The sequence below is a fragment of the Acomys minous genome (genome assembly GCF_964271855.1).
Source record: "Acomys minous genome assembly, chromosome: 9".
Taxonomy (NCBI): domain Eukaryota; kingdom Metazoa; phylum Chordata; class Mammalia; order Rodentia; family Muridae; genus Acomys; species Acomys minous.
The window spans coordinates 26119221-26695936 of record NC_140490.1 but is presented as its reverse complement, the minus strand read 5'-3'; the positions used below and the strand labels follow the sequence as shown (position 1 = coordinate 26695936).

The following is a 576716-nucleotide window of genomic DNA, read 5'->3' as shown; positions in this document are numbered from 1 at the left end:
ACTTGTTTTGGGAGAGCTAATACAATACTATACAGACGTCTAACAAAAGTCGGTATATGCATAGCCATCTATTTCTGCAACACTATATAGTGATATTTCTTTCTTTCAAAGTGTATCCACTAAGGTAGAATGACCAGAGCAAGGTTGTATAACTTACTTTGCCACCAACAATGGAGTTACAGTATCTTTCCATCCTTCACTCAGTAAATGCCTATCCAGCAGCCACCATGTGCAGACTCTGATCATACAATAGCCTTTCTCTCTCTGAAGACGCTGTGTCAGCATGGTACTTGTTTCCTGTTTGATCTATAGAAAGTGTCATCTCCATCACTTAAATCTGCACTTTGAAAATATACAATACGTGTTGGCAGTTTTGCTGCTGTTGTTCTTTAACTACTTTATTTGGGTTCTTATACCTCTACCTCCCTACCAACCCTTATTCCAACCTAACCCCTTCCAACCACCCAACCATAGCTGGGAAAGAAAGAAGGAAGGAGGGAAAAGGGGCTATAGACCTCCATAGGTATTTCCTGCTGATTTGGGGACATAGAGTTCCTTGAGGCAAGTCTAATCTTCATAGTCGGAACATCCAGCAGCCCAGCAAGTCAGCAACAGCAAGTGCAGCATCAGGATGAACCAGCAGCGGCAGCGGCGGCAGCGGCAGCGGCGGCAGCGGCAGCGGCGGCAGCGGCGGCAGCGGTGGCGGCGGCGGCAGCAGTAGCAGTGGGGTACATAGCCACCACAGGCCCTCTTGAGGCTCTCCCATTTATACCCTCTCCAGAGTCCCCAGAATTAAACTATCGGCAGCGGGCAATGATCACACCTCTGCTGGTGCACAAGGCAAATCGTAATCGTCTGTTCTGAAGCAGCCTCATATCCCACACCCAGGATTAAACCAGAAACATACTCACAAAACATAGGTAGCTTTTTAAAGAAACCAAAACTCTCACTATAAGTAAGGGCAAGTGTGAATCCCAGTAAGATTCAGCACTTGGCAGCCTAATGAGTACACAGGACTGGCAGGAAATTAGTTTAAACTACTCATAGATGAGTAATGTGGAAGACTTTGTATTGTATTAACAATCTTAAAGGTTTGAATGGGTGTGCACAATCTCGACTGTCTTATATAAAGCAAAAGCTTGGACCTGATTATTGCCTGCACACCTGCTAGGAGTAGGTCAGCAACTACCCAGGATGTCACACTCAGACTTTGAAAATGGATTCATGTAGTGCCCATAAATAGGAAAAATGAAAATGTATCGTTTTCTCAAAGATAGATGCTAGATGTAAGAGTTGAAGGATGTAAGATTATGTTGAAGGAACCATGTTGGAAAATGTACTCTGGAAAGTGGAATTTTTATTAGTTTTATTTATTTATCCTAATGATACTGGAGATGGCATCTTGCGTATGTTGTACATGTGTGATTATGTTTGTAATAGTAATGTGGACTTTTGTTGTGCTAAAAGTGTAGGGATTGGATAATCATATCTTCTTTGTGTCTGTCTATACATTCAATGAGAATATTTGGACTTAGATCTCCACTCTCATCTTTGGGCCCTGCTACTCTGTTTTTGATCCTTGCCGAGTGTTAACTGATTCTTAAGCCACTTCCCTTTTGACTTTTCCCCTGAATTCTTTCTGCAATCTGCATCTGAAGTGGGAAAGAAGTGTAGGCATACCTTGACATCAAAATATAATACCCTTTCATGGAAAACAATAACCTGCCTAAAAATACTTCACAATTCATTACAACCCAGGTGGTTTCACTATGAGAATCAAAACCCCATCCCATAAAAAGCTCTAACTGCACATGTTAACAGCTGCATTCTCTAAGTGGGACCTAATGTCGATTCATGTCTTTAAATTCATTTGATTACTAGCTGTATCATAGCAAATGAAATGCTAGGAAGCTGAAATGAGAACTGACTGCACCTTTGCCTGGTTGATGAGTTTCATAGAGTTCACTTAAGACCCCATCTCATGACAGCAGCTTTTCCTGTATCCTGGAATCATGACTTCTGTGCCATCTATTTCTAAAATAAACACAAAAATGAAAATGCCTTTTTTTTTTTACTCAGTTGACAGTATGTCTGCTAAATAAGCCTGTGGTGGATTACATCAAGGTCAGTTTCCTAGCTTTTGTATGGACCTGCAGCATGGATTTCTGAGTCACAGAGAAGGAAACTCCGTGTACCATTACAGCTTTCTGTGAAACTAAATAAGATTTAAAAAGTATTTTTCAAGTGTTCTGGCTGGTCTGTGTGGAGGGGCAGGCATGGGGTGTATAATGCCTGTGCCATGGGTGCCAGAGCATACAGATGGAGGTCAGAAAACAACTTTATGGAATGAATTTTTTTCCTACCATGGGATCCAGGCATCAAACTGATATTGTCAGGATTGCTAGGCAAGTGCCTTTACCCAGTGAGCCATCTCACTAGCCCCCTTTTAAAGTTTTCTTGCCCTCCAGGAAAATCTCTTGGGTTGAAAATAGAGTAGTGTGTGTTAGCAGAGATCCAAGAGGGAAGATGCACGGACATATTGCCCAAAGACTTAAATCCCATTGTTCTGATGCTTTCTAGGATAATTGTTAATGGGTGTGCCTTGTGAACGGGGCAGGGCATCGGGACCCTCTGACATCTTGTCTGTACTGACTCCTAGAACAACATGAACAACTAGCTTAGCACCTCTGTTGACTAAAGTCCTGAGATTGCTGGTCTTTGGTGTCACCTACCACTCCAGTGAGTCTTTCTGAACACAACTCAAGCATCACAGGTAGCTGGATGTGTGCTAAACAAAAACCCCTAAAGAATCAGGTTCTGACCCTGGGAACCTGTGAAGGCTGCTGTCCTGTCTGGTTTTTTTCAGGTATGATTAAGCTAAGGATTTCAAAGGGGCAGATCCCCTCAACTTTAGGGTGGGCCTAAAAGCAATCCCAAATGTCCTATTCAGGCAACAGACTGTGATTCCATGAGATTACATACAGACACTTGCACAGGAGATGGCATCATGAGGATACTTGGGCAGAGATTTCATAATTCCAACCTTGAAGACAAAGGAGACCAACAGCCCCTCAAAGAAGCCTTTGCATCACTGTCACAGAAAGCCTAAGAGAAGCCTTGCAAGGGAGGGAAGGGCTTGTTTCTGCTGACATTTTTCAGCCCAATGTGGTTGAAAGGCATGATGGAGAAATTCAAGTTCATGGCAAGACTATGTCATAGATGCTGGTCACACCACAGCAGAGCAGGAATCATAGCGTGCAGCAGCACTAGGAGTCCCACACGACCATCAAAGTCTCACACCTAGTGACGAGCCACCAGCAAGGCGCACCTTCTAAAGAATCTGCCTCTCAGAATGCATGCCCAGCTAGATAAAGGCATTCAAGACACAAGCGCAAACTGTGACACACAGAGCCTATGTGCGTCTCCATTCTGTGTCTGTTACAAACCCTGCATTCAATTGGACGGGTGTGTATTCTCTGAAGTCAGTAACTACATCTGTCTCCTAGTGCAAACCACATGTTTGAAAGCTAACTAAAGCCCATCCCATCATAGTACGTGGCTCCAACCTGGACCTTCCCATTTTTCATTATGTGGACAGATGCCCCCAGGATACCAACTCAATGTTGCTCATGGACCAGCAATACTGATATCGCCTGGATCTAAAAATGCAGATGACTACCAGGTAGCAGTGACAGATGCCTTTAATTCCAGTATTAGGGAGGGAGGGAGGGAAAGGTAGATTTCTGTAAGTTCAAGGTCAGCCTGTTCTACGAGTTCCAGGACAGCCATGGCTACATATACACAGGGAAACCCTGTCTCAAAAACAAAACAAAACAAAACAAAAAACAGACTCCTATGTCCCACCCTGGGCCTGCCTGACCAGAGCCTGCACGTCACCAAGGTCTCTAGAGACTGTGTTATAGGCACTAAAATGTAAAAAGTGCTTAGCTGGGAATCAGAAAATCATACTGAAATGGTCTCAAACAGCTGAGCCTAAGCTCATCCAGTGGCCTTGTCCTGCACCTGTAATCCCAGGTCCCCTGGACATCAAGGTAGAAGGACTGAGAATTCCAGGCCAGCCTGGGTGACTTAGAAAGAGTCAGTCTCAAAGACAAATAAAAGGACTGGGGGAGCGAGGGACAATGGCATAGTGTTTGCCTGGCAAGTGTGATGCCTTGGGTTCAATCCCTAGTATTAAATAAATAAATAAATAAATAAACAAATTTTTAGCCCACATGCTAAATCCATGACTGCCTGTAAGCATCATCATGCAGACACTCTTACTGTTTTACAGACATCTTAATCTATGCTCACAGCATCCCCCGCCCTGGCTGGCAGGGGACTGTTTTGCTATAACACATTCCCTCAATAACACTGCGAAATTAATTACGAAACAGAGACGTGTCTTTTGCAGAGCATTTGAAGAAACACGGCTTTTATTTGGTGCCTCTTATTTGCCAGCTTCATGTTTCTTTCTGCAGAGGATGAGCTTCATTCAGCCCAGCTGGGCTTTCTGCTAGATGTCGTCGCTGTCTGCTGAGTTGAGTCGCCTTGCCTTCCGTGGGACCCAGTGTGAGAGCACCGTGGGTGTTCTCTGGGCCTGTAATTGCTAGGAGTTTGCTGGGCACTGCACTGTTTCCATGGAGCCAATAGCTCTGTTTATCGGGCTTACCATTACCAATGTTTTTAATCTCTCTGAGGCTGAGCCATGTGGGTAAAACTTGTCCAGAATTGTTTTCCAAAACCTGATTCATAACAAGAGCATTTTGACCAGATATCAAGAAATGCATGGGCACCTTTTCCGTATCTTCCACTAATCCATCTGCTCAAAACGTCTAGAAATTGGTCTGTTCTGTCCAGATCATGACAAGAGCCAGATTCAGTAGGTTTGCCTTTTCCAAACCAGCACTTCAGTGCCCTAAGAAATGCATTCCTGGGGCCCGTGCGAGGGACCTGCTCACTTAGTCCTCGCTGCTTTTGGAGGAAATGTTTCCCATTTCTGTCCAATTGAAATAGCCAGCAGCCACAGTAGAGAAGAACAAAAGAAAAATGCCTAATTGCTCAGAGGGAAACTCTTTGCTAATGACTTTTTAAATAAAAGAGATATAATGTCACACAGACTCCCTATCAACTGCCTCCTTGATCCGGCCTCTCAGCTGAGTCCTATGCCACCAAGATTATCTTCATGCAATCACCAGGCCTGAGGGTTGAATGCGAGAGTGTCACATTTAATTATCTCCATAGGCAGGCAAAGCAATCAGAAAAAAACAGGAACACATTCAAATGTTCCCCAGTCTTCAAACCAAATATTGATTTAAAATAACCATATGGTGAAAGAAATGTTGAGTCGATTTGATACTTGCTGTCTATTCCTCCTGGGCAAAGTAAGAACTGAGTGGCTGTGATTTTCAAATAAGATTAGCTGGTTTTAAATGAACCCTATATGTGAGGTTAGATTGTGTTTTTGCTCAAGAGGAAAGTTCTCCTTGTTGCTGGTATCTCAAATGACTCAGATGTTTCTCTTTCTTTTTTCTTTTTTCCGGTGAATATTGCTTTTGTGAGTGGATATTTTATAGCAGACATTCCTAAAGCAGATTCTAGAGGTAGCAGAGATTCTGTGACCAATTCCTGTGGTAGACTGCACAGCAGCAAAGAAGGAGCTGGAGTTGCTTCTTTTAGCACTCCAGGCTGCAGGTTTCTGCTTTGAGCCTACACAGGGCAACTGAGACCTGGTCTCACCATTGGGGTGGCTTCCAGACTTCTGACTCAGTAAGTTTGGTATGGGCAAAGGAATGTCTACAGCTAACATATTCAAATTAAGCCCAGTGCTTCTCAGCCAGGAGCTACACTTCCAAACCTATTTATTTCCAGGACTACCCTGTGTCCTTTCTTGCTGCAGCCAGTTTGCAGGAGCCTTTCCCTTTCTCTGAGCTATCTTATATTACGCTAACAAATCCACTTCTCTGTAAGCTGCTTCAGCTTATGGGGTCGAATGACCTGTAATGGTGTTGTCTAAAGTGAATTTTCTCCCTGGCTATAATGAATTAAATAATTATATTAGGAAGTAGATAACCAAATAACCAGATTTCTGAAAAATGATCAAAAAAGTTTTCCAACAAAAAAAAATGTCTTTAAATTCCTGACCAATAAGAATTCCAATACAGCACGAGTCTAAAAAAATAATCTTCATAGGTGCTTTTATGCCAGATATACCAAGTCTCCTGGCATTGCTAGCCAGGGCCAGCAATCCAGTTGTTGACTTGTTGTTACAATAACTGGCTCAAGAATGGAAATGACCCCCAAGAGGGGAATATCAAGAGGCCCATCTGATGCTAAGCCGTGCTTAACATGGAGGCTCCCTGCAGTACCCCCACTAAGCCTGGAGGGGATGGTAGCCATCTTTGCCTCAGCTCAGGAAGAGCTTCCCTGAAAGGAAATCCACACCAGGAGCAGAAAAGGAGAACTGGGAGACTTAGACCCCGACAGAACCTGAATCCAACTATACTACAAGTATGGCTGGCCTTAGAACTCTAATTCCCTAAACCCAAAGGATTCCTGGCTTTCTCCTTTGAGGCCATTTAAGCTAGTGTTCTGCACTTTTCATCAGAAAGTCCTAAATAGTGTAATAGTTAATATACTTAATCAGCACCCCCAGGTAGACTTAATGATTTAAAGGTATAGGCATTGGTAAATAGGAACTATTTCTGACAGTGTGAACATTCCCCAAATCACACAATTGATGTGCAACAGAATCAGGAAACAGAACTTAGCTCAGACGCCAATGTCCCATGACTATACACATTCAGAAAACAACAGAAACTCTAATTAACCCATGTGCACTGTTAAAGGAGCTCTCAGAACTTGGATACAGTGAGTCCCATATACAAGATGGAATGGGACAGGGTGAAGGGGGAAACTACCTCCTTACTTACAAAAGCAACATGGTGCAGAAGCTTTACATTGGCAGTGAACTCAATTGTCCATTCTTGAAAAGACAACCCTCCTCAGTTATTGTCTACTTGGCATCACAGTTTTCCAAAGATTACACTTATATACAGGCCCTCCTATGTCTTAATGGGTGTTTTAGTTTTATTTTGTTTTTCCCTACTATTGTGATAAACACCTGTGAGATGGCTCAATGAGTAAGGATGTTTTCAGTCAAAGCTGATGACCTGAGTTCAGTGCCTGGGACCTACACAATGGAAGGTGAGAAGGGACTGCTTCAAGTTGTCCTCTGCCCTCCATAAGCACACAAAATAAGAATGTAATAAATAAATAAATAACCCGACAAGTGCATCCTAAAGGAGAATGAGTTTATTTTAGCTCCCAGTTCCAGGGCCCTGTCCATCACGTGGGGGAATTCAAGGCATCAGAAGCATCAAACAACTGGTCAAGGTACATCTACAGTCAGAACATGGCAGTGAATTCATGGCTGCTGCTGCTCAGCTCACTTTCTCCACTCTTACACAGCTCAGGATTCCCTGCTTGGGGAATGGTGCTCCCCACTGTGGGCTGGTCAATAAATGTAGTCAAGTTAATCTGCAGAGTCAGGCCCCGAGCCCCATCTCCCCAGCTTGTGACAAGTTGACAATTGACCATCAATGGAGGCCTAGATAGGGACAGTAGACACGTTGGTAACATACTCTAATACTCTACTCTCCCTCACTAGCAGCCGAAAGCTTTTTCCATTGCAAGCCAAAGTTACAGTAAGGATGGACTGGTTCTTCACATTTTCCTGAAGATTGCAAAGGAATAGCTACTACCTAGCCAATGGCAGAACCATGGCAGATGTACTGCAGTCCCAAGTCCTCACACAAGACCTCCCAGTGCAACTTCTACTGCACTTTGGTTTTGACAAGAAAATTGGTGTGGCTTCAGAGGTCTTCCAAGGTTTCCAAGCCTTAGTGCTTGAGCCATCTGGGGGATGGGGGTGGGGTGGGGGTGAGGGTGGGGAGGGAAGAAATTGGGTCTGCTGATTTATTTCCTCGAGTGGACCTTCACTTTGCCATATTACCATGGTTTATAGCAGATACAGCTTAAATACTGGAGTATTAAGGACTTGAAGATTAGTCCATTCCCTGACAGAGCATAGGGACAAGACTCAACAGAAATAGCCTTACCAATGTGTATCCTTTCTCCCTGCACATACATTTTGACTGAGAGGCAACTGAAAGAAATTTCCCCACTGTTAGTCAAGACACCTCTACCCCTAGAAAGGTCTAGAAATTTTAGTAATACCCATATTTTGAATTTTTCAATGATCCTCGCATAATTTCTTTCCATGCACTATCCCTTTCTAATATTCATGAACATTATAACTGCATGGATGCCTTAAGGATTGTCTTCTTGCTACAAATGTGTTTACATGAGGAACTAGTCCTCAGACAAACATTAATTCCAATTAGACATTTCCCTATTATATACAAATTTCTAATTCTAAGACTCTCCTTTCATGTTAATGTTTGAATATATTTAAGACACTCCCCTCTTACTTCAGATGGTCAGGAAAACACTCCCATCTCCAAGCCTTCTCCATCCTTTGCTTAGATTTAATACGCATACCTCAAAGGAAGCACCATCCTATGCCACCTGTCAGTCATTACCTTTCAGGTGTAGTGGGTATCAAAAAAGATGTTCTTACTATGTAAGTGCATATGTGTGGGTGCAAGCGCATGTGTGTTATGGTTATAGATGTCAGAGCCCAATCTCAGGTATGATCATGTTGTTTTTGAGACAAAACCTTTCACTGATATTCAGCCTTATTGATTAGTCCTGGCTGGGTTGCCAGTGACCCTCAGAGATGATGACACTCGAGTAGTTTTCCAGTGCTGGCGTTACAAGTATTCGCCACCACACACAGCTTTTTGCATGGATACTGAAGATCAAGTTCAGTTGCTCATGCTTGTACTTTCCTGGCTTAGCTTCAGTTCCAGCCTTGCCCACCACACCCATCCCCAACCACCCACACAAAGTAGTGTCATTCACTTTGGAAAATTGCATAAGACCTTAGAATGTCACTGAAAATCCTATGGAGAAAAAAAAAAGCAGGCACTTCCATAGATGATCTTCTGCTTCTCGTTATGAATGAGCAATTGCATCTAAGTGACACTGATGCAGTTGGGTACTGATGATGGAATCTAAGCCACTGAGATACTAAGAGATGTTCATAATCTATAGTTCTGCACTCGCCATCCATCATGTACTCTTCTCTTAACTGATGACTTTGTGAGCTGTAAATGTATCTTCATTCTTTTCAATTCAGCATGACAAAGTTCTTTTCTTTGGAAAACCGCATGCAACTTGTTATTCTCCTAAAAGGTTGTACAATTTCATTAGAACTAGAAAGCGTTCTTGGAATGCTACCAACTTGGCAATGCTCTTCTTGGCAAGAGTTCTTGGTCCTAATAAAGCAGGATTGAACTGAATTAAGGTGCTAAGCCTTCTATGTGAATGTTCCAAGTCCTTTCTGAAGTAGTAGCGAGAGTGTTTACTAAGCTGAAATGGATGGCTGGGTACCAGTAGGTGAAAGAGCCTTTGGCTGTTTACTTTAAATGTCGTATTATTTATTTCACCAGAAACCTAATGAGTGAGTTCTTTAGAATCATGATCACTTGACATCAGACATTTCTCAAATGCTATATGTTCTCATAATCAAAAAGATCACACTAGAACTTAGCTTTGAATTATAAAATGCCTGCAGTATATATGGCTATAACCCAAACTCTGTTCTAATAGATGCTAGGCCATAGAACAGTAGTTTTCATCTGTAGACAATTTTCACCCCTGACTGCATCCAGCAATGTCTGAAAACATTTCTACCAGAAAGAGGTTAGGTACAGAGGCCACACTGTCACTTCTTTCCTTCTTCCTCCAAGTCCTCCTTCATACCAGTGCCCAGGATAGAGGGGATCACCTTGGAGGATGCCTTCTTTCTCTTTCAGTGTGGCCAGTGTCTCTCTGCTTGAGTCAAAGACCTAGGGTCAGTAAAGGAGGTGTAACGGTGGCCCAGGTGGAGCTACTGTCTTAATTCCCATTTCTATGGCACACTTTGGAATTCCCAAGGCTGTTGCTGCTACTTAGAAATTCCCAACTCTTTACTTGGTAACATGAAATTTTTAATTTCAGGGTGAAAGAATTTGAAGCAATATTATTTTCCACAGAATACTGCCTATTTGAAAATAAAATCATCGAAGGGGGCTGTATAGGTTGCTCGGCTTGTTCAAACCCAAGTTTGATTCCCAGCATCCATATGAGGCGGCTCCCAACCACCTGTAACTCCAGATCCAGGGGACTCAATTGTGTCATCTGGCTCTACAGGCCCCTGGCTCTCATGTACATACCCTTATACTCATAAACACACATGTGCATAAAGAACAAAGTAAAGCAAATCTTTAAAGGTTAAGTAAGAATAAATGACAGGAAACACCCAAATGAATACTGATGGGTGGCATCTCCCTTAGGGAAATACAAGGAGTAAGGTGAGCTGGGTCCTTCTTGTCCATGTGGCTCCATACAGAGGCAATGGGCAGACATGGCAACACCTTACACTTCTAAGTCCTGTGCAGCCACACTCTCTGGTACTTAAATTGCTGAATTCTCAGACCGCAGCTAGTCTATGCTGAGATCCCTAACCATGAGCGAAAATGCAAAGACTGCAGTGGAAGAAGACAGTTTATCTCCTAAAGAGCACGTGGCATGACAGAGAACCCAGCTTGTCAACAGATGCGGCAGGCTTCTCTAGTCTGCAGCCTGGCCTGAGTGCCAAGGCCCATCTACAACAGGGGTTGGCTCACGTCACACCTGTGGTCCCTCCCAGTGGCTTCTGGTAACCTATGTGCCCACAGGCAAAGATTCCCAAGAGAACTCAGAATCATATAAGCACATGGAAATTGTCCAAAGGGAAGGTGATTGTGTATCAGAAAGACGGGAAATCCCTTCATAATGATTAAAATATGCACACAGATAGGCACCACTCACTCAATTTACAGGGCTTAAGGACATGAACCCATGGAAAGGAAATATAAACCGAATTACAGAAGGATTCAAGTATCATTACTTTAACATAATAAGTAACTCCATTTAAAATATGAGATTTCAGGACTAAAAAGCGAATATATATAGTTTCTTAGATTTAGGGTCTCAGAAATGAGAAGATAAAGAGAATAAGAAAAAAAGAATGGCTCAAAGTATTTTAAATTTTGTAAAAACATATACATATATTTTACTTTATAACTGTTATTTGTTTTGTGTTTTGTAAAGATTCAACAAACCAAAAATCACAATAAGGTATTGTGTCAAAATATTTAACTCTAAAAGTAAAACAAAAAATTAAAAGTAACCAGAGAAAAGTGAGTTTACATATAGACAATAGAAACAAAATATTGCTACTATTTTATCATGAGCTATTTGAAATTAAAAGAAAGTGGAATAAATCTAAAGTAGCTAAAATAGCATATAAACTGTCAACTTAGATGCCTGAGCCAATCGTAAAGGCTGAATGCTACATAAAAATATTTCCAGATGAGAAACCTTCTACAGCAGACAAGACTAAAATATGTGCTAAAAATTGCCTCTCATTAAGTGAAACAATATTTGCGATAACTAATTTTGATGAGATTTAGAGTCACTACCTGCCCACTGTGGCTGGCACCATCTGCTGACTGTGCTGCTGGACCACACAGAGAGAAGAAAGTGAGCTGAGCACTAGCTTCATCAGTTTCTGCTCCCTGATGCAGTTTGACTCAAGCACCCGATGCTGTGACTTCTTGCCATGATGGACAACACCAGTTACATAAAAATAACTAAAACAAGGCCCGGCAGAAATCCAAAGTGCCACAGTAGAAGAAAGAACATTAGAAAGAGCAAATATGTGTGCTTAGAAAGATTTAATTTTAATGCATTTGAAAATGTAAAGTAAAAATTATATGCATTGAGTTTTTATTGTAAACAGATAGTACACATGTAAAAAAAAAAAAAGTCAACCCCTGAATTATGGAGGAGCAGTAAATGGCCTTAGTGATGACAAGTCTTAATAATGTACTGTGGTAGGTTATATACATTTATTCTAATCTCTAGAAAACTATCAATGAATAGTTCAAGTAGTTATATCTTTAAATAATGATTAAAGTAGAGCTATAAAAAAATCTGCCAGTCCAATAAAATACATGAAGAGAAATAAAAAAGGCCATAAACAAACATTAGTGAAATGGTATGTTTAAATGACAATGTCTACAACTAATTTTAAATATTAGAGGATGAAGCACTGTAACAGAGGAAAAAAAAGATTTAAAAGCATGGTGACTCAGTTATGTTATATACTAGGTGGAAAGTTAGAAAGGTTGAAAATTTAAAAAAAATGTTGAGGAAGTTGAACTGATTCTGTTAATGTCAAGTCAATAAAACTTCACGCCAAGGAAGAAAAATGGTAGCAAATTAATCTTTCAGAAAATCTGCAACAAACATCAGCACATAAATCCCCAAATGAAAATCAAAATTGATGAAGTCAATATTGACAAAATTAAAATATGAAGCTGATGATTCTATCATCGTAACTGAAAACATTAAACCCCTCTCAGACAAACAAGAGTGACCCGAAAATATGCTCACGTGAGCACATGTGGACACTCTCACACTCACACACACACCCTCACACACACACACACACACACAGATATACACATGCCCAATACATGCTCACACATATACACTCACAGGTGGGTGCACTCACACATGCTCATACACATGTTCATGCATACATTCCCAGCCCCCCACCCTACCCTCACACACTCATATACATACACACAGACACAGGCACGCATACACACATGCAGACACACACACGTAGACATACACACATGCTCACAAACACACACATTCTCCCATAGACACTAAATTTGAAAGTTATGATTGTGTTGTTCTCTCGTAAAAATAAAATTGGCCTAGATGTAAATAGCAAAATTCCTAGAAAAATTAATAAGTGAAAACTAAGTCATATGTTTCTAAATAAACCTTGTGTCAGAGAAAAGAAAATTATAAGAAAAATTAAAATCATTTCTAGTTAATACAGCTAAAATGACATAAATTGAATATAGGGGATGTATTTAAAGCTGTGTTTCTAGCTGATGTTGTTATAGTAAATACAAATATCAGAAATAAAGGCAAATCTAAAATCAATGACATAAAACTTGTTAGATTAAAAAGGTAAACATGAAATAAGTAAAAAAAGAAGAAAGGAACAGAAGAAGACAAAAGTGAACAAAAATGGAGATTTAAAAATCAATATTGTTTTTCTTTGAGAGAAAAACAAAATATATAAATTTGCACCAATAAATTAAAAAATAAATCAAAGCACAAAGTGCCCATTTGGGACTGAAAGACAAGTGTATTGTTCAGCCTCTGTACCAGGCTCACACCTGCTGCTCTGCTGAAAGTCCACGTCCCCACTTCCATGTATGGACTTCATGCAAACAAACCTCAGTGAATAGTTTAACCAATAGAAGTAAAGTAGCTCATAGGATGTAAGCACTGTGCTCAAGTACTTGACCTACCACTCTCCAAGTTTAAAGAAGACAAGAAGTGAGAGACAGAGTCTACGTGGGTTGTGTGAGAAAATCCCACAGATGGAGGGCACCAACAGAGTTGTGTTTCCCTTGGTCTGGGAACTGAGAGAGCGCTGTAGGGTCTGGGTGTCCTGTCTTGGTTCCATATGAATAGGCATGTTTCTCCGTTATTCTTTTAAGAATGCCAGTCTTTGGAACCTCACTCTTACAAACTCATTTAACCTGAGTTATCCCACCAAAGATTATTTCTGCATATATTATATAATATGTCTGTAATCTCAGCATATGGGGGAGGAAGGCCACAAGGGAGAGGCCAGTTCATGTTTAAAATACAGAAATGTAAAAATGACTGTCACATTAGCGGTTGGGGTTCCATGTATGAGCAAAAACTCAGTTTGTAGCACAGAAGCACCCGAAGACACATTTTTCAGGAAGTAGATTCTGAGCACACAGGAGGCATTTATATATAAGAAATGCTCTTGAGCCCAGCACCCATGGAGATTGGAAGAAGACGTGGATTGTGTGGAAGGGGTAGAGCTGAAATACAGTCTCAGCAGTGAGTAAAGCAATCTCCGTGTCTGGGAAGGTGAACTCAAGTTTCCAATTGATAATCAGAGAATCCTTGCTCAGCACAGAAGAACCACAAGAACAATATCACTTAAATATTCAATGACACCAGCTCCCAGTAACTCAAACTCAACGGCATGTGGTAGAGTTAGACTTGTGTCAGTTCTTCAAAGAGCCCCGTCAGCCACGTGACAGGGCAGGTAAATCTGTGTCTCCTGTTTGTTAGGCTTTCTGGCTTCCTATTGCATGTCCACAGTAATTATAGCAAAAATATACTACTACTCCTTGACCTGGAGGGGCAACCGACCCTCTGCTCCTTAAAGAGACCAAGCTGGGTGATGAACTCAGCAATGCAGGGAGAAATGAACCACTTGTCTCCCTGAGGCCAGTGATGCCCTTGCCTCAGGACTCGCAACCATTTCAATCCATGCTCCATCACACATGGCTGTGGGCCCACAACGCTGCACCGCTCACCTAATGGTGCTACAGGGAGGGCCGGCCTTGGTGACGTGATAGACAGAATACACAGGATATTCAGGAAGGAGATTCAGAAAAAAATGCAAGAGTGGTACATCCAGCCAGACCAGGTGAAAAAAAAAAAAAAACCTGCTATAGCCCAGGCCTCTTTCCTGCTTGTTTCCTTCCTTGTCTGTTGCTGAGGCAGAGTCTCTCTCTGGCCTCCGACTCTCAATCGTTGTGCCTCAGCATCTGAGTTCCTGATAACAGGTGTGTACCGTGCACCCAACCTGCTTCTTAGGGAAATGTGATCATATAAAAACATAAACAAATCTCATCCATGGACAGAGCAAAACTCGCAGTGAAACTACAGTATTGTTTTGTTGTGTTTAGCTGACGGCAAAGCCTGTGCTGCTGTATATCCAGAGCACGTCAGTCTCCACGAACCTCCTCCTGAACTCGGGACTCTGACTAGGATGCAAGCCTTTGGAAGCTAACACATGCCAAGGATGTTCCTGTATAAAAGAGGCATCAGTGAGGGTCCCTGTCCCTTCTGCCACATGACAGGAGACCCAAAGGGAGATCATCCACGCATGGGCCAGGAAGTGAGCCCTGACCAAACCCACAACCAACTTGCTCTTGGAGCTCCAAACTGTGAAAAACTCTTTTCTGTGACTTTTCAGCCCCAGATGTATTTTGTTTGAGCAGCCCAAAAGAATGAGGATAATCTCACTAGCTTGTGTTGTGCCATGGCTAGAAATGATAGTGCAGAAATGTGACAAGGGAATTCATCACAACTTTTGTCTCAGGTCATCTCTATTTCTATTATGTCATAAATGTCCTAGTCAGTGCTACATTGCTGTGAAGAGACACCATATCCACAGCAACTCTTATAAATGAAAGCATTTAATTGGGGCTGCCTTATAGTTTCAGAGGTTTAGCCCCTTATCATCATGTCAGGGAACACGGCATATATGATGCTGTAGAAAAAGCTGAGGGTGACATCCTGAGGGAGAGAGCTGGGCTGGCATGGGCTTCTGAAACCTTAAAGTGACACACTTCCTCCAACAAGGCCACACCTCCTCATCCTTGCAATCCTTTCAAACAGCACCACTCCCTGGTGTCCAGTCATGCAAACAGATGAGCCTATAAGGCCGTTCTCATTCAAACCACCACGATAACCTTGGCTTTTCCAGCCACAGTGTGAACCGTTTTCTCAGCCAAGAGAATGTTCTATAATGGTCTTGACACAATATTACCAGCACATGTTCAGCTGGTGTTCAAATAAAGAAGCCTCATACTGGCCAAACAAACAAGAGACAATAAACTGTACTAATGAGCTGAGAACAAAGAGAACTTACCTAGCATGTGTGAGGCCCTAGGTTTCCTCTCTAGCATGGAAGCAAAGGAGAGAGAGAGAGAGAGAGAGAGAGAGAGAGAGAGAGAGAGAGAGACCGAGAGAGAGAGAGAGAGAGAGAGAGAGAGAGAGAGAGAGAGAGAGAGAGAGAAACAGAGTCAGAGAATAAATCACAGGATTGAAATAAATTACAGCATTTGAAAATTGCATTCAGTGCTATGAGGGGGAATATTGCTGAGGTGGAAAATAATGGTAAGGACATCTCTGTTTTGGGCAGGGTGAGTCTAAACTGAGGTTTTCAGGTGACTGTGGATAAAACTTGTGAGAAACAGAGGCCAGATACCATGGGCAGGGTACCCAGAAGCCCCTGGCTGAAGAAGTGAGAAAAAAAACACAACCCCTGGTTGACCTGTGTCTTAGTAGGTCTGAGCATAGTGCATGACTTTTCCATTTGTGTGTAAATCTGTAAACAACCCTTTCATCAAGTGAAATCATTACAGGCTCTTTCTCTTCCTGCAGAATTTCTCAGTAACTACCACTATGTAAATGTGTTCTAAACACATTGTGCAGAGTCATGTGTGATGTGGTTTTCTGGGAGTATTTAATGGTATTCAGAGAATTCAGAGATAATGTAGTGAAAAGTGAGAAGGGGGAAAAGTCCACTGAAGAGCAGAGAGGACCCTTGGAGGGGAAGAGAGAGGTGACTGACATAGAAGCAGCCGAGGGACAGTCAGGCAGATAGCTGCCCAGAGCCAGGACTGGAGGCCTTCCAACTCAAATGACCCTGTGACCACAGCACATGTCAGTCATATAATAGCAGCAGATATTGTGATAGCTTATGTGGGAGTTCAGCCAGAAAGAATGTTCAGTTTGCCCTGGAATGTAGAAACATAAGGGTTCTTTGACATGATTGTGGATTTATCAAGTAGAAATATTCCTGCCATTAATATCATCAGGCCCAATACTTTACCAATACCCCCAACCCCATCACCTCACCCAATAACCCTTGAACACTCTCTGGGCAAATGCTGTGACAGGAAGTCCTGGCTTCGGGCTTCTTAGATGGCACACCATAGCACGTGGCTGTAAATTGCACATGCTCACTGAGCAGACAAGAAGCTGGCTCCTCAGCCAGGATTAGCAAGCTCAGCTGTGCATGCTCAATGAGCAGATGCAGTGTGCAGTTCTTCGGGGAGTGTTGTAGACCAAAGGTAAGTTATCTGAGAACTGGTGACTGTCCCTCCTCCGCTGTGGTGGGATCTGTGTGGTTTGATATGTGGCACCTGGCTCTATCAGACACCTGTGAATTTCGAGACTCAGTCATTGAGTAGGAGGTGGCATGCCTTCTTAAAGGGAGCACTCATGCCATCCTTAAACACAGAGCTCTGCAAAAGAGATATCTACAGAATCACACTGAGCCTGCTTAGAAGTACAGGATAGCCCACTCTGAGGTTTCAAAAATGTGAACCTGGAAGCACAAGATTCATATTCATATTAAGACGAAAAATAGATAGTGGTGCTGACTTGTTTGACTAGAAAGGCTTTTATGTGCCAATAAAAAGCTGGTTTGTCAACATTATGTGGCGTGCAGCCCATAAAGAACAGTTGCTGAGAGTCTCTGCACGTTCAGATTAAAATAAAACTGCTGAACAAAAGCTATATTGTACATAGACCTAAAGTTGAATGGCTGGAGGGGGTTTTATATGAGTGCTGCTAGTGACAGGCACCAGGAATATACCTATCTCTGCCTCATTGCTTATTGAAAAGCCAGAAGTTTTTATGAGCAAATGGATCTGACTGAGCACGCCGTGTGCATTCTCTGAAGGATTACTTTCTGCTGCCAAGCGCATTGAATTCACTTCTAAAAGGCAAAGGTAGGTGCTGAAAAACAATAAGCTCATCAGAAAGTGGGCACGTGATTTAATGCTTTATTTTTTTTTTTTAAATGCCGTTTCTGAATGAGGTGTCAAATCACCCAGTGGAAACCAAGGCTGCAGTGAGTCTCAAGGACAGGTTGGGCTGCAGCCTTTCCTTGTCTGAGCTCAGGACACAGCCCAGAGACTGACAGGATGACAGGATCCTCATTGGGATTTTTTTTTTTTTGCCCCGCCACTGATGAAGAAGGTAATAAAAAATGTGTACATACTTAGATTGTACAGTGTAAAGAGGTTCCTTATGACATTGCCATAGACTGTGCGGTCACTGAACTCACCCATTCTGTTACTCCCCAATGTCTTCCTTACTCCTTCCCCTTACAACAGCCCTACTTACCCTCTTAGTCCTATGTTTTTATTGTAGTCAGGTAATTTTTCAAAAGAAAGGTGAAAAAGACATAAAAACAGCACACATCCAATTTCATCCATTATCCGTGGTGGCACCGGCCACACTGGGCTGCTTCAAGTCCTGTGTGAACCCAAGCCCAGAGCTCAGTTCTACTGTTTCACAGGACACAAGGCTGCCCACTGGGAACCCAGCCTAGTGCTCCTGGGGTCTACGGCGGCTGGAAGTCATATCCCTTCCATGTCAGGATTTGTGAATCTAACTGTATGCAGACAAAAATACCAAGTAGACCTCTGCTACACTTGGAGACTTTGTGTGGACCCCTCACCCCAAATTCATTTACTGAAGCCGTAGTCCTTGGGGGATGGTAATAGAAGGGGCCTTGGGAGAGTGTTTAGGCCATGCGGTCAGAACTCTCGAAGGATCTTTGCAAAATGTGCCCAAGGGAGCCTTCCGTGCCCTGGGAAGGCAACTCAAAGCAAGCAACCTATGACCACGGGGTTTGTCCTAGCCAGACCCCAGGTCCAGACCTACATGGCTTTCTTCATAAGCCACTCAACCACAGCAGCTGGAGTCGACTGTTGGAGACTCTGCTCTCGTCCTGCTGAGTTCTCAGCGCTGTTACGGTTGTGACAGCCATGTGTCACAGCAAGTGTGTCCACCCCCCCACACACACACACAAACGCTTCATGCAAAATGACCAAATCTAAAGGTATAATGAAGAATGTTGGCTTAATTTTCACTCACACGATGACATGAGCACTCCAATTGGCTGCAGTGCCTTTAAGGTTTTAAGCTGGTGCACCGGAAAGACAAGATCAGAGACCTAGAACTTCACTGTCTCTCTTCCCAGCTCTGCTTTTGGGCACATCAAGACTCTTTTGTCCCTTAGACTTCTGTCACAGGGTAAATGGTTTTTAGGCCTCTCCTCATTATAAAATTCTATTACAATGTGAGACAGAAAATGAGCAGCTTCCTGTCAGAATAACGAAGCTTTTTCTGCAAAGGAAGCCACAAATTTCTGGAATAAAGCACTGTGCAAATCCATGGTAACTAACAAAGCAACACACTGGCTTGATTGATACAATTTCCTGAGGAACCTCAAGATACTTTATTGTTTTCAGGCTGCCCCTAAGCATCTTGTAAAGAGGACTGCAAAGTGAACATGGTGGCAGATAAGAGCAAGTAATGTTTTCCTGCACTAAGTGTTCATTGCCTCTCGAATCAACAAATTGCACTGTTTCTCTCTAGTCAACTAGTAATTTTCAAGGATCTCAACTTCATTTGTGGCTAAAGTAAGCAATATTTAAAATCATTTTTTCAACTGAGAATTCTAAACAGTCAGTACAGATCATCTACTGAAACAGCAGAGCCCAGTTCTCCTTTGTGTTGAGGATGAACACTAACGACATGTTGACATTTGAATACTCAGCTAACTTTGCCAATGAGTAATGTTTACTTTTCTGTTCTGTTTCAATGTTTAACTATTAATGTTGCTTGAAGATGCATTATGTTGATTTGAAGTGTCATTTTATTGCTCGTAATTTTGTGTTTGGCTTTTACATACGTTCATTCGTCAGGGCAAATATTTGCCAGATTAGAGTCTTAGAGGAGAAATGAGTCCTTTTTAGGACCTGGGGGAGCCAACCCAGCTGACATAGTGGGTATTAGGAATGCTGGGAACTGAGGGAGTGGGGGCGTCTGTGCCAGGCTTGCTTGGTTTTTCAGAGAAGCTACAGACCTGAGATTTTATACAAACCCAGGATGTAGAGGAGAAGCGGGAAAGTTGATGATCACAGAAAGGAAGTGTCAGAAAGTGGCATGTCCTTGTCCTCTGTTAGTGTTTCAGTTTCATCCGTTCCAAACACCACCCTGTCCTATCTGAAGATACCAGTCAGTCGGCCCAAGTCTCTGGGTCATTTCAAGACTTCCAAATCCCACTGGTTTTTGTTTTCTCTTTAGCTCTTGTTACCAAACCAACTAATGACTAACATTTTAGATTAATACCCACGTTAATAGAATTGCTTTTCCTTATTTTCTATGCTAGATAAAAGAAATTATAGTTCTGTCTGTATTCCACAGTGGTACTATTGAACATCGCACGATTAAGTTTAAGAAATGATTTATTTAGCAGAAATGAAATTGCTAGGTCAGGAGAGAATGGCAAGCCCACTGTTCTCTTCTAAACATCAAGTAAAAGATACCAAATCACCTAAGAAACTGCCTGCGTGATCAGGATGACCTCACATCTAAGTTTGTGGAACTGGCTGTTGGGGCTTGGACAACTGAGGCTGCGTATTCAGAAGCACCAGCAGAGGGCAGGAGAGGAGAAAGAATCCAAGCTCAAGGTTGCTGCGCTGACTTGCCAGAGGACAATCTTCAAGCTAAAAACCATTCACTCACTATCTACTCCCTCGCTCACCATTGGAGCTGGTGCGGTCTCCTGCAGTGGAAATCCCACACATCTGCTCCCTGTAACTTGGCTTATGCAATGTCAACAGGCCTTTTTCAGTGGTCACAGGAGCCTGGTCTCCCTTTGGAAGATGAGAGAGATGTTCTCAGGGTCACGGCTCCCAGGTTCTTTCTTTCTAAACACCAGTGGTCATCCCTGCCTGGTACTTGAGCAATGACTTCTCGAACAGAACGGGGTCGCCCTAGAATACACGCACAGGCAGTGATGTCATCTGAAGCTGTAGATCAGAGAGCTGGGATGGTCTGACACAGTGCCAACACCAGCGATGCCACACACACACACACACCCCGGATGTGGCAGGAGTGCCTTGCTAATTGTGCCTCACTCCTCATGACTGCTGCACTCAGTGGTCAGCCTGCATAACGACGGGCCAAAGAACTTAATGAATTACAGGTTCCCAGAAAGCATTTGAAACATCTTGGAACTATAATTCTATTATGATACTAATTGTGTGCAGGGCACTCGTGTGTAAGCAATAAGTAATACTATGCTGCATTGAGTTGTGCTGTTCCGCTTGCACACATAGTCAGAGTCTCTGGGTTTAAATACTTCTTTGCCCAGTACTTTGTTGTGTGGCTTGAAGTAAGCAATGTAAAAATCCTCTATGCCTCGGTTTTTCTGTCTTATAAAATGAGGCTAATAATTTCAGCATGCTATGAATAGGGACACTAAAAGTGGTTAAATTAGTTTTGAAATATATATATTGTATGTGTACATGACTACAGGTGCCTCAGGAGGCCAAAAGAACTGGAATTGCAGGTGACTGGAGCTGCTGTGGCTGCTGGAAACTGAGCTGTGGTCTTCGGCCAGGGCAGCAAGGGCTCGTACCCACTGAGGCACCTGACAAGCCCAGAACAGAGCGGTTTAAATGTTCATAGACACTGGGCATAATAATAGTCTTACAAAAGAGAAAATACGTAGACAGTTAAAAATCTTTCAGTACTTTATCATGTTGTCAAGTTATTAAGTTCAGTCCTTCAGTTTTCTCTTTGCTCTGGGGGAGATAATATGCTTTCTCAAAGTCTCAACTATTTCTGTACTTTGCCGCAAAGTCATTGACCCTGGAGACCTGTGCCTGCTGGGTAACTCGGGGGCCATCCATCACTGTGGGGCTTAAGTCCCCATCTAATGCGCTAATTATGCTGACTCTCAAAAAGCTTTCCACGTCATCAGGGTGACTCATCGTCCTGACCCCACAGTTGCTGAGACTCTCTGGAAACAGGTAAAGGCATTCAACTACAGCTTCTTAAATCCACTGATACCAGGCCACTTGCCAAAGCAGCCACATGGACCTTCTGGGAAAGGCACGCTGCAACTGTACTTTTAATGCTGTCCAGGGGTCCCAAGCATAAGGTTAAAGGATTTTCCTTTTATCATAGTGGCTCTCTTGTGTGGTCCCTAGATTAGCAATCTTTGTTTCTCTTGAGAATTTGCAAGAAAAACAAATTCTCAAAGAGGCTGGCTCAGGTCCCTAGAGGGCCAGCAACGCTCGCTCCTAGCAGACTTTCTTGTGAATCCTACTTTTCTGAGTTACTACTCCAAAGAAGCATACCTGTGATTTGCTAATTCTCAGAGCTGCATAATTGACCATTTTAGACAATTTCAAAGTTAATATAACTTGAAAGTACCTGATGCCACCATCCACATTAGCAGGAAAAAAAAAAGATGTTTCTTTCAAAAGATTGGAAAACCGAACTTGAAGACCTCTGTCTCACCCTCTACCTAGCAGCTACTCTTTCACCCTCTCAACCAGCAGTTATAAAATTGTCCCTTTCTGTATGTGTGGAACAAACTTGTATAACCCACACTGACTCTTTCCAAGGCCCCAAGGTGTGGGTCTCCTCCTCCCTTGGGGGGCCTTTGGCCACCAGCCTACAAGGACAGTAGAGGCACTAAAGGACAGAATGATGGACTTCTGGGACTATCTGCAGGGAGACAGATCAACTTTACTCCAGGGACAAGGGGAACATGTAGATAGGAAAAGGGAAGCAGCCAGGAGGTAATCTGATAGGTGCTCACAGTGTACTTCATTTGCATTAAACAGCAGGGTCCAATCGTCTGAGCAGGGGCGCACTAACTTATTATCATCTGGCGGTGGGGCGTTCTGCAGGAAGCTATTTCTAAGATAAGCCTGGCACCTACCTCAGGGACATCCTCCAAATAAGGACATGCAGAGAGTAGGAAGCCCAGCACAGGAAGAGAATCCTCCATCTTGCCCAGAGCTTAGACAGGCTGCAACCTTCAGCAGCAGGGCCCTCCAACCCCAAGGTATGGAAAGCACAATTCAGAATGTCTTCGCTCTGAGATGCTTTCATTTTACCACGTGTAAGCCTGCTTCCCACACTTGTGTTGCTTGTCCTGTCTTCCTTTGGAACTGAGTCTCTCACATTGTATTGGAGGCTTGCCTCAAATCCATGCTCATCTTCCTGTCTTTGCTTTCTGAGTACTGTATGTACAGGTATGAGCCACCACACAAGGTTCGTCAACACATACTACTTTAGCAGCCTTACTCGGCCCCTTTAAGTCAGAACCATTTCTTTGAGCTTTCTTCTGATTACTCCCTCCTGCCTAAGATCTATCTGTAGCTAGAGCTGCTCCCAATACAGTAAGCAAGCAGGATTGCTTCACCCTCTGTGTTTGTCAGACCTTTAATCCTATGGCAAAGGAACTTGAGGAAACAACGTGAGGTAGAAGGGCTACACTGGGCTCGGGCTTTCAGAGACCCAAGTCCACCGCCAGCCAGGTTCTTGCTTTGGAACTGAAATGATACAGGGCCCAGTGGAAGCAGGAGATTCTTGAAGTGGCTCTGTGCACCTCGTGGCAGCCAAGAAGCACAAAGCAGAATAGAAAAGGGCCAAGGCAAGAGATGTTGCAAAGGTTCCCCCGCCCTGTGACCCACCTCCTCTAACCAGTCCCCAGCTCCAATTATAGCTACACCAATAGGCCACTGAGCCTTTTCAGTCCAGTCAGTCTCTCAAGAAATGGACCAGCTGGCAGCCAAACCTTGAACACATGAGCTTTCGGAGACCTTCATATAAGTCGTATAACAGTGTCTCAAGTGGGGCTGTGGAGCGGGTGTTCTGTTTTCCTTCTGACCTCGCTGTACCTATTTTGTGGCTTGTCTCCATTCATACGCCTGCAGTCCACCTATCTTCATTTGTGCCCAACGATCTCCTGAAATAGCCCCCGGTTACTGTCTCATTTATCCCCCGACTCCAGCTGTTCCAAGGTGCTGGCCAGGTAGCTTTGAAAATCCTGTGAAATCCTTTCAATGCAACACAGCTTAGAAACTCTAAAACCTTCTTCTCTAGGATGAAGGCTGTCACTAGAGCAAGGGGCCTAGCTGGCATTTGGTCGTTTTTTTTGTCCTATTCCTTCCCTGGTTCCAAAACTTCTGGTAGATGGACACATATGCCACAGACACCCTCCAGCGTGATCTCTGCCTCCTCCGAGTCTAATCTAATGGCTCCTGTCTGTAATATTATGCAGCATCAGGAGTCCTTGATGCTCTCCAGGAGGGTGTACACTGGCCCGGGTGGCTCTCCTGTTAACATGGCGCCTGCCAGCTGTGCACCTCAACCTCCACAGCCCAGCTGCCTGGCACTCTGCTGCCCTCTGCTGGCATCTCTCAAGCCAGCATCAGGTCTCTGAATGCTTAGAAAGGGTCAATAGAGTCTTGATTAAAAATGCCCAAAAATGGACAAGTTTAGATGCAGGCAGAGTCAACGGTTGAACTCTGCCAAGACTGGGTAAGCAAGTCCTCAATAGTTCCTGCCTCACAAATATGTCTGTCAGATATATTGGGCCAGAAGGCCGAAGATGATGCTCCAACGTATGGAGAGTCTTGGGTTCAGGCAGTAAATGTCTCTGTCATTATTTTCATTTTGGAAGCTGCTAACCTGCACTTCTTGATCACTCAGATATTTAAGTTTTATTCCTTCTCAAGTCTCTGATGAGGTTGAGGACTAGATAGCTTAGTCTTACAAGTAAGCTTAGTCAGTTAGGGGTTAAGATGTTTTTAGATCTAGATAGATGTTTTAAGTTAATAGAGATGAGACATGATACATATTGATTTTCATTCAGAAATTTAGACCCAACAAGATAGGAAAGATGTTTACTTCAAGTCTGACAAACACAAATAGTCAAATGACATGTAATTCCTGATTGTCTCATGGTTCTTCCTGATGTATGCAGTTTATTTTATTCATGTGTAATAATATAAATGTATATGTTGAAAAAGAAACATAGTAAAAATTGGGGAAAAATTTAAAAATTACAACCAGAATAAACATTTTAAAATTCCCTTCCAAAAAGAAAATGATAACACAAGAGCCAGGCGTGGTGACGCATGCCTTTAACTCCAGCACTCAGGAGGCAGAGGCTATAAGTTTGAGGCCAGCCTGATCTACAAAGTAAGTCCAGAACAGCCAGGGCAACACAGAGAAACTCTGTCTCAAAAAAAACAAAAATGATAATCCAAGAGGTTGTGAGGATCTAAGAAAGGCAATATACTTAAATTCACTCTCTTTTGCTACCATTCTGTTTTATTTTTTCCTGAAACAGAATCTTTTCAAGTAATTCAGACTATTTTTTCTAGTCAGTTGGCTGGCTGGCTAAGAGATATGGACCTCTGGGTAGAGTTGGTGGCTCCTTTCAAAGCCAGTGCTGCAGAGCGAGTCAAAGACATGCTTTTGGGGGACAGACACTATTCTGAGCTCACAGACAAGGACTGCTAAAATATCCTCCAAAGTGCCCAGGATGCCGTTCGCCTTGGAACTGTCTACTCATGTTGTTATCAACACTTGACTTCCCAACGCATTTGATTTCACATTAATTATGGTCATAACTGATTTATTCTCATCATATGATTGTCTATAGTCCCTATTTTATTTAAGACAAGGCAGACATCTCCAAAGAACTAATAACTTGCGTAGTAAAATGTAGAAAAATGAGTGTTCTAGGCTGAATTTGTCACTCAGAATTTAGGTTAGTATCCTAAGGCCATGCACCTCACAGTTTCTTTGCCTTGTTTGAGTTTTAGTTTTCAGAGAGCCTGACCTTGAACCTCAGGTGATCCCCTGATACCCCAGCTTTGGAGACAGGCCCTTGAAAGATGTAATTAAGCTTAGCTGAGATACTGGGGAGATGGAAGAGCCTATAGGGTTGCCATCCCTAAGAGAAGATGGAATCTCGAAAAAGATGGGTACCAAGGAAAGACCAAGGAAGGGCTGGGAGGAAGCCATAGCTCATCAAAGAATGCCTGGGCACATCATTCTGAGCCTGGCCACACCTTCCCCCTGGTCTTGTACTTTAGCCTGCAGAATTGCAAGGAAAAAATGTTGAAGCAGCTGAGTCCTTGGCACTTTGTGTTGGCAACCCAACCAAATGTGCCTAACAACAGATGAGGATCTGAGTCCAGGTGTGGCTGATATGGAGCCTTTGCTCACTCATCCAAAAGCCTGAGTCCTTGAAACTAACCTGTGGCAAGCCATCAGCATCAACCTAAACTCTGTGCTTATTCAGAGGATGGTACCCTGGCTTTCACCTTTCACCTGGCTGCTCATAGCATCTCCCTAGCCCAAGCCCACCATCCTTTGGTCCAGTCACCTATAGTACTGCCAACATTTCCATAGTTTTTAGAGGCTGTTTGGTTTTTTTCCTTCTCTAGCCTGGTCATAAAAGTTTCCTTCAGTATTTGAACCTCAACCCCTTGCAGGTCCAATTCAATCTACAATTGTTCTCTTTCCCCATCCCAGGGTCACAAATGTGCCCTATCTTTTACTCTCACTGTCTGATCTCGCTCTTCTGGGTGTGCTTTTAGTAGTTAACCAGCGTTCGTGAGAAATTGGAATGGCCACATGTTTTTCATATTTAAAAAAAAAAATAGCCACGCTTAGCTAAGTTTTTCCAGTAAACAACTAAAGATTCCTCTTGCCCCTTTGGCCAAACCCTGTCATTAGCTGATGATCTCACGAGCTCTGCAAAGGCCTGGTCTGGGATTTTGCTAATTTGGAAGCTTGCCTTTTCTCCCTTTAAGTTGGTTTCAGCAGAAGGCATGGTGAACCTGCCTGCTGTCGTCTCATCACATTCCCCATCGTGAATGGAATAGCAGCCACATATTTTTGGATCCCACTTCCTCCTATGCACTCCCTCTTTGGTTTGTTCATTTGTTTTTCAAAACATTTATGTTAATGCCTTTGTGGCATTTCGAGGCCAGAAAGTCGGATTTGTAGCTCGTATTCTGTTGCAAACATCAGGAGGAAAAGACCGCAAAAGTTTCCTGGGACTGTGCAGCCTACCTGAGGTTTTCTCTGACTCAGAAAAATTGAGACTGTCTCCATGAATCATGTAGTCAGGGCAACCGCAGGGCTAATCTCCATCACTCCTAGACTGCTAAGGATAAACATCTGGATGGGGAAAATTCTTTTGCATAACCAAGCAGGGTCTTCTGGGTAAGTGAGATTCTGGGGTCCCTTTGGAGACTCAGCCTACACATCCCATATGCAGAGGAGGCAGCTGAGCATGTTCCTTGAGGATGTCCTAGTACAGAACATCAGTTTATTGCAAGGAACAGAAAAGTGAGTCTGAATGACAGAAGAAAGAATAATGATTGAAAACATAAGTATCTTCCGGCACCACTCTGAAGCCCGGGCCTCTGGGAATTGAACTCCAAAGCGGGCAGAACACAAAAGGCGGCAATAGGTAACCTTAGACTCAGGTCCAGTTCAGTGGGGGCAGCCTCTAAACACACTACAGCCCAGCTCTGTGGTGGCTTCCCATGACTAGCAATGCTTAGTTTCACGGTCTTGTCACCACTTCCATCAGACGCAGCTTAAGTCCAGGCAAATGTGCTGGACTGAAGGTAAGCCAGGTACACTCTCAGCTGTCAGTGTGTTAGATCATCAAACGTCCAGTCTTTGAAAATGCAAGTGAGAGCTAACCCCTGCCCCTGAGAGAACTCACAGAGGGAGGGACTCCTGAACACAGGAGTTGGAGGTTGGAGGCCAGGCAGTGACCAGAGAGAGGCCAGAGCCTATCAGACCCCGTTAGCTGCTGAACACTGTAACATTGCTCCTAGCTCAGGCTGAGAATGCTTAATCTGAAAACACAAAATGCTCTGAAATCTGAAGCTTTTGGAATCCTGTCAGGACGTAAAAACATTTCTTAGAATTTAAAATAGTCCATACTTTAGATTTTTGGATTGGAGTATTCAGCTGGTTAAAGTCTATGCAAGCATTCCAACATCATGAAAGTGTCTGAAATTTGAAGCAAGTCTGGCCTCAAGCATTTCAGATAAGGGATACCCAGTCTGCATTTCTAAAAATCCAGTCCTGCCAAGAAGAAGAAACTAAAAGTCTATTTATTTTTGCATCCAGATCTAGGCCAGGATGTTGCTCTGACTTTACCATGCTAGTAGCTGTTTCCTCCCTGGACATGGTAAACAGTTACAGTCGTTCCCACATACTTGAGTCCCTAACACATACCACAGAGCGTAACGGCGTAAAGGAAACTGGAAGATGATCAAAGTTAACAGAAGCAAATCAATGCACATCCCTGCAGGAGAAGAAAAACGAGCAGAAACTCTGGGGCTACGCTCTGTTTTCTAGCGAGATGTCTGGCCATGGTTTATATTTATGGCTTCTGTTTGCTGGTCTCCATTGCAAATTGCCATGACCTCAGCTGATCAGAGTTCTTCAAGCTGGAAAGTGGCATGTCTTCCCTCTCTAGAGATTCTGCGTGCCACGGGGGAATAGCTCAGGCTCTGTACTCACCCCGATTGGTTCCCATAGTGTAGATGCACACCATCAGTCCCCTATGGGAAGGGATTTTCAAGGCTATACTGTAAATTGCCCCAAGGGCAAGGGCCTCACAGGGCAGATGGTCATCCCAGGTGACAATTCCATCCAAAGTGTCACCTATGCCTCTAAAACAGCATCAAACTCTGCCAGTTGTGGGAAAAGAAATCACATTTCCCTTCACTTGATTCATAAGAGAAACAGTGGAGGACTTTCCTCACGCCCCTTTCTTTTGGCTCCTGAGCCTATATGTGTTCTTTAAAAGCCAACTGAGCAACAGCAAACGCCCCTACATCCCACATAGGTCCTCTGCTCTGTGTAGATGCAGGGTATAAGACAGCATACAATTCTCAAAAGGCACAGCTGCAAGGGGATCATAAAAGAATTCCCGATGAAGCACCCCCGCCATTTGTGAGGTACACACTTTTCTGTACAGCAAAAGAGCATATGCTCAGGCTGGTGGGCTCCTCCCTTGCTGGAAGCTAGCTCATCGTTTGGAAAGATGGGATCCTGTGAAGGGTGTGGGCATTCAGGAAATCCACGGAGGGTGCTGGAACAAACTTGGCACTATGAAAGATGGAGCTAAACCTACATCAAAATGTGTTTATGTCCATGACAGAAAGGGCCCATTAGCAGACACCACATCCTGTTATATGTAAGGCTCAAGGGAATGTCTTGGACAAGATATTCTCAAATCTTCTTTAAAAAAAGAAACCAAGGCAATATTAAAATTACAATGTATACTGCAGGCAGGATGAATTTAGGTCTTGGAATTTGGGGGGGGGGGTATGCGACATGCTTTAAATAACCTGTGGTTTCCCTCGAGGAACAATTTTAAAAATATGCAAGTGGTTTGTTTCTTGGTTCATTAAAAAAAATACAGATTGCAAAATGCGTGCATGTAAGCATATGTGTGTGTGTGTGTGTGTGTGTGTGTGTGTGTGTGTGTGTGTGAGTTCAGAAAATACCATAATACTATTTTGGGCCAAGGGACAAAACCTTAGTGGAAAATTTGCAAATAGAAAACACCTGAGTTGCTGGGCATGTTGGCTCACGCCTTTAATCCTAGCACTCGGGAGGCAGAGGCAGGCAGATCCCTGTGAGTTTGAGGCCAGCCTGGTCTACAGAGTCCAGGATAGCCAAGATTACATAGAGAAACCCTGTCTCGAAAAACAAAAACAAAACAAAAAAAAAGAAAGAAAGAAAGAAAGAAAGAAAGAAAGAAAGAAAGAAAACACCTGAGTGGATGAGCACCACTGGGATACCTGTGCCAGCAGCAGTAATGGGTAAGGGGAGTGAGCTCTGGTCCTGATCTTGGAGAAATCCAATATATACTGAATGACCATGGCTTACCTCTTCTATGGTAAATGTGACCAATGAAGCCTTGGTCATAGATGCAGAAAACACACATGAAAAGATAATAGGCAGGGGTGGCCCAGAGTCTAAGATGACCTTGGAGCTCCAGCATTATTCAAAGAATATGCAGCCCCTGTGATGTATTTAGAGAAAAAATTCTTCCTAATATGGAGTTTCTCAGAGCATGGCCCAAGCGATATGAAGGCAGCTGAGGTTTCCATATGTGCATACGAACACTTGAGAAGATGGAGTGTGGAAGAGGGAAGTCACAGTGGGCACAGGGCAGCAAAGGAGGGGCAGGCAGGCAGCTTGGTACACAGGGCAGCAAAGGAAGGGCAGGCAGGCAGCATGGTACACAGGGCAGCAAAGGAAAGGCAGGCAGGCAGCATGGTACACAGGGCAGCAGAGGAAGAGCAGGCAGGCAGCAAGGTGCACAGGGCAGCAGAGGAAGGGCAGGCAGGCAGCAAGGTGCACAGGGCAGCAAAGGAAGAGCAGGCAGACAGCAAGGTGCACAGGGCAGCAAAGGAAGGTCAGGCAGACAGCACAGTGCACAAGGCAGCCATGGAAGGGCAGGCAGGCAGGCAGCAAAGTGCACAGGGCAGCAACTCAAGACAACCAAGATGAGTAGTGGTTACATTAAGGAGTTAGATATGTTAATCCCAGCACTTGGGAGGCAGAGGCTGGTGGATCGATGTGAGTTCTAGGTCAGCCTGGTCTACAAAATGAGTCCAGGACAGCCAAGGCAACACAGAGAGACCCTGTCTCGGAAAAAAAAACAAAAAACAAAAAAACAAAAAGGAGTTAGTTACGTGGGGAAATGTCGTAACTTGAGAAATAAGAGAACTGAAACAAAAAGCTAGCTGAGAACAAATGTTGAACAGGACCCTAGTGTTTCAGTTCAGCAAAAAGATCACAAAATTTTAAGCAGGGTCACTTTATACAAAGTTACCATAACATGATCTTGCTAACATAAGAGGTATTTAAGTGCTTTCGCCAAAATAATTGCCTATTTGCATTTTTAAAGTTGGAGTATTTGGTACCTAGGAGACAAGACGACTGTGCAACAAAGTTACTGCAGAGCTGGTCGCCTTTGGTGACTTTGATAATCAGATATGCTACGAGTCTACTACCTAGCAGAACCCCTCACAGAGCCAGAGGCCGGAAACCTCTGTGACATAAACCAAGAAGGCCACAAACAATTCTTTACTCTTTCTGCCCCCATTTTCCACCCTAGACAATTTTTGCTCTGAAGGACTTAGGCTCTTCTCCCCACCTGAGCCAGTCCGACACTTCCCAGCTCAGGACCGTGGGTGAGCACCTGGCTCTGAGTCACTCTTGGCTGCAGCTTGAGAGGAGACTCTGGGAAGGTCTCACAGGGTCTGTCAAGAAAGCCTGCACCTCTTCAAACAAGAGCCCGTTATTACCATCGGCCAGCAGGGGGCACCTTCCTATTGACAAGGAAGAAACAGAAAGAAAGCTGGGTTTTGTGAAGGTTTCTAACTAGCCACAAAAGAAATCCGAGTAAAAAAGAAGTGTGTGATAGGCACGAATTCTATGGAGAGGTAAATAAAATGTTTCATTTCTGTACTTTCTATCTGCCCTAAGCAAAGGGAGCTTGCTCCTGCCCACTTGACTTGTATTCTGGGATGCCGTGTCCTGTATGTCCTGTTTCTACAGAGATATTGCTGATTCCCCAAGACAGGAGTGTTTTGAGTGTGTCTGTACTGACTGGTTCTGCAAAATACACATTGGACAAAGGACTCATTGACGAACCCATTTTCTAAGTTATTCAAGGGCTCCTTTGAGAATGTTATAAAAAATTCCATTTTCAGATATGTGTTTCCCCCCAAGGAGCTCTAGAGGCAATTATGAAATGGGATCAGCACACTGTGTTTCTTACACACATTCCCAGCCATCTTTCCATTAGTGAAACCAACTACAACAGCCAAAGAAATGATTCAGAGAGACAGCAGAATTTTATTATCAGCTAATAAGACTAATGTCTTGATTCATCTGTTTGCTTTTTCCAAGGGCATCCAACCAGCAACACTTTCAGAAAAATTAATATGCTGTCTTCCTTTTAGTAAATAAACCCCAAGAGATTAGCTAAAACTACAACAGAAAAGATATCCACATAGACCCTTTCAATTGCCCTCCATTGGGGTTCGTTTATTTTAAAAAATAAAATAAAAATCAACAGCATACACCATTAATCCCAGCCAAGGCAGAGTCAGGCTGATCTCTGTCACTTATGGGTCAGCCTTGTCTACGTGGAGAATTCCAATCCAGCCAGAGCTGGTGAGGATGTGTGTCAAAAATTAATTAACTTAAGACCAGCAGCTCAGTGCCTTACTGAGAAAGGGTGCTTTATATACTTATTGCTTTAGCCATACCCTAGTGTGGGCTGTGTCTTTGAATTGGAAGTATCTGTCCATTACTTCAAAGGCTGGGGTGTTAAATGTTGCTGCAAATTTTACACAAGTTTTATAAAGCAGAGCATCCTCTTGGCCCCAGCCATCCCTTTTCTTAAATACTGTTCTTAAAGATTTAAACTTTATGCACTAAATGTTTACTATGCACTGGTGAATCTTGTGCTGTTACTTCATGTCTGCCCACCTCTCTGGACAGTGGGGACAATGGGGCTGCTTGGCCAGGTTTCCTGATGACATTTTGTGCTCTCACTCAGTGTCTCTGGGACTTAACTTCCTCTGGCTTGCTCTTGAGCTGCCCTCAGAGAACTGCCCTTGGCTGACTGGGACAGCTTCCCCGCAGATAAGGATTTGGAAGTTCAAATTTCCCAGGGAGAGCTCACAAGAGCCATACATAGCCAAGTCAAATAGGAATACCTAGTGCCTTCTGGGCAGCTGGTCTCATTCCACCCTCAAGGCCTCCTATTGGGCCAGGCTGATCTGGGACATGGTGGCAGCCAAGACCCTTGTTCCCACTTCCCTGTGTGTCTTCGGCAGAAGTATTTCCGTATAGGTCATGACACGATGATTCTGACGTCATAGCCAACTTCTACAGTGACCCAAGAGAACCAAAATTGAATCACTCTGTAAGAGTAACTCTTGCAAAGCACTAGTCTATTTGCAACACAGTCATGACCCAGGACTTCTTGGATGAGCTGTCATTCTCAGGCACACCCTCACACCTGATCACGGTGCTTCTGTTTCTCTGTGGCGTTGTCATATGTGACCCCTTGTCATTTCTTCTCATACTTTAGTCCCACGGGGCTTTTCCAAGTTTTTTTTTTTATCTCTCTCTTTATCTCCCTCTTTGACACATACTCTTTTGATCTGAGGCAATCTTATCCTCCATAGCCTTTTAAATTGGACCTCTCCTGCACTGGTACCTCCTTCTACCCCTTGCGGATTCTCCTCATGTCTTAGCACCGGAACTGCGACCTCACTGGCACTTGCTCACTAGGAAGATGTGTGAGGTTGTCCCTCTGTCTTCCCTTCACACCAGCTTCTGAGTTCTTCATGGTGACAGGGCCTGGCCCCAGTTCCTTGTGCAATACATGGCACAGGGTGGCAGCTTTACCAGAATTAGCTGAGTGAGTGGCTAAAGTAAGGCCAGCCTCCCAGGTCCACTGAGAGCCAGTTGACAGAAAATACCCCTAACGCTACAGACTTGAGGGTTCACTTACAGAGCCCTCAGGAAGACGAGCTGTGTGGTGGTGTGTAGGAAACCTAAACGAAATATACTGGCCTTTCTACCAAAGAGTTAAATAAACAAAGCTCCATTGAAGAAAAAAAAATAATTGTAAAGAAGCCACTTGGCAGAAACTACAATTCCTCTGGAGTCAACCAAATACATGCTCAGGTTTCATGTCTCCCTGTAACCTGTGTTAGGCAGCAGCATAGGAATGTGAGGTCAAATTCTCCCACTCAAAGTGAAGCCCAGGACGCCTTGGCTTTAGGAATAGAAACCCAGTGGGAGCTCATTCAGGTGTGTTTGCTTGCTTGCTGGGACAAACCTTTCTTCAAAAGTAAAACTATTTGCCTGGCCAAAGTCCTCTGGAGTGCATGGTCATTTTCTGAAGACCCCAGATCCACTTCTTAAAACGTTACTGTGAATTTTATAAAGAAGCTCGGCTCCACTTCTGCAGCAACCCCTCTCCTAAAATAGCATTCTTGCTTTTTGCATAATAAAGCAGAAAAAAATAAAATGTGTTGCATATTTAGGTATCAAAATTATCCACTTATCCAAGGAATCGTCTCCGGACCTCAATGTGACACCAAGAGTCTTCTAAATAAGGCCCAGTGTGATGGGACAACGGAAAGACCATCAGAACATGTCATCAGGAAGAAAAGCTAAAGGGACAGCTTTATGTCAGTTCTAAGGTGAAAGCTACGTCCTCCTCACTCTCACCTGGAAAGTTACTTCATCACAGCCCTAATGCAAAGTAACTTTTACAGCTAGCAAAAGAAAAATTAAGGCTGAGTAAAAGATATTTAAACAACTTTGTATACAATATAAAGGGTTTTTGTATTTATTCTTTATCTGCAATATGAAATTAATAACTTTTATGATGGCTCATAAAGTATTAAACACAAATTCACTTCATCCAGTGTTCTGCAATAGCAATGCTGAGCCAGTCACCACTACAGACAAGAGCAGGTAAAACACAGAGATCTCATGAAGGGATGACAACCATGGGCAGCCTGAGCAGCCCGAGAAGATGCAGCCTCCTTGCTTGCCTCTGACAAACAGTTCTGGGGATATCCAAAAATAGTATATATTCAAATGGCATCATTCTGACTTGGAATTATTATTAAGTCAGGAAAGTCAATGGGAATTGCTTTGTCAGAAACCCAAGGCTAAAATACGATTTATTGAACTCTACTTTTTTTTCACTGTTTACAGTAAAAATGATATATTAGTAGTCATCATCTAATGGGCCTAGTATGTGTGTCCTTCAATGCTCATATGTTAAAGCTTTGATCTCTAGGAGTAACTATATTTAGGTCAGATCATGACATTGGAGCCACTAGGATGAGCTTAGTGCCTTCCTGAGAAAAGGAAAAGACCAGAACATCAGGCACCTGGATCTTGCATGCCTCTGCCTCCAACAAGGAGGGAAGTAGTTGATCATTTTTAAGCCACCAACAACCTTCTGATGCTAGCTTGTTACAACAGCCTGCACCACGAGAAGTAAAAAGTAATAGACATTAAAGCCATTGAAGAAAATTTGCGGGAACTCAATATGTCCTTTCTCTGTGTCCTTGTTTCGGGTTGAAGGATTGATGTCAGCTGGTTTTGTAAGTGCATGTCCCCTAGCCTACTGTAAGACCTGTCACACTGTAAACGATAGCAACTTCTATTGAGCCTGAGATTCGAGAACGTCAGGCCAGTGTCACCAAACAATTCTAGTTGATTTTCCCTGTCCCCAGTGGCCCAGACCCACAGGTTTGTTCCATATGCAGCCTTGGAAGCTAGAGCGAGATTTGGAGCTATCCAACTAACAGGGACATAGCGATCTCTTACACTCCTAGTTTGCCCTCCTTCCCTGTCCCTTTCTCCCTCCTTCTCCTCCCCCTACCTCCATCTGTCCATCTCCCAGGGGAGGCAGGGAGCTCCACTGGCAATCCCATAATGTCTTGGGGTCCCCTGGTTTTGGAGTTCTTCTAGGATGCACTCTATATAAACATAAGCCACTGGCACTTGTCCCATCCTCGGGGTGGGTGTCAGGGCATAGGAAGGTGACAGGGCATGGGGAGCTTGTCTCCCTCCCTGGCTACTGTCTCCTGACTCTCCTGGGCTCCTGTCAGGTTATGTATAGGAGATTGTGACAGACACTCTTGTTGGTGATTAGGGTGATATCTCAGATCCTTCTCAGCTTCACACTGAACGCTTGGCTTTCCAAACTCTACAACCATGCCTGGAGAACCCTAGTGTGTTCTCCCACAAACTCTGACAAAGACCCTTTTGTGTCAACACTGCAATATAATATGGTCTCAATTTTAAAACTATGTCTTACATTATGAAAAACTGAATAACAAAAATTGTTAGGAATTTATTCAAGATTGGTTTTTTAGTGGAAACTGGTCATTTACTGGTCATTTTAGCTTTAGCTTGGCTTTTTTTTTTTTTTTTTTTTTTTTTTTTTTTTTTGCTTTGAGGACTTCTCAAAAGATCAGGGTTAATGGCAGGACAATGTCCCTTCGAATTCATCTTCCTATAAGCTTGAAAAAATGTACTCTTTAGTTTAAAAGAGAAGTGTGTACTTTAAACATAAAATCAGCAAGTATATATCTCAATCCGTTTTTAGTGGGGGAAGCCATGGTTGATTTAGTCAGCACTGTTCCTGTCACCCCTGAAATATTCTTGCATTTCATGGGATATCTGTTGCTCATAGCTCCTGTATTGGTATCCTGCCCAGGGAGTAGGCGGGGCTGTCTTGGCCACTGTGGAGGGAAGTGCTTTGGAAGACTAAGCTAGTGTAAAGGTTCCCACTAGACAACCTGAGTCCAGCTTGGAACACCTGGCCCATCTGTGGAGAAGGATGATGTTTCACTGGAAAGGGGCACCTCCTTCCAAATGAAAAGGGCAAGGCCTCTGAGGAGATGGTTTTTTGCCTTTCCATTTTTTTCTCTGGAAGGAGACATGAGCTTTGTTTTATCAAGGCCATCCGGAAAGAAGAATGAGGGTTCCCAATAAGAGCAGCAGAAGCTGCCAAGCTCCAGAGAACACTGCCAGTGGCTGGATCCCCCATCGCACTTGCCTGCTCACACAGTCTGAACAAACCAGTATGTGTTCCATAAGGCCACTGTGACTGTTCATTTTAATTGTCAACCCCTGGAATAACATAAGAGACAAAACTTTGAGCATGTCTTGGGAAATTCCCGAAGAGGTTTAACTAAGGAGAGAGCACCCTGAATGTGGGAGGCATTGCTATTTTGGGTTGGGGTCCAAGACTGGAGAAAAGGAAAATGGAGAAAGAGAAGAGGATGAAAAGGGAAGAAGATGAAGGAGAAGGGAAGAGGATGAAGGAGAAAGAGGTGGGAGGGAAGAAAGTTGGGGGATGTGGGGTCCTCCTGTAAATTCATCAAGATCATTATGATGACAGGCTCTGGTATTGATGATACAGATGTCAGAGGCTTGAGCCCCAGCCTTGAAGGTCCGTCTTAGTCAGAGAGCACCGCAGCACCCAAGAGAACGTAGCCACCACGCAGAGATGACACCCTGGATTTCTAACAAGCTAGTCAAGGGTGAGCTGGAATGTGGGTGCTTCAGAGCCAGAGCTGATGTGGGATGAGGCTTCTGAAAACAACGCAAAGACTGCTGTAAGGCTGAACGTGGTCCCAAAGGCTCACAATTAGAAATCCAAACACCCAAGTTCATATACTGCTTCCGTCTGGAGGTAAAGGCTTCTGAGGAAGGGGATTATCAGGGTTAGACAAAGCCATGAGAATGGACACGCAACATTATTAGAGGGAGCCGCTTGTCTCCTGCTTTCCTGTAGGAGAACTTGGCTCTCCTCAGGCACTGGCTCTAGGATGTGGCACTTCCCGACCTAGTATATTATAAGACTGGTGGCACTCAAAGAAAGAATAAGTAGGCTACCTAGATGAGACTTGATAGCCTATGACCAAAAGTGGGGGAGGAGGTCCCCCTTGGCCATAGACCTAGGGGAGGGGAATAGGGTGAAAGCAGGAGGCAGGGAGGAACAGGAGGATACATGTGATGGGATAATAATTGAGTTGTAATCTGAATAAATTAATTAAATAAAAAAATTTTTAAAAGACTGGTTATCCGTGAACTGCTCTGTCTTTGGCATTCCATAACAGTAGTTAAAAAAAATGTAGGGAATTTCAAGTCCAACATTAAGCACTGCGATCGCATTTTAGACTAAGGAAGTCATAAGGAAGTCCCAGAAACGTCAAAATCCACACAGAAGTGGAAAGCTTTGTCAATAACTGCCTAGCACACACTTCACTAGTGTCTTCCATGGTTTCTGTAGACAGCGCCACCACTCTTTACACAAGACGGTTATCATGACAGTTCTCTGGAAAAGATAATGTGGTTGTCCCTTAGCCTGTCTGATAAGAAGCAGTTTCTTGATGAATATTTAATATATCTAGGGATATAGGTGAATGGAGGAGCACTCACCTAGCCTGTGTAAGGCCCTGGAGTCAATCCTCTACATTGAAAAACCAAATAGTATCCCACCACAGTGCTTACCCCCATCCCCCACCCCCACCCCCCACCCCCCACCCCCGGAATTTCATAACACGCCATCGGCAGCACTAGAGCTTTGAACACTGGGGCCCTGCGGTGACAATTTTATTGCATCTTCTCTCTGGACTGGGGGGGGGGGCGGGCTTCAGTCATTGATGCATTTTCCTGTGCAGTGACCAATCTTAAACGCTGAGAGAACTGATGGAGTTCGTTAAGTAGCTTGTCATCTCAGGCCTCATTATAGTAATGTATATCAGCTTAACACGCTCATCTCAGGTGTTAAGCTCTCTCGCTCACATATCACGAAACATAAATCCTTCCCCAGCGCTTTGGTCTGTCATCCCAGGTGATCAGTTGGGTTATAAAACAATCCAAGATTCCAGCCACACTTTTATTTGAAATTTATCTCATTCTCTTAATGAAAGACTATCTTTGATATGATATAATCCAAAAATATTTTCATAAAACACAATCTGTGAGGTCAGAATAACTTATTTGATTCAATTAATTATCTTTTAATATATTTCAAACTCTAGTTTCTTAATCTGAATTTTAAAAACTAAGTTGGAGCGTTATCTATGGCCTTCTAGCCCAGTATCTCTGCCAGACATATTTATGAGGCAGGAACTATTGAGGATTTGCTTACCCTTCCTTGGCAGTTTGGCTGTCAACTCTGCCTCCATTGGGTGACTGTTCAGGCAGTAAATTGTCTCAGTCATTTGTTCATTTTGGAAACTGCTAACCTGATAACGGTTCACTCAGGTATTTAAGTTTTATTCCTTCTCAAGTCTCTGATGGTGTTGAAGACCAGATAGTTTAGTCTTACCATCAAGCTTAGTTGGTTAAGGGATAAGATGTTTTTAGACAAGATAGATGATTTAAGTTAACAGAGATGAGATATGATAGATATTGATTTTCATTCAGAAATCTAGACCCAACAAGATAGGAAAGATGTTGACTTCAAGTTTGACAAATACAAATAGCCAAATCACTACGAATGTAACATTTATATAACTCATGATTGTTTCATGGTTATTCCTGCTATATGTAGTGTATTTTATTCCTGTTTAATAACATAAATGTATATGTTTAAAAAGAAATATTTAAAAAGGAGAAACAAACTAAGTTGGATAGGACAATCACATCTGTTTCAGAGTGATTTGCTACTATACTAGAACACAATGCTAGGTAACTTATACATGTTAGAAATGTATTGATTTCTTACCATTTCAAAGATAGGGCTATTCAAATCAGTGTGTTGGTGAGTTCAATGTCTGATAAAGCCTCTTTCTTTGCTCAGAAGACATCATACGTTGTATGTGGGACAGCAGGGAAGGACGACAGGGGAATGAGGGCCATCTCTGACACGAACTCTATTGCCAGCTTTTTGATCACTCCTTCTAATGGGACTGCCTTGCCAGGTCACAGGGGAAGAGGTCATGCTCAGTCCTGATGTGACCTGATGAGCTGAGGTGGATGGTAAGGGGGCTCCCCTTTCCTGAGGAAAAGGGGAGGGGGGAAGGAGGGATGGGGCTACAGCTAGGATGTAAAGTGAATAAATACATAAGAAAAATACATGAAACTATATATAGACCATCAGTCCTATTCTAGACTTCTACCTAAAGGAAATGAAACCAGTGTCTTAAGAGATATGTGTGCTTCCTTGCTCGTTCAGCAGTAGTCACAAGCTAGACATCATAGCAGTGTAAACAGTGGAATACTATTCAACCACAAAAAAGAAAATGAACTAAGGAAATAGGACTGGAATCCTAATAAGACAGACACTAGACAAATGGCGCATCATCTCCTCCATGATGTCTAAACAAACACTGTTCTCTTAAAAGCTGAGGGAGGAATGCAGCTACCAGGGGTCTTAAGAAGGAAGCAGAGATGGGAAAGGCTGGTCAATAGGTTCTAAGCCACTTCCCACGAGGGGGGAGTAATCAAAAAGCTGGCAACAGAGTCCATGTCAGAGAAGGCCCCTGCTCCCCTTACTAGAGGACCCACATGAAGCCTGAGCTGCCCATTGGCTACATCTGTGTAGGGGGCCTAGGTCTAGTCCAAGTATGGTCCTTGGTTGGTGCTTCAGTCTCACAGGCCTCTCTGGCTCCTGGTTAGTTGGCTCTTTTGGTCTTCTTGTGGACCTCCTGTCACCTCCAGGCCCTTTTCCTCAGCCCCCCAACTTCTGCCACTTTTTTATGTTTTGAGAAATCTACACAATATTCTTCCTTAATGACCTTACTAAGTTACATTTCTATCTAATCCTTCTTCCTTTGGTCATTTTTTAAAATATTTAAGTGTGATAGGTGCTCTGTGTGTGTGTGTGTGTGTGTGTGTGTGTGTGTGTGTGTGTGTGTATGTGTGTGTGTGTGTGTAATTTGCAGTGAAATGTATCAGAGATTTTAAGAGCATTCGAAAGTCTAGCCTGGAAAGCTTAAAAGAAGGAAGATATGAGGAGCTGAGAGGCACTGAAGCCATACGGAGAAGGGAAAATATACTTCAGACAAACCTTCTAGAAGAAAATCATAGAGAGTACACTGATAAGACATACTTATAGAGATTGTTGCTAAGAACCTTCCATATTGTACAGGAAAAAAACTCATAATCAAAAGCCTAGTGAATATCAAAACAGACAGGGCAGTCACACGGCACAGTTACATGTCACAGACACACCTCACAGTCGCACCGCACAACACCCTGGTAACAATATTTTCTTCCCAAATTTGATGATTTTGAATAAGTATTGTTACTAAATTTAACTCATCTATAAAACATAATATTCTGAACATTGGTGGAATATCATGTAAATTCATAACACATTTAAGGTATATGATATATGTTGGATAATGTTTAAATCAGCTCAGACAGTTCCCCCCATGACTTCCTAATGGTAAAAAGCACTCAGAACCTGAAAACATGCAGACAGGAGACTGGTCTTCTTCCCTGAGGGTCGCACATCTCAAAAGAACTTGTTCCTGTCCAGTACCCAATAGTTAAAGCCTAGCACTTGCCCAAAGTGAGTCCAAGGACACACTAAGAAAGTGAGTTATACCTTTAAAGTAATGATGTGTTAAGAGTAAAATAGCCCCCAAAACCTGGTGTTGAGCCCCTTGGTTGGTCCAAAGCCACCCTATAGAGTTGGTAATGTGAATGACTGGGAAAAGTTAATAAAAACCCTCTAGAGGGAGATAACATCTTCCTCAGTCTAAAAGTTACTTCCATGGGCATTTAATCCAAATTAAAATCACATGTAAAAATGTTTGTTTGTTTGTTTGTTTGTTTGTTTGTTTTAAAAGCCTGCAGGACCTAGTATTCCGAGGCAATCTCCCATTCAGGTACTAACCAGGCCTGACACTGTTTAACTTCATAGATCAGACCAGATCGGGTGCATGCAGGATAGTATGGCACTAGACACTAATAAATAATATATATGTTTAAAATGATTAGAAAAGTCACTTTTTACCCCAACTAAACAAGCCTAAAATGAAAATAAAGAAGAGAAGGAAAAAATCAAAAAAGAAGGTGGAAATGTTCAAAAGTAAAAATTGAAAAGGGTGAGATAGTTTTGTCTGTCAACTTGACACAGTCCTTGAGTCACATGGAAAGAGTGGCAATGCAGAACTGTCTGGATCAGGCTGGCTTGGGGCATGTTTGTGACAGGTTGTCTTAGTGACTACACTGATTGATGTGGGAAGACCCAACCCACTCTGGGTGGCACTATTCTCTGGGTTTGGGTCCTGAATTGTATAAGAAAGAAGAAAGAAAACTCAGTTGCGAACATGCAGGCCTTCATTTCTCTCTGCTCTTGACTGTGACTGTGACAAGCTGCTCCAAGATCCATTCTTAATAATATTGCCTGCAGTGACGGAGCATAACCCGGGCTATAAGGAAAGCCTTTTCTTACCAAGTTGCTTTTTGTTGGGGTACTTTATCTCAGTAATTGAAATGAACCAAATATGACATAAGAGGTAAATAAAAACCATAAACAAGACAACTAGTAGGTATAAAGAGGTCTCAGACACTTCAGTGTCAGACCTAGGGTAATCCAACTATGCTTGGTGAGGCCAAGAAGATAAAACTTGGAACATCTTTCTTCAGAGAACTGGGTGTATATATGACATCAGAGATGTTTTACAAATCATCTACAAACTCAGTAGAACTTCTGGTATGGAACAGTATTTAGGAGTTCAATGGATGGCTTAACAGAAGATTGTACAAGACCGAAGACAGGCTTACAGAAATAGCATAGACATCAGAGAAATTATTGGTGAATGACATTATTTTGAATGAAATACAGAGACACAAATGGATCAAAAATATGAAGGTCTATGAGCAAATAGGAAAGGTAAGCACTTAATAGAGTCCCAAAGGAAAAAGATAGCATGGGGTAGAAGCATTGATATATATAATGTATTTCAAAACTGATAAGATACCATGGTTCAAAAGCCAACACTTCACAAGAAAAAGGGAAATATTTACACATATACTTGGTATAATAAAACTCTAAACACTTCAAAGACAAAATGAAAACCTTAAAATATTGAGCTGACAAAAGACAATTTTTCTTCAAAGTAATAGTGTGTAGATTAATAGCAAGGTAATATCTTCAAATGAGAATTTTAAGTACAGTAAAAAGATATCACTTAAGGGCTGAAGAGATGGTTCAGTGGTTAAGACCATTTGTTGGCATCACGTAGGACCCAGGTTCAATTTCCAATATCTACCTAACCCCTCAGAACTGTATGTAAGTCCGGTTTCAAGAGATCTGATGCCCTTTTGTGGCCTCTTCAGACAAAAAACAAGCAGATGATATACATACATACATACATACATGTAAGCAAACAGTTATATATACATATATATATATATATATATATATATATTTAAAGATATCTTGCAAGATTAGAAGAAGGAACCAATGAGATAGTTTAGTACTTACTGTAAAGATGTAAAGGGTAAGTCTGATGACCAGAGTTCAATACTCTACCCAGAATCCATGAGACGCTCCAAGAAGAGATCCAACTCCACAAGGTTGTCCTCTGACCTCTGTGGTACACACATATATGCACACACACACACACACACAAAAAAAAACACGTAAATAATAATGTTTTTTTAATTAGACTAAAACTTTAACCCAATCAAGAGAACATAAGAGAATGGGATGAGAAATATAGAAGGGAAAGAAAAAAAAATGAAAACAGAAATAGAAAAGAATTCAACATGTGAAAGCTGAAACTAGAAGGCAGAAGGAAAATGATTATAGATAAAAGACAGAAGATAGAGGGAGGGCTGAGACCAGGCAAGGTACTGACTATACCAATGGACCAAACAGAGCCTGACTGTAAAACTAGCACAGCAGGAGCTCAGATGCTTACCAACCCAACTGCAGCAGGTAAGTCACCCACTGTCTACAGCCAACATGAGAAGAACTGGCGGGTACAGAAAATGATGAGACATTAAAGCACCTACAGCTGCTGCATAGGACTGAGTTTTCCCACCACCCACAGGCCCACAAGAGCCTATAATGTCAGATACAGGAATCTGATGCACTCTTCTGGCTATCCGGGCACCTGCATATGTGTCTATAGACAGACCAACAGACAGACAGACACATGCATGCACACGGACGCTTGCACACACACACACGTACACACTTAAAAATTTTTAATGTTTATCGAAGTTTATTTCACACAAGGTGATAAGTGATAAAGGATGTGGGTTATGTTTTCTAAAGTGACACTAAAGCAAAGGGAAGCAAAGTATTTACCATCTAGATTGACAAACGAATAAATAAAAATCAAAATTTAGCAATCTAAAAGAAGAAATAAACAAACATGAAAGACTGAGGTTGACAATAGAAATCCATAAAAACACAGAAGGTGTGAGAGAGAACATCTCGCTAGCTACACTAAATATAGATGGAGTGCAGGGCTTCTAGGCCTGACTCATGTACAAGTGCACATGACAGGGTAGGTAAGACATGTGCCTAAAGCATAGGGATTCACAAAGGCTAACATAAAATAACAGCTAAAGACAGTCCACGGAAGCACCAACACATTAATAGGTTTGTAACATCAGAGTTACGGTCAAGTCAAAGGGAAGCAATAGTCAAGATGTTCTATTTATAGTGATAACTCACCTAGAAGGAACAAGTATTTTTGTTTTATGGATAGAAATTCCATAGTTGTGGATTCATAAACTCAACTTTAAAGTATAGGAAGTAAACTTTAAGAGAAATTTAATAAGAGATATCTCTTTACAATGAAATATTTACCAAAGAATTGTGACAATTTTAAACACGAAGTAAAATGCTATCAACAATGATAATAAATGAATTAATCTAATATATGCCTTGCTGTTTACCCAAGGGTCACTGAAACACTTCTTCGCCCAGTAGGAGCTATGTTCATTGAATGACAAAGCACTCTCAAAGAAAGTCAAGGGGCTGCCAAACACAGAGAAGTTTTCTGATCACAGTTCATTAAGTATGAGATTAAAACACTCAGTCAAGAAAGAATGAAGAAAATCCCCATAGGACTAGGAGCTAAAGCTTAAAATGTATAGATCACACACGGTTAAGGAAGTAATCAAAATGGAATTGAGAAAGTAATTTTAACTAAATTATAACAAAATGTTTTGTTTCCAAGGATACAGAAAGCCCTAACTCAGGTGTCTCAGCCTTCCCCAGTAGATAGTCAGGTTGGATAAAACTTTGTTATAGAAGGTCATCCTCAGCATTATGGGATGTTTCATGTTTATACATGAAGGCCAAGTAACATTTTCTCCCACTTGTGTTACTAAAAATATCTATGGATGTTTCCTAAGGTTTCCAAAGGCTAAGCATGTGTCTGTTCAAGGAAGTTGAAGAAAGAATATTATGTTAAGACTTAAGAATGAAAGACAACGTGAATAGTAAGTGTCATTACAGAAAGCAATGCTACAGAAGGCCAAATAATAAAAGGATGTTTTAAAAATAAAAAACTGAAAATATGAATAAAATGCATATGGCTGGACAAGCTTGAGAATAAAAATAGAAATAAGCAAGATTTAAAATAATTATAAAATGAATGAAGCCTAGATGTTTATTACTGATGAATGGATAATAAACATGCAAAATGGAATATTTTTAGACATTAAGAAAAATGAAATGTATAGAAAAATGGACGGGTAGGAAAAATAATACTAAGCAAAATGACCCAAACTCAGAAACACAAAACCACAATTTCTTTCCCACACGTGTATCTCGGCCTATAAATTGTGTGAGTGGGTGTGTGCACGCACATGCATGGCAAAGAGGTGTAAGTGTATATGTAAAAGTCTAAAAATTGAGAAAGGAGACCACAAAGGGGTAAAACATTAGGTGATGAGGAAGAATGAAAACTAGGCAAAAGGGTACATTGGACATGAAAGAAGCAAAGAGGCAGGGCTCTGAAAAGGGGGGGGGGGGACTGGGTTAGCAGAGGAGTGAGGGAGGTGGGGGAAGATGACAACTAAAATTTACTCTGTTGGAACATTTCATAATAGCGTATAACATTATATGCTGATTTTAAAAGAAAACATTTAAAAATAAGTATAGATCCTTCTCATGTTTAGAAGATAATATGAATAGAACTCTCATATTAATGACAGGGTAGATAAAATAGAAATATTTTTTGAAAAATCACAGCTTAGCAGAACTCAGAAGATAAAACGGGAATTTTGAGTCATCCTACAGCCATTCAAGTTCATTTATAACCAACACCCATGGGCATATTCACAAAAGCTCACCAAACAAAACACCACACCCAGGCCCTGGTGACTACAGCGGTAACGCAGCGAACAGTTATGTAGGGGAGTTGTCCGTCCTAGATAACAGAACAGGGAACAGCGTTCACCAGTTCATTCTCCCAAGCAACAGGACTGACAGCCTGGTCTAAGCCTTGCCACTGGAAGTGAGACTGGACAGAGGCGGCCACTCTCACCCATGTCTCTCTGTAGCCGCCAAGTCAAGTGCTGTGTTAGAAAGATAAATACCAGGGGGAAGCTGGGTTCATTCTGGGACTACAAGATTCACTGCTGAAAGCCAATCGCGTAAGTAATGAATTGGGGGAGGGGGCATGATTACCTCAACGGGTACAGAAAGTTTTGTGAAATTCAACAGATGTGCCTTGGGATCTATTCTTGTTCTTTGCGCTTCTGGAAACTGAACCCACGCCTTTCTACATGCTGAACACCACCTCTGAGTTCCAGCCCCTCCGTCTGGTGACTTGATGGAATTTTAAGCTCACAGCAAAGGATAGATACTCCTCTCCCCACTGAGATCCTAGAGTGAGTGCATACTCAAAATCAAAACAGAAGTTTTCTCTTTGCAATACAAAATATGGCTAGACCAAGCCCAGAAGGAGTAAGAAGTAATAAGCACAAAGGAGATGAAGGCGTGGGGAGAGACAGAGGGCTGACGTCCCATGACCATAGTGTGTGTATAGAATATTTAATGTGTATGTAGAATGACAAAGAGAGTCTACGGCCAGACTGCAAACATTAAAGAGCTTAGTCAGACTGATGGACGCCATGTTAACTATGTCATAATTAGCTATATTAATGTGCCGTCGACAATATGAAAAAATTAATTTATTTACTTTTTTGTTTAAGGTATGGAAGGGAGGTAGGAGCATGGCACAGTGTGCCACAGGACTTTTGGAAGTTGGTTTTACTCCTTCCATGAGGACCGATGGGATGGGCTCAGAATGTCATCCTTGGTAGCAGGTGGTGCCTCTACCCACTGAACCACCCAGCCCAAAATGAATGGTTTTTAGAGGGATGTTTTTCAGAAACATCAAACTCTATAACAATTTTTTAAATGACTTACATGTGTAACCTTAATGAAAATTAAAGAAAAAAATCAATAAAAGCAGAACCCTAAAAAGATGCCAGTCACTTCCTGCTGTTTGGGGTTGTGGTCACTACAGAAAAAGACTCCGCGGGACATGGCATCACCTCCCCACACCTCTCTAAGACGCTGGCAAGGAAGTGGCAGCTGCATTATCTATATCCACAGACTAAGGTGTGGCAGCCTGAGAGCCACTCTGTGTAGATTGTTAGTCTCTTTTTTTTTTTCTATTTTGATTCATAATGGAGGGCTGTTTTTAATGTACATAATTATATTTGTCCTAAGTTGCCTTTAGATGTTGTAATTTTTTTTTTTGCAAAATATTGACCTCATTCCACCATAATAGTTTAAATCCTAATTAGTATCACACTTTAAATTTAAAAAATTAACAAATTATATGCTATGTCCAGTATAATAACCAGAAAGTAAAATGAATCTTGGTATTTATGAAAGCTGACGTTTTGCCACATAATTATGATAAGATTTCTTGTTTCTCACCTACATATGAGCTATGATTCGAAGTTCCCAGCACTCTGGACATTGATGTCCTAGAGATGAGCATAGTTAAAATGCACTCTAACTACAAGCAACAGTGGATCATTGTTCTGACTTTTCTGTAGCCCTTCTGTTGAATGATTATTAATATTTAATACTGATTTATTCTTTTAATAAAATCAGCAGATACCCTTAACCAGCTATATACCCACATAATTACACAAAGAGAGTCAGATATATTTAATTAACCAGCTATATACCCGAGTAATTACACAGAGAGAGTAGGATATATTTAATTAGCCTAGATTACAATACTGAGAAATAATTACTCTATCCTAACTCTCCAAGCTAGTAGTTTCTTCCCATTCAGATTTCCCACATTATACTTGCTTTTTACTTATCTCCTAGGTCTGGTTCATTTCTCCTAATGCTTCCTGGTCCTCTCCAAGTGCACCCTTCCTATCCTTCCTGATCTTTCTCCTCCCCTCACTGGATCAGAATGTCCCACCCTAGTCTCTGTTATTGCTCAGCACTGGCTGGTTGGGTTTTATTGGCAACACAGAGAACAAATGGTGACATGTTTACACAAACTTGAGACAGGAGATACTTAGAATAAACATCACAATGCAGTGTCTGGATTGGAACCAGCTAGTGAGGTAGATAAATCAGCATTTGAATGAACAAGAGTAAACTGTACACAGTCCATAGGAATGTTATGCCAACATCCTTCATATGTCTTAATTTTAGAAATACATTAACATCAACATTAGGGTTTTCTTCACGGATACATTGAACAAATGCTTACCAGTCAATCTAACTCAAAATCAAGATTCCTGCTGACATCCTAGCAGATTCTTGGGCCCACATTGGAAAATCTGAAGTCTCTAATTCTAACAGCATTGCCGAAACCACAGAGAACCCCCAGCAATGTATTCTAGAAGGGTTAGCCTTCTCTTCCAACACCTGGCCAAATGGTGACAGCTGCTACAGAGTCTGCTCTGCTTTCAGTTTGCATGTGGGTAGAGAGCATGAACAATGGCTTGCCCTTGCATTCCGTGATTAGTGAGTTAGGAGGAGGGAGGCTAACTGATGCAGACCTCCACCGCGCACCTATTTGATAGTGTCACAAAAGGAGGCCAGTGATGCGTTTGTACCATGGGACAGAGATCTACCATTCAGGCATTCTTAGGTAGGATGACGTCTAGACTTCATATAGGTTACTTATTGCTGTGACCAAATATTTGACCTGAAGTAACTTAAGGCAAGAAGGGTTTATTTAGGTTTACAGTGGAGGGGATGCAGCCCATCACAGCAGGAAAGGCATGACTGTAGGAACATGAGATCACATGGCATCCACCATCAGGAAACAGACTAAATAAGAAATGGGACTAGACTATCAAACCTCACTCCCTTACCCAGGGTGACTGAGTTCCTCCAGTGCCGATCCATTTAATTTAGCAATCATCTTTATCAATGTGACCAGTGAGCATATCTATTGTAAAGGAATTTTAATCCAGCAACCTAGCTACTCTTGATAGACTACTGACATGCCCTTAGCACACACCTTTCATCCCAAAAAATAAAGGTAAAGTTAGTTGGAAGAAGCAAACAGCCAGGATGGAGTTTGCTCATGAGTCAGCAGAGCCAGGTGAAGCCAGAGAGCAGCATAAAGAGAAAAAGTGGAGGGAGTTTTACCAGGAGAATTTTACAGAGACAGGATGAAGAGAGAACAAGGTAGATACAGATGAAAACAGAACAAGCTAGAGAATGAGAAAAAGCCAGACGATTAGAACAATTGCTAGAGTTAGTTTGAAGCCAATCAGAGCTGTTCAGTGAGAAACTGGGAGAAGCCATATTGAACCAGTTAGCTTGGAGGGGAGTTTGAGCCAGAACAGCTGAGTTGAACTAGCCAACCAGAATTCAGAAAGAGGTAGAAAGGGGGAGCTTATTCAGTAGTAAGTCTTATTCGGCAGTGAGTCTCAGAGGCTGAAAACAATCTAGAAGTAGATTAGATTGTATGGAGGCTAAAAGCTTCCAGGAGTAGGCCTGGGTTAGCAGATAGAGGCAGTAAGCTTCTGAGACCACAATTACACCAGGTGAACAAAAGCTACTTTTACAGTCTTGATTCTCTTTATTCATGTAGGATGGTCCCTATCATTGTCAGCACAGCCATGTCTTCTGCAGGGAATCCTGGATAATGTAAGAAAACTATATAAATATGATCCAGAGCAGAACCTGTAAGCAACATTCCTCCGTGTTTTTTTTTTTTTTTGTTTTTTTTTTTTTTTTGCCTTCAGGTTGCTGTCTTGAGAGCTTTGGGCTGGAAAAGTAACTGGGGGAAGTGCTTTTTATGTTATTATAAACCTGAGTCTGGAGCCTCAGCATCAGATTTGTTCAAATATGTTGAGCAAACAATATGCCATAGAAGCTTTATTCATAATAGCCCAAAACTGGAAACAACACAAATGTCCCTCAAGAGAAGAATGGATAAAGAAACTGTGGTACATTTACACAATGGAATACTACTCAGCTATTAAGGACAAGGAAATTATGAAATTTGCAGGCAAATGGATGGAACTAGAAAAGATCATCTTGAGTGAGGTAACCCAGACCCAGAAAGACACAAATGTATGTACTCACTTATAAGTGGATTTTAGCCATTTAGTACAGGATAACCATACTATAATGCACAGACCCAAAGAAGATAAGTGACAAGGAGGACTCAAGGGAGGATGCTTAAATCTCGCTCAAAAGGGGAAATAGAATAGGCAGAGGAAGTGGTTGAAGAGAGGGAACAAGATAGGAGAGGGAGCGCACAGAGAGAGATGAGGGTGAAGACCAGACCTGGGGAGAGTGGAAGAGGGAGGACAAAGGGCTTATGGAGAGAAGAGAGACCATAGACAGAGGCATCTCTCTGACATGCTGGAGACCTAAGTCATAGGCCTCATGGAGGATATGAGGAGGACTCTAGCTGAGACTCCTAGTAGCAGGGGCCATGGTGACTGAAGAGGACACCCTCTAACTAGACAGGACTCCCAGTGGAGGGAGAGGAACACTAACCTACCTACAAAAACTTCGACCCAACATTTACCCTGCATATAAGATGTGCATGGATAAAGGTAAAGCAGAGATTGAGGGAATGTACAACTAATGCCTAGCCCAAACTGACGCATCCCATGGGCGAGAGCAAACTCTTGACACTATTAACAATACTCTGCTATGCTCACACACAGGAGCCTAGCATAGCTGTCCTCTGAGAAACTCCACCCAGCAGTGGAACAAAAAAGATGCTGAGACTCACAACCAAACATTGGGTGAAGGGTAGGGAGTCTTGTGGGAAAGTGGAGGGAAAACAGAAGGATCTGGAGGTGACAAGAGCTCCACAAGACCAATAGAACCAACTAACCAGGGCCCAGAAGGGCTTGTGGAAGCACGCAACCAAGGGTCATGCATGGACTGGACCTAGGCCCCCTACACATATGTAGCCAATGGGCAGTCTTCATGTGGGTCCTCTAATAACAGAAGCAGGGACTGTCCCTGACATGGACTCTATTGCCTGGTTTTTGATCATATCCCTGGCAGGACAGCCTTGCCTGTCCACAGGGGAAGAGGATGCACTCAATCCTGATGTGGCTTGATTAGAGCTGGGGTGGGTGGGTGGGTGGGTAAGGGGCTCCCCTTTCCTGAGGAAAAGGGGAGGGGGAAGTGGGGGAAGAGGAAGGGAGGGTGGGACCAGGAGGAGAGGAAGGAGGGGCTATGATCAAGATGTAAAGTGAATTAATTAATTAACTAAAAGGAAAACTAAGTGTGGGGACATGATTTGCCTTTGTAATCCAAATACATTGTCAGTGGTCAGGAAAGGAAGACCCTGGGGCTGATAAAACCAGGCAGACTGAGCAACTGGTGAGCTTCAGACTTAGTGAGAGATCCTGCCTCAAAAACTAAGTTGGAACACACATACACACACACACACACACACACACACACATATATACACACATACACACACACAGTATACAGTCAGCTTAACAAAGGATATACTTTAAAGAAGTTTTTGAGAGAGTATCTACCCCATGGCTGACAGGGTATTGGCCTGTAGCCTACGCTGACCTCAGGCTTATAGCAATCCTCCCGCCTTATCCTCACAAGTTCTATGATTACAGAAATATAGCAGTACCCTCAGTTGTTAATATTTTTCAAAAATATTGTTTCGTGTATATGGCAAATGTAAGTTTTTTTTTATCAAGATTTCAGTTTAATTCTATCATAAATAGTGTTTTAATTCTATTCTGTTTTGTTCTATATTTCTCCTGGATTTTAAAGTAAATGTGAATCATTAAAACGATAGCCATTTACTTTAAAAATAGAATGTCGGTTTTCCATTCATTCTAAGTGGATGTGTTGTGGGCGTAAAGAACAAAAGGTGTCAGTCCTTACTCTCCATAGGGAACTACAGGTTTCATTCAGATTAAAAAGCAATCCATGTTTTTCTTTTGACTTTGTTTTGCACAAATCATTTATTAGTCATATCTTTTACATAACAAGTTACATCATGCATGTCTGTTCAGGAGAATTATAATTTAATTACATAAAAGTTGAAGTGAAGGCAAAATTTTCCCTGCAGCGTGTTCTATATTTATATTTAAACTTCTTCCCCTCTCTGTTGTGCATAGTCCTGCCTTGACCTGGAGAGATGTGACATCATCTTTTATTTTGTCCATTTTTATACTCTCATTAAAAAAGAAATTGAGCCTGCAACACAGAATTCCAGCTACAAAGGAGTCTGAAGCAGACAGTCCTACTCTTTTAGAAACAGAAAACTCCATCATCAAAATCAGGTTCCACGTTCTTGCTTATTAGGCCTGTAAGATTGTTCATGACTGGGCAAAACCTAGGACAATTCAGTTTCCTGGAGGAAGAAAAGAGGCTTATTCATTATTCATGGAGATGCCCCATACAATCGAGTTCTTTAGTGTCTCTAAGAAGACAGAATTATTTTTCCAGCATAAACAATAGTACCAGACTGCTTAGAAATGCCACCAACAGCCAAGCAAGGTGGCACATGTGAGTTCAAGGCCAGCCTGATCTACAAAGTCTAGGGTAGGCAAACCCTGTCTCAAAAAACAAAAAAGAAATTAATTCATTGGTATAGAATTTTGTATATTGATGCAAAGTAAGTTTAATTTTTATACATTGGTATAGAATTCAAATGTAAGATTATTCTTCACACACGTTATATATATTTCTACTCTGATATGAGGTATTGTACCCATACAACTCAAATAGAATACAAGGTTTACTTCCAATACTTTGAAAGTGCTATTGTAGGCTGTTTAAGATAATAAATTATACAAGTTAACTGTTAGTTGACCAAATCATGGTCATGTCAATTACTAGTCTATTTTTATCACAAGAATATACATCCTAGGTGTAACAGACAGATATGATTCATTAGATAGATAAGGTAAAATAGTTAGATGAAGTCTTCAAAAACTTCAGAGTTTCCTACAGAATATGACATTTAAAGACGTTTCATTGTTTTAAGGATTCTTTTACAATAAGACAGATTAACTCCTGGAAACATCCAGCCTACCTCAAATAAGATGACGAACATCAAAAAACTTCCTTATGGAAATGGCTTCAAATGTGAGAAACAAGCCACCGGGTAAAATGTCCTCATTTCAACCACTGACAGAATTCTGCCTGAAACTTGGCAAGCTTAGATGCAGGCAGAGTAGAAGGCCAAACTCTGCCAAGACAGGGTAAGCAAGTCCTCATTAGTTCCTACTTCACAAATGTGTCTGTCAGATATACTGGGCCAGAAGGCTGAGGATGATGTTCCAACACTGTAGAGAGTTTGGGGTGACTGTTCAGGCAGCAAACTGTCTCCGTCATTTTTTCGACTTTGGAAGCTGCTAATCTGAATTTCCTGTTTAGTCAAGGTTCCTCAAGCCTCTGATGGGGTTGAAGACCAGATAGTTTAGGTTTACAATTAAGCTTAGTTCTTTAGGGTTTACGATGTTTTTAGGTCTAGATAGATATTTTAAATTGATAGAGATGAGATATGATAGATATTGGTTTACATTCTGAATTTTAGACTCACCAAGACAGGAAATATGTTTTTGTCAAATACAAATAACCAAAACACTATGAATGTAACATTAATATAATTCCTGATTGTTTCGTGGTTCTTCTTGCTGTATATGGTTTATTTTATATATGTGTAACAATATAAATGTATATGTAAAAAATAAAAAAAATTTAAAAGAAAGAAGGAAGGAAAGAAAGAAAGAAAGAGAAAGAGCATCAACATGGACTGATGTATATGTTAGGCAGAAGAAAGCAAAGGACAAGTCCCCTCTATGATTCTATGTATATTATTGGATACAGGACCTAAAGCTCAGTTGCAAACTTTGGGTTCGTCAATATTTTTACAATAGTTTCAAGAAAGCAAAGCAGCTTGAACAAACATGGATGTTCAGATCTTATTTGGTAATGCAAGAAATGCTTAACAGGGAAAAAAATGTGGATGTTAATGTAGCATCCTTTAAAGAAGTGGTGCAATCTGGGTAGCATTTGAGTTAAAATGGTGATGCTTCACCGTGTAAGTGAACAACTAGAGTAAAGACTAAAAGGCAGCTGGTGTAAGTGTGCCCCGCAGGCGTAAGTGTGCCCCGCAAGCGCGTTTGATTACATCAGGCTACAATTTTATGTCTTGAAATGGCCAACATCTCTAGAGCGACAATAATGTTATTTCCTTGGTTTGTATCTGTATATTACCAGCAAAGTATTCAAATAACATTTAGTTATAATTCATATTTTTTTTCTTTTCCTCATAGGTTCCTTCACCATAGCTCACTGGACAGGAATAGGCAGTTTTAAAGTGTGTGGCAAAACGTGCCAGATGTGGAAGACAACACTGCTCTAGGGAATCTAGAATGGCTGCTTCTCCTTTTAGATAAATAAAACTTGTAGCTAGCTAGTCTCAAGTCACAAAGCCAAATCCACAGGAAGACATCTTAACCTTTTAAAAATCCAACCTACCATAGCGGTTGAATACTCTAGCCTGTTCCTTCTAAGTTACTAAATTAATTAGCGTAATAAATTTCTTCTTAGATCCCAAACTGCCCTGGGTCATTGCTCCCCTTTTATAAGGGTGGTCTAAGAAATCCCTTTAGTGTACAGAAGCTAGCTGGAAGCCAGGGTTCGTGTCTGCACCTGAGCATTGTCTAGCTATGCACCAGGTCAGAGCTGGCCAAGAGCGCTCTCTCACTGTTAATAACATGTATTCTTGTAGCTGCCTATGGGCAGCAACATTATTCATGGCCTCTTAATAAAATGGTAATTAGTCTGCAACGACAAACCCCAGCTTGAGCCACACCTTCTGGGGCTTTGATCTTTGAACCTTTGCAGTAAATGGAGTTGACCCTGTGAGTGGGGGCAACAAAGAGGGCCAAAAATGATTTGTATCAGATGTGAATTTAAGATGATAGGGTTGGGCCCAGGTCAGGAGCCCTCAATCCATACAAACAGTACAGACAAATCATCGGTGTGTGTGTGGGGGGGGGGAAGGAGGGGGCTACTAAGCCTCGACACCTCCTGTCAAGAGACAATGAGGTGGTCCGAGCTTCCTGTCCATCTGTGGATCCTTATGACAAGCCCACCAGCAAATTCTGATCCTGGCCACCACCTTGTTTTAATTTCCAATAGATTACAGCTAAACTAAGACCAGGGGTGGGGGGAAATCAACTCATTAAATAGAGCTCTGTTATTCTAACCCCCAAATGGTACTCGGGATCTTGAGAAATTTTGTTAAATGGTCACTCTGAGCTCAAAATTATGATATTTCATAATAGATAGCTGGAGGCACGAGGGGAAAGAGAGATTTACCTTCTATTTTAAGCCCACATTAATTAACACGGCTCTGCCCACTCCTTGCCCACAGTAACTTCCTGCTATACTATTGCCTACCAAATATGGCTAAGGTAAGGAAGCCCCTGCATTGACATGTTGACCCTTATTACCCCCACTCTTGGCTCCATTATAGAGAAGGATGTTTGGTCCCCTCAGGTCTACCCACGCTCCCTTTCTCCATTAACTTTATGGACAAAGCTCTTCATTCTCCTCTGCAGACCCTGGGCACTCACTCCTTACAAATGCCAGAGGCTGACACCAGAGAAGCTACAGGTGGATGCTGCTGGGGCAGGGGCTGTGCTGGCACACCTGTGCCTCCTCTCCTTGCTTGTCCTGCCTGTACACAGGGCTCCCTGCCAGGACAGTGGCCTTTCAGCCACCTGTGCTCCTAGGGGCTCACCTTACTCTGGGTCACTGTTGAGAAGCAGCTTTGGTGTGTGACTGTGCTGGATTCTACCCTAGAGGCTGCAGGGCAGTGAGAAACACAAGCCCTAAAGGACTCCACATTAAAGGCTTTATAGGCAGGTAAGGGCCAGGGCAGGGTCCTGTGAAGTTCAGGTCTTAGGTACAATGCTTGGCTTTCAGTTCCATGTCTGCTCCCTCTCGACCTCTCAAATGTTTTACCCTGAAAATAACTCCTTCTAAGGTTCCAAGAATGTTCTAGAAGTATCTGCAACTACTGCCAGGGTCCTTCCTAAAGTGCTCTATGTCAGCTGATGGCCCGCTGCTTTTCTATTTCCCTGCTAACACCAATATCCCACAAGTTGGTAGGGTGGCCACAGACCATGACCTGCTGTAGGTTCCCTAAAGCCCCAGCAGCAAGTTGCTCAGAAAAAGATACTAAAAGAAGGGGATTTGTTGACTGGTCTGACCAGAGTGCTGTGTGTGTGTGTGTGTGTGTGTGTGTGTGTGTGTGTGTAAGGGTGACAAGGCACCTCATGAAGAGATACAATTACAATATGTGCGCCAAAGGTTTTCAAACATATCACAAATAAAATTCTCATCTTCAAAACATGCAGCTTCATTTTCTATCAGGATTTAAGAAATAAAGACCTAAGTTTTAAAAAGTGGATTCTGGAGGGCTTTCCCTTGCTTTTCAGACACTATTGGGATAATGAGAATATTTCAATAAGGTCTATGAATAAAACTTTCCTGCAGGTTAGAGACTTGATAACCTATGAGCATATAAAGGGGGATGAAGTCCCCCTCAGGCACAGTCATAGGGGAGGGCAGTAAGGGGGAAATGGGAGGGAGGGAAGAAGAAAAAAAAATTTTTTTTTTCGAGACAGGGTCTCTCTGTGTTAGCCTTGGCTGTCCTGGACTCACTTTGTAAACCAGGCTGGCCTCGAACTCACAGCGATCCACCCACCTCTGCCTCCCGAGTGCTGGGATTAAAGGCGTGTGCCACCACGCCCGGCGAAAAAAAACTTTCTAATTATTTTCTTACTCAGTTTTAACAGTTGTTTTATGGTTATATTTAAGAATTCCTTGTAGAGGTAAAAGAACATTATGCTTGCGACTTACTGGGTTTGGAACAATTACATGTGGAAGACAGAGCTTGAGTGAAGAATATATGGATGTTTGTTATTTGTAAATCTGCAATTGTAATACAGTTTAAAATTTAAAAACAAATAAGACTTTGGTCTTTGTCCCAATAAACTTCATGTAGATAGCCTTTAGGATAGAACCTGGATGCTGGTATTTTTATAGATTACAGATAATTCCACTGTGTAGCTCAAGATGACAAATACTGCAGCAACCCTGACAATAGGGAGATAAGATGGAGTCTGGGAGGCAGCTGGAGCTATCCCTGGCACCTCAAGTTCAGGCAGAGGTAGGCACCTGTCAAAGGAAATTTCTGAGCACTGTTCCCTATCTTTTCCAGAGGTGTGGATGGTCAACAACAGTAACTGGACAAATGTCACTATTAAGAAAAAAGCCATACACAGGGAAGGGAGTAGGAATGCCCTGTTACTATGGAGAACTGGAAATCCACAGCAGCCATTTTCACCCCACTAGGAACAAAAGAGAATGTACTGGAAAAGAGAATGAGTGGGCGTGATGGAACCCAAAGTCACTTGGGAAACAGTGGTCAGAATTTGTCTCCCCATTTCAGAGAATCTTAAGAAATCTGAACCTCTGAATTTGATAATTTCTCCCAAGGACATTTCTGACTCCTCCCCTATAACATGGGTGCCTCTTTCCCCTCAATCCCCCAAGACAGGTTCTCTGTGCAGCCTTGTCTGTCCTGGATGTGCTTTGTAGACCAGGCTGGCCTCAAACTCAGAGATCCACCTGCCTCTGCCTCCATGAGTGCTCAGATTACAGGCACATGCCACTGTGCCTGGCTATGAGAGCCTCCTTAATCCCATTAAAAATATTGGTATTGTCATAAATGAACTGAAGGAAGATTGAGTTCTCAAAATATTTGTTACTTAAAGAATGCTTTGCTCTCCTGCCTAGTGCTTTAAACAACAGCACGAGAAAAGTCAGCTACTATTCATAAATGTAGGTTCTTTAAAGGCTAGCCCTGGTCAGTGCTTTGTGGCTGTCACTGTAGTCTAGCATTGGCCAGTTTTTTGATGTTTTTGTTGTTTGTTGTTTTTGTTGATGTTGCTTTTCTTGTTTGAAATTTTGTGTAGAAACATGCACCTCAGTTCATTTATAAAACAGTTCTATTTTTTGTGCCCAACTTCAGTTTCCAAGTGGAGTAATCATCTACCAGATGGCAGGCCTCATCAACTGAATAGTGACCCCTCCAGACTGTCCCCACCCCAACTTCTGGAACCTAGGAGCAATGTTACCATATGCAGCAAAAGAGACTTTTCAAAGGGGATAAGTGATATGAGAGTGGAGTGGACCCTGACTGGCCGGGTGGGACCCATGGAATCCCACCATCCTGAGATGACACGTGAGAAGTTGGAGAAGTTGCCCTGGTTTCATTGACAAAATACTCCCAGCTGAGCACCAATCAGGCTTCTTAGAAACAGGAAAGGGCAAGGAAGCCAAATGCTCCTCTGGTGACCACAAAGGGACATCACTCTGCAGAAAGATCCAAGACAGTTGACCACCAGGACTGACAGGTTCTGATATGTGCCACTCTAAGTGACTGACAACAGGGTAGTTCGCTACAGCAGTTAAATAAATCCACCCAGTATTTACAACTCAGCCTTACTGAGGCTTTTCTCTCATGTTAACATTTATCAAGACTCTGGACATCCAATACAGTGTGAGATGCACCAGCATCAGCCATCCGTCCGTCTTGCAGAGGCATCTGAACATCTACCATTCCTGCCCATCTGGCTCCTGCTGGTAAGTAAGTAGACATCCTGCTTACCTCAGAGTACAGAATTTAGTCAAATTTGTGTAGGTAGCTAGCCTATGATTTCAGAGCCAATGAGGTAATTATCACAAAAGCAGGAAGAAAGCCAAACATGCTAGTTCACACCTGTAAGCTCAGCACTTGGAAGGCTGAGTCAGCATAATTGTCATGAAAGTTGAAGCCATAGTGGGCTATAATGCAAGTTTGGGGGCCAGACTAGCTTATATAGCAAATTCCAGGCCAGCCTGGGCTATAAGTGAAGCCCTGACTCAAAATAAAAACCAGAAATAAACAGACAAAATAGATGAAAAGAAAGAAGAATAAACAACCAAAAAAAGAAAGAAAAGAAAAAGACGAATTCATAAAATTCCTAAGTATAAAACTTCTAAAACTGTTTTCTGCTGTTTCTTGCAAATATCTTGGTGCATTTTACTTGCTATTCAGTGTTATTCTGAATAAAGAAAGTTAACATTCTGGATAATTAGCATAAACATTGCTGTTCCTGCTTGCACCCTGCAATGCAGGTTTTTAAATACCAAGTATTTAAGGGATATGCATAACGACCTAAACAGCACAGTGTGCAGTTTGCATCAGATGCATGCATATGGATGTCGTGTTTGACACAACAGCAGAAATGCTGCAGTAAACCACCTCGGAAGTCCACGTCTCCCTTGGTGCTCGACTCTGCCTCTTTCCACGCTCTACCCTAGGTTACCAGTCAGTAATGGAAGACCAAAAGGAAAAGAAATGGCAAACGGCCTGTCTTTCTGAAAGTTCCCTGCTGAAATCCTTCATTTCCCAGCTTCCCTTGTGGTCAGGCCAAGCAGTTTGAGAAGGGAATACATCTGCACATGTGAGTGGCCACAGTGACCTCCCCGACGTGCCCTGCCTTGGATAAGCATGGTCCAGTCTAAGGTCAGACCAAGCCCCTCTTTCTTCTCTCCTTCCACTTCTCTGTGGTTGCCCTCTAATAATCTAATATATGGTGCCAAAGACCGGGATGGGAAATCTGAGCCTAGCAGTGGCTCAAGCCTACCCATAGAGAAACCTCTCTGGTCTCATACCCTCCTCAGACTGTTTCTTTTAGACAGCCTTTTCTTTTCACTCTTTGTCTTCACTCTTTATCTCTCCCATTACTGTCTCTCCCTGACAGAGTGTGACTCAGGCTAGAGGCCATGCTGCATTTAACCAGAACATCCAGGCAACATAACCAAACTCCTGGACAAGGTAACCATGGCCCTAACCCAGAGGCACCCTTGTTAGGTCTGAGAGCACACTGGAGCTTCCTTCTGTCCTAAGAACTGATCAGTAGAAGGCACAAGAAAATTCCATTCTCTGCGGAAAAACTTTGGTTAAGAGCGTAATTCTGGGACTTCTCTGCTGGCCTACCGCTTGATCAAGTACCAGCCCTGAGCACCTTCCACTGGCCCTGCAGTTTCTGGGAACCCTTACACTTGTAGAGATTGCAGATGTTCATTTACTTTCCAGTCATGTTTGTTTATTTTGTGACTGACAGGATACCCAGAGCGGATATCCACTGCTGTTTTTATCTTGATCCTGGGCCCCACCACGAGTTCTAAGTTCTCCATTCCAAAAGTACACATCCTCAGGCTGGCTGCAGACTAACCTAAAAAGCTCCAATTGGGAGACCTCATCCTGGGGTCACTTGTTCACCTCTCAGTCCTAACCTGGCCTCAATATACATTGGACAAATGATTGGGAGACTACCCCTGCTGGCCCAAAATTAGAACTTTAATTTTTAATATCTAAACTAATTTAGATAACTCCACAAGGCAGAAAGTTAGCATGGTCCAAGGCCCCTTCCCTGTAAAGATCACAGTTCACTTTAAACTTTCTCAAGGTCCTGGTTTACACCATGCTCCCAGTCAGAATGTCATCTGTCTCCACTGGGCATCCACACTCGCATCTATTCCTGAGACAGTACGGAACTCTTTTGCCTTATGCTTTTGACCTCTCCCAGCCTGAAAAGTCCTGCGTGTACATCTCACAGCTAAGACACAAAAGCATTTCAGGCTGTCTGCTTCCAACTGCAGTCAGACACAAAATGGCTATTGATGGGAAGATTGTTGGATTCAGTCTTACAGAGACTCAGGTGTCTTTGGGGCTACGGATAATATTAACAATTTGTTTTATGCTTGAAAGGAAAAGTATTGGCTCAAGACCCTTAAGACCAAGTTCTCAGAACAAAGGAGATTGATTTGCCACGGAAGGACAGAGCACAGGGAATAAGAGACAAGGACAGGAGACAGAGGATGGGGTAGAAAGGGAAGGGATATTCATGTAGGAGGGACAAAGGACCCCTCTGGGTAGAAAGGAGACAGACGTGGCCCATAGACAAATGGCAGTTTATAAAGGTACAAGGGAAATCCCCTTGTTAAGATGAGGTGTTTAATTTTAACTGGGTATGTTAATAGGTGGGCCTAAGGGGGCTTTGGATTGCTGGACTTCAATACTTTGATAGCTGGACCTTGGTAGTCAGGCTCAGAAGGAAAAAGTGGCCAAATAAAGGAATAGACCGTGGGGGCTGGCTTCAGGAATGTAATCTAATGGTTTTTAGCAAGGCAGAAGGAATGGGGGAGAAGGGCAAAGCCTGCCAGAGTGGTGCTCACCTGTGAGTCCCCTCAATGCTCTTCTCTATTAAAAAGCCTGGCTCTGCAGTTGGAATTTGGCCTGCCGGCTCCAGACCTGGGCATGTTTGTTTAAAAGTGCCCTCCAAATAGGTCAGGATTGCTGCCTGACTCTATGACATGGAGAAGGAAAATAAAACAAAGCAGCCCAGGAAATGACACTGATCTTGAGAACCACAAAGCCGTGAGCTGTTTCCCTTCCTCCGTGTCTCACTGATTACTGCCTCCTTCCTTTCCTTGGTTTCCTTTCCTGGCTTTAAAGCTTTGCTTTTGTGGACAGTTGAACTTTCTGTATTTGAGGGTTTGTAATTTTATCAAGCATGATTTATAAAGGAACTATAAAATTTAAAGTTATCTTAAAATCTTTACCAAAAAGGGGGATAATAATTACATTGACAATCTTAATTTGCGACAGCATACCTGTAAGTAACTTGAATTCAAGTCTTGTTTAGGGCAAGGGCATGTGCCTGGTTGGCTCCCCTTGGAACACCAAGTGGTTTGCCACCATCTTGGCTGGTGACAAGATGGAAGCACGCCATTAGATTTACCAACATCTTGGCGAAGGTTACTGTTCATGTGATATTCATCTACTCAGCATTGTATTTCCTTTTTTAGACTAAGGAGACAACACCAGGCATCCAAGATGTTTTTTTTTAAACTAGCTCATATAAAAAAATCTGATATTTTTGCTATCTTTGTTAAGCTTTAGCTATTTGGAGAAACTGAGTCATATAGAAAATTGGAATTCTGCAGAAGTGCACTATCAATTGAGGGTCCTGTTCTCTTTGTGGACTGTATTTATGATTTAGAGTTTATTTTGATATTAAAGGATATTTAATTCATAATTATACTTTCTTAAGGCTCAAACTTAACAGGGATGAAATTGGAAAATCCTAGTCATAAAAGGTACCAACTTGCTTTAAATGGTTAAAGACAATTAAGATACACAAGCTAGTTCAATTGGTGATGCCCTTTACCCTGGCCATTGCTAAGTAAAGATAGACTTCACTTACTGAGACAAGCTTAGAGAGAAGAGACCAATCTGTCTTACCTGTTTGTAGCTTTCTGTGTATGTGTCAAAGTTAATCCTGAAGAAAGTAACTCATGGCTGCTCTTTAGTAATCTAATACTTTCCATCTGAGGCATCATCTTCCACATGGATGACAGTTAATGTGGGCCAATGACACACAGAGGAAGGATGAACGGGGTCCTTGGCTTGAGATGTTTCTGTTTCCTGAGTGCTGCTGCATCCTCTATGGCTGCCGTAGGAACGGTGGACTCCTGGGCTGTGGAACCTTCATTTGTTAGTCACAGGTATAATAGTCACCATGTCGCACTCACTGGATTTGAGTTCCTCTCGTGTCGGCATACTTTTAAGATTCATTTTTTCCTCTGAGTTCCTCAAATCCTTTCTCCCTTCTCCACCCCAATCCCTTCCAACACACCAACACCAGGTTGGAGAGAAAGAAGGTTAGTGGGGAGAGGGGGCAGAGTTGTCCTTAGCTGGTCCTGTTCAGGCTTGTCACGTTCCTTAGAGAGAGTCCAGTCCTCATTTCATGACATCTCCAACTTCTCCTCAAACTACATCAACAGCAACCAGGAGCAGCAGGAGGAAGCACCAGCAGCCTTCTTCTTTTATCCCCACTGAGAAAGACCACGCCCATACACAAGGTAGTTCACAGCTGACAAACATCACTTACCCTCCTGAGAGATAACCATCAGCTGTGGACAAACTGGAGCAGCCCCCATATCCCACACCTGGGATTAAAACAAAAACATGTTTACATATAACCCAAAACTTCCACAGCACTCACACTCTACTGAAAGGGTGTCTCACTGTACCTGCCTGTTTTCTGAAAAGGCTGTTGTGTTTACAAAACCCCAAAACCCAGAGATCAAATTATTAAACTCTCTGGGAAGATGGAAGCAGTCGCTTAATCCAAGATGGTTCAATAAACTTCTTCCTTCTTGTCTGTTCCAGAGTTTGGGCTCAAGGAAACTCTTTCGGTTGCCTCTGTTTCTACCTTCCCAATCTAAGGGAATGTTTACCTACTGTAGTTTAGAGTTGAGGAGAATGGAGCAATTCTTCTTTGTTTTTTTATAGGCTTTGTGACTACCTCCTAAGCCTTCTCCTTTCCCCTACGAGCCTTGACCATTTGTACATCCTTAGAAAGCACAGTCACATCACATTCTGTCTTGGCTGCCCACTACTGATGCTTCACCATTGTGGCTGGCCCCTGTGTAGCCTCTTGGGATCTTCTCTGACATTTCTGTCTCTTCACTGCCCTGCTGGGCATGGCTGTGTCTGTCTGTTTGTTTGGTGTCGGGAGGGACCCCTGGCCAAAGTTAGCTTGCATTCTGGAATCTATTGTGTTCATATTTGCAAAGTTGCAAAGTCACAAAGAGTTACCAGGCCACACTTGTGACAGGTAAGAGGCCTGGTACCTCTTCTTGGTGACGAGATGGTTCTCAAAGGTGTCCAGACAGAAGCACTGTCTAAATAGAAGCATGCGGATTGAAGCAAGCCCAGCCTGTGGTGGAGATAATGGCACGCTGAAGCTGTGTCATTTACTCCTGGGTTGGTAATAAAATGTGACTGAAAGCAAACAAATTTTATTTCCCCTCCAACACACATTCTTATAAAACTCACTAATTTTTTTTTGTTATTAAGAGCCTTTTTGATATTTCAGTTCTCTAAATAAGTGGGCAGATTTCTTTTAAATGCAAAGTACATGGGTATAATTGAGTTTGTGCAAACTCAAATATATTTAAAATATTTTATGCGGTTGTGTAAGTAATTAATCAGAAGAAATGTGAAAACCATATTGGCTGAAAGTATTTCTGTTTTAATTTTTTTTCTGGCAGAGTGTACTGAAGAAATACTCTCCTAATGACTGCACTGGAGTGCCCGTGTCTGGTAAAGCAACTCCTATGCGTGGATGTGGGGCAGGGATGGACAGTGAAAACATTAGAATCATTAAATGGTTATTTGCTTGTATAATTGTACTTCACAGCAGAACATAAGAAAACCCTGGCAATAGAAACATGGAAGTAATTCTCTTTCTTGCTGGTATTCTCTCAGTAGAATGATGTTCATGTGACTTGACTCTTACAAGAACATACAAAGTGCTGAATATGTACCTTACCACCTAGCTGTGTTGAAATTCAAACAAGGAGCACACAGCACCAAAAAGAAAAAGCACAGGAGCAAATAGAAGAGGCAGAAGGCTGTGTGTTCATGAAGGAAGTTGGCACTGCAGAGGTGCCAGTGCTGTGACCACAGTCCTCAGGAGGCGGCCGGCCGGCTGGCCCTGATGTTCACTTTCCATTTTCCAGCTCTTTCTTCTTATTGCCACATTTGGAACAGAGATCTGGAGCAGAATGGTTTCTCAATTTTGGGCCTTCCTGCTTCTCCTCCTTTAAACAAGAACTGTACCACATGGAATAAGAATAAATCCATGGAATGTAAATCCACAAACTATACTATGTGCAAATGGGGCCACTAGGAACCAATCAATGAGTCCCGTGAATATTGTGGAGCATACAGAGGAAGATGAGTCCCTGTCGTGGAGAGCAGAGGAGCTTTTCACGTCAGATGACAGTGATCAGCAAGCATAGAAGCCTAAGTTAGAACTATAAAACTACTTTAACAGATATTCAACCTAACAGGGCATAGCTGCTAGAGAGGCAGAAAGAAAAAGCAGAGAAATCCTAAATAGCACCTGCAGCAGGCTTCTGAAAAAGAATGTCCTAAAAGACAGGCCTTTGTCTCATGACAGTCGCCATCAGCTCGGGGCTGGAGGGGAGGGTAGGAGCGGGGGGGGGGGGGGGGGGGCGCTGGAGCTCTTTGTGGTCCAGCTAGGACTAAAGCAAATAGTACTGTTACCAAAACACAGTCCCTCACAGTAACAGCAAAGCGGAAGGCAGAAGAGTCCTTGAAACATATCTTCCTGTTTGCCTGTCCCTGTATTCCACGTATACAAGAACATCCTACAAACTGCAATCTACAATGTACAAGTCACCCCGTGTGGTACTGAGGATAAAACCAACAGACTTCTGCTTAAAGCTCAGAAATTGCCAGTCCATTCTTTTTTTTTTTTTTTTTTTCATTTAAAATATCTTCGGTTTATTCTTTGACAAATTTCATACATATAAGCAAATGCTAGTTCTTGAAAAATTCTACCTCAGCTCTCCACTCTCACTCCCTACAAACAACACTAACACCTTCCCCTACTCACTTCCTGCCTGTTGTTCCCTCTCCTCCCCCCACTGGTAACCCACTGAGTCCAACTAGTTTTGTGCAGGTAATCACAGCAGCAGTGGATTCGTTAATGCAATGGCCATACCATGTCCAGAAGACAGGGTCTCATGGCAACTCCTCCTCAGCCGCCTCAACCTCCTCAAATTCCTCAGCCTCCGCTCTTTGGGCTCTCTCTTCCATGATGCTCCTTGAGCCTTTGGAGAGATGGTAATATATGGCTGCCCCACTTACAGCTGAGCATTCAGCAGTCACTTGATGGCTCTTTGCTCACACTGCTGCCACCTGTAGGAGAAGCTTCTCTGGCTAAAGCTGAGAGCAGTGCTAATCTATAGATATAAGCTAAATATTTAGAGGACAGCTCGGCAGTGTGTCCATCTATCAAGGCAATGGTAGTGGGTTCTTCTCTATGGCCCATGGATTCCTAAGCCATGAGGTTATAACAAGGTTTATAGCATTAGGGGTACATTTTCTCCTCTAGAGTATGTCTCAAGCTGAATTTTTAAAAACTGATTGGTTACTTTTATAACCTTGGTGTCATATCTTGCTTAGCAAGTCAATATTGTAACATGAAGGACTTGTCCCTGGCTAACATCACTCTTATAATAAGAAAGATCTGAGAAAACAAAAAGAAATCAATTACTTATCTTGGTTCTCTCAGAGAACAGACATTACTAACCTAGTCACCACCCTGGAGAGAGAGGTGAACCTTCAGAGAACGAAAGAATCTTCTGAAGTGACAAATGAGCAAAAATTCAGAAGTATCCATAAAAATAAATAACTGGAGGCTTGTAGAAACTATCTTGAGAGTAACAATGTATTGAAGGTCCTGGATTTTAGTCAATTTTACCATCAAGAACCTCACTATATCCTCACAGTGAAGATCCAGTAGTCTCCTCCCCAAACTCTAAGAAGATGGAAAAAGAGTAACCTTTGTGAAATACCTTCAACATTCTCTAGAACAAATTTGTGTCCTCTGAGGAAAAATCTACAGTTTTCTTCAATGGACAGGTGGTGCCTGCCTGCATCCTCTGTGGACAGGTGGAGCCTGCCTGCATCCTCTGTGGACAAGTGGTGCCACCTGCATCCTTTGAGTCTATGAACTAGATGGGGCAGGAGAAAAGCAGCATTTTTAAAATATATTTTATTAATTTACTCATATTATATCTCAATTGTTATCCCATCCCTTGTATCCTCCCATTCCTCCCTCCCTCCCATTTTCCCCTTACTCTCCTCCCCTATGACTATGACTGAGGGGGACCTCCTCCCCTTCTATATGCTCATAGGGTATCAAGTCTCTTCTTGGTACCCTGCTATCCTTCCTCTGAGTGCCACTAGGCCTCCTCATCCAGGGGATGTGGTCAAATATGGGACACCAGAGTTCGTGTGAAAGTCAGACCCCACTCTCCACTCAGCTATGAAGAATGTCCTGTCCATTGGCTAGATCTGGGTAAGAGTTCGAAGTTTACTGCATGTATTGTCCTTGGCTGGTGCCATAGTTTGAGCAGGACCCCTGGGCACTGATCTGCCTGTCATAATGTTCTTCTTCTAGGTTTCTAGGACCCTCTGGATCCTTCTATTTCCCCATTCTCCCATGCTTCTCTCACCTAAAGTCCCAATAGGATGTCCTCCCCTCTGTCCCACTTTTCTGGTAAGTGAAGACTTTCATGGGACATGCCCCTTGGGCTAGTGTCCAGATATAAGTGAGTATATACCATTTGACTCTTTCTGCTTCCGGGTGAACTCACTCATTTTGATCATTTCTAGTTTAATCCATTTGTCCACAAATTTTGAGAATTCCTTGTTTTTAATAGCTGAGTAGTATTCCATAGTGTAAATGTACCACAGTTTCTTTATCCATTCTTCTACTGAGGGACACTTAGGCTGTTTCCATGTTCTGGCTATTATGAATAAGGCTGCTATGAACATGGTGAAAGCAGCATTTGTAATGGCAAAGCCCAAGCTACAATTTCATTAAAATAAGGAAATTTAATCATAAGATTACAGGGACATCTCCTCTTCTACACCTTTCTAACTATCCACAAAACTCTAGTGGAAGAGTTCATTAAAATCAGATGAGCCCCAGCTGCACTCATAAAAATTATTAGGGAAGCCCCAAACCCAAAGTTATTAGGGAAACCATGACAGAATTGAAATATTTGGCCGTTCATTACAGGTATACCAAACATGAACTCGAGACCAGCTTCAAGCTAGATTATAAGATCTCACACTAAGACTGACTTATTGCAGTCCTTTTTTTTTTTTCCTAAGACAGAGTTTTTCTGTGTAGCCTAGCTGTTCTGGACTCTCTTTATAGACCAGGCTGGCCTCAAACTCACAAAAATCTGCCTGCCTCTGCCTCCCTGCATGCTGGGATTAAAGGCGTGAACCACTATGCCCAGCTACCTCAGTGCCTTTTAAATGACACAGTATGTCTAGCTTTCAACAAAATATTACAAGGCAAATCAAAAAGCAAGAAAAAAAGTCTGAAAAAACAAAGCAAGCATCAGGGTCAGATATGACATAGGTTTTAGCTGATCAGACAGGGGAGCCTAAACCAAACATGATTAATATGTTAGGGGACCTAGTGGGAGAAACAAACATGAAATAATCTATGGCTGATGCAAAGAGAGAGATAAAAAGTTCTAAAAATCAGAAGAATATGCTAGAAATAAAAGGACAAAACTAAAAAGTACAGAATGTCTTTGGCAGGTTCATCAGTAGGTTGAACATAACAAAAGGAATAATTACTGAGCCTAAGGATGAGTCAATAGGCACCTGCAAATCCAAACACAAAGAGAAAAGGGAAGTTCCAAACAGCTCAGACAAAACTACTAACACGCCAGTTAAGAGCACATTTAAGAGGCGTTAACATCATTTAATTGAAAAACCAGAGGGAGGCGATGAAAACAATAAATGTTTCAAGGGACAATGCATGACGAGTTTGCAACGTGCCAGTCATTAATCTATAGATTCAAGAAAATGCCAAGGAAGATGACTATGAAATCATCAATGCTTACCACACACGTGCACAAGTACTAAATACAGCAAGGCAGAAAAGGAGGACCAAAGCAAAAACAAAAAGGCAGAAAAGGCAGTGAATGAGCCATGCATCACCAGCCCCGTTTCCAGTGGCTGCTGGGTTTTCTGAGACCCTCACCCTTAAGCCAGCCTCACCTAGAACCAAGAGACAGTCCATTGAACAAAGGATAGAAACAAACAACAGTGGCAAAAACCAAAATTTCCTGAGCCAGTCAGGGTTCCCCAGCTGAGCTATACCACAAGCCCATTTACTATATACCATACCTGGGATGTGTGCTCTACTTCTGTAACTATGGCAACACAGTGGGCTGGTTTGCACCTGCATCACCACAAATAAGTGAGTACCGAAGGATGCCACAACACTGTGATGACAACTCTGTCATAACATCATGTGGCTGCTGTGATACATGCTAGGATTTAGCAAATTGTCATTGTATGCTGAATGAACTACAGGCATGGTAGGTAACCCATAATTCAGTGTAGTAAAGGTCACTTTAACTGCGAATAGTCTTGATGTATCAAATTGTAAGAAGTTGTGACACGGAATTAAAGAAACAGGTTCTACACTGTCTATGAAAACTCACTTAACATCTAAAGACTCAGGTTAACAGTGAAAGGATTACAGAGCTAACACTAAGCGAAAGAAAACCAGAATAGCTGCATTAATATCAGACAATGCAGACTTCAAAAATGAAAAAACATTGGGAATAAATATCAATGTTATATGATGATAAAAGAATCAATTCTCCTAGAAAATATATTTATCAATATTTTTAAAAATATGGTAATGTTGACTGGTGCACACATATACCATCCACAAACCAATTTAAGTTCATGGTGAAATATCAGCAAAGTATACCTGGAGTTCATGTTTTAAATTTTTAATCATAAAATTGCCTAAAATCTGAGGTTATTCAGTAAAACTGTATCAAATATGCATAAGATCTAAATGTAAAAAAAAATCTAACACTCCAATGTAAGAAGATAACATAAATCTAAGCATGGGTGAGATATAGCTTACTCCTAGTTTTATTTATAGATTCAGTGAAATCCCAATTAGAATCCAGACAAGCTGTGCTATTGGTACTAATAAACTAACCATAAAGTTGACACAGAGACAAGGAGACTTAAAGGAGCCAAAATTGTACTGTAGGACAATAGGCCTGAAATGCTTCTCTCTAGCTGACACTGTACCCCTGGGGTAACCAAGGCAAGATGCGCTGCTGAGAGAGTGGACTGCTACTCAGAGGACCACTGTGCAGTGCTCCAAAACAGTCACAGTCAGCTAAAGGCTCCAACCAAGGCCACTCAATGAGACCAGACAGATGTTTCAAGAAATGATGTTGGCACAATGAGTGAAAACCTGCCAAACAAGGAAAGGAACTATAGATTTGACATGTTTCATGAATATCAACCAAAAATGAGTTATATGCCTAAAGGTAATATTTAAATCATATAGAGGAAAACAAAATTTATAAACCTGGGAAACATTGGATTTACAAATACAAAATGTTTTAGATAAAACACCAAAATCACGAATAAAGACAGAAAGATTCCATGTTGGACTTTATTCTTCTCTGAGGAAATGAATATTAAAAGAATAAAAAGAAAAGACTGAAAAAAGTCTATAAAACACACATCTGATAAAAGATCAGCTTCTGAAATATCCAAGAATATACTAAAAATGCAATAAGAAAAGAAAACTCTGATTTTCTTTTGTTTGTAATTATGTGTGTGCATGTGTGTGGTACTGTTAGGAGCCAGAAGAGGGTGCTAGTCTCCCCACAGTTGGAGTTACAGGTCATTCTGAGCCATCTGACTTAGGCTCTGAATGGAACTCAGTCTTTTATAAGAGCAACAAGTTTTCCTAAAGCCACAGAAACCTATTTTCAAGCAGGCCACTACATGAAGGAAGACACTCATGGAAACTAAGCAAGGTAAAAATATGCTGGACAGATACACTATTAGGGAATTTCAGATTAAAACAGTAATTGAATATTGGAATAGCAAAACAAGAATTGGCAGTCCAAAACGTTAGTGAGGCTGGAGAGAAATGTGCCTCCAATAATTTTAGGATAAGGGGTCACACAGCCACTCTGTGTGGCTTGATAGCTTATTCCAAACTAAATGTAGTTTTACCAAATGTGATCAACCAACTTGTCTGCTTCGAAAAGATAGCTCCAATGCAGAATCTATGCAGAGCTGCCTGGAGCAGCTCTGCTCATCTCATTTTCACTCCGACTAAAAACAGCCATAACTGCAGAGGATAAAAATGCTAGACACACATAGTAAAATAATATTCAGGAAAAAAATAGATATGTGATCAAGCTGCAAGCTGGGTAAATCTTAAAAGCATACTGCTACGTAACAGAACTTCTTAAAGGCCACATTCTGTGTGCCTCAAGCTACATGACATTTTACAGAAGATGAAATTATAATGAAATGGGGGGGGGGAGCCTTTGGGTGTTCCAGAAGAGGGGGTTAAACACAGCAAGCACTTTTAGGGGGGGGGTCTGTGTGTGACTCAATGAAGACTGATAGATGGCGTTGCATGCTGGTCAACGTCTGTTTAGTTAATTGTGTGTGCTCTTTGTGTGCACATGTATATGGGTGCCTATGAAGTACAGAAGTGAGAATTGAATAAATTTTCTGGAGCTGGAGCTACAGGCACTCATGAGCCACCCACCATTGGTGCTAGAAATCAAACTCGGGTCTTCTGTATGAGCAGCAAGTGGCCTTAAGCATAGAACCATCTGTTCAGTCCCTATACATGTGCTTGCAAGGACATATCATGGATGACTCTGGGCCTTAGGGTACAGTTGTCCCGCACGAAGCTTAGCCTGCAGCACAAAGTGAGACTGTAAAGAGGTGAGGCTTAGTGGGAGGTGACTGGGTCATGGGGTGTTACAGTGGGTACGCTTCAGTGTTGATCTAAATGATGGGCCTTGCGTGGGCTGCAATAAATCAGAGCAGACGCCTGTCTCATGTTTCTGTGCTCCTGCTGCAAATGCTTGGGCCCCCCCCCATCCTGTGTACCTATCCGTGACTTGAGCAGGACGAGACACTCACTAGAAGCTGAGCAGATGCTAAGGCTGAGGTGAAACCCACCTCTTTCCTTTATAAATGGGCCAGTCTGGTGGTTCATCCTGTTAATTGATTGATTGGTTTAGGAAGCACTAGGTGGTTAGTGAGGCATCCTCTACACACCTCAGCAAGCATCGCTAAGGGTATTTCAAGAGTAAGATATTAGACTGTGGGGGAGGCCCAGTCTACACACAGACTGCACTGTTCCTCAGGCCAAGGCTCAGAAGAAACAAGGGAAAGGAACACGGCTTCGAGTGCAGCCATTCCGTCTGCTTCCTGGCAGCTCTGCCTTCCCACCACGATGGGCTGAAAGCTCTCAGAGGTTGGTGAAGAATTCAGTTTTCCTCCCTGTGCTCTTCAGATACTCATCAGGATGACAAGGAAGTCAGACTACAGACCAGGTTGAGCACTCCAGTAAGAGATTTCATCCAGGCATCAGGTAGCTTTCTATAGTAACATGTAATAGACTAACATAATGTAAGGTTGGGTGTGTCACTGAGTGGGTAGCAGGGGGAGCCAGGTGGGCTTCTGTGGAGTGTCTGCACACTATTGGAATAGCACCAGTTAACCAACCGCTGATGCCAAGATGACTAAGCCTGGATTTTCGTCATTGTCCTGTGAGAAGTAGGACACACTTCTGAAGCTTTCATTCTGTCAGTGGCTGCTGTGTTATTTCTCCCACTCATCTCTTTGCTGTCCTCAGATTTAAAAGTGTTATCCATGGCTTTGATTCGTACTTGAATTATTAGAGTACTTACTTTCTGGCTGAGGAAGGATTTTATAAATTCCATAACTGTTTTATTAATTAGTCCTGCAACTCGTTGGGACAAATCACTGAAGGGACAATTTCCCCAGGCATACGATCATCTCTCCTGCAATCCAGCATGTACTCAATATTTTTTTCCACAACCCCATCCACATTCTGAACGTCTATGTTTTCCTGGCCTGTCTCTTCTACTCTACGGCTATAATTAAATGTCACCTTACCAAAGAGCTCAAGGTTGCAGGAGAGGGGTTCTTGCTGCTGCCATGATTGCTTTGGTTTCTGGATATTTCTCCCCCTGTAGCTGGCTCATACAATAACGAAGGCATCACTGTCTTTTGCATCTTTTGCATCCTTCTCACCTATGGCATGTGGATCAAGGCAATGAAGAAGAGTTCTGTCCATTGGGCAGGTTACGTGATTCTGGTCAGCCTGACCGTCTTTGTGTTCTAACGCTAATGCAAACGTGCTGTTTTCCCATTCGGATCTATGTAGCTAACTGCACCACGTATTGCCCAAGCATTATTCTTTCTATGCAGCTCTCCTTTGTGGGCCTCCAGCCTGCCCTCTCATCAGAACACACGGCAGCCTTTGGAGTGCTTGGCCTCTGTCAGAAGCATGCCTTTGTGGATTACCTACACAGACATATGAATTCACAGCAATGCAAAGTTCTTTCCTGGAGTGTCATCTCCCTATTGGCTTTGTCCTCTCCAGTACTGGAGCTCTGCTTATGCTGACAGGAAAGATTTCTCCCTGGACAGGGCTTTTCTATTCACTGCTGGATCCTTCATAGACTTAAAAAAAAAAAAAAGCATCCTTACTATTGCCAGTGTGTCTGAGCATTGGCTTGCGGCCAGTTCCTCCGACTGCTTTGATATTCATCTCCTTGTCTTTATGTTTCCAGTTGGCTTCCATTACTGCTTTAGGAATCTGTCTAGAGCCTGAATTTTATCATCACGTCTAGTGTGGCCAGAAAGTATTGTTCAATGGCAGCTGTGCATCTAGTGCAGATACTGGGACTTGTTGAGTGTGTTCTTTCTGGCATTGCTGTCTCCCTGCTGCTGTCCATATAAACTTTGTTATATTTCTTATAATATATTTATATTATAAAGGAAGAGTGTCAATGTAAGCCACCCAGACAAGAAGGGCAAGAAGCACTGCAGTTCTGCTTATTTCATTAAGAGTGAAGAGTTAAGTGGGACGATGCTGGTCATGGCACACTTTCTTATCACTGCACTTGCCGTTCTCCCTGGATGACCAGTGATTTACTGTCTGCCTGTGGTGGGGTTGGCAGTAGGGTCACTTTTGATGACTTCTGAGAGGCATATTTTTTGATTCATTACAATACTCCGGAGGATGCAAATGTCATGTGATGGTGGGATTAAAGTTACCAAATTACTGCATTGGCAAATCACATAATGTGGTGGACAATAACACATGGAATAATGCCCACATTTCTTGAGTAGGGTGGCAATAGCATCCACAGGAAAAAACTCCTATGAGGTTTTGAGGAAGCTTGATTATCAGCTGTGTGCTCAACATTTTGGAGGCCTGGATGGGCATTTGGCGATACCAAGTTTCTCTGGCTGGAGGAAGCACAAACAGAGGAAGACGAATCAAGGACGATGAACACTGTACTCCAACTGGGGAATTTCTTGTGGACCATGAGGGTTCTCCTGTGTTTCTCAACTGCCTTTTGTACAAAGTGTGGTACCTCAGCTTTGGGTAGGTCTACACAGAAGCCAAGCATCCACTAGGCTTTGACTGTGTCTGAAAGACTGTGATTGGTAGTAAAGATCTTTGAGTTTGATGTCAGATGAAGCACATGCCACAGAACACTGGCTGGTCAGGGCCTATAAGGTAAAAGGTCTGGATAGTCAAGGTTTGCCAAGGGCATAAATGTCGTGTTGACCTCTGATACACTGAATACTAAGCACATCATGCTGATGATGGTTTGTTTTCTGTTTTTAGTACAGTTTATTAATACCAGGTGGGACTAGAATTATCTGGAAATATGCCCTAGGTGATATGGGCTGGACCAATTGAAGTAATTTTCCCAATTCTAAGCAGGTTATCAAATCGAATGTCATGGATTTACTCTGGTCAAATGAGAGGGCTTAGTGTGCCTTATTTATTAATTTTTCAGTAGAGAAACACAAGCATCAGCCCAGATCCTCATGAATATCACCATAGCTACAGGCATGTTGATGGTACACAGGAAAGAGAACGATTTTTTAATTCATCCACGTTTGTGACTTGAAGTGTGACCTCACAGTTGAAGCTCAGCCGAGATTGTCGTTGGAGTTCAGTGAGAGATAAAGCCCCAGGAAAGACTGGATGTGTAGACACCTCGGTCTTCATCAGTGCAGGGAGAGGGCACCCATGCACACCATGACATTCAAATGGGTTGACTCTATGCCAATAATGTAGAAAAGAAACCAGAACACAACAGGTAGTCCAGTCTGCAACATGTTGGGAAAACACTGGAGAAGGGATGGGGAGACATCTGTGCAGGAGGCAAAGGGTGTGGTCCTAAGGGGTAGGCCTGGCTCCTGGATAAGAGTTTTCAGACCTGTATAGAGTAGTCCGGGATACCAGCCATGCCTCTGACTCTTCTCCATGGCTGGAGCCAGTGCAAACAAACCATGCAGCCTTGATACATGACTGTTCTTAGAGGCTTTGTCTCATGTATGCCTGTGAGAAAAGGATGTTGACTGAAAGGCTTCAGTCTCATTCATATCTTCTGAAGAAGCTGCCTGGAGATTGTATCAGTTGGTCCCTGGCTCTGCACAGTCCCTTTCTGGCACTGTACTTTCTCCTCAGTGAAATCAGATCAATGGAAGGTGGTTATTTCCAAGTTTTCTTGGTATTTTTGTTTTTATAATTCTGTGTCTTTGACAAGATTTTTTTTATTTAATTAAAAAATACTTTAGGGGAAAATTGTGAGATTTAAAAGCTTCTTTGAGCACTTTATTTTTTAAGCTTTTCCTTTTCATACTTAATATATTCTAATTGTCCTACACTAATTGACCTTCACCTACAGAATATTTACAAAACCATTTTTACCAGACTTCTCCCTGCACACTCTATGTGGGAATTAATTTGTTAGCCTTACTGATAATGAATTTTGAGTTTCTTAGATCTGAAGGAGCAGGAGGCTCAGTCAGGAGACAAACATGAGGACTTGATGTCTATCCTCAGAACCCGTGGAGAAAAGTAATGCCAGGCATGGTGGTGCATGTTTGCAGTCCTTGCACTGGGGAGACGGAGATGTGTGGCTCCCTGATGCCCACAGGCCAACCAACCTAGCCTTCTTAGTAAGTCACATGCCAGTGAGACACACTGTCTTCAAAACAAAAGTTAAGGACACATGAGGCATAACAGTCAAGAGTTTCCTCTCATGTACACGCGTGTGTACACACACACACACACACACACAGAGAGAGAGAGAGAGAGAGAGAGAGAGAGAGAGAGAGAGAGAGAGAAAGATGTCATCAGACATGCCCTGGAATTATAGGTGAGATGGTTGTTGTGAGGAAAGAACTGTAGAAGCTTCTGTAACCTGTCACGAAGCAGGAGTTGTACTAGACAATGTCAATATAACAGTGTCCATGCACACACATGACACCTTCATAGCCTTCTTCAAATCACAACTTTGTGCTTATCAAAAAGCTATTCCAAGTACACTAAATTTAAAAAGTAAACAATTAAAAATAGGTCAATCATAGGGCACACCCACACCACTCCCACATCTACAAAAGACTATGTAATCTACCTACTACAGAGATAGTTGCATATCCATGGTCATTGTTGCTCTATTCATAATGCCCAAGAATGGAAACAGCCTATATGCTCATCAATAGATGAATGGTTAATAATATTGGGGAACATATACACAATATGATTTTATAGATTAATAAAGAAAAATAAAATCACAAAGTTCGCACATGGAGATTTATAGTTTTAAAAATATTGACCAAGAACAAGAGGAATTTAAAATCACAAGCTAAGACTTCAAGATAGGAAGTTAGAAACATAATGCCATCCTAGCTAAATCTCTCTACATTAACAAAACCAAAAGATTAGATCTGGACTAAAGATGTAGCATGAAGGTGTGTCTTCCTATCCCAATGACCTTCCCACCGCAAATTAAGCAGAAATCCCTCACAGGTGTGCCCTCCATTTTTGAGTTTTACTTAACATTAGATGTATAGACAGCCAAACATAGCCATCCCAAGTCTACCCCTTGCCCACTTGACACACAATAGTATCTCTTTATGTTATGATCAATTTCTAAATGAAAACAATACCCAAGTCATAAACATACTATAGTTTTCCCATGTTTAGTTGTGAACACAGTATATATTTAACCAGGTCATAATTACACCTAATATGATATAATTATCCCTCTTACAACCACCCTACAATTTTAGAATAGGTAGAAATGTCCCTTGGGGGGACTTTTTTTTGGGGGGGACTTTTTTAGTATCTCAAACTTAAATGTATCCATTGATATTCTTTTAATTGATGTTGTATCACGTGATAAAGAAAACAAAAATATCAGTCATAAAATATGAATGAAACAGTCATTTTGATTACAGTTCCCTTTTCTGCAACCAGTCACGTGGCTTAAACTGGTATTTTTAACTATCTTCTTCTATTACCCATTATGTGTTTTCTCCACTCTTGGCAAGCACCTCAGCAGGTCTTGGCTCTTTTCCTAGAATAGGCACCATATCTTCATTCCTGAGGAGTCTGTGCCCTTTGTCATCCTGTCTGGAGGAAGCTGTTGTAGGTTCTTGTTGGCTTTAATCATAGGGCATGGAAGCACCAAGAGATTCCCTAAAGCATCTCAGTGTGTAGATGGCAACCCCCTTGGGGTCAAGAGACCCCTTCACAGAGGTCACCTAAGACCATTGGAAAATAGATATTTAGATCATGATTAATAACAGTAGCAAAATTACAGTTATGAAGTAGCAATGGAAATCATTTTATGATTGGGGTCACCACCACATGAGGAGCTGTATTAAAGGGTCACAGCATTAGGAAGGTTGAAAACCACTGCAAGGCTCTCCTGCACTCCAGAGATCATCTTTCAATACAATTTCCCCTTGGTAATTTGGATCAATTACCCCACCCTCACCCCCACCCCACCACCACCACTATAATTCCTTTCTTAGCCTGTTGGCTTAGGGGCTTCAGAATACTGAATGCCCATGGTGTGAACTGCATTAAAAGCTTAAGGAGATAAACACACTTGATTATTCTGGTTCGCCAGTTGTGGGTGGGAACAGATTTGTTGACTCTGTGTATAAAACTTTTGACAGTTTGTGAAAAATAATGATGGGTGCTGTATTTAAAACTTTTGATAGTTTTTTGGGGGAAATGATGATGGAAGTCTGTTGCATTCAGCATCTCTGGATAAATTGACAAAGTATAGAAATGAGCTCCATGATAAAAATTAACCAGCTTCTAGCTTCTCAGAATATGGTGGAGGACAACAATAAACTTGGTGATAAAATCGACTGACTAGAGATGTGCATAAATGGTCTAAAGGTCTATTTCCAGAAGCCACAGAGCTCAAGTTGCAGAAAATGAAACCAAAGCCTTCATTATGATGTTGCCTGAATTACAATGAAAATTCAAGTCCCAGCCTCAGAGGGTGTTGGCGGGATAAAGGTGGAATGTGTGGGAGGAGCCTATGGAAAGTGGGGTCTTTGAACCCTCAGATTCTCAAGGGTTTATCTCACCTGAGAAAGTAGTCTCTCTACCCTCAAACCAGCCCCTTGAAGCACTGCTTTTTCTACCTATGACTGAGGAAACTAATTCTTCATTACCTGCTAAACCAGCAGTGACTTTCTCTAAAGAAAATGCCAGGCAACACAAATTGGTACTAGGAGAGTAGGGTACTGCTGTGACAGGCATAACTGTATGCTTTGGGGAGGACTGTGGATTTGGAAATTTGGACAATAAAGTCCATTGAGTGTTGAGAGCTTGGTGGGCTGTTCTGTAGCGGCTTGGACAACAAGAATGTTGAGCACGATGCAGATGATGGACACCTGGCTTGTGACGTTCCAAGGATAGTTTAAAGACTCCATCGGAGCCATTTGTTATTTTGAATTAAGACTCTGTATTTTTGTGGCTCTGGTTGGCTGGGGCTGAAGAATCACATGTAGATAAACAAGATACTAAAGATACCTGAAGTACTATTTTTTCTGGGACACTTGATTCCAGTCAGCTCTAGATAAGAAATTAGCAATGATTAAGAAGGAACTAGTATCGCTGAGGTGAAAGCTGGAAAGTGTTTGCTGAGAGTCAGCACACAGGAGCTGTGTCCCAGGTATGGCCAAGTTTCTGTCTTGTGCTGGAGCCGAACTTGGTAGGGCAAGAGTCACTCAGGTGGAGCTGACTTAGAAAGTGTGAAGAGGTGTTGGAGCTAAGGATCCGAACAGAGTTGCTTGTGCTTGTGCCGCAAGTGCTTCATCTACTGAGCCATCTTCCCAGCCTCAAGGCTATCTTACACACTGACAGGGGATCAGTCCCTGAGTATGAATGTAAAAATTGTATACATTACTGGAAGATGAGGATGGAGATTTTTGTGACCTGAAGTGGAATTGAGTGGTGGGAAACTTGACAATTAGTGCTGCGAAAGAATAGCATGGTGACACAGGCATGGCGACACAGGCATGGTGACACAGGCATGGTGACACAGGCATGGTGACACAGGCATGGTGACACAGGCCTGTTATCCTCTCACTTAGGAGGCTGCGTTACACGGACCTCAAGTTCCAGGCAAACCTGTTCTATATATGAGCTTCAGGGCAGCCAGGGAACATGGAAACATTCCTATTCAAAGCACAAAAACACAGTGCCCAGCAGCTGACATAGTGGGGGAAAATTCCAGCAACAATACCTAGCATGCGCAAGGAACCTTGCAAGTCAAAGCTTCCAGGCACAGAAAATGCTAGAAAAGGCAAGGAGTTGTGGAGAGCAGTAAGTGGCAGCTTTCTTTCAGTATCACAGGAGTGGGTGTTGTAAAAAAAGATGCAGAAGGATGCTGTGATGCCTTTCACTTCCATCACGTTTAATGACAAACCATGGCTCATCTCCCACATGCCAAAGCATGGGAGAACTGTGGTGCAATTGTCTATTAACTATCCAGACGGTTGTCTGTTGAGATTTATGATATTAGGAAAGAATAAAGGGTTTCTTAGAATCACCTACCATTAAGTCTTAACCTAAAAAATATTAATGCATTGCCTCACTATTTCCTTTTGAATATCTTTGTTTTTAAAATTGTGCGTTCCTGTATGTTCCTGTGTGTGTGTGTGTGTGTGTGTGTGTGTGTGTGTGTGTGTGTTATCTATGGTGTGGTGTGCATATGCATGAGCACATGCACATTGTATGGATGTTTATGTATTCTGGAGGTGTATGTTTAGGTATGAACTGCCAAGCAAGTGTTGACGGAGTTGGAGGTGGGGGGTGGGGGTAGGGGCAGGCATGTGAAATCCCAGCACCAATACCTAGAAAACACAAGGAACCTTGCAAGTCAGTAAGAAGAGATTCAGATTTCCATCTGCACAGAGGGCTAGAGAGCAAATACCTCCTCAACGAGCTCCGGGAGGGTAGTCACCAGAAGCTACAGACATTCATCAAGGAATAGTTGAAAATAGTCAACTATCATGTGAGCGCCTGGAGTCAAACTCAAGTCACCAAGCAATCACCTCACCTATGGCGCCATCTTGCTGGCCGAACTTATCTTTGGCTTGAAGGCCAAGGCTGATTTTTCTGCACATGCAGTGAATGGTGTTGGATATAAATTGTGTAGAGTAAGCTGTGTGCTTCTTCCCAGGTCAGAGGACTGAGCATAGTAATAAGCACTCTAATCCTCTTTCATTTTTTTACTGTGAGTCTCACTACATGGCCCAGACTGCCCTTGAACTCATTGTAGCCCAGAGTAATATTGAATTTATGATCTTCATGCCTTAGCCCCCTTGGTAATTGGAGTTACAAGTCTGTCCCACAAAATCTAGCTGTAGATTAAAGATTGTTGGGGTGTTACTTAAGATAGACTTTTAAAAGTATAAACATTGATTTTTAACATGAACATATAGGCCAAGTATACAAGCATATGAATACACATACAACTACATGTGGCATAAACTATATTATTAAATAAGTAACAAGATGTTTTAAACAGAAAAATTCTTGAAATATAATTGTGAGGCCTATCAATCAGCCAAGGCTGAAATATCACTTTAGGAATAAACTTGCTCAGAGCAATGCACTAAATTTTTTGTATTTATTACACAGTAAAAAGTTAAATACTTCTTGAAGAAAACATAAGATTTTTGAGGATATATATTCAAATATGATGCTTATTATTTTTCTAAGTATATAACAACCATATTTCTATATATATATTATGTATATGCTAATACATCATCTGAGCCATGAACTTTAACATCAGAAAAAGAAAAAAGAATTTATTTTACTAAAATTGCATATTCTAAACACAGATTTTTATACACAGAAATGCCCTCTCTGGACTTTCTTCACAGAAGGCACTTGCATTCAATAATTCACTTGTCTTTTCAGGGACACCTTTTGAGGGTTTTTAGGATGTACACTTTCAACTAGCAGCCATTTATATTTTTAAGATATTTATTTGGAGAAGTTTTTGTCACAATTGATCAATTTTGTATCATGAATTGGAAGCTTACACACACACACAACAGTAAGCCAAGTAAGAATATATTGCTAGTTTCCAGGATGATAAAAATAAACTGCTTTACTCTCAGGTGGTTAAAATTAAATGCTTGTATACATTTAAAAGTAAGAATAAGACCAACAAAACAAAACAAAACTCCATCATTAGGGCTTTAGGGTACCACTGTGTAATCCCTGCCCCTTAAGAGGCTGAAGCAGGAAAATACAAAGCTGGATGTGGAGGGAGCCTTAGGCACAGAGTTGAGGCCAGCCTTGGCAACTGAGTCAGACATTTCAAAATCACATGCTAAAAGACTCGGGTGGTGGATGTTTCTCAGTAGCTAGCATGTGCTCGAAGCCTCCCAGAAACACAAAGTTAGTCAGTTAGTTAATTAAAAAGTAAGAGCACATTGTTGGCCTAACAACATAGCAGCATCTCAAGGTTTCTGTGGAGCTCTGCACTAGTGAGGCTTAAGTCTGCTCTTTTAGCTGCTTCTACCTCTGCCCTTTGTATGTTCAGGTGCTAAGATTTTAAACGAGATGACAAGTACTCTAATATCACTAAGCAGTGTGTAACAACCAAATCCATTTAGCTTTAATGATTAAAAATAAACATCATAGAAACACAATTATAGTAATTATATTCCAGTAACTGTTTTAGTGAAAATTTCAGGAATATAAAAATTACTGCTAAAATTTAGCAAATTAAAAATGTTTCAAATTATAAGGAGTTCTCCCCCCCCCGATGTAAAAATGGAAGATTTTGATAGAAAAAGCATTACTGGGGATCAGAAAATGGTAAGCTATAAGGAAGAAATTATATATTTTCTGTATTACTTATCAAATTCTGAAAAAAATGTCGAAAGGTAGGAAAAATATGTTAGTAGTCATAATTTATATTAGGGAATTTATGTTTAAAGCTCAGAACTCGTAGCTACACCACCAACCACCAATGGAGCACAGGATGAATGCTTTTTCTAACTCCGTCTCAATTATAATTGAGGAATTTCAAAGAAAACTGGATGAGAAAGCTATCATGGTGATGAACTGTCGGATCCTGCTATAAAGGTCAAAGTCTGGCTTTTCTGTATAGCCTCTTTGCTCAGTATAGGACAACAGACTCCCTTTCTCAGCAAGTTCCTTCTCTGTGTGATCTGGGCAACCCCAGAACTTCTAAGAATTGTTATGTGGCCATCAGGGAGATGAGATTACAAGCCTAACCCTTTTCTGATTAAAAACAAAAACAAACAAACACACACACACACAAATCCCTCATTCAGCAAGCACCTGAGGATTCCTGCAAACACCCACCCTATGCTCCCTATCCTAATAGACATGGTTGGTGACTTGGCTTTCAACCAATGACCTTTAATTGTACCTGGAGTTCTTCCCCCAACCCATAGGATAAGTAAGTACTGCTTTCCTGTCTTATGATAGGGCTGTTTTGTTGCATGTAAATGAAGTATCCTTGGCAACTCTATCCCCAGCAAATCAAGCACATTCACTCTCTTAATCCCTCCCACTGCCCAATGTTTATGTGTCCCTGATTCGTGAAATAAAGTTCTCTCAGGCTCTCTCACTCGTTTAAGACTCCTCATTTATTCTGAGGAAGGAAGTGCTCCCTTCCTCCCTGAAGGCTGAGGAGAGCTTCTGAACCCCACCCCCTTGGCTGCTAATCAGGCATCCTCCTGCCCCACCTACAGGGAGCTTTAGCCTACAGGGAGCTTTCACAGGCAGCTGCTGAAGCCTGCCCCAGCATTGGGAAGTCAGTGCTAACTGGACCTGCACCCTACCAGGATTGCATCTCACCAGATCACCCAACCCGCCTTCCCATAGGTTTCTGGTCTGTGTTTGCACTCCTGTCGTTGATACAACTGCTTAACTGACTGGCTGAACACTGAGGTATCATCGCAGGACTTTGGAATGCCCAAGTTGCCACTATCGTCTGGTACCGCAAGCTCACTTAAGAGGAACCAATTGTAACACTCACCCAAAGCCACTCCTGAGAGAAATGGAACCTTTGATCTCAAGGGTCCTCTGTTCTTGTCCGGCAGCAAACAGCAAGCAATCAGGCTACCACCAGACTTGGAAGGACAGTGAATATTGTTCCTGCTGACAAGTTCAACCACAGTGTGATCAGAAAAACATCTCTGATCCATAGTCAGACGCGTTATCCATTGTACACCATTGTACAAAGCAAGTCCAGGACAGCCACGGCTACACAGAGAAACTCTGTCTCAAAAACAAAACAAAACAAAACAAAACAAAAAAAGGCATCTCTGATGTACAATCTGCTTGAAGCAGAACAGTTTAAATCCAAGGACAGAAACGGTAGGAAGCAGCCAGCTAGATGGCTAAGCACAAACCCTTCCAACTGGTGCAGTGCATCAGACGATTCTACATAGTGAGTTCTTTGAGGATTCAAAGACATGTTTACTTTTCCTTCTGTGGCCTGTGCTTTAGTGAGGAGCCCAGAAAACCGTTACCAAATCCAGTGCCATGCGACGGGAGCATGTCCTCCGCCTTTCTCCTAAAAGTCTGATCCCTTTGGTGCTTAATATTGGGATCCTTGGTCCAGGCTGAATTAATTCTGTATCTTGGCTGGAGCTATCTCCCTGACACTGTAACAAATCCACTCCATCCCCTATAGAATGGCCTAGGTGGCCCTGTTTTTAAAAAAAACCATTTCTCCTTTGAGAAGAGACTTCGGTCTTGCACTTCCAACTCCGTGGCATCAGTCTGCGTCTGAACACCAGGGTTCCGTCATCTCAGAGCTCCGTGCTACTGCAGCTTAGTGCTAAGTTGTCAATGTCGGGAATTTGAGACTTTACAATTTTGTACTTGTTTTCTAGATTATTTTGGCTACTCGAGTTCCTTTGACATCCAACTAGGTTTTTAAGCTGGCTGACTAATTTTAATATGTTCTTTCATTTTTCCTTTCTAACAGGGCTTCATGTAGTCCAACGTGAGGGCTGGTTTTACCTGTCAACTTGAAGCCACCGAGAGTCACTTGGGAATACGCCTGTCTGTGAGGGGCTTTGGTAGTTGTGCTTGTTAAAGTGGGAAGGCCCACCCTGGATGCTGGCAGCACCGTTTTATAGGGTTAGATGTAGAGTAAGTGTCTTCAGCAATAAGCATACTCACATGTGTTTTTTTCTGCTCTTGCCTATGCGGTGATGTGAGAAGCCATGTCAAGTTCTTGCTGCTGAGAGTCCTCTCTCCCCAGAGTTGCTTTCTGTTAGAGATACTTTATCATGGCAACAGAAATTAAACTAAAACACATAGGCTGGTTTTGAAATACTTATGTATCAGAGAATAACCCTGGGCTCCTTCTTCCTGGTCCTCCCAAGTGTGAGCACTGAGATTACACATGCGCACCGCCAAGCCCCATTCATGTGCTACCAGGAACTGAACCCAAAGCTTCCTGAGTGCTAGGCAAGTGCTCTGCCAACCAACGTCCCTCGGCTTTCATATTCAAGTCTAACGGAGAGTTATTCGTAGATTATGGAAGCACAGTTGGGCATGCCCATCATCTCAGCCACCTGAGAATGAGACAGGAGGATTACATGTTCCAAGCCACCCTGGGTTACATAGCAAGATGTAATCTAAAACTAAATAAATAAAACAAAAGGAAGAAATGTTGAAGAAGCCTGACAACTGTCTTTATTTTGCAGCAATCGGATTATATATTATTATATTGCTTTAGAATAATATCAATGAAACTAAAATGTTTCATTAATTGGGTGTGTAAAGTCTAAAGACAAGTAAAAATACACTGTAGCATATTTAGTAAAAAAAAAACTCGTTTAGAATCATAATTATGAATAATTTAAAATTGCTCTCAACCTCTTAAATAGGCAACATAAACTTTATTTACGTAACAAAAATTTATGTAAAAATATTATTGACAGATTTGTAGTTTATCTAGAACATAAATTTTTCTTTTTATGCTTGTTTTGGGAGAATTTTCCCAGTAGTATGATATCACCAGCATGAAACAAATACACATTAGTCATTTCTCTAATAAAATCTAGACAAAAATAATCTATAGATCCAGGGATACAAGGATGCCCCAAGTGCATCTGAAAAGCAGAACTAAAAGTTTACACAAAAGACCCCAGAGAAGCCACTCGGGACTCTTTGTTCTGTCTATGCATTTTCAAACTCCCTAAGAGAACAGCAGAGCAAAGCTACCAACAGTGGCCAATGCTGTCTCCAGTCTCCAGCAGCTGTGCCAGGAAGTTAGGCTGCAGGTGATGACTGCAGCATATTGAATGAGAGACTCAGTTGAAGCACATTTACCAAACACACCTACATTTCAATTGGCAGTAGCTTGTCATCAAATACTCAGTAGCAAAGTGGAGGACCCTCTCTTGTTACTAAAGCCTCAATGAAAGCTGGTAAGCAAAGCCTTTTTCACAAATGTTTCATTGTTTTAAAAGTGGAGAATATAACCCTTAGGAAATATTTTTTGTATATAAACATATTTGCCATTGATTGGTTTAGAAAAATGACAAATCATTATAAGCAAAATTATTCAGAAATTCAGGATATGTTTTCACCTTGACTTCATGAAAAGATTTAATTATTCTACAGAAAATAAAGATATATATATATCTTCTGGGATGATGTCATTCTGGGATGGGTGCAGTTTGGGCTCAGAGAAAGGATGCAATTGCCTCCAAACAACATCCAAAAAGTAAATCTTAACATACCCTGGCTTCAGTCTGTCTCAGGGTGTCATGATACCCCTGCAGAAAATTTCACACTGCCTTAGATAGAGTCAGTCCTTAGGACACAACTCATAGTGTAAAGCTCCTCAGCAAACCTGTGAGAGATTTACTTGGCCATCCACATATCCACATGTGAGCCCCACACAGCTATCTCTTGTGGAACACTGCCATCCTGGCATGGCCTGGCTGTTACAGCCTGAAAGTCCCAGTAGCTGTTATTCTGAGCGTGAGCCCCTCATGGGATTGAGCCTATTACTGTTCTTTCATGGATGGAGGGAGGGGCCCCAGCTCTGTCAAGTGTGTAAGTTGTTAAGGGCTGCTGGGGAAGAGCTGCTCCTATAAGTAGTCCTCTGGGTTCCTCTAGGCGACCCTGTAAAACTCGCTTGTTGACCAAGCTAGACTCCAGTGGAAGTGGTTTTTTTTTTTTCCATCTCAGTCTTTTGTCTTATCTGGAATTAGTAAATGTTTGCCAGTCTCTCCCAGAAAAGTTAAAAATATCCTGTCTGATCAGACCTAAACAACCAGGGAACCATTTCAGAGAAACACTGTCTCATAAAGTCAGCTATTAGGATGTCTGCAGACAGCTTCTCTCTGCTGGCTTGTCTTCTGCAACTATGCACAATGCATCTAATACATATCAATGTTTCTGCCTTGGTGAATCCTGCCTACCACCGTGCCCCAAGCCTGTCACTGCTACCCTATAATGTAAGAGCCATTGAAACTCTCTGCTGAGCTCAAAAGGCAAAAGACAATTCACTAGCCCTGATTAATTGCAAAGATGACAGCAAGTAGTTAAAGGTGGTAACCACAGCACATCAAAGCAATGAGTAGCTTGATTAAACATTACACTGTGGGGTGAACCCCAGTTTCTGATTCAGTACATTTGGAGGAGAAAGAGGAGATAGGCTTGGCATTCTAATATGTTCCCACATGATGGAGCTGGTGTGGGCCACACTCTAAGAACACTGGTCTGTACCAGCATTGCACAGCCCTGCACACAATCACACACACACACACACACACACACACACACACACACACACATACACACACAGGGGGAGGGGCTGGGAGAGACACTGATACACCCATAAATAATATTTATATAATATTTTCATAACAAATGTAGTTTCATAGGATGGTACTGGTATGAGGCTAGGTTTGGAGAATGCTGCTCTTTCCTTGAATATATATACAGGCACAAATGCACACATATCTAAATCACAGACAAACCCATGAACAATAGGTACAATCAGTCAAAACACATAGAGGCACAAATTAGAACACGCACACAGACACCGACACGTGAACACACAGATATGAATATAGATATGCAGAGACAGATATAATGATAGATACACAAATAAATGGAGGTACATGCATTGATACATATACACTGATACATACAGATATAGACATGATAACACATGCAGACACCCAGATACTCAGAGAGAGATAGATACACACAGACAAATACACAGAGAGAAACAGACGCACAGAGCTAAGCACCCACAAATAAGGTAGGATTTTGTTATCCATGGAGAGTCAAAGTAGGCATTTATTTTAACAAATATAACTGTTTTGAAATCCTAAGCTTTAGCTTCCAAGTCAGTTTTATAGAAAGAAGTCTTCAGGGTTACTTCACTGAATTATTTTCGACTGCAGTAAAAAGCTGCCCACTTAATAGTACACTGCGGCTTGTATTCTACAGAAAGGTCAGTCAGGTTGCTTGCTAACCACACACAGCAGTTAGGGTTGTTAACCAGCCATTGGTTTTCACCACAGCTATTGTTTATGACTCAACTAATTAACTAAAGATGACCCACAGCCTTCTAAGCCGCAGTTTACTGGAGAAGCCTCAATGTGCACAGCAGGAGAGCACACACAGATCCATTAGCACCAGGGAACTTTAGGCACAATCGGTGGGAGCAGACCTTACCTGCTCAGTCCTTAATATCTAGCACTAAGCTATGTGCTTTTCAGAAATAGAAATTTAAGTCCAGATATGGAAACACATTTCTAATTATATATTTTCAAAAGTATGTAAACTTTTCTCCTGTATGTCCTCAATTTTGAGGATTTTTTTTCCTTTCTTTAAAAACTCACCCCTTTATGTTACCTTTATTTATTATTTCCTTTAAAGATTTTTTTTCTTTTAAATTGTGTGTGTGTATGTAGAGCCAAGAGGCATTGGATCTCCCTGGCAGTTGTGAACCAGGGGACATGAGTGAGAATTTCAGACCTATGAAAAAAGGCATTGCATCCATTTCCCATAGAGAACCTTGTGGCCAGCAGAAGATGGTCCCTCTTGTTTTCCACATACTGGTTAGACCCCTATGTGCAGCAGAGCTAAGTGGTGTGAATACGGGGCAGGTGTGAACACGGGGCAGTAACCACGGTGTGTGTCCCAGCTTTGATGTCAAGTGGAGAGGAACTGAGGCTGAGAGGCTGAGTATACAGCCTGGATGAATTTCACATGACTGCAGACAAAGCCAATAATGTTTCTGTGAGTTCCTGAGAGTTAAAATCACTCTGAGAGACTCTCCCATCTGAGCTTCAGAGAATGTGTAATCATAGAAATTCCCATTTCAAGCTGTTACCTTTGTGGTAGGTGGTAATAAAAATCTCACCAAGTCTTCAATAAACCCATGAATGCTAAATGACAGGTCTAGGTGGTGATATAATTCATAGAATAACAAACCATGTAAATATCTAATCTCAATTATGGGACATTATCTTACTTGAATCAGAACAAAGATCAATACAGATCTAGAACAAGACAAAGAACTTGGCATTCTGTCCTTCCAAAGACACCTCTGTTAAGGATGACCTTGCGTCATCTGTGGGCTGATGACTATCACTATGCAGCACTGCCTCCCTTCTGTTGGGAGTTGTCATAGATGAAAGTTTGCTTATAGTATGCTCTGTTCCCTGGGAGTTGGGCTTGAGCCATAGGCATTAGCATGCAAAAATTTATTGTTGAATGCCCGTGAAACCAGGACTCCCGGAAAGGAAGGAGCAGGTTCAACGTGAGGGGAAGCTGGGCTGTGATGTAGCCTAAGACAGCCATGTGACAGGACCAAGACCTGGGATAATGGTCCAGACTTGAGGTGAGAGAAATCATCTTCTTGTGGCCCTGGTGACTAAAATGACTGGCTGACCCACAAAAGGCACAGTCTTTGCACAAAGAGTATTGCTAGTGAATTCAGGAAAATGACTGACCATTGAGAGCCCTTCCCAGCCCTTCCAGCCCTCCCAGCAGCTAGGAGAAATCTCAGGGTGGTAAGTTGGCCCGCATACCAGCTCCGGGAATCAGTGAAGAGGAGGGAAGAGAAAGTCTTGGTGGATCTGAGGTAGGGAGAATTGAGCAGGCAGTGACCAGCTGGTTAAGGAAAACAAACTGCTGAGGAATGACTAGCTAAAGGAACTAGCTGTTGAGGAGAGGTTGAGGAAAGAAGGAAAAAAAGAAATACTAGCCCAGACCTATGCTGTGGTATAAACTGAAAGGTGTTAATAGCCCAGGAGAACTTTATTTTTCTGTCTCTCTGTTTTGCTCACTGTTACTCACACGTTTCCATCTCTGTCACTCCTTGGGCCAACACCAGTACTTTATTTAAAGTGAAGTTCAATTCTTTTCATTACAGATTACATCATGATTTTTCTCAACTTTTACAGTCAACAGGGCATTTAAAAATCAGCAAAGCAAGAGAACAGTCTAACAAAGAAATACAAACAGTTCTATGCAATAGACAATAAAGCATACAGAAAAAAATTAATCAATATCCAAACAATGGTCATCATTACCTGATTATTATTTCTTAAATAATACTCAGGAAAGTTTAATCATAAATTTCCCTGGGCTAACACCATTGTGTTTACATGATTGGCATAGCAACATAGCTTGAGCTAAATGTTCTCTAATAAAGGAAAAACTTGACTTACTCCCAGTCCCAAACCAACAGGTGTTCTATCTAAGCCTAGACTAACTGCCAAAGGGTCTTCTATTTTAAAATATCTGTAAAGCATGATGTTCCAAGCCCATTTTCTATTGCCCTCAAAGCAGATTCTAAAGAACTTTTTTTATACCGCTAATAATATCTGTCTAGGTACTGTTATGTCAGGGTCCTAACTTTCTTTTAAGTAGTTTCTTCTTGGGTGCTCACAATCAGAGCCAAAAACTCTTATCATTGCCTCAAGCCTTTGGTTAGATGCCTTCTATGCTATTATTTGTGAGAAAAAGGTTTCCCGGAGTAAATTTCATTAGGACTCATAGTCAAAATGAGAAATAGAAAGAAAGACAATTTTAGGAGAAAAGATAGATTTCTAAGTAGTTTTAAGGCAAAATTACATCTGGACCATTCATAATATTTAAGGGCAGTGGTGATCAGCCAGATATCTTTGGAACTTTGTCAAGCAAAGCCACAACAGCTGTTCTGGATGTTTAGAGATCACGTTGAACAGTCAGAGGTCTCTGGAACTTTGTCAAGCAATGCCTCTACAACTTGTCCTCATGTCTGTGAGAGAGGTGTTCTACTTCCCTGCTCCTTCCCTGAAGCTTTTACAGGCACCTGGCTTGAGCTTCGATAGGAATTACAGATATTAGTGTAGCTGCATCAACTGAGAAAGAACAAAAGGCTTGGCCTAGCCAATTATCTATAGACACCTTTTTCCTTTTACCTCCCAAAGTTTGAAGAAGAATGAAATAAGAACAGATGTATTGACATGTAATTTTGTACAACTTGCTAACTTTTGCACAAGAAAGGCCTTGATCACACCGTGATTTCATTCATGTCAGCTTTGCCAAGTAGTACATGTCACAGAGCATCTTCAATAGCAATCAGAAGTCTGGATACACCCATTCAGTGTGCATCCAATATTACGAAATGGCATAACTCAATGTGATGTTTGAACTTTCAACTTCTCAACTTTTTGTGTCTAAAACAAGAGGCTTGGCTGGGTATGGCGGTGCACATCTTTGATCCAAGTACTAGAGAGGCAAACACAGGCAGATCACTATAGGCTAACTTGCTCTACAAAGAAAATTCCAGGCCAGCCAAGGCTACATAGCAAGCTCCTGTCTCAAACAAACCACAAAAACAAGAGTTTTCTATCACTATTGGACCTTTAATTTTCTACCAATGTCAATATCTCTAAAGATCTTTCTGTATTTAACTTAAAAACCTAATGAAATATCCTAGCCTGTCTATGACCATCCTGGTTTTAGCACTGAAAATTCTCCTTTAAGAACTCCTTGACTCATTTCCATCACTAACATGTGACCAGCTTTCAGCACCTGATAGTCCTGCCTTACCCCCGTGAAAGTATCAGCCATTTCTTCTCTGAAGGAATGAGACTTGACCATGCATTTGCTAAGTCTATAGGAAGACTTTCATTCTGACCTCTGCTAGGTGTAATGAAATCTAGACTCAGCCAGAAGTTCATCCACTACTCAAAGGTGAGTTAAAATTCTAGAAAGTTGTCTTTGGTCTGATCTACAATAAAAAGAAACAATAGAGACTCAACAAGTAGGCATCACTGCTATAAGATCCTTATCATCACCAGAATCTCTTATACCAGATAATCCAGACTTGACTGCTCTCTGACCTTGTTTGCTTCCATCTTGACTTAAGCTCCAGGAAGAAAGAATATGATATATGTGTGTGAGCACCACTGTGGTAAGGGGTAAGGAGCTGGGTATTAGGCCCCAGCCGAGCAGGAGTGGGAGGTGTTCCCTTGACCTAATAGCAAAACACACTGGGGTGAGTCCAATGCCATACGCCATCTTCAGAGGCTCTATTTTAACTTATATTCTTATTCATTTATTTTGACAACTTGATGTGTACTGTGACCATATTCACCTTTTATTTTTTTTTTATCTCCCTTCAATTCCTGTTGACATCCTTCTTCTCTACTTGTCCCTATCCTACTTTCCTGGTGCATGTGTGTGTGTATGTGTGTGTGCATGTTTGTGTGTGTGTGTGTGTGTGTGTGTGTGTGTGTGTGTGTGTGTGTGTTCAAGCTTTGTGCAGGTAGCCATAGCTGGTATATGCTCATAGTTACAACAACTATACCATACCAAGAAAACAGAGCTTTACAGTATTTCTCCCCATCCTGTGGCTCTGTCAGACCTTTTTCTGCAACGTTCCCAAGGGGAGTCCTTCTTTAAGAAAATTCAGACAAGAGTTTCTCCAGTATTCCTACCCCTTGACCTTCCTTAGTTTGACCCTCTCTGTCTTGGAAGGGGAAAGCTTTCCATCTTATCTCCTCCCTTATTTTCACTTTATATTTGGTTGGAAAGGTAAAACAGAGCAGACTTATTTGTGAATGTTGCAAAAAGCAAAAAGTTCAGAAAACTTTCTCACCATTCTTTACTCATGAAAACTTAGAGGACGTGAAAAAGCATTTAACATGCAGAGATTTAAGAATGAAGCCAGACAGTGGTGGCTTAATCTCAGCACTTGGGAGGCAGAGACCGTCGAATTTCTGTGAGTTCAAGGCCAGCTTAATCCACAAAGCAAGTCAGGGACAACCAAGGCTACACAGAGAAACCCTGTTTTGAAAAACCAAGAGGGGGTGGGGCAGGCAGACAGGGAGGGAGGGAATGACTAGAGCTGAAAGCTTTAGTCCTGCAAGGTCCGTACCATCAAAGGAGAGGTGACACCTCAGCCAGGACAGGGTGAGTGAATGAAGTGGAAACATGAGCTGTGGTGCTGCTGGGACCATTGTCACATCACCCAAGAGGTGGAAAGGAGGCGGGCACTTGACTCAGCCTCACAGTTAGGTTACTTGTTTGTTGCCTTAGTTGCTGAAAGTCTGAGATTTATGGTTAAAATTATTGCTAATCACATCATTACTTACTGAGAAATTGCTGTGTACTCGTAAGAAATTCATAAAATACAAACACAATAATAATAATAATAATAATAATAATAATAATTTCACTTCTTACATGTTCTTTTAAGGAATTTTTATGCATATATGTGAATATTAGTAAGAAATGTATATATTTTCTTTCAGTATAGCAATTATATATCCTTTAAGAAAGTAGTAGGAATTCTAAAACATTCAAAGAATAAACTGAAAATATTCATAATCAAATCATTTAATGTATATATGTACATGAGTATATATATATGTCAAATAAAAATCAGATAATGAAGAATTACTAAAAGCACATTTTGTTAAAAAAATGTTTTCTTACCAAAAACATAGTATATGCTAATTTAATTTGTAAAATAATTGATTTTTAGAAATTGAATCTGCTATAAAGTCTACTTTGCAAACTTCTTGCTTTGCTTAAAGATGGCGCCCTGATTTACAAGGCATCATTTGTCCATGTCCAGGTGGTCTTCCTCGTATTTGATAGTATATGGAGATGCTTTTGGGTTTTTTACAACCAGTGACAGAAATACAAAGGAATCTAGTGCCTGGAGGTCAAGGATGCTGCCAGACACTATACACTGCCAAGTAGATGCCCATCCAAATATCCATAGTGTCATGGTGGATTGTCAGCTGTCTCTTAGGTCCCCACACATTTGTGTGACTGAAGGGTTAAGAGACTATTCCAGTCACAGTGGCCACCTATCCTGATCTCAAAACCCACGTTCATCCCACAGGTAGAAGCTGCCAGGAATCCCACCTCAGGGTACCACAGGTGGAAGCACCAACGTCCCTAAGTGTTCTAGTGTATGTTTACTTAGCTGACCAGCGCCTGAATTGTGGGAGGGGCTACACATTCTGTAACCTTCACGATGTCTCCAGAGGCAAGCCTGCATTGGTGGACAGTCACTGGAAATCCTGTCTCCTTTCTGCTTCCACTCAGGTTTCTTTCTCCTTAACTGTCTGTGTTTCCTACCAGGCTAGTTTGTTTGAGATAGGACCTCACTGCATCATCTTCATTGACTTGGAACTTGCTACAGAAGCCCAGGCTAACTTTAATAAGCTCGCAATTCTCTTGCTTCTGCTTCCTCAGTGCTGTGATCCCAGGAGAACACCACAATATCTGCTCTGTTGTAATTTATTAATTGCAGAGGCTTCTTTGTGTACCCAGAGAACATATGAATGTATGCTACTAATCTTTTACCTTGATAATTTTAAAATTATTTTATAGTGGGTTCATAGCAGGAAGGATTTTTCTAGGAAAAAAAAATCAAACCGGTTGGTTCAGTGTCTGTAGATAATGGTTACAATATGATTCTTAAACATCAACATTTAAAAGAGCTGTAACAAGTAACAGATTTGTGTAAGCACTCCAAATACAGGCAATATAGTCTATAGAGTGCAAGTATCTGTAAATATGAGGGCAACATGCAGTCAGCCTAGATTTTTTTTTAAAGTGTAAACATTGTTTAAAATGTGTGCTCCCTTCACCTGTTGCCTTTGCTCCATTAGGCCAACAAGTGTTGCTGATCATTTTAAGTATAATAATTCTATTATATGTCACATGCAAATGTTGTGTCAGATAGAGAGAAACAAGTCAGAGCCACACCACGATGGCTTAGAGTTGTGGTGAGATCCAGGGGTTTCTCTCTTAATGGCTTTACCAGCTGCTCCTCTCCCCTGAAGACTGTTGCCATGCCTACCATTCAGCCCCATCCACATCAGATCCTAGGAACGGCTCTTTCTGGCTATTAAGGAATAAGTGAGATGTGTTCCCCTTCACGTGCACAAATTGTGACGTTTGCTCAACTGGGGGATCTGTGAGGGAGAATGCTTAGAAAGAAGTTGTATCTGCAGACTGATCCAATGTGCGTCTGTAATGCTGACTGACTGATTAATTTTCAGCAGGCGGTTGGAATGTTGCAGGGCCAAAGCCTAATTACAATTTATTTGGAGCTATGTTTCATCCCCTAATAGCCATTTCTTGGCTACCTCTAGGTCAGACATAGCAATCTGTTAGCAACAGATTAAAGGAAAAAAAAAAAACCTTTGAATCTATTAACTTCACAAAACCCTGGTTTCACCAACCAAAAGACTGAGTCAGCAGACGGCCTAGCTGAAATTTCTCTACTTTGTTGTAGCTGCATAATGAAAAAAATAGGGGGGGGGAGGTTTAATTTATGTCATTCTTTTTTCTGTTACAATAAAAACTTCATGAAACTGTGGCCATGTTGGAACAGGCTATTTTGACTAATCTAAATCGGTGTCCCTTGTCCATGGCTACTCATATTTGGCTTCATAGTAAGCTACCCCTGATCTGTGTCTGGGCAGTCCAACAGTAGCAGTCTGCATACTGCTCAAGCTTAGTGAAACTTTAGCAGCCCCAAACTGATGCCAATAGCCTGAAAGATTTCTAAGGAGCCATTGGCATTTAGTCTACACTGGAAGGATAGCTGTGGTGGTGTCAGTAGTGATGGTTGCTGCAGCAGCAGTGGCAGCAGCAGCAGATGCACTAGCTCAGCAGTGAAAGCAGACAGGTAGTGCCACCTTTTCTGTAGATCATTTTAGATTGGACCCATCAGCTGGAGAATGCTGTCCACTCTGAGGGAGGGCTCGTCCTGTTAGTCCCTTCTGGAGACGCAGTCATGGGCGGGCTCAGCCACACCTCTCTGTTGGCTTCACATCTTGTCAAGTTGACAATCCACATCAGCGTTTTTATGTATGGTGGGTAAATTTCTGACAGACACCTGCCATTTTGTTCTTTTATGGTTCGTGGTGTGTGAGTACTGCTGGAAATATTGAGAAACAGCTTCTGTGGCTTGTAGTTATGAGTTCTTAGATTTAAACCTGTGGTTTTAGTCATATGTATCAGAAATGAAGAATTACTTTGGTTTGTCTAGGCAGAGCCATGGATAAATTTAAGATGTGCAAATACCTCCAAGGGCAGCACGTCTTAAAGGATCCTCAGAGGCAAACCATTGCTTAACAGAGAGATCAATAGATCTGGGTTCGTGGCACTCAAGATTTTACTCAGACATGTCCTGTGCCACAAAGCTGGAGAACTGGTGAGCCAAGGAGCTAATTTCCGTGGTTGCTTGAGCTGTCTCCAACTGCCTTTCACTAAGCCACAGTTTTAATTCCCAAAGAATTATGCACCATTGTTTGATTACTGTTATTTCTTCTTTCATGCTTTGCTGAAAGATTGCATCTTGTGTGAAGAAGAAAGAGAATGGGACAGATTGGGTAAACCTGATGAAATGCGTGTGGACAGATTAGCCATCATCAGAACTGAATCCACTCTCAGCTTCCAGAAATAGTGTTTTAAACCTTGCAGTAGGGCAAGTTCGGGAAAGAGTGAGAGCTGCAGCTTTGGGACAGAAATTGAGACTTTCAGTTGTGTCCCAGGAGCTGGAGACTTCTGCTGCCATCCAGTGAGTCCATGAAGCTCTCAGCCTCCAGCACTCACAGCAGCTATGGCCTAACTCACAGAACCTTGTCACGTGTTCTACTAACCACAAGGCAAGCTCAAGGAATGTTTTCTGGGGTACGAGAATCCACTGGTGCTGTGTTCCAGTTTCCTCCTAGATTGAAACATCCCATCCTGCAGGAAGCTCCTTAAGCAGGAAGGTAAACAACTCAAAGTAGTTTCAGGAACTCCCTAAACTGACCAAATTCACGAGGCTCCTCCCTGCCAAAGTAAACAATAAAAAAAAAAAACTGAGTCTCCCCTTTCCCCAGCCAGGAAAGGAGCTGAGCTACAATAAAGACTTGAGAACAACCAGACCAGCTGCCTCAAAGAAACAACCAGCTGAGCCACCTGGAAGAGGCTTATATCAGACCCTGGAAAAAGGACACTTTCTAACCTGTTGGGCTGCTTGCAGGTTGTGCTGGGTGCTTCTGTTTCTCAGACTTTGTGAGCTGTCACCCATGGAGTCATTTCTGCTCCTGTGTGTAATCACTCACTCGTACTACCATAAGCTATCCCAATAAAACTCCTTGGGTCCTCAAGTTGGATTTTAGTGGTACACATACTTTAGTCTACTGTGAGATACCCTACCTAGGGTGAGAAGACATGTGTTGCATCTCCCCAGGAAAAGTTTTGTCACACATGTACAGCCAGGAACATGAAAGACGCATGCTTCAGGTGACCTACCCATGCTGTTTTGCTCATGAAACTTTACTTCAGGCAACTTATGTAATAATAAAAAGTAATTACTGCCAATTTGTGAGTGCATGAGTGATGATATTTTTAACCTTCCAGAAGAAGCACAGAATTTTACCATCTGTCTGCTCTTTTTGTTCCTGGTGGGCAAAAAAAAAATTGCACCAATTTCCTGTGGTTACAATTTATTATCATTACTTCATGGGTATATTGTAACAGTTTTCCATATTGTTTAGAAGAGATTTGGTAACCACAAGGGTCCAGTTCAACCATTTGGGGAAGTAGGAAAAGTTCAGCTCACTGGGTGATTCTACAATCGTCAGTTGTCTAGAAAAGAGCTAGCTGAAAATGGTCAAAAGTGGTCAGAGCTGGTCAGAACTCAACCATTGCAGCCAATAACCAAATAGATTCCTCAATACTAAGTGTGACTTGAAGCTGACTTGAAAGAACTCCTTTGATCGACAAGGACTTAAAAATGTTAGAAGGGGGCTCTGTGTTTTTATTCTACTTGGTAATTGGCATGGTTGTTTTGTACACAGAGACCTTCACTCTCAAAGGATGCTGTCTCCACATAAAGACTATTTTTTATCAAGAAACCAAGAAACCTGCTGAAAGCAAGAAAGAAAAAGGTAGAGAAAACAGGAAAAAAAAAACACTGGGATTCTATTTTTTTCTTGTTTAAAACAATTTTCAGCAATTTTTCTCATTTTTGATATATTATCATCATTATTGTTATTATTCCTGTTACCTTAGACAATGACTGGTTTATTAGTAGGTACACATTTTTGAATAGTTTCTATAACAGATGCATACATGGGCAATTTTGTTCCCACCACCACCACCAGTTTAATGTTTGAAGCACTTAAAGCAAGGCTTTAGAAATTTGTGTGCTCCTGGTATGGTATCTGGTTTGGAGGGGGGTTGAATCATGTGACTGTAGATATACTGGTGGGGGGAGGTGGATGAATGGATGATGGATGGACAGATGATGGATAGGTGGATGGATGATGGATGGGTGGATGGGTGATGGATGGGTGGATGGATGATGGATGGATTGATACATGAAGCTGCCACAGCCCCAGAAGCAATGAATTAGGGGAAGACTGATGAGTCCAAGAGAAAGAGTAAGGCCTGGCATGCTGAGAACCTCAGGAAGTCTGCTGCTCATTTTCCTAAGAGGAAATCTGTTTCTCCCTTCTTCTTGGAGCCCTAGGATGACCAAACCACATAGCTTCCCAGTGAATGGATGATCTTTATCAAACTTCCATGGTATACTTTTGAGACTCTCTTTCTTTATGCAACACTGAGATAACAGTTTAGGGTGTGTCCCAGTTTGCTTTTCTTGCTGTGATAAAACCCTCACAGAAACCAACCTGACAGGGAATGAGTTTATTTGGCTTGCAGGTCACAGCCTCTCATTGAGGGAACTCAAGGGAGGAACTCAAAGAAACTGAGAGCAAGAACTGAAACAGAAACCACTGTGGATGAGGAACACTGTTTACTAGGCAGCTGAGCTACATTTCTTGTTCAGCCCAAGGCCACCTGCCCTCAGAGGGATGGGTCTTCTTTATCAATTAGCAATTAAGAAAATGCCCCCACAGACCTTCCCACAGGACAGTGTGATGGAGGCAGTTCTTCAGTTGTGGTTCTGTCTTCCTAGGTGACTAGTTTGTGTCAAGATGACAAAAGCGAACCAACACAGTGAGAATCTTCTGAAAATGGATATGTATGCATGGAACTTGCACAAGTTCTCTCTCTCTCTCTCTCTCTCTCTCTCTCTCTCTCTCTCTCTCTCTCTCTCTCTCTCCCTTTACAAAATCATAATCATCACATCACTGGTAACATTTTAAAAATTATTTATATATGTATGGTGTTATGCCTACATTTATGTATGTTATGTATAGGCCTGCTTCCACTGGAGACCAAAATAAGGCATTATATCCCTTGAGACTCAACTTACAGATGAATGTGAGCTATCATGAGGGTGCTGCAAATCATACCAGGGTCCTCTAGAAGAGCATCCAGTGTTCTTAACTACTGGCCATCTCTCAAGCCCTATTATTACTTATAAAGGTGGCATCTCATTATTGCTGTAATTGCCCAAACTAGAGAAGCACACACTTTCATGCCTGGACACTCTCTGCAGTGCATATATTTTGCTCATTTTTACATTTTACATTACAGCATAATGTATATGGAGTTTACATATGTCAGAGATACTGATCTTCTGGGTAGCAAATAATTGCAGGTGGCCAAAATTTGCCTTTCCTATTCTTACAGCGTCTTTTGTGAGCCAGCTTTTACTGTGATGTCCTCTGGTCATGTGCATCTTCTGTTATCTATGAGGATGTTCTTCATCCATTTTTCAACTATGTGCATAGTTGGCTCATTAGCACCCTAGCCTTCTCGTGTGTGTGTGTGTGTGTGTGTGTGTGTGTGTGTGTGTGTGTGACAGAGAGAGAGAGAGAGAGAGAGAGAGAGAGAGAGAGAGAGAGAGAGACAGAGACAGAGAGAGACAGAGAGAGACAGAGACAGAGACAGAGAGAGACAGAGAGAGACAGAGAGAGACAGAGAGAGACAGAGAGAAAGAGAAGGTCTACCACTGATTTCTCCCATAGTGTAGTTGTAAAAGCCCATCCACAGATCACATTAAGATTAAATAGGTTTGAATTGGTATGATGAGTCAGGACAAAGAAGAAGACCCAGCAGGCTACCTGGACTCTTGACTGCCCAGTTGTCTGATGACTGCACCATTGGTTGATACAGAGACATTTCTACCGGCAGCAAGTATTCAGGTGTAGCTAATCCCTGGCTGTTTATACATCAGGTGACTTATCCGTCTACAAAACAGATCCAGGAAATATTCTATGTCTTTCACATGCATCTTTACCCTCATTACATGTGGCTGTTGGGACTTTACTGTGCTTAACCATGCAGCTATCTGAGGTCCCGTCAAACAGCTGCAAAATGACATCATACCCAGAGCCAAAAGAAAGCACTAAGGCGAAGGCTTGCACTTGAGGCAAGTGGTCTGAAGTTGTGCAGTTGACCTAAGGTATGCTGCTACAGCGCTGTGCACCCCAGCTTACCTTTTCTTGAATGAGGACTGATACTGAGTCTTGTATATCTCCTGAAAGTACCGGTGGGACTCAGGCCCCTTCTCCACACCCAGTGCCTTCAGAGTTGGACACAGGCCTTCTGGAGAGTCACACAGGAGCAGCAATGGCAGGAAAGCAGGATGATCTGGAATCAGGTCTCAGGAAATTAAACCTCCTTGGAGCTGAAGTCAGAAGTCCTCTATATGAGAAGCACGGGATGATTCCCCTCAAAGAAAATGTAAGTGTTTGTTTTGATTCTGTGTGTGTCATGGGAGATGGCGAACACATGCCAAATAGCATATATGGAGGCGGAGGACAACGCTTCATAATTCTCTCCCAAGGACTGAACTCAGGCCTTCAGGCTTGGTGTTCATGCTGAGCCATCTTGTCACCCCAAGCTCTTAAAGGGAAAAAATAATGCAAGTGGAATTATCCTAACTTTTTTGTTGTTGTTGTTTCTGCTTCCACAGAAATTCCTGCAGAATGACTAAAGACCTATTTGAGAAACTTTGGCTAGCACTTTAGAGAGATGTTTATTGTCTAGATTCTTCTCCCAAAAGTCTAGGAAAACAAGGAAATGAATTATGGAACTTTCAATGAGTGTCTATAATTCCTTACGGTCCCGTCTACAGCCACAAGTCAGTACCAGTTATCTGAGCTCAGTAGGAAATTTCAAGGCCGAGCGGAGCCTCCGTGGTGGACAGTGTTGGAACGGCGCCTGTGGGCTCTGGACGTGCAGCCTCACAGGGAAGGACTGTCAGAAAAACATGAGCTGTGGTGCAGTGCACCCCGAAGTGGCTAGCCAGTGGGCTGCAGATCTGGACCAGCAACTAACCCCATGTCTGTTTCTCCTCATGGCAAACTTGGCAATTCCTCAACTCAGGATGGAGGTCATTATTTTGGGCCCTAGCATGAAAATAAAAGGAATGGCATTGCATTTGTAGAATTTGGAAAGGCTGAACAGGCTGGAGCTGCCAGAGATGCTGTATAAGGTTTAAGACCACATCATCACATGCCACTGGGGATTACCTATGCCAAGCACTAACGTTGACAATAGCCAGCTGCCTGTAAAGGGCTGGTGTTTATACCATTTGTTTTGATAACATTTGGTGACAGCGTTTTGATGGTTGGGGGTAAAGGTGAAGATTTGAGGTAGGAATCACTTGATCTTTCGTTAGCTTTCTGAGCTATGAAATATGGAGTATTAGTTTTGATCAACTAACTTTTCCATTTGTATTCTGTGAGGCAAGGGAGAAGGGAATCAGCTATCCAGGTTTTTTCTTTTTTTAATGGCTTATCTAGAGTTTGTTTTAAGCTGCGTTTCTGCAGAAACTTATTATTCATTCATTTTTCACTTAGGAGTTCATGAATCCAGGAATAGCCTCAAACTCACAGAAGACAACTTTGAATTCCTCCTCTTCCTGCCTCCACCTGACAATAGTCATGTGCTGCCACACCCTATTCACTTCCTGCTGAGGATCAGACCCAGGGCTTCATGCATACTGTACAAGCACTGTACTCACTGGCCAGGATCCCCAACACACTCCAACTTATCATTTCTACATTCTCCCCACCCCCCCCCTCTCTCCTGGACTCACTATGTACACCAGGCTGGCCTCGAACTCACAGAGATCTGCTTGTATTTGCCTCCCCGAGTGCCACAGGAGCGTGCCACAGTGCCCAGCTTGCCATTCAAATTTTATGTAACTGAAGTATTATGAATTGTATAATAGGAAATTAATTTGGGTCTAACAATAAACTAATTATACAAGTAATAGTTATTTGCTATTTTTATTAGTAATAATTAATAACAAGAATAGACAAGTTACAGTCTGTGCTCTACAGAATTTCTAAGTGACAATCTGTGAGTTCACTCTAAACTACTTTACCAACTGCGACGCACTAGTGCAGGAATCGGCCAAGACCAGCAGCTCACAGCTTTTGTAAGCACAGCCACGGCTGCTTCCTCACATAACGGCTGAAGCTGCGGCCCTGCTGCAGAAGCCTGACTGAGTCCCTGCCAGAGATCATGGGGCACAAGCCTGGTCTGTCTACTCATTGGTCCTTTAAACAAGAAAGCTGAACACCTTTGCCAGCATAGGGCTCACCATAGTTGGAAGGCCTTGCTCTAAGAAGAGTGTCATGTCTTGACCTGTCGTGATGACTTTTAGGGTCCAAATCACACAAGTGATTTCTCATTATTCCTCCTTGAAAACACAGGCCTTCCCTTTTTACCTTTACAAACCACCATTTTCTGTAGGCCAGGTATGTCTCCTTTCTATCCCGAGTCAGTCATTTGTCTCCCCTCCTTCCTCTCGCCCCTCCTTCCTCATCCTTCATCCTCTATCCGCTGTCTTCGTCTCTTATTCCCTATCCTCTGTCCCTCTGGGGAAAATAAATTTCCTTTGTGCTGAGAACTTGGTCTTGGGGGTCCTGAGCTGATATCTCTCCTTCCAAAAGCTCAGCTGGTGATGTGCTTGCCCTAGCATGTAAGAAGAACTCCTGGGTTTGGTTCACAGCACCACATCAAAGTACATGTGATGGTAAATGCCTCTAAGTCTAGCACTCTGGAGGTAGAGGCAAGAGAGCCAAAAGTTCAGAGTCATCCTAAGCAGCATAGAACATATACAGCCGGCCTTGGATGCAAAAGGCCCTGTCTCCTAAAACATATAGGATATAGGGAGGGAGGATGTATATCAGTAATGACTGAGTATGTGCTGTACATAAACAAAGCAAAAAAAAAGGCTTAACCTCTGCATATATACACACACACACACACACACACACATATACATATACACATTGCATACCATAACAATGAATGGAAGAAGAAGCCATGAATTTGAAGGCTGGGGAGGGGTTTGGAGGCTGGAGAAGGAATGGAAGAGAAGGACAAGGCCTGCTAGAGCCATGCTCACCGTGCGAAACCTGGCAAGAGTCCTTGCATGGACTACTCCCTCAGGAAACATCCTGGGCAGGACACAAATGACTCATCCAGACTCCAGAGTCACCTGGAGCATTCCAACATGCCTGGGATCTAAAGAGACTCGGTCTTATGGGACCTGCAACCAGGTCCGTAGGCATTCCATGGCTGGAGTGTTAAAGATGTGCCCAAGAGACTTTCATAAGTAGAAACTCAAAGGACAAACCTTCCCAGCTGACATAGGAAGGTCGGGTCTAAGAAGATCTGTTCCAAGAGGCTTGAGTGCAGAAGCAACACATCTTCTAAGTTATATATTCCACCAAAGGAGCAATCTGGAGCCTAGCACAAGCAGACCAGACCCTTTTATAAAGTGTATGACTAAGGATCCAAGAGACTTAAAAGGATGAGTGGGGATGGACACTGTGAGGACTTGTATATTCTGAGTCTATGGTTATGGTGAGCTGGTAGGCATGTGAGCCTGTGAGCGAGCAAAGGAAGCTTGACTGCGGGGAGCAGATGTACCAAGATGAGAGACCGTTTGGTCTGGGAGCACAAGAGTGGGGAAAGAGAGCAGAGGGTTGCCTCTAGGCTTCCCGTGTGCTCCAGGCCTGGGTGCTTATCACACACACATTCTTTCTGAATACACCTATTCTTTCTCTACAACTTCCCTTTTATTTGAAGGTGAGATGGTTCCCCAGAGCCTCATGTGTTTGCAGACTGGGTTCCTAGCTGATTGAACTAGTGTTCAAAGGTTGTAGAGCTTTGGGGAGGTGACACTTTGCTGGAGGAAGTGTGTCACTAGTGGTGGGCCTTGGGATTTCATAACTTAACCCTGTTTCTTATTGGTCTTCTGTTTCTGACTTCTGACATAATGTGAACATTTGTTCTGTGTTCTGTCCCATGTCTTCCCCTCCTGAGGGACCATAAGCCAATATAGGCCCATTGTTCCCCAACTTGCTTTTATATCAAGTACTTTTTCACATTGATGAGAAAACTTACCCATGAACCCTAACAAGCCTCAGCACAGTCCTGTTATTTGCAGCCAGTTGTCAATAAAAACATTTCTAGTATACAAGCAGTTACCCTGGAACAGCACCCCAATGTGAAACATACTTGACAAGTAACAGGCATGCAATACTTTGGCATTATAAGAATAAACAAACAATCAAAAAAAAAAAAAGAAAGCCAGAGAAAAATGTTCTAGAGAAAGCATCTTTTCCACTGTGACTTCACAAGTTGGTGCTCGGATTCGTGCATTGGGTGCTTCTAAGTCTGGCTGATAGAAATTATTCCTCCTCCTCCTCCTCCTCCTCCTCCTCCTTGAGAACCCGATCCTCCATGGATGAATTGATAATCTTCCTGAATCTGGAATCTGAGGTGACAGGCACAACAATTTCAAAGGCCAGATTAAGTATTTTTGGCAGCTTCACACACTGTTACCACATCTGCCATCACAGACTCTGCCAAAGACAGCACAAGAGGGAGGTGTGGGGGCAGGGAGAAGAATTCTTGGTCTGTGATGAAGATGACTGGCCCAGGCTCAGACTCAGAGTCCCATGAAGGATGTGGTGGGGATGAGATGCCCGTGATAACATCATACCTGCTCAACGTCCTTCTCTCATCCCCCATTCATAAGTGAGGAGCCCAGAGATGGAAAGGAAATACTGAGAGTGACCAAAATAGTAGAAACGTAACAGTTACCAATATTCATTTATTATGTTTAGGAATGACTATGTGAGGCAAGTGTTTAAACATCTTTTCTGTAACCTTCTACAACCTGTTAGGCTGGAACCCTGGGCTTTAAAATGAAACAAGAACAGATACACTTAGAATGAATCTAGAATCAGATGAGATTGCTACCTCTGCAACCAGGACCTTCAGGGAGTTTTATCAGGGACAGTGCAACAGGAGGGGATGGCCTTGGTAGGAGGTACTCTGGGTGAGCAGTCTTTGGCTGTAATCATCTCGAAGGAAGAAGCTGCAGTTGCTAGACTTTGTGCACTCTGGCCAATCACTGTAAACACTTGCACTCACACCGGAACTTGTGAGGAAAGCTTTGCCACTCTTCTTGAGCCCAGTCCATATGAGTAATGGCTTCACCAATTTTCCATGGGTCCAAGGCCCTGGAGTCCTCTACATAACAGTGCTTATGTCAAGAAGACACATTCGGTCAGGACTTCTCTCATTCAGGCCTTCCTTGACTCCCTTTGCTAACAGTAATAAGTACATGAAAGGCCATCTTCAGGTGCCCTGTTTTCAAAATTCCTATCTTGATCCAGGCAAGACTTCAGAAGCATTTGGTATTCAGCCTCAACCTGTTCAGCGTGACATCATATTACCTCATAAGATTCATGAGGCTCTTTGTCGTAGTAAATCTTAAGAACTTTAGTAAATTCTCTAACATGTTTGCTTGCCTACTTTACACCCCACCTCCCCACGAATAAATCTTCTATTTTTTTAACCTAATCACTAAAATTGAATTGCCCTTTTGGTTCTCAATAGTTACATGTCTCTTCCTGGAAATTTCCAAGTCTCACTAGAATTCTAAAGAAAAGTGAATCGAGGAGGAAAACCTAAGCTTCAAGGTAATCTAAAGATATGGGTTTGAATCTCAGGGTTTCGCTGTGGGTTTGTGGTGTGAAATGACAGTGGCACAGTGAAAATCTCACTCTTCTTAAGAGTGAGTCTCAACTGGGAACTCTCACTGCAGTTCCCAGGAAGGCTGCTAAGGTTTTAGGTTTCAGAGCCTCCAAGTACATGGCAGAGAACAGAAACAAATCCCAGACCTTAAAGCCACTGTTACTTTGAGATATTTTTAGGCAGAAAAAAAAAAGAATGTGTACATTGGGTACTGCCTAAGTAGCTAACCTGTAACCCACAGGTCTCAGTGAACAATCAATCTGAGTAGCAGCTCACGCTGCCCACAGGGCTCCCTGCGGGATTGTGTCTATCGGGTACCAACGTTGATTGACAGTGGCGATAATTAGTAATGCAATTTTGACTTATCCTAACCCTAGCTTCATTCCCCTAAAATTATTCCAGCAAACTGAAACATCGTGGCTTATTCCTGATCAAAGGACAAGACGCGGTTTGAGACCTCTGAGGATATTATCCCTTTCCCATTGAGATCGCAAGCATCTTCCGGTGCTAATGCGAGACTCTCTTCACATACCAAGATGGTCAATTTCAAATCTCGCACAGCTTGTGCGTAGGTGGACTTCAGAGTCTGTGGACAACGCTGAAAATAGTTGGAGCTCCCACATTAGGCATCACATGACAGTCTGGTGCCGTCTCTCTGGTCTCTGGGCGGCGTATGCTAAACCTGCGCGTGGTTGATCATGGACTTGCCAGGGGTGTCCTTGGGCTTTGAATGTAGTGACTCACAGTCAGAACATCAGCCTGGGGATGTGCTTTTCCGGAGCATCCCTGCCCTGTCCCAGGTCCCCCTAGGTGATGCGAGTAAGCAGATATACCAAAAGGGCGGTGGGCAGGGAGTCTGGATCTTGGTGTTCTTCCTGCAGTAACAGAAGGGAATCAAACCTGCATCCAGCCTGTCTGAGATTTCCCTTCCCCTGTGGCCACCATGTACCCAGAGCATCAATCAGGCATTCCCTTGAGCCTTGCTCAGTAGATGAGATTCACATGTTTTTACATGTGAGATTCTTACACAGGCTGTTAAAATAAAAATGAAACTACTGTTGGCAGTGCCTAACCCTCCTAGCTGTTAATCAGCTAAGTACAACAGAACTGCTTAAGGGAAGATCACCAAACATCATGATCCCATCCTCCCTCACCACTTGGGAGAAACAAATACCAGTGTTTGAATCTCCCCAAAAAGTATGCTTTCAGTGTCAGATGCTGTGGTAAAACTGAGATTCTGTGGTCTTTCAAAGCACTTGGCAAAATGTTTTGTAGCTTTCTCAGTAAATGGACTTGACTGAGAACTCGGTCGGGATGCACTTTCCATACTACTCACACACTTATTCACTGCACACGTTACAGAAAATCAGTCAACTGAACCTTTGCTTCTCCAGAAATATTTCGCCAGCCTCTGTTCCAGTGACTACTAAATGGCTTTTCCCTCATGAGTTGTATTTTAATTACAGAAAAGGGAAGGACAGAAGGAGTGAAGAAAGGAAGAAAAGGAGAGAAGGAAAGAGAGGGAAAGAAGAAAGAAAAGGAGGGGATTACCTCAGTAACCTCTTCCAGACTAAATTTGGTGACTCGTCCCTAACCTTGTGGTCTATTTAATGTAATCTTTTCAGAAAACGTCTCTTGGGGACCTGGGTGCATGACTCAGTGGTAAAGGGCTGGCCTAACATTTGTGAGGCGTGAGTTGTATTTCTAGCACCACAAAATAAGTAAGACAGAAGCCATCTTTTCCTGTCTGTCTTTTTTGCATGGACAGCACTACTCCTTAGCTTTACCTGATACCATATCTCAGTGTTTTATGCTACCTCCATCTTATACTGAGGGCTTCAGCTGCCATTTTCCTATTTTTTTAATTCAATATAGTCCATTCCAAATCTTCCGAGCTCTATTATTTTCTTCTGTAGCTAAAGGGTAAGAAAGTTCAATATGTTAAACTCAGAACAAAAATGTTTTCAAGCTTTCATTTTCAGCTTAGAAAGCTCAGGCACCATGTGAGAGACTAGGAAACAATGGGAAGGAAGATGCAGGCAGCCTTAACAACAAGTGCAGGAGACAGAGAACAATAGATGAAACATTGCTATGTCATTCTGCATCTGTGAGGAACACTGTGAATGAGACAGGATGCTGAAGGGAAACAACTGCCCTGAGAACTGCTGAAAATGCTCTAGTGAACAGTGTGGGACCTGAGGCCACTGCCAGGAAGACAGATTGAAGAGCGGCTTTCCAAGGAGGGTGGTGTCACACTCCAAAGTCCCAAGGTGGAGTGGAGCTGGGCAAAGAAGTATTTCCACAAGAACTCCAGCACAGCTTGAGGAAAATCACAGTAAGAAAGGGTGAGTTGAGGCTAACGTGAGAGAGGTGATTCAGTCAAACCTAGGAAGACCTGAGCAGGCTGCCAGGAAATCACTTCTTTGAGAGAATAAAACAACAGGTCTGGATCATAAGAATAATTTGTCCTAGGAGGACCATTCTGCTAAATAACAAGACATAAGAGATGACATCCTGGCCATCATCATTGTCATTGTCATCATCGTCATCTTTATCAATAGTAGTGATCATACTATGATTTTTTTAATAAGGGAGGAATGATCAGAGAAAAGGGGACAGGACTAAGGAGAAAAGTGTAGAGAAATCTGGCTTCTCAGGAGGAAGGTGGTACTGATGGCTCTAGGGTAGCCGCAGAAACAAAAATGTAGAAAGATGTAAGATATATTTAAGGAATGAAATCACCTGAAACAAATGTTACATTCTACTAATTTCGCTTTCTGAAAAATATCCTAAATCTTCCCATTAGTGTGTCTGTGTGTACTTGTACTAGTCATGCAATGGTGCCATGGCCACCGCCTGTAATGTTAGCTCTGGTCTTCAGACTACAATCCTGTAAGTCATGGTGGAATGGGTTGGGCACATGGCTAGACACAAGCTAGAAAATTGTCCCCACTTCTTTCATCACAGTGGGAACATTAACTGGATGGGCATGGGTTACATGATGTTTGACTATGTATGACAACAATCAATATTCTCATTTAATACTCCTAAAAATGAAGAACTGTTGTATTGAATCTGGATTGCCACATCTCCAAAAAAAAATGAGTAAATGACAGATTTGGAGACTTGCAGCACTCAAGGAACATGGAGTACACAGCTCTACTGAGTTTTCAACATGTGGCTATCAGAGAATCACTCTTCATCACTGAGCATCATTAGTTGGTCTGTAATAAGGGGAAATTTCATAAGGACATTCTCCTATTAGAATAGGATGATATATTCCATTGAAAACTATATCTAAACTCTATTAAAACTATTCTGCTATACAACAGACATAAAAGATGACATATGGCCATCATCACCATCATCATCATCATCACCACCACCACCACCAATATTAGTTATCAAACTATGACTTTAAGCTGGCAGCAGATTTAATTGGCCCTACTGGATAGCCAGTCATTGTCACAGTTCCTCTTTACAATCCTGACTTACTAGTTGGGAGTAAGTAACTGGGAAATTAGAAACTTGGATATTAATCATGTGTGCTGTTATACATTACACCTTCTCTTAAGAAAATGTTTTCCTGTTTTACTTTTACTTACTTGTATATATGTGGATTTGTGCACATGTGCAGGTTTCCATGGAGGGCAGAAGAGGGCATCATATATCCTGGAGCTGGGTTATAGGTGGTTGTGAGCTACTTGCTGTCAGTGCCAGGAATCCAACACACTCTTCTGGGGGAAATGTCAGGTGCTCTAACCACTGAGAACCCACCATCCTACTAAGGAATCTTTATTATTCTTGTTTCCATCTTTTCATTTTTAAGTAATGTATAGAGAGACTGTATAATACAAAAAAGAAAAAGAGTTCACCAGAAATGATGCTACTGAACATGTTCTTCAAAGGACAAAAGTGTGAGCAAGGTAAGATGATCCTAGGCCAGGACTCTGCTTCTCAGTTAGGGGAGGAGCGTGTGCATCAAGCCAGGGTGAGAACTCATCCAGATGTTTCTGCAGCTGCTTAGTTGATGAATTGGTTATCTCCTATGCCTTACCCAAACTGAGAAACACCAAGCACTTACCAAGCACAGATATTTGGAAGTTTAGAGTTTTAATGATAGTTACAGCAAAGTAAACACATTTTTTAAATGAAGAAAGGCAAAGATTAATGAATGCCCAGGGAACAGCCCCCATTGCACAATTTCTTCTTACTTTATTATAAAATGACAATTTCCATGCCACTGGCTATGGGTGAAAAGTAATTAAGAAACAACACATGAATGAATATGATCCAAGTTTTAAAGAAAGCAAGAATAACCTGTTAGGTTGTTTGTAGGAAACAGAGAGAACTAAGAGCCCCTTTATGTTTCAACGTTTCAACACTATAGCACTGACATGGATGTCCAAAAAGGGTCAAGATGGCTAATGCCGGGCACAAGAGTCTATAAGTCAGCCCAAAATGGTTGACATCTAATGCCCAGGGAACCCAAAAGTAAGGTGATGCAATCTATTATATAACTATTTGCCTTAATGTTCTATTGCTGTGATGGGACATTATGACCATTGTCTACAACCAGATGTTCTACATCCAGATGTTCCACATCTGGACCCACAGGCAGCTGGAAGACTGTGGGCTTGAAATGGGCTTTTTGAAACGTCAAAGCCCACCGTCAGTGACATACTTCCTCCAACATGACCACGCCTCCTAATGCTTTAAATAGTGTCACTTCCTGGTGACCAAGTATTCAAACCTACGAGCTTACAGGAGACATTCTCATTCAAACCACAATGCTATTGCAACAAAATGTCATATGTGAATAGCCCCTTGGAGTTAGAGGCCTAAGCTTTCACCGTTGCCCTTTTGCCTTGGCCTTCACCAGCGTGTAGATGTCTGTCTGTAGGCTTGTGTGCCAATGTCCATGTACACGTGGCCCATGTGCCGAGTTACAAGTGTGTCTGTGTGTGCTAGTTGGTCATTCATGTATACAGTGTGTGCCTGGCTGTCGAGAGATCTCCAGGGCTAATATAGCACGTCTTCTCTCTTAGCAGATAGCACTTTGAATTCACTCCATCCTCCCATCCTCCCTTGATCCTCCTCCTTTCTTAGCATTGGCACTTAGACCTCACATAGGATTACATGAATTTATGGGTAACATGAGGATCACCTAACAAATTAATAAACTCACTCTGCATTCCCTGGGGCAGTACATTTTAGGTTTTGCAAGCACCTTCTATCCTGGCTGGCTCAATCCTTCCCTTTCAGACTCTTTTCTCCCACGAAATCCAGAATTTACATCAGAACCCTTATCAGCACCAGACTCTGTGAGGCATTCTCCACTGGGAAGCAGTGGATAACAACAGCTTGTTAACTAGGTACATCCCAAAGAACGCAGCCATCAAATAGTGTGTGACCCCTAGATGACGTCCTCGAAGCTGATGAAAGTGTCACACAGCATGGCAGGCCAGGGGGGAGAAACAGTTGGAGTCACAGGTAGCTGCCCTCTTTAAGGACGTCTTTCTTGGCTGTCCCTCCCCCTCAGTTCTGTCTATCTCTGTACATTCTCTCTTAAGATATCATTTCTCTAAGGATGAGCCTGGAATCTCTGTGCCTCTGTCTTACATCCATTTCTGGGGAGGTTCCTCGCAGGATCCTTGCTGACACTGCAAACCCAGCAGATGTGGGTGAAGTGCCCCCCCCACTCCCTCACCTCCATGGCTTTCATTCTCATTTTCATTTCTCTGTTTTCTGCTAACGGTAACTCAATTTCAAATAGGATAAGCTCAAGGCACCGATCCCTCACTTCTTTCCTTATACACATTGAAGTGGTAGCAGCAGCAGCAGCAGCAGCAGCAGCAGAAACGAGGCATGTGGAAGGCAACATGTCTCCCTAAGGATCTCTGGGCTGGCTGGTCTCCATGAGCCATTCTACACCAAATTCTAGGTAGCCTCATATCAAGGCCTGCTTTGGCAAAGGAAAGGCATTCAGAAACCATATTAAATACAAGCCTGATGGTTATCAAAGAGAATATACATGTGATTTATGAAATGCTAGTTACCCGTGAGAACAATCACCGATAGATAAAGTCTGAAACAAAATCACTAGAACTAGTCACAGGACACATCAGCCATCATCTAAATTGAGACTTTAAATGAGTTGGGCGGTTGGATAGGCAAGGAGGGGCTGTAAGGCAGTTTATTCAGAGGACGTTGTATGTTGATGTTAGCCAGCTCATTCCCAGCCCTGTGCCCAGTGCGTGTCTTTGAGAATGTAAAGGGCTTGAGTGATGCAGATTCTCTGTATCCAGAGTCTAAGGAACTGGGCCTTTGGCCCTTTCTTGTAAATTACCAGGGCTCTCTAGCTCAGGAAATAGCTATCCAGGAAAGAACAGTACTCAACATCGAAGTGAAGGTTATAATAGTGGGCATCCAGGGATTAGATGTACTAGCCATGGAATCTGAATCTGAGGCTGCACCAAAAGACAGTCTGACCTGGCCAAGGGGGGTTACCTTCCAGCATGAGGTGCCCCAGTAGTCAGAGGTAAGAGCATGTTATATCTGGAGCTTTAGTTCAAAGAGCACGTGCTGCGACAGGGGTCTTGTTTACATGGCATAAATCTGAGTGGGCTCCAAAGTGTGTCCCTGTAGCTTTGTTTCTCTGTGGTCCAACTCCATCTGCCTCCTGAGGAGCTCATTAGAACTGTAGAATCTTAGACATCACTCCAGCCTGCTAGACCAGGAGCTTCATCAAACATCCCATACACAGACTAAACTAGGAGATATAAGAGCAGGGCAGGTGAAAATTTTCCTGTGCCCTCCTCTGCTCCCTTTGCCTGACATTTCCTTGTCTGGAAACAGCTGGGGACATGCCAGTGGCTTAGTCACTGTTCTGTTCCTGTGAAGAGACTCTGTGATCAAAGCAACTTCTAAATGAACACATTTCACTGAGGGCTTGCTCACAGTGTTAGCGCATGAGTCCATGGCCATCGTGGTGAGGGGCAGGGTGTGGAAGGGTCACGGTTGGCAGCCCAGGAAAGTAGCTGAGAGATCTTACATCTTATCTGTATGTTGGACACAGAGAACAAAAAACTGGACCCACCATGAGCTTTTAAAACCTCAAAGCCCTCCCCCAGTGATACACCTCCTCAAAATAGTTCCACCAGTTCAGAGACCAAGCATTCAAATATGTGAGTCTGTGGGGGCTGTTCTTACTCAAGCCTCTGCAGGCAGTAAGGTGAGTGGAGAAGCTGGCTTGGTCCCATGATCAAAGTCATTGAGCAGGAGGGTAGACTAGATTTATTTCCTGAAAAAAAAAATAAAGAATTTGTTCTGATCATGATAGGGCATTTATTTTGTTTAAAGAATTTATTTTTAATTTAATCATATGCATGTGTTTTGTGTCTCTCTGTGTGTATGCCCACATGTGTTTGGGTACCCAGAGATATCAAAAAAGGTGTCAGATCCCCTGAAGCCACAGATACAGGTAGTTGTTTGGTGTCCAGCATGACTGGTAGAAACTTAACCCAAGTCCTCCACAAGAGTACAAGCTCTTAATTGTTAACTGGGTTATCTCTTCAGCCTTGGTGGGGCATTTTTTAACTACTTAGGTATATTTCTATATTTATACCTCTAATGATATATGCTGTTTTATTTCTTGAGAATGAGGGAAAATACTATGGGCCTGCCAGGATGGCTGGACACCATTAAGCAGGCTTGAAAAGACACAGGAGGCAAAAGGAAGGTGCTTGCTAAGGTGCCCATGCATCCTGGAGTGCCAGTCACACACACCATGGTGACCTTGTGTCTGAATGACTGCTACATTAAATAACAGTGATCACTGGTCACCTGGAAGAAGCTTGTAAGACGGAAGGTTTGATTGGCAGACTATGAAACTCTATCAAGGAGAAGCAACAGTATTGCGCATACGGTGGTTCATCTCCTACTGCATTGAAGACTACATAAGGTTAAAGGAATGATCCACTGGCCCAAGATGTTGTCTTGAGACTCCTTTCCTTGGGTAAAAGAAAGACATATATGAGTCCTAAGGATCCATGCTTTTCAATACTCTTTCTGCATGTGATCCCAGCACTTGGAGATGAATGCAGGAAGATCAGGAGTTCAAGGTCATTTTTGGCTACATAGCAAGTCCAAGGCTGGTCCGGGCTGCATGAGACAAGTAAATAATGATGAGGAAAAGCTGAGGATTATAAAAGTCAGTGAAACTGGCTGCCTCTAGACCACTGAGCAAAACTGTTAGCCAGGCGTCTTGAAATCTATCTAGGTCTCTTTGAATTTTTCTGACTTTTCTCTCAACATCAGCGTGTCAACTATTTGCTTTCACTTGCTTCCCACTCATCCATTACTTACTGCTTTGAATCACCATGGGCTGCAAAAGCGTATGGCTGAGCCCGGAGGACTGTGTACAAACAATGTAAACAAGTTCTACCTGCGGCGGCCCTCTCTGTAGAGAACTGGATTTTGAGCGCCTCGTTGGCTGATCAAGGGTCTCCCCGACACAACCTCCAGTCTCGCAGCATGCCGTATAGGGAAGATAGGCAGCTGGAAAAGGAAGATCATTATCCTCCTGTAGATTCCGCAAACTCTGGAGAACGGGGAGGGGTCTCCCCAGGGGTCCTTGGGCCACCACCATCAGAGTACATGTTCAGGCTCTATGCCCCAGTGGTAGGTGATTCTTAACCTAGATCCTTGCTCTTTTGCATCTGTAGGAAGAGGCAGTTATACTTAGTTTTCAGGGTTGCAGAAACTCAGTGAACTAAGGATTGTGGGAACCTGGCATGTCTCTCTCTCACTAGCATTTTAGTTCTTCATCGTGTCTCTGCAATGCATAAGCAACGTGAACAGACGGAATTCTTACCGACTGATGCAGTACTCTGGCACATGAGCAGCAGTCCAATATTTAACCTTGTTTGCCCTGACTTAGCAAAGATCCCCACTGTCTTCAAGGGCTGGAAGGCAAGTGATGACGCAACACTGGCTGCTTGCAATGGGAAAGACTCCCTTCTCCTTATGTTTGCGTTCTATTCTGAGCTGCCCATCTCTACCTACTGCAGCCATTTTGTACCAGGGAACCACTGGCTCTCATTAGCCACTACAGCCACCTCTACCACACTGCCTCTTTTACCCTACCTCAGCCAGCCTATTCTCCCCACTGTATAAACACACTTGGGATTCTTCTCATCTTTTGATCAAAGCCTTGCTATCAGCTCAGAGCTCATTTACACATATGGTTTAACTTTACTTTCTACATATTATCCCTCATACTTGTATACACCTCACATGGAGCAAAAGCAAACCTTGGAGATGCTTAAATGCCTTACAGTTTTCATGCAAGTCTGCCTGGAGTATCCTCCAACTTGACCTTAATGTGAAACACTTACAGACATGTCACCTTCACTGGAAACCCTTCTGTCCTGCCTCCAGGCCATCGTCTTCGCACACTAGTTAATATCAGTTGCCAACCATGTGCTGTTGTAACAGCTGATCTGAAATTGTCAGCCTGACAGGATTTTGAATTACCAGGGAGACACATCTCTGATAGTATTAATTAGAATGCTTCCAGAAAGTTTTAACTGAGGAGGGAAGACCCTCCCTGAATATGGGTGGGGTCATAAAACTATAAAAAGTGGGAGAAGGGGGAAAGTGAAGTAAGCATCACTGTTCATCACTCTCAGTTTCCTGATTGTGGCCATAGCATGGTCAGCCATGTTTTCTGTGCCTGTGATGGACCCTTCAAACTGTGAGACAAAATAAGCCTCCTTTGTTAAGTTGCTTTTATCAGGTATTTTATCACAGCAGTGAGAAAAGTAGCACTAACAGAATTGAATGTACACATTCAGCGTGCAAAGGTGAGTCTCTCCTTCTTGACTTTGCTCAGCACATAGAAGCTGGGCACATTTTTTAATCCATATGGCACTGGGCAGCATGTGAGCACCGTGGTCCTGAGGCTTTAGCATGAGCTGCCCAGCGGCTGCTTAGCACCTTCATCATCAGGGGCTTCTGCCCCCAGGCTTTGCTTTCCCTGTAAGAATCAGCTAGTAAATGTGTTTGGATGCCTGCTGTGAGTGGGTCAGTGTGGGTCCTAGAAACAGCCATCCTCAGCAGCCCCAGAAATTGATCCCATTGGAGTGATAAAGGCTGCAGAGCACCCAACTCATCTGGGGAGCATGCTGAGCTTATGGTAAACAGAAACAGTGCATTACAAGGTCAATATGTTCAAAACTGAAGCCGAAAGAAAACTCAGACTATGACAGCAGTCATGGAGAAACGGGAAATAGCTCTTCAAAACATGTGACCTCCATATGACACACCTGAGATCCCTGGAGAAAACAAAGCAGAAACCTAAAAGGTATGCTCAACCAGTAACAAACATGTTGGGTTGATTCAAATCCTTCTTTCCAAGGACTTGGTCAATCATATTTACAGGTGCCATTCAAAGAGACTAAAATGGTGGGAAAGATTGTTACCAAAATATCCTTTTCAACTGCTACAGTTTTTTTTATATGATTCAAAATTAAGTTATATGAACTGTTTGGGTTTTTTTTTTTAAAGTAAATATGACTTCTCCTACAATGGTTTCTATGGTTTCACTTAATACTTTTGCTATGAATAAATATGAAGGGAAAAATTGACACACAGTGTACACTGATTAGGAGGAGACTAGCCAAGGTTCACATAATTTGGAAATAAAAGAAACGCCAGGATTTGATTCTGAGGTCATTGACTGGTAAGCAAGGATGTTCTAACAGACACTATTCCTTGCACAGCCCTTGGTGGCGGGGCATGAAGAACCACATCCCATTCTTCCAACCTGTAAAGGTCAGGATGAACTGTAAAGAAGAGCAGTGCAGGCTAAGAACTTGTGACGCCCGGGCCACGAAGGCAGGGCACTTCTGAAACAGTGCCGAGGGCAAGTGCCCTTCATTAGGCCCATTCCTTTTTCACAACAAAAGCTCTGCTGTGAAACAGGCCTATCAGGAAGACTTGGGACAGCCATGTCAAGCCACCACCAACAGTCCTTATACAAATCGGAGTTGACACCCCAATTCCATAGCTCCAAGACAATAACAAATGCCTTTATTGGAAAATATCGCTCGCAGCCTCCTCTCATCAGCCACAGCGTGGATCATCCAAATCATCGAAAAATAGGAACTTTGCATATTGGCCTAGAAACTGTTTTTGTTTGTTAGTTAGTTTGTTTGGAAACATTAGTATAGTCTGTCTCAGGAACTCAGGCCAATTGTAGGCCACGGAATCGTGTGTGCTGCCTACAATGGCTCTTGTCCTCCTCACGCTTTCATGGTGGGATTCCAACCTTAAGCCCTCCTCTTGGGAGCTAGCTCTGCATTATAGTCCTGCCAGGCCATGCTGAGTGTCAGTGTGTTCCAAGCTCCTGTCATCTCTGAGGTCCTTGTAGGCTCAGGCCAGGAAACAATGATTACTTCTAAAGCTGATGTAACAATGTCTTGACAGATGAAAATCTCCAGGAAGTTTACAGAAGACCACATGAGGTCTGAACCAAAGATACTAGCAGAGACACATGATTGCTGCCTTAGAAAGAAAACATTAAGAACAGCAATATTTTTCCTAATATAAATGCAAATTCATCATTTGATTTTTATTTTCTAAGTCAGGAATTTGGAAATCCATTCCCGGTTTGCTCAGGAACAAAAGTCCATCAGTATAAAGTAATGGGCCTGCTGACCCCATGCCACTGCAACAATAATTCTTGTGTGTGTTGTGTTTCTTCCATTAGAAAAGGTGGGTGCCTTTGCCTCTTTGGCAACTGTTTGCTTCTTCTTCTTCTTCTTTTTTTTTTTTTTCACTTTCCAGCAAGAGGGATCAGCATGCGCCTTTGTCCCTCCCAGAAGTAAGCATCGATATAAAAGTTGATTAGCTCATTCTCTACTGCTGAGTATAAGGTCAGTGCCAAGAATGCAACCTGGGAAGAGAGGGCAAATGCGTTAACCTGCTCTAAGTTCTCTTGCGTCCCCAAGTGCTCACATCTGTGGGTCTCAAAGCCTTCTCTCTGAGGTGGCATGAAGGCCATGAGGAGTGGCCGGGGCATCTGTCTCTTTCTTTAATCCCCACCCTCTGAGTACTGATGTACTTGGCCTGCGCCATACCTTAGTGTCTCAAAAATTGCACAAGTGGGGAGTCACATGATTAGGTAAAAGAGTAAATGCAGCTCAGAGCATGGCTATGGCACATGGCAAAACCTTACAGGATTCTCAAAACACAGGAAGTGTTGCAGGTCATTCTAGTGAGAAGCTCTTCTTGATTGAGGTGACAGGGTTTCCAGCCAGAGATAAATAGCACATTCTTCTTGCCTGTTCTGTGCCTTAAACTCCTAACAAAACAGAGAGAGAGAGAGAAAGAGAGAGAGAGAGATAGAGACAGACAGACAGACAGAGACACAGAGAGAGAGACAGAGACAGAGACACAGAGAGACACAGAGAGACAGAGACAGAGAGAGACAGAGAGCTGTCAGTTTTCTTCAGGGTTGCCACAGTTGGCTTAAGCGTTCCCTGTCAACAGTTCCAAGAACTGTGGCTCTGGGGGTAAAAATAGAGAGCAGTAACAGAAGCCATGCATCCTAAGAGCTAAGGCAGTGGTGCCTTCAGACTATTTAAAACAGTTGATTACCATGCCACGGAGGACGAAGGGACAGTGGGCGTTGAATCCAAAATGTGCTGTGTGCTAACTTTCATCTTAGCAGCAACAATCAAAGGAAATAGCTGGGTTTCCGGTGGCCTTCAGGAATCCCAGGCTTAGTGAGTTGGGAAAGGAGCATGCAGGAAGCTGATGTGTGGCCTCCTTTCCCCTGCTGCTGTTTGATCAGTGCAGCTTCGTATCTTAGAACACAGATTCTCAGGTTACCGTCCCGAGGATGGAGAGCAGCTTGAGGATAACAGTGTGAGGGCTGGATGAGGATGAGTAGGGGGTGGGACATGGAGCTCAGAATGGGAAACAGGCACAGAGCAGAGCAGCAGATCGGTACCTGTTGCCTGCTCGCTAAGCTTGGGTTGAACCTGCTGCTCCCCAAGTCAGTTGGGTGTAGAGGGAGAAAGGACGCAGATGGAGTCAAATTGGTTCTTAGGATGGGTTCTCCAAAGTGTTCCCTAGATGTGTTTTAAGAATCAGTTTGGCTGGTGTAATTGTTACCTTTAATTGTCAACTTGACACAACTTAGCATCTCCTGGGAGCAGCACCTGGGTGATTGAGGTAATTGATGCAGGAAGACTCAGTCCAGTGCAGGCAGCACCATGCCCTAGGCGAGAGGTCCTCAACTGTGTACGAGTGTAGAACTCAAGCAGAACACAGCCAAGCAAATGGCCATGGAGCATTTCAATCCTCTGCTCTTGACCTTAACCTTGGATGTGATGGAGCTAGCTGTTGAGGGTCTGTCTTAGCTTCTCCACAGTAATGGAAACTGTAAGATGAAAAAACAAGAAACAAAAACAAAACCTTCTCCTATAAATTGTTTTGGTCAGAGTATTTTATCCCAATAACAGACTAAAACTGGGACAGCAGGTAAACCCAGAAATAGGGCTACTCTGTGGAACACTTAGCGCTGTCTCAGCTGAGGATGAAGCCCAGAGCCATCTCCTATCAGGTCTCCTCAGTCTTCACTAAAGATGGGTCTCCTAGCACTGATGGTTTGCCACACCTACCCAGTAACCTGAGAAAGACTTGGGGAAAAGCCACCAGAAAAGACTGGTTGGGGTAGTCAAAATTTGGGGACCTAAGGAGAAATGAGTAGGTCACTAAGAGCAGCTTTTGTGGTGGAAGATGTGGAGTGGTTTGTGAGCCAAACACTGGGACATCCAAACAGAAAACTCAACACAGAAAGGAAGAAATAATTTCCTGTTGGAGGTTAGTATGGTTGCTTCCCAAATGAGCAGACTAATGCACCCCCCAAAATATTTGTAACTTTGCCTAAGAACTTATTCCTCTTCGACCAATAAAAAGCCAACACACCTGGGTAGGGCAAGTGGGATAGGCTAAGGTTCCTAGGACTTGGGGAGAGAAACCAGAAATGAAAGGAAGAGGCCAGCACCATGGGCTAAGTGGAAGAGAATCACATGGCCAGCGTGGATGGAGGATTCAGCCTAGATAGCAAACATTAGCAAGCATTTGGGATTATGGATGGGAGGTAGCTTGATAGGAATTATTAGGAGCAGATACGGGCTCCAATATGGGAGGTAATTTAGGGGACTAATATCTGCCCTGCCCCAGGTGAGCCAAGGCTATTTTAAAATATAACAGGTGCTTGTATCTTCACTGACTGCTAGCAGGTTAGAAAATACCAGCGTAATAGTAATTAGGGTTAGTAATAAACATTTCTTAAGCTGTCCTTCTAAATTAACTACAATTTCCTCATTTAAAAATGGCTGTTCGACCCCCCTACCATGCCTGCCACTTGCTGCCATTTCTGTGTCACACCATGGTGGGTTCTCATCTTCTTGAAACCGTGAGCCAAAATAAAGTCTCTCTCCCATAAGCACCTAAATCTAAATGGAATATAGCACAAAACTGAATAATGTCATACATCATGAGAAAGCATATATGTGTTTCTGCCTTGAACAGAACTTGGGATCGTGCACATGCTAATTACATACTCTTACACTCACAACACCTCTCTGTGTCTCTGTCTCTGTGTCTCTGTCTCTCTCTGCGTCTCTCTCTCTCTCTCTCTCTCTCTCTCTCTCTCTCTCTCTCTCTCTTAAAGAAGTGTTCCCACCATGCTCAGGCTGGCTGTGACTTTCCAGGCTCAGCTAATTGTTCAGCTGGAGCCTGCAGAGTAGCCTGAACTACGGGTAGACCACCATGCCCAGCACTGTGCATTAGCAGCAACCACAGTAAGAGTATCGAACAGTATCAGTCTGCTGCTGGGCTTCTTCACTGTGATTATCATTTGTAAAGTGATGGTGCTGGTAGTAATGAGTTTACTATTTACTAAGGAGTTCATTTAGGTTGCCACCTGTTGTAGGTATAAGGATATTGTGTAATTTTTCTGTACCCCCATATCTGGTTTCAGTCTTTGTTCTGAGAACCTCTTGTCTCAATGCTGTGTAAACACTGCTCCACAATTGTCTCCTAATATGCCTATAAAGCAGTTTATAGCCAATCACTGAGCAGGCAAAAGAATAGGGCTGGACTTGCTACCAGCCAGGGGAGGAGGAGTTAGAAGAGGAAGTAGGGGATTGAGCCACCAGTAGATGTCCAAGAGAAATCAGGAGAAGGAGATAGAGCAAGGAAAGCTAGAAAGTAAAAAATATCTCTGAGATGTATGCTGGGAAGAAACCAAATTGGCTTAGAGGGTTAAGAATAGAGTAATAACTGCACAGTTATTGTGTTGTGAAGCTTATTATTAAACAAGTATAAAAGTGTCTCAATTATTTGTGTGATGCCTGGGTTAAGAAAGAAATGAAGAAACAGTGTTATAAAATAACTTTAACAATCTGTGTTGTTTCCATCCATATTGCTGCCTAGACATGTTTTGGATTTTATTTCTTCCATAATTTCTTGGCAATTGTAGCCTAGAGAACAAATTCCTTCATTACTTTTTTCTTCTGTCTTTTCCTTCCTCCTTGTGCTCCTCTCTTCTTCTTTCTCCTTGCTCTTCTTTTCCTTGTTTGTTTCTTCTTTCTTTCCTCCCTGTGTTCCCCAGACCTTTCTTCTCTCCATTCCTTTTTTCTTAGTTTACTTGATAATTTGCTTTTTTAAATGTTTTTATGTTTGTTCCTGAATTAAATAAATTAGAGATCTGAACATCACTCTTGGGTTTTTTATTTCTAATTTCACCCGGTGTTGAAAATAACAATTATTTTGGGCTTCCAGAACTTTCCAAAGGCTCCCAAGCAGCCTGATTGCTGGTCCTGCTTGTTTGCCAAAGTGCAGCGAGCTATAGGAAGAAGGCCGGCTGCTCTGCACTATGTACACAGGGTTCTGTCTAGACTCTGGAGTGGCTGCTCTTTTACTGCTGCAACCTTAAGCCACTGCCAGGCCAGTGTTAGAGAGAAGACAGATAGCATGGGGAGATAAGGCCAAGGAAGAGGCTCGAATAACCCTAAGCTGCATTTGCAAGGCCCCTAGAGGATGAACTGAAGGGAAGAAATCAGATAGCAGATCCGTGAGGTGGAAACTTCCCAATGTTCTCTACTTACTGCAGACAGCCAGTTCAAATGGAAATTCCCCAAGACCCCAAGGGGTTTGGTTGTGGGCTCCATCAAGGAAAAGGCTGGCTTTTAGAGGGATGGTTTACCATGTGAAAAAAAAATGGATCCTGGCAATCCCATAACTCCCTGCAGTGCCAGAAGGTTTAGAAGCTACTGTGATACTTCTGCAAGTTCCTCTGGGCACTTGGTTTAACACAGCCCATCTTAACCAGAAGGGGGAGGGAATTAATTATTCTGCTGGTTTGGGTTTTGTTGTGTTTTCCACTGGTTCTAAGCCTGATTTTCTTTTAATTCTTACTCAGATTTTCTCCTCCCTCTCCTTACTAAAAAGTCTAAAGAGTAAAAATATTCATGGCTTTGAGAGATGGTTTAGCAAGTAATGTCATCAATTTAAAAAAAATAGACACATCTTAGTCATAATCTGAGTCATTTCAGCATTTAAGGTTGGTCATCCTGAACATATTTTTACCATATTCTGTTTCTGAAACAATTTCAAAAGGCAGACAAAATGTTAATGCTCTGAAAATGTAAAGCTATCAGCTCATTTTATCATGGTTTTTCTGTCATTAGAATTCTAGGTAATGACAGGTTGTGGGCAGCAAAGCAACAATACACTTAGGTTTTTCTTTGGTAACTTTAACCTGTATTTATTTGTCCTTATAAATTTCTTCCAGATGTGGCTTCAATCAATTTTTCTTTGGCTCGCTGATGTAGCTATTCTGTAGAACCTCTCAAAGGCAAGACCCTGACTTGAACACAGTGTAGCAACTGTGTGCTGGGAGCCAGTGTGAGGGCACCAAGCTTCCACTCCTCTCTTGCTTTCTACCTTATACTGTGTCCTCCCTTAAGGGTTCCTATATACAAGTGGAAGGTGAACACTGAGACCAATGACACCGAAGGTCATGACTTATCATCTGCTTCTTCTTCTTCTTCTGTACAGTTCTTATAAAATTTCTCCATATCAGATATCTTTCTCATATCCCCTTCAGCCTCGAGTTACTGGGGTTGTTATGATTTTTTCTTTTTCAAATGCATCGAAGATTCACACTATGATGATTTGTCAACTTGGCTGGGTTCTAAATCACCCAGAAGACACACATCCCGGCAGGTCTGTGAGAGATCTTTGGAGAAACTTTACTCAGGAAAGAGACCCATCTGTAATGTGAGTAGCACTACCTCTGAGCTGAAGGCCCAGACAGAATGAAAGGGGGGAAAGAGGAATCAGGCTGGAACTGCTTCCTGTCACCATGATGGGTTACCCTAAAACGGTGAGTCCAGACACACATCCTCTTCTCTAAGGTACATTTGTAAGGTATTTTTTAAACACAAAGAGGACAGTAATTAACTCACCCAGGGCCATGGTCAGCCCACACAAGCCCTGGTATGCACACTTAAAAGGAAGTACATGTTAGGGTTTCCTTTACAGTTTTCAGTGGTGTGAGAACAGGAGATTATCCCAATCCAATTACCTTTTTTAATATGAAGAATCAAAGAGAAGGTTTCTATGCCCCCTATTCTCTAACATTAAAACCATAACATTTGGGCTACGTTTGCCTAGAAAATTCACAAAGAATGACAGGTTTGCTTCCTCCACTGCATCCTGGCATAGTTCTTTTGAAGACAAGCACTGGGAGCCTCGTAGACATCTGCCTTAGCTCCATCCCTGTCTTGGGAAATGGGAAAATGACGTCCCGGGTCACACTGGTGGTTCCTTCTGCTCATGGAAAGCACCGTGTAGAGTTCTCAGGATCCAAAAGCTGCCATTCAGAACTTGAAATATGCTTCCTTCTAGATATTATTTACAAATGGCAGTATTTTTAGGTAGAAACTCTTTTCCAGGTTTTCCAAATTCCGAGACAAGTCAGCTTAGAAGATAGGAAGATAGAAAAAAGTTAATTCTCCTGCAAGAATTGAACCTTAAAAGTCAGCCTATCAGTGTCCATGGTTCTTGGGAACCCAGGAATTTTAGCAAGAGAAGAAAAGCTGATACTTGAAGTCAACTATTTGCATACTAAGACAGGGACACATGGTGAAAAATGGCCAGGGATATTACCTGCTCTCCTCAAAGCCTCTCTGTTGTTTTATATATGTGATATAGATTGATAGAGGATAGATAGATAGATAGATAGATAGATAGATAGATAGATAGATACATACATACATACATACATACATACATACATACATACATACATAGACAGATAGGTAGATAGATGTAGATGCTAGGTGATAGACTATAGAGATATAGAGGATAGGTAGATGATAGAAAGATAGATGATAGATAGATAGATAGATAGATAGATAGATAGATAGATAGATAGATGATAGATAGATCTATATATTACAGATCCTGAAAGAAGTTTCCTAACAACAAAAAACTAAACTTGAAAACTGAGTCCTTAGATTACATTTTAGGCATATCACCAATTGCAATACTGTTTACTTTATTAGGAAGAACTAAAGATTACATCATTGGATTGTTATCAAATATATTCAACTGCTATAACATTAAGCACCATCAGAGCATTTTGGAATTTAAGAGCTCTAGGCACATCCAATACTCAGATATAGTATTGTTGCCTGGTACCTTCCTTCTCTTGGCACAGTGCCCTTCTTCCCTCCTCGTCACAGGGCATAGTGGAAATTGACATGCTCTTTCATTTGACTGCACATGACTCATCTTAGAAGATATTTTTTCTCCTGGGGTTTTTCAGACTGGAACAGGAAAATTGTTCACTTCTGTCTCGTGGCAGATGTTATGAGATGGGAACATGGAGAATAGATAAAAGACACGGAGAGACAGTAAGAGAAAATGATGCTCAGGGAACTGGCTCCTCTCCCCTACAGCATCTGCACCCCTGACTACCGCTTGTGTTGGGTGTTCCACATTGACCTCAACTGTCATTGTGGCTTTCTCAGGTGTTCTTATAACACTACTTCAGACTTGTTTCCAATTTTCAATCAAGTGAGGTTTTAATTGATGCATAGAATCAAATTAATCACAATGTAATTAAAGTACTAGACCTATGAAAATAAAATGACTGAGTGTATCAAGAACAACAGTAACAGAGAACACAGGAATAGCAGTAGTACCATTGGGAGCTGTGATAAAATAAGCAATCAGTAGATAGCAACTAACATCTTGAAATTTGTTAAGTTCTTAGACCTTGGAGGGCATAGGTGGGATTGTGAGTCTCCATTGTAATTTGACTCAACATAGAATCACATAGGATATGTACATCTGGGGGCATCTATAAGGGCATCCTTACATAGGCATCTGAAGGGTTTACCTGATAGAGAAGACCCACCCTGAATGTCAGTGCCACCATCTCACGGGCTGGATTATCAGACTGCACAGAAAGGGGAAACAGAGAAGCCAGCTGAGCACTTCATTCCCTCTCTCTGCTGCTTGACACATTTGGTGAGCTCATACTCCCAACATTATACTTTGTGGACATAACGGACTCTATCCCTCAAATCACGAGCCACAACCAACTCTCCCTCTCTTCAGTGTTTTTCACATGGAGATGGGAGGAAGTAAGTACTACATATGATAAACTGGATTTGTGGACTCCCCTCTCTCTCTCTCTCTCTCTCTCTCTCTCTCTCTCTCTCTCTCTCTCTCTCTCTCTCTCCCTCTTTCTCCCTAGCATGCTATCCTATTTCCTGTTTGGCTATATCATTGAAAATCTTCAGTAATATTAAGTATGAGTTGATTTAGCTCCTTCCATCCTCTATCTCTGGAATCTCTGGCACTTTGTACACAGAGTCAACTCTGTAAATAAGGCAAAGCTGGGGAATGTGGGAACACACTCGAGTGTCAGTGTCCGCACTGCCATCTGTGGATGGGAAGGGAATGGAACCCAGACTGAGCACAGGGGCTTGGATTGGAAAGACTTGTGTGGTGAACAAAACTGAGGGCCGTCTCTGACAAGAGGACAAGACTGCCTGCCTAAGACTAAACAACATTGCTCAGACAGGCATAGCCTGTTTCACAGTGCCTTCTGGAATGACCCTGGAAGGATCCAGAACATCCTGCTGCAGCAACATATCTACCAGGGTCATCCCTGGGGAGCCCGATCTCCAACTCAAGCCTACCCATGTTTGGCTGAACCAGAAATGAGCAGTTGTCAAGACTTCACAGAGAGCTCTCTTTAGAAGTCCACTGGCAGGCAGAAGAGAACAGAATGGATGCAGAGGTTATGGACTTGCCCATCCTGTCTGTCTTGGTTGTCTTTTAATAATGGGTCTGAGGGTAAACAAAATCGTGGAATTTTACATTTTAAGGTTTTATCTGGGCTCATTTTCTCTTTTGTAAGTCCAGATGGAAACTTGCTTTAAAGCAGAGAAAGAAGCCTGGTACCAGAGCCCTATGAGTACTTTTCTGAAAAGCTGATTCCTGATCCCCTTGGCCACCACACCTCAAAGCTTGATCCATGGGCAAGTAGCAGCAGCAACAGCAGCAGCAGCAGCAGCATCAACAGCACCAACAGCAGCAGCAGGAGCAGAAGTAGCAGCAGCAGCAGCAGCAGCAGCAGCAACAGCAGCAGCAGCACACATTTAAAATGTAGGTCGGAAGCCTTGGACTTACTGAATCAAAACCTGCACCTAAGATGCCCAGACTATTTAAACCCACTAAAATTAGAGATGGCCAGTCAAGCAACATGGAGTGATTCCAATTCCAAGTGTTCTGATGGAATCATGTTTTAGAAAAGTGATTACGAAACATGTCGAAGAATGCCAGGAAACCAGCATGTTATTTGTTTCTCATTACCCAACACTTTCTCTTCTGAAGAGTCTCATTGACCTGAAGCAGAATTTTACCTTTGAAGACAAATGTTTTCTTAAAAGTGTGGGTGGTGCTGCTGACACATCACTGCCTTGGAAGGTGGGTTGGGAGAATTCCTCTTATGAATTTGTGACTCACAAGGTGAGTAGGAGGACAGGTCATTTTGCAGAGAGTTTATCGAGAAGAGGGAAAACTCGTAATTTACAGGATGTTGAAAAATTTAAGGGAGATGTAGGAAAATAGACATGGAATCAACCAAAGATGCATCAAAGGCTTGCCATGGACGGGTAAAGGCTGTCAATGTGTCACAGCAGGCAGATATGCGAGCAGAAAATGGCATGAAGAGAAATGGGTGTGGCTTTCACTGCAGAATGTCATCAAAGCTCACATTAGCTGGCAGCATTTTATGATAAACTAAAAAACTGTGATGCTTCTGATCCTGAAGGCGATTAACATAGCATTCAGGCCCACATATACTGGCTAGAAAGGATTTTCTAATTATAACTATATATTAGTTTGTACAACTGCTGTCACATGGATGAGTGCAAGGTGTGACGCTTAAAACACATCGCTCGCCTCATGGTTCAGGGGTCAGAAGTCTTGAAAGACCTCGCCCTTCCTAGCTTCTGCTAGACTGCTGGCAATAGTTGCTCCTCCTTTGCTCGCAGCTTCAGGACTGAATCTCTGCCTCTGAGTCGTGTGCCATTCTCTTCTCATGGCTCTATGTCACTGGGTCTCTTTGTTTTGATAAGGACATTTATCATATTGGGTGAAGGCCCGACACCTGTAGTAATGCCACATCTTTACTTAATCGATCTTTAGTAGATTTTTGTGTAGGGTTAGTGACAAGGATCTAGCTTCCTTCTTCTACATATGAACAGCCAGTCTTACCAACACCATATTTGTTGAAGGCGTGGTGGTTATTCTTTTTTTCCCAAAGTGCATTTTAGCACCTTTGCAAAAACCAAGTGGCTATAGCTGTGTGGGTTTACTGCTCAGTTTCTCATTTGAGCCCATTCTTCTATATGTCTGCACTGGGGACAGCACCATGCTGTGTTTTATTTATGGCTTTGAAACATAATTTTACAACAAGTACAGTGATACCTCCGGCATTCCTCTTTTTGCTGGGAAATGCTGTGGCTACTTGTGTCTCTACATGAATTTTAGGATGGTTTTTCTAATTCTGTGAAGAATGCTGCTGGAATTTCCATAGGGACTGGCTGGTATCTATAGGATACTTTTGGCACTGTAGCCATTTTCATACTATGAAGAGTCTCTCAAGATCCTCTACCAGCAAGAAACGATAATCCCCATGCGAACTTACTGACTAGGACTGGGAAGTCTCCCTCCTTCTGCAAGTAAACTCTAAACCCAGGCGGCCCAAGGGTTCCTCGGGAAGGGGTTTGGTCGTCTTCTCTGCTAGTAATATATGGCCTGGAGGAGCATCCTTCTTCCCACTGTGCCTGAGACTCAGAGCATCCCCACAGTAGCAAGAGAGCTCTGCTCACTGCAAGCTTGTCCCTTCTACCCAGAACATGCCCTCTCTCCCTCCCTAACCCAGAAACTCCCATGTAGTCATGATCTTGCCAAGACAAGTGAGTCACTGGCCAGATAAATTCTCTCCACCTCTCACCGATGGAGCGATTGCATGACTGCTACATGCAACACCTGGCGGCCCTTACAGAGCTAAGCCCCCACACTTAGGGGCATAGGTAACTATGAGAATCTCAGTCCACCAGATGAACCCAGACTGCATTGAAAACCATAACAACTGGAACCCGTAGCATACTAAAGAGCTGGTATAGAAAAGCTCTCACGGAAGCCAGAGATATGGCTATTTAGTTACATTTGCTACTTTTCCAGAGGACCCAAGCTCAGTTCCAAGAACCCACCTTGGGTGGCCTACAACCCCTTAGCTTCAGAGGCCTGGATGCCTCTTTCTGTCCTTCACTAGCATCCACAAATACATGACATACACACACAAATAAAGGTAAAATTTATTTTAAATAATGCCTTCACAGTGAAGTACAAATGTCTTTGTGATGAATGTAATGAAATTAGGAAAGAAAGAAAAAAAAGAAGAAAAGAAACTAGTTAGCTAAACAGTACCATGTAGACATTACAGAACTGAAAAAATGCTGTAGCAAAAGTTTAAAAATTAAGTCATAAAACAGACATGAGAGAAGGTAGGATCTGCAAATATAAAGACATAAAAGAAAAGGATTGCAATTTGAGCAGAGAGAAAATTGGAAAAATCATGAAAAAGAAAACAGGAATCTATGAGGCAGTAAGGAAATATCAAAAACACAAGTCATCAGAATGACATAAGATGGAAGCAGGTAAGGCTGAGCGAACAACCAAAAGCTTAGCAGCCGAGGATAGAGAGATGGCACATGGCTAAAAGCACACTGTTCTCGAAGAGGACTTGAATTCAGTTCCTAGCATCCACAGCCACATGAGGCAGCTAGTTCATAAGCACCTATAATTTGATCTTTGGGGAGACCCAACACCATCTTCTGGCCTTTTGGGACATCTGCACACACACGTGCAAAGAAACTGTTAACCACATATTCTATTCTCTGGTATTTTAGCTCCTTGGGGTGGTGCACCAGAGTTCCACAAACTAGGTGGCTTACAACAGAAATGTATTTTTTGCCCTCATGATGGCCTCCCTTGGTCAGGGGAAAGCATCTTCCAGGAGTGAGTGGTTAGGTGATCCTTTCCTCAGGCCGCACAGTCCAGCTTCTTCTGCCTTCCGGAGTCTTGTTTTTGTGTCTTATGAGGACAAGTGTCATTGAATTGGAACAACCCTGAATGACCTTCCTTCATGGTAATCCCTTGTTCTTAGTCAGGTCTGATGAATAAATTCAGTTAGGGTGTGGCTAGAATGAAGGGACCACAGGAAAAAAATACATGGTCTGCATGGGATAGACTTTGACTTACTGAAGAGATGAGGATGAATACCACATAGACAACAGCTAACAGAAAGTAGAGTGTGCCACATAGACAGCACCTAACGGACAGTCGAGGCTGTATATCACACAGTTGCCACCTAACAGAGGACATAAGTCATGTGCCACATAGATGTTGTCTACTAGAAAAAAGAGGATTTGCACCCCATAGACACCACTTAACAGTGGAGGCTGTGCACACCACAGGTGCTACCTTACAGAGTGGAGGCTGTGCACACCACAGGTGCTACCTTACAGAGTGGAGGCTTTCCTAGTTCCATCTTGTTACTGTGATTCAAAAAAAAAAAAAAAACTGATGAAAAGCAGCTTATGGAAGGAAACTATTTATTTAGTTACATTTCCAGATAACAGTCGATCATTGAGTGAAATCCAGGCAAGAACTCAAGCAGGAGCTTGAAACAGAAACAATGGAGGCATGCGCTCGCTGGTAGCTCAGGCTCATGCTTGGTGAGTGTCCTGCTTAGCTTTCCGTCAGCTTGATAGAAGCTGCCGCTACCTGAGAAGAGGAGCCTCAACTGAGAAAATGCCTCCATCTGATTGACCTGCAGGCATATATGTGAAGTGCTTTCTTGATTAATGATTAGTATGGGAAGGCCCCAGGCAGGTGGTCCTGGGAGATACAAGAAAGGATGCTGAATGTGAGCCTAAGGGGGAAGCCTGTCAGCAGCACTCCTCCTTCAGTTCCTGTTAACAGGTTCCTGCCTTGAGTTCCTGCCCTGAGTTCCCTTCACCTGTAATTTTAACCTGTCATAAGTGATTGTGATGATTATTACCACAGTCGAAGGCTAACAAGAATGGCTAGCTTTCTTAGGACTCTAATTAAGCATGGAATTTCTCAACGTTTAGAAACTGGACCGCACATGTTATTCCTAGCTTGTTTAACCATTATTCCCAATTTTATTTGGGATTTCCCTTAAGGGAGTTGGATAGGCTTTCTTGAGTGATAGAGTTTATTTTCATTGGGAGTTGGTTATAAGTTATTATTGGTCTTATTTAGAGAGAAAACAAGGTTGGACTCAGGGATGTCTCTTCTTTCCTTTATCTTTCATTCTTAGGTTTGGAGATTGGGGTTGAAAAGAAGGAAGAGGGAATATAGAACTATAAAGGGATGATAGGGCAAAAAGTAGATTAGATGAATCTACTCCACAACTTACTGCCTTAATTGTTACTCACAGGTTATTTTCAAATCATTGGTATAGGATTTTATATATAGATGCAAAATAAGTTTAATTTTAGATACATTGGTATAGAACTCAAATTTAAAATTATTCTTTACACACTATATATTGTATATATACTATATATTTATATTTCTACTTTAATATGCAGTATTTTACCCATACAACACAATTATAATACAAGGTTTATTTGCTATATAATTTGAAAGTGCTATTTCAGGCTGCTTAGCATAAATAAGTTACACAAATTAATTGTTACTTCATCAAATCATGGTCATATCAATTACTAGTCTATTTTTATCACAAGAATATACATCCTAGGTGTAACAGATAGATATGATTCTATAGAAAGGTAAGGTAAAATAGTTGTGTAATGTCTTCAAAGACTTCAGAGACATACAGAATATGGCATTTAAAGATGTTTTTATTATTTCAAAGATACATGAACAATGAGACAGGTTAACTCCTGGCAACACCCATCCTACCTCAAAGATGATAGTGAGCATCAAAGAACCTCTTTATGGAGATGGCCTCAAATGTGGCAAACAAGCCACTGGGGAAAATGTCCTCATTTCTACCACAGACAGAATTCCATCTAAAAATGGGCCAGCTTGGATGCAGGTGCTGTCTACCAAGACAGAGTAAGCAACCTCAATAGTCCCTGCCTCACAAATATGTCTGTCAGATAAAGTGGGGCAGAAGGCTGAAGATGATACTTCACTGTTATAGAGAGATTTGGCCTACTATTTAGGCAGCAAACTGTTTCTGTCATCCTCTCATTTTGGAAGCTGCTAACCTGCACTCCCTGTATACTCAGGTAATCAAGTTTACTCCTTCTCAATCTCTGAAGGGGTTGAAGACCAGGGAGTTTAGTTAACCAGCCTTTCTAGAGATGCTGCTGCCAGCAGTAGGCTGGGCCTTGAAACATCAGTAAAGGATCAAGACAATCCCGATCAACATGCCCACAGGCAAATGTGCTCTGGGAAATCCCTTCTCAGGTGACCCTGCACTGGGACAAGTTGACAAAGCTAAGGGAGGGTTATCCACCACCTAGACTATTATTGCAAAGTGGAGGCTGTACACCAAGGTGGCTTGCCCACAGATGATAAAGGCTGAATTCATGTAATTTTAACCTGTCATAAGAGAGTCTCCTTTAAAATTTTTTTAAAGACTTAAAAATAAATAAATAAACCTCTTATAATTTTTCCAATTATTTAAATCTATAAAAACTCTTAAGCGGAACAAAAATATGATGCAAAGGCATAATGAATTCTACAGTCTCACTTGGTAATTCTTCTATTAAATTATCAATCACACTAATATTTGTTTGTGGTTAATGGCTGAAGTTATACTTTCATATAGCTGTTGATCGACGAAGAACTTGGTATGAATCATTAGATTTTTTTGACGTTAATATTATTGAACTCCCTCTTAATTCAATGTAACTTGAAAATGGAAGGAGGAAAAGACTGAAATTAATTTATCTGTGTAAACAGTGCAGCACATTAAAGCAATAAGCTAAATGTCTGGATGACACAGTAAGTGAGTGACAGTTTCTGTGAAAGTCTGGTCAACTCAAGACATCATTGATGATGAGGGCTTTTACGTTTTTGTCCAATTTCTGTTATTTTATCAACATAATTGCTGCCTGATACATGGTGGCCTCTTTAATGAAGTATAACTTTTAAATGATGTTGGTTTAATTTCAGTAGCTTTTTAATTAAAGCGCACCAACAGTTGCTGCTCCATTGCCTCATGGAAGAAATTAAAAGTGAAAATAATGCATAAATATGAAGCAGCTATGAGTCTGATGATGATGACTCAAGAGCCGTCTCCCATGTCTATTTTTTTCCTCTAAGTGCGGCTCATAGGGGGCCTTTAATTCTTTTGTAGACCCACAAAACAGGGTTTCTGTTGTCCTTCTCCTTGCACTACTGTAGGTAAATGCAATCTAAAGTCTTTCACCTTGGGAAGAGGAATACAGCCCACTCAGTCTAGTCTGCACATCTGCAGGCCAGAGGAAGAATGCATGTGTTTAGGGAAATAAAATGCTGTTTTCTGTTAGCAGAGCATGTGATAAAAAGCTCATTCAAGTCTACTCTCTGCTGTGATTCAGGCTATGCTGTGACAGTCCCTCATGGTGCTTCCAGCCACTAACAGATGCAGATAAAGAACAGACAGGCAACTCAATATGTAGCTAGGAATATGGTGATAGGGACTGCAAGCCACCAGGGGAAGGGACTCAGAAGAAAGAAGCAGACCCCTTCTTTGGAGATAAGAAACTAAGGCACTCAGGGACCAGCCAGTGTGGCTATCAGAGAATGCAAAGTGCAAAGTCCTTGGCATGAGAGCATGCTTGGAGAGTGTCAGGAACATCCAAGAGGATAGCAGAGGACAGCATAAAGGGAGGTGTATTCTGCTTTGTTCAAGACTGTATCCTCAGCACATCCAAGAGTCTCCCACCTAGCAAGCACTGGACTGTGCTCATGGTGCCTGGAAAATAAACTCAAATGGACAGAAGGAGATCCATTAACACTTCTTCTACCAATGAGAGTAGGTGTTGCTCTCTGGGGCTTTACTTACATGACTGTGGGTCAGTGAGAGCTGATTGGTCTAGTCTGGGTTACTGTGGGCATCTCAGCTTCAGGCTACCAGGCTGCTGGGGCTGGCTGCTTCCGGTTGAATTTACTCAGGTTTTCTCCATGTTGCTCCATCACTTCTCACAAATCAGAAATCAATTGATTATGGGGTGGCCAGCCCCAAGGGATACACCTACAATGCAATGCTTGCACCCAAAGCTCTGGGAACGTTGCAGAAGAAGGAGTAGAAATACTGTAAAAGTCAGAGTGTCAGGAAGTCTGCTGTGAGAATGTGTATCCTAGAGACAACAGGGTAGCTTTACCCATGATGCCTCAGCAATATGCCTGCCCAAACAAGTCTTGTACAATGATTATACCAATAGACATGATAACACAGAGGAAGTTATTTTCACAGAGCCCCATTCCTAGACAAAATACTTCAAGCAACTAATGAATGATGTGTGTGTGTGTGTGTGTGTGTGTGTGTGTGTGTGTGTGAGAGAGAGAGAGAGAGAGAGAGAGAGAGAGAGAGAGAGAGAGAGAGAGAGAACTAGTCTGTCCCAGGGATGAGCTATCCAATATCCAGTGGTCATCCCTGAAACTATACACATGGCTACAGTAAACAGACTCAGCAGGTTATAGTTATGTATGTGCACGTATGTATGTATAACAATAATAGTCAAAGAAAAATAATTCATCAGCTTGAGAGGAAGTAGGTGAGACATGGGAAATGTTAGAGGGAAGAAAGGAAAAGGGGACTTGAAATAACTATATTTTAATTAAAACACATTTTCAGTCCACCTGTACTTCAGTAGAGATCACAGCCAGACCAGTGTGACACTACATGTGAGAAAGAGAATACCCATTGTGCCAAGACCTGTTCTATCAGGTAGCAGGGATACCCAAAACCTCACAAATAGCTGAACATCTGGCCAAACCTGTGTAAATTCATGACCGATGATCATAAAATTAAATTTCTTATAACTTTAAGTAACTAGGAATTTTTGTTGTTGTCTTGGGATTTGGGGAGTTCTGGTTAGTCATTTGCCTTTTTGTTTCTTGAGGCAAAATCTTGTCTCAAGCTCTTTATCTTCCTGCCTCAGCCTTCTGAGCACTAGCATGGACCACAATTCTCCTGCCTCAGCCTTCTGAGCACTAGCATGGACCACAATTCTCCTACCTCAGCCTTCTGAGCACTAGCATGGACCACAATTCTCTTGCCTCAGCCTTCTGAGCACTGGCATGGTCCACAATCCTCCTGTCTCAGCCTTCTGATCACTGGTATATACTGCTAACCTGACTTGATCCATCGAGCTGGGGATTGACTGGTACCAAGGCTTGGCAGAACAACAATGTTCAGAAGGGCCAAGTATCGGTTGCTTAGAAACAAGACATTCTGTTAGGCATCATCAAATGATCCCTGCAGACCAGGAAACCAGCTTCCAATGCAAAAGGCAAGTGACTGTGAACACCTGGGCTATGCTTGCTTCTGACTGGATCATGGCTGTAGAAGAGAAGACGCATTGCCACCACTGGCTTCTCCCATCTTGTCTTTCTACTGCATCCCAGGATGCTCATGTGTGTGGGAGCACCCTCAATTCCCTCAGGCAATACATTCTGAAGAAAAAAACCACATCTCACACTATTGAGTGAACACACAGGGCAGGTACACTCCCCCCACTCCCTTTGTGCAACAGGTCTAGATAGCTGAAATTCCTGAAGGACCAAAAGTCTCAGCTTCAATAAAAATATTATTTACGTGAGTGCACCTGTGTGACGGTATGCTGTGGGTGCACGATGCCTGCAGAGAACAGAAGACTGTGTTGGGTTTCCTGAAGCTGGAGTTACAGGCACTTGTGAGATTTCCAATGTGGAAATGAACTGAAGTGCTCTGCAATAACAGAAAGCACTCGTAACAACTGGGCCATCTCTCTAGTCCCACCATTTTATTTTTTACCATCCCTAATTGATTAGGGTAGAAAATGTTCACCATGACTGTTTACTCCCATGCTTCTGACTCCATTCTCAACACAGGGTAAACAGTCATGTCACAACATGATGTGGCCCCAGTTATCTATGAGGTCAAGAGAACGCATAGTTTATTGTTTTTTTATTCCCTTCCAAGACCTTCTTCAGCAAAGTAAGTTTAGGATAGCTTTTCTCTCATTTACTGAGTTCAGCATATAAGTACCTTGTTAGTGTATCTTATTATTTGATTTGGAAAACATTTTTCTAGAAGATGTTTGATCAGTAGAAAACTTTAGATTTTTGGTGTGATTCATAAAAACAATAATTTACAGTAGCCAACTTTTTAAAAAATATTCTTTTTGTGCTAGGCAAGTCATATAACCATTCCAGGAACCCTGTAAAGTCAATGTTATTATAGCTTACATGTGCTGTATTAGAAAGCCAATGACGTCAAAATTGTAAATATTCATTCAAGATGAAGTAATGTTGTCAATCTCCTGACTCAAAGTTCTTAAACCTTATATTATAAGGTATATATTGATACAAGACTAAACTGTATGAGAGTAAAAGTTAAGCATTGGTCCCTAAAAGCATGGGATTTTGTTTTTCTTTTTCTTTTCTGTTTTGAACCTTGCTTGCCTCAATCTTTAGTGTGTAGAACACTGTCATATCTGTACAAATTAACAGTCAACAGTGGGCTACGTTGGAAATACCAGCTTGAAATTGAGATACTTACTGCATCTGTCACTGTTATGTTGCTGTAATGAAACACTAGGACCAAGAGCAGCTCAGAGGACTTTATTTTATCTTACAGCTCCAGAGGGGAAAGCCCATCATGATGGGCAGGCATGGCGGTGAAGGAAACTGGCAAGAAAGAAGAGAGAGAGGCGAAGGAGGAGGAGAGAGAACAGAAAATGAAGTGGGAACTCTCCAAGCCATCCCCAGTGAAATATTTCCTCCAACAAGTCTCTACCTCCTAACGGTTCTGTAACTTTTCCAAACATCTGCACCAACTAGAGAGCAAGTGTTCAGTGACATGAGTCATGCAAACAACCACAGGTACCATGATACCAATTAACTGTAAAGAACAAGGGTTGCTCTAGTTACATTTCTGTCACTATGGAAATGGGTATGACAAAGCAGCTGAGGAGAGAAGGGTTTATGTGGGCCCACGGTTCAGAGGGACAGAAGTGCCCTGGTTGGAAGTTGTGGTGGCTGGGCACATGGCATCTGCAGTCAGGAACACAGGGACGTGAGTACTGGTGCTCATCCAGCCTTCTTTTTGTTGTTCTCTTCAGCTCGAGGCCTATGTCATGGTGACTCAGGTACCTTCTCCTTCACTTATTCCTCTCTAGAAACCCCCACAGACAAAGCCATGTGTCCCTGGTGACCCTGAATCTGTTGAAGTGACAACCAGCTTGACTGGATTTAGAGGATTTACCAACTCAGGACTTGCTCACAAACAAAATACCTAATCAGTAAAAGGTACTTATTTGAACTGTTACGCTTTGGGGACAGATATGAAAGACAGAAATAAGATCACAGATGACATCTGAACTCTCCTCAGCATCATATGTGCTCCTGACAAACATCTCTTCCTCCTCCTCCTCCTCCTCCTCCTCCTCCTCCTCCTCCTGCTCTTCCTCCTCCTCCTCCTCTCCCTCTTCCTCCCCCTCCCCTTCCCCATCCCCTCTCCCTCCTCTTCCTCCTCTTCTCCTGTCTCTAGAGTTTTCATGGGTTTTGTGACACTCTCATTAAAAGGGGGAAACATAGTCATGAAATAGGAAAATATGGATCATATTTAAACTTGTACAAAAATTCCAATTTCAACGCTCAGTATTCGTTGGCTCTGTGGTTTTATTTATGTGGCCAAAAGGCATAAATTCATCTCATGTGAAAACTGGTAACATTGGGTGTTTCCATTAGCATGGGTGTTGAGCTAGCCTCAACCTTCCAACTCAAATACCTTTGAAGGTCAGAGTCTCAGAAAAGCTCAGTGATGCTGAAAAGCAGAACAACGTATCTAAAGCCAGCATTTAGCAGGAGTCTTAACTGTGAGACTGATGAAACTGCATGGGCAAAAACCAGATGGGGGCTCAGTGATGCTCTGCACCATGTAGCAGAGCATTCCTTCCTGCCTAAAAGAGTAGGAAGAACAGAGGAGGGTACCCACCCTGCTTCCATTCTCCACCACAGGACCTGTGATGCTAGAAAGAAATGAGGTATATTCTCTTTAGAGTTTCTGCTTTCCTGGGTTTCCAAACATACTTTTCTCTTATGCCTTTATAATCACGCTGAAACCATAACTGCTAGGACATAGTGGATGCGGTAGAGAGTTGTATTAACTTGGATGTAATACCTGCCTTAGTATGTTTTTGTCACTGTATAAGAATAACTGAGGCAGGATGTGTTATTTTTAAAAAGGAGGGGGCGAGGATTCTTAAACTCACAGATCTAGAGGTCCAAGGGAGTGATGCTGGCAGTGGCTTCTGGCAACTCTATAATAAAAAAGACAGTAAGTTAGTCCTTAGCTCAGAAAGTCAAGCTTTGCACCAGAAAAAAAAACCCATCCTTGCAGGAACCAATTCAGCCTGAAGTCAGCAGCCACAAGAGGGATGCACTAATACTCTACTTGCCTTCCACAAGGTCCCCCTCTTAAAGGTCTTACTATCTCAAGAGCCACATAAGCACAAAGCACCCATCACATGAATATTTGCAAACAAAGCCTATACAAACATAGCAGTGCCTTTTGCCTCTGGTCCCCGGCAATAAGGAGATCAGCGGTACTTTCTGTGGGGCAGCCTTTATTCCTGAGTCTGATGAAGTGATGAAGAGCCAGCGGGTAGTGGTGGCGAGGGCATCCATTTAGTACCCAAATGGAAAATCTGCTGTGTTTATGAGTTAATATTGAAGAAGACGCTAACAGAGATGGCTTCTGAGATGGCTCTGTGGTGACATGCATGCTCTTGCAGGGGACCAGGATTCTGTTCTCAACACCCATTCTGGACAGCTCACAATCTCTTGTAACTCCAGCTGCAAAGGATGCAGCTCCCTTTTCTGGCCTCTATGGGCACCTGCACACATGTTCGTGTATACACACAGACACATACACACAAATCAAAATAAAAGCATTTTTTAAATGAGGACCCTAGTGAATAGGAAGAGTGCCCATGTTTATAAAAGACTCCAGATTTTCAAGTTGTTAGTTCACAGAATTTAAAAAGATGGTGAGAAAAGTTTCAACACAGTTTTCTATAGCTTCACATTTACTTTTCTAAAAAAAATTTTAAAGCAGAGCGAAGAGTCAAATTTCTAAAGAATACTCAGCAATTTTGCTGAACATAATAGAAAGAACCATATGAAATAAGTGAATGAGATCAGAGTATGTGGAGCCAAGACGGGCAAACAGGGATCCTAGAACAGGTGCCACCCATTTGCACCTGGAAAATGAGCTGACATCTGGGTCAGTAGGGAAAACCACAGATGTTTTGATCTATAGAGAAGAAAAATAAAATTGAATCCAGATATCATATCATGTATGAAAATCAGTACCAGATGGGCTAGTAGGTAAAAGACCAACTTTCAAATAAACACAGGAGAGTTCCTGCATGCTAGCAAGATTGATAAACCAGAAAATGGATTAAACAGAGGCCTGAGTATAAATGTGAATATCGAACAAAATGGAAATCAAGGCCTACAAGATAAGTGGCAACAATACAGTCTAGAAAAATGAAAAGTGTCATATATATAAAAATGATGAACGTGCATGCCTAAGAATATAGGTTCTAAGAATACATACTTAAAGAATCTAAAATAAAAGTTATGAGAAATAAAATTAAAAATGAATGTTTCTTGTCAACTATTGTAATTGACTATTTCAACACATCTCTCGGAGCCAAGTAAATTAGTCATAACAAAACATTAAAATACCCCAACTCATAATTTGATACCCAACACATACATGCATCTTAGATTACAGAACACTCATAATCGACTGTGTAGCCCAGGAGTTATTGACAATTGGTCTTCTGGAGGACAGGGAATTCCGTTTTGTAAGAATGTGGACCCTTGCTGTACTAATCTTCCTTGTCCACTTGTCTACGTGACACACCCAGGAAGGAAGAACTTCAGCTGAAGAATTGCTTCCATCCGACTGACCTATATGCTTGTCTGTGGGGCATCTTCTCAGTTGCTAGTTTTTATAAGAGGACCCAACACACTGTGGGCAAGAGGGCCTGGGATATAAAAGAAAAGGAGATGAGTAACTCAGGAGCGGTAAGTAAGGAGTGTTCTTCCATGGTTTCTGTTTCGAGATCCTGTGTTGAGTTCTTGCCTCCTCCCCTCCACCCCAGTTGCTTTTGGCCACGATGTTTATCAAAGAAACAGAAAAACAAACTGAAACACCCTTGGGAGGTTAGTCTTGCTGCAGTCGGGTGGCCCTACACCCCTGAGCATATACACAGCACAAATTGCAATCAGTAGGCCACTGAAAAGAAAGAGGACAGGAGGAGAAGAAGTGGGAGGTTTGGGGGTGGGGCGGGTCTGGAAGGACTTAGAGGCAAGAGCTGAGAGTGAATATGAACAAGACACACTGTATGCATGAGTGCATGAAATCCTCAAATAATAGTAATAAAATGTGATGCTAAAAATTACTGAGGCGAAAATTTGTCAACAATTTTAGGCCATATGGAAACTTAGACTTAGTGACAAAATGGTAATTTTTGAAGCATAAGAATAAAATCTTCAATACTGAGAAAATGAGTGATGAAGGGGATTGAACGAAGAGCAATAGTGCAAATGCAGAGGAAGAGGAAGAAGGGAAGCAATGAAGATAGGAGCGCTGTGTGAGAAAATGAGCTGGCGAAAACTAAAGCATAACTTCATGGGATGGAATGGAAATGCAGGATAAACAGCCTTCCCACTTAGGATCATGGATTTGACCTGAGGCTATTTATATGCATGATGGAGAATAGATATGTAAGTGGTAGATAGATATAGATAGATAGGTAGGTAGACAGACAGACAGACATATAATAGATAGATAGATAGATAGATAGATAGATAGATAGATAGATAGATGAATGGATGAAAGAGGGAGATAAATATATTTTTAAGACTTCTACCCAATGCAATAAAGACAGTGACAAAAGGAAAAAAAACAGCACAAATAAACTGATCTTAACCTAATAACACAGGAAACTTTTGGCACTCGGAAATCTGTGCAACAAACATCATTAAAGAAGGAAAAGTATGTGATTATAACCATAAAATAGGAGTGAGGAGGGCCCATTGCTAATTTTTTATTAGAAGCACAGAAACAGAGGAATGAGGAATTTGAGTATTTGTGTCTATAAAACTGCAGGAAACATGGCAGGCACAAGAGCAGCAGCAAGCATCTGTAATCCCTGTGCTCAGTGTTTGGAAGGTGAGGTGGGAAGAGGAGACAATCCCTTCCCTTGTGTACACAGTGGTACACAAACAAAATCCTGCCGCAGACATGGTGGGAAGCGAAGACTAACCTCAAGGTCCTCTGATCCTCCACATGGTTGTTATGGCATGCACACACCTGAACTCAAGCACTAAACATATACACACATCCATAAACACACACACACACACACACACACACACACACACACACACACACACACACACTCACACACCATGAAATAAAGTCAAATAGATTGAGAGATGCTGGACATCGTTTATTTCAGTTAAAATTACGAATTAAAAAATTGCCGCTGTCCTCACTGCTTTGGACAGAAGGTGAAGTACTTCCCCACAGACAAACCAAAGGGAACAGAAGTGCAAATGTTGTTCCAGAAATGATTACTATGAGAACACAAGATAATCAGCAAGCATATCAGTTGATAAAGCTTTTAAGATTCAGAAGAGTACAGCAAGGTTGGCAGACAAAAAGTCTACACCAGCAAATGCCAGACATGTGAGAAAGACACTGGTTATATAGATGATATGGTGGTTTAAAAAAAAAAAAAAGACGGTACCATTCAAAGCAGTGATTTAAAATATGAAGCACCTGCCTAGATCAAACAGGGGGGAAAAAGATAGTACTTCTTATCATTAAAGTGAGAATAAAGGTGTGAACAGGTTTAAAAGGTGACAGAAGAGCTAAGCTGCTGGGGCAGAAGGCCAGAACAGAGCTCAGCAACAGAGGGATTAGGATTGAAAATGGTGGCAGGCCAGAGCCCAGAAGCAGGTTGCCAGTCAGAAGCCAGAACACTGATACTGTTTAGCAGCCACTGGCATGTGGAATGACAGAGGGACAGAAACACACCTGGCTTCTCCCCATAACTTCCCGTCCATGCTCTTGTCTGGTGCAGCCAAGGGGGATACTGGGAAATGCAGCACTCAGGCTCCATACTGGAGAAGACCAGGCAGAGAAAGCAAAGCAGGGAGTGTTTGGACCAATTATTCCCCATGTGGCCAGGCGGATGTGCTATGTGAGATCCTTGTTATCTGAGTGTCTTCCTACCTGGAATTGCAGCTCCTCCTGAGAACACCCTCTTCTGCAGCTCTGGCCTGAAGTTCAGATGGGTCCTGGAGGTCTAGAGACAGTAGGGCTCTCCAACCACTGCTGGCACCTCACTACTTACTTTATCCTCCATTTGTCTCTTCTAGCTGCCCCCCTCCTGGAGTCTATAAACAGTCCCCTTATCAAGGGCTTCAATTCAAATGTTATTCATTTTCTGCCAGGCTTCTACTTGGAAACTTTCATAAGAAAATGGTAGCCAGTGCCTAAAGCTAGAATAAATAAGAAAATTCTCAAACCAACTTTACCAGTTGGTTTTCTCCTGGAGTCTTCTATTGTCAGAGAGGGAGGGGAAAAAATCAAACTACAAACTAACAGTGAAATTGTTTCTAAACTTTGAGATAAAATATATATGTTTTGAACATCCAGCTCTATTTCCCAAAACTCTTCCTGAAGTTAGCAAAGCACTCCAGCACCATTTTGTCACTTGTGTTTTCCTAGGCAGCCCTAAGGTATGTCAAAAATCTCAAATGTAACCAACAATGAATAAGTAAGGCCAGTGTGGCAGAAGCTTCTGTGGGGCGTGTTTCCGGCTATGTGTCTCCAGTGGCTGTCAGAGTGGGGTGTGCTTCCGGCCACGTGTCTCCAGTGGTATCAGATGCATTCTGATGGATCGCTTTAGATCTTTTTGTCTTCCCAATTTTGACTTTTTCAAAATGAATTCTTAAAAGAGAACTAAAATCCACCTCCTAAGGTTGTTTTTTATCACTCCTTCTTCAGATGGTGGTAGTGTAGAGCATGAAGGCTTATGCAATTAAAAAAAAAACTATTCAAAATATGGACACTTCCAATTTATGAGGAGCACAAAGAACTTTGTGCTGTGCTTCTAGAAGACCAAACTATGGGATTGCTAATTCTCTACAGGCAAGAAGAAGATCCAGGTCCATCACTACTGATGGGGAACGTCTGGGGAATTGGTGTTTGGCTCATTCCTGAAAACTTTCTAAGTCTGTGTTCCTGCCTCCAAACATTTCCGCAAACCTACTCAGGTGCATGTGACAAAGTTCATTGCTGTTTCCTCACCGTGTCACCAGCTAGTAGAACAGATGCTCTTAGGCTGACTGCTGGTTTAACAAAATGAAAGGGTGCTTTAGTCTCAGGCTTGTTACAAGTCTCAGTCCAAGTGGACAACTCGATCAAACGCATCTTGTGTAACTCCATCTTGAAGGGAAAAGAGATAAATGATGGACAAGAAACAAAAGCATAATAGCTCTTGAGACTGAAGGATCAGACAGATAAAGAAAGAAGTAAACTCAGCATCATATGGGGAGGGGGATGGTTCTGACAGGATAGAATCAGAATGATCGTGTGACCTCTGGAGACCACCCTAACAACCTCCAGTAGGAAAACTTACTCTCCAGAGTGTCCACTAGAGGATCTATCATGGGTTCAACAAAATCCACAGTCAAAAAGTTGAAAGAGAGTGTGTAACTGTTGCTGCTATTGAGAGCTTTCACAGTGACTGACAGAGAAGCAGCAAGGCTCTAGTAGATGACAGTGGGAAATAAAGAGGGGAGTTATCACAAAGAACAGGCTCTGAAGCGGTGACAATGGCAGAGGCGTGGAAGCCATGGTCCTAAAGCAGAATTTAAAAGCAGGAGTCTTCCCAAGTCTCAGAGAAATACAGAGCCCAGAGAAGCTGTTTGGAAATCAGGAGGCAGCAAAATTATGGAGTAAATATGTGCGGGCAAAGTTATGAACATAGATACTACAATAAACAAAGGAAGTCTTACGAAAAGACATACCAAACAGACAAAAACACAGTAACATTTATGTTAATAAAAATAATTCCCTCCATACCCAGGAGACAAACTTTGGGCTTGCCTAGCTATGTTGACTTTTAAAAGGAATAACTTTATATGTCGTCATCTGTACCCAAAAATAGCAAATCAAAATGTTCCATGAAGTACCCACAAAATAAATTACTCAAACTTTAAATATGCTTTACATTTTTCTTCAGATTTGGCTTCCTTTTTATTTCTCATTAAGGCCCAAACTACTGCCAATGTTGAAATGTATGGTTTTATCTATTTTTAGTTAAAGTTCTAACATATTTTCATGTGAGGTTTTTTTTTTTTCTTTCCTTTTCCATGTAAAAGAGCCTGGCCAGCCTATCCAAGTTTCTCCAAACATTTTCAGATTTCTGTCTTAGTTTCCTTTCTATTGCTGTGACAAAACACTATGACTAAGGCAGCTTATCAAAGAAAACATTTAATTGGGTTCACAGTTTCAGGGAACTAGAATGCACAGTGGCAGAGCAAAGACAGCAGAAGGAATTGAAAGGTCATGTCTTGATGCACAAACAGGAAGCAGAGAGGACACTAGGAATGGCGGGAGTGTTTTGATACCTCAAAGCCCACCCTCAGTAGCACACCTCCTCCCACAAGGCCACACCTCCCAGTCCTTCCTGAACAGTTCCACAAATGTGGGAGCAAGTATTGAAGTACATGTTCCTATAAGAGCCATTCTCATCCCGACCACCACAGTTCCATTTGGGATTCTTAAGCAGTAGTAAACCTCATCTCTAATTTTTAGTTGCCATCTGTTTTCTTTCTTTATATTCTTTCTTCTGGCTCTGATAAACTAGGAAATATAAGGTGGGTGACAAAAGTCTGCCAGTTACTTCTGCAAACATGTTTTTACAACTAAGAGAAACTGTTTGTCTTTTAGCCACTTTCACAGGGCATGTATGGTTGCATCAGATTAGCGTTCAGGTGAGACTTGGCTACACAGAGAGAGGGCTGCTTCTGGAGCCAGGCAGGGAGGAAAGAGCATCTGGGCAGGTGCTGTTTTAACCACCAGGACTGCCGTTGTGCCATTGTCAACTAAATCAGTCCTTCTTTCCCTGGGAGGGGAATATTTCTTTGAAATTTTGTCGTTCTTTCTTCTTCTTCTTCTTCTTCTTCTTCTTCTTCTTCTTCTTCTTCTTCTTCTTCTTCTTCTTCTCCTTCTCCTTCTCCTTCTCCTCCTTCTCCTTCTCCTTCTTCTTCTTCTTCTATCCCTCCCCTCCATGTCATGACACATGTGTGAGGGTCAGAGGATAATTTGAGGAAGTTGCTTCTCTCCTCCCATAAGGACTCGAAGAACTGAACTCGTGTTGTTAAGCGCAGCAGCGAGCAACTTTATTTGCTGAGCCATCCCACAAGACTAAATTTATTTTCTGTAGTTTATTTTAGAAAAATAAAATCTATTGAATGTGGTTGTTTAAACCACATATTATCTTCCCCCCCCCACACACACACATTATTCTTCCCTTTAAAACTCAGATTTTACAACATGAGACCCAAGGAAAACACTCTGCAAAGGTTTGCCCCACTGCCTCCATACATACTCATCCCTTTCTAATACATAAAAGTTACTATGAATTAACTCTTATTGTTGACACAGCCTAAGCAGAGAAACCAAATAATCACCTAGGCTACTCTTAAGGTGTGCTGAAGTTACATATGTATTCACAGAATGGTCAAGAAGTTATACTCAGAGGAACACAATGCAGGATAAGTATTGGTACTCACTGAAAATTAGGTTTGAAGTGTTTTATAGTAGAATTACCCAGAATATGCCAGAGTAGGAGAACTAACTGTATGTCCTTCAATAGAAGAAAAGGTAATGATGTAATTTTATTCTGAAGTTATGAAAGTAGGAAGGATTCAATTTATATATATTATACATATGTGTGTGTGTGTCCATTAGTTATACTACCTTGGCTAGGGATATAACTGGTAGCATAGTTGCCTCTCATACACAAGGCCCAGGGTTTGACAGCCAGTGCTACTAACAAATTAAAATTAAAAAACAAAAGGCCAGCAACAAATTGAATCCAGGACAGCCAAGGCTACAAAGAGAAACCTTGTCTTGAAAAAACAAAACAAAACAAAACAAGACACTACAATGAAAAGTCCCAGGGCTGGAGACATGGGTCATTGTTTAAGAGTATGCAGCTCTCCTGCAGAGGACCTGAGCTACCATTAGGTGCATCACAAGCCCCTATAACTTCAGCACCGGGGTGTCCAACACCTCTAATTTACTCCAACACTATGCTCATGTGCATAGGCCCACTCTCAGACACATATATTTGATAAAAAAAATACAATATTTTTAAATTACTTTAATAAATTAAGGAAATAATGAAAATGGTCCCAAAAGAAATAAAATTAAACACATAGGACCAAATTTAACCAAAAATTTGTAAGACACTTAGAGGAAAAAAAAACCTTAAACACTATAGAAAGAAGGGAAAGGATCAAACAAACACAGAAACACCCCATGCTCACATTTCATTGCTTGATATTAGGAGGGAAGTGTTCCTGAAATTGGTCCACAGATTTATCATAAAGCCTATTAAAATCTAAATTACCCCTTTAAATAAAACAATGATCTGATCTTAGAACTCATATGGAAATACAGGGGATCAAGAATAGCCATGACAGCCTTGGAAAACAACCCAGCTGGTTGCCATGTCCTAGTTTCCAATATTAAGAAAAACTACAGTACTCAAGATAGTGTGTCATTGGCACCTGTGATGGGATATAAAAAGCATCAATGTGGGACTGAGAGTCCAAAGGCAAAACTTCTTACTTCTGATCACGTGATTGCTCATAAGGGTGCCAAGACAATTTAAAGGGGGTAGAACTGTATTTCCAATAAATGTGACATTAAAATTCTGATTCCCATATGCAAAAAAATGTAGTTCTCTAGTGCAGAATTCACATTAGAATTTACTACGGATAGACTTATTTGCTTGAGTGTAACAGCTGTGAAACTCCTAGAGGAAATAACACAGTAAATTTTTGGGCCCTTTAGTGAAGTAATAATGACTTAGCTGTGATGTCAAAAGTACAAAAAAAAAAAAAGGAAAATTGGATGTTATTCAGAATTAAAACATTTGTGCATCAAAGACTGTATTGGGAAGGTGGAAAGGGAGCCCACAGGGAGGGAAAAGACTATTTCAAAATAAAATACATTCTTGAACATAACTACTTAAAAATGCTCTAAAACTCAAAATTCTCAGTACCACATAATACTACAATAAGAAAGTCCATATCTGACTTCCTCAGAGGTGTCATGGTCACAACTGTGGCATGCTGAAAATAGCATAACTAAGCTATCTCATTATATGTGTGTGTGTGTGTGTGTGTGTGTGTACATATATATACGGATATTCTCAAACCTCACAGAAATTTGAAATACAAATCATATAAAATACAAATCATTTCAGAGAAGAGATCCTCCAGCCAAAGGAAACTCGGTCCAGAATCAATAAGAAACTTATAATCCAGCAATAAAAAGACAAATAATACAAATTTTAAAAACATTGTGTGTGTGCACATGTGCATGTACACACATGCAGGTGTGTGTGCATGTGAGTGCAGTGCCATGGAGGCCAAAAGAAAACATTTGGACTTGGAGTTACAGGTCATTGTGGGGGAAATGTTGGCAAGACTTCAGGAGGGAAAATACAGGGATTGGGAAAACAGACAGAACAATGATAAAAGTTTTGTATGCTAGACAGGCAGTAGTGGCATGCATTTTTAGTCCCAGCACTCAGGAGGCAATCAGCAGGCAGATCTCCAAGTTCCAGGACAGCCAGGACAGAGGAACCCTGTCTCAAAAAAATGAAGAAGAAGAAGAAGAAGAACTAGAAGAAGAAGGAGGAGAAGAAGAAGAGGAGGAGGAGAAGAGGAGGAGGAGGAGGAAGAAGTTGTTGATTTCCAAGCTACAAAGTAAGTGGATGTGCAATCACCAAGATCCTGAACTGCAATCAGAAATCACTGAGGTCCAACCCCATCTGCCAGAAATCACCAAAGGATGCAGAGTGGCAACAACAGGCCTTTTAAAACAGAGCGAATGAAGGAAAAAAGAAGTGATGGAAGAGTTACAAGCTTGGACCTAGGAAGTACACCACGACCTAGGAAGTAGAAGCAGACAGTTTATCATAAGTAGATAGTAAATTTTTTCCCAAAACTTTTCTACATCTAATGAAATAATGATTCTCCTTTATTGAGTTACTGCAGTAAATTCCATTGACTTTTTTAAATGTTAAATTAACTCAGCATTCCTAAAAATTACTTACTGATTGTTAACTAGGCACTTTTAGACCTATGTCCAGGGAACACTGACATATATGTACACATATTTTTCTTGCTGCGACAATATCTGAGACAAAGAGATTAAAATAGAAAAATGTATTTTAGCTTAAAATTTCAGAAGGTTCTATAGTCATCCTTTTTAAAATAGGTTCTTATATCTAGCACCCTTCTAACCCTTATTCCACACTAAAACCTTCCAACCCCACAGCTCTACATAGCAAAGAAGGAAGCTTACAGGGATAGGAGGTGTAGACCTCTTTAGACTGCTTCCTGCTGAGCAGGGGCATTGGGTTCCTAGGGACAAGTCCAATCTTTGTGGTGAGAATATCTCCAAACAGAGATTCAGCAAACCAGTAAACCACTAAATACAGCAGGGGAGACAGCAGCCACCACGGGCTCTCTCTGGGCTCTCACATTTATACCTTCTCCAGAATCCCAAGAATTAAGCTATCTGACAAAACAGCTGACAAAAATCACACCTCTCCTAGAGCACAAGACAATCATAGTTAGTGGCCGTGGACAATCCCATATCCCAATATGGGATTAAAACAAAAACATTTGCATAAAATAACGGTGTTGTTTTGGGGTTTTTTTGTTTGTTTGCTTGCTTGTTGTTTTGTTTTGTTTTGTTTTTGTTTTTTTCAAGATAGGGTTGCTCTGTGTAACAGCGCTGGCTCTCCTGAACATAACTGTGTTTTTTAATAACCCAAAGTTATTACTACAGGGTTCAGTCCATGGTAGGTTTGTTGCAATTTTCTAGGACTGTAGAGAGACAGCATATCATAGTAGAGGGATGTGGCAGAGAAACTGTTCACCTTCTGCCAGACTGGAGGCAGAGGGAGAGAGTCAAAAAGTGATACAGGCAAGGTGTGTACCCAAGGGCATGCCCCAGAGTCCTACAATTGGATGCTACTTTCCAGACTTCCACCAGAATTTAAAATAGTACCACTAGCTGGGGATCAAGCCTTCTAAACATACATCTGATAGATAGATGATAGATAGATAGGTAGATTGGTTGATAGATAGATGATATATTGACCATATGCATGTAAATGTATGGCTGTGTACCCTTTTGTGTCTTTGTATGTGTGTCTTGGGGATTTCTATATGACATAGGCAGCTAAGTGGTATTAACTGATTTGAATAGGGTTATTCTGAAAGACATAGTATAAATTATTTTCCCTTTCCTCAAAGAGTCACTATAACTTAGAAATTAAACTACTAGAGCCTGAGGTTTTCAATCAGCATCTTTATCTTCCACTTTTAAATGCTGCCATGTAGACAAGGTTTGTGCCAGCAAGCTTCCGTAACTACAGGCTCAATAGCAGCTTGCATTTGCCTCGCTGCCTGGGCAGCAATGGTTTTGTTGTTGTTTTGTGCGAGGTTTTAAGCACTCCAGGAGATTCCAGTTGTACCTGAGCCAAAAACTTCTTCTATGACCTAAGGATGAAAAAGAGCAAATCAAAATGAAGAGAGTGTGTGTGTCAAAACATTGACTAGTGTGATGGTTTGAATAGCAGTGGCCCCCACAGGCTCATGTATTTGAGTGCTTGCTCATTGGGGACTGGTGCTATTTGACAGGGATTAGGAGGTGAGACCTTGTTTGGAGGAAGTGTGTCACTGTGTGGGCTTTGGGGTTTCAAAAGCCCAAGCCAGGCCCAGTGTCTCTCTCTTCCTGCTGTCTTTAGACCTGGATGCAGAACTTTCAGCCACCATGCTCTCTGTCATGAGGATCATGAACGAAAACCCTGACACATTAACAAGCCCCAGCTAAATGTGTTTCTTTATAAGAGTGGCTGTGGTCATGGCCTCTCTTCACAGCGATCAGTCACTGACTAGGACAACAAGTAAGGAACTTGTCACAGAAACATCAGTAACGCAAGAGACGCTATGGACGTGACAAAGATGCAGAAGACGTGAACAAGGGGTGATGTTCTCGTATAGCTTTCAAAGTCTCTAATCAAGGTGATGCGTCAGACTGAGGAACTCAGTAGAATGATTCATTTGCATGCCTCTGTGAACCTTAGGCTAGTGGTTGAGTTCTTTGAAATTCAGTTTCATCCACAAACCAGCCATAAAAACTCCCGTACAGCAGTAACCACAAGAGTGTGTGCTGTTGCTCCCACTGAAACTATCTACTTCATTGTTACCTGTCATATTAAATAGGAGCAATGCTCCCGGTAGCGTTAAATTAAACAAGCTATCTAATGAGTGAAATTGCTCTCCAGATTTTAAAAGCAAACAATGCATTAGTCAGTGATGAAGGGCGGGACAAAGGAAGAGGGTGCAAATTAAAATTACGTTAATGTGGTGATTATTCCCTTCTACAATGTGTCCTCATTTACTAAATTAGCTCAGAAGCTGTTCACTCACATTTCTTCAGTATTTGGCCTAAGCTCAAGTCTGCCACATAACCCTGGACATTCAACAGCATCTGTGCAGAAAATCATAGAACTGGAAGAGTGGTGCTCTAAGCAGTCTCTCATGACACATTGTCATGAATTCTCTTCATTTTCAGCTCTCTTAATTCAATGTCACTCATATTTTAGAATAAAATAAATAACAAACTTGCAAAGCGGCTCCCCTGGTAGAAACAGGTATTCTTCTATAGGCTGGAGGAAAGGAGGTCTGCAAGGCCAGTGTCTCATGCGCACTCTCAGCTCATGGTCACAGGCAATGTCACGGACAAGGAAAAAGGAAGAGTAGCTGAACTTGAAATTCCTCACACACAAAGAAAAGGTTAACTCTGGGCTAACTCTATATTCCCCTCACTTCAAAAAGAAGTCCACTTGGGGCTAGAGAGATGGCTCAGAGATTTAAGAGCACTGACTGCTCTTCCAGAGGTCCTGAGTTCAATTCCCAGGAACCACATGGTGGTTCACAACCATCTATAATGTGATCTGATGCCTTCTTCTGGCCTGCAGGTACAACACTGTATACATAAGAATAAATAAGTAAATAAATCTAAAAAAAACCAAACAAACAAAAAACCAAGAAGTCCACTTTAAGTAGTACCTTAAAATTGGATGGTGGTTTATTTTCAGGTACGCACCAGAGAATGTTGTTAGTTTGCAGTAGCACCCAACACAGATCCTGTTGGGAGAAGCTGTGGGTCAGCACATGGCCATCACTCCCCTTGTTCACGAAGAGAACCAGGGAAGCCTGTGAAAAGGGCTGGCTGTTCACACATGACTTCAAGGAAGAGAAAGATAGTTCTTAAGTTTGAATCGAGGAAAGGGAGGCTCTATCTGGGTGACTTTTAATTCTGGATATATCAGATGGGGAGGACCCAGGACTTTGTCCTCAGAAATCTCTCAGTTCAAATCAGTTTCTTTGTCAAGAGTATAAGACCGCCTCTGCCTAAACTAGTAAACAGGTGTAGCTCCTGAAACCTCAGGGCCAAAAAGAGTTTGCCTGAATTAACTCTCAAATCCCTTCATTTGGAATTTCCAGACCTGGAGTCAAAACTGATTAAAAATCAAAATCTGTTTCCAAATAACTCTTTCCAAATGTTCCAACAGAGGGAAACATTAAAATTCCTCAGGTTACAAAATACCAACAGGATTCTTCTGCAGGGTCCAGCCTGGCAAATGCAGTCTTCACCTTCATCAATGACAAAGAGACCATTGCAGAAAGTAACAGCCAATCAAGCTGCAGAGCTGTGGATCCCAGTCCCAATGGACACATCTACAACACACGGCACCTAGGGCTCTTAGATCACTGCAGAAGAAGGGCAGAAAGATTGTAACAGGCAGAGGAATGGGGGAGTCTGCTGTGAGACTGCGTCTCCTGGGTATGTCAGAAGCTATAACTATATTGCCTCACCATCACGATTACCTAAGCATGAGCTGACCAAGGAGCAGATGAGACATGGAGAGTGGGAAGTCCCAAGAGGCCTTAGCCCTACACAAAGAATTACATGTAAAGAATTCTCAGAGAGGGAAAAACAGTGCTCTCCAGGGAAGAGAATATACAGACTGAGCAGCGGGTATTTATATATTTAGGAATGTGTGTGAGGGCAACAATTAATGAAATAAGAGGCTATGAATTGAAAGAGATCAAGGTGGGGTATATCAGTTTCCAACTGAAACTGTAAATAATGATGATGATGATGATGATGACGACGAGGAGGAGTAGGAGGATGATGAAGGTGGTGGTGGTGGTGACGGCAGCTATTTTTCATGTGAGGAGCAAGGACGTTATAAGGCTGAGCTGCACTATAATTCTGACACTGACCCGTCTGGCACTTACCAATATGACAAACTGATTCCAAAAGATAGCCCTGCAGAGGGCAAGGAAGAAAAAAATGTTTATAGAGAAACCAGAAGGGCCATGCTCCTTCACCAAGAACCAATGCAGTTGCGTAAGAATAATCCCTGCTGGGTGGCAGAAGCAGGTGGATCTCTGAGTTCAAGACCAGCCTAGTTTACAGAGTGAGTACAGGTCAGCCAAGACTTTGTCACACAGAGAAAACCCTGTCTCGAAAAAACAAACAATAATCCCTGCTGGCTCCAAGTCTCACTTGGAGTCTTGTGACACAGTTGCCTCACTTGGGGACTGAACAAAGGAGCTACTTTGCCCAGCAGTTTCACCAGCTTTCCAGATGTCACCCCAGCCATCTGCGTCCCCAGCCACTATCGTCAGGAATGCTAACCCTGTTAGGTTCTTGGGACAGGAAAAAAAAATGCTTTTGTGTTTCCATCTTGTTTAATTCCAAAATATATTTTTATTTGTCCTATCTCTTCGATTTATAATTCCTGTGAGAACACGAACTGTGCTTTTAATAGTATTTGTCAAATCCCAATTTTTCCAAAGGTGTAAAATAGAACTACTATACACTAAACCTGAAAAAGTAGCAAAGTTATAAACTCAAATCAATATTTTCTCTTCCCAAGGACAATATATTTTCTCACACAGACTTCTGTGCATGGCAGGTATTTGTGTTTAAATGGGCCACTTCCTGACCTTCAAAGTCAGCAGGGAAGACCCTGGACTACAGAAGAGAAGCGGGATGTGCAGAGACAAATATATATCATGTTTATTTACCTTTTATTAGTCCACAAATATTTAACAAGCCACAGAAATTCTGATGCACTCTTGATAGTCAGAGAAATATTCTAGATGGAAAAAGAATCTGTGAGTGTCCTTGGGATATAGAAGAGGCAGAGAAACCAAGGTGTCAGTGAATACCCAATCTGCAGACACTGCAAAACAGAAATTTTCAAATGTGTCTCTTTCAACAATCTTCAAATGGAGAAGACACTGGGGCCTCCCTACTACCTCCCAGGAGTACTTCAGTGTTTTCAAAATAGAAAAGGTACAGGACACTACGTATGAGGAAAGAAGAACATCAGGTACGCCCCCAAAGATGGGTATCACTTGCAAAAGGATCCCAAGCTGTTGCTGTGGCTGACATTCCAGAATCTTCCATGTAAAGTATTCAAGGAAGACAATGGCAGGTGGTTAATCTGATGAAGCATTCTAAAGGTACAAACATCTAGAAGTAATAAACCATCGGAGAGTCCTGACTACAGCCTTCAAAGAGCTCAGAGAAATGGGAGCACTTTTGTGTGGTGAATTAGAGCCTACAGACGTAACACGTGCCCTTGCTAATCTACGTGAAGGTGGTTCCCAGGCCTAAATTAAATATAATTTCCTAGCCATGTTCATTCTAGAGCTAAAGCAGCGAGTCTCAGCTTCTGTCACAGATTTGGAAAATCCTGAAGCTCACGCAACAATTTAGATTAATTAAATAATTATCTATGAGGTTGGAGCTCAGGAGTCTAGCCTTTCTAAATCTCAAGTGATTCCATTGTTTGGGAGCCAAAGGCTCCATTATGCCTCCATATATCAGCACATGCAGAACTTGAGGCAGCTATCGTTCCTGGCTATTCCACAACCTATACAGCATCTGTGAAGTAAGCCATTAATACCTCAGAGCCCCGGTCATAAATAAGTGTAGAACAAGCACATTGTTTCTCTTACTACTTAATTTAATGCCTACCTTTTAAAGAAAACCTACAGCATGTACACACACATGCACACACACACACACACACACATACACATGTACATTGATGTGTGTGTGTGTGTGTGTGTACATCCTTTTGATAAAGAAAATTCCAGAATTGTTAGCACAATTTGTTGAAGCCTAAGCTTTGAAGTAATACCCTGCATCCTACCATGTAACTCTCATCTCTAGTAAATACAGCTAACAAAACTGTGGACTGGAGCTAAATAGAATTACACATATTGAAATGTTAGCAGTGGAAATGGATCTGTCTATAATAATAGTAGACAATTTCATTCCCCCTCACTCCCTTCTCTGCTTTTAGCAAGGAAAATAATCTAAATACTGAGCTGCTCAAATTGCTTTGACTCCAACCTAAGCATACACCATTGCCGTGAATAAGCAAGAATTCTCAGTCCTGACCCACTGTAAAGCTTACAATGCATACAATTTCGAGTCTAATTATTAAGAATAAAAACATAATTTCAAATACACAGTTGTGAACCCCATCCCCAGCTTTGCAAGCGAAAGGCCTTAAAAGGTCTGTGAAACTCAACTGTTCCGTTTCTCTGCCTCCGCAGGCACCTCACTGTGACGTTGGTGCTTATGGTGGATGCTCCACAGGGACACACTGGACATCAGGATGGGAAGCAAGTCAGCAGCGCTGTTGCCATGTCAACATCACACAGCTTAGCTTCTCCTCCACTGTGAACTCACGATCACCTGGTCCTTCTTGATTCTTTCCCTCAAGGTGGAGAAGGAAAGGCCATGCAAGGCTCCAGTTCTCTGCTTGCTGCATTGCTGATGGCCACTTCATTACAGTAGGAATGGTGATCCCTTGTCCCATCTCCTGCTCAGCCCAAGCAGCCCCTAGCTGACACACGCCCAGCGCATATAGCCTTGCAGTGGCCTTCTTCCTGATCTTAATTCTGTTTCTCCACAGGGTCTTGTTTTCTTTTCAGTTTATTGTCTGTCAATGTGCGTTACATGTATAATTCTCAATTTCTTAAAGATTCTATTCCCAGGCACCCATGGAATTATTCACTAACTTTACTACTATTTATTGAATATTCCAGAGCTTTATGATACATAGACAGCAAAACTCACTGTCTGGGCCCTGAATGGCTAAAATAATCCTCAAATAAATAAGCACATAAATCAATTTATAACCACTCACAGTGGCCCATTGTATTAGTAACTTCCTTTATCTCTAATACAGAATATCTGGCATAAGTGTTCATTGATGGTTTACAAAGGCATGGCTGCATTAGCAGCCTCCGAGCTGTGGCAGTGGTGTGAGGCAGCTGGTCACATTATGCCAGGAGACAGGAAACCAACAGCTGTGGACAGACGCAGAGTCTAAACCCCAATGGTCCCTCCCAAGTGCCTCCGTTCTTCCTGCTCAGTCTCATAGCCTTAAAGGTTTCCAGGCCTCCCCAAACAGTATCACCATCTAGTGACCACATATGCAGACTCCTGAGCCTGAAGGAGCAGTTCACAGTCGAGCCACACAGAGAACATTCCGAGAAACAAGTGAGGACTTTCCATGGGGCAACAGGCTTGAATTGAGACATTTGCATATGATGAGGAGCCTATAAGGCAAGGGAATGTTTTCAATCAGGAGGGTAAAAGAATGGACTTTGTATTCTTGAAACCACTTAGCTTTCAAATGGGACATCTTTTACTATGCACTCAACCTGATCGGCATGACAGACGGACAGACATGATGAAGCTAGACACTTTATTCAGTAATACCCTGCTTGCTCTCTAAGCCAGGGGTCAGGAAACTGGCCAGCAAACAAACCTGGCTCACTGACTGTCCTTTGTAAATAAAACTTTATTGGAAAACCACTGCACATACTTGCTGTGATGTCTGCAGGCACCTCCCTCTACCAGGAGAGTGCTGAGTAGTTGGCCCACAGGCGCCACAAACATCCACCGCCTGCCTCTTTACAAGGAGAGTCTTTCAGAGACCACAACACTACCTTTCTTCTCCTGTCTTGGTACAAGATGTGGTCCCAAAGCCATCTATAGCCACAGTGAGGCTTGGAAATTAAGTGTCCAACTTCCAACATCCATGAAAGAGGCTCAGGAAAGTTACACACCCAAAAGTATCTCCCCAAAGTGCACCTAAGTCAAACAAAATGGTGATTCTGTGCTCTCCAGTCTCAACCTCCCCGACTTTCAATTTCTTTCCCATATAAAAGAGAACTTCTTTTCCCCTTATAGTTGCAAAGATGATTGAATAAGGTAAGGGCAATAAATACCATAATTACGTAAGTGTTGAGTTCAGGGTCTGCTCGCAGTCAGCCTCTTTCCACCCTCTGCCTTTCAGTCTTTCATTGTGCTTGATGGATGTAGCTTTACCTTGTCCTTCCTCATGTCAGGCATTTGTTTAGAAATGCAGGATAAAAGAACAAACGTTTCTAGCATAAGGCCTTGGTGTTGGAGGAGGCACACGTACAGGGCCTATTGTTTCTTTTTAGCTGCTAAGTGCAGAGGAATCTTTGAAAACAAACCTTTGCAAGTAAGTTTCTAGCAAAGCTCTCTTGGCTTTAGAGTGAGTTGGGGAAAGTTCTGGTCTTCTTAGTGATGAAAGTCAGGGCTGGAACAGAACGAATGAGAGAGGTCCTGTTCAAGGACCTTGTAAAAGATTCCACCCACTTCCTAATCTGTGCTCTTGACCCAGCAGCCCCAATCTCCACATTAACCATTTCATACGTGAAGGGACCTGTTCTCCAGACCCAGAAGCCCCTTCAGAGCAAGGCAGGGGTATCCTTATGCCGGTAACTGCTATGTAAGGGGCTTTAGCTATGTAAAGGGCAGATTGGAGACCAGCAATCCCCATGGAACCCAGCAACCATGCCAAAACCAGTCTAAACAAGCTTCTAACACTGCCAGTCAGGGGGGGAAGAGGGCTCCAAACTCTTCAAAAGCACCCTACTCCATCTCTCTGGCCGACTCCTCATTCCTACCTATGAAACTTGCTTCTTTACTTGCAGTGTGACTCCAAAACACATCTGTTCACACAACTGTCTTTGTAGGAACAAGTGTCAGAATTCTAAGCTCCTGGATGTTCAGCTCAAGAAATTGCTTGCCATTAAATTTTGAAGTCTTCAATGATGCTTATCTATTTTCCATCAATTGACATTTTTAAAAATCTAAGTCTTTTCAAAGTATAAATGCATGGTATTTGGAAAATGCAGGGTGTTTGTTGTATTAGAAGGATATGAGTAGTTATGTGTTTGCTGTTCGCCTTGCAGTGCTAAGCATCAAGCCATGGCCATATACACACTAGTAAGCACTGTGTCTTTGAACTAGGTTTTTTTGTTTTGTTTTGTTTTTTGAAACCTAGCGTCATCTGTGGCCCAGGCTAGGCTCAAAATCATGAGCTTCCTGTTCCATCCACCTAGGAGAGCTAATATTATTGGTGTGTTCTCTAGCTAGAATTTTTTCCATCATAAATACCTCATAAAGAAGAATACAAGCTCAAAACTGAGTGCACTATTCATCTATGAAAATAAAAGATAACATATAGATATAAAAATGTCATCCTTGACACACATCCTTTTGACACACATACAATTTGAAGTATATATTCCCATTGAAAACAGTATTTTGGTACACATTCAATTTGAAGTATATACTCCCACTAGGAATGATTTTGATTTTGAAAAGTGCTATAGGCATCTCACAACTTTAACACCTGGTATCCACTGGAGATGAGTTAGATATATGGAAAAGGTGTAATCTGTATGGGGTCATGGGAGCCAAAGAATAACTTCATTTCCTTGAAAAATAAACTGACTCAGAAAATGTTGTGACCTACAAAACAGGGGTAGGTAGCCCTCTCCAGAAAACAGTGCCTAGTCTTGGTGAAGGTCTCAAACACAGGAGGGCAGAGGTGGTAGAAGCCAGCCAAGGGCTTCCCAGGCCCTAAGCAAAGTCGGCAGCCAAGGCTGCACTTCTCCAAATGATAGCCTTGCCAAGTCCAAAGACAGGGCACCTTCAGAATGAGAGGCCAAGACAAGTCCTGCCAATTTGCAAGGAACTGGCAGGGCAAACGTTTGCATGGCTGCTGGAGAGCTCGGCTCCTCAAGAACAAAACAGCCATTTGCTTTTCTTTCTTTATAGGAGAGTGAATTCAGTTTCAAGTTACAGCCATAACTTCCCGTTTATTTCTGAGGAGCTGATGTAAACTCACCCATGTTGGTAAATGGTATTGCTTAAGAGAAACAGAAAAACAAAAGTAAAGGATGTCTGGTAAATAGGCGGCCTACAATAAGTGTTCTATAAAACCATGAATAACAAGCTGATATTTCAGACCCCAAAAATGGAGAACTTTTCAGATAATAGAGAACGAAACATACACAGAAACATGCATGTGCACGCACACATGTACAGGCAGACACACATTTGTGCACAGGCACAATACATACATATACAGATATACATACATTGCACATAGACTCATACTTTCACACACACATACACACACACACACACACACACACACACACACACACACACACACACATGCATGCACACTCACAACTTTCTGACCACCTCACTGACCCACGATAATAACTGATTTACTTGCTTTCTGACAACGTGGTCTTTTATCTTGCCCTACAGGTTTGTAAGAAAAACATTCCGACATCCATTACCATTTGCACTTTTCTCTCTCTCTCTCCCTCTCCCCGCCCCCCCCTCTCTCTTATTTAATTTATTTTAAAAGCTTCTCCCATCATCACCATGACCACTTACCAACTCATGGCTGCGCTCTGGACCTTTTGCTTAAAACTGGCCTCTCAGGATGCCGGCCACCACCAGCCATGACACCTCATGCCGTGCTTCACCCTAAAGCTCTTCTTCTTTCTGTGAGCATCCCCTTTTGGTTCAGACCAATGCGTTGTCTCACTTTTCTTCCAATCTCTTCGAAGAATTCCCTCTGGTGTCTTCTTAGATGGTTATTTTATTTAAATTATACGAATATGTGAGTGGGTGTGTGCAGGCAGCACCAGAGGCCAGAGAAGTATTGGGCTGTTGAAACTGAAGTTACAAGCGGTTCTGAGCTGCTGCTGTGGGTGCTGGGAATCAAACTCGGATCTTCCGCAAGAGCGGTACACAGCCTTGACTCTGAGTCATCTCTCCAGCCCCTCTTTAGTAAGTCATGAGAATATGGCTCCATCTCACTTAGGTGCCTTTGTTCACAGCACTGCACAGGAGAAGTTAAAGGCCACCCACATGCCTGCTCCCCTACTCTAAAGGCCTGGCTTCAGCAGAAGACTAACCATGTGATTTCACCTGTGCTACTGCACACTTGTTACAAGTTAAGGCCAAACTGGAGAAGTGTGTGCTGGCTCTGAGTATCGACTTTGGAAACTGTTTCTTCATTTTTCTGTAAAGCCATCGAAAAAGAACGGGTTTATCTGATCTTTGAAGGTTGACAGGTCAGATCTTTAAAACAGAAGTACTACTAAAATGATTCTGGCAGGGTCCGCGTATTATGAAGTAATTGTATAAAAACAATTGTAGCTATTTTACATAGACAATAACTATATAAACAATGAGCTACCTTAAAGGAGCCATCCACAATTGTAAAAGCTTATGAAAAAAAAAAATCCCCAGAGACATAAGCAGAAAAGATACACACCTCCAAAGAAGAAAACGAAATGTTACGCTTTTGCCTAGGGCATGAAGGTGATGAATAAGGGAAGATGTCAGCTGAACTAGATAGGAAAATATCTAAAGGATAATGCAGTCTTAATAACTGAGTTCTGGAAAACAGTTAAGATGCTGCAGTTGAGAGCCAACTAAGCAGAACCGAACTCAGAAGTTCTTCTAGAAAAATGAGCACACAGAGACAGCTGAGAGCTGTTTGAAAAGAGGAACAATAAGGCAAGCTTCTCAGAAACTAAGCCGTGATTCTTCCAGTGGGAGCGTGCTGGTAAAGAGACACAGCAATGAAGAGTCCCAAGAGCCGGTCACAGGGAAGGAGGTTAGGAGAAAGAGGCAATTTCAGCAAACGGGGTGAGGGCAGATTATTTGATAAAAAGTCTTTAAAACTCAAACTTATAGCTGGAAAACATGCCTGGACTTCAATTCCTTTCTTACACCGTCATTCATTCCATAGCTGTGAAATAAAACTGGAAAATGGCTAGAAGAAAATAACTACAAACCCAGGCAAAGTTTATGCTAGTGAATGGAATACAAACAAAATCCTTTTTAACAGGGAAAACAGTAAATAAAGTTAATGAACAACAGTAAATGAACAAGGGTGCATAAAATACATTAGATAAATTGCTAATTGGTTTTTGAAATTGAAAGTTTAATTGACTTTTTAGTCTTTGTACAAAATGGTGTGTCTTGTTATGACACTGTCACAAATGTGTCTTCGGACTTTATATTCACGAACCATCCTTGCCCACACACGTTCCTGCTTTGTCCTCTGCCTGGTCTCCTTCCAGTCCCCAAAGCAGTCTTCACTGGCAACTTAATGGGATTAGGATCACCATGGAAACAAACCTCTGGGCAGTCCCTGAGAGATCATTTAGATTAGATTAATTGAAGGGAGGAAAGTCATGCTAAGTGTGGGCGATGCCTTTCCCTGAGCTGGAGTCCTGGACTGAAGAAAGTCAGCTAAGCAGTGGATTCCCCTCCCTCTGCTTCCTGAGAGTGGAGACAATGTGACAAAGCTGCCTTTAGCTCCTGCCATCACGTGCCCCCGCCCCCCATTCTGAGCAACTGGACCTTGAAACTGAAACTTTTCCTACCTTAAGTTGCTTTGTTCAGGGTATTTCATGATAGTAACAAGGTAAATAACTAACACATCCCCCTTAGCCCTTCTGTCTAGGATTGTTTTTGCCATCCTTGTCGGCATTAGAATTCCCCCCTCCCATTTTCTAAGCAGAATTTCATTCCAATTTCAATGGTGATTATTTTCAATTTATAGGTTACTTTTGGTAATATAGCCATTTTAACAATATTAATTCTTCTGATCCAAAAGTATGGGAGGTCAAATCTCCTAGTGTCTTCAGTACCCATCCTCAAGGTTTTAAAGTCTTAGTTATGTATGTTTCATCTCCTGGAAGGGTAGGTTTCTTCCTAGGGTTTTTATTTCTCCTGGTTTCTCACTATGCAAATTAAAGTTACAGACAGGAAAGCAACTGCTGACTGCATGTTGCTTTTGCAACCTGCTGCTTGATTAAAGTTGTTTCTCAGAACTAAGATCTTTCTGGTGAAGTGGGGTCTTTTAAGTATAGGACCCCACCACTTGCAAGTGGGAGTAACCCAATTTCTTTCTTAATTAGGTTCCTTTCATTTCTTTCTCATGCCTTATCACTCTAGCTAAGATTTCAAGCACTACACTGAACACAGAGGCAGAGACACCTTTGGCTGGTTCAAGATTTTAAAGCAAAGCTTGAGGAGATGCTTCAGTGGTTAAAAGCAGGTACTACTTTTGCAGAAGACCCAAATTCAGTTCCCACACCCATATCCAGCAGCTCAGAACCACCTGTAACCAAGCTCCAGTGGAACCAACACTTCTTGACTCAGAAGGCCCCTGCACTCATTCATGTACACGTGTTTACACACACACACACACACACACACACACACACACACACACACACACACACACTTAAAAATAAAATAAATCTTTGAAAGCTATTTTAAAGAAGATGCCTTTGGGTTTTTCTACATTTACCATAATGTTGGCTGTAGGCTTGCTATACATAGCCTGTGTTGTGTTGATGTATGTTCCGTCTATTCCTAGTTTTCCTCATGGATTATTATGATAGAATATTGACTTTTAAAGCCTATTTTTTAAATTAAAAATTTCAGATTACAACTCAATTGTTATCCCATCACTTGTATCCTCCCAGTCCTCCCTCCCTCCCACTTTCACCCTATTCCCCTCCCCTAGGTCTAAGACTGAGGGGGACCTCCTCCCCCACTTTATGGTCATAGGCTTTCAAGTCTCATCTTGGTAGCTTGCTTATTCTTTCTTTGAGTGCTACCAGGGCTCCCCACCAAGGGGAGGTTGTCAAATAAGGGGCACCAGAGTTCATGTCAGAGTTAGTGCCTGCTCTCCACCCAACTGTGGAAAATGTCCTGTCCATTGGCTAGATCCTACTCAGTTCGATGTTTACTACTTGTATTGTCCTTGGTTAGTGTAATAGTTTGAACAGACCCTCCAGGCCCTGATCCACCCATTACGATGTTTTTCTTGGAAGTTTCTAAGATCCTCTGCATCCTTCTATTTCCCCATCTCCTATATTTCTCTTCCCAAGAGTCCCGGTGTGATATCCTCACATCTATCCCAATCTCCTGGTAAGTAAAGACTTCATGGGACATGCCTTTTGGGCTAGTGCCCAATTTTAAGTGAGTATATACCATGTGAGTCTTTCTGCTTCTGCGTGAACTCACTCAGCATGACTGTTTCTAGTGCCATCCATTTATCCACAAATTTCGGAATTTCCTTGTTTTTTGTAGCTGAGTAGTATTCCATAGTGTAAATGTACCATAGTTTCTTAATCCATTCTTCTACTGAGGGACACTTAGGCTGTTTCCATTTTCTGGCTATTATGAATAAGGCAGCTATGAACATAGTAGAGCATATGTCCCTGTTGTGTGGTGGAGCATTTTCTGGGTATATTCCAAGGAGTGGAATAGCTGGGTCTTGAGGAAGCCCTATTCCCAGTTTTCTGAGAAAGTGTTAAGGCCTATCTTTGTATCTATTGAGATGACCATGTGATTTCTTTACCAGGGCCTATTTACAAGCTGTGTCACATTTATAGATTCGTATATGATGAACAATTCTTTCATCTCTGGAGTTAAGCAAATTTTATTGTGATGTAAACCCTCTTATGTATTATTGTATCTGCTTCCCAATAGCTTGTTAAGGATTTTTGTGTCTAAGGTATTCAATAAAATTGAACGATAGTATCCTTTTTTGTTATGTCCTTATCTGATTTGGGTATAGAGCTGGAACAGAGTCCAAGAACGGAGTCGTGCTAGGGGAATTCTGAGTGCTTGTAAGAAGAGAAGACAAGAGTCTTGTGACCTCACTCTCTTCAAGAACATGGAATTGCTCTTGGAATGTGTTTTTGTGACCCTCTACGGTTAGTGGATAGGAGTGAGTTTGGTTTATTCATTATCACTGGCTATTGCTATTTATATGTCTTTATGAGAAAAAAAAAAAAACCCAAAAACGTGTTTTTGCCCTGTGTGGCTTGTCCCGAGTGGCCTGACCACTACATGTAGCTTGCCTGCCATATGCTGCATAGCCTTGAAATTGTACACTTTACTCATGGACTTCTTTTAACTCTAAGAAGATAAACTGTCTGATGCTCTGAATAAAGTTTGCTACTGCATGAGAAATTAGTCCACCTCAATTTTAGGCTCCATTTTCCCAGGTTCAATTGCCAATTAGAGGGATAGATTGGAGGAGCCTTGGAAGTCCTTGGGGAATCTTCTTTCCTGGCCAGTGAGTGTGAGTCCCCTCATTCCTGGGCTTCTGCTCTGAGTCTCCCTTTACTGTTAATTCAGTGCTGTCACTTTGGTCGGTCAGCTTAAGCTGCTTCTTTCTTCCTTACTCAATTTTGGTATGTAATCTGTGTCTAGGAATTTACCTATTTCCTTTACATTACCTAGCACTTTTAAATATAGATTTTCAAATGTTTCATGTTAGTTCTCTGGGTTTCTTTGCTATCTGTTATAATACCCACTTTCATCTCTCAATTTTTTTTTATTTGAATCTTCTCTTTCTATTGGCTAGTTTGGCTAAGGATTTGTGAGTCTTGCTTCCCACCCCCCACCCCCCAAAGATCCAACATTTTGTCCTTTCTATCACAATTTCTACTAATTCCTGTCCTGATAGTTATCTTTTTTATTTCCAGCTACTACTTTTGTTTTTCGTTTGTTCTTGTTTTTCTAAAAATGATGAGGTGCATCTCTACTTCGGATATCTCTGGCTTTTAAATATAAGCACTCATAGCTACAAACTTTCCTGTTAGTGGTTTTTGCTGCATCCCAGTTTCTTCTGAGTTGTGCTTTCATTTTAACTTTTTTCTAGTAAGAGTTTAATTCTATGACTCCTTCAATGACACACTCAGCACTTAGAAGCACAGTTATTATTATAATTGTTTTAGTTAAATAACCTATTCAATTATTGTTTGTTATCTATTGATTTTGAGTCTTAGTCACTTGACCTAGTAAGCTACACATGACAGTTAATTTTCCTGTTGCTGTGATAAAGTATTCCAGGCAATAAAGTATAACTTATGGCAGAAAAGGCTTATTTTGGGTCACAGTTCAAGGATAGAGTCTATCATGGTGGGAAGTCAAAGCATCAGCAGGACCAAAGCCGCTGGACACATTGGGGCAGAGAACAGAGAATGCGTATTATGCTATACAGTTCATTATACGCATGTTTATAGTCTAGGATCCCAGCCAGGGAAAGGTACCACTCACACTGCGTAGGTTTTCATATTTCAGTTAGCATAATCAAGGTAACTCCTCCCAGGCAAGACAAGATGCTCATCTCCCAGATGATTCTAATTCTTTCATGTTGACAATTAACACTAACCATCAAAACACAGAAGTTACTCAGTCTTTCATATTCGTTAATATGAAATGCCTTATGTCCTACGCTGTAAACTAATTTAGAGAAAGCTTTTTTTTTTTAATGAAATTTTGCTGGGAATAGCAGTATCTTCCATGCTTTCCTTGTTTGGAGTTTCTGCTGAGATGCTCGGCATGACCTTATGTTTGCCTTGATAAATCAGTTGCTGGCTTCTCCTTGGGGCTTTTAGCATTGTTTATTTGTTAGTACTTTTTTTTGCATCTTGGCTATAGTAAGCTGTGAAGAGGATCTTCTCTGATTTTGTTTGCTTGGAGTTCTAAATGCTTCCAGGGTTTGTGTATCTATTACTTTCTCCATTCTAGGGGAATTTCCTAGGGTCTAATATAATGTACTACAATAGACTTTTCTATACCTTTAGTTTTTATCTCTGCTCTTTTTGTCCCATGGGGTTTAGTCTTTTGATAATATCTTAAGAATTTTCACATACTGTAGTCATGTTTCTTATTGTTTTCTTTATTAATCTGTGGGTATAGTACTCACTTGGCTTTGTCTTATACCCTGGTACCTTTCTTCTGCTTGATATGGGCCATTGATGGGGTTTCCCCAGTGTGTTTTTCTTGACTTACTGAGTTCACCACTCCCACATTAATTTGTTTTTCAGAATCTTGTTTTCTTTTCTGATTTTCTTAACCACAATGCTCACGTTCTTTCTCCTAGGAAATGACTTCAATTCCTTACTTCACTCATCTGGCTATTTGTATCCTTTCCAAGTCATTGATCTTTTTCCCCCTCAAGTAAACTTCTTACAAGTTTTTTATCTGGTGTTTTTCTGTTTTCATATCTTTGGGTTCCATAATTGAAGAGTTATGCTTTTTATCCATGATGCTTCAGCAGCTGAAAGTACTTGCCACCAAGCCTAATGGCCAGGGTTTGATCTCCAGGACTCACATGGTGGAAGGAAAAAAACTGATCCCTGTGAGTTGTACTTTGACTTCACAGAGAGAGAGAGAGAGAGAGAGAGAGAGAGAGAGAGAGAGAGAGAGAGAGAAAAGAAGAAGAAGAAGAAGAAGAAGAAGAAGAAGAAGAAGAAGAAGAAGCGAAATAGAGGATGAGTATATTACAATAAGAAAAAATTGAAAATACAAAGGACAAAAGACAAATGTACAAAATCTAAAAATATTAAGAAATAACACTCACAGTGGCGTTTTATGACTATGATCTTCAGGTAGAAATGGTGCAGGCGAACTTAGGGAATTCTTTGTTTCATCCTATTCTCTCTCTGTCCTATCAGAGGCTCGGTTGCTCAGCAGAGCTGTAACCACTATCCAGCCATCCTTTCTTTGCTCATTTGGGCCCACTTGGGATCATCTTTATCTTTGCAGCCATGGACAGGCAGGTTCTAACTTCAAGGTCAGTTTCACACCTTGGAATGACAGCTATCTAAGCCAAGGGTGTCAACTGAGTGTTATGAGTGTGAAAGAGGCCAGGGGGCACTGAGAGGGGTTACTGGAGGACCTGCTGCAGTGTCAAGGAGGCAGGGAGGACCAAGTACAGTGATTCTGGCTCCTGCTCAAGACTGAATACCCTGAAGAAGGCAGAGAGCTCGAGTCATGGGCCTGAACATTAAAGCTCTCAGTCCTGGGAGTAGAGACCACAGGGCTTGCTACAAAATTCTAGCAGCCTGCTGGTCTGTACCTTAGGGAATTCGGCGTCTCCTTAACAACAACCACAGGGCCACTAAACATGAATCATTGAGTCCTTGGCTGCTGAGGCCTCCAGTTCTGCAAGCTTTTTGGCATAGAACACCCCCCTCATCTTTGGCTGCCTCATGCAGGTGTCCTCAGTTTAGGGACTGTGTCGAGCTGGCTCCAAGTGCCTTGAAGTACGATCAAACCTTATTGTTCTAGTTTGGTGTTCCTGTTGTTGTGATAAACACCATGACCAAAAGCAACTTAGGGGAGGAAAGGGTTTGCATTCAGGTCACTGTCTTGTCATTGAGGGAAGTCAAGTGCGAACTCAAGGCAATAGCTTTAAGAAGAAACCATGAAGGAATTCTGCCTGCTAACTCACACTCTAGCATTCTCAGCTACCTTTCTTATACAGCCTAGAACCACCAACCTAGGGATAGCACTTTTCATAGCGAGTTCATCTTCCCACATCCATCATCACTCAAGACTATCTTTCACAGACAGGACCATGGGCCAAGTGCTCTGGGCAAGTCTTCAACTGAGGGTTTCTCTTTCAAGGTGATTTGGTTGTGTCTAGTTGACAATAAAAACCAACCAGGACATTTGTGTCAGTTCTCTACAGTAGCTCTGTCTTTATACAGTAGGTTTTTTTTTTCAAGTTGGCACCTAGCCACAGCCCTCAGAGACATGACAAAACACACCTCCTGTTGATTGCTGACTCACCTCTTAAGAGACATCACCAAAACCCATGTGGATTTGAGACTTATAAGAGCAATGGGCTTATCCTTTCAGTAAGGTTGTCAGTCTCTTAGGGAGGCTTCCTGGCTGACTTTAATAATGAGGATTCTGAGTCCCTCCCTGACACCAGGGAGCCACGTGACCGGAGCCCACGTAATCGGCGCCCACATGACCAAAACCCACGTGATAGAAGCCTGCGTGCTGCGTGCTCCATTGGCTTAGTTGTTCTTCTGTTCCTCCACATTTTGCAGCTGTCTTTCACTGCCTTGTGATTTATCCTGTTCTTTCTTTCTTTCTCTCTTGGCGAACAGTTGACATTTTTTCCTGATTCTTTATCACATATCACATGAAGGCATTCCTAGCCTGCCATCTTACTCTGGACATCTAGTTCCACTCTCATCTACCAAATTAAGTTACCTTGCTGTTTATCCCTGCTATGGCAAGTTACAAACCCATCTTCCAAAAACCTACTGAACACATTCATACCTATTTTCTTCTGGCACTTCAACAATTCTGACTATTCTGACTAAAAACTACAAGGCTGTCTTTTCTTTTTCTTTCCTCATCACATCTATGTACTTATCAAGTCCTAAAAATACCACTTCTTATGTTATTTTATCTCATTTTAATCTAAATTGTTGACAGAGTTTTTCTTTTCAAAAAAATAATTTTCTTTGTACTCATAAACCTCCAATTGTTCAATCCCACCTAAATTCAGCACAGTGTCAGGGACACATGGTGTACCAGCACCCAGGACCCCACAGTCCATAGCACCTGGGACACACCATCCACAGTGCCCAGGACCCCACAGTCCATAACACCTGGGACACACCATCCACAGTGCCCAGGACCCCACAGTCCATAGCACCTGGGACACACCATCCACAGCGCCCAGGACCCCACAGTCCATAACACCTGGGACACACCATCCACAGCGCCCAGGACCCCACAGTCCATAACACCTGGGACACACCATCCACAGCGCCCAGGACCCCACAGTCCATAACACCTGGGACACACCATCCACAGCACCCAGGACCCCACAGTCCATAGCACCTGGGACACACCATCCACAGCGCCCAGGACCCCACAGTCCATAGCACCTGGGACACACCATCCACAGCGCCCAGGACCCCACAGTCCATAGCACCTGGGACACACCATCCACAGCGCCCAGGACCCCACAGTCCATAGCCCCCGAGACACACAGTGTATAGCACCCAAGACTCCACAGTCCATAACACCTGGGACACACCATCCACAGCACCCAGGACCCCACAGTCCATAGCACCTGGGACACACCATCCACAGCGCCCAGGACCCCACAGTCCATAGCACATGGGACACACCATCCACAGCGCCCAGGACCCCACAGTCCATAACACCTGGGACACACCATCCACAGCGCCCAGGACCCCACAGTCCATAGCACCTGGGACACACCATCCACAGCGCCCAGGACCCCACAGTCCATAGCACATGGGACACACCATCCACAGCGCCCAGGACCCCACAGTCCATAACACCTGGGACACACCATCCACAGCGCCCAGGACCCCACAGTCCATAACACCTGGGACACACCATCCACAGCGCCCAGGACCCCACAGTCCATAGCACCTGGGACACACCATCCACAGCGCCCAGGACCCCACAGTCCATAACACCTGGGACACACCATCCACAGCGCCCAGGACCCCACAGTCCATAGCACCTGGGACACACCATCCACAGTGCCCAGGACCCCACAGTCCATAGCCCCCGGGACACACAGTGTATAGCACCCAAGACTCCACAGTCCATAACACCTGGGACACACCATCCACAGCGCCCAGGACCCCACAGTCCATAGCACCTGGGACACACCATCCACAGTGCCCAGGACTGCACAGTCCATAGCACCTGGAACACACAGTATATAGCACCCAGGACCCCACAGTTCACAACACCTGGGACACACCATCCACAGGACTCCACAATACACAGTATCTGGGACACACTGTCTACAATATTCAAGACTTCACATCAGGGACCAACAGGATGGCATGAAGAGTAAGGTCATTGATTGCCAAACCTGAAGCCCTGAATTCAGTCCCCATGAGAGTTTGTCTATACTTCCCTTGTGCCATTTATTTTGTGTATTTTCTGAATGTAGTTCACTGATTTCCCATGACACATATTTCTTTGTCTTCTCCCAGCTCAGGGTAGAAGCCATTCCTCTTACTCTACCATTTGTAAGAAATAACTAGAATCACCAGCTCCCCCAAAAGTCTAGCACAGTCTATTCTGCATCCCCTCTTGTCACTCCCAATGTGCCTTGCTTGAAAGCCCAGTAAGGTTTTGTCTGGATTGAGTATATTAGTTTTAAAGACTTCCCCACATCTAGCACGGAAATGAAGATGACCTCCACTCTGAATCATTGAGTCCTTGGCTGCTGAGGCCTCCAGTTCTCCAAGCTTCTTGGCATAGAACCCCCTGTTGTCTTTGGTTGCCTCATGCAGGTGTCCTCAGTTCAGGGACTGTGGATCCCACAGATCCTCCCATGTGAGCGTTTCATTTACTTTGACCAGTGGGTTGTTGTTGTTTGTTTGTTTGTTTGTTGTTTTTCTGGCACTGGAATATCACAGTGCACTTCCATTTTCCTAAGTTAATCTTTTATATCACTTAAGAGTGATGCATAAGGAAGCAAAAGCTCCCCATCTCTTCTATGTTGAGACGATCTCACCGCTGACAATGTGCTATCCAAAGAGTCTTGAAAAGTATTGTTTTCACGTACTTCTCATATTAAGCAGGTGACTTTGGCTGTTGATATGGAGACAAGACCAACCAGAACCCACAGCATACAAGCTAGACTCATGCATAGGGCTAATAATTGGTGCTCTCATTTCCAGCTTATCCCATTTTGTTCTCAGGGATTCAGAGCTTACATTGTGATCAAGTTTCACGCTTACTTCAAATGCTTTAAAGGTTTTCTAAGACCAAGAGGTCAAAACATAGATCTGCAGATACAGCTTATGTGCCTTCCATGACTTTGTCTCTACTTTAATCCACATCACTCCAGCTGTAGGAAGCAACTTACACCTGTGTACACTTAATGCCTGCCGGTGAGGCTTAACATTCTCTTCCTGTGCCTCAGAACATATGCCAGCACTCTCACATGCTGTCTCACTGCCAGACTAACTCCTGATAATCCCTCAGCTTTTACACTGGGGAGGACTTTGGTCTACCCCTTTCCTAGATCCCTCTAGATTACCTTGGTGAGCCTGGTTCTCTCCGTTAGGTGTTGAAAGTGTTCCACCATTGGGATGTGTCATGCTTCCTGTCTTCTGAATTAAAGCTCTACTCACCCTGCTTCACCATCTTCCTTACTCTAGTCTGTTGTTTTCTTAAGTATCTGTCACCTTCCACCATATTTGGAAGACTCACTTGGTACTCGTTTCTGGCTACGATAGAGCAGCTGATGCCAAGTTAACACCTCTCACCCAAACTCTCCTAGGTTGTGAAAAGAATGAAACAAGTATTTTCAGGTCCCTGAAAATAGGCAGGTGTGACAAAGGTGTGCCAGACCTATTTGTTCGGAGTTAATTTGGAAACCCAAAGTAGCAGGTAGAGCCAGAACGGATACAAGGGTGTGCACATAAGGAAGTGCTGCTAAGACCCCAGTCCTCCTTGCTCCCCAACTGGCACTGTGATGAGCATGTGTCAAATTCCACAAGGCCTGCATGAAAATAAGGGCCAGAGAACAGTGGTCTGAGCAGAGACCCTACGGCCTGCCAACCAATCACTGGAGTTCTGATGGGAAAATGTCCAGACATACCAACAGGGCTGCAGGGGAAGAGAAAGATGGGAACAGAAAAATTCCTTGGAAAAAATAATGGCTAAAATTTTTCCCATTTTAAGAGAAAGAGAGATCAAAAATAAAAAGAAGCCTACCAATCCAAAGCTCAATTGACTATAAGTGGCCTTTAAAAAAAATAATAAGGAAAAGATAACTCTATATCTTAATACTCTTTTATGCTAAAACCAAGACAAAAAGAAAAGTTATAAGGAGCCAGAAAAGGGGGAAGGGACCCATTACATATTAACATTTAGGGAAGAGCAGTGATATGAATCACCTATGGCTTCTCCAGAAACAATGCAAGCCAGAAGAACAATGCTGTGGCATCTCCATGGTGCTGAGATGAAAAAGCTAGCACCCATGAGTTGCAGATCTCAGAAAAATATCCCTCAAAAATAAAGGCAAACTAAAAATATTTCAAGATGAACAGCTGCTACTACCAGCAGACTTTCTCCACAAGATATGTTAAGATCCTCTCAAGCTGTGGAAAATGATGCCGAGGAGAAAGTCAGACCAACACCAAAGAAATGAAGAGCTACAGAAATAGAAAATACACAAGTGGCATCTCCAAGAGTGAGGAAGGTCCATACGGAGGAGTAAAGTCAGCCGAGAGGAGTGGAGGGGGCAGAGACAGAGGGCTGACTCTGGGAGTGGTCCAGAGAAAAGAATAGATAAATCTCAAATGTTGCACCATTAGGCAAGGCGAAGAAGTGCTCAAAGGGCAATCTGGACCTGTCAAAAGGACTCCTCAGAAGCGAGCCGGAAGGCCAGGGAAATAAAATCAAGCAGCACAGTACCTAATCACTCTCACTGATTATAACCTATTTAATTATAAACTTGGAAAGTGTGAGCTGATCCTGATGCAAATAAATGAATGAACAAAAATCGGTGTATGAGGATCTGGACATTTGCTTAGCTCCAAAGGACAGTGCTGTGACTGTACTTAATAATTACGAAGGAGAAAGGGGCAGCTTCACAGAAGAAAACTGAAGGAAAGTAAAGGTAACATATGCTGCCTACATGGACATTTTTATTTTAGATAATGAATACTATTGAGACAACCAACAAAATGTGACTGAGTCTTGACTATTATTTGCCATTGACGATTCTGTGTCCCTTTCATGTTTCCTCTGGAGGGAAAGTGAGTGGGTAGGAATGTGTCCTGGTTTATAGGGAGCGTGTATCATTGAAAGCATGCGGCACTAAACACGTTAACAAAAAAGCGCGGGGACCAGATGGATGTGGCGATGCACATATGTAATCCACAGCCCAGACTCAGAGGCAGGAGGATGAGAATTTGAGGCCATCAAGTCAAGGACACTTTCAATGTTCTCTCAACCCTAGCTCCAAAGGACCTAGATTGAGGTTGGTGCATAGCAAATGATTTTAAAGCACACACTTGGCAAATGATGGCCAATCCTCTTACTCTAAGCTGGTAGAGGACACTGTCCAATTCCCTGCATGCTTGCTTCCCGTGGGCCCCCAGAAATACTGAGTGATTGACAGACAGCATTAAGTGCCCTGCCTTGTCACAATGAAGAGAGACTAAATTCACGTTAAACGTCTTGACATTGTTTTAAAATACATTAAAACAAATTTTACAAAATTGAACCAAAACTTAATTTAAAATGTGCATGGCTGCTCGGCCTTGGAAATATAGGTTTACTGAGTTAATCTATTATCTGCTCTAACCCCATAAAAAGAAAGAAAAGCACTATAAATGGAAACATTTGAGCAAGGTTTTCATTTCTCCTAGAGTAGATACCCCTGTATTGATTACCAGATGGTGGCGATAATGGCCATGAAACTTCATTACCACTGAAAATGCTGGGCCCAGCAAAAACCTCACTTACAGAGGTTTTGGGTTTCTTTCACGATATACTGATAACACGAATTAAAATATCTTCTTGTGCGCTCCATGCCCTGATTTCATTCTTGCTGCTACTTCCATGCATGGGAAGAGAGAGAATTTACTTGCTATTTGCAATCTTACGCAGAGTAAATCAATGTAAATTTTCCATAGAGATGAGGTTTTTTTTTTTTTAACAAAAATAAGAAACAACCTAATTTTGAGGTACCTTTGATGAACTCTTTTGTGACTACATAGCTAATATCTGGCTTTAAAGTGGCCAAGCACCACCCATAGCTTTAATTTTTATCTTTCACTAAATATGAACATTGATATTGATAACATAATGTTGAGATGAACACTTTCACCTTTTGGAATTGGTTCTGACACAGAACAGAGAGCGCACAAGTCACGGTGCCTGACCAACAGTTATCACGGATAACTGCCATCAGCAGAGCAGAGCGTGGCACCAGTTCTTCCTGCAAGCTCTGACCTCCTCCCTCCGTAACCACGCCCTTCTCCTCACCTCTGACATCAGAAATACCCTTGTCCTGCTTTGAGGTTTTACATAAATGGTATCCAAAAGCCTGTATAGTTTTTGAGCCTGGCTTCTTTTATCCAGTATTCAATAGCAATTAACTCTTTCCATTAAATTAGTGTGTGTGTGTGTGTGTGTGTGTGTGTGTGTGTTAAAACAGAATCAATTATATTACCCTGGAATTCATTGTCTCTAAGTTAGGAAAACATAATCTACTAAATGTTACAAAGTCCTGTCTTCACTGTGAGGAACAGTGCTTAATGACTATATTAAGTGTTCAAATTAGATGCCAGCCTAGCGCTGCACAGTGAACTGCTGAGAATGTCCCCCCTCGAGCCATTCACCCAGGACGTAACTATAGACCCAGGTCTGTGTTTCATTCTTCAAGGCTCTGTATCTCATCGCTCTCCGCTGGTAGATTTGAAATGGGCTATTTGGAGAGGCCTGTGCATTGGTGGATCACTCCAGCGCATATACACCCTGTTGGTCTTTCCCTTTCATTAGGCTGTCACTGATACTTCGGAGCTGTACAGATTACAGGTTTTGCCTAAAGCTACAGTCAGCTCCCTTACCCCGTAATTGGATAGACAGATTTGGCTCGGCTCAGCTAGCCTGCACTTCTGAATGCAAAAGAAGCCCAAACAGAAACAGCTTTGCCAGGCCAGGATAAATGGGGCTCAGTGGAGGAGCTAAGACCACTTTTTAAAAAAGAAACACTTGTGCCTGTTCCTGGGCCTTCATTAATTGAATTAATTCTCTAGCCTATGCAAACATACACCATTGTCACTCAAACTGTCACCCAGAATATTGACATTAAAAATAAGTTCCAAACAGTAAGTTTCTAATGCTAACAACTAAAAGTGGGTGTATGCAGGTACACATGAAATTTGGAAATTTGGGGTTCAGACTTTCGTCCTTGTTTTCAATATACAACATTGCTGGGTTTTGTTTGCTTGTTTGATTTTTTTTTAAAGAGAAATACTTGATTACATGAGCACTGAGAGCTTTTCTTTGAAAATATCCAAGATTCAAGGTTAATTTGTTCATAGCACACTGGCTGTACAAGGAAGCAAATCCGGAGCGCTTTACCTAAGACATTTTTGTACGATGTAGGTGAGCTCCTGACACCACAAACTCTCCCCTTTTCCGTAGCGCTGGACTACATATGAGGGTCCCTCGGGCTGTCTTGATTTCCAAAGGAAAAGAAAATTCCGAGTAAAACACAACCTTCCATCCTCAGCCCTCAGAGCTGTTGAAGGGGTGAACATTGCCCTGACACTCCTTCTTCATTCACTGCTCTCTCTGGCTCCAGCCAGTGTTACTGATCCTGAAGTTGAAATACAGTTGCTACCTGCGCTTGCCAGCCAGTCTGTTAGAAGTTGCGTTGGGTTACCCTGCTGGCCCCAAAAAAGAAGCTAGTGTCACTTACAGAGTCCAGCATTGTTAAGAGAAGAGAAAGAGAAAGAAAAGAAACAAAGGGGTTCTGAAAATGGAGTTTGGGGAGGTTTATTGTTTTTTGTTTTCCCAGACATGGTTTCATCTTGTAGAGCAGTCTGGCCTCAAATTTGCCATCCTCCTGCCTCAGCCTCCCACGTGCTGGAGTTATAGGAGGGTGCCTTCACACGTGGCCTGGAAGTGGAGGTTTTTAAAACAAGCCAAAGATTATTTAACTAACTGCCTCTCCTCTCCAATTCTTCCAGCAGCTCCCTCAATCCTCTCCAGAGAAAGCTCCTGACAAAGGAATTGGACTAATTTTGTTCTAGGCAGGAATGGGGAAGACACCTGTGAGCCATGGCCTCCACAGCCATACCCACGGCAAAGGGCATCCTGTGAGTGGAGCCTGGCAGTCTCGCTCTCAGTTCAGCTATGTGCAGGGGTTTCACCTCTCAGCTTCCTTCCCCACAAAGCAGGAGGAGGTGCGTAGCCAGCTTCCTGGCACCATGACAGAGCACCGAGACAGTCCACTACTAGAGGAAAGGTTTAATCTTGGCTTATGGTTTGAGGGATTAGTCCCAGGTCAACAGTTCCAGTGGAACAGAAGACACGGGCCACATCATAGAGCAGAGGACCAGTGCAGATAAACAAGAAAGGGTTCTTCCTACCAGACCCCACCCAAGAGCTCATTGGACTGTGAATCACCAGCCCTCTTGATCACATGTCCCCCGGCAATTCTCATGAACCACTCCACTCCCAGTAGTTCTTGGGATCCACTCGACACTTGCCAGTGTCATGGTGCATGCTTCTCTGGACAGGACTGTCAGTCCATCGGCCTTCAGCCCTTCTCCTTGCCCCTTCACCATGGCAGTGTTTGTGACAAGACTGAGTCAAAACTGCACAGTGAGCCTGGATTAACTTGATCAGTATGATTAGCTATTAGCTCTCTAGCTCCAGCATTCAGGACAGCTGGCCTCTGGCTTTATGGCAGCACTCTGCTGCTGTACGTCGGGCCAGGCTGCACCCCTCAACCTTCCTCCTCTAAAGGAGGGGGAATGTGGTGGTCTGAGTTCCAGGCAAGAGGGGAGGGACAAGAAGCAGACCTGTCACTTTGGGTTCAAGCCTTCTAAGAGGTCGGTGCTTTCTATATTCTGTTTTCCCTCTCCCATCTAGACACTACGGATGATAAACTCAAGGGTTCTGAGCACTGAAGACAGGAGAAGCGAGAGTCCTAATAAATATCGCCATCTCTACACGTCAGCCCGGACCACCTGTGCTGGCTAGTTTTGTCAACTTGACACAAACCTACACATATCTGGGATGAAGTCATTTTAATTAAGAAAATGCCTCCACAGAACTGGCCTGTGGCTGGGGGGTGGGGTGGGGGAGATTGTTTTGACTAATGACTGATGCGGTAGGGCCCAGCTAACTATGGGCAGTGCCACCCGTAGACAGGTAGTCCTGGGTACCACAAGAAATCTGGATGAAGAATCCACTAAGCAGCACTCCTCTATGGCCTCAGCTCCGGTCCCTGCCTCCAGGTTCCTGCCTTGAGTTCCTGCCCTGATTTTCCTGGAGACATAGACTGCATACTGTGAGGTGAAAGAACTAAGCTTCCCCAAGCTACTTTGTGTTGTCACAGGAATAAACAGGAAACTAAGACACCTTCCTTGAGTAGTTCGCTGTACCATTATTCATCTGTAGCCTACAGCTCCTGTAGCCTACACTGTCTAATGATCTCAGCTCACAGAGAACGGAAATTTACAGCTCAGTTATTCCTGCCCCCAGAGTGTCAGGGTTGCAAAGTGGTCTAAGGTGGTGAACTCAAATACACTTGCTCTGATGTGCGTGCAGTCAGCCATTCTTCCTGTAAAATAAAGGAGAAACGTCCACTGGGTTGAGAGGCTACCTGATCCCTTCTCTTCCACACCGTCAGGTAGAGTCTGTTTCAAGCCTTTATTTTTGCACTATTCCTGTTCTCTCCTGGACTTGTTGCTAACACAGCGTGGGGGAGGGGGTACCATTTCATGTTTTATTTAAATGCTCAAGGAAAATGAACTCATTTTCTAATTTAAAGAAGAAGCCCAACTTAATGTACTGCAGTAAGCATAAATATGCCCCATTAGCTTCCTTGTCTGTCTCTTAGTCTTGTCTTGTTCTATGTAAGAACAGTATACCTAAACGCAAGGTTCCCAAAAGCACCTACTAGCCTCCCCTTTGCAGAGAAGGCACTCCCGGTTCAAGCATTTCCCTGGCCATTGCTCTGTGTGCCCATCATTCGTCCCACTTTAGAGGACAGATCTAGCTTACAGTCCTTCTGATTTGGTAGCTATTGGGTGCCTTGAGCTCCGGTACAGAATGCACCCCTCCCAGGCAGGGAGGGAAGCTCTGCCCCCTTCCTGAGGTGTCTTATGACTTAGGCCTCATTCCTAAACCCAATACTGTTGATATAAAGAACAGACTGGATAAGGCTTTGTCACGGGGGGGGGGGGGGGAGCATCAAATGGCCTCATCACATTGGGGGACAGGGATAGGAGCAAAGTACCCAAGCTTTACTTGGGACATGTAGGAACCTGGAAACCATGAAGGACTCTATCCTTAGGTCTTCTTGATCATGAAACAAATACCCGCAAAGATACAGCATTTTCCACTGTGACTACAGTTCATGTGTAACCTGAAGAACATCACTCAACGACCATGAGCTTATGGGTGCCAGCAGCATCCCTGGGGGGGCATTCTCTATGTTCCATGGCAGTGCAGCGGCAGGGCAGCCTCATCAGAATAACACACCACAAAGAAAACAACATCACTCCTGAGTCCCACTCTCCAAAGTCACTGTTCTAGCTTTCAAGGGCCGGAGACATGGGTGAGTGGGTAAAATGCATCTATGCAAGCCATAGGACCCAAGTGGCATAGGTGTGGATAGCACATACATGTACACACATCACACAGACACACAAGCACAGACACAAACACACATGCACACACACATATGCACACACACATGCACACACATGCACACACACACACACACACAAAGGTCTGTGAATACACCCACACACATGAACAGATGCTCACAAAACCCCTCCTGCACCCAGACAATACTCCACAGATGTATAAGGTAGGTTCAAGGTGCCTCTAAACCAGCGATCTGTACCTACCACAGCAAAATGTGTACCTGAGGGTGGATTGAGAAACACTACCTACCCCAAACCTATCTGAAAACAAACCTAAGCCTGAGTGTAGTCCTGGTGGCAACAAATTAAGACCACAGCCCACCTTTCTAAAAAAGAGTATAGCTTAACCATGTTCTATTAACACCCAGGAATGAAACCCTGAATTTCATAACCGACAGCATGTAGGAAGTCATTATCTGACGCGGTAAGCAGCTCCATGGTGCTATTTTAATTATGCATTGCAGGGAAGCTGTGATTGTGTCCTCGCCAGTATTTTATTAGAATGTCAATTCAACTGAATTACATCCTGCAGGAAAGATTAGCATGGATTTTCACATGGATGTGTGAAAGTGTCGCTGTGCCCAGGCCAACATTTAAAAGTTGTGTGCTAATGAGAGCGAGAATGGAAAGAGAAGTGTGAGAAACTCATCCAGGAATCCAGCAGCCGCTCTCCCTCCCTTCTGACGCCATGCTCCATTTGCCTAAGGTGCAAGTTAGACACAGCCTGCAGCAAGACGTAGGGCGTTCACACCAGGCACGGGGCAGAGAGAGTCAGGGCTTATCAGACAGGGAGGGAGGTATGGAATCCTACCCCTGGAAGAGGCAGGAGCATCACCAGCTCAAGGCCAGCCTGGGACAAAGGGGAGTCAGGATGTCACAGAGCAAATCTGCTGCTTTGCTGAGGCTCCTGCTTCTGCAGGTGCCTTTACTTCCTTCCTGCAGCGCACAGAAGTTACCACTAGCCCTTCAAGTATTAACATTAATATCAAGTATTAAAAATCCCTTACACCCATGAGCATATGGGTCACATTAATAAAGGCTGGGAGCAGGGCACGGAGGTGGCGCGGCATCTGAGGAGGTGGGGGAGATGGGAGGCAATTGTGATCTAAATTTGTTTTATAAACGTATGAAATCACCAAAGAATTGAAAATGAGTAAAGGAATACGGCTAAAGGGAAGAACTAAAACTGCTTCAGGAAATTCCATCCAGATTAGCTCCCTCCTCCCAGTCTCACCTTGGAGCCACAAGCTGTCCTCAAGCATAAGCTAGCTTGTACTCTCCTAGCCTAGGGACCCGGGTGAGGAAGATGCCTGCACCCTGAGGCTGTGGGTGAGAGTTGTTGGGCCAACGGCAGAGAAATGTGAGCTTTCAGGAGCTGGGGTGTACTGCAGTTCCTGCTCAAGCAAGACTATATCTCCAAAGTACCACCTACTTTCCACCTGATGCTACCTGTTTCCTCCCTGGAGCAGGAACAGGAAGTGAGGCCCTATCTCCTGAGTCCTCTCAGGCACTGGGCATTCAAAGGGTCTAGAAACCCCTAAATGATGCATGGGGCGGGGGAGCGTTCTTGGGAAAAGGGCAAAGGTTCACAGATGAGGCGAGGGCTACTGGGCATCAAAAATCTCTGGTGCCTCTGTAGGCAACACAGGCATTCAGGGGTGGCAGTATTTGTGCAAATTTGGAGGCACCTCTCAGAGTCTCAGCACAACCTGGTGGGCTGTTTTCTAACTCTCAATGCTATGTCCTGACTCCCCCCTTGTCCCTGAATGCCTGTGTTCCCTCCACTGGCACCAGAGGCTTTCTTGGAGCCACCACACCACACCCCCATCCCTGCCTTGTGCCCCTTGTTCTAAAGACCCCCCAGCACCTCCTCTGGATTCTTCTAATCCTGTTGCTTCTCCCTTAACCTCCTCGACTGGCAGGCTGGGAGCCAAGAGAAATGCCAAGGGAGGTGTGGCTCCCTCCCATCCCCTCCTCACTCTCTTCCCAAAGTACCACCCCAACTGATATCCACCTTTCCCGTCTGCTCTGAACTCCAAGACACCCCTACGGCCGTTTTCCTTGGCCCTGGCTCTAGATCCCCAGACAGTATCTTCTGGCCAGATTGGGACCCCAGCCCTCCCTCAGCGCCAGCCTGGGTCGCTCCCGCCCCTGGCCCAGTCGGCGCCGCCTGAGGCCCGCCCTTCCTGCTGGGGTCACCCGAGGACAGCCCAGCCGGCTCCCCTCCTCCTGGCAGAGGCTGGTGCCAGGGCCTGGCCTCTGCCGCACCAGGCTGTGGGGAACTTCCTGCAAGGGCCGGCGAGGCGCCCCACAGAGGAAACCACTGACAATGCCTCTACCCCTTCAGACTCCAGGGATGCCCCAGATCCATACCACCATAGCCCTGCAGTCTCTGGACACCAAGGCCACCGCAGCCCAGCAGCAGGCAGCACTCCACCACCACCATGCAACAGCATTGCAGCCCTGAAGCCCTGCAGCCTCGTGTAAACAGGGTAAATGTTGTCCTGAAAGACCTCACCACTAGTCAAACTCAACCAATACCGTCCAGTCCTACCTCCTACCTTGCTCACCTACCAAAGCAACTAGATCTCAGGGAGGACCTAACCGCAAGATTAGTTTTGTTTTGAACCACTTCTTTATATAAATAGAATCTAGAGTGTGCTCGTTATTGTTTTGTTTGTCCTTTTCTACATACTGTGATATAAATTTAATATTATATTTTTCATTAATTTATTTATTTAATCACTTTACAGCTAGATCACTGCCCCCTCCCACCTCTCCTCCCAGTTCCACACTCATAACCTCCTCCCTGGCCCCCTCCCCCTCTCTGAGAAGGGGTCCCTACCATAGGTACCAGCCCACCCTGGCACATCAAGTCACTGCAGAACTAAGCATATCCTCTGCCACTGAGGCCAACCCAGCTAGGGGAAAGGGATCCAAAGGGAGGCAACAGAGTCAGAGACAGCCCCTGCTCCAGTTATTAGAGGATCTGCATGCTGACTACTCTGCACATCTGCTACATATGTGTCCAGTGTCTAGGTCCAGCCCATGCGTGCCCTGTGGTTGATGGCTCAGTCTCTGTGAGTCCCCATGGGCCCAGGTTAGTTGACTCTGTAGGTCTTCTTGTGGTGTCCTTGACCTCTCTGGCCCCTTCAATCCTTCCTCCCACTCTTCCACAAAACTCCCTGAGCTCAGCCTATTGTTTTGTTGTGGGTCTCTGCTTCTGCTTCCATCGGCAGCTGGACGAAGCCTCTCAGAAAACAGCTATGCTAGGCTCTTGTCTGCAAGCATGGCAGAGTATCATTGATAGTGTCAGGGGTTGGCTCTCTCCCGTGGGGTGGGTCTCAATTTGAGCCAGTCATTGGGTGGTCATTCTCTCAATCTCTGCTCCATCTTTATCCCTACACTTCTTGTAGGCAAGACAATTTGGGGTTGAAAGTTTTGCGCGTGGGCTGGTGTCCCCCTCCCTCCACTGGAAGTCCCATTTGACTACAGGAGGTAGCAACTTCACAGGCTCTATATCCCCTGTTGCTAGAAGTCTCAGCTAGGGTCACACCCTCAGACTCCCCTGAGCCTTCCCAGAGATGCTCCCCCACCAATTTCTGCCCTCTCTCCCCCACCTGGGCTCTCCATATGCTAGCTCCATCTTTACCCCTACACTTCTCATAGGCAGGACCAATTTTGGGTCAAAGGCTTCGTTTGTTGAGGCAGTCTCATGTAGCTTGGGCTGGTATCTAACTTGGCAAGCCTTTGAACTCGGTGCCTGCATGCTGAGAATACAGGCTTTGTCTCCACTGAGCATGATGTGGAGTGGTATTTCAGGTCTGCTAGCTAACTTCCTGTTAGGGACTGTCCTCCCGGTGGTCACCTGTATTTGAAGATGGCTGGCTTTTTCTGGCTTGTGCAGATGTGCTGGAATGAGCGTTCTGGAGCAGGTTTTGGTGAACACTTTAGCATCGCATTGGATTGGACACCACAGACCCAAGTTGCTGGGGCATAAAACAAAGCTATGCTCAGCCTCCCTGAACAGCCAAGGAGATTTCCAAAAAATAAAAAATAAAAATAAAGGCTCTAGCAGCCCCAGGCCTTCGGGAAAGCCTGCACACTGAGGAGAGACCTGAGACACCACAGCTGAGCCCTTTATAGGAAGAGTTCTATAAGAGTTCTAGCCGGCAGACACCTGGGCAAGTGGATGTCTGGTCCAGGCCCGTATTACAAACCAGTAGAAGGGGCCTTTTAAAATGGACTGGTCAGAGAAGACCCTTGAGGCATAAATGCAGAATGCATGTGTCAAGACAAGGAGCAACTGGGGTGAAGTCAACACTCTCCTGAAGTTGGTTTTTTTTCTCCCATGTTACCAAGGCTCCCTAGACCAGAGAATTCCAAAGCCTTCAAGTTCCACAGAAGATTACAGGGGTGGGAAAGTCCCAGGAAAACTCAGGAGGAGTGCCTTCTCCCCAGACCTCTGGCCACCAGATGATCCTCTAAGTATAATTAGAGCTCGTCATATTTATGTCTGTTTCCCAAAACCTTGCCAATAACATCACAGTTTGAGAGTGTACTTATGATTTCTATTCGCCAATGAGGAAGCTTGCCCTAAGACAACACATTGGTACCCAGGGCCAAAGAATTCTCAGCAAAAGATCAAAGGGGTCTGTGGTAGTCCACAGAGCCCTCCAGGTACTGCCGACTAAGACTTCAGCTGCCACATTGCTGCCTCCTGCAGAGGGTTTAAATAGCTCCCCACTGACGCCTCAAGAGGGTGATGAGCACAGCCACCTAAAGCTGGAAAGTAATTAGGGGAAGTCGAGATACAACTGTCGAATTGTAGGACTTTGAAACCTGGCATCTCAGATCAAGTTTTCCTGCAAACAGACCCTGTCATTAAGATTCCTGTGGGCCGGGCAAGGTGATGACCACGGCTTCTGCTAGGCTGTGACTAGAGGATTATAGGTTTGCAGCTAGCTTTCAGTATGTAGCAAGTTTGACCAATGTGAGAGAAATAGAAAAACAGTCTCAAAATTGATTGATTAATTAATTAATTAGCCACTGGAAACTGGCTTATTTTCTTCCACAAAGAACAGGAATGACATCACAGAGTTGGTCTCATTTTGAAGCTATGCAGTCACTTGAGGAAGGGATGTCTCTGTCCCTAGCAGCCATCACACAAGGTCCAGCAGCACCTAGGATATCAGATATCAGTTCACCTTGGATAGCTAAATTGGCCAGGACCCTCCACTCAAGAGTACTACAAGCTACCGACTAACGGTGGTCCTCAAACTTACCTGGGACTCTTCCAAGTAAAGGCAGAGTTGCCTACAGAGCTACTTAAAACTCAGTAGAAGAATGGACTAAGAAACTATGGTACATTTACACTATGGAGTATTACTCAGCTATTAAAAACGAGGAATTCCCGAAATTTGTGGACAAATGGATTGACCTAGAAATTATCATAATGAGTGAGTTCACCCAGAAGCAAAAAGAGACAAACGGTATATACTCACTTATATCAAAACACTAGTCCAAGGGATACGTCCCATGAAAAACCTTACTTACCAAGAAAGTGGGTCAGAGGAGAGGACATCCTATTGAGACTTTAGGCGAGAGTAGCATGGAAGAATGGGGAAATAACAGGACCCACAGGGTCCTGGAAACCTACAAGAAGAACTTTATGACAGGCAGATCTGGGTCCTGGGGTTCTCCTCAAACTAAGGCACCAGCCAAGGTGAAATAGGCAGTAAACTTCGAACCCCTACCAAGACCTAGCCGACGAACACGATATTCTCCACTGTTGAGTGGAGAGTGAGATCTGATTCTCACATGAACTCTGGTGCCCCTTTTCTGACCATGTCCCCTGGATGGGGAGGCCTGGTGGCACTCAGAAGAAGGATAGCAAGTTACCAAGAAGAGACTCAATAATCTTAGAGCATACATAGGGGGAAGAAGTCTCCCTCAATCACAGACATAGGGGAGGGGAGAAGGGGGGAAGTGGGAGGGAGGGAGGAATGGGAGGAAACAGGGGAAGGGCTAACAATCAAGATGTAATACGAATAAATTAATTTAAAAAAAAAAAAAAAAAAAAAAAAAAAAAAAAAAAAAAAAACTCAGGCTCCTTGGCCTCACCCCAGTGCTGACAGTGCAGTAGGGATTGCCTTGTTGTTCATCTGGGGACAATCCTTTGAGATACAGTCCCACCGAGTCATTTCCGGGTGTTGCACCTGTTTTCGACTGACCCTTAAACTACACTTGCATATCTGTATAAGATCTCTCATTTTAATGATGTTTTCCATGTAGCATGTCACCATGACTGTCCGTGCCCTTCCTGACCAGCAGGAATAAGACTCAAGACAACCAGGTTCCTTCTCAAGACGGTTTACTCAGGAATGAATCTTCAGCAGCTTCGCTTGGCGGAGAATGGCCCCGCCCCCAGGCAGGCAAAGGCTTATACCCTCAGCAAGAGCCAATCAGGGAGAGCCACATGTAGCCTCTCCATAGGTCTGAAATGAGTCACGGAGACGTAAGGCTTGATGCCCGTGCTGATAGCCATATAAGGACTTGTTTACTAGGGAGAGCACTCACCGTCGGGAGGGTGGAAGGTGGAAGCCAGCGCCATCTTTAGGCGTGGCAACATCGCAGCTCTCGACACATGACTGTGCATTGGCAGCCATTTGAGAACCTGTGCCAAATAACTTGGATGTGCACATCTTCATGGTATCTCTGGGTGACATCCCCGCCCCTGCCCCACCCTCCCACCCCCGGCCCCCACCCCCGCCAAGGGTTCTATCCAACCAAAATGAAGGTTAGGAACTCCAAATATTTAAAGAAAAGGCAGAAGCAGTTATTGAAGTAGCATGTGTTTTTCCAAGAAGATTATGTGCCACATCTTTTCACAGGTGCTGTTTTCAGCCAGCTCCTCCTCAATACATCAAACTGGGAGTGTGGAGAGGATGGAAATCGAGAAGGCTGAGAAGCAGAGCCCACCCCTACCCTGGCCCCAGCCCAAGACATAGTGGTTAAACCTTTATCATACATACCTTTCTCCTTCCCACCTCTGAAAGCTCATACCAGTGTGTATAACTGACAAGGAATTAGTGTTTTAGCATGCCAAACACACACCTATTGTGTATAAGACTGTGTTGAGGTTTTCATGTTTTTCTTCATACTCAAAATAATACAGGGCAGTATTTTTATCCTGAGACCAGACAAAATACTTTTAGAGCTGGGTGTGGTGGTGCACACCTTTAATCCCAGCACTCAGGAAGCCAGGCAGGGGGATGTTAAATTCTGCACACACTGCATAGTGTGACCTAACCCATAAGTTAACCAACAGCTAGCCTGGCCATATCTAATCTCAAAACTCTCAGCTGTTTCTACCACTGTAATCCACAGTTTGTGAGTAGAGAAGTCAGAGAATGCTCCTTTGATACCACAGCCCACAAGTGTTTGCATCTCCAGATAATTGCACAGTCTCACAGAGAGTGAAGATGGCAAGCTTTGGTTCTTTAGATGGTACCCACAAACAGTATCTTTTACTAAAGATGGTACCCACCTATAGCATCTTACACTGTAAAGGTTACCCACCTGTAACCTCTGGTGCTCTAGAGCCTACTGCTCTATAGTGTCTGTGTCTGGTCTGTGACGATAGCAATCTGTAGGATCAGTAGAATAGAACTGTTATTGAAAAGCGTTGCTTCTAACTTATTTAAATATAACAATGACAAGCAGTTACATGGTGAGATAAGGGATATATTTATATTAAAATAGTTGTTTTCTAAGACTAAAAAGGCATTTGAACCATGGCAGATTCCTTTAAATGTCATATTTTAAACTAAGACAGCTGTAGCCTTGTCACTGCCCCTTCATGCAATCTGCGTAAATCTAGGTCTCAATATGTATGAATGGACTCGGCCAGGAAGCACGGAGTATAAATCTATGGACTCAGCAAGGAAGGCCAACTACACTGAGACTGAATTCAGCTAGGAGCAGGAGAGAAGCAGGAACTTACTACTGCTTAATAGTGAGGGACGTCCCTGCTGCTGAGGATATCTTCTCTCACTTGAAATTCTTGAAGGTTGCGGATGAAGGCTCTCTTCCATGAAACTTTAAATCCTTCTACTTTGTGGCTACTCCTGGGCACCATACATTACCAAGATTTTCCAAGATGGTTGCGATAGCTCTGGTTGTATAGACATGTCCCAACCAGTAGGAAGAAGAAAACAATGGAACCTATAATGGACAAAACATATGAGAAAAATCCCCGGAGTCACCATGTAACCATGGCTGTTTATTCCAATGCCCAAAGAAGATGCAAGTAATGCTGGGAACTGTAGTCTTCATTGTGGGCTGACACTTGTCCAGCTAGAACTCTATTTATAGTTGGAGTATGAAGTCGTAGGACAAGCTCATATGCTAAGTGGTTGTTGGCAGGCTGGAGGTTTTCAAAACTACGATGTGGGACCTAGCTGAAGTATGTTTCCCTGGCAGTGGGTCCCTGTCTACCACCTCTTCTGCTTTTCGTCTACAGTGAAGTAGAAAGACCCTCTGCCTTATGCTCCTGCCGCCAGGATTTTTCTTCGCAAACATATGGAGAGCAAAGTTCATGAATTAAAGTCTCCCAGATTGTGTGTCAAAATAAACCCTTGCTTCTTTGTTTCTGCCAGGTACTTTGTCACTCTGGCAAGAGGGGCCAAGCTCCCAGTCTAACCTTTGCTTCGGGGGATTCCATCGTGCAGTTGTTTGGTTTAACTTTGCCACTTGGGCTGCATTTCTGAAAGGGATGGTGGAAGGCAATGACCCATGATAAGTGTCTACAAAGAGGAAATAACTCAGAGCAGCCATTGGCTGAAGGGAGAGAGTGTCTCAGGTACACTTCTGCAGAGGTAATTCCATAACCAAAAGCGACTTGTGGAAGAAGTTTTTGTTTTCTTTCTTTCTTTCTTTCTTTCTTTCTTTCTTTCTTTCTTTCTTTCCTTTGGATTTCAATTCCAGAGGCCTAAGAGTCCATCGCAGCAGGGAGGCATGGCAGCAAGCAGCAGGCATAGTGGCAGGAGCAAGAAGCTGAGAGACCATGTCTTCCAAAGCAAACAGGAACTAGAGAGAAAGAATGAACTAGAAGTGGGGTGAGCCTATAAGCCCCCAAAGATCAACCCCAGTGATATATACTCCCTCCAGCAAGACTACACTTCATAAACTTCCCCACACATTTCCACAAACTGGCAACCAAGTGTTGAAATGGCTGAGCCTATGAGGGACATTTCAAACAACCACATTCCATTCACCACCCCCCATTGGCTCATAACCATCTCATAATGCAAAATGAATTTAAGACAAATTTCTACATCCCCACAGTTATTTTTAGACCCAGTTTCAACACTACTTAAAAGTCCCAAGTCTCTTCTGAGCCACAAGGCAATCTCTTATCTATTGCCCTTGTAAAATCAAAAAGCAAATCATATACTTCGAACATATAATATATATTATATAAAATATATTACCATTCAAAAATGGAGGAATGGGACCATAGTAAAGAAATGCTGGGTCAAAGCAAGACCAAAATCCAGCAGGATAAACACCAAATCCTGTAGCTCAATGACTGGTGTCTAATACTTGGAGGGGCTTTAATAGCTCTGCCCTTGTAGCTTTGCTGCCTACACACGTATCTGTTTCTTGGTCTGGTTTCACTCCTTGTGGGCATATGTCTCATGGTTTTAGCCTCTCAAATATCATAAGGTCTCCACTGAAAGCCAGGATTCAATTTTACAGTGCCTACATTGGCCTCTCATAGCCTTACAGGGTCTTGCCTGCTAAATATTACCTGGCCTCAGCAGCTTTCTGAAACCAAGGAAGAAGAATCCACAATGCCCCCGCTCTAACGTTGTTCATGTCTCTAAATCAGTACCACGAAGACGACATTGCCAAGTTTGGCTGCCAGTTTGGGATGGATTCTCAGATACTTTGACCACATTAGCAGCAGCGTCTGGCTGTTTAAGTTCTTCTAGGAAAAAAACTCACATTCAAAATCTAGGAACTTACCTTGGTGGGTACCCTTCCCTCCATTTCTGTCCGGAGCAGAAAGCCTCTCCTCATCTGCTGATCATAATAATCACCGCCTGTTTCAGCACATGTCTTGCCCATAGCATTAACCTTTCTAGTGTTCTTTCTTTTTTTTTTCTCCAAACTGTACATTTTATATTTGTTTCTATTCTACCCCATATGTTCCTTTTCATCATAGATCTGCATAGGGGAAATCAATAATAACCAAGTCATAGGCTCAACATTATAGTCTTGAAATTTCTCCACCAAAGAGATTAGTCCACTGGATTCTAATTGAGTCTCGTGTAAGTTCTCAGGACACAGGCAGATCCCTGGTCAGGATATTTTGTGAATGGTTGCTAGTCTAGTTGATGCTGAATCATGACTTCTCCCTGTGACCTCGGAGCTGGGCCTCTGCAGCCAGCTTTGCTCTCACCACTACTGCTTTCCAGGCATCTAATAGAATTGGCTTGTGGGGCTCTGCTCATAGCAGTCAACTATTTTATTTTTCTAGTTCAAAGTCTTCCACTTTCCTCCCAAACACAGCATGGCCAATTTATGTCTTAGTTAGGGTTTTATTGCCCTGAAGAAACACCACAACCGTGGCAACTTGTATAAAGGAAAACATTACACTGATGCTGGCTTACAGTTCCAGAGGTTTCGTCCATTGTTATCAAGGCAGGAGCATGGCAGCCTGCGGGCTGACATGGTGCTGGGAAGGTAGCTGAGAATTCTACATCTGGATCCACAGGTAGCAGAAGGAGATGCAGAGACGGCAAACTGGAACTGGAGTGAAGCTATAAACCTTTAGAGCCCACCCTCAGGGACGTACTTCCTTCAACAAGGCCACAACTTCTAAACCTTTCCAAACAGTGACAAGTCACACAAACCAGGTCGTTTATAAAGCAAGTTACCCAATTTTGGCTTTGCTAACTGTTCTCTTCCTAAATCCATATAGTCCCGGGAGTAAGAGTGCCGAGAGATACTTCTGATTCTAACTCCTGTTTTCTTTACATAAATGAAATTAATATAAAGGTCCTGTAGTAGTTTCCATTTCATTTGGCATATAAAGCTTGCCTGGTTTCACTGACCATGATAGGATAAATCTTAAATGAATTCTATTTATTTCCATCAGTAAATAACTAATTCTGCTAAGGATTCCTTAAATAGTCTTAGCAATATATAAAAGATGACTATAGATACACAGTCTCATGGTGCCATTGATTAAATTATCAATCGTATTTCCAACTAAATTAGTTTATGTAGCAGGCTTAGAAAACAAGATTCCTTGGGGTTATCATATTTCCTCCAACTAAGGCAACATAGGGCACTGAGCTATGTGCTGTGGTCTGTGTAATTCCAGCGTCTGGCATTGGCAGGAAGCTCTTCCGTGCAAAGTCAGCCAGGGCTGCATCACGAGAGCCTAGTTCAAAAGCACATTTGGGGATACGAGTTCAGCTTGCTTGTTCAGGCTTGGGCACAGATTAGAAACTTGACTCACTCTAGTTTTCCCATTGCCCAAAGATTTCAATAAGGCGGATGACTGTCTCCCACTGCTCACAATAACACACTTAAATTCTGATCTACAAATACACTGCCAGCCGTGTGCATTTTGAGGACTTTAGATTGAAAACCTGCAGCTGTGTTTGTGCAGTAATTTAGAAGCCCCATTACATATGCAAGGGACTGGGTTCCATGGCTCAATCACAATTCATTCACTTTGCCTTTTTTTTTTTGTACCAAAGAAATAAAATCTGAGAACTATGTGGCATTATGGCCAGCTCTTTAAAAAACTCACACACACACACACACACACACACACACACACACACACACTGAGGAGGTTGACAATTATAGTCCCAAAAAACTCACAAATCTTTTTCATTTCCCATTAAATAGAGGTTGTAGCCAAAATTCCAGATATTTGTTGTTAAAGTATGATATTTACCAAATGTTAATTAAGAAACTATGTGACCATCATAAAAGGAATTAGACTACCAAGTAGATATCTTACCTTGAGGACCGTGGATCTCAGTATAAAATGTTTAGAATAACAGACTTATTGCACTTGTGTCTGTGGGTGTGTGCCCATGTGCCTACATGTGTGTAAGTGTGTGTGAGAACATGTGTGCATGTGTCACTGTGTGTGCCCATGTGTCTGTGTGTGTGTGACTGTGTGCCCACGTGTGTGCACATGTGTCTGTATATGTCTGCATGTGTGTGCCTGTGTGTGTGTGATCACATGTGTATACATGTTATGAAGAGCCTAATGATGGATTGTACTGATCTTGTGTATGGATATAAAGAAAGTTCTGGAGCATATATCCTTGGGGTGCCCACATCTGTGTAACCGTATTACTTATGAGTTTTTACTTACTTCAAGTTCTACAATGACCCAAGAAAAAGCATGTTCAGCTCATTGTCATATTTGTGCACCACATTATGAAATGCTGTGTAAAAACTGGCATTTGTAAAATTGGACTACTATTCTGATAGGCCTTAAATATGACCTAAAATCAAAATATAAACTTCCTAACCATATTTGAGTGTTTTTGTAGACATGGGCTTTTCCCATGCATCAAGTTATGAGGAAACTTACTTCCTCTGAGCCATGCACACGTGTTTTTTAAAGGTGCTATGCAAGCAGAACTTTAATAATTAAACTGGCACATGACATGGAGCTCCCCAGTTCCCTCTTGCACCGCCTTTCAGATGGGTGCTGATGGGAGTGTGAGGATTCTGCTAGAAATAACTGCTTCTGAGCTGAGTTTTAAGAATGCACATGAACGCAATTCATGCAGCTTATAGCTCTTGCAACTGTTCCTAAACACTTTCTACTCCCTTATCTTCTGCAGGCTTTGGAGGCCAGTATCCCTCCTCTCCCATTTCCAAACCTGCAGTCAGAAGGTCCATCACCACTGAGTCACTAGTCACTGCCAGCCCAAGCTCCACAGGTGATAGAGAAAGACCTAAGGGATGGGCAGCTAAGCATCACGGAGTGAGAAGATAGGTATAAGGTAGGGACTTTTGCTTTCTTTTCTAAGTAGCAACAGAGAAGAACTGATCTACAAATGTAAAAACAAACAAACAAAAATGCACCAAGTAGGATAACTTGCCTGCCTACATACGTAGGCAGATATATGATATGGAGGAAGGTGGGTAGTGGATAAGTAAAAAGACAGAGAGATGATAAGCAGGCAGAGATAGACAGATGAATATAGACCAGTAGATAGATAAGATAGATGATAGGTAGACAATAGATAGATAGTAGATGATATAGATAGATTAGATAGAAGATAGATAGATAGATAGATAGATAGATAGATAGATAGATAGGTAGATAGACAGACAGACAAATATGGCATTTCTAGTCGTAGAAAAGACAGCAGGATGTATAGACCATCAATTTAAAGGTCAATCTTAATGTTAGGCCATAGAGATTAGTATCTCTGTTTACTATTTGAAGGTTATATGATTTGGGGCAAATATCAAAACTCTCTTAGGCCTTCGTGTCCCTCTCAGAAAATAGTAAAGGTAATAATAATAATACTGAATTGTCAGGGTAGGAGTAACCCCAGTCCAGATGTGTCCATCCTTTTGATGCTACGACACGATGTTGTAGCCTACACACCTGCTGGGCCACAGGCACAGCTATCCTGGAACACGTGCAGCCCATAGCTGCATCTTGAATGTCCTTGAAGTGATTTGCACAATGTCCAAAATATAAGGCACTCCCCAGGATTGTAGCTAGCTTTGTTCTGCAGCTCATGATTAAAAGCAGTTCTAATTTATCATCTGGATTTGTAACCGTGAGTGGACATCCCATTTCCTTGGAGCTTGTGAGGTGAATGGAAGGGCAGAACTGATGAACTCCTGTGTTTAGGATTCCCTGTAGATGCTTTTAAAATGCAAGTTCTAGCTCCGCAGGTACCAGGGTGAGGCCTGGGGCTGTGCAGGTAGCAAATCTTCAGTCTGAGACCAGTGCTGGCAGCCTGAGTATCATGCGTAGGAGAAGTGCACGGGCAGCTGCTGAAAAGGTAGGTTAAGGGCGATGCTTCCAGATGTGGCCTAGAGACAGAGACAGTTAGTTTTACATAGTAGAGGTAGCGAGTCAATGAAGACATCTCTCTTCTTGCCTCTTTTCAGTTCTGGAAAGCAACCTGCCACCATCTGTGAGAAAGTATCTGTAGGGTGTGACTGTGTGCACGCACATGTCTCTCTGTGTCTACATGTCTCTGTGTGTATTTACAGGATGTAAGTCACTATTACCACTCTACAAATTAAAAACTGACCTTAACCAAGCTACTTTCCAGCCTCACTATCCCACATAAACACAAGACACAAACAGTGCTTTGAGATTATGTGATGTAATGCGTATCGCCTTAACAATCACTGGAGCACACGATGCAATGTTCAGGTCAGATCAGCTGTTACAGTGTTCAGGTCAGGCCATCTGTTAGCATTCTCCTTCTTGCCACATCATTCCATTAGAGGCAAAGGAAGGCCGAGCATTACAGCCCAGGTCCATTTCAGGACTCCCAAACAGCAATGGGTCCCCTACCGCACAGGGTGCCAGGGCCTGCTGGAGGCTTGTTATACGTACACCTGGCTTTGCCCCAGGATACCAGCTCTATAAGTTCATCTTGGGTGGTGACCAGCCTTCCATGTTTCTGACAGGTTTACAGGTGAGGAATATAGCTTGTCTGGGGACCACGTATAGTATGCTTCTGATCTGTAACTACTTCCAATGGCTGGCTTGATTAAGAGATAAAGACTCTAGGAAGGGAAGTTTCCACAGAAGTAGGTTTCCTCAGCTGTGAGACTTCCTCGTTGTCATTCCGTGAATAGCAGCTCTTAAGCACACCTTAACTTCCCTTTCTGACTGAAGTCATCCGTAATTAACTGATCTTGGTTTCACAGGAGACGATAAAGCAGGGCCTTTGACTTGTGAACTTAAGATAAACCTGAATGATATTTCCAGAATACACTTCTAGTGGAATCCATGGTTTACTAAAGAGACGACGGTGGAGCACAAGTCAGAACTTTGCCCCATTCACTGCCGTGCTTCTTCTGTATGCCGAGGAAGTAGGGCAGGTCTAGGCGAGAGTTGAGAGAAGGAGCAGGCAGTCTCAGAGCAGGCTGAGCTGTCCTGTGGGTGGAAGCACACCATGTGGATGTTTTCGTACAGGCTGCTAAATTTTCAGTTTCATCTTTTCCTTTCTCATTGTTAGGATGAGCCTCCGTATATCCCTCATTACCATCCATCCTGGCTGTTAAGGTATAGCAAGTCTGTAATGTCTCGTCAACATGGCTGCCAAAATGTGAGCTGACCAAGCACAAAAACAAGCATTCATTCCGAAGTAGATAAGGAAAGACCACAAGGCCTCAACACTACACAAAGAATTACAGGCAATTCTGAGAGCAGGAGAAATCATTTTCCCCAGAGAAGATCACATCAATTTGTTATTCATTACCAAGTCATCAGCCCTGAAAATATACAGCTAAGTAATATCCAACCAAGTGGATTTTATTTAGGGATATACATATATGTAACAACAAGTAATGGGGGGAAAAAGCCATAAACTTGAAAGACCAAGGAGGTATACATGAGAGCGCTTGGGAATAGAAAAGGAAAGAAGGAAATGGTGTAATTATACTACAATCTAAAAAAATAAAAGTTATGACATAAAACAAAAACAAACAACAACAAAAGATATCTGCAAGTCCACTTGGCAGCCATCAAGGTTGGGATGTAGCTAGCATCAACATTGAGGTCCCTACAAGCTAAACGCCATAAGCCCCAGAAGATCTGCTATAAGACTGTGGCATGGAGCCCACCGTATGTACATGGCTGCCTCTGCAGTTTTGCTCTTTGCTGCCAAGACAGAGGCATATTGGCTCCAATCCCCATCAACTTTCACCCCTACCCAAGATCTTTCAACACTTTCTTAGTGCTGTTTAGATGTACAAAGGTAGTGGGACTAGATGACCCAAATTGATAAGAACTATAGATCCAACAAGTGTATAGGGACCCATGGAGAAACTACAGAACCAGCTGTGGGGCTTAGCTTCATGGTCGCATTTGTACTTCATGGTCTTTCTTGTGTTTATGTGCAGAAGAGTAAAATCAGCCTAGCATTGCTCACAGTGCAAAGCTACTGCATTCATTTTTAAGTGATGACTTATGAAAATATTTTTATAAATGAAGAAAAGGAAAATAGCATAATATATATATTAAGCATGAATATATTCATTGTCCAATTAAATATGATAAGCTCAATATATATCTTTGAGTGCAAAACGTTCATGTTATTAATCTGATGGTTCATTTGCTGTTTTTGTGGCTTTAACTTGATGAAAACATGTTTTAAAGAGAAAAAAAAAGACAAGAGGAAATGAAAGTGAGGTCGCTCTTGCACCTTTTCTCTTTTTCCACATCTTTCTTTATGTGGCGAGAGCCTGCGTGACAATGTATTTGTTGCTTTGAAGAGCTGTTTGATTGACGCTAATTTGCCCCAGCCACAGCACCTTCTGTCAAGCCGAGGCTGGAGTCCTTCGTCAGTCCTGATGACTTAAGCTTGCTCACTGACTGTATTTCTGACGTAAACATTCTTCTCACTACTCGTGGGGCAAGCTGGTGCATCAGCAAGCTCTGCTAACTTATCACTGTCACCCAGGTGGAGATGGCCTGCACTATGTAAAGCCTAGCCCTTTCTGCACTCATATTTCCCAAGGCTGGCCATGGCAGTACAGACTTGCTACTAGCTGCCACGTATAACCGGAGAAGACCACCCCTATTCAAGTCCTTTCACACAGAGTAGATGCTTTGAAGAGGAACTGTTTATAGAGCAAAGTTTCCTTTGAAGACTAAATAGAATGCCCTTGTGGATGAGACAGAAGAAATCAGAGACTCACAGATTTAAATACCCTGCCTGAAATCAGACGTCTGGAGCAGGGAAGAGGCAACACCGCCTTGAGCTAGTGATACATTCTTAGGGTGCTATGTGCATCATGAGTTATCAGAGTCCTTTGCTTTGATGTTTAGCAGATTGCCAAATAATAGCACTGTGAGTGACTCCTGGTGAGTGTGTTGTTTTCTTTACAAAAATGTTTTGTTTCACTCATACCTACTGGTCATTTTGTGACAACTCTGTTACCTACAATGGTATGCTTTCCCACTCTGTCTTCCTTTAGTTTTGTGGAAACATTAGGATGTAGTTCAATTAGACCATTTCCAGACAGAACTGGGCAAAGTGAGATGTATATATTTATCCACGCCATGTTTACTGTCCTGGAACGGGCCCATCAGCACTCCGTCCAGTCTAGGAATTAATTCAGAAGCAGCCTAGGTTGTAGTCTTTGACAGTAGAAGATGAAAAAAGCTGCTCAACTAAGGAATCTACTGACTTCATGAGAGATATATGGCCATTTGGAGACCTGGGACAGCCGAAGGCAGGGGTGTGTGTGTGTGTGTGTGTGTGTGTGTGTGTGTGTGCTCTGCAGGCATCTAGTGGGAAGTGGCCTGGTGCTGCTCAGCTTTCTAGAAAAGGAGCCCTAGTCACTCACAAGGAATTGCCAGGCCCAGGACCTCACTGTACTGTGCCTAAACCTTTTCTGAATATTTAAAAAGAACCACCGCAATGGGGGAGGCAGTGAGAATCAAGAGCCTACCAAAGGCGGGAAGGCATCAACTCCAAGCACAGCCCTCACCCTTGCCTGAGGCAGGCTCGCCCTCTGTGCCCTGGCCTCTGAACCTCACTGATAGATCAACGCCCATGTGGACAAGGCAGAAGAAATCAGAGTCTCACAAACAGCCTGAAGAACATTCCCCCACTAGTAGCCATGGCTGCTTGTTCGTCTGCCCCCCCCTCCAAGTTTTTCATCTGTGGTTTCCATTTCACTGTGCTATAGTCTGGTGGTGACACCAGAAGCTTAGTCCCCTTCCACAGCACTGTGGAGGAAGTTGGCTCCCCGTGGCTGTGGACTTGGGAAGACTCACTCCCTCCTTTGTGTTTTGACTGCCTGTGTGTGGCAGTCATTACCACATATAGACATCTGAGAGAAATGCTCTTAACAGCTGAAAGTATAGGTGGAACTTCAGTGCAAAGCCCCTTGTGTTTTATAATGGTCTGAGCATCAGCTCGCTGTCTTTAGGGACATGATCCAGGATGTTCTCTTGCTATTTAATTTTACATTTGCCTGTTACTTTAGCTTCTCCTTCTCCTTACTCTTGTTTCTCTCTGAAATACACAATACGATCCTTAATAACCCTAAGACCTTAGCTGCGATGTCACTTTCTCCCATCTTTGTTTTGACTAAGCCAACTACCTTCTCTGGCTACCCTCTTGTGCATCCTCCCCCTAGTTTGTGTCTGTCTCCAGGGACCCAACTTTCCCTAGGCCCCATCAGAGCTCCTTGTATACCAACCTTTGCTTTTACACCAACCTCTGAAGCCCTGTGAGAAGCCAATGTAGTTACAAAGGAGTGCCTGCTGGAACAATGAGGCCACCAGGCTGGTCAAAACCCAGAAGTGGCCAGTAGCCCCTTGGAAGATTCTGCTTAATTCCAAGAAGGGGTGTAAAGGGCCACTATGTTTTGGGTATGGTGTCTTCCCAGCACATTGTTAACTAGAAGCTAGTTCCCTAGAATAGCCCTGTGGGGAGCTGGTGCAAACAGTCTGGGTTGGACCTGTGGAAGTGACAAAGCCTTTCAGAAAAATTAATGCTTGGAGCAGGGTTTCTGGAAGAGAGGCCATCAACTGAGTGAGTTGCTGCAGGCTGGTCCCAGCACTGGGGAGACTGGAGTAGGAGTGTGGGTGCCTCCCACAGAGACTCTGTCAGAGACAGTTGCGGGGAGGGGTGGGTTGGGGCAAGGGGGGAGGGTGGCATCCACCTTGGCAATGATGTCATCCAGCCCTGCTGTGAGCTGGACACTGAGAGCCATTACCTGCCTGTGAGGACAGGCTCCTTGTGGACCTCAATGAGTAAGAGTTATTTCCTCCTCACTCCCAGATCAAGCACCTGGAGAAACTAAGGCAGACCCCTGAGTCACGTTGATACCTTAGACACAGACATTGACTGCAAACCTTAGCCAGCCCAAGGCCTGAGTCACATGATGACTTCCACACAGCTGCTGAGAACACATCTTAGCTAGGCTAAGGCCTGTGCGCACCTCTCTGAGCTCCTGTGCTCTACATCTGTGCACTGTGGACGCTCAGGCCAGCTTCCACTCGCTCTGGATGTGAGCCTCCAGGCATATTCTCCCTGGTTCTCCTAATGTGTGTTCTACAGCTGTTTATAGATGCTTGGCAATTGACGCTTCACACAGCGAGGGCACAAGTGGGTTTTATTGTAAAAGACAGCGATCGCACATGATAGTAGATTTCAGTAAATCCCATATTACCCTCAGTTGAGAATCTCATCTAATCAGCTGAAAGCAAGTAAAATGGAATTTATGAGTCTCATTCTGATATTTGTCCATTCAAGGGTTTTAAGGATTTGAGTGTAGCCTGTAATCATATGAATCATACTCTGCTTGTTGTTAATAGCTGGAGAATGAGTAAGAAGTGCTTTAGTCCCTTCTGAAACAGAAATGATGCTTCCCCTGAATATTTAAAAAATTAGTTTCCACTTTGGTATGTTGTGTTTGTCCAGTTCCCATTGTTGCAGCAAAACACCTGAAGCTAAGTAACTTTCACGACACTGACGTTTGCTCAGCTCAGAGTTTTGGAGGTGAACTCTTTTGATCTGATCTCTGCTGGGCCCCTTTAGGCTTATCACATGATTCTGGATCACATCATAATAGGGTAAATAGAAAAGGGAGAAATCACACAGGGAAACAGAAGCCAGAGAATGTCTCAGAGGTAATCTTGCTTTTCAAAATGTTTTTTACTTTTTTTTTTTTATGACAATTTGGTCTTGGGAAAAGTAACTCAGGACTCTACCATAAGTGAACTCGTCCCACAGGAAGATGATGCCCATTGCCCGGATAGTTGCCAAAAGAACCCATTACCAATACTGCACATTATTTAGTTCCTCTTTAAACTGTCTTCCAAATAGCTAAAACTGAAAGTTTAATTTTAAAACATCTTGGTATTCTTACCTTCTTTTCTCACTCACTCTCTTGTTGGTGCACTTTAGCTCACCAGAGTCTTCTTTTTAATTTGTTGTTGTTTGTTGTTGTTGTTGTTGTTGTTGTTTGTCAATTCAATACATGTATATAATGTCATTTTCACGCCCGTTTCCCTCTCTTATGCCCTTCCCACTGCCTCTGATCCCCTTCTTCATTCCTGTAAGTTCTACTATTTTCATATATCTTGTGTCCCAAAACGTTTAATTGGGATTGCTCATGTGACTATGGGTGTGGGTTGGAGACGTGTGTGTGTGTGTGTGTGTGTGTGTGTGTGTGTGTGTGTGTGTGTGTTTCTGGGGTATGGCAATTGATCCATGGCTATCCCAGTAAAGATCAACTGTCAATTGGTCCATAATGGAAGGGTGATCGATCTCTCTTAGCACCTTCATTTTCACACAGGCCATTAGTATGTGGTTGGCTCACTGCAGCTGCAGACGGACCCTATAATTAATGGCCACCTAAGGCAGTAGTCGTTTTGAATTTTGACTGGAGGACTGCATGTTTGTAACGCTAGGTAATATTCAAGATAGACTCCATCTGATTTTTAATATTTTATTTATGATAACTGTAAGAATGAAGTCAGCAGGTCTTATTTGAGCATCCTCTAGCTGCTCATAATCATTCTGGCTCCTCAAGAAGTATCATTAATACAATTGTTGTATATAATCACTAATCATTTATTCAAGTCTTGTATATTAACTAATACATATTATTATATACAATTATTGTATACTATTTATACTCTGTTAATAGAATAACTCAGCTTGACAGATGGCCAGAAATTCTACTCCTGCGCAAGTGCCAAGGAGAATATGAGTGCAGGCATCCATGTAATTATTTAAGAATGTAAACATCTGACTTATTTGTTATAGCTCCAAGCTGGAAAACATCAAGAATTTATCAACTAGAAACTGAATATTCAAACTGTGGGCTTGTTACACAGTGGAATATGGAATAGAAATTCAAAGTAGGCTTTCAGATCCATATAATTAAGCGGATTTATCTAAACAAAAGTTAACACCAAATGAACGAAAGCAGATATAAGAAGTTGCGTACCTTTTGATGATATTTAAATGAAGTTCAAGGTCTGAAGACAGTAGTCAGTAAGCACAGGAGCCCACAGTGCTCACCTCTAGAAGGGGCCTTAATTGCCAGAGAAAGAAGAGATTTCCCATATTGTTGGGACTATTTTCTATATTGTTCTGGTTGTTGGTTACAAAATGGCATAGAAATACAAAAGGCCACTGAATTGAATACTAGGGTTGTTCTGTTTTACCATCTGTCCCTTCAGATCAGTAAACCCACGGCTCTGAATGTTTTTGGAGCCTAACCTTTTGCTTTCCCTAATCTGCCTCGACACACACCTAAGTCTGTTTATTTTCACTATTTGCAAAGAGATGATTTACACTCCAGTGGAGTCTGGCCTGGTGGTAAGTATATTAAGGTGACACTACCTACCGCGAAAGCAATCAATATGCTTTCATGTTTCAGTAACTTTGCACAAAAGAAGCTGATCGTTTAATCAATAGGACAGTTCAGCTGGAGAAGGCTGTTTCTCCCGCCTCATGGCGAGTGAAGGACTCTGTTCCTCCAGCTATAGCTTACTAGTGGTACCTTCCATGTCCAGTTGGGAGACAAAGGATGAGCCTGTGAGTGGACAATTCTCTACCTAATAGCACCAGGTTTCTATGTTTTGTTTTGGTTACTCTTGAAATTGTCACATGCCTAGGAGCTAGGGGCGTGTCTTGTAATTCCCACTTTGTGCCCCACATTCCTGCCCTATGACTGTCTCCTTTGTGCACAAGCAGAAGGACTGGCTCAGTATACATTCTGTGCCAGTGCCTAGGCCTGAGATTGAGCACATTGTTTTGTGTTCAGCCTTAGCTTCCCCATCTGGAAAGTGGATTGTGTGATATTGTTTCACTGTGCTTCTGGGAAACATTAAAAATACCTGTGAGGTACTTATGACCTGAACATGCATTTAATAAACATGAACTACTAACTACATGCTCTACACAGCAACATGCAGTATCTTCTGAACCTACAATATGCTCCTGGCTTCTGCCACTTAACACACACACACACACACACACACACACACACACACAGTCTGTTGTACATGACTATCCTCCAAACCACACAACTACCATAATTGGGAGTTCAGCTGTGTGCCCTTGGAACAGCTTAGCCTAGCTGGGCTGGTTGACTGTTTGCCTGGCCTCCTAGAAATGTGGGGAGAGTCACAAGACTGTCACCTGTTTTTACTGCCTCTTTGGGGAAGGGCTAGAGTACATAGGCCAAGAAAGATAAGGTAGGGGCCTCCATCCAGGTGGCTACGGGAAATCCCTCATCCCTGATGAGGAAAGACTCTTGGGGTACTGCCTTTTGCAGGAGGAACACCCACACTTTTGTGAGGAACCCCTCACCTATAAAGTGCATCTGTTTGTTGTTGGGGCCTTAGGAGGAGGGAGAGCTGTTTACATTTCCACAAGGGAAGGAATTCTAGCTATAGGGCCCAGTCCTTCTCAAGGGTCAACTTCACGAGTAGGTGATCTGTCCTGTGGTCCTGATACAAGGCTTAGTGGTTCTCAACCAATGAATCACAACCCATTTGGATCGCATATTGGATATTCTGGATATCAGATAGTTACGTTACGTTACTATTCATAGCAGTTGCAGAACTAAAGTAGCAATAAAATACTTTTATGGCTAGGGTCACCATAGCATGAGGAACTGTGATAAAGGGTGGCAACATTAGGAAGGGTGAGGAACCCAGGGCTCTGGAGGCTAACACTTACTGGACCGCTTCTGTCATCAGATTGATTTCACTAACGATTTCATCTTTGAACTTGTGTTTTGTAAGGGAAATCTGATGCAGGACCTTGTGCGTGTGCACAGGAAATAGAGAAGGCATGTCTGCTACCATTTCCACTGGTCCTTCAAATGTAAAATGCTGGTATCCCGTGAACATGGAACGTTGAGGACTGTGGATTTAAGCGACATCCAGATATGTATGAGGTAAGCATGCTCCACTGAGAACTGAGGAAGTAGGACACAGCCAACCCAAGAGGCCGTGATCTCCATCCAAGCAGAACTAGCTGCCTGAACCCACTTAAGAGCAACTAAGGATGCCTCCGAGTACTTTCTTACTCGTGGTCACTTCCCAGAATTCGCTAAATGATGACACTAAATGAAGACACGGAAGGAAAGGACTTTCTCACACAGCTCTGTGCCAAAGGTCCGGTGTTGGCATGCAAAAAGAGCATATATCAAGAAGTGAAACAGAGGGTGCTTTGTTCTGCGTTCCCACTGTTCCAATACAACAAAACAATGCATATATATGAGCTGAAAAAGATGAAGAGTGCAACGTCGCCTATGAGTTAAAACCTCTTTAAACTGCGTTGTGAACTGGCATAGGAAAAAAATAGATGAATTGTAAAGCGTGTGATGATAATTTAAACATTTGTTTTTCTTTACTTGGAATACTAAATACCACACAAGAATGCCATGACAATTCCAAAGACAGATGGCAGAAGCAAAGACAAAAAATTGCTTTGTATTTTTCTACCACCTTGACAATCTTTCCTGAGTTCATTTTGTACTGGGACTAACAAATGACAGGTCGGAAGCTTTGACTTCCCTTGGTGCCCAGTAACAGTCCCATTCAGCTGCCCTCTGAAGCCACTCCCCGCTGGCCCCCCTCCTCTCCTGCGCTGTCTTGGCTTTCTTGCTTTATCTGCCTGGCAGTTTATAGTCAGCCCTCCCCCATTTTTGAGCTCTCCATCTTGAAGTCGATCAACCACAGGCTGAAGGCACTCTACTCGGGGAAACCCGCATGGGCCCTGAGCACACATGGACCTTCTTTCCTGGATGTTAATCCGTTAATACAGTATAATACCTATTTGCATAGCATTTTAATCTAGAGGTGAGTTACAGGTCAAAGAGGGTTAAGTGTTGGTTACATGCAAACACGATACCATGTGACACACAGAGTCACAGCTGTAGTAGATCCCAGTAGTTGTGAGGGACTCTGGGATGGCATCCATCAGTTTCGAAACTGTCATCTTCCCCACATGGACTGTCATGAAAGGCAGGGGTGGGGGTGGGCGTGGGAGGGGGGGTAGACTTTGAATTTTAGCCAGCTGTGATTGGGGCCAGAATGCCTGGGGCCTTCATATAGCGAACATAAAGATTTAGACTGCAGGGCTAAGTCAGGAGGCAGAGGGGCAGCCCCCAGGGATGGCTGTTGGGTTAGCAAGATGATTTAATGTTCCACCCCCTCAGAAAAAACATCTGTCCACAACTTCGTGAGCCTTCAAGAGTGTGGATTCTTTGAGACTGTGCCCACTCCACACCTCTAACTCCCCATGGCAACTCCTTGCCATAATCACCGTCCTTTAAATCTGGTCAATTCTAACATCAGCTCCATTTCTCCAACTGGATTCTGATTCCCCGGCACGGTAGCCGGAAACAAAGCTCAGTTAGGCAAGTAAGACCTTCACATCAACCTAAGAAATCTGAGCAGTGTTCACAAACGCAGGCATTAAGAGACAATATTTTAAAGCTCGACAGGAACACAATAGCCACCCACAATGAGCCTCATTTCACCATGTTAAATAAAGATGCATTCAAACTATTTGCACGCACGGCTGGTAGTGCTGTGAACCGAGCCCACTCTTGTTGGGCACCATGTTTCATACTCTTTCTTGCCCAGTAGTTCCGCGGGAAACAAAGGAGTGGATTGCTTCCTTGGCGGGAGTCACCAAATTGAAATTCATAGCTGGGACAGGAGGATGGCTCAGGTGCACTGTGGTCATGGGTGTTCGGAAATAGCAACTGTGCATCACAGGTCAGCCAAGATGGGACTTGGGACTCTCTGTTCCCCTAGAATATCTTCTGGGTTCCTGAGCGTTCCCACGAAGACACTGTGTTGTAGGTTGTGTCACAGACGCTGCTGGTAACCTCTTAACCACCACTGCCCAGCTCTCTCAGTACCGGTTCAAATGAAATCCTACCAGATCTCCTTGTTTTGAGTGTTGAAATTATGTTAACATTGCTGCAGCCAGTCTAGCAAATTGTTGTGTCACATGACTTGTTTAATACTTTATAAGTGACTCTTATTTCAGATTTTTCCCGGGCAAAATAAAAACACAAAGACAAAACCATCGGGACAAAGGAAAGGAACCTTTTGTTGTTTTTGTTGCTACAGATCATTTTCAGTATGTACCTTTCTTGAGAAAGGATATAAGAAAAAATAGTTCCGAGTTATACGTTGGAAAAGTAGTAGTAAAATGTCCAGGCCCCTTAGGGCCGCTCAAATTCACCTTCATTATCTCTATTTCCATGCTGTTCACAAGGCTTGGCTCACTGGAAGACCTGGGCCCAGCTGTAAGCTGCCTGGCTTACCTGTCCCTGGTTTTCCTTACGGCCACCAGGGGGCTGTCTGGGTGGAACAGAGGCGGAGAAGTGGCAGCTTTCCTCCAGACCAACCAAAACATCCGAAGGCAGCTTTGGAGCAAAGCCCAGGAACTCGCCTGCAAAACAACCCTCACTCTAGAGCCGGCAAGTTCTTGGTAAGGCTTCAGTCGGGGCGAAGATTAAAACACAGATTTCTTGCGAAGAATCCAAAGGGCAACCGAGTCTGTGCAAGCCGCTGGGAAAGGCAACATTCTCGCCCCAAAGCGGCTAACCGTGGCTTCAGTCCTGCTGAAACCTTTCTCTGGGCAAGCAGGGAAAGCTTCGGATTCACCACAGTTGTTAGTTTCCTGGACAAAGGTGTCGGCCTCTCTCCCTTCTCCTTTCCTGCCCAAGAGACGCTGGGGGGAAAAAACCTTATCACCCGTGGGAAATCTAGAAAACTCTTTAAAATAATCTAGACATTATTCCCTCCGTTGAGATAGACAGGCTCAGAATACTGCACTGTTACATGAGTATATTGAAGAAGGAATTTCGAGGCGTTTTTTTTTTTTAAACAGTGTTCATTAGAACAAAATTGTATTCTGTCCTCAAAGTGGTTTTGTCGCAATTGTAACTTCCCACTGGCTGCGTGTTCTCTGAGTACTGGGCATTTTTCCAGTAAAACCTACCTCTGAGGCGCAGCTGGGAGACAGCCTGGGTCATCTGGAGCAGAGCACAGTCGCCCGCTCTGTTTTCTCCCAACCTGAGCTCTTGGCCTTCCGGACTTGAGGTATGGACATTTCAGAGCTGTGTGCTTGCAAGAACAGAACCCTGTTGGGATAGAGATTATTTTTGTCTTCTGGTTTTATTTGTATATTACCAGGACAGAGACAAAATAATGGGGTGTCCCTTTAAACCCTACTTGTGGAACCAACTCAGCACACTCTTAATAGGGTGTGCTAGGCGGGCAGGTTAGCTTTGGGAAAGCAAGGCATTTTCCAGCGGTGTGGGGAGTACAGAGCGGCCGGAAGCCAAGGAGTATCTGAGTGCCCCGTGGTACCGCACGCGCCACAGGTGGTTTGGGGGCGGACAGAGGAAAGCGGTTACACCTGCCGCGCCTGTCGGGAGGACCCAGAGGGTTGTGCTCCTGGAGCTCCCTCCGTCTCTTGTCATTCTTCCCCCACCCCCACCCCCGTCACGTTCCTGCCTCTTCAAGTACAGGAATGACCGCCCAACTCGAACCTTCGCGCGGCTGCAGTTGGGTGGGAGGACGCGCGGCCACCAGACCCGCAGTTATGTGACCCCAGGGAGGGCGGCGCACAAGGCGCCGGTACTGCGGGGTCGTAGCAGAGGACCCCCGCACCTAGGCGGCAGGTGCGCAGGCACAGGGCAAGCGAGTGGCGGGCTGCTCTGGCGGAGACGGGGTGCACTGCCCGGAGGCCATTTCGTCGCTGCGCCTCTGGCAAAGCCCGAGTGGCCTGAGTCTGCCAGGGTTTCTACGCGAATTGGACCAGCCGGAGGATCCAGAGGGGAAGAAGGTCAGCGGCTCGCACGCCGGTGTGGAGCTGGCGCCCCATTCTAGAGTAAGGCTGCGCGTTGGGTCCCCGGGAGGCGGGGACTCGGGCCCTCCACCTCGCCGCCCGCGCAGGTCGCGACAGAGCGGCCGCCAGTGTCCTGGGACCCGCGCCGCGCTCTTCGGCGCCAGAGGATAGTTGACAGGTCAAGGGAGTCGAGCTCGCGGGGTAACCCGCGCAGCACGGGACCCGGTGGCGGAGGGGGCGGAGCGGGGAGGAGACTGCGGCTCGGCCGAGCACGGCGCAGCCTCGGGCGGGCGGGCGGCCGGCGTGACGCGGCGGGATTAACTTTGCATGGCTAATGCGAGCACCACAGCGGAGGCCACCGGCTGCTCGGCCGCAGCTCACCCGCACGCCGCCTCGGGGCGCCACCGCCAGGCTCCTGGCTCCGGTAACGTGGCGCGGCGGGGATGCAGGGTGGGCGGGATGGGGGGGGGGGCATACAGGTCCTGCGGGCCGGGCGCGGGTGGCCAAAGCCGCGCGGTGTCCCTGCCGCGGGCCTCTGCGTCCGGTTCCTCTCGGGCTCGAGCACCCGGGTACAAGGAGCTGAAGCCCGAACCCTACTAGGGGTAGGCACCTTGTGAAATGGAGTTTGTCATCTTGGGCGCCGAACCCAGTGGAAGTTTCCGTGGGGAGGAAGTTGTAGGCATGAGGGTTCGGAAGAGGCTGACAGGCGCGGGGGTTGCTGGTTTAAAGGGACTGTGGCTCTCCTGTCCCCTTCTTTTTTGCTCCTGCCCCGGAACACCAGGGTTTGGAAAGGCGAAAGCTCCAGAGGTTAGAGTGCGCTGGGCAGTGCCTGGCGATTCTGCCTCTCACCGCCTCCGCGGGCTCGCTCCAGAGTCGCTCTTTCGCTTCTTTGCTTCTCTTGACGCAGCATCTTTTGGGGTCGCGCGGGTTGGGGGTGATCCCAGTGGTGTCAGCCGTGCGTCCCATGATCGGGAAGACGTCTTTGGAGAGTTTCTGTTGCTAGGGTCAGTTGTCATTTTGGAGGAAGATTTCCCGTGACCACAGTGGGATTATTATTATTGGAGCTAATTCTGAAAGCCTTCTGGTTTGTTTTTAAGAGGGAGGGGGGCGGAGTGTGTATACGTGGATTGTTTTTGTTTTTAATTAAAGGCTAGATGTATGATTTTCTCCAAATGGGAAATTTTAAAGGGTCTATTAAGCATTCCTAAAGTGAGTCAAATAAAGAAAGGAGTACCTGGGCAGTCAAGTTCAACCTCCCTTTTTGCCCTTTCCACACACTTGGAGAATTCAAAGGCTATGTTGAATCAGAAAATAACACTGAATGAATTTCCCCCTTCTTCGAGTGTGGTTGGTCCTAGGTACTAGTGATCGGTTTTAAAGATCTGTTTGAAACTGAACAAATCAAGAATTCCTTGTTCAATGCATGAATAGGAGAGCACAGCAGTTTTGTTCATGATGAATGCATTTAGTACCATAGACCCGACAGGCAGTATCTATATGGTTTGGCTCTGGTTCTTTCTGTTTGTTTATACTGTAAAGAAATATTGCCGATCGGTATTGCAAAGAATAAAAATTTCTTTATGGTTAAAAAAAATCTATGATTCATTCTGAATATTCTGGATGACTGATCTCTCTAATTCACTTCAGCTTGTTATTTCGAGTTCTGAAAGAAGTCATGCGCTGGGAACCATTAATGAAAAAGGTGTTTGAGTGGGAAGTATTTTGAACAGAGGCAGACGTTAGGGTGTTCTCATGCTTATTGGTTGAGCTTCAATTGACCTTAGCAGAAAATAAGTAAAAAGTGCTTTGCTTGGGCCATTTTTATGTGAAGAGATTGGTGAAGAGCAATTTATGGCTTGCCCATATTAACAGATACTATTAGAATCCTAATTTTAAATGAATACCGAAGGTTTATTATATCCTGGAAATGGAAAATCTGCTTCATTTTGTGAGTAAAAGTAAATGATTTTCAGAACTGTTCTTGTTTGGTTTTCTTTTATTTTTTTTAAAGGAAACAATTCTTGTTTTGTTACAATGTAAAAGCACAATCTCATTGACATGGGGTATTGGTGTATAAAGTAACTGGCACTAAGGGGCAGGGATAAATATTCGACCTCTCTGCTTCCAGCTTCTTTGTGGCAAACTCCGTTATAACAAGAGATGAGCTGCAACTCCCCTGTGATCCTGCAGCACTGGAAAGGGGTGATTTGCTCTCCCTGAATCTGGAAGAATACTTAGTACCAGTAGACACTGGGTAATTTTTAATTGAAAAAATTAGAGATTCTGCCCAAACATTGTCTTCCCCCAAATGCCTTACTGAGTACTTCAACCATTGCCACTTTGGACATGCCAAAACCTGATGATGTGTGAACACACACACACACACACACACACACACACACACACACACACACACGTGTCATCAATCTCTGCATTTGTCTCTCACACCCTATTGCTCTCCATCTTGTATAATTAATTCTCCAAGTTTCTCCTGCCTATGTAGAAATCCTCCACAGTCCTCTTGCCTTACCCATTTCTAGTGCCCTTGATCCCTGAAGATCTTGACCTTTAGTTGGAGGCATTTTAGCAGAATCCTACTCTTTCCAGAGGTATTGTCAGACCAAGAGTGGAGCCCCAGACCCTGGACGTTGCTGCATGAATGTAAGGCCTTCTCACACCCTCAGCTCATGGCAAGGCCTCCAGCTCCGACAGCTCTGAGGGGACCACCTGACAGTGGTACTGTTTAAGCTATATGGTGGCTGGAGAGGGGGAAATTGGGCCCACTGGGTCTAACACAATGTAGAGAAGGTCTTGGTGATAGATTTAGAAATAACTTGCTCATTTCTGTGTGCTCTTAGCTAACCAGCCTTTGTCTGTGATTTCAAGCTCCCTTGTGACTTTCATAAACATATTCTGACCCAGGTAACTGTGAGGACTATCCTGCTATCTGAGTTTTCAAGTGACTAGAGTTTGGTGCCTAAAGGGTCATCTTCAAATTATTATTTATGCCAATTGTTGCCAACTCAGAACACAAGGGAATTGCAGTTGATAGTCATGGTACTTTATTTTTATAGAGAACCAAGTTTTGGAAATGTATCTGAGTTATACTACATAATACAAACATACCTTTTATTTTTACATACTAAAACCCTGCAAAACAGGGCTGAAGAGATAGATAGCTCAACAGTTGAGAGTGTTCGCTGTTCTCACAGAGGACCAGAGTTTAGTTCCCAGCACCCATGCCAGGCAGCTCATAACTGCCCTAACTCCATCTCTAGGGCATCTGATCTCTGGGGAACTCTTTTGAACTCATTGGGCATCTGTACTTGGATGCATACACCCTCACACATATACATGTATTGTAAACAATATATAATTAAAATGACTCTTTAATTTAAAAAAACCCTACAAAATAATGTCAGTATTTTAATAGTGGAAGGGGGAGACAGATCAATGTTTTGGAGAATGAAGAAGATAATTAGATCCAAGTCCAAAGGGCTTACTGCTATAGCATGTTTACGTCAGTGCTAAGTTTTGTAGTAGTCAATTTAATAGAAAAAATGGCAGTGGTGGGTGGGGGGTGGGCGGCAGGTGTCTATCTGAAATTGGTATCCAGGAAAATGGATCAGATGCCATTTGCAAGATGTTTGCCATGGCACCTGACAGCATCACGGGAAATAAAGCGGAGTTCTTTATGTGGCCGCGTCTTTGACAAACTCTCAAAAGGAGACAAAAGCAGAAGGCATAATGAAGAAAAGAATCCTAATGTGAATTTCTCTGTGGGGCTGAGCTGCCGTGATCCAGTGGTTCAGGTTCTGACATAAGCCTCAGTACTTAAAAAGAGCTCAGAAAAGGAGTGGGTTGAGTGGCCTACATGTTCACTAAGCTAAATTTCTCCACTATCTCCAATATCCAGTGTGCCAGCCTGGCTTTCCTCTGGAGCAACTAGAGAGGACAGGGCAGCTGGGTGTGTGAAAATGACCCTATAGCCCTAGACTTCCTGAGCAGAGACCCCTAATGCCTTGTGCCCTGATCTTTGTAGCTCTGTCTTTCAGGGCTGTCTGTTTCCTTCTCTGTTCCACCTCTAAGTTGTGAGGAGAGCCTGTGTGTGGGCTTGCCCGTCCCCATGCCGAGTGCCTAGAAAGACCTTGGCACGTGGGCACTGTTGTTGGAAGCGGATGGGTTGAGACAGGGCAGTGCTGCTTCTTCCCTTCCATGTCAGTGTGAGCACCACCTTTCAACATGGCTTGGCCAAAAGTGAATGTCTGGATTGCATCAGGAGCCAGAACACGTGACTATTTCTGTGATTAGAACTTGAGCTTGTGTCAAAGCCGGAAAAGCAGCGCATGGCAAGGGAGCCTCTTGTTTGCTTGAGAGTCATTTTCATGCCTTGATTTGCTCTCTCAGTCTGCAGACATTTTATTATCTACCATGTGCCTGGCTCTGTTACCTGCTTTGAAGTTCAGGGTGTAGCCAGTGACAGGTAGAACAATGTGTTTAGACTAAGCCCAGCTATGCAGCAGTGTCCTCCACTGAGGAAATAGACATGCCTGTTGGACTTTCTTCTAAGACCCCATTGGCTGAAGGTGGGGATGGGATAAAGTCACTTTATCTGTAAGAGCTGTTTGTCTTGTGGTGTAAACCCAGCCAGGATCCACCCATGGAAGCTAAGGGACTTGAATGTGTTCAGGCCAACATGTTTCGGACGGAGCACGTTCACTTTCCACATTAAGTTCTGAAACTTTCCAATGTGTTATAAAACTTGAGCAGATACCACAGGCAGAACACAGGGTCACAGTCATAGGCTTCCATGTCCTTCCCTTAGAGTTCTAGTCAGCTGACCGTTAGAGTGATGACCGCCTCCAGTGCTGGGGTTCTTGGGTCTCTAGTGCCCTTTTCGCAGGGAGGCCCTGGAGACACTGTGTGCTGGCAGCTCTTGGTCAGTGATAGAAAACCCAATATCTGTGATGACCTTGCTAGCTTTCCTAAATTGATAGTCAGAAGGGCCTGGATTTGAACCTGAACACTGACAAACCGTATCTAGGGAAGCATCCCGTGGCCTCTTCATCACCACAGCCAAACATCCTCACAAGGCACACCCCAGAATATGTATCCAGTGGCCAGAGATGTCCATGGCACATTAAATCTGCACAATATGTATATCTAGTCTTAAAACCCAGAGGCTTTGGCCAGAAAATATAACCTTGAATTTCTGCTAGGCAATGATTACCAAAATGAAATGATATTTATGGAGATGTTTTTGAAAGACCGAAAAAACCGAAGGGCAAATTCATGGTCCAACTTGTGGTTTGAAGATGTTTCTGGCCTACACATCTGAAATCCATTTTTATCTTCTTCATAACTAGATATCATCTTCTAGTTTTTATTCTTCTGGATCCTGTCTTACCAACAGTTGCTCTATTGCCACCTGATGGTAGGAGCATGCTCAACATTTAGGGACGATCGGATTAAAATAAATTCAATTACTTACTCAAGTTCCTGGAGCCAATGGAGGGCTTAAGAGGCGCTACTGTTCTTTTATGTGGTGCAGAATTTAAGGAACTGTGGGGCCCTGAATAGTAAGTGAGCTGAAGTCAAACACAGAGTGCAGGTGGGCAATTGGAGGCCCCGGCATGCATTTCTGTAAGGTCAGCTGAGCAGCAAATCTAGGGTCAGTAAGGGACATTCAGGAACATAGGGAATAGACTGGTACTTCAACATCTGCTGCTTCCATGTGCTCAGGATGGCTCAGATACTGCCCTCCACCTTTATGTTTTCTCAGGGTCCAGCAACATGCCTGGGCCCAGCAAAAGAATGGCTGACGCTAGCAACCATGCTATTCCCCGACCTGTTTCATCTTTTTCTCACATTTCCCTACCGTGTGCATCAATGTCTCACCAACTTGCATGCCCAAGCTTGCAGGATCTGTCTCTGTGGCAGGCATGTGTCATGTTCTCACACAGAGAGGCAAAGGCACTGCGCATGTCAGGGTGTGCAGTGCCACCCATGCTGGTGTCCCAGGCCATAGATCGTGCTATCTCTTTCAGTCCTTTCTCTGACTCTCGGGTGTGTTGGTGGAGCCTGACTTTTACTATTAGCTTATTGGGTTCTTTTCCCATCATGTCTTGGTAACCCTGAACAGAGCAACTTAATGCAAAAATCTCAGAGTCTGTTTCCACACTGGTATGTGTTAAGGATGTACAAGGGTAAGGAGAGGAGGCAGCTAAGCCTATGCCACCACCATATTCTTCGAGTGAGTGTGTATTCGTGCGTGCATGTGTATGAAGCAACAGATGGCCAGCGTTCCTCAGGAGAGAATGTGAGCCTGAGTGCTTGGTTTGCATTTTTAATAATCAAGCTCATTCATTTTAGTCTTCCTACATTTCATCGTGAATGGGACATGTTCTCTTTTTTATTAATTATTAATTTTTACATATACATTTATGTTATTACACATATATACAATAAACTACCTATACAAACCATGACAAACAATCAGGAATTATATAAATGTTATCTTCTTAGTGTTTTGGCTATTTGTATTTGACAGCCTTGAAGAAAACATCTTTCCTATCTTGGTGTGTCTAAAATTCTGAATGTAAATCAATCTCCATCACATCTTGTCATTATCGACTTAAAACATCTATCTAGACCTAAAAACATCTTAACCCCTAAACAACTAAGCTTTATTGTAAAACTAAGCTACCTGGTCTTCAACTCCATACGAGACTTGAGAAGGAATAAACCTGATTACCTGAGTATGCTGGGAGTGCAGGTCAGTAGCTTCCCAAATGAGAAGATGACAGAGACAGTTTGCTGCCTGAAAAGATATGTCTCTTTTGATGAAAAACAAACAAACAAACAAACAAACTGATTGATACCACCACAGAAGTATTTTACAATGATTTTAAAGTCCTGTTACACTAAAAATATAATAATAACAGTGCACATCCCTTTGTGACTTGTTTTCTAATGTTTAAAGTAGTAATTTGCACAAACCAGAGAATGGTCCGCCCTGTGGTATTTCCCTTCACCTTTACAGTTCCATCTAAGCCCGGATACAATTTCTGCTATCTTCCAGAACCTGCAGATCCTGACTAATGCACATATATCTGAAATGGAGCCACAGAAGGAAAAAGTAGAAGGCTACATACGTTGTCTGATTTTTTTCCCTTAAAAACAACAACAACAACAACAATAACAGCAACAAAAAGGACCAAAGGAAAGGCATTAACACAGAATGCCACTTAAACAAATAAACTATGGCCTTTGAGATTGATTTATTCTGCAGCTTAGTCCTTATAAGGAATTCAACAAATACCTTTACTCCCGAGGCCTTGTAGGGCATAAAATCCCATTTATTTAGGTTGCTAATTTTGTTGTACACTCTGTAGATACATAATTACAAGTTGAAGGTATGCTTGGAAGTGCATTTCACATGTAATACTTACTATTATTTAGGAATATGTTCTCATGATGGGCACAGTGGTATGCATACATGTAATTCTAGCACTTGGGGTGCTGAGGCAGGAGAATCATAAGTTTGAGATCAGCCTTGCCTGTGTTTGTCTCAAACCAAAAACAAACAAGCAGACCACAATTGAAGTTTCCCTTGAAAAAAACCTTTAAGGTATGCTTTCCCCCCGGAGTCTCCATCCATCCATCCATCCATCCCAAGTGAACTGAGCATTTGCTAGGTGCCAGGAGTGCCAGGTCAACCATTTAATGATCTTTGCTAAGGAAATGTGCAGAGCTTCTTGGGACACTGGACAGGAGGTGACAGTGTAGTGCAGTGTGTCTCAATAGCAGAAAACATTAGTATTTAGGGCCGTATACTTCTTTAGTGGGAGACTATCCTGTACACTGTAGATTGTCAGCATCACTGCCTTCCACCCACTAGTGCAAGTGCTACCAGTTGTAACTGCCAAAAGTGTTTACAGAGTTTGTATAATGGGTCCAAAGCTACTATAAATAAAGACCACTGGCACAGAGATGAGGAGCCAGGGCTGAGTGGTAGGAGTGTGGGGATTTGTGTCCTGGCTTAACATGGCTTCATGGAGTGAGTATTCAGCTTCTGCCTCTGTAATATGTAAAGATGGAGCACACAGTGTAAGGCATGCCTGACATCCCGGTTCTGTCATGCTTTAGGTAGCCATAGAACAGAAACACTGACAGTGGAGAAGCACTTTCAGTATTGATAAGTCCCGCGAAGTGATCAGCACGGTGTCCAGTGGGAATGTGTAGCTAGGGATGGACAGAAAGACCAGGAGATAACACAGGAAGTGCGGGTGGTGCAAAGCATTGTGAAGCCTGTGTAGATTCTGGTGTATGCGGTGGACAGCAAGGGAGGCTGCTGGGCCAGGCAAACCTCAGGTGCAGGGTCATTTCCTGGCCGAGGGACGAAGACTGGCCAAGCCTCGGCTGTTCCTGTGGCCCGAAATCTTTGGAAACCGGCTTCAGTTTCTCCAACATGTGAGAATTTCTTGTCCTAATTCTGATCATATGCTTAGCAGGCTGATTTTATATTTGAGGGAAGTTCAAGTCTAATCTGGAAACAGATTACGTGTGATACGCTCTTTAAGATGTTTTCAAATGAAGCTTAAAGATTTGTTTTCAATCTTCTCCGTGGTTACGTGTGACCCTACAGGACGCTGTACCTGCGTTTCTGGTGTCTGATAGAAACATAATTGCTCCTTTGTGACCAGAGAGAAACAATACTTCTGTTGTATTGAGACATTACTTAGTATTGAGTGCTGATATTGGGTCTGAGATTTTATTTCTTTAATCAAAATAATAAATGGGTGGTGAAAATGAATGAATGAATGAGAGGATGGCATTATAGACACATCACTTAATTACAAATAAAAGCAGTTTTAATAAATACCTTAGTTTACCAGAGCTTGAATTTCCTACTCATAAAATGATAATTATGGGTAAATTAGGTGATCTTATTTATCTCTAGCCTCAGAGTTGGTAAGAATTTTCTGTAATGGTCCACATAGTGGGTATTATACACTCTCAAAACATACAGGTTCTGTGGAAGCTTCTTAGGTCTACAACTATGGAGCAAAAACAGCCATAGATGATGTGTAAGGAGAGGGGCATGCCACATACCATTAAAACTTTATGGATTTTGGGTTTTTGTTTTTGTTTTTGTTGTTGTTTTTAGTGTGGTGGCTTGGAGAGCTCTGGTAGAAATCATCACACTGTCTGAATGAACTTTGCCATGAGGCACGTAGGTAGATTTTTGTTGTTGTTGTTTCATAATCACATTAATTAATAAAAAGCAACCAGCAAATTTAATTTCAACCTGTAGTTGATTTTACTCAATATATTGGAAACATTGACAAGTGGACAGTATGAAAATATTAGTAATGTGTTTTAATTTTCAGCATCTTTTAAACGGCATAAGTACGTTGATAAACGTGCCAGGCAGCAGAAAGCCAGAGCTGACTCTTGGTATGTTGACAGCTGTTGAACTCATTCCCTGAAGTTAGGCCTTAAAGCTGTTCAGATGGTGAATTTTGTAAGTTTGATTTATAAATGTCGATTTTCCTAGTATTTGTTACTAAAATTGGTCATCTCCTTTTTAGTTATGAAAAAATATTTATTTATTTTTTTGTCCCAACTATAAATATCCCTTGTCACATATTCGTCATGGTTTGTAAAAATACCCTCTAAAGGAACTGTAAGAGGTGTGAATTATAAGCACAAAGCAAGGAAAAAGAAAAGGAACTCCCTTCCAATCATAACTCTATATAGATTACCTTCTTGAAAACCTTATTACCTCTTATCAAAATATTTTATTCTAAGAAAGAAGTAAGGAAGACTGAGGGTGTTGCTCATGGGTCCAGGGTTGCCTAACAGATATGAGACTTGGGGTTCAGTTGTCAGTAAAAGGAAGAAAGAGGGAAACAGACATGGCAGCTGATCCATCATCAACAGAACCGCGATCGAGATCTGTAGGAAGGAATTATGGGATGCACTCTGCTTTCCTGTGCTCGGCTATCGTGCCTGCTGAGTCTGTCTCTGCAAACCATTACAGGTTGGAGTCGCGGTGTGAAGCAGTTGATGCAGATAGTGTCCGTTTCAGATGCAGCTGTTCTTGGTATTCTGATGTGCAGAAGTCAATCTCTCTGCCCTTTTCCCTAGCTAGTGGTAGGAACCCCACGGGCAGGCTCCAGTGATATCTGTAATAGAGCACGGTGGGAGGTTATGGCCTCCGAGATAGTGGAGGCATGGATGACCCTTTGTCTTGGATCCATTGTGAGCTTGACACTGGAGAGATGGAGATCGGGGCCTGGATGCTTGTAGCAGAATGGGCATCTGCACGAGCATCCAAGGCAGTCAATGCAATGCCTATCACTGCTACCTCCCGGCCATGACACATCTGGCTAGTTACTTACTAGCTTTGAACTTTAGTAACAGTAATAGAACACACGTACACACACGCACACCACAGTCACTCGGTAAGGGCTGAGCCCTAATGCATCTTTGCCTAGCACACTGGAAAGCCCTAGCTTTAGCCCTTAGCTTGAAATAAAAGAAGAAAGAGTATGTATAGAATCAAGTGGAAATTCGTTCTGATTCTGTCCTGCAAATGCATGTCACTTCTGTGAGTGTCCCTCACCTTCTGTGTACAGGGAACACTATGTGTTTAGGTCACTGAGTGATGTTTGTTTCTTTGTTGTTCAGTGTCAAGAGTTCCTGTTGGTCAATGAGGTGTTTCTTCATTAGATTTGAAGTTCTAAGAGGTCAGGACTCGCTGCTTAGCCAGTTCATGGCTGTCCCGGTGAAGGCACACCCAACAGGCAGGTGCTCAGTAATGTTTTGCTGGTGTTTTGGCCAGCCACACATGGGCTGTTTTCATATAATTAGGATGAATCTAAATTTAAAACGAACACCCCAGTGTCCTCAGATGACCCGGCATATACACTTACAAGGCCCGCTGGCCTGCGGTGTGAATAAGAGAATAGTCTGGCCTGCAGAATAGCTTGGCTGTTCTTTTCTCTTATAAAAAGAAAAGAGAGAAGAAAAAAAACCCTCCACAATCCAATCCCAACAGACCTGAGATAGAATGCCTCTCTCCACAGGGTTGGAGAGAACTCAGAGTCCCAAGCTGGAATTCTCCATAAAGGCGAGATGTGGCAGAGTGCGCATTCTGCTGAGCTGTGAGCACAGGCTCCATGGTGGCCTATGTGGACAAGCTAGGTAGCCTCAGTCTCAACGTATGACATCAAGGACTTGATGAGGTGACAAGTTCCTGCTGGGCTAACATCCTGAGACAGATGTCAGACGACCTGCTCTCACACACACACACACACACACACACACACACACACACACACACACACAAATGAGACAGAGATTGGGGGCTGGGGAGCATAAGGAACTTTTTGGCAACAGAGTGACTGTAGCATTTTTCTAGATCCCCTTATTAAGGTGTTTAGTGGTACAGAATTCCCACTACAGGGAAGGTGAGTGATGGGGCATCACCCTGGGGAATCTTAAAAATCATGTTTTTTCATTGCTTCCCAGTGTTTAAAATAGCAGCTTGGGTTTTGTTTTTGTTTGGTTTTTTTGGTTTTCCCTTTCTGCTGTTCTGGGGTTGTTTCTGTTTTTGTTTTTGTTTTGCCCACTGGCCATTCACTGAGGCCTCTGGGAGCTGTGGTGTTACAACAGCCCTTGCTCCTCACCCTGGCCTTATCCCCTCATTTGCCCCCTTCCTCGGAGCCACGTCCTGTTACTTATTAGAAGCCTTGTAGCCCTGTGGCGATTAGACCAGAGGGGCTGCAGTGACTAATAGGGATTATGCTTCTGCCCCCGGCTCCTTTGATCCTTCCTTTCCTTGAGCAAAAGACTTGGCTTTGCTTATCCACTCCATGGGAGGGGATGGAATGTGCCTGAAGTTATGTGTCTGAAGGTCTAGAAGTAGTGGGGCCTCCTCCAAGGCCTTGTTCTTGGTCCTGCACTCAGAGGCCTCCTCAGGCCATTCAGTGGGTGTTCCACACCCTCTGACTACAGTGCTCCCTGCCCATGCTTCTCCCTGCCCAGGTCTCCTTTAAGACTTGCCAGAGGACTGGCTTCAAGTACAAATTACCCTTAGTGGCATACTAGGGGCTGTGAGCCAGGGAGAGTTAACAGTCTCCAAGGGATGACAACCAGTGCCATTGTACCTGCAATGGAGTTCCAGCTGACAGGCACAGGAGGCTATTAAGGCTAGCCCCTGACATCTTGGGGCTGCCACTTTAGCAGACATGAGCAAACCTCACCTATGGGCAAAGGACAACAGCTGTTGGCCATCGGGAGACGAGGTGGCTAGGACACAGCAGTAGTGACCACATTTCAGCCATTCCTCATTGGCTTCTTACCATGCAGCATAGCCCAGACACCATCCCAAGGCTTCCCGGCCTCTGCTGGGCTTTGGCTTGGTTCTAAGCTGGCCCCATCAGCAGAGGTTTTCCCAGTATTAGAAATGGATCCGCTGAAGCAGGAGGCACACTCAGTCTTCCTCTGTAGGACCATGTCTCTTATACTATAGGAAAAGGTGAGAGGCTGGAGAAATGCATGTTCTTTTTCTCTTAGGAGCTTCTGGGGGGGAAATTTGCTAATCTCCATGCTGACCTTATGAAGCAGATAATTGTTTGGAACGTGGACAGCCCCATGTATTGTGGGATGCTTTAGCAACACCCCTGCCCTCTCCTCAGTGGGTGCCATGAGTGTTGACGCACACTCCAAGGTACACTAAGACACAGCCAAGTGCCTCCCAGGGCCTAGACTTGCTTTCGTTGAAGCTGCCGCCTTGAACCTTAGTTTAAAGTCTCAGGTTCAAGTGACTGGTTTGTCAGAGCCTGCTTCTCACAGGAAGGAGGAGGCAACACCACAGTTGATTTTGATACACCACTTGCCCCATATGCCCAACTGTCCCGAAGTGCCTCCGCACCAGGACACATGCACTCCCTGTCCCTTCCTCAGCTCTCTGCCCTCCCTGTCGTCACTGTGGACTGAGGCCATTTGAAGAAGGTGGCTTTCTGCGTCGGCCTCCTCTATAAAGGCTCTGGCTCTGTTCCACAGAGCAAACCCTGCCAGGGCAAATCAGCAAACCATCCTTTGTGGAAATGTAGAGTCGGCACTGCAGTTACATCCATCCACTGGCGTGTTTTCACTCAAGCCTGTATCTAATGCTACATCTGTGCCAGTTGCACATGTGGCTACAGTGGTGGGCAGCACACTCCCCATCCCTCCAGATACACTCACACCACAAAGACATCCAAGCAACATACTCAAAACTGTGCTATTATTTTACCAGCTTCTACATCCCTCAAGTTCTGGAAGATGAAACTTCAGACACCCAGTATCATCCCGGGAAGATCAGCATGTCCTCCACTGGGAATTCTAACCATATAGAGTGGAGTTATAAAATCATGTTTCAAATGACTGCCGCCTGCCACATGCATACAAAGTCTGAGTGTGGTATACCTTGACATTCGAGTTTCAGGGCTAACAAGTTCCCTAGTTGAAATGAACTGAGTGTCACACCCTCTGCTCTGCTGGCTTTTTGAGACCCGCTATTGCTTTGTCTTGGCCACCACATCCACAGCTAAGGCAACGCACTCCCCGGGTAGCTTTGGAGCAGGTGGCTTTGCAGTGTAGGTTATAGAGTCGGGAAATGAAGTGAGAACCACGGAAGAGAGAACTATGAAGTGTTGGCATGGCCACACACCCCCATGGAGGGACGTGGATTTCTTTGCTGCTGTGCACTCGGAGTTCTTGGGCCTCTGGCTTTAGCAGCATTCTCTGAATGGTGTTGGTGTGTCGTGTCCCCTGACTTCTGTGCCTCCCAGCCTCCTAAACTGGATGCTTCAGTCAGTTCTCAGAGGCTGTCCTCACAGTAACTGGACCTGTGCTCCCCTGAGCTGCTCAGAAATGCAGGGCCTGGCCTCCAAATCAAACCTGCTAAGACAGAATATGCAAAATCCTAAGTGGCTTCTTTGCACTTGGGAATTTAAGGACTTGTTAGCTTCTCTTAGTTAAGTAAAGAACACAAAAGCATGTTATCCACGAGGGGGCTATAAGACAACCCTGTTGAATATGGACTGCTCCCTGACAACTCATGAGTCCATATTGTGAGACACAATAGAAAGAAATTTCTAATAAAATAGAAAAAAAAACAAGAATAAGAAGTATCAGGTCTTTAAAATATTTGCTCCATTAAAAATATGAACACACATTCATGTACATTTACATGTACACAATATACCCATACATATGTGTGTGTATACAGATGCCCATACATGTATACACAGGTAACACATACATATACACACACACATAAGCACATACATATAGATACCCTTCAGTATGTATGTCTCAGGTTAATGCTACAAAAATGAAATAACAGTAAAAAAAATCACAAAATTCATTTCATTAGGTGGGCGCGGTGGCACACACTTGTAATCTCAGCACTCAGGGAGGCAGGAGCAATCGATCTCTGTGAGTTTGGGGTCAGCCTGGTCTACAGAGTAAGTTCCAGGACAGCCAAGGCTACACAGAGAAACCCCGTCTCTAAAAATAAAAATAAATAAATAAACAATAAACATAAAAAATAAAACCCATTTCATAAAGAACCAGTATATCTCTAAATGCACCGGCCTTTGTTCTTCCTGAGATGATGATTCACAGTCTCCTGTTTGGAGTCTTCAGTGAGATTTCTAAATAGGAAGTAAAAGTATAAATATTCCTTCCATTACACAGCAGTAATAATAAGAATTTTAAATTTTAATTTTAACTCTATCAAGGAATATCCAAAAACCCCAAAGATTATTTTAGAGCAACACCCATCTTCAATTAAGTAACAACTGCAGGCTGTCTGGTAAAGGCACACACTAGCCCCTGGTAACTTTGAACTCTAGAGAAGGCTCCAGTTTGCAGGAGAGTTGGATGTCCCAAATGCCCCAACAAGCGCAAGAAGTTACTTGGGACTTTGTCATTTGCATGTCTTCACTGTTTAGCATTGCATGTTATGGATGGGAATATAATGACAGGAACATTTAAGTTAATCAAAATTTTAGGAAATGTAAAATCAAAATGTGTTATTCAGAAATCACAATTTCAAATGGGCACAGAAGACGTTCAGATAGACTTTCCAGCCTGTCCCTTTGGGAGTCTATGTCAGATCACTGTCCCAGGCCGGGCAAGCCTGGGCCACCATGTGTGGAAGACGATGTCTAGGGGATGAGGCTCAGGCACTTGGCTGAGAAGGGTGCTAATGCCAATCAGAGATACAGTTCCCAATGCTGTCAGTTTTCAGACAGAGACTGTGCCAGCCACAGTGTGTCTTTCAAGGGCCCAGGAGGACCGAGAGCCCCTCCCCCGCAACCGCTCCAGCTTAGAGTAACTGAGCCCAGAGGGACTGACTTGACCCTGACCTGTGATTTTCTTGCAGAGTGTCAGAAAGGTACAGAAGAGTTAGTCAAAGTGGCATTTTGTTAAACATGGCCGTGAGGAACGCTGAAGGCTTCTTCTTCACTCTCATGTAGCATTCGCATTTTTACTCCTGTGCTTTTACTCATTTTAAAGAAACTATCTTGTAGGTAATGATACATATAAAGTGAATTCATGAAATTTGTAGAATTCTTATCTTTTTTTGTCTTTTTCTGTGACGGTCTCAGTATGTAGCCCTGGTTGGCCTAGAACTCACTGTGCTGACCATGCTGGTTTTTAACAGCTCTTCAGTCTTTGCCAAAAAAGTTTGAGAATGACGTGCCTTGTCCAAATTTGTAAAATTCTAACACATATTGTGCGTGTGCGTGCAGTGCATGTGTGTGTGTCTGTGTTAAATGAACATACTTTGTAAATCAATATGCAAAAGGGAATTGGAGATATTATAAATTATAACATTTGTAACATCTTACATTTCTTTATTTCTAAATAAAATAAGTATAACCCTCATAATATTTTGATAGCTCTTCATAAATAAAACATCAATTTGAATGGCATCAACTTGTAACTATTCGTTTCTCATAAAGTTTCTCAGGCTCTTCTTTTTTTTTTTTTTTTTTTCTAACTTGAGAACAAAAATGTTCTGACTTCCTGTTTGGGGACATGTACTTGATGTGTGATAGTTATAATTGGATAGAGTAGGAATGTTGCTCTCAAGACATGTGAGAACATGACCAATTATTTCAAGGTCTATGCTAAACACAACATTGTGTTTTGTGAACAGTGGTTGGGGCTGAGGGTGCACATGGAATGATGGTACTATCTTTAGTGATTTATCATAACTGATGTTCTTTTAACTAAAAATTGCAGTGTATTGGAGTAGGTCATTTTTTCCTACAGTGTGTTTGACAGCCTTCATAGGCTCATTGGGTCTGTAAGAAGAGCAGTGTTTTAATGTGTGCTGATCTGATTATATCTCCATGCACTTGGGTTGATGCTGCCCACCTGTAAGTGTTTGAACTTGGCCCTATAGTGGGAGTTCTACAGTGTTTGAGGCTTAGACTGGACCCTGTGCCTATAGTCCCAAGGCTCGCTGGATGCATGACCTGTGACATTCATCTGACCTAGCAAAATTTATCCATTCCTTGCTAAAAGAATTGTGCATTTGATTGCAGTGATTTTTTTTTTGCTTTTTTTATTCCCCTTGTTCCTATTTTTAAAAAAACCCACACAAAATAGTAGCCAAATTCTATTAAAAATTCTAGTTTTTAGTAGATTCAACTACAAATGTAATAATTCAACCAAAAATTCTAGTAGTTTACAAAGTCCAAAATAAAAAGTAAGCCTGCCCTGGCTCCAGTAACTTTGATAGCTGTGGGGCCCATATATTTCAAAAGTACAATACTACATCTCTTGACTTCTCTGTGTAGACCCCTGCACTTGGTTATAATGCCTGCTACAGACGACCAGCAAAGGTGACGGGCCACTGCCTCTATTTTCTTACCCTGCCATACTTAAGAAAGTCTAAACACCCAAGATGCCAGGCCCCTAAATTGATGGTGGAATTCTTAGAGTTTCTTCTGATTTCCTGAGACTAGTGTAAGTGAGCATGAATGATATTAAAAGTTGAAATGTGAAAATAGTAAGAACACTTTTGATAGAGTGCTAGATTATACAAAATAAGAAAAATATTTTCTTCAATTTGAAAGTGCTTATGTTGTGTTTATTTGTGCCTTATCATGAAATATAATTTATATTTCTACATGCACATGTAGAAAATAAACAGTAGTTCTGTTTGTTAGTCACTGTTTCTAAAAGCTTTGGTCAGACCCTTCACTAAAAGACAGGAACTGTGTTGATGTGAGGGGTGAGACGGGGCATGGGGACAAGCTGGTGCAGCTTCCACTGTGCCAGCAAGTGGAAAGCTCTCACATTGGGAACAACAGAGGCCAACTGCCATCCAATGGCTGCCTGAGTGCGAGCTTCTTAGTTCACTGAAAAATCAGGTCTTCCGTCAATCAGTGTGGTTGGCCTCCCTTGGAATCTACCAATGAAAAGGCCCCGAGTCTTCTTGTATCGTTACTTAACTGCCCATCAAATGTGGAAGCTCATAATTGTTTGCATTACAGCAAGTGACTGTCAGGTCCTCGGGACTTAAGAATGTGAAGAAAGACTGCTTTTGTACAGTTGAGTTTTGGCATTCTTTCCACTCAGTGATGAGTCACCTTCTTCAACAAGTCCAGGCCTTGATTTTGCCAAGACTGGCAGAGAGAGTGGGAGTAGACATTTGGCTTTGTGTTACAGCCCCATGCAGAGCTGACATTCTCTTTAGTAGGCTGGGGCACAAGATGAAGTTGGGCCAGGTGCATATGGACACTAGGCTGCCATGGACCTTTCAAGATGGTACCATTGAGGTAGATGGTACCTGTGTCTTCTGTGACCTTTTGAATATCTTTATTTGTCTCTTCAGGTAGAGTCACTTTATTATCAATAACGCGGAGCAAAGTGCGAGCCCATGGCCAAGTGGGATAACAGTGTGGGCTTCTCCACCAGTCAGTCTAAACAACCCAGGGAAAGGTCACTTAGCTCCTGTGAATGCATTTTTAATATTTTTTTTTCAGTTAGTGTGTAAAGCAATGGTTCTTATTATGGTGTTTTCACATGTCCTTTGCTCTTCGTCATCCCTGTGCTCCCCAGTCTCCCCGTGCTCTCTTTCCGGTCTCCTTCTTTTCCCTAAACACTCCACCTTGTGCCTGTGCCTTTATGCCATGTGCTATGTTTCGGGTCTCTTCCATCGCTTCCTTTAAGATACCTTCTCTCCCTCGTGGTCCCTTTTCTAACTTCACGCACACTCACCCTCAAACCCACACATCCACATACTCATGCACATCTAAATCTAGGTTCTACATAGGAGGCAAAATGCATGGTATTTGTCTTTCTGAGACTCTGATTTATTTTGGTTAGCATAATGATTATTACTTCCATCCATTTTCTGTAGGAATACTTTTAATCAAGGGCTATGGAGATGGGAAAAGATAAAAAGAAAAAAAGAAAAGAAAAAGAAAAAGAAAAAGAATCGGTTTCCTCAGCATTGTGCCTTTGGTCTGAAGACTTTGAGAGTATGGCTGACTTCTAGGTCATTTCTCCTGGCAAGGGTCTGTGTGTGTGTGTGTGTGTGTGTGTGTGTGTGTGTGTGTGTGTGTGTGTGTGTGTATGTGAGAGAGAGGGGGGGAGGGGAGGGAAAAGGAGGGGAGATAGTGTAGGAGAAGAAAAAAGGAGAAATTGAAGGATGTCCACAGTGAGCAAAGTGAGTTTCATTCATCATCTTCTTGGATAGCTGGAGATGTGTAAGCTGAGGATGGGAAGTGTTGTGAGGTGAGCAGCCATTTGCCTGAGTTGTTTTGGTGTAGTAACCACTGGCTAGAGGTGCAAATACACCAAGTGCATTGGACTTTTGTTTCAGTCTATCTGTGGATGTTCTGTCTTCACCATGAAGATGGAAGAAAAACCCTTGCCAAATGCCCCAAGATGACAGAGAAAGGGGAAAACCAAATTGGCCAGAACACAAGTATTACTGAGAGACCTTGAGAGACCGAAGCATTGAGTCCACACTAAGAAGACCTGGAGGAGGCTCAAGCTGTACGCTGCACTAGATGCAGGCTGGGGGTTCACGTTCTAAGATACCTCAAGTTGTCGACCTAGTTTGAGCACATAAGCAGTATGAGTGCCTGGGTGCCTGGGTGCCTACAGTGGCTTAACGTTCCACTAAAAGAATGACTTCCAAACACGGACCGCATACGGTCACCTGAAGAGTTTGTGTAGCACACATTGTTGGGCCAGGACCAGCCCATCTGATTCAGAAGTGCCAAGGTGGCCCTGGATAACTTGTCTCTCCAACAGGCTCTCCAAAGGTTCAACTTTAGAGACCACTGCGCTAGAAGAATGAGCTTGCCTGAACCATGGCCAGTCATCATTTTACTGTGACTCTTTCAGTCAGGCAAAAATCCAGAGTGCTGAGCAAGGAAACTAGGTGAGGAATACATGGAATAAAGATAAAGACCTCAGAGATGGAGCAGCTGCATCAGACCCTTGAAAGACTGTCAGTTGAAGAATCCTAGTTAGGTGTCTACATTGGATCAGGCTCAACCAGACTTTCAGATGTACTTCTGCTCTCCTTTTTTTTTTTTTTTTTAAACTAAATCTGCCATGGAGCTTGCTCAGTAAAGCCAGACACTGTCCGGAATACTTTTCATATGTTTATTCCTTTAGTCCTCACAACCACATTAGGAAGCATCTTTCATGACGGGGCTGGGATTTGCGTCTAGACAGTCAGATGACTGTTCCTTTCCTAAGCACCACAAAGCCCCGTCTCTCGAGCCAGTACCTCCTCTCTGACAATTGACTCTGAGCTCTCAGGAGCATCCCCAGGAGCTGGGGCCATTCAGTCTGTTCCTCTTCACAGCAGAGGCAGGTGGTCCTGTTGTGGTAAACAGTTCTGACGAGGGCAAGAGCCTGTGTGTGTCTGGTGTGTGCTGTTTAGACTTCTGTGCTACACAAGCGAGATGGGCAGTGAGTGGAGTTATTGTTGGTCACTTGGGATAGAGGATGACAAAGTCTGTCACTTGTGATGGGGTCCGAGAAATGTGCCAGGGCTTCAGCCTGTGGATAAAAGAGTCCTGTATGTGGACAGTCATGGGCAGTCCCCACACGTTGAGAGGGCCGGCTAGACTAAAACAATCAATGGTTAAAATTCTCCCACTATGAAAGCATGGGTTGCATAATTGGAAGCATCAGTCTTCAACAGATACATCACTTTTCTTTTGCTCCCTGAGAGTTTCCTGCAGATTTGAAGAGATAAAGCAACTTGGGGTGCACAGGAACATGAATAAGTCTCCCCAAATGTTTTATATGCTTCATTCCCCCCCCCATCTCTTCAGTGTATCACTTTTCAACATTTCCCATTATATAAGTAAGTGAAATGTGTTGGCTTCAATGCAAGACTGACCCTTTTGCATACGCATAGGCAATCCAGGTGTTCTGTTCACAAGTACCAGACCTTTTAGGTTACCCAGGACATTTGAAAGCAAGAGTGTGGAAAGTTGTGGGGTGGGTGACCGCCGAATGCACTTAAAAGAGCAGCATGTGCAGAGAGGGAAACGAGATGATCAGTGAAAGTTAAAAAAAAAAAATGTCCTCACCGTGTGACCTTGGGAAAGATCAGCAGCTGAGCACACATTGTCGGTGTCCTCCTGTTGAAAAGAGACTACTCACCATGTTAGGGCTGACTACGTCTTCAGGGTGGCCTTACACATCTGAAGTGTTAGTGACTCTTCCGAAGAAGATAGCACAATACAGATATTTATAGGTGTTGTTGACCATGCCCTTTTGCCTCAGTGAGTAACGTTGTAGCTGTGGGTGTTCATAAATGCTGACAGAATTGTCGTCTTAGAGCTGACTGGAAGCTCCCAAGGTGCCTCTGGGTCCCTGGGAGACGCTGTCCACAAGGACACTCCCAAGTACAAATTAAATACTCCTTTGCACAATTTCTAATCAGAGTGGAGATTCCCCGAGCCATCATATTTCATTATAAAACTCACTTCGTGGTATACTAGCATAGTGGCTCGTGCCTCAAAAAAATCAAGTGTCAATAGAGTTATGAAGAGAGCCAACTGCCCCTCCCCTACGGCTTTTGTAGAAAGAAAGTTGTTTAGCAGTCTTTTAAAAATATATTTTATTAATTTATTCATATTATATCTCAATTGTTATCCTATCCCTTGTATCCTCCCATTCCCCCCTCCCTCCCATTTTCCCCTTACTCCCCTCCCCTGTGACTGTGACTGAGGAGGACCTCCTCCCCCTGTATATGCTCAATGGGTATCAAGTCTCTTCTTGGTACCCTGCTATCCTTCCTCTGAGTGCCACCAGGCCTCCCTATCAAGGGGAGGTCAAGTATGAGGCACCAGAGTTCATGTGAAAGTCAGACCCCACTCTCCACTCAACTGTGAAGAATGTCCAGTCCATTGGCTAGATCTGGGTAGGAGTTCGAAGTTTACTGCCTGTATTGTCCTTGGCTGCTGCCATAGTTTAAGCAGGACCCCTGTTAGACCCTTTACACTGTTGAGGTTTCACATCGTTCCCTCTGCCAGCCACCTCCTCACACGCCAAAGCCCCTGGCTTCCGGAATCAGGGCAAAGTGTTCTCTATCAGCAGCAGCACACACTGGGACTGCCAGACCCACACAGGGCTAGCAGAGAGCTGGGTTTGACACCGTTCTGAGGTGACAATGACCACATTCCCGGTATGGGACTGAAGTGGACCTTGTCCTTGCCCTTGTCCATATTAGCCTGCCAGGAGAGGTAAGGCCTGGAGCCTGAGCTTCGGGGTGCTCCCCTGATCCCCACCATTGTTGCATCTTTCAGTGCCACTTCAAGAGCACTGCAGAGAGGCGTGGCATTAGCTGGGAGGCAGTTCCAAGGAGGAATGTAGGCAGCAGCAGAGGCAGGGGGCTTATGGCATTACCACCTTAAACACAGAGCAAATGCAAGCAGCTTGAAATAGGTTTCAGGTGGACCCATTCCTTACCACGTATGGACAGTGAGGCCTTTTGTCTGCATGGCTGTTTTTCCATGTTGTTCCCGACGTGGAATCCCAGCTAACCTGGATCCCTGAATGTAAAAGTGCTGTAAAAGTGCGATCTGAAGGGTGCTCTATCTGGTAATGTTCTTAGGAAAAGCACTTGACTTGGTGCCTTTATTTCAGGATCGTGGCCAAGGGTTGGGATGTAATTCAGTGGTAGAGCATTTGCCTAATTCGTGGGAGGTTCTAGGTTCAATCCCCAGCCATGCAAAACAACAAACAGAACGAACAGGGTAGGCAGTCATCTGGTCTGTTAAGGTCATAAAGTGAGAATCCATTCAAAGTCTATTGTGCAATTTGTGAGTCAGTGTTTACATTGAGCTCTTTGACTGTTTTAATGATCTTCTTCAACTTATTCTTAATGGCAAAGAAGTACATACTTATCATTAAATAATATAGAAAATAAAGAAATTCTGACAACAAAAGTTCCATGCCCCAGTGACACTCATGTGACAACCCATGACCTTTCTGCATTAGCTTGGTTTTAAAAAGAAAAAGTAGTTTTTGCAGCATGTTACAACATGCCATTACCAGAAGACAGATTAAAAAGAGACAGGGAGACACTTAGTCAAGTGCTGTTGAGCCCCCGGAACCAACATTTGGCCACAAAGAGGGGTTGCGACCTGCCTGAGGCCTTCACTGAAATGTGCCTGTGATTTCATCTTACCTGTCCTGGGCCATTCTGCTCACAGGCCTTAAGTATTCACTTCTGACCTTTATACGGTCACAAAAGCAGTAGCTGCTCCTTGTGGACAGTTACTGCTACCTCTCTAACTACCCTTGAAATTTTCTGGAATTTCATTGCAGGCATTGTGTTGTTTTTTTTTTTCCTCACATTTGCAGGAAATAGTATGAGGATTCCCATAAATTTGTGGAGTAGTTGGTTTTGTTTATTTTTTTCTATTTTGTTTCTAACCTAACATGTGATGAAATTTAATTACATACCTTTAAACGCTATTACTTAAAATTACTTTTTATGGTTGAATGGCAAGGGCAAGATATCATAGTATCTAAACAGCCATTTGAGATGGCCCCCATTTTTTTTAACAATGTGGTATCTTCTTGAATATAAACCTTGCAAGTCTTGTTCTTTATGAAGTGTCCCCCTTCCATATTGTTATTTTTATTCTTTTACAATTTTGGAGATTCTTGGAAGGCCATAGAATCATTAAAACCAAATGGGACTTCATTTTAGTAGCTCAGACATCCTGTAGTTAAGGCAAATAAAATCAGACCACTTTAGAGGATGAATCTACTCAAGTTTGGCTTGGTCAAATATGGCTTAATTATTAACATAATTAGATACATTTGGTTTTATTTGCCAGCTGCAAGAAGTGTTTAGAACAACCTGCCATATCCTGGTATGGAAAGCCTCTATTGTCACAGCGCATTTTACAATACTAATAAAACAAAGTAACACTAATAAAATCCGACTTCATCCATGGAGACTCACCCAGCCGTTTGCCAATGTGCCTTGTGCACATTGAACCTCACCATCACAACAGTGTAGTGAGAGAGACCAAGTTTCATCATCTCAGTACAGGAAGAAGAGCTGTACTTTTAGCAAGGATTAGCAGTTCTCCTGGGGTGCCACAGGGAAGGCCAAAGACACACCTGATCCCAGATCTGCCTCCTCCAAAGACTTCCTCCTGGATCATTGTTTTGCTCTTGATGGTCTTAGGTTCTTCCTTGAGGGTAGCTTTTACTTTTGGGGGATCCTAGAAACAGCTGAGGATCTCTCTGTACCGCTGCCTGGAAAGTGCTGTATATGCAACACACACAGCTCTGAACCAGGCCTTGCTTGAAGCCCATTCACAGAGACAGTTTTCTTCTGAATTGTTAAAACACACTTCCGAATTCTAAGAAACATTTACCAACTTCAGTGGTGAATGTTCTAGGGGTGGACAAAAAGAAACAAAGGTTCCAGGAAACAGTGGTTACAAACTTGCCCATGCTTTTAATATGTCTGAGGTGACCAAGTGTTAGGTAAAGCCCCTAAAAGATTCACACCTGACCCTTAATTATAACTATGGAAAAACTCACCACCACCCAACATTTGATCTTCAAGACAGTCAGTTACCACTAAGTGAAGCCTGAAGCAAAGCTTCATTATAATTAGGGTAGGATTAAAGCAGCAACAGCAAATTGTTAAACTGCAGTGCATCCTCTATGGTCCAAAGAGGAGATATGCTCTGGAGAGAAAATCATGCATGCTGCTGTGGCTCCCAGCACCAGTGCACACATTGAAGGAGTTAGTCTTCAGAACCATTGTCTGATGACCTCTGACCCTGTGATGCTTCCAGGCAAACCAGGACAGTCCTTCTTCCACTGAGGTACCCAGCGCAAAGAGAAGGCTCTGTTGCAGGATGTTAGAAAGGCAAATCTCAGGACCTAAGACTCATATTAATTATTATGTTCTGCTGTTCAGATAACCCAGTCCACCAGTCCATCCTAAAACACTATTGAGAAAATGTGCTTAACCTAGGAGCATGGCAGTGCTGGCCCGTCACGCTAGTCTCTAGAAGCTGAAGCAGGGGGATCATGAATTTAAGGCTACCCTGGTCAAGGCAGAAAGACTTTCTCTTCAAGAGAATAATAAAAACAAAATCAAGGAAAGCAAAGTGCAAAATGAAATCTGCTTAATGGTCCTGGTGTAATATTTTTCTAAGGGAAATTGGAGGGAAGACTAGGGACGCCCTGGACACTGTAGTTTGAAGTGGTTTCTTAGTCAAATGGCAGAAATGCATTTTATTTATTTGTGGAAGTGAGCATGTAGAGCTGTCTCTGCCTCACACAAAGAATCCCATTTCAACCACAAGCCTTCCTGGCTGAGGACTGGAGTGCAAGCAAGTTTAGGCTGATTTTACTGCTTTCAGAATGCTTTTGATATGTAAAGTTTTTTAAAGGCCAGAGGCCCTCACCCTGGACACTTTATGCAAATGTTGGGGTCTGTGGCCTGCCTTTTGGTAAGGGTCAAGGGGTTCTACAGCAGCTCCCTGGAGCTCTCCAATGCTCCCAGTGTGGCTGGGTGCTCAGTGCAGGGATGCTTGGCTCCCTTCACGCTCTGATGCTTAGGGAGGAAACTGAAAGGAAGGGCTACATTTATCAGCAGCCCAGGAATTAGCTAGAGTTGCCCCTCCCTCTCGCACCCACCCCAACCCCCTGCAGCCTCTGGAGGGCTGGAGTGGGCAGCTCAGCCCCTGAGAGGCAATGCTGTTGCAATTGGGAGAAGTCTTCCCCTCACCCCAGCACAGGCTAGTGCTGGGAATGCAAGCTGCAGCCGCCTCAAACCTCTGCAACAGTTTCTGAAACACTACCGAGTATTCCTTGGCTAAAGAGAACTACTGCAGTTCTACTTGCCAGGGTTGTTCCATACTTCGGTGAACAGGAAATGGTCCTGAGTGACCTGTCGGGCCAGTGCCATCAGCCTGCAGTGACACTTTCATTTAGCCCTCCCCCTCACCCTTTGTGTTCCTGTTTGTGGCAGGATCTTGCTTCGTAGTCTACACAGGCTGGCTTGGGCTTCACTAAGTGGCCATGGCTGGTCTTGAGGTAGCCCTCCTCCCCCAGCTTCCTGGGTACTTGGATTGGAGACCTGAGCCACCACAGTTGGCTATTTATTTATTATTATCATTATCATCATTATTATTATTATTATTATTATTATTATTATTATTATTATTACTATTATTATTTTGCGCTGTGCCTTGGAGTCACAGTGTCAGTATATGAGGTAAAGCAGGCTGGCCCCATTGATGTGAGAAATGAGGAATGGCCAGCCTACTCCAGGCCTGCCTGGCCAGAATCTGCATTTAACATTATGTTTGGAGTAGCGGGTTCACTCTGTGTTAGAAGTCATTCCCTAAAACAATGACGCAACTGTGGGTAACTGCAGTAGCCATGACCCTAGATGCTTATGTGACTTTCAGATGTGCCTAGCCATCAGGCAGGTGTCCTTACTGGGAAAGAATGACCTACTCTTCCAGAAATACAGGTCTAGGAAGTCATAGGCTCCCTTCTACTGAGATTTCAGAGAAATTCTCCTGAAAATTCCTTGGGTTATTTAATGGCATGCCAGTGTGAACAGTCCTGTGGTCATAAAAAGAATGAACTCAGAAATCACTTGAGAGACAAAAGGTGTGACAGTCTCCTGTGGCCCCTCTTTATGCCGCTAGCCGGTGGCCTTCTAAGACTGCTTGGGAAGGCTACCTCATTGGCCCTCTGTTGTTTCTTAGAGAGAGGGTGTATTCTTTCAGTCATCAGCCTTGCAGTCTCTCCAAACCAGCAGCAAGCATCCCTGCTGACGCTAAGGATGGGAGCATCCAGTGGACCATTTCGAGGTCAGCAGCAAAGAGCTTTAGGCTGACAGAAAAGGATGCCTGGAACCAGTGAGTGCATCCCTGCCTCAGCAGAACAAGACCGCTGCTTGCCAGCACATTTCGTCCTGTGAAAAAACTGCCTTAGGGTGGATACGGCCTCTTGTTTTTAAGAAACCTTCCTTTGTATATAAAAATCACAAAGATTTCTAGTATTGGCATATTGCAAGTTTTAAGGCTTAATCCATCTTTGGCCCCACTTCATCCTTCCCTCCCTCCCGCTCTCAGTTTCCTCCTCTGCCTCCCTGTCTTCCAAGTAGTGTGTAGTCTAATGAATTATCTAGAAACACAACCAGATGAGATTTGTTAGCCTGTGACCCACACAAAAATAAAGCCTTGTAATTTGTGTTTCGTTTCTCCCATCGTGTTTCCGCAATAACAAACCAGAAGTTAGGCAATGACAGGATTGGCCCCTTTGCTCTCTCTGGGGTACGTGCTGATAATCACTCAACTGAACTGACCTCTATAAACTAGGGATTCACACAGGGGCCACTTTACAGCAGAAGATGGCTGGACACACCTGACACCAGCACTACAGAGCTGTCTCTGCCCATGTCACAGAGAACTCAACCATGCAAGTGTGGACTCAGCTATTAATGACAGATCCTCTTGGAGGGAGACCAGAATTCCCTTAGGCAGTTAGCCTTCCTGCAGTAGGTGGAGGTTGAAAGGGGAAGGTAGCCAAGGAAATCGAAGTAAAAGATTAACTTTAAGGGGGGTGGGGTGTCAGAATTCTTATCCAAGCAGACCGATTCATTTGATCCTTTCTATAGCATCCTGTTGATCCCAGTGTTCCAATCTGAGTTGAGAGTAATGACTTAGCCACGTCAAACTGCCTCACCAGCTTGCAGCAACACTGAAACAAACTGTTCGTTCAATCTACACGTTTCACTGGCGCCAACAAGACAATGCCAGACAATTGACGCTCATGTAAGATGAGATCTCTCGGTGCTTAAGACCAAGAGCTTGACAGAGAAGGGAATGTTGGAAAGGCACATTATCTGGAGGAAAAAGAAAATACGTTACTGTGTTCGTTTTGTTTTTGTTGAGAAGACTGAACAGAGAACTGAAGGCCAACTTTAACTTTTCACCTGGAGTACTTTACCTCTCTGGGGTGACTAGTCTGAGGGCTGGGCCTGAGGACCAGGCTTTTGGGGTCACATTCTGACTCTAACTTCCTAAATAATGAAGTCTGGCTATTGTCCTTAGGTTATGCAAATTGCTGTGCTAGTGCCTGTTGAGGGGATGAGAGGAGCTCTCGCTCAGTGGCCCCCATCCTTGCTCTTTGGTGCTGTTCACACTGGATCCCATCTGATGCTCAACACCCAGTGAGAGGACTGTGGCCACAGCCATTGCGCTTATAGGCCATTAAGGACTTGATGTCTTGTGTGGTGCTGTAGAAAACCTAAGAACCATTTTTGGTCTCTGGGCAAAAGCTAATTCTCACCCTTGCTACTTTTGAGGCCTTGGATGTTGAGGTTTTCTTGGTCTGTCTCCCCATCTGCAATGTGTTCCATCTCTAAAATATGTAGACCTGCTCCCACCATTTCAAGTTCTTTCTCACCAATTTGAGAGCTAAGAATTGTGGGAAGAGAGAGAGGGGGCACATAAATTTCTTATGACAGCATTTCTCCTCCTCCAGTCTTTTTTTTTCCTCTGCTCGCCAGTAAAACAATTCCTCTTCAGTTACTCTACACCACACTTGTCCTTGTAAATGCCAAGCACGAGCCACGCTTGTAACACCTTGGTACAACCTACAAATCATAGAGCTTGCCTGTCTAAAGTGTGCACAGGTGAGTGACTTCAGTGTGTTTAGTTTGCAGCCATTGCTGCTCTAATTTTAGGACATTATCACCCACAAGTAAACCTCCTGATGGCCAGCTCTTGTTCCCAGCCCCACTCCGGTCCTAGGCAACAGCCAATCTATTTTCCACTTCTAAGGCCTGTTCCAGACATCTGAGATATATGCAGTTATGCAACATGTAGCCTTTAGTGACTGTCTCTCCATTTAACACATTATTTTCAAGGTTATTTGGTGGTTGTGATTAATTTCATTAATAATGTCCCATCACCTGTATTATATTTGTCCATTCAGCAGCTAATGGCATTTGAGTTCTACTTTTTAGCTGTTTTGAATAACGTTACTGTGAATGGTAGGCCATGTGTTTTTGTGTGGAGCTGTATTGTGTATTTTCATTTCTCTTGGGTGTGTGTCTACGACCAGAATCACTGGGTATCTGGTACCCTCGTCTTTGGCATTTGAAACATCTCCTGAACTTTATTCCAAAATGTGTTGCCATTTACATCTCAGCATCAGTGTATGGGGTTCTGATTTCCCCACAGCGTTGCCAGCATTTGTTTTGACTTCTCTTTCGGTTGATGACAGTCCTACAGTGGTGAAATAGTACCGTTTTGGACTTGAGTTTGCCTCTCACCTGTGGTTAATGATGCTAAGCATCTCTGCATTTGCTTATTAACCATTTTATATGCTTTGTTTTTAGAGAAATTTCCTCTTAGATCCTGATTCATTTCTGTTGCTGTGGTAAAAACATCCAACAAAAAGCGAAAGGAAGAAAGGGTTTATTTCAGGTTACATTTTATATTCCAGACAGTTATACCACATTCACACTCAGGAGCACAGAGAAATGAGCGTGTATATGCTGAAATGTTTGCTTGCCAGTCAGTTCAGTTTCTCCACTCTTACACAGTTCAGAATCCACCTCTTTCTGGGGAATAGTGATACCCACAGTGGTGCTGGTGCCAGATCTTCCTACATTAGTGAACTTACACACACGCACGCGCGCGCGCACACACACACACACACACACACACACACACACACACACACTCATGCCACAGGCTAACCTGATAAAGGTTTCCCTCACTGAAACTCTACCCAGGTGACTGTAGGTTGTGTCACGCTGACAGTTGGCCAGCTGACCAGTACAGATACTTTGCCTATTTTAAATTTTTATTTGTATTTTTGTTACTGCTCTCTTAATGTATTTGTGATGCATCTCTGTTTGGGTGCATTATTTCCAATTTCTCCGTTTTTATACTTTATTCTTGAAAAGAATTTCATTCCCTTTTATCTTTTAAAAGTACGTGGATCCTAGGAAAGAAGGGCCATTGATATTCAGAAGCAGTAGTCTCCCCTTCTTTCTAAGAGAGCTGTAACTAGGCAGGACAATGTAACACAGTTGGTTCAGCTGCTTTATAATAAGCACGTTAGCACCGATTAAAAAAGGCCATCCTCAAGTTTTGAGGATAAAGTCAGAGACACATGGTTACCTGAAACGTATCATAAATGTTTATGGAACACACCATGTATTAAGGGCACAATCTCCATGTGAGCCCCCTAATAGGGGGAGTAAGGGCTGTGTCTGACATGGACCCTGTTGCCCACTCACTGATCACTTCTCCTTGACAGGGAGGCCATGCCATCCAGCCCACAGAGGAAAAGGATACGGGCAGTCCAGATGAGACTTGATAGGCTGGGTTCAGATGGGCCCCCCCTTTCTGAGGTCTAGGGGAGGGGGGGGAGAGGAGGGAAGAGGAAGGGAGGTTGGGATCAGAAGGAGACAAGGGAGGGGCTACAATTGTGATGTCAATTGAATAAATTAAAAATAAACAATTTATATAAAAAGATAAAGAAAAATAGTAGAGCATACCTTCTCATCCTAATGGGGGTGACAGTCATGATACACAAAGCATTTTTTAAAGTCTAGGTAGGTGTGGTGGTTGGCTTTACCTTTTCAATCTGACAGAACTAGGATTCTCTTAGTAAGGAAGTCTCAGTGAGAAATTGCCTAGGTCAGGTTGTGGGCATTTGGTGGTGAATTGTGTCGACTGTTAGTGCTGCAGCTGTGTTTTAGGACCTGGACTGTGTGAGAGTAGAGAAATCCAGCTGAGCACTAAGCATGTGTGCTTTGCTTTCTGTCTGCTCCTGACCTGGGATGTGAAGTGAGCATCTGCTTCACACTTTTGCCACTGTGACTTCCTCACAGTGGTAGGCTGCAGCCTGAAACCATAAGCCAAATAAACCCATCCTCCCTCAAAATGCTTTCTGTCAGGGTGTTCTGTCAGAACAGGAGAAATGAAGCTGGGGCAATATGCTGCACAGCTTTAACCACTCTTCAGGGAGTCTTGGTTGTGTCCTTCTATGTTTCCCAAATATTTAGCAGTTTTTACTCACAGCTTGAAACCTACACACACACACACACACACACACACACACACACACACACACACACACACACAGAGCCAGACACTGCTTCACCATAGGGAATGTTCTGAGAATTGTGTTATCAGGTGTTCTTGCAAAAATCAGAGAATGTCTTTCAATGATAGCTGCACATCACTGGGTAATATCTCAAGATTTCTGCTGAGCATGTGGCCTGTCGTTGACTGTTGTATGTATGCATATTTTCTCTCTCTCTCTCTCTCTCTCTCTCTCTCTCTCTCTCTCTCTCTCTCTCTCTCTCCCCTCTCTCTCTCTCTCTCTCTCTCTCTGTGTGTGTGTGTGTGTGTGTGTGTGTGTGTGTGTGTCTGTCTGTGTCTCTGTTTCTCTGCCTTTCTGTTTCTCTGTCTATCTCTATCTGTCTCTGTCTCTCTGCCTTTCTCTGTTTCTCTGTCTCTGTTTCTGTCTTTTTCTCTGTCTCTGTCTGTCTCTGTCTTTCTCTCTGTTTGTCTCTGTGCCTCTGTCTCTCTCTCTGTCTTTCTCTCTCCATCTTTGTGTCTGTCTGTCTCTGTCTGTCTGTCTCTGTCTATCTCCATCTCTCTCTCTCTCTCTCTCTCTCTCTCTCTCTCTCTCTCATGTAGAAGTTTTCAGAAGCTCCACTGTTCTTTCACTGAACATGGCATTGCACAGCCAATATTCCAAACTCCGTGCCAGAAGCAAGCGAACATAGTTCCCTTTTAGTTGTCATGGAGGGAAAGAGTGAAATGATGCTAGCCAGCATAGTGTAGACAACTTCAGATTGGGCTGGAGGACACAAAGATAGGATGGCTAAAGTAGTGCCCTGTGCAGTGGGAAAACACTGCATCTGGGAACAAATGGCATGCAAAGGCCTGCAGGCAGGGAAGAACCTGACAGACTTAAAGGGTAACAAGTAATGGGGAAAGAATATGCTGTTTGAGGTGGAAATGGGTAGTAGGTGAAATCTGAGGAGGAGGCAGGAGGAGTTACCATAGAAACCTCAAAGGCCATCTGATGGAGTGCAAATCTCATTCAGAAGGTGGCTAAATGCTTTTGAGGACCTTGGTAAGGGAAATGACATACCTTGAACTAGGCGTTGACAAGTCTACTGGCTGCCTTATCAAGATTCTGGGGCTATGAGGTAGTAACAGACGACTGCCTAGAGGCCTTTCTAGCCCAAGAGTCTCAGGAATGCTGAGTTAGCAGTGGGAAAGCAGTGAGTTAACCTGGGATTGGGAAAGAGTGGAAGCAATGGTTAGGAGCATGTGTTCAAAGTGACAAAGTTAAAACATTAACTCTCTTCTTCCAAGCTATTCATTAGCCTTGGGCAGATTATTTTCTAGTATCAATAGGATCCTCTTATGGGACTGCTGTGAAAACACGAGTGAATGGTGGTGGTGTGCATTCCAGAGCACCTGGTGCACAGGGAATGCTGTCATTAAGTGCTGCCATGTATTTACTGCTTTTACCTCTCAAGTGGACAGGCACTGGTGATCCTTTGGGTGGGGAAGGGGAAGGACTCAGCGGTTGTGATTCTAGGTGTTTGATAGTTCCAGTTCCAGTGATAGAGAAATGTGGAAGGAAGAAGAATTGGAGAGAAAGATTCAGACTCTGAGCTTGGACATAATAATTTGAGATGGATGTAAGCTATCTGAGTGGACATGTCAGGCAGCTGGGATCTGAAGATCAGAGTCACATCCCAGACCAGAGACAGAACCGACTAATGCATCATGGATACATTTAAATACGTATTTAAAACAACCCCCCATCCCAGACCAGTCTGTAGGATAACAAACAATGTAAGAGCCTACCTTCCTCTGAGAAGAGGCAGAAGCCGTTGGATACTGTTAATACACAGACTTTTGAACGGCTGTTTACTTGGCCACAAGCAGTCCCATTGTTGGTGGTTGAGCCCCTGGAAAGGAGGAAGCAAGAGCAGATCCCCATTTCCTGCCTGAGGGATGGCTGCAGTACGGAGCCAGTTCCTCGGCAGAGCAAAGTCGAAAGACCTATCTTTCTAACAACTGCAGCCTCCATACTGTTTCATTTCTGTGGTTCGGCTAAAACCTCCTGACAGAAAGCAACGTGAGGGAGGGAAGGGCTTATCTGACTTACAATTCCAAGTTACAGTCCATTATTTTGGAGGATACAAGGCAGGAAGTCACGAAGCTAGTCAGAGCACATCAACAGTCGAGAGCAAAGGAAACATAAAAGGATCACTGCTTGCTGCCTCTCTAGTCCTCCATCGTCCCTACCTAGAGAATGGTGCTGCCTGCAGTGGGCTTGCCCTTCATTCCTGAGTCAATTAACAATGAAGGCAACCCCGCATCCCCACACCCCACCCCACCCCACCCCACCCCACCCCCACCCCACCCCACCCCACCCCCACCCCCAACGTGCCCACAGACCAACCTGATCTGGATAATTTCTAAATTGGGATTCTATTCCCAGGTGACTGTAGGTTGTAACAAGTTTATATTTAAAACTGTCACAGCAGTAGACATGTCTTATAGTTGAAGACGAGAAACGATGCTTATAACAAAGCCTAGCCCAGGCAGTGCCTGGCACACAGTTCCTGCCCAAGAGCTTTTCTCCAGCATGAGAGCCCAGGCTCTCCTCCCATTCCTATCTCAGCTGCAAGCAACCCTACCACCCTCCCTTCACCTCCCTCTAATGGGAGAGGACAGCTTAAAACAAGAAAAGGAGGCAACAGGTGTGAAGAACAAGAAGAAGAAAATGAGGGTAAAACCTTGGATACAAACTCTTAGGGAGTCCCGTGAGAGTAAGTAAGCAAGACAGCTCTTTCAAAGCATTATTTAAAAAAAAATGAAGCCAGTATGCAAAAGGTCTACGACGATGGATTTGGTCCTAGCCGGTCTCCATACCCTCCAGCTCTGTTGGCTCAGTGCAACACTGAGACTTGGCCACATGATACTTCATTTTCCCCACGTCAGTAGTTGTCACCAGCCCTGCAGAGTTCAAGCACTTCCAGATGCTAAGGACTCCAGAATGCATCCTAACCCCAGGGTTCTAGGCACACTTGGGGCCTGAGGACCCACTTGAAGCAAAATTCCCAGATTTCCGCACCTCTATAAACCCAGACCTGGTCACCCGTGGAACCGTTGCACAAAACCAAATGAAGCAGCCTGATGCCATAGGAAAGGCTGGGCTTAAAGGTCTGCTTTAAATTTAGATGCTGGAGTCTGGCCGCTACCCCCCATCCCCCATCCCCCCACCGGCACCCCACCCCCACCCCTGCCTCCCAGGGAGGTTCTCCCTCTGCAGGGGCAGAGAGCCCAGCACAGCTATTCTGAGTGAGCGCTGATTGCTTCGCACGTGTCTGTCTGTAAGCTGCAGATGAGACTCGGCTAAGCAGACAGAAGATGAAGGGTGGTCTCCGCATCTCCCCTGCTGCCTTACGGTTCTTGCTTAGAAGACTAAAGGTAGGTCGGGTGGCTGGCTCCTGCTCAGAAAGTTAGAACATTCCCAGCAGACACCCCTGGGAGGCTTGGAATTGTCAACAGGCAGATGCTGAAGGACTAACAAGGGTCAGCACTTAAGATCAATCTTGAAGGTACCAGTCCTTGTGGGCGTGGAGTAACAAGCATTTTTTAATTATGGCACTTGGATGTGTCTTAATTAAGGAAGAAAATTGCCCTAATCTTAGTATTTTGATGCTTTTGTATTTGCCCCTGGACGCCTGGGAATGCTTCTGGGAATGGAGAATCCTGGACTAGACCTAAGCTCCTGCACCAGGCATGGCTGCTGTCATTGTCACTTTAAGATTGCAACATTTGGTTTGGTGACCTTCATACCAGTCCCCTGTAGGAACCTTAATCTCTCTCTCGGAGAAAAAAAAAGTGTGCCTGACATAGATTGGCTGGTTGTTGGTTTTTTTTTTTTTTTTAAGCCCAGTTTTTCATTTACCTGCACTTAATAACACCTGGTTTAATTTGTACGGGAGGGTAAAGTTCATTATTGCACAACTCAGAAACTCGTTTTTGAGTTTCTAGAGAAAAGGAGCCCAAGCGTCCTGTGTGCAGATTGGAGGCCCCGATCCATACACGGGGTGGGACTTTTGAAAGAGAAAATGTGGGCCGTTCCACACATAACGAAGAATGTGTACCTAAATATGCAGAGGGGAGAGGGTGTCACTGCTCGCCATGAACTAGCTGCCAAACGCTGCCACTCATATAGGAATGTCAGAACAGCATCAGCACAAATCAGCTTGAAGGACTTGCCAGTGTAACTGCAAGGTCTGCTGTAATGCCGCTGGCTTGTTCCCTGGCCTTGTGCCGGAAGCTCTGAGTCCCTCATCCTTTCTCCCTTGTCTTTGCAGTTCATGGACACATGCCCTACCTTAGAGCTGTGCTTATATAGTGCACCTCTGAGTCTGGCATGTGTGTGCATGCAAGCATGTGTGTATGCACACGTGTATGTGCATGTGGACCACAGAGGCAGATATCAAGTGCTTTCCTCAGTCACTTTCCACCTTAATTTTTGAGATGAGCGTTCTTACTAAAGTTGGAGCTCACAGATTTGCCTAGGCTAATCTCGCAAGCCCTAAGGTCTTCCACTCTTTGCTTTCCCAATTGTCCTCATGGAGGGGAGTGTGTGTGTGTGTGTGTGTGTGTGTGTGTGTGTGTGTGTGTGTGCGCGCGCGCGCGCGCGCGCGCACGCAGGTACACACTTGCCTGTGTACATTGTTTAAAGAATTAAGCTAAATGTTCGAATGGATAAATATTGAGAGTAAGTTGTGATACTTTACTCAGAGGGACCTAATCCCTTTTCCCCATCATAACACATTATTACTAAAGCTAACATCGGTGCAGAAAAATCTTACCAGTGTATTGCCTCCTTTGAGGTAAGAGTTCCCTGCTGGCCAAATGTTTAGCTAAAAGAGAAAAGTAATATTCTTTAGATTGGACCCACTAATTTGAAAGGCCTCCCTAAAACCTTTTCGCTTAGCCATGGCGCCTGGAGACAGATATCTGCATGGACAAACTGTGATGCTGATTCAATTTTCAAGCAACTTAAATACCCCACTCACTGCAAGTCCGGGTGGTGAGACTAAACAGTGGTCTATTAATAAGCAGGAGAAGCGAGTTAGGCCTTTGCTCGTTGGGTTTAAGTGCAGTCCCACTGTCTGCCCTTTGGGCTGGTCTCTAGCTTGGGATACTTGCTTGGTCCTAGAGCTTTACTGTCAAAAATACCTGTTTCTGTCAAATATCAGGTGAACCTTGCTGGGAATTTTTCATGTTTCATCCTGTGTTTTTAAGCAGACTGCCCTGGTTTCAGAAATGGGTCAGGCATATGTGAAGCCACGGAAGTGTCTGAGAACAGACTTACAGGATGAAGATGTGTTGCATGTGTTGTTCTGCGCGTGCTGAGATCTGCAGGAGAAACCGCTTGCCCAGGAGTCATGGTAGCTTCTATGGGACCTCCAGTTCCTTTTTTATTTGCTTTAGGGCCAACTTTACAGCCACCACTTTGTGACCCTCTTGGACTTCCTAGCACCCAAATCCAGAACTTACTCTGCCCTTGGCCCTGCTTCAAGACACCCACTCTGGCTTCCCACTTCTGTCTCAGCATTTGGTGTTCTTCTGGCTGCTTTCTCTCTGGTGTCTGAGGTCGCACCTCCCTTGGTGGCCTGTGTGGGCCCTCACGCCACTCACTTCACGTGGTGCGCTTTGTCCTTTGCTGTCATCTGCTGCTTTGCCTTCCCCCCCTCTCTCCAAGGCCGGCTTCTGTCCTTTCTTCTCTGAAAGGACTTTTCTATGTTCCAGAACTTTCTGTCTCTTGAGCTTTTTAATGTACATTTTTTTTTTTGGCCAGTCAATCTGTGTTCCTTGTAAATGTTAAAAGTGTTTTTTTTCCCCCTGTGTGTGTGTTGTAAACTTCTGACAGGTGTGTAAGGGTTGGGAGCCAAAGCCCTAGGCCTGGCCCTGTCTGGTGAGAGGCAGGCCAGTCCATCTTAATGCAGACCTGAACACTGGGGCTGCTCCCTGTTGAGAGCACTGTCTGCCTCTCTGCTTATCGTTGTACTTTGCCTTTGCTCACTGGTAGCAACAACCTGTCAAAGTGCCCAGATCGTTACCCCATCAGCGTTCATTCCGTCACTTGTGTTGTAAGTTGTGTTCATATCCACTGCGGGTCGCTGTCCTTATTACTACTGTTATTTTGGGTGTCATTGCTTTTCACAGTTAAGCAGACTCAGTTTTTCAAATGGAGGGCTTTCCCTGCCCCCCCCCCCCAAGATTCTTTTGTTTTTATTTTTCCAGGTCTAGGGATTGAACCTTGAGCCTCAGGCATACCAGGTCAGCACTTTATTACTGAGCTCTATCCCCATTTCTTTTAAACCTTCTAGTGTTTAAAAGATCTCCTAAGTTACCTAAGCTAGCTTGCTGTATAATGTAGTTCTATGGTCCTTGGAACATCTGGGCACTGCCAGACTCTGGGCTGAGGGGGACGGAGGCATAGTGGGCTGTACAAGATTCCAGAAACAACAACAGCTCAAGTTCGTGTGTGTGTGTGTGTGTGTGTGTGTGTGTGTGTGTGTGTGTGTGTATGTGAGAGAGAGAGAGAGAGAGAGAGAGAGAGAGAGAGAGAGAGAGAGAGCACTCGTGTGTGTGTGTGTGTGTGTGTGTGTGTGTGTGTGTGTGTGTGTGTATGTGTGCCCCTTATTCCAGGGTGCACCGTGTTATATGAACCTTGGGCAGTGGGCGGGGTTTTGGGATGAATATGTCTCGTTGACTGGGTCTAGGATGCTGGCAATGCTCTATTTACATGGGGAAAGATAACAGGTGACAGGTTTCCATGACTGACCACCTTGTAACTACCTTGGGGTTGTGCTCCTGAGGCAAGCCCAGAAACAGGGAGAGAGCTTTGTCCCACACCTTCTGTTCCCAGGATGGGATTTTAATTCTGAAGCTTGAACATGCTGCATCTCTGCAGGTCCATGCCAGTTCTCCTGGAGGTACGGCTCGCCAGCCCCACAGTATAGCCCAGGTTGGCTGTAAACTTCCCATCCTTCCGCCTTTTCCCTGGGACGCTATGATGGCGTGTGAGCACACCGCACATGTTGGGCCTGATCTTTGCTCTTATGATTATATTGATGTTTGCACATACCAGGTTGTATTCTTCCCTTTGGTGACAAATCACAAATGAAAATGAGAGAACTTGAGAGACTCTTGGCACTCCTGTGTCTAAACATGATGGCAGTGCAAGGGAAGAGTCGAGTTGTCCCAAATGTTCAGTTCATGAGCTCTGGAAAACCCCTTCTGGAGCATGGTAGAAAACACTTTCTCTCCCTGCAACTGTGGCCATTGGCTTGGGTTATAAGGCACAATGGCTCTTCTATCTGCTATCCAAACTCCTGTGAGAGCACACGGTGCCTGCTCAGTGGTAGATCTTTCTTTCTACTTATGTGCAGAGTAAATCAATATTGCAGTCACGATCAGAAGTTGAGGGAGGGCACAGAGGGACACAGCAATGAAATACTTTGCCTGCTGATTATGGTGGGTTACTATAAAGATGGCTGGCCTTTTGTGACTTTAAACACAGGCAGCTCATGTGGATAATATGACCCTACAGTAATGCAGTCTGGGGCAGTCAGCATAATCTCTCAGCAATAGTATTTGTTGTTCAAACTAGATACCCAAACAGCCCTGTCTTCTACCCTAAAATGTAATATTTCTCATAAGCGTGTACATCCTCTGCCTACTGGAGTTTTGTAGACTGTGGGGTTGGGGACAGAGAGATGCTTGTATTCTTAGAAGAAGACCTGTGACCTGGGAAGACAGACAAAGCCCTGGAGAGAACTCCCAGCTCAGTATGCTGCGACTGTGGCAGGAAATGGTGGGGCTCGGTATAGAGTAGAGATTCATCTTGTTTCCATAGAGCCCAGTCCAGTGCCTGGCACACACTAGACCAGCCAAGCAATAGATGTTTGCTTCTTTTAACAATATTGATATAAATAGATATGCGATGGTTTCTGTGGTCAGCTGTATGTGGTCAATTCTGTATTAAGAAAAGCATACCAGACTTCTTGACTGTAAGACTATTCGACGCATCCAGGGCTGAAGCGTACTGAGCTTCCTAGGATTTAACACAGGATATTTGTCCGATCAGAGAAGTCTTTAAAGCTACAGGACTTGGGTTGCTCTGAGCCACTTGGGGAAGTTCTGGCAGAAACAACAAATGCCTTTTAGCGGTGATTCCGTCAGGAAGGCTGTGGTGGTGTTGCTCTAGGTTCACTGGCACCTCTATTCATTCCCATAGCAAATTACCACAAAGTTAGTAGCTTAAAACAACACATACTTTTTAGCTAGAGATTTCTGAAAGCAAGATCACCAGGCAGCAGGCGCGCCTTCCAGGGGTTGCAGGAAAGAATCAGTTTCCTTGTTGTTTTTTTTTCCCCCAGTTTTTTGGAAAGGCTTATGTCCCTGAATTATTCTGAGTGCCACCTCTGTCTCCAGCTCTGGCTCCTGTCTCTCCTTTCTCTGTCACTTTAATCCCTGGGATGACCTCTAGTCACCTAAATAACGCAAGACATATCTCCATCTTTACAGCTTGTCTTATTTGTGTCTGTAGGGCCCTTTGCCATGGAAGGCCACTTACAAAATAAGGACAAGGAATGTGGGTGTCTCTTGAGAACACTTCAGTCACACCCATGCACATGCAAGAAGGAAAAGGTTCAGATTTTGAAACCAGGACTACTGGCCTACACCTCTAATTGCAGCTACTTAGAAAAATAAGATGGAAAGATTGGCAGCTCAAGTTCATTAATAGGCTGTGAATGGAGACCAAGGCCTGTCAGGGCAACTTAGTGAGTCCCTTCCTCAGAAAAAAAACCATGAAAAAGTGGGGCTGGCAAGATGACTCAGCAGGTAGCGTACATAGCATTATGTACAGCAGCCAGAATTTGACCCCCAAGGCCTTCATGGTAGAAGGAGAGAACGGATACCAGAAAGTTGTCCATTGGCCTCCATGTTTATACCATGATACACGTGCCGTTCTCACACACATGCAGAATAAATATAATAAAATTGAAAAGATAATGATAATGCAAAAAAAAATGAAGAGAAATCACTAAAGTAAAAATAACTTGGAAAAATGCAGTTAGGGCTAAGGATATAGTCCAGTGGGAGGTGCTCTTGCCTGGTGTCTACAAGGGTTGAAAACAAGCAAGCGAACAAGTAAGAGTGGGCATGTGGATTCGGTAGGCGGATGCTTCTTCTTTCTAACGGGAGCGGCATCTGGGCAGAAACACATTGCCTGCCGTGACTCCCTGTGGGTGGAGTTCCTTCCAGACCAATTGCTTTGGTACACCTAGACTTTGAGCAGTAGGAAGGTAGACATGGGCAGAGTTTAGCAGGAAGATATGTAAAGGGGAGGGCTGATAAAGAAGAAGCCAGGTCCAGGAGCTACGGACTGGGCTTCTGGGAGACTATTTAGATACCAAGATGGTTAGTGTGCAAACCCCCCCCCCCCACTCCTTGCTTTTCTCTCCAGCCTGTGCAGAGGGCATCATTAAGGCAAAGGTGCCCTTCTATCTTAAAAGCCGTAAACACCTCCCTTTGACAATAATCATTTTTCATTAGTAAAATTTATTCCCATGTTCACCATTAAGCATTAAAATTACTTTGTAGGCACAGTATTCAGAGAAAGCCACTGTAACAGCGTGGCACTTCTGTTAATTGTCTTCTGTGTAGATATTGTCACGTCACAGCATCACTACTATGCCCTAGTTAAGCTTTTCTTCTTTACCCAAGTTTAACCCGTTCAGAGCATTTTCTCAGTGCATTAAATATTCATCAAAATGTAATTATTTAGTGAGCTAGTATAACATTGTACTTGGGGGCATAAGCTGGTGGGTGATTGCGTGATTGCGTGCACTTCTTTATAGAGTGAGTGATACAGCCTTCAAAAGCCTGGTAGCCCGGATCTCGCCACCTTCGTCATGCTTCTCCTGAGGATCTAAAACATGTTGTCAAAGGGTCTTCGCTGTCCTCTGCTCTCCATAGACATAACTACATGCTGCCTTCCGCTCTGCTTCTCCTCACCTGCTGAGGCATGAGTGTTTGATGACATTCCCTATACTTACTGGAAATTTATAACTCTTCTATAACCTTCTGGTTTGAGTTCTTTATTCATTAACCTATTCAAGCATTAATATTTTTATGAATCATCTTAGTGTGATGCGTCTATGAAAATTATTTTTTTTTCTGGTTTTGAACATCGCCTTATCTGCTCCGCACCTCATGCGCCTGTTTGTTGCTCTGGTCAAGGCTGTCATTATGACAGACTACACGATATTTATCACTGGAAATGGGATGTGTGGTAAGATATATAAGATGAACCTCCCTTTAGTTTTCACAGGCTTTATAATTTTTAAAGTTGGTGTTTTAGCCACATATAGTTTGTTTTAAAACACAGCATGAGAGCGCAGTACAACTTTTAAATATTCAGATATCTGGTAGCATTTACTGAACAATTCTGCTTTAATGATCCATGATTAAGTTGAATTTAATTGGGATTGGAACTGCATTTCTCTCTATGTGGACTGGCCTATAAATCTTTAGCCATTTTTGATCACTAGGAACCGTATTACTCCTTGTATAGCCTGTTATGGTTTGTACAGCAAACTTTCGTGTATGATACACATGTATGATCCCCTAACCATATTGCAGTACTTGTTTTAGGGACTTAATCTGTGGCTCAATGGTAGAGCAGTTACCTAGCACACAGGGCATGATGTCCAGGCTCTAGTGCTGCAAAAACAATGTTTCTGACTATGGCATTAATTCAATTTTCATGGTCATCTCTGCCTTCACAGTAAGTGTTTAAATATGAAAAAGAGGTCAGTCACATAACTTTTTCTATGCTCTAAAGCCATAAGAATTATATTAAAGTTTCATCTTTTTCTATGCTCTAGAGCCATGAGAATTATATTAAAAGGAATTTTTTTCCTAAATTGTGCAAGGATGGCTTTTGAACGCCCCCCCCCCCAAGATGCTTAAAAGTTTATACAGGATCCTGTGGTTGGTTCTTGTACTAGCTGCTGCCTCCTGCTCCCTCTCCTCCTCTTTCTGCTCTTCCTTCTCCTGTTCTTCCTCATCTTTAAACCAGTTAGTCTATTTGTTGTTTCTGTTTCTACTTGTGTCAATTTTAGATACTGAATATTATATTTAAAGACTGATCTTTTGTTACTAGTTTAAAATAGCAAATAGAGTAGAATATAGAATTTTCTTAGAATTTTTAAGAGTTTTAAGTGTGTTCTTGGTTCTCTCTCTCTCTCTCTTGTTCTTGGTTTCTAGTGTGTAATTCTATGATTCATTTCACAATTGTTGTGAACCTCTCAGGGATTGAATTTCTATTGTTTGATGTGGTGTGTGTGTGTGTGTGTGTGTGTGTGTGTGTGTGTGTGTGTGTGTGTCTGTGTGTCTGTGTGTGTCTGTGTCTGTCTGTCTGTCTGTCTGTCTGCCTGTCTGTCTGTGTACATGCCAGGATATGCATGTGGATGTTAGACAACAACATTACAACTTAGGAGAGTTGGTTCTTCCCTTCTCCTCAAGTTCCTCAGGATCAAACTGAGATCATCAGACTTAAAAGCAAGCCTGAGCTTCAATAGCCCCAGAACTGTTTTCTGCCCCTCACTTCTGTAGCATAACCCCACTTTGATAGACCTATTTGATGGGATTTTTTTTTTACGTTACCGACAGTAGCCAGTAATGGACACTCAAAGATTACCATGTAGAGACCAATTGGTACTTGTTTTCTTTTAGAAACATTCACCTTTCAATGGCCAACACTCATCTATTCACATCCTGCCTCTTCCACCAACTCCAGTATAACTGTTATCAGCTCACTTAAACAGCTCTGATGGTGCAGACATGAGCTGAGGACAGTGGCTGGTCATTGTCATATTTGAGATAACATTACAGTCCTCTCAGGGCCATGCTGTGTAATCATGGTCATGAATGGATAATTTAGTTTGGATCAAAGATCACTAAGAAAGCCGTTCAGGCATTGGAGGAAGCTATCTACCTGAGGATAGGACACTGCAGACGAGATCTAACTGTCCACAGAGCTCATGCCTTAAATCCCAGTCATTGAGAAACAGTCCTCGTGTGCTTACAGCTCCTGCCAGTGTGTCCCCAGAATTCTGAGGTGTCCTTTTTCAAAAGTCAAACTTATGGTTATTTTTTTTTTAGAGGTAGACATCCATAGGAGAGGTATTCATCTCCTCCCCTTTGTGGGGGAAGACTAATAATGGACCAGATGTTTCTGTTTGGAGAGGGATCTCTAATGAGGCCACCCTTTTGGTTTTTCCCATGATTGGCATATGAAGGACATCCTATCACAATGGCAACAGGCCTCCCTTTCTCATAGTCATCACATCAAGGGAGACGTCAGACTGTGAGTCAAGGGTCTGCTAGGTCGTTCTGTGTTTGTATTTATCTTGGTGCATTCAATGGTGCCCTCTTCAAGTGCCATGTCCATTCCTGATGAAACTAAATCATCAGAGTTTAGCCAGGCCAAGCCATAAAAAGCTGTGAGACAATAGCTGTGGGTGTTTGCGCTGCTAAGGTTGATGTGTGGGTGTGGTTTCTGTGCAGCAGTAGGCTAGTAGTCAGTCTCTCATTCTCTGTGCCTCTTATTCCAGACCATCATGTTCCCAATGTAATATACATTCCGTGTGTCCATGTCCAGGGTTTGGTTCTCATCCCTTGGTCATCTCAGACTTAGCACCCTCTTCCACAAGGAAAACGAATGTCTGCTTTAATCTAAAATCATCTTCAATATTTGGCTTTTTGTCTTCTTGGGTTATATTTATTGAAAATATGGCAATTTCTTTCATATTTTCTTTTATATCTTAGTAAATGAGTATGACTGTAAACATTTTATTTGTTAATTATTTTGAATTCTTCAAAATTCAGTCAATGAAAATACGATTTTAAGTGAACACATTTACTTTAACTTTAGATTGGATTTTGAAAATAGCATTAATTAAACCATGTGAGTATACCAATTACTCTTGTGAGAGTGACCTTACATGACACACTATGAGGGTCCACACTGTTTTATATCTATGGTTCTGATGCCAATGTGGATAGAGTCTGTCTCAGAGTTATGAGAGACATGAAACATGGATGCAGGGCACATGCCTTGGCAACAGAATTAAATACCAAAGAGATAATTTTGGTCCAAAATAATAGATTCTAGTTAACTCTTAATTGGGTATAGAAAATCTGTTATGTTGTCTCCCTATATTTGGAGAGCACTGTGTTGTGTTCAGGATACCTTCAGCTACAGCAGATATTATAACATATCTCAAAGCCTTTATGAAAACCCACATGTAATTGTGCTATAACTGTATGTGTCTTCCATGCCTTAAATTACGTCTAAATGACTGCCCCAATATAGGATGCCATGTAAAGAGTTGTCACCCCATTTCCTTAGGGAATAATGAAAGGAAAACTCTGTACATATTCCATAGAGATATAATTTTATTTCAAATATTATTGATCCAAGGGTACAGAGGGCTGAGTCTTCTTAAGTTGTTTTTGTTTTTGTTTTTGTTTTTTAATAATCTGGGAAGCTAAAAATGGGGCCAGATAGATGGCACATGCAACAATATGTAGATGAGTTGCTTACAAGTCAGTGGAAATCAGTGAGATAATGGGCCCTATAGCGGAGTTTATTTGAACCATGCAGTCAGTTTCAGTCTGCATTTATTGAACTCCTGTGCCAGAACAAAAAATAAAGGTCCTTCTTTCTCTCATGTGGGTGACACCTCCCTTGAAAGACTTGGAATTACTGGGTGCTTCCTTAAAAAGGGGTCATGGACGAATTGAAATAGGAATGAACAGAGAACCTGGCTGGCAGTCATTCATGTAGTGGAGTGGAGGGGCTGCAGCTGCTTAGGCCACAGAGGAGAACACACGCAGCAGTCTTCTGTTCCTGACTTGGGTTCTCTAAGGAAACAGGATTTACCAACATGCAGTTAATAGCAGAGAGGGCTGAGCTGCGCCTGTGACCACTGAGCCCATGGTCCTTGACAAGTACGCACAGAAATCTAGGTGGAAGAGACAGACGTGTGCGTGCCTAGCCAAGGAAACACTGCATGACCAAAAGACACCAACATAGAGGCCATAAAACTTAACAATGCAGAAACTCATAGGTGGGGTTCAGGAGAGCCGACGGGAGTAAATAAAGCAAGATCTCAGCCATGAGGGAGTGTCCAGCTCTGCCATGGGTACAGAATGCAGCTCCTGTTGAGGGGAGACTCTGACCCTGGCCTACTGTTCCTGCTGTGGCATCTGGCCATAACTGGCAACAGCCCTGGGCTGCTGACAGGCTGATGCTGCCATATCACCACTCAGCTTTCCTGGCTGTGTGAGTCTGCCTGCGTGCATGCAACTACAGAGCTCTCTGGGAGTCCAGGCTTTTCACCTGTTTGCCTTTACCCTGCCCCAGCCCACTTCCCTCACTCCCTCAAGAATTTCCCTGAGTCTGACTTGTATAGGACTTGTCCCTCAGACTTTGTTCCTGGAGGCCCCTGCTTTTATTGGGGGGGGGGGGGAGTGTGTTACAACCAGTCCCTTTCTTTGGTAGCTGCTTCTCTTTTCTCTTCTGAGGTGGACCAACATGCCATTCCTACTCCTGTCAGCACCATCCCCAGAAGACTCTGAGGTACTTCTTGTTTCATCTGAGTCCTCTCCAGCTACTTTGGAGAGATGCTGCTCTCCCTGCCCCAGCATCCGGGATTCCAAGAACTTGTGGACTTGATTTATCCTTTAAAAAGGAATGTGCCTAGGAACATGTGTATACCAGTACACTCATATGCTCACAAACACATGCATGAACACATGCACACAGGCAGACACACACCTCACATCTTTTGGTTTCCCATCTTATAGGCACAAAAACATTGCTGCCATGCCCCAGCTAACACAGTGTTCCTAGGACTTGATAGGAAAAACATGAGGCTTACTCAGCATCCACCAACTTGCTTCTAAAAGGTACATTTCTGCCTTATGTACCTGTTCCTTCGTTTCTCTATGCAGACACCCTTCTCATAGTGGCCACATGTCTGACTATCAACTGAGGAAGGTAGCAGTGGAAGAGGAGGTGACAAAACAGGGTGCTTGAGGTTAGGGCTGGCTCCTGGCTTAGGAATCTGGATCGCTGAGCTTTCGCTCCTGTCTCTGGGGTCCATCTGGGTAGCCTATGACCTTTAATCACCCCATCTGTCTTAATCACAGCCTCTTCCCATATGAAGCCATACAGCCATGTGTGCCCCACCCAGTGAGAAGCTCCTGAAGATGCGTGAGACAGTATATCTGAGGACATCTTGAGAACTGTGTCACCCTTGAGAAACAGGAGACATTAGTCAGCCGAGGTATGCGGGTGTCACAGTGCCCACAAGGAGCTTGCAAAATGAAAGCAGAGCTGAGGCGTGGATGCAAATGAGAAGTGCTGAAGGAGGAGGATGCTCTTTCCATCACACAGGCACTGGCTGCTGTGAGAGTTTAAGGGGCCTAAGGGGCCAGTGTGTTTTCTGCTGGGAACTCTGTTCTCTGGGCTCTGACGCATGCTTCATCTTTCCTCTGCCACACCATCTGCAGTGGGGCTTGCTGACATCAAGGTTCATGATGAAATTTAGAGACACAACAAAGATCTCCACACTTGTTTATGCTGAGGGTAGAAAAGACGCTGGCGGACGCACTCCGGAATGATGCTGGGACTGGGGAATTCCTTTTGAGCCAGCCCAACTACAGGGCAATATCTAGGGTAGTGCATTTCAAGAGGACTTCATCTGGGAAGTCCTGACTCTAGAATGGGAATCTGAATCTTATTTTCAGCATTGAGTAGCTGCTTCTAAAGATCTCAATTCGAGGAGCTTCACAGGAAGCAAAAATGTCCCAGCGAGGCTTTCTCAGAGCAGTCAGGAAAGCTGGACCAGGGGGTAAGTTGTGGACCCAGAAGTCAAGGATGCTCTGAGCACTGAAAAAAGGTTTCTGTTTTTTATGTCCAACCCCCAGAGTGAAGCTACAAGCCACTGATCACTCCAGTTTTCCAGTCACTCACATTAATATTGTTTATTTGAACTAAACGAGAAACTTCTGTGTATTTATCTATACTATGACTTTATTATATACATTTGTACATAATCTGTACCTTCCATATGGCTATTGGATAGAAAGGTGACCTTGGAGTTCTGCCTCTTTCTTATGCCCTGGGTCAAAGCTTGTTTTCTGCTGTGCATTTGTTAGCTGCACTGTTCTTTCCTAAGGACCGTGGGGAGCAACCACGTTCCCACTCTTCGTCCCAGCACTGGGCTTTCCTTTCTGGGACTCCACTTCTTACCGTTCTCCATTCTTGTGTCTGGTGATCTTTACTCTCCTGTCTCTTCTCATAGTCCTTACCCCACCAGGGAAGCCTGGAGCCTTGTACCCCACTCCATCTATGACTTGGTGTTGCTGCACAGGAGGGGGCTACTCTCCCCTCCTTTCTATCAAGTAAGAATCCTGTTGTCTTGTGATCACCCTGGGGTACATCTCACCCCTTTCTTAGTAGTTAACTTTACTTTCCTTTGTTGCCGTTCCCACTTTCCTTTGTGGCCTTTGTTCTCAGGGGCACATTTAATGGTTATTAGGTATATGAGCACTTGTGCCAGCTTTGTTACAATAAATTTCTACTTGTGTGAACGAGAGGGAGTGAATTATACCATGGCCTAATCATCTACTCTTCTCAACATCATAGACAAGCTAGGAGGTGGAGCCTGGTGACAGTGCATACACAATGCATACACACACACACACACACACACACACACACACACACACTGCAGTATATATGTATACAACTGTAGCCTTTTGTTTTGTCCTGGCCACATGACTCTCTGTGTCCTATCTTATGCTTTCAGTTCTTTGGGGACTGATTTTGTGCGATGTGTTTGAGGGGTATAGGTATAGCTAGGTTATATCTTCTGTCATCGTGGGAACATGAGAAACCCCTGCTTAGCCCTTTGGTCCCATGCAGTAAATATGCCTCTCCCTTGCACATGGCCTACCAAGCCCTTCAGGAATCCTTTTGTCGGCTTAAGGAGAGGAGACATGTTCATCTCCACATAAGATGCTCAGAGTCCTGGGCTTAAGTGGGAGTCTTTGTTACCTATTTCTGGTTTTGACTCGTTGGACCATATTGCTACCCTTGACCTAGCCAAACCTCCTTAGCCATTTTTCCTATTGGATTTCTGTGATATTATCCTGTAGTATTTCTCCCTATGTCCCCATGCACCCCTATTCCTACCTCCCCCTTTGTACATTTTGATGTGAGTGGTTCTGTTCTTGCCTTTTCTGGGTTTCTCTTCACCTCCATCTTCTACTCTTCCTGGTTAAGTAACTCTAGTCTTACCTGGCCTCTCCCCCTTTTCCTCTGATTTGGCTGGTTTGCCCCTATGCATGTAATCAGCCATTGATTTTCAACTCTTTTATACAACAGCATGATCAAAAGCAACTGTGGGTGAAAAGGTTTATTAGACAATTGTTCTAATCACAATTCATAAGGAAGAGGTGTTTGCTGGGGACCTGGAGTTAGGAGCTGAAGCAAAAGCTGAGAAAGAACACAGTTTACTGGCTTTCTCCCTATGCCTTGCCCAGCTATCATTTTTATGAAGCCATGAGCACCTACTCCGTGGCGGCATTTCCCACAGTAGGCTGGGCCCTCCTACTCTTTTTTCACTACCACTTTCTCCCTTCTAAAATCCCCAATATGAACACACACATCCATATAGCCAGTTATCTCTTTAATGACTAAATTTTATACAGTAAATTGTCCAGTGTCCAGGATGGCGAGCACAGCCCTGGTGTAGCCAACCTTTATTTCATCTCTTGCTATCATCTGGTCCCACTGCACACCATATACAGAGTCTTTCCTGTCTTAGAAGACATTGCTCTGTCTTTGTGCATGACATCTGTCCCCTCAGTGACTTCTCCTCTGTCCCTTAACAGCCATCTTGTATAGATTCCCATCATCAAAGTCGCCCTTTCTCTGTGTGTCAGCTGAGTGCTCTCATAGTCTAGTCATAACGTTCCACTCCAGGCTGAGTTAAAATAGGTAAGACTGTGCCCAGTTTCTAGAATACTCTGTGGAGGGTGAGGCTCCTTCACAGACCACCATGGCGATCTACACATGGAGATGCAAGAGGAGGAAGCTGTGTTCAGTGATGGCATTCTGATATGAGTTCTTTTAGGTCATGTTTGATTATGTACCATTATCTCCACCTTAGGCAGCAAGAAATATGTGTCAAACATCCTGCCATGTGGATAGATAAGAGCTGGCAGAATACTTGCTGGGGATGGCCAGCCGACCATACTGTGGGGACACTGAAGGCGTTGAGGAGCTTAGAGTTGGGTGCACTTGCTTATCCTGTGGGAAGCCCTGAATATCCATTAAACATACACTTAAGGGAACAATACCAAATCCTCTTCTCATCTTCCCTTTTGAGAATAAAACTATGAGCACCCGATTAATCAATATTCAGAATAGTGAGAACCAATGGACACTACAGAATTCTGAACTAGCTAAAGCTTGAAGGATGAGGAAGGGTCAGAGGTAGACTCAGGGAGTATAGTTCTGACAACCAAGGAAGCATGTGATCTTTGAATTTTGGGGCCGCTACCATCTGGCCTTTATTTAGAGCTGAGGGATACAGCTCAAGGGTGACAGGGCCATTGTCAGGACTCCACAGTCAGTGGCAGTGAACGCCTGATCCTGTCCAGTTTGTCCCAGTGTTGATCTACACAGTGGTCTAGCTGGTATACAGTGAAGATAATTTCTCCTGGGGTAAACTAGGTAGAGCCCAGCATTGCAGAAGTGAAGAGCTTGCCTTGCTTTATTCGCATACAAGCCCCTGAGGTGGTAGCTTCCAATCGCTGTGGTCACTTATTACCACACACTTCAAACAAGACACTTTTTAATCTCATGATTCTGAAGGTCAGAAGTCAGAAAGGAGTGCCACAGGACTAAAACAGGACTACAGGAAGCATCTGTAGATGTCATTGCCTCCTGAGAGTCCAGGGGAGTGTCTGTGTCCTTGCCAGCTTCTGGACTGATGTGCTGCTTCAGAGGGGGTTTATGAAGGTCAAAGGAGAAAGGCCAGTAAAAGGTTCTTGGTGTATATGCCGGTCAGAGGTCATCAGATTTACACAGCTCATGAAGTTGCTGCTGTTTCCATCTAATGGCCTGGCCCGCCTCCCACTTTCCTGGGTTCTGCTTAGAGAGAACCTTTGTAGTGATGCTTCACAGAAACCTCCCCCACTTGGTGCCTTGGCAGAGATGACCTAACCACAGGGGATGGGCTTGGAACGTGGACATGGGGGAGCAGGGTTGCTTGCACACATAGCTACTGTTGTAATCCTGGTTTTACAGCTGAGAAATATGTAACCTGCTTCTCTAGCAGGAATGGGGATATGCTACACACACACACACACACACACAGAGGCACACAAAAACGCGCGTGCACATACACACACAGACACACACACACACACACACACACACACACACACACACACACACACACCCCTTGCTCCCTTTGGCTGTCAGACGGTGGATCCTAAGAAATCGGAAAAACCTGCTGGAAGAACACTAAAGCCTGAGCTAGCCAGCAAAGAATGCTTTCAGAAAATACTTTGCACTGTGCTGACAAATGCCTACCAGACCACCTTGCAGGGGAGACTGGAGCCTAGACAGTGAGGGGTAGATGACACCTTGACTGGAACTGCTTAGGTTTCCATACTATCATCCTCTACTTAAATCTAGACCACATGCCCAGACCCCAAAAATGAACTTGGGGGTTACTGGATTATTTTGTCTCTTCCCAGTGCAGCTCCACTGTATAAATCTCCATTTTCTTCTTTCTACTATGGCTTGGTCATGTACTTGGCTTATTAAAGATGGTGGCCGAGGCTGGCGCCAGCCACAGTCCTATTAACTCTGCTGGCAGCTCAGAGATGTTGGCCAGTGCCCTCTAAGCCTGTGGATACTGAGGAACAGAACCATCCATGCTTTACCACTCTCTGACTGAACTCAAGTATTGTGTAGTGCTGGTATAGTTTTTAAAGATTAAAATGTATGAAGCCTACGGTCTGTTTTAAAATGTGACTCTTGGTGAGGAAAATGGAAGTTATAAAATTTTTAGAAATACTCCAGTTTTTCACAGTTCTAACAAACTTCAGGAAGATACTAGGCCAGCATCCACTTTCAGTCATCCAGGAGTCTTCTGTGAACTGATTCTTCAATTCTGAAAGCTTAAGTCAGCCTCAGTATATCTCTCCAAAACTCACAGTTACATATCTCGACCTCAAGTTCATGTGGCCTCTTGTGTGAAGTGGGTTCCAACACCCCAGTGTCTGCACCCACTTCCATAGGAACTTCTGTAGCTTTCAACGGCTCCTTGTAGAATATGATTCTAAGATCTATACATGGCATGGCATATATCCCAAGTAGTGCTGAATGTACCCATACCCTCTTGATATGAAATCACAGGAAAACTGGACAGACAAGCTACCTGCCATAAATAACTCGTTCAAGCTGCGACAGCTCAATTAGGTACCGGCATTTCCTGTTGCCTTGACTTGTTGATCAAAGCCAGCATATAGACGCTGATTAATAAGACCTGCTTTCTTTGTTCTTTGTCTGTCTCTTCCCTTCCTCCCTCTTAACTCATCTTACTTCTGAGTACACTTTACGTTGTATAGCATATGTGCTGGCTTCCGAGCTCAACAAGAAGAAAACACCCAACTGAAGATACTGCCGGTGTTGGGGTGTTGTGTGTGTACGTTCCTCCTTGATCCTGTCCTGGAATTTTGAATTCAAATGTTTTGAGTTTTTCTGCATCTATTCACTTCTTAGAGTTGTGTGGTCCCCGTGAGAATTCTTGAATGTGGCTTGCCTCTGGACTTTACAGTGTTGGGAATATTCTGTACATGCTTTTCTGCAGCTTTCATTTCCTTTCATATTTAAGTTTCTAAGTTGCACATGACCAGCATTGAAAGTACGTGTCCGCTGGCCATGTCCATACTTGAGTCTGTGGTGAAGACAGACCAGTTTCTTCCTCTGTGTATGGAGGCTGGTTAGTTTGTATTCCCAGGAGTTTGCTTCCATTGATTCCCTGTTGCAGAATGCACGGTGTTGCTGTGAATTTTCTTGCTCCTGTAGACTGTTTGGGATGCATATTGAGTAAGTTTCTTTAGGAATGGAATTGGTGAATAAGGGGGTAAATATATTCTTTGTTAGGTAATTCAAAATTAATTTCCAAAGTGGTTAGGCTAACCTGACAGTCCCTCTCACACATCACTAGAGCTTTATGGTTCTGAGTCCTCGGTAACTTTGGGGCTATTGTATCTATCAAGAGCGTATCTTAGCTATTGCCCTGATGTGGGCCACCAACAATTCCTGTCTTGTTTTTGTTTGTTTGTTTTGTTGATTTTTTTGAGACAGGGTTTCTCTGTGTAGCCTTGGCTGTCCTGGACTCGCTCTGTAGATCAGGCTGGCCTTGAACTCACAACAATCCCCTGCCTCTGCCTCCCGAGTGCTGGGATTAAAGGCATGCGCCACCACGCCTGGTGGTAGTTCCCGTCTTTAACTGGTGCTTCCCATTTGTGAATCGCTGTCTAGATCTTCACATCTTTCTTCACATTCATCGCAGCTGTAGGAGTGTGTTGAGGGAGACAGACGGAAGAAAGGGGACAGACAAACTGACTAATTTGCCTGCTTTAAGTGTTGCAAATGCCTCCGAGTTTTTGTGGCTCACCAATTTATAATATTTTAAAGTTATTGTATTCAAACAAAATATGTTATTTTATTTGGGGGGGACCAATTTTATGACTTTGACAGCTAGTGACTAGATATAATCTGTAATTGTTTATATAATTTTAAGGAAGTGGGGCTGGAGACAGCTAAGCAGATAACAGTGCTTACTGTTCTTGTAGAGGTTCCAGGTTTGGTTTTCAGCACCCACATCAGGAGGCTTGCAACTGCCTGTAACTCCATTTCCAGGAGAGCCAATACCCTATGACCTCCATAGGCATCTGCACGCATGAGGCCATGGGTACACACACAAACATAAAAATTAGTAAGTCTTAGAAAAAATTAGAAGGTGTGGCTAAGCTAGATGGTGACTAGCACTTGTTTAATGAGCCTTAACTCTTCCTATGGTTTTTGGACAAAAGTATGAGCATTTTGTATGCCTTTGGCCTAGACAGCTCTGTTGACTCTGTTGAGACTGCAATGGCCTCTTGCATCTGGAGTCCCACTGCAAAGGTAAGTTTTGGATGTTTGGATGCCTAAGAGGTGTGCATCCAAAAGTCCATACTGTGGATGCCCGTGTGAATGTGGATGTTGTATTCTTGGGTGCCCTGGATGCAGAGCAGTTGTCAGCAGCTTTCCTTGTGGGATTCTCTGTGCCCAGATTTATTGTAATATAGTTCCTCTCATCAGCTTCTTTCATAGACGGAGTTCGTAACATTTGCTTAAGAAGTGCTCTGCATTGTGCTCCGTTTTCCTCTGTGGTTTTTTGTCTCATTTTAAGTGGAAATGATTTTAGGGTCATGGGGCATGAGGTTGGGGTCTGACTTTGTGATCCCATGTGGAAAATCACTACACTGGCCTAACATGCTATGCGGCTGAGGCTCTCGCTGATGGCATCGTGTTCTCTGTGAGGTCGCCTTCAGTCTTCTATTATATGTCATTGAATAATCTGTCTGCCTCTGGGTCAGCACCTCATGCTTTCCTGTCCCCGTCTTTACCCCCAGATCCTAAATCTTCCTCTTTCACTCCATTGTCTCTTTACACCCAAGCCTGCGAGTTCCTTGAGGTCCTAGAGACCATAGTGGATCATTAAGAAACAAGAAGGTGCATCTCTTCCATACCATAATTTCTTCCCATGGCTCAGGCTAAGGCTTTAAAAAGCTCCATTCAACACCAGATGATAGTCATGCAACGATAGAGACAAAGAGTGCGCCCATTTCTCTTTCTGTATTTCTGTATTTTTCTTTTTTAAGTCACTCTACGAACTAAAATATGGTGTCCCTTGAAACTGCTACAACCTAAGTGTCCCACAGACCCACACCCTGCTCTTCCTGACTACATTTTAATCAGAATTTGGTATTTTTAATCTCTAAATCTTATCAAATTATTTTTGCCCACCTGTCTAGATAGTGTGGACACATTAAATATGTCAGCTACCCACAACCATTCTACAGCCTTTTCCATCTCCGTGTCGTCAATAACATTGAGACAAGAGAGCTAAGTGACATCTTTCCGTGTATAATTTAATAATTAGCCTTGATTAATTAACAGTTGTTCAATGTATTGTTCATTCTTGGTCGTTTAGGCCATATTCTACCCTCTAACTTCAAAGATACACAGCAGGACAATAGCAAGCACTTTGGTAAAACAGTCATATGATGTCATTATGATGCTGTATCTGACAGATGTAACCAGAAGACCTGAGAGAACGGTTTAAGGGAGGAATGACGGGGGAGGCTCACCGGTTCAGAATGTTGTCCTGGCTAGCTCCATTGTTCCTGTACATTTAGTGTGACAGGCAGAGCTTCATGTAGCTGTCCACATGGAGGATGAGGCTGTGTATGAGAGAAAGGCAGGGGCCGGGGAGCCCATACAGCCTTCAGAGGTACACTTCCTGTGACATATTTCCTTCATCTAGGCCATACCTCCTAAAGCACCCATAACTTGCATAATCACACTGCCACGGGGACCCATGAGGGACACTGCATAGTCACTCTAATGTAAGCTTCAGTAAGTAAGCCGATATGAAATTGAACGTGCGTGTTTTATCTCATGCTAAATATCGTACCTCAGGTGTGTATACTTATTTAAAACTCCTCCAGCTCTTACGGACTCTACCACTTTCTTTTCATAGTACTTATAACGCGTGTTAGTGTGATCTGCTTGTGGTTTCCATGGGAATGACACTGCTTTCTATATCCGCATCTATCCCTCACTGTGCCAGAGCCTTCTTATGATTGTCAGGGTAAAATATGCTTTTCTCTATACGGAAAGAGTTTTCTCATTCCTTGCCTCTCCCCTTCAGTTCTGGAGCTCTCATGTATCTGGGCCTAGATTCTTGAGTGCATTTTTTTTTTTTTTTTGGTCAAGCTCTTTCCAATTGTTCCTTGCAAAGATGTATCTGTTTAAAGTCTCTTCTTTGCAGTTTGACACAAGGAGAAGAAACTATGTTCATTCCTCTTCCTTACGAGCTAGTGTCTGACAATCCGTCTGTCCAGTCCTTCCGGTTCTTTTTGCCCTCCATGCAACCAGAACTTTGTTTTGCTCTGCTCAGCATCTTCATGGAAATCCTTAGCTCACTGTCTTCTGCAGCTCTATTGATGTTATCCTGATATTTAATCATTACGATGACAAATTAGGCTGGGAAAGTTCAAAAGGCATGTCAAGGCCTGGTGAAGTTGAGGCTGGAACAAATGCCAACACTGCTGCTGCTGCTGCTGCTAGCAAGTGGTCCTCTTCCACAGGAGGTAGGGCAGTGGAGGAGGTCCGATCCTGTGACCTAGTACCACCAGTGGACTCTATGGACCAGTCTGTCACTGCCGTGGGGCAGACTCTCTGCAATACCTTAGAGATGGCTCTGGAGCCCAGGCGAGGCCTCATGCCAGCAGCTCTTTCTGTTGTGTTGCTTTAATATCTGTCCCAGACCAATCATGCAGCAGTTGCTCAGTAAAGACTTGGTTATTGGCAGATTGTGAGCAAAACCAAGAATGAGAGAAAAAGGGATTAACTCAATTCATCTATGAGTGAGGACAGCTGAACATATGGGCTTACATTTTCACATTACCTTCGGCTACATTTGACATTTTTTTTCTTTATGATTATGACCTCTTGAATCCACGGGGAACTATTAGTGGTGAAAATATAGTGTGTTCTTTTATTGTTTCTGGAGAATGCAGTGCTTCCGCTGCTGGAAGGCACGTGAGCTGGAGGAAAATGGGACCCTTCCTTCTTTGAACTGTAAGGAACAAAAGGAAGTAGTGTGATCTTTTTTTTTTTCAAATTTAAACCTGTTCTTGGCATACGAGGGATGGGGAACTTTATGAATAAAGAAGACTAAGTCTTCATGCCTAGAGAGATGGTATTATTCAGTTGCAATTCAAGTTCAAATCCTCTCCAAGAAGATCTGTCACCTACTCTTCTGAATATTAGCTATGGAAGCCACCCTGGTCCCTTGTTAGTTGGTTGCAAGGTTTAAATAGGGTGTAATACATACTTGTTTACCAATTCTCTTTCTTAAGGACAGTTTTTAAAAATTTCTGAGATTAAACTATAATCACATCATTTCCCTCTTGCTTCCCCCTCTCCAAAGCCTCCCATACAACCCTGCTATGCTCTTTCATATTCGTGGCCCCCCCTTTTTTTATTAATTGTTGTTCCATGCATATAGTTATATTCCTAAATATAACCTTCTCAGTTAGTATCATCTTATTTCCATGTATATGTCTTTAAGGATGACCGTTTGGGACTGGTGGCCATCTGGTGGGCTCTTCCCTGGGGAGGATGATCTCTCCCTCTCCCAGCATTCCTTAGGTGGCTGTAGCTCTTTGTGAAGGGCCTTATGGAATCTCTTCTGCCCACCTAGGCTTCTCTGCTATTGGTCTTGTTCCGCTTATGTCTAGGGCCGGTGAAATTTGATACATGAGCAGCTCTCTTTTAAGACTGTTCAGCAATCTCTATGTCTCTAAATTCTCGGTCCTTTTGGAAATAGGCATGGGAAAATGATGTGTTTAACCATCAATTCTCTCTCTCTCTCTCTCTCTCTCTCTCTTTTTTTTTTTTTTTTTTTTTTTTTTTTTTTTTTTTTTGGTATTGATGTCTTTGATGTCTCACTATTCATACTTGCTAAACACCCATTCAAGCCGAGGCCCATTTTTGGTTATTGAAGACATGCAATGGTGTGAACTGTGTTAGCTGGTTACTAGATGGGGGGGAGAGGCTTTCCTCAGTCACAAATCCAGCTTCAGTACAGGGTTTGCTATTTTTAATCACAGAACTGAGGAGCTTAATTCAGTTAAAATGGGAGGAAGTTGTCAGGAGAGGGTTGCTAAAAGTTCATGCTAAATTTGCTTAGAACCAGATTGTGTTCATTAATATTTATACGTCTATGGTTGGGAAGGGGCAATTATGCTTCTTTAAAAACACTGGGTATTCATTTTCCACGGGCCACGCAGCCTTCCGATTGGGGAAGGTGGGTTGCATTGTGCGATCGGTGGAGATACAGATGGGAGCCATCTGGCGCCTCATCCTCTTTTGTCAGAAGGCTTGTCCTGTCTCTCACATGTCAGTGCTGAATGGGAAAATTCCAAACTCCAGCTGAAAATGCAGTTTGAAGGCCTCAGCTAGCCAACGGGTTTTTGGCAAGCATCAGTGGGCTCAACATTTTAAAGAAACCACCAATCATTTTATTTCGTTGTTTGAGGCCTCTTGTTCTAGATGGTGGCTTTGATCTGTATTTGATCGGGCACTGCCTTTGTTATTGACTCATACGCGTATTCCATATGGGTATATTTTCTCCTACATGGCATTTATCATAGGAGTCAAAGTTTCATCTGATAAAATGATTTAAATGCTGTGAGATTCTCTTAATTATCTTCTGCGTTAAGCATGGTTCACACTGTGTTCAGGCCACACATCTCCCTGCTCATCAGCGCAGAGTACAAATCAGAGGGCCCAGAAGTTAGTTAAGCCTACTGTAGACAATGACTTTTTAAAACATCAAGTCAGCGCTCTGTTTTTGTAAAAGGAACCTCCCACAGCTGTCTTGGGGCACCTGAGGCACCAGAACTTCATGTGTTGCCTGCCCACAGTGAGCAATTAGTTCCCATGTTAGCTCCGCAGTCAGCAACCAGCCAGCCCAACACAGAGTGTTTCTCTGGTCCCCCCAAAGCAAGCTGATAGAACCCTTACTCAGAAACTCAGAAACCCAAGAGGACATCTTGGGGTTGGGAAAGACTCAGGAGATCTGTGTAGCTTCACACACTAGTGGCCTGTGCAGGTAGACCCATGGCCCACCTCTGACGCCTGTGCCTTTAAGAGAGTACTGCACATCCAAGCCTCTCGGTGATTGATGATCTCCATCATCGTCATCATGCTGGTGTGCAGAGCCTGCCCCATGCCAGGTAGCCAGGTAGGTAGGAAGAGATGCGTGTTGCACATCCTCCCTGCTTTTCTTATACCCACTCTTACTCTCATTTTCACAGCTAAGAAAACAAAGGGCCACAGGGACTAAAGACTTGCTCAAGTCACACAACTAATAAGTAGTGGAGTGGGAATTCAGATCCAAAGCCAATGGTGTACTGTGAGCTGTCTCACACACCTGCTGTGCATGGTGATGTGGGAGGCAGCGCTTACTCTTGTTATTTGTTATTTGTGTGTATGTATGTGTATGTGTGTGCATGCATGTGTGCATGTGTGTGTGTGTGTGCATGCTCTCCAGGAGAGGTGTAGTTGTTGTGACAGTGTCTCACTGTGTCCCACCTGAACTTGAACCTCTTCTGTCTCTGTGTGTGGAGTGCCAGGACTACAGGTAAGTACCACCAAGCCTGGCTTAGGCTTCAGACTTTCTGTGTCCTGTTCTCCTCACACAGCTCCAGCGTTAGGATGATGTGGCTGCAGCGTAGAATACGTAGTCAGCGCAGAAGGTGTAAGTGTTGTTCGCATAGTACAGCCCCAGAAAAGGAAAATGCACTCATTTTTTTTTTTTTTGCAGATTTTCCAATAGTATTTTAGCTATGTTACTTAGAGTTAATTTCTGTTAAAAAAAAAAAAAAACAACAAAGTTAGCTCATTCTCATGTCGATTCTTTTGTCCTGTTCTTTCTTCAAATATTTGTGGAAATAATTCTTTTTATATGGAGAGCTTTTAAAATTCAGCAGAGAGTAAAAGCAAATATTCAGATTTTGGAAAACTAGCCAAAGAGTAAGACTAAATGAAGAAGGCTCATAGTCTGTAAACAAAACTACAGTGATAAAAATGTAGCCTCATAGAGGAGCAACCACAGCCCACCTGGTTCTAAAGCGATGAAAATTAAAGTGTTGGGTGGATGATTAGTTATGCCTGAAAGACAAGGGTGCTCTCATTTGTGGCTGATATGCAGATGGTTAAGAGTGATCCTCAGCTACCTAAACATAGGCTATACCTTTGACCCAGCAGTGTCACATCCACATACCAGCCTCAGAACAACCACATGAATGTAAAGATATGCAAATAACTAATAAGATAGTATTCATATGAGCAAACTTTGAAAATATGACATTAAAAACATTTCATAAAGTAGTAAGCCATAAGAGAGATACAGGGGGAAAGTGTAGTTTTAAAAGGCTCTGAAACAATATAATTCTTTTTTTGAAACAGATTCTATCGGAATGTTAATAATACTATAAAATAATATTTGATTTATTCCTTAGTGAAATTACTTTAAGTTTATTCTTTGTACTTTCTTCTTATCAAAGCGCAACTAATGATGTATTGACTTGTGAATAAAACGTGTTTATTCTTTTCTGAAAATTTGCCACTGGATGTTCACAACCTTGTAAATAATTATTTTGAAAGTATTTTTACAAGTAGACGAGGAAGAGCTTTAAGTATAGGGACCTTATGTGGCAGCTGAAAGGCACAGAGTAGATTCTGGAAGGTGGGGCTGGCTGTGTGCCCTGGCCTGTAGAATCACTCAGAAGGCCCAGGTTGTTTACTGCTCTGCTGCTGGCATCTTGCAGTTCTTAGTTTATTAATTACGTGGCCCTGAATTTTGAACCAGTGTCCCTGAATCTCCATTTCTGCACAAATGGGTTCCTAGTCCTGGACAACAACCAGGGAGCCTTGAAAGTAAAACGAGAAGAAAAAGGAGCTGACATTTGCTGAATGCTTACTATAAAACACACACTTATTCATGCCGCTTGTGTGATTTATTGCTGAGAACAAGTCTGTGATCCAAATAAAGTTGCCAGATGAAGTTGTACAGTTGGGAAGATGTGAAGTGGAGACCTTATATTCTTTGATCCCCTCTAGTCTGCTTCATGGGTAAGATTACAAATACTGACTTCTCGTGGGGGGTATTCTTTTGAAGCGATATTTCTATCTCTTCTAATGTATACTAATCTGTATTTAATGATATGTACTTAAAATAATGAAAAGTTTGCTATCTGCCAAGTGAGCACAGGGTGAGGCTGATCTCATGCAAGATAAGCTATTCATGTCAACGTTCTTAGTTGTATGACTAGCAATAACTTCAGACTTTGCCGATGTGACTTCTCCTTTTGACAAACTGAGGGACAAATATGTGACATTTGCAGCTGAAAGATGCAGCACGGTCAGAGTCCCACGTCAGACTGCCTTTATCACTCAGGGAAAGCTGGAGCTGGCTTTACATTAAATGAGTTTTCTAACCTGTGTGTTTACTTTATATGTATGGGTGTGTTGCCTGTGCAGCACATGCATGCAATGTGAGGGGCTGGCACTTAAGGTGGGAGGCACATATGAGGCACGGAGAGGGCACTGGGTCCCCTGGGACTGGAGTTAGAGAACCTTGCGAGCCATTGTGTGGGTGCTAGAAACCAAACCCAGAGCCTCTGGAAGAGCAACCAGTATTCTTTACCACTGAACTATCTCTCCAGCCACTGGCTTTACATTTAGAAAAAGACTTTTCAGCAAGGGAGAGTAGAGACTTGCCCTGTGTATTGGAAGGTTCTGGAGGGCCTGGTTTGCACACCTGTCCATGGGTGTTGGTATCTGCCTCCAGAAGCCAGAGTGACTGGGCTGGGCTCCCGAAGGCTGCTCCCAAGCTGGAGAGGCGGAACAGGTAAGGGAGGGAACTGTAACTCCCTCCATTGTCTCAGAATTTGTCAATCACTGGTTAACTCCACTGTTCCCACCGCAGTACCCTGTGAGCAGAGTGCCTGATGTCTCTGTCCTGGCTATTGCTCTGAGAGTGACTGGAAAGACTTTCACAGTCTTGGCTCTATTGATGAGAATGTCACATTTGATAAACGATGACTGTCTTGGGTAGTGAAAGTCATGGAGGGTGGTGACAGATGTGGCTCCTGTCCCATCTATGTGCCAGCCCCTAACATTGGCAATAAACAGTTCCTTGATGACTGTGTGCCATTGTCGTGAGCGTTGAATTGGTTGGACCTGTAAAAGGGGAAAATTACAGTTCCAGAAGCTTGCTAAGCCTCCACTAGAGGATGAGGCAGAGCTGTGCGGCACACCAGTTTCCTACCGTGTTCGAAGCCATGAGGTTGATCTCTCGGGTGCCGAGACTGTGTGTGTGTGTGTGTGTGTGTGTGTGTGTGTGTGTGTGTGTGTGTGTGTGTGTGTAATTTGAAGTGGGAGAACCATTGCTTCACGTATTTCTTGTGAAATCCACATCTTCAATTTGGCAATGTTTTCATTGAACTTATCATTTCAAGAGTGAGTTCTACATCCCAGTGGTGCCAGTATTCAGGAGAAAGATCCTACGATATGAAAAGCTTGAGTAAATCGACTCTTCTGTGTTAAGAATGGAGGACAAATATAGCACAAGGGAAGAATAAAACCATGTTTTAGAACTTGTCATGCGCAAAGCATACTCAACGACAGAGACACTAAGTGGGTCAGGGAAAGGTGGCCTTTCCGTCCCTAAACCTGTACTCTGCCTGTGCATACAGCAAATGTACAAACTCTAAAAGCAGATCTAAGTGGCAGAAGCTATAATAGCTACAGAATAGCCTTTAGGAGGCTGGAGAGATGGCTCAGAGGTTAAGAGCACTGTCTGCTCTTCCAGGGGTCCTGAGTTCAATTCCCAGCAACCACATGGTGGCTCACAACCATCTATAATGAGTTCTGGTACCCTCTTCTGGTGTGCAGGTATATATGCAGGCAGAACACTGTGTATGTAATAAATAAATAATTTTTTAAAATTGCAGGGCAAACAAAGTAACAGTGAACTGAGAAGAACAAGTTAAAAAAATTTTTTAAAAAATAGCCTTTAGCCGGACACAGTGGCCCATGCCTGTAATCCCTGCACTTGGGAGGCAGAGGCAGGTGGATCTCTGTGAGTTTGTGGCCAGCCTGGTCTACAGACGGAGTCTAGGACAACCAGGGTTACACAGAGAAACCCTGTCTTGAAAAAAAAAAAAAGGAAAGAAAGAAAAAAAGAGACTAGCCTCTATTTTTGCAATGGCTGGCTCTGATGCTAATTAAACAGCACTAAGCAGCTGCAGATAGGAACAAAGGAATAAGGGGAGAAGGGAGAAGATGTCCGATGTTTAGAAGGCCTTACGGAGGGTCTCCACCTCAGCCACAGAGGAACAAGGTAATATTCTGAACGAGCATGGGCTTTGGGCCAGTGTGCGACACTCAGTGCGTGAATTACTCAGTCTAGAGCCCTCTTAAATCATTCTCAAAACTGATGGTGGGTGAGTAAACAGAGAAAACATCCGTGAACTTTCAGCATCAAGAGGGCCTTCGGTGAAGGGCATTTGTTAGGGCAAGGCCAAAGCTAGAACGGCTTTCTCCTTCTAAGTGTCGCTAGCGTTACTCTCTGTGGGTTCATTTCCTGTTGCGGACCTGCATGGAACCTGCCCGGCTCAGTCAGAACAGGAGGGTCAGCAGCCCTGAGCGTTGAATTGGGTGCCAGAGAGCTTGCCATACAAGGGGCCGGAATGGGAGGCAAATCCCAGCGTGTGGCTTCATTCCTTAACTGGTGTAACAGAAATTGTTTTGTGCTTGAATTGACCTCTTATATGTCAGCCGGTGGTCTTTACCCTTCAGTAACAGTAAGCCAAAGGCCCCGGAACCCTAGAGAAATGGCCGCCTCAGCCTTGTCTGCAGAAACAGGGTAAGGGAGTTTTATTGAGGAAACAAATATTTGAGTTTGTTTTCAAGGAATGACTAAGAGTTGTTTTTTTTTTAATATGAATATAAATGTCGGGGGGGGGTATGGAAGGGAGGGAGGGGGAGGGGCGAAGACAGAGAATGTCTAGGAAACCAAGGAGAAAAGTATGCTGCCTGGGTAGATGTCTCACACCCAAGGTTAATGTAAAGCCAGGAAGGACTTCCCTGGAGTGCATCTACAGACACTCCATGGGCTTCTGGCTCTTGGTGGACAAGCCAGCCTGAGCTTGAGGGTTTTCATTGAATCACCTATGGCCTGAGGAGGTGAGAGCAGCTTTGCTTCAGGGCAGGATGGGGTGAATCCAGCAATTCACCTTAGACAGACTGGTGGCGTTCCTCCTGCCTGTTTAAAATCCAGAAGGCACATTTAAGCATCGTTCCCAGGAGCTTCAGATGAAAGGCCCGTGTGGGACACTGCACTGGGCATTGATATTCTGTGGATCTTGTTGGCTTTCGGTCGTTAGTCGGCTTGCTCAAGCGTGCCTGCCTGAGTGCACACTGATACGTATCTAATGAATTCATCCTCAGCAGCTGTTGAATATGCTTTATCACCGGCCACAGTAGTAGTAGCTGTGCCACATCAGGTGCCACAGCGGGTGTGAGGGTTATAAATTGTAATGAATCTGGGCATGGAAACAAGCATAACGTTTGTCTTCTGAACTTAGGAAGTTACTTTTCGAATACAAATGAGGACTGTTTCTCGATTAAACAGAATTATTGATTGACTTGAATCCATATTGAAAAATATCAAATTCTGGAGAGAACTTGTGTTTCCTGTAGGCCTTCTATAACAGACATCAAAACGTGCCTAGGTTGCCGAGTCAATGTGCAGGTCAAATGGGAATCTCTTCAGAATGCAGAATCCTGAGCTTCCATGGAATCAACTCTGTATGTGGAGAGCAGGGCCTGCTAAGCCACATTTTAATAAGGCCAGGAGGGCGGTGGGGGGAGGGGGCATTGATGAGCTAACCAGACAGCTTGATGAGTCCAGCACTAAGCGGGTGGAGTTACCAGCAAGGAGGGCTCCTTGCGAGCCTCCTGAGTCCACCAAGCCTTCTATACACAGGACAGGTTCCATGGCACAGCAGCTCCAAGGAAGGCTGAAAGACTTGTGTTCTCATTTTAATCTTTAAAACACTCTCCAGCTTTTCACCTTACCAAGAAACTGCCACTGAAATGTGAGAGGCACTTGGAAGCCCTGAGGCATCTTCATATTCTTAGCAGGCCAAGTGATACTTACCCTGAGGAAGAGCTCTGCTGGCACTGCTCTCTACACCTCCCCACTGTGAGCCCTCGCCTTTTGGTTCACATAGCATGTCTTCTTTTTTTTTTTTTTAATTTTTTATTAATTTATTCTTGTTACACCTCAATGGTTATCCCATCCCTTGTATCCTCTCATTCTTCCCTCCCTCCCATTTTCCTCTTATTCCCCTCCCCTATGACTGTTCCTGAGGGGGATTTCCTAAACCTCTATCTCTGCCTCTTTAGTGGCTCGCATTCCTTGCAGAGCCTTCATTCCATAAAAAAAAGGACACATAGGGAAAAATAAACCAAAACTACATTTACATAAGATGGTGTCTTTCATAAAGGTATTTTTAAAAATAAGCCTCAAGGAAATTGACCTGAAATTTTGCAATCAAGCTCTTGAATATCCCACATAATTACATTATGTAAGGACTTCTCTGGAACAGTGTTGATTTCAAATATTTCATGCCGGGAGGGCTATAAGCGTATGTGCAGACTTGCTGGAACAGGACTCCAGGCGATTGGCTCAGAAATTAGAGTGATTATGTGTCAAGTGGGTCTTTGGTACAAAACCCCATGCAGTTCTCTCACTTATTATTTAGCAAGGATTGTGTTTAAAAAAAAAAAATCACCAAAAACCTTCTTACCCATTAGCATAGCCACAGCAGAAAGCCATGGGATCCTTGGAAATGTTTCGGCACTGCAGCTCTGCTCTCACTGTGGGCTTCTAGACTCCCTTAATTTGAAACGTTTCTTTTATGGTTCCAATGAGGGGGGGATGCTTCTGAATTCCTTGGAGGTTGGAGAGTTTGTTTTCTCTCAACAGTACATATCACTGACTTCCTTACAACATATTCCCATCAATAACAAAGCAGCTTCTACTGTCTTAAAAAAACCAATGTGAGAAAAATGGTTCCTAACATTAGGCAAACCTTGAATGCAGAGCCCTAAGTTGACCAGGGTCTGTCCTTCACGATTCAGGGGACACAGGTCCATTGTGTGACTCAGGCCAAAGGAGAACCTGGAAAGGCTGAGTGGTTTTATCCCACTCACAAGCTAACCAATTAGCTTGCCACTGGTCCAGGAACGAAGACAGAAAACATGATATCTTGAGTCGACACAACGGAGAGTGTATTACTCACAGAATTGGAAAGAACTGGAGAATCCACACTTCCCCATGCTCACACTGAGCACCAGACCCCACTGAACCCTGCAAAGACAGACACCGGTGCACAGTGTGACTCCTGCTGTCCAAAGAAATCCCAAGATTTTGGAATCTAATATTTTATACGGGGCCACAAACAAGCCTTGTTTTTTTAATGAAGCAGGAAAGTCTCTCCTCTCTGTGTCTACTCACCATACAGATGTCATGTGAAAAGAAGAGCAGCCAGTCAGTCCTCGCTCTCCACAGAATGTGCTGTCCATTGGCTAGATCTGAACAGGGGTTCTAGGTTTAGTGCATGCATTGTCCTTGGTTGGTACAGTATTTTGAGCAAAGCCCCCTGGATCCAGATCCGCCAGCATTGATGATCTTCTTGTAGCTTTCTAGGACTTTCTGGATCTTTCTATTTTCCCGTTCTCCCCTACCTCTCTCACTTGGAGTCCCAATAGGAAGACCCAGCATCTATCCCAATCTCCTGCTAAGTGAGGACTTTCAGGGGACATCCCTGTTGGCCTAGTGTCCAGTTATAAGTGAGTATATACCATGTGTATCTTTCTGGGTCTGGGTTAACTCACTCAGGATGATCATTTCTAGTTCTATCCATTTGCTTGCAAATGAATCTGGTGCCCCTTCTTTGACCACTTCCCCTTTGTGGGAAGGCATGGTGGCACTCATAGGAAGGGGAATCAGGCTACCAGGATGAGATGTGATAGGCTGTGATCATATGGTGGGGAGGAGGTCCCCTTCCATCACAGACCTAGGGGAATAGGGTGAAAGAGGGAGGGAAGGGGGATGGGAAGATACAAGTGAGGGGATAACAATTGAGATGTAATCTGAATAAATTACTTAAATAAAAAAGTGTAAAAAGAAGAAGAAGAGAAGGAGGAGGAAGAGGAGGAGGAGGAGCAGCCAGACCCCTTTGCTCACTGTGTAAAACACAGCCAAGACCCAGCGAGGCTCGTTCCCAGCAGTGACACCAGAGACAGTGCACACCTGAATGCGTTTATTTGAGGCCCTTTAGAGATGGATTTCAGCAGGCAGTATCTCATTGCAGGAATGTTTATTGGCTGGCACCGCTCTCTAGGAAACAGGTCTTTTAACCAAGTTGGGCGCTGTTTAGAAAGTTCACTAGTAATATAAAACTCACAAGAACCCTTTGCTTTTTTTCTGAATTTACTCTATCTAATTGCATCCGCACCCAAAATATACCTGAAGAGTTATTTCATATTTTTACACCTTAGGTTAACAACAGCGAAGCTATTCCAGGCTTAAAGTCTCTGAATGTCAAGTTCAAAACTGAATGCATTGTCAGTGCTGAGGCAGAGCCTGACACCACCTTTGTTCCTGTGCTTGTTTTCTTCTTTCTCCTTTTCACAATATTGTAATTTGACTTTGGTTAACCAAGGGAAAAGTCTCATTAACATTTTTATGGTCTAAATTGTTGTTTTATGGTCTAAAAGTGTGTGGTTAGGAGATTGGGGGGGGGGGTTGTCTCATTCCTCTTTTTCCTTAGCTGAAGTCAGCTTGCTGTACTTAGTTAGCACCAGGAGGGATTGCCCAGGGAAGAGCCTGGCATCAGAGATCTCAGCAGCTTTTGTTCCTATGGATGGAGCCTTGCCTTGTATAAAGGAACCTTTCACAGCTGTGTGTGTTGGTATGTTTATGCAGTATTATCTCGGATTCCCGTCAGCACCAATGCTACTTTCTCAGGGCAGGGTTAGTGGGTTTGACTGACTTGTCTATGCAAGTCCATAGCTACAAATCCGTTGTCAGAGAAGAGGTTAAATTGTAGACAGGAGAGTAGCTCACACCCATGTCACTGTCACCTTTCTTTGTTCTGTAGCACCAGCAGCTCAATGCTGTAATTCAGGTTTAAATATTAACACAGTCGGGGATATACACTTGCATTGATTTACTTACAAAAAGTAATGGCCAATGCTGCTGACAACACTTAAGTGTATTTGTTCCTTAATCCTCAAGGAACTCGCCAAGTAGAGTTCCTTAGACAAGGATCAGAGTGTGCTTCTTTCTCATTAGAGTGTACCTACTGTGTGCAACTTTCCACCTCACATCCAACTGGAGGAATGTTCTCATTGTGTTCCGTGCTCTGTGAATGTGTCTTGACAATGTCACGGTACTTGTCACTTTTACACCTCTGCATCATAGTTATCCCATTAACTATTGTTGGACATGGAAGTGGTTCCGAAGAGATTCTCCATTTAAGCAACACTGGAGAGAGTACCTTGCAGATAAAGGTAGTTTGGGGCAGTGAGTTCATTGGTCTGGAAAGTTGTAATGCCTTTTCATATATTATATTATTATATTATAAATAATTATATATTATATATGGTACTTATATATAAGTACTTACAGTAAACCTTATAGTATGTAATATATTTATATATACTATATAAAATATTTTATAGTACACCTTATATTGTAGTAATATAAGAAAACATTTTTAGGGTCTGGAGAGATGACTCAGTGGTTAGGAACTCAAACAGGTATTGTTCTCCTAGAGGGCCTCAGGCTTACAACTGCCTGTACCTTCAGCTCCAGGAGGATCTGATGCCTCAGGCCTCTGTGGTCACATATGTAGACCTTACTCTCTGTCTATCTGAATTGATCTAGGGTATCTAGGGTCTTGTGCATGCTAAGAAGCTGCTCTCCTGTGGAGCTGTAGCCTCAGCCTTGCCTTGCATTTCTTTGAACACAGTGAAATGAAATGTTTTCACACACAGGCACATACACACACACACACACACACACACACACACACACACACACACACACATACACATACACACACACTGATTATTAGGTGTTCTTTGGAGTTATCCATTAGATAATACTTTTAATTTTTAAAGGTATTTTTTGAAGTCTATAAGTCTGTCTTATTAAAGCAGTGACATGTTAAAGTTTGTGACATGAGTATTCTTTTGTCTATGGTCCAGTCTGCTGACAAGAAGGGTTAGGTCTTCTTACAGCCCTTTGCTGAAGTTCCCTCTGTTTATCTCCCTGACATTATAGCAGAAATTGAGAAAATAATTACATCTAAATCCAGCTGGTTTTCTACGTTTTTCTTGGTAAAATTTAAAATATCCATTTAAAATACTACTTTATCTTGACACATGAGAAGAAGTTCAGTTCATAAGTGAGCTTCTCCAAACTCTTAACCAGTTATCTCAGAATCATGACCACAGCCTTCACACTGTCTGGTTTATGCTGGGATCTGTTGGACGTACTTGTGTCCTGTGTATTAATTTATCTTTGGTCAGTACTAGAAATTATAACATTGAAACTTTACAATATGTCCTAATATATCTAGGCAAATCTGATCATGAGATTATTTGCCTCTAATTCAAAGAAGCCTTTTGCCTAGAGACAGTGCCGTCATTTGCGTTCTAAAAGCAAGCTGTCCAGCACATGGAGGGTCTTTCCAATAATTCCTGTCAGCCTTGCTCACTGTAAATTGGCACTGACTGGCTCATCAAAAGGGATCTTCTGGGTCTAAAAATACCCTGTGCACTTTATACTGTCAAAAACCCTTCCAGCTTCTCTCCCTCTCAGCCACAGCAGTGGCCTGATGCCGCACACCTGGTCAGATCCTGCCTTCTGAATTGGTTATTTCAAACAGGGTTACTTGGCCTCGGCCCTGTAGATGCCTTGAGTTAAATGGTTCTGTGCTGGGTCCCATCCCATGTTCTGGAATATCCATTCCCTCTCTCCTCCCTCTGAGTTGTAACAATCTGAATATGTTTCCAGGTTGTTGCCAGACGTCTCCTGGGGAACACAATCCTCCCCACTGATCTCTATCAAAGTAGTCAGCCAGCATGCAGCATAACAAATTTATTGAACTTCAATGTATTATGATGATGATGATGATGATGTGATCTTAGTAATAAATCAGGTTAAATCTAGAGCAATCCAATTAATTGCGTAATGGACCACTCTTACTGGGTTTGGAAAAACCAACCTAGCCTGTTCTGCCTGGCTATGGGATTGAAACACGCCTGTAATGAGAGGCGCGGTGCCAAAGGTGCACAACGTGACACTCTGTGCTCTCTGGCTACCACTCAGCCTACAATGACAGTGGATTTGAAGAACTGTCAATTCGGTAACCATATGGCACCTACAAATTCATTATCCTCTGAGTGCTACATTTTTTGAGATTTCAGAAATATCCCAAATTCTAACTCCATAGTTCTTGGAATCATCTTTGCCTTTGATTTTAGCCTAAAACCATGGCTGTCAGAGCCAGTTAGTTCACAAGGGCTTAACAAAAGTGTAATGAGGCCAAAGTTGCCGTTTCAATTAGCTTCACAGAGGAGAAACCCAGCCTCTCCACAGCAGACTAAACTGCCAACGCTGGCCACCACACTCAAGCCAGTGGCCAAAAGAGAGGTGAGAACCGGGGGTGCTGCCAACTGCATGTCCCCAGGACCACTTAGGAGCCACCAGCAGAAGTCCTGTCTCTTTGAGGAGCCATCGTGCCTCTGTTCCTCCCAGTTCACTGCGGAAATACCACACACGGGGCACACAGATCAGAGTGGCCTTTCTATCCAGTGGGGACCACTGAGACTTGAAGTTACAGTTTATACAAATGCATGGATAGACAGGTACAGTTGCATAAGTGACGGCACAAACTTTTCATTTTGTTTTTAAACTTAAGATCCTAACCATGTATCTTAAGAAGGCACATTTTGGTCCACGTCTGGGGTTATTTTGTAATAGTTAACTTTGAGGAGTGCTCCAAAATTATAAATTGGACAAGCTATGTAAATATACTGGCCTTACGAAGAAGTGTATTTACTAGACTTGGGAAGATCCCCCTAAAATATCTTTATTAGTTGGTATTGTATGTGCCTGTGTGTGTGAGCACATGCATGCCACCGTGTCTGTGTGGTGATCAGAGGACAACCTCTAGGAGTCAGCTCTGTCCTTCCATCCTGTGGGTCCAGGGGATTGAACTCCGGTTGTCAGACTTGGTGGTAAATGATTTCATCCACTGAGCCATCGCACTGGCCCTAGAAGATTCCTACACAGAGTGAAGTAAAGACTGAGTTTTGCTTCTTCTGCTTCGTCTTTGTTTTGTACTGTCAGTGGATGTGGAATTAAGAGAGACCTCCTTAGTATTAATGTGGGTAGTGAGACATGTAACCACTGTGGAAACATGGCCATATGCATCTCAGGGCCACGTGCGGTTCGGTGTTTAGAGTATCTATGTTTGTTCCTCTTCCTGGGCCCACTCTGTAGACTGGAACAGCTTTTCCTGGAGCCAGGATAAGTCAGTGGGTAGTCAGCTCCAACATTAAGAAGCAATTGCCTTTTCTATTTCCCTCTACTCTTTTAAGTTTTGCTGAGGCTCATCCAGCACCATGTTTCCCAGTGAGGAGCTTGTGGGGCTTTGATACCATTTGTTTCACTTTTTCTTTCTCGTTGCTTCCTAAATTTCCCTCTGACAAGTCCAGAAGTCCACAGAGTTTTTCCAACAGAGGTAGGAACATCCTCTGGACAGATGCTCAGGCCCTGTCATTCCAAATGTAGCCATCACGTGCATTTGGCTTTAGCAACCCATGAGAAGAACGGACCTCAGAAACTGATGTTGAAGGGGTTAGAGAGACAGCTCAGCAGGCAAGAACACTTGCTTCTCTTACAGAGGACTGGAGTTGAGTTCCCAGCACCCAGTTCCCCACAGCCAGTACCTCCAGCTCCAGGGATTCAGGGAGTCAGCATCACCTTCTGGTGTCCTCTGGCACTTGCATTCACATGCGCCACTCCCTCCACTCAGAAACATATACACATGCTTTTAAAAAAGAAAATAAATCTTAAAGAACAAGAAATTGGTACAGGCCTCACCTTGTGGGACATTTCCTAAACACACTGAGGCTCGGATGAACACCAGTATGCAGGCTGGGCGGGCTAGGCAGGCTGGGCCCAAAACACAAGAGTGTTCACACATTTCTACTCCCTGACACAGCCAGTAGACACGGGAGTGTGTGGATGTATGCTTTGGGCCTTTCGAATTTGCTTTGCTTTGTACAGTTGATGCTGCAGGGCTCCCGCTTGCCCTCAGCTGCCCCCTCCGACTGTGCATATAGATTCTTTCACCTCAAAATATTCACATTCTTCAGGATTCTGATGTTTTTGAGCAGGCTTTGCTAAGTGCTGTCGGGGAATTGCTTCACTGATGCCTCCATGTAGCACACCACTTACTCTTGTTGTCACTGTGCAGATAAGAAACACAAGGGAAAAGCTTATTAGCAACTCAGGACACTACAGCCCGCCACCAAGCCTAGGCAGGGTTGGCCCTCGAATCAGGTCTGTGTGAATCTAGAGCCCATGTCTGTACCTGCCACATGGATCTGAAGAGTCAGAATCATGAAGGCTTGAGGTATTTTAATTCCAAGTACTATACAATTTTATTTCTGTATCATACTTGCTTTAAAAGCAAATAATTAAACATGACACCCAAATGCTGCTCCTTTTATCTGAACTTGGATTCCTACAGTGTGGCCCACATAGGCTAATTTCACCAAAAGCTGGTTTGGTTTTTTTTGTTGTTGTTGTTGTTCTTTTTTTGTTTTTGTTTTTTGTTTTTGTTTTTAATCTCCAGCTGTCTTGGATCTTAAGTCTGCAACTTGAGGCTCATTCCTGTTTTGAGTCATCATACTCCACTCTCTGTGACATTTGGGGTACTTAAAACATGTTCAATAATGTTTTAAAGAATGCAATTTGTACCACTTCCTTTAGAAGACTATAAATATAAAATGATAGAGAGTGTCAAACCATAATTACACTGAGGGTTTTAGTAACCTCATAAACCACGAGAATAAAATACCAGGAAGAGAATTTCAGCTCCCACCATCACAATCTCATTTGCTGTTTCCATTTTTGCAGCAGGTTGATGGAAGTAATCCAGCTAGGCTGACATTTTTATAGAGGATGGTTTAATGCTCAAATAAGCCCCATGTTATTTCACTGTTTTTATTATTTTTTTTATGGGGAAAGGTTTTTTTCTCCTCTTTTGTGACGATGTGAACAAAGTAAATGAAAATGTGTCTTGCTGGCCTAAATGATGGCTCTAGAAGACACATCTGAATTGAGAAAAAGCCTTTTGCCATAGCCACAGTCGATGTTTACAGACACGTGCCTTTGTTCATTTTTAATACTGTTGTTTTTTTTTTTTTTAATGCATCTAATCACAGAAAAATGTGTCAGGATGAAAGGGAAGTTTGCTCTTGAGCATATGCTGTGCTTTCTGTCAGCAGGAAATCAACACACAAATGTGCGCACAGTCTCGCTTGCATTCTCCCACACGTGCTCATACTTGCACAAGGGTGGCTCATAGCGTGAACCTGGTGACACAGTGGCACTCAGAGCCAAATGCTAAGCTTGTATCAGAATTTGGTGTGATCACAACAACAGCATGATACAATATTGTTTCATGTACTCTGACAGAGGAAAGGAAGCCAGTGACAGCCAGTCGTGAAACACATGTCACCGCCTTCCAGACGCGTAAGATCTGAGCTCCTGAGTGAAAACAAAACCAGTTTATTTCACTGCTACTGTCTTCTCATTGGTAAATTCATGGATGCATTTTTATTCACCTGTAAGAGAAAGGAGGCTGGCAGAAATGTTATAATTATCAGATGAAAGTATTAATACTTGACTGTTTCTGCCCTATATGTCCAAACACATCAATCATTAAAAATTGTATCAACAAAGCATATAGTTAAGTTAAAAAAATATATTTATTTTATTCATTTTCATCCTCTTTGGGTTTCTGTGTTTGTGTTAAAGATTGTTGTATCTTTCACCATGTAAAAAGATATAACTTTCAGAGTGGAATCTAGATGGCAGAAATAAGTGGCTTATGAATCTAATGTTTTTGTTGTATTAATTGCCATAGTTTCTGAGCTGAGAACAAAGGATAAATCAATATTCATCACAAGCAAATTTCACCAAAAATGGGAAGGAGCGATTTCTCTGAATCCATCTAGGCCTTTTACCAATAGACAGAAGCCAATCTTAGGAGGAAAGGTAATAGATAGAGACATTCCTCAGTGTTAAAAGGAGAGTGTCAGCTCCTCAGGGAGTGGGCTCAGACCATGGGTAGTGACTAAGCGTGGTGAGTGTGATTTGTTTTTTAGCGCTCTCAAGACTGAACTTAGCTATTTGATCCCTGCACAAATTAGAGTGTATTTTAAATTGCCCTTCTAAAAACTGTCACACTAAATAAATAACATTTCAAATCATAAGGAAAATGTGGGGTTTCGCCTGACATGTCTGGCTTTGTACACGTGGGCCTTGGAGGGGTCCATGTAAATGAGTCTTAAGAGACCTAGGTGTCTGCCGGACCCTTCCTTTGGGTCATAAGAGTGTTGAACATGCAATCAGGAAATCAGCTGAGTCCACAGAGCCTGGGACAGCCAGTCTTGAAGGACATTTCTATGTGCCATGGAGAAAGCCATGGAAATGCCTGTGCTCTCACTAGAGGACACAGCTCTCACTACTGGGTGCATATAGCTACTGGACTCAGCTTCCTTCCTTTGGGCAGTGCCTGATACTCACTGCCAAAGTTTGTTTCTTTTGAGCTGAGTTTATCTGAAGTGGCCATGTTCCAGGGGCTGACCTTTCCTTTCTTTGGATGTGTTAATATCATGGATTAAACTCAGTAGTTGGTCTCAATCCAGGGCCTCCTCAGGCAGGACCTAGGAATGTTAACACCATTAGCTCAGTGCCTGCAAGAGAGTCTTAATAACTTCATCTGCAAGTTGCACTTAGAGACTGGGGTCACCTTCCTGTTGCCCCCATTTACTAAGAGATTAAAACCTTGACGAGGCCCAACATTGTTTCTTCCCTGCGTGGTCATGGCTCTCTGTAACAGTTAATGGGATAATTCGCAGTCTTCTTTATCCTAATCATCTTAAATTGATCTCTTTTGTGATTTGCAATTGTTGAAGTGTGTTATCTTAGCAGTGCAAACTATTCTAGGGATGGAAAAAGATGTCAGGGCCTGGGAGGGTGGCTCAGTTGATAAAGGACTTGCCTTTCCAGCATGGCTCTGTGGACTCTATGTATTTCCTGATTACATAGTCAACACTATTATGATCCAAGGGGATGGTATGAGAGGCACCTAGGTCTACATCTCCCCTTTATTTTCACTCAAGACTCATTTACATGCATCCCTCCAAGGCCCATGTGTGTAAAGACAGATGTACCAGTTTGGATCCCCAGCATCCACCTGAATAGGCTACACAGTCCAGATTTGTAATCTGATCCTGGGGGAGGCAGAGACACACAAAAAAGGTGGCAGACACCTGAAGTGGACCCCTGGTTTCCCTGTATGCACCATCATGTGAAGGGTGGCTTTAGTGGAAAAGGAGAAAAGGAGGTGCTTGGTCCTTCTGAGACTTGATGTGCCAGGATAAGTTGATACCTATGTGGGGGACCTCCCCTTCTCTGAGGAGAAGAAAAAGGGAAGAGGAAGGGGTAGGCCTGGGAGGGAAGGAGGGAGGGGACTGTGAACAGGCTGTAAAGTGAATAAATAAATGAATTAATAAAAGAAGAATAACTGGCCGTTGCCATCCTGGTAAGGTCACGAGTGATAACAAACAGCAACCAAGCATCTGTCCTCATAGAACACAGACTCTGCCATTAGTGAGATCTGTTAGTCTAATTCATGTTATGCAGAGTCTAAAGGAGGACATTCTGTTACTACTATGAATGCCTCCAAATACTTATTTGGATCCACATTTGCTGCTGAGAGTTCATAAAGAAAGTCATAGAAAGGTAGACACTTTAGACAATAAAAATTACTTACTTGAAGTAAAGAGGAAATGCCTCCTTAGTTGTAAAACTCTGTATGCATTTCAAAAGGAGAAAGGAGAAAAGAAATATAAGTTACTGTTTTTTTTTCCTTCAAATCAAAATGCTATTTTGTAAGGGTTGGATGTAAATAATTGGAGGTCAGCTGTTTGTATATGTGTCATACCTTTTTCCACTGCCATTTGTTCTTAACTGAGGTACTTCCTGTGTGCTTTTATGTTAATGGTGTTCTCCCTCACTCCTCCCTTGTCACCTTTGTTTTAAATAAACTGTCCTTTAGACTACAAAAAAAAAATCTTGCAAGTATTACATTCAGGAGAAAAGACTAGAAAAAGAGATTAGGGAGCTAAGCAGGTCCTGCTCCTGCCTAAAGTTAACCTTGAAAGCGTGAGCATCGACTGGCAGTAGAAGTCGGGAGAGCTTAGGATGCCACTTAATTACAAAAATAAACTGCATGTGTCATCTGTGACCAATTAGAAAAGAAAAATCTACCTCATATTCCACTAACAGCCTTAAAATAAATAACAACTAAGAAATAACCATAAAAGAGAAGTTTAAAGATAATGTAAAAATTACAAAATTATTTGGGCGAAGATGAGATCTAATACAAAAATGTTCTGTGCTCGTTGGAGAGAGTAATTAGTATTTTAGAAATGTCTATAGCAGTGAAATAAGCCAACAATTTAATGCAGCTGAAATCAGAATCACTGAGGGATTCTTCTCGTAATGTGGTGAAGTAAAAATTTGTGGCTGGATACACAAACAGCAAAACCAGCAAATGAATTATTAAGACAATTAATGCTCCCAACGTTTTAAACTATTATAGTAAGAGAAAAGATTTAACCAACATAAAATGTAAAACTGTATACAGTGGAAAGTATAAATGCAGTAGTACAAGTTCAAGTGTAATTTCTCAATACATAGATAGAATAATAGGACAAGATCTGTAGGAAAAGGATAAGCTTCCCCACAGAATCCATGAAGCCAAAAGCTAGGACAGGTTTTCTATAACAGACCAATGGTAAAAACAAAAAAACCTTTCAACTTTGCAGGCATCATAGCTTCAACACTGTCTTGTTTTTGTTTGTCTTTGGATGACATCTTGATGCCTAACTTATGTTAGCCTTGCATTCTTGATCCCCCCCTGCCTCAGCCTCCTCAGTCACAGTACCCAGCTTATTTACTGAAGCTCTTTAGCTTTGCCTCTGGAGATCCAAGGTATCCACAAATAGTACATAAACAAATAAGCAAGACTGTGTCCTAGTAACTTCACTGAGATGGGAACTGGGTCCAACTGGGCCCTATAGATCAGAGCACCAGCTGCTACAATTCACAGATGAAGTCCACACCACCGTGTTCCACCAAGGAACAAGTATAGGCGCTCAGCAGTGTGTGCTAAATGAACAAGAAACTAAAGGAGTAAGGGACAACTCACAAAAATTAAGATTAAAGTGTAGAAACATCAATCAATTTGTACTTTTGTTCAAACTCACGTAATGAGAGAAAGTGTTGACGTAGTATTTTCTTACTCTGAAATTCAGAAGGAGAGTTGAGCATGCTTTCTTCAATGATTAATTTTGGGTGGGTAAGGCATAGACTTAGATAGAGGCTGGTAGGTGTTTGTGTAAAGAAAAGTATATTCAGTAAAATAAGAGGATCTATCTGCTCACTCCCTGGATTAATGTTTATAAACTTAATCTCACTCTTAATACTTAGCTTTTAAAATATTATATCTAATATCTACCATAAAGTAAGCAAAACAGTAACATTTAGAATATTCAATTCATTTTAAATTACAATTATAGAGTCCTTACATCTTTTTCTGAATACTACTTGTATGAAAATATCCACATTTACCTAAGCAGAGAAGACAGTGACAAGAAGCTCATTGGTCTGAAATGATGGAAGCATCTTTATTGTCTGGCAAGTTAGTGGAAGCTGAGTGGATTCTTGTATTCGCCTCTGCCTCTTTTGTTGACATTTATGATGAAAATCAAATGATTATGTAGTTGGAAAAAGAGGTAGGTGTTACCGGGCTCTTTCTTCTGCTAACTCCTAAATTCTGCTTTACGACTCCAGCAAAACTCAACAGATGACAGTTTCTTAAGGAGTACTTGAGATGTGGAATCTAAAGCAGGTAGCTGAGGCTCTGGCTCCCTTATAATAAAACCCGTCTGTCTTAAACTGTCTGTGGATCCTTTACCCATGCCTTATTTAACTGTATCATGTGTTGATTGGAAAAGTACTGGTTCACTGGGTCATACAGACCTCCCTGGTATAAAGCATGCATCATTATACAGAATGTGAGGTTCCATTATCACAGCCCCACTGACCTCAGAAAGCCTTTGACCATTGAACATCTGTCAACTCCACAGTACCAGACACACCCTTTAGCACTTCCGCTTGAAAACTTGCATCTTATCATTGATGAAGAACACTGCCACGTAGTTTTGAAATGGCAGACTCCATTTGAATAAAAAAAAACAGTCAACAAATACCAAATCTGAATAACCAGTGTTGGGGTCTAGTTCAAGGGAAAAGTGATATTCAGTGAAGAAAACAGCCCAACCTCTGTCCCTCTTCCAACAGCATCAGCAATGTATGTGTAGTCTTGCCCCCAAGGTACTAAGGGTGTTATTAAGCCAACAGTTTGCAGTTGAGCTTTCAAAATAAAATGACTTCATGAAGGATGTTCTTCATAAACTAGCTAGTTTTTCTCACTGCAATAATGTATTATAAAAACTGCAAGGACCAATCTTTCTTCTGCATATCATAGGTTTACCTAAACCTATGGTGCCAATAGTGCAGACATCACATAGTGGCAAAGTCAAATAAAGTCAGAGTATTGTCCTGAATGTACTTTTCATCTCCTTAATATCCTGGAGCAGACTTTGGGGTCCTGGGGACCTTCAGCCATGTTTTAAGACACTTGTCCCACGTTGGACAAGTGTTGACATTTTACATGACTGGCCTCTAAACTTTTGGCTGAGAAATGGCTATCAACAAGCAATGCACTGAAAACCTGTTCCGAGCCCCCTTGGGTGTGTGGTCTCTGTGTGGCACTTGCTCTTTCCAGTACGTGGGTTCATATTTCTCCCATGTGTGTAACCACTCACTACACTATCTTTTATTTTGATTTTTTAAAAAATTATACCATAACCTGGAGAGGTGTCTCAGTAGGTGAAAATGTGTTCTGTGCTTAGCACCATCATCAGCCTGCTTACATCTGCCTGTAACCCCAAGTCTGTGGCATCTGATGCCACCTTCTGGGCTTTATGGGCACTGCGTGAACATGCACTGACCTATACATAACAACACACACACACACACACACACACACACACACACACACACACACACATCATTCCAAAAATAAATAACTAGAAATAATTTTTACATCAATGATTCCTATCCTATATAGTTACTTTTACTAAGATCTTTTTGGCTTAGCTTGATGCCATCACATCTTCCAGAGGGCGTCATTGAGATATCTATAGATGTGACTCTTACATCCTAACTGCTGGATGACACTGGACTCTTTGTCCCTGGGTCCATGTACATCTGTGTGGCTTCTGAATTATTACCAATGTAACTACTTCCTTAAACAGGGTCCCTCTGGGCTCTCAGATTTCTTCCCCAGACTTTATTTGCTGTGGCTTTCCTACTTTAGATCCTCATGTTCCTAACCTGTCACTCCTTTTCTGAGGGAGGTTTGGACTTATGCGTCAAAAACTTCAAAAGCAGCCAAGTATTAGTCTAGAGAATCTGTTTATAAGAGCTTATCAGATGGGTAATTTGTATATCAGGGATGGATGCAAAGATCAGAGTACAGTTGTTTATCGTGTCACATTGTTGATAGGAACAGAACCCCCCAGATGGCAGACTCTGCTGCTTGCTGCTTGCTGCAGTTTTGGTTACGTACTGAAGGAGGAGCCAGGCTCCCCATATGTGCTGGAGAAATTCTCTCTCTCTCTCTCTCTCTCTCTCTCTCTCTCTCTCTCTCTCTCTCTCTCTCTCTCTCTCTCATGCCACAGTGGCAGCTCTTTATAATTTAATTTGAAATGAGGTCTTCTTAATTGGCCTTAAACTAACTCTACAGAGTCTTGAACTCCTGACTCACTTGGATTATGGGCCAGAAGGCAAGGACAGATATCTAATGATAAGTGATTTTCAATGTAACTTATGATGTCTTTTTATGAATAACTGTAGTTATTTTATATACCAAGTTCACTTAAATGATACATTTTATACAGTTGTATTTCTCAGAATGGGTGATGAGAATATGGGTGACTGTTATTTTCTTGGCTTGTTTTTTCTCATCTACTCTATCATAGGAAGATGTGTTAGTTCAAAAAAGGGGGGGGGGAAGTTGGAGGATATATTTTGAAACCTCATCTCAAATTAAATGCGAGCTCAGGCCAATAGGGAAAAGCAGCTGTCACATTTGACATAGTAGTTATGGGAGGAGCACAGCCTGGCCTCCAGAGACGGTTCAGTGGGACTTGGACCTGTAATACATTGACCTCACAGGGCAACTAATGCTAAAGTACACACCATGGCAGCTGATTTGATCTGATGTCTGCAATGACATGAAATAGAATCCTGCAATTTTGAACATTCAGCAGGCAGCAGACCAGCCACAGCTGGATAGTTCTGAGGGAGCCCAGTTCTCAGCAGCCTCTTTGACCACATGCCAGGTCTAAAGATACACTTTTGCCCAAATACCTGGCCTGAACTTTTTCTTCTCCTCAGCCTTCCTGCCTCAGATTCAGCTTTCTTCTCTCTCGCTCTGGGCTTTGGCAGGCAGGCCTGAGCAAAACAGCAAAGCCTGCATGGCAGGTAGCTCTGTGTGCATGCTCAGCTTACTGCCCTTCCTCCCTCCTTGCTCTATCTGGGCCATTTCCTTCAGTGAGCAGAACTACTTAGATTTATGTGTCGTGCTCGTGTGTGAAGCTGCACCCCAGAACTTCTGGGTCTGGCTGGCTGGCCTGGGCCTGGAAAATCACATTTGAAGTAAGTTCTCAAATGGTGCAGAAGCTTCTGGTCCGTGGGCCACACCATCAGCAAATTAGTGTCATTAGAGAGAGCCAGCCAGCACATGGGGTCAAGGAACACTCTATGGTTCACTGCACTTTGGAAGTCAAATAGCGTTGCCTTTAAAACCGTCTGTCTCCTCACTGAGAGGCTAGGGGTCAGAGGTGGTGGATCTGACTGCCGTAGTACAAACAGTATCTCTAATAAAGGTGGTAGTTAGAATGGCTGTAACAGTGTAGAAATTGTGACAATGGTAATAATAATAATAATAATAATAATAATAATAATAATAATAATAATAATAATAATAATAATAATAATGAAGCAATTAAATAACCAGTGACTATTTTGCCTTCCATGTTATGACAAAACTCTCGAACATGTCATGCCAGGAAAGAGACACGGCTTGTAGTTAATACTGGGGAGATGGTTCACTGGCTAAAGTGCTTGGCCCACAAGTGTGAAGACTTCAGATCTCTACAAACCCACATGAACACTGGGCAGGTGTCGCACCTGGCTTGCAACCTCACCCCCTAAAGATGGAGCCGAGATCCCTGAGCAAGCTGGATAGCAAGACTAGCCATAGGGTAGGGTAGGCTCTGGGCATGATGCAGAGACCCTGCCTCAATACAAAGTGCAAAAGTGAAAGAGGCTGATTATCATTGACAACCTGGTGACTACACAGAGAGGGAGGGAGGGAGAGGAGGGAAGAGAGAGAGAGGGGGGGAGGGAGGGAGGGAGGGAGAGAGAGGAGAGAGAGAGAATGAATCTGAGGGGTAAGAGAGCCAGAGAAATTCTTGCGTTTTGAAGGTATCTCATTCAATGTACATTTCAGTGATTGTACAGACCTTACCATCCAGCAAAAGTTTCTTCCTTTTCTCCTGTGGGGGTTGTTTGTCTTCAGCTGATAGTTCCAGCCAAGCCATTTTTATGTTATTAGAAGGGTTTGTATTGCTCAATCTGAGCACTCCCCTTCTCAACCTATTGCATTCGTCCTGCCTTTCAAGGCCAAATGTAAACTGAAGTCTAGATAAAAGGGATTTTTTTTTCTAAAAAGCCATTTGTGTTTTTCCTTTTTGTGTTAAATTATGAATTCAGTAATTGGTGGTTAATGAGATATAAGTGTTGTGCTCACAGACATCCTGGGTTATTCATGTCTCTGCAACCATCTTATCTGTCCTTCAAACACCAGACCTATAATTATGCCAAAACCCAGCCAAGCCAGAGAATATTTTGCATTTCCTTATTGCTACCTACAGAGACCACAGTTGCAGAAAATGTTGGACTTGAAAAACTAATTTTAACCACATTTTGGGAGACAACTCAATAAGACAAAATTAGAGGTATCTGAATCACAGATTTAAAAGCTTATTGAAATGTGTCTAAAGTGTCTGGGTTTGCTGTTGGCTGTAGTCCCAGCAGATTTTGCAGACCCCGTGGATCTAAGATTCAAAGTGGACATGGCCTTGTTTGTGTGGGGGTCTGAAGCCCACCCTAGCTTCTCTGCCTGGTCATGTTTTTCTGTGTATCATGCTACTGTCCATCTGCCTCAAACTCTTCCATCACTGACCTGAGTGTATTTCGTATGCTTCTAGAGTTTTCATTTCTGTTTCTTTTGCACATTGCTTTTAGGGACAGTGCTCTTGCACAGATTTGTTGACACACCAACTCTGCACTTTACCTGAGGTCAGATGATAAATGCACTTTGTTTTATATGGGGGGAAAAAAAAGCTTGGCCCAAGATTTATGTTGAAAACGCCCATCTTTGTTTGCAGCCAAGTGCTAATCTTTCTAAAAATGTCCCTCACCCTGAAGGACAGCCAAAAGGCAGCACCTTATTAGAGCCCTGGATTCAGATTACAAATGTGTTTGGCTAGCTCTTTATTGAGGGTCAAATTATCTTGGAATTATTTTAAATATTTGTGCAGAAGTGCTGGTTATTTGCTAGCTCATTGCTCCTAGTCACCCACTAATGAGTACCGTGGCTGCTGGCTGTTGACTCTCCGGGCTCCTGTGAGCGCCCAGCAAAAGTGACTTGCTTCTATCTAGGACTTTGTCCAGGAAGCGCTCTGCCTTAAGACTAGGAAATGAATGGAGACGGGTTCTTAGATTCGCGCTTGGTTCCTTCAGTAGAAGAGCTAGAAAGTTCTTGGGAGGTAACTCATATCGCAGCCTCTCTCCATCTTTTTCCTTTTGTGGTTATACTGGAGACCAGCTGGCTGATACAGGGAAAGGACTGGGGCTGCCTGGGACTGTCATATGTAACTCATGATCTTGGACAAGTCACTTAATCTCGATAACGTTTGTTCTGTAAATGAGGACATGAGAAGTGAGGCCATTCTTAAGCCGTTTTCCAGCAAGAAGAATGTATGGATGTGTGAATTCTGAAACAAATAACTGGGCTAGCATCTCCCAGACCCTTCTCCTTCCCACCCTTTTGACCATCAGCTTTGCCACTAGCGCTTGTTTCAAGTAGACTACAGGAAGCCTACTGCTGACAAAAAAAAAATGTATATTTATTTAGAAGTCATTTTTTATCAATCAAGGCCTCAGTGCCCAACTCTTTTCTTCTTCCATATTTCTTTGCCTCGCTCCAACCCACTTTTTGAAAACTAAGGATTTATAATTAGTATTTACCGTACAGTAATTTTGGTTAATTCTTCATAAGCAGTTATCATTTTTTTTTAAAAAAAAGAACAAAAATACACTTGTCTTTGATGATTTTTTTTAACATTTTTTTTTTCTGGAGAAACTACTGTGATTTATAGCAGTTTGGCCACTTGAGGGTGAAATTCTTCTTTGGTGTGTTCCACCAGTAGAAAAATTATAGTCTGTATATGATTGGAACTTGCCTCATCAGCAGTGATTTTCATGAGAGATGATGGGTTCAGCTTCCTTTGGAATACTACCCCTCTACACCAACAAGGACTGTGTGAGGTCAATTCTGTGTAAAACAGTCTTGTCAAAGTGACTGAACTTACGCATGTGCGGAGGGGTCCTCTCAGTTGTGGGTGTGAACACTGACAGTGAGACTGCAAGGACGGTGAAGGAGCTCATATGACGGTGTTTTATGTGGTGTTATGTGCCCGAAGACGAAAGGGCAAAAATGATAGGGGGGGTTGTCTAGGTACCTACTAGTGACTCGTGGCATTTTATCGGTCTGATGACAGAAACTTAGCATTGATCTTTAAGCACTTGTAAGGCCAAGTTACAAATCACATTTATGACTATAAATTTCTCACATGGTCTGTTCTGAGGGGAGGAATGCTATCTGAAACTAATTCCTAGCCTTTTTCCTTTGCAAACCCAGTGCTCACAAGCTTCCAGAACACCACCTTTCTGCTGTTGGCTCTTACTCTACTTGCATAAAATTTGGCTGATGCATGCTTTAAATGATAGCATCAATACCTGTTCGTGTTGGCAGTCTCTCTTCTGAATTCTGAGGCCATTTGGCTCCTGCGTTTTGGAACCAGATTCAAAGTGTATTGTTTTTCTTTTATTTAAACTGGCCTAAATCAGTGTTTTGATTTACAGTTTTACTAAAGAAGAGCAAAAAAGGAAGGATTGGAAAATTTAAAAATGTTATTTAACTGAATGTTCAACAATGTTTTATATCTGTTATTGATAACCAGCCAGACGGTATCACAGGCTTTGTATATAGACTCATTCCAGCAGTAAGTTTATAACTGTGGAACTTAGCAGTTTGAGATGTGAACTACTGCAAAGCTACCCACATAACTGAGTAAGTTCTTCATTCCTATTCCTTTAATATTAGGATACGTTTCTGATAATTCTGTGTCAGAACCACAGAACCCGAATATATGTCTTTCCTGAGTACAGAAGATCTCAGAAGCTCTAATGCAGTCTGTCCAAATGACAGTGCAGTGTCCCTCCTCTGTGAGCCCAAAGAGGAGGTGCTCAAGGCCTTCTCTCTATGACATGGCTCCAAAAGTACCAATTAGTACCATAGTGAGAAGCCCTACAAGGGCCTGAGGTGACACCTCACTGCATGGATGCCATCTAATGGGAGAGGAAGAACTCACTAGGTAGACTGTGTGGCAGGCACTGTAGCCACGCAGTAAACTTAGTGTATCACTTACATGCCCAGATCATCCAGGAAAGTGACTCAGGCTAGTGTCTGGCTCCCACTCACTGAGATTCTGGAGTGATGGGTCTAGAGAGTGGGGCAAGCCTGGAGCTGTGAAAGTTGCCTATGTGACTTTAAGGGGTGTCTGTACCTGAGAACCAAGGTCTACACTGAAGACTGTGTGCGTGTGTGTGTGTGTGTGTGTGTGTGTGTGTGTGTGTGTGTGTGTATAGACTTAGTTTATAAACAATATTGCTCAGCTATTTAAAGTGCACAAAGCAATGGATATAAAGTATACAATTCAGTTTTAAATTATTTATAGAGTCCTGTCACACCACTACCAATTTGGCATTTTTCTTTCATCTCCCAAAGAAACCCAGAATATGTCACTTCCAACTCTGCCTCCAGCACTGGGCAGCCCCTGGTCCATTCTATGCCACCTTAGGTTTGCCTGCTATGGGAATTTTGTAAGTGAAATCATGTAACCCCACACTTTGTTTGTCCACTCGCCTGTGGGTGGGAATCTGAGTGGTTCTGCTTTATGACCCCTATGAACGCTGCTGCTGCTGCTGCAAACATTGGGAGCAAGTCTTTGTATGGCCATTCATTTCCATTTCTCTTGGACATATACATCAAAAAGTGAAAGAGCAGAGACATACAGACATATGTTAACATCACATTTAGCTTTTAAGTCCCTGCCAGACTGTTTCCCTAAACACCCAAATTGTTTAGATTCCTGTCAGCAGCACATGAGGGTTCCAAGCCCTCCCCATCCTTGTCAACACTGTCTTTTTAATGGTAGCCAACCTAGTCAGTGTGCAAATGCTACCGCCTTCTGGTTTTAAATCGAATTTTCCTCATAGTTAATGATGCTTTTAAATTCCCATTTCTGTTTCATCTTTGAAGAAATGTTTGTCTCCTGTCCTAGGTTGTTTTTGTTTGTTTTGTTTTGTTTTGTTTTATGTTTTCTGTGATACCTTGACAAAAGCAACTTTAAGAGAGAAAGTTTGCCGTGTGTGGTGGTGCACACCTTTAACCCCAGCACTCAGGAAGCATAGGCAAGTGGATCTCTGTGAGTTAGAGGCTAGCCTGGTCTACATAGTGAGTATCAGGACAGCCAAGACTACACGGAGTTCCTCAGAACTCCCAAGAGAGAGTGGGGTGGGCCAGGATTATTCTGGGTTATGGTCATCATTGCAGGAAAGTCAAAGTAGGCACCTGAAGCAACTGGCCACATTCACAGCCTGTAGCAGAGAGAGAATGAATGTGCATGCACTCAGCTTACTTTCCACCCTGACACAGCCCAGGACCTAAGCCTAGGGGATGGTGCCACCCAAAGTGGCCCCTTCTCATACCAGTCAATGTGATCAAGATAATCACTCAAAGACAACGTCACAGGTGAACCTAATCCTCACAATCCCTTGCTGACTCTTTTCCCAAGTGATTCTAGATTGTATCAAGTTGAGAGTTAAGACTCTCTGCTCAGTCTTCATATGGGGTGTCTCTACATAACATAGTGAGAGTATGTATTTCTGATACAAAGTTGTTACATTTGATTTGTAAATCTATTCCTCCATCCTGGGCTTTGTCTTCCCTTTCATGTATATCTGCCCTGACTGAGACACAGAAGTTTTTAATACTGATGAAGCAAAATGTGTTTCTACACTTACTTATTGTCTACTGTGCATCATTACTCTGAAGGCTAACACTCAAGGTTGGGAGTTTATTTCTCTATTTTCTTCTAAGCATTGACACTTAAACAATCAACATTTAGCTCTATTATTCCATTTAGTGGTGTTTTTTTCCTGTATACTGTGTGAGAGAGAGCCTTATTGTTTTACGTGTGTGTATCGCTGTGAGTTTTGCAGTAGCAGTGATTATGGTATGTCTTTACTGAAATCCATCTGTTTTATGAACCGTGATGATTAAAAAATAAGATGCCAGACAATAGATATGATATGAAGAAGTTTATTTGTAGAAGCATGGGAGAGCTGGAAAGGGGGAGGGGCAACCCAAGGGAAGAGAGAGAGAGAGACAGAGAGAAAATGAGAGACACACAGACAGAACAAGAGAGAGGAAGAGAGATGGGGGCGGGGGAAGAGCAAGAGATGAAGATGAACAAGAAAGAGAGATGAGGTCAGTATGTCCTTTTTATATCCTGCAAGCTGGCACACCCAGTGGTAGGCAGGTAATGATGTCAGGTTGCTAGGCAGACTAGGGGCAGTATGCTAACATACACTTCCTGGGGCATGACAGATTGGGCACTTAGGCCAATGATAAGCTAATTACCAGAGCATTCCCATTTATTTTTGCTTCTCTCTCTCTCTCTCTCTCTCTCTCTCTCTCTCTCTCTCTCTCTCTCTCTCTCTCTCTCTCTCTGGGAGCCCTTAAATCCATGCACTTGGAATGTCCAAAGAACACATTTAGACAGCTCACTTCTGGGAATGTTATGCAATTGTCTTCTGTCAGATGTTTATAAGCACATCCACTGTGCCTCCAGGAGATCTTTGAGTCAAATCTATTCCAAAGAAGAAGGGTGTGCCGTCCACTCTCAAGGCTCTCTGAGCTGTGGGAGCAGCAGGAGGAAGGATGAGGAACTACCACTCAGCAAGCCCCATCAGGCAGGCATCCCTTCCCCTTTCCCTTCCCGGTGCTTCTCAGGCAGATAGGTCTGACTTTCAGTCCCTGTTGCTGGGGAGTCTTGGGACTTCTAGCACCCGCCCTACCCAGCCCAGCCCCAGGCAATTGCTCTTTTCTCTGAAGGAAAATAGCATAGACTCTCTGTCCCTTAGTCCTCACCCAAATATTGCTGTATGAACTGAGTTGTTTTCAGTGGGTTCAGTTTTATTGTTGTTGTTGTTGTTGTTTTGTCTCAAAATGGAAATGTGAAAATATCTACTGAAGACCATTGTAGGATCTACTAATGAAACAAAACACTGGCCCACATTGGAAGTTCAGTGTACCCTCTTCTCCATTCCAAAATCAAAGGTGTGATGAATCCTCAATTTTAAAGCTCAGTTAAAAAAAAAATCTTGAATCTAAAGAATCCAAAGGCTGTGAGGAAAAAGGGAAGTGGGGTTGGTGATCAGCCACATCAGAGCCATCTCCTCTCAGCCTGCGTTTCCTTGATCTGATTAAAGGCTCAGTTCTTGAAGGCTCCAGGGTTGCAGTCCACAGAGGCATCGTCCTACATCCCGAAGAAAACATTACTGCTGCCCATCACTTTGGTGCCTTCTCTGCATTCCAGAACCTTACCTAGCTGTTTATGCAGAGATGCAGTCGGGGTGGCCTGGAAAACACTTTCCCAACCTTTGCCATTTCATTAGACACAGCAGCAGAGTACATTATGACTTCAGTCTATACACTGAGGCTCCTAGGCAGTTCTGGAACCTGTGCAGAAACTGAAGGGCCACAAAGCTAAACTTGAGCCCCAACTTCACTAGGTGATTGTTCTGAGATCTTAGCTGTTCAGTAGGAGTATTTGTGCGAAAGACAGCTAGAGAGAGCCTCCTCCACTGCAGCTACTGTGAATTGCTATTCGAGGACCCACTCCTGCCCAGGGCCACTGGCTGTGGACTCCTCTCTTGGACTCATACTGCGTTGTCCTGCTGGAGAATCTCTAGTCTTCTCTCCAGGCCAAAATGATAATAGTCATGGGACAGTTTCAGTCCAAGAACCGTGTATAAATTCCAGTGGTGGTTTCTGATTTACATGTGTCCCCATGGAGTTAACAGCTCAGTAATTTTCTTCATCTTCATGTGGGAAAATTGGGACTAATACATTTGAAGATACAAGAATGAAAGAAAGCGATCCAATAAATCATTTAGCAATATTTTCATTAAGCCACATCATCATCTATTTCTCTATATATGTGCATGTGTGGGGATGGGATAAGTGTGTGTGTGTGTGAATGTGTGTGTGTGTCCTTTAAAAGAAGCTTCTGTGAAAAAGGCACAGACAATAAACTACTCATTCTCCATAGCGAGGAAGAAGAATGGAAGTATGTAGGAATTCCAAGCAAATATTCTTTCAAATCTGTCAAAATCATGGAATTTGACAATTAATTTAAATCTATAAGTTTTTATAACTTACAACTGTTATTCATATAAGTACAAATACTGTAAAGACTAGCATATTTGATATTGAAATGCAGTCAGTTCAGATATATGGTTTTCTTGCTGAGTCTAGCATACTTTCTAGAAATGTGGGTTTGCTTTATAAAGGGAACAACAAGAAACCATGAACAGTCATTTGAGGGTGATTGACAGCTGAATTTCAGTTTTCAAAGACAAAGCCCATAGTATTACTTTAGATTAAATTCTAGAATTAATTGTCAAATAACTGCCACGGACCACCGAGGGGGCTTCTGGCCGATAAGGTTGCATGTCACACAGACTCTAGCGGAGTGGGTGTGGCAAATAACGTAGTTTTTTTTTTTTTTTTTCTCTTTTGGTCTAGGACAAAATATTCAACAAGAGTAAAATGTTACATATTTCCCCCCAGACTTAGAAGTAATAAAACGGAGGCCTCTGGTTAAGTAAAACCTCCTGTGGAAAGATGTGTTGTTTTTAATTATCTGCGTTATTAGTATGATCACTAGGCCCAGCTAGCAATCAATTACAACACAGACACTTGTTGTATTATAAAATAGCCTTAGTTAACCTGGGGCAGGGCAGACATTAATCCTCTAAACTACTTCCCATAGTGGGGCAGATAGGAGATCCCTGCCCCAATCCTATGCCATCTGCTTCTACCAATTTCTATCATGCTACCTCCCAACCATAATCCCAAATACTTGCTAATGTTCTTCATCTGGGCTGGATTCTCCATCCACGCCGGGCATGTGCTTCTCTTTCATCTAACCCATGGCAGCTTCTTCTCTTCCCTTCAGGTCTCTTTCTTCCTCCTCGTGGTGGTCTTTCTTCTTCTTCCCAGGGCTCCTCTCTCTCTCTCCTCCTTGGGACACTTAGCCACACCTTACCTCATCTGTCCTGACCAGGTGGGATGGCTTTTTTATTAATCAAAAGGTGGGTCACAGGGACAGCAAGCAGTAACTACCATCAAAATACATCAGACCATCCCCCAGCAGAGATGAGAGTCAAGTGAGAAGATGCACATGGATGTGCATTGAGTGGGGTGACACACTCAGCAGGAGCCCTTCATAAAGGCACAGATTCTGCTGCCAGGAGAGGGGCTTTGTAACAACTCGGTGAATGTGGACCACATCCACGGAGCTGCTTTGTGTAGATCATTCGCCCTCTGTGTTCCAGCTTCCACCTCTCAAAACCAAGTGTGGTGAGCGTTCCTATTACCTCTACATAGAGCAGGCGGGAACCAGCAGAATTCTCAAACAATGAATGCCTAGAACAGAAAGCGCTTTTGGGTGATGATGACAATGGTGACGAGACACCGATGGATTGATTATGAGATGATGATGATGATGACGATGGTGATATGATGATGATTAAATAATGAGGATGGTTACACTGATAGATTGTATGTTGATAAAGACGGACAGGAAGGGGGAAATCAGGAAGGGAAAGGTAGAAATACCTTACGCAGTCTTCACATGTATACCTGAGGCCGTAAAGCCAAGAAGACACCAGCTGAAAAATAAAATTTAACAGGGGAATCAGTGTCTCCAGACTTCATAAAAAAGTATTAGGAAGAGTATAAAATGGTGACGTAGAATAATAAATTTTCTGTTGCAGCAGACATGAAATGATGGCATGACTGAAGTACAGTAGGTGAAATAGCCTGACTCCAAAAAGAAAGGGTTGTTTGTCTACATCGTCTTCTCCAGAGGAGTCATAGTTATTAACTTATGCCTTTCTAATGCTTGGCTGCTCGTTTCCTGAGATTGTGCCAAGGGTTTCCATGTTGAGTAGCCAAAGCTGCCCAGGCCTCGCTTCTGTGGCTGTGATGCGTTTCCCCGTGGGCCACCCCACACCCTGCAGAGAGCCTTACCTAGACCGGAAGCTCTCTCCTCTGCACAGCTGGACAATGCACCTGGCCTCCGTCTGAGACACACTTTCAGTCTTAGCTACAGCAACTGCTTCAGGCCAAGCACAGCAGCCTCACAAAAGCCCCCCACCCCTGCTTTGCTAGCAGCAGATGAAAATTATCTGCAGGGCTGGCTCCGATCTGCCAGAATCATCCCAGCAGTACTTGGCAGACTCCTAGGATGTGCATTCTTCATGCTAAAACTGAAGAATTGGGGCCAATAGTCTTACTATAATTTTCTTAATTCTAAGAGCTTAAAAATACTATACATGTGAGATATATGTGTGTGTGTGTGTGTGTATACATATATATATATATATATATATATATATATATATATATATATATATATATATATAAAATGTGTTTTTTTTTTCTTCAGAAAAATGACTGGGAAGGCAGCTGGGCATCAAGCCGAAACACTAAAATCAGAACAGCTGTGTTAGGCCATAGCCTGACCTTTGGTTCTATGAGTCCAGGGTCTGAGGATTCAGAACCATAAAATAAAACTACAGGTGATGACCTATCCAATTCCTTGTGAGATGTACGGAGTGGGGTTGGATGTTTAGCAGTTTTCAGAGGGAAGGAATTAGAATAAAAAGCTAACTGTAGCGTTTTCCCAGGTTCTGGGACTTCTGTAATCAGGCTCGCACAGTCTAGACCTAAAGTCCTATAGGCTGTCTCCAAAAGTGAGTGTCTGTACAGTGACATGTGATATGTCGGTCATCCTGTTAGTCTGGATGGGCTGCCACTGTGCTGGGAGGAGCTAAGGGGACCTGGGAGTGTTGTGAAGCCACACACTGCAGGGAGGGGCTGAGGGAGCTCCAGGCTATGGATAGCTTGCTGATAACGATGACAATGAACCGCCAAGCACTGTGCCTAGACACAGTACTTAACCAACGAGTTTTCACTTTATTCCTCTTCCTTGACATGCTCTCACCAGCACAGGAGCTTTCAGGGATGGCATGTGGGCATCAACTCCCAAGATCTAAGAGACCTCGGTGAGTTTGCCTTAAGAATGTAGCCTTGGGACAGTATCTCTGCTTCCTCTATCCTACCAGATCGTCGCTGGGGAGATTGTCATCTACCTGCAGGTCACACCTGTGAGGAGCCTTTGCAGCTGTCTCTCTTACTTTTACTTTTATCTTTTACTCTAGGAAACTTTCTCACATCCGAGTTGGTTCGACTGTATCATCGTCACTCTTGGCCACAGACAGTGTGGCAACGGTGCAGATGCTCTTGGTGCGCATGCACCACGGAGCAGATTCCTCTCGTTGACTGTTGCTTATTGCTGCAGCTATTTTTATAAATCCTGCCAAAAAGCCTTTAATCCTCTCAGTGGAGTGGATCTTTGCCTTGCTTGGGTTGATATCACGAAGCTTCGGCTGGAGCTCAGGAGACGGAGGCAGAGGGACTCAAGATAGGAAGTGGGTGTTTAGAAAGATCCTGGGAAAAGCCTTCCGTTTCGCATTCCATTAGAGAACAACGGGCTGAAAACAAAGCGCATATCTGGCTGAGAATCTGAAAGGCAAGTTTCAGCATGAGTGAGTTTTTAAGAGCCTCAAAGAGGGGTTAAAATGAAATTCTGACAGCCTTAACTACATCTCTTTCTGAAAGCCTTGCTGTAATAATGAAAGGTGAGGTGTCGGCAGTCACATATTATGCTACCTAACAATACTTTATAATTTTGCCTCGGTGGGGGCACTTGCCCTTTTATAGTCTCAGCACTGCATTTTGACTGACTTCCTGGCCATAGCAATTACCTGAGCCGTTAATCTGCACGTGGGAAGCGTAGCGGAGACTCACTCAGTTTTGCTGCGCCCCTGCTAAGAGCCAGGAGCTAGTGAGTTCTGTGGCACGGACTATATAGGGCCCCTGGGCTCTAAGCTATCACCAGAGCCCAAATTGACGCTTAAGGTCTAAAAACATTCCGACAGCTAGGCCTTCTGGAAGAAGACTTGGGTTCCTTGTCTATGTCAGGAAAACATCTTCCCACATCCATAATGTCATGGTCTCCTTCAGAATATTCTAGAAGTGATAGAGGTGAAAGAGACTTGTGTTTTAATTTTCTTCTTTTAGCAAATTATATCTGAAGAACTCTGGATTGACCAACCCGGGGCATCTTGGTAGGAGATGAGAGCTACCAGAAGCAGCCCACTTGATGATAGCCTGTGACCATATAGTGAGGGAGGAGGTCCCTCTTGGTCATAGACCTAGGGGAGGGAAATAGGGTGAAAGCAGGAGGAAGGGAAGGACGGGAAGATACAAGTGATGGGACAACAATTGAGTTGTAATCTGAATAAATTAAATTTTTAAAAAAAACAAAGTTTTTTAAAGAGAGAATGGGGTGGGAGACGTTTGGTTTCCAAAGGTAGTAGCAGGCTTCGTCAACCTGGAAGCTGCCTTAAAATTCAGATCTAAAATCTGGAATTGATCATAACTCATCATCTGGCACGCTCTCTGAACTGAGCAGGTAAAGAACAGGGTGGAGGACAGTGTGAGGGCCCAGCAAACGGAACCTGGTCCCCCAATTCCAGACGTGGGTGCTATGTGTAAACATAGCCCCGTTGTTGCCAGAGCCCCAGTTTTTTTCATAAGTGCTTTTTTTTGTTTGTTTGTGTTGGTAATTGTTTTATAACTTTTTCCCTGTGCCCCGTGGCCCACATACAACTGTTCCTTGGCCCAGAGGCCAGCACTGGATTCTGATGTTGCTCCTGTTGAACTCTGTCCCATCTTCACTACTGCTGATTGCTATAGTCTGTCTCCATCTTCAGAGCAGATGGAGACAGAGGTTAGCTGTCTGTGGCCTTACTGGGGAGTGGTTGTGAGGTCAGTGTCTCCTGTAGGAAAGTGGAGGAAGTGGGTTTAGATAGAGAAAGATGTGCTGCTCTGTGATGGTCTCTCAGTGGAAGTCTCTGCCAGCTTGCAAGGCGTCCTGACAGAGGTGAATGAGTGGACTGTCTTTTACACACCATTGTATGAGTGATTGTCTAGATATGGCTACCTTGGGCATTCTTGAGGCATTCCTCAGATTCACACGGCACCAGCTGCCCTCGCAGGACTGGGAAACAGTCTTTCCTTTTGTCACAATCATCTGTGGCTAGTCAGACATCTCGCCTTAAAGAGAGACATGTACCCACACACTAGTTACTTTCCCCAGTCCTCTGGTCTCCTTTCCTGTGTTTTATTGACCTGTGTGCCCCTTGCTACAGTTGGTAGAATGGAGACACTCCACTCTTGGGGGATTCCCAAGCCTTGGGTCTAACCTCTGAGCTGTACTGGCGTGGTCCATAGTCTGTATGAGTTGCTTTCGAGGACACTGTATCTGGTTTAGTCCTCTTCACAGCCTGCCAGCTGTCTAGCCACTATTGTCCTGGTGTGGATGTGAGAACGCGCATGTCCACTGGAAGGTTAAGCACTTGGCCTGATAACAAGAAAGCTGTGCTTCTTGCCTTTGGTCCTCAGGTGATCTGAAGCCAAACCCTGGCACTTATCATTAAGTCATGATGCCTCTCACTCGAAGTGGATGTTGAAACGTATGCAGGGCAGGGCGATGTCTACCCTGGAGGGAGTTTTTTCTTTGTAAAAGTAGAACAATGTTTTCCATTTGGAGAAAACACCAGCTGGATGACAAAAGCCTGAGTGAGGGAGAAGGGCAAGAGCATGGTGTAAGGGTCACATTTGGAAAATCAGACTGTAGTCTGCCCTGTGGGTGACCTTGAGTGCCAAGCAGAGGAGTTAGTGGTTTATTCTGCATGAAAGGGGGGAGCCTCAGGAAGTTTGGAGCAAATCCTAACTGTGTGTTAACAGTGGACTGAGAAGAGGTTATAGTCAAGTGGGGAAAGAGGAGCCTGCTGACTGTCATCTGGACAGTTTGTCAGTGCAGCAAGGGTGGGCAATGTAAGAAGAAAAGGCAGGCGACGCTTTCAGGAGGAAGGAAGACACGGTTTGCTGATTGTGTTGGCCTGAGTTTTGAGGTTCAGTATTGAGAATATGGGATGAAGCTGGTGTGGAGAGCACAAGCTTCAGACTGTAGGAATAAAGTCTTGGTCCTCCAGAGAGGCCCTGTGTCAAGAGACATAGGAACCGTGTGTAGGAGTCACACAGATGCTACAGTTTGGACAGCCTGACATCAAGCAGAACAGGCAGGCAGGGTGAGGAGGTTAAAAGTGCTCATTCAACTGTGGAGGGACACAAGTTGTGTCTCGATTTTTTTTTCTCAAGGTATTTGTGTGTGTGTGTGTGTGTGTGTGTGTGTGTGTGTGTGTGTGTGTACTGCGTGTGGAGGTGAGAGCACAATTTGCAGGTCCTTATGCTCAGCATCAAATGCCCTAACCTGATAAACCATCTTCTGGCCCATATGGTGGTTTCTAAAGGGTACGTTGTATGAATCATAACATTTTATATGAAGGAACTGCTGCTGCAGAACTGTGTGAGCTTTCGGGTTTGGGTGGCCATATATTTAGGATCAACTCAGGATACAATGTCTGGAACTTTTATAGAAGCTTCATTGGGCCTTTTCCATTTGGAAGCAGAGCTCCACTGCCCTGGGATTGGCAGTGAGCACAGATGGGCCTAGTTGTCTCCATTACTTCTTGGCTACCTGGTTCATATGCTTTCCTGTAAAACCATTATTCAAGCTCCTTAGCTCTGCCTTGTTTAGAGTAAGTGTGGAATATTACCTTTATCCTAATGACAAGGTAATTGTAGGATCTATGTTTGCAAAAAGTAGTCCCAAATCTCAAGGATTTAAAGTAGAATGTGCTGCATGAAAAGAGAGAGAAATAAAAAGCAATTCCTTAATGTTGAGACCATAACATCAGACCCCCTTTATTCCTCCGGAACACACACACACATATGTATATGTGTGTGCACTGCAATGTATCTAATTTCCCCCCAGAAATGTGTTAATTATTTGGATGCTCCTCTGGATAGAAGTAAGGAATCTCAAAGCCATAGTTGGAAAGAATTTTCTGCTGTAGAAAATTTCAGATTGGTTTACTCTCCCAAGTAGCAGGCTGGTGGCCTGTTGTCTCTTCCTGGTGATTAATAAAAATTGAGCATTTCCAATTACACGCTTGTTCTCCTGTCATTATGAATGAGGCCCATCTTTGAGACATCTGCAAAACATCATTTGTAATAGAATTCTTGCTAGACCATAAAAATCTTATTAGACCTTGCAAATGACAACCAGGTTATGCTGTTTTTCTTATTAAACACTCTTCTCTCCAGTGCAGGGTCTCCTTAACCTCCAGAAAACACTTGCAGCCTACTTTTGTTTTAGCCAAATTATTACTTTATTGCGGTACACACATCCTAAGTGTCTGGTTCAGTGACCCCTTACATTCATATGTAACCATGGAGTCAACAGGCAGATACACTTTAGAATATGCCCCTGCCTCTAGAAGATTTCCTCCTCTGCCCTCTTCCAGCCCACCCTCTCCCTACAGGGAAGCCCTTTTCTGATGGCTGTGGCATCAGGGACACATAGGTTTTGAGTGCAATGCCTCTATATCAATATGCTTTAAAATGGGAGTGTGCTAGAGTACAAGGAAGGCCTCTTGACTTCTTTCCAGAGGTCACTGGTATAAGAGGAACTGTTTCTAGTCAAGTGACTAACCTCTGGGCTTTTGCAATCACAAATGGCACACTTGCTAATTATATTATGGGAGAATTATTCTGCAGGTGAATGATTTTATGCATTTCTGTTTACTAAAGGAGGACAACAGTTTTCACAGAAACCAATCCCTACTGAATTTACCCTACCCCCAGTATTCTTCTGGATTTTACCTGAATCAGATTTCTGGGTTGTATGTGTGCCTGACACTTCAAAGTATGCCATGGCTTGTTGCCAGCTACAAAGGTTCTTGTACTTGTGCGAGTAGCCAATGCGGAAGAAGGCAGAATTTAATAAATAACCAGATGACATCATCCTCTATATAAGAGCTCAGAGAAGGCAGAGGAAGCCAATGCAGAAAGGCCCCATTTTCCTTCTATAGAGAAAGCACACCTACATGGTATTTTCTGGGGCTGTGTGGTGAATCCAGACTAACTTCTAATTTGGAACCTAAAGCAGAAGTCTTGTGCTCATGTTTTCAACCAGATTCAATTGGCAAAAGAGTCCTTGGTGGCCATGTGTGGTCTTCATTCCAGGGAGATAGTTATTCAGACTCAGGAGGTTTCTAAGGACACACTAGGAGATAAAGTAGAATTAGAGATCACGAAAGATCTTAAGTTATTCATTTTAAGAATTCTTCCTTAATTGTTGAGATTTTTTTTTCTTAAATTGCTGTTGGAGCTGGTAATTCTACCAAGGGGAGGTTATCTGAGGTGAATTAAGTTAGATAGATTCCTTTGTTCATTAATCAAAATCAAGAGACTCTTCTCCACATATTCTTCCTGTGAACAGACAATGACAGTGGGACTGAAGTTCCTGGGGGATCTTCTAACACTTTTTATAAGAAAAATGTGTGTTTTCATGAGCACACAAACACCCCAAACCACTTACTCTGTGCTTGAGCCACAGCTGAATCAAATTGGCAAGGAAGAGAATTGTGTCAGCATATAGATGTGTCTGCACTATATAGTCCTAGGAGCAGGATAGTGTGACACTAGTTACCTTTATAGACTAAACAGAGTGTCTTACAAAGAAACTTTCATCAAAAGAAAACAAAAGCCTTTATTGTGGACTATTTTTAATTGTTCATTGTACCTAAAAGATGTACAGGTTAATAATAAATACTTATAAAACACCATTTCCAACCTTTTCCTCAACTCCAATCCCCAGGTAGTAACCCTGGCTAATGTCTTTTTTCTTCTGCTTTTAATACAAATACAGGATGGATGGATAGATGGATAAATGGATAATAATGATGGATAAGCAAGAGCCATGTAAAGTATCTGGTTGATTTCTTGGCCAGACATTTCTCTAAGAATTCATTGATAAGCAAAAGCATATGTACATATATGGTTAAAAACTTCCTGAGAGTTTGTAATTCATGAGAGAAATATACTTAATTGCATGTGGGTAAATGTATAATTATGAATTAAGTACAATCAAATCATATGTGGGTTTTCGGAACGAGGGCTGATTCTATGGAAGTCTGAAGGAAGAATGGAAAACTGAGGTGGGCTGGAGGTAGTGTTCCAAATGGAGGCAAGAGTTTGTACAAGAGGCAGTGCCAGAACAACCAGAAATGAAAGGTGTACAGCATGGCTGAGCAGGTGGGCTGGTTGGACTCCATTTTGGAGATTAGTACAAAAGTGAACAAGGAAATGGAAAGTGTCAGGCATTGGATAAGTAAAAACTTGAATGCATTGCGCTGTCTTTTGGAAAACAAATCTCACATGATTATAAAAACTGATTAGAAATTTTAAAAGATAGTTTCTTTCCTCTTCTTCTTCTCCTCCCTCCTCTTCCTCTTCCTCCTTCTCCTTCATTGTTGTTTTGTTTGTTTTTTGGAGACAGGGTTTCTCTGTGTAGCTTTGGCTGTCCTGGACTCGCTTTGTAGACCAGGCTGGTGTCAAACTCACAGCGATCCACCTGCCTCTGCCTCCCTGAGTGCTGGGATTGCAGGTGTCCACCACTGTACCCAGCTAAGATACTGTTTCTTAATTTCTCTGTTTTCAATATATAAGAAATTCAACATTCATCATCCGCTTCTTTCATTTTTTCTTTTAATATGTTCTGAATATCCCTTGTTTTAATCATTTTTTAATGACCCATTGCATTTTATGGCCTAAAGGAGCCAAAAGTCTTTTAACCATTATTTCATGCTGGGCATATAGAGTTTGCCTCTATGTGTATTTATTATTTGAGGTAATCTTAATTTGGGGTAAATTTAGTGTATTTATGGAGATTTGCCTGTGAATTTAACATGCAAATCTGACAAACAAATCTGAAGAATAAATTTCCATCAGTCTAATTCCTGGATTAAAGGGTGGTACATTTACCATTTGAAAATATTCTCCAAATGCCCACAAAAAAGCTGTTACTAGTTATCCAGCACTAACAATTTTATGAGATACTTATGTTCCTTAATCTGCCAGTAACTTTAATGTGGTCACAACTCCAGTGATGTGCTTCTTTGAAAGAAGCTTGAGAGTGTTTACATGTGTGTGTCCTCACTGGATATTTGCTATTTTCAATACAAAGAACTTGTTCAAGATCTTCATCTAATTGTATGTTATTTTTCCTTACATATAGAGAACTCTCTTACTAAGGATATTAGCCCTTTCTGGCAAAAGGAAGAAAAACATAATTCATGTCCACAAACAATTCAGATATCTTTCTTTTCCCATCTTATTTATCAGTTGTCCTGAGATGGAGCTTGGCTCTTTGTTCCATTGTCTTTTTACTCATCTGATCTAAGGATATGTTTTTGATCACATTTATCCCTTTAAAATCTAGATTCTACATATGAGAGAAAACACATGATTTCTCTTTTATTTTAGGTACTGCGGGAATAAGGACTGAACTAGTGCTTGGAGCTAAGCAAGCAGTCTACCACCGAGTTACACCGACAGCCTTCTTTTTACTTTTTCTCTCTTCCATTTTGTAGCTAGGCTTTACCATGTAAGCCAAGGCAAGCCTTGAACTCCTGACCCTCCTGGCTTAGACTCCAAAATAGTTGAGATTCTAGGCCTGCACTATCCACCCTGCATTAACATGTGGTATTTGTCTTGCTCCCTCTTCCCACACATTCTCTTCGAGTATACTTTTTAAAGATAGGGTCCTATTCCATTCCTGCCAGTGGGAAGCCTGGAGGTTTTGATAAGTTGGTCCTGTGCCCTGGCTCTCCCCAGAGCAGCTTCACCTAGAGACAGATCAAACCACAACAAAAGTAGCTCACTGGAGAAAGGGTTTGTTTTGGCTTACAGTTCCGTAGGAATAGTGTCCATCATAGCTGGAAAGGCATGGCAGCAGGAACAAGAAGCCAGCTTATTCCATAGCCCACTCCCTCCTCTCCTCCCAGTCTCCTCTACCCACCTCTTCCCCTTATCCCCATTCCTCTTCTCCTGAGAAAAGAATATCCCACCCCCACCACCAGTCTACCCCCAGCACATCAAGTTGCACCAGGACTCAGCTCACCCCGTCTGCTGAGACTAGGCAAGGCAGCCCCACCAGGGGGAAGTGATCAAAGGCAGGCAACAGAGTCCAAGCCATAAACAGCACCTGTTCAGCTCACTAGGGACCCACAGGAAGATCAAACTGCCCATCTGCTCCATAAGTGTAGGGGGCCCCAGGTCCAGGCCGCGTATGCTCTTCTGGCCTTCTTGGGCACTAGACACGTACATGGTTCACAGACCTAAACCCAGGCACTTGCACATACACATACAAACACACAAATTATAAAATAAATTGAAATGGTTCTGAATATAGTGTGAAGCCTAGATCTGATTGTTAAATATTACCAAGAAATTTATCCTTTATATTTAAAGATAGGAGAATGGTATGAAGGAAAGGTGAATACTGGGAGAGGGCAGAAGAAGGGGACCCCCATAATCTGCTGTACCCAAGACAATTAGCTTTAAACATACTTACCAGAAACATTTTTAATCCTTCCCTTTCCCTCTTAGTGCTTCCCACAGTGAAGTGATGGTGCTAGTTCCTAGAGCATCTACTGAACATTCACTAGGGTGCAGGAGAGCCACAGGGAGATAAAGGAAGAGACCAAAGCCAGGATATGAAATAGGAGGACTAATTAGAAATTCCGATGGCTTGACACATTGAATAGGAAGGAGGCGTGGAGAAGGCTGGAGTTAGGTTTCTCTCACAAAGAAGTTGAGTAATGGTAGTGACAGTGATTTTAGAAGGAGGCAAGAGGAGACCAAGAAATAGCATGAGTCAGGAAGAGTAAGAATCCGTTTGCTGTAGACCACTGAGGTTCTGGAACCAGTGAGCTTCCAGGCTAGCCTGCCCTTCACAGAGCTGCAGAGAGGAGATAAGAGTTCACGTTCATGTATGAACGGTTCAGGGGGTCAGCTCTGCTCTGTGGGGCTTCCTTGCTGAGCCACCCTTTCAAACCATGGAGGTTCATCCCAGAATCCTTGGCTGAATAAGGACTGCCAATCTAGTACCTTCTGTTCCTGGAAGGGGACAAAAGGTCCAAACAACATCAACAATAACCACTCAAGTCGTTTGCATGACAGCCCTTAATCTTCCCCCCTTCAAGGACTCTAAGTCAGGTGTTTCTCTTGGCTTTTGTACCTAGTTGTAAAGACATAGTTATTTTTGTATTATGGAATTTGGGAGATGGTTTAATATTCTTTGTGCTTGCACTTTTCCCCCATAATTTTTATCTTAATGTTATCATTTATTTAAAAAAGGCAATTGAGAATTAAATTTATATAGTAGATTATTTATAAATGAAGTCAGTTCCTAAAGTAATATTTATAAATAAGAAAAAAATCACACATGGTAATGATCTCACAACTGTTAGCCCTTAAATTTCCTATTTATCTCCGGGAAGCCTTTCTCAATTGCTCCCTTTCTGCAGACAAAAGACTCACTGGCTCATATCCTACTAACCTGTAAGGTCATCAGATCAGAAAATAGATATCCAAGGTGGTTACAGTTTCCTCTTGCTTTCACCTGTATAACCCAGTTCCTACTTCCAAGAGCTCTTCTCTCCACACACACAAGCTTAGGAGATGGGTAGCAGGCTCTTTTAGCCACAATAGGAACTTCTCACCAAACCCTTCAGGCTCAGAACAATTGGGATCAAAGTCACTCACTGTGGCATTTTTTGGTGATTGTAACAGAGATAGCAGATCAGCTAGGAGATAAAATGTTACTACACTTATTCTAGTTTTTATACAATATTTTTTTCCTTTGTGTTCATAGCATCAGTCCTAAGACAGTATAATAAGTTTGCATATTAATGAGTATGTTCAAAACCTTTAAGGGGCGTAATAATTTCCTTGCCCAGTCCTGTTTCTATCTTGCTCACAGTGAAGTTCTTTGGAGCCCATGTTACTTTATGAGGCAGTGGGTATAATTCAGTTGTGCAAACAAGAGGAGAAAAAAAAATATCCAAAATCTCAGAACTCGGGGCATTAAGAGGCCATGTGAGTGTTGGCCAAGCTTTGTTGGGAGGTCTCCACAGCTCTAATCTCACACCCTTTCTTTCTTGGCTTACATAAGCCACTCATAAATTAGCACTAACTTGTTATCCAGCTAGTTTCAAAGTCTCCAGTCTCTACGCCTCATGGAAATCTCAGCTAGAAAGATCTAGAAGGTTTTTCTTCTCAGTGTGTGGAGATGGAGGGGATGGGCCATGGTAACAGAGCTTTAGAGTGAGGAAGTGAGACTGCCAGCATTCAGCTCTCAGAAGTTGGTTCTATTTGCCCATAGCTTGGCACATACCATCCTCTGAGCATGTGAAGTCCCATCAGTACTGCTTAAACAACTAGACCAGGAATGCTTCTGAGCTTAACATAGTTAGTTCCCAAAGTCCTTTGGACAAGGCTGAATCTGCGGGTGGTTGTCAGTACATCAGTGTGGTTGCATCTCTTTTCCCATCGCTGATGCAGTCTTATTATGCAGTGTGCATGGTAATACTAATCTCCCACTCTCATATCATACTAACCCAATAATGACATACACATTGGACCAGTGCCCAAGAGGATGGCTCCCATCCTCTTGGTCAAGAGCCCATTTGTACCATCAAGAAGTAAAATACAGTTCCCTAGTCCCTTGGCCACTAGTGAGAATGGAGGAGCCTGAATGAACCAAACTGAATGTGTTTACTCTGAGAAGGAAGGCTTGTCTGGCTGTAAGTTTATGTTCTTCTTTGTTACATGGCTTCACATTGCCCAGGTTGGCCTCACTACATAGCTGGGGATAACATTGAATTTCTGATCCACATGTACCCACATTTTAAGTATCAGGATACAGACAAACAACCACCATGCCTAGTTTGTGCAGTGCTGGGGATCAGCCCAGGACTTGGTGCATGCCAGGCAAGCCCTCTACCAACTGAGCCCTCTCAGTATCTGTTGTGTTTTGGCAAGCCCAAGTTGGCCTCAAGCTCACACTCTTCCTGTCTCAGCATTTGGAATGCTGGGACTACACACATGTACCCCCAGGATTGTATTTATATTCATAGAATTGAGAGAGAGACACAAAGAGGAAGCCATGAGGCTCTACTTCAGAGGTCAGGTAGACCACATGTGCCATGACTGTCAGTTTTATGACAGGTGTTGTGGACATGGCGGTTTTCAAACACTGGATGCCATTTCCTTAAAGAGTGATGAGTCTTGTTGCCTCAGACATCCAGTTTTCTGACAAGTCAACTGCAACTTATTGAAATGTGGGTTCAGGCTTTCTTAGAACCAGAGCCCCCCACCCCAGCAAAGGCATTGCTTTTCTGGAGTCTAACCTGAACCCAGGGAGCACTGAGCAAGGTCCCCCAGCCAGCGGATTGACACACCATCTCTCATTATGCAACAGTCCAGAGCCATGCCTGTTCACAGAGCTGACCAGGTGGTGGAGCACGGGCTTTGCTTACATTTGGTGAAGGTCAAAGGGAAGCCACATGCTTGCTGTGCCAGATCACCATCATACCCTAACCCACAGCTGCTCTGCCGCTGGAAACCGTGGGCTAGGTCCTTCATCCAGATTGTTTCTGTTGGGGCCCCCTTTCCAGACATGTGGTTTGAAAGTGCCCTAAAGCAGAAAGCCGAAAATGCAGCAAATGAAGGATGCAGGATGCCAGTATCCAGCATGCTGAGAGGAATGAATCCTGTCATGTCTGATCCAGCTTCAAAGTCCGGTTCTTTTGTTCTAAGAATATATGATTTTTCACACGCATTATACAGTCCTAAAAGTATAAGTATATGAGGTGTGCAGGGAGCACATAACAATTAAGGCTAGTTTCCTGCTCTTTGCATTACAGAAGAAAAACATTTGTAAATGTTCATTCATGCCATATGGAGAATGGCATCTAATCCTAAATCACAGAGATTCTGTAACCAACAAGAAGCATCGTCTATGCGTAGGCATTCATGTCTCAGCCAATCTCAGAGCTATTCCCATGTAGTGGGATTAGCAATTTAAGTTACCTGCTTGTTCTACATTTTTAATTCTTTACATCCTGATTGTAGCCGCCTCCCTCCCTCGCTCCTCCGGGGCCTCCTTCCCTAACATCTGATCTCAGCTCATCAATTCTCATCTATACTACCTGTATCCTCTTCCTCTGTGGCCTGGCCAGACCATCCAGCCAGGGGGAAGTGATCCACTCCGGGTGACCAGAGACCATGTCAGAAGTAGTCCCTACTGCCCATATTGTGGGGCCCACAAGGAGATTATGCTGCCTGTGTACTGCCACTGAGCAGAGTGTCTAGGTCCTTGCCATGCATGGTCCTTGGTTGGTGCATCAGTTTCTACAGCCGCTTCTCCACCCGGAAATTTAAAATGTATATATTATTTATTATAATTTATTCACATTATCTCCTGAATTGCTGTCCCCTCTCTTTTATCTTCCCATTGCCACCCCCCCCCACTCTCTCTCTCTCTCCTGCTTATTCTCCTCCCCTAGACCTCTGGCAACAGCCTATTATACCTCATCAGGATAGTCTGCATCCCCTTCCACTGTGTGCCCACTTGGCAGTCTTGCAAAGGGGCAGTGACCAAATTTTGGGCACCCGAGTGTATGTCAGAAGCTCATGAGCAGTTCCTCCCTTCCCCCTGACACAGAGGATCAGCAGTTCATTGGCTACATCTGACCAGGGGGTCTTGGTTCTCTGCATGCGTTGTCCTTGCCTGGTACATCAACTTGTGCAGACCCCCTGTGCAGGCCTTCATGGGCTTCCGGTGGAGGTCCTGATCCCTCCCACACATTCTGTCCCCCCACTCTTCCCTACAACTCTCAGTGCTCTGCCTAGAGTCCAGCTTCTAGACCCAGTATCTGTTCCATTTGATCCACCACTGTGTGGAGTCTCTCAGAGGACCTCTATTTTGGGCTAATACCCACTTATAAGTGAGTATATACCATGTGTGTCTTTCTGGGCCTGGGTTAATTCACTTAGGATGCTCATTTCTATTTCCATCCATTTGCCTGTCCTCATTTTGACCACTGACAGAATGCTGCCTAAAAGTGGGCAAGCTTGGTTGCAAGTAGAGTCAACAGCCAAACTCTGCCAAGACAGGGTAAGCAAGTCCTCAATAGTTCCTGCCTCATAAATATGTCTGTCAGATATATTGGGCCAGAAGGCTAAAGATGACGCTCCAATGTTATAGAGAGTTATGGGTGACTGTTCAGGCAGAAAACTGTCATTTATTTTAAATTTGGAAACTGATAACCTGCACTTCCTGTTTACTCAGGTAGTTAATTTTATTCCTTCTCAAGTCTCTGATGGCATTGAAGACCAAATAGGTTAGATTCACAATTAAGCTTAGTTGTTTATGGGTAAAGATATTTTTAGGTCTAGATAGATGTTGATAGAGATGAGATATGATAGATATTGATTTATATTCAGAATTTTAGACTCACCAATATAGGAAAATATTTTCTTCAAGGTTGCCAAATACAAATAGCCAAAACACTATGAATGTAACATTAATATAATTCCTGATTGTTTCGTGAAAAAAAATACAGCAAAAGTCTCCCCCATCACTCCTTCCTAAAAGATCCCAGTATCCTCTCCTATGCAACTGTACCTTTAAATATTTCTGTCAGGTTTTCAGTGTGCTTTGTACCTGTCATAGATGGACTTAGACCCTTTTGCTGGGGAGCGACTGAGAGATGGGTGAGTGGGTGATAGTGTTTGCTATGTCCAAGTTGAGATCCCCAGAGCTCAGGTCCGACCTGAGCTTGGCCTCACATGGCTGTCACTCCAGCTCTGTGGGGATCAGAGACAGGGAAATCACTGAGGCCTGCTGGCTGCCTGCGTAGCTCCAAGTTCAGTGAGAAACTGTCTTAGGGGAGTAAGGCTGAGTGTGATAAAGCAGGGCACAGTGTCACCCTGTGGCCTCTTCATGAGCAAAGATGCTTGTACTCCCCATCATCACCACACAACACACGTTCTCTTTGTCTCTGTCCCTGTTTCTTTCTCCCCCCCCACCTCTCTCTCTCTCATATGCATGGGCACATGCACACTTACGTGACACTATGACTGAAATATAAATAAGTTTTCTCCACTTACCTTAATTTTCTCTGCTGAAATGAAGAAAGTTTAATCCTCTTTTAAAGTTAATATTTAAAAGTTAATATATGCAGTGATGGCATTTTCATATATGCCGGTGCTCCCTATGCCTCTCCTATTGGCCTCCCCTCTTCCCCCAATAGGCCCATTTTCACTTTCATGTTGCACATATTCTGTCACTCTCCATATCCACCTAATATCATTTCCCCCTCTCATGGTCTCCTTTCTTGTTTAATGACCTCCCATCCATATGTACATATATATATATATATGTACATACATATATATGTAGACACACACACATGCATGCATTAGAAAGCTAAGTTCTGTATATGAGGTGGGAGGTGGTATTTATCTCCTAATCCAAGTGTCATAATCTCCAGTCCCATCTATGTTCTCTCAAATGTCACACTTTCAGCTCTCCTGTGGCTAATTCCATTTGTACCGTATTTTCTCTGTGCATTCGTCTACTGATGTACATCTACACTGGTTAAACTTCTTAGTTATCATGACCAGCCCAGCAATGAACAGGAATGTGAAGGTAACTATGGCATTTTGACTCCTGTACGACTTATGAACCCAGGAGTGGGAGAGCTGGGTCGTGTGGCCATCATCTCACCCAGTCAGGACAACAAACGTGAAACCAGATGACAGTGACTGCTAAGGCGATGCAGGAAAAGAGGGACCTTTATCGCACTGCTAGTAGGAATGCAAACTTGTGCGGCAGCTGTGGTACGGAGGTTTCCCAGACAACACAAAGAGTGTGCTCCCGCCAACAGCAGATGATAGCTCCGGCCTCTCTAAGTGATGTACAGGTACGGGTAGCTTTGAGGAAATCTTTGATGAAAAATGAGTGACCCCCTGTTTATCTGTCTTCTTTCTTATCTGTTTTCTCTCCAGGGAAGATGAACATCTAGTTAGAGAATAATACAGAAATGGGGAGGGCAGTGAGCTTACTGTCAGAGCATCTGAGTTCAAGTCTCAGCCGGTCTCAACACCTCCACATAACCAACAGAACAAAAACAACCTTTGGGAGTTGCGGTGATGCGCGCCATATTTTCCATTGGTACATTAGTGGAGGATGGGGAAACTTAGCTTCAGCAACATTTAGTCCTACCTCCTGAGACAGCATTTCCCATTTCTGTATAGACAACTATTAGAATGGGAACGTGTACAGAGCGCTTCGCTGTAACACAGCAACTGAGTCCAAAATTGTTATTTGAAAGAAAGTACGTGTCACTTAAGTATGGCTGTCAGCAGTTGTTCTTTTAACAAATGTTTACATGTCTCTCCTTGAAAAGAAAACTTTGATCATAAAACTTGGAAAGAGAGCTGTGTTGAGAGGATTAGTGTGTTTGAGTGTCTATCTCTAGTACTGTTAGTGGCTCCTTTAACCAAAGTTTATAGCTTACTGAGAAAAATGGACTGTTTAAAGCAGAATTAGCATTGCTAAAAATGAACTTTTATGTGTCTAGCAGGGATGGTAGATGTATGCTTCATGGTAATGGGAGGATGTCTAGCTCTGCCTGTGCTCTGATGCTGCCTCTCTGCGTGCTCCTTCAAGTGGGATGACTGCTTCTCTCCACTACAGATAATGTTAGAGAAAAGCCAAACACTAATAAGCAAAAGCCTCCATACTCCCTTTTGCCCATGTCCCTTTCATACTATGAAATTTAGAGGACTATATAACGTGAAAAAATCTTAAGACTACTAAATATTAATAGTCTAACTTTAATCTCACAAACATATTCACTCTTTGGCCAAGTGGATTTTTTTTATTATGCAATTGATTGTTTTGTTCATTTTTTAGCAACAAAGTGATGGGTTTCATTGTCACATTTTCATATAAAATTGCTTTAAAAATAACCACACTAGTCTTCAAGTCTTTTTATTCTAAGAGGAAATTATACAACATATTAGGAGTCTTTAACATATAAAACATGACAGGACTTGAGGTAAGCATCAATGGTGTATACTTACCATGTACAAGGCCCTGAGTTTGACCCCAGCACTGAAAAAAAAAGAAACAAAAGCATCATAAACATATACAAAGGAACAGATATCTGAATACTTTCTTAAATATTTTTAAACACAGTAGAAACTAATAATATATCTATTGTACTTTATTTATTTCCATTTGTATCTTTAGGAAGAGTATTTGTTCCTTAATATAAATACTTGAATATAGATATCTATTTTGTATTTAATATTTGTCCTGTGAGTCCCCAAAGCCAGAACAATACAATTAAATATACAGCATTTGAATCAGCTTGTTCCCTGTGTCCTTCTGTTCTGCTTGAAATAATTGAACTACTTTAGCAACTTGAGAAATCCATCTGTTTCTTGAGTTTCCCATCAGAAGTGTGGTATGAGGTGACCATGTGCTTCTGTGTCTGAGAGTCTGTTTATTTTGATTCCCTACTGTCCAGTCTGCCTTCATAGACAGCTTGTCAAAGGTCTGCGTGGCCTCTCGGAGCGTCACCCCAGGAAATGTAGGGAAAACGGTCACCTTTATGCAGTTGTTCCAGCAGCCAGCACTCGTGGCTGACCTCCAAGGTGTCAGCTGAGGACTTGGAGAATCTGGTTGTTTATGAGGTCATATGACTGGAAACTCACCCCAGCAGTCACAATGCCCTGCACTGAATATTCCCTTGCTTTTAGGAAGGGCCGAGATTACGTTACAAGACTGGGTTCTTGACAGATTCCATGGCACCTTCGCTCCATCAGTGCATTTGCAAGTACCCTGTTGCTTCCGATCACGGCAAAGCCTGGAGGCTCTCTTTCGTTTATGAGAGCCAATGAGTTCTGTTGAATATTAGTTGTTAAAAAAAATAAGTAAAAGGACAGAAAATGGGTTATTTATAGTCTTAGTCTATGTTGGTATTCTCCAACATTTTTAAGGCATAGAACCATTTCTTTAAAGTAAACATTTATCCTGTACCCAGTGTATAAACTGATGGATTTTTGCAAAGCCCTTTGAATTCACAGTGGGGTGGAGACGAGTCCAGATTGTCATCTTCCTAGCCCAATTGTGCCTTGTTATTGAATCTCTCTGGCTCTTTCAGATTCTGTGGGGGTATAATCTACATCCTTGAAAAAAAATAGACTTTGGAGACTGCCTGGTGGCCCACCTCATTTGCAGCCCTGACATTCCCTATACCTGTCTCTACAAATTCCTTACCCTCCACCACATTTCCCAGAAGTCTTTTCTCTTTCAGGGGGATAGACAAAGATCGGGGGGGTGCGGGAGTCTCCTGCACATTTTGACTTTGAACATTTTATTCAGTTCTCTAGCCTTGGCGTGCTTTAACTCTACATCAGGCATAGCTAGACACACAAATGAAATGCTTGGTGTATCTTGGGATGTTTGGCAAGAAATAGTGTCAGTGTGGTTGGGCCAAAATGGTTGTAGGTCTCTGACTCACCTCTGTAAAGACCACTGTAGGGGCAGCATCAGCTCATTCACTGGTAACCAGAGAGTACCAGGGCTCAAGGACATCATTGTATGCAGAAGAAATGTCTGTGACTGACCTTTTTATAAGAGAACGCAATCAGATTCGAGACTTCCTTTCCAGGACATTGAGCCAGACGTTTGCTTTGATTCAATGTCATATATCCTTAATTTGATGGCTTATAAAAAGCAACCATTAGGAACAGGAGGCACCACCGCAGAGCAAGGGCAATTTTGCACACCTCTGTCAGCTTTTCATTCAGTGACATCTTGGTGGTAGGTTAAAGTAAATGGTGATTGGATATGTATACCTGAAATGTAAGAAAATAATATGAATTGGATTTTCTTGAGAATTGTGTAGAAATTTAGATTTCTGCGGTTAAGTAGAAATTTAGATTTAAACAGTAGATTTAAAGTATAAACCCATATTTTCCACTAAATATTGTAAGCCTCAACCTTCCTCATCTATTAGATATGGAAGCTAACATCTGCTCTTCCTACTCACAGCTTTTCAAATTTATGTGAAGGAACTCTGAAAACCAAAGTTCCCAAGGAAAGTGATTGGGTTATGATCAGGTTTATTGGGTGAGTGGAGAAAGAACATGGTGAACAAGAACTGAACCCGATGCTGCTACAAGAAAAAAAAATAAGAACACCCCTCATACCATACCAGCCGTTGTGAACCCCAGAGTGTATATGCTTATAAAAACTCTTAAATATCAAGCGTAGGTTGAAGTACCTTGAAATGGATTTGGAGCTGTGCTTTTAAATTAAGCAATAGATTAACAGCTAAAAATGCCTTAAGGTTTCCAAGGGTAAGGCCCTGCAAGGTGTTGAAGGGAAGGGCATGGTTTCCAGAGTGTTGTAGCTAGGCTGGGAGTGTGTCTGCTGATGCCCCTGTGAGGGAGCCCAGGTGAGGACTGGGGTCTGGATTTCTCCTGTAAGAAGATGCTAGAAGCTCAATAGTGCCTGCCCTGAAGCATCGCACCCACACTAGGTTCTAGATAGAGTGAAACCTCGTGCCACTCTAACACTGGCTTTCTAGTAAATTCCAAAGGAGAATTACCAGGCAATATACTTTATTAGCAAATTATCAGTAGTAAGAAAGATAAAGCCTCCATCCATCTTTTAGTTGTTGAGATGGTAGGATCATGTCTCGGCTTCAGGTTGATTCAGTTAAAAATCATCCTTCCTGTGGACTTGCACCCTTCATGGTGTTACTCGGGGCCTCTAGGGCTATTGGCTAAAAACTTCTTCACAGATGCTCCAAAAAGACGCATTTGTACCCTTTTGGAGGGTTTCTGGATCTTAAACGGATTTTACCGCTTGGCACTTTTCTTGTTGTAGACAGGATCTCCAAGCCCTCCATTGGTTAGAAGCACATCAGTGTATTTAGGAGTTAAACTCTTTGGGAGTTCCTGATCCATCACTCACTGGTTCCTTGGCTTTGTTAATTTTTTTCTATCTTGTTTCTTCATCTGGAAATGGGGCTAAAAAGAATTCTCTTTCCTGAGATGCTTCGGAAAAGCTCATGCAAGTGGAGCTCAGTAAAGAACTGAGTTCCAAGGGGTATGATTTCCGCTGTGGCCTCTGTACGGGGATGTACATGGTGCACATGCAGGCAAGCATACATAACATAAAAATAAGGCTTTAAAACAAAACTTACGCCTTGGCCTCCGTTCAGATGATGGCTGTGGCCATCAGTGCCGTCGAGGTGAAGCTGGTGTCACAGTGGACAAGGCTTTCTCCCATAGAATGGGGAATCCAGGGCCTGTCTGAGTTTGCAGCACTTAAGGCTGTGATTGACATAATGGAGGGAGTGTTTGGGTGACTTCACCTGCACGACTCCTGATGGGCCTTGGTAGCACACCTTGTCATTATTCATTTTGGGTTGGGGGGCAGGAGTTTCTTCAAGTATGGCTCACTTAGGGAATGTTCTGGAAGAGTAGGCCCTTAAGCTTGCCACCTGTGCATTCGGCACAGCATCCGATCTGAAGGAACCTTCCATGCCCTGTGCATAGTAAGTGCACACCTCCCCAACACACTCCCACGCAGTCATCCTGCAAAATCATTGTAAAGCTAGTAGCGGTGAGGTGCGGAGGAACCATGGATGTGTGCTGTTGTGGAGTGTGCGAGCAAGAAGGGCATCATGTGTTTTATTCTGCTGAAAATAAGGATTCCAGAGCAGGGGGATACCAAGGGCTGGGGGAGGGGAATGGCATTTTGGAGGAGGACGAATTGTCTGGAAATAATTACAAAGTGACTATACACTCAACAAAAAGCCAGCTGACCGTTTAGTATGTATATACCCTGTTCTAAACAATCTCAGTAATAAAATGTTCTCCCTGGAAAATATTATCATGTTGTTCTGGCTCTAACCAGTTGGAGGAGTTCCTACTGAGTCTTACTAGTATGTACTGGTACATATTTCAGCTCTGAAGTAGTGTTCTGTATTATTTGTGTTTGAAAAACCCTAAATTACCGGGAAAGCTAATCTGAAGAACTCCCAGATGCACTGGGCCCAGTACATGGGACTCAACATCCCGAGTCGGTTCCTAAACTCTAGTGAGATGCTCAGTGCTGTTAGTACTATGTGTGTCCCAACTCTGGGAAGTGTTGTAGGCATTTAAATACATAGAAAATAAACATCTCTTTCCCCATAATAGACAGGCTAAGGAATCCTTGTAATCCAAAGTAGAATTACTTTGGTTCTGTCAAAGTGTGTGGCAACTGGGAACAGAATAGGCAGTAGAAGGCAGGAAGAGAGGTGAGATGTTTTGTTCAGTAAGTACAGATGCTCAGTAGGAATTGAGTTCATTTAATCTGTCTAGTGTTGTTAGAGAGAGCAGGGGATTGTATAGGCGCTGGCCAGCTGGGGCATGGGACACGGCCATGTGAGGGCTATACCAACAGATAGCCATCTGTTTTGAGGCATCTTTCTTTGTTGTTATTGTTGTTGTTGAAAAATACACACATTTATTAATACTAGAAATCCTCTAAAATAGGACACAATATGAGGTGTCTTTCTTTAGGAAATTTTTCCTCATCTCATCTGTCTGAAGTTGTTCCCAGAAGGCAGGCTTCCCTGTGGGGAAGCAATGTGACCCCTTAAGGTTCCTCTGAGGCCAATATGGACACAAGTTCAGTCCGCAGCTAGTCACAAGCCAGGGACCTAGGGACACCCTGCTTAATCCCTGCTTTCCTTTTGTAGACTGAGGCGTGGGGTCAGGGGCGGCTGCAGAGTTATGCTGAGTGCCTGTGAGGCAGATTTGAGGGTGGCGCCCTGAGATGCTGTCTTTCCCTTTCTCCGTCCTGAAGTGCATGCATGTCTTCCAGTGCAAACCCGTAAGATGTCTCTTTAGAATGATGCTGAGTCAAAGGTGGTACAGACGAGGTGCTTCCCATGGCGGAGCTGGGCTACGGCTGGTACAGATCACACTGTTTATAGCCTGACCTGTGCCCTGAACCTCTCTAGGCTCTCCTTAAGGATTCAAAGGTTCAACAAGGGAAATCTGGCCCTCAGACCAGCCCTGAAACACAATGTATCTCCTGCTTAGCTGAATGAAGCAGCGATTCCACGCACAGGGTTGGAAGAGTTCAATTTTAGTCTGCGCATTCAGGTAGAAATCATGTGGAAAGCGGCGTGATCACAGCAGCTGTCCACAGCATGCCCATTTGGTTTCTGAGGGAAAGAACACACATAGACAGGAGGAAGGAATGGTGGCTCATCTCAGCCCTGCTGCTCATTAGTTGTTCATGGTCAGGTCAGAGGCGATGAGGAGAACTGCCCAAAGGAGCCTTTCCTTGTTTCCTTCAGCCTCTGTGGCTCTGTGACCATTCAGCAGCTTGGTGTGTCTAGTCATGAGTGATTGCAGCTCATGTGACTGTACCATTGCTTCAGATGGATGAAGGATGCTTTGCCTTTTTCTTACTTACGGGAGTTCTGTAAGTATCCAGTTACATAAAATATGTGAAAAGAGTTTTATAAAGTAGCTATATAGGCAAAGTATCATTGGAACAACATGCTAGGCATCACCTCCTGTGGGCTCCAGATCAAACTGTTCTCTCTCTCTCTCTGTCTCTCTCTCTCTCTCTCTCTCTCTCTCTCTCTGTGTGTGTGTGTGTGTGTGTGTGTGTGTGTGTGTGTGTGTTTGGCAAATCTAGCTCCTTTATGGGTCTTAGTTTCTTGGCTTCAAGTGCGTCTTGGGGCTTGTGTTTGCTGCTTCTTCCATATAACTTAGCCCAAGGCATATGCTTCTAATCCTAGTGTTTAGTCTTTAGCCCCATGTGACTCCAAGGCAATCCCAGTCACCCTTGTGTTCCACCCTTGTGCTTGTTGCTTTTGTTCACTGATGCTCTCACAGAGTTTTGGGGAACACAGCAGTAGCTTTAGGACTTGTCTTACCGCAGTCTAGATGTGTTGCAGTGAGAGTCCTTGAGGGTAGCTAATCCATGCAGTCAACATGACACTCTTCAAAGTGTGTTACAAGCGCTGTACTCCTGTTCTGAATGAGAAAACACAACAAGCAACTTGGCCACTGTCTCTCAGGTCTGGGACTTGAACATGGCCACGCTGACCACAGAGCCTTCCAGATTACACGGCACGCTGAACCCACGAACCTGATGTTAGTTTGTGCCCTTTGAGGAACGTTTTCAAGGAACTGTTGCTACATGAGAGACCACAGGGTCTTCCTGGCCACAGCTGTCAACCTGAGAGCAATCTGTGTTTAACATTTGAAGGTATTTTTCCATTCCTTCCTCTAAATTGACTTTTTTTTTTTTACCACGTCCTGGCTTTGCAGCCCCTCTGAGCATGATCAGTATGTGGTCAGGCCCTCTTCAGTGGCTTCAATAACCTCAGCCCTTACTTCTTTACTCACATGGGATTTCTCCACGCCCATCTCCCAATGAAGCCTGCAATCAGAGCTGACATATTCCTTCAGCCCCTCTTCCACCTAACACACAACTGGCACACATAGAAAAGAATCACGAGTGCGTACATGCCAAAGAGACAGCTGTGATCTAGTCATAGCAGGAAGTGGATGTGAAACTGGAAGTGGAGGCACAATGTTCAGTGTGACCTCTCACCCCTTAAAGTGGTCAGAGAGGCTACCTGCCTGGGATGTAGAGGCTCCAGTATTTGTGGGCAAAGAACCAGGTACAGAGAGGGTTGGGTCTCGGGGGCTTGGTCAATCCTTGCTACTTTCCTAGGCACAACTTCCCCTAAGACAAAGCACATGTGAACTGGGAGAGAGTTTGGTTGCTCCGAATCCCTCTCGGATGGACGTTTCTGCCCTGCCCATGCCTCCCTATAGATATAATGGCAGCCCCAAGCAGAACCAGTGAGGGGCTGCTCTCTCATAGGGACTAAGTCACGTTGACTCAGATATAGCTAATGGGTCTGTTCAGCTGACACAGCATGTATAGACTCTACTTCCGGAATGGCATTGGTAAGTGATCTTTGGGAGTGGACTAGAGATGACACTTTGGGACTGTGATAATATTTATGTGATCTACTTTTATAAGAGATGTTCCGGTTTCAAATATTTCATCCCAGAATATTTTAGGTATGTTTTTACTTGCCTTGTTTGTTTGTTTGTTGTTTAGACAGGGCTGGAGTATATTTCAGTGCACAAAGATATCACTAGCCCAGATGACCAATATTGGAAAAACCCAAGTTAACAAGTAATTGTGACCTTCTAAGTGCACTGCATGGGATGGCAGCCTATAAGTTTGACTGATGACAAACTACATGCCTTATAATGTCTCATTTTCTTCTCTTGCTTACAAGGCTTCCATGTGTAACAAGATATATTTGCTATTTCTTTCACATTACTTTGTAATAGAATAAAACTAGTGGTATGAGGAGAAAAATAAATCCTAAGTGAGCTAGTATTTCTCATGCATTTTCAGGGCTAGAAGCATGAAGAAACATTTTTAAAATGTTATTTGATGAGACTTTCATAAGCACTGATAGCGTGTGATCTGTCCAAACTGTTAATACAATTAAAGTTTTGAAGACCAGCAAGTAGGCATTTCTAGCGATTCTGTCCTAAGGGTGATTGACGGTCTTGTTTACAGCTGTTGTATTTGCTTCCCAAAGTAACGGCACAGTTGTAGCAGTGGGCTGTTAATAGATTTGCTCTTTACCGAGAATCTTATCTCCAGCCCAAGTTTCCAGCTGAACTGTGTGGGGCCCTTACAAAGCAGCCATGTTATTAAGGTCAGCGAACCAGGTCTAGTCCGTCAGAAAGCTCCAGTTTGTTTGTTTTTGTAAAGTTCGGTGACACGGAGTTGGCTGGAGACTCTGCGGCATTAATCATTTCCTTTCTGCAGCCTGTGAGCTTGCAACTAGAGGGAGTTTGGCAGAGGGAGTGTCCAAAGTGCCCTCTGCCTGGTCCTGCCCACTCCTGAGCTCTTCCAAGTTCGTAGGGACTGAACTTTGTGCAGAGACGCTCTGCTGGACTAGTGCACCCTTCCAAGTCACTGCTCCTAGAGACGGTAGGGACCTGCTCCCCTTGTATAACAGTGGCCGCTGATTCTGCTCATAAACAGTGGGCTTAGAAACATGTTCCCAGAGGGCATGGAGGCCTCAGACGTGGTGCTGTCAGGGGAAAGTAGGGTTGTGGATAAGGTGGGAGGTAAAAGAGGATGGCGGGGGAGGATATGGTCAAGGTACATTATCTGTGTGCATGAAAAGGTCACAGTGGTGACACACAGTATTTTGTACGATTAATATGCATGAAAATGGCATTTCTAGTAAATGCTACATGAAAAAGAGTATGTTTTTTAATGAGGCAGTTTACATGCAGACAGTGAAGTTTGCTTTTCTGGTATATTCTGTACACATCTGGAAATAACATAGACATGAATAGTATTTCTTGAATGAACATTCTGATACAGAAATCTGGATGCTTATATATAGATGTTCCTCTATTTTGAGCTGTCATCTCAGTGACAAATGGTGCTATCTGCTTTCTTGTTAGTTCTCTATGGCAAAGCTAAAAATTTAAGGGACTCATCTATTCATTTAAATGCTTACATGTAGCAAGTAAATATAAGTATACATTTACATAGAATATAAGTATCAATAAAAGAGTTTTGAAGGCATACTTTTCTCGACTGTTTGGCCACATGGTGAGGCGTGTAGTGCTGCTCTCTCACCAGCTTCTTGTCATATTTGTCCTCTTTGATGTGAGTCCTGAAAGCACCCTCCCTCCTCAGAGAGCAGTATACGTCACCACCTACCTTTCCTTTCTTATCTTCAGACAAGTAATGAGGCAGGAAGACTTGGGCCTCTAGACTCAGTCCTGGGTTTGAATTCTGATCCACTTACTACCCAGTGGTACAAAGCAGGCTCTCTACCTTTCAAACTCCACCTTCTCCCCCGTGAATTAACGAAATCAGTACTGACTCCAGGGGCAAGGTGTCAAGGTCAGACATCATCTGTGGGTGGCTCGTAGTGGCTTGCAGACCCTCCCAGCACACAGCTGTGGATTAGTAATATGAGAAGTGCCTGACACACGATGGAGAGCTGGAAAATGTGTTTCCCCCCTCTCCTGACTTGCTGTCTCCCCTCTGAGGCTGGCCCCATCACGGTTTCATGCCAAGAAGAGATGGCACAATAGAGCATAGGCCTTCTCCATCACTGTTGGCTGCCATTGTAGACTGTCTGTACACACAGGGAATGGCACCTCGGGACCACTGCCAAGTTACTCTTGCTCCTCCTGGCTTATTTTTTTCTACCACCATATGCTTTTTTTTTAAATACTGCTTTGCCAATATGTCATTTTTTTCACCAATAATTAAGTAAGCATTTGCAGTAAGAAACCACGTATTTATGATAGAATCTGGTGTTTGTTTTGTTTCCATGAGGCTTGCTGTAGTGTGCTCCTAAAATGCCCCTCAATGCCCACGTATTAAAAACTTGGTCCCCAGAGTGGCACTAATGAGAGGCAATGGAAACGTTTGAAGACGGGGCCTCATGGGAGGTTTTGAGGTCATTTCTGGAGATTGTGAGATCCTACCTCTCCTCTTCCTCCTCTTCTCGCTGACTATGAGAATTTGGGGGACCACTCATGTGCCCCCTCGGCAAAGGCCACAAATCAAAAGGGCCAACTGATCATTCACTAGACGCTCTGAAACTACGACCCAAATGGACCTTTTCTCCTTGTAGGCTGATTACCCAACTGGTGGACAGTTTGATCTTTATGTGCGTCCCCTAGCAAGTTAAGCAGGTGTTGTCTATGACATGGTCTCTGTTGCCCACTTGCCATCACTTTGCCCGAACAGGCTGCCTTGCCTGCCCTCATTGGGTGAGGAGGAGCTCAGTCCTGATGCAATTTGATGTGCTGGGGTGTTTGTGTGTGGGCTCCCCTTTTCTGAAGACTAGGAGAGGGGGAATATGGGAAAGAGAATGGGAGGGAGGGGGCTATGATCAAGATGATTACCCAGAGCATTTTGTTATTGTGACACAGGAGAGTAGTAATACAAGGACAGAGGTCAGACTTCAGTGGTTATAATTCAGGGCACTTATGGGCACGCTGACTGAACCACAGTCATCCCCAAGCTCTGTTGTTTCTCCTGTACCTATACAATTCAGGTTTATATAACAAATGGAAATGATTAAAAATTATTTAATGGCATTTGCATTTACTTCAAGACCGAATACTGCCAAATTTTCTCATCTCCTTGTTCTTAATATACAAGGTTAGATTATGCAACTACTAAGAGTGACATGCACGATTTTCTGAAATTATAAAGTTTATTGCTTGGCATTAATAAGTATAAAATGTCAAGCCACTATTTTATTTCTTGTCTTTAAATTGTATGAAGGACTTAGGAAAGTCTCATCCCTCATGCAGTTGACAAAAGATGTTTCTTATTTGTCTATCTTTTTTCAGACTGTTTTCAAAAGATCTTTGAAAAAAAAACTTTGTTCAAAGAAAATATTTTTCTCTTCCTTGAACTTCACAGTTTGGTTTTTCCAAGCACAGTACAAATGAGTACCTTATGGACTGAGCACTTTGGCCCACTGAAGGCTCAAGCAGATTGCTTAATACTTAGCTAGTGCCCTAGGCTTTCGGCAGGCAGTCAGCTCGGCTACCCTGCATTTGGCATGAATTGAATTATACCTGATTTATCCTTGGACAAGAGGGTGTTGGAAATATTAAGGACTGAGTTAATGAGCTCCTGCAGAGGCCCTTAAAGAGTCCTGGGGACATGATTGCTGTGCTAATTTCCAACAGTGTCTTTGGACTCTGAAACCCCTGCCTCTGGCCTTCACTGGGTGAAATTCTTAAGCAACTAAAGCTCTGAGTTGTGCTTGAGATATTTACCCTCAAGGAAAAAAATGGCTTGCTAAACTCAGATTTGTTTCCCATCACTGCAGTGCTTCAAAGATTCCTCTCCACACCAAAGAAATGCTGTTCATTGACCTAGAACAGTTAGAATTGCCCTAGGTAGCAGAGGGAACCTTGCCTTTCACCACCAGCCCCCAGTAATGGCCCCCGTGGCAGCTGTACCAGCATCTGCCACTTCCAGCTTCTAACTGCCCCTTCCTTGGCTTACATATTCCCTGTGTGGACTGCAGGTACAAAGACAAGAACGGTATTGAGACTCTTTCATTAAGCTAGGCTTTCAGTCTGCACTATTAGGGACGTGTATGAGAATCAGTCTTGGGGCCACAGGACCTTGAGCCTGCACAGCCCTCTCTGACACACCTGATATGCCTGTGGATATGTATGATTTGTTTTGTTCATATATTGCATTGTTGTTGTTGTTGTTGTTGTTGTTGCTTTAATGGAGTTACCAACATGAACTCCAAAGATCTGGAGTTTGAGGTTTTTCTTTAAAAAAAAAATGTCAAAACATTTGGCACTCTTCCACCCAAATTTCTCCAGTGGACCTGCAGGAGCCAATCTGGTGGCAAAGAGCCTGCACAGCAGAATCACATGAGGGACATTTTCAGAAATCAGCATATCTCTCGGCAGCAGTGCCAGTTTGCTGACATCATATTTTGTGCAAGAAACACCCCAGAAGGAGAGTTGATACATAAAGTGTATTTGAGTTGAGGTATTGAAATGGCAGAAAATAGTTAGCCAGACCTAACCAGACTTAAGCTGCACATAGGCCAACATACTAGCAGTGTGGCACAGTGGGTCTTTAAATTTTTTGTTTAATTATTTCTTTTATTTTTAGAGATTATGATATAAATATATAATTTCTCCCTTTTCTTTTCTTTCTTCCTTCTCATGTGCCCCTCCTTGCTCTCTGGCCTCTTTTTCCATTAGTTATTATTGTATATATTCCCAAATATATAAGTGCAAACTGCCTAGTCTGAATAATGTCACTTGCTGTATTTTCAAGGCTGATGGTTTGGTATTAGATAATCAATTGGTGTTCTTCCCTGGGGAATGCTGTTTCTTCTACTCTCAGTATTCCTTAGTTGCCTGTAGTTCTTGGTGTATGGTTGAGGCCCCCTGGGCTTTCCTTGTCCACTTCGGTATGTCCATTGGGCTGTCTTTGCTCAGCTCATATTAGGCAGTCATGTTGGTGAGACTTTATAGATTCCTGAGAGAAACAGTCTCACAGCACACTCCCTGACCATCTGGACCTTACCATCTTTTGGCACTTCTTCTGCAATGCAACTCACCACCAAACACTCTGAAGGAGTGTGTAAAGAGTGGGCGTGGTTGACTACCTCTTAGAGCAGCTCTGCTTCCGCCTCTAAAAGGATCTAACAATGTTCACCCTTAACACACCATTCATTTAAGTATAATGATAACTGTGAATGAGACGCAAGGTACCACTGACTATCAGTGTATCACTGGGATTTAGGAAGCAGAGACACAGAGCTAGAGATGGTTTGTTGGATAAAGTACTTGCTGTGCAAGGTTAAGGACCAGAATTTACATTCCTAGAAGTAGTCAGGTAAAAGTTGAGCAGTGTGCTGGCCTCCTATAATCACAGCACTAGGGAGGCAGATGTGCATCCCCAGAGCCAGCTGGCAAGCCAGAATAGCCAGATTGTCAAGCTCTAGACTCAGTCCTTCCTCATTAAGTGAAATGGAAAGAGATGGAGAAGAGATACGTGACGTCAGCATCAGACCTTCATATGCATGAGCACACATGCACCTGCAGACCCACATGCATGTACACCATACACAAACGAGAGATGATAGACAGAGAGACACACAAACAGATAGACAGACTGACTCCATCAAGGATAACATGCAAGAGTTAGTAGGAGTATGTCCTTCGTGGTCTTGGAAACCACTTCTAGATCAGCACAAGAAACACCAACTCCAGTGCTCTACACAGTGTGTAGTTGAGTTTCATTATTTATTGATCCTTTAACACGGACTTCAGTTTTAATTTTAGGGTTTTTTTTTCTACTCTTACACAAAATTGCTGCTAATTCACAAATTCTAAAACAAGCTTGGCTTTACTTTATTGCCTACTTCACCCTCTAGAGACACCACCAAGGGCGTGAAGAGGCCTGAGGAAGAGAGCAGGAAGAAGTGGGAAAGCCAGGGTCATGCCAAAGGCTGTACCCCCTTTGCTTCAGCAGGAAATGATATCCAACTTGATATCATTTGTCTTTGAAATTTGTCTTTAACAGTTAGATATTTTTCAGTTAGATATTTTGCTAGTTTTCAGTGACAGAAAAGACAGAAGTAGAAAGAAGATTGTGGGAAAGCCTTGAGTTACTAAACCAATCAGAGCGGACTACTTTTCTACGAATAGAGCATATTAGTTTTCCTCATACAGCATATTGGTTTTCTTTGGCAAGTTTCCACTGAGAAGTGGGAGGTCTGTGACTCATCCCCTTGTAGTTGGACATATCTGCACCCTCATCACATGATAGACACACAGAGGAGACTCTAGTGGTTGAGACACTTGAGGTTCTGAGCTTCCTCCTTGCTCCCTGGAATGCCTTTTGATACCCTAGCTACCACCTAGATCTCAAAGACCAAGAAGCCTGCCTTCTGGAGAGACCAAGTGTAGGTGTGGGGATTCTAAGAGCCACTCCTGACTGAGCTTAGCTTCCCTGTACCCCTGTCACCTGCTCTACAGGTGAATGGAGTTTCCCATTCAGCTGCCTGCAGGTGACCCAGTGTCCTAAACAAGCACTGCAAAGCAGAAGCATCCACCCGCTCTGCCCCAGCATGCAGAGGCATGAGATATAACAAGTGGCCAGTGCTCTGAGCCACTCAGTGCCAGGTGGTTTGCTCTAGCAATCCACAAGTACGGCCAAAAGCTCAGTTAAAAATCTGGTGCAAGAATTGCTTTCATCCTACCTATTAAGGAGCATTAATGCTGAGCTACTGTCGAGTCATGGAAGTTGGGAGAACAAAGAAGCATTGGGAGTCAAGACATCTGCATCCTTCTGTGTGAACTTCTTCATTAATTTACACAATACACTGACCTCAATACATCATTAAGGGGGCTTTTCACAATATGACCAAATAGCCTAGAGGCTTCTTGTATTCCTGTAGAAAAATAACATATGTGAATCAACAGGACATTTTAAATAGAGGACAAAAATACATTCTGGAACAAAAAGAATTCAGGTAAACTCACACCCATAGAAGGGACACAGCCTGACACCTTTATAAATGTTTAAGGAAATTTGGAGCAAGATGACTTTTGAGAAAGAGTAGAATATTCTTCAATAAATGTTGAGCCAGTGATGGACTATTTCAGGAAAAACAACAAAGCAGAACACATAGCCATTACTTAGGCCAAAATAAATTCCAAGTGAACCAAAACTTCCAACATGAAAACAACCATTTAAATGCCAAATACTGTTTTTAAAAAAATAACTCTGGAGCGCATAGGCTTTTCGAAGCAAAATACAGAAACCCAAAATCTATGATGAGTAGATAAACTACCACATGAACATTTCCTTATAAAAACGACAATAAAAATACCATCAACAATCAAATAAGCACTATAGGAATATGTATTAATAAATTAACCATCAGAGATTCGTTTAGTCACTGTGTGAAAAACTCCTAAAAATCAACAAATCGCCATCAAAGACGCGCTTACCTCTTACGTAAAGAGTGCCTAGGAAACACTAGGGAAAAGGGCAACCCAAGAGTAAGATACACAGACTGTTCTTCTCATCTATTCAGAGTATTTCTGGAGCTCCTCCCAGGAGCCAGTCATGCACTAAGGTGAGAGGTTATAGGAAAGCAATGTCTTTGATTACTATAGAGCTTGCACCCCCAAAAGATAGAAGAAAAGAATCCAGTGCACCCTACTTCTGGTAGTGGTAAATCCTACAAAGGAAACGAGTACAAGGCCTCTGGGGTTGGGGAGGGTGGTGGTGGGGTGGGGTGAAAGACCACTCCACTAATGCAAGGCTCTTCAGAAGAAGAAGCCCTATATTGGAAAAAAGAAGCAATTAGCAGAACCAAGGGGCCCTAGGCCTACATCTGATGAGAAATGATAGCGAGAGCTTAAAAATGTAAGACTTTAATCCAAGGAACCTAAAAATTAAGACCACCCCCCTAAACGATTCCTCCAATCAGCGATTGAGCTAATTAACTGAATAGATGGTTTCCAAAACAGGACATAGCATGGCCAATGAAAACTGTTACAAATGTTCAACACTGTTAGCCATCAAGGAATGTAAGCTAACACTCCTTTGGCATTTTATCTTACCACAGTCATGGATAGCATCAAGAAAAAACAAGTGACAGCACATTGGCCAGGACGTGGGAGTATAAATTGGTACGGCAACTATGGAAATTAGCGTAGAAAAAATAAACTGAAAGATAGAGCTGCTGTGTCACAGCTGTACTAGTCCAGAGCATTTACCCAAAGGTTCCCAATCAGCACACCAGAGGCACTTGCATGTGTGTATCTATTGCTGCTCTAGACACGATAGCCAACACACATCAAGAGATAAGTAAGAAAATGTATACGTACACACAGTGAAATTTTACTGAGCTGTCCAGAAAAATAAACTACAGGTATTTGTTGAGGAAATGGGTGGAGCTGAATATCATTGCAGTGAGCAAAACAGGCAGATGCAGAAAGACAAACACTGCATGTTCTCAATCTCTCTCTCTCTGCCTCTCGTATCATGTGTGTATGTATGTGTATACACATGGATACACACACACACGTGCGTGCACATGCACAGAATCTAGATTAACTTTTCCCCACCTCTGAGCATTTGTACATGGAATATAAGTGGAAAGGAAATAATGAGAGTGGAGGAAGATTAGGTAATAGAATATTTGGCATGAAAGCAGAGTATGGCACTGGGGTTGGGGAGGGGGAACTGGTGAGATAAGGTGGGGAGGGTGTGCAGTGAGGTGGTAAACAAGGAAAAAAGTAATGATATATATGTATGAAAATGTCACAATGAAAGTTAGACCTGTGTATGCTAACAAAAAAAAAATGAGAAAGAACAGCATTTCTTTTGAACCAAAGAACAGCAATGGTCTGAGAGTATGTAACTGGAGAATAGTTTAGCAAATTATAAATGGACTAAGTATGGAGAATTCTGTGTGACCAGTTCTAAAGAAGGCAGTCCTTTCGAATATAGTGGCATGAATTTGGCATGAAAGGAACCCAAGTTAAGAGCAAGCCAAACAGCAAGACAGTATGAGTGAGCACTCTTCTGTGAAAAGGACTCCCAGATATGTATGCCAGCACCGTTTCCAGAAGGATCGAAAAGGCGAGGTGGCTGTCCCCTCAGGGGAGGCTAATATAGACACCATACTCCTTGTGCTTCCCAGATTTTTTAGATCATATGTACGTGTTCCTTGTTTCTGTTTGGATAACGCCTTTCTAGAGAGGCCCAGCTCTCAGTCCTGGTGCAGGTTGGAGGTTGGGAAAGCAACATGAGCCTGTGTATTTGGCTTTCCTTGATCATGAAGAGCAATGTTCCAAAGAGATTATTTCTAAACAGGGCTTCCCTGAGACTCTGAAGCTAAAATGTATGGGTTCTTTTTCTTTCTTTTTTTTTTTTTAAGAAAAAAAAAATTAAAAATTATCTAGAAGAAATAGAACCAGAAACAGAGATTGAATTAGTTCAATCATTCTTTGATTTCAATGCTAGGACCTAGAGAGCTTTAAAATAAAATAAATAAACTAAATAGTGTGTTAGTTGCATTTTATACAGTAGGTTGCTTTCATGTATGTAGGTCTCCTAGCATTGGCAATCTGTTTGATGCCTGTACCTCCTGATATGCTGTCTCCCAAAAGGGAGGTTTCAAGACTGTTGGGCACACGGCCCACCCTTGATTTAAGAAGCCTGACATTAGCCTGGGAGCAGGGATCAGATGGCTTCCTATGCCTGTGCCTTCTTGTTAGCATGGTCAGGTCACACCCCCTGTTGAGTTGGCCCTTCTAGTGATCACTTATTTGTGCTGAGAAATGCGTAGTGCTGTCCTAAGTGACTGAAAATGGAGGTGGAGGTATGGAACGTGTCCTCTGCATGTGGTGAGGCTTTCGTCCTCTTGAACTCACATAACTGGCATTGCCTGTACAAAGTCTGCACGATGCTGGGTCAGTTAATAGCAAATCATCTGGAAGTGAGGGTTCCTGAGGTCTCAGCCCTCCCTGAGCATTTATATCCACTTGTCACTTCAAAAGGGGAGGCAAACATTTTCTTCAGGAGTGTAGGCACTGGTACCATGCCTGTTCCCTGTAAGTGACACTAATAAACCTCATTAGGTCACACACCTACTGTGAAAAAGGGTTAGTGGGGAAGAAGGAGCTGAGCAGGAGTGGGCAGGAGGCAAGAGAGGTAAGCGAGGGATGAGTATAATCCAGATACATTATTATGTGCATGTGTAAAAATATCATCATGAAAGCCATTGTTGTATATACATATATGTTAATGAAAACAATTTTACAGGCTGGCATGGTGGCACACACCTATAATCCCAGCACTGAGGGAAGCAGAGGCAGGTGGATTGCTGTGAGTTCGAGGCCAGCCTGGTATGCAAAGCAAGGCCAGGATAGGCAAGGCTCAAAAAAAAAAAAAACCAAAACGAGAAAGAAAGAAAGAAAGAAAGAAAGAAAGAAAGAAAGAAAGAAAGAAAAAAAGAAAAGAAAACAATTTTTAACAAGTGACTAAAAATGTAGAAGAGGCTTTGTGATGGAATAGTTTTGAGGTGTGTGCTAGAAATATAGACCTCCCATGTGATCGTGATGGGGTCTCAGCACAGTCAGAAACAGAGGCAAGGTTAGGCCAGTGTGAGGTACTGGAGAGCAGGGCTGGACAAAGAAAGGATGCAAATGTAGACACACACAGAGCCATGGATCGCACAGAGATTTTCTGCAGCCAGCCTGTTCTGCTCCTCAAGAAAAAGGAGGGGCTTCTGAAGGCAATGTAGAGATCACTGGGGCACCACACTAAGCTGGAGTAGCCCTGCAAAACCTTGCCTCCATGGATCCAGCCGATTTCCTGCTAGGTTTGGCCTTCTTCAGTTGTTTCAGCCCTCCCTTCTTCCTGTTTTGGGATGTGCTGTCTGCTCTGTGTCTGCCCCTCGATGGATTTGCAGAGTGCATAGTATCTAGTTGCACGGGTTCATAGCTGCAGAGGATGAAACACACCTCAAGTCTCACACACACCTGATTTGAGTGATATTTGTGTGGTTTTAAAGTGCTGGCTTTATAGGAACCTCCCCCTATCCTCAAGCTGTTCCCGTAGGCACACCTTGCGTGTGTTCTTTCTCGCTCTAGCTGAACACCCACTGTTCAGAGGTTGGCAGCCCAGCTGGCCTGACCTCAGTGAGCCTTACTCTTTGACATGGCTTAGGGAGAAAACATGAAGTTGCTGCGGTATTCCTCTCTGGCGCTCACCTGCACGTCTTAACTGCCCTTGCTCCTTAGTGTATAAGCATGCATTTCCTAAGAACAAGGTCACACTCTTACATAAACACTCAGCCACTAACCCAGGAAATTCAGCACTGACATGTAGATTATGTAGGTGACCTTTTGTATCCAGATCTCACTGATTTTTCTAGAATGTCTTTGCTATCGCTCACTGCTGACTTTCTGCTGCTATGATAAATACTAGGACCAAAAGCACCTGGGGGAGGGAAGATCCGTTTCCTCTTACACTTTATGGTCCATCACTTGTGGAAGGCAAGTACATGCCTGAAGCAGAAGCCATGGAGTAGTGTTTCTTGCTGGCTTGTTTGCAGGCTCATGTTCAGCTCCCTTTATAACACAGCCCAGACCACACCCATTAAGAGATGGCACTGCCCACTGGGAGTTCCTGCATCGGCCAGCAAACCACATGCCAATATGACGGAGGCAGTTCCTCAGCTGAGGGTCCCTCATTCCAGGTGGCTCTAGATCTGTGTCAAGTTGACAAAAACTATGGCGATGTCCTCGGTGGAAATATCTTCTCCAAGCACAACTGGTTCTAAGACATCATGTTGAATTTAGCTGTTAAATCTCATTAGCCCTTTTCCTTTGGGACTAGTTCTTCGTGGTCCTGATATTTTGGGTGAGCGCGGACCAGTTATCCTTGAGAGGGCCTCTAGTGCGGGGCTGTGGATAGATGGGGAGATGTGCTTATGGGAGGAATAGTTCAAGGGGGGCTTTTCCTTTCTAGTGCCTACATCAGAGGCGCATGAAGTCAGTACCATGTTGCTGGGGTCCGCCGCAGTCACCTGTCATCTGCTCTCTACAGGTTTCCTACCTGTAAAGTTGGAGAAAATGTTCTGAGACAATACAAGTATCTTTTTCCTCCTTGAATTCTCACTCACTAGGGTTAATGGCCGCTGCTCTTACACTTTCCTGTCAGCTCTGTTGCGGTTACTGACTGGAATTCTACACCTAAAAGAGCATCTCCATTCCTTATTAGTTGACTCCTATGTGTACTTCCTAATATCAGTGTGGTCTTACAGGAAGACCTTGGTACACAGATACTGACTGCTTGGACCCCATCCCTCAAGTGCCACCAGGTGAGCAGAGGCTCCATGTGGTGGCTGAGCATTGCCTGGCATGGAGTCACAAGAGGAACGGGAGGAGGGGAGGAGAAATCTACACAGTTGAAGGGATTTGTAACCTTCCTTCCTACCCATGCTCCTTACTTAACCTGGTCTGGTTTCCGTTACTTTGGGGCATAGGTTGATACTGTTTGGTACCTTTTCTTTTAAGAGAGAGAGGGTGGGGATGGAATATCCAGATAGGCCACAGCCTTGCTCCCTGTTCCCCTCCCAACAGGATCCTTTCCTCTTTCCTACAATGCTTGCTCTACAGCCTAGAAGGAACCCCAAGGTCAGTAGCAAACTCTTCGCCTAACAATTGGAAATGATTCTGACACGTTGAAAGTTTGTCATTCTATTTTAGATTTAAAAAACAATACAAGGGGCTGGAGAGAAGATTCAATGGTTAGGATCACTGGCTGCTCTTCCAGAAGACCTGGGTTCAATTTCCAGCACCCACATGGCAGCTCACAACTATCTGTAACTTCAGTTTCAGAGGATCTGGACACCCTCACATCAATGCATATAAAACAAAATTAAGTAAATTATTCAAATAGAACAAACGAACAGTTCAAAGCACAGTCCTAGATTCTAATCACTCATTAAAGCCCATGTTTTTATTTAGCAAACTAAATACATTTCTGTCCAGTTTGTGATAGAGTTTTCAGATCCTTAGGAATTCTTTATTTAGATTCCTTTAATTGAGAGATGGGCAGAAAAAAAACCTATATTATAGTCAGTGAATTGTGTATTTTATGAAGTACCTATTTAAACCACCTACCATGCTACACAGCCCATTTTTTATTTAAATTAAGTGACAAAAAGAAAACATAAAAATGCAAGTGACTTGAGAGTAACAAGTAGTTAGAGGAATTGTCATTTTTTTTAGACATGTGAAATTATCTGTCAAATATATGAAGTCAGAGGAACCAATAATAAAAACAGAAGTTGTGTGTTTTATCTCGATATTGGCCAGCACAACTCTGGGCTTTTTGTTGTCATCTATAGTGACCTAACTGGCACAGTTCAAGAAAGTGACCAAGAAACTGGGAGAGATTGTTCAACGTGCACACCCATGCACCTGCTAGTTTGCTGGAATGTTCTATGGTCCTTGCTTGAAGCCAGCAGCCTCATTTCTTTGTACTGCCTTCATTTCTTTTTCAAATGATTGTATGAATCTGTTGCCAGCTTGGAACACTAGTTGCTGTAGGATTAGAGAACTCTCCCAAGGGAATTCCTGGCTCTGTGGCATTTTCATCTAGTTCCCTTCCATTTGTAATGCTATTCACAGATTGCAGTTTAAAATTCTTCCGTGGACTCCCTGTGAAAAAAATACATATAAGAAGTGGTTTCTGATAAGGATTTGTGTGTGGCCTTGAGGATAGAACTCACAGATCCACGAATGAGCTACATCTCCAGACTGAATTGTTTTGTAATTTAATCTGCCTTCATGGAGTAGGAACCTGTGCATAGCTTCTGTTTTACGTGTAATTCACGGAAATGTACAGTCTCCCAGTTCTCCAAGATGAATAAAAAATGTAACTCCTGAAATCCCCCCATGGAGGAAAAAATGTCAGTGAATTAACAATCTAGAGTTGTTAAAGATACTTGAGAAGCTGAGGCAGAAGGATGGCAAGTTCAAGGCTTACCTGATCCAAAAAGTGAGTTCAAGGCTAGCCTGGGCAACTTAGACTTTATCTCAAAATAAAAACAGAAAGGAGGACTAGATTGTAGAGTGCTTGCCTAGCATACAGAAGGCCCTATGATCAATTACCAACATATTTGTGTATTAGACCCTGTTATATGGTTATGAAGAGACACCAGGACCAATGCAACTCTATAAAAGAAAGCATTTCGTTGGGGCTGGCTTACTGTTTCACTTTCATTGTGGCAGGGAGCATGGCAGCAGACTGCTGTGGTTCTGGAGCAGCTGCTAAGAGCTACATTCTGACCCATAAACAGAGGGAGAGAGACTGAAACCTCAAAGCCCACCTGAGTGACACACTTCCTCCAACAAGGTCATTCCCCTAATCCTTCATGTGCTTTTGAATACCACCATTCCCTAGTGACTAAGCAGTCAAATATATGAGCCTATGGGGACCATTTTTTATTCAAACCACCACAATAGAATTTACATATATTTAATGGCTTTTGTTTATCTATCTAAAGCAATCTATAGCTACAGTAGAAATATTAAAAACTAAATAGAGGAAGAATTGTAATGCTCATTATTATTATTTTCCCCAGCCATTCCTATGCATACGGGATGTATGTATGAGAGTGTGTGTGTGTGTGTGTGTGTGTGTGTTCTGTATACCTAAGAAACATTATTGTATTCATGATGCATATAGTTTGTCATTCTTTTGTTTATTATTAACTAATTAATTAATGAAATATATATGAGTGCTCTGTCTTCATGCACACCAGAAGAGGCCAGCAGATTCCATTACAGATGATTGTGAACTACCACATGGATGCTGGGAATTGAACTTGGGACCTCTGGAAGAGCAGCCAGTGCTCTTAACCACTGCGTTTCAGGCACATTGTTTCCTCTTTTAAGACACAGCCTCACTTTACTACCTAGCCTGGCCTCAAACTTACAGCAATCCTTTTGCTCAGACTGCCAAGTTCAGAAGTGATATGCATGTGCCCCCACACCTGGCTTTTGTCATGGTTTTTGTATGTAGCATCTTACTGTAGGGATTCCCTACCTTTCAGGCTGCATCCCTGTGGCTGCACAGCTGCTTTTCATCTGCTGTTGCATCTGGTTTCACATGGAGGCAGACATCCCTGTGGCAGAACCACTGTGGAGCTCAGTCTCCATGTGTGTCTGCTGAGCTGCTCAACCCTCAGACAGTTCCCGGCATTTTTCTACCCCTTGTTTGCTAAAGAAATAACCAGACATATTATATCCCAACTACAGCCTTCAGCTATGTTATCAAACAGATGGCAGTCCCAGAGTGGACCATAATGCTTTGTCCAAAACATTTCTTGCTTTCTGTAGGTGTTGGGACAGGCGGCTTGCCCAAAAGTGACCTAAGAGCCTTTTGTAGGGAATGTTTCATCCAATTGAAACAAAGCGAATGTTTGAAAATAAAAGTTTTATTAAGGTGAAATTTTCTCTTGTGTCAGACAGATAAGGCTTATTTTCGCGTGCCTGAGCTAGTTGCTTCCAGCTCGGTTGCTAGCTCCCCTGTAGGCACACAGTCTGAAAGGCTTGAGAAACTGAGATAAGGAAACTCAAGACCAGGAACTTTTTTTTTTATCACAGAGATGCTCACACCAATCCCCATTGTCCTCAGCAGAACCTTTGTTCCTCTCTCAAAGAGGTCTTTGTGGTTCCCAGAGTGAGCTTTCAATAGCTCTCCCACCTGTCTTCGTGGAAAGTTGGAGTGGATTTGGTTCCCTGGAAGGTTAGCAGTCAGTTCAGTCACGTGGCCACACTCACCATCTGCTCTTTGTGCCCTCGTGCTACAGACGTTGTTCCATGATGGGACAGGAAGTGTGGATCTTGCAGGTATTTGGATTTCCTACTCCTGCATTCTCCTGCAGCCTCATCTCTTGCACCCAATCCGAAGGGTTTACTGGGTCATTCGGAAAAGACATTTTCAAAACTTGTTCTGGAAAAATTAAGACAGCTTATTTTAAGGATACATAGCCTATAATATATTGTCATAAATTAGAAGAAAAGGTGAGGCAGCAAAGGAAATGTAGCCATCCGGGCTTTAGGTAAATATGCAAAATGTGCACCAGCCCTCCAGTAATATTGTGCTGAGGGTCTTGTGTTATGTCAAGAACTCTGGAAAATAATGTTTCCAAGCTCACTAAATTAGTTGATACTTTACTCATCCTGGGAGCTTGGCTGTCTTCACCCTTACACACTGGTGAATACTGTGAAACCATCTTACTGGGGACTGGAATTGAGAGCTGTGAAAGCACCTTACAAGAGGTCACCATCCCAATGGGTTTGCATGTGAGAGCGAGAGCAGGAAAGAACAGCAGAGCACATCACATAAAGCTACGGCATGGCTTCCTAAACCGCACATTTTATATGTGTGCCTGAGTTTGTACATTGGGTCATTCTACAAGATATGTTTCTTATGATGTTCACATTTAAAAAAAAAAACTGAACATCATGTGCTGGGGGCACAAAGTTAAGGCTGAATGTTCCAGAAGCCAATGGAAAGAGGAAAGATGGGGTAGTTAGACAAAGCTATTTCTTTTAGCCTCTTCCCTTCTTCCTGTTAAGAGAGGGGTAGAGCCCCACTTTGCTTGCTGCAGAATGTCTGAAATTCACCCTGGGGCCTGATGGAGGTCCCACCACGGTACTGGCATATACCTGTCTGTTCTCATGAGTAACACACAGGAATCACACACACAACATATGCACAGATACAGACACACAACATACAAACACACACACACATAAACAGAGAGAGAGAGAGAGAGAGAGAGAGAGAGAGAGAGAGAGAGAGAGAGAGAGAGAGAGAGGAGGCAGACACACACAGACAGATACAAAAAGGCAGACACAGAGACACACAGACAAACACACAGACACAGAAAGACAAATAGACACACACACAAACACACACACACACAAACACTCATACACTGTTCTTTAAATTTTCCTAAGCTTACTTATGAAACCAAGTTTCCTACGGATATGGCCAGTCATCAGAACACAGTGTGAACTTTTCCCAGAGTGAGCACCTGTGTGCAGACTCCATTTCAGTGGTCGGTAGCAACAGCTCTCCTGTGTCTCAGGTCTCCTCTGCCCTCTGCCACTGCCCTGCCCCAGATGAGGGAGTAGGCTCATCTGAGTTCTGAAATGTGAGATTTACTTGGCGTTTTTGTGTTTTGGTTTATTTTGTTCAGTACTATGCTTGGGAGACTGTGATCATTGCAGACTTCTAGTCCACCGTGTGCCATCCGTTGCGCTGGTGTCCACTTGAGTGTGCTGAGCAATTGAACTACCATTCAGCGCGGAGTCCTGTGTGTCTTCTGCCTTCCGTGTGGAGTTCTGTGTCTTTCTTCTCTCAGAGTCCCCTTGATCGTTCTTGGCTCGTTGCTTTTCCACATACATTTCGGAAATAGAGCTCTCACTTCCTCTAAGTTTTCTAAATTTAATTTTCTATTTTATATTTCCAACTCAGTTTTCATATTGCTCGCATATCCAGTGATCTGGCCTAATTCATTGATCACTTTTAATAACTTTTCTGCAGCTATTTTTGGTTTCCTCATATACAATTATGAGGTCAAAGATAACAGTGATTTCATCTCTCCCTTCTTTTGATCTCGTTTTCACCTTTTTCAGTGTGTGGATGGAATCTCTGTTCAAGAGGCGGCTACAGAAGGCATGAAAGGTGCTTGCTATAGAGCACAAAGGCGAAGAAAGATTCCTTCTGGCACTGTGAGGTTATGACTGGGAGAGTGTGTCCCTTTGAGTGGTTTTTAAGGATCTCTACAAATGTCCATGGACCCAGGCTGGGAGAGGCACAGGCAATCACAGCATTCGTTATACTTACGGGTTCAAGAGGAGCCATGGAGCCCCAAGGATGCAGGCTCAGCCAGGCAGGCGGGGAGCTCAGGGAGAGTGTAGCCCAGTGAACAAGGGACTTCCCTGGGACCCAGCATGGAATATACAGGCAAATGGTAAGACTGTGTGTCACTGGTGAGTGTAAATGTCTTTAGGGCACTGCCGAGAGAGAGATGGAGAAAGACAACTTGTGCAGAGACCAGCCTCACCATGGTGCTGCTCCTAGCCATCTGGACAGGAAACGCGCAGGCTGTTGGGAGGCACTGCAGTAATGGGCAATTGAGCAAAACTGTACAGCACACCCAGGTTGAGTAGATGCATGCAAATTCATCTGACATCATCGTGAGCAGTGTCTACACATTTGATATACCACGACTCCCTCCCGGTATGGCTAACATTGTCTAATTTTCACTGCACGTTATTCCTAGATCCATGTGTCAATTAGAGCAGAGTCACAGTGGTCAGAGGATATAGTCTGTGTGGTTTTGCCCTTTGAAGCTTGTTCAGACTCATCTGTCTGCCGCCCAATGCAGAGTAAAGTTCAGTAAATGTTCAGTGTGTTCTATAGTTGTTGGCCACATGCTCTGCACAGTTGGTGTCAGGGAGGTTTGATGGTCACATTCTCGTGTGTGTTCTTCCTCACCTGCCATGTGTTTCTTCCTGGTGCTGAGACTCTCACACACAAAACGGTGGGTTTTCCCAGCATCAGGCTTAATTCCAGAAATACTGACTTTCTGTGTTCTGTGGCTTCATAACTGAGAATTAGATTCTTATGTCTTCCTACAGTTTCCTCCTTTATTGCTGTAAAATAACTATTTTTATCTCAAATAATGCCTCTCATTATTAAACCCATAGTGTTTGGTACTAATACAACAACTTCTTAATTTGGGGGGTTCTGGTTTTTTTTTTAATTTTTGAATTTAGTATATGGTATGATATGAAATGACTGCTGCATTTGAAATAGAGCTAACTGTTGCTTTTTTTCCTCTTTGCTCTACTACTGGTCCTCCTCCTCTTCCTCTTCCTCCTCGCTCTTCTTCCTCCTCCTCCTTCTTTTTATTTTTTTTCTACTTCTTATTCCCCACCCCTTCATGATTTTTAGTTAATGGAACATTTCACCTCTATTGGTTTACTATTTGTTTGTTTTTTCACTCTTTTTTTCTTTAGTGGTTAACCTAGAAATTGTGAAATGTATCATTAATTCATTAGTGCTCTTTCTAAGTTGCGATTGTGACTACTTTTCACACACACACACACACAAAGCTAAGGGCTCAGAATGCCCGCCTTAGATTTACATACATTGCAATCCCCAAGACGCTGGAGAGCACTGTCTTGTGCAGCTGGGTCCATTTAGACACCGCCTAGTCACCACTCCGCTGCTGGTTTTCATCTCCATCCATTAAGCCTCAGCCTGGGGTTGTTTTTCCTGCCAAAAGTACATTTATGACTATTATTGTTAGTGTTGTCATTATTACTACTATTTAGCTATGCTGGTGGCAAATATCTTAGGACTGCTTCCTGAGAACGGGTGCCCATCTCACTTTGAAACTGATATATTAAGGTCAAACTGACATGAACTGGATATATTTGAAACAGTCGGTTCTCCTGTTAAGACATTATGATGTCACCACAAAGGATACAGTGTTACTTTCATAGGCCCTGTTCTGATGTTCCAGATGAGGAACATGGCCTTAGGGACTCTCCAAATGGTCCCACGATTCACGCTGAGCATGATATGGAACCTGTTCCTTCCTTGAGCCCGTGTCATCCTAAGAGGCTTTGTGCGTTTCAGGATTTAAGTTTAATCACATCACAACTCTGAGCCTGGTAGCATTAATGCCCCCATTGCAGTGGTGGAGTCTGAGGCCTGGAGCATTTGCCTATACTACACATAGCCCAGAACAATCTAAAGGGGAAGGGCAAGATCTCCCACCTGGAGACTAGCCAAGGCCCTGCACCAAGCACAGGACTGTTGCTTTCAGCCTCTTTGTGCTCTTCCCAGTATCAATGGTTTTTAAAATTCAGTTGAGTAGACAGAATAAAAGAGAAACCACCAGCCACCCACCTACCCAATTTTACAACTAGTGACTCTCCTCCCCGCCTTTTCCTGTTGCAAATGACACTATGTGGACTCTGTGTCACATCATCTTTGATCATTTCTTTCAGATGAATTCTTAGCGGCAGACACGCCAAACAAAAGAACATATCATCGACCTATTAGGCTTCTGAAGTGCTCACTAGCTGTTAACATGTTGACAGGGAGGTAGGTAGCAAGAGAATGGTACCCAGGAAGTGGATGAAGATAGAAGAAAGAAAAAGACAGAGGGATGTTGCAGTGTCTGAGCTCTGTGCAGACAGACCCTAAGGGGCATCCAACTTGAGAATCCTATAGATCTATTTTGTCCAACAGAAGGAACCTTTAAGAATTTTAAATAAGTGGCTCTATATTTCAGACAGTATGGAGAGAGAACAATTTTATGGGCTATCCATGTGTCTGTTTTCCCATCTGTGCTTCTGTCCATCTGTCTTCTGGCTCTGCTTTGTTTGCTGTTGCTCTGGCTAAGATGGCGTCTGCTAGGTAAAGGCAATCTTACAAAGCACCTTCCCAAGTCTCACCTGACAAGCTGGGGCCCAGCTGCTGCTCCTGCTACTTTGCAGGTAGCGCTTTCCCTGCCACACTCTGATCGCAGATCCTCCAGGGTGGCCCTCTCGAGTGGTGAATGCCATCTTTGTTGCAAGGGGTAGGAAGGAGAATAATATAATTCTACCTGCGAGAAAAGACAGTAAACCAATGCTGTAATTCCATTGCTGTTGGAAAAGGAACAATAAATGACGGCAAAACAAATGGCTTGATACCTGCACGGTATAAATTACCCAGCGGAAGAGATGTTTGAGAGAGGAGAGTGAGGATTTGATCTCTGTCTTCCAGTTTTTCAGCTATTGTCAGCCGCTGTACAAAGGCTAGCTTGACAAACCTTGGCTTCCTCTGTCTGAACTGAACAGTCCATTCTTTTGAGTTTGATGTGGAGGGGAACAGGGAAAGGCCTCGTGTTGATATAAACATTTATCGTCACCTCATTTATCAGCTAAAAAAAAAGTTTTTAATGAAGGATCTGACTGTCCTTATTATGGATATATACTGAAGGTGATTTTGATCTTTTGTTAGATAGCATCCCTAAGGTAAGGAAGCCAGTGACATCCAAATGCCAACCCAAGACTCACCACACTTCCAAAGGCAGGTGGTTTAAAGTAATAGTATGTGCCCACTTTGGTTTGATCGAGGATAAGAATTTGTTGCATAGTCAAGCTGCTGCCCATGACAGATTGTGATGGTAGTGCTGATTTAAACCTTCAGTGGGATAGTTTGATGATCAAATAGGTTTTCATGCATGCAAAGATATTCCCCTCAGTCAGCTTCATCCATGCCTGTGTTACTTGCTCTGTGATGACACCAAGGTGGTTCATGAGCATGAGTATGAGGTAGCTAGTGGCCCAACTGTATGTAACAAACTCTCCCATGTATGACAAAAGTGAATAGAAATGCCTAGCTACACTTCAGATTGCGGTATGCAATGCAGTCAAATATAAACATTTAGCAGTACTCCATTCTTCTGGAATGAAAGGGTAGCTAGCAAAACAAACACAGAGTGTCCCCTCAGAAGAGTCAGAGAGCAGAGGTGTAAGTTGCATCTCGAGCCTAGCTATCTGAGTTCCTGACTGGAGAGGATGCGCAGTCGGTGTTTGAACTTGGCAGCAGTGAGAAGAAGTTGTGTTGGATTAGTGATGTCTGTATTGGACATGTGGAGGGAGGTCAGGGGGAGGGAGGAAGAGTTTGTGTTGGATTAATGATGTCTGTGTTGGACATGGTAGGGGCAAGAAGAGGTTGTGTTAGATTGGTGATGTCTGTGTTGAATATGGGAGGAGCATTTTTTTTAAACCTCATGTTCACTTAGAAACCTTTTTAGCATAATTATTACAGTGTTTTGGGAACATAAGTTGCTTCCCGCAAGTTATAGAGGGAAGGTAAGAAAGCAGCAGTTAGCTATAATAGCCCAGAGTTGAACCTTCCAGGCTCTCTTGAACTTGTTTCGTTTCTGTTGAGTTTATCTGGATCATTTGTTTAGATGGTTCTTTAGAAGTGTTGTACTGTTGTATCTGTTTTTCCTACCCATTCCCATGACTGCTGTTTTTGATCCTCACTAAAAGGATTAAAATGGAAGCTTTCTCCGTTACTTTCTTGATTTTGATGCTTAAAATTTCTGATGGGATCTAGAGTCATTAGGCCCATGTGAAAGTCATGCACAGTTTCTCTGAAAACTGAATGCTTAAAAAAAAAAGCCTACAGACTAGTTAAGGAGATATAAATTCTATAGAGACCATGCTTAATAGTTCCTAGTTTATGTGTCCTCAATGTCTTCCTCAAATTGGATGGGAAGCAGTAACCCTGATAGGGTTGGGTAATGTTACCCCCTGCCCCAAACCAGTCATGTCCTGCTGACGTCAGAACACAAACCCAGTCTTCCTAGTAGAATCCCAAACCGCTGAAGCTTATTTCTGTCTATACCATCACCTACTGTACTCCCAAGTTTGGCCCTTCCAAGCTGCCCTAACTGTCCCTCCAGAATTCTCAGTGCTCTGCTCTACAAGGGCCACAGTCCTCTCCTTGGCCTCCATGCCTGGGCCCTGCCTGAGCCTGCCTCCATAGTATTCATGGCTCCAGAAGTGAGCCCTGGTGGCGGGTGGGGGTTGTTATGTGGGCCTGGCAGACCATGACAGTCCTTATATTTGTCAACCCCCAGATTTTTTTTTCTGCCTCCCTCCCCTTACTAATAGGCGGCCTCCTGAGCTCGAGTGTCTTCTAGATGAAGTCACTGCAAGGAGGAGGTACAAAGAAACACAGAAGGAAGAAAGAGCTCGGGCTCTGATTTCATTGCTCTCTCTTCCTATGCCATTAACTATCATGATGACAATTTCATCTCCTCTCTCGATCCAGATCCTATGGGGCAGGCCCATAGAGCTGTCAGGTCCCACTAAATAAGCCTGGCCCCAGAACCCACCCCTCCATTCACAATCACCACCACCACCACCACAACCACCTTATGTGTTTGTTTATGTGTACGTCTGTGTATATGCATTCACACCACAGTTCATATTGCTCCGAGGATAATTTCAGGATTCAGTTCTTTCCTTCTACCATGGAGGTTTCAGGGATAAAACTCAGGTTATCAGATTTGGGGGTGAACCTCTGTATCTGCTGGGTCATCTGGTCCTCCATTCCTCTGTTCTTGCCTGAACCATCAAGGGGCTTGCTACCATTGCTGAGATCCTAGAGACTGCATTTCCCATCCTTTGACTCTAAGTTTGCCCTTCACCTGTGCATTCATTTGTCTCTGTGCTACTTCTGTTAAACTTGGCTTATCTTTATATCCTAGATAAATCTTTCCTGATCCTGCTGACATTTGGCAGATATTTGTTGAATTCATTACCTGGGTCTAAACTGTCTTCTGGGTGGTCATCCTGTAGTGCAGCAGATGTATCCTGGATCAGTTAGCAGTGCCCAGTGATGTCATCTGGGCTTTCTTCATCAGTAACAAGTTATCTTCAAACCACGAAGTTGGAAACAGCATGCATGTATCAATGCATGGGTCCAAAGGTTACCAGGGCAGGTCTTTAGTCCAGCTGGGGCTCACATTAGATTCTGTAGGCAGCAGGAGCTAGGTAGCTCTGTCGTCTTGGCTTTGTGGAGATAGTTAGTGTGAGACATTTCCTTTGCATTGTTCTTTCCATGAGAGGCTAGATCAGGTGTGACCCCAACAGAGTCACGGGAGCAGAGAGACACTTACATGGAGCAAGAACTTTCTCAAGCATGTATATGAGTATGCCTGATAAAATTTCATGGTGCAAAGAAAGTCATGTGATCAAAAATAGTGTTGAAGGGTACAGGAGCAAAAGACTCAACTTGTTCACTGAGCAGTGGGGTGATGTAAAGGAAAAAAAAAGGCTAGTCCAGGGGATGAGGGAAGGCAGCATACATTATTATTACAATTTTAAGTATTTGAAACCTTTAAAAGGTGAGTCTCCTGTTAGTTAACAATCTTTAAAAGGAAAAATTACAAAATCAATCTGTACCACCTAAGTTTTAGAAGAGCAAAGCCAAAGGATAAGAATGTATTTAAAAACTATAAGGTGTTGACGGAGCTATACAAAAGGATCCATCAGCCTAGCAGAGAACAAAAAGAGAAAACCATAGGGGGAAGCTAGGAAGTAGGAAGGAAAGGAAGCAGAAGGCAGGAGCGGGGAGGAGAGGCCATGGAATGAGAAATACATTTTTTTAATGAGTGTATCAAAAAGGCACCGTGACTAAGAATGCTGACCGCTCCTGCAGAGCACCAGAGCGTGGCTCCCAGCACCCATGTCAGGAACCTCACAGCCACCTGTAACTCCAGCTCCAAGGGATCTGAAACCCTTTTCTGCTTCCCTGGGGGAGGGGGACAAACAGGCCCTTCAGACCTCATGTATGACTGGAACAACCTCTGTGGGCTATTCAGAAATGTCTCTCTTGGTGTAAAGGGAGGAGTGGCCATTAAACAGTCCCATTTCTTAAGATGGTCCTATGCAGTAGAGTATATGTCAGGGAACTGGAACCTCTGCAAAGCATATGAAGAAGATGCATGAAGAAAGGATCTCTCTTGCTTCCGCAGCTGTGACTGGGTGTTGGCTTAAAGGAATACTTACACTTTGACAGTGTACGTGTCAAAGTAAGATTTTAAAAGACTTAGCAAACCCTTCAACAGAACAGACACCAAGGGAACATAGCTGTTCACACAATTTGGTCTACCTCATGTGACAGCTGAGAGGCTAAAGATGGTTGGATAGACAGACAGACAGACAAATGGACATAGAATTATTTTTGATTAGCCAGATGTGGTGGCTCACACCTTGAATCCCACTACCCAGAAAGCAGGAATAAGCCATTCTCTTTGAGGCTAGTCTTGTTTATACAGCCAGTTTCAAGCTATATAATGGAACTGTGTTGCAAAATAAATAAGTAAATAGGGTAGATATAAATTTAACCCTTTGATAACTTTGCAGTAAAATTACACATTATGTAATTGCTAGTTTCTTCTGTGTTATTTTTGTTTGTTCATGGTTACTTCCCTCCCCTAAAATAGATCAAGTAAAGAGCCATTTATAAATAACAGATTAGAGAACCAAGTTAAAGCAGCTTTATTTCTCCTTTACCCTTCAATTTGCATTAATTGGTAGCAGCCGTGAGAAACAGTGCCAACCGCGCACCTCAGGTCAAATGACTAAACAAAATGAACTTCTTCACGCCCACAAATAAATGTGAATCGGTCACAAAACTGGATTCTTTTGGAACTACAAAATAACCACACTAGTAACATCTTTGTGCCCCAATTTTAAAAGGTGTAAAAGACACACATCCTAAACTACAGTTGTTCCAGGAAAGGATGCTGTTGTCATGGCTTCAACAGTCTCCTTTGAGCTCTGAGCAAATTCCTAATCCCCTGTTCTCTGAAGAGAAGAAGTAACACCAGGTGTGTTTAGGTTGGACGGGCTGAGGTGGCAGTTTGCATGGCATGGCCTCAGCACAGCACTGGACAGACTGGAATCAAGTGACTTTGCAGAAACACACCGGGAAAGAAATGCTGTTTGTATTACACAGATCCTGGGACCATGCCCACAGCTCCCACAGCTCCCACAGCCCCCACAGCTCCCACCACAGCTCCCACCACAGCTCCCACCACAGCTCCCACAGCTCTAGCTCCTAACAGTTTTCACTTTAAAGGCAGTGCCTGTTCTCAGAAACTCAGAACAAGCCCATGACATCACACAAACAGCCCAGTGAAGCCCCGCGCCAGCGTCTTCCTCACTCTTTCTCTGCCTGCCCCCTCCTAGTCTGGAAATCGAGCCTGTGACTACTGTCTATCTCATGTGGTCACCATGGCGATCAAAGCACGTGAAATCATTACTACAAACCATGCTTTACAGAAGTTTATGAATGAAGGTGTGGCCTGTGGCCCCAGCAGCCTAAAGGCTAGGGCAGAAGATTGAAAGTTCTAAGCCAGCCTGGGCTACATGTAAATTCCAGGCTAGTCTTGGAAACAGAGGGGAATCTATCTAAAAAAAAAACAAAGTAAAATTAAAACTTTAAAGAACTTTTCAGTGTAAACCAGGTAAGGCTTTATAGTGTTTTCAGGTAACCAAGTTCAAATCTATTCTTTAGAGTCTAAATCAGAGTTAACGTATTAAATTAAATTATATCCATATGTGTTCAATATCTATCTATATCAATATATAGATATAGATACATATCATCTATCTATCTAAAGTTTGATATCATTTTTACAAAAGGCACTGCTTATTTTTAGATATTAATGTCAGGCTGTGTATGTACTCAAAACTTGAAGAAAACCAAAACAGCTTCATACACAAGCTTCTTTGCTCTGTTGACTTCCTCTTTGAAAATGCTTTTAGGACACAGTGTGCTTCTTCGTGCTTTGGTTTCTGGCCCCATACTATCAACGTTTCTACTCACAGTGAGAGGAAGTTGGGGGTTTCAGATTAGAAGGTTTTGTGAGAAGAACAGTGCAGAAGGATTTAGAAGAAAATAGGTCACTACAACTCCAGAGTCATCGTCAGTGTGGTTTTCAGAGGAAAAAAAATGTCAGCAGTAATGAACTTTAATACTTAACGCGTTGCTTGTATATGCATGGCCTGTGTGTTCTGCGTGGAGGCAGTGTGGACGAGCCTTCATGGATATAGCAGTGAAAGCCTGCTGAGTGACCAGAAATTCCTTTAATGTGTTAAGCAGAGGTTTTCTTTTTTTTTATTATTTTTATTTTATTTTATTTTATTTTTATTTTAAGCAGAGCTTTTCTGGTGCTGTAAACGCAGGCTGACAGGACAGTAACTGGGTGTTTACGTGGCATGATGGGCCGAGCTCTGATGCACACTGTGAAGATGGGAGAATGAGAAGGGAAGGCAGGAAGGGGTCGTAGAGGAGGCAGATGTGATTAAAGCATATTCACGCCTGTATATACGAATAGTAAACTCCAGAGTGTTGCACAATTAGTATAGGGAGTTTTAAAATTTAGACCGAGACAGAAAGTCACGTCACACGGCAAATTTTAAATGCCCAGGTTGTGATGATGGCTTAGTGAGTAGACTTCTTGCTCTGAGAGAATGGGAGCTGAGCTCAGCTTCACGGCGTTTGCTGTGAAAATCTGGGCACGGTATGCCTGTCGGTTACCCCCAGCACTGCGGCGCTCTTACGTCACGAGATGAACAAGCATACCTGTGCTGGAAATGGCTTGCCTTTCTACATGTTCTCGGGGACATAATGGTCTTATTTAGGGGCTGTTTTGCTCTTCTCCACGAGGTCAGGGGGCAGCTCATCCCCAGCCAAGGGATCTCGGAAAATACTTGGAGACAAATATGCTTGGGTCAGCAGCAGGTAGGGAGAGGGAGCCACGTTATCTCAGGAACCAACTTCATAGTAAGCTTAAACAGCACGCAGCAGTTTGGTAATGCAATATTTACGACACACACACCAATACAAACAAAAACCACCCGTGCCAAGCCAAGAAGTGGTAGCTCACTGCTGTAACCCCAGTACTCACAAGACTGAGGCAGAAGGACCACCAGGAATGAGTTTAGGTTCAGCCTGAACTACAGACTGAGTTCAAACACAGCCTGAGCTACAAAAATGAGACCTTGGCTCAAAAACAAAACACAAAAATCACTCGTAAGCACACAGTTACCATGGATACATAGATATTTTCATGAATACAAAAAATAGAAAAGCAAAGACTAGCATTTTATAAATCAACTCATGCTTGGGATGGGACCATCAATGAAATTAAACCAGTGCTCTTTTTATTCCTCTGGTGAAAGAGAAAGAACAGATATGAAAAGGAGGGAACACCTTGTGTGTCTGTCTGCAGAAAGTGTCCCCAGATGGGCCACACACTCTCTAGGCAACTCCTCTTTGTGCTGGGATGAGGCTCCCTGCCGCCTTCTCTCACCTAGTACATGGTGCATGGAGCAACACGCTCACCAGCACAGGGATGCTGGCTCTTCCTAGGGAACAAGGAACTCTCCCATCACCTGTAGGTCCTCCTTGGCCTCTCGGTCATCTTCCCAGGCTGGTAATGTAAAACTCTTGGGTGCTGTTCTTGAGGCCCCATAGAAAAGCCGGCCTTTGGGAGGCATGAAGGCTGTGGCCTGCCTGAACTCTGTCATCACAGCTTCATGTTAGAGTCTTTTTCCATGAAACGATGTCCAGTTCAGAATGAGATTTCATTTAAGTCTGTTTGCACTTATTCAAAATCGGAGACAGCTCTGAAACAAGACTCCACTTAGGGACAGAAATAAGATCAGGTACTGTTTAATCAAGTGTTGGGGGGAATTACATTTAAATTTAAAAAAAAAAACCAATTTGTATTTTCTTGTGTTTCCTTTTTTTTTCCAGATCCGTGCTTTCCCTCTCATTGGAGGACCTGCATGGTGGTAGCCAGATCCACACATGGCCTAATGAATAGAAGGTCAGAGGTCAGCCTTGACTTGCGATACGTACTTGTGTTTATTTCTGCTGTGACTTGACCCTCGTGTCTTCAAACTTGTGGCATCGCCATATATAAAAAATTTTTATTTAGCATAACTGAGGATGGTAGTCCAGGGAACTGTGAGGTATTATGTTGCTAACCCTGTATCAAGGAGAAGAGATGAGGTAAATTTACCCAGGTGAAGATTGGCAGTGGCAGAATGCAAGATGGCTACAGCCATTCCTCTTATTTCACAAGAAAACTGTGTGCCCAGAATCCAATCCCATCTCAAGGATCTTTTTCTTGAATGCTAAAGGGGGAAAAAAAAAAGCAAAACAAGAATTAGATAAGCCTTGGCTAGAGCGAACCAGGGTGGAGCGTTTCCTTGGTTCGCTGATATCACCTCGCCTCTGGATTCCCCCTTCCTCTGGAGGAGTGTGGCAACACCAGGCAGCCTGTTTGGAATGCTGAGCTATAATTTTGAAACCGGTCTGTTTTCCTCATTAGAACAACAACTGTTTCCGTTTGTCTCTGCATCTAAGGCTATGGCAGCACTTTCCTCTCTGTGTTTATTATTTTTAGCAGTTTAAAAGCTAACCATTTAAAAAAAAAAAAAGCAGCGGGTAGTGTGCAGGCCTGGCCTGGCTCTGGTGGAGTCTATGGAAGAGTCTGGCGGCGGCAGCAGGGTTCTTTGAATGCTGTCTTTGTGCCTCCCTTTGTCTGCAGCCTCTGGCCTGTTGTCTAGGCTCCTTGGCTGTGCTGGTGCTGTCTGATGGCAAGCAGTACTAATATTACAGTGCTTGGTGCCCAAGGCCTCCCTTGGGAGCCCACAGTCTGGCTGCCTCTGCTCCCCAGCCCTCCTTTAGGGCTGTCCTGGCTCTCTTATCAGAACAGTATTGCTAATTTATGGACTCTCATGAAAATAGGATCACTTAAGAACCCTAAGGTGTGTGGTTTTCTAATACAAAATGCAATGGTGGATCCTTCCCATGCTTCTAGCATGGGAACATTTTCTTTAATTACTTCCTCCTTTCCCAGATGCAGCTTTTCAGTGAACCCCAATCTGTACAGCATGGATGGGGACAGCTGTGCTTTTGAGGATGAAAAGGGGAGCTATGAGCCCCTTACCTCTGCATCTTCCTCATCCCTCCCCAGCCAAACTGTCATCTGAAGTCATCCACCCCAACAGAACCCCCTCAGGAGACCTCAGGATACTCACACATGTTCCATCTGGGGTGGCACTTTGATTTCAGACACAGAAGCCATGGAGGTTCCTCTACCTACTCGATGCATGAAGCATTAAACCCAAAGAAGCAATCAATGAATCCACTTTTATGTATTTCTGGAAAGGGCTTGGTCAGTCTATAGCAGTAGGAATTAATGCAGTTGTCATAACCTCAGGGAGAAGTGGGAACTGACAAGGGGCCAGGAGGGTAAGGGAGTTGTCCGCAATGATGGGGTGCTGCGTAGAGTGTGCCACACCTAGCCTGTGTCAAAACTTACTGGGGCACTCTAGACTACAAACTATTAATCCATGAACGGAAAAAAAATAAAGGAAAAAGCACACACACACACACACACACACACACAAACACACAAACACACACACACACACACACACACACACAAAGCTAGGCTTTTAGTGAATGAAAGGACAACAGCCAGATATTTGCACCCGAATGACTTCCGAAAGCTGTGTGGGCTACACTGTGGCCCTGGATCTCAACACGGTTCCTGAGATCTGGGGAGGCCTACGGTCCAGCAGATACCCACCTAAAGTAATAGAACAGATCTTTCTCTCTCTTTCTCTCTCTCTCTCTCTCTCTCTCTCTCTCTCTCTCTCTCTCTCTCTCTCTCCTTCACCTACTCCCTTGGATGCTTTTCAGTGACTATAAAATGCAAGATTCTGTTCATCAGAGCAGAGACTGGGCTTGAAAAGTGCGTCTCTATGTTATCTATAAAAGCAACTCCCGGCATCTGCCACTTGCTCGTGGCTTTCTACCTGCCCCTGGCCCTGCATCCTACCATGACATTTGACCTTCTCTCAAGCCCCTTCCTCAGCCTGTAACACTTCAGACAACCCTGCTTTAAATATCTCCATGCCTGTGTTTGGAGGTTGGGCAGTAAAATGGAAGGTGATTATTTAGGTATAAGTGTAGCTAAGGACTTCGACCAAGGAAGAGGAGACACAAGGCTGCCTTGGGAAAGCTGCTGGGAAGTAGGCAAAAGGTTTTGAAAAGGAGGTGAAGGGGCCCATGAAGGGACCTCGGGGAGCTGGCGTGGAAAGGACATGTCAGTGCCCAGATGTCCCACCAAGCCTGTGAGGCCATAGTACTTTTCTTCTAACAAGACCAACTGCCTGCGACTTGGGACATTTCCCACCAAAGGGCCAAGGCAATGACTACCCGCAATGCACCCACAGGAACACAGATTTAGTTCACTAATGGAGCTTTGGTAAAACTGAATCATCTGCGAAACATTTTTTTTTTAAATAACCAGAACACTTTTTAACCCACACATGCCGTACTTCGCCTGCACATGACGCAAATTTCCTAATCAAACCAAATTTAATTTAGCAGATTTTCTTCCAACCAGCTCACTGTGTGTGAGAGCAGGAGTGGGATTATGTAATGCAAGAGTTGGAGCAGCATTTGCTTCCTTGTGACTCGGCTCATTTCAAGTGTGACTTGGCTCATTTCAAGTCATTGGGACTGAACTTAACCAAATGGAGAAGACCAAGACAGGACGTAGCTATCTTCTCCACTCCAGTCCCAGGGGATATTATCCTCCTAGAACCAGGGATTGGACATGCCCCACCCCCAAGTCCTACCCCTACCCCCTACCAGTGCAACGTGTGATCTCAGTTATTCATGAAATGAGAGTAAGGGTAACATGTCAGTAATTGAAATCTAGTCTATGGATATTTTTCTCATTAGATTTATTTTTACCATTCAAATGACATACCTAACATGACCAAACTTAGCCACCTACTATAACTCAGCCAAATGTAGTGTCTTACACCTGTAATCTTAGCAGTTGGGAGGATGAATCAGAAGAATCCCCCCAATGAATTCAAGGCCATCCTGGCTTACATAGTAAGTTTCAGGCCAATCTAGATTACATAGTAAGACCCTGTCTCAAAAAAAAATATATATATATATATGTATACATACATACACATATATGTATATGTATTCACAGAAGCTGAGAGTAGAATGCCAGTTGATAAGGTCTGGGGGAAGCCAGTAATATTCTATCAATAAGAAAATTCTATCAATAGATATAAAGTGTATGAAAATTATATCAATTGATAGAAAGTTTCTTTTCCACAAGATGAGTAAGGTGTAAACATCTGCAGTACAACATTGTATGCTATTCTTTTGCAGTTCCTAATACTACACTATGCACTTAACAAGAGGGAAGATTTCATACTAAGTGTTAAGACCATAGTAAAAGTTAAAAAGCAATGTAAGATGAAACAAAAATTAAAGAGAATAGCTAGGACTGTTCTGTAGACCCATCCAGAACTGAAGCAGGCAGTTAGCAGGTCCATGCTTTTGAAGTCTTCTCTTGACCTTGCTTCTTACCAGCTGTGTCCCTTTCAGGATGAGTGTCCAAAGGACTGTTCTCTGCTTGCTGTCTCTAACCTCTTTCCATCCTTCCTTCAGGCCCCGCCTTTCTAGCTCCCTGCACCCACTGGCTCTGCTCTTCCTGCAAGCCCCGCCTATCTAGCATGCTCCCTGCACCCACTGGCTCTGCTCTTGCTCTTGATTTTTTTTTTTTAAAGCAGCAGCCTGAACATGTTCAAACAACACATTCCTGGAAGGGCTTTCAACAAGTGAGGCGTCCTGTTTTTCCCTTTCCACTCTCCTCCAACTATTCTCTCTAGTGTTACTGTTGAGCTAAAAGCAACTGAAAGGGAACAGCTACCACTCCACGCCTCTTGTTGCCTCAGCTGCCTGTTTCTAGACCAGGAGAGACAAGGTTCCAGGGAGCCATGTCTGAAGATTTCACTGTCCTGAAACTGTGACAGAGGGGGCCTAACTAGACCTTCCAGTCTGAAATTAATCAATGTATTCTGTCAGCTATTGGCCTTATAAATAGCTAAATATGTGAAGAGAATTTAGAGACTTCCATAACAGGAAGTTGTACATGTGTGTGTGTGTATGTATGTTTTATAGATGGATAGATAGACAGACAGACAGACAGACAGACAGACAGACAGACACACACACACACACACACACACACACACACACACACACCAAACAACAACAAAAACCTATAGCTTGAATGCAAAGTTTCCTTCTGTAGCAGGAGGTGGGACTCTCTGATCATCAGAGGGTTGGGTTCTTTCTGAGTTTCTTAGCAGCTGGCTGCCTCCTCAGGCTTCTTGGTTCAAGATTCCTGGTGGAGCTTTACTCTTTGCATAGAATTCTAGACAACAGAAAAGATAGGTTGTCGGGCTTAAAAAGCATCATGGTTTTTTCCACTTCATGTAGAATTCCACTCTTAAAACTACCTGCAGTACCATCCACTGACTCCTGGCTGCAGAGGAGCTGGCAAGCATAGCTGGCCACCTGGCCATCGTGAAGGACTATCGAAGTTGGGCCTGAAAGGACATCCAGACCTACAAGCCTACTCCCAATTAGACAGCTGATAGAGGCTCTTTTATGAGAGTAGGTGCATCAAGCTACCTACCTGTGCAGTCCAAACCTTTGCAAAGAATGTACACTCATCTATCTGCATGTGTGATGGTGTCTATTCATATGCATGTGCATCTATATCCAGGGAAACCCATCTAGGCATAAGCTAAGCATATATATATATATATTATTCAGAAGATTACAGCTCAATTTTTATCATTTGTATCCTCCCATTCCTCCCTCCCTCCTGCTTTCACCCTATTCCCTTCCCCTATGTTTATGACCGAGGGGGACCTCCTCCCCCACTATATGGTCATAGGCTATCAAGCCTCATAAATGATCATACTGAGTGAGTTAGCCCAGAAGCAGAAAGACTCACATGGTATATACTCACTTATAATTGGGCACTAGCCCAAAAGGCATGTCCCGTGAAAGTCTTCACTTACCAAGAGATTGGAACAGATGTGAGGACATCCCACTGGGACTCTAGGTAAGAGAAATATAGGAGATGGGTAAATAGAAGGACCCAGAGGGTCCTAGAAACCTACAAGAAGAACATTGTGATGCGTGGATTGGGACCCAGGGGGTGTCTGTTCAAACTATTTCATTAACCAAGGACAATACAAGTAGTAAACATCAAACCCCTACTCTGATCTACCCAATGGACAGGACATTCTCCACAGTTATATGGAGAGTGGGAACTGACTCTGACATGAACTCTGGTGCCCTATATTTGACCACCTCCCCTTGGTGGGGAGACCTGATGGCACTCAAAGAAAGAATAAGCAGGCTACCAAGCTAAGCTTTTAAGAAAGAGATCTAGAGAAATAGAAGGTTCTCCTGGTCTCCCTCTAACAAGAAAAATCAGCAAGACTCCCGCGATACAGTCTACCAGCAACACATAAATAACGCACATAAATAGCTAAGGACGCGCACACAGACAACAGAAGCAACGCACATCTTCATAGATCTGCGCCAGCAGCAGCAGCAGAAGTTTTCAAACACGAATATCCATAAGAGTTGCCTTTCAGAAAAAAAGAAAAGAAAAATCAGGCAAAAGCAGAGGGACTAGAAGGAAGTACAGAGATATCCAAGGAGTCATCGTGAGAAGCTGCAGAGAAGGAAACAGTAACATCAGGAGTGGGAAGTAGCCACTGTTGGCCCTTCTCTTCCCTTCCTCCCTGCCACCTCCTTCCTTCCCTTCCTTCCTTCCATCCTTCCCTTTCTTCTCCTTCACACCCTCCTTCTTTCCCTTCCTCCCCTCACTCATTGCTCCATCCCCTCCCTGCATCACACCTTCCCCGTCTTCCTTCCCTTCTTTCCATTTTGGCAGATAGAGCTGCATTCATTTGTAAACTACATTACCACACAATTTTCATTTTACATCCTTGCAAGCAATGAGGAATTTATCCCAAACCACCACTGCATCCTTTCTGTTCAATCAGAGGGTTTCCCGGTGACATCTTGCCATTGCAGCTGACAGAATCAAGGCCCATCTGTGGTGTTGACAGGATGGAGCCTGGGCCCTCTTTGTGACTGTTTGGGATTTCTCCTGTCCCACAGCACAAGCCACTCCCTGGTAAGCACACTTCCCTTGTATGTGGGATCCACAGGGCCTGGCAAAAATGGCCCAAGTCTGTCAGTACAAATGGTGTTGTTACTGTGTGTTTAATGCTTTTTTTGGCTCCTGTGCTGCACTTTATAAGTCGGCTACAATCATTTCAACTGGGGTTTATGATTATAACCCCTCACAGTTGTATTTTGAACGGTGAATGTCATCCTGTTGGCCCACCTACTGTTGGCAAGGAGCAGACTGTTTGCCTCCAGTGCCTGCAACTCCAGGTGTCTTTATGTAGCTTGCTGAGGCGGGTGCTGTGATTTCTGCTGTAATAGCCTAGACCATGTCTCTAATTAAAGATAAATGGCTATATGCTTGTATAGTAAAAGTATGAAGGCATACATGTGCAAAACACCAACTGTAACCCCGTGGTTAGCGTGGGGAGAAGAGGAGAGAGAGGCAAAGGGGTCATTAGTGGTTTGCTACACATTACTCCTCATTGAGAGATGAAGCAGGTGTGGGTGGTGGGCAGGTCTGCGTGTGGGGATGGGATCTTACTGTCTTTTAAAACTGTCTTACAATGTAAGTGTCTTTCTTAGGGGGCAACATTACTTGAGTCCTTGAAGCGAAGTTACCACTTTCAGTTCTGAGCAGTCCAAGTTGTGTGTGTGTGTGTGTTAGAATTGTCTAGAAGGCTTCTTGACACAGTGTCCTGCGTTCCACATGGTTTGCTGTTCAGCAAGTCGTGAGGCCAGCTAAGAACCTACATCCTAATGAGTTCCCCTGGGACGTAGATATTGCTGCTTAAAAGACCACACCTTGGGGACACTTACCTGAGAGAATTGTTCAGGCTGGTTGCTGGCTGTCATTCCTTAGACCAGCGTTTGCTTGGTAACAAAGTATTTGGCTCAGCATTGGATTTAGGCACAGTGTACCATGGAGGAACGAAGAACCCTCTCCCTGGTGGAGAGGAGTCCAGACTACCCCGTGGAGTTGAGCTGGTTGTGTCTCTGGTGCCCGCTAGAGCCCTGCAACGTGTAGCCAAAGAGCCAGACCAGTGTTTGCAAAACACCATAGTGCTGCTTTTGGTATAAATATGCACAATGTCCTCAGGGAGATTGGCAGGACCCTCAGACACAGACCAGCACTAAGGCGGAAATAGGGCAAGGCTTCCTGAGGGATGGTAGGATCACTGAGTCTGGAAAGGGATGCTATCTGGGCAGAGTCAGAAGAGGGTATCAGGCAGACAAAGGAAATGGCACACAGAATTCTAAGGTGAGATTTGTAATGCGATTGCTATAGACAGAGAAAAGAATTTAAGGTGGCAGGGTGAGAGCTGATCACTAGACCTGAGACCGTGAAAGTCTATGTCAGAGTCTCACATTGGACGTGATGGCAGGGGAGGACCATTGTAAAATTAGGCAGATAGGGCTAGACAGATAGTTTAAGACCACAGCTGCTTTTCCAGAGGATCCAGGTTCGATTCCCAGCACCCACATAATAGTTCACAAGTCTGTAACTCCAGTTCCAGGGGGGATCCGATGCTCTCTTCTGGCTTCCATGGGCACTGCATGCATGTGATGTGCAGACATGCACTGAGACATGCGCGTGCGTGCGCGTGCGCACACACACACACTAAATAAATAAATAAATAAATAAATAAATATCTTTTCAAAGAAAAAAAAATTAGACACAGCAGTAAGTTGGTCCAGTTTTGCATTTCAGCAGAGTTCCATGACTAGGATATGTCACATGCGGGTCGGGGATGAGATTGGCCACAGTGGGCCGGATAGGCGCTGTTCGTTAGCCTCTGTGTAAAACAGTAAAGGCTGAATGCGGGCAGTGCCAGTGAGAGTGGAAGGGGCTATAGGGAGACAGAATTGGTGAACACAAAGGTCAATAAACAGCACAGAGAGAGAGAGGGAGAGACAGACAGACAGACAGACAGACAGACAGACAGACTGCCCAGAGGAGCCTCCCTGTGCACATTCCCCCACCACTCCTAAGACAAGACTCGCCATATTTCTTGCTGGCCAAGGAGCACCTGCGTTCAGCAGATCAAACACTGATTTCCTTATATGTGGATTTTGAAGATCATCTCCTTCTCCTCCTCCTCCTCCTCTTCCTCCTCCTCCTTCTTCTTTAAGGATAACATATTTCTCCTATCTTATTCAATATATATATATATTTCTAATGTCTTGTTTGTTTTGGCCTTAGCTGACTGTTCTCTCTAACAGATTCGGGTACCTCAAGACCCGCCAGGCTCCTCCTTGGCCTCTTAAAAAAACTTTGATGCTGTTGATGTCCTGTCACAAAGATTGGCCTGAGTGTAGCCTTTAACTTTATCGTTCGCTACTTCTCTGCTCTGCGATAAAACACCATAACCAAAAGCAACTTATGGAAGAAAGGGGATCTTAGTGCAAGGTTCCAGAGGAATATAGGTCTATCCTGGAGACAGGCATGGTGGCAAGTGCCAGGTGTGGAGGCAGCGGGTGGAAGCTGAGAGTCCACATCCTTAACCACCTGCAGGAAGCAGGGAGTGAAGCAGGAGAGTGGTACCCGCCAAACGGCATACTTTCTCCAGCAAGGATACCCCACCTAAACCTCCCCAAACAGTGCCATGTGTTAAAATGAGGACGCCTATAGGGGACATTTTCCATTTAAACCACAACTCATATCAAGCACAGCCCTTGACTGTTCTGACTCTGCTTTCTGCTCCTCTTCTACTTTTCCCATTATACTTCGACCCTTTTGTATGTCATCTATTTATTCTGTCACTGGCCCTTGTTTTTTTGTTGTTGTTGTTGTTGCTGCTGCTATTGTTGTTATTTGTTGATTTGTCTCAACTTAATTTGAGAAAAGGACTTACCAAGTGTTACCCAAGCTTAGTCTGGAACCCCTGGACTCAAGTGATCATTTGATCCCATGCCCCCCGTAGTGGGAACAGGCAAGTGTCACCATGCCAGGTTGGTTTTTAGACTCCGCATACTAAGATGGAGGTCCCCTTGCCAGTAGCCACAAGGGACCAGTATGGACCTCTTTACAGATGTGTCCTGAGTACCTAGAACCACACTGTTTTCTCTATGTGGTTTCTTCCATTGCTTTGATAACTAGTTATTCATTCGGAGAGCCATTATTCACCATTTTATTGTTTTTTTAAAATAAATGTTTCCTTAAAATACTCTCCTTAAATACTTTTTAAAAAAATACTTTACTTTCTAGAAATCATACTTCACATCCACAGTAGAGTGACAAGAGAGCCTGGGTAGAACTTGTCTAGACTGTTTTAATTTTCTATCACGAGTGTTTAAAGCTCCTGCCTTTAATATCTGCCAGCAGTGTCATAGAAAAATCTTTGAACTTGAGGCAAAATCTAAATTTGTTCCTTAGCAGGGGGAGAGTGAGAGGAATCCTGTAGCATTTCCTTGGATGGAAGAAAAATAACAGTTTCTCGAAAACATGTTCAGCTCATGTCCTTCACTAACTATCTAAGTAGTTTATGTTAGACACATTTTAATTGTAGTCAGTGGCGCTGTGTGGACCTCCTCACAGTGGCAGCCGTCTGCACAGACCACACCGATGCTTCCCCCGCTTTTCCTAGAAATGTGAGGAGACCATACTAAAGCCAGAGATGTCTGCTTTGCACTAACCCCCCTGCAACCACAGATAGGGGCTAGAGAAGACCTGCTGTCGAATAAATAAGCTTTTCTTTATGAGAAGTCCTATGCTAGGCCGGTAGGAGGTACAATCGATTACACTTCCCTGAAGAACCATGTTCCATAATGCACACAGCCTAAAATAAGTAAAATTCTACCTAGGTGTAGCTACTTGTGTTTCCAGCAAATCCAAATGAAAGACAGAGGAATGACAGTGACGTTGGCCATCTGGGAACCGTTGATGAGAAGAATAGAGTTCACGCCCTGCACAGGTGGAAAGGGGGGGGGGTAATTAGTCGGTATTTCTAACAGCAGCAGGTTCGAGTTTTCTGGGTTGCCGTTAGTGTTGCAACACCTGGTTGCAACACCTGTATTAAGGCTTATTAATACATGTCTGAGATTTTTTTTTCCACTTCTATATTATAACCTCAAAGTCAGAATTACTCAGGGAGGAACACCAGCAAGGATAGCAATACGTAGATAGTAAAAAAACACACAAAAAAAAAACAAAAAAAAACAAGAGTTAGGCAGTTCCCTGATCTGTTAAAATGGGAGGATGGATCGCTTTCTTCCTTGAAGGGGAACATTTAGTTCAGCAGAGGTCTTGCTAGCAGTACTGGGCCTGAGGTGTGGCTGACAGGTCTCCACTGCATGCTGTAGGCATTCATGAGATGGTTTGATTCTGTTGTCAATATAGCCAGGAGAACCCCCCCTCCATCCCCTGTCCTCTCCTCACCTCTCCTCGCCAGCTGGCAGCACCTGCCATGGTGTTAGGTGTACAGGATGCACCTAGCACTATCCACATGTTATAGACAATTGTATGAAAGTGTCATTTGACTTCCACTTAGAGTATACAGAAGTCACTGATGATTACCTGAGGTGACTCATTTACAAGGGGCTGAGCACTTGCAGCAAATACACAGCAGCAGGCATACCGACTTGTCAAAAATTGAAAAGCAACGGGGGGGGGGGGGGGGGGTAGCAAAATCTTTCTACTCAAAATAGCTGCTTTGTGAAATACGTCACAGAATGGGCTTGAGATACCGTTTCCACTCAGTGCTACCCAAGGCCCAGCTGGGGTGAAGCATTCCTCATTTATACAGACCCTGGGAAGAAAATAGCTGAGTGTGCATTTGAGAGACAAGAGAGGTGGTAAGCTACGATGACAAAGTGGCAAAATAGATGGGAATCGATCCCAACTTCTAATTTCCGACTCAACTTCTAAGCCTTTCTGTTTAGATGTTTCTAAGACGTCCAAAGTCTGCTAACAGTCGTCCTCAGAGAAAGCTGTTCCTGCACACGCCAGCTGCCAGTCTTTCAGATACTAGTGCTGGGGACTCTGAGGTGTGTTCTCCTTTGCTTCTATTCAAAGTGTGTGTAGTAGCCAGCCAGTAGCCTGGATACCACTGGGGACTTGACAGAGCTGTAGACTGTCGCAGCCTTTGCCACTTGGTAACTTAGAGCCTATACTCTCATAAGATTCCCTGGGGGATTGTTTTTAAAACACAGTCAAGTTAGGGCTGCCTGAGTCTACACTCCAGGCCTCTGCCCTCCATCTACCTGGCTATGTTGTATGGTGATCCTGGCTGCACAATCATCAAAGAAGAGGCTACCACGCGCCCAGCTCCTCTCTGGCTTGCAGTGCAGAGGGGCTGACATTTCAAGGGATGGACATGCTGGTCCTTGGAAGAGAGAGAGAGAGAGAGAGAGAGAGAGAGAGAGAGAGAGAGAGAGAAACATCTGGACCATATGATTAGGAGCTAAAGTTGGCTGGTGCCACTGGGGAAACCGCCATGGTAACTCTGTGGGCCACCCAAAGCTGATCTGATGTCATTTTATGGAAACCTGGACGCCAGTGATCCCGCTTTTAAAACCTCAGGGAGAGTAAAAAAGGGAGCATGAAGGCAGCAGGAAAAAGACGGCAGCGCTCAGGCTGTTTCCCTCATGGGTGCTGCCCCAGGGTCAGCCTGAAACGTGACTGTTTAATATACGCGCGGTTTCTGTCGCCGACGGCGGAAAGCAACGAGAGACGATGTGGCTAAAGGCTTTGATCTCTTCGCAGGAAGATCAGACATAGGGGCTGTGTAATAAAAATGAGCTTGAGGCTAAGCTGGCCTGCAGCTCAGCCACAGGAGACACTAACGCCTGTGACAAGAATGACGTCACTGGAATGTTCTGAGTCAGAGCCTTGGATAATAATGATGGAAGAGAGAAAAAAATGTTCACAGTCATATTTCTAAGTTCCCAGGCAATTGTCCCCCGCAGCCATCAGCTCTCAGCTCAAAACAAACAGCTGAAGGAAGACTGCCATGCCCCAGAGCTAGAGAGCTGAAGTCAAAAGCCGGTCAGTCAAAAGTGGCCAGAGATATAAGGGACGCCCAGACATTATCCATGTAGTTACCCAAGGAGCCAGAAAACAGTCATGGAAGCTACACCTGGCCCAGGCAAGCACAGAGAACTCCTTAGAATCAGAAAAAAAAAAAAAAAAAAAAAAAAAAAAAAAAAACAACAACATAAACCCCATCAACCCCTTACCACTTTTCTCAGGAGCTTTAAAAGAATTAGTTTTCTACTTTGAACTGAGTATTGAGTGTCTACCTCTGGCTTCCTCCCCTCGCTCAGTGACTAAGGATGTACAGTGAGATGGGCTCCCATGTTACTGTGTCTCCGCAAGTTTTTTTTTTCACATCCCTCTCTGCCTTCCTACTGTGATAACCATGCCTTTGTGTATTTTATGAATTGATTTCTTGTGGGTCTCTAAGATTTATTTTCTTGAACAGATACTGTAATCCAGTCTTGTCTGCTAACTATGTAATGTCACAAAGTTGTCACATACCTAATACTGAATTTTCTGTTACTACAGAAAAGGATCAGGTGAGGTTTATGTTGACACTATAGTTTTGAGGCCAAACTGATGACCCTGGGTAAGAGCGTTTGCTGCTCAAGCATAAGGACCCGAGTTGAGGTTTCATGTGAAAATCCAGGTGTGCTCATGCAGGCCTGCAGCCCCACCAAGCAGAACCAGGAGAATTGTTGAGGCTTGCTGGCTGCCAAGCTAGCTCGAGGTTCATTCAGTAAGCAGCCCTGTCTCAAGGGTATGGAGAGTGTCAGAGCAGGATGCACAAAAATCCTCCTGGGCCTCTGCATGCACACACAGGTGCATATGCCACATACACAGAATTAAAACACTCTTTGTCTTTCATCTCTCTCTCTGTCTCTCTGCCTGTCTCTGTGTCTCTGTGTCTCTGTCTCTGTCTCTGTCTCTCTCTGTCTCTGTGTCTCTGTCTCTCTCTGTCTCTGTCTGTCTCTGTCTCTCTCTCTTTCTTTCTCTCTCTCTCTCTCTCTCTCTCTCTCTCTCTCTCTCTCTCTCTCTCACACACACACACACACACACACACACACACACACACACACTATTACAGAAAGCAGCCTCCGTAAGCTGCATTGGTGAGACCCTTTGCAGGTGATTGAAATCAGACACACATCACACTTGGGACTTACCTCACTTGGAGCATGGCTGTTCTGTGGCTCAGACTTCAGAATGGTTGCTCCCCACATTGGAGTCAAGGTCTTTTAAAGAAACATGATGAAAACTGTGGACCATCCTCCCGAAGAGAGAAAGTCCTGTTTACATTGATTTGGGGGAGGAGTGAGACTTACAAACTCCTGGAGTCCCACTGTAGGCTAAACTCACCTCACACATGCTGTAATTCTAATGCCAGCCTCATGTTTGTTTTTAAATGTTGCCTATTTATATTACACAAATTCTAACAAGAAAAGTTGTATTATTCTCATATATGAAAGTGAATATTATTTTGCAAAAGCAGATGATAAATACAAGAAATATTTGACAATTTTACATTACTAGCCATAGATCTACCTGTCAACTCATCTTTCATATTCTCTTTGCAATTCTCCACCTAGGGATTTTAGAACCCGAGAGAGAGGCTGCTATGAGGCACTTTCTGGAAGGCTCAGCAATAGATAGCATCTCCAGGGACACAGTGTTAGATCACCAGAGAGGCACCCTGCTTCTTAAGCCTGTCCAGTGAGATGGGGACCAGGGACCTAGCCTGGGCAGGGTCACTTGCTTTGACATAGTTTACAACTCAGAGATTGCCTCTTTTTTTTTTTCACTAGTGACAACCCTCAGCCCACCCTGACCCCACTCCATTTTCTAAAAGCTACACGCATAGCTGGGCCCTCACAGAGAGCAGAGCTGGAGGGGAGGAAAGCAGGACAAGGGCACCCAGGTGAGGTGGCTCTTGTCCTCACCTACTGACTGCCATTCTTTCATAATCCAATTGCTGAGACCTGGGCAGAGGGGAAAGAAAGCAATGGGCTACCCACCCGGGCCACCTGCATTGACCTCGGGTCCATAGATATAAACTCAACTGCTAGTCAGACTGGACAGGCAATGAGTAGGTAGCTTCTTAAGACTGGAAATCTGGATTTTTAAATGCAGTTATACCTGTTTCAAATGCTGACGTCACTATTTTATTTGACACTGATTTTGCTTTAAATACTGAGTGCTACAAACACCAGTTAGAGCGCTGGTTCTGGATTCTAATTCGGGGTAGATTGGATCATACAGAATACCCTGAAGTCTGTACCGAAGCCTCCCTCGCAGTTCTCACCATGCAGTGGGTTCCAGGCAGCGCTGGGATGCTCTTGGCCTTCAAGACGATCTGTATAATGTACAGTCTTATACCCAAGGATTTTTCCCTCCAATTCTGTAGCATCTGTTGCAAAACACTGAAGAAGGAAGGGGAATTCTCCAGGTTCCCATGTGGTACAGGCAAACGGAGGCCTGCTTAGAAGGCAGAGTGGTCTTTTTTTCTGGGTCTCTTTCCTGTGAGGTGGACAGGCATGGCAGACTCAGGCTTCTAGGATGTGAGGTTTTTGATCTTCTGTGGCCTTTCTCACATTTCTGTAATGCCTGTTGGAGATATTTTTTACTGTTTTTCTTCTGGAGTGTGTCTCACCAAGGAGATCTAACTCTGTTTTGTGATAGCTTTCAAAGACTGTCACCCCAGTCAATGGCTTGATTCAGGACATGTGACTGAGAAAGGGCCCCAACAATAGAGAAGAACTCAGTGGAAGTCTTCATCCACACTGGAAGGAGAGTTAGGGTACAGACATTGACTTCCTGAGTGGAGGTTTCCTTGCCCTTAGATGTTTGGACATGACAGTTTATAATACCCTCTCCATCAACCACACCAGGGTGTTTGTGACGTTCAGCAATGGCTATTTTTCCTAGGTCAGACAGGGTGTGTGCAGTGTGTTATCTGAGTGTTGCACGAAGAACAGGGAGTTTTGTGCTTTCTGCTCACCTAGATTCTAGGTGAGCTGTGTTTTGTCTGTATTTTATAGGGCTGTGGATTGGATCGAGGGCCAGGCCCATCCTCTAACCCAAGCCACAGCCTCATCTCTCTTCTCACCTTTTACTTTGAGACAGGATGCCACTAAATTAAGTTTCATCCGTATTGACTAATTGAGTGTCCCCTCACTTAGCCTGGTCTTGAACCTTTTGATACTGGGTACAACATACTCTTTCATAGTCAGTGCTCATTCCTCAGTCTAATATTGCTGGAATATTTTTTTTTACTGATGAGTATTATTGGTTACATGAATATAACACAGGTTTGTTTATTCATCGCCTTGCTGAATAATAAATAGAAAATTATGTAGCTCACAGTTTGGAACTATGAGGGGGCCATGTGTGCGTCATTTGACTGCATACTTGGAAGTAGGTTTGCCGTGTCATAGGGTACATGTCATAAGTAGGTACATATTTAACTGTACTCAAAACTTTTTTATGGATAAAGTTATTCTTTGGTAATTTCGTGCATATACATTACTCATTCTGATTACCCTCTCCCCATCACCTTCTTTTCTCTGCCACCTATCCCTGTCAACCCCCTCTCTTCTTTTCTACTTCTTGTTTCTCCTGTGACCCACTGACTTTAATCAAGGCTATATGTGGCCAAGGGTTTGAAACTATCCATTGGACACAGTGGGATCACCATTGTCCTGTATGGGACAAAATTGTCCCTCTCCCAGAACCTACCAGTATCCAATAAATAGTTCATAGGGAGGGGTAGGACCCCATGAGTCCCTCCCCAGACTATGATTGACTGTTGACAGGCTTAGTTCAGGTCACCTCGGCTGCTGGGAGATCATGTTTTAAATGGCTGTATCATGCCCCACAGATAGCATTTTTTTTTTCATTCTCTTTCCTTCCCTTCCTTCTGCCTCTTTAATTCTTTCTACTTCTGCAACATTCTCACAGCCTTGGAGGGGATGGTACAAATGTTTTATTTAGGGCAAAGTACTCAACTGTCACTTATTTTCAGCATCTTAAGCAGTCTTGAGTCTCTGCATTTGCTGCCATTCATTGCTTCTGATTGAGGCTGAATGTAGCATTTGTCTCTGAGCACAAATATATGTGTTTAGAAGGCCATTGGATGCTATGTCAATTAGGTAAACAATGTTAGTGGGTTCTGTCCTTCCTAGGCTCTATGATCTCCCCAGCTGTGGTTCTTTAAACATGCTTACAGTGCTAGAAATGTATTCTCACCCATAAAGATCTTAAATCCCACCCAACAATGGTTGGTTACCTCCATATCTCCCATGCTATGATTGCACCAGCGTTCACATCTTACCTGAAGTTCTTAGTTTACAGCTGGGTCATTGATGCCTTTTCTCCCCTTGCAGCCTGCACAACACCTTCCAGCACTATGAAGACTAGACAGTGAGGAGAAATCTTTGGCTTGCTTCCAGAATGATTTCTTTATATCCTGTAGCCGAGGTCATACACCTTGGTATCTTGGTATCTTGAGTGGGTGACTTTTACCATCTGGTTCTTGTGCAACCAAGGGGAATGTCAAGAACCTGTATTGTTTTGAGGGCTTATGAGGCCTCCCTGGCCCACAGAGGAGGTGCCACACAACTAGTTCAGGGGCTTCTGTTTAATAAGCAGTGGCTTCTGGGAGTAGTGTTATCTAACCATGCAGGAAATCTTCCTTTTAACTCAATTTTTGTTAACATATATTTTATTTAACTTACAGAGTGTTATGTTTGCATATATACTTTTCACCCATCCTTCACTTCAGTTAACCCTTTCTCCCTGGACTCTCATCCCTTCTGTCCCCAAGCCACGCCCCTGTTTGAAAGTCTTCATACCCAGTGTTCTTCCTCTCTACTTTAATGTCACTTGTGCCCTACTATCTCCCCTCTCCTACCGCACCTCCTCTCACTGGTGACCCACTTTATCTTCTTGTCCTCCATAAGCACTTCCAAGTTTCACATTGAAATGTAGAGTTTCAAAGCCAGGATCCACATATGAAAAACGGACATGTGACATTTGTCTTTCTGGATCTCAGTTACCTAGTTCATTATAATTTGTTCCAGTTCTCTCCATTGACCTGAAAGTTTCCTTTTTTTTTTATCAGATCTGAAACTTCATGGTGTAGAGGTACCACATCTTCATTATCTGTTCATCTGTTTGATGGACATCTAGGCTGATTCTGTTTCCTAGCTGTTGCCAATCAGGTGGCAATAAACATGGATGAGAAAGCATCTCTGTAGTAGGATACATAGTCCTTTGAGTATATGTTCAGGAGTGGAATATAGCTGTATCATATGCTACATCTGTTTTCTAACATTTTGAGGAACTTTAAAGGACACTATGATTCCCACTGTGTCTGCACCAGTCTACCTTCCCACCAACAATCCCCACAAAGTCACCTGTATTGGCCTTTTTAATAACAGCCATTCTAACTGGATTGAGATGGAAATCTAAGAGTATTTTAATTGGCATTCCTATCAGTGATGTTAAATGCTTTTTAAAATGTTTACTAGCCATCCATAGTTCTCGTTTCGAGAACTTTTCAGTTCCAAAGTCCATTTTTGACTGGGTTCTTTATATTCTTGATTTTGTTTTTGAGTTCTTTGTTCTAGATATTAATCTTCCGTCAGATGCATAACTGGTAAATACTTTCTCCCATTCTGTAGGCTGTCTTTTCACCCGATTGACAGTTACTCTGATAAATAAAGTAGTTTTGCAAAGTTCCACTTCCACAAATAAAGTAAGAGTTCTGTGTTGCTCCCTCTCCTCGCCAGCACTGGTTAATGCCCATCTTCTTAATTCGCCATTATGGTGGGTGGATAATAGCAGCCCATTGTGACTTTAAAGTGCATTTTCTTGGCATTTTCACCTAAAATAGGTAAGTCATAACTGTGGTTCACAAAGCATCTTTTAAGGGGTTAGCTTGTGCTGCCACTACATGCAGTAGTTGCTGTGCCTTTGGAGGCATCCTGTTTCTTTCTCCTCCCTGTGACACATGATGTGCAGTGCCGATCATTTGAGCTTTATCAATGTGGACATGCCTCATCGTGGAGGTTCATCATCCCCATGGTGCATACTCCAAGAGTATGCAATTAAACAGAGAGTTCATGAAAGAAGGAATACAAATGGCTGAGAAATATTTATTTTGTTGTTGTTGTTGTTGTTGTTGTTGTTGTTTGTTGTGGTTTTCGAGACAGGTTCTCTCTGTGTAGCCTTAGCTGTCCTTGGACTCACTTTGTAGACCTGGCTGGCTTCGAACTCACAGCAATCCACCTGCTTCTGCCTCCCGAGTGCTGGGATTAAAAGCGTGTGCCACCACTGTCCAGCTCTGAGAAGTAGTTCTTAAATGTTCAACATCCTTAGCTGGCAAGGAAATACAAATTGAAGCTAAAATTTTATCTTAACCCACGTCAGAATAGATACAATCAAGAAAATAAATGGCTAAACAACAACAACAACAAAAATGCTTCTGTGTATGTGGGGAAGGGAGACTAGGCATTCACCATAGATAGGAGTATTAACTGGTCCAGCCATTAGAGAAGGCAGGTTCTTCAAAAAGCTAGAAAGAGATCCACCATATGATCCAGCACGGAGATATTTCTAGAGGAGTTCTAACTGCTGGTTTTACAAGCGGGAGACGAAGGCTATCGGAGGAGTCAGCAGTCCTGCCAACTGAGTCTCCATGGGGCTTTTCCAGATAGGCAAGGGTAGCTGAAGCCTGGGGCCCTACGGAGAGCATGTCCAAACAATGCAGGAGGATGTTCACATGTGCAGGGATGGCCATGAAGGGATGCTCAACCCAGAGACTCTGCACTCTGGGTTCGTCTACAGGCAGAAGGAATCTAGAATGCCTCGAACTGTTGATAACCACAGAATTTCAACTTCTTAGATGTTACATTGAATGGTGTTTTGTTTCTTTCAAACATCTTTTCTGGAAGTTGAGCACATTCTCTGTTAAACAGTAACCAGTGTGTACTTTCCCATCTATAGTAATGTAAGAATTGCAGTTTCTTGGCTAGGTTATTTTTTAAACCATCTGCTTTCCAGACCCACTAGCCCAGTCTGTGCAATAGCCCTAAGTGGGGCTGAGCCCACACCAAGCTTACCTATAGAATTTAGTTTCACATGTGACCTTAGCATATGTTTTTCTGGCTGGAGGATAAAGTCACAGACAATCCAATAAAGGATTTACACCAAGCCAGTCCACACACTGTCTAGAACCTTCTCCCTCAAGCACAACACAGGCAACCGTGGGGTATCAGAATCGCCTCCATTTTATTCAACACTCATGTGCTAGGAGTCTCTGTTTTCCAGCTGTGTATTGCTATGTGACGATGTCAGTGCAGTACACAAAGCAACTCATCAAAATCCCGTGATCCCCTGCGAACGGACACTATATTCCTGCCCCTCGGGTAGGGAAAGGGAGACCAGGAGAGGGGGCATTGGCTCAAGACACACATCAGACTCCATGTGCGCATGCTCGTTACACTCCTCCATGCGGTCTCTTCTCACTTGTAAAACTCACAGAAGCAAAGTTCATCCAACACCCTCTGTTGTGCAACTGCTGGGTGGGTGAGTCAGCAACACCTTTGCCCCAGGAACTCTTTGCTTCTTTGGGGAGATGGCTAGAGTGATGGTTGTATTGCAGTGTTAACTGGAGCCCGGAAGCAGCAGTTAGCTCTGCCTGAGCCAGTGATTTTGAGGGTCAGAAAGGCACGTTCAGCCTTTCAAAAGAAGAGTGTGCAGGAGCCAGAGTTCTGACTTGGCACCCAAGCAAAGTGTGTTTTAGTGATGTCACATTGTGCCTTGCGGTGCAAGACATTAGGGTGCACTGTGAATGGCTGCAGGGGTCATGGTGGCTGGTGAGTTGTGGCAGTTGTGGCAGGGGCATATGGGGTAGGCTGAAGAGCGGGACGCCACCTTGACCTAGGAGGAAGCAACCGAGGCTAAGGACACAGAAGAGATGTAAGGAACACCTTCTAGAAAGATCTGGCCTGGACATCAGCATCACAATCTTCCAAAAGCAAAGGAGGAGGAAGGAAGGAAGTTCACACGGCTGGGTGAGTAGAAACCAAGCATTTCAGAAAGGTTGACGGGGCAGGTGCAGAGTGAACTATTTACAGCATGTGAGTGGGGGATGGGGACAGGAAAGAGAAAAATAGAGGAGGAAGAGGAGGAGGGGGAGGAGGAAGAAAGGGGGAAAGGTCGCAATGTCTGCCTAAAAACAGAAAAGGAAGAAGAGAGGAAGAGAACGGAAGTTTGCTGGTACCTTTGGAGGATCCAAGGTGCTATGGCTCGGCACAGCCTCTGCTCAGCCTGGCTCAGCTGGCTCCGGCTTGGGTCACTCAACAGCAGCCATGCCCATGACTCCACTGCAGCTGTGGCGATCTCCACCAGAGACAGCCTATCAGGAAGACAGCAGGCTCCCTTCAGGGGCACTGCCTTGGCATGCAGGCAGCTCCCAGATCTGGCACATCAGCAGACACGTGTTAGCTGAAGACAGAAGTTAAAGCAAGTTAAAGCCGTTGCCAGGCTCGCTCCAGGGAACAGGGGCAACTTCCAAAGTACTGCTTTTTCCCATAAAAAATAATAATTGAAAAGCCAAACACCTGACATTTACATTGGCACTTACCAATCCTGATCTTGATGACTTTTAACCCAAGTACTCTTCCCAGACATGAGGGACCTAAGGACTTGTTTCAAGCCAAATTATTATTTCCCTCGTGGCCGGTTATAAGTAGCATAATTAGTGGAGAGGGCCATTTCTCTCAGCAATTATGATTATTACCATGCTGGGCCAGGAGGATCGTGAGCATTCTAATGGTGCCGTGGCTGTGGATAAGGTAGCGCGTCAGGTGTTCGCTGCCCAGGAGCCTCCTGATGCTGGGAGTCTCATTTCAACAAGGGGTTGGGTTACCACACGCTTTGCTGGCCGCCTGCTGCAATACTGGCCTCCAGCAGCAGGCCAGGAGGCTGACAAGGAACCCCTGGCCCTCCTGGAGAGCAGCATGGGGTTGTAGCTTGCTGCCTGGGAGGAGCATCGTGTGCACAGTCCTCAGTCATGACACCAGCCCAGTGTTGGTGAGCCCGGGCATCTGAGATGCACTGCAAGAGTGTGTAACTGGGAGAGCTGGGCCACACACATAGAGGATGTGACTGGCTTCCCAGCAGCTCACTGGCTGACAGAGTCTCCATTCTGTCTACCTTGGAGATTGGACTGTGTGTAGAGATGTCTGAAACTCTTCGGAGCCCAGAGGATGGCAAGGTGAGCAGCAACCTAGCCCTGTAATACTCTCAGTTCTGTTACAGTTAATAAGTGGGTCAAGCAAGGTGTGTACATCTGAAAGGCATGGACATCAGTGGCCAACTTCTTAAAGTTCTGGCATGCCCTTGATAAGGGCAGAGTTCAACAGATGTACTACCAACCATCTCTTTGCATCTTGAAGTTTAAAATGCGCTCTCTCTCTCTCTCTCTCTCTCTCTCTCTCTCTCTCTCTCTCTCTGTGTGTGTGTGTGTGTGTGTGTGTGTGTGTGTGTGTGTGTGTACACATACATACATCTTGGACGCCAAACCTTTTTATTGGGAGGCAAAGGGAGAAATTGTGATAAATGAATATAGAGTATAATGGTGCATTATCTAAACCTTAAAAAGTTTTGGAGAAGCGTAAAAGGAAAATAAGGTATTTTCCTATTCTGAAATAAGATGTTGAATTTGGTTAAGGATTAAAAAAAAAACTGTAGTGATTTCTGGTAGCATACTATCGGAGGTGACCCCTGGTTGCCAGAGCTATAGAAAAGACTGAAATAATCCACAGAAGCTAGGGGTTTGGTGATTTGCATGTTTTGGTGAAAGGCTGATGGAGTAAAGGTGTTTCACCTGAGCCAAAGAGACTTCGGGAGTGAGTGCACCTGTTTTCAAGTATGGGCCTCATTGACTTGAATTTCCCAGGCAGAAGGTTTGCTTTTCTTTTGGGGAAGAGGCAGGAAAGCAAACCCCTAGTTTTGAAAATATAAGACCCACCCACTTTCTGGACCCGGCATTTCCTATAGATGCAAACTTGGCATACAGAAGCAGAGTGCGGTGGGAGCATCAAGGGCATAACAGAATTCTCCAGTCATTTGCCTCGATCTTCAGTGGACATGGGTCCTCCCCTGTGTGGCCCTCTTAGTCACCGCACACTGAGCTGCTGTGCAGAGGACAATATCTTGATCTTCGCTGTTGCTAAAGCCTGGGTTGGGTTTCAGGGGGCTGTTTCTCGGGCCCTGGGACATATTCTTGCCTCTTGCTAAATCTCTCTGTACTCAGCAGTGCAGTGACAAGAAGGGAAGGGATTACCTACCACTTGGAGAATGAGTGACAAAGGGACCATAATGCTCAGGACAGAAGTATTGTCACCCCAATCCTGGACATTATACCCCCATCGTTTCTTAGCCTCGCCCCAAATCTAAACTCCCAGTAACTGCATATTCTGATTCCAAAACACATCTGTCTGCTTACTGCTATGTGTCCACTTCCACCATCTGTGGTCCCACCACTCTCCTACCACTCTCCTACCACTCAGATATTCTAGTGGCCTATGAACCAGTTTCTCTCTCTTCAATGTTGGCCCAGCCTCCTCCTAGCCATCTTTCACAAAGCAGCCAGAACAATGACATCACCACTTCAACTTAAACCTTTAAAGGTTTTCCACTGGGCTAACAACAAAATCTTTGTCTCCGTCCATACTCATGGCCCCTGCGTGATGCAGCCCAACCCTGCTGATCTCACGCCTCTTCTCCCGTGACTTCCAAAGGCCAGCCTCTCTGGATGACTGTGAGTCTTTGCTAGAGAAAGTTGTCCAACAGAGAAAAAGAATGCGGACCATATTGAAGGCCGTGGAAGGTAGACTGTTCTTGATATCAAAAGGAAATTTTGGTTTCAAGATTATTTCACCCCCACAAACATGGGTATATTTGTGGGAGATGCAGGAAGCATGAACGGACTTCAGAAACCTCTAGATTCTTTGGACCCTCAAATTTTATCTCCTTACCAGCTTCATTAATTTCTTTCCCAGGATAATGTAGCTTATAAAATACCCCCGTCAGGAAGCACAGTCAGTATTTACTGTGTTCCGGGTACCGTGCTGGGAACAGCGTAAACAGATACGGGGGCCATACATGCCTTCTTAGCATTTGCAAGCTTCTGGGGGGACCTAGACGATTACAACAGAAGATAATTACAGTTCGAGGTTTTACAAGGTGCCATGAGAACATACGGGTGGGTGGGGCACCCAGCTCTGAGCTAGGAGGTCAAGGACAGCTTCCCAAGGGAAGTGCTATTTCAGCTCAAGCCTGAAATAGTGGGAAGTAGGACAGAAGGCAGGGACAAGAAGTCAAGGGTTCCTGGCAGGGGAAAGGACCCATGGAAAAGGACAGCTGTCCCTCAGCCAAATAGGCATTAGTTCCAGGACATAGACACGCACACACACACACACACACACACACACACACACACACACACACTCACATGCACTCACATGCACTCATACACACACTCACATACACACACACACGCACTCATATGCACTCACATGCACTCATACACACACTCACACACACACACACACACACACACACACACACACACACAGTGAATGCCATAATATATGGATGTCCAAGCTCCTTACATATATACACATATGTGTGCATATACTCTGCACCCATCCTTTATGTGTAACAAGAGTGTAATTGTTACTGTCATGCAAATAGGGTGTTATATGTGCTTTCAGGCAACGGTGACAAGAAGGGAGACTGCACATGCTCAGTGCAGATGCAATTCCTTTTCAAATACCCAGCACAGATGGCAAATATATCTGCAGATGGATAGTCTGTAGGTATGAAAGGAACCACTGGATTAGGGGGAAACGTGGCATTTTCGTGAAAGCCAGAAAAATTCAGGCTGGCTGCCACATAATGTGAAAAAATGGAACAAAAGAAAGGAAAGGAAGAATGCGGATGGGGAAGCAGTGGCCCATGAGTTCAAAGCCTCACAGGCTGCCAGAAGATCTTTCGACCTGTCTATAGCAAATGCAGAGTGGGATTGAGGGACTAAGGCCAGAGATGTTCCTGGGCCATCGGAGGCTGTTTTCTAACCCAGTGACATAATGTTGAGATGAACCAATACAGAAGCAGGAAAGGCGGGCATTCTTTTGTAGAAGAGTGTGGCTCTGGAAGAGAGAAGCCGCAGCACTTGGAGATAGATTGAGTGGTGCAGGTCTGAGGGAGACAAGACACCAAGAATGACTCCCGTTTCTCCCATGAACAGCCCTGCCCAAGGACCATTCGCCAAGGGCGGGGCCAAGGTGTAAAAGGAAGTGGGGGACACAGTGAAGTTGTACCTGACAAGGAAATGCTTCCTCCCTCCTCTGAGAGCTGAGGGCTGGCTTCTTTGTGCCATGGTCCCTGGAGAGTCTTTAGAGTCTAAAGCTGTCTAACGTTTAGACAGATTGAAGGGATTCTTGATTCCATCCTAGCATTGCCTTAGCTGGAGCTGAGGTGCCAAGCAGGATCTTCTGCCATTTAAAAAAATGATATTAAAGGGAAATATTGAGTGGCCAAGGAAATAGCAGTGTCTTGCCAACTCTATCATTCTGCGCATCTGTCTCCAGAACACTATCCACTTTGGACATGATGATGCCAGCCCCTGGGGGGATGAATAAAGGTGTTCACATCCCTCCTCTGCCATACGCAGGCACTTATTTACATCTGGGATGAGTACATGTCTGGGCTGTGTGGTGTTTTATAAGCTTAATGGATATGTGAATGTGGGAGAGACAGAGACATAGAGAAAGATGACAGTAGATATCTGCTGGAGACACCATCCAATTAACTTAATGTCTGTGACATCATCCCACTTTAGTGGAAGGCTTCCTTCTGAATGAGTAGCCCTTGTTTTACTCATCATTTAAGCTCTTGTTAAGCTGCGTGGCTCTGTGAGAGAGCTCCTGTAGACACTTCTCAACATCAGCACCCTTGACATTGGTGGGCAACTCCATGCTGGGGCCTCAACCTACTGGATGCCACCATGCTGGCAATCAAAGGTGCCTGCCAGCATAGCCCTGCATCCACTGGAGAACAGAACTGCTCAGGCAGAGACTCATTGCACTTGAGCATTGGTTCTCAAACTCTAGGATCCAGACCAGGAAAAGCAGCCTTTCCAGAATGCTCCTTAGCATCTGAAGTGCGTGGGTCCTACTGAGGGAGAAATTCTACAGGGAGCCGCAGCAGTTGGTTTAATGAGCCCTCCATGGCTGCAGCCACACTAGTTTAAAGACACTAGAACAGATACGTGGTCACTAAAGTTTTGTGAAAAACAGTTACATGAACAAAGATTTTCAATAAAGATTTCTTTCTTTTCTCCTTTCCCTTTTAAAAAAAAAGTAAATAAGCCATTTCTCTCATTCATTTATTTTGTGAACTGAGGATGGAATCCAAGGCCCTGTGTGTGTTGGAAAACGTGTTCTAAAACTGAGCTATACCCTCAGCCTTTATTTTGTTGTGAGGCTTTTGGAGTGTTACGGTACGTGTGTGTGTGTGTGTGTGTGTGTGTGTGTGTGTGTGTGTGTGTGTGTGTGTGTGTATGTGTGTTTGTATTTATGTGTGTGCATGTGTGTACATGTGTGTGCATGTCTGTACGCGTGTGTGTGCATGTGCGTGCATGTGTGTGTGTCAATGAATGTGGAAGCCAGAGGACACCTCAGCTTTATTCCTCAAGCACCGTCCACTTGTTCTTTCCTTAGAAGACTGGGGCTCAAGAAGTAGGCCAATCTAGCCAGCCAACAAGGCTCTCTGCTCCCCAGTCCTACAATTTAAAACACTTGTCACCACACCTGGGCATAGAACTCGGGTCCTCGTCCTTGCAAGGCAAGTGCTTTACTAACTGGGCCACCTCCCCAGCTTGCCCTCAGTTTTGTGAGACTTGAGTCTCACCGTGTAGCTTATGCTTCCCTGGAACTTGCTGTGTAGCCCAGGCTATCCTTGAACTCGTGATCCTCCTGCCTCTGCCTTCCAGCTGCTGGGATTTTAGGCATGTGGTCATGTTATCTTAATTTTGAAGCTCAAAGATTATTACTATGTCTCTGTTATAGAAATTTTTAGAAATACATAACCAATTTTTTAATTTCTTGAGAGGTTTGCTGTGTTGAAGAAAATATTTTTACCTTCATTTCCAAAGATAAACAGTAGCAGCATACTTGGGAATAAATAAATATATGTGGAAATGTTTTAAGTAGCATAAAAATATGTTGCCTGGCCTGTGGTGTAGTAGAAAGGCTCTGTCGAGTTAGCAGGTCACTGCCCCTCACTCCACAGCCCTTCCCTAACCCTGCATTTCCCTGGTTTCTTCCTTAGCTTTTTCCTCCCACCTCTGTCTTCACTTGTCCCCAGTCTATCCTAAGTATTGACTAAAGAGACAGAGTGTTCATGTTTATTTAAGTGTTTGTTTTTAATAAATCCTAAAATTTAGAAAAGGTCAGATCAAAATTCTGTTTTGTTTGTGTTTTTTTTTTTCAAATTCTTTGCATTGGTAAGAAATTCAGTAAGTCGGTATCCCCCATAGAATACAGGTTTCTGAGCAGTAAATAGATTCCAAAAGTCATTTTTTCAGAGAAGAAATGGGTGCTTCACTTAAATATTTGTATTTGGAAGAATAGTATTCCAAAAGAAAAATTAGTATGACTTTATTTATAGCCATGTTCATTGTTAAACATTTATATTCAAAATCTGACCTGTCACCTGCATACTACTGAATAAGACTACCTTTATAAATCTGATTTTCTGTTGTACATGGTATGCGGGAGGCAAAAACAAGCTACTGTTTCGGATTTGAGGTCATACTGTGTTGTGGGTTGTGGCCTTGATTTAGTGATTCCCAAACAGCTTTTGTGGTCATATTTTAGTGAACTGACTTTAAGAAGGGTGTGGGGGCCACATCTCGTTCCATTCCGCCACACTTCTTCTTGTTGACGAAGATGTTGATGATGTTGTGGTTGTGTTGGGACAAGTTCCCTAAAGTTCTGATCATTTTACTTCCTCCTCGTGAGTGCTGGGGTGACAGGCCTGTGCCACCACTCTCAGCTTATGTAGTGCGGGGGGGGGGGGGGGGGGGGAAGCCCAAGCAAAGGCTTCTTCCATGCTGTGCGAGCGCCTCGTGAGCCGCCTCCCGGCTTCCATGCTTTGTGGCCCTTGTCTCAGTTGTGTGTGTGAGCGCATGAGTCAATACGAAAGGGTTGTCATTCTGAGTTTTAAAAGGTTGAAGACGCTGAGTGGGTAGGGTAGAAGGGAGGGTTTATGGCAGAGATGGCAGGCATAGCCAGGCCTCTGGTGACATCAGACTTGGTCAAAGAGAGCTGGGAGGTGCCTCCCACATGTAGAAGAAAGCAGGAGCAGAGCTTCCCTTTGGACCTTAACACCTGGCATGCGGAACCTAAGTGCCAAAAGGAAGGGGAAAGAAAAGAAAACATAAAGGGGTTGGCACTTTCCTCCGTCTTTAGGCAGGAAGATTCTAGAACTCTGGGTTGATAAAGTTATAAAAACAAAAGAAAAGGGATAAATCTATACATAGATCCAAAAGGGTTTCCTCTCAAATAGCTACATAAACTTACTCAGTTAAAATGCAGCAAATATGAGTTGGGGCATATAAAGCAGTGGGCAGGATATGAGCAATATTTTTAAAATGTGCTTTGTTCCGAGTGACATAGATACAAAGGGTGAAAATTAGTAAGTAGTTGGTCGCCCATTCTTCTCTGTGGAGATCCTGTTCCAGGTGCTGCAGCTTGCTTTCTCACCACCCCAGAACACGTTTGTCTGCTCAGCTGCCTGCTTAGGTCTGGAACGCACAGGAGAAGTGTCTTCTCGTGTCCACCCATGACCTCACATCTCAGACCTTCAAACAAAACTTTGCGGAGATTCAGACCACTATGACTCCCAAGTCTTTCAGCTGAGGCTCTCGGTTCTGAAAAAAAAACAAACCGTATTTCAAAGCCATACATTGATGGGTGGTGTGTCTGTGTTGCTACCAAACCTTTTACATTTATCTGTTTATTTGTTATTCATTCATTCATTCATTCATTCATTTGGTTAGTTAGCTAGGTGTGTGTGTGTGTGTGTGTGTGTGTGTGTGTGTGTGTGTGTGTGTGTGTACACATGCTTGGCAGCATCAAGCTGAGTCATCTCACTAGCCTGTCATTACTATTTTAATCTGTATACCTCCTGACAGTCTCATGAAATCCAGATTTCTAGAATATTTTGTGTAGTTCTGCCTAGTATCCAGTCCAGCCTCTCTAACCCCTATGGCTATATGTTCAAGATCCTGCCTCCGGCTTATCACAGTTCACAGGGGGGGTCGGGGTATGGGGGAGTTCCGAGGCTCTCTCAGTCCGTCCAGTATACACCCACAGCTGGGCAGTGCCTTAGGAAGAAAGAGACGAGGAGCTAGGGAGAAGCCTTGCTTGGCAAAGTGCTTGCTCAGCAAATGAGGGACCTGAGCCTGCACCCACTAAAAGCTGGGGGAGGCAGAATGCGTGTGACTCCAGCTCTGGGTGGGCAGACTGGGGAGTCAGCAGAGCTCTCCCTAGCTAGCTAGTCTAGCCAATTAGTGAGCTCCAGGTTTGGCGAGAGGCTCTGTCTTAAAAATACAAAGTTGGGGACAATAGAGGAGGACACCTGACACTCATCTCTGGTTTTTTGACATGTGCTCATACTGCACATGCAACCTTGTGTGTACACACACACACACACACACACACACACACACCAGAAAAGGAAAAAGGAGGCCTGCTGGCCACCTGAGCATCTTGGAAATTTGGTGATATAATCTCTTCTTCCTAGAGGCCATGCTCCTGGAAGGCAAAGTACTTATGTGCCACATCCAGGGACAGACCTGACTGGGTGGTGAGGGAATGAGGAAAGGACAGACAGACAGATAGGATTGCATGGTGGTCTGGTCTCTCAGTTGGAGAAACCACAGCAGCTCAGAAGCTCAGCATGTTTATAATATAAAACTGAACAGAGATGTGGAGTCATTTTACACACCTGGACCAGGACGTGGGGTTATAGTGTACACTTGGAACTGGGAGGTGGGGTTATAGTGTACACCTGGAACTCAGAGGCAGGGTTGTAGTGTACACCTGGAACTGGGAGGCAGGGTTATAGTGTACACCTGGAACTCAGAAGAGGGGTTGTAGTGTACACCTGGAACTGGGAGGTGGGGTTGTAGTGTACACCTGGAACTGGGAGGCGGGGTTATAGTGTACACCTGGAACTGGGAGGCGGGGTTGTAGTGTACACCTGGAACTGGGAGGCAGGGTTATAGTGTACACCTGGAACTGGGAGGCAGGGTTAGCCAGAAACAGTCTCTGTAGGGGAGCAGTCTTCAGGCCATAAAAACCCTGAGGTAAGAAACGATAGCATTTTCTGCACACTGCCAGTTCTTGCATGAGGTCCCTGGAGGAAGACTGCCATGCCTCCAAGCCTGAGGCTATGAGGTCCTTGGTTTGGCCATGCCTATGTCAACACACACATTCGCTCACTTAAGCCTTTCTCTTTTCCTTACACTTGTGTCTCTTTTCTTCTTCTCTTGTGTTTCTCAGAGGAGCTGTTCATAAATGATGTCTCAGGAAGCCAGTATTGATGACAACCCACTCACCTTGAACTGCACGCCAGAGCCATCTGTAGAAAATACCTTTCTTTACTAGACAGCTTGAGCCTCTTTCTCTGTGGGTGGCCAGAGACAGAAAGCTGAGCTGTTCAGAGAAGGCCTGTCTTGTGCCAGGGAATTTAGATCCGCCGAGCTGTTATCTCTTATAGTTGTGTGCCTCCTGAAAACCTGAATTACAGGTAACTAATATTCCTTCTGAGTGCCAGAGCAAACTGTAAACCTTTAATTCCCAGATGACTGGGATGTTAATATTCAAATAGTTCCTTTTATAGTCCGTGTGTAATGATTTGGTTGTCTCCAGACCTCGGTAATAAAAGCATCCTTAAAGGGTTCCAACTTCACAGCATTTCTGTACAGTATCTTTTGGAAAGACTTTTGAAGTCCACTGTGGAAGCAACTAAGACTCCAATTTCTTGGGTGTGAACTGAGGTTCAGAGAAATCTTCTAAGAGCCTTGGCGGAAAGCACCAAGGCGGGATTAGGCTAAAGCAAACTTGACTTTGAATCCTGCCTGGAAATAGGACATGTTCCTGGGCTCTTTTGGTCATCTCTTCCCATTGTTTAAAACTGATAATACTTACCTACATGATACCATATGGCTGATGGGTGAGGACGCCTGGCTTATATCACAAGCAGTTCACATCCCTCTCTACCTCGTTATTAAAATATATGTAAATACTCCAAAATCATTGTGACTGGTCTGCTCTTATGAGGAAACTATGCTTCCCATTTCCTACTTACAGTGTAGCATGCAAATTTCCATGTCTAAATTAGTTTTGGATCAGTAACCACCTGTTACTTGACTAATGTACGGACATATGCTAATATACACCTGTACGCTGCTCCACCCAGCCTTATCCCACACACCCAATTTCTATTGCCAACAGAAACATCAATAGCAGGGTACCCATGATGCTTCTACCAACCACCCCACCTGGCACAGCCACACACAGCCCAGAGGCTCCCAGTAATGATCACCTCCGAGTGCCTCCACAGAAATGTTTTGCCAGGTCATTGATATTAGAGATAAATGCCAAAGTACATCTACATAGGAACAAGTGTGATGGCAGAATTCTAAGAGGAGAAAGCGTATGAGCCAGTTCAAGGTAGCCTGTCTGGAAGACAGAGCATGTTGTTGGGAGAAAAACAAAACAAAACAAGCAATGGTGGGGGATATGTTCTTGCAAATGAATGACTTTCGACTCCTCCCCTGCTATTTTCTCGAACCGTGAGTCTCCTAACAGCCTCAGACTCCTGGGTCTTGGCCTCAGACTTTGTGAACCAGTAGGCCTGTGGCTAGGACAAGTAATATTTTCTGGCCCAGACAATGCTTCCCCTACTGACCCTAGGAACACACTGTGAGAGTCACTCATATGTGCAATTTATAATGAGTTAATGCTTTTCATATTTTCAGCCTGTAACCATTGCAATAGCACTACAATAACATGGAAGTTCAGGGTATCTCTGTCATATGTGGACTTAAAATCCTTCAGGTATACATCCAGGAATGGGAGCTCAGCACCATTTTTAATTTTGAAAAGTTATTTACTACCTATTTCCTGTTTTCATTTAACATTGCCATAACTGACCAGAAGCAAACAGAAATCACAATTCTAAATGATACAACTCTCTAGTCTTTGCAGGAAATTGACTCATAAAACATCATCTCCTGTCTCAACAGTGCTTTATAACAGCTACTCAGCTAGACAAATGATAATAAACATGTACATATCCCATGGCCAGCAGCGACAGGGGCTCTGGCTGTGTTTGCTTACAGGTCGGTAGCTAACTCTGCCACCATGATTGGGCATGCTTGTGTATTCAAGGCTGGCTTCTTATGGGCCAGTGGTGTCTACTGGAACAATGGGGAAATTATACCATCACATTTTCTCCTCTCCCAGCAAGCTAGCCCAGGCATGCTGTCATGGTACAGACTGAGGAGCAAGGCCCAGAGCCAGCCCAGTGCCAGTGGCACTTTTCAGATGTTGGCTTGAATCATGTCTGCCAACAACCAAGGCATTCCCATGGCTGAGCCAGGACTCAGAGCAGAGGTTCACGGCAGAAGGCATAAACATAGGGAAGAAGCAAATCTTGCTGGTCACTACATCTTCCACAGGCAGGAGTCCTCCTCCTACCATAGCACTTGTCACCATCTCACATCCTAATGATTTTAGTGGGGCAAGAAACAATTGATGTAACAGATGCAAGCCAAAACAATATTCTTTTTGTTGACAATGTGATTGTATACCTATGAAAGCCAAGGGTCTTTAGTGAAGCCGCCATCGTCATCGTCGATAAGGATATGTAGCAAGGTTTAAAAACTAAATAGGTAAATAAATCAGTGTCTTATTGGCTATAATAAATTGCTTAAAAACTATTTATTCAACACTGACTGAATACCAAGATAGTCTTGGGCAAAAGAAACCGAATCCTTTTCCCTCATGGAGCTAACACTTGAGCTGAAGAACTGGAAAATAAACTACAAAAGAGATGGATGACAAGAGCTGCAGAGAAAAATCTGTTTTTCCAAATAAGATCATAGATTCTAAGGATTGAGTCATGAAGATGACTTTTGTAAATACTGTGATATTAAACCTCCGGTTAAATCAGTAACCATTTTAAAGGAGTGATAATATCCAGCGCTGGGCATTGTGGTCCATGTTTAGTCATTGGGGAGTTGTTGGGAAAAGTAATTCTGGTCCAGCTATATCATAAATATCATAAGAGCTGAGAAATACATGGGAAGTGAGTACCCAACCTTAATTTGCATAAAGTACCAGTAGACTCTGCCAGAATTCTCGTCTGAGGGTTTCAGTAGAAGGTCCTTGGAGTTGCAATCCTTGTGATAGTGTGTTTGTTTGTCCTTCATTCTTAGCATAACCGAGCATGCTCACATGTCGCTAGCCTCTCTGGTAGCCATTGCACAAGTGAGCAGAACCCACAAGCTAGTCTCACAAGTTCCTCACGTGGCGACTATATGCTAAACTTCAGGAGTCCTGAAAGCTTTGCGTCCATGCCTGGGGCACAGCAGGATCATGGCTTGTCATTTGACTGGACACAGCTAGAGATGTAATCAGTTGTTTTTACTGAGTCACTGCTGAGTGGGAAAACAGCCATGCCATGTGAGCCAGGAGCTCAGAGACAGCACAGGCAAGTCAAGGGTAACCAGAATGGTCCGCTGCCCTGCTCCCACTTCCCCATGTTCCCACGGTGTGTGCAGCAGTGGTAATGCACTGAAAAGATACACAGCTTCTTTTTCTAGAGAAACCATGTGCATTGAATGGTATAAACTCTGGTGTGTTTGTTTATGGGGGTAAGGTGTACCTGCCCAGAAATTCAAGACTTCCTAGGATTTCTGTTAAGAACTGGGGTGTACTCATTCATAATAAGTCTCCTGAAGTCCCAATTTCAGCCAACACTAAGAAGAAACTCTGTTCCTTCGATCATGGGATTTGTATAAGTAATGAGGAGTGGGACAATTACACTTGGTACTCTAGGCAAGCCAAATGAAAATAGAGGGTGAGTCCTAAAGACTATTTTCAGGCTGCAGGGATGTCTATGCCAACTTGAGGATGCTCACACGAAGCCCACAGTTAACTTCTTGGAAAGCATCCTCAGTTCAAGTGATTGAGCCCACAAGCTCAAGGGATAACTGAGAGGGAGCCTATCTGTCTCTGTCGCCTCTGTCTCTCCCTCCACCTCCCCTCCCTCCCCTCCTCCTTCTCCTCCTCTTCTTCCTCTCTCTCTCTCTCTCTCTCTCTCTCTCTCTCTCTCTCTCCCTCCCTCCCTCTGTCTCTGTCTCTGTCTCTTTCTGTCTCTGTCTCTCCTGCCCTTCTCTCTCACATGTTGAAGTGTGTCTGTGTATGTGTATTTCTAAGAACATAAATACAACATGATTGGCCTGTATAATATTACCACGCGTGCGTGTGTGTGTGTGTGTGTGTGTGTGTGTGTGTGTGTGTGTGTGTGTGTGTGATACATCTACAACAACACTGCACCTAGGGCCCACGGATGGTTGACGAAGAGGAGGAAGAGGAGTGGAAACATGGTCAGAGCCAGATGAGCAGGAGTTTGCTGTGAGGTTGTGTGTCCCTGAACTGTTAGAAGCTCCGCCCATAAACTCTGATCCTTTTAAAGATCCCTTGGGCCCACTGCACAGCTCTTGCTTTCTTCTTTTATCAGTTCATCTACAGTGAGCACAAATCACCCTCCTCCTGAGGGAAAAAGGGGCGGGGGAGGGACTAGAGAGCCTGAAGTATTTCTGGAGTAGATTTTTTAAGACACGACCAATTTAGCTATTTCCATAAGCATGCTTTAGAGGCTTATTTCATGGTGGCTTGTAGCAAATTAAAATTCTCAACTGGGTGTAAATGTGAGAGGCGAGTGCTTGCTGCAGGGCAGAGGATGGATGGCCTCGCTGGTGCCATCTTTTCCCAGGTTCAGAGCAAGTGATGAAGACACCTGTTACAAGGTTGCAAGGCCTGAGCTCCTGTCATACAGGTCTTGAAGTAACTACCATTATGTGACTTTCTGGGACGTGGTTTCCTCCTCCTGACCTCATTTTCTTCTTCCTGTTTAGAATAACCATAAACAAGAGCAGCATAGGGTGTCATAGGCCATTTAGTGTTAAATATTATTGCCCTTTTAATTATTTCGCAGTAATTACTTGTATTAAACCAGGTCAGTTTTACTGCATTTGCATGACATTGGAACACATAAAAAATTTAAAAGCGCATTTTATGGTTTCCTGGGGGTGAAGGTAATTTCTGTGGGTGGGGGTAGAGTGACTTCTGGGGATTGGTAAACTTCAAAAATTTTAACTAGGTATTGGTCAAATAATTGTTATACAATCTGGGCACGTGTTTACCAGGGAGGTAAACTTTAATACAAAACACAAACCAAAATAATAAAAAGGATTTGTAGGATTTTAAAAGGAAAAAGAACGATATTCCAGTCTTTTCTGAGACAGTATTACCTTGTAGCCCAGGCTGGCCTGGAACTCGCTATGTAGCCGTGGCTAGCCTGAAGCTTGGGCCACTACTGCCTCAGCCTCTTTAGTGATAGCATTAGGCTGAGATGCCGTGCCTGGCTTCTGCAGAGTTTTAATAAAACACTTTCCTTTCATCTTTTCATAGTTCTTTTGCACACTGTCAACCACAGAGATTTGATGACCTAGGACTGATTTATTCAGTAAAGAATGAATATCAAGCAGATGTTGAGGCGTCTTTACAAGTAAGGGTAATGTAGCCCTGTGGTAGGCCCTCAGGAGGCAGAGACAGGCAGACCTCTGAGTTTGAGGCCAGCCTGGTCTACAGAGCAAGTTCTAGGACAGCTAGGGCTACACAGAGAAACCCTGTCTCGAACCCTCCCTCACAAAAGTAAGAGTAATGCATCTGCACCCTCTTTCTCGAGCATGTGACTCAGCAAGTGTGAGATGCAGCTCAGAAGGAAGTGTGTGTGTGTGTGTGTGTGTGTGTGTGTGTGTGTGTGTCTAAACTTCAGAATTCTAAAGCCCAGTTTCTTAAACTTGCTGCATGCTGGTGTTTCTAAAAGGTTACAGACCTAGAGAGAAGGCTTAGGGGAAAACAGTAACCATAGGTCAAACATGAGGACCTGAAGTCAAATCCCTACCCTGTGAAAACCTGGGCACGGCTGTGTGTGCCTGGAGCTGGGCACTGTGAAAAATGGGCATGGCTGTGTGTGCCTGGAGCTGGGCACTGTGAAAACCTGGGCATGGCTGTATGTGCCTGGAGCTGGGCACTGTGAAAACCTGGGCACGGCTGTGTGTGCCTGGAGCTGGGCACTGTGAAGACCTGGGCATGGCTGTATGTGCCTGGAGCTGGGCACTGTGAAAACCTGGGCATGGCTGTGTGTGCCTGGAGCTGGGCACTGTGAAGACCTGGGCATGGCTGTGTGTGCCTGGAGCTGGGCACTGTGAAGACCTGGGCATGGCTGTGTGTGCCTGGAGCTGGGCACTGTGAAGACCTGGGCATGGCTGTGTGTGCCTGGAGCTGGGCACTGTGAAAACCTGGGCACGGCTGTGTGTGCCTGGAGCTGGGCACTGTAGGTGAATGGAAACAGCAGGAATGCTAGGGCATGAGGAGGTAGGATAAGGTAGACTAAGCAGGGCACACTTCTTGTGTATGCATGGGCACACACGTATGTACACAAGTGTACATACACCAATGTACATACACCACACACACATACACACACACACACACACACACACACACACACACACACACACACAATTAAAAATAGTAAAACATTTAAAAAATAAAAATAAAAATAAAACATTTTAGCTTAGGTACACGCCAGAACTTCTGATCCATTGTTCTGGATGTTACCCAGCATCCACCTCTTTCAAGGCTCCCAGGCATGCCAAGGAGTCCTGTCACTGTGGCCACTGGCTGAGTAGAGGGAAGGAGGCTGCTGTTCTCAACAGCAGCTAAGCCCAGGGAAGAACTGGGCCTTATTCGTTCGCCTTCAGCTAATTCGTCATCATGCCACTGTTTGCCCAGGCCTGTAGCTTCAGCATACAGGAATTTATTATATGTTTCTATAATGAGTATGTGTTTGTTTATAAAGCCTTAATGTCCTGTCTGGGACATCATCCGCTTTAGCCCATAAATGTGTAAATGCCAGGGGTGGGGACCACTTTAAAGTGGCTTTATTTAAAGGAGAACTGCAGTCTAAAGGACACTTTAAAGGAAATCACAACAATCCCACAATCCTTTTCTTCAGCTCCATTTGTAGCTTTTCTGCTCCTGCCCTACTGCCTTCATGTAAGAAGAGGAAATGAAGAGAAGTAGTCTCTGTGGAAACTCAGTGTCTCCCAGTTCACCATTAGATTCTCGCAAGTCAGGTCACTCCGGGGTGAAGAGCTCCTGTGTTCTATGGAAAGCTCAGTGCTTCACATAACTGCGTGCTTACTGCATCTCTGCATCCTTTCTAATCTATGGGCTCTAACTTACACTGAGTGCCTTCAAAAGATGCCCCCCAGTGTACCTTATAGTGCCCCATACTATGTCCAAGAAGCAACACTTAATAGGACTGGAAGAGCCTCTTGATATTACCAAGGAAGTAGAGGCAGACCCTTGAAGGAAGCCTCAGAAGCAAGGGTCTTAACCATCTTCCTCACCTGAGACATCCTGCAGTTAAAGGGCTCCTTGCAGGAAGGTGGCAAAGCACCATTCCCTTGAGGCTTTAAAGCATCAACATAGAGTGTGCAGAGAAGCCTATGATACTGATGTCCCTGAAGAAGCCATGCTTCTGTGGGAGAAACGCCCTTCCACACCACCAGGCTATATAAGTGAATGCCTAATCACCGCTCACTCATGGAGTGTCTTTCTCCTGGAACCTTTCCAGGCTCAACAGATGGGGCATGCGGACCCATCCTCTCCTTGCTTTCACACTGATCACAAGCCATGTTACTTGCTGCATTATCCTCAGCATGTACCTTCTGGTTATGCTCCTCTGCTAGACTTGGCTATTTCCAGCCTCGTTACTCAAGCGTACATACTGCTATTACACAGGGCCTGCATTCAGTCATCAGTTCCCATATTGGGTAGTTCATAACAGTTTCTTAACTCTACTTCCAGGGGACCTAATGCCATCTTCTGGCCACTGAGAGCACCTGCACACCTATAAGCAGAGACACACAGAGAGACAGGCATGTGGGCACACACCCACGCTCACACACTATCTTACAACCAGCCTCTGAACAGGGTCCTGTGCTGAGAGGTTGGCAGGAATTAGCATAGGATAGATGATTTCTCTCCAAACACCCAGCAATTGCAGAAGACGGCATTTGGAAGTGAGTTGCCCGCGCTGTGATACTGGCTCGTGGTTTCTTAGCAAAAGCTCTGGACTTTTAGCTTCTGACCTAAGTCCACATTATCCTGAACTAGGAAGCCACAGCAACGCTGTCATTTGACCCCTGTTAGTGGTGGGTCTCACTTTTCCTGCCTCTCCAGCTGGACTCTAATGGAAGATCAAAGAACTTCTCAAGATCTGGCCCTCTTCTTCACTCAAGTGGATTAATGTTGATGATTAAGTCCAAGCTCTTGACTGCACTGGAGTAGCAGCGGAAGCAGATTGACCTGTAATTCTGAGCAAAATCAAAAGACAGTGGTGAGCTGCTGCACAAGTAAATGCAGGAAACTGAAAACCAACTGAAAAGCTTGGGTGAGAGGAGCAAGTCACATTAGATTAACAGGCTGGTGTTCTTGCCTGTGCAGCCACTAGACAAATAAAGCTACAAAGCTGACAGTTACTGGTTTGGGTAGCCATGTTGTAATTGCTCTGTAGTAACTAATGGCTCTCATGTAAGGCAGTGTGGAAGGGGAGGATTGCCCACCCCTGACCTGTTAAACATCTCTGGACAGCCTATGCTAGCCTCTTGCAGTTGGGGAATCTGACCTCTGCCAAAACTCCATCACTAGTCAAAGGATGCTCAGTTGCCGCAGCCCTGGAACTCAAGCCTCATGAAGGCAGGCTTACCTCAGAATGCCAGGGCACTCTTAATGTCCCGTGGACACCCGCTTTTTCTGGGTGCATAGATAAGCCAAAGAGTATGGGAAGGCTGCAAGCCCCAATTGAGGTGCTGAGTTCTGCTGTGCTCAGCAAACTTGCTAAAATAAAAATTTAAGTTTAAAAGGCTAGGAAATCTTAAATGCCCTAACAGATTTTGCCTTCATGCTTGAGGAACTGAGCTGGAGACTTGGCTCAGCAGTTACAGTTCAGGGTGCTCTTCCAGAGACTTCGGGTTTGATTCCCAGCATCCACGTGGCTGCTAACAACTATTTCTAACTCCAGTTCCAGAGAATCTGAGACTCTCTTCTGCCCTCCACAGACACTGTATATGCATGATGATGCACAGGCACGTGTGCTGGCAGAACATCCACGCACGTAAAAAAAAAATGGAATAAAATTAACTTATAAGCAGTTGGCATTAAAAATTTTTTTACTCAGGTATGGCTCATTGAAAGCAACGTCTAATTGCTCAGCAATATCAGGGACACTGTATGCCAGATGTTTCCTTGTTTGTGCCTTATTTGTTTTTAAGGTTATTATTTACTGTGAGGATCCCTTGAAAGGGCTGTCTGCCTCTCTGGACATTCTCACGAGGGTCTCAAACAGCTAATCTGAGGGAGGAAAAAATGACCATATCCTGCCCTGCAATTATCCTGCAGCCTTTTATTCCTAAAAGGAAGATGTACCTTTCTGTCCTCTGATTGTTGATGACAATAGGTAGGGACGTCACTCATCGCCCATTGATGTGAAAACTTTTAGGATTTCCAAAGCAGTGCATAGTCACATATGCCCGTGTCTCTTTCTCACACTTAAAGCTTGAGCTGGTTTCAGCAGCACAGTGTTGGTCCCCTGTGTGACCTTCTATATGGAGTGTTAGCTCCCTTTTTGCGTTTAAATTGGATTTTCAGAAACTAGGATGGTAAGTTTCCAGAGCAAGGACAGCATTTAAAATATGATTATCTGGGGAACTGAAGATAGTGTCTCACTTCCAGGAATGGCGTTTATTTGTTTTGGGTGTGCTATTTCAGACAGCTAACAGGTTTGCAGAACTTATAGGGAATTTTTCTTCTTGCATCTGAGTGAGCAACTTCTACCCTGGGTCTCTTACCTTGGATGGCTGTACTAGGTGCTGCAGTGTGTTCCTAGAAAGCAAACAGCAGCTAATGTTGAGGGAAAGTCCCTCAATCTGCAGAACCAAGTCAGTGAGTCTTATATTTGACTGAAAATTACAGAACACTGGATCAAAAATGCCTTAAAGATGTGCTAGCTCTCAAAGTCAGAACTCTGGAGGCAGTGGCTTTAAGATTTGCCCTGTGTGCTATTACATCGTATTGCAAGTGGTGCCCTTTGTCCCCAGGCTGCCCTCTGAGTCACAAGCCCTGGAATCTCCAGATATGTATACACACACACACACACACACACACACACACACACACACACACACACACACACACACACCACACATTTACACACATAGCCTGGGAAGGAGAAATTGGTGCTGGTGCATCACGTTCCTGGAGAGGCTTGCAGAGCATCTTCTGGGACCCAGTGCACTTGATACAAACTTACATACACCTGGAGGGGATGCAGGGAGTTGCCAGAATCTTGGGGGCGTGGGGCAGTGTCTGATGACCTCTCCACCCTCACTTTCTATAGCATAATGTCACCAGGCCTGACCCTGTGGAGAGTGTGTGTGGACAATCATGGTGCTTTGATGACGGTGGCAAAGACTGTTTGCCTGGAGACAGTGATGTACAGCAGGAGCCTCTGCTGGCGTAGTCCTCACTGCAGAGGAACTGTCCTGTCCTGAAAACCCTCCCCACGGCAGACAGCCTTTACATCTCATTGGTCAAAGTGGATCGATCACATGTTCAAACCTTCATACTAAAAGAGATTATGTGTTTCAGTTACCAGTAACTTGACCATCCCCCGCCCCAGAGGTAACAGTTTAGAAAGTGACTTCCCAGGTCTAGAGTCTGGACTGGGTTCAGCTGGCTGGATCTTCTGTTTCACACGATGTCTTCTGGCCTTACAACAGTCAAGTTTCCCTGGGATCCTACAAGTCATATGTCTTTTTTTTTTTTTTTTAATTCTCAGGGTCTCTCACCATGTGGCTGGCTCTTCAGTAGCCTCAGAAAGATCTGTGTGTCTGTACATGGTGGCCAGCTTCCAGAAGTCCATACAAGTGGAAGCTGTAGGGCTGCTCCAAGTGTAGGCTGAGAAGCCACCCAGCAGCCCTTTGTCACTGTCTTGGTCAAAATAAGTTTCAGGTAAGCGCAATCCAGAATGCCCACCTACCTTACTGATAGGCTTGGCACAACCACAGGACCAAAGGCAAGCAGGACTTTTTTAGCCGTGCATGGAAACAATCTGAGCATCCAAGCACACACCAGGCACTCTGAGAGCCCTTTGCTATACTGTTACATAATCTTTTGTGCATATCTGACATCATGTATAACCCTAAATGAAATGATGGCGTGTGTCCTAGTGAGCTTTCTTTGTCAAAAATGCATTTTTATTATATATTCTTTAGTCACTTCATGCATGAGTAAAATGGATCATGGCCATCTCCCAGTGACCTCCTCCAACCCCTCTGAAATCCACTCACCCCCTACAACTTCCTCCCAGCTTCGAGGCTCCTTTTGTTTTCCTTGAGAAGACTCCCATAACAGACTTTCTGAATGAGAAGAAGCGGTTTCTCTTAGTTAAGCAATAGTCTGCAGTTGCTTTTCAGTTCTTCCTCCCTCATGGGAAGTTCTCTTTGCAGACTGACTGGGTGGTCCAAGAGAGAGGGAGGGGAGGTGGAAGAGAGGAGAGAGACCCGTACTCTGATGAGACTCAATGGCTTCATTACCAACCCGTCTCAACAGTCTCGGATCTGCTCAGGTGCTGGGTGTCTGCGGGTAATGGTATTCTCAGAGGACCGCAAACTAATGACTGAGGGACGTTTCCCAAGTGGCCTACCTAATTTTGGTTGTAATCAGCTAGCATTTCATTCTTGATTTGTGGACAGACCAGTGAGCAGCAGCAGGTGCAAGAGATTCTGGGAAAGAAAATAACAAACAAAAACTTCACAGCTGAGAAATTACGTCAAGTGGTATTTTTAGGAGCACGGTTAAATTTGCTAAATTTCAAATAAATTTAAATTTAAAAAAAAAAAAAAGAAGAAGAAGAAATTGGCCAAAGTTCTGTTTAGGTGGTGAAGTGTCTTGATGCAGTTTGTGGGACATTCAGTGGCTTACACAGGTTGAGCACCCTCAGAGCAGGCACAGGGTGAAAAGCAGAGCTGCAGTCCCTCCTTACCATTAAGAGTCCACATTTCTAGCATTGGCAGAGTGCCGATAAGTGCAGTGAACCAAGCCGAAGTTAATCATTAATGGCATGCCGTGCGCGCTCCCTGTGCTATGCACCATCTCATTCATGGCCGCAGCCCCTTTATAAGACAAGGCTGTGATGGTCCAGATGTTACTGATGAGGAGGCTGAACCTCTGCACAACTAGCAAGCGCTGCAGCTCGATGTGATCCTGGGCGTCTGAGACTTGGAAGCAAGGCCAAGGAGAGCCCCTGTGCTAGTGGGGCAGGAGCAGGACGCCCAGCGTGAGAGTTTGGGCTGCCTCCTTCCACCGCAGACACAGACGCAGACACCAGCTGTGGCCTCTGGTGGATCTGCCATATGCTCCGCCTCCCATTCCAAGAGATGGGAAGAAAAAAAAAAACACAGTCTAGTGTGAGCATCTTGCCAAAATCTTTTTTCTAGAATTTCTGGAGAGACCGTTGGATTCCAGAAAACACAGTTTTAATCCCCGCTGGAGCATATGTTAAGGTGCAACAGTCGTAGCACAAGTAAGCAGGGTGGGGGCAGGGGAGTGCTTTATCCCAAACCCACTACTTTCTAGACACGAGGCTGAGAACCTGAGATTTGCTCATGAGATAAGATTGGTCCCGAGCCCAGGACGGAGCCTCACTGAGCTAGGAAGAAGAACCCAAAACAAGTGATGCACACTGTGTCAGGCCCAGGGAGCTGCTGCGGAGGTTTCAGTCTGTCATTATCACTCATTATCACCCAAAATCCCAGTGTGAAAGTTAGATGTATTCCTAACTCCACCAGAGGCGGAAAGCTTCCATTTTGTAGCTACAGAAACCAGGGGGCTCTTAAATTGTAATATTTTAATAAAAACTGCATGCTCATAAGAACAGTAGTGATGCTGAACAGCCCGTCACTCCCCGTCTCCCAGCCTGCCTTGCTGAGGAGACACCTAGAGACATTTCTCCATGTTCTAATAGGGCTTACCAGATATTCTGTGGATGCAGTGTGTGTGTTTGTGTGTGTGTGCGCACGTGTGCACTCATCCACACACATATGTATGATACACGCACACAAGCAAATTCAGTGCAGTGTACCTTAATTACTGATTTTCTAAATGCCCGTCTTCTCAAGTGCTGCAGCCCTAATAGAGGCTTACAGAAAACTGGTATTCCTTTTGTCTCCATAGTTCTTGAGTTGTTTTTTTTCCCCCATGGAAAATTATGTTATCCTTTTATAAAAAGGCATTTATTCTCTCTTATTACCTTTAATACTTTACTGAATAATTGGATGGATGTACCAAAATGTACTAAGTCATCTACTAGTGGGCATTCAGATTGTTTCTAAAGTGGTATGTGTCTATATGTTACACAGTCTCAGTGAACACGAGTGTGTGTGTGTGTGTGTGTGTGTGTGTGTGTGTGAGAGAGAGAGAGAGAGAGAGAGAGAGAGAGAGAGAGAGAGAGAGAGAGAGAGAGAAGTCTCAACAGGTAAAGTCGTGGACTCAAATGGTACAGACCTTTTAAATCCTGGCAGAACACAGTTGGTAAACCTTAAACCCTCAAATGCTTAAAACCAGAAACACTTTACATTTCAGATTTGTTCCTGCTTGGAAATGATTACATTACATTCTCAGATGTCTTAGGGATAGGGCCCAAGTAAGAACACAGCACCGTGTATGTTTCCCACAGCCTGGGTAACTAGTGTACCTGTTTTTCCCTGACTAATCAATCACTTGAGGTCAGGAATAGAATTTTCCCCCTTTGTGGTGTCTTGTCAACACTGAAAAAGCTTCAGATCTGGAATTATCTGAGGCTTTACTTTCGGATGTTGATCTGGAGTTTAGGTTTTGAATGTGGGTTCTCAGATGTGGCCTTCCAGCACTGGGTTGACTGGCACTCTTGATGTCAGTGCACAAGACCACCAGGGTTCCCTGTTGCTGAAACTGTGCTCCTGAACACTGGGAATAACCTGTACATTCAGTGGCATGTGCTACTCAGTCAGGCATAGCTCAACTGTCAGCAGCGCACTGAGAGAGGTTTGGGCTCACACCTGTGTCCTTTGCTAAAAACTGAAAGGGGCAGAAGTCAACATTAAAAATGCTTCCTGTTTTGTTTTGGTTTTTGCTTTTTCGGTTCGTTGTTAATTAAAGTCAACAAAATTTTTGTTAATCAAAGTCTATGAAATACTAAAGGTTGCATTTTGACCTCTTTACACCTGCATAGCATGTACTTTATTCATATTCACACACACACACACACACACACACACACACACACACACACACACACACACACTCACACACTCACATCCCCTGTCTTGCCAAAGGCTTCCTCCTTGCTAAGTGTTTTTCTGAAGTCTTTACCCTAGTATGTCATGGGAGTTCAGAGTTTGCTTGAGCACTGGGTTTATATTCAGCTAGACTTCTGACCTCCTGGGGAAGGAATGTGGTCACGAGATGCTGGTTTATGGCTCTGTCGGGTAAGGCTCTCGGGTGACAAGACCAAGCCCTCTCTAAGGCTGGTGTGCTAGAAAGGAGCAGCTTTGATTCATACTCCTCTTGTCTCAGAGTGTTGAGTATGAGTTTAGAAGTTGGCAAAGGACATGCCTATGGCTTGCTATTGGCTGAAAAGAGCATTCTGTGTTTGCAGTATACCTCTGGGGTCAATTCAGACATGCAGGAAGGCCCAGGAGGGTGCCTGGCCCAACGCCTCTGCGTTTGTTTGCAGAACATGGCAAACAGACACTAAGAACCCTCTGTTCTCATGAGGACGTGTGTGCAGTCTGTGTCACGGAAGTGACTTTACTAAACTTCCTGGACTGTCCCCACCCCTCTTCAGACCTAAAGCAAAGCACCAACTTAATGCCAATGTAGTGGGGCTTTTCTTGGCATTTTTCCCCCCTTTGGTTTCCTTCAGCTCAAGTGTTGTAGAAAACTTAACTGCCTTGTGGATGTGTCTCTGGGTGGCTGAGGAAAGTTAAAAATAAATAAATAAAAGAATTAAGCCTAATCCGTTTCTTCTCTTCAAGGGAGTAATATTCAGAAGAACAACTGTGTTGCCACAGTTAAAAGGCAGGCGAAGCTAAGCAGTGGCACAAAAGCAGGACAGGAGGATGGAGCTCTAGGCTTCTCCACTGGGAATGGGAATCAGCGGAGAAGATTGAAGAATTTCATACTTACTGCATTGGTGGAACAGAGCAGTATTCTAGGGGTAGCTGGGGGCGGATAAATGATTCACTGTAAAGATTCTAGTTTATTTTTTTGTCACGCCAACATGTAAGGACATTGAGTTCCGCCTCAGCGTGCCTGAAAAATATTTTAGAAAAATTCACGAAAAGAAAAACTGTGACAGCTTTTTAGTTGCCTTTGCCTGGGTTGCCATTATCCCCGCTGCCCAAGAAACAAATTCCTCAAGCTGGTGAGTGCTTCCGGGAGTAGCAGCTCTAATAAAGGCCAAGCTATATTTTAACTTGTGCGTCATTTCTGAAAGACAGCCTGTATTTTAATCCTTGGTTGTCCCCCTCGAAAAATAATAAGTAAATAAGGCTGACTGGTAGATGAATGGCTGGCTGCATGCTGCACACTAACAGAACACTGCTACACACTAACTAAACACTGCTGTTTACCTAGGGAAGACTTGGCACGCAGAGCTTTTAAAGGCAGAACCAGGTTGCCGTCGTCGTAGATTAAAATGACCACTGGCTGGCACTGGTTAATGTTCCACCCTATAGACTGTGCACCTCTCACACACGAGCTTGTGTCTGCCTTTCCTAAGCACTTGGAACTTGGCGCAAACGTCAACCACACATTTCATGAGACGTCTTCTTCAGGGTGGAGTTGCATGCCTGAGGAACGTCCCGGGGCTTTAAACTCCATGCTCAATTTCTTTAAAAAATCCCTCTGTCTTCATCCACCTAATAATCAGCAGCAATAAAACTCACACTTGTCCAGTTGCCAGCCCTCCTATTTGGCCGGCAGACGCTGGCTTGAAATTCCACACCAGCTCCTGCCACTTAACCCATCTCCTTCTACCCGCCTTCCCCCCAGCCCACTCAGGATGAGCATTAGAAATCAGACAGGCTTTTTTTTTTTTATAAGCAAGTCTTTTTCTCCCACCGCTCTGGCATTATTGTTCTAGGTGGTGCCTCTCCAACTGATGGCCACAGCCCTGGTCTAGAATATGCTCACATCCTGACCAAAAATACAAAGAGGGGCATTTGCAACATAAGCAAAGGTTTATGAAATAGTTCTTCCGAATGCAGTAAGCTCTCCAATCTGCTCTGCTCCTTTCCCCCTTTCTTCTCGTTGTTATTCTGCATTTGGTTGGTTGGTTGGTTGGTTGGTTGGTTGGTTTTAAGTACTGCTTCCAAGTGACTAGCTTGGTTTAATAAAACCCACTTGCATAGGTTGAGATACATAGTTTGAAAACAGTGCTTTTGCGTTATTTGGTTCAAGATGGAAACGTAAATCTCAGCAGGCTCACACATATCAGTAGGAAAATAAAGAATGATTCCTTACTGGAATCTGATGCAAACGCCCTCCATCAGTGAAAATGAACAGCTATTATCTAGTAGTGGAGGAGGGCCCCAGCCACATACCACGGAGCTAAGTGGGAGCCCATAGAGCATGGCTGTAAGAGCTCTTGGCTCATGATGGACAAGGGCCAGCAGCTCAGGGTATTGGTTTATGAGGTCCCATGTGGCTGCCAATCACAGCTCTTGGACATGTTACTCTTTCCAGTACTCCATTAGTATTGTCAAAGTGCCAATCAAATCGAGTTCTGGAGGTTGAAACCTCACACGTGGCTGTGGGAAGTGAATGGTGCGCGTTTCTTGCCGAGCATCTGTGAAGGCTGCACTGGCTGCTGGGGTCACAGGTGGGTGGAGACAAGGTTCCTCCTCCCTGTGAGAAGTTAAGAATCTGGAGGCAGTAGCGTAACTAGGAATGCCAATTCAGTGCAGCCTAATGACTGAGTTGCTAAATGCTTGTTTTCTCAAGTGTTGCAACTCTAATAGGGGGTTAGCATAAAAAAAAAAAGTGTCTTCTCTTTCCATATTTCCGGGTTCTTTTTAAATGAAAATGTATGCCATCCTTTTAAAACAGTATAATATCATGCTGCCTATTCAAAAGGAAAAAAATGGGATTTGCCTGGAGATGCTGAGCAGGGTTTGAAGAACAAACAGCTCATTTCGTGCCCTTGGGCAGGGCATTCACAGACTTCCCAAACAGAATGAACTCTGTTTGTATGTACATCACACAAAGACTGTAGCAATCTTACTCACTGCAGTGGCAAATCTTGATTGTCTACTGACAACAGGAAGAGTGAACCTCAAGTGACTAATTGTGTGTATCAGACTGGCCTGTGGGCCTTTTCTTAATTGCTAATTGATGTGGAAGGGCCCAGCTCTGGTAGGTGGTATGACCATCTCCAAAGAAATGGAACTGAACTGTAAAAGGAAGGTAGCTGAATGTGAGCCTGAGAGGAAACCTGTATAGGCAGAGGTCTTCAGGGTCTCTTGTTTCAGTTCCTGCCTCCCAGGTCCTGTGTGAGCTCCCCATCCCCCTTGGCTGGCCTTCAATGAGAGGCTGTGACCCCTGACCTGTAACAAATCCTTTCCTCCTCATGTTGCTTCTGGTCACAGTGTTTATCACAGCAACAACAAAAAACAAACAAACAAACAAACAAACAAAAAACCCTACAACACTTTCCAATGCTAGGAGAGCCCACATTGTCTTCATCTGCTTCTCTATAGGAAAGGTCATGTCTGTTTCTTTCATTTCTGAAAGGAGAGGGAGCCACACACTGCATTAGCTTTTAGACACTGTGCACATCTTGCCTAATAAAATAAGAATCTGGAGAGTACGTGTCCTTGTGGGTCATAATGAATCTTTGCTGTTCTGTAGCACCTCCCTTTAATCCTTTACTCCAACAATAGCATAAATTCCTTTAACTCACCTTAAATCCCCAAACTCCTTAGATGTGAAAAATCAAATAGCCAGGCGTGGTGGTGCATGCCTTTAATCCCAGCACTTGTGAGGCAGAAGCAGGTGAATCGATGTGAGTTCAAGGCCAGCCTGGTCTACAAAGGGAGTCCAGGACAGCCAGGGCTACACAGAGAAACCCTGTCTCGAAAAACCAAAACAAACAAACAAACAAACAAAATCAAGCTAGAGAAGTCTATTTGGAAAGAGAGGAAGTTTGATGGAAAAAAAAATCTTTGTGGAGCGATTGGCATAGCAAAATCACAGCATGTGGATGTGCTATTAATGATGCCACCTTAATTCAGAATCCTGATTATTTGATATATGTGCTGATTTCTTAACATAACTTTTTAGAGACAGTGCTATTCATTCTTTATACCTCAAACTTATCTTCAACATTGCGCGCGCGCGCGCGCACACACACACACACAGACAAAACCAATTAGAGAAGACACGCAGAAGGCAACAGCTGAAGACTTACAGCTTGCATTTCCCAGCTAGTCTCCACCTGTGCATTTCTGCAGCTAACCAAGTCAGAAACTCTAGCGTGAAGGGTGACAGAGATTCCCCCAGTGATTTCCGCGCACACATTGTTTGGGTTGCTAATTTACACAGGGGCTATAACTCGTGTTTTGAGCCAACCAATTATTTGCTACAAGGGTCTGTGGTGTGTATGGCAGAATGTTTATCATCGTCCCAGCCTTTACTCAGCTACTTTACTCACAGTAGCTCCCCTCCCCATGCACAATGAAAAAAAAAAAATCTCCAGAATGGCCAGAGTCCATGGTGAGGCTCGGGTGCTGAAATCTAGGTTGAGGGGCATAGACAAGCTCGGTGGACAGAGGTACCACTTCCCTCTTTCACAGCCTCCTCCTCAGCTCCTCCTGTAACACGGGTTCTTTCCTAGATCTCTTTGTAAGTCATGGAAATGACAACTCACTGTGCCAATGCCACCCTTTAAAAAAGGACAAAAGACACAAATGGAACAGGAACTTAGATATTTGAGGCATATTGTCTTTGAAAATCTCCATGTAACATTTTCAAATGGCACACCTCTTTTCCCATGGGACAAGGCTGACATTTTGACAATGTGGCAGATGACTAACTACTTTTGTTCTTTGTGTTTCCCTGAGCACCCCCCCCCCCCGCATGGACATGTGAGGTTCATGGAGATGCTCCCCAGACCTGATGCTTGCCCGTTCACCTCTACCCCTGACAGCATCCACCTGTCCTTCACTCTGTCATCAGGACCCGATCCCATGAAGGCGTTTTAGGGAAGTTAATCACTGACAGTCTATATATTATTGTTAAGCTCTAGGCAGAGAAGCAATTATTTAAATTCTTTAACATTTTTCTTTTTATTTTATGTATATGAGTGTTTTGCCTGAATATGTATGTGTGCACTATGTAGGTACCTGGTCCCTTTGGAAGTCAGAGGAGGGCACCAGATATCTTGGGACTAAAGTCACAGATGATTATGAACGTCTGCAGATGCTGGGATTCAGACCTGGGTCCTCTGAAAGAACAAGTACCATCTCTGTAGCCCCAAAACAAGTATTTTAAAGCACATCTCCTCATACCACCACCAATGGAGGGGGGGTTCTAGAATTTTCCTTTTGACAGATAACAAAATTGAGATTTATATGCTTGGTTCAAAGTCAAAATGTGGAGAAAGGGCAGAGCCTGGATTTGAACCCACCAATAGTGATCTCTCAGCCACATTGCAAGTGAATGAATGGTTGGCTTACTTAATGGTGACAGCTTTCAGGTGAGGTGCATGGACTGGGACGTCCATTCAATGTCAGTTATTTTACACTAAATGGCAACCAAGCAGGAAGAGATTAGGCACTGTACCACACAAGGCCGCCCAGTGAGCCATACAAAAGGCCTTTGTGATCAGCTAAAGCCCCACAGTAGCTTCCCTCTGAAGACTGCCTCCAGAAGCACAGGAAGGGGGAACAGAGGCACAGGTTTGGGGACTCCTGTGTGTTCATCTTTGCCCTCCTCTTACTCTATAGGGCCTGTAGGCTTCTTCCTTTTCAGCCCCTGGGCGCTGAAGTACCTGGGGAGAACACTTGAGGGGCAAATGAAGCACACTGTTGCAACCATTGTGTTGAAATCTGGAGCGTGCAGGTCCTGATCACCTGGAGAGAGTATTTTCCACATTTAGGTGTCTGGGAGGCAGGGAGTAGCCTGGACTACTGAATCAGAGTCGCAGAAGGTGCAGCTGGGGGTCTTTCATGTCCTGTTTTTCAGGCTCCCGGGGACTCAGCTTTGAAGAGAGGGTAGAGGGCTGCTCCCAGAAGTTTGTAAAGTTCAAAGAAGTGGCAGAGAAGAGACCAGCAGAAGCCTCAGGTCACTCTCAAAAACCAGAACAAAACCCACATTTCTATCATGCCAGAGCATGTATAAACCAAATAAGAGCTAGATGTGTAGCCAAACGCAGCCAAAAGTATGAGGTGGCGGCAGTGAACTGTGGCTCTCCGAGCATAACTCAGGTGTAGCACCAGCCCCACATCGCAACAGTTTTTTTTTTAAGTTTTTTTTTTTTTGAGACAGGGTTTCTTTGTGTGGCATTGGCTAACCTGGACTCACTTTGTAGACCAGGCTGGCCTCAAACTCACAGAGATCTTCCTGCCTCTGCCTCCCTTAGTGCTAGGATTACAGTCTTGGGCCATCATGGCCACCCACAGAACAGTTTTCAAAATCGAGCCAGCAGAGACATCAGAGGTAATGGCTTCACCTTTTTCATCTGATAGATTGGGAATGTGAGATCAACTTGGCCAGGATTAAAATCGCCAAAATAAATAACTGTTAATGCTTTGGACAAGCTAGCAGAACACGTTTTTAAATTTTTAAGTTTTAACGTTTAGTTGTCCATGGCTGTAAATTTTATAGCATGAAGAAAATGTGATATTTCAGTTCTTTTCTATTAGCTGTTATATATTGCTTTCCATCTTCCTTTTCAAACAAATATTTACATTCCTATTGAAACCCAAACTACAGAATCTATGTTTTTATAATGCTAGGAAGAGGAAGTGCCAGCCACAGAGCAGACTGTTTGCTGGGTGCAGCGGGTGGGGGGCAGGGAGTAGGATCCTAAGGCCAAGCAGGAGGTGTCTGTGGCAGGAGGAGAACATGCCGTTGGGCTCCAAGACACTATGTAAAAACCATCAAGACAGAGTTGAGAGCAAATATACAACTGCTACTAAATTTAGTGAGAGAATGTTAGCATTCAAGGCCACTTCAGACTCAAAGGAGTGCCATGCCCAGCCTGCTGGAACTAGAGGCAGTCCTTGCGGGCAATATCAAGAGCGTGAGGCCCTCTGGTCAAATTTCAAACTGCAAACAGCAGCAGAGCTGAGGCCACGTGATCAGCACAGTGAGTTGGCCGTTTGTTTAATGGGAACTGGTGGATTGAAGGAAAATGAGCATGTGCCTCTCGCAGGAAGATTGACTTTAGGGCTGGTGCTGTGCCTCTGTGTCCCAAGGCAAAAATCTGTTTCTTTTTTTTTTCTTTCTTTCTTTCTTTTCTTTTTTTCTCTGTTTCTTATTCTAGATCTATTCTGGTAGCTTCACTATACTCACGGGGGGGGGGGGGGGGGAGGAGGGAGGGAGGGAGCAACCTTGGGTCCACAAAAGGTAAAGTTGAGTTGTGCCCATTTGCACTGTTGTTGCTAAGTGCTTTTCCGATGCCGTGAAAAATACTATGACCAAAAAAAAGTTCAAACACAATGGGCTTGCTTTAGCTTAAAACTGCAGTGGGTGAGAGTCTGCGATAGCTGAGAAGGCAAGGGAACGGAAGCAGCAAGCGGGCTGGTCATCTTCCAACAGCAGACAGCCTACCACTGGAGGCCAGGAAGTAGGGCTAGGTATAAACTCTCAAGGCTTACCACCCTCCCACCCTACCCCACCCCATCCCACCCCATCCCACCTCACCCAACCCTACCCCACCCCGGAGTGGCAACCACTCCCTCTAGCAAGGCTCCATCTCCTAGAGGCTCTGTAACCCTGCCAAATGCTGCCACCATCTGGGGGCCAACTGTTCAAATCCATGAGCCCATGGGGGACAGCTTTCATCCCAACCACAACTACTATTTAATTTTAATTGAAATTGTAAACTTAAGAATATCAACTAGACTCTTTAAGGCTCAGTTTTAAAACCAAAATGTAAGAAGTGATGATTTTACAGCCATGATACAGATGTTCTTCAGATAAACCAGTAAACCCAGGGCACGGTACGAGAAGAATACCAACTGCTCCAGCGCGTTACCTGATACTGGCAGTGAAGTGTCTGCACCAGTGAGTTCCTGGCGTTGGTACTCTGGTGTCATTCATCGTCCGGCAGGTAGCCAAGGTTCCAAGTCCGACAGGTAGCCAGTCCAGGTGCTGCTTGCTTCCGGAAGAGAACGAAAGGACCTCAAGGTCAAAGGTGCTCCCTCACGGTGAGAGCTATTCAGTAGGTGAAGTTCCCAGTCTCACTCGGGGATGTGGAATTTGGAGTTACAGTTAGCTAGCGTTTTTAGATTGAGGTTGCTGGCATCAGATGGCTGTGGAGACTTGGGAGCGCCACAAGCCAGTGATGATACCAGAAGTATTACAGCTTCTTGGTTAAGCTGCTGTGCTAAGCATGGCAGAGGATATTGGGGAGGGGGCGGGGATTCCCGGGGGGCGGGGATTCCCCATAACCAGCCAGAAAGCCGGTCTGGTGAGATGCAGAGACCCTGTGGGACCTTCTCTGGTGGTCAGCACCAAGACTGCCAGCAATGGAGTGGGCTTTAGCGGCTGCCAAGATAGTCAGTTCTTCCACTGTTGCCTGACCAGAAGTCAAGCCCAGGTGTCCGGCAGCAATTCTTCCAAAAAATAAATGATGAGGCTCAGACAGTCATGGTGGAAGAATGGCACAAGAATAAGAGAAAGAGCCAGCCAACCTCTGTTTTTGTGAATCAGGGATTTATAAACCTTGGGCAGTAGCATTTATAAAACTTGGGCAGTCTGAGGATGAATGTGTCTGATTCGCTGGGGCTAGCGGGGCCAGGATACTTGATTTACATGCAGTGGTACAGTACCTATTTTACATGCAGTAGCACGGGGTCCCATCAAAACAAGGAGAACACGGTACTTAATTATCCTATGAGTGAGGGAAATTTTTCCAGGTATGTTTAAAGGTCATTTTCTGAAAGCTAAGATCACCTTAGCATAGAGTGGGGGTAACTCCAGGAATCCCCATCTGCTTGCTGAATAGGTTCTATCTGGAAAGGGTCCAGCCTTTAATCTTCCCTGAGGGGTATATGATGTTCCTTAGAAGATCTGGGGTTCCTCAGATCAGGCAAAGAAAGGATCCTGCTGACAAAGGGAGTCCATCGTAATACACAAAGTTCAGTTGGCTATCTGGAAACGCCAGACTTTGACCTTAAAAAGCAAGATTCCGCACTCTGGCTTTGCTGATGTGAGTGAACTCTATCATCAAATTCTCACACAGCAAGGTAGGCACACTAATTAATTCCTTTTAGAGGGAGGAAATGTAGGTTGAAGTGACAGTAGTCATACCATGACCAACAAACCGGACATGGGGTGAACTCTGGGCCTAAACTACTATAGCATGTTCTTCAGACTCACTTTCCCTTCAGTCAGCCAAATGAGACGGCTAAAGAAAGGAGGTTCAGCTCTGAATCCTCTCGTACGTGTTCAGAGGTTACATGTTGTCGCCTCAAATTGTAAATGTCCTTAAATAGGAAGAGTTCCCTCTCCCATAGAAAACTAAATGGAAAAGCAGATAATCTCCAATCTTTAACTGAAACCTTTGCTGGCAGTACAGTTTTTCTCTTAGAAAGAGAAATTAACTGACAGCTGCTAACAGAAAGACTATTATTTTTTGCAACGAATAGTCGAAAGAGTCTTTTCTTCACACCCTTCATAAGCAAACACTCTGTGAACATTATGCTATATGTCTAGCATCAGTTAGCATATAGCTTTGTGTTCCTACAACAAAAAACCTGAACCTATATATAGAGAGAGAAAGCTTATTGGGAAAAGAGGTTTTAGCTCACAGTCATGGTGGTTCAAATCTGAGGTCAGGCCTGCCCTATAAAATTGTTGGAATGAACTGTAGAAATGATCCCTGAAAGTGAGTAACCCAGAAGCAGAAAGACTCACATAGTATATACTCACTTATAATTGGGCACTAGCCCAAAAGGCATGTCCCACGAAAGTCTTCACTTACCAGGAGATTGGGATAGATGTGAGGACATTCTACTGAGACTCTAGGTAAGAGAAACGTAGGAGATGAGGAAACAGAAGGACCAGAGGGTCCTAGAAACCTACGAGAAGAACATTGTGATGGGTAGATCAGGGCCCAGGCAGGTCTGCTCAAACTATTGCACTAACCAAGGACAATACAATAGTAAATATCAAACCCTTACTTTGATCTAGCCTATAGACAGGACGTTCTCCACAGTTATGTGGAGAGTGGGGACTGACTCTGACATGAACTCTGGTGCTGCATATTTGACCACTTCCCTTTGGTAGGGAGGCCTGGTGGCACTCAAAGAAAGAATAAGCAGGCTACCAAGATGAGACTTGATAGGCTGTGACCACATAGTGGGGGAGGAGGTCCCCCTCAGTCATAGACCTAGGGGAGAGGAATAGGGCAAAAGCAGAAGGGAGGGAGGAATGAGAGGATACAAGTGATGGGATAACTATTGAGTTATAAACTGAATAAATTAATAAAATTTTTAAAAATTGTTGGGACTAGTAGAAAGAACATCATCATAGTGGGCAAGCTTAGAGAAAGAGGTGCGTCTGGAGACAGGGAACCAAACAGCAATTTAGAAGTCATTCTCACTGTTGTTGCAATTCTTATGAAAGACCAGGGCTATCCTAATCCATTCTAAGAGCAGGGACCCAGAGAGCCCACCTCTTAAAGGGCCATCACCTCAACAGTGCCATTCTAGGGATCAAGCCTCTACATGAATCCACAAACTATTTCAGAACCATGGAAGTCAGAAGCAGGATTTAAATTTCTCTAATTGTGAGTTTAAAAATGATGAAAGGGAAGGCATGTGAGTCACTGAAACTGATTGTTCCAGAGGCTGTAATATTATGTGTGCGTAATCTTTGCCTTCCTTCCTGGTGGTGATGGTGTTTTGGCCTAGGGCACTTGGTTTTTTGTTTTGTTTTATAACAGTCTTGGACATATTATTGGCTGACTAATACTCTAATACTAGCCCAAACTAGTCTCGAACTCATAGCAATCCCTCTGCTTCAACGTTTTAGGCACTGGGATTACAGGCATGTACCCTATACCTAGCTATTTCCTAGTTTCCTAGTACAGATTTTATTTTATTTTATTTTATTTTTTAGCACTCTTGTGTCTGTACCAAGAGAAAACTGATACTGTAGTTTTTATTTAAATAATTTATTCCGATTATATCACATGTGTTATCCCTTCACTTGTATCTTCCCATTTCCCCCTTCCTCCCTCTTTCACCCTATTCCCCTCCCCTAGGACTGTGACAGACGGGGACCTCTTCCCCCACCACCACCACCATATGATCACAGCCTATCAGGTCTTATCTAGATAGCCTTCCCTTCTTCTGAGTACCACCAGGGCCACCCCAACAAGGGGAAGTGGTCAAATAGGGGGCACCAGAGTTCATGTCAGAGGCAGTCCCCACTCTCCACACAACTGTGTGCTGCACAACACTATGCATGCATGTGACTCAGAAAGAACACAGACACATCTATTGGGAAGTTAATGAAAGTTGGCAGTAATTTGTTTCTCCAGTTAATTCTATTTGCCTATATTTCCCAGGTTGTGGCTGTTTGATTTGAACATTCTATAAATTAGTCCATGGGGACAATATTTCCATATGACATAGTATTGGAGGTCGGTGTAAGTGCCATCAGGTGCAGAAAATGAGAGACTTCCCAAGTCGGTTTGCCACAGACTCAGTGATGGAATAGAAGGAGACTAACCTCAGGCTCTTATCTCCCTGTAAGTTCTAAGATAATCCTTTGAAACTACAGAAAGAGAAAGAAAGTGTATGCAAGCTAATCTCACCCATCCAGCCAGGCCTGAGACTCCCGTTGCCCTATACACCACTGATCCTCAATGTGGTCCTTGCGTCAGCAGCAGCAGCATCAACTGGGAGCCATAGGCACCTCAGGCTGCCCATCACAGCAGATCATATACCACCAAGCTGAATCCACCCGATTTAACTGATCTCCCCAGAAACTGGAAGCAAAGAGAGAGTAGATGAATTTCTAAACAGGCCAGTTTCAATTGGTATAAAAAATGACACTATGTCTGCTTTACTCCTCACAGAAATGGAAACTGGTGTTGGCAAAGCAGTCTTGTTTCTCTGTGACACTTGCCAGGCTCCATGTAAGGACAAAGGGTCACTCTCAAGTGACCAGCCCACTTTGGGTTGTTTCTGGTTACTTCAGTCCATTCTCCGTCTGAGAAAGCCACCTCTTCTGCCAACTCCAGGGCACCCTCATTCTATTTTACAGGATAAGGTTGCCCAACTACAAGATCAAAATTAAAGCCAATGCAGAGCTTTAAATAAGGCCTGGGGAGATGGTCCAGTGACTAAAGCACTTGTCCCACAAGTGCGGGGACCAGAGTTCAAATCCCTAGAGCCCATAAAAATACCAATTATGCATGGCAACCTCATCTGTAGTTCCAGCCTCAGAGATAGATAGACGGACCACAGAGCAAGCTGGGTACTGGGACTAGCCAAATCATCCAGCTCTGGGTTTTATTGACAAGCTCTGACTCTATAAATAAAATGGAAGAGCAATTCAGAATGGTTTCTGACTTCAGGCTGCCACAGGTGCACACAAGCATGCACACACTTGTATACACACACACACACACACACACACACACACACACACACACACACGTGCGTGCGCACACACACAAAAAAATAACTAAACAATGTTTCAGATGATTGAAACAGAGTATGAGCATCTATATGAGTGGATGTCGTCAAACTGGCCATGGGCCTTGCATTTAATAGATGCATTAGGCTTTATGAAGAGAGGATCACCAGACTTTCTGTTCTGCTAAATAGATGTTTGAGGACAGAGGAAAAAACAGTTGTTATTTGGCTGATAAATGTCTCCACAGGCTCAAATATTTGGACACTTGGTCCCCACTTGGTGGCGCTGTTTGAGGGGGTTAGGAGGTGTGGTCTCGCTGGGGGAAGTATGTCTCAGACTGTGGGCTTTGGATTTCACAGGCTCACCCCATTCCTGTGCCCCATGCTTTCAGTAGAAGACGTGATCTTTCAGCTTCCTGCTTCTGTTGTCATGCCTGCTGCTTTCTGGTATGCCGCCCCACCCTGATGGACTCATATATCTGTGCTGGTTAGATTTTTGTCAACTTGACGCAAGCTTGAGTCATCTGCAATGATGAAAGCTTAGTTGAGAAAATGTCGCTATCAGCTCCCATAGGGATATAAAGTGAATTAATTAATTAATTAATTAATTAGAAATAAAAGAACAGTGGACAGATGAGGGAAATAGATGGGGGATAAGGAGGTAAAGATAAGAGCCACCAGGTGTCATTCTATGGACCAGCAGAATTCTCTTCACATGAGATTCTTTTAGCTAGTGATGGAACAATTAGTATGTGTTTGGGGGCACAGCAGGGTTCTGGGAGAGGGATGACTCATCTCAAATCTGCAACTAGAGCCAGGACCTAGCAGTACAGGGTGGTTTCCATTCAGCTCCATTGAGAGCATCTGGAGTAGACCTCAGGGCCCCTGTTTCCTTCATTAAATCTTTCTTGCTGTTCCAGTCGTTGCTCAATGTGCATCTCTGCCACAGCCCTTGGAACAAGGTGCATGCATCAGTTGTCTGTCTTATCCCAAATGCAGGCTGGGATTGAGTGGTCTGGGTGTGCCTCAGAGTCTACTGCCTTTCCCCACCTCCAAGGCAAGGACAGGACACTGCTCAGCTGTGGAACACAGGGCACTCCAAGGAGCTAGAAGGCCTTGAAGTTCCACTAGAGAGGCTGGGGACGGACAAGAGAGGTTCTTGCTTCCCTTCTCCACTTTCCCACCCCACTGGAGAGCTTTCCTCTGTGGAGATGGTTTACATACTACACGTACATAGCTTCATTCGAAGGAAAGAAAAAGCCTTTAAAACCACAAACAGACCAAAATGCATGAAACAACCAAAAAAAAAACCAAACAAACAAACAAACAAACTTACTGCTAAACAGCTTGACCACTGGACACCTTTTTGATTATCTGGAACATTCCACTAAGATACCTACCTGACATCCTGCTAGCACATGTCTTAATAGTCAGCACATGCACTTTGGGGAAGTGCTCACCCATTATCTGTGAGTGGGCATGACACTGAAGACATGAGAAGAACTGGGCACATGAGGTGGACTCTGTCCTCACCTGTCCTGCATCAAATGTAGAGATGTGTGTGAGCAGATTTCTTCACTCAAACCTTCTCAGCTAAAATACAAGCATTAACTGGAAGCCTTTGTCCTCTTTCTGTATCAGTCCCACCTCCCGCTTGCCCGGACCCCCAGTACCTGTACTAAACTTAGTTTCCTTCTCAAAGGAAGAAGTTGTTAGCACTGGAGTGCATGTGGTGAGTTTAGAGGCACATGGCATGTACTTGATTGAGAAAGTACACTCTAAAGACTCTCAGGTCCCTCTGTGGGCTAGGAAGCCATTGCATATGACCGGAACCTTCTAGAAACCCAAAGAGGAATCTGAGTGGCCTAGAGGCTGCCTCTACGCTCCTCCTGGTGATGTCATTGAGTGCTTTCTCTTCCAGTAAGAAATTCTCAGTGAGGAAAATGTACAAGTGTCTCTCTCACAAGCGAATTCAGATGGGGACCAGGGAAGCGGTTCAGTCACTTCCCACCACAGCACCTGTTCCTGAACACACTTGCTTCTCAGTTCTATCCACACTGGGCAATGGACATTCCAGAAAATAGTGAGGGTGGGTCTTATCTGTATTTCTTTCTTCCTGTCTTTCCTAGAGCAACTGGTCTTAGGAGGTGGAAATGTCGAAAAGAAATCAGTTGGCATTTTAATAAGCCCTGTGTGCATGTACATCCTGGGCTTTGCAGACTTGTGTTTTAAGTTTAGAGTCAGTTGATTTCTTTTACATTCACTTTTAGGTTTTCAGTAGCATATGTAATTACACATAATAATTTGTTTTATTGTGACATTTTCATACATGTATATAACATATTTTGATCACATTCCTGTGCCTCTCTTTTGTCCATCCCCTCCTACTCCCACTGGTCCCTCTCCTCTTCTCAGCTACTCCCACTGGTCCCTCTCCTCTTCTCAGCTACTCCCACTAATCCCTCTCCTCTTCTCAGCTACTCCCACTGGTCCCTCTCCTCTTCTCAGCTACTCCCACTGGTCCCGTTCCTCTTCTCAGCTACTCCCACTGGTCCCTCTCCTCTTCTCAGGTACTCCCACTGGTCCCGTTCCTCTTCTCAGCTACTCCCACTGGTCCCTCTCCTCTTCTCAGCTACTCCCACTGGTCCCTCTCCTCTTCTTAGGTACTCCCACTGGTCCCTCTCCTCTTCTCAGCTACTCCCACTGGTCCCTCTCCTCTTCTCAGCTACTCCCACTGGTCCCGTTCCTCTTCTCAGGTACTCCCACTGGTCCCTCTCCTCTTCTCAGCTACTCCCACTGGTCCCTCTCCTCTTCTCAGCTACTCCCACTGGTCCCTCTCCTCTTCTCAGCTACTCCCACTGGTCCCGTTCCTCTTCTCAGCTACTCCCACTGGTCCCGTTCCTCTTCTCAGCTACTCCCACTGGTCCCGTTCCTCTTCTCAGGTACTCCCACTGGTCCCTCTCCTCTTCTCAGGTACTCCCACTGGTCCCGTTCCTCTTCTCAGCTACTCCCACTGGTCCCTCTCCTCTTCTCAGCTACTCCCACTGGTCCCTCTCCTCTTCTCAGCTACTCCCACTGGTCCCTCTCCTCTTCTCAGCTACTCCCTCTTCAGCTCTCATGTCTTTTGATTGTCATTATTTGTTTGTTTCCTTTTGCTTTGTGAGCCAGTGAGGTTAATAAGGTCGCATATAGGAGCATGGGCAACTTACCAGTGGAAAGTAACACCACTGGAGAAAATCTCTCTCCATTCCCCCAGCAACCACTAACTGCCAGAAGCCTTTGAGAGGGGATAAATTACAGTACAACTTAATGTGTCCACTGTAATATCTCCATGGTCATACTGTGCCATATGCTGTCCCTACAGTCACACCACACCCACTGCCCGTCCTCGTCCCAGCCTCCTGTTGGTTTCTGCAACTCCCCTTCTAGGTTCACAGCAAGGATATATACTCTACATAAAGAAAGTATACATTTGTCTTGATGGATCTGTTTAAACATGAATTTGTTTAACATGGTGATCTCTAGTTTTGTTTTGTTTTTTTAATAATTATTTGATTATGTAAAAACTACAAATGAAGTAAATGGCACTGACTCCAGCATTGAATTCCTCTTAATTTATAGGCCTTTTCTGTGAGCCTCAGATGACAGCTACACCTCACTAAGCAGAATATCCAATAAAAGGTTCCTTGGCACCAGTAATGGCAGGTTGCCCTCCCAAGCATCAGGACATCTGTGTGGTGAAGGCATGTCTCTAAGACAGCCATTTCATAAACCTGGGCGCCACAGGACATGGAATCCTGGAAGGTCAGGGGCTTTCCTCACCTCACTGTAAGTAGCCTTGATGGGTGATGGACAGGCAGAGTCCTTCACCTTCCTCCAGAAACTGTGAGAGTGGGTCCCCTGGCAGGAGTCCATTCTCTCCTTCCACCTTTCCTTGACTTCCGTGATGGAACTCAGGTGGCCAGCTCTGCACAGGAGCACGTTTGCCCTGAGCTACCTCACTAGCCCCTTGTTCAATTTATTTTATTTTATTTTATTAATTTATTCATATTACATCTCAATGATTATCCCCTCTCTTGTATCCTCCATTCCTCCCTCCCTCCCATTTTTCCCTTACTCCCTTCCCTTATGACTGTGACTGAGGGGGACCTCCTCCCCCCGTATATGCTCATAGGGTATCAAGTCTCTTCTTGGTAGCCTGCTATCCTTCCTCTGAGTGCCACCAGGTCTCCCCCTCCAGGGGATGTGGATTGACATTCGGATATATTAGGTGTTTGGTTGTTCTTTTTTTTTTTTTTTAAGGAAAGGAGGGAGGGAGGGAGGGAGGGAGAAATGGAAGTAGGGAAGGAAGGAAATACCTACTTCCCCATAAGAGAAAATTAATTTGCGGAAATATAACAAGGGACAGAATTTCTCTGTATAAATCATAAGTGTATATACAAAATTTCATAGTAAAATTCCACTGATAAAGCATATATTTCTTTCTCATATTATTTGTCATGAGAATAAACTAACAACATCACAGAAGCTGGTATCATTACTCTTAATCAAAAATAAAATGTGTGTATATACAGAAAGGAAGAGAGAGAAATTGACTGACTGTGAGAACATCTACCCTTGTTTCTTGAGGATAACATAAAACACTAATCCCTCCCCACTTGTCTTACATGCTTTGGATCCTTTAGTCAAGTGCATGAATCCTTAGCAAGAAGGCAGTATTTCATACTATAGGAGAAATAACTGCAGTCATTCCTTGATCATGAAGCCATAACTCCAGGTTCTTCCACAAAACTAGATCTCTTTGACACCCTACAGCACCGCAAGGATGGGCCATGAGGTGACTACAAGGCAAATGGTGCCAGTTCACAAATAGTTTACATATATCATCACCAAAAGTATGGAAAAAAGTATTCTATTACCCTTTTAATTTTAGAATGTTACACTATAAAATATAACAATGTATATTCTTTTTAAATTAGTTTATTCAGATTACATCTTAATTGTTATTTCATCCCTTGTATCCTCCTGTTCCTCCCCCCCCTCCCACTTTCGCCCTATTCCCCTCCCCTATGTCTGTGACCAAGGGGGGCTTCCTCCCTCACTATATGATTATAGGCTATCAAGTCTCTTCTTGGTAGCCTGTTTATCCTTTCTCTGAATGCCACAAGGCCTCCCCACCAAGGGGAAGTGGTTAAATATAGGGCACCAGAGTTCATGTCAGAGTCAGTCCCCACTCTCCACACAACTGTGGAGAATGTCCTGTCCATTGGCTAGATCAGAGTAGGGGTTCAATGTTTACTGCATGTATTGTCCTTGGTTGGTGCAGTAGTTTGAGCTGGACCCCTGGGCCCAGATCCACCCATCCTGACGTTCTTCTTGTAAGACCCTCTGGATCTTTCTATTTCCCCATCCTCCCATACTTCTCTTACCTAGAGTCACATTAGGATGTTCTCACATCTATCCCAATCTCCTGTTAAGTGAAGACCTTTTGGGCTAGTGTCCAATTATAAGTGAGTATATACCATGTGAGTCTTTCTGCTTCTGGGTTAACTCACTCAGTATGATGATTTATAGTTCCATCCATTTGTCAACAGATTTCTGGATTTCCTTGTTTTTAATAGCTGAGTAGTATTCCATAGTGTAAATGTACCGCAGTTTCTTTATCATTCTTCTACTGAGGGACATTTAGGTTGTTTCCAGATTCTGACTATTATGAATAAGGCCGCTATGAACATGGTTGAGCATATGTGTGGTGGAGCATCTTCCGGGTATATCCCAAGGAGTGGATTATCTGGGTCTTGAGGAAGCCTTATTCCCAGTTTTCTGAGATAGCGCCAGATAGATTTCCAAAGTGGTTGCACAAGTTTGCATTCCCACCAGCAATGAAGGAGTGTTCCTCTTTCTCCACATCCTCACCAGCATGTGCTGTCACTTGAGATTTTGATCTTAGCCATTCTGGTGGGTATTAATATAGAATCTCAGACTTGTTTTGATTTGTATTTCCTTGATGACTAAGAACGTTGAGCATTTCTTTAAGTGCTTCTCAGCCATTAGAGATTCCTCTGTTGGTAATTCTGTTTAGCTCTGTACCGCATTTTTAATTGAGTTACTTGGTTTGTTGGTGTAAAAGTTCTTGAGTTCTTTATATGTTTTGTATATCAGCCCTTTTCAGATGTAGGGTTGGTGAATATCTTTTCCCCTTCTGCAGACTGCCTTTTTGTCCTATTGACAGTGTCCTTTGCCCTAAAAAAAAAAGCCTTTCAATTTCATGAGGTCCCATTTATTAATTGTTGATCTTAGAGCCTGAGCTGTTGGTCTTCTGTTCAGGAAGTTGTCTCGTGTGCCACTCTGCTCAAGGCTGTTCCCCACTTTCTCTTCTACTAGACTTAGTGTTTCTGGTTTTATGTTGAGGTCTTTGATCCACTTAGACTTGTGTTTTGTGAAGAGTGATAAATATGGATCTATTTGCATTCTTCTACATGCAGATATCGTTAGACCAGTAAGATTTGTTGAAAATATTTCTTTTTTCCATTGTATGGTTTCAGCTTCTTTGTCAAAAATCAGTGTCCGTAGGTGTATGGGTTTATTTCTGGGTCTTTGATTCGATTCCATTGACCAGCCTATCTGTTTTTATGCCATATATATGTTTTTTAATACTGTTGCTCTATAGTACAGCTTGAAATCATGGGTAGTGATACCTTCAGAAGTTCTTTTGTTGTATAGGATTGTTTTAGATATCCTGGGTTTTGTTTTTTCCATATGAAGGTTGAAAATTGCTCTTTCAGGGTCTGTAAAGAATTGTGTTGATATTTTTATGGGAATTGTGTTGGATCTGTATATTGCTTTTGGTAAAATGGTCATTTTTACTATGTTAATCCTCCTGAAACGTGAGCAGGGGAGATCTTTCCATCTTCTGATATTCTCTTCAATTTCTTTCTTCAAATACTTGAAGTTTTGTCATATGGGTCTTTCATTTGTTTGGTTAGAGTTACACCAAGATACTCTATATTATTTGTGGCTATTGTGAAGGATGCTGTTTCCCTAATTTCTTTCTCAGCCCATTTATCACTTGTTTAAAGGAGAGCTACTGTTTTCTTTTTTCAGTTAGTTTTGTATTCAGCCACTTTGTTGAAGGTGTTTATCACCTGTAGAAGTTCTCTGGTAGAATATTTAGGGTCATTTATATATACTATCATATCATCTATGAATAGCAATACTTGACTTCCAAATTTGTATCCCCCTGATATCCTTTAGTTGTCTGATTGTTCTAGCTAGAACTTCAAGTACTATATTGAATGGATACAGAGATAGTAGGTGGCTGTGTTGTCCCTTGGGTTAGTGGAATTGCTTTGAGTTTCTCTCCATTTACTTTGATGTTGGCTATTGGCGTACTGTATGTTGCCTTTATTGTGTATAGGTGTGCACCTTGTACTTTTAACATGAATGGAGTGTTCAGTTTTGTCAAAGCCTTTTCAGCATCTATTGAGATGATCATGTGTTTTTATTTGTTTTGTTTCCATTTGTTTATATGGTGGATATTATTGATGGATTTGCATATGTTGAATCGTCCCTGCATCTCTGGGATAAAACCTACTTGATCATGGTAAATGATATTGTTGATATGTTCTTGGATTCAGTTTGCAAGTATTTTACCATTTTTGCATCAATGTTCATTAGTGAAATTGGTTTGAAATCTTCTTTAGTTGTTGGGTCTTTTAGTAGTTTAGGTATCAGGGTGGCTGTGGCCTCATAGAATAAGTTTGGTAGGGTTCCTTCTGTTTCTATTTTGTAAAATAGTTTGAGGAGTATTATATTAGTTCTTCGAAAGTCTGGTAGAATTCTGCACTAAAACCATATCACCCTGAACTATTTTCAGTTGGGAGATTTTTTTCAATGACTGTTTCTATTTCTTTAGGAGTTATTGGAGTATTTAATTAACTTACCTGATCTTGATTTAGCTTTTTTAAGTGGTATATATCTAGGAATTTGTCCATTTCATTTAGATTTTCCAATTTTGTGAAGTACAGGTTTTGTAATAAGACCGAATGATTCTTTGGATTTCCTCAGTGTCTGTTGTTATACCCCCTTCTTTTGTTAACTAGGACACTGTCTCTTTGCCTTTTAGTTAGTCTGGCCAAGAAAGGTTTGTCTATCTTGTTGATTTTCTCAAAGAACCAGATCTTGGTTTTGTCAATTCTTTGTATTGTTCTCTTTGTTGCTATTTTATTGATTATGGAACAGAACCATCTGGCCCTGGGATTTTTTGGTTGGGAGATTTTTTTAATGACTGCCTCTATTTCGTTAGGGGTTATAGGTCTACTTAAATTTTTGCCTAATCTTGATTTAACTTTGGTAAGTGGTATTTGTCAAGAAAATTGTCCATTTCCTTTTGTATTCTCCAATTTTGTGAAGTACAGGATTTTGAAGTAAGACCTAATGATTCTTTGGATTTCTTCAGTATTTGTTGTTATCTCCCCATTTTCATTTCTGATTTTGTTAATTTGGATAGTCTCTCTTTGCCTTTTAGTTAATTTGGCTAAAAGTTGGTCTATCTTGTTGATTTTCTCAAAGAACCAGCTCTTGGCTTGGTTGATTCTTTGTTTCTAATTAATTGATTTCAGCCCTGTGTGTGATTATTTCTTATTGTCTACACCTCTTAGGTATATTTTCTTCTTGTTCTAGACCTTTCTGGTGTGTTGTTAATTTGCTAGTATCCTATCTCTCCAATTTCTTTATGAAGGCACTTAGTGCTATAAACGTTCCTCTTAGCACTGTTTTCATTGTGTTCCACAAGTTTGGGTATGTTATTCCTTCATGTTTGTTGAATTCTAGAAATTCATTTCTTTATTTCTTACTTGACTTAGTAGTCATTGAGTAGAGAGTTGTTCAGTTTCCATGAATTTGTAGGCTTTCTGATGTTTCTGATGTTTCTGTTATTGTTGAAATTCAGCTTTAATCTATGAGGGTCTAATAAGATACAAGGATTTACTTCAATCTTCTTGTATGTGCTGAGTCTTGCTTTGTGACCCAGTATATGGGTCACATGGAGAGGGTTCTATGAGGTGCTGAGAAGAAGATATATTCTTTTGTTTGGATGAAATGTTCTGTAGATGTCTGTTAGGGCTATTTGATTCATAGCATCTGTTAGTTTCATTGTTTCTCTGTTTCTGTCTCGATGTACTGCCTATTGGGGGGAGGGTTGGATGTGTAATTTAAGCTTTAGTAATGTTTCTTTTATGAATATGTGTACCCTTGCATTTGGGGCATAAATGTTCAGAATTTAGATAACATTTTGGTGAATTTTTCCTTTGATGAGTACGCACTGTTTTCCCTCATCTCTTTTGAATAATTTTGGTTGAAAGTCTATTTTATTAGATATTAGAATGTCTACTCTAGCTTCTTTGTTGGTCCATTTGATTAGAAAACCCTTTTCCAGACCTTTACTCTGTGGTAATATCTATCTTTGTCACTGAGGTATGTTTCTTGTATGCAGCAAAATGATGGATCTTGTGTCTTTTTATTGCGGAATTGAGTCCATTGAGGTTAAGATATATTAATGACCAATGATTGTTAATTCCTGTTTTTGTTTTTGGTTTTGGTTTTGGGTTTTTTGTTTGTTTGATTGATTGACTGATTATTTTTTGATGAGTGGGTGTGCTCATACGCATTTTGGTGCTGCTGATGTGGAGTTGTTTATTTTGCGTTTCCTTGGGTATAGTTAGCTTTGTTGGTTGGAGTTTTCCTTCTAGTTTCTTCTGTAGGGCTGGATTTATGCATATATATTGTTTAAATTTGATTTTGACATGGAATATCTTGTCTTTTCCATTCATGGTGATTGAAAATTTTACTGAATACAGTAGACTAGTATGACATTTGTGATCTCTTAGAGTCTGTAAGATATCTGTCCAGGCCCTGAGAAGGTATAATTCTGATAGGTCTGCTTTTATATGTTACTTAGCTTTTTTCCCTTGCATTTTTAAATATTCTTTCTTTGTTCTATACATTTAGTGTTTTGCTTATTATGTGGCAGGAGGATTTTCTTTTGTGGCTCAATCTATTTGATGTTCTATAAGCTTCTTGTATGTTTATAGGCATCTCTTTCTTTAGGTTGGGGAAATTTTCTTCTATGATTTTCTTGAAAATATTTTCTAGGCCTTGGTTCTGGGATCTTTCACTTTTTTCTACTCCTAATATTCTTAGGTTTGGTCTTTTCATAGTGTCCCAGATTTCTTGGATGTCTTGTGGCAAGGACTTTTAGATTTAACCTTTTCTTTGACCAATATATCAATTTCTTCAATTGTATCTTCTACGTCTAAGACTCTCTCTTCCATCTCTTATATTCTGTGGGTGATGTTTGCATCTGTAGCTCTTCCCTAGATTTTCCATCTCCAGGATCCCTTATGTTTGTGTTTTCTTTATTGCTTCTATTTCCATTTTCAGGTCTTGAAGAGTTTTATTTATTTCCTTCACCTGTTTGGTTGTATTTTCCTGTATTTCTTTAAGGTATTTATTCATTTCTTCTTTAAAGGCATCTATCATCATTATAAGATTGGATTTCAGGTCATCCTGAATCCTGTGATTCAGCTATGTTAGGCTATCCAGGGCTTGCTGCAGTAGGATAGCTGGTCTGTGGTAGTACCATATTGCCCTTGCTCTTGTTGATAGTGTCCTTACGTTGGCCTTTAGCCATCTGGTTGTCACTGGTGCCAGCTGGGCACTAGGGAGGCAAAGTTGTTCACCAGAAAATGGAGCAGAGTGATGCAGGTGTGGTTCACCACTGTTGGGTATGCTTTACGGGGGCTTGGTAAGCAGGGAATTGGCAGGGAGGTGTCTAATCTAGATGTTCCTATGGACAGCAGGCTTCCTCCATGGCCTGGATGATGGAGGTCAGGGGATAGAGAATAGCACATTGATGTTGGCTGTGCCCCAGTGGGGTCCAAAAAGGAGGAGTCTGGGGGTAGGGTCTAACCTGGATGTTCCTGGGGCTAGCAGGCCTCCTTGGGAAGGAAGGTGGAGCTTGTGGCCTATATGATGATGCTCAGGACACAGAATGCAGCTCACCACTGCTAGCTGTGCCTTAGATGTTCCTGGGAGAGGCAGGCTTTCTCATGAAGATAGAAAGAGCTAATGTTGCCCTTAAGTCTTAAATACAACATACACAAATAAGAAATAAAGGCAACAAACAGACAAACAAACAAAAACCGTGCAACTCAAAATGTTTCAACACAGAAATAAAAACTGTGCTGCTAGACCTGTGGCTGGGACAAGACTCCATGTAAAGTGTCCACTGGTGGAGCCCTGGCTCAGATGGTACTCCATGTGATGTGTCTGCTGTTAAATCTGTGGCTAGGACTAGACTCCATGTGACATGTCCACTGTTAGACCTGTGCCTGGGACTGGATCCTTGTGACATGTCTGCTCTTACAGCTATGGTTCAGCTGTGAGGTCCATGTGAGATGTTGACTGTTAGATCTGTGGTTGGAACTGGACTCTATGTGACATATCCACTGTTAGTGCTGAGGCTGGGACTGGACTCCCAGTCATGTCAGATGTTAGACCTGCTGCTGGCACTGCTATCAGTGTGATATGCTCAGGGATGTCTGGGGGAATGCTCTGGGCCTCTTCAAATCTCCTGCAAACCAAGAATGTTCATCATCCCTCCTTCATGCTTAATCAGGTGTTTCTTGGATTACTTTGTGTCTTTGAGGTTTTGGATTTGCTTGTGTTTGTTTTTAATCTTACTTCTTTATATGATCAGGTCCCAGGACCTTTAACTGCTGAGCCTTGTCGTCAATCCAGTGTGCCATTTACCTGCAGCTTTTCTTTCTGAGAAATTGCAGTGCCTTCTGATTTTGTCCACTGGACACAAACCTATATATGTCTGGAAAAGGGACTGTTAGTTCAGAACACGCCCCCGTTTGTCCTATAGGCACGTCTGTGGAGTGTTTTCTTGTTTAATGATTGATGAGGGAGGACCAGGAGCACTGTGGACATTGCCACCCCTCAGCACATGTGATCCTGGGTTATATAAAGAAGCAGGCTGAGCAAACAGAGGGGAGCAAGCCAGTAAGGGGTGTTCCCCCAAGGTCTCCGCATCAATCCCTGCCTCCATGCTCCTGCCTGGAGTTCCTGCCTTGGCCTCCCCTCAGTGATGGACTATTATGTGGAAGTTAGGCCAAATAAACCCTTTCCTCCCCCAAGTTGCTTTTGATGTCTTTAGCACAGCAATAGAAAGCATCTAGCATGATGTGTCTACCTTCATTTCCCGTCTCTGGAAATACCAGTGACCTTTGCTTCCACCCTTCCACCTCCATCCACAGCTAACTGTGAACCTTGGCTGTTCCCCTCATAGACTGTTTCCTACCTTTACTTAACCCTTTTTGTTGTCTCTGTTTCTCATGTATTTTCCTTAGTTCTGCCCTCTCCTTTTCACTTTATTTTATAATATAGTTTTAAACTCTTATTAAATAAGGAATCTATTTAATATTCTTACTTTTCATGCCTCCTTTTTCATCGACTGTTATTTGAATCTTGTGACTCTGTTTCCCCGCCCTTCTCATCCATCCTTCCTGCTAACAGTAAGTCCCTTGGAGGCCATCCTTTCTTCTAGTGCAATGTTGGTAATTTTTTTTTAATTTAACTCTTTCTCCATTCAATTGCTGTAGGCCCGATACTAGATCTAGATTTTTTTTTCTGAAAGAAGAATGTGCTCTTGAGAGTAGCAATATAGCTGCCTGGCTGATCCTGGCCTCAGCTCCTCCTAGAATCCGACAAGATGTTTCTGACCATGGTCTCCCAGCCACTGCCATAGATTCTGCAGTTGTAGGTACTAGCTCTTTCTTCACCTTAGATCAGAGCCCTACCTTTCCTAGGCCTCAGGTTTTCTGAGATGTTTTATTCACATTTCCCAAGGCTGCCTCTTCACTTGACTTTGAGCATTCCACTCCAAGACTGAAGGTAACATGTGTGGCACCCTGACCTAGCCCACCCACTGCCTTCATCTGTGTCCTGTCAGATGTGGAGGGGCCCTGGTTGCACAGCCTCCCAGATGCCCCTGCTCTTTGGCCAAAGCCCTTTGACTTGAGAGTACTCTTATCTTGTGGCAGCTGGTGATATTTTTTGGTTTATTTTTACGTGTACACATTTATGTTTTATATTAATATTCATTAAATATTGGGGAAAAATATTCTGTGATATAATTTTCAACAATAATCCTATCCTCACAAAAACCACATTACTCTCCATACACAGGGTAGCACTGCGTAGACAAGATTAAATGAAGATGACAAATTCCCTTGCAAAACATTTAATTTTAATATTTAAGGATATAAAATAAACACAATCCTAGAAGAAAATTAGCACAGTAGGGCATTATAAAGAAAGCAGAGACTTTCATTCTCATATCATTTTGATGTATTTTCTATTGGTGTGTTGTTTATCTCTGTTTCTACAGTTTGGTTTTGCCTTTCATACATAGTTTTTATTTTGTTACTGGCTTTTCCTCTAATCATATACTTAAGAATTTAAGTTAGCTCTTAAATACTCTTCCAATGAGATTTTAAAACCACAGAAGCATAGTCACATATCCAAATATCCACTATTACCAGGCTTTTCTGTTAGTAACAATTTTCTCAGCACTGACACAGGTATAGATACCCTGCAATATAAATCTCTGTGTGCACTTCATTTGAAAGTATGTTAGCAATACTGGGGAAGCATCTAAGCAGAGTGACTGCCATGCAAGCATAAGGGTGTCTCAGTCAGCATAGCACAGCTATTTCTATGCAAGGGTGAGGGTCTGAATTTGTATCACCAGCACTCACACTGGAAGAGCATCACACTCCTAGCACCATTAACATTACAGCCTTGGTCCTTGGTGTAAGTCAGCACCTACCTGGCTCTTCCATCTGCCTACAGCTCTGGTGCCTCTGCTGTGAGAGGTTCTGCCTTCTGTAGGCTTTGGGAATGTTGCCCAAGTTAAGGGGTAAAATCTGGCTTCTTTTTTGTGTGAAATAATAAGACCGAGATTTCCTGGCAAGGGGAGTAAAAGACATAAAGTGAGTCCTAAAGAATAATAATAAGTGGGATGCAGAAATGTAGACCTAAGAAAGAGCATGTCTTCCCATCCATGGGGTGACAATAAAGAAAAAGCAAGTGGCAAATGATGAGTCAGGAAGGGAAAGGAAGCCTTGCTGGGGTAACACAGCTGGGGTAGAGGACTTAGGATCCAGGCACACCGCAGAGGTAGGTCAGAGAGAACACGGAGCCATATGACCTGCCTCATGGATTCTAAGAATGTTCCAGGCCAACAGCCTAGGCAACAGAGGGGAGTATGGGTGTTGCAGAGTCTCAAGACTGAGCCCACTCAGAAACTCTGGATTTGTGGGCCCAGCCAATCTGTTTTACCTTCGTTGGTGCACAGATATAAGATGCTAATGCTGTTAGAAGATGCTGCAGGCTCAATTCTGTTCTGGCCACATTTATTTTCTCAGTGAATAAGAGCAGACATTCACAGGGCCAAGAGGCAGTAGACAGGAATTAGGGTCCAGTGGAGATAGGAGGAGAGAGGATGTTATATGTAAATGACAAACAATCCACACTGAGGAAATGGCTTGGCTAAGTGAGAAAGCCAGTGGGACGTGAATGAATGGAATGACTAAGGTCTTGAAATACAAGCTTTATAAGAAAACATTGCTTTCCCAAAAGGACTTTGTCCTCTTTCCTGGAGACAAGCTCGTCCAGCAACCACTGATGCCCCAAATCCCCTGGTCCTCGGTAACAGAACCATGTACACAGTCTTCCCATTGGCACACAGCACAATTCATGAGTCCCAGGTCTCTCTGTGCAGCTCTGGCTATCTCAGAACTCACTCTCTAGGCCAGGCTGGTCTCGAACTCAGGGACCCAGCTACCTCTGCCTCCCAAATAGGGAGTAAAGGTGTCCAACACCATGACAGGCTTAAAGAGCTCTTTCTAAATGCTATGGGCGTTCGATAAACAACATTTCCAAACAAAATAAGTTCTAGATTCTGACGTTTAAAAAAAAATTTAGAGTGAAGTTTTTTTCTTTTCCAAGAAAGAAAAGAAAGGAGAGGGGGTAGAAAGAGAGGGGGGAGGGGAGGATGGAATGAAAAGGAAAGAAGGAAAGCCACTGCCCACCCTGCACAGCTGTTTGAAAACCTCCAGCTGAACTCTGCAGCTATATCTACTACTCTCTCTCTCTTTAAACAAAAAATTCATTTATTTTTAATTTATTCGCTTTACATCCCAATTGTAGCCCCCTCCCTTATCTCCTTCCAATCCTACCCCCTCTGTCTTCCCCCCTTTCCCCTCCTAGTCCTCAGAAAGGGGGGGCCCTCCTCCCCTAATCTGACCCCAGCCTATCAAGTCTCATCTGGACTGCCTGTGGCCTAGCAAGGCTGCCCTACCAGGGGGAAGTGATCAAGGAGTGGGCAACAGAGTCCATGTCAGAGATACCCCCGGCTCCCCAAATTAGGGGACTGATATGGAGACTGAACTGCCTATAAACTACATCTGAGCAGGGAGTCTAGGTCCTCTCCATGCGTGGTCCTTGGTTGGAGCATCAGTCTCTGCAGGCATCCCTCTGGGCTCAGATTTGTTGGCTCTGTTGTTCTCCTTGTGGAGCTTCTGTCCCCCTCAGGTCCTTCTATCCCACAAGCCTTCTGTAAGACTCCCTTCCCTCTGCCCCAAAGTTTGGCTGCGAGTCTCAGCATCTGCTTCAATCCCCTTCTGGGTAGAGTCTTTCAGGGGACCTCTGTGGTCGGCTCCCATCCTGTTCTCTCTCTTCAGGCACTACCAATGTTTGTTCTCTATGACCTTCTGAATGAGAATTAAGCACATTCCCTAGAGTCCTTTTTGTTATTTAGATTCTTTAGGTCTGTGGAATGTAGTATGGTTATCCTGTATTGTATGACTAATATACACTTATTAGTGAGTATAAACCATGTGTGTGTTTCTGGGTCTGGGTTACCTCAGTCAGGATGATCTTTTCTAGTTCCATCCATTTACCTGTAGATTTCAAGATTTTCTTGTTTTTAATAGCTGAGTAGTGTTCCATTGTGTAAATATACGACAACTTCTTTATCCATTCTTCAGTTAAATGACATCTAGGTTGTTTCCAGATTTTTGGCTATTACAAATAAAGCTGCCATGAGCATAGCTGAGCAAATGTCCTTGTTGTATGGTGTAGCATATTTCAGGTATATGCCCAGGAATGAAATATCTTAGTCTTGAGGTAGCCCTATTCCCAATATTCTGAGAAAGCACCAGATTGATTTCCAAAGTTGTTGTACAAGTTTGCACTCCTACCAGCAATGGAGGAGTGTTTCCTTTTCTTCACATTCTCACCAGCATGTGCTATCCCTTGAATTTTTCTTTTATCTTAGGCATTCAAAGGGCTTAAGATAGAAGCTCAGAGTCATTTTGCTTTGCTTTTCTCTGGCGACTGCTTCTTAAAGCTGGTTCTTGTGGCCTCCAAAGCCAATGCCTGGGAAGCATGGCACAGTGCTCTTCTTTCCCAAGAAGGCCTATGCTGAGAGGTAACACCCCACTCTCTGTCCATCTGCCTCTCCTGTCAGCACTGTTTTCTTTGTTTCGTTTTTGCTTCCACATTTTGGACCCAGTTTAGGGAAGCGCACTCTCAGAAACCACAGCTGAAGTGCAGTCCGTTTGATGAGCACTGGGTGCTCGCTAGCCATGGTCTTGGTGAGTGGAAGTGACTGGAAGACCCTGCATCGAATCCAGCTTGTCTTGGCACAGGGAGAGTTCTAAACCCGTGATGCTATATCCTGTTGCAACAGGAGACTTACGTCGTCAAAACCAACCACCCCAACATTCACATTTTCTGCCCCCAAAAAAGTTATTACCCGCAGTTGTTGGGCAACAACCTAAAGGAAGCATCCAGGAGCTCTGTCAGCTTCTCCGCCAATGGCTCCATGACCTTGGGCAAGCCATTTCATTTTCCATTTCCCTGTCTAAAAATAAGCTGAATCAAGCAATCTCTGGGGTTCCTTCCAACTCAGAACTGCAGAGAAGGCACTGGGCTCTGGAGAGGTAAAGGGCTACTGCCCCAGAGTGACCTAGTTTTGTAACTTGGAGTCATCTCCTCCCAGTGCCTGAGTTGCCTCTATTGCCAGCGTATATCCAACCTGTAGAATTCTGCACTCAGGCCCACGATGGGGTCTCTCTGTGGAGGTACTGAAGATGTGCAGGAGCCAGACGGCCACCTACCGGGCATGTATGGTTATTCATGTGATACAGAGCTCAAAGCTCAGGCCTCCCACCAAGACTCTACACTACAACCAAGGTGGAGTTGGTGCAGCTTGGCCAGTTGGACTGTTAGCTGGGAGAGGGCACGGGCTGGAAGTCAGCCTTCTTGTTTATTCCTTTCCTTTCTTCCTTCTCATTCCCCTGAGTTTATTTTGGTTTGGAAATCTGGCCCACCCAGGGGAGTGCAGACCTTTCTTCCTTTTCCTGTGTCTGTGCCTCCGCCTGACTTGGCCCACCCACCCTGCCCTCTTCGGCGTCACTTGCATGGCTGCCTTCCCTTGTAGAATTTCCCCTTGTGGCCCAAGTGTTTACAGGGTCCAGCCTTGGCCCCAGCCTGCTTCCTTGCTCTTCCGCTCCCTCCTCTCCGCTCTTCTCAAAGGCACCCATCTCCATCCCCCTGTGGACCAATGAACACAAAGAACGCATTCTGATTTATTGGACCAGTTTGAGCTCCTCACTTCCTGCCCAAGGCTTTTGGACAAATCTGCTGGCGTGGGGGACGGTGGGGAGTGACTGGGAGTCACTGAACCCAAATGAATATGCCTAATAGGTCATAAGCCTTGCCCTGTGGGTCCACTGGGTGTTTTTCTTAAATGCATTCTTCCAGTCTCTGTAATTCAGCTACAGCCACCATGGTCCTCTATGCACCTCTGACATGCAGTCCTCCCTACAGTCATCAAATAGCCCCATGTACCACGTTAAAACTGAAACATCTCCGAGAGCCCACTCTTGTCTGAACCCATCTCCTGGAGTCATCCCTCTCCCTCCACTCCAACCCATTTCCCATTTCCTCCAGGTAGGATCCCGTCCCAGGATTTCTTGGTAGCAATTATCCTTTTCTCCTCTTTAAGAGAGAAAATTATATATAAGCATATATATAGTTATAGTCCCTCTTCCCACCCTCGGTCCCCTGTAAGCATCATATCTGTCTCCTCATCTCCATCTGACTCTAACATGATCCATCTGGCATATATAATTTTATATATATTATATATATGTATATATATATATATGAGAAAAATGCAAGAGACATTTATATATTCTCTGTGACCCTCCCATGTTGCTGGTCTTTGTTTACTTTCATTTTTCTTGCATATATGAAGGAGAATACACAGTGCTTGTTCTTGTGGAGGTTGGCATGTTTCCTGTAGCAAGATGGCCTCTAGCTCCTCCCATTTTCCTGAAAACAACATGATTTCATTCTTCACAGCTGAGTGAAACTCTATTGAAGTGAAATTTAACAGCAGGTCCCTGCAGCAGACTCCCAGTGCCCTCCCCCAACCCTGCCATCCACACAAGCCCCTTCCCAGCCCGGTCCCCTGTGAGCATCGTATCTGTCTCCCCATCCCCTTCTGACTCTTACATGATCCATCTGGCAGCCAGGTAACACTTGTTAAAGTCACTGATGGCCCCAGTGGCTGTTCTTCTTACCAGGTTCATCACCCAAGTCATTCCTTCCTGTCACAAGCACGCCCCATAAATTCTATGCTTTAAAATCCTCAGGAGCCCAAGACTTGTACCTCCTTGACTCTTGTGTGCACATATGAGTCAGTCTTTCTCAACCTCCCATACTAGCTCCCTATTTTGTTTCTTCCCTTTTATTAAAAATAGGTTCTTTGCTCATATCATATGTCCTTCCTCTGCTTCTCCCAGTTCCTCCTCACCTCCCCTTCCATCCATATGTACTCCCTTTCTGTCTCTCATTAGAAAAGAACGGGTTTCTATTAGAGAACAACCAAACATAACAGAATACAATATAAGATAAAACCATCCCATCAGCATTGGATAAATCAAACCAACAGAAGGAAAAGAACCCAAGAGAAGTCACCAGAGTCAGAAATGCACACATTCACACACTCGGGACTCCATAAAAACACTAAACTGAAACTACAATACATACACTGGGAACCTGGTACAGAACAGTGTAGGCCCTGGGCTTGCTGCTCCAGGTTCTGTGAACTTATATGGTACTCTCCATCCGTCTGGCTCTTACAGCCTTTCACCCTCCTATTCCACATGGGTCCCTGAGCTCGAGAGGGACTTGATGGAGACATTTGATTTAAAACTGTGTGTTCCAGTCTCTTCTCTCCTCTCTTCTCTTCTCTTCTCTTCTCTTCTCTTCTCTTCTCTTCTCTCTCCCTCCTCTTCCTCCCTCCCTCCCTCCCTCCCTCCCTCTATGAATAATTGTTTGGCTGTGCTTCTCCCTTCTGCTGCAGAAGGAAGCTTCTCTGATGATGGCTGAGGAAGACGCTGGTCTATGATTATATCAGAATATCATTAGGAATCCTTTTATTGTTACGATCTTTTAAAAGACAAGTAATGTTTGCTTTTGTCCTAGGTCTCTAGGCTATCAAGTCTCTGGTTGTTGGTCACACACACAGTGTCATGTAAGGATTTCCTCTCATGGAGTAGGCCTTAAGTCCTATCAGATGTTGATAGTTAGTCCCACAAGGATTGTGGCATCATTGCCCTAGCATATTTTGCATGCAGGGCAACATTGTAGATCAAAGAGTTTGTGGCTGGGTTTGTGTTTGCATTTCTCTCTTGGTTACCTACAGAGTACCTTCCAGTGCAAAGGACACCAGAATGTAAGGGTGAAGGTTCTGTGTAGACACCAGCTCGCCCTCTCAGTGTTCAGTGCATCGTGTGAGTATTGTCTTCAGCAACAGGGCCTTGCTGTCAGTCTGTAGAGAGCAAACTAGTATCTTGGGGACAGCCTGGTTGCTTGGCTTTGTTTGGTGACAAGAGATGAACAGTAGGGCTTTCCTCTCCATCGTTACTTGGAGACTTCGTTAGGATTGCTTTCGTATATTTTAGGAAGTTTCCGTTGTGTTAGGTTTCCATACCACCCCTCAAGTGCCCCTCAATACTAGCTGTCTCTCCCTACATTCTCCCCCTAGGGCCCACCTCCACTCCCCCTCCCTACTTGCTCCTCTCTTTTCTGCCTCCCCCTGCCCCCAGTGCACCCATAAAATCTATTCTATTTCCCCCTCCCAGGGAGGTTGATGTGTCCCCCTAGTCCCTTCCGCTATACCTGACCTCTCTGGGCCTATGGATCATATCTGGGTTATCATTTATCTGAGGGCTGATAGCCACATATAAGCAAATACATGGCATATTTGTCTTTCTGGATCTGGGTTGCCTCACTCAGAATGATTTTTCTAGTTCTAACCATTTTGCCTGCAAGCCTTATGATGTCATTTTTAACAGCTGAGTAATACTCCACTGTATAAATGTACCACATTTTCTTTATTCATTCTTCAGTTGAGGAGCATGTAGGTTGTTTTTGGTTTCTGGATATTACTAGTGGAGCAGCAATGAACATGGTTGAGCAAATGGCCTTGTGGTAGGGGAACATATCCTTTGGGTACATGCCCAGGAGTGGTATAACTAACTCACTTTTTTTTAACTCTTCCATCTGAGAGTTCCCCCATTGTGGGGTATATCTCATCTTTCTCCATCTGCCATCTCCTTCTCACCTCTGCCAGTGTAGGCGCCTTCCACCACATCATATCATATGAGATGATGCAGGACACCCTCACCCTGTGTGCACAATAGCCACAAGGACTTCGGGTAGTGTGGTTTTTAATTATTACTTTTAAATTATATGTATGTGCGTGTGCACCCATGTGTATATGTGCAGATGACTTAGGTATCCTTGGAGGTCAGAAAAGGGTGCCAGATCCTCTGGAGGTGAAGTTGTAAGCATTTGTGAGCCCCCCCTGGTGGTGTTAGGAGCCAACTCCCATGTGTCCAGCCCCAGAGTGACTTCTGAAGGTTAGGCATAACCCCCCTTACTTCCTCTGCACAAACCTTCAACTTATCCATAATTATGAAATCCTGCCTGTGTCTCAAAGGCCCTGCCCGGCCTTGCTCTTGTTTGCCTCTGCAGCCTCCTCAGATGTCGCCAACCCCTCTCCTTCCACCTACCCCAGCTTTTCCATCACTCACCACTTTGTGGGCCAGGGGCACCATGCCGTCAAGCCCAGGCTTGACCTTTGCCTTCTTTCTCTTTTGGCCCCGGCAGTTCACACCTGCCCTTTGATCTCACTCTAATCTTCGACTTCTGGGACTCACACCCACTCACCACTCCTAGTCCGATCTCTGGTCTTGGCAGCTGCTTTGCAGCACTTTAACATCCTTGTCATTTCACATTGACAGGCAAGTTAGCTTGGTTACTTACTGTCTGGTCTCTCCGTAAGCGTAGATACCACATTACTTTTGTTTTACATTGCATGTCTAGTTTCTAGCACACAGCAGTTGGTCAGTAGTCCTACAAAAATATTCCAGCGGCTTTGTTACTTTTCCTGGGGGGGCTCATGTATATCCATGTCACATAAGGAGCAGCGCAAGACCCAGGAAATTATTTCATCCCACTCCAGCGTGGTGAGCCAGTGACTTGACTGGCGTCACATGCAGGACCATGGGTAAGAGTTACCTGCAAGAGCATCGTAAGAGAGGAGATTCTTACAGGGGGAGCAGGAGGAGGGGTTTCCTACAGGAGAACGGGAGGCAGGGTTGCCTGTGGGGACATGGGTGTTTGGTGGCTGTTTCACTGGAAAGGCCCACTGCGCATGAGTGTCAACTCGCAGAAGCTGTGCCACCTCAGCTCCTTCACCAGGGAGACTCCACTTCCCTAGCGCTGCTTATGGCTGGTTTATGGCTGGTTTATGGCTTCTGGGCCTCCCCCGTCTTGTTTTGTGAGTTTCAGGGGCCCTTTCTTCTCCCGCAGGAGAGAGCCATTGTTTTCAATCCAGGGGAAACAACAGTACAAGGAGTGCATAGAGGGAGAGGGAATGGGGGCTGAAAGACGGAGGGAGAGTTGGGATGCATCTAAGATAACGTACTTCTTCTCAGGTGCAGGATTTACCGATTGAACGAATAGAATGCAGATTCCCATTAACTAAGGGCAAGCGAGCTTTAAGAGATTTTTAATCAGATGAGCCAATTGAAGGTCTTTATCCTTGGGGGAGGGGAGGAAGATGTATCTCCTTTATACCGTACACAGAGACTCTACTTCTATGCGGATATTATAATGATAATAATAAGTATAAGGGCCACAAGTGTTTGTAAAATGCAAGCTTGTGGCGTGTACTGGATCGTGTTATGGCACAAACGCAAGCTGCCAGCTGCTTTTGAAGGGCTGTTCTCCCTTTCCACGTGACTCTTGCCATTGCCCCTCGACACAGAAGCTCAACTACTGATCGAAGGAAAGTGAGAGTGGTGCACGTGCTAGTTGCATTTGGAACTAGCAGGCATGCCAACTGTCCCTAGAGAAAAATGCCTTGGTGCATTTAGTCAGGTCCAAAGAATGGAGCCCTCTCCAAGGGGACAAAAGGAAAGAGGAATGGAGGGAGGGAGGGAAGGAGGGAGGGAGGGAGGGAGAGAGGGGGTATAGATAGTGGGGTGGGTGACAGACATAATCTTGATAGTATAGCATTGCACCCTTTCCCAGAGGCCTAGAATTCTGGGACACGTGTGCTGCCTCTTAGGCGCTGACATGCAAACTCTTCTGCAATCACTGGAGGGACTCCTGCCTGTTTCAGTGGTACTTCCCTGGTGGCTCTAAGGATGTGCAGGTCCTCTTTTGGGATGGTCTTCAGGGGGTAACCTTATATTGTCAAACACATCTTCAGCATTCTGAAGGTAAATTTGATTTTTAGAAAAACCCAACCATCTAGTAAATCCACTTGGGATTCAAACAAGGGTTAAGTATAAAATGATCTGATCTCCCGTGCAATAAGGAGACGACGTAGCTCTGAAAACAGACCACCTGGTTTCTCATGAGGAGTTCCAGAAACGTGTGAAGAAATGGAAAATATGCACGGCTCCCTAGCATGGCACGGCTTGCACATTCTGCTGTGTTTGTTTAAAAGCCTGGTCTCTTTTCTTTAGAGATTTGAGCTGGCCATCCGCTACTCCAGCTAAGGCTGGCAGGGTGTGTTTCATTTGGCCAATGCAGTGGTTTTATTTTAAAATTGAATTAGGATTTTAAAACCAGGCGATTCCAAGTACAAATTTGGATTTCTGGTCTCTGGAAAATCTAAAGACCCAGTAAAACTGCTTCCCAAGCCTGTGCGGTTCCTGGAACAGTTTCTGCTCCTCCATGAAGGAGGCAGTGAGGCCAGCTTCAGTCCCTGTGCCACTACTGTCAGCTCCAAAGTCGCATTCCAATTCCACTCCACCCCCCCACCCTGCCCCACTCCTTCCACCCCCACCACTACCACCACCACCACCACCACCACCACCCCACACCCCACCCCTCCCCCATTCCCCAGTTGCTGGCTCTCTGTGACAAGGCTGTTTAGCTGCCTGTGCCATCAGCCCCAGAGTAAAGCCCTATGGGTGTCTACTGCATGGGTGGACGTCCAGCCTCTAGCATGGGTGGATGTCCAGCCTCTAGCTCCTGGAAAGCATCCATAGCCTCTGGAGTCACACTCAGCAGAAAAGATACCTGAGTGTTCCTGTCTCCATACATCTCATGCAGCGTGTGCCTCCCCTCCCCTCTCCTCCCCTCTCCCCTTCTCCCCTCCCCTCCCCTCCCCTCCCTTCCCCTTCCTCTTCCCTCCACTTCCCCTCCCTTCCCCTCCCCTCCCCAACATTAGCCTATGCCAGTGTCACACTATTGGATTATTTCCACAGCAGTTTTGGGAAAATATCCATTCTTCCTCAAGTTTTCCACTTTTGTATTCACTTCTTTGTGCTGCATTCGTTTTATTGTTTTGTTTTTTTTTTTAAGTTACTAAAATAGATTGACGGTCTGTAGTAAAATGTCTCCTTCCAGCTGTTTAGTCACCCAGTCCCCTCCCTGTTAGCAAACATGGTTTCTGGCCTGGCCATCTGCAGCTATTCCTTACATAATGCCTGTGTCCTTCCTTCTCTGTGTGCCTGGGTGTCACATGCCCTGTGCGCTTAGTTGACAAGATTTCCTAGCAGTTATTCCAAGTCTCAAAGTGTTTCCTCATTTTGAATATTCACGTAATGTTCTGTTCAGTGGGTGCTTTGTGGGTTATTTACATAGTTACCGTCGGCACATGTTTAAATTTTACAAATCGCCTTTTACTGGCACTAGCACTGACGTGAGAGTTCACAAGAATTAAGATTGTGGGTGGCTTCTGCCTTCTGTGTCACAGCAGAAGAACTTTGCTGTTCTCAGCCAAGGAAAGGGGCCCCTTGGGTTTCTTTTATGGCTTCAGTTTGCTGTGCTTCAATTGTCCCCAGCTTGACATTTAATCAGATATAGGATATGAGCTGTGGATCCAACTCTAGGGTTTTTTTTTTTTTTTCCTGCATAGTTTACGTTTATCTCTTCTCTGTGAATTGAGGAAGCTAGGTCTTATCATACTGTGAATCTCTGTATCCACTAAATCCTCAGGTAGTGTGCCCATTTTGTATATTGACACCTGTGTCTGGGGTTTATCATGGTCCATGAATCTGCGTCTTCCCACGGTAGCCATGGATGCTGTTTTAATGGTGACAGCAGTGTGCTGTGGTCTCATAGCTGGCAGGCCGACTTTCTCCTCGTTGCTCTTCCTTTTCAGTAGTGTTCGTGCATTAAATATTGTGTCAAGATGACCTTCACATAGTCTCACTTGGGTAGCCAGGCCATCGTGACCAACAGTGGGCATTCTCGGATGTCATTATAGCATCCCTAAAGGAGATCAATAGCTGCCACTCCGTGGACTGTCTCCTATGACATGGCAGCTCACGCTTCCCTGGTCTGCAGGAGGCAGGTGCGCTGCTCTGCCTGGGGGCGGTGCTCCTGTTCTGTCTTCATGAGCCCTTTGCTGATACATTATTTAAGCTCTTTACGATAGTATTGATACCACAATCTGGCGATTTCTTTTCTTTTTTTTTTTTTAATTTTTATTTTTTTTGATTAATTTATTCATATTACATCTCAGTTGTTAGCCCATCCCTTGTATCCTCCCATTCCTCCCTTCCTCCCACTTCCCCCCTACTCCCCTCCCCTAAGTCTGTGTCTGAGGGGGACCTCCTCCCCCTGTATATGCTCATAGGGTATCAAGTCTCTCCTTGGTGACCTATTATCCTTCCTCTGAGTGCCATCCAAGGGACATGTTCAAATATGGGGCACCAGAGTTTGTGTGAAAGTTAGATCTCCTTCTCCACTCAACAGTGGAGAATGTCCTGTCCATCGGCTAGTCTGGGTAGGGGTTGGCGATTTCTTTTGTAGTGTCTTTTTTCGTGTCGGAATTATAATTGAGGAAATGTGTTGTGTTTCCAATTTTCTTTTCTTTTTTTTTTTTTTTTGAAGGGCTGTTTTGACCTATGAAATAATCGCACATGGAAACCATCCAGATTTGGCATTTTCAGGAAGGGAGGAGAGTCCACTGAACATTTTTTAAATTTTTCCCTAGGATTATTAGTCTGTATAATTTGCATTTCCTTTTCTATCTCACAATAGAAATCTTTAAAAACAACTTTCTTTATATATTGTTATCCTCTATTTTATCCCTATTATTTCTCAATACAGGTAACTGATACCTTTCTCTTACTCTTAATTTCACAAGTTAGTCCTCTGTTTCTCTTTTCCTTTAGTTCATCTGTTTTGGTTTTCTTTTCCAAAAATGAACGTTGGGATATTGCTGATCAGTGCCGCTATGATATTCTTTAATTCTGTATGCATTCTGGCTGTAACTTGCTATTTTTTTTTTTAATTTCACTGCCTTTTACTGTATAATTATTGTTCTACAGATCCTCCAGTCATTTATTTTTAAGTCATGGAAATTATATACAATGTTGGTGCTGCTTTCCCCAGCTCTGATGATGTTGGGGAATCGGCCCTTGTTTTTTAGGCTCAGAGCTGCTTTCTCACCCAACTAGCACTAAAATCTTTATTTACTCTCTTTGGCAAAGAGTCATTTAGGAGAGAATTTTCCTGCATTCAGAGAAACTTTCCTTCTTCTTCTTTTAGTATGTGTTGGCTTGTCTTTCTTCCTCTAAAATTTCTGAGTTGTTTGTACTGTAGGAGGATTTCTTGAGCTCAAGAATTTATTTCCAATTTTACAAAATTTCATGATATTTTTTAACTGCTGAATAATATTCCATTGTATAAATGGACCATGTTTTCTTTATCCATTCTTCAGTTGAGGGACATCTAGGTTTGTTTCTCATTTCTGGCTATTATGAGTAAAGTCACTATGAACGGAGTTGAGCAAGTGTCCCTGTAATAGGATGGAGCATCGTCGTATCACCTAACCATGGCCGAGTTTTATAATTATTCTTTCCTTTCTGCATTCTGCAATCCTCCTTTTCAATTGTGAAGTTTTGTTTATAATAATTCTAGGCTAATATTATTGTGATCATTCTGATATTACTTTATACCCATTAAGTCTTTTTAATCATGTCATCATTTAATTTTTCACCATTTAATTTTTGAATACATTTTTAATTTTAATTTTCAATTTATATATTCATTTTACATCCTGATCATAGCACCCTCCCTCCCCCATCCTTCTTTCACCTTCCCACCCTTTTCCCCCTCTACCTCTGCCCCTCTCAGAAAACGAGAGCCCCACCATCACCAACCGACCTAGGACATCAAGTTGCATCAGGACTGAGCTCCTCCTCATCCACTGAGGTCAGGCAGGACATCACAGTTAGGACAAAGTGATCAAAAGTAAGCAGCAGTCCATGTCATAGGCAGCACCCACTCAACTTACTAGGGGACCCACATAAAGATCAAACTATTTATTGGTTACTATATGTAGGAGGCCTAGGTGCAGTCCATGCATGCTTTTTGGTTGGTACTTCCATTTCTGTAAGCCCCATGGGCCTAAGTTACTTGACTCTGTTGGTCTTCTTGTGGTGTTCTTATCCCATCTAGGTCCTTCTGTCCTCCCCCTCCCCCACCCTCACTCTTCCACAGGACTTCCTGAGCTCCGCCTAACGCTTGATTGTGAGTCTCAGCATCTGATTTGACCAAGTGCTGGATGGAGTCTCTCAGAGGACAGTTTTGCTAGGCAGGCTCCTGTCTGTCAATATAGCAGAGTATCGTTAATAGAGTCAGGGGCTGGCTCTCTCCCATGGGGTGAATCTTAGGTTGGCCCGGGCATTGGTTGGACATTCCCTCAGTCTCTGCTCTATCTATCTCCGCACATCTTGTAGGCCAGGTACATTTTGGGTAGAAGGTTTTGTAGATGGATTGGTGTTTCCCCTCCCAGCACGTTAAGTCCTACCTGGATAGAAGGTTGCATCCTCGGTCTCCATGTCCCCCACTGCTGGAGGCTAAGCTAGAGTCACCCCCATATCCTCCCTGAAGCCTACCCTGTCACAGGTCTCCAGCTTGTATCAGAGATGCCCCCATCCTCCGTTTCTCCTTTTTCTCCAAGCCCTCTCACTTCCCCTCCCCAATCTCCCTATATCTGACCTCACTCCCATTTTTCCTCCCCACATCCTTACCTACCCAGTTCCCTCTCTTCATCCACTTTCGTTGTCTGTTCTATTTCCCCATCTGAGTGAGATTCAAGGAGGGCCTCCCTTAGACCCTCCTTGTTATTTAGCTTTTATGGGTCTGTGAATTTTATTATGGTTATCCTTTACTATATGGCTAATATTTGCTGTAAGTGAGGACATGCCATGTGTGTCTTTCTTGGTCTCTTATTACCTCACTCAGGATGATCCTTTCTAGTTCCACCCATTCGCCTGCAAGTTTCATGATTTCCTTGACTTTAATATCTGAGTAGTATGTAAATGATATTTTCTTTATGAGGAACATCTAGATTGTTTACAGTTTCTGATATTATTAATAAGGCTGCTGTGAACATAGTTAAGCAAATGTCCTTGTAGTATGGTGGAACATCTTTTATGTGTATGCCTAGAAGTGGTATAGCTGGGTCTTGAGTTAGTACTATTTCCAATTTTCTGAGAAAGCACCATTGATTTCTAAAGTGGTTGTACAAGTTTGCACCCCCCCCCCCACCAGCAGTGGAGAGCCCATTTAGTCTTTTAAGGACAAAGAAGTATTTGGCTTCCATTTATTTTTCCTTGAATTCCTGTCGTATTTGACTTAATAACTTTCAGTGCTGTTATTTGGAGTGTAGCCATTCATGATTACACCTGTCTTTCACCTGATCGATAACTTACACTTAGTTCAACATTGGCTCCACAGCAGTTAGTACCTCCTTCAGTCAATGTGAGATCTCAAAGTTGACGACTTCCTGTGAGGCACAGGTTGCTGATGGCAGATGTGCAGTGAAGAAGCCGAGAACAACTGCACATGTGCCTGGATGCTCTGTCCACGTGATGTGTGTCCTTCTTTGTGGAGATTGGGTCTTTGAGTAATAAGTTTTGTAGGAAGAGGACGGTCCTGTCTTGTTCCTGTAACCGTGATGCAGTACTGTGGTCTGTCTTCACCCTCTGCACGCACTCTGGGAGGAATGGCATATCCATTACTTTCCTAATCCTGTGACAAAATACTGTGACCAAGAGCTACTTAAGAAAGAAAGAGCTTATTTTGGCCAGGGAGATAGAGTCCATCGTGGCAGGTGGCATGGAAACAGGCAGGTAGCTGTTTCCTGTCCACATACAAGAAGCAGAGAGTGAACTGGGGATGCAACCAAGCTTTAAATCCTCAAGGCTTGACTTTGGTGACGTATTTCCTCAAGCAATTAGTCTCTACCTCCTAGAGGTTCTGAAACCTGCCTGCAACAGCATCACCAACTGGGGAAGTGAGTGTCGAAATACTTGAGCCATTAGGGATATTTCTTATTTAAATCACAGAGAGGAGGAGGGAGAGAGGAAGGAACAAACAAGTGAAATAAAATTCTCAGTGTGTATTGCAGATCAGGATAATTTGCACAAGCACCTGGGCTACATCTCTGCCTAAACAGGCCACTCTTTGTGGGGCAAACTAGTCCCCACATTCCTTCAGAAGTTGTCATTGCTGCATGCCAGGAGACAAATCATACTGTACAAGGATCTCCTCCTGTATATGCACAGCTTTTTTTATTTACTTTATAATATAAATCAAGAGGTGTAATAAACATGTCAGAGACAGGAGCCTATGGCCTTGTCCTGGGTTATGTTTCTTGGTCAGAGAGAACCTGTCCTGGAGAGGAAAAGACCAGTTCCCTGGGACAAATCAATGTCACAGCCTTCTTGGAATTGAAGTAATGTTGTCATGAGAAATGTCCTAAAGACCAACTGTTGCTTTAAAAAATTGTTTTAAAATATCTGGACATACATAACGGAAAGGGCAGAAAAATAGGCTCAAGTGTCAGTAGTTAACTAGCACAGATTTTGTTATAGCTCCTCCTTTGTACTTTCTGTGTGTGTGTGCAAACACTTGCAAAATGAACAGATTTTATTCCTTACGAAGTAATTTTTCAAGGTTGAGTACTAGGGCTGGGGAGGTAGGTCAGTGCCTAAAGTGCTTGGCACACAAGCGAGAGCACCTGAGTTTGGGTCCCCAGAAACTATAAATGGCTTGACACAGTAGCATTTGCTATAATTCCAGCATCTCCATGGAAAGATGGGAGGTGGAGGCAGGAGAATCCATGAAATCTAAGGGAATCAGCTAGCCCGGCTTATGCAGCAAAGAACAAGAGGCCTATCTCAGACGAGGTGGGGGAATGTGAGGACCTGGCACCCAAGGTTACCCTCTGAGCTCCATAAAGGCTATGACATGATACAAGTCTGAACCCACCACATGTGTATACACTCATGTCTTTTAAGATGGGCACTAATTTCACTCTGTTGCCCTTTGATTGGAGGTTAGTGTTTCCCATAGGTGCTTGGTCTTGGTGGAAATTATCCCACCCTCTTGACTTAACAGAAGCTTTGACTGGGCCAGTGGTGTTGCTCTTGGTAGGTACTATTAGAAGCACTCATATATTTTCACAAGCAGGCTGCCCACATGCAACTGTGAGGCTCCAGAGAGGCAAGAGAGTCACACTCGTTCATGCAAACAGGGGTTTGGTGCAGAGAACTTGTTGTTTAGTAGGTGTTGGAGCACTGGGCGAGTTAAAAGGGAACACTAGGGAACCTGGTGACAAGAAGCAGCCTGTTATCCTTGCAGTTGGGAAATGCAGAGAGGAGACAGGATTTCCAGAGTCCAGGAACTCAGAGGCACATTCCCAGAAGCAGGTGTTGTAGCACTGAGAAGGGGGTCAGCCAGCTGCTGCTGGAACCTCTGCGAGATGCGTAAGAAATAGGAAATCTAAGAGGAACAGACGCTCCAGCCTGCCAGCCAGGGCCTGAGGACATCCACACATCCACAGAGCACTGAAAAGGAAAGGGAAGGGGGCTCCTTCTGTCCTCTCACCACCGCCCCATATTGGCTGGATCCAGTGGAAAGCCATTTGGCAAGGAGTGCTGAGGAATGACTTGACAACTGCCAGGCCCAGAACTTCAGAGTATAGCACAGTGGATTTGTTGCTGGTGGGCAACAAGCAACAACATGGTAGTCAATCTTGGGTTGGAAATCAACATGACAGTCAGGTTTGGGATGGGAAGTCAGGGATTTACAGCTGCTGCCACCTCTGTCCCCTGTGCCATGCCAAACCTCTCCTGTGAACAACTACTAATGCCCTAGATCCCCCAAATAGCTCTTGGTTTTTAAGGGGAGAACTTGTCCTTTGCTGTGGCTCTGTTCGTTTTAGCCACCTTCAGTGCCATCAGTGTGAGGTGGACCCATTAGCATCTGAGCGGTTGGGACTGAGGGACAGTGTTCTTTTGCAGACTCCTACCCAGCCAGCTCATGGGTAACATTTATCCTCATGAACTTGACCCTAAAATAATAAGACTAATACTCTCAATCAACTGGAGCAGTGGTTATTAATAGAACGTCTGATTTTATGAATAATCATGTAACCTTTGCTGAACTCTGAAATGTCTCTTCTCTGGCAAGATATGTTCTCCTTTCTCCTAGGTAAGGTGTGTCGCTGGCACAAAGTTGGTTGTATGGGTTTTCAGGCTCAGCTAGGGAGAACTTCTGAAATGCTTTGTGTCAGCCTGACCAAATCTTGTGTTCTGCATATTAAGTTTTCAGCAGCTTGCTATTCTGTTCTTGCCAGAGAATTCATGTTCATAAGATCCAATGGGTTGGATTGTTGTTATGTTTTCCTCTTCGTAACTATTGGCGTCAAACACCATGCATTAAGACCTTTCCCTCAGAGCTGGTGAGATAAGAGCTTGCTGACAAGGCTGATGACCTGAGTTCACTGCCTGGAACCCACAGGGTGGAAGGAGAGAGCTGATTGCAGTACGTTTTGTCCTTTGACATCCACATGGATGCTCTGGAATTTGCACATACACACACACACATGCACATGTGCGCACACACACACACACACACACACACACACACACACACAAATAAATGTAAAAACAAACAAAAAATCTTGCACTCAGAAAATACTTAAACTCATCCAGAAGCAGACAGAGTCAAATGATATATACTCACTTGTATCTGGACACTAGCCCAAGGGATATGTCCCATGAAAGTCTTCACTTACCAGGAAAGTGGAACTGAGGGGAAGACTTCCTATTGGGACTCTAGGTGAGAGAAGCAAGGGATAATGGGGGAATAGAAGGATCCAGAGAGTCCTAGAAACAAGTAGAACATTATGATGGGCAGATCTGGACCCAGGGGTCCTGCTCAAACTATGACACCAGCCAAGGACAATACATGCAGTAAACTTCAAACCCCTACCCAGATCTAGCCAATGGACAGGACATTCTCCACAGTTGAGTGGAGAGTGGGGACTGACTTTCACACAAACTCTGGTGCCCCATATTTAACCACGTCCCCTGGATGGGGAGACTTGGCAGCACTCAGAGGAAGGATAGCAGGATACCAAGAAGAGACCTGATACCCTCTGAGCATACAGGGGGAGGAGGTCCCCCTCAGTCACAGTCATAGGGGAGGGGAGTAAGGGGGGAAATGGGAGGGAGGGAGGAATGGGAGGATACAAGGGATGGGATAACTATTGAGATGTAATATGAATAAATTAATAAAATATATTTTAAAAAATAAAAACTATGTAGAAAAGAGAGAAAAAAAAGAAAATGCTTAAACTCAAATTCTTCAGGCCAAAATCTGAACAATGAGTCACAAGCCATAATTCTGAGGCACCCAACTTACCTGCTTACCGTCATTTATCTTTTGAGGTTTAACCTTTGAGCCTAGGCTCAAAGCTCATCTGTGAGACTAGTTAAAAAGAGGTCATGAGCATTGAATTGCATTCTCAGTGCAAAGTGCCAATGTAAGTGAGTATGGCCATTGCTATTCCTGCAAGGGTGGCTACTGGATGGTCTAGAGCTTAACTAGATCCACATCATGTAGACTTGGTCTGTTAAAAACTTGGGGCATTGTCTCAGTGGGCAAGTATGAGGACATGAGTTCAAATCCCAGCACCCATATAAAAATGGGTGTATGTGCCCATTACCTGTGTTATAAGGGACAGAAACAGGAAGGTCTCTGGCCTTTCTCCAGGATCAGTAAGGGACCCTGTCTCAAGGGACAGAGGCAGGGAATGCTAGAGCAGTGACCTCCTCTGGCCTCCTAAAATACCTGAATGCAGATGGGGAAGGACACACACCACCTACAACAACAGCAATAGCAACAGCAACAACAATGTTCTCAGTCATGCAATCACCGTTCTCAGCTTCCCCCAACTGTAAAAATACGTTGGTGCCACCTACTCCCTGGTCACTGAGAGCAGAGTCCCTAGCACACTGGAGTCATTTACTAGGCACTAGTTTTTGGTCCTGCCTTTACCCGCATTACCATGGTCACAGTTGTCTTCAGCTCTCTGGAGTGATGGGTACATGAGCTGGGTGCGTGACGATTCCCGTTTAGTGTGCCCCTACCCTCCTAAGTTTCTTTGAACACAATAGATATGAACCTTTTAGATTTGCTGTAGACTTTACTACAAAGCCAAGAGACGCAGCCCTTCTAGTTGGCTTTGGCCTTGGAGCTCCAATATTAGCTCCAGCTCCACCCCCGTGCGTCTCCCATGGGCTTCGAATTTGATGTTTTAGAACTTGGAACCTGGCTGGTTTCACTTCCTTTGAGAACCTTTTTTTTTTTCCTCTCCAAATCACAAGGATTTTTTTTCCTGAAAAATCAAATGGCCTATGTTTCCGTGGCAGGAAAAGTCAACAACACAAATTGAAGGTCAGGGCCCACTGCACTTCAGACAATAAAACAGGTGAGCAAATCCTGCTTACAAGAAACTTGACTCCAGAGATGTTAAGGAGTGGAACAATCCAATTCACACCCGTAACAAAGACCATCTTGTGACCACAACTGTATTCTCTGAGGGAAAGCAGGAGTTGCACAAAAGGCGCTGGTTTTGGTATTCTCCCAGGGTAGGTAGCCATGGTTGATGTCCCAGTGGAGACTTGCAGCAACAGAACCTGTCAATCATTGCGTCATTGCCTAACCGTGTTTATTTTTGAGAAGATTGGTGCTCCTTATATCACTGTTTCTTAATATTACCAACTCATTTTAGAGAAATAATTTCAAATGCTACACTCTTTTCCAAAACTGCAACCCAACAACTGGTAGATGATGTCAGCCACACTACAAATGGTTAGCAGGACTGCTTCCCCCAGGTGACAGAGCAGCCAGAGGAGGGAATTTATCTTTAGTGCTGGTCCTCAGTCTTCAAGCGTCTATTGTCATCATGTGTGACAGAAACACCTGCCACTTATTGGCCATGTCCTGGATGCCTGTGAGTTCAGAGTGTCTCCTTTAGGGCAAAAAGACCCATGATATGAAAATAAACTCTACTTGCAAATATTCTGCCCAGGTGTCTAGATAGCATGGTCAACCTGATTTTAATCCATTATGCTCTATAGAACTCACATCTGAAAGACCAGCTGGACCAGTGTGCACAGCTGGACCAGTGTGCACAGCTGGAGCTTGGCCGAGAAAGACTTCTTGTGACTGCTGTTGGTGGGGTAGGGTTGGGTTCCTGGGACTCAGCAAGGCTCGGTGTTTTGTAGGGCTGGTTGTGCTCACTGTTTGGAGATAAAGAAGGGTGGTTTGTTTTCAGTGGTCCCACACACACTCCCACGGCCCTCTGTGCTTCTGATAATGTAGTAGTTACAGCCTGTTTGAATGGTTCCTGTCGCCTCCAACAGGCATTTCTTGTTAGAGGGGAAGGACAGGCATGGGCACCTGTGTCAGCACAGCCTCTGTCCAAGGACCACATGCATGGCTTCAGCTCTCAGGAGCTCTTGATATTCTCATCCATCCCCTCTGCAGCAGGTGATGAAGGCCAAGGTTGTCAGTCTCTCCTGACCTCTGCTCCATCAACCCTGAGCTTCCATCCCTTCAAATGTAGCAGTTATGGTGTTAATAGTGCTGTGTCCTCCTCAGAATCTCTAGCCTCTGGCTGCCCCCAATTGTGAAGAGTGGCTCCCACCCTAGGGAATCTCTGATAAGACCACTGGAGGTAGGATGGTTCAACACGTCCTCTGCAGGCTGTGTCCACATTCTGAGCAAAGCAGACAAAAAGCTGTGGTTTGGGTTTTTTTTTTTTTGTTGGGGGTGGGGTGTCGTTTGGTTTGGTTTTGGTTTTGGTTTTGGTTGCTTAACAGGTTTCTGCAGTTTCCAGAGTATGAGCGTGGCTCCGTTGAGCTGTTTCATTGTAAATGCAGATTGCTGCTGTCCCTTGTGTGTTCTTAGATGACCACAGCATCAGTGAGCTCGGAGAAGGTTCGCAGGGCTAAGGGCCAGGCAGCCTCGTGCTTCTCAGCTGCAGACAGATGGGCTTGTGTCGCGCAGTGGGACAATGAGCCATCAGTACATGGTGAATGATGTCCCTGGAGCAGGAGGTATTCAGAAGTGTCAAATCTGGGCCCCTGCGATGGCTCAGAGGATAACAGAGCTTGCATCCAAACCTGACAACCTGAATGCTATCCCCACATGACGGGAAGAGAACCGACTCCTGCAAGTGGTCCTCTGACCTGCAAACATTACACCAGGGTCGGGGCTTGCATATACACATACATACGTCCTGCATGTACACACACATATGTCCATACACAGACACACACACACACACTAAATATATAATTAAAATATAATTTTAAGTTAGTCCAAACTCACTTCCACACAGAGACCACCTGAAATTGCAAAACAAAAATAAATAGCTAAAAGCGCAATTGTAAGAAATGTGTAAGTTAACGAAGGCAGGCCAGTTACTCTTGAATGACAGGTTGTTACCAGCAAACGGATGTGCCTCCAGCAGCAGAGAACTATAAGGAAGGTTCTCCCTTCTCCCCCATGGAACCTGGGCCAGAGACAGTCTAGTCTAATAAGAGTCTCCGTCTCTGGTTTCTGGTTCAGCTTTAGATCTCACAGTCTGTGGGGTGCTCGGGTTAAGAGTAGATTTTTAACCACTGTGATTTATGTAGCAGAGTTCACCCTTTGAGAGCGTACAGGCTAATGGATTGCCATAAATTTTCAGAGTTGTGTAGCCATCACTATAACCTCACTTTGGAATATTTTCCTCACTTCTAAAGGAACCTGCATTTCCACTCTCTTTCCCTGTGGCAAGCCCTTCAACCCCTACCAGCCATCCACTGATGACCATGTGTTTGCTTTCTATCTCTGGAAGGGTAATGTTAGAGCTAGATGTTGCCTGAGATTCCTAGTAGCTAAAATCATGTGGTAAGTGTTGTCCTCAAAATTTGTGACTTTCGAGAACATTCATTTTTTCTGAGCATTCCTTTCCCCATCCAGCACCTGTCTTTCCCACCAAATGTGGCCACAATCCATCATTTAACAATTATTAATTAGGTGCCTGCTATGTCCTAATTACATGCTACAGCCTGTGCTAGCTCTTGGGGGTCACCAATGGGCACAAAGCTGACTTCCTAGCTGAGGACATGGCATGCTTGCCAGAGGATGCTGGGCCCTTGGGAAGGAGTGACCAAGCGCATATGGAGGGGTATCAGGAAGCCAGGACACAGGGAGGGTGGTTAAGGGGGGAGGGGGTCTAGTGCATCTGAGGGCAATCTCCTTAAGGTATGCAAGACTTAATGGTGGGAAGGACCCAAGCAGGTCCTGACCCAGGAGGAATCTGAGCGGAGGACAGAGGAACGTTTGAGAAATAACACAGATGTTGGTAAGGCTGAAATGGGGTGGAATACAATGGGGCAAAGGGACAGATGTGGATGTCACATCTGGTTTTGAGCAGAGAGGTTGTTATCTGAGCTGAGTTTTGTTCTAATAGCACCACTCTGACTGCCGTGCCGAGGGACTACAAGACCAGGTTCAGAGACTGTGCTGTCTCAGTGGAACAGCACGTCCAAAATCCTGGGTTCAGTTCCCAGCCCTGTTAGATACAGGGGCTCCCCTGCACAGGGTATGGAAGGCCACCCTAAGGCCTTAGTCCTCAGCTTTGGCTGTGAATCAGCACCGCTGGGCAGCCTTACAAAGCTGTCCTGACTTATGGAATGCTAATTGTTAGCATGGCTTTGACTTTGCAACTCGGAAAACAAATCTCCATAGATGAGCCTGGCTGCTAGTTGGCAAAACCATGCCTGGAAGTGGCCACAGATGGCGGTGGCTGAGCTGGAGGCAAGTGCTGCAGAAAGGGTCCTAGCCAAAGCCCACCAGGCAAGCCAGCCCTGAGGGTCATCCTGTCCTTTGGTTGCATCCACAGTAAGCCTCTGGTGTGAGGGAGGCTTGCTGCTCGCTTCAGCACAGATCAGAAGCAAAGCAAGCACCCCAGCAAGCTGGCGGGTGATTCATTCAACAGTTTTTAAGAATAATTGTGACAATAGCCAGGCATTGTACAAGAAGCTGCTGATTTTAAAAATAGAAAGGAAGAAAGGAGGGAAGGGGAACGAGGGAGGGAGAGGGAGGAAGGAAGGAAGGAAGGAAGGAAGGAGTAAGATTTAGACTGGCCTTATCCTGTCCAAATGACTCAAATAAAAGCCATATAATATTTCACAATATGTTAATTGTGGGGAGGCTTTAAATAAGCTCACGGGGGTGGGGGTCCTGGGGCTGCATATCTGAGCTGCTGGCATTCCTGAGAGAGAAGAATAGAACATCATTGTGTGGTATCCGCACAAATAGATAGAGCTAGGGGGAGAAAAGCTGCTTGGAGCCGTGAGCTGAGCGTGAGTCAGCAATCTCCGCCTATTGTTCAGAAAAATAATAAACCTACTGGGAGTGTGGAATGTAAACACCAGGCAGAAATGCCCTCCCCCAACAAGAAACAGACACTAGTTAAAACATAGTATTTTTTTTCTACCCCTCCCCCACCCCCACCCCCTTTTGGTTTCCTGAACTGAAAGGAATGTAAAAACCTTGGGGAGGAATTAGGAGAAGCTGACTTATAAATATGGAAAATATGGTCCCATTTGCAATGAGTAGATGATTCAGACACACCACACACGCACACACGTGCACACACACACACTGGCAGCCTCTCAGAAGTCTTGCTTCCATGAGCAGGAAGCTTCGTGGGTCCCAGAGTTCCTTGAACCCCTACTGCGTGGGATAAGTGCACCTGCCATCTGCCATCTTTTGTTGTGGGGTCTCTGTCACATCACGCCCATATGATAGGAGCTCAGGAAGCTATTGAATGATAACCACACGTGGTTTGCTCTCAAGATGGCCTCAGACCCTGGCCAGAGATACCCTGATTATATCCTATGCCCCAGCAGCAAACAGCATGGGCCCACCTAGCAGGATAAAGCTGACAGGTCAAGCTATGGGATGGGGCCATAAGCTCACAGAGTGAGGGGTGAGTTAGGGATATGTCAGCCGTGCCTTGTGCTTTTCTCTGTCCTAGCCACGATTCCCAAACTCTATTCCTAGGCTCACGGGAGCGCCACAGCCAACCCACAGGACCGTGGTGGGACTCTCTCATTTCTGAAGGAGGCACAGTCACAGCCGTTTAACACAAAACGCAGTTCTTAGGTTGTGTGTATTAAATTCCTGTACAGAGCATTTAGGTGTTTATTCTGGCCTGAGTTAATGGTGGAAAAACGTTTTGAGGCACTGAGTGATACACACGGAGACATGAGGGGCCCTGGAAGGCATCACCATCCCCAAGTTGTTTGTGATACAGGCTTTTCAGTAGGGACCAGAAAATCAGGCTGGCACTTAAGGAAACGCACATTTTAAACTTCACTTAAACATCAAAGGAGAAAAAAAAGTAACAGAAAATTACACCTCCGTGTAACTTCCATGCGTTTCTTTACTTTCTAAACTAACCCCCCTTGCCCATCCCAGCTTCCTGATTTAATCCCTAACCAATGGTTTCAGTATTAAAAATAATGACCTAATTCCCATTTAGCATCCACCCTTCCCCCATGATTTAGCACAGTGGGCTAACTGTTATAAATTTGAGCCTAATAATTGCTTTGACGCATATACTGAAAATTATCCTGATAATAATAGGTTGTTGAAAATCAAAACTCAGGCCACGCAAGGCTGTCGATAGACACTCATGAGGCATGAGACCTTGTGAAGAACTGCCAGATCTGCTAGAAAACGGAATGTCCAAACCATCGAGCACCATCAAACATGGGCCTGGTGGAAGAAAAGGGTGGGGACTGCAGAGTTCAGACATATTTTTGAAGTTGTTGTGCTGGGAATTGAACCCAGGGCCTTCCGCATACTGCAGCTGCTTTTCCTCTGAGCTCTATACTTAGCCTTTAGGTTTTGGGGGGGAAGTGAGGTGGGGGGGTTCATATGGTGCAAACCAGACTCAAATTCAGGATTCCCCTGCTGCAGCCTCAAGTGTGTTGAGGCCAGTGATTACAGGCAAATGTAGCCATGCTGTCTGAAGGCTGCCCACAGGAATGTTGTGACACAGTCCTCCTCGGTTTACCTTTTGCATTAAGGAAGGAGGTAACAACTGTATTTGTAGGGCAAATTTGTTTTCATCTTAAGGGAATTTTCAGAGTAAGGCAGCTTTCCCCTTGAGGAAATGTTGCTTTTATCCCAGGGTTTAAAAACATGCAGGTGCTCACTGTGGGTTCCAGCACAGCAGAGCCTGCGTTCAGATCCATGGACGCCACATCCTTGGTACAAAAATGAATTTGTATTTGTTTGCTGGAGAGTATAGTTCTATCGAGTACTCCAGTCTATTCCTCCAGGGGAAGGAGTGGGGCTGTTTGTAGTTATCTACTTCACCATCAAACACTTTTTTAGAAATCAATAATAAGGCACGTGTGTTTGTGCAAGCCCTTTGTTTTCCGTTCTTGTTTGTTGTTTTTATGCATGTGTCGCCTTGAGTCACCTAACCACAATTACACGCTCAGGCATCTGGTGGAGCTGCGTGGTGCTCTTGTTCCCCTGGAGTTATTTAATTTTCCCAACATGATGAATGTGCTTCCAGACCGCCACCCTCTAGCCCCCCTCCCTACGCTGGGGCCCACGCATATGCCATTTACTCATTTTTCCCCCTTGGCTTGGCAAGGGAGAAGGTGCCCTTCTGACCACCAGGTGGCAGTAGAGGAAGTCTGGAGCCCCTACCACTCACTGCCGCTTGCAAACGGCCTTGCTCTTGCTGAGTCAGTCAGTATCCAGGCACCTCTCTGCTCCCTGAGGAGCCTGATGCTAGGTGTTTAGAAGTCAGAGGTAGTGTCCATCTGCAGAGGAATGCCTCTGGGAGGAAGAGACGCCATGAGCGCCCACCAATGGGTGATAAGTCTGTGCCCTCCAGATCAGCCTCAGAAAACTTTAAGTGTCCCATGTTTCACTCTGGGTGACGACGCATTTCATGTAGCAGATGGTCTTAGAGTGCCGATCTTCTTTGTTCGCTTGCTTAGGTTGTTTCAAAGCCCTCTCAGACCCCAAGAGCTCCACTTCTACCCATGTGGACCTAGTTCCCAAAGCAGAGATAGGATTTTTATGAGATGGTACCCGAACCCTCCGCCATGTAAAGGAGAAGATGCCCCTGGCATCACGGGGCACTCACCCTAATAACTGAGACAGTGGGCTGCCTTGTCCCACCATATCAATGTGTCTTCCGACTCTGTTAGGAGCGGCCTGTGAGGAAGCAGGGAAAGCAGGGGAAGAGAACAGAAAGGAAAGAGCGGTATTGACATAGGCACAGGTTAGACCGGAGACTAGTGAGGGCTTGCTGCTCGATGAGAGAGCACTTACATAGCGTTTGATTCCACACACACTCACAAATGGAGATGAGCCCTAGACTGAGATGCGTAGACATGGTAGCCCATTCTTATAATCTTAGGTCTTGGGAGGCAAAGGCAGGAGGACTCACACAAGTTCAAGGCCAGGCTAAGGTACATTGGGAGACCTTGACATCCTCATCTTCTTGTGAACGGCCATTATCCATAGCAAATGATGCTCCATTATAGCCAACAGTCACTGTTGGAGGGAAAACACTGACTGCTGAAAACTGAAAGCTTTGGCCTTCAGTAGCCCTTTGCTCCCTGCAGGGCTGAGCTTCCTGCCAGTCCCAGCAGAGGAGATATAACTGTCTTCAGTCTGAGTGCTGTCATTGAACAAAACCTATGCAGCCTGGACAGTGAGCCATCACGAAGGCTGCTTGAACGTCTGGCACGGGATGAGTGGCCGGCCTTTGCAGCAGAACCATTTCCCAGTTCAGTGGTACCCACTGAGGGCCTAGAACGATGCAGAATGGATCCCTCAGTGAGGCTGCATCTCTTGAGGCCTCAGCAGGCAAATCAACCCCCTATGGATCCAAGTGAAAACTCCTCAATAGTATCCAGATGCTGGTGCACACCTGTTGGACTAAGTGCTCAGGAGGCTGCTTCAGGAGGATTGCAAGTTGAAGACTAACCCTGAACGACAAAGCAAGACCCTGAATAAAAAGGTCATATTTAGCCCATGCTGGCCCAGAATGCACTGTGTAGCCCAGGCTGGCCTAAAAACTCACTGAAATCCTCCTGCCTCAGCCTCATGACTGCTGGGATCTCAGGTATGAACCCACTATGCCTAGCTGGAAAAAAGTTTAGCTATATAAGAAAGCAAACTCCTCCCTGATGCATGAGCAGTGGGACTGGTAAAAGACGACATCCTGAAGAAGTCACTCTTCCGGGTGGTGCTGGTTCTCAGTCCTTCTTTGTCACTCTGCACAGTACTCACTAGGGACTTGATATTCCCTCCCGCCTGCTGCCCATCACAGGGTGCGCTCGTTCTCTTTCTCTCTTTCTCTTTCTCTCTTTCTCTCTTTCTCTCTCTGTCTCTCTCTCAGTCAGTCTCTCAGTCAGTCTCTCAGTCTCTCAGTCTCTCTCTCTCTCTCTCTCTCTCTCTCTCTCTCTCTCTCTCTTTCCCCCCCCCCCCCCCCCCCGCCACCTGCTAATTCCTTCCAGCCAGGCAATTGATGAGGTTGATGTAACTCTGAGCTATTTCCTCCAGTGGCCCCACCAACTGCTGAGCCCCAGGCCCCTGCACAGCTCTGGAGAAGACCACCCCCAGCCTATTATGGGATGAGGTGGAACTGAGGCCTTGGGACAAGTGGTGCCTGCTGGCTTGTCAGACACATTACTGGAGTCACACTGGAAATTCTAGAGCTCAGAGCTGGGGAGATGCCTCAGTGGTTAAACGCTTGCTGTGCAAACATGAGGACATGAGTTCAGATCCCCAGTAACAAAGTAAACACCAGATGGTCCCAGGGGTCTGCCTGTCATTCCAGCCTCAAGAGGCAGACAGCATCCCAAAAGAGGTTAGCACTACTAGCCACTGAGTCAGCCCTTCTGGGATTGACTAGGAGACCCAGTCTCAATTAATAACATAGAACAGTAGTCAGCTGCCATGCGCCATGTATGTCATAGCAGTTTCACTTTTCTGTAGCCATTATTCAACATATATTTATGTGTCCACTACTCTGCTTCATGAAGGAGATAGAAAAGTGAGACTAGCAGGTCGTGCCATAAGGTTCCACTATCTAATGTGAAAGGTGACTATGCAAACCTGTAGTTCCTATTGGGGGTGACAAAAGCTGTGATAAAGGCATGGGACCATGATCACCAGACTAGTGCAGAGACTGAGTGGCCATGCATAGAGATGTATTGAGAGCGTAACTCATGCACTGCTTTGCCCATTGGCTTCCTCCTGTCTCGCCACAGGACCATGCCTCCTCCTCATCACCCAAGGGCTACCACAGCCCAGTGTGCAGTGTCTACCTACAAATCCTGCAGCAGCCACCTTGTGAAAGGGTAAACCTGTGCCTGTTTCCTCATTTTGCATGGAAAGAAATGGCAATTCCAGTGCTTAGAAATTGCTTCTCAGGATCCCACAGCTAGTAAACAGCCGTGCTGATCCTTGAACCCATGTCTTGGGCTTCTGCACCATTCATGAGACACATATGACTATTGTCCTACACTGAACACAGAACCCCTTCTTAACAGTATTCCCAGAAATATACTGAGGGCCCCGACCTGTGTGTGCCAGCTGCCTGTGTGCATCCCTCAGCCTGTATGATTCTGTCATTGACGCCACTGGGCCTCCTTACTCTCACGGGTGTCAGTCTTTTATTTGCTCATAGGTTTTGTAAATAAATTGGTGAAAGGTAGAGAGCACCTCTGACAGGAGAAAAGGTCATCAGTGGGCAGACGAGGGAGTCGGTTCTTAAGGACAAGATGTTTAGATGCCAATCTATTAGTATAACAGAATAGCATTAGGAATTATTTCACTGACTTTTTGCCGTTTATGTTTGGTTCTGTCATGAGTCTCTGGGCCATCCAGCCGTGGGCTCCTGGCCTCTGGGCAGTGTCAGGGATGGGCTCCCTCCCATGGCCTGGGTCTCACATTGGACCAGTCATTGGGTGGCCACTCCTAGCACATCTTGTAGACAGGACAAATTGTATGTCTAAGGTTTTGTGGCTGGGTTGGTGTCGTAATCCATGCACTAGAAGCCTTTCCTGCTTACAGAGATGGCCTGTTCAGGCTCCGTGTCTCCATTCCTAGGAGTCTTAGCCAGGGTCAACCTGGTAGGTTTCCTGAAATCTTCAATTGCCCTAGGCTTCTAGCTCATCCCAGAGATGCCCCTCCGTTCCAGTTGGCTCTCCCATTGCTGTCTCCTTCCATCCTTCATCCTCCCCACACCTAATCCCTCCTGGTCCCGTCCCCATTCCCCACCCTCTCCTCATCCACCCCAGATGTCTACTCTGCTTCCCTCTTTCAGTGGAATTCATGTGTCCCTGCCTCGAGCCCTCCTTGTGATTTAGCTTCTTTTGGTCTGTGGATTGTAGCATGATTGATGTCATCAGAGAGGCTTCAGCCAGCAACTGATAGAAACAGATGCAGAGACCGACAGCCGAACATTAGGCAGAGCTCAGAGAATCCTGTGGAAGAGGGGGAGGAAGGATTGTAGGAGGCAGAGGGGGGGGGTTCAAAGACACCACAAGAAAACCCACATAATCAACTAACCTGGGGCTGACAGAGACTGAACCATAAACCAGGAGCCTGCATGGGCCTGACCTGGGTTCTCCACACATATGTCACAGTTGTGTAGCTTGATCTTCTCGGGGGCTCCTAACACTGGGAGCAGGAGCTGACTCTGACTCTGTTGCCTGCCTTTGGGACACTTTTCCCCTACCGGGTGTCTTTGTCTAGTCTTAATAGAAGAGGAGCTGCCTAGTCTTGCTGCAACCTGGCATGCGATGGCTGGTTGATATCCTTCGAGGCTGGCCCTTTTCTGAAGAGAAAATGAGGAGGAATGTATGGTGGAGGTTGGGGAGGAGAGGTAGAAGAGAGAACTAATAGGAGAGGAAGGAGGGGAAACTGGTCTGAATGCAAAGTAAATAAAATTAAAAACAAAGATTTTTTTTAAAGGAAAAAAGAAGGTATCTAAGATATGAGTCATCTGGGCAGGGGCTGCCACTCTGCAGTGCACACTTTGAGAAGCTCTGGGCTGGAGCTGCTCAAACATCTGAGTTATTCATAGAAAAATAGCTCATCCATAGTTTGGCAGCTCTCTTAAAAACAAACCAAGAAACAGGAAAAGCAACAACAATAACAACAAACCCACTATTTTAAGAGCATGATTATAGAATGAACCCAGACACGAAAACCAAGGTTTTGCGACCATGTGTGTGCCTCGTGGCCCTTTCTCCTTCTAACACCCAGGTTCCAAGTTAGAGTGAGCAGTCTTGTCTCCCGTTCACTTGTGAACTCAATAGAGTTTAGAACGATAGCAACAAATTAAGTCACATGGGGGCAGAAAGGATGTAGGAGCTGGAGGATGGAGAGGAGTGCTGGGAGTGTTGTCTTCTGCCCTTGTCAACTCACTGTAGTCATGGTGACCTGCACAAGGTCACTCAGCAGGACCAGTCAGCAGGCCAGTTGGCAGCACTGATTGGAAGTATTGGATTTAAAAATAAAGAGAGGGCAGGAGAGAGGGAGGGAGGAGGAGGAGAGAGAGAGAGAGGGAAGGGATATATGTTTGGGGCACGTGAGGAGATTGTCAAAGAGTAAATAAAATATAATTAATAAATAAGTCAAATCCTGGCACTGAGGAAACAGAGGCAGGAGAGTTTTCATGAGTTTGAAGCCAGCCTTGTCCACATAGCAAGTTCCAGGCCTGCCAGTGCTACATAGTGAGACTCTGTCTCAAAAAAAGAAGTCAAATGCAGATTATAACGTGTGCTATTTTGTCCTTCAGACTGTAATCTGTGTTGTGTTGTCTCTTTGCAGGAAATGCCAGTACAGAAGAGGACCCAGCATGACTACTAACCTATGACTCCTAACAGTATGACAGGTATCTACACATCCCTCTTCTGGTTTTCACTGTATGTCTTCCTTTGTGAAGTACTGGGACCTGAAAGCCAGCCTGAGAGTCCTAGCAGCAGTAATTTCCAATCCATTATGTATTATTGCTCCCTCTGAGAATGTCCCTAAAAACATGCTTCTCTCGTCTTCAGAAATGATGTCACTACCAAGAGAGTGAGCAAGGGAGGTGATAGGTTCAGTGAAAGGCTAGTGTTTAGTCCTTTTAGGATCACCTCGTGCACTGAGTGCATCGTTCTTTGGAGTCTTCCATGGTCATTTAACGAACAGTTCTGCAGCCTTAGTGGTCACAAGTCAATGCATCGTCCCCAGAGTGGGCCGCCTATTCCAGCCGCGGAATCAGAATGGACTGCGATGAGATCACACATGGCGTAAGTGAGCTATGAAACTCTTAGCAGGGGCAGAGTGACAGAACAACCACCAAGGTGATAACAGATTCCTGTCACATAAGCTCCCGTCGCATACAGAGGCCCCAGGGACAGAGCAAACCATGCCAAAAGCTGAAGAGGTTAGGCATAAGCAGGCCCACAGCACTCTGGTTCCCTCCGAAGCTAGCCACCCTCAGTTACATATGGCCACCAGAAAGAAGGCACGAAGCCTGGTACGTCCAGAGATTTTTAAACTAAAATTTTAATATCTGAGCTGTAAAATACATGCAGTTAACTCTAGCATGAACCAAAGCCCGTTCTCTAATACATCTGAGAACCCAAAGCAACTGGACATTGGAACCGCCTCCCCCCCCCCCCAATGATCAAAAACACTATCTCCGTGCACCACACCCTGGCTCCCTACCCACCAAGGCTTGAACTCTTGATTTGGCACACCCGAATGGCTGGCACCGGTAAGAAGCGAGGACCTCAGAATTACTCCTCCACCTTGCTTTCACTTCAGAAGCCACCACTCCTACTTCTGTTCCACAGCCAACAAGGCCTCCTCACTCAAGGTGCACCCACTTCTTCGTATACAAGACGCGCTCGTGCAGCAGGAACTTAGTGTGGCTCCCTCAACACAGTCCCCATGTTCCTGAGGGTCTGCAAGGCGGCCCCAGGCAGATAGAGGGACAGTCTCCGTATTTGTTCCCTACATATGTGAAAGCACACAGACGACACACAGCAGGTCATGCCACTGCAAACAGAGCCAGTCAGAATGATCTCAGTGCATGGTGCTAGCCCTGTTCTCCATGATGGTTTGCCCCTGGAAACGCTTCCCAAGGCAGGGAGTGCAGAGAACATACACTCCTGGGTCATAGAAATAGCATATTTAATGTGGATATGGACAATAAGATGATATTTGCTTGCTGCAGGAGGCAGATAAGTAGTGGTTATTCATCTATGTTCCTCTAGAACAAAGATCAGCAATGTTGATTGATTGGTTGATTGATTGATTGATTGATTGATTGGCTGACTGACTGACTGACAGGACTCCTCAGATCCCTCTGGTTATAGAAGGCCTTGAAAATATATTCTGCTTCTGTAGTCCATCCAGTCTCTTGTCACGAGTTCCCTGTCCTGCGACTACAGCATAAAGAGCCTTAAGCTGTATGTTACCAAGTAGGCTTGGCTGTCGTGTAGTGATGCTGAATCTACAAACCAGGCAGAAGCCCAGTGTTGGCCATGGGCTGTCTCTACCAGCACTCTCTGTAGAGTCCTCCAGCAGGCCTAGAGGCTTCCACTAGCTCGAGATCACCCGTGTTGAGCAGACCCCTGAAGCTGAGTGTCTGGGCTTGGAACCAAGCCTGCTGCTAGGCACAGACTGAGCCAGACTGTCACCTTGCAGGCTGAGCTGCCTCCTAGTGGGAGAGATTGGTCTCCCTTCACATGTGTTTTCTCCAGACACTCAGGGCAGCTGTATCTGCAAAAGAACCTACTCCACAGACAGGCTGCGTGCCTGGGCTCGAGTAAGACCATCGTTACTGTAGAGGCTTTTATATGTGTGTGAAATAAAACAGTTCCTTTTCCCCTCTCTCCTTCACTGCAGCCTCCAGCCATATCATTTTAACCTAAAGGGAGACCACAGTAAAGATGAAAGAGATTGGAGCCAAATGCTTACTCTGGGTGCATAGTTTAAAAGCCAAGTATGTGTTATTTCTCATCAGAAAACATAACTAGCCCCATTACTGCTAAGCATTAAAGAACATCAGTGAACCCTTACGAGAAGAAGCCAGCTTTACATGAGGGAGTTAGGAAGGCTGACCCTGCTTTCCTCAAAGCAAGCCAGCAGCAATTCACACAAACAACAGCTCTCAACCTTCCTTCTGACTACTGCAACCCTTTCAAACAGTTCCTCACGTTGCCATGACCCCAGCCATAAAGTTATTTTCACTGATACCTCATAACTATAATTTTGCTACTTTTATGAGTTTAATTTGAGTGTCTGATATATGACCCTTGTGAAAGGGTTGTTTACCCCCACAGGGGTCATGACCCATACGTTGAGAACCACTGGCGTAGAGGCTTTTGCAGCTACAAAGCATGTGAAATGTTTGTCTTTGAATGCGTGTGAGTGGACACGTGTTAATTTTTTTATTTTTTATTTTTTATTTTTGGAGTTACCATCAGCTGCTGGAGCAGGTCTTGCGAAAACTTCATCTCCTTGCCTTACCTAATTTGAGATTCGGACTGTATGACGTCACTCACTGAATGTGGCTGACTCTTAAAAGAGGAAGTAAGAGAGTGCCTTCAAAGTTATTTTGCTGGTTGAGCAGTAAACTCTATTTCCAGGCGATTTGGGGGAATGATCTAGACATTTGACACCATAGTGAGCTCTAACTTGAGTAAAGCCATGATTCACAGCACAGGGGGATTGTCCTGAGATGCGAATACTTAGCATTCCTAACAGCAAAGGGACAGGCTTCCTGCCTTATTTGACAAAGACACAAAGAATGCAGATTCCTCTGACTCTACTGACACCACAGCAGCAGAGATTTGTAGCATTTGTGTAGAGCCTTGTCCTATGAGAATAGGATGAGCACTAAGTTAGTACAGTTTTCCAGCCCCGTGAGGTAAAGGCACACTACACAGTCAGGACACACTCCTGTGCTGTGAGGTAAAGGCACACTACACAGTCAGGACACACTCCTGTGCTGTGAGGTAAAGGCACACTACACAGTCAGGACACATTCCTGTGCTGTGAGGTAAAGATACACTATACAGTCAGGACACACTCCTGTGCTGTGAGGTAAAGGCACACTACACAGTCAGGACGTACTCCTGTGCTGTGAGGTAAAGAAACACTACACAGTCAGTGCACGCTCCTGTGCTGTGAGGTAAAGACACACTACTGCAGTCAGTGCACACTCCTGTGCTGTGATGTAAGCCCACACTGCTACAGTCAATACACACTCCTGTGCTGTGATGTACCCACACTACACAGTCCTGGTTCTGTTATTTCACCTGCACGTCTTCCTTCTGGTTGTTTATTCCTTCCACCACATTAACATTTTGTTTGTGTTTGTTTGTTTCCCTTTATGTGTCATTACTACTGAAGTCCCGTACAGGGGTGTTGCAGTGATACCCTGAGCTTGCAGCTGCAGCCTGAGTGTTTCCCTCTATGTGAAGTTGTTTCCTAAGAATAACATAGATTTATTTACACTTTTATTACTCCTGGAGTTAAGCATTTTTCCGTGTTTGTTGATACTCACATTACTTCCTGATCATATTTATTACTCTTTTTCCCATTGTTATCTTTGGGTTTTTTTTTTTTTATGATTTGTGTGAGTTATTTATACTAAGGATCTTTCCTAAGGCAATCAGTCAATCTCTCCAAACATTACTGTTATTTGTTTTTGTTGTTGCTGCTGCTGCTGTGATGAAATACCCTGAAAAAAAAAAACAATTAAGTGCGAGCAATTGTATTAGCTCACATTTCCTGTCCATCACATCTGGTAAGCCACAGTTGCAACAGCTTGTTCATACCATGGCCATAATCAGAGACAGCGAGACTGGCTGTATGCAGAGAGTCCTCAGTGAATGGATTCACTCACTAGTCTCAGGGCTGAGGCCATGATACCGTGGTACCCACACTCAGCCTGGGTCTGAAAAATCCCTCACAGGCATGCTCAGTCAACCTAGTCTAGAGGACTCCTCAGGAAGCCATCCTTCCCAAGTGGTTCTATGCTGTGTCTCGTTGACAATTAAGTCTGCTACTATTTCTTCTGTGCTCAGCATTCCTTGGTTGTCCCTAATTCTCTGTGTATGGTTGACTTCTCCGTGGTCCCTACCACCACCGTTCAAATTCGCGTGTCTTGTGTTGTCCTTTTTCAGCTCTTGTTTAGGCAGTCATGTTGGTAAGACTCTAACAGGGCAGCTTCTGGCGTTTCCTAGGAGACATTCTCACAGCATCCTCCCTGTACCTCTGGCTTTTACAATGTTTGCTACAAGCTTTTCGCTTCCTCTTCCACAAGGAACCCAGAGCCTTAAGTGTGGGAGTTGAACTGTAGATGTAGCCACTGGGACTGGGATCCACAACTCTGCGTGTTGATTGGTTGTGGGTTTCCTGTAACAGTCTCTGCCTGCTGCAGGGGTAAAGATTCCTTGATGAGGGGCGAGAACTGCATTCATCTGTAAGGACAAATATTTACAATATAGTTAGCGATTGTGCCAGCTTGTAAAGTGATAGTTTTAGGTTTTTCTCCAAGATCCATGAGTTCACTGGCCCTGGCTAGTTGGCTAAGTTTTCAGCACCAGGACTTAACTCCCTTTTGTTGGGAAGGTTCTATGTCCAATTAAAGAGAGCACGCCAATTGGTTATCCAATACCAAATGACTGTCTCCCAAAAACCTCTATATAATTAATTAATAGTATATAGATAGAGCTAATCACACACACACACACACACACACACATATATATATATATATAGTACATAATATATGTGTAGCAGCACTTTGTGAAAAAAAGAACTTATGAATTTTAAAAATAACTAGGAAAGTTATATGGGAGGGGTTGGAGAAAAGAAATAGTATAATATTATAATCTCAAAAACTAAAAGAAATACTTTAAGAATAATACAAACCATCACAATTGTGTTCCTTTTGAAATAAGAATGTAAGGCTCCTTGACTCCCAATTCTCCTTACAGATGTAAGAAGGTACCATCTGCTTTCAACAATGAATATTTACAATTACATTTCCATAAAGAAAGACTGACATCTACTGATGATTGTCTGGGCTTTTGTTTGCTGCTCGTGTCGTCTCTCAGAATCGCAGTACTTGTGCTCTGCAACAGGCATGAGTAGCTCTTCATGGTGAAAGTTACTGAAACCAAAATAAGGACGTTCCTCAGAGACATCTAACGTGCACGAGCATGCTTTGTTAGCATCGTGCATTCCTGTCATTGATAAACACCTCAGCAGAACGATTTCAGCCGTCGGTTCCCGGTTACCCATCACACCAGGCTGTTGTCTCAGCTCTCACGCTAGTAAGATCAGAAGGACGTGCATTTGTGGGAGGGGATGTACAGCATACATTCTCCAGTGAACGGCCTCTTCCTTGACTTTGCACCTCTCTAATTATGTTCTTTTTTTTTTACTTTATTAATTTATTCTTGTTACATCTCAATGGTTATCCCATCCCTTGTATCCTCCCATTCTTCCCTCCCTCCCATTTCCCCCTTATTCCCCTTCCCTATGACCGTTCCTGAGGGGGATTACCTCCCCCTGTAAATGTTCATAGGGTATCAAGTCTCTTCTTGGTAACCTGCTGTCCTTCCTCTGAGTGCCACCAGGTCTCCCCCTCCAGGGGACATGGTCATAGTTGAGGCACCAGAGTATGTGAGAAAGTAATATCCCACTCTCCACTCTACTGTGGAGAGTGTTCTGTCCATCCAGAGGGTCCTAGAAGCCTACAAGTAGAACATTATGATAGGCAGATTTGGGCACAGGGGTCCCGCTCAAACTAAGGCACCAGCCAAGGACAATACAGGTGGTAAACCTTAAACCCCTACCCAGATCTAGACAATGGACAGAACACTCTAATTAGGTTCTTAAGGTCACATCTACCAAGTAGAAGCAAAGGCTGGCTTGAAGAGCTGAGGGCGTCTTTGGAACGCCTTTCTTAAATCAAATTGGAGCCACATTAGTGAAAGAAGCAGATGTCCAGCAATTCAATACCATTCCATCGCACTCTCTAACTCTGAGGGTTTGGGGTATTCGATGCCTTTGTTTTGGGAGAGGACAGGGCAAATTTTTATCACAGCTTTTCAAAATAGCAACCACCTTATTGATAATGAATTTAACTATACACACAAGTTTATGGGCCAAAAACTCGGGATGCCAACAACATGGAGCTCTCAGAGGACCCCTGCTTTCCCTCCTGCCTAGCTCCCAAGCTTGATGACTTAACCAGTGGCGGGTATACCTAGCTACTCTACGAGGCACCCACAGACTTATGTCACTTTTTCTGAATTGCTGTTTTTCTGGTGGTGACCAAAAATCATTTCATTTGATTTTCTAAAGCCATGTACATGCGTTACACATGCTGCCATGGTTAGGGTTTGAGAAGGCAAAATGTCAACTCTCCATTGAGCTCTGTGACCTGGGCTTAGTCACAGATTTTACTCTTCCTTCATGGGTTCTTAACCACATGATCAGATACAGACTTTCAGCTCCCTCCCCAGCTGGGTATCACTTAGAAGAGAAATTTCGAGCTCACTGAAGGGGCTTAGAGAGATGCTGAGCAGTTAAGAGTGCTTGCTGCACTTCCAGAGGACATGAGTTCGGTTCCTACCACCCACGTGTGGCATCTCACAGCCTCTGTAACTCTAGCTCCAAGGAACCAAATGGCCTATGGGAGTGCCTATGCAACAGGAGCCTTCACTAAGATGTCTGACCAGCAGGAGGGCAGCTGCTAGACACAGCCCCTCATCCATCCTGAACAGCTCTCTCACGGATCATCACCTCCTCACAGCAACCCAGTAACCGCTCAAATCTCTGTGTTCTCCCTTGTCCCCAAGGGCCAATGATCTTTGGGAAGCTGGGCTATACAAGTCTAGGAAGTGATGGCATTTCTCTTGTTTCCTTTCAATATTTTTGCCCTTAATTGAAGTTCTTAATCTTCTCCATGAAAACATGCACTGGACCCATATGACAGCGACAGTCTTCTTGCGGCTTTTTGTAGAGTGAGGGCCGGCCTAGCTCTGCTGTTTGGACTTCTCAAACTGTGCTGCACACTTTGAAAGCTTTGTAAATGCTAGGCAGCAGTCTGTGACTGAGCTAGATCCCCACTCCAAGAGCTTTGAGAACTCAGACAGACATGCCCCACCCCCCACCCCCCCAGACCAGCTAAACCAGGGCCTCTCCATTGAATCCAAGGCTCAGCATTGTCTTTCAGCTCAGTCTGAGGAAGCCAAGGTCAGGACATGGTGGTTTTCACCTCAGGGTGCCTGTTATAATCACCTGAAAAATAGTCCGAGCCCTCTAGAGCCTGTCAACTCTTAAACATCCCAGCCCAGTGGTCAGTGTGGAACTTCTAGCATCCCTCTGTTGATTCTAACTCCTTAATGCTTACAGCCTGTGTCCAGGACCCAGAGAGGATGGGTGTTCTCTTGAGTGCTATGGGGATTCAGAATCACTGGGAAATTTAGATTTAAAGATGGGGGAGGCAGCATGTTTGTCATGTCCCTGTATTTAGTGACAAGCGACAGGACCTCTGTGGGCCTAAGCAGCTCTTCAGATGATTTCAATACAAAAGCTTGAAAATCACTGAAGCAGATCTCGTGGGTGAGAGACGGTGTGGGGGTGGGGGTGGGGGAGTAAGTGTGTGTGTAAGAGTGTGTATCTGTGCTTGTGTGGGTGTGCACCTGTGTGCACGTGCATACAGAGGCCAGAGGGTTGACAAATCCATATTGCAGTTTCTGGCTTTTTACGTCGATGCAAGTGCTTAGAACTCAGGTCCCCGTGTTCACGGTTCAGGAAATTTTGCAACTGAGCCATCTCAGAAACCTTGAAACAGGGACGGTTTACCACTGCCGCCAGCAGATGGGCTTTGAAAACTGTTGCTCAGGCATCTGAACACTTCCCAGAATTCCTCTTAAACTGTCCCTCTTTATCTATCCCCCTCCCCCAGCCATGGGTGACAAATTCAAGTATAAAGCAGAGGTGGCTTCCCTGGAGTTTGTATGCTGTGACTCCCAGCCGTGACTGACAGGCCCGGGTTCCTGAACATGAATCTGTCTAGTGCGTCATCTAGTAGTGGCCTCTACAGCTCAAATGCTCAAAGTCCTTTGAGAGTGGTCGACCACAGCAGCCCATCTTGTGGAAGGAACAGAGAACTCAGAAGAAAGCTTTGTCTGTCCTGTATAGTTTCTGTGATTCTACCCCAGGCCAGGCCGCACCTCCGTGCCCCTAGTACATTCTCTCTCCAGTTTATGGTGTTTTATGTTATGAGAGGAGGCTTGGCCTCGTTTGTTTGCTTTTTATTTTTAACTAAGTAACTTTTGTTCGAAGGGAACAAGCTTTCTGGAGCACAGTACAACACGGGGCTTTGGGGTTTGGCTTGGACTGTACATTTGATCCATTTGAGGAGCTTTTTTAAAAAACCAATTTAAAGCCCTGAGCCCTCAAGGAGCTCAGTACTCCTGGTACTGAGGCGGTTTAAGGCGGTTTGCCATATGAAGTTCCCGGTACCTGGCAGGCACTCATGAAGGGTCCATCAGAGGTCCTGTTCCACAGTTAGAAAAGCAGCCACTGCGGAGGAAAGCAACAGCACTCCTGCTTCTTTAAGAAGCCTCTTTGGGAGGGCAGCTTACATGTCAATAGCTCCTCCCTGCAATTCAAACTGCAGCCCCTGGTTAAGATGCCCTGCAAGAACTTCCTGCACAGATTAAAGCTTTCTTCCTGAAAATTGAGAGCTACCCAAATGTTCCTTCGTCCATCTTCACGACTTTTATGAGGCTACAAATGACCAGGATGGGAACAAGCGGTCCGTCCAGGCAAAGGGGAGTTGGATGCAATGTCTTCCTTGCTTCAGCACCTTCTAATGCAAACTGCTATTGTCACCTTTTGCTTCCCATTTTAATAGGCATCAATTCCTAACACAGTCAGATCACAGGGACCCACCGCAGAGTTGTGGCCACTACTCCCCAGGATGCATACCTAGCTAACATAATTACATCATGCAGAAAGGGACAGCAGGGGGTGCTCAGGGGGCTAACATCTCCTCCCTGCCGGCAATAAATAGGAAGGTTTTTTAAGTCACTGATTTCCATTCTATTTTATTTCTTGTGCATGGTATCAAATTGTGGTTCGTGATACTTTTCTGCCAACACGTTCTTGTTATTTCCTCATGCCCTTCACTCTCCCCTGGACTCTGTGCTTCTAAACGTTTTGATCTAAAAGCAACATTTACTAACAGAATCCACTGGCTTATTTTTAGCAAGCAAAGACACACTTAATTATGAATCTTACTTTTTGATGTTCAGGATGAAGTCCTCAGTGTCCCTCTCTGGACATAGGTGGAAGTTTCCCCACACCTTTCTTAAGTGTCAGAGGACACACAGGACTCTTAAGTGGACATGGCCAGGCTGCCTCATATCCTTGGATCACTTCCCTTGAGCCTTTCTAAACTAAAATTTCTCAACATTTCTGCCAATAGTGATTTTATAGATCTCAATTAAACTCTGTTTGGATAATCAAATTTTGAATATTCTTAAACTCCAAATTTCTCAACTCAAAGTAGGAATTATCTTCATATACAATTTATCTAAAGAAAAAATAAATGAGGCCATGAGAGTACCAGTTACTGCAAGCACTGCCCTTAGACAAGTTGTTCAGTCTGATTATAAAATCAAGACCAGTCTAAAACAATCACTGTAAAAGAGCCTCTCGTACTCAGTAAGGCACAACAGAAACATCCATGAGAGACTCAGCTATCTGATACCATGCCCAAAGTAAGATCAAGAAATAACAGGCAGAGTCTAGAAAAATGGCACAGGAGTTAAAAGCACTTACTACTCTTACAGAGGGCCTACCTACCCAGCACCCACAACCGCCTATAATTCCAGTCCTTAGAGATATATACACACATGATGTGCAGAAACTCATACACACATGCATAAATAAAAATAATAAAACAATATCATTGACATAAATATCTTGAGGGTTTTTTTTATAAAAAGATGTTGATTTAATTTAGCACTGGCATCTACGATACCGTCCCGCAGAGAACATAGAGGACAGTCCTTACCTCCTGGGAGTCCGCAGGAAAGAGACCACAGTTCTGAGGGCACTAGGACAGAGGAAACTTAGAGACTGTGTAGTCCATACAGTTAGGTGACCAGTGGGGAATCTAAGGCCATGACCATGAGCATGATAATAAAATAATGCTTTATGCTATGATCGCTAAGCCTGCCCCCTCCCCCCCCCCCGCCTCCAATCTCTGACTTTATAAAGCAGAGTTGTAATCCTAACCATAAGACCAGTGTCATGTGTACTTGGTTGACAGGTGACACTTGTCAACATCCTTCTTATATTTTCATCTACTTCTCAGGCTTCAAATTTTTCTACAAATTAAGAAGAGTGAAAGAAAATGAAGAAAACGCATGAGGCCCAATAATCACACTTGTTCTATTGGCTGAAACTTAGTCAGATGGTCATATCTCACTGCAAGGGAGGCTGGGAAATATAGTCTAGCTATGTCACCAAGTACAGAGTGCACAAATTTGTATTATGAATCTGTGTCTCAAGTGGCTATCCAAAGCACAGCAGGATTATGTAAGTGTCAAAGGCTTTAGTCTTCTTAATGAGGGAATTGTTTCTTTTTAGAAAGAAAATATATAACAGTTTCAATAGTCTGATCCTTCCCCAGGCAGAATCAACATTTCTATACAGGACGAGTGTGCCCACCCTCGTTGGAGTCATACATGTGTCGTTATTATTAGTCTCCTGGCTTGAGCTCCTGGTCTTCACTTGCTGATAGGAGCACGAGGCAGAATACACCTTGGGCTTGTGTTGGAAGCCTACTTCAGTCATCTGTAAACATGTATGAAAGCCCAATGGAAACGTGAAAATAAGACAAAAGGCCACAAGCCAAACCAGAGCAGGTGGTGTGGACAGCGTTTGTCACAGGGGAGCACGGTGAATGCCAGTGCTGCCAGCTCCCAAGCCCTCTCCCGCCATACCTGCCTTACAGCTGGGTGAGTCTTTCTCTTTTCAGTATTAATGCGAAGAAGATAGGTGTAGCCCTAGAAATTCCAGATAGAATAAGCTGTTGTTACCAGTGTGCCCATGAGACAGAGAGGCAAAGTAGGAAGCATCTCGAGTGTCCTCTTGTCCGAGACTGGATTGACAGGCGGGAAAGTGTATTATGTCCATGAAGGATTTTTAACTTGCAGACTTAAAACATAATGATTCCAGCTACAAACAAATACTCCTTCTGTCTCAAAGAAACATGAAAGTGGAGAGTCCTCTTCCGAGTTCATGACCTTTACCTGGCTCATCTCTCCCTGACAAACCAGATGCTCAGGGGCGTCCTAGAAGACAGTAGCCAGGCTGCACCCACCCTCCTGCCTGCCCATAAGTTGGGAAACTTATGCAAGCCGTGCCCCCCAGAGAAAGGTGGTTAACAGCCCAGCTGCCTCCAGCCTGGGACAACCTTTGCAGCTGGTCGCCTTGTCTCTCAGCCTTCACTTTCCTGTTTCCTGTGTTTCACAATAGGATAAAAGACCATTAATATTTATTTTTGTTTGACTGATAGTCTACCCATTTCACTCTTGCTTTATTCTTTCCTGGTTTTTGTTGTTGTTGTTGTTCTCTCTTGTTTCTTTTATTTATGTTTTTATGTTAAGCACAGAATAGCATTGAGGGTGAGAAAGCAGATAATAGAAATACCATGTCTTCATATACTCCAGGAAAAGTATGTGCCATCCCTACTCTAGTCTGCCCTACACCAGCCTTTTATATCCCCCTAAAAGCAATCCTAAAGCAACAGAGGAGCTAAGAACACAAGCCTGAGGTGGCATCTATCCAGGATCCAGCCGTGACCTCGAACAAGCCCTTTCTCCCTGCTCAGCTCCTTCCTCTATGAAAGATAGACCACGAAGATATATACCAATGGAATAAACAAATGGAACGCCGCACTTGGCACTGTGGCTGGAAAGCAGGGAGCCCCAGGGACTAGTGGCACACAGCCTCATCACGATCCACCCCCATGTACAGGCCAAGGGAACTGATCTGGCCTGGAAACATGCAGCTCTGGACTGAGACACAGCAGAGAGCATCCCTGAAGCTCCCCGGGGACCATCAGCTCCTCGACAGCCCACTCCACAGTCCAAGAAATAAAGGATTCCAGCAACCGTGACATGCATCTCCTGGCCCCACATCCCAAGCCTGATCCTTGAGGGTTGTCCATGAATTCTGAAAAGACTTCGAGATGTGTGCCAAAAACCACCCTGAATACCTATGACTAAGGTTTCTGGGACCCTCTGTGGCTAACCGCCACAATGCATCTGACTCCACACTGCCTTCTTTTTCTATGCCAGGATTTCCTGCACAGCCTAATTATTTTAAATTATTTTTAAAAATAATTTATTCACATTACATCTGGATTGTTATCCCCTCGCTCTCATCCTCCCGTTCCCACCCACCCTCCTCCTTCTGCCCCATTCCTACCCCCACCCAAGACCTCCCAATGGGAGGGCCTCCTCCTCCACCATTTGATCACAATCTATCAGGTCCCATCAGGGTAGCCTGCATCCCTTTCCTGCAAGGCTACACCAGCAAGGGGCAGCGATCAAACCTCAGGCACCAGAGTTCATGCCAGAGGCCGTCCCATCTCTCCCCCCTGCCCACACACAGGGAGCATGAGCTGTCCATCAGCTAAATCTGAACAGGTCCAGGTATCCTGCATGCTTTGTCCTTGGTTGGTGCATCAGTTTGTTCAGACCCCCTGGGAACAGATCCGCTGGCCTTGGTGGTCACCTTGTGGAGCTCCTGACCCCTCCAGGTCCTAACATCCATCCACACCTCCTACTCTTCCACACAACTCTCTCAGCTGTCCTTCTGAGGTCCTGCTGCAAGACCCAATATCTATCTCAAACCCCCGCTAGGTGGTGTTGGTCTGATGTGTTTTGATGCTAATTAATAAAAGGCTGCCACACCTGGGCAGGGCAAGCGATAGGATGCAGGGTGAGAAGGCAGCTTCCAGCTGGTGCACATCTTTGGGCTCCTCTTCCATGCATTAGCTAATGACACTGCACAGCGAACACCTGCCTGTGTGTCACACCAGGCCAAGGCCTGCTCTGAGGGTCACTGTGATTGTCCCAAATACAGAACGAAATTATCCTTTTGTCAGCCCTAAACTATTGTCAAGCTTTCTAGAATTCCAAATGAGGAGTCCAAAAGCAAATCAGTGCTGCTCTGCCTTGGTTGCTGGGACGCTTTTGTTTGCTTGCTTGTGTGTATCCCAAGCATTTGACCACTTGGAGGCAGAGCCACTGCAGCTCTCAAATGCTGCCGTCATCGGCAGCCAGTGCAGATCATAAACCCAAAAACTGCTGGGAGGAAGGGGGTGTTAGAAAAACAGCTGAAGAGTCTGGAAATGAGTAAAAATGCCACAGTCCCTGTCAGCACTGATCCTGAGCATAAATTCTTGTTCCACATCAGAAATGCATATTATATTTTCAAGTAAGAGATCATGGGTGCATAGTCATATCCGTCTGCCTTATCTGACATCCGAGTGACACAGAACAAAGATGTACCTCCTCTGTGAGCCTTACTTTATGTCGAGTCTTTAAGTCCATGGAATTGGGGGGGAATCTAAGTCACTGGCTATTGGCTACCCATCAAAAGAAAAGATGCAGTATGGTTGGCTACAGCATCTTAGGTCTGGGTCTTAACTTTGTCATTTATCTCTGTGTGACCTTAGATAGGTTGCCTAACATCTCTGTGCCCCAATGGCCTCAATAATGTGATAATATTTATATATATAATACATATTTATAAAGACAAAATAAAAAGTACTCAGACCAGATGCTTGACATATAAGAGCCATGCATACAGTGTAAGCTATTGCATCTGTGATTCTGTTGAATGTCTTTAGAGAGGAAAGCCTTACTTACTGCCAAGAAAAGATGAAATTGTTGGGCGTGGTGGTACACACCTTTAATCCCAGCACTCAGGAGGCAGAGGCAGGTGGATTGCTGTGAGTTTGAGGCTAGCCTGATCTACAAAGTGAGTCCAGGACAGCCAAGGCTGCACAGAGAAACCCTGTCTTAGAAAAAAAAATATTGGCACTTTGACTTTCTCATTTCATGAACCAAGTTTACCAACTAATTGTTTAGGAAACAGGAGTGTGCTCCCTTTTAATTTCCAGTAGATAATTTTCTCAACTTGCAACACATCAAATGCCTCTGGCCGCTTAGGGTCCTGAGCAGGAAAATTGGTAACTGCATACTTACCAAACTGATTGTACTTTATATGGAAACTGTGCCCGGCACTGGGTTCTCAGGCTCATGGTCACCCTGTTCACGTGCAGCTGCTGAGGCACCAGAAGCCAGAAACTCACAATGCTGCAGGCTCTCGTGATGATAGAGCAGGTCCCCAGGGGATGCAGAGTCATGCCTCAGACGTTTGCCACCACTTGCAGGCTGATGGATCCTGAGGCAACCTAGCCCTCGGTGGGGAAAATCAGCCTGCCTCTCTGGCACCAGGCTCTATTTTATGTCATTGAAAAGTTGAAGATGAAAACTAAAAGTATATGAAGAATGCAGAAAACTTGCCTTCTATTCATCTGTACCCATAACAGATGGGTCTGCAGCTCCGGCTGGCCTTGAACTTCCAATTCTCCTGACTCCATCTCTCAAGAATGGGGTGACAAGTGCATACCACCACACCTGTCATCCCCTCTTCTCTTATACCATTGGAACAAGGCCCATGAAGTGCAGATGCTGAACCAGATTATCCTAGCTCACATTTGCTGCCCAGAGGTATTTGTGTCGTGTTACTAAGGACCATTTCAGCAAATATATTTTGATGCATTTCATAGTTTGGAGCACCTGAAAACACCTCTCCAAGTCTCTGCTCCCCGAAGTCCTCTGTGTGGTCCACTCACTGGCCATCATGGTGACGAAGACAAGTGTTGTTGATGTCCAGGGGCCTCTGAGTCTCATAGAAGGAAAGCCCAGACTCTTCCCAGGTCAAAACAGTCCCAAAGGGAAGGAAATATCTGCGCTGACATAGGTCCTAGTTATTTTTTAAGGCAAATTGTAGTGATATTCTAGGAAAACCCAGAGCAGACACAGCTCACAGATCTCCTGTGTGTGTGTGTATGTGTATGTGTGTGTGTGTAGAACTGTTAACAATTTTATATTTACCTGTTTGTGCAGTGTGTGTGTGTGACCATGTATGTTTTGGGATGGGAAGCATGTTCATAGTATCTTGCACATATGGAGGTCAGAGGACAGCGTCTCTGTCGTCTTCTACCACATGGGCCCCAGGGATTGAACTCGGGTTGTCAGTGTTAGCAGCAAGTGCCTGTAGCCTGCTAAGCCATCCCACCAGCCCTACACCGTGTGTATTTTGTCCATTTTTTAAACACATGAGTGTAATACACAAAAATAATACCTGTGTTGCATTGCCATCCAGGGTGACTCCTCTTACTGTGGGAAATGAGAAATTGGCCTTCTCACCCAAGAGTCCTATTTTGCCTTTTATTTGAAAAATTCTGAGTCTCCAAGTTTGTGATTTATCTGTAAATTATACCCTAGTCCTAGTTTCCAAGGTTAAGATAGATACACATTCATTTCCTACTTTTGAAAAATATATTTCACATTTGGGACCATGAAACAGGGCCGATCTGTTTGTTTGGGGTTTTTTTTTCTTTTTCAAAAAATATGAGTTCACTGTCAACAAGTATAAACAGTATGCTCTAAACAAGAGCACAAGGGAGATCTAAGCCTGCAGTAAGCAACATCTGCCGGCTGGGAGCCCGAGGCTCGGGAACAGGAAGGGTCCCGCAGCAGCCGCAGCCCTTTCTCATCTGCTAGATAGAAACTGCATGGCTTCCATGTGCTTACTTCAAAGTGTGAGTCCTCTAACCTGAGAATTTGACGCTTGAATCCAGTGTGAATTATGGAAACGCAAGCAGCCGCTCCTGGGGAGGGCCACTGTGCACTCCGGGAAGGGCTTTCTCGCTCTCAGAGCAGCCGGGGCACTGAGCACCTGTGACTGTCTGGTTAAGTAGTCTCAGATGCCACCTTGAACCTAGTCACCACCATGTTGTGTCTCTGATGGAGAAAAGTCTGCCATCTCTAAACACACCTTTTATTGTTTTGCTTATTAGCTTTATTTTAGGCTGTATGTTAAAATAGATTAAAACATTTATTTAAATGGTATAAACACGTTTTCATTTTGTTTTGTTTTTTAATGTTGGTTATTTTCACTTACTGGGAGACTATCCATGCAGTTTCTGGCTTCAGAATAATTATTTGAAATCTCTATGCTCACAAGGATTATTTTCCTTGAGGCTGCCAATCACACAGAATCAGCAGAAACGGAGGGATGGGAGCCACCAACCCTGGGAAAGATTTGACTCTCTCTTCCGGGCTCCCAAGTCTCACCCACAATGCACTGGGAGTCCCTGCTGGGGAAAGAGATTAATGTTTCTGTGACAGGAAACCTGAATCCATGTGCCCACACGGGCAGAGAAGCTCAGACTCAACTGGAGGGAAATTGATAGAGAGGTGCTGGCAAGAGGAAGGCAAAGACGCATGGCAGTGGGTAGAAAGCTGCCAACCTGTGCCGGGACGGGTTTTGCAGACTTGCTGAACGAGGGCCTCGCTGCCAAAAATCGATCTCAGGGGTGAGGCATTAGAGCTGTTCTTGAGATGGGCACACCCTAGTCAGAGCATTTGAACACATTGCTGTCTCCCGGCCTTCCAGCCGTTCAGTCTGCAGGAGAACAAATGCAGTCTCAGTGAGCTTGCCTTCCATTTAAATTTTCAATGGAGATACAAGAGCGCCATTTTCTTTCTGGCTCCTTTTCACCTTTTTAGAGGCTTTAGCTCTACATCTTGAAATGGCCAAAGACACTTAGCCTTTGGGAGAGGGAGGACGTGGAGGAAGAGAGATTTGGTGGAAGTAGTGCGGGTCAAGGGAAAGCCCCAGCAAGCACAGCAACTGCAGGGGCTCTTTCACTGCTCCTGTTGCCCTCCAAGTTACAGAGGTGGGGAAGGAGTGTGGGAAACTGGACCTCGGCTTGATTCTGATCAGGCAGTGGCGTTCATTCATGCACCCAGCTCCAAGCTAGATAAGTAATCCAAAGACCCAGGAGCTCAGAAAGCCAAGAAACACAATTCCTAAGTACGATACGTTATAACACGTTCTACACAGAAACATGGCTGTCAGGGCACATCCTACTGGCTGGGTTCCTGTTTATTAGTTAAAAGTACTGTTTTGGTTTCCTGGCACAGATGTTTATGTTAGATAAGGTGACATATACATGCTGGCTCATACAGCAGGCACTGGTGTAGCAATTCCTTTGGTGCTTTATTAGTTTGTCAAATAGCAAATTGTTGGTGGTTTTCAAAAATTTTTGTTTTATGTGTGTTGGTGTTTTACTTGCATGTACACCTGTGTGAGGATTCTTCTATAGCTGTAGTTACAGTTATGAGCTGCCATGGGGGTGCTGGGAATTGAAACCACGGCCTCTGGGTTCTCTTAACTGCTGAGCCATCTCTTTAGCCCAGCCCAATTCTTGGTGATTTTTAAAATATATTTTATTAATTTATTCATATTACATCTCAATTGTTATCCCATCCCTTGTATCCTCCCATTCCTCCCTCCCTCCCATTTTCCCCTTACTCCCCTCCCTTATGACTGTGACTGAGGGGGAACTCTTCCCCCTGTATATGCTCATAGGGTATCAAGTCTCTTCTTGGTAGTCTGCTATCCTTCCTCCCCATCAAGGGGACATGGTCAAATATGGGGCACCAGAGTTCATGTGAAAGTCAGTCCCCACTCTCCATTCAACTGTGGAGAATGTCCTGTCCATTGGCTAGATCTGGATAAAGGTTCTAAGTTTACTGCATTTATTGTCCTTGGTTGGTGCCATAGTTTGAGTAGGACCCCTGGGCCCAGATCTGGCCATCATACTGTTCTTCTTGTAGGTTTCTAGGACCCTCTGGATCCTTCTATTTCCTCATTCTCCCATGCTTCTCTCACCTATGAAATTAATCCATGTAACGATAATTAGTCCACCAACCAGTCCAGCTGGTCAGTTATTGGGGGATCGAGGGGGGTCGCAACCTGTACATAAAGACATGGGCGGGAGAGAGACAGTAGCTCAAGCGAACAATTGCTTGTCAAGAGCTCGTTTATTAAAGGTAAGGGCAGGCTTTTTAAAACCTGCTTTAGGGCGGGCGGGGTACGCAAGGGAGTAGTGGAAAAGTACAAAATCTTCTGGGTTGAGCCCCGGGAACATTTGCAAGGGGAGGGGTCTTCCAGGTGAGACAAAGCAGGATGTCTCTGTGAATATCTTAGGATCAGATCGCTGTCTTCTCAGGACTAAGCCGGATGCCTTGCATACCTAATGAGTGGCCCAGCAGGATGTTTGCTGCAAATACTGAATGGGTGGGAGTCGGCCTCAGGCCTTTTGGTCCCTGGCACACCTAGAGTTCCAATAGGATGTCCTCCCCTCTGTCCCACTTTCCAGGTAAGTGAAGACTTTCATGGGATATGCCCCTTGGGCTAGTGTCCAGATATAAGTGAGTATATTCTTGGTGATTTTTAACTCTTGTTAATCTTAGTATTGCCATTAATGTACCTCACATAGAATAAACAATTGCCTTCCTTTATCATCCTCCATACCACCAATTCCTTTAGAAGCCAGTGGCCTAGAAGGCCTGGTGCCCAGCTGTGATGGCCAGCCCCTATGCCTTACAGTGGCCAGAACATTCCACACTGATCTGCAGTTCTAAACTATGGAAAGGACAAAAGTAATATGTGAGCCCAGGCCTGTCTGCTGCTTCTCACTGGGAAGACTGCATTCACCAAAAGATACTGTAAACTGGAACAGGGTTTCACATTATTAGAGCACATAGTCACAATAGTGAGGGAAGGCTGAGCCCAGGAGGGCAGAGAACATTTCTGTCTTTGAAGGATAAAGGGAACTTGGGAGGGGAGCCTGCAGATTCCATACCATTAGCTGAGCACTGCACAGTGGCTCTGTGCTCTGTAGTTGCTAGTGGTGAAGGAGAAAGGAGCCATACTGAGCACTTACAGGACTTTGGCCATGCTACGCCATGCACACGTGTTGGCGGCTGTCATCTTCTAACCTGAACTTATTAATGAGGCTGCTTCCGGTCATGTGGCCTTCCATCACAACTGTTATAAAAACAGCCACCCAATTGACTTCTCCAGAATGACCCCCTTCTCTTCTTTTTTTGAGACCAGCCAAGGCAGTTCTCCCCACTAAGAAGCATGAATAGAAACAGGTTTACCCTAGGTCCTGCTCTTGAAGATGCCCGGACCAAGTAGAGCAAAGTAGAGCCACCTCCCATCAATCCAAAGACACTGAGAGACACCCGCCCTGCCAGTGGCCCACCTGGTTATCCCAGATGGGGCCCACTAACAGAACAGCCTCAAGCAGCCTTGCCCGGTGTCCCCTGTGGATGTCTTCCCTACACACAGGTGTGGGTGGTAGGCGAATGCCAGGAATGGAGCCATCCAGATAGGTGCCCTTATGTCTGCAGGTTTCACATGGCTGTTTGAGGCTGCGTAGCTACATCTGTTCATATTCTAGCTGCCTCTTGTTCTAGAATGTTGATACTGACCGGGGTAGCTGAGTGCCCTGTGCTGAGCAGCCTATAGTTCATTGATTATGACTTCCTGGATTAGAAGATCACTTTACTCAGTTCAGCCTCAAGGGGATTTAGAGCTCTCTTGACTATGTTCAGTTACTTCCAACTATGGTGTAATGTCATGTTCAGGCTGAGAGACGGGGATGTGGACCAGGTGAGCCAGGGGATCCAGTCAGGTGAGCCAAGCACGTGCCATCTGCATAATGACAGAGGAGACAGCTAGGTGTTGCCTTGCGTAGAAGAGTCATGAACACTAAGCAGAGAAGTGACCCCCTCTTGCTTTTGAGAAAGAGCCTCGTGTAGGCCAGCTGGCCTCCAGCTCTCTGTGAAGCCAAGGATGACCTTGATCCTTGGGCCCCCGATCCCTGATCCTCCTGCTTCCATCTCTTGCTGAGATATGTGCTACTGTGTCTGACGAGTGTGGTCCTGGGGATTGAACCCAGGGCCTCGAGTGTGCTAGGCATGCTCTCTACCTGTGAGTTACATCCCTGGGCCTTAACAACTTTCTAATACCACATGCAGTATATTCCAGATAATTCCCAAACCATCTCCTTGAACAAATACTTACTTCCAGCCACACCTGCAATGTCCTTAGCTAGCCAGAGCCTGATATTCAAGGCTTCACTCAGAAGACCCAACAACAGCTGAGGGATTTTTGAATGAAAATGCAAGTCTTTTCTGCCTAGTCTTCTGCCTGCCGCTGTATCATATCCACAACAGGACCAAAAGCAATGTAGGGGAAGAAAGAGCATATTATTATATATCACATTTCCAGGTTGTGGTCCTTTATAGAGGGAAGCTGGGACAGGACCTCACACAGAAACAATGGAGGAACGCTGCTGCTCGCTGGCTCATTCTCAGCTAGTTTCTTATGTAGCCATGGCCTACCTACCTTCGACAGTGACATTCACAGTGGGCGGGGCCCTCCCATATCAGTCCTCAATCAGGACAGTCTCTCACAGACATGGCTACAGGCCGGTTTGAAAAAGGCATTCCTTCAGTTGAGGTCCCTTCTTTCCGGGTGACTCCAGATTGTTTCAGCTTGACAATTAAAAACTGTCATTATCTAAGGCTGTGTGAAAACATTAGAGGCCGAGAGAGCACGTCATTTATTCCAAAATGCCAACAACTTGTTTTATTGCCTTCAGTTTCTCTTGGTCCTTTCGCTCGCCAACTCTGCTAAGCATGCCAGTCTCCTGGAGACTCAGCAGAATCGTACGTGCTGAGGCCCCGGCCCCGCTAAAAAGTCCAGTCTTCCATGAGGTTGTTACTGCCTGCAGTGATTCTGAAAGGCACAAGGGTTGGGAGTCACAATTAACCCTTGAGGATGTTACTTCCTCTAAAAAGGAATAATCCATTGGCATGAGCTCTGCAGGAGGGAAAGGATGTGGACACGTGATACAATAATAGGGAAACAACCCTAAAGACATTTTACCAGCTGCACATATGTGGAGCCCCCATCACTGTCCACACACCCAGGAAATAGAAGTTAAGGAGCTGGCATAGTGGGTGTCCCATCCTTCTTTGGGAGTGAAGTAGGAATTGCATGTGCTCCCCGTCCCTGAGTGGATAAGAATCAAGTATTCGCTTTAAAGAAACCCCTGTTGCATTTTCCCATGACCCAGCCAGGACTTCTCAGTCTCCAGTTTTCCCAGCAGTGTGTATCCCATAAACCTGCCAATTAAGCAACTGAATATCATTATTGCGAATGTAATTACAGACAGTAATTATGACCTTGTAAATGCCTCCTGTGAATGGAGCCCTTTACCCAGACCATCTCAAGTGGTTTTCTTAGGAAAGTGGAAGCCAAGTCTATCTGGCTCACCCCAAACACAGCCTCTCTTGCTAGAAGAAAGCCCTCCAACTGGCCCAAGAGGCATACAGAACACACTTGAATGGACTCTGTCTTGAGAAAGAGTGAGTGTCTCACAGTCCTTAGACGTCTTTCCTCTGAGACCCAGATTCTTTATTTTTGGTTAGGGCTGGGGAAGTCCCACCAACTTTTAGAAATTAGTGTGAAGAGATTCTATGTTAGAAGCTTTGCAAAATCGTCCGTAGTATTCTTTAAATTGAACTTTACAGGGCTCAATTTACTGGGGATTTAATCTCTGCAAATACAGTAGGAAGAGTGGAAACATGCGTGGGTGAGCTTTCTTGTGCCTGTGGGAGTAAAGTGAGTCTCTCCAGACCCGCGATTAACCTCTGCATCCAGCCACTTCATAATTAGCTCACAAGAAGCTTAAACGCTCCTGGATAATAGGTGTTTGAATGAACCCTACACAGATATGTTTGGTTTGAAATGCAATACAATCTCAAAGATCTCAACTCGTTGTTCCCTTTGAATGGACAGTGAGAATAAATGCCTGTAATTGCACCCGCAGAGGGCATGGTTGCAAAGTGGAAGAGTGGATTCACTGTGCAATGACTAATACTTCATACACCCTGAGAAGAAAGCACCCATGTCTGTTTAGCCTGCCCAATACAGTGGCTCATACAACCCTAAGCTGGAGACAGTCCAGCTCCTTTCCCTGAGTCAGAGAAACCCAAAGCCTAATGAGTGATAGGATTCTCCTACTTCAAGCCGCAGTGATTCCATTTTCTAGGCTAGGACAGCCTGTGCTGGGGGCTGGAGGGACAGCTCCTCCAGAAGACACAAGTTTGATTCCCAGTGCCCACAGGGAGCTCACAACACCAGCTCTACCCAGTCTGTCGTGGTCTTTTGGGCACTGCCGACACTTTGTGTGCAGGTGTGCATGCAGAGGGAGGACACATAAACAAAACCAAACTTATGCACACTAAATAAAACTAAATTAAATCATTTTTCACAAAAGAAAGAAATCCTACGGTGTGGTCATTCAACATTCTTCTGGATCAAAAGTTTGAATGTGCATGGGTGTGAGGAGAGAGACCATAACTTCCAAAAGTGAGATCTGACAGATGAAACTCCAAATAAACCATCCACACAACCTCAGCAGGAGGTCTGGTAGCTTCAGAGAGAGTGCTAAGGAAACCCAAAGTATGCGTCACTGAAAATTCCCCATACCAAAGCACAAGTCAGGGTGGATTGGTCTCTGTAAGCACCAGGGGTCCCGTTGTGATCTTTTGGTAATTTCAGCATAAAAGAAAACTCACCCAGGAAGGATGTGTCCAGTGATGCAACACTAGCCTGGCATGTACAAGGTTCTGGATTCAATCACCAGGAACTAAAAAAACTAGAAATTTGAAAACTTCACTTACAAATTATAATCTTCTAGTCAGTGTATATGACCACTCTTTTTCTAATTTTGAAACATAGTTGCTAAGAATTTCTGGAAGCAGATGACCAAATAAATTGTACTATATGTGTATGCATGCATATGTGTGTGCACATGAGTGTGAATATTTGTGATGTGTGCGTGTGTGCATGTGTGTGTGGTATGTATGTGCATGTGTATGTGTGCACGTGCATGTGTGTGTGCGCAATTGCATGCATGTGGTATGTGTGTGCCTGTGTGTGTGGTGCATGTATGTGTTATGTGTGCATGAGTGTATGTGTTGTGTGCCTGTCTGTACACATGCACATGTGTGTATGGTGCAATGGGGGCTGGGTGTTGGGTATATGTATGTGTCTGTGTGGGGGGGGGGGTGTTGGTGTATTCTTATCATTTTTGTTCTTTGCTTTATCTTCATATATAGTGTAATAAGGTGAAAATTGTCACTAGAGCAGATTCTTCCAGTAAAAAATTCATTGTATTTTTCTACTTTTGCCTATTGTGGAAAACAGACCTATACAAACTATAACCTGAACTCAAAAACATTAAAATATTAGCTATCTGGTACCTAGCCTAAGAGATCCAGGCTCATCCTCTATCTTTGGAGCTCTTAATTTGCCACAAAGAGAAAACATGACTTGCTCCCTTTTATGTGATTTCATGGCAGTTTGGAACTACATTGAAAGCACAAAAACCTCCATGTGAAAATTCCAGGTGTTTAGACTTGGGAACTGTGTTGCTTGGTGTTGTGTTTTATTGGCAGTAGTTTCTTCCTGTTCCCTTAGTTTTGCCGTCAGAGTAGAAGACCATAAGAACAGCGTGTCAGGCTCAGTGGGTGGCCACTTGAGTGTGTCCAACTTAGGTGGCACAAAGTCCCTTTGGGTCAGTGTGTGACATAACCCAAGTCAAACAAGGCTGCATCCCGGATGTGTTTCACCCTAAGGATATGGCCTAAGGTCATGGCCAGCCCTGACTCTCAAGACCTCAAATGGTCATCTAAGCAGTGATATAAACTGCTGTCGGCTTGCTCTTGGGCCACTGCTATAGTGATGACACTAGTAGAGCCTTGCTATGACGGAGCTCGGAAAAATAGAGGGAAACATGTGTTGGTTACGCCAACAGGCAATCCAGCTTCAGTGGCTATTTGCCCAGGGCTAAGAGCCTCAGCTTGTCCTGACATCGTGGTGGAGGTGCGTGTGAACAGTGTCGGCCCAAAAGAACCGAGCAACAACTGGCCTTCCAAAATGGAAAATCTCAGCAGAGCCTTGGCAAAACCTACAGCCCATTATCTCGTGTTTCTTCATTCCCTTCTCACTAGAAAATGGCCTCCCAGCCTGGGACAAACAGAAACCCCGTCCAGACCGAGGACAGGACTGGAAGCTGGTAGGAATGTCCGAAGGCTGCCTGCACAGGAAGAGCCATGTGGAGAGGCGTGGTGCACTGAAGAATGAACAGACATCCCCACACCTCATCCAGGCTACTTGGACGAGTTCTATATTCCATCTGGATCCCGACGATGTAAACGATCAGAGCGTCTCAAGTGCCCAGTCCTTCCAGACTGAAGAGAAGAAATGTAAAGGTAACCCGCTCCCTCCTAGCCCACACATGCCTCTCTCCCATGACTGCTGCGTCTCCATCTCGTCCCCTGCCTAGCGTCACCGCTGCACCTCCCTGCCTGACACCCCCACCCCCACGCTGCTGTCTTTGTCCGTTCATTTTCTATTAAGCATAATAAACAAGTGGAGTCCGACGGCAAGCGCTTCCTGCTGTACCCAGACGTTCAGGAGGAGATCTTTTTTCATTTCTTTAATGAGCAGAAGTGTTGGTAATTTGGTCTTTAATTCTACTTGTCTCTGAGTGCACGTAGGATATTTGCTTTGAGGTGTGTTTTTGAGCATGCACATGTGCAAATGGTTTTTATACCAATTACACCAATGGCAAAAGGGATGTTGTTGATGCCTGCCTTTAACCTACATAGACAATTCTCACTTGACAGGGAGATTAATGTCTTGCTGTCAATAAATCCTGTGTCACCGTCAGTAAGAGAAGATTGGGGTGTTAGAAGGTCATCACCTCATGAGGGGAAACAACTAGCTAAAGTGGCCCAGGTTCCTGATCACATAAGACCTAGCTGCTGTCTCACCTCAGACCACCCCCACCTGACAGATGTCTTCCATGCTGATCGCTTTATGGTCTTAGGGCTGCCCAGAACCAACTCTGTGTCTTTTAAGTGTCCAAGTTCTTGTAACTATGCCACCCCACTCTCCAGTTGATAGCTTCTTCTTCTTTGATTATTATCATGGCGTACATATGTGTGTATGTGCATGTATGTGTGTGTATGCACAAACACATGAATACAACATGCTAGTCTGCTTTGGTTGTTTGCATACAGATTGTTTCAGGGCTGGCCACTCTGATTTGGAGCTAGCAATAAGGGGGCTGATCCTTGAGAGAAGCTAACTTTCCTTCTCCAGTAGCCATTAGTTGCCTGTAGGTCCTGGTCTAGGGGTGAGGCCCTATGTAGTTTTCCCACTTCTACCTTATTATGCCCATTGATGCAGCCATATTAAAGTCATGTCTGTGGAAACATTTGTAAGAGACTCTTTGAAATTTTGAAAGGGCTATTTTTTTAATGGCAAAATGAGATTTCTCCCCCACCCCCAAAGGAGTCAGAATGCAAGACAGGCATATCTCCATGTGTGTGTGAATGGATGTGTGAGTAAAACAGGCAGGTCTCCATGTCTGAATGGATGTGTGCATGCACAGTTACTATTCAGATTTACAAGCAGATTATATTTTCAGGTTTTATAGGCTGCAGTAAAACCATGCCTGCCTTTCATTTATTATGAAATGCTACCATCCCTGTAGTTTAAGGACCCGAGTTTGACTCATTCACAGCTGGAACCTAAGTTCATTCATTCACAGAGTGCTGACCCTGTCATCTTCAGGGATTTTGTTCTTAGATATACAGAGTTCTAAACATTAAACACTCAGTTTGTTGATTTATCTTGATTGCAGGAGGATGTGAGAGTTCCAGCACACTTGACACTGAGGCAGGAGGATGGCAAATTGGAGTTCACTGAGACTAAATATGAGACCCTGTCAAAAAAGAAAAGACAAACAAGAGACAGCCTTTATATTTAAGATTCTACAGTAGGGTGGCTAAGAACACAACATTTGGACTAGGATATCAGCCTTTCCACTGTATATTTAAAGCAAACATATAAAAGCTATGTTGATAAGAACTATTATAATGACCTGCTTAAATATTGAGCACAGCACCTGACTTGTAGCGTGTTAAACAGCAGCCACCATTTTCCCTGTGGTCATTAGCGTCCACTGTACATCCTTCCATCACATAAATTCCTTGAACTGCCTAGCAAGGAATAAAGCTAGAGGAGTTTAACAGTTAAGGATGGGTGGCTTAGGCTGTTTTACAAAACTGGGATCTTCTTCTAGTTCTTTCCGTAAATCATTAAAGAGCATTGCCATTCTTCTGGTATTGAAAAAAAAATCAGTCAACCGGGGCAAACTTTGTGACGTTTCCAGAGAGACCACCAAGGTTCCCTTTAATCTGGGCTTAACATAATGCCCTTATGCAGTGCAGAAATGACTCCCGAGAGGCCTGAGTCACATAGCACAAGAATCTACCGACTCAAATGTCCCTCATACCTTAGGGCCCCAGTGAGTGATGCCTACATATTCACTGTGTCTATAGAGTCCCTAAAGAAAGTGTTGTCTCCGTCCCCTGGATGGGGAGGCCTGGCGGCACTCAGAGGAAGGATAGCAAGTTACCAAGAAGAGACTCGATATTCTAAGAGCATATATAGGGGGAGGAGGTGTCCCTCAATCACAGACATAGGGGAAGGGAGAAGGGAGGAAGTGGGAGGGAGGGAAGAAGAGGAGGAAACAGGGGAAGGGCCAACAATCAAGATGTAATATGAACAAATTAATAAAAATAAATAAAAAATAAAAATTTACACACACACACACACACACACAAGTGTTGTCTCATGACCATTCATACTGGGCAGTTACTTTCTGCCTGGCCTCCTCTTGCATGCATTTATCTTCTAGTGCCTAGAAAGGGCCTACTGTGTGCAGGGCATCACGCTTGATGGCTAAGCATGAGAAAAAGAGCATTTGAGCCAAAAGGACACCTGATTAGCCTCACTTTGGGCACCTGAGATGTAACCGGTAAGAACCAAATGACCTCGAGGGATACACAAAGGTTAATTTGTGGTTCAGCAATTCAAAACAATAAACTGGCTGCTTGAAGCTGAGCAATAAGCTCCACCCCGAACCAGTCTAGCCGAACTAGCCCGGGATGCTTTCGTGTGTGGTTTATGGGCTGCAAACTGGTCGCATCACTCTCTGTTGATGCAAGGTCAGAAATGGAGAACAAGTTTCAGAAACGTTCATGGCACTTTCTTATCACCCGTGACCGGATGCGGCACCAGTGGCTGCCACTCACCCAGCCAGGCACAGACCAGTCTGGTGCTGTCAGACTTGCCCAACCAGACACATGTGGCCAAAACTGCGTCAAAGTCTTAAGCAAGAAAAAGGAATGTATTGGTCTATAAGGGATGGGATTTCTTAATACTCTTTTACTGCAAACAGTTTGAGACTTGTTGACTTACATGTAAAATACTCTTAAATGCATTTTGCTTGGAGCTTGTTTGCAGTTTCTACCTGCTACTTTAAGGAGCATATCTGTGTGCTTTCTTAGCTGCAGTCATGCTAAGTGAATAGCACAGGAACCCCTCACATTGTGGTACCCCCTCCCTCCCCAGAGTACAGTTTATTCTGTGCTGAACGTGTTACTCAGCAGTAAGCGGCACCACCAGGATTTTCAGCAGCTTTTTAGAAATGCGAGTCTCAGCTGTGGTATCTCTCACTCTAGGACCCAGGCACCCCAAAGGCAGTGCAGACACAGAGGAGGTGGGTGTGAGACCATCCTGGACCACATAGTGAATCTTTTACTTAAAGGACAGGAGGAAAGGAGAACCTGAGGGCCCAGTTAGACCTTTGGGTTGGAGTGTCTAGAGATGGCCCGAACCCCAGAATCTGCATTTCAACCATCCATTCTGGTAACTCTGAGAACAGAGTATCCCCCAAGCCTTTCAGGTACTCGCAAGGACTTGGGGCAGGAAAGGTCCTGCCACCTGGTGGATACTCAGAGATGTGCCTGTCTCTCCAGTCCCTGCTGCCCTCTGAGACAGCTGGCAATCCAGTCTTGGGGAGTCATTTTGGTCCTGAGAACATGCTCACTCACTCCCCTTGGAAACACTTCATTGGGTGACAGATCCCTCTTGGAAAGCCCCTGGCGCAGGATTAGAACTCAGACCCTCTCTGAAATTACTCTTAAGGCTTCTCTCCTCTTCCTACTCTTAAACTTCTGTTGGATACCAGAGTTCAGCAAGGCCAGAGAGTTGGTCACAGATAGGGAGATGACTCTTCAGAGGTAGGCCTCAATAGTCTGAACCCCCAAGGTGGGGCCTCCATAACATCCAGGAACTTTCTGGAAGGAGGCATGGGAGCTGCTGGGAGGACAGACTGAGCTAAGCCACTTCCCTGGGCACTGCCAGGAGGACAGCACCAATCTAATGAGGCCACTGCAGTTTCTCTGTAAATCTGCACCATGCATAATGTAAAAACAGATGAATCTCAGAGTTCCAGGATGAAGAGAATAGTCAGAAAAATGCGATGTGCCATTTTCTTTCATTCGAAATGTTCTATATGATTTTGCAGGGGAAAGTGAAAATTTCAGTAAGTTGTAAAACTACAAATAACTTTTAAAAATAATTTTTGTTCCACCTATCAAAGACAAACATTATTAAAATTTTTCTCACATTTCAGTTCTTTTTTTCTATTTTTTATGAGCTTGGGTCATCTGAGGCACATCATTTGTAACCAGTTTCTAATGTTTAGCAATACGTTGTCAGCATTTCCCCTTGCCATTAAAATATTCTACTGAATACTGACATTTATTGGCAATAGATTATTCTTTCTTGTACCAAGAATATCATTTATTAAACCAGCCCCCAAGGCTTAGGCAATTTAAAGTAATTTTTAAATAATAAAATTTAAATAATATCCTATGTCAGCAAAGGAGCAGACTATTAATCCGTGAGCTTCATTAGAGAACAAGTAACTCAAATTGACAGTGACACTTCAAATAATATACAGCTCCCATTCACCAAGATAACCAAGTGCCCTGAAAGTCAGAGACATAAAAACAAGCCCCTGTGTGCTTTGCCATCCTTCAAGATAGACACGCACCCTTTCAGCACTTAAGGACTGTCTTTGTCCTTAAGCAAAGCCCAAAGAAATCATCAAGTGAGTTAATATTGAGAAGGTAAGGGGCTACCCAGCTGAACCCTTGCACAGGTCCCACTGGCTGGTCCATCTGCCTCTGCTGTCCACTGTGTCCTACCTAAACCATGGTACTCAGTCCCATGAATAAAGAAGTGATTCATACACCTCAGGCCAGGATCATTGGTGACCAACATGATGATAGCGGCTCAGTTTCTGACATGCGCAAGGGAGCTGTGTGGCTTCGTACTTCAAAGGCGGGGCCACACTCCATGAGGAGCTAGGAGCAGAACTAGAAAAGGACAAGGTACCAATTAGCATGAAAGGGAGTAAAAATAAACTGGACCTGGCAATGTAGAAGGAAGGGAAACAGCAGTCAAGGCCCATTCAACTCCACTTCTCAGTGAGATGCAGCACGGAGCCGTAGATGGACCACTGTGGGCTTCCCAAGGCCATCGTAGCTCTGTCTGTAATATAGAGAGAGGCAGGTCTGGTCCCTCTGTCCCTCTTATGATACCCTGCCCCTCAGGAACACTTGCACAAGGGCCAGCATGTTCACACTCTTCACACTTTGGTCTTGTGATTAATCCATTGAAAACAGTCTAAATCTTTCCATCCATGAAGGCATGTTTAAGTAAATCAAAGTGTATCTAAGACATCCATTAGAAAAACAGATTTAAATGTATTTTGGAGCTGTACTCTAGGAGTATCTAATACAGTGGAGCATGCATTAACGGTGTGACCCACCTCGTGGCTTTGAGAGTCTGCGTAGTTGTCCTAACGTATGGGGACTAGCTCCCCAACACACCAACCGTATTTCTGGAGCTCCCTCAGGGGAAGAAAAAGCATGGAGGAACGATGGTGCCAGTCTTCATCTACGTTCAAGTGTGCTCACAGATCTCTCCCACTGTATCATGAATATCTTAGATGATGTCTTAGTAGCAAGAGTCTGTGTTTCAAATCAGATGTCTTTTAAGTTGACTTCTTGCTTTCTCACGCACAAGCTCAGAGATAATCTTTGAGACATTCTGATCCACAGACTAGAGCAATGCGATCGTATGACCTTTCAAATTTCTGTCTAGATAAAGGAGAATACGAGTAAACCCCTCGATATAATGTCTAGAATTTAATAGAGTGAATAAAGTATTGCTGTTCTTGGGGTATAAATTCTCTTCTAATCCTGGAGCCTTTCTGGTTTCTGTTACTCTTTCTGACCTCAAGTTACCATGCAGCGCATATGCACTGAGATTACGGTAAATGAATAAAGCACAACCGATCGTCACATCGGGGGTAAAGCGAGGACACAAATGATTGACAGAGTTCATAGTAACAGCCAAAGTATGTTTTGCAAGGCTTTTAAAATTTTAAAACCTTGAATGAAAAAAAAAATCACCAAAGATATGCAGCAGCTGACTTAGGCAAGTGTCAGATCTCGCTGAGATTCCCCCTGTCCTGGGGTCCTAAGCAGAGAACTTGGTATGGCAGAGTGCCACAGGCATCAGCTGAGGCGGAGGTGCAAGGGGTCCTGTCCACCGTGATGGAGACGGTGAGTTCCCACGTGCCTCCGATTGCACAGTCTGGGCACATTTTTCTGCTTCTGCCACTTAACAGCAGTAAAGCTTTAGGCAAGGTGCTTAGCCTTTCTGATCTCCATTTTATTATCTGAAAAGTGGAGAGTTTTTGATAAAAATAAGCTCTTGAATGGTGTTATGGAGACTGATCAGTAGATGAAAGTTTTACTCCTCTGACAAGGCTCAGAAAGACCATGAGGAATAGTGTGGGTGTTAGGAATGCCAAATGCTCAAGGGAGGATAGCTACTAAAGCCACGCTGACCTGATCCAGCTCTGCTGTGGGTAGGGAAACGTAAATACAGAAGCCATAGCCCTTGACACATTCTACAGGTAGTTCTCAAAGTCAGAGACAAATGCATGACTAATTGTCACAAGGCATTCTGAAGACATGCGTTACCTGCCATTTCTGACATAGATTGAAACTACAATGGCATTCCAGTCAAATTTAGACAAATGTATGAATGGCATACTGATCACAGGCTGTAAAGAGAGCCTGAAAATCCTCAGCTTCCACAGCACCCAACCAATCCTTGGGAAGTGTGGGGCCATCCAATCATGTATTGGTTCCTGGCTCTGAAGCCAGCCACTTAGCATTTGGATAAATAAAAGCCCTTTCTTCAAAAAAGAGCATAGAGATTAATTGATGGCAAATAAAGTGCAAAAATAGACATGTCACTGTTAAGGTAATTTTGTCAATACTGAAACCATATTTCCACTTGTAGGAAAACAGGGTTGAATATGTTAAATCAGCACTGGCCAGAAAACTCCAACCTGTGATCTCTGTGCAGACAGAGAACACAGTTCAACCTGAACTAGAAAATCAAGGGTCTCATGCCATCTCTTTCAGTGACCTTATTCCCCTCTGGACACTTCTCTCCAGTGACCCAGAAACCTTCAGGTTCTCCAGTCCCAATTTTCTGTTCTATTGGAAGTTTCTGAAAGTATGTGTATACCCCATAATAACCCTCCCTCCCTGAAGGTGTCGCCAGATGCTTCTGGACAGACGTTTGGGTTAGAATATCCCAGAGACGCAGAGATCATAACCAAAGGCGGTACCACAAATGACTGGTGGCTTGTCTTGTCTTCAGGATGGCCCTTGACTCCTGTGACTTGTTTGTGGCTGGTTCTGATGGAGAACTGTATTTTCAGGTCCAGATGTATTTTGCCTATTTGACACAAGCCTGCTCAGGGTGCCAGAAACTCCGAACTAGATGAGCTTGGAAATAAGATGACAGTCAGAAAGCCCATGGCCCAAGGTCACTCAGTCTCCAAGGCATTGTCCTGACCCAGGATTATGAGCTTTGGCAGAGGCCTGTCCCTGGGCCATCTGTCAGTATGTACGTATGCAAGGAGATTGACTTTATTAAATATCACTGCCTCTTAAAATGCAGCACTAGGCTGAAAACCGGACTGCCTAACTCAAACAGCTCTGTTATTAAGTCACTTGGCATTTGACTCAGAATATCATGTGCATGCTGATGGCTTGTTCGTCTAGATGGCAATATTCTATGAATGGCAGGTTTCACCCCCAATTCCTCACAGTTGTCCCACAATATGTAGCTCTAAAGGCCATAACTATTTTAAGTTAAACCTTAGCACTAATGAAGAGGTATTTACTGGGCTCCTTGTTTGACTAGCTCTGCAAAGAACTCCTTATAATAAGCCTCAGATATAAAAGTAAAGGTCAAAATTCATGTAGGTAGGATCCACTGCCCTTTAGAAAAGGGGAAAATACATGTTAATCTTTGTAGCACTTTCAACCAGATAGGTTTCTATGGAGACAGATATCTGATATGGACTCATCTCACTTAATATTCATGAGCAGTCTGGCGGTACAGTGCCTTCCTCTTGTCCTTGATGCTTATAGGTCTGATACTCAATCCTAACTTTCTCTGGAGGGTCCATTCTGTACCTGTGTCTTTTTTCCCCCAACAAAGAACTGGGAGAAAAGTGGTCACCATCAGTCAAAAGCTCACTACAAAAAGCAGAGCGTCACCTCACTAAGCTGACCCATGGCTTTCTCCAACAAACCAAAAGCCACTTGTTTTCACTTACTGTTATATTGGGTATATATTGTCTACTACTTTGGGAATTGGTTTTCTGTCTTTCAGAGCAGTGACATTTTTCAAGATATAAAAGCTGAGTCTTGTGCACATTCCCCCTCAATTTGTCCTTTAATTTAAGTTGCATGATTTCTTGAAGATCTCCCCGGGTTGCTTTTGTTATCTTTTTTATGGTAACTGTGGCCTTACCCACACAATTTGCACCTACAGCTACCCTTTCCACCCCATTCACTTTGTCTTTATGTGTGTGTGTGTGTGGCTGAAAGTACTGTTTGTATGTTACCTAGTATTATTATTTCACAGAACCACTTACAGAAAGTTTAAAAAAAAATCATACCTCTTAATGAAATGCTTCTCCTGAAACAACAGGAATTCTCTTAGGTGATCGTGATATAATTACAAGATCAGGAAATTTGACTCTAGTGCAAACTGCTTTCAATTGACAGACTTTAATTCAGATGTCACCCTTTCCCTCTTCCCACTCCATGAAGGGACATGTGACTAAGCTGGGGAGAGGACCTGCGTCTGCAGGGTTTAATAGACGGCTTCCACCCGTCGTCCTTCATTCCAGCCCTGCTTGCTAGCCAAGAGCGCAGGGTTACATGCTTCATTTAGTTGTTACGGGTCACCGGTCTCTCTCTACAAGGTCTCACTGACAAATGAAAATTGGATATATTTATAGTATAAATTGTATTACTTTAATATGTCTACATTGGTGTTCCTATATTTAAAAAAAAACTTACACAATAAATTCTCTACCATTCCCTCTTCAAATACTGCTTCAACTGTAGCCCATTCTCCATTCCCCAGCAAGCTGGAGTCTGCTTCTTTACAACTTCATAGAATAACAGTAAAGTGCTTCAGAGTTGTGTCTGATTTATTGTGGCTTCATAACACGCCTGTTGCCAACACCAGGCACTGTGAAATTGTCTTGATTTTTACCCAAAAATTCTAGCTTGCGTGTCTGCTAAGTCTTCAGGGCTGTAGCACATATTGAAGTTTCAGCTAATGGAGACACACATGCAGTATGGGCTGCCAGTCAGAAGTAAGTCTTTTGAACACTGAGAAATGATGAAAATTCTATTGGCTTTCTGACATTCAGTGAGAATGAAAAACATTCTTGTGTTGTTTAAAAAATAACATTAGTTTCTTAAACAAGATACATATGTCAAATAGTGATAGTGGTGCACAGATCAAAACCTCACATGGTACCCTGAGGTTATTCATAATTTTTATGTGTGTTTTTTGGATATCTTAATTCTTTGTGTGTTATAGTTTACTCCCAGAGCAACTTGCATGCTAGACAATGAGCCCAAAGGACCATATGTGCCAGACAAGTACTCTGCCACTAAACTACAGCCCAGGGTGTTCAACTTTTATAGGTTTTGTGCCATTAAAATATCAATTCCATTTAAATCTATAGAAAAAGAACAAATTTCATTTTACTTTTCACTTACTTGACACTTGAAGTATTTAGTATGCAAATCCTGTTTCCTGTTCATTGGGGTGTGTGTGCGTGCGTGTGTGCGTGTGTGCGTGTGTGTGTGTGTGTGTGTGTGTTTGTGTACACAAATAGAGACCAGAAGTCAGAATCAGATGTTTTCCTTGACCATTATACACCTTTTTTCATTTTTAAATTAATTTAATTTTGAAATTTCATATGTGAATGTAATGCATTCTTCTATAAGGGAGATAAGTGGAGTACTCAAGAAAATGTGACATCTATACACAATGGAGTTTTATTCAGCCATAAAGAATAATAAAATTATGACATTTATAGGGAAATGGAAACTGGGGATCATAGTCATCATGTTCAGTGAAATAGCCAAGACCTAGAAAGAAAAAAGTCACATTTTCTCTTATATGTGGAACCTAGATTCATATGTAAATAAATATATGAACATACATTACATACATACATACATACATACATACATACATACATACATCAAATAGAGGGAAAATTATTTGGGAGGAGAAGGAGACTAAGGAGAAGGAAAAGGGCAACCAAACAGGATAGGTGACTACATACCTGGTACAACAATATTACTTTAAGCTTCTCTGATGTGGGTTAAGCAATGCAGTGGTCTATGGGTATAGCAATAGATGTTTTAGAGTCATTTTATTGCTATGTTCATTTAGTAGAGCAATAAAAGTAGTTTTTCACATAGGACCCATGATCTGTCTCGTCTCAGATCCTTAGCCATTTTGGCATTGTCAGGAATGAGGCCTAAAATCCACTTAAAAGTCACTGGTTATTCCCATAACACTTACTCCACTGTTGTACCAGTTCATCTTATGGGCAGGTCGCTGTTATGGATTGCAGAGTTTGTGAAAGTGATGATTACTTTTCCAATGCCATGCCTAGTATCTTGTAGCACCATGAGCACTAATCAGTATGGATGAAGCTTCACGTTGGGCATCAGCTTGATTATTCTGTGTTCAATGACATAAGTAAGTGGTGTCTTTACCAGTAGAGGCTTACTGTCAGGTTGTGGTGGGTAACCAGCAGCATTGGCAATACCTTGTAATGTTTGTGGGAGTCATTTCTATGGGACCCCTTTGTGGAATGACTCAAAAATATGTAACCCATTCCTGGCAGTGGGCATTTTCATAAGATGTGTAGTCGGAGTATCATAACTCCATTTAAATTTCTTGTATATGTGTATGTGTTTTAGGAAATGTCTGCAGTAGTAGGCTTCCATGTGGCTCTTCAAAGATGGTTAGTGTTACTTGTTCCTCTTCTATTCCCCTTTTTACCCTGTCTCCTCTCCCTATCAATTCTTTCATTCTAGTTTCCCCCTTTATCCCTTTGTAAGACTATACTCTATTTCCTCTTTCTCGAAAGAGCCCCTCCCTTCCCCTGGTCCCTTACTTGCTAACTAACCTCTGTGATAATTGTTAAAGAAACACACATACATCTAACGTTTAAGTCTACAGGTAGGTGAAAACATGCACCATTTGTCTTTCTGGCTCTAGGTTACCTCACTCAGGATGAGTGTTTCTGGATCCATCTATTTCCCTGCAAATGTCTTCAGTCCGTTTTTCTTAACAGCTGAATAATATTTCACTGTGTAAACGTACCACATTTTCATCCATCAGTCATCAAGACATCTAGGCTATTTCCATCTGCCTATCATAGAGTTGCAATGACCATCAGTGAGTATCTCTGAGTCTATGCCCAAGCATGGTATAGCTGGATCTTGTGGTAGATCTGTTTTCAGCTTTTTGAGGAGTAGTGACACATTTAGTTGCGATAGGGGCAGCAGAGAACAGCTGGCACCCTTTGCGGCAATGTTATAGCAATGATAATCAGTACACAACTTTTCCTCAAGAAGATCTGAGTTAGAGCCCTGAGTCTTCAGCTTGCTTGCTGTGCCACTTTATACAGTTGATTATTTTTCATCTACTAAAAAACATATGCATACTCAAGGATGCACTAAGCTATCCCTGCGAAGGTTAAGTAAATATCGAGCCACATGGAAGCACAGAGACATGGTCTTGGTGTGTGATGTCTCTTGGAGATGTCAGGGAAGAGGTGCTTGAGGAATGGCTGGGCAGCAGGCCTGATGAGCACACATAGATCACCACCAGCTCGCAGGACAGTGGTTAGAGCCGAAGGCACTGATGGCGTCACCAGCTGAGGATTTAAGTAGCCAGAAGGTCATGAAGGAAGACTCCAGAAGCTCACGAATTTCAGAAGCCAAGCAGAGAGCCAGGTGTTGTGGTTCACACCTGAAATCACTGGAGAGGCTAAGGTGGGAAGATCATCATGGGCTTGAGGCTAGCCTGGACTACATAGTACACTCTGGGTCAGCATGGGCTAAGAGTAAACCCTGCAGCACCTCCCCCAAATGAAAGGCTAGCAGAAGGAACAGTCTATCCTTTGGAGAAAGCTAAAAAGAACTAATCAGACACAGGAAGCCCATGAGAAAAGACAGAATGGTAGGGAAATGTCTAGATCACTCTTGAGTGGGAGCTGTGGGAGGCTGGTACAAGCCAAGTATCCATACAGTTACATTGTGTTTTTAAAAAAAAAGGAAGATGCTGGAAACCATTTCTCTTTAACAGCCTTACTAAGAGACAATGATGGTTTGTTCTCTAAGTATTGTCTTACTGGACAGACCAGATCTCCTAAAACCAAGTTGTAGGCCAGGAAAACTGAGCTGAGCTGGCCAGGGGAAGGAAGTGTAACTGATTGATTGATTGATTGGTTGATTATTTTTTGGTCCCTAGATTAATTAGGTCCAATGACTTTCACACAAAACGCCAAGCCAGTGCATCAGCCAGGAGCAGGAAAAAAAGAAAAATGGACCACACAAAAAAAGCTCTGAGAATCCTGGGCTCAACAGAGCAGCCAGTGAGGCTGCAGAAGGGGACAGGAACCACCTTCAAGGACACCTGCTGTTTGGGGCTCTCAAACTTTAGCCAGCATCAGGATGGAGTAAGGCTTACACAGGCACCCACAGCATTTGGGGGTCCACCAGGCCAGAGCTGAGTTTTGCATTTCTAAGAAACATCTAAAGATGCTGGTTGCTGGTCCAGGAGCCACCATTCAGCATCAAAGAGCTTTGGCATGTGGTATTCACTCCTCTAGAAAGCTCAAAGGCTGCTTTCTTTTATTGACTCCCTAGTGAAAGGCCACAGCAAAGGAGGTGAAAGGGCCTTAGCATGACTGCACTAGGGTCATGCTAAGGTCATTGTCCTACCTTCAGGAAGCAGGACAGTCTGAACCTCTAAGGCAGGATGGAGAAGGGCACAGAACGCCCCCCCCCCAGCAACCTACTCATTCCTCCTTTGCTGTTCCCCCAGCCAGGCCGCTCACATCCATGTGGCCCCAGAGTGTCTTGTTCCCATTTCAGTGTTCCTCTGGGCTTCATCAACCCATTCCCTCTCCAGAAGTTAGCCACTCTGTCACTCTCTCATGCACATCTTCATAAATGTACATTCTGTTTTGTGAAGGATTATAAGCCAGCCTCCCCTTGCTACCCTTTTGTGAAGTTGCAACGAGATACAGTTATCAGAAAGCTTTTATTGAACACCAAGAGCAGGAGAGAGAGAGGTGGGGGGCGAGGGAGGGAGGGAGGGAGGGAGGGAGAGAGAGGGGTGGGGAGAAACAAATTCACAGTTCTAAACGAAATAGCTGTGAGCTTTTTCCTGCCAAAACAGACTTAGTCTGAGATCCCAAAGGCACAGCCTAGTCTTGGGGACCCTTGGGAACGTCCCCTTCAGGCCAGGAGCCCTCCTCCTTGGTCCTCTCTATGTTCTCTCACATGTAAGTGCACACTACTTCCAAGCAATACCTGTTTCCGCACATTTGGCTCCACCCCCAGCATACAGCCCAGCAGAGCATGAGTCTAGGTTTGAAGCATCTATAACAATCATCAGATCACAGTGTGTGTGTGTGTGTGTATGTGTGTGTGTGTGTGTGTGTGTGTGTGTGTGTAAAATGCTGCCACCGCTTAGTAGGTTTTTACATGTGAACCTCCAAGAAGGAAACACACAGAGCCTTGTTTTCCCACACTAACTTGACCATCAAAGCTCTCTGTTGCTGCTTCTTCAAGCCATCTCTCAGGGGACACTATTGGACAGAGCCACGGCAAAGCATTTGACCACCGTGGACCTGGTGTTCATTGAGCACTGATAACAGTGTGGCTGTCAAAGCAGTGTGGGTCGTGCTGATAAAACACACCGAGGGCTGAGAGACTAAAAGCCTTTCTTTTGAGTGGCTCAGACTTTCTATAACTTGGAGATCCTGATGTGAGACAGGTAGACCATGCCTGAGCTCAGTCCCTTCCTCAGTGATTCTTCACATCTAGTGTGCCAGGCCTGCTTAGGAAGGCAAAAGCCTTGCCTGCAGGAGAAAGACCAGAGCCATCAAAGCAGCCCTGGTTTTGGCCTGCTCTGTGTTTCCAGGGGTCTGCGTTTCCAGGCTTCCTGCCTGCCATGTTCTGCGGCCCCACTGGCCTGCTCTCCTGAGGGTCCTGCCTGCCTCTCCCTTAAACTGACTCTCCCCATGGATATTACCTTGTGATTTAATTCTACAAGATTCCGTTTGCTCACAGGTAAGTGAAGCACATTTAGAATGCATGGCTCCAAAACTCCAATTGTAAGATCCTAGAACCCAGAGAAGCCCACGAGAGGGCTCAGCTTCCACAGCTTCCCACTGTGGCTGAAGTGCTTGGGGGGGCACTTTAAGAGGGGGTGGCCTCAGACTTCCAGGAGCTTAGCCTTACTCTGGATGGACTAAAGTGGTGCCCTGCCCCACCCCGTGTGGGTGCATATGTGCGTGCTTGCGTGCGTGCATGTGTGCATATGTTTGTGTGTGTTAGTTACCAGGCATCAGACTCAGGTCTCCCACATGCCAAGCCACTGCATTGAGCTACCTCCCAGCTCAAGATGAACAGAGTAAGGGACTCTAGTTTCACAATAAGGTCTCTCTCTGCACACACTCCCCCTGTCTCACGCCTCCCCACTTTCTGCTGCTCTTCCTCTTCCTCCTCTTTCAGATAGGGTCACACTATATTGCCCTGGCTGGTCTTGATCTCTTGGAGTAGAAACCACTGGTCATGCCTCAGCCTCCCAGAGGCCGGAACTGTAGGCACAGGCCATTATGCCCACCTTGGAGTCCTAAATTTCAAAAGCCATGTGCTAGAATATTCCAGACATCACAGAGCAAGTAAGTGTGCTCAGAAAGTGTAGTAAACACGATAGATGCCCACTCAAATCTCACCTATCATTCTGATCTTTCCATACTCCGAGGGTGAGACTGGTCCTGTCACCACTCTGTGGGACTAGGAGAATGGAGCTGATTCGTGACAGTCATTATTGTCATGTGTAGGCCTTGGCTTCTGACTGCATCTGACACTGTTCGCTTTCACTTTAGTAAGTTTCCTAATCTCTAAAATAAGGCAAAAAATACTTATGACTCTATTGTGAACAAAGAAACTATGACAGCAATAAGTCTATTTCTCTTGTGAGGAAAAAAAAAAAACCCCAGGCGTTGTCCGTATAGGGCAATGGGGCAGTGTTGGAGACTTGAGCAACCTAGATGCTTTCCTGTCATTTACCCACCATCCTCAGTGACCAAAGTGGTAGCTAAGGCTCCATTCATCACTTACACACTGTTGAAAGACGTTAGTTATACTAGACAAAGGAATAAATGTTATGTGCACCTGTTTTCTTTCATGCTGTGCTTTGGGTTTCCTAGAAATTGTTTGTACCACTTTATCACAACCCATTGGCCGGAATTTGAGAAACATCTAGGCACAAGGGAGACTGGCATGCTTTTTTTTCCCCCAGGAGCCATATGCACAAATAGGATTTGGAGTATCTACCACTACCACTGAAAGTAAGATCTGTCCTTAAATCAGAAGGCAGGAGCTCCTGACAAGTGGGTTGCCTTAGTTTGGTTCATCCATTTCAGAACATGCCATTGCAAGTTTAGCTGTGAGGCCTTCTGTGCAGTTGGCTCATTTGGAGGACCTATACACCTTTTAAGAAGCCAGCTCATGGGTGGCCTCTTTCCACCCCTGGCCAAATCACAGGTGGCCTCTTCTGCCCATGGTGCTCAGATGTCCTCTTCTGTCCCTGGTCAGCTTATAGCCTGCCTCTTCTACCCAAGACCAACTCATAGATACCCTCCTCTGTCTGTGGTCCATGAGGCAGGTGCTCCTTAACGCCCACATATCAAATCTGTTACACTTTGTTTAACTTTGTTCTTTCGTGGTATGTCCCCTTGAGCTGTCTCTTCACCATGCCTGGGAACTCAAAGGATGCAATGCCAGCTTTGGGGTGTGGGGCAGCATTTTAGGAACTAACAGAAGTTCATCATGAAATTGAAGAGGGAGAAAGATAACAGGATGCCCTATGCATGGCTACGTGCAGAAGGACTCCAACTCTGCTCCCAGTGTGAGTATCCTGGAGCACTTTAGGGACCTTGAGGCTCACACGCTGGAATCCCAGTCCTCAGGAGACCAAGGCAGGAAGATTATGAGCTAGAGACCAGCCAGGGATTTGCAGTGAAACCCTGTTTCAAAATTCTTGATGGCAAGGTTTCGCCATTGTTGACGGAATCCGACTTTCTGCAGAGACATGTGGGTATCCAAGTTTAAACATTTCACAGTTGAGTTCCATATGCAAGTGTATTTGAAAAGCAATCACCATGGACTGACATATTTCTAGTGATTGATATGAAGGCTCTCCCCAGCTTATTGGACACAGTATGATGCCCTGTGGGTCAGACACTTCTGTTTCTCAAGTGACTGAATAGCTAGCCCATTGCTAGTTTAGGAATCTCCAGTAAAGCGTCACCTTGAAGCATAACACATGGCTTAGGCAGACTGCAATGTCACCTCATAAACAGGCAAACCCATTCTGTCACCGGTAGCTGGTGCCATCGGTTCCTGTTCAATGTGTAGCACTGCCCCAAGCATTTAGAGTTACCAGCATCTTTATAAGTGTCCTTGCCTGTTGTGAGAAAAGCATTCACAAGAGCCTAGTCCTAATCCTTATAAATCATACAAGTTACACTAAGGGGCTGGGGAGGTGGCCAGGTGGTGGAGAGTACATACTGCTCTTGCAGAGGACCTCAGTGCCATTCCCAGCGCCCGCTCCTGGTGCTTCACGACACTCAGCTGAAGCTCCAGCTCCAGGAGAATCCGATGCTCTGACCCCCAAGGGCCGGCACCAGCACTCACATACACACAGACACACGTAATTAAAAATAATGTGTGGGGTGGCATGAAAGGAAAAAGAGGGCAGGAAGAGGCCTAAAATGAGGGTGAAGGAGGAATATACTTGTGGCATGAGAGCAGAAGCAGGGGAACCAGGAAGTGTGGGAAAGGGGGGGGGAGGAATGAAGGACACTGAGTGTGAATAAGAACACAGTGTGACGTGTGTAAAGAGGATAGCACAACAAAACCTGTTACTTCATTTACTAAATTAATAATAATAATAATAATAATAATAATAATAATAATAATAATAATAATAATGGTTTTAAAATATAGATGAGGAACTAGGCACCTATAATCCCAGGACTTGGGGAGGCAGAGGTGGGTGGATCTCTGTGAGTTCAAGGCCAGCCTGGTCTACAAAGCAAGTCCAGGACAGCCAAGTCTACACCGAGAATGCTGTATTAAAAATAAAAAAAAAGATGGATAAGGACATGAGTCTCTTCCTAGTCAATGGTTGCAAAGAGAATGCAGCCATTTTAAAATGCAATCAAAATGCATGTGGCTTTCAGTGGGAAACCAGATTGTTTAGTGAGGCGGGGGCGGTTTGCTGGAGCTGTTTTCTTCCCCCCCCCTCCCCCGTGCATCCATCCCACTGCAGAGAAGGATCACATGGGTCTTTCATTGACGCTTAGAGGCTTCTGGGTGTGGCTTTGGAAGAACATTGTTGGCAGTGGAAAGTACAGAGTGGCTTAGATCTGTGCTGTCTGTAAAACAGAGAGAAAGGCTGACAATATGCTGGATACAACCCCAAAATCAGAGCTCTGGTGCACACCTCCAAGTAGAAGAGGCTGTAACACACGGGGCTGCTGGGAAATAAAGTGGCTGCATGAAAGGCTAATTCTAAGATTTCACATGGGAAATTTGAGATAAATGAATGGAATCAGACAGCAAACATAAGGCTTGGGTCCTCTTTCTTGGAGTTTGCTGAAAATAATCGTTGCTTCTGATTAAATGTTTTGATGTTGGGCAGGAACATGCTAACAGTAATGGCATGTGCATGTGCTCTTAGAAATGCTTGCAAATAAATCTCGTATTTGTTTTGGAGGGATCAGCATATACAGACACTATTAATGTCACTAGCTGTGCTCCTGGTTCCTCATGGAAACTGTAGCTCTTTGCAGTTGAGGATTATGGCAGTTCATTTCCCAGGTCCAAGCACGCTGGACAGGACTGGAGAGCCTTCCTCTACTTATTGTGTGTTTTATGGATGAGTTGTGGTTTTCCAAGGGGTCTACTTACAATGCATCCGGCCAGGTAGGCCTGTGTTTCTTCTCTCACTTTAAATTATCTTTCACTTATCAGCTAAGTCAATGGCCCTTTACAAATGTCACCACCATTCACGAGCTGTGCCGCTGTGGCCCACCTGGCTTGGTACATTTAATGCACCTGTGCCAAGCTTCCCTAGTGCCAGGAACCATGACCTAGGGCTTCAGCCTTGTCTGTATCTGCCACATGCATGCTCTGTTTGTTGAGTGGTAATATAATCTCCCTTCCTTCTTCCTACTGTGTGTGACTCTGTCACTCAGTTCCATGCTGTAGTTTATGACTGGAACAACCTATCTTATCACCATGAACTGGGGTCCTCAGGAGAGAAATGCCAGAAGGGTCATACTCCGGGCATCATTAGGGACTCAAATATAAACATCACTGCCTGTGGCTCCTGCCTGAGTCTCTGGAAGGAAGGAAGGAAACCCATAGGTGGATGCCATGGCCTAGAACATGTGTACACATCACACATACATTCAAGAAAATTGTCCCTCATCCTCTCAGCAAGCACTGATGCTCTGACCCAGTATTTAACTTCTTTATTTAAAGACATTGCAGTTTTACCAAAAAAAAAATGCATTTTCCCTCTTGGGTCACTGTTTTTTTTAAATGTCAAATATATAAATACTACTTAAATGACATTAAAGCTGGAGAATAATTTCAAAGGCAGATTTGAAAGTAAACCATGCCCCAAGATTTCCCAGGAGCTACTGATCAGAGCATGGCTGGGCACACAGAGGACGGAACAGCTGCTGGTGAGTGGGGACGTCTCCCACACAGAGTACAGGCACATACTCCGTGCCCTCACAAGCAGAGGATAAAAGAAGTTTAGTTATGTTTTAGGTCTTGTATCAGACAGTGTTGACAGTGCAGAAACTCACCAGCTGCAAGGAACAGATCAGGACGCAGGACCCCCCAGCAACATTCGGAAATACGGCCAACAAGACCCAGTATGACTGGGAGATAGCCAGATCGGGCTATTGCATGCCAGGTGCTGATTCTCACCGATGGAATCACACACTAACGTTTGCACTAGATTAACATCTCAGAGCCAGTTGCCAGGCTCATTACTAGTGGCTTTTCTCTGGTTCACACTAGTAAATAGATTATTGATTTTAGGATTGTCTGTGTGCCCAAGGCTCTCTTCTAAGATGTCTTTGTAATATTTTCATGCTTAAGTTTTCAACCATAAGGGCATTAATGAGTAATCGTTTTCTAATTATGTTGAAAGGGGTTAAAACCTGTGTCTAAAACTTAACTTTCTGACCTCAGCAGAACAGGCCCCTTTTCGCTGCCACTGTCCTAGCCGAGTAGAGGCCATTTCTACCTGCCTGCCATCTTCCCCAGGAATTAGCTGCCTACACAGCTTAAGACCTTTGTAGTTCTAAGACTGCTCTTCACCACACTGCAGCAGCAGCAGCAGCAGCAGCAGCAGCAGCAGCAGCAGCAGAGCTCGAAGATGCAGCATCCAAGCCAGGCTTTAGCACATCGGGTGCTATGCTGAAGTGAGACAGGCAGTCTGGGTTGCTGGTCCGGTGGTGGTTATTCATGTCATCTCCTTGTTCCATGTGTATGGATGTATGCTCTTGGCGTATATGCCCTGCTCCGGGGTGTAGGAGTTGGCAGGTGCATGCGTAGAGCGTGTGTATATGTAAAGTAGAAACTGAACCCAGGTAGCAAAATGAACTACTGTATGCCAGAAGTACATGAGGTGTGCCCAGCTGCCAGCAGCAACTGCTACACGCAGGTCACTGACTATCTCACGTATCTGGAAGACAGTCCAGCTTACAGTGGTCGTGATGTCCAAGCTGTGCCCGGTAACAGCATATATGTGGAACAGGCCTGGGCAGTGAATCAGCCTTATACCTGTAGTTACCCTGGAAACCTGTTTAAGAGCAAAGACTCTGAATTGGACATGGCCCTCAGTCAGTACAGCCAGCCTGCATATCTCCCTGAAGAAAAGCCTTTTCCTCAAGTGCAGTCGCCACCGCATTCACAAAAAAAAGGTAGGGACTCTTTGGCTTCTGTTTGCTTCCGTTCCGTTCTAAACTTTTATTGCATCTGCTTATTTGGATCTTTGCATTTGAGCACTGGAGATTTGAAATTAGAAACAGCAGTAGGAAATGGTACTAAAATGAGTGAAGGGGTCTTTTGAACACGGGAAATTACCAAGACTTGCTTTCTTCTTATGACAACGAGAGATTGCTGGTTGTCAGGGTCGTGCGTGGCATGTGTGGGCAGACATGAGTGCTGTTCGAAGTGAGTGTTATTGGCTTATCTGATAAAGAAAGTGTGTCAAAGGACTCCCTTGGTGGGATAACATGGGAGGCAGACCCCAATTCAGACCAAAAATTCACATGACTCTTTTCTTGACACTTCCTACTGAAAGTTTATTCTAATTAGCTAGTTAAATGGTTGAAGGCTTTCTCATTGACACTGCAATGTTAATATGTTATGATTTGCAAATGTTCATTTTGATGTATTTACTGATTTATGTGGAGAAGCTATTTATAACTGTGTCACACTGGTAGAATGTCAAAGTCAAACAGAAAGGGACACACTTTACCTAGACATTGCTCCCTGAAATTTAATACATCTACAGCCTTGAAGAATGAAGTCATTATATAAAAGCAAGTGAGATTTTTTAAAATATACAATATTAAAAGAAATTTTATCTATTCATTTTAATAAGCATAGCACTTAATTTCCTCTCAATAAGGCATTTCTTCTAATACCAAAAGATCAAAGAGGCAAACAGGAGCCTCACAGAGCACTCGGCAGCAATTTCCAGGGAGTTCAATGCTATAACCCATATGCCAGGAGCCTGTTTACTCTATGTAAGACATGTAAGGTCCATGTAGGGAACCAAATTAATGAGGTCCTTTAATTTGCAAGACCATGATGCCTTCCCGTCTCCAAAGGTAAGCTTTTCTGTGAAGCTAATCTTAAAACATAATATACTTAATTACAGTTTTTATTTTATTTTATTTTATTAATTTATTCATATTACATCTCAATGGTTATTCCCCTCCCTTGTAATTACAGTTTTTATAAACATTAACATTTGAGCTCTTGTAGTTAATGTTTTAATGTTTGTTATTGTTTTTGTTTGTTGGCAATCTCACTCATATTTGCCCCTTCTTCTCCCTCTGAGCCTCCCCTTCCCGACTAGTCCCCATGGCTGCGCCACTAAAGAGTGTGACTATTATTAAAATAGCCAGCTATGAAAACAAAATTTCCAGACTGAGCTCAGCCCCCCACTCAAGTTTGGCTGTGAGAATCTTAGTCCTACAACTTTGAGTATGAAACATTAAGGGTGTCTGGGAAGCAGCACGCACAGAGCTCTAGCTTTTTAGTTAGGTTCACGTCATCCAGAAGGGCATCCGAACCTCCCACCCATTACAAGCAGCACACCAGGAAAGCGAGCACTGTTCCCAAGTGGGGAGACTGGCACGCTCGCTCCCTCTTTCAGTCCCTATTCAAGTGCCTGACCTTGAAAATGAAGAACTTGTCATTGCCTTGTTGATCTCGACAGGACAGGCCTATCACTGTCCTGGGTTGTTGGATCCCAAGAAATCTCTGGTCTCTGTCTTGCTGTCTAGGTAATCTGTAATTCTATAAAAAATTTTTACAGAACGTTTTGGGTTCATTTTCCCTTTGTCTTTTCACTATATTCTCTTCACCCAGCACTGGGGAATGTTTGCTTATAAAATATGAAACTGGGGATTCTTTACTAATTAACTTGATGCATGAATTGGAAGAAAAGATGCATCGTATGCATTTATTGATGTAATTTCTCAAAGCCATATGCCATTGAAAGGCCACGGCCACCTGCCAGACTCACTAAATCAAAGCAGACAAATATTCTTAAATGAATCGTTATTTACTGTTACAGGTCTCTGAGCAAATCCCAGCAGCACTAAACCCAGCTGCCAACTGTGTCTGAGGACAAAAGGTCGCAGCCAGCATGTTTATCCATATTGATCCACTATTGATTTTTTTCAGAGTTGGAAGATAAGTAATGTCTCATTAAGACAAAGTTAAGACTGTACACAGGTGTCCAATGGGGGGGGAGGCCTTATTTTCGAACTGGATTTTTGTCTGTTTTCATGAAAGTCATAACTTGTGTTTGTTGCTGGCGCCATAGAACTATAACTTAACTCTTCGGTGGGATGCACTAACTCAACATTTTCTTTTTCTTTTTTGAAGTGTCAACTTTATTCAGTTTTTATGCAAGGAGGGAAGTGGGGGTGAAGACATGGGTTCTAGAAGAGTTTACATTTGTTATTCTTTTTTTTTTCTTAAACTTATTTATCGGGGGCAACACACATGGAGGCCAAAGGACAACTTGCATGACTTGGTTCTTTCCTTCCACCACGTGGGTACCTGGAATTGAACTCAAGTCCGGGGCCATATCACAAGCTCTTTTCCTTTACTTTTCTTAAGTGAGTTAATTTTTAGTCTTTAATTAGAGCTTTCCAGTGTGTCAAGTGTCCACATCCTTCTCCTCCTCTAAGACGTGGGTGATGAGAAGAACGCTGTAGAGTGGCAGGTGGCCAGCGAGGGAAACTTTAGACCCACGTGTCATTTCCTTTGTGTTGTTTGGGATTTTACATTTTAGCCAAGAAGGAAAAAAAACCTTATCAAATCCTGAAGCAGTGAGAGCATGAAGCAAGGAGTCAGGCTTTGCTCGCCGAATCCCGTTTCCAATGAACTTACACTAATAAGGGGAGGGGCCGTGTAAGATGCACCTAGACAGCCGCGTGGTGTGCTGTAAGATCACTGTAGTTTCCCCACGGAGTCGGAAAACTTTTTCCGAGCCTAGGCCCTGTTGCGTACCTCTCAAGCTAAACTCAAACTTGTTATCCTTCTGCCTCAGCCTTACAGTCACGCACCACAGACTGTGTGGAAACAAGTGTTACTTCTTAAAATGTAGGAACCAACTGATCACATGCAGGCACGAGCCGCGTTTAGTCGCTCACATGACACAGTCGCAATTCGTTCTGTTCAAATCTGTCATTTTGGCCAGGCCAACTTCTGGCCTCACCTGTTCTGGAAGGAAAAAAAAAAGGTAGAGAAACAACAGTGAGGATCTGTGACTTCTCTCGTGACCTGTGGTTTAGAGATAGTTAAAAACTGACATGTTTGTCGCGTTCAATCGACTCCCTGTCACTTAAGTTTTCCAGAGAACTGGATGTAGAAGTTTCACTTCAAGAAACAGAATCTCTAATTAGAATTCCTTAGACCTCTTTTAAACTTAGGGAGCTGAAGTTGGGGATAAAGATGCTCTCATCTGTGCTACCCACCAAAAGTTGCCTAACAGATACTGTTAAATCCCAGACTCGTTTTGAGCACCCTCATGCAAAGCAGGCTGGACCAGAAACCAACCCACATAAGACCCACACATTCCCTGGCGCGGTCACTCCCAGCCGTGAACTTGAATGTAAGCTGGCATTTCTCTACCTCACACTTCCCCCTTGTTTTCTTCTTCCTCCCTCCTTCCCTTTTCCTCTCCCTGTATGCCCTCCTTTCTAGATAAACCTTCTAAAACTCTCATGTGAAAGGTTTCCCCAAGAAACTATTAAAAACAAACAAACTTTAGCCACATCTCTCTACGTGCCATCTTTAAGTGGCTCGTGGCACTGTGAGGTCACTCATGTTAAGCGTCACCTTTTAAACTGGCAGTGCCACCCACAGGCCAGCGGCAGCCAATATCCCGCGAGAAAACAATACCACTAGTGTTTGAAAATACAGATTGCATTTGCTGTTCCGAAAGCAGAGCTCCGCACAGAACCAGGAGTCAGCTCCATGCAACGTCCTGGGCAGACAAATGGATGAGCAAGCCTTCCTTTCTCTTTGCTAAGAATCAAAGGTCTGTCAGAGGTGTGTCCTTCAGCCATCTCCCAAGTGTCCTGGCCCTATCCCCATGTGTGTGGTGGTGTCCCTTACTGCAAAAGCAGGAGCCAAAGGGACCATAAGCAACTGAAGCCAGATGCCTGGCCATCTTAGGAAGAAATGGGCTGCTGCTAATTTCTCGAACATAAGTTCACATCCATCCCTTTCCGCACCCATGCCAGTACCCTCTTCCCAGTCCCAGCCCCCAAGTGCCTTCAGCCCGAGGCCATACTCTATCTTCCACCTGGCTGGCCCAGCCTTTAACACCCACTCAGCTCAGTGAGTGTCTGCGGCGACACTTTCCAGCTGTCCACCCATGGTGCTTCCCCTTGTCATCTGTAGATCCATCCCAATGTGATGGCCTTCCCACGGCTCTGCCGCATTCCGCTTCCGGTCGCTCTCTGGAGATTTCCTGTGCCCTCCACGCAGCTTCCCCTGGCCTTCATGTTCACCTCATACCCTGTTAAGTAGGGCAGGTTCCGACAGGCTGCCCTGCCACATGGAGTCCAACTTACACCCAGGCTGTGTGCTTCTGCCCACGTCCTCTGTGCCAGTGATCATAGCCAGACTCTTCACGGGTCTCTCTCTGGCACATCAGTCTCACCCCCCAAAACAACAAAGGGGTCTTCCAGCCGCCCCCCCCTTGCCAGCCACAGCACTTCTGGCACCGACTCAATTCACAGGCCACTGGCATCTCTCCCCCAGCGGGCCTTCTGGTCCCCTGCACCGCTCTCATTTCCTCCCCTCAGAGCCAAAGGGCCTCTGTTTTACGCGGAATCAGCCTAAATGGAATTTTATTTAGACATAGATAAAAATTAAATTAAAAATGCATAGGAAAATGGATAGAATCGGACAATATTGTATTAGGTAAAGTAGCTAAGGATCAGAATGACCAGTGTTGCACGTTTTCTCTCCTACGTGGATCCTAGAGTCCTATTTTCTTATTCATGTGGGAGTGAGTGTGGGTAAAGGTCAGAAAGCTATAATGGGGCCCATGAGAGGGAGAAAGTGGTTTTAGGGGAGCCTGAGGGCGGGGAGCACGTGGGAAATGAGAGTGGGAAGGAGAATGCTGAGGGTGGAAGGCTGCAAACAGTGCAGAGGGCCTGGGGTAGAGGACTGAGTGCAGGGATGATCAGCTGAGGGTAAGCATATATGAAAAGTAGCCTGTTACTTTGAAATTGTTAAACTGAAAATAAAATAATTCTGAGTCATTTGGATAAATCACCTTTTTAAGCAAATTTCCCCAGCATCGGCACTGTTGACATCCATGCCCAGAGAGTTCTGGGCTGGGGCTGCTGTCCTGTGTCCCTGCAGGATGGTTAGTAGGGGCTCTGGATGGCGAGGCATACACCCACACCACCCCAGCTGTGACAGCCTGCTCTGTACTGTTCCTACACGCTGAACCATCTCTCCAGGCCACAGTGGCCCCCATTTTTAAGGCTATGCTTTTCAATCTTACTCTGCATAGGATTTCTGATTTGAAAAAGCACCTATCTTTCTAAAGTGTGCAGGGAAGGAAACAATTGTGGGTGCAAGTGTGGAGTCCAAAGCCAGGAAGTGGCTCTCAAGCTAAACCAAGGCCTCTGGTGTCCCTGTCTTCCCTCTCCTCACCCTCCTGCTCGATACCCCATGTCCTGTCAACACACAGTGATCTGGTGAGTGTTTCTGCGATACTAACAAGAGGCAGGCAGTGCTATTTTATTTCACATCTACGTAGTTTAAGATTTTTCAACAAAGACAAACCGTTTTAGATGCTACGTGGTAAACTATCTCTCGTGTCTCCATTTTTCTTGGACTACTTCTACCCTTCTAATTTTGATGAAGATTAAAAATCTGTGAAATGTTTCTTTACTTTTAAAGCAGGGTGGCCTCACAGTTAAGCTACAGCCAAGTCTGTACACCACAGCTGGGGTGCGTGGGGAAGTGGTGCGGCCTGTGGGCAACTGGTCGGGACGCTTCTTCTTGGGGAGCTGGGCTGCCTGCTGTACTGAGAGCTTGGACTGTGTCGTGAGACGTCTAAGTTATTTCATATGAAGCCAGAAGTCTGGAGTCTATATATTTTATATTTCAGTTGTATGTGTGGGCTTCGTTTCTTTTAGTGCTGTGAGCCGAGCCCGGCAGACTGCATGTGCCCTTTCGGTTACGCTTCTGGGTGAGACTCGTCATGGCACCCTGTTTCCTTCCTTAGTGACTTCCCTCCTCAGCTCTCCTCTTACTGTGGATTGAAAGGCTACACTGCCTACTAAGACTCGGAGGCTACAAGAAATAGAAAGGGAGGCCAGCCGAGAATTCTTGCATGCTGAGCTGTAATAGCTAAGCCTGTCAAACCTGCACTCTTGAGGCTGAGGAGAACTGTAAGTTTAAGCCTAGACTGCAGAGTATATTCGGTGAAAGCCTGAACATATTAGTGTGCTGGCTTGTGACAGAAAAAAGGGGAGGGGGGGGAGCTGGAGGGCTGGAGATGTAACTCAGTGGTATGATGCTTACATAGTGTTTACAAGAAGCCAAGTACTGCCGAAGAAGAAACAAGGGTGTGTGTGTGTGTGTGTGTGTGTGTGTGTGTGAGAGAGAGAGAGAGAGAGAGAGAGAGAGAGAGAGAGAGAGAGAGAGAGAGAGAGAGAGGGAGGGAGGGAGAGGAGAGTGTGATAGCAAAGCCTAGTCCCAAGTTAAAGAAATAATTCAAAACCTCTGTGCCACTCTTCCTACTCTAGGAGCTGGAGAGAGGCCCAGAGACTTCTTTGGGGTAGGTACTCCTTTCTCCTTTCCTGGGTTAACCTCTGCCTGGCCTGCCAATACTTCTTATACTCTATTCCCAAGACATGAAAGGTTGAGCCTTAGACTTAAGTGTCTGTGGGTGCCATCACCATTGGCTGCCCAGCTGGATGGTTAAGTGACAGGGTACTCAGTGACCCTAGAGAGTGGCATGGGGTAATTGAAGCTGCCCTGAGGAAAGAATGTGTGAAGCGGGAGCTCCTGTGGCAGTTCTGCAAGGGATGGGGGGAGCATCACAGAGCGCAGTCTAAAGGGGCCTCTAACGTGAGTGCTGACTCAGGTTGTGCTCAGTAATGCACATGTAGTAGTTCTACAGTTTGCTGAACAAAGGAACAGATGGATAGATGGGTGTTTTAATTAATTGATGTGGTGTTTATCCAAGGGTTAAAGATTAACAGAATGCAAAGCTTGGTTCCTAATACCAAGAATTAAATGTAAAAGGAATCAGGATTAGCATGTTAGGAAAAGCTAAGCCATTTGCAAGAGCTTTCGACTGTATAAAGAAATGACATGAGGCCATGTGTTGCTTGCACAGGAAATGGGCTTAAATTAAGAGTCTGAGCCGTGGGATGAACTGTGCAAGTTCAGTGTCGAACTGGAAAAAAATGGCTAAGTGCAGCAATAACCTGGCTTCTCTGAGCTATTAAAATGCCGTCTCTCTCTGTCTCTGCCTACCCAGTTCTTGCTGCTGAGATCTTAGTTCTGTAGTCTGAATCAGTTGCGTCCTGGGGTCAGCAGCTTATCCCCTTCAGTTGTTACCTGAGAAACCTGAAGTGGCGGCTCCTCAGGTGGACGGTACAGTGTGGTATCTCTATGACAGAAACATGTGTCTTTCCACAATGTCAGAAGGTACTGAGGCGAGCACATGTTCTGCTACTCTAAGCTTAATGACTAATATCAATTCTCAGATCACACATCACACAGTGACTATAGCTATTTGTGTGCATATATGTAGGGTACAGGGTGTCTACAAGGAATTAAAGAGGCCACAGAGTCCATGGAGGCCTTGGTGAAGGCAGAGGCACGGATGCAAACAGAGTCCCTGCAGGCAGTTACATAACCTGTTAGACTTGTTTAGGGAGCTGCTGAATTCCAGATGCATAGGCACAGGACTGTTTAGGCAAGGTGCAGGACCTTGGAGGTGAGGCATAAGATCAGATCCAGACAGACAGACTATGGTACCAGTGGACCATATCAAGCAGTGAGGACCAAACTGAGCCAAAGCCTCGTGGCTGCTTGGGAGTTCTTTGCCTACCAGTCCCTTGATGGACATACTGAGTATGATGCACACATGAAGATGACAGGTCAGGTTGATGGGGCCATGGACGTGCAAGTGTTAGGTGTCCTCTGTATGGGGTCCGAGTGAAGGTGTCACCCTCCTGTCAGTCTGTTGTATTTGAGAAGCCCTCGGGCCACATTTTCTTGATGTGGCTTTAATATGCCCTTGTGCCCATATGTTCTCCGTAAATCTTAATGAGTTTATGGGTGGTATGTTTACTTTTAAGGAAAAACTGTGTATCAGTTTATGCCTTGTGGGTCGTGCTGCACAGGTGGTTGTGTCTAGACTCAAATGTAATGCACAGTCACCCTACCTCCTGCACTTACTTTCAGAGTGCAGCCAAAAGTTGTTTCTAAGATGGAGGCTCCCAGGGCACAGCACAGCCTGAAAACCATTGCTTCCCACTGTGGAGTAACTTAGAGTCCAGCTCAGCCTGATTTGCATATGTCACCTCTGGGGACAGCTCCTCTCTGACAATCCCCCATGACAGCCTGAGGCTTCCTGTACACATCAGGGCTGGTCCAGCCAGGCAAGTTATCTACTCTGAGGTAGACCAGTTGGGCTTGAACGGTATCTACAACCATGTAGCCCTTTCTTCACAAGCGGCAGCTTCAATTTTAGATCTGTTGTCGAGATTAATCTGTTTTATATCACTTACTCGCTGTGTGTCTGCTAAGGTGACAGGAAGTGCCAGGTGTTCAACAACCTGTCATACTGCATGATTCGCTCAAGAGAATTAACCTGGCCAGGACTCTGGTTTTATCACCGCAAGGAATGCACACCAGGAAGACAGCACAAAACCCTTGTTTTATATACCCCACGTCCTCCGAGGATCTTTTTGTCTAATCACTGTTACCTACAACAGAGTGAACCTTGAAAATATTTTGCTAAGGGAAAAGCCAGTCACTAAAGTCCATCTACAATTTCATCCCATTTGTTTGAAATGTCAATAGTTGACAAATATATAGAAACAGAGAGTAGATTCGGATGGCCTGGGGCAAAAGAGAAGGGAAAGATGGGAGGAATAATAGGGTGACACTTCAAGACACTTACTAGGCTTAATTTAAATGCTCTAAGATTAATAAGTGGTGGTAGTTACACAACTCTGGGACTATATCAAAAGCCATTGACTTGTGTTATCTTTGAATTATATCCTAATAAGGTCGTTACTGAAAAAAATCTTAAAAAGTAGTATTTTACTATATTAACACATTTTTATGCACCAAATATTAACTAAAAACAAAATTCTCCAAGTCCTTTTGGACAAATGCAGCTTGCTTTCTTACACATTTGCTTGAGGAGCTGAGGGTGCAACTTGGCTATAGAGTATCTGTTTTGCAAGCTCAGCACCACATACTCAAACAAAAATGCCTAAGATATGCAGCTAAGAGCAAAAACAGATATGCATATATGCTGGATAACATGACAGCATAGCTTATTAGTCTGAAAAGTAATTCATACCAGCAGGTAGGAGCTGGGAAAGGTCATCCTTGAAGTCTCATGGATCATCCTAGGCCTTAGTTGTGGTAGCCTCCAGTAACCTTTCTGACGCTGTCCTGGGATGATTGTATGCACAGTTCCTCGAGTGAACAATTCAGGACACATATCACATCCCATCTAGATATCCAACACCAACGTTATGTCACCCACCAGTGTCCGTATTTGACAGCAAAGCTAATGTCTGTTCACTTTTCTTATTCGGCCACACTGGCAGCATGTGGCTCACTAAGTATAGGACACCGTCCCCACTGGCGAACAGTGGACTGAAGTGCAATGGTTGGCATGCCATTCCTTGTGCTGACCACCTTAGATAAATAAGATTGTTCAGTTAATATTACAGAGAAAGGAAAATGATGATTGGGGTACACTCATATGACCATGTAAGCAACTGTTACCAACTCAAGTAGCTACTTCTGTAAAAAGTTGGCTGATTAATAAGCAGCACTTAATCCACTCCACCCACCAGGAAATAACCTCAGGGAAAGGTAAAGCATTTCTCCCTTATATCAGAATGCGTGAAGAGCCTGTTCCGCTCCCTGACTGAGTTAGCATTGGTGTGGTGGTTTGAATGAAAACTGTCCCCCACAGGCTCATATAATTGAACACTTGGTCCCCAGCTGATGGCGCTGTTTTAGGAAGGCTGTGGAACCTGTAGGAGGTGGAACCTTGCTGAGGGAGTGTCACTGGGCAAGGGCTGTGGACCTTATAGCCTCATCACTCTTCCAGTTCGCCTCTTGTGTACCTCCTGGAGACACGTCACCAGCCTGCTTGCTGCTCCTACTGCCATGCTTCCATTGTCATGGTGAACTCTACCGCTCTGGAACTGTAAAAAAAAAAAAAAGGAAACCTTCTTTCCCTCAGTTGCTTCTTGTCCAGGTATTTTATCATAGCAACAGAAAAGAAACCAGTACAGCTAGATTCCAGAACTCACAAGAACCCCCAAGGTCAAAGGAGCACCTCAATAAAAGGTGGCAGTGTCCTCCTGCCAATGGCAAAGATAAGGCCAGCAGGTGTGGTGAGGCCAAAAGAAAGATAAGAGGGAAAGAGGAATTCCCTGCACCTCCCCAGCTCTGGATCATGTCCCCAGACACCATGGCCTTAATCAGACAGGCATGGTTGTTTCACAAACCCTAGTCCACTGTCACAGATGGTTCCTGCACCTCTTCTCCCTGACACCAAGAACTCAAATGCCTCTGCTCTGCTGGCTTAACTGCATGAAAGAGGACACAGTGTACTTCTCCTGGCCTCAGTGGCTTTTCTACCTACCTTTTCGAGGAAGACATTTGTGTTGATACTTTTGGTTCATTTGTTGTTTACAAGTTACCCTGTGCTTTATGGCCAGCTGTTAGTGTGTGGCGGCACCCTCGTGAGCACATTCCACTCTGTGTGCCATTCCTGTTTTAAAAAACAGTCAATATTAGTTACTTTTCTGTTGATGGGACCAAGTACCCGACAAAAGCAACTTACAGGAGCAAGGGCTTCCTGGAGCTCACGGTTTGAGGAACACTCGGTCTATAGTGGTAGAGAAGGTGTGACTGCAGGAACATGAGACAGATGGTCATTCTGTTCACCAGGTCTTGGGAAGCCAAGAAAGAGGAGTGATGCTGAGACTGCGGTCCCTGCCCCCTTTTCATATTATTCAACCCATGTTCAGAGTGGCTCTTCCCACCTGAGCTTCCTGAAGCACCCTTATAGACATGCCCAGAGGTGTGGCTCCTATGTTATGCTAAATCTAGTCAAGTTGACCCTGAGGGTTAACCATTATACATTCCTACTAAGTATGGCTGGCATCTTGGTGTGGTTTCCACGTACAGTTCTTGGCAATGATGTTAGGATCTTCTCATGGTCTTGCCCTCACCTTTCCTTCCTTCTCTCACTGAGAAATGAACCGAACTAGGGAAACAGAACTAGTTGCTTACTGGATTCCCAAAGCAAGAAACTCTGTTTTATTTGTTGTATATTCGGTATGCCTCCCATAGTGCTTAGCACACAGTGTATGCTAAGTAAGTTCTGGCTAGTGTCATCAATAAGTGAGTGATTGAAGACAAACCAGTCCCTTCCTTTTGTCCCTACTCCAGGTTCTTTTTTTTTTTTTTTTTTTTTTTTAATACCTGATGAGGGTCTGGAGAAATAGCTTGGCCACTAAGAACACCGGCATTTAGTTCCCAGCATCCACTGAGCAGCACAATTTCCTCTATCTCCAGTACACCAGGGGAGCCAGATCTCTCTTCCGGCCTCTACAGGCACTAACAAACGTGCACATGCTAGCCCCACAGATATATACACATAAACTTTTATCTTTTAAAAACATTAAAACTTTAAAATAAAAAAATTAACAAAATAAAAATGCTTGGAAACCTTGGTCCAGCAGCTGAGTCATCACTTGCTGCAGGCAAAGCAATATAAGAAAAGCTGCTGTGATTAAGATCTGAATCCGGCCTCAGCAGCTCGCCCTCAAGCCCTCTGTCTGCAGTGAGGCACTAACGTTTTCCTAAGTTAACATGGAAGCAACGCTATTCCTGAGGAATAATGAAAGCATTAGTTTTCCTCTGTTTTCTTTGAGCCTTTTCTGCTTTTAAAAAGTGAGCCTTCGGTGACCTGCTGTCACAAAAGGTGGATGAAAATATACATTAAGTCACCAGCCTCTCAACCTCAGTGATCTTGGTTGAAACTGAGAAAGGGCCCCTGAGCCCAAGGCCTACCTAAGCACACAACCCTTTCACCTTCACAGACCAACAAACCATGCACTTTTTGTGCTTGTTGTTAAGGTTTTAAGCTTATCTAAAGGCTCCTATGTCTTTGGCACGTGTGCGGGTGTGTGACCATGGGCTCCACATGAACAGAAAGCAACAGGCACGGGCAGGAAGAAGGCTTGCTTCTGAGGTTATTTTTAACCTGAGCTTTCTGAGCTCAGGGAGTTTGATCCACCAACGCAGCACCAAAGGAGGTCACTGTGGCTAAGTTTTCTTTCTTTAGTCAACAGAACCTGTATTCTGGTTTCCGCCCGGCAATGTTAGGCTGTGTGTCCTCCATTCGCCACCCTGCTCCGTGCGGCCTTGTTCATTTCCTCTCACGCTCTCACACCAGATATTAGAAGTGCCGGATTTCAGGATTTCAGCCTCTGTTTTTGTAGTTCCTGTGTGACCCTAAGGGAGATTCAAGGCCTTAAAGCCATTGCCTTGGTCTGGGTCACACTTGGCTACTGTAGCAAACAAGGCTACTTCGTTTCCTGGTGTCTTGACTTGTGAAAGGATGGGGTCACAACTATAAGTTCTGAAATAAGCTTTGTGAAGGGGAGTATCCCATGCCTGTGCAGTTGCTGCCTTCAGTGTCTGCCTCTCCCCGTGACTCAGGGGCTCCCACATGGCAAGCAGGATTCCCACCGCCATCCCCAACCCCGTGTTTACGAGAGGCTGCTGTTACACTGGATGCTGCTTGGCTCCGTTGAGTGTTTCTTACAGTTACCACTTACGAGCAAATCAATCTCCTCTCTGGTTGGGCAACCTCAGCTTCTGCATCTCTTTGCTTTACCATGGTGCTGTTGGGCAACCTCAGCTTCTGCATCTCTTTGCTTTACCATGGTGCTGTTTCCTCACCTTCCTCTTTTGTCCTTTGCAGGGTATATCCCCAGCTATCTGGACAAGGATGAGCTCTGTGTAGTATGTGGGGACAAAGCCACAGGGTACCACTACCGCTGCATCACCTGTGAAGGCTGTAAGGTAAGTACCAGGAGCCCCAGAACAGACCACAACACTCCCGGAGTATCCCAGTAGAAATCAGTGTGAAAAAAAAAAAAAAAAAAAACAAATTCCAACATTCGTGGCCTCAAGATCTGAATTTTTCTTTTTTTTTTTTTTCTTTTCCTAAATCATTAATAACTAAATTAAATTTTGCCAGCCGGGAGTGATGGCGCATGCCTTTAATCCCAGTACTCGGGAGGCAGAGGCAGGCAGATCGCTGTGAGTTCAAGGACAGCCTAGTCTACAAAGTGAGTCTAGGACAGCCAAGGCTACACAAAGGAACCCTGTCTCAAAAAAAACAAAAACAAACAAATAAAGCATATGCTTTTTTTTTTTTAATATACAATCAATCCAATGCTTCATTGTTTCTCCTCCCATTTTATGTGCGATGTCTGAGGAGACAGAGTTTGCCCCACGTCCTTTTCTGCTGTGAATCGGCATGGCTATGCCCATTTCTGAGGCTTCCGTTAGGCAGAATCTTTGAAGCAACTTAAACTCAATTATTTTCCATCATTTATTCAAAGTGGCTTTCTGCAGAGCCTGTAATAAACAGAGTCAGATTGCCATCAGGAAATTTTGTGCTCTACAAACCTTTCTTCAGGAGATTTCTTAAGAAAAACACCCCGGTCTGTTCTTGTCTCCAAAGGAAGCCCTCGTCAGCCTACTTACAGCCTTAGTCAGCAAAATGAAGATAAGCATTGTGGGAAAGATCTTTTGGTGCATCAACCTAGGTCAGAAAATAAACACAAGGAGCTCAGCCCTCTGTGGTACCCATGCCGTTGACGCTGTGTAAGTGGGGATGTTTTAAAAGCCAGGAAGGGACTTTGTATTCCTGTAAAGTTTACAGTAAAGCTTGTATTAAAGTTACAAACAAAAACATTTCCTCTTCCCCACCTCCTCCATCTTTCTTCCCCACCCTCCTTCCCTTCCCCACCTTTTCCATCTCCTCCCCCACCCCCACCCCCACCCCCACCCTCCCTGGCTTTCTTTCTGTCCTTGCCTTTAAGCCCCTTCACGCCAAGGTGGGCTCCACCTCCCTCTTGGAGATTTTCCATGCAACTTCTTGCACACACACCTCAGTAGCACTGCTGCAGTTCTACGGGGACAGCATGCTGGGGCCTCTCTGAGGTCCTGGGTCCCCATCTGTCCCTCCACCAGCTAGAATGTATATAAAGCAAGGGACTGCCCTTCCCCAAGATCCTTTTGCTATGGAATTTGCAGGTGATAAGACTGGGCCAAAAGTTATATTACTTCTCTGAAGATAAGGTCTTATGGAGGTTAAAAGCTGGTCACAAGTCCCGGCTATTAATCAGGAGATTTGCAGTCTAGCGCTGGAAGGTAGGCCTTCGTTGCCTCATTTGAAAGGAATAAGGCTCGCTAGGCCTGTTGCTTCCAGCCTGTAATTCCAGCTACTTAAGAAACAGCAAGGTCCAGGCTATCCTGGGCTACTGAGTGAGTTGGAGGCCAGCCTGGACAACGTAGTGAGACCCTGTCACAAAAATAAAAATAAAAAATAAGATATGCTGAGGATACTGTATAATATCAGAGTTCTGTCATGTCCAGCCAATCCCTGGTACTGGGGGGGGGGGGAGAGGAAATAGTAAAATTATTTATCTTTCGGTTCATCCTCCCATTTCCAAAAGTCAGTAATTGAAACTAGCCTTTTGTTTGTTTTGTCTTGTCTTGTTTTGTTTTTTTCTAAATTGCTCTCAAGGCATAAAACTTCATCTGCCTGGTTATACAACATTACAGCGCTTTTACAACAATATCGTTAAGATAAAATTTGAATTAAGAGAAAATATAATGAAAAGTCAATGTAACTCTTAAATCCCTAAAGTGAGATTATAAAGACTGTCTATGACAAAGTACATTTCCAGCAACTTCCCCCACAAAGGGAGACTTGAGCTTTCCACCCCTAGCATACCTCACTAAAGTCAGCCAGCCTCTCCCCAAGACCACTAGGTGTTGAGAGACCTGGTTCAGCTGAGATTTTCTTAGAGGAAACATCACACAGGAGCTAGAGAGATGGCTGGGTGATTGAGAGCCATTCTTCCGCTACCAGTGTCCTTGAGTTCCCAGGACCCATACCAAGCCGCTCACAACTGCCTGACTCCAACTCCAGGGCATCCAAAGTCCTTTCCTGACCTCTGAGGGCACCTGCCCATGTGGGTTAAACACACACACGCGCGCACGCGCACGCATGCACACACATACTTTAAAATAAATCTTTTTTTAAAAAACTAAGGAGCATCACATGGCATCACCTGGGCGCCTCTGTGCCTGTGTATCAGATCAGATCCTGTTTGTAGGTTACCGCCGTCACAGACCCAGAAAGGAGCCCTGGAGGCACAAGAGGTTTTTAAGATTTCCTAATATAACAAAGAATCAACTTGGGGAAAGAGGGAAAGAGTCTTTCAAATGTAACATCATTTTCAAGAGTGTCAAGAGATGAAAAGGCCATACCTCAGGGTTTATTCAAACCTACGGTGTATGCGGGCAGAATCTCTGTTACCCTAGCAATAAAAAAGTTGGGGTTTTTAACTCTGCTGTGATGTATAACTTGTTGCACACTTTATATTTTATAGAAAGAAGGTTGATGTTGCCCTACAACAAACTGCTTTCAAAGAGAGACCTAAGATGACCTAAGACCATGTTCCCTCTAAATGCTGACTGGAGTGATGCTCTAGTTTAATGCTTTTGCTGTGAAAAAACTAACAAAAAGAAATTTATGGGAGGAAGGGATTTACTTGGCTTATGTGTATCTTTGTATGTCTGCCTATGTGTGTATATGTGTGTCTCAGTGTGTTTGTGTGTGTGTCTGTATATGTATCTATGTCTGTGTTTGTGTGTCTATATCTGTGTCTGGTGGTGGTGGTGGTGGTTATTTTTGTTGTTGAGATAGGGTTTATCTATGTAGCCCTGGCTGTCCTGGAACTCACTCTGTACCTCAAACTCAGAGATCCACTCAGAGTGCTGGGAATAGAGTTGTGTGCCACCACATCTGGCTACATAGAGGTCCTCATATCCTGTGGGACCATTAAGAAATGAGTCTGGCTCTTCTGTGAGTGCAAAAGCATGTCTGGTGTAGGTTATAATTGCAAGTTCTCTGCTCATATACACATCAGTGAAGCATCCTTATTTATTCCCTGTGAGCCTCTTTTGACAGTGAATTGGTTTTGGTGCTGGGGATTGAACTCAGAGCTTCATAAGTGCTCAGCATATACTGTACTCCTGGGCTATACCCCCTAACCTCTAAAATGATTTTTCAAGTAAATGTCTTATCTTTATCTCCAGTAGTTAATTTTCATGACTTTCCAAAATTGAGAGACCTGCCATCCGTACATTTACCTAGAGTTGTGTTCCCTCTTCATGTGTCAAAAGGGGCCCTGCCATAGTAGATTAGAATACTGCAGTAGCATAGAAGGCATTTGGTCCAAAGTCATCTGAGCCAGGCTCAGAAAAGGTGATACTAGGATCAGCACAGCAAGCCCCTGCCGCTGTTCCTTAAAAAGCAAAGAATAAGTTCTCTCACTCCGTTAAAGACCTTTGTGGCGATACATGATCTACCCTCTCTTGAGTACAATCCTGCTTGCCCTGGCCTTGGTGTAGTCTTCCTAGGCACCCAGTATAAGAGAGCAAAGGGTCTCCCCGCATTCCTCCCTGGAAGCTGCCCATAGCCTCCCTGGCTAGCTTCCTCCAGAAGGTAACATTGTCCTGTCCCTTCCCCGGTGTGTGCTATCTATCTTGTCAGAAATGGCTGGCTTCCTTTTGTCCCCTCAGCCTCCTAGGACAGAGAGTCACAGTTGAGGGAGAGAAAGCCATGTGGAAATTTGCATTTCATTCTAGAGTCATGCTGTGACATGCCTTCTGAGCAGATTCACCCATCCTGCACCTGGGAAACATGGCTGCTGTCTCCAAGGGTTGCTTGTGTGTGGCTCCTAGGCCTATAACAACATATCCATGTCACTCAGAGGCATGCACACATGTTTAACACAAAACCCTGATGCAATGAGTTTTCCTGTTAGAATGTGATTTTGAAGAAAGATCATATGCCTTAAAATCATATAGCTTTGTCTAAATGAGGGCTATGCTAAAGGGCATGTGTGCACAACCATGAACGCATGTTTTGTCCAAGCCAAAAAAGAAGTGAAATAACAAAAGTGGACAAAACCTAGGGCAGCTGATATTTCTCTAAAAGAATGAGAGGCCTCCTTTGAGTTTAAGAACTCTTTTAAAACGTGTTTGTTGGATTTGATGAAAGTTTTAGTTAGGGATGAGTGAGAAGAAAAATTTTATAATATCTGCTTATATAAATAATACAGCAAAACCATCTCATTTTATGTCAGGTGATCAGTTAGGAAATAACATTTGGAGTGTGTGTGCATATTGTGGACTACATTTGAAATCTGGAATCCCAGCATCTGAGGGGCTAGGTCAGGAAGGCTGTAAGTTAAAGGACATCTGGGGCTATATGGAAGGTTCTAAGCAAGCCCTAATCACATAGCAATACATAGAAATGCTCTGTTTCAGGAGACAAAATAACATGGGGCAGCACTCCTGCGCTGTAAGCCAAGTGACCACGTAATCTGGGGCAGCAGATTGAACCCATCCAAGGCATAGTTTTGTAATCCCTACAGTGGTGACATTAATAGTACCTTCCTTGTAAGGTTGTGGGGCAAAGCGATGCAGACTGCATCAGTAGCACTGTCCGTGCCCCTCACAGGAAGAGCTCACTGCCATCACTAGTTCCCGTCATTCTGAGTACAGTGGCCAGGACCTAGGAATCACATCCAGACAGACCCAATGTGGTGGATAATTCCTAAATCCTGGCACCTGAGAGACAGAGACAAAGGAGTGATGAGATCAAACCCAGCTTAGAGTGTGTAGAGCGTCCCATTACAGGTCAGCCTCAGCTACATAGCAAAACCCTGCATCAAGATTAATAAGTAAATGAATCTTGAGTAAGTCAGCCAAGTGTAGGATCAAGTAGAGTTCTTCAGAAAAGAGGAAGCCTGGTGATGCCGAAGGAAAAGGCTTTAGACATAAAAGCCCCAAGCTTGAGTTTTCTGTTCAAGTCCTGCTGTTTGAGAGGCCAAGGGAGTTAGTCATGGCAATCTTTTTTCTCCCTCCTCCTCCTCCTCCCTGTTTGATTTTTGTTTTAATAGGCTCTTCTCTAACTCAATACATCCTGACCACAGTTTCCCCTCCCTCTGCTCCTCCTAGCTTCCCTCTCACTCAGATCCCCTTTCCCCAGTTTCCTCTTCAGAAAAGAGCAGGCCTCCAAGACACAGCTGCCAAATGGAACAAAACAGGACACAATAAGACAAAGCAAAAGACCTCATATTGAGGCTGGACAAGACAGCTTACTAGGAGGAAAAACATCTCAAGAGCAGGCAAAGAGCCATCGATACACCCACTCCCCCAGCGAGGAGTCCCACACAAACACCAGCACGACAGCCACAACAGAGACAAAGAGAAGCTGGGGCAGGCCCCGTGCTTGCTGCGCCAGCCTCTGGGAGCCCCTGGGAGCCCTGCTTAGTCAATTAGGTGGCCATATTCTTCTGGTGTCCCTCATCTCCTCTGACTCCTACAATATTCCCTCCCCCTTTCCCACAGGGTTCCCTGATTTCCTAGGGGAAAGACTCAATGGAGACCTCCAATGTACTCTCTCTCTCTATCTATCTATCTATCTATCTCCCCATAATGTTTGGCTGAGTCTCTGTATCCATTCCCATTTGCTGATGACACTGGAAAAGGCACCAACCTATAAGTACAGCAGAGTATCATTAGGAATCATTCCTCTTTTTTTTTTTTCCCAGTCATGTTCATTTCTACCCTAGGACTCTGAGCTATCCATTCTCTGGTTCCTGCCATCCAGGCAGTGTAGGGCATGGAATGGGCCTCAGGTTAAACCAAACATTGGTTGGCCACTCCCACAAGTTCTGTGCCCCCATTGTCCCAGCACATCCTGAAGGCAGGACAGATTGTAGGTGGAAGGGTTTGTGGCTGGGTTGCTGTCCAGGTTTCTCTTCCCGTAGCCTACAGAGTTCTTCTCACACCAAAGAGACAGTGAGCTGTGTGGATGCTGCCCTCAGCAATGGGACCCCCACTGTCAGTTTTCAGAGTAACCCTTTGACCCAGTATTAGCCTGGGTTGTTTAGTTATCTCCTGGGGACCCCCTCAGCCAACAGCTCAACCAAATATAACTCAATCCTGCCACTGGATGCCTTGCCTGGCTACAAAAGATGACCAGTTCAAACTCCGTGTCCTCTATGACTAGGAATCCTCACTAGGGTCACCCTTAGATTCCAAGAAGTTTCTACAGCACTGGGTTTCCACATTGCCCCCCAAATGCTCCCCAATTCAAGCTCTCTCTTCTTGCATTCTTTCCCTCCACACCCCCAGTTCCCCACCCCACCCCTCCCACCTCCAGTCCACCAGCAAAATCTGTTCTATTTGCCCTCACAGGTGTGTACACACACACACACACACACACACACACACACACACACACACACACACACACACACACACACACACACACACACACACGCTACCTAGAGCCCTCCTCTTTACCTAACCCTCTGCAGCTGTGGGCTGTAACATTATTATCCTTTCCTTAACAGCTAACATCCACTTATAAGTAAGTTCATACAATATTTGTTTTTCTGGGTCAGGGTTACCTCACTCGGGATGATTTTTTTCTCCTAGTTTCTTCCATTTGCCTATAAATTCCATATTTTTTAACCACTGAGTAATACTCCATTGTGTAAATGTACCACGGTTTCTTTATCCATTCTTTAGTTGAAGGACATCTGGGTTGTTTCCAGTTTCTGGCTATTACAAATAAAGCCGCAATAAACATAATCGAGCAAGCATTGTCCTGTGTCAAGATGGAACACCCTTTGAGTATAGGTCATGGCCATCTTAAGAGTCAAACAAGAATTAAATGAAATCTCTAAGTGAAATAAAAACATATGTTTAGTCACCAAACAATTTAAAATGTTCTTGCTGTGTATATATATTTATTGTACACAGTAATAGGTCTCTTGAAGAAATATTCCTTCAGTTGTATCTTATCCCTTAAGTAAGAAAACTGCCAATCAAGTATCTTGCTCTTTTATTTCAGGATAAAGTGATAAAACTCTTCATTTACTTAGCAGCATAGTTATGATAACATCTGGATAAAGGTTATAGCATTCAATGTATAGAAAAGTAAAAGCAAATACCATATTGCCCTTGAGTAGATCCTATAGTGGTGTAGACACTGTAGCTCTGTGAAACCTCCCTGAGCTCCGTGGATTCACTTGAATCCTCCATCCTCTCTCTGAGGGTATATATTCGGAGACCACAGCCCAGGCTAAGGGCCACAACACTTGCTCGTGTTCTTTGGTAGACACAAAACTCCAGAGTCATTTAGTTTCAGAAAATATGAACCTGTTGTCTCGGGTCTTTCTCATTTAGGGTTTCTTTAGAAGAACCATTCAGAAAAGTCTCCATCCATCTTATTCCTGTAAATATGAAGGAAAATGCGTCATAGACAAAGTCACTCGCAACCAGTGCCAGGAATGCCGCTTTAAGAAATGCATCTATGTTGGCATGGCAACAGACTGTAAGTAGATGTTCTTCATTTGCTTGATGTTGCGAAGTGTTGACTGGGGGAAGGGTTTGGTTCAAGATCAACAAAGAAAGAAGGAACCTTTGCTGAGGGAGTCTGGCTCTCCCACACACCCTGCCTCCCTGCACCCAGCCTTGCCGTAGGGAAAGTGGAACCCATTGGTTCTCTTCTTCCTGACTTATAAATTCCCAACTTTCAAACATCCCAGAGGATGTGAGGAAGGGTAGCTGGGTCACCCCTGTGTGTGCTTGGAGGGGAGAGGAGCCTGTGAGCAAGCCTGTCTCATGTTGCAACACGAATGAGAGGACTCTTCCATGTGGCATGGCCACCTCTCACACACAGCCGCCCCCCCCCCCCCGCCCCGTGCTGAGAGACTATTGAGCAGTCCTTGGGTTTTCAGAAACAGAAATAAATTAATTTGGTGGACATTTTTGGATATGGGGTCCTGGCAGAAAACAAGTTCAAGAATTTTTGAAGAATTCAAAATTGAATGTTCCCATATGAATCATCCCACTGTTGATAGCATGGTGTATTTCTAGGGGGAAAAAATTAACTGAAACTACACTACCCAGTTTCCTAAGGGCTGTAGCATATGGCAGTGGGATTAGCCCTGGGGGTCTGTCCTTTCAACCCTGGGCCAGGGATTCACACCAGTCCCCTTGATTAATCATAAAGCAAAGAACCGTGCCTTTTAGAATGTGCAGCTTCTCTCTGCCAGGAATCAGTAACAATGATTTCCACAGCAACCATGTTTCAGCAATGAGAATATTCCTGATACAAGAAGAAGCAATCCTAGTTTATATTGCTGCCATAAATAATGCTCTCCCTGAGAGAATTTTTTTTTAATCTATGATTTCCTCATAGAAGAAAATGTTGTAGAGAATTTTAAGAGATCTGCTAGGGTGTCAAGCTGGAAATACTATTGATTTGGACCCTTTTCTGACCAGTATGTGAATATGACTATCTCAAAACCAGATACCTACATGTCACTACCCAAACCACTGTTACTTAAATAGCTATTTCATTAAGTTGAAGATGTGAGTCATTATGAGTTTTAAAAAGCTTAAAGTCCATCTAAACGATGAGGATAAAGATTTTGAGGTTGCCAGCCATGGTGGCGAGCATACCTTAAATCCCAGCCCTTGCAAGGCAGTGGATCTCTGTGAGTTTGAGGTGATCCTGGCCTACAAGGCAAGTCTAGAACAGCCAAGGCTACACAGAGAAACCCTGTGTTGAAAAACAAAAAAATTAAATTAAATAAATAAAAATAAAAAACAATTTTGAGGTCTTTTATTTGCTTGTGAGACAGTTCAAAAGCTCCAGGTTTCTCAATAGAAAACATCTGCTCAGGGGCAGGCAGATAGCAGGTAGAGCCACCTGCCACTTGCCTGGCAGCCTAAAGTCAGTCCTGGCAGCCCAGTGATGGAAGGAGGAAACATACTCTGACAGTGCTGTGGGTGTGCACATCTCTTACATACACACACACACACACACACACACACACACACACACACACATGCACACACATACAAACACACACATATACACATACACACACAAAAGAAATTCAACAAATAAGTAAATAACAAGAAGAAAAAAGAACGGAAAGGGAAACCTCTGCTCAAGCACAGGCCTCCCACTGACTAGTTTGGTAAGCTTCAAGACTCCTGCCTGAGAAATCCCCACCTTCCTTACAGCCTGGGGCTAGGATTCAGTCTGTAAAGCACATCAAATGGATAGGGTGGCATGCTGGGAGCCTTTAGCAATTGGGTTTCGCCATTGTGAGCCTTCAGGAAGTGAACCAAAGTTACCACACAAGACCTTCCCTATTTTCCCACATTTGAAGACCTCATGTGGTATTAGTGGTTCCGTCCTGACAAGAAAATATGGGATTGTTTGTGAGTTACATGGGCAGCTCACTTCTCTTCTTGCTATGTCTGCCCTGCCCTTTGCAGCAGCAAAGACAGTGGGTGGTAGGAACTGACGGCTGGAGGCCTGGGTCTTCCTCCGGCTCTACCATGAACTTGATGTGACTTTAGGCAAATCCTGACCTCTGATCCTTCGATGGACTAGCTACTGTCTGAGGTCATCTAAAACCTGAGCCGTGGGCATGGGCAGGTGGCTCAGGGGAGGAGTGCTTGCTGTGTGAGCAAGAAGGCCTGAGTTCAAACCCCAGAAAGCTGGTCATTGTCATGTGTGCTGTAACCCCAGTGTTGGCGCTGGAGACCGGTACATTCCGGGAACTCACTGGCCAGGAGCTTAGCCTAAACTGCAACTTCAGGTTCAGTGAGGGACCCTGTCTCCAAAGGGAATGAGGATTGAGGAAAATGCCTGACATACTTCTCTGACCTCCGCATGTGTTCACAAAGGTTCACTTCCCCACTGCGCTCTCACACGCACACACGCGCACACACGCTCACACACGCACACAGACACACAGACACACTCACACACACACACACACACACACACATTTTTTAGGTAAAATAACAAGATGGAATGATGGTGTGTGGCAGGTAAAGGCACTCACCATGCAAGCTTGTTGGTATTTAGAACCTACATGTCCAAGGGAGAATACGAACTCCACAGTTATCCTGTGACCTTCACAAACATGCCACGATATATGTGCACACACACAACACACACACACAGAGAGAGAGAGATAGTAATAATAATAATTTTTAAGTACAATAAAGCCTGAGTCTCTCAGTCTCACTACAAGGCTAGTGAAATGGTCTCATTTGGAAGCTAACCACAGAAAGATAGGTTTCATGTTCCTTTGGGCACAAATGGTAAAACATGACTGCGATTACCGAACACTTGCAGTTTGTTGCCATAGTGAATACCTTGTCCATGGTTATTAATGATCCCACATCATAAGGGGGACATGAGAGCTCAGAGAGCCTAACAAACTTGCTTAGAAATCACACAGCTCACAAGGGGCAGTGTCAGGGTTCAAACCCACGTCCTTCTAGATGCCAACCCAGGGTTCTTTATCCACCATGGAGGATAGACCAGGTACAAAGACTTGCAAAGGCATACCTGTGAGGCTTATGAGAGTCACAGCCACATCACATCTGCCCTATAGGAGACAGGAAGGATGCCTTCCCTCTCGTCCCTACCCAAGGAGACCCCCTTACCTGGAGCCCAAGGAGTGAATGCAGCCACTGCCCAGTAGATTTCCCAGCTAGTGCAGTATTTTAGTCTCTCTGCTTTGGTCTGATCTCAGCCACTGCCTCCTGGAGAGGTGGGTTCCTGGTGCCCAGGTTCCCTTCAAGGCTCAATTTTGGAAACTCGGTCTGGGCACTGAGCTTGGCTCATACTGGACTCACACTGGACAGTAGGTAGTGAGAGGCTGGGGAAGGGAGAACGTGCCCAGTGTGACCCAAGGCTCAGAACCTATACAGTCTGCTGCAAGCTCTGGGTTACTGTGAGTCCCTCTCACCATTCTGTCTCTCAGTGGTGCTGGATGACAGCAAGAGGCTGGCCAAGCGGAAGCTGATAGAGGAGAACCGGGAAAAGAGGCGGCGGGAGGAGCTGCAGAAATCAATTGGGCACAAGCCGGAGCCCACGGATGAGGAATGGGAGCTCATCAAGACGGTCACCGAGGCCCACGTGGCCACCAACGCCCAGGGCAGCCACTGGAAGCAGAAGCGGAAATTTCTGGTAAGGTTTCTGCAGCCATGCAGTACGGATGAGGGGGCGTGGTGCAGAGCCCACTGGAACCCAGAGCAGCTTCCCAGGGCTGGAGCCTGCTCCTCAGGAATGTCTGCTTCCTGCTGCCTTACCCACCCACCCCCTCTTTGTCCTCAGACTACCAGTGTACATGCTCAGCCTTCTAGGCTTGTCCACATGCATGCCCCTCCAGCAGAATCTCTAGGAGGAAGGATCTGAACCTCAGATTTGAGTTTGTATCTGCCAGTGTCAAAACGTTCATCTCGGAGTGAAGGCTTGAATCCAGGAGCCAGGCAGCGAGAGCATAGCAGAGGGGAGGCAGTAGAGACAAGACAGGCCTTTTCAGATCTGTGAGTTCTTGCTGGATTGTAGAGGGACAGCCCTTCCCATCCGTTTCTCTTCTAGACTCCCTAGTACTCCTAAGTTGGTGCAGTTGCTATTCTCGTTTTACAGACAGGCAGACCAAGCCCAAGGTCACACGTAACTGCCCCGGATGGTATGGCAGTAAGTGGCTAAAGCCAGGCCCCAAAGCTGATGGGTCCTGTGCTTCCAAGTCTCCTCACCCACCTCCTTAGACAGCTCACCTGCTCTAGCCAGGGTCTAGCCACCTCAGAGACGGGCTCTGCTCTCTGTGTGTGACATAAAGGCTTTTGTGAGCATTTTGCTGGCTGCAAAGTTTGTGAATCTGTCTGATATCAGAGTTGCTCTCTCTAAACAAGGAGATACGGTGGTGGAATTGTCTGTGCACCACAACAGCAACACTATGACGCAGTGGCTTTAGGCTGGCAGTCACAGCTACTCAGAAGGCCGAGGCAGGAAGATGGCAAGTTCAAGGCCTGCTTGAGCGACAAGTCCAGCCTAGAAAACTTAGCAAGATCTGTCTCAAAAGTAAAAGCCCAGAAAGAGCTGGGCTACATACAGCACAGTGGTAGAACAGTCGCCCAACCTGTGTCAGGTCCCGGGCCTATCCCCAGCACCACAAATAAATTAAAAAAAAAAAATTATAAAAGGAAGTTTTGGAAAGAAAAGGCCATGCATAAATTTGCCTATCCTGGATCAAATCCTCTCACGGTCACCATAAACAAACTGTCGCATGTCACCAGTACTTTGTTGATGGCCTCGAGAAAAGTCACCAAACACTGAAGTGATGCTTACGAAATACCAGGCTCGAGTCTCAATGCTGGTTCTCTGACTCTTCACTCCCTGTAGATAGAGTCAGAGAACACCTCCATTTACAGGAGAGAGACGTGTGGGGAGCCTGTGAGGGGTGCCACAGCTAGATTGTGCTAGAACATGAGGAAGCAGGTGTATCCAGAGCCAGGTCTGTGTGGGCTCCTCCTGCCCCTCCATGTCACCTTACTACCCCTCCAAACTAAAAGAGGTCCCGGGAGGCCAGCGTTCTTCTGCTTCACCTTTGGCCCACTCTGGTGTGTCTGTCTGGAATTAAATTGCACTAATTCTGGATCAACACACCAGTTCCAACTCAGTACAGAATCCACCATGCCCATGGGGCTAGGTGTGCCCTCTCCTCAGATGTGTGGGCCACTGCCAGGCCTGCCACTGCATTCTGGTTTCAGGTAGTCCACAAGAAGTGGGATTCAAGCTGAATTCTGAGTCAGGTGGAGGAGTCAGGGTCCATTCTGGATTGTGGAGAACTTTATGCTTTTATTTATTTATTTATTTTTACCCCTAGGAGGGGATGAATTCCAGTAAGCAGGTTTCTGTCATCACTAAAGAGCTTCTTTCTAGAGTTTAAGGATTTATTCTTTTAACTTATGTGCACACATATATGTCTGTCTGTGTGTGTGTGTGTGTGTGTGTGTGTGTGTGTGTGTGTGTGTGTGTGTGACTGTGAGGATGAATTCGTGTGTACATGTATGTCTGTGTGGGAATATGCGTATGTGTATCTATGCGGGGATATGCGTATGTGGGTGCATGTGTGTCTGTGTTGTGATATGTAAGTGTGTATGCATGTGTATCTGTGGGGATATATGTGTATGTGTATGCTTGTATGCTGTGTGGGAATATGTTTATGTGTACATGTATGTGTTTGTATCTGTGGGGATATGCTGGTAAATGTGTGTCTCTGTGGGGATGTGGGGGAGGAGCAATATGTGTGTGTGTGTGTCTGTGTCTGTGTGGGGATATGTGTATGCATGTGTGTCTATGTGGGGATACATATATGTATGTATGCCTATATAGGGATATATGTGTAGGTGTATTTCTGTGTAGGGATATGTGTGTTTGTATATCTGTTTGGTGTTGAAAGATTATTAATATTTAATATTGAATTAATATTTTAGAAAAATCAGAGGTTATTCCTTAACCAGCTTTATACCCAAATAATGACACAGAGAGACCAGGATCTATTTAATGAGCCTATAGCACAGTACTGTGTAATAATTACTCCATCCTAAGCCCCCATGCTGGTATAGTTTCCTACCATTCTGATTTCCCACTTTTTACTTGCTGTTTACTCATATCCTGGTCCACCCCATTCCTCCTAATGCTTCCCAGTCTCCTCCTCGTGCCTCCCTCCTATTATTCCTCCTCTTCCTACCCCCCCCCCACTCACCAGGATGTCCCACCCTAGTCTCTGTTAGTATTCAGCATTAGCTGGTTTGTTTTATTGCCAATACAGAGAGCAAATGATGACACGTTTACACCAACTTGTAATACTTAGATACAATACTTAGATATTTAGAATAAACATCACAATGCAATGTCCAGATTGAAACCAGACAGTAGGGGAGAGAGGTCAGCCCACTACAATAAAGAAAGAAAAAACTAAAAGGGCCCTTAGCTGTGCCACTAACCCCCAGAACACCAGGAGAGAATTTAAAAATTATTGTTTTAAGCTGCTGTGTTTTAGCGCAAGTTGTCACACAACAGTGGCTAATAAGAACATAACTCAATACATTTTAAAGTTGAACATACGGTTCCACTGTTACGTCCTCAGAGACAGTACAGTTAAGCCCTGGACCACAGCCAGCCTGCATATGTGCAAAGGATTACTCTGGTAATTTGTACTCAGAATGAAAACCACATTCTTTTGAGTGGTGAATTTTTCCCCCATGAAAATGTCGAGAAATCTCACTTAAAAACAGCATAGCTAACAGTTCTGTCCTAGCTAGCCTTAACTATCAGGTTAACACAGTCTCCTGAGAGGAAAAGTCTCGACTGAGGGATTACCTAGATCGGACTGAGCTGTGGGCACATCTGTAAAGAATTGTCTTGATTGTTGATTGGTGTAGGGAGGGGCTGGAGTCGTGTCTAAGGCCCCAGGGCTCTGGACGTGCCAGGGTCCTTCTACACTGTTCTGTAGTGGTGTGAGCAGACACTTGCTGAACAGAGAGAAGAACCCTTCCACCTGGCCAAATCCCTCTCTGCTACTGCCAGGGCACTTCTAGGCCAAGCTAGATGTCCTTGGCTTTCAGCCAGCCATTTGAAACAATGCCAACTGGCCGCATCTCCTATTTGCCTCGAACAATACCAAGGAAACTTCAACACGGGGAAGCCAGCTGGCAGAGGTCTGTGTAACTCCAGCCTCCTTGGTGCTGAGTGGAGACTGATGCCACACCTGCACACACACCTGAAGTCCTTTTATGTACCTTTCTGTCCCTACTGCCCAGAGGAGCCAGGCTGCTCTGAGTTCCTAAGCCTACACCCAGTACATCGTCCTGTGCTCCCCACTTCTGTCTGTTTCACTGTGAGCCCACCTTAGCCTACTGGAACCACTCTTGTCACCTCACCCTCCCCTGACCCAACAGCCACATACCTCATCCAGCCTCTGCCTGTTTGTAGCCCTTCAGTGAGCATTGTTGGTATTTAGAAGACGTTTCTCCTGTGATCCATGGGGCCCAGCATGATGCTTCTCTGCCAGGCTCCACCCACCGGGGTGTCTTTTCTGTCCTCAGAACTTTGCACTGGGGTATTAGTCACTCTTCTTGTGGGTTTGACGAACCCTTGACAAGAAGTAGCTTCAAGGAGGAAAGGGTGTATTTCAGCTTACACTTCCAGGTAACAGTCCTTCACTGAGGGAAGTCAGGGCAGAAACTCACACAGGGCAGAAACCTGGAGGCAGGAGCTGATGCAGAGGCCATGGAGGAGTGCTGCTTACTGGCTTGTTCGGCATGGCTTGCTCAGCTTGCTTTCTTAGAGAACCCAGGACCACCAGCCCAGTGATGGCACCACCCACAATGGGGTGGCCTCTCCCCGATCAATCACTAGTTAGGGACAGGCTGGGTTCTCCCCCAATCAATCGCTAGTTAAGAAAATTACCTTACGGGCAGATCTTATGGAGGCATTTTCTCTATTGAGGGTCCCTCCTTTCCCAGTTTGTGTCAAGTTGATGTAAAAAGTGGCACACACAGTGGCCAAGAAGCCATGGCAGGAGGAGCAGGAGGAGCAGGAGGGGCAGGGGGTAGCTGGTCACCTTGCATCAGCACTCAGGAAGTTGAGAAGAGACAGGAAGTGGGGGCTTGGCTATGAGACCTGGTGGGTGATCTGCCAGGGACCTGCTTCCTCCAGCTAGACTCCACCCCCTAAAGGTTACATGGCTTTCTCAAACAGCGCCCCAGCCAGGGTTTGAGCACCTGAGCCCATGGTGAACATCTCACATTCAAAGCCACAACTACTGGCTTCTCCCTCTACCTTAAGTGTTCCTCCTTCAACTCCGTGGACAGCTGCCCTGACCACTTTGCTTCTCATCAGGCCTCTGGTGCCACCTGCCTGGTGCACTGCCATCTCCAGACTTATCGCAAACTGGAGTTGTTCAGTGAATTTATTTTTCTTGCCTATCACCTATCTCCCCTCACTACAGTGCAGCTTACCTTGTGAGACATTGTTCACTCCTGTAATCTCAGCGTCTAGAGTGAAATCTGGCCCATAGTATTTACTTGTTATGTGCTGACAAGTAAGTGCATGTAAACATACTGTCTGCCCGGCTTCCTCCAAAGGCCTGGTTGGTACCCAGCAGGCAAAACCACAAAGGCTTAGTTCTTTCTTCTTCTACTTCTTCTTCTTCTTCTTCTTCTTCTTCTTCTTCTTCTTCTTCTTCTTCTTCTAAGTCTGTATCTTTGAGGAGTGACTATATAACTATGAAAAATAAGAGTAACAGATATTCAGTACCATAACCATGACACCCAGTGGCTGCCATGAATGTGCAAAGGAGGTCACCATCATTTCAAGTGAGGCCATCTAGCAAGATGTCTAGGAGCAGACAGGATTTGAGTTGGGGTTTGCAGTGAACAGAGATGAGAGAGTGAAGTAAGAGCTTCAAAGGAAAGATCCAGAGAGAAGGGGACAATAGAAAAGATAAAAGCAGCTGTGAGATGAAGCGGTGAGGCCAGAGGTGCTGACCAGATGTGCTGACCCAGGTGGTCCATTTGGGGCACGGAGGACAGATGTCAGCGTTAGTGTTGGAATGCCCTATGATCCAGCTAAGGCAGCTCGCAGGTCCAGAGGCAAAGCAGCCCCTCACCACAGGTAGACACAAGCCAGGGGCATCACTGATGCTGGCGCTTGGAGTACAGGGGCACAGTTACACACCGGGCATAGGATCAAATCCATGTCTCTGGTACCCATTCCACTAGTAACAGTAAGCCATCTAACAGATTCCAGAAGAATCCGGTGATGTGGAGTCCTCGCGGGTGAAAGATCTACAGGGAAGTCAGATCGGCGTCTGCATTACTCAGCCTCGGTTCTCTACACCAGGTGGTGGCTCACCTCCTCCACAGATTCTCTCTCTTTTCCCTAGTGCCTGAGGTCCATTGCAGAAATACACCTTAATGCTACAACAGAATGCCTTTTGTACTCTGGCATTTATTTCCCAACAGAAAAGCTTCTGAAGTTACATCTGAGGAGTAGTTTTACTGTTGCCATATTATCTTGCATAAGTTTCCTCATCTTTCAAATCACTGGTGACAGGAAGGGGTTCCACTGATTTTCCACCCACATGTGGTATGGAAAGGAGAGGACCGCAGCCTTGTGGAGGACACTGAGCTGACTGTTTCGGTGTAGTCAGACTAGACCAGCCCAGTGGATGTTTGGATATGTGGGGACTGGAGAGATGCACAGTTGGTAAAAAGCACTCGTTGTGCAAGCATGAGCACCTGAGCTTGGGCCCCGAGCAAACTCATAAAAGCCCATGTGTAGAGGTGTAGCCCTGAAGTCCCAGCTTTAGGAAGACAGAGGTAGACAGGGCCCTGAAACTCCCTGGCCAACCAGTCTGACTGAATCAGCAAGCTCCCCATTTGAGAGAGACCTTGTCTCAAAACATACTCTGGGAATTGAGAGGTGGCTCAGCAGCTAAAAACAGTGGCAACTCTTCCGGGGCTCTAGGCTCGGTTCCCAGCACCCATGTGATGACTCGAAGCCATCTCTAACTCCAGTCCCAGGGGATAAATGCCTTTACTCTGGCCTCCACGGGCACCAGGCACACACATGGTACACATATATACTTGGAGGGAAAACACCTATAAACATAAAGCAAAACTAAATAAAATTTCAAAAATAAATTAAAATTCATCATTGAAATAAGCATCACCATCTAGAAAGCAACTGAAGAAGTCACCTGACATCAGTGTCTGGCTTCTACATGTACACATATGCACATGACAAATACTGACACATATGTACACATACACACACCCACAAAATATATTATTTCTGAGATGTTTCTACAAACATATACATAGATATATGTAATATCAGTAATTTGAACTCAGAACTCCCTGCCTTGTTAACGTGTGGCTGTGCTCATTTCAGCAGCCGAGCGTCCTAACAACTTGTGAAGAAGACAGGGTGTTGAGGGGGGGGAGAGCAGCCTCCTGCTCAGGGTAAGAAGAAATTATACAAGCCAGCAAGAAGATGCTCGGGATGCAGGGGACAGTGGCCCCCAAAATAGGCTTGACGTGCACTTCCCCTTAGATCAGGCAGTGACAGATACTGGGACAGGAATTGTACTCAAAAGTCACTCTGTCCCATCTGTGCCCAGAAGGACCATGCCACCGATGACCCCAGATTACACTATTTGTTATGAAAACATGGCAGAACCATCCATTCACTACCACCAAAACAATAAAGTGAAATGTAAAAATATAAATAAATAAACCAGATGGGCCTATGGATAATTCCAAAGAGGTCAGCATTGCCCACATTTGCTGTGAGCACACACATTCCCAGGATTCTCCCCAGGCTTACAGGGCCTGCTTGTCCCTGTGGCTCCTGATATACTGGCCACTTGAGGGTCAGACTTACCTGCTGCCCTGTGAGATGTGACCACCAGCAGGCTGCGAGGAGGAAGATGAGTGCTGCAGTGCACCGAGCTGAATTTGCTCACTGACCACCTGGCATCCTCACAAGGGCCGCAGGCTACCAGCAGCAGCACATCCCACAGCCTCTGTAGAAAGACAGAGCCTCTAGTTCCTCCTGGCTTGGGATCAGACACAAGGGGTGAGGCCTAGAAATCTGCAATACAGCAAAGTTTGGGGCCATGGAATCTTGCCATGGGCAGCGACATCGTCCTTGTGGCTACTTGACAAATGGCAAGGGGGTAATTCTTTTCCACTCACTGCCTCCCACTCCTCGCCCCCGCCCCCAAGCACTGAATGTCTTGGAGAAACCAGGTCCTGTTCACATCTCTTCACTGTATCGTTAGACAAATATGGCTGCCATCCCACAGCCGTTGGTCTCTGATGTCTTTGGTGACATTCATAGCTCCTGGAGGATGCTTGAAGAGACCGTCTGTTTCCAGGTACCATAAAGCGGACAGGTGTTAAAGATCTGTTTCCCTTGTCTGATTTTGAACTTGTCCAAAGGCCTGGACTTCTGTGAGCCACATAGGAGAGAGAAGTGGAGGCTAGCATCAGTGTGCTGTTAAGAAACTTGAAGACAAGCAATGGCAGTAGAGAGGCTTGTCCTTACATGAAGTACAGGGACAGCACAAGATACCCTAGGGCAGGTGACAGAATGCACACTTGGGGGGGGGGGGCAGCTTGTGGATGCGGGGAAGTCTACCATATACAAGTCACCTGGGGCCAGGCTGAAACAGTGATTCTGAACAGTCAAGCCCAGAGAGGTCCTGAGAACATCCCCCGAGTGACGGCCACTCTGTGACTGTCCACTCTGAGCTGCCCTACTGCGCATTGTCTCTGAGCAAGTAAACAGCAAAGAGGAACTTCGGGCACATTAAAATAAGCAGATGCCCCACCCCACCCTAAGGTTTGCCTGGCTTGACAACTCAGTTGCCTACAGTGGACTGAGAGGTCGTCCCCTCTCGGTGCTCAGCTAAGACCACCTCAAACTGGAGTCCCCAGGGCCGAAGAGGAGGGAACTTCAGCTCTAGGCATCAGAGGCAAGAATGTCAACAAACTCTAGGTAGTCTGTTAGGGCTCGCCAGCTGTGTGCCTCCATTACTGTCTACACTGTGCTTCTTCCTGGCACACCCTAGAACACACCGTACTCTGCATGTGCCCACCAGTGACCTAGGATTTCCACCACAGCCCTGAGTATGACCATATTCCTAGCCCACTTTCTTCCTCCTCTACCTCTTACTACCCCCTTCCTCTCCTCACCCCCCTTCTCCCCTTCTCCCCCCCCCCCTTTCTCTCAACAGTCCTGTGAGAATCATCCCTGGGGCCTATAAAAGCCATGGCCAAGGCATACACGTTTGCTGAAGGACATCAATGATGTGAGAGTTATCCACTTGGTCAGCACACAGGGGCAAGAGGAAGTAACGCCCCCTGCTGTATGAGGGCTGTGCTAAACCAAAGTTTCTTCAGCTTTACTGAAACTGTTCTCGCTTCTTCTCCTCAGCCGGAAGACATTGGACAAGCACCCATTGTGAACGCCCCAGAAGGTGGCAAGGTTGACCTGGAAGCCTTCAGCCATTTTACAAAGATCATCACACCAGCAATCACCAGAGTGGTGGATTTTGCCAAAAAGTTGCCCATGTTTTGTGAGGTAAGGACACGGCTCTTCCATCCGGGTCATTTTTCCTTATGGCTCATTGGATTTTCCAAGAGTGCAGGGTGTTGTTTAACAGTAACCAGCGGAGCTTCAGAATAGGAAAGCAGAGCCCATGAAAAATGAGAATGCCTGGCTGGGCTACAGCTCAGCGGTAGGGTACTCGCCATGTATGCGTGACCTGGGATCTATCCCCAGTACTGTTAAAAGAGCAGCTGCTTCTCCAGTGTGCTTTCTCTCTCTCTCGTAAGCCAATTTTGGGTTTGAGAATCTGATCAAGTTGGTTGCTGCGGTTTGAACTTATGTCTATACCCTTTCTACAGAATATCCCAGAGAGATGGCTGTTTGACTGCTTCTTAGAGCAGAAAAATTGAAGCCACGCAGCCCTCCCAGAGCAAGACACTCGCTGTCTCTAAGAGATTCCTTCTTTCCTATGAGCCCAACCCCCTTGCCCTCTCTAGGACCTGGAAAGCTCACCCACCAGAGCCCATGCTTCCCCTCAGAGACATTTCCTCCCTTACCTCAGCTTACATCCTGCCTCACTTTGACAGCTCCTTCCTGCAGCAGGTGACAACAGGGCCACTACAGGGTGTGGGCAAGAATCCTGATCAGGTGTGCCGCTGTCTTCTGACCCACGATGACATCTGCACTGGTATCTCTTAGAGCCATTGGGGTGTTCAAATAGGACCAAACATGTAGTGATGTCCTTCTGCCCTGCCTGAGTGGCAAGTACTGCTCACACTATTTCTTTTCTCTGACTCTCCGGAACTTTCCCAGTAGGCTAACCAGCCAGCTAGCTCCAGCAATTCACCTGTCTCTCCCTCCCCTGCCCTGGGATTACAAGTGGGTGCCACCACACCTGGCTGTAAAAGGTGAAACGCCATGGGTTCTGGGAATGGACTTCAGGCTTAAGCAGCATATACCGACCATATTGCCTCCCAGGCTCAATGTGGTCATGACATTCCCATCATGCCTCAGGCTTTCTGAAACCAGTAAGGCTGACTGTATCTCCTGGAGAACTTCTCCCTTTGGGATGCCAGACTACCTGCTCTCATACCTTCACCGAGGCCCAGAAAATTAGCCTGTGGAGTCAGCACAGACTATAGTGAGCCTCTTCCATAAGCTTCAGAGTGATGTGCAACTCTACCTCAGCTGAGAGAACAAAGCCTCCTCATGGAGGGAGGATGACCATCATGGCCTTAACTTCCAGCTCATCCATGCTGTGAGTTTGCAGTGAGGACCACCCAGCTGGAACGCAAGTGACCTCAGATAATGGATGGAAGAAACTTCCTGTTGCCTACTTTCGAGTGTCCATAGAAGTCATACTCAGAAGGACAGAGCAGTGAGCCAGGATAGGAATGGAGACAGGAAAACCACTGGCCTCCTTCTGACCTTTAATATTTTCTAATTAACACTAATGGACATTCTAGAGGATGAACAAGCACGGCACCTGTTCTGAATTACTTTCTGTTGCCATGACAAACATAGCCAAACGAAATCTGGGAGGGGAAAGGGATTGTGTGACTTACACCTCTAGGCTTCTGAGTGGTTCTTGTCAAGGGAGGGCTCTGCAATGTGTGAGCATTACCTGGGAGCTTGGGAGACACAGAGGGTGGTACCCACGAGCTGCACCTGAGGAGCCCACAGAGAGGCCTGGAGGAGCTGGAATGGTTCCTGTTGTGCTTTCTCCATCCTGTCCTTCCTGTCACCTGCCACCAAGCTTGGCCTGCACAATTCCAGCTCCCCCAAGAGCCAGGAATCCAAGGATATAAGCACAAGTCAGGACTTAAAACCAAGTCACTAAGTGAGAGGAACAACAGACTTGGCAGGCATAGATGCCTGCTTTGCGTAGAGAAGTATACATAGTTTTAAGCTGAGCTATGAGGGGCTGAATAGCGAACAGACGTGTGAACTGCTTGGTGTGTCCCAGCAGCTCAGCAGAACTGCCTTCAGTTGCATGTACTTACCTAAATGGGGACTAGTCAAGAATTTCCATCTCCAAAAAGAAGCAACAGCCATTTCTAGGAAGACTTAGACATTATGTACAATTTACACAGTCATTGTTTATGGGAATTTCACTGTAGCTCTGTATTGAGAGGTGTATGTTGGCCTTAAAATGTGAGAGGGCTAGTTTTAAATCCCAGTCTCATCTACACATACTGGCATGGTTCGCTTTGAGTTGCCTGTTTGTCACGCATGTGAATGAAACTGAAATAGAAATGTTTACCTTACTGTGTATTACAGTGGAGTTTAACTGAGATGACTGTAAATCTTGGCAAGAAACCCAAGATGTAAGAGTTACTCAGACCCCTTTCAAATGACATTGAATTCTTCTAGAACTTTCTCTCCAATGCCAGAAAATAAATTTCTACTTTTTCCATTTTGCTGCACAAAGTTCTATTGTAAAGTGTATTAGTCCATTGTCATAAAACCTAATTAACTTGGTGGCCACATGAGCTTAAGATGACCCTGAATTCTGAGCAGAAATATCTCATTTGCCCATTGACTCTGATTTCTGAGTCAATAGAAACATGGGAGGCAGGATGCCAGGATTCTGGCTTCACCTCTGCCCTTGGTTTGCTGGCTGAGCATAAGCAAAGCTTGTGTATGTCTCTGGGCCTCCTTGGTCACTTGCATCTGGCTGCAACCTTCTAGTTTTGTACCTCCTGAGAAGTCTAGCTGTCAGGTGACCAGTAGAGCAACACACAATAAAAAGATGAGGTGTGAATTCTGCTCAGCACCGCATTGAAGAGCAACTGCAATACAACAGCAAGCCAAGGGCTGACTAATGGAGGCTTCTGAGTGGCTGTAACATCAGTTGGAGGCCTGCGCAAAAAGAAACGTAAACTATTGACATGGGCCAGCTTGGAGTTTTTAAAATAGTGATTGAAGGGCTGGAGAAATGGCTCAGCGGTTAAAGAGCACTGGCTGCTCTCCCCAGAGGGCCCCGGTGCAATTTCCCAGCACAGAAGAGGCAGCTCACACTCATCTGTACCTCGAGTTCTAGGGATCCAATGACCAGTCCTGGTGCACACACATATGTGCAGGCAAAATATCCATGTACACTTGTTTAAGTAGTCGAAGTCTGGGCATGGTATTACATACCTTAGTCCCAGAGGCGAGAGGAATGCCATTAGTTTGAGGCCAGCTTAGTCTGCACAGTGTGTTCCAAACCAACCAGTACACCACAGTGAAACTCCATCTCAAAACAAACAAGAAAAAAGATGGGTTGGGGATTTAACTCAGTGGTAGAGCACTTGTTTAGCAAGCACAAGGCCCTGGGTTTGGTCCTCAGCTCTGGGGGAAAAAAAAGACAAAATAACAAACAAGAAAAGATGGCCCGTAAGCATCCCTCTCAGTAAAGAGTGAGAGAACGCAGGCTCAGAGAACCTAGATTGGTCACAGAGGCTGTCTGGTTGCTTTCCCAACAGCCTGGCTGGTGTTCCTCTCTTGCTCTCTGCTGATGTACTCTCCTCTTTTCAGCTGCCATGTGAGGACCAGATCATCCTCCTCAAAGGCTGCTGCATGGAGATCATGTCCCTTCGAGCTGCGGTGCGCTACGACCCAGAGAGCGAGACTCTAACCCTGAATGGGGAAATGGCGGTGACACGGGGCCAGCTGAAAAATGGAGGTCTTGGGGTGGTTTCGGATGCCATCTTTGACCTGGGCATGTCTCTATCATCGTTCAACCTGGATGACACGGAAGTCGCCCTGCTTCAGGCCGTCCTGCTGATGTCTTCAGGTGAGTGAGCTGACACTCTCAGTGGATGTGGAAAGAGCTTCGGTGGGGAATGGGGGGAAGCGGGTGGCTCTGTCCTTAGTCACATCATGTAATGGGCTGTCTGTCTCCCTTTAGCCTCAGAGTCTTAGCTGGCTCTCCTTCAGGAAGAAACTGTGGGAGTCTGTTGACAGGCAGCTGAATGGCCAGGGGTGGGGGAATCTAATCTGATGCTATATAGCTCTGGCTGGCCTGGAACTCACTGCACAGACTACATTGCCGTCTAACTTAGATGATTTCTGAAACTGTTTATGGAAATAGTCATAGCTGTGGCGTTTCAGAAGTGTGTGTTCCCTTGGCCTTGGATTCTGACAGAGCTAGCTTTAAATCCGAACCTTACCGGCAAAGCATTCATATTAAGCCCCAGCAAGCATGTTACCGTCCAGCTACCTGAGTCTGCATGTCTCTAAGTAAAATTGAAATTAGAATATTTGCCTCACTGTATTACTGTGACGATTAACTAAGGCAACTGCAAATCTTGGCATGATGCCCAGTTCGGGTAGAGAAAGGGCACAGAGGCAACTGAAACCCTATAAAATGATCCCTTTGGTAGCCAGTCCGTCCACTCTTGCCTGCCTCTGGCTTTGCGTGTGCCCATAGGTGCAGATGCCAGTGATGGTACCATCCTGTGGAACTCACAGCTCAGGTTTTAGTTTCTTCTTACTGTACAGCACACCAACCCAAAATTGAGTGCCTAGGACACCCAAGATAGGCAGAGCCAGAGCTGAGCTGTGGTGCACAGCTGTGGAGGTTGCCCCTAGCAGCCTCCCCTCAGGAAAAGTACATAGCTGCTGGGTCCCAAGAGGGAGAGATTCAAGTACACGAAAGCAAAAGCTGACCACACAGCATCACTTCAGCCACATTCTATTAGCCAACAGTCCTAGCTCCTGCCCCCCCTCCCCATTCAACAGTCCACCTTCCCAGACACCACCTGGGGGGACATGATGCTGTCTTTAACCTAGCTCCCAACAGTGGAGGTTTAATGACAGCTGACACCGTCCTCTGTTTATTTGCATCATAATAAATAGATAAATGCAAAGTGAACAGCCTTATTTAGTGGAAGCTAGTTTTGAAATACAGAAAATTGCTTGAGGATGCTCCCTTCATTTCAGGTTTTTATTTCTTTAGTACTTGTCTTTCTGTTCTGTCACTCTTTGCTTAATTTACCCATATCTCCCTGTGGATCCGTTACACTTCAAGGTCATGGATGTGTCTAGCCAATGTCCAGTAGACTCCAAGAAATGCTGCCTGGATATATGGCCAAACACAGCCACAAAACTAGAGTCACAGATACTTTGAGAGCCCTTTATTGAGCGGAAGCTTTCTACATATTTTTAAACTGATCTAGAAATTAATGTGGAAATACAGACAGAACGGCACACTGAACTAACTCCCTTGGTGACTTTGGACAGACTCCAGAGGCTCCATTTTTCCCAATATCTGCTGTTCTCACCCTGGTATAATGCCCTTTCCTGTGACTTGCTTTTAACCAATAGAATCCAACGAATTCAATGTTACCTCACGTGGTGTAACATAAAGTCATTCTACAAGGGGCTTAGTGACTTCAAGAGATTGACACCCGTGCAGAGAAAGTTCAGACAGTATCCAGGCTGCAACCAGTAGTCACTTGTCCCTGAGTCCTTCAGGGAACACAGAGAGTCTTCAGAGAAATAAGATTTGGAGCCTCTCTGAGGGCTGCCTTTGTGATACAGCCACTCTCCAAAGGGACCCATTGAAATAGAAATTGAACACATGTGGGAATTATTTCCATGGAGGGAATGAACACAGGTTTTAGCTAAGTCATTACTGGTACAAAGACACTTTTAAATAATGTTGACTTACATAGGGAGAAAGCTATTTCTTCCATAATTTCTTCTGATTGCCCTAAATAAGTCAGAAGGAGAGAGTCGGTGTGATGCTAGTCTCACAGTAACAGCGCTCCAATACTTGTTACCCTGTCTCTAACAAGAAAGTGCTAAAGGGCACAAAATCCTCATCCAGAACCTTTGGCTTTAATAAAGAAACTTTTAATATTCAATAAGTTGTTTCTCCATGCATTTGTTTTCATAGTTATAACCTGCTTATGAACAATAGATATTGTTACTGTGTAATAAGACATTTATTCTGGAATAAGTCAGTAAGGGAAAGGGATAGATGGCAGATATATCTGTTTTCCCATCACTATGACAAAGCACTCTGTAAAACCAACTTGAGGGATGGAAGATTTACCTTGTCCCATGGTTCCAGAGGCTTGTGTCCACAGTGAGCTGACTCCATTGCCTTTGGGCCTGTGGTCAGGAAGAGCATCATGGCAGGATGCATGGGTGAAATGGAGCTGCTCACATGGTGGCTACCCGGATGTTATCCATCCCAACACTGCACCCCACCTCCACCAGATCTAACCATCTCAGCACTGCACCTCCCACCCCTACCAAGCTATTCATCCCAACACTGCACCCCACCCCCACCCCAGCTATCCAACCATCACCATGGTCTCTGGTATTCTACGACCCATGCTACATTCTCACTCATTCCTAGCAGCAATGAAGTCCCCAGATCTGGAACTGAATCAAACAAGCTCCCTCCTTCCACCTCTGAATTTATATCCATCTTCCTCCTCCCCTCAGATCGCCCAGGGCTGGCCTGCGTTGAGAGAATCGAGAAATACCAAGACAGTTTCCTGTTGGCCTTTGAACACTATATCAATTACCGAAAGCACCATGTGACACACTTTTGGCCTAAACTCCTGATGAAGGTGACAGACCTGCGGATGATCGGCGCCTGCCATGCCAGCCGCTTCCTCCACATGAAGGTGGAGTGCCCAACGGAGCTCTTCCCGCCTCTCTTCTTGGAAGTGTTCGAGGACTAAACGGGCTGGACAGGTTCATTCCTGCAGCGCTGCTGGTGTCCGTTTCATTCCACCTCTAGCTCTTTCTGTTCTTGTTTCCTTGTTTCTTTGTGTGGGTGGGGTCATCAAGGGGTCAAGGGGTCATCAATGGCATTTGACTCAGATGAAGTTGTCCTTTGAATGTGGGTCTTTGTAACCATTGCATCTTGTCCTCCAGTCCTTAGTGGGAATGCTTTGAAGGGTTTACAGCAGTGGAGGTTACGTGGGGGGACAATCATTATTTCACCAGCACCAAGCCATCACCAGCTCCTATCTGTCCCTGCTCAGACTCAAGCAAGCCAGATGGCACTGCAGAAGACTAAAGAGGCCTTAAAACCGAGACCACAGTCATCTTGATCCAACACGATCCAGTTCTGATGTTTGCAGAGGCCACCTCCACTTGAACGTGGCTTTTGACTTGTAAGGGGGAAGGAACAGTTTCTACTCAGGAGCTCACGTTTTCCAGCTCCCATTACTCTCCAAGCAGCCTGACTTGGAATGTGTGGGAGTGTCCGTACCGTAACAAATCAGCTTTCCTCTTTGTGGCCTTTCGTAACCTTGTGATTTACTTCAAGTTGCGCAAGAGTGCGACTTGGCAAACATGCAGGTATTTGACTGCTTTGAGGCCATGAGGGAAGTCTTTTTCTCAGCATGCCCATAGAGTTTAGAAATCGTCATCAACGTTATAAGCGTAGTTTCCAAAATGCAAGTGGTATTACCTCAAGCAGAAAGGCGCCCTCACAGCTTAGATAGACTCAGAAGCCATTCCCACAAAGCTCAAACCTGTTTACAGAGTGCTGTCCCGTTATGAAGGCCTGTGAGCCAGGCCTCTCTCCCCGACTCACAAAGGTCTTATCCAGGCTGCGTCTGCTGAGGTGATGATGTTTCCCTGTGGACCCGGATCTTCCAATCCGGGAGAGAAATTCTAATCTTGTTTGGAAATTTCCCTGGGAAAGATCGGCACATGAATAATGTGGGTTCAAAGGTAAAGAACTGCCCCTGAGTGTAGGCTGTCCAACGAGGGAGGGATGCCTCCCTTGGTTTTGGATCCACAAATGCTTTACTTACAATTATCTCCCAGTCCCCATTCGTCCCTCACCTTCCTGCATTCTGTGGCACAAAACAGCTTGACTCTCAGAACACTAACTCTAATGTAGCTTACACACCATCACCCCGGCAGATGCGCCTCCTAAAACACTGCGGCCCATGCATAGGAAACACCGTTACCTGCTGCCCAGCCTCCCCCGATGACAGTGTAGAGCAGATGTTCCTGAGAAGCAAGCAGTGACAACTTACCCGAAAATGGGCAAAGAATGCGCCCATGCAGCTGAATGTACCCACTCTTTGCTGGCATCGCAGAGGTGAACAGTCCCTGGCCTGCCTTTCACTGCCTTAGCCTGGGAATGCCGGGAAAAACAAGCCATATCAAGCGAGAGTTACCTAAAACAAAGGAAGTCACTGTGAAAAGCAAGGAAACTCGCTTGCTTTCACTGGGCTGGGTGGAGCATACTTTGGCCTCACTGGAAGTCAGGGTGCCTGAGTACTAGTTTGTGCTCTGCAGCCTAGTCGATTTAGGACCTTACAATTTCAGGTTTTCTTACCTGGTAAATCAGTTGATCTCTGAAAATCCCTCTCCTCTTCTCTATTGTGTGACTTTCCAGTAAAAGGGGGGGGGGGGAGGGGCAGTCCTGGAGAAATTCCTTTCATATTCAAGTGTATAGCTTTATCATACAAAAAGCAAGGCCCATTCGCAGTCAAGTAATGTATTTGGGAATTTGATTCAGAGGAAGGGGGCGGTGGCCTTGGAGGAGTGGAGGCGCAGTGCTCAAAGTCCCAAGAACCAGTGGAAATAACCTAGGAAGAGGCCTGTGCACTTAGCCTGACTTCACAGATAAAGACGACAAGGACACCGCTGTGGACACACCCATGTAGACTTGGTGTCACGATTGAAATAGAAGCAAGACATCCCATAGATTCATGTTCAAACATGTATCGAGGGTTTGCTTTCCCAGGCAGCCTGTAGTCAGCCTCCTCCCTCCCTCCCAGACTTCCTTACACACCTCTCTCTGCCCAGACAGTAAAACCGGGCTTGCTGTGAAGCCTGTTCTCCTTACAAAGAGAGCAGGAGGGAGGCAGGTGAGTCCTGCACAGGCACACAGACTCCTGGGCACCAGTTTCTCAGGAAGTTTCCCAAATCTGACAGGTTCTGAAGGACATCTGACACCTGGATTCTGGCATTAGTACAGGGTTGGACCCAGAGTCATTCGGAGCTCTAGTTAAGTCCTCCACAACCCAGACAGCTCCAGCATCACCACCCAAGGGGCAGACCGTGCTCTAGCAAGTATGTTGAAGGCTGAGCATTCACAGTGAACAAGACACGCAAGCTTCAGTCTGATGGCAGCAAGGCGCAAGAGCAGTGGGTCAGGATGACTCAAGCCATGCTTCGGGAAACTCCATTTTATGAAACTAGATTGTGAGAGATTTGCTCCCAATTTTTTTTTGTTTTGTTTTCTTTAAAAAAAAAAAAATTTTTTTTTTCTTCTTGTCCAGACTTTCAAATCAAGTGTGGGCGTGGTGGAAAGAACCTTCACACTGCTCCACTGTGGGGAGACATTCCAGTCAAGGAGAGCATGCCCATCAGCTGGGATGCTCGCTTACAAATCATATTTATGGACAAGAGGGCTGTGCACACGTAACAGACATATGCGTGTGTGCACATTGTGTGTATGTGTTTGTTCCCTCAAGTGTACTTTGCACTTCAGTGTCAATGTGCAGAACTTCCAGAAACTGGAAGGGGAAAACAAAAAAAAAAACAAAAAACAAAAAACTTCTCTATAATTCTGCTGAAAAACACCATGTGCCGCCTCTGAGCTTTTTCTAATCCGATGAGCCTCAGTCCTCAGTGATGCGCTTGTGTGTTGAAGCCACAGCCCAGCGCATCCTCCCCACCCACCCACCTGTGGCCCCAGGACCACCTCTGCCTCCCTCCGTCCCAGTACAATGGGGAGGGCTGGGCTCACTCTGCTCTGCAGTGTCCTTCTCACATGACCTGCAGCCTGGCGCCCAAGCCTTGGCCTCCTCACACTCAGCTCTCCCCAAGCCAGCCTCATGACCTGCTGGGCCTCTTCAGAGCATGCCATTGTCAGTAAGGCATCTTTATTCTGTGGAACTCACACCTGTCCATGTCATACTGACCTTTTGCTGCATGAGTCATAAATGATGATGAAATCAGCCTCAAGGATTTTGAGACGTAGCCAGCGTTTTGTAAGGCTAAACCTTTTTCATGAACTTAATTTAAATGAATAACCAAACCACAGGTCCTCTTCAAAATGAGAGATGATAGACAATCGAATCTCTTTGCCCTTTGCAATGGCGACGGCATCAGGTCCTAAAATAAGCTCATAATTTTCCTGTTATTTTAATAATATGGAAATATTAGCATAGTGTTTCTTTTGATAGTGATAGACTGATCCATATTTAAATTTTATAGAGAAGAAATTTTATTGTACTGTGATGTAGATATTTATTATCCAGGTGAGGATTTGCCCGGTGTGTATTTTTTACAACTTAAACATTTTACTTTAATCTTTAAAAAAAAAAAAAGACATTAAAAAACATATACATACAAAAAAAAAAAAGGCTAGGGAGAGAAAAAAAAAAGGTTTGGCCTTATCACAGAATTTTTACTGTGTTGTATAAATGTTTGCAAGTGAAAAAAATTACACATTTCTAGTGTGTCTCCACATTATTTTATGCCGCCTTCAGGAGCAATATTGTGCAAGTAAACACTATTTGTGGCTTTCTGTTGCACAGCTCAAGCTGACCCATCTTATGCACAAGACAATCAAATGTGTGAGTCTTTCCTCTGAGGATGTAGACAATACTCAACAGAGCACAATGTGAAACATAGGAAGAGACTGCAGGCATGCTGATGTGCTGCTGAAAGGGAGATGATCAGGGTGTGAATGTGGCCCTGGGCCATTTCCTCCCTTCGATTGTTCCTTGTGACCTTGGCACCTTTCACTTGACATCATATAGCCAAAGTAGTTCTCCGTGTTTTCTTCAGAGAAGACCATTCTTTCCCTGTATTGTTTTCATGCCCCGAGAATCAGAAAACAAAAATAAAAACAAAAAAAATAAAATAAAATAAAATAAAAAACAGAACAAAATGAGACAAAGGTCTAGATGGAATAGGGAGGTTTACAGTCAGTGGAAGATCTGTGTTTTGCAAACAGTGTTAAGTGATATTGCTATTGCTAGATTGGTAATATTTTTTTCAGCCTAAAATTGTTGGAATCTGTGATCAAAATGTTTTAAACTATTCAAAAAGAAAATTTGTATATTTGGAAAAATGGATTTTTACATAGCTTTTGTATGCAGATATTAAATTGTAATTATGACTATAGTGGGCGTAGATACTCATAAGCTTAAATTCTAAAAGAGAAAAAAAGAAAAAGCTTACAATGGATGTATTTGCCTGCCTCTCTCTCCCTTTCTTTCTTTCTTTTTTTCTTTTTTTTTTTTTTTTAATATTTCTGGATAGAAGGGGCTGCCTGTTCATCCCTCATCAACACTGAGGTAGGGAAGGAATTTCACATGCCAGGTGCATCTAGTAAGATGAATAGGTTTACTTTCGGGGAGCATGTGGAGGGAAGGGAGATACACAGACAAACTGACTGCAAACATCATCAAATCAGGGACTCAAAAGATCCAGCAGAAATCTAAGGAAGCTCCGATAAGGTCAGTTCTCAAAAAAAAAAAAGGACAGAGCGGAGGAGAGTGCGCCTCAGGTAACAAGTAACATGGTAAAGATTACGCCGTCAAATTGGGGCTTGCATACAGGAAAAACCAACTGGGGAGGTTGAAGCAGTCAACTAGAGTTTTGGCCTAAACACTCTCTCCAAGGCTGAACCTTCCCACAGCTGAACTCCAGCTTCTGTTTCCCGCTGTGCATGCTTCTCTGTCAGGGGCTAAGCAGCTAAGCCCTTTGATCCTGAAAAGATGCCCAGGAGTGATTTATCTCCCAGCTGTCCTCAAGGACATGGTATTTTTACTCTTAGACTATTTTGCCCTCCCAGTCACAGAACTGGGGGGAGGGGGCAGCCCATCCCTGAACAAGAAACCTTGGGGGACACTTTGATTTAGGCATGCTTGCTTCTGAAGGGGGGGGGGCTATACCACAGAACAGGGAGCGGTTCAATCAAAGGTCATTTTTTTTTCCTGAATATTTGTTTGATACTTCATAGAAGCCAATGGAACTATTTTTCCTAAATGAAACTTCACTTAGTTTGAGGACATTTTGGGTGATAAGGGATATAGTAAAGTGAAGGTCATTGTCTTCTTTCAGGCTGCTTACAACTGTGTATTTTCATACAAGGCATTATTTAATTTTAAATCCTAACATTCCTTTTCATTTTTTGTACACAATGAGTTGCCATGAGGAAGGGAGACATGTGTAGAAAAGGACAAAAAAAAAATCTTCAAAATAACAAACTAGAACACTCTAGTACTCACAGGTGGGATGAGGCGAATGCCACACATCAGTTTTACTTGGAGTCACACAGAGATGCTTCCGTACTCATAGCTCCACACCTTCCTGTGTCAGGGGCTCCAAGTCTGCCAGTGGGTACTGGAGCCCTAAAGAGATCTTGGGTCTCGGCTCACTGCCTGCCCCAAAGCCAAATGGGACATATCACCACATGGAGTGCCCGTGATCCCTGAGGGACGTTCACTGCTAAGTGAACTACTACTTCGACTTTTCAGAAAACTCACCTGTTTTCCCCACACCTTGATAAGACATCATTCACTGCTTGCTTGGCACTTGGGAGTCCCAACAGTTCGGTGTTTGTACTCCCCGGCCCCAGATCTTTACTGTAATGGTGGGTTGTGTAGAACTGGCCAGCCTTGGAGGAACACCAACTCTATCCTAGGAATCAAGCTTCACCCCTCACTCTGCCTCTAGTCCTCCAAAGCACCTGAGAAAACATGAGTTTTCTGATGGCAAGGCAGTGCAACCCTGCTGTGGCTGCTTGCTGCTTTCCTTCCAAAACTGCTTACCTACCCCACCCCCAAAACAAACAAACAAATAAACAAACAAAAGCCAATGTACCTGAAGAAAGGCTGCCTCACCCCTCCGTAGACTTGATCTGTTGCACACACACTCTTTGGGGTTTTAGTGTGAGTGGTGATTTCTCTTTGAGGCTATTATGTATTGTCCCAGTGGCTTCTGGAGGCCTAACCAAAAGGTAATTTGTTTTTGTTTTTGTTTTTGTTTGGGTTTTTTTTTTTTTGAGGCAGTCTTGCTGCCTGTGTAGCGCTGGATAGCCTTGAATTCACAGAACACTGCCAGCTTCTCTCAGCAACTGCTGCTAGTAAAGGCATGCACCACCGCACTAACTGAGGTATTTTGTCTTGTAAGCATTTGACAGTCAAGTTTGGGGAAAGCTATGAGATGTGATGGGAGGATTCATAATAATGGAGGTTAGGAGTCATGAAACAGGGAGATGAAGAAAGAAGATGACAGAAGTCTTCGCCTTCTAAGAGGAGACAACATGCTGTACCACTCTCAACTTTAGAGGATAAAATTATTGGCAAATGAATGGTGCAGGTGAAATTCTTGGGAAAAGGGGATTGGATCATATTTATATGGAACTAAAGGGCCCCAGAATTAAAGGAATCCAATAAGCACAAATATCCCTTGCTCTATAGGCTTCTGGGGCTGGTCTGTCAAGTTTCAAAGAATCAAGGGGGTTTTTTAAACAATATTTGTATTTATTTTTTAACAATTTCATGTATGCAGGTAATCTTGATCATATTCCTCTAGCCTTCTTCTTCTCACTCTGCCCCCTACAACAAATCTCCCTCCCACTTTCACATCCTCTTCTCTTTTGTTAACAATGATGATGATGATGATGATGATGATGATGATGATGATGATGGTGATGATGATAATGACTGGGACCCCAACACTGTCCAAGGTAAGGAGGCTCTGGACAGTTTCACCAGCCCTTTTGAGGATTGAAGCTGCTAGAAAATACTGCTTTTCCCTCTGTAGTCAGGCCCAAATATTAGAAACTTCAGGAGATTTTTTTTTTTTGCTTTGCTTTTCAAAGTCTTCTTTCTTTCTTTCTTTCTTTCTTTCTTTCTTTAAAATTATTTTTGAATCCTGCTACTTTTCTGAATGTGTTTATCAGCTGTAGGAGTTCCTTGGTGGAATTTTGGGGGTCACTTATATATACAATCATATCATCTTTGAACAGGGATACTTAGAACTCTTCCTTTGCAATTTATAGCCCCTTGATCTCCTTTAGTTGTCTTATTACTGTAGCTAGAACTTCAGTAGCCCTCCTGTTATACAAATGACAAACAGGCTGAGAAAGAAATTAGAGAAGCAACACCCTTCAAAAGAGCCACAAATAATATAAAGTATCTAGATGTAACTCTAAGCAAGCAAGTGAAAGATCTGTATGACAAGAACTTCAAGTCTCTAAAAAAAGAAATTGAAGAAAATATCAGAAGATGGAATGTTCTCCCATGCTAATGGATCAGTAGGATGAACATAGTCAAAATGGCCATCTTAACAAAAGCAATCTGTAGATTCAAGGCAATTCCTATCAAAATAACAACACAATTCTTCACAGACCTTGAAATAACAATTCTCAATATAAAAAAAAAACCCAAGTATAACTAAAACAATCCTATACAATAAAAGAACTTCTGGATGTATCTCCATTCCTGACTTCAAGCTGTACTACAGAGCAATAATAGTGATTAAAACTACATGGTAATGGCATAGAAACAGACTGGTTGATCAATGGAATAGAACCAAAGACCCAGAAATAAACCCACATACCTGCAGACACTTGACTTTTCTTTCTTTTCTTTTCTTTTTTTTTTTTTTCAGACACTTGACTTTTGACAAAAGAGCCAAAACCATACAATGAGAAACAGAAAGCATCTTCAACAAATGGTGCTGGTCTAACTGGATGTCTATATGTAGACATCTATATTTATCACCCTGTACAAAACTCAAGTCTAAATGGATCAAAGACCTCAACGTAAAACCAGAAACACTAAATCTATTAGAAAAAGGGAGTAGGGAAGAGCCTTGAACTCATTGGCACAGGAGACAACTTCCTGAACAGAACACAAACAGCTCAGGCTCTAAGATCAAAAATTAATAAATGGTACTTCATGCAACTGAAAAGCTTCTGTAAAGCAAAGGACACTGTCAATAAAACAAAATGGCAGCATAGAGATTTGGAAAAGATTTTCGCTAACCCTACATCTGACAAAGGGCTAATATCAAAAATATATAAAGAACTCAAGAAATTAAATACCAACAAACCAAATAACCCGATTTAAAAATGGGGTACAGAACTAAATAGAGAATTCTTAACAGGAATATTGAATGGCCAAGAAACACTTAAAAGAAATGTTCAACGTCATTAGTCATCAGGGAAATGCAAACCAAAACAACTCAGAATCCATGTTACACCTGTCAGAATGGCTAAGATCAAAAACTCAAGTGACAGCTCTTGCTGATGAGGATGAGGAGAAAGGGGAACATTAATACATTGCTGGTGTGAGTATGAATTTGTACAATCACTTTGGAAATCAATCTGTCACTTTCTCAGAAAACTGGGAATAGGGCTACCTCAAGACCCAGCTTTACCACTCTTGAGCATATACCCAAAAGATGCTCCAACATACAAGGACCTTTGCTCAACTATGTTCACAGCAGCTTTATTCATAAAAGCCAGAAACTTGAAACAATTTAGATGTCCCTCAACTAAAGAATGGATAAAGAAACTGGTGCATTTACACAATGGAATACTACCCAGCTATTAAAAAGAAGGAAATCATGAAATTTGCAGGCAAATGGATGGAACTAGAAAAGCCCATCTGAGTGAGATAACACAGACCCAGAAAGACACACATGATAAAGTTAATTAATTAATTAATTTTTAAATGAACTCACACAAAAAAAAGAAACTTCAAAAGATAAAAAGGTTTCAGAGTATGACTAGATGCTAATTATTTGGGATTGCTCAAAAAAATTTACAATAACTATGACTCTGTAGAAGAAATGTAAAACAAAAGATTAAAAATTCCAGAAGGGAAGCTAGAGACACCAGGAAAGGAAGAGGGAAGAACTCCCCGTCCTACGTAAGTGATTAGGAAGGGAGTCTTTGCCCAAGCACTGGGACCCTGACTTTGGACCAAGAACTGTTCCTAACCATCATACCCTATAGTGGCCCTCCTGAGGGAAACCCTACAGAGATGAATGTACAAGGCTCACGTGATAATTTATCAGGCCCTCTTCCTGGACCAGCCCAGTATCCAGTTCCATAAAACTTCAGCCATGAGCCCAGCCAGGCTGCTGAACCACTCCAAGACAGCAGCCAAGTTAAGGTCACCAGACTCAACTAACCGGATGGGGACACAACAGGGTATGATTTTCACGATGTTGCAGTGGATACAAACAGGGTTCTCCCCAATACTGACCTGGGAGGAGAGCTGGATCTGGCCCTTCTGGCTTCAGACAGAGGGAGCTCACAGGCAGCACTTCCAAGCAGGCGCTGACAATGCAGAAACAACTTGTGGCCACTGTGAATGAGTCACTTGAGCAGCTTCAGCTCTAGCCATGGCTGATGCCGCCCCTGAGACCACAGCTGATGCCTCCCCTGAGACCACGGCTGATGCCGCCCCTGCGACCATGGCTGATGCTGTCCCTGCGACCACAGCTGACACCTGCTCTGATCCTCCACTCTGAGGCTGGTAGTGGAGACTTTTGGCCTCCACTCTGGGTTCTGATGCCACCAAAGTTCACACTTGCTAAAAGTGGCTGATGCAGTGTAATCCATCAGACCTGAAGAGGTATTATATGGAAGTAGCTTTGCTCAAGATAAATCCAGGTATTCCCGGAGCTACAGTTGTCACTTTGGCCAGAACAATATGGGTCCAAATGTCTCAGCCAAGGGACTTCAGCACAAAGTGCGGACCTTCTGGCATTTGCCCAAACACTTAGGTGAGGCAAAGGCAAAGCCCTGTCTGTGCGCACAGACAACCAGCATGCACTCGCCAGAGTCCATGTCCATGGGGCCCTCTAGAGAGTATGTTGAGGATGGGAGCGCTCCTCACCTAAGCTGGAAGGAAAATAAAAAACAAAGAAAAATCCTGGCCCTACTAGAAACCACATGGCTGCCAAGAGATGCAGCCACTATCCACTGCACTGTGAACCATAAGAGGAATCCGGAGAGACCCAGGGAAAGCATGGTAGCAGCCTTGGCCACCCGGATGGCAGCCCTAGAACCAGAGGGACCTCTTCAGGTCTTGGCTGCCCTGCCTAAACCTGAACTACTCCAGAGCCCAACCTATACACAGAGAAACCAAGTGGACAGAGAGGGGAGGTGCCAAAAAGAAGGCAAACCATGATAGCTCTCACCCTACGAGAGGCTGTATCTGTTATCAGATAACAGATGGTCACCAAACTCCACCAGGCCACCCCTCTGGGGGCCACCAAACTGCTCAGTTACTCAGCCCCAGCTATTCCAGATGGGGGCTCACACTTGCCCAGCCTTCACGACCAAAGCTCTCCAAAATCTGGCTAAGTTCCTAAAAGTTGATTGGAAACTAAATTGTGCCTAGAGTTCACAGAACTCGGGACACGTAAACCAAGTATGTCCTTGACTGGTGAAAAGTTGGCCAGCCTCCAACCTTTTACCCTCCTCACAGGCCCCGCAGAAGACTTCGCGCTTGCCTGGCAGAGCCTGCCGATAGTTCCAGCTTGGTGACCTTGTGGAGGTACAGAGGATCCCGACAGGAAGCCCACATGCCGAGTTCCTCACCACCCATCCACCTATCCAGTGGTGAAGGTTGCCAGTGTGACTCACCACAGCCAGCAGCTGAAGGAGGCCGCAGAAGATATTAACAGATAGGGCATCACCAGGTCCTCCAGCCCCTGAAGATAAGACTGACACTGCCTGTCGTAATTTCTCTCTGTCTCTGTCTCTGTCTCTGTCTCTGTCTCTGTCTCTCTCTGTCTCTCTCTCTGTCTCTCTCTCTGTCTCTCTCTCTGTCTCTCTCTCTGTCTCTCTGCCTCTCTCTCTCTCTCTCTCTCTCTCTCTCTCTCTCTCTCTCTCTCTCTCTCTCTCTCTCTCTCTCTCTCTCTCTCTCTTACTCCTCATAGGGAAGCCTCAAACACCAAAAGCCAGGACTTTGGGTATGGAAATTAAGAAAGACTGAAATTGGGGAACTCATAGCCAATCTAGCACCGAGACACAACCCACCTTCCAGATAGATTTCTGTAAAATACTGTATCCAGAGGTTACTGGGAGATGGCTCAGTTGCTCCTGGGGAGGAGCACCCCTAGCACTTATGAACTCACCAGTAGAGAAAAAGGGTCCATCTATCCAGGACTATGCCTGGCTGGCTGACAGCCCTCAAAGCTGCCAGAAGCCAGATGAATACCACTGTGTTTGGTGGCACTGGGGACACACTGATCCCTTCAGAGCCCTAGAAAAGCAACCATCATTGCCTACCTATCATCACAGGCAATGCTATCCCATATCCATAAAGGTTATAGTCTGGCAGGAAGCCAAAGGTCATACTGAGAAACTGATAGAACTCGGAAGTCAAGTTATACTTGAATGGCCCATATCCAGGTAACAAATTACTATACAAAAGAAACCCGTGCCTACAGTATTCTTGGTCCATTGGTCCAAACCAACCCATCTTGGTAACCCCCTCCAAAATACAAGCCTCCTAAGGTAGCAAGCCCCCAAGTTGCAATTTTCCTCCCAGGAAGTCCTTTGTTAACCTCAAAGATAAAGTCTCAAGAGAGAGAAGAAGCCAGACTTAGTGTTTGGGGTGCTAGAAAGAGTGTACTTACTGGTTGAAGTCCTAGGTCAGGACTGCCAGCTATGCCCCCCATATTATGTAGGGGTTGGAACCAATCAAACAATAAGCTCCACATCCCACTGTAACAGCTGTAAATGGGACCAACCTAAACTCACCCTGGGGGACCTCCAAGGGAAGGAAGAGTGCCTGTTTAATGTCACCAAGATGGCCCCCGGGTAGTTCCTGTAGGCAGATTCCTGCAGCCATACCCCGCAGGTCAATTCCAGGAAAGGCAGTTAAGTGTACCTGGCCTGGCCTGCTAGTCCTAACAGCTTTACCAAGTATGCATCTTCTGAACTGTTTGCCCTAGAGGAGACCCCACACCTTTATAACCTCATGCAGGCATTCATCTATAATGGGGAAGAGTGCAGGACCTACCTAAATCTAGACTCTATGCTTTCCCCACACACTGCCAGTGCCTGCTCTCATCCCCCTGATAGTGGAGCAGGCGTAGCAGGCTCTGCTGCAGGAGGACCTTCAGTCCTAGTTATGAGGGAAAAACACTTTATGGAACACAACACTCAAGTAGGCATAGATGTGGGCCATCAGGAAGAGTCTGCTTCCTGTCTGGAAGCCCAGGTACATTCCTTAGCTGAGGTTGTTCTTCAGAATCGAAGGGAACTGGACCTCCTCTCTATGAAACAAGGAGGCTTTTGTATGGCGCTGGGAGAAACGTGTTGCTTCTATGCCAAGAAGTCAGTGTGATTAGAGAAAGTTTAGCCGTGGTCAAAAGTAACCGTCAGAAAAGAGAAAGGAGATGTCAATAATAAAACAATGAGCACCTGGGTTCTCCTAGTCCCCCTGGTAACTACTCCACTTATGGCCATTTGCTGGTAGTTGTCACTATAGGACCCTGCTTGGTCAACTGCCCTCTTAGCCATCCTTGTAAAACAGAATAAATTCTGTTAAACTACTAGTGCTAAGGAGACAGTATAACCCCCTAGCCCCAGATGAATCCATCATTTGCCTCACACCCGTAGAACCAATGGGGAATGTAACAGGTCCTCAGACACTAGTAGGCCCCAGATCTTAGCACAACTGATGCCATGATGAAAGCACCTCTCAGGCCTTGGAAACTGGCACATAGGCAGCAACACCTTTCACAACAAGAACAAAGACCTAATCCCTCAAAGTTTATACACAAGTTCTGGGAAAGTCCCCAGATGCACCAACCATGCTTTTCGGCTTCTTGTAGTTCTGCTTCTGGCTACTGTTCTTGGTAACTGAGGTGTGTCAACCCAGGATGTGGTTTTGTGCTGAGAAAGGCTCAGGAGTGCACCATGGTCCTCAACACCTAGTATAATCACTGGCCTGCTAAGGAAGACTTTCTGTCTGCTAAAGCCCATGTCCACGTGGTCTTCTCTGGTGGGTACCCCACAACAACCGTGGAGTCCAGTTAGTGTGGCCACATCCTCATGAGTGTGCACCCACCCGAAGGTGTCCAGTTGAAATAACAGCGTTGCACTGTGCTTCCCCTCATCCTCTGGCTCTCTCTCATCCTTCCAGTCCCCTCCTCAGTGACATTCCCTGAACCTTGGAGAGGACTGATACAAATGCCCCATTCAGAGCTAAGTGCTCAACAGTCACTGATTCTCAGCATTTGGACCAGCAGTGAGTCTCCATGTTAACCACTACCCACGGCAAAAAGTGAGCTTTCCTGACAAAGGTTGAAAGTAGCACTAACCCTAGGGTATAAATATGAATATTTATAAGACATTTGGAGCAGTTAGAAAACATAAACATTTAGGAAAACAGTGGTAATAGATGCCCTGCCCCACCCCCACCCCCACCCCCGCCCCGCCATGGCCGATCATCCACCCAGCCATGGACCATAAATGCAGTCAATTAGCAAGGGTTTGGTTATTCCCTGGCACTCAAGCCACCATTACTCCAGTGAATGCGTCTTGCCAGGCAGATTGGTATTGAGGCACCTTCTAACACCGTGAAAGTTAGTGAGCAGGAGGGAAGATCCAGCTCAGCTCCAGTCTGATTTCTTGATACCCTATTACAAATATTACGTGGTGTCTTCAGCAATAGGATCTTGCCATCCAGTAATGTTTTTTAAAAAATCAAAAATGATGGCAATAACCTGTTGTTTGGGAGGCCTCTGGCCTCCCTGACAAACAACTCATGGCAGGTCTTCTACACCCTGCACTGAGATTTTTCTTTAATAACCTATATCTTTTGGGAGAAGCACTATATACCCATGTGGGAAAAGCTTTTTGAGTCAGTTTTGCCTTGCTTAGAAAGGAGCAGAGATGAAACCCAGTGGATGCATTCACCAATGCTGCACGTAGACATGAGCATAAATGGTTTTAGCATCCTCAAATGAGGTGCGTGATTATCTCAGGGCCCTGCACTGGAGACACCACCACCACCACCACCACCACCACCACCAACCACCACCACCACCCAGAGAAATGTTTCTCACTGTCTCTTCTCTGAGTCACCCACATGACAGAATAACAGAACAAGTCATTTTATGATTGGATAACAGACTGGGAGGCACCCAATCAGAACCAGACTTCACAGGGGAAAGGGAAAAATCAAAGTGGTAAACATGAGGAGCAAAATGAGAAAGAGTCGGGGAGTTCCTGCTTCGTGAACACCCATCCTGCTACTGGGCCCACTTCTGCCATCAACAGTACAGACTGTGTAACTCCCATCGGTCAGAAAGAAAGTGTGCAAAACATCTACCTACCTAGCACCCCAAACTCCCCAAGGCGACTTTGTTTCTAGAGACCCTTAAATCTCTTATCAGATTTTGGAGGCCTCTGATCTAGAAATTCTTACATTTATTAGCTAGGTTGTTGATGACAGCGACAAGCCACCAGGTCTCCTTCATGTGTGTCATCAGTGGTCTACAGAGGTAAGACCGGGACTAAACCTGGCCTACGGAGGACAAGAAAAGAAAGCCTGAGCACCATTGTCCGTCTCAGTTACTTGTGCTTTAGTCTCTAAAGTCCAGTTAAAAATGTCCTCGGTTCTTAGGAGCCTGGCTGGTATTGAGCACTGAATTAGGTTGTGTGGTCAGGGTGACGAGTTGAATCCATACTGGCCTTGTTCTCATTCCTCTAAAAGTTAGGAGGCTTAACTAGGACCTTACTCATTCCACATGAGATGTGATCCAAGGAACTAGAAACAGTAAACCTGCCAAAGACCTGAGGTGGTATTCTTGGGTTGCCAGCAGTGAAAACCTTCTTGTTCCTGTTAGCACGCCCACGACTGGTGAGAAACTGCACACAAGCCAGCATCAACTAAAAACAGGAGCTGTCACCTTTGACCATGTCCCCTGGAGGAGGAGACCTGGTGGCACTCAGAGGAAGGACAGCAGGTTACCAAGAAGAGACTTGATACCCTATGAGCATATACAGGGGGGAAGGTAATCCCCCTCAGGAACAGTCATAGGGGAGGGGAATAAGGGGAAAATGGGAGGGAGGGAAGAATGGGAGGATACAAGGGATGGGATAACCATTGAGATGTAACAAGAATAAATTAATAAAGGAGAAAAAAAGGGAAAAAAAGAAAAAAAAGAAAAATAAAAATGGGAGCTGTGCCGCAGTCGCGGTCTGTGTATGGGAGATCATCCCCCCCATCACCCAAGACACTTAAACAAAGACAAAGGAAACGTAAAAAAAACCTATAGTCTCAACACAGGTCCTCAGCTCTGTTCTAGCCCGGGTACTATCCCATCTGTGTCCTCAGGAGCCTGCTTCGTGCAGTCCTTGTCCCCACTGCTCTATCTGAGGTTTTCCAGAGGGAAACATGTGAGGTAAGCCACAGGAGGATTTGGCTTGTGCGACGCTTAGGTACAATTATTCCATTTGAAAGCAGAAGAGCCAGAAAAAATAAAGTCTACCATCTGTCTTTCTGGGACTTAACAATCATCTAAGAAGCTTGTTAGAAAAACCTCTGTGAGGCTATGAATCAGCTCGGCTGCTCTGAGCCATTACCAATGCGAGTGATGTGCCAGAACCAAAGACCAACTCTCAAATGAGGACAATACAGCCAAATAAATTTTATAGGACAGTCTAGCACGGTGGGGACTGACGGTGGCATTGGTCCATCAGAATGATGCAGAATATCCCAGGGGCTATTAAGGGTCTGTACCATAAGCTTAGTGTCACTTGACTTGCCTCTAGTTGGGTCTGTGTGCTGGTTGTTTGCCCAGGCACAAACTTGTTTTAACCAAAATTAGTCTTAATCAGCTTGGCTGAGTAATAAGACAGCTAGAATCTACAGCCAGCAGGCAGTTTAGATGGCTTCTGTGACAATTTATAGCTTAGAGGAGAACAGAACATTTTTGTAATGTTCTGCAGTGAATTAATTCCTCTCACATATTCCAGGGTACTCTTATTCAATGCTGTGAATTTTCTTTTTTTATTTTCTCAATTTTTTTTTTAATGCTGTGATTTTTCTAAGAGATGAAGAAGATAGACTGGGACCTTGAAATAGCCAGAGCATGGGGCAAGCATTTGAAGTTCTTCTGTAAAACCTCAGCAACTTCTACATGGGAGTCTCAGGAGGCCTTGGAACTGGGAAGGCGGCTCATCTTGAAAGCCTATCCACAGTAAGCGTAATTAGATTGTGACCACTCTAAATGACTGTCGGTTGTAAGCAAGATGAAAAATCTGTCGGCGCAACTTTTTCTTCTACAGTAGTAATTGTAAGTTCTATGTTTTTAAGAATGGGTAACATCCAGCTTGTCATACTTTTTTCCCTTCATTTCAAACACAAGTGTGGGCCTATTCATTTCCAAAAATAACGGCATGGGCTGTCTTACAGATAGAGGCACATAGAGACAGGAATACTGAGGCAGACATGGTCAGAAGCAAGAAGCACTATCATCCATGAAAGGATGATGTGCAAGGCACAGGAGTAGGACGGCTGCAGAAGCAGGCACGGGAGCACATGTCCACGCCCCAGTGTGCAGGAGGCACATACGATGCATTTTGATCATATGCACCCCACTTTCCCCTAACTCCTCCTAGCTCACTTCCAGCTCCTCCCAACTTCCTGTCTTCTCTTTTAATAACCCACTCCCATCCAATTTGTGCTACTCATAGATTCATGGGTGTGGGCCTATACCCGGAAGCATGAACTACAGAACTTAACAAAAAGTTCTCAAAAGAAGAGACACAATGGCTACTAAGCAATTTTAAAAACTGCTCAATGTCCTTGATAATTAGGTAAATGTCAAGAATCGTAACAGAAAATCTCCAAGAGTTGGGCAAAATAAATGTTAATCCATACAGAAGAAGCATTTGGAACACAAAACAGGAAAAAAACAGAATATAACTTCCCCTTCTCATATCATAATTAAGACATTAAACATACAGAACAAGGAAAGCTTAGTGAAAGTGGCAAGAGATATACCAGACGCATAGCAAGGCAGCCCACCAGAAAAACAGCAGATAATTCAACTGAAACTGTAAAAGCCAGAAGGGCTTTGCATGACGTGTTTCAAGTTCTGAAAGAAAGTGCTGCCAACTCAAACTGTCCTAGTCAGAAAACCTGTCATAACTAAAGGGAAAAATTTGCCATGACAATTGGCACAGGCAATTTAATCCTAGCACTTGGGAGGCAGAGGCAGGCAGATCTTTATGAGTTTGTGGCCAGCCTGGTGTGTTACAGAACAGTCAGGGCTACCAAGTGAGACTCTGCCTCAAAAGGAAAAAAGAAACCCACTGGTTTAGGCTAAAGGAATTTAGTCTTAGTCACTAAGCCAGCTCTGCAGAAGGGATTAGAGGAAACACTTTACTGTTAAGAGAAAAACAATAATAAATCCACGCACAAACCATGGATAAAAATAAATTATGCTGGGATAATAGCTAAGCAAGAGAAAAACCAACAACCTTACAGGAATCAGTACACGTCATTCAATGGTAGCTCCGAACATCAGCAGCTCAGTTCTCCTGTCTAAAAACAGACCTAGGCTGGATAACACCCAGGAGCTGTCTATCTGCTGCCTCCATGAAGACTTTACCACAAATGACAGGCACGACCTCAGGTGAAAGGATGGAAATTATATTCCAAGAAAACAGATTTAGGAAAACACCAGGTGCTGCTATTCTGACATCTGACAAAACAGGCTTCCAAATAAGCTAGTGAGAGGAAACAAAGAAGGCCACCGCATACTGCGTAAGGGGGCAGTCTATCAGGAGTGCAGTACAGCTTTAAACATGCGTACTCAAACACAGTAATTTCATAAAACAAATAGTGCTCTATGTGAAGTCCCAGGTTAGTCACAGCACATTAGTTGGTACTGCATAGCTTCAGTACCCCACTCCCATCAATTGACAGGTCATGCAAATAAAAAGTAAACTGAGAAACATCTGAATTAAATAGCATCATAGATCAAATGGACTTAATAAATATTTACAAAATATTCCATCTAAATATTGCAGGATACATATTTTTCTCAACAGTACATAGAACTTTTCCAAGATAAGGTGTGTTAGGACACATTTTTTTAAAAACTTACTAAATATATGATGTTGAAATAATCCTTTGTATTCTAATAGGATCACAATAGAGTAAAATCAACAGGAAGAGAAATCCTAGCGCATACACAAATTCACAGAGATTGGACAACACCACTGAATGAAAAATATGTCCTGGAAGAAACCAAGGAGGAAATGTTTTAAATTCCAAGAAACCAATGGAAATTAAAATACAGCACCCCAAAGCCTGAGATACAATGTAAGCAGTCCACAGAGTGACACTGACAGTTTCATGTGCTTGAACTAGATCAGAGAGACAACTAGACCCAAATAAATCATTAAGTTCAGGCAGAAAGTAATTAAATTAAAAGCAAAATTCAGCGAAACAAAGAGTTGGTTCTTTGAAAAGATTTTAAAAACAGACTAGCAGTTAAACTAACCACAAGAAAGAGGGGATATAAATTAGTAAAGCTTAATAAAAAGAGAGCCATTACAACAAATACCAATGAAATCCAGAAAATCATTAGGTCTTATCTCTAAAATATATATTCACTAAATTGGAAAAGTCCATGGTATGGATGAATTTCTAGATGTGGATGACCCTTCAAAATTAAACCAAGATGAGCTAGAACTATTTAACCAGATATATAGCAAGAAATGAGATTGAAGCAATAACCAAAATAGTGTGTAGAAAGTTCAGGCCCAGGTAGATTTCTTGGTGAATTTTTCAACACATAACCCCAATATTCTCAAACTATTTAATAAAACAGGCAAGGAAAGAACATTACAAACTCTTTCTTGCAAAGTTAGTATTACCCAGATCCTAAAACCAGATAAAGACTCAAGGAGAAAAGCAAGAAAATTATAGACCAATCTCCATAATAAACAGAGATGAAAAATTCTCAACCAAACACTTGTAAACTGAATTCAACAAAGCATTAAGACAAGTGACATTCCAAACGATATAGATTACTGATATGGCCCGTGCTTGGCTCTCAGGAGAAAGGGAGCCCCTACTGCCACCCACTTAGGATACAGAGCTCAGAAGATTCCAACAGAATCAGATGGAAAGCCTGATTCCTGCAGTCTAGCTTCCATGGTTCTAGAAAATGCTATGCAAGTCCTTAAACAGCCCTACCCACCTAAAGCACCTGTGAACTACAATTACCAGCACGACAAGATAACGCTTAAAGGTACAAAAAGTAGCACTCATGTTGGTAGCCGTCAACAGCAGCCTACTCGAACCCAAGACTCGCTGTAAAGGAGAGAAACCACGTCTGCTGTGACTCTGCTTCCCAGAGCTAATGAGGTCATGGACCTTAGAAAATCATATACTACGGCCACATTGATAGGCCAGCATAATTCCCTAGTACATTCTAAATTTTGTCCTTATACCCACAGACAAGTGTATCTGTCATACCCCAGCAAATGGAGACCATCACAGAAAACCACAACCGGACACAGCGCAGACATCAACAGATTGTGGAAAACCCAGGCCCAAGAGATGCATGTACATTGCAGCTCCTGCATCTGTGGCTCAGGAAACACAGGAAAAGAGGAGGCAGAGAGACTATAAGAGCCAAAATACCAGGAAGTCTGCTCCTAGAAATGGCTACATAAAGAAGCCCAGAATAACAGCAATATAAATGGACATGTTAATATAAAGGGGGAAATTTTTGAAGAGTCCCACCCCTAGACAAAGAGCTACAAGGCAACTAGTGACCACCTCAAGAAGAAAAATTAACTCTTCCCAGGCATGAGTCCCCTTGTTGGATGTCCCCTTCAGAGTGGCCAGCCTTGAAACAATATAAAGCAACAACAAAAACGGACTCCACGGGTTGTACTTATATATATTTTGTGCATACACACACAATTACACATATGTGTCTAACAATATTAATCATTGAGAATGGAAGGGGTTGAGGGAAGGAAGCTAGAAGAAGGTGGAAGGATAAAAGGGAAGGAGAGGGATATACATCTATTTCAATTTAAAATATGTTAAAAATAAATTTTAGAAACTGCCATCTAAAAAAAAAGAAACTACCATTTGTCATGATCAAATTAGATTTATTCTAGAGATGCAGGAATAGTTCAATATATATGAATCAATAATTACCAAAATCATATGGGCATCTTGATAAATTCATAAAAAGCTTTTCACAAAAACCAATGTCCTTTTAAGTTAAAAGTCCTGAAGAAACTTGGAATAAAAGTAACACATAGCAACATAACAAAGGCTATATACAATAAACAAATAGCCAATATTATACTAAATGAAGACTCAAAGCATTTCCACTAAAATCAGAAACAAGGCAAGAGTGTTCATTGTCTCCACTCTTATTTAATATGGTATTGAAAGTCTCAGATAGAGCAGTAAGACAAGAGGAAAAAATAAAATGGATAAGGATACAAATGGAAAAGGGAGAAGTTACACTACCTCTCTTTACAAATAACAGAATTCTATAATGTACATCCCTAAAGACGCCACTAGAAAATTCTCACAACTGCTAAGCACTTTCAGCCAGTGGCATGCTACAAAATTCACATCTGGGCTGGAGAGATGGCTCAGCCAATAAAGGCTAGGCTTACAACCAAAAATATAAAATTCACATTCTGAAAGTCAGTAGCCTTCTTATAAGCCTATAGCAAACACACAAGGAAGAACTCAGGGAGAAGATTCTATTCATAATAATCTCAAAAACAAAAAGTGAAAGTACCTCGGAATAAATCTAATCAAGGGAGCAAAGGCCTCTACAATAAAAACTTTGAAACACTGAAGAAAGAAATCGAGGAAAACGCTAGGTAGGAAAAACTTCCTATGCTCAAGGACTGTTAAAAAAAAAAAAAAAGCAGTACTTGCAGAAATGCCTTCCTACCAAAGGCGATGTGCAGATTCAAAGCAGTCTCCATCAAACTGCCAACTCAAGTTATCACAAAAATGATGACCGAAGGAATCCTGAGCAAAAACACTACTGCTGAGGAGGGATGGATATGAGGCAGGTGGCTAAGAGCGCTTCTCTCAGATGACCCGGAGTCCATCGCCAGCACCTACGCCATGGCTTGCAACCATCTGGAGCTCCAGTTCTAAGGGATCTGGTGCCTTCTTCTGATCCACCTGAGTACCAGGCATGCGCGTACTACACACACATATATACATCCAGGTAAAACACTCATACACATCAAATAAAAATAAGCAAATGTTTTTTTTTTTAAAAAAGAAATGTCTTTTTTTTTCTTTATTACTTTTTATTACTGTGACTGCAGTATATTGCAAGTATAATATAAGCTTCTAGTCCAACAAATATGTTGTTCTTATTTCTATTTTTTCTTTTTTCTTTTTTTAATATTTTATTAATTTATTCATATTGCATCTCAATTGTTAGCCCATCCCTTGTATCCTCCCATTCCTCCCTCCCTCCCACTTCCCCCCTACTCCCCTCCCCTATGTCTGTGACTGAGGGGGACCACCTCCCCCTGTATAAAAAAAAAAGAAAGAAATGTCACTGAGGTATCTCATTCCTAATTTTTAATAATATTACCAACCCATACTAATAAAAACAGCATGATTCTGACACAAAAACAGATAAAGCAATGCTATAGAATAAAGAGCCCAGGTACAAGACCATGCGAACCCAGCCATCTGGTTTTAACAAAATTACTGGGAAACTGGGAGTCTACATGTAGATGAATAAAAGTACATCCTTATCTCATACTCTACACAAATATCAGTTCAGAGTGGATCAAGACCTCAGCATTGGCTCTGAAACGTCCAGAGGTAAAAACAGACAGTGTACTTCAGGGTATAAGCACATGTGAGGACTCCGTGAAGAGGATCCCAGTCGCTAAGGAAATATGGCCAATAATCAAGAAATGAGACTGTGAAATTAAAAGGCTTTTGAGCAGCACAAAATACTTGTCCAATGAGCATCCTAAGAGCAAGACGAAAACCTTTGCTAGGTACTCACCTGACAAGGCTAATATCTAGAATATACAAAAGACTCAACAAACAAATCATCAAACAAACAAACAAACAAACAACTCAACCGAAAAATGGGCTGTGGAACTGCAGGTTCCTAAAGAGGCCATGGGTGGTTGGCAAACATCACTAGCCAGCAGAGAAATGTACATCAAAAGGACCTTCAGATTCTTTCACCCCAGGCGGGATAGCTACCAGCAAGCGAGCAGATGAAAGCAATGGTGGCGAGCATGTGGGGCTATCCGCCACTGGTGGGAGTGTAAGCTGGTATAGCCACTATGGAAACCAGTGTGGAAGTTTCTCTAGAAACTGAGAACAGACCTACCATGTAGCCCAGGTACTCCACTCTTGATCACACACCCAAAGGACTACATTAGCACAAAGACATTTGCACCATCCATGCTCATAGCTGCTCCAGTCACAATAGCTAGGAAATAGAAACAGCCTAGGTGTCCATCAACAGATAAGAGACCAAGGAAAACATGACACATGTAAAGGAAAATGAAAAAGCAGAATCTAGGGGTAAAGGGTAGAACTGGAAAAAGAATATACTGCATAAGATAACCTGAGGGCAGGAAGACAAACACCACGTCTTCTCTCATATGTGGAACATCGCTTTAAACACTTAGATTTGGGGCACCTCACTTGGAATATCTGTATTAGTCAGAAAGCCAGTAAGGACCCATAAGAGGGCAGGGGAAGGGGCCTTAGTGTGAGGAGGGATATCTCACGGGATGGGAAAGCGGAAGGGGAAAACTAGAGGTTAAAGGTTGAAGCAGGGGAGAGGGAACCATGGGGGGGGGAGAGGAAGAAATGGGAGGAGGGTTAATGAAAAGTAACAATGCATGAAAAAGGCATTATGGGCACTACCTTGAAAACTAACTTAAAATATAATTTACAAAGAGAAGTTTGAATGTAGGTGCTTTGCCTGGTGGCAGTGCTGCTCTCAAAAGATGCTATTGAAAGAATGTCTCAGTGCCAGGCATGGGACACGTCCCTGTTGGGCTGGGCTGGTGCTGCTGTGTATTTAAATACTAAATACTAGCCCCTCCCCCCCCCAAGATCTGGTTGCAATACAGACAGGTGCATTCTCATGTACACCAAATGGTGTTGTGTACACTTTGATCCCCAATAGTCCCTGTTGGGTTAAGGAAAGGCTGGAGCCCGTAGCTGGGAAAATAGAGGTGGGTGGAGCTTCAGTTGGGGGGCTGGGGGTTTGAGGTAGGGACCATCATGAGGCCTGGTGTGGCTAGTAAGTGAGGTCATAGAGATTAATAAATATTCTACAGCACTTTCCTACAAGGTGTTTGTCAAGGATGCCCCAGAGAACCTCAACACACTGCAGGCTACTGCTTTTACTTGCCTATCCTAAATAGATATTAAAGCACTGTTTCTGAAGACACCACATATTTTTGTGTAGGACAGAAACCGAGCTGGAACTAATCAGGAATCCATGCTGTTTCTCCATGCTCTCCATCCTCTGATCCAGACAACTTCGTCTGATAAAGAAGCAGAGTCACTGTGGGCAAAGTGCCTCTAGAATTGGCATAGACGCTTTCTGAGAATCCCACAGGCTGATTGATATATACAGAGCCTGCTGTAAGGAATGAGGGCTCAGCCCAGGCAAGGCACAGATGGCAGAACCAAGAAAATAATTCCATCAAAGTCCAACTTGGCAAGCCAATAAGTTTATCTGGGCATCGATGACTCAAAGGCAGAAGCATCCCTGAGAAACGCTCCAGAGCCTTGGGGATAACTCTTCTGCACCCCAGGAGCTCTCTGGGTGACTTGCAAGCAGCGTGACAGCTCAAAACATCTCCTCTCCAGCAGTCCTTACCACTTATATAAGCTTGGGGTGTACCTTCGGGATCTTGGAAGTTGCAGGAACCTTCTGGAGACTTAGGAGTTATTTATGAACCTGATAATTTGGCTTACTGTTTGAGCCTTAACAAGTCTCCCTCCAAAAGTAGATCCAAGATGGGATATTTAATTTCAAAGGAAACTGCTCCAGGACACAGGAATGGCAAAACAGAACAAATCAATGGCTCCCAGGAGGAGGACAAGAAACTGCCTGTAAAGGGGCATTGGCATTTTTGCCACATGATTTGCATACATTACAAATCCCATAAAACTCTGTGGTTAGGAGGGATTCAGTTTTAATATACATAAATCATATCCCAATACACCTGGATGACTAATGTAAAGGCCTTATATCATATGAAATGTGTATGTTTAAATACTTTCTATATCAAGGACAATTTCAACATAAGAAAATAGCTTGACATATCTCTATATGAAAACTGAGTTCTCTCAAAGCAGTCTCTAGGGTTTTTTTTTCCAATAATAAAAGAAAAACATGAAAGCTATATTTTCATATCTTAAGAAAATATGAAAGCAAAAGCCCCCCTCAAAAAAATCATGATGAAAATAATAAACATAACTGTGAACTAAAGTCCAAAGGAAAAAAAGCTACTTCTATGTAGAAGATTCTCCAAGGTGTGTTGATTGGTTAGAACTTTTTTGTGACTATGATTTTTGCAGAATCAGAGCCAAACATATTTAAAGCTATCTTTCTTATTCTTGAAATTTTTCACAAGATAGAGAGGAGACAGAAAAAGAGAGAGAGAGAGAGAGAGAGAGAGACAGACAGACAGACAGACAGACAGACAGACAGACAGACAGAGACAGAGAAACAGAGACAGAGACAGAGAGAGAGGCAGAGAGATTAGGTTCTTATATCTACCACCCTCCCAACCCTTATTCTTCCCTAATCCCTTCCGACCCCCTACACTACGTAAGAGAGAAAGGTTAAAGGGAAAAAGGACATCGACCTCTTTAGACTACTTCCTGCTGATTAGGGACATCCGGTTCCTAGGGCCAAGTCCAGTCTTTGTCATCAGAATATCACCCATCAATCCATCAACCCAGCAAATCAGCAATAGCAAACACAGCAGCAAGAACTAGCAGCAGGGTGAGTAGCTTCCACCACAGGCCCTGTCAGGGCTCTCCCATTTATACCCTCTCCAAAGTCCCCAGAATTAAACTATCTGCAGCTGGCAAAAATCATGCCCCTCCTAAAACATAAGATAATCATAGCTAATGGTTGTGGACAATCCAAAGCAACCCCACATTCCACACCTGGGATTAAAACAAAAACATATTCACATAACCTATCAGGATTTTTAAAGAAACCAAAAATATCACTACATCTTTGTGTATGTGCCTGTGTGTCTATGTATGTATATGTGTCTACGTATGTGTGTGTCTGTGTCTATGCCTTTATGAGTGTATCAGCATGAATCTATGACATACGTACAGAGCCCAGGAAAGGGTCCTGGTTTCTCTGGAGCTGGAGATGCAGACAGATGAGCCTCCTGATTTGAATGCTAAGAACCGAACTGAGGTCCTTTGGGAGAATGGGAATCACTTTAACTACTGAACTATCTCTCCAGTCCTATGGTTGGTTTAAATAGGAATGGCCCCTATAGAGTCATATATTCGGATGCTTTCTTGCTCATTAGTGAGTGGCATTATTTGACAGAAATTAAGAGGTGTGGCCTTGTTGGAGGAAGTGTGTCACTGGGGAGTGGACTTGAGATTTCAAATGCTCAAGCTAGGCCCAATCTCTCTCCCTCTCCCTCCCTCTCTCTCCCTCTCCCTCCCTCCCCCTCCCTCCCCCTCCCTCTCTCTCCCTCTCTCTCTCTCCCCCTCCCTCTCCCTCCCTCTCCCTCCCTCTCTCCTTCTCTCTCCCTCTCTCTCCCTCTCTCTCCCTCTCTCTCTCTCTCCCTCTCCCTCTCTCCCTCTCTCTCTCTCTCTCTCTCTCTCTCTCCCTCCCTCCCTCTCTCCCTCCCTCCCTCCCTCCTGCCTGCAGGTCCAGATGTAGAATTCTCAGCTCCTATCCAGCATCATATCTCTCTGGGAACTGCCATGCTTCCTGCCATGACAATTATGTACTAAACCTCTGAACCATAAGCTGGCCCCAGTTAAATGTCTTCCTTAACAAAAGCTGCTGTGGTCCTGGTGTCTCTTCAGAGCAATAGAACACTAACTAAGACAAGCCCCCATCTTGGACTATTTTTAGTCTCCTTGATGGGTATTTATTGTCCACCTCTCTATCTTACCTAATACTCATTTGACTATCAAAATCTATTAGAATATGTTCTTAACAGATTACTCGCTTCCATCAACCCAAAGCCAAACATGTCATCAGATAGCATCTAAAACCTATAGCTTGAATGACACCCCCTTGGTAAATGCCTTTGTCTATAGCTTTCCTTTATCCTGTAACTATAACACATTTATATGACACTTCCACAGTGGAATATGTCAGTTGAAGCAATGAAACTCTGTGTTACTGGGTCATAGTCCTTCATATTTGGCTCATACCAATCTCTCATTCCCACTGGAGTAAAAGCTGTTTCACATCTATGGACTGTAGATGAATATATTTTAAAACTGAAATAATAAATAAGAAGCTGGATGTTTAAAATTAATTAAGTTTATGGCATGCTCCAATTAGCAAAAAAAAGAGAGACTTAACAAATTGACTAAGATAGTATAATGTGGATGAAAAAACTCTGACAGTGAGTAGAGTGGCTACTTTAAAGGGTGGTGACTTTCTGGCTCTGGAGCAATAGTCAGAATTATTCTATGAATAGCTACTAAAGTATGAAATGATAAATTGAGTTGTCTCAAAAATACAACCTGTATCTTGACCAGTGAAAGAATGAGAGAAAGTTATAAGAATTTTATGATTTCAAAACAAATGGTACTAATGGAGTCAAGAACATTTTTCAAGTTTCCAAGAACAGTTTTCTCCAGTCTGTTACCAAAACATTCCAAACTGAAAAGAGCAGCGTGGGACTCTGCTTTGAGGCAAATGTGATTTTTATCATAAACATAAAGGAACCAACAAAAGACAGACAGACAGACAGACAAAAACAAAAGAAAAAGAGAAAAGGGGGGGTTGGAGGTAGGCAACTAAATCTCACTTTGAACTTAAATTCAAAAGTTGAAAATAAAATCCAAGATGCTATGTATGAGCTTGCAGAACAAATTCTGTTGTGGGGTACAGCCCGGCAAAAAATACAGCATGCACCCTGGAGGGCTCAGTGAAATAATGTGGCAAGGACATCACAGACTCAACCCAACAGGCAGGGCACTGTGCCAAACTTGGGGCTGTGAAGCCAGTAGATTCCGCAGCAGGAAGCTGATGTTCTAAGAGAGAAAATGGAATTCTAGAGAATAGCCTGTGGGAAAACGAAGGCGTAAAGATCTCACCTTCATTTTATTTTGGGGTGTGTGTGTGTGTGTGTGTGTGTGTGTGTGTGTGTGTGTGTGTGTGTGTTACATGAGCAGGTTATCTCTGGAAGCCAGAAAGGGTGTTGACATCCCTGGAGCTGGCATTACAGGTGGTTGAGAGCCAATCAGTGTGGGTGCTTCGAAACCAAGTTCAGGCCCTCTGGAAGAATGAGAGTGCTCTGAATGGCTGAACTTCCTCTCCAATCTTGTCTTGTAGTTTTAGATATAGTGTCACAGTATAGCCTCGGCTGGCCTCGAACTCAAGGCTAAGTGCTTATATGGTGGTACTCCAGGCATACTCCACCATGCCTGGATCCGCAGGTCTCTTTTCAAGTTATTCCAAAGCTTCCTCTAGCAACCCTGCCTTTACCCAAGGTATTATTTCACAGCTGAGAAGAACTTGCCCTTGCTGATTTGTTTTCCAGTCATCAGAGATTTGGATATGAAAGGATTTGCTGCTTCTACTGGTTCTGCACTAACAAAGACTGCCTTGCTGAACACTGGCTGCTTCTGCCTTAGCTTTGAGTGTTCTAAGCAGCCACCTCGCTGTTGCCTCCTCCTCATCCACACACCTTTGACCTTGTCCAGAATCCAGCAGGCAAAACCTTGCCCACTGTTTACATTGCAGCTGTTCCTTGCTTGTTTCAGATGCGACTCTCTGGCCAAGAGCAGAGCTTCGCCGTGAGCAGAGTCTGGTGGCTGACTCTTCAAATCTAAGTGGTTCTCTCTTCCTCCCCAGGGCTGCCTGTTGCTTTGAGATGGAAAGTTATTGAAAGTAATTCTTCAGCCATTTTTTTTTTGTAATTTTGTGTGCAAAGAGAATATATATGTCTTTTGTATTAACAGGAGCATTTTGTAAGTGACCCAAACTGTTCTCCTGTGGCATGACAAGCCGTGGTTCCTCATGACCCCATTTTAAACCTTGATGAGCCTGTCACAGAATCCCAAATGTCCAAAGTAGGCTCCTGAGAGTATACATAGTCTGATATCTGGGTTTTAAATTTTAATGTTTGTTAACTCTTCTCTCATATATTACACCCCTAGTGTAGTTTTCTTCCCCCCCCCCCAGCCCCTCCCCTCTACTCTGCCTATCTCCCTTCTCCCTCAGAACCATCCTTCTCCATTTCCCTTAAAAAAAAAAAAAAAACTTAAACCTCTCAGGGCTATACACCAAATGTAGCATATCATGTTGCCATAAGACTAGGTACATCCCCTGCTATTAAGACTGGATGAGACAATTCAATAGGAGGAAAAAGGTCCCAAAGGCAGGCAAAAAAGTCAGAGGCAGCTCCCGCTCCCACTGTTAGGAGTCCAGCAAGAACATTAAGCTACACAGCAATGATATATATTCAGAGCACCTAGGTCAGACCCATCCAAGCTCCCTGGTTACTGGTTCAGTCTCTGAGCTCCTCTGAGCCCTGGTTAGGTGATTCTGTAGGCTGTGTTCTTGTGATGTCCTTGGCCTCTCTGGCTTCTACAATCCTTCCGCCCCAACTTCGACAGGGCTCCCCCTGGCTGCACCTAGTGTTTGGCTATGGGTCTCAGCCTCTACTCTTATCAGTTGCTGGAGGAAGCCTCGCTGATGACAGTCATGCTGGGCTCTGGTCTACAAGTATAGCAGAGTATCACTAGGAATCGTTTCATTGACTTTTTAAATTTATTTTTTGATTTTTTATTTTTCCCCAGTTGTGTTTGGTTCTATCCTAGGTCTCTAGGCTGCCCTGCCTCTGGTTCCTGGCTCTCCAGGCAGTGTCAGGCATAGGCCTCCTCTTGTGGCATGGGTCTCAAATTGGCCACTTTCACGAGTTTTGTGTTACTTTTACACCAACACACCATGCAGACAGTATAAATTGAAGATCAAAAGTTGTGTGGCTGGGTTGGTGTCTTAATCCCTTACTGAGAGACTTGCCTGGTTTCAGAAGATGTCAGGTTCAGGCTCTGTATCCCCCATCACCAGGAGACTTCACTAGGGTCACTCGTGTAGATTCTAGGGACTTTCCACTGCACTAGGTTTCCACATCACACCCCCAAATGCCCCTGAAGTCCAGTCATCTCTCCCAGGGCTCTGCCCCTCTGTCCCTCCTACTCTCTGCCTGATCCCTTCTGTTCCCATCTCTACCCATCCCAGTCCACCCACAAAATTTATTCCACTTCTCCTACCCAGGGAGATCCATGTGCCCCTGGCCCTTGAGCCAACCTTGTTACTTAGCCTCTCTGGGTCTGTGGGTTGTACCATAAGCATCCTTTACTTTACAGCTAATATCTACTCATAAGTGAGTGCACACCTTGGTTGTCATTCTGCGTCTGGGTTATCTCATTCCGGATTATCTTTTCTAGTTTCATCCATTTGCCTGCAAATTTTATGTTGTTATTTTTTTTTTAACTGTAAGTAATACTCCACTGTGCAAATGTACAACATTTTCTTTATTCATTGTTCAGTTGAGGTACTTCTAGGCTGTTTTCAGTTTATGGCTATTATGAATAAATCTGCTATGAACATAGTTGAGCAGTGTCCTTGTGGTACGGTAGACTATCTTTTGTGTATTTATCCAGGAGTGGTATAGCAGGATCTTGAGATAGATTGATTGCCAATTTTCTGAGAAACATCCATATTGATTTTCACAGTAGCTGTACAAGTTTGCACTCACACCAGCAGTTGAGGAGTGTTCCCCTTGCTCCACATTCTCACCAGCATGAGCTGTCATTTACGTCTTTGATCTTAGCCATTCTAACAGGTGTAAGATGGAATCTCAGAGCTGTTTTGATTTGCATTTCCCTGACAGCTAAGGATATTAAACATTCAAGCATTTCTCAGTCATTTGAGATTTCTCTGTTGAGAATTCTATGTTTAGATCTGTATCCCATTTTTAGTTGGTTTATTTGGTTTGCTGATGTCTAGTTTCATGAGTTCTTCATGTATTTTGGATGTTAGTCCTCTGTCAGATGTGGAACTTGTGGAAATTTTTTCCCACTCTATTGGCTGCTGGTTTGTCCCATTGATGGTGTCCTTTGCCTCACAGAAGCTTTTCAGCTTTGTGGAGTCCCATTTACTGTTGACCTCAGTGTCATTGGCAGTGTTCTGTTCAGGATGTCACTTCCTGTGCTAACATATTCAAGATTATTCCCTGCTTTCTCTCCCATCAGGTTTGCTAAGGTCTTTGATGCATTTGGAGTTGTGTTTTGTGCGGGGCGGTGATCTATCTGAATTGTTCTGCACGCAGACATCCAGTTTGACCAGAACTATGTGTTGAAGATGCTGTAAATTTCCCATGTGTATTTCTGGTTTCCTTATCAAAAATCAAGTGTCCTTAAGTGTGTAGCTTTACTTCTGGGTCTTTGGTTCAATTCCATTGATTAATCTGTCTCTTTTTAGGCCAATATCATGTGGTTTTTATAACTATTGCTCTGTAGTACAGCTTGAAATCAGGGATAGAGATACCACCCTAAGCTCTTTTTTTGTACAGGATTGTTTCAGCTATCCTGGGCTTTTGTTTTTACATATGAAGTTGAGTAATGTCATTTCAAGGTCTATAAAGAATCTTGTTGGAATTTTGATGAGGAGTGTGTTTAATCTATAGGTTGCTTTTGGTAAGATGGCCATTTTGACTATGTTAATCCTACTGATCCATTAGCATGGGAGATCTTTCCATATTCTGATATCTTCTTTAATTTCCTTATTCAGAATCTTGAAGTTTTTTCATGCAGGTCTTTCACTTGCCTTGTTAGAGTTACCTCAAGATATTTCATATTATTTGTGGCTATTGTGAAGGGTGTTATTTCCCTATTTCTTTCCTAGCCAGTTTTTCATTTGTATACAGGAGGGCTACTGATTTTTTTTTTTTTAGTTAATCTTGTATCCAGCCACTTTGATGAAAGTGTTTATCGGCTGTAGGAGTTCCCTGGTAGACTTTTTGGAGTCACTTATGTATACTCTCATATCACCTGCAAATAGTGATACTTTGACTTCTTCCATTCCTATTTGTATTCCCTTGGTCTCCTTTAACTTTCTTATTGTTCTAGCTAGAACCTGAAGTTATTTAATGAATTTATTCCTTTCCTCCTATTGCTTGTTTGTGTTTTCCTGGATTTTCTTTAAGGGGTTTATCCTTCCTCTTTAAGACCACTATCATCTTCATAAAGTCGGTTTGAAGATCATTTTCTTGTGCTTCAGCTGTGCTGGGGTTACTATAGTAGAATAAATGGGCTCTGGTGGTGCCATATTGCCCAGGATTCTGTTGATTGTATTCTTACACTGGCACCTAGGTCTCTGGGTTTGGGATGCATACAGTGTAGGCACCAATGTCTGACCAAAACAATCCAGGAATTCTGGGCACCATGAAAAGAACAAATCTAAAAGTAATAGAAATAGAGAAAGAAAGAAACCCAGCTCAAAGATAAGAAAAATCACAGAAGAAAGTTTCCTTAACCTAAATAAAGAGATGTCCTCAAAGGCAAAAGAAGTATACAGAACACCAAATAGATTAGACTAGGAAAGAAAGAAGAGTGTCCTTGGGAAATATGATACTCAAAACACTAGACATACAGAACAACAACAAAGCAAGTAACATATGAAGGCACACCTATTAGAATTACAACTGACTTCTCAGTGAAGACTCTAAGAGCCACAGGGGCCTGAATAGATGCTCTTCAGACTCTAGGAGACCACAGATGCTATCCCAGATTACTATAGCCAGTAAAACTTTCAATCACCATAGATGAAGAAAACAGAATATTTTATTAGAAAGCCAAATTTAACACTATTTTTAAATTCAGTCCTACAGAAGGTACTAGAAGGAAGACTTCAACCTAAGGAGGTTGACTACAAACATGAAAACACTGGGAACAGATTCCCAGATCAGCAAATCAAAAGAAGGGAAGCAAACACACATAAAACACACATACTACACCACCACCACCACTAGAACAACAACAACAACAACATAGCAGGTATCAACAAACACTGCTTACATCTCTCAACATCAAGGCACTCAAATCCCCAATAAAAAGACATAGAATAACACAATAGACAAACACAAGATCCATCCTTCTGTTGCATCCAAGAAACACAGCTCAACCTCAAGAACACAAAGTACCTTACGGTAAAAGGATTGAAAAATACATTCCAAGAAAATGGACCTAAAAAATAGCTAACATAGCCATTTTAATATCTGATAAAACAGACTTCAAACCAAAATCAATCAGAAGAGATGGGGAATGAAATGACATGCTTTAAAAACCTGTACACCACCAAATTGGAAAATCTAAAGAAATGGATACTTTTCTTGACAGATACCACTTCCCAAAATCAAATCAAGATCAGATAAACAATTGAGGCATACCTTTAACCCCTAGTGAAATAGAAACATTGATTAAAAGTCTCCCTGCCCACCCCCCCCCAAAAAAAAAGCCCAGGGCCAGACGGTTTTAGCACAGAAATCTACCAGACTTTCAAAGAAGAGTTAATGCCAGTACCCCTCAAATTATTCCTGAAAATAGAAACAAAGGGAACATTGCTCAATTTATGTTATGAAGCCATAGTCACCCTGATACCCAAAGTGCATAAAGACTCAACAAAGAAAGATTACATGCTGATTTCCCTTATGAGCATAGATGCAAAAAAAAAAAAAAAAAAAAAAAAAAAAAAAAAAAAAAAAAACCTCAATAAAATATTTGTAAACTGAATCCAAGAACACATCAAAAAGATCATCTACCATGATCAAGTAGGCTTCATCCCAAAGGGACAGAAATGGTACAATATACATAAATTGCTAAATGTAATCCACCATATAAACTAACTGAAAGGCAAAAAACACATGCTTATCTCACCAGATACAAAAAAAGGCCTTTGCCACACTCCTTCATGATAAAAGTCTTGGAGAGATTAGACACAAGGGGCAAACTTACACAAAATAAAGGCAGTTTACGGCAAGACTATAGCCAATATCAACTTAAATGGAGAGAAACTCGAAGCAATTCCACTAAAATCAGCATCAAGACAAGGTTGTCCACTCTCTCAATACCTATTCAATATAGTACTTGAAGTCTTAGCTAAACCAATAAGACAACTGCAGGAAATCAAGAGAATACAAATTGGACAGGAAGACATCAAAGTATCTTTATATGCATGCTGTAAATGTTGTTTTCATTTCCTCAGATGATGGGATGAGATGGGAGCTGTACCCAAGCTTTATGAATGCATGGCTTGGGCTGAGCCCTGAGCATTTCTATCTACCAGTCCCTAGTCCTAGGCCTGGAAGCTTCTAGCTTCCATACAATCTAATCTTCTGCAGGCCCAGACCTTGAAGGATTCAGCTTCCAGCCTTTGTTTGCTAACCTAGGCCTAGAATGTTTTCAACCTCCAAGACTTACTGCTGAATAAGCTCACCATTTCTGCTTCTTTCTGAACTCTGGTTGGCTGGTTCAGTTCAGCTGTTCTGGCTCAAAACTCCTCCACAAGCTGATCGATTTAAACTAGCTTCTCTATACTTTTCACTGAATTGCTGTACTTGGAATAACTGCCTCTAAACCCCACAAACTGAACTGTGCCAAACTGCTAGTCCAAACTCAGACAAACTATACTGACTATACAAATAGGCATATCCTATCTCTGACTCATTCTGTCAAATCTTTCTCTGATTCATTACTTTGTCCCTCACTTAGATGTCATTGTAATTAAAGGTGTGTACCGTACTGTGGCTTGTCTGCATTCCATCGAGAGGGATTCAAGGTATACCAAGAGTGTGTCTGCATTCCAACCAGATCACACAGACCTAGGTCTTTGGATGTGATCCCTTGCCAGAGTAGCCATGTTGCTGAATTAATATTCCTTTATAGCACATGATATAATAGTATATGTAAGTGATCCTAAAAATTCTGCCAGGAAACTCCTACAGAAGATAAACACTTTCAGTAAAGTAGCTGGATACAAAATTTACTCACAAAAAATTGGACTTAGAGAGAAATCATGGAAACAACACATTTCACAACACCCTCAAACAATGTAAAATATCTTGGGGTAAATCTAATCAAGTGAAAGATTGTATGATCAAAAATAGACACATTGACATATGGAATAGAAATGAAAATCCTGGCAGAAATCTATGCACTTATGGACAGACACTTGATTTTTTATCAAGAAGCCAGAAATACAAATTGGGTAAAAAGACAGCATGTTCAACAAATGGTGCTGGTATAACTGGATGTTGGCATGCAGAAGAATACAAATAGATATATACTTATAACCCTGCACAAAACTCAACCCCAAGTGGATCAAAGACCTCAACATAAAACAAGATACACTGAACTGATAGAAGAGAAGGTAGGCACTAGCCTTGAACTCACTGGCACAGGAAAATACTTTTTTGAACAGAACTGTTAGCACAGGCACTAATATCAACAATTAATAAGTGAGACCTCAGCTGGGTGGTGGTGGCACACACCTTTAATCCCTGCACTCAGGAGGCAGAGGCAGGTGGATCACTATGAATTCAAGGCCAGCCTGGTCTACAAAGTGAGTTCGGGACAGCCAAGCCTACACAGAGAAACTTTGTCCCAAAAAATAAACAAACAAATAAATATATAAATAAAATAAGTAAATGAGACCTCATGAAATTGAAAAGCTTCTGTAAAGCAAAGGAAACTATCATTTGGGGAAAAAAAGGGCTACAGAATCAGAAAAGATTTTTACTAACTGCACATCCAATAGAGCACTCATATCCAAAATATGTAAAAAACTAGATATCACAAAATCAAATGATCCTATTAAAAATTAGGGTATAGATTTAGTAGAATCTCAGAGTATATAACTCTCAGTAGAAAAAACTCAAATGGCTGAAAAGCACTTAATGAAATGTTCAACACCCCTTAGCCATCAGGGAAATGAAAATCAAAACAACTTTGAGATTTCATCTTACATCTGTCAGAATGGCTAAGATCAACAAAACAAGTGGCAGCTACTGCTATCAAAGATATAGAGTAAGGGGAACACTCCTCCATTGCTGGTGTGAGTGTAAACTTTACATCCCCTTTGAAAATCAATGTAGTGATTCCTCACAAAGCTGGGAATTAATACACCTCAAGATCCAGCTATTCCACTCTTGGGCACATACCCAAAGGATGCTCCATCCTACCACCAGGACACTTGCTCAACTTTGTTCATTGTGGCTCTATTCATAATAGCTAGAAACTGGAAATAATCTAGATGCCCCTCAACAGAAGAATTGATAATGAAAATGTAGTACATTTACCCAATGGAGTATTACTCAACTGCTTAAAAAAATGACATCATTAAATTTTTAGGCAAATAGATGAATCAGAAAAAAAAAAAATCATCCTGAACAAGGTAGGTAACTCAGACCCAGAAAGATAAATATGGTATGTATTTGCTTATATGTGGATATTAGCTGTTAAGTAAATTATAACCGAGCTACAGTCCATAGAGCCAGAGAGATTAGGTATAGAGGAAAGAACTGGTAGGGACACATGGATCTCCCTGGGAGAGGAAAAGGAATAGATTTTATGGATGGACCAGGTGTTGCGGAGTATAGAGACAAGAGAGTCAAGTAAGGAGGAGGAGAAGAGATGGGGTTAAGGGAGGGAATATGAGGAGAGTCGGCTAGAATTAAAAAACATTTGAGGGGTGATATGGAAATATAGTGGAATGGAACTTCCTAAAATATAAGAAGGTGATCTTAATGAAGTCTCCAAATAATGGGGGAGAGAGAGTCCATCTCTTGTCACTAAATGAAGCTTCTAGAACTGAGACTAGGTCGCACCCAATTTAGTTGTTGTCCAAAAGGCCCCCTTGTAAGTCGCCAAACAATCCAGACTGTTGCCAAGATAGTGGGTTGCTCTCCAGAAATAGGCAGCAATGCGGAAGACATCACCTACACAACTCCTTGAACATGGAGTGGGAAGCTGGTGTCTTCGTAGAACCTTCACCCTATGTTCTAATGGTTTTGGTAGGGAAAGGTACCCTATGGGCTACCGAAAGAGAAATATAAACACCAAAACAGGTGCAAAACTTTTGGTCAAAAATGCTGTTTTGCCTGAACAATATACTAGGGCAATGGTGGCACAAAGCTTATGAGAGTCACCAAACAATGGCTGGTTAGACTTAATGCTCACTCCATGAGATGGAACCCATACTCGACACTGGTAGGGTGACCAAGAACCAGAGACTAGATAACCTAGACACCTAGGGTAAAACCAAATACTACTGGTCTAAAAATAAAGCAACAATAAAACAACTCCAAATACTATTCTGCTATATTCGTAGATGAGTACTTTATTCAGCAACATCAGAGAAGCTTCCTCCTGCAACAGATGGGAACAAATACAGAGACCCTCTGCCAGATATTACAGAGAGAGAGAGAGAGAGAGAGAGAGAGAGAGAGAGAGAGAGAGAGATGGAACACTCAGCTCTAAATGGGATGTCTCCACCAAGTCCCTCCTTTTAGAGCTCAGGGAACCCTGCAGAAGAGAAGGTACAACAAGTGTAAGAGCCAGAGGGAATGGAGGACAACAGGAGAACGAGGCCCTCTAAATGAACTGAAGAATGCTTATATGATCTCACAGAGGCTGAAGCAGCATCCTCCAAGTGTATATTATGGTGTCCAGTGTAGTATTTTTATGAGACTCCTGAATGTGTGAATGGGGGGGGATCTCTTATTCTTGTGCTTTCTCTTGGGGCTCTTCTGTTGCTTTGCCTTGTCCAGTTTTATTGTGGCAGTTGTTTGGTTTACTTTACTATATTTTATTTTGCTATATTTTTTGTTCTCTCTTAGAAGCGTAATCTTTTCTAATGAGAGAAAGAAAGGGGGTAAATCTGGATTGGAAGGGAAGGTGGAGAGGAACTGACAAGTGGAAAGGGAGGGGAACTGTCATCAGGATACATTGTATGAGGAAATCTCTGTCTATCAAAGGTAAAAAATAAAAGTACATACTATATACTTATATAATGTATAAATAAAATATTTAATTAAAATATATATATGAAAAACCACTAATATATAATCAAAATATTTCATTTTTAAGAAGAAAGATAATGAGTTCTTATCCTAAGAAGTTCTTGTTTAAGAAGAAGGGTAAGGAATGAGGCTTCCCTGTATTGGTAAAAAATGCTTCTTTCAGAAGGCATGAGTTCTTAAGCAAAAAACACTCGGTGTCAAAGGTTACATACCTCTCTATGAGGTGTGGGTGCTCCAGAGGTACCAAAGCAACACAGTCACACACTATAGTTGTAAGACACAGAGAACTCAAACTGAAATTCATCAGGAAGCTTTCTCCTTGCTGGGTGATTTTTATAATGCCATAAGGTGCTATAGATACCACTGAGGAAGAAACACCATCGGTGGTTTTACCCAGCCTTGAAGCTTTCAAGACACAATACCAGCCTTCCAGACAAGATGTGCTCCCTGCTACAATAGTGACATGACTGTTAGGGGGTAACCAACTACTTTCCGGTTGGTTGGATCTGAGGCCTGCTCCAAAAGAGGGAATTCATGCCTGGTACTGTGAAGCCAGTCAAAAGCCCATAGACAGAGAGGTCATAGGCTCTAGGTATGAAAAAGAGGGGAACATTGGAGGTGACTATATATATATTGAGGATCTCTGCCTGCAATCACCAAAGCTGGCAGAGTAGCAATCCACATGAGACAAGAAGGAAATCCAGTTCGACATGACTTAGAAGGTGTTGGTTCAAACTTCTAGATTCTGACATCAAGCAATCTACTTTAGGCATGTTTCAGTACAGTATAATTTTGGAAAGAAAGTTTCTTGGCGACAATTAACCTAGTTCTTTGTGTACAATAAACCTTAAGGTGACTACATTGAGACTCTTCGAAAACTACATGTGACCTCTTCCATGGAGATGGTTCTATAGATTGACTACATGTGTTATCTTAAGGGCCTAGGGAATGTTCTGGTGTCGTCTCAGTCATACAGAGGTCACCAGGCTATTAACCACCTCTGCTCCATTTGTAAAGTACATGTGACTTCTCCCCCTGAGGCTGGGTTCTGTTGAGTGAGAAACAGTGCTCAAGATAAAGGACTAGGAAAATGACTAGGATAAGTATAGAGTCTGGAGGAGTCAGATATGGCCTGGCCCTACTGATAGCGTCAGTCACCAGACTACTAATTACACCCATTCCCAACCCTCTGAGTGGAAAACAAGTTATACATCTCTCTCCTTAAAGAGTCAACAGTCTGTTTAACATTCCTGGTTTCCCTGGTGTTTATCTTTGTGGCTGTCCTGGAACTCACTCTCTAGATCAGTCTGGCCTTAAGGTCACAGAGTTTCAGCTGCCTCTGCCTCCTGAGTGCTGGGATTAAAGATGTGTGCCACCACACCCAGTTAAAATCATCTTAAAGGAAGATAAGTATCAACTACTATAAACTTATTAGTAAGAATTTGCATAAAGGGGGTAAAACATAAATTTGGCAAAGACTCAGGCACTTCATGAACCTTCACCTCTGAGAAAGCTTTGGAAGTCCAGTTGCATTGAGTGTATTGGGAAAGCCCTTCCAAAGCTCAACATAACTTGCTGCTCCTGAAACTGCAAAAGAGATGCAGCACCCAGTAGGGCTCTTTGGATTTTGGAAACAACTTAGCTTCATGGAGTGGGAGAAGGTTACTAGAGCCTATTCACATGTGATCTGGAGAAGATGCTTGTTTTTGAATGATGCTTCAAATAAGAGAAAACTCCACACAATGTTTGCTGCTTGGGCCATGAGCACCAACAGTCAGTGGTGTCTGAGCTGTCACTCTGGCAGATAAGAGTGCTGTCTAGAGCTTTTGTTGGGCCTTTGTATGAAATCCACAATACAGACACTTGGAGCTTTGGATCAAGAATGGCCAGCCTCCCTGGGTCCATAGTCCCCTCCTGAGGATCTGTATCTTGGCTGAGAAAGAACACATATTAGCGATTTTTCTGTTGCTGTAATTAACACCATAACCAGGGCAACTTATAAATGATGGTTTGCTTAGGCTCATGGTAGCAGAGACATGGGAGGGAGGGGTGGGGGGACACACAGCCTTTGTTTGTTTCATGATACAGGGTCTCATGCAGCCCAGACTGAGCTTGAGCTTGGGAATCAGAGCTTTGTGCATGTTAGGATGGCACTCTACCAACTGAGCTACATCTCTAGCCACAGCAAAAGGCTGGAAACTTCAAAGCCCATGCTTCCTCCAACAAAGCCACACATGCTATACCTCTCCAAACAGTGCCAGCAGCTGGGGACCAAGCCCAGGAGCATGGGGAACATCTCATTGAAACCATTACAATACTTAACTGGACCATCAGATTACCACATGTTTCTGACCTGCCAACATCTACAGCAGACCACAGCACTCTCTGGTAATGGTATGCATGTGATCTGACCCAAACAGGGCCACAAGGCACTAGTAAGTTAGCAGTGAAGAAGTGGTCCACAACCTCACTCCCATCACAGAGCCTTCGGTCTCCACAGAGAAGTATAGGGTAACCAGACGACTTTAGAGATGGCTCAGTGCACAGATGTGCTTGCTGTGCAAGCAGGAGGACCTGGGCTGTGGCCAGGCACATGGGCCCCAGTGCAGTGCAGGGATAGGAGTGCAGGCATAGGAAGAAACAGGACAGCTGATGGTGCTTGCTGTCTGCTGGCTTAGCTCCAAGCTCAGTAAGAACTCTGCTAAAGAGTGACAGAGTGATAGGTCCCTGATCCCCGAGTTCAAGGTCGGTCTAAGCTACATGAGAACCTGTTTCACAGAACAAATAAACAAAAGCTCGAGCTGTTCCCAGTGTGCGCTCTCTGATTTGTGCTTGCAAATGAAGATGGGAGCCCTTTGGCCTCTGTAAGCACAGAGTGCAAACACACACTCGCACGCGCGCGCGCACACACACACACACACACACACTATATGCACATTCACTATACACACACACTATAAGCATACACACATGCTATACATATATATGCTATACACACAATATACATACACACAATGCAGACTATACAAACATTACATACATACACAATACAGACTACACACATACACAATACACACTATATACACATACATATATATACACACACATATATATACACACACTATACATAACACACACTATACACATACCACTATATACACGCACTATAAACATTCACACATGCTATGCATTCATATGCTGTACACATACTATACACATACACAATACAGACTATACAAATACACTGTATACATACATAGTACATACTACACACATATACAATGTACACTATATATACATACATACACTAAACATATACACACATTATACATATATACACACTATGCACAAACACATACTATATACATATACAATATACAATATATACTATATATACACTATATACATATATGCAATACATACATACACATATATACACAATACATACATATATACATACATACATACATTATATGCATACACGCAAAAAAATCAATTTTTAAAGCCATAGCTGTCTATAAGCCAAGAAGAGAGGCCTCACTAGGACCCGACTGGCCGCATGTGACCTTAGCTCCACCCTCAGGGGCTGGGAGGCACAGTTCTCCTGTTTAAAGCCCTAAACTGTGGTATTTATTGGGCAGCCTGAGAAGATGAAAGCATCAACCCAATTTAAATTTCATTTTGAAGACAGGGTAGTGGAATGCACATGACAAGGAAGTAGAACGGAAGCTACCAGATGAGGAAGGAAAGAGGCCACCAAGAGGGAGCTGGAGGACATGGGGCCAGGCCTTGGGAGGGGAATAAGAACCAAGTCAAAATGACACAGGTATGAAATGTGGTAATGAAGCCATTACTTTACTAAAATTAAAATATTAATTTTCAAATATTTCATACCATAAATTAATTCATATTTTTCTAAATATCTTTTGCTGGATTCAGATTTTAAGACCTTCAATAAAATCATTTTATCTGGGTAGGTTGGGTAGTAGGTTGGTTGAGGCCTAAATAGGAAAAAGGAGAACTACAGCTAAAGATGTTTTGTCTCTGTGGATGATACAGAAATTGGAGGCTCCTGGTCCCTCTCCATAGTTATGGCTGGTCAGCCTCACACCCTAGGGAGTATTCTAACAGCTGTGCTTGGTGCAGCAGACAAAAGGGGTAAAATGACTGTGCTATTAAGGCAGTTATGCACAGCAGGTTAAGAAACCAAGAAGCTTAAGTGGTTTGAAGTCATTCTTTTTGGAAAACACCTAAACGGACAGATGACCTCCACCCACGGCTTTCTTACATCAGAGCCAAGCCAATCAAGCAAAAAACAAATATTTAACAATATCTAAGCCTTCATTTTTTGCCTAGCTGTTGCTTAGCCAGAAACAAATAGGCAAGTATGAAATAAATCATAAAAATAAAATAAAGTGTACTTTCTCATGGTGCGTGGGACAGAACCTTACGTGGGCTGTAAAAACAGCGGCTGTTGTAACTAAGACAGGGGCTTGCTTGCCTCTAAATCACACTCTTGTCTCTTGTCTCCTTACTAAGTTTTGCTGTAATAATAAACGGTTCGATTCTCTAGAAGCAGCACCTAAGCCAAGAATTCAGATGGGTTTTATTTATTAGGAGAATTCTCCCAAAGAGAAGGCTGGAAGAGAGTGGAGGAGACACGCTGTCAGCAATTTCACAAAAGCAGACATAAAATCAGGAGCTCATGGCCACCAAGCTAAGAGTGATTCTGCAAAAGAGCCTAGATTTAACAAGGAGATCCAAGGAGCCAGACCGTCGGAGGAAGGCTGTACCTAAGCGGCCCAGACCTCACAAAGATGCACCCCAAACTCCGAACCAACTCAGCAGAGCATTCCAACCTGACCTGCCTGAGAGAAACTAAAAGCTTTGGACAAAGATAGCATCACCCAAGGACCAATGAAGTTTCAACATAGTCCCTGACTACTTGTGATCAAAATGTCTTTGTATGCCAACAGAAGAAAGACAGACACCAGAAACAGGACAAGAGATGACGCCAATATCAGAGTGACCGAGCATGGGGTTTTCAATATGTGATTCTTTAATCCTGCCACCAAAAGAAATGCTTTAAGCACTGAAACTGTCCCGGCA

At 43.9% G+C, this 576716-nt stretch overlaps 1 protein-coding gene and 2 long non-coding RNA genes across 19 annotated transcripts; 2 read left to right on the top strand and 1 right to left on the bottom strand.

The window, feature by feature from the left end:
* Nucleotides 1–136404: 136404 nt before the first annotated feature.
* On the top strand, nucleotides 136405–155742 carry LOC311604660. Its single transcript, XR_014781606.1, has 3 exons — nucleotides 136405–136504; nucleotides 136608–136737; nucleotides 154483–155742. It is a non-coding gene; the product is annotated as an uncharacterized lncRNA (long non-coding RNA).
* A 45299-nt stretch (nucleotides 155743–201041) lies between these two features.
* Nucleotides 201042–538486, top strand: THRB (thyroid hormone receptor beta). 17 transcript variants are annotated; one of them, XM_084794682.1, is made up of 11 exons: nucleotides 204919–205056; nucleotides 347217–347289; nucleotides 407528–407734; nucleotides 448820–448883; nucleotides 473272–473532; nucleotides 506972–507072; nucleotides 514558–514705; nucleotides 518172–518377; nucleotides 527204–527350; nucleotides 530837–531095; nucleotides 533759–538486. In XM_084794682.1, the coding sequence occupies exons 4-11, from the start codon at nucleotides 448862–448864 to the stop codon at nucleotides 533998–534000; spliced, it is 1386 nt and encodes a 461-aa protein (XP_084650808.1). In that variant the 5' UTR covers nucleotides 204919–205056; nucleotides 347217–347289; nucleotides 407528–407734; nucleotides 448820–448861; the 3' UTR covers nucleotides 534001–538486. The 17 variants fall into 17 exon arrangements, with proteins under 17 accessions (XP_084650799.1, XP_084650803.1, XP_084650814.1 ...); XM_084794683.1 differs by having other exon boundaries at nucleotides 347217–347296; XM_084794673.1 differs by lacking the exons at nucleotides 204919–205056; nucleotides 407528–407734 and adding an exon at nucleotides 201042–203881.
* LOC311604661 lies at nucleotides 365620–368254 on the bottom strand. Its single transcript, XR_014781607.1, has 2 exons — nucleotides 367769–368254; nucleotides 365620–365862 (listed from the first exon to the last, which is right to left on the bottom strand). It is a non-coding gene; the product is annotated as an uncharacterized lncRNA (long non-coding RNA).
* Nucleotides 538487–576716: the final 38230 nt, after the last annotated feature.

Bases quoted from the DNA above. Each gene is read 5' to 3' on its own strand.
- THRB (XM_084794673.1), top strand. From the start codon at position 448,862: ATGACTCCTAACAGTATGACAG. The intron at 514,706-518,171 runs GTAAGTAGATGT...TCTGTCTCTCAG, and splicing joins TGTTGGCATGGCAACAGACT to TGGTGCTGGATGACAGCAAG. The intron at 527,351-530,836 runs GTAAGGACACGG...TCCTCTTTTCAG, and splicing joins AGTTGCCCATGTTTTGTGAG to CTGCCATGTGAGGACCAGAT.